The sequence below is a fragment of the Scedosporium apiospermum genome (assembly GCF_000732125.1).
Source record: "Scedosporium apiospermum strain IHEM 14462 chromosome Unknown SEQ_SAPIO_0132, whole genome shotgun sequence".
Lineage (NCBI taxonomy): Eukaryota > Fungi > Ascomycota > Sordariomycetes > Microascales > Microascaceae > Scedosporium > Scedosporium apiospermum.
The window spans coordinates 630,731-1,183,775 of NW_015971833.1; the positions used below are offsets into that span (position 1 = coordinate 630,731).

The 553,045-nt window shown below is 51.6% G+C and overlaps 101 protein-coding genes and 29 pseudogenes across 101 annotated transcripts; 61 read left to right on the plus strand and 69 right to left on the minus strand.

Annotated features, from left to right (window-relative positions):
• Positions 1–4,776: 4,776 nt before the first annotated feature.
• Positions 4,777–7,696, plus strand: SAPIO_CDS8920 (Malate dehydrogenase (oxaloacetate-decarboxylating) (NADP(+)); the record flags this gene model as incomplete). The annotated part of the gene is made up of 3 exons (XM_016790445.1): positions 4,777–4,972; positions 5,794–6,224; positions 6,473–7,696. 3 exons carry the CDS (start codon positions 4,777–4,779, stop codon positions 7,694–7,696), a joined length of 1,851 nt encoding a protein of 616 aa, XP_016639748.1.
• A 3,384-nt stretch (positions 7,697–11,080) lies between these two features.
• Positions 11,081–12,757, minus strand: SAPIO_CDS8921 (annotated as a pseudogene; the record flags this gene model as incomplete).
• Positions 12,758–15,596: 2,839 nt separating this feature from the next.
• Positions 15,597–20,041, plus strand: SAPIO_CDS8922 (uncharacterized protein; the record flags this gene model as incomplete). Its single annotated transcript, XM_016790446.1, has 4 exons — positions 15,597–15,762; positions 15,948–18,448; positions 18,522–19,885; positions 20,002–20,041. The coding sequence occupies 4 exons, from the start codon at positions 15,597–15,599 to the stop codon at positions 20,039–20,041; spliced, it is 4,071 nt and encodes a 1,356-aa protein (XP_016639749.1).
• Positions 20,042–24,954: 4,913 nt separating this feature from the next.
• SAPIO_CDS8923 (Twin-arginine translocation pathway signal) lies at positions 24,955–25,991 on the plus strand (the record flags this gene model as incomplete). Its single annotated transcript, XM_016790447.1, has 2 exons — positions 24,955–25,079; positions 25,202–25,991. 2 exons carry the CDS (start codon positions 24,955–24,957, stop codon positions 25,989–25,991), a joined length of 915 nt encoding a protein of 304 aa, XP_016639750.1.
• A 1,251-nt stretch (positions 25,992–27,242) lies between these two features.
• SAPIO_CDS8924 (uncharacterized protein) lies at positions 27,243–28,673 on the minus strand (the record flags this gene model as incomplete). The annotated part of the gene is made up of 5 exons (XM_016790448.1): positions 27,243–27,710; positions 27,785–27,943; positions 28,003–28,164; positions 28,311–28,427; positions 28,494–28,673. 5 exons carry the CDS (start codon positions 28,671–28,673, stop codon positions 27,243–27,245), a joined length of 1,086 nt encoding a protein of 361 aa, XP_016639751.1.
• Positions 28,674–29,759: 1,086 nt separating this feature from the next.
• Positions 29,760–32,407, minus strand: SAPIO_CDS8925 (XPG domain-containing protein; the record flags this gene model as incomplete). Its single annotated transcript, XM_016790449.1, has 6 exons — positions 29,760–30,045; positions 30,110–31,545; positions 31,642–31,739; positions 31,818–32,152; positions 32,259–32,295; positions 32,401–32,407. 6 exons carry the CDS (start codon positions 32,405–32,407, stop codon positions 29,760–29,762), a joined length of 2,199 nt encoding a protein of 732 aa, XP_016639752.1.
• A 1,071-nt stretch (positions 32,408–33,478) lies between these two features.
• On the minus strand, positions 33,479–33,900 carry SAPIO_CDS8926 (uncharacterized protein; the record flags this gene model as incomplete). Its single annotated transcript, XM_016790450.1, has 3 exons — positions 33,479–33,672; positions 33,775–33,786; positions 33,855–33,900. The coding sequence occupies 3 exons, from the start codon at positions 33,898–33,900 to the stop codon at positions 33,479–33,481; spliced, it is 252 nt and encodes an 83-aa protein (XP_016639753.1).
• Positions 33,901–38,891: 4,991 nt separating this feature from the next.
• On the plus strand, positions 38,892–41,182 carry SAPIO_CDS8927 (Uncharacterized protein; the record flags this gene model as incomplete). The annotated part of the gene is made up of 4 exons (XM_016790451.1): positions 38,892–39,047; positions 39,142–39,199; positions 39,391–40,097; positions 40,262–41,182. 4 exons carry the CDS (start codon positions 38,892–38,894, stop codon positions 41,180–41,182), a joined length of 1,842 nt encoding a protein of 613 aa, XP_016639754.1.
• Positions 41,183–43,545: 2,363 nt separating this feature from the next.
• On the minus strand, positions 43,546–45,358 carry SAPIO_CDS8928 (uncharacterized protein; the record flags this gene model as incomplete). Its single annotated transcript, XM_016790452.1, has 6 exons — positions 43,546–43,720; positions 43,804–44,289; positions 44,393–44,902; positions 44,964–45,015; positions 45,098–45,157; positions 45,337–45,358. The coding sequence occupies 6 exons, from the start codon at positions 45,356–45,358 to the stop codon at positions 43,546–43,548; spliced, it is 1,305 nt and encodes a 434-aa protein (XP_016639755.1).
• Positions 45,359–46,538: 1,180 nt separating this feature from the next.
• Positions 46,539–51,096, plus strand: SAPIO_CDS8929 (5'-3' exoribonuclease 1; the record flags this gene model as incomplete). Its single annotated transcript, XM_016790453.1, has 5 exons — positions 46,539–46,543; positions 46,620–46,713; positions 46,808–47,117; positions 47,196–48,497; positions 48,557–51,096. The coding sequence occupies 5 exons, from the start codon at positions 46,539–46,541 to the stop codon at positions 51,094–51,096; spliced, it is 4,251 nt and encodes a 1,416-aa protein (XP_016639756.1).
• Positions 51,097–52,094: 998 nt separating this feature from the next.
• On the minus strand, positions 52,095–52,908 carry SAPIO_CDS8930 (putative signal peptidase subunit protein; the record flags this gene model as incomplete). Its single annotated transcript, XM_016790454.1, has 3 exons — positions 52,095–52,317; positions 52,402–52,689; positions 52,766–52,908. 3 exons carry the CDS (start codon positions 52,906–52,908, stop codon positions 52,095–52,097), a joined length of 654 nt encoding a protein of 217 aa, XP_016639757.1.
• Positions 52,909–53,479: 571 nt separating this feature from the next.
• On the minus strand, positions 53,480–54,268 carry SAPIO_CDS8931 (uncharacterized protein; the record flags this gene model as incomplete). Its single annotated transcript, XM_016790455.1, has 2 exons — positions 53,480–54,109; positions 54,224–54,268. 2 exons carry the CDS (start codon positions 54,266–54,268, stop codon positions 53,480–53,482), a joined length of 675 nt encoding a protein of 224 aa, XP_016639758.1.
• Positions 54,269–55,171: 903 nt separating this feature from the next.
• Positions 55,172–58,390, minus strand: SAPIO_CDS8932 (annotated as a pseudogene; the record flags this gene model as incomplete).
• An 804-nt stretch (positions 58,391–59,194) lies between these two features.
• Positions 59,195–62,249, minus strand: SAPIO_CDS8933 (uncharacterized protein; the record flags this gene model as incomplete). The annotated part of the gene is made up of 5 exons (XM_016790456.1): positions 59,195–60,033; positions 60,087–60,184; positions 60,264–60,818; positions 60,878–60,993; positions 61,056–62,249. 5 exons carry the CDS (start codon positions 62,247–62,249, stop codon positions 59,195–59,197), a joined length of 2,802 nt encoding a protein of 933 aa, XP_016639759.1.
• A 3,443-nt stretch (positions 62,250–65,692) lies between these two features.
• SAPIO_CDS8934 (uncharacterized protein) lies at positions 65,693–68,404 on the plus strand (the record flags this gene model as incomplete). Its single annotated transcript, XM_016790457.1, has 2 exons — positions 65,693–67,231; positions 67,316–68,404. The coding sequence occupies 2 exons, from the start codon at positions 65,693–65,695 to the stop codon at positions 68,402–68,404; spliced, it is 2,628 nt and encodes an 875-aa protein (XP_016639760.1).
• An 858-nt stretch (positions 68,405–69,262) lies between these two features.
• SAPIO_CDS8935 (uncharacterized protein) lies at positions 69,263–70,419 on the minus strand (the record flags this gene model as incomplete). The annotated part of the gene is made up of 4 exons (XM_016790458.1): positions 69,263–69,384; positions 69,664–69,781; positions 69,935–69,980; positions 70,238–70,419. 4 exons carry the CDS (start codon positions 70,417–70,419, stop codon positions 69,263–69,265), a joined length of 468 nt encoding a protein of 155 aa, XP_016639761.1.
• Positions 70,420–73,313: 2,894 nt separating this feature from the next.
• Positions 73,314–74,706, plus strand: SAPIO_CDS8936 (uncharacterized protein; the record flags this gene model as incomplete). Its single annotated transcript, XM_016790459.1, has 4 exons — positions 73,314–73,757; positions 73,868–73,937; positions 74,036–74,248; positions 74,366–74,706. 4 exons carry the CDS (start codon positions 73,314–73,316, stop codon positions 74,704–74,706), a joined length of 1,068 nt encoding a protein of 355 aa, XP_016639762.1.
• An 8,231-nt stretch (positions 74,707–82,937) lies between these two features.
• Positions 82,938–84,116, minus strand: SAPIO_CDS8937 (annotated as a pseudogene; the record flags this gene model as incomplete).
• An 11,357-nt stretch (positions 84,117–95,473) lies between these two features.
• Positions 95,474–97,604, minus strand: SAPIO_CDS8938 (F-box domain-containing protein; the record flags this gene model as incomplete). Its single annotated transcript, XM_016790460.1, has 2 exons — positions 95,474–97,013; positions 97,249–97,604. The coding sequence occupies 2 exons, from the start codon at positions 97,602–97,604 to the stop codon at positions 95,474–95,476; spliced, it is 1,896 nt and encodes a 631-aa protein (XP_016639763.1).
• Positions 97,605–101,382: 3,778 nt separating this feature from the next.
• Positions 101,383–103,861, minus strand: SAPIO_CDS8939 (Glycogen [starch] synthase; the record flags this gene model as incomplete). The annotated part of the gene is made up of 3 exons (XM_016790461.1): positions 101,383–103,419; positions 103,524–103,621; positions 103,762–103,861. The coding sequence occupies 3 exons, from the start codon at positions 103,859–103,861 to the stop codon at positions 101,383–101,385; spliced, it is 2,235 nt and encodes a 744-aa protein (XP_016639764.1).
• Positions 103,862–109,653: 5,792 nt separating this feature from the next.
• On the plus strand, positions 109,654–110,652 carry SAPIO_CDS8940 (annotated as a pseudogene; the record flags this gene model as incomplete).
• Positions 110,653–111,097: 445 nt separating this feature from the next.
• On the minus strand, positions 111,098–114,245 carry SAPIO_CDS8941 (High-temperature-induced dauer-formation protein; the record flags this gene model as incomplete). The annotated part of the gene is made up of 5 exons (XM_016790462.1): positions 111,098–112,182; positions 112,244–112,487; positions 112,557–113,162; positions 113,245–113,970; positions 114,150–114,245. 5 exons carry the CDS (start codon positions 114,243–114,245, stop codon positions 111,098–111,100), a joined length of 2,757 nt encoding a protein of 918 aa, XP_016639765.1.
• An 889-nt stretch (positions 114,246–115,134) lies between these two features.
• SAPIO_CDS8942 (INO80 chromatin remodeling complex Ies1) lies at positions 115,135–117,292 on the minus strand (the record flags this gene model as incomplete). The annotated part of the gene is made up of 2 exons (XM_016790463.1): positions 115,135–116,681; positions 116,809–117,292. 2 exons carry the CDS (start codon positions 117,290–117,292, stop codon positions 115,135–115,137), a joined length of 2,031 nt encoding a protein of 676 aa, XP_016639766.1.
• A 1,177-nt stretch (positions 117,293–118,469) lies between these two features.
• Positions 118,470–119,353, plus strand: SAPIO_CDS8943 (Nuclear pore complex component; the record flags this gene model as incomplete). The annotated part of the gene is made up of 2 exons (XM_016790464.1): positions 118,470–118,720; positions 118,798–119,353. The coding sequence occupies 2 exons, from the start codon at positions 118,470–118,472 to the stop codon at positions 119,351–119,353; spliced, it is 807 nt and encodes a 268-aa protein (XP_016639767.1).
• A 756-nt stretch (positions 119,354–120,109) lies between these two features.
• SAPIO_CDS8944 (uncharacterized protein) lies at positions 120,110–125,516 on the minus strand (the record flags this gene model as incomplete). Its single annotated transcript, XM_016790465.1, has 3 exons — positions 120,110–120,293; positions 120,363–122,434; positions 122,514–125,516. 3 exons carry the CDS (start codon positions 125,514–125,516, stop codon positions 120,110–120,112), a joined length of 5,259 nt encoding a protein of 1,752 aa, XP_016639768.1.
• Positions 125,517–126,848: 1,332 nt separating this feature from the next.
• On the minus strand, positions 126,849–127,674 carry SAPIO_CDS8945 (uncharacterized protein; the record flags this gene model as incomplete). Its single annotated transcript, XM_016790466.1, has 2 exons — positions 126,849–127,002; positions 127,205–127,674. The coding sequence occupies 2 exons, from the start codon at positions 127,672–127,674 to the stop codon at positions 126,849–126,851; spliced, it is 624 nt and encodes a 207-aa protein (XP_016639769.1).
• A 1,375-nt stretch (positions 127,675–129,049) lies between these two features.
• Positions 129,050–130,778, minus strand: SAPIO_CDS8946 (FK506-binding protein 4; the record flags this gene model as incomplete). The annotated part of the gene is made up of 4 exons (XM_016790467.1): positions 129,050–129,255; positions 129,350–129,977; positions 130,060–130,545; positions 130,689–130,778. 4 exons carry the CDS (start codon positions 130,776–130,778, stop codon positions 129,050–129,052), a joined length of 1,410 nt encoding a protein of 469 aa, XP_016639770.1.
• Positions 130,779–132,459: 1,681 nt separating this feature from the next.
• Positions 132,460–135,164, minus strand: SAPIO_CDS8947 (uncharacterized protein; the record flags this gene model as incomplete). Its single annotated transcript, XM_016790468.1, has 4 exons — positions 132,460–133,048; positions 133,352–133,907; positions 134,173–134,398; positions 134,613–135,164. The coding sequence occupies 4 exons, from the start codon at positions 135,162–135,164 to the stop codon at positions 132,460–132,462; spliced, it is 1,923 nt and encodes a 640-aa protein (XP_016639771.1).
• A 4,548-nt stretch (positions 135,165–139,712) lies between these two features.
• On the minus strand, positions 139,713–140,554 carry SAPIO_CDS8948 (uncharacterized protein; the record flags this gene model as incomplete). Its single annotated transcript, XM_016790469.1, has 3 exons — positions 139,713–139,754; positions 139,834–140,077; positions 140,196–140,554. The coding sequence occupies 3 exons, from the start codon at positions 140,552–140,554 to the stop codon at positions 139,713–139,715; spliced, it is 645 nt and encodes a 214-aa protein (XP_016639772.1).
• Positions 140,555–142,489: 1,935 nt separating this feature from the next.
• SAPIO_CDS8949 (uncharacterized protein) lies at positions 142,490–144,104 on the plus strand (the record flags this gene model as incomplete). The annotated part of the gene is made up of 2 exons (XM_016790470.1): positions 142,490–142,696; positions 142,773–144,104. 2 exons carry the CDS (start codon positions 142,490–142,492, stop codon positions 144,102–144,104), a joined length of 1,539 nt encoding a protein of 512 aa, XP_016639773.1.
• A 291-nt stretch (positions 144,105–144,395) lies between these two features.
• On the minus strand, positions 144,396–145,169 carry SAPIO_CDS8950 (uncharacterized protein; the record flags this gene model as incomplete). The annotated part of the gene is made up of 2 exons (XM_016790471.1): positions 144,396–144,713; positions 144,972–145,169. 2 exons carry the CDS (start codon positions 145,167–145,169, stop codon positions 144,396–144,398), a joined length of 516 nt encoding a protein of 171 aa, XP_016639774.1.
• Positions 145,170–147,477: 2,308 nt separating this feature from the next.
• SAPIO_CDS8951 (uncharacterized protein) lies at positions 147,478–149,632 on the plus strand (the record flags this gene model as incomplete). Its single annotated transcript, XM_016790472.1, has 3 exons — positions 147,478–147,630; positions 147,917–149,468; positions 149,598–149,632. The coding sequence occupies 3 exons, from the start codon at positions 147,478–147,480 to the stop codon at positions 149,630–149,632; spliced, it is 1,740 nt and encodes a 579-aa protein (XP_016639775.1).
• Positions 149,633–150,871: 1,239 nt separating this feature from the next.
• On the minus strand, positions 150,872–152,472 carry SAPIO_CDS8952 (uncharacterized protein; the record flags this gene model as incomplete). Its single annotated transcript, XM_016790473.1, has 3 exons — positions 150,872–150,995; positions 151,056–151,858; positions 151,945–152,472. The coding sequence occupies 3 exons, from the start codon at positions 152,470–152,472 to the stop codon at positions 150,872–150,874; spliced, it is 1,455 nt and encodes a 484-aa protein (XP_016639776.1).
• A 3,558-nt stretch (positions 152,473–156,030) lies between these two features.
• On the plus strand, positions 156,031–158,861 carry SAPIO_CDS8953 (Sulfate permease 2; the record flags this gene model as incomplete). Its single annotated transcript, XM_016790474.1, has 4 exons — positions 156,031–156,313; positions 156,384–156,529; positions 156,588–157,128; positions 157,198–158,861. The coding sequence occupies 4 exons, from the start codon at positions 156,031–156,033 to the stop codon at positions 158,859–158,861; spliced, it is 2,634 nt and encodes an 877-aa protein (XP_016639777.1).
• Positions 158,862–164,143: 5,282 nt separating this feature from the next.
• SAPIO_CDS8954 lies at positions 164,144–164,687 on the minus strand (annotated as a pseudogene; the record flags this gene model as incomplete).
• Positions 164,688–174,155: 9,468 nt separating this feature from the next.
• On the plus strand, positions 174,156–175,965 carry SAPIO_CDS8955 (uncharacterized protein; the record flags this gene model as incomplete). Its single annotated transcript, XM_016790475.1, has 4 exons — positions 174,156–174,249; positions 174,450–174,583; positions 174,652–175,428; positions 175,507–175,965. 4 exons carry the CDS (start codon positions 174,156–174,158, stop codon positions 175,963–175,965), a joined length of 1,464 nt encoding a protein of 487 aa, XP_016639778.1.
• Positions 175,966–177,534: 1,569 nt separating this feature from the next.
• On the plus strand, positions 177,535–178,977 carry SAPIO_CDS8956 (annotated as a pseudogene; the record flags this gene model as incomplete).
• A 539-nt stretch (positions 178,978–179,516) lies between these two features.
• SAPIO_CDS8957 (uncharacterized protein) lies at positions 179,517–181,092 on the minus strand (the record flags this gene model as incomplete). Its single annotated transcript, XM_016790476.1, has 3 exons — positions 179,517–179,683; positions 179,783–180,612; positions 180,878–181,092. 3 exons carry the CDS (start codon positions 181,090–181,092, stop codon positions 179,517–179,519), a joined length of 1,212 nt encoding a protein of 403 aa, XP_016639779.1.
• A 1,036-nt stretch (positions 181,093–182,128) lies between these two features.
• Positions 182,129–184,743, minus strand: SAPIO_CDS8958 (Transient receptor potential ion channel; the record flags this gene model as incomplete). Its single annotated transcript, XM_016790477.1, has 3 exons — positions 182,129–182,583; positions 182,656–184,260; positions 184,434–184,743. The coding sequence occupies 3 exons, from the start codon at positions 184,741–184,743 to the stop codon at positions 182,129–182,131; spliced, it is 2,370 nt and encodes a 789-aa protein (XP_016639780.1).
• Positions 184,744–188,075: 3,332 nt separating this feature from the next.
• SAPIO_CDS8959 lies at positions 188,076–189,119 on the minus strand (annotated as a pseudogene; the record flags this gene model as incomplete).
• A 2,726-nt stretch (positions 189,120–191,845) lies between these two features.
• Positions 191,846–193,889, plus strand: SAPIO_CDS8960 (uncharacterized protein; the record flags this gene model as incomplete). Its single annotated transcript, XM_016790478.1, has 4 exons — positions 191,846–192,487; positions 192,671–193,000; positions 193,172–193,684; positions 193,818–193,889. The coding sequence occupies 4 exons, from the start codon at positions 191,846–191,848 to the stop codon at positions 193,887–193,889; spliced, it is 1,557 nt and encodes a 518-aa protein (XP_016639781.1).
• A 2,840-nt stretch (positions 193,890–196,729) lies between these two features.
• Positions 196,730–197,576, plus strand: SAPIO_CDS8961 (uncharacterized protein; the record flags this gene model as incomplete). Its single annotated transcript, XM_016790479.1, has 3 exons — positions 196,730–197,013; positions 197,074–197,322; positions 197,390–197,576. 3 exons carry the CDS (start codon positions 196,730–196,732, stop codon positions 197,574–197,576), a joined length of 720 nt encoding a protein of 239 aa, XP_016639782.1.
• Positions 197,577–200,338: 2,762 nt separating this feature from the next.
• SAPIO_CDS8962 lies at positions 200,339–202,240 on the plus strand (annotated as a pseudogene; the record flags this gene model as incomplete).
• A 4,332-nt stretch (positions 202,241–206,572) lies between these two features.
• On the plus strand, positions 206,573–208,972 carry SAPIO_CDS8963 (Zinc finger transcription factor ace1; the record flags this gene model as incomplete). Its single annotated transcript, XM_016790480.1, has 2 exons — positions 206,573–207,606; positions 207,670–208,972. 2 exons carry the CDS (start codon positions 206,573–206,575, stop codon positions 208,970–208,972), a joined length of 2,337 nt encoding a protein of 778 aa, XP_016639783.1.
• Positions 208,973–211,638: 2,666 nt separating this feature from the next.
• Positions 211,639–213,966, minus strand: SAPIO_CDS8964 (uncharacterized protein; the record flags this gene model as incomplete). The annotated part of the gene is made up of 3 exons (XM_016790481.1): positions 211,639–211,680; positions 211,769–213,235; positions 213,460–213,966. The coding sequence occupies 3 exons, from the start codon at positions 213,964–213,966 to the stop codon at positions 211,639–211,641; spliced, it is 2,016 nt and encodes a 671-aa protein (XP_016639784.1).
• A 706-nt stretch (positions 213,967–214,672) lies between these two features.
• SAPIO_CDS8965 lies at positions 214,673–217,906 on the plus strand (annotated as a pseudogene; the record flags this gene model as incomplete).
• Positions 217,907–218,562: 656 nt separating this feature from the next.
• On the minus strand, positions 218,563–220,055 carry SAPIO_CDS8966 (uncharacterized protein; the record flags this gene model as incomplete). Its single annotated transcript, XM_016790482.1, has 5 exons — positions 218,563–218,771; positions 218,883–219,042; positions 219,109–219,401; positions 219,647–219,813; positions 220,018–220,055. 5 exons carry the CDS (start codon positions 220,053–220,055, stop codon positions 218,563–218,565), a joined length of 867 nt encoding a protein of 288 aa, XP_016639785.1.
• A 2,736-nt stretch (positions 220,056–222,791) lies between these two features.
• Positions 222,792–223,865, plus strand: SAPIO_CDS8967 (Chloride peroxidase; the record flags this gene model as incomplete). Its single annotated transcript, XM_016790483.1, has 4 exons — positions 222,792–222,900; positions 222,966–223,158; positions 223,361–223,632; positions 223,699–223,865. 4 exons carry the CDS (start codon positions 222,792–222,794, stop codon positions 223,863–223,865), a joined length of 741 nt encoding a protein of 246 aa, XP_016639786.1.
• Positions 223,866–226,243: 2,378 nt separating this feature from the next.
• On the plus strand, positions 226,244–229,826 carry SAPIO_CDS8968 (uncharacterized protein; the record flags this gene model as incomplete). Its single annotated transcript, XM_016790484.1, has 4 exons — positions 226,244–226,389; positions 226,445–226,659; positions 227,088–227,279; positions 227,827–229,826. The coding sequence occupies 4 exons, from the start codon at positions 226,244–226,246 to the stop codon at positions 229,824–229,826; spliced, it is 2,553 nt and encodes an 850-aa protein (XP_016639787.1).
• Positions 229,827–232,502: 2,676 nt separating this feature from the next.
• SAPIO_CDS8969 (uncharacterized protein) lies at positions 232,503–233,496 on the plus strand (the record flags this gene model as incomplete). The annotated part of the gene is made up of 2 exons (XM_016790485.1): positions 232,503–233,210; positions 233,281–233,496. The coding sequence occupies 2 exons, from the start codon at positions 232,503–232,505 to the stop codon at positions 233,494–233,496; spliced, it is 924 nt and encodes a 307-aa protein (XP_016639788.1).
• A 1,274-nt stretch (positions 233,497–234,770) lies between these two features.
• Positions 234,771–235,717, minus strand: SAPIO_CDS8970 (uncharacterized protein; the record flags this gene model as incomplete). Its single annotated transcript, XM_016790486.1, has 2 exons — positions 234,771–234,790; positions 234,853–235,717. The coding sequence occupies 2 exons, from the start codon at positions 235,715–235,717 to the stop codon at positions 234,771–234,773; spliced, it is 885 nt and encodes a 294-aa protein (XP_016639789.1).
• Positions 235,718–237,691: 1,974 nt separating this feature from the next.
• On the minus strand, positions 237,692–239,814 carry SAPIO_CDS8971 (Uncharacterized protein; the record flags this gene model as incomplete). Its single annotated transcript, XM_016790487.1, has 3 exons — positions 237,692–238,972; positions 239,025–239,095; positions 239,157–239,814. 3 exons carry the CDS (start codon positions 239,812–239,814, stop codon positions 237,692–237,694), a joined length of 2,010 nt encoding a protein of 669 aa, XP_016639790.1.
• Positions 239,815–243,966: 4,152 nt separating this feature from the next.
• SAPIO_CDS8972 (uncharacterized protein) lies at positions 243,967–246,185 on the plus strand (the record flags this gene model as incomplete). Its single annotated transcript, XM_016790488.1, has 4 exons — positions 243,967–245,644; positions 245,731–245,799; positions 245,874–246,007; positions 246,075–246,185. The coding sequence occupies 4 exons, from the start codon at positions 243,967–243,969 to the stop codon at positions 246,183–246,185; spliced, it is 1,992 nt and encodes a 663-aa protein (XP_016639791.1).
• A 6,835-nt stretch (positions 246,186–253,020) lies between these two features.
• SAPIO_CDS8973 lies at positions 253,021–255,267 on the plus strand (annotated as a pseudogene; the record flags this gene model as incomplete).
• Positions 255,268–257,734: 2,467 nt separating this feature from the next.
• Positions 257,735–258,103, plus strand: SAPIO_CDS8974 (annotated as a pseudogene; the record flags this gene model as incomplete).
• Positions 258,104–258,637: 534 nt separating this feature from the next.
• SAPIO_CDS8975 (GPN-loop GTPase 3-like protein) lies at positions 258,638–259,619 on the minus strand (the record flags this gene model as incomplete). Its single annotated transcript, XM_016790489.1, has 2 exons — positions 258,638–259,495; positions 259,572–259,619. The coding sequence occupies 2 exons, from the start codon at positions 259,617–259,619 to the stop codon at positions 258,638–258,640; spliced, it is 906 nt and encodes a 301-aa protein (XP_016639792.1).
• Positions 259,620–261,748: 2,129 nt separating this feature from the next.
• SAPIO_CDS8976 (S-adenosylmethionine synthase) lies at positions 261,749–263,220 on the plus strand (the record flags this gene model as incomplete). The annotated part of the gene is made up of 3 exons (XM_016790490.1): positions 261,749–261,835; positions 261,987–262,652; positions 262,759–263,220. The coding sequence occupies 3 exons, from the start codon at positions 261,749–261,751 to the stop codon at positions 263,218–263,220; spliced, it is 1,215 nt and encodes a 404-aa protein (XP_016639793.1).
• A 2,143-nt stretch (positions 263,221–265,363) lies between these two features.
• On the plus strand, positions 265,364–266,214 carry SAPIO_CDS8977 (uncharacterized protein; the record flags this gene model as incomplete). Its single annotated transcript, XM_016790491.1, has 2 exons — positions 265,364–265,634; positions 265,748–266,214. The coding sequence occupies 2 exons, from the start codon at positions 265,364–265,366 to the stop codon at positions 266,212–266,214; spliced, it is 738 nt and encodes a 245-aa protein (XP_016639794.1).
• A 990-nt stretch (positions 266,215–267,204) lies between these two features.
• SAPIO_CDS8978 lies at positions 267,205–269,964 on the plus strand (annotated as a pseudogene; the record flags this gene model as incomplete).
• Positions 269,965–270,873: 909 nt separating this feature from the next.
• On the plus strand, positions 270,874–272,289 carry SAPIO_CDS8979 (annotated as a pseudogene; the record flags this gene model as incomplete).
• A 495-nt stretch (positions 272,290–272,784) lies between these two features.
• Positions 272,785–273,941, minus strand: SAPIO_CDS8980 (Methylenetetrahydrofolate dehydrogenase [NAD(+)]; the record flags this gene model as incomplete). The annotated part of the gene is made up of 3 exons (XM_016790492.1): positions 272,785–272,838; positions 272,909–273,641; positions 273,739–273,941. 3 exons carry the CDS (start codon positions 273,939–273,941, stop codon positions 272,785–272,787), a joined length of 990 nt encoding a protein of 329 aa, XP_016639795.1.
• A 1,138-nt stretch (positions 273,942–275,079) lies between these two features.
• On the minus strand, positions 275,080–279,439 carry SAPIO_CDS8981 (1-alkyl-2-acetylglycerophosphocholine esterase; the record flags this gene model as incomplete). The annotated part of the gene is made up of 5 exons (XM_016790493.1): positions 275,080–276,908; positions 277,128–277,912; positions 278,363–278,910; positions 278,997–279,310; positions 279,415–279,439. The coding sequence occupies 5 exons, from the start codon at positions 279,437–279,439 to the stop codon at positions 275,080–275,082; spliced, it is 3,501 nt and encodes a 1,166-aa protein (XP_016639796.1).
• An 896-nt stretch (positions 279,440–280,335) lies between these two features.
• SAPIO_CDS8982 (DNA repair transcription protein) lies at positions 280,336–284,119 on the plus strand (the record flags this gene model as incomplete). Its single annotated transcript, XM_016790494.1, has 5 exons — positions 280,336–280,423; positions 280,488–280,751; positions 280,818–281,404; positions 281,479–283,071; positions 283,139–284,119. 5 exons carry the CDS (start codon positions 280,336–280,338, stop codon positions 284,117–284,119), a joined length of 3,513 nt encoding a protein of 1,170 aa, XP_016639797.1.
• Positions 284,120–284,498: 379 nt separating this feature from the next.
• On the minus strand, positions 284,499–285,327 carry SAPIO_CDS8983 (Uncharacterized protein; the record flags this gene model as incomplete). Its single annotated transcript, XM_016790495.1, has 2 exons — positions 284,499–284,861; positions 284,941–285,327. The coding sequence occupies 2 exons, from the start codon at positions 285,325–285,327 to the stop codon at positions 284,499–284,501; spliced, it is 750 nt and encodes a 249-aa protein (XP_016639798.1).
• Positions 285,328–285,784: 457 nt separating this feature from the next.
• Positions 285,785–286,827, plus strand: SAPIO_CDS8984 (uncharacterized protein; the record flags this gene model as incomplete). The annotated part of the gene is made up of 5 exons (XM_016790496.1): positions 285,785–285,831; positions 285,893–285,926; positions 285,991–286,351; positions 286,425–286,586; positions 286,652–286,827. The coding sequence occupies 5 exons, from the start codon at positions 285,785–285,787 to the stop codon at positions 286,825–286,827; spliced, it is 780 nt and encodes a 259-aa protein (XP_016639799.1).
• A 173-nt stretch (positions 286,828–287,000) lies between these two features.
• Positions 287,001–288,574, minus strand: SAPIO_CDS8985 (uncharacterized protein; the record flags this gene model as incomplete). The annotated part of the gene is made up of 6 exons (XM_016790497.1): positions 287,001–287,223; positions 287,302–287,365; positions 287,438–287,460; positions 287,582–287,682; positions 287,753–287,851; positions 288,539–288,574. 6 exons carry the CDS (start codon positions 288,572–288,574, stop codon positions 287,001–287,003), a joined length of 546 nt encoding a protein of 181 aa, XP_016639800.1.
• Positions 288,575–288,750: 176 nt separating this feature from the next.
• On the plus strand, positions 288,751–290,751 carry SAPIO_CDS8986 (Uncharacterized protein; the record flags this gene model as incomplete). The annotated part of the gene is made up of 2 exons (XM_016790498.1): positions 288,751–289,844; positions 289,926–290,751. 2 exons carry the CDS (start codon positions 288,751–288,753, stop codon positions 290,749–290,751), a joined length of 1,920 nt encoding a protein of 639 aa, XP_016639801.1.
• Positions 290,752–291,407: 656 nt separating this feature from the next.
• SAPIO_CDS8987 (uncharacterized protein) lies at positions 291,408–292,286 on the minus strand (the record flags this gene model as incomplete). Its single annotated transcript, XM_016790499.1, has 2 exons — positions 291,408–292,158; positions 292,246–292,286. The coding sequence occupies 2 exons, from the start codon at positions 292,284–292,286 to the stop codon at positions 291,408–291,410; spliced, it is 792 nt and encodes a 263-aa protein (XP_016639802.1).
• A 2,000-nt stretch (positions 292,287–294,286) lies between these two features.
• SAPIO_CDS8988 (Uncharacterized protein) lies at positions 294,287–295,528 on the minus strand (the record flags this gene model as incomplete). The annotated part of the gene is made up of 2 exons (XM_016790500.1): positions 294,287–295,444; positions 295,523–295,528. 2 exons carry the CDS (start codon positions 295,526–295,528, stop codon positions 294,287–294,289), a joined length of 1,164 nt encoding a protein of 387 aa, XP_016639803.1.
• A 4,504-nt stretch (positions 295,529–300,032) lies between these two features.
• On the plus strand, positions 300,033–302,391 carry SAPIO_CDS8989 (Endopolyphosphatase; the record flags this gene model as incomplete). Its single annotated transcript, XM_016790501.1, has 2 exons — positions 300,033–300,216; positions 300,317–302,391. 2 exons carry the CDS (start codon positions 300,033–300,035, stop codon positions 302,389–302,391), a joined length of 2,259 nt encoding a protein of 752 aa, XP_016639804.1.
• Positions 302,392–303,232: 841 nt separating this feature from the next.
• On the minus strand, positions 303,233–305,295 carry SAPIO_CDS8990 (Pkhd-type hydroxylase tpa1; the record flags this gene model as incomplete). Its single annotated transcript, XM_016790502.1, has 2 exons — positions 303,233–305,160; positions 305,229–305,295. 2 exons carry the CDS (start codon positions 305,293–305,295, stop codon positions 303,233–303,235), a joined length of 1,995 nt encoding a protein of 664 aa, XP_016639805.1.
• A 3,487-nt stretch (positions 305,296–308,782) lies between these two features.
• SAPIO_CDS8991 (Cysteine desulfurase) lies at positions 308,783–310,060 on the plus strand (the record flags this gene model as incomplete). The annotated part of the gene is made up of 2 exons (XM_016790503.1): positions 308,783–309,917; positions 309,996–310,060. The coding sequence occupies 2 exons, from the start codon at positions 308,783–308,785 to the stop codon at positions 310,058–310,060; spliced, it is 1,200 nt and encodes a 399-aa protein (XP_016639806.1).
• A 207-nt stretch (positions 310,061–310,267) lies between these two features.
• Positions 310,268–311,268, minus strand: SAPIO_CDS8992 (uncharacterized protein; the record flags this gene model as incomplete). The annotated part of the gene is made up of 4 exons (XM_016790504.1): positions 310,268–310,525; positions 310,601–310,846; positions 310,922–311,048; positions 311,153–311,268. 4 exons carry the CDS (start codon positions 311,266–311,268, stop codon positions 310,268–310,270), a joined length of 747 nt encoding a protein of 248 aa, XP_016639807.1.
• Positions 311,269–312,424: 1,156 nt separating this feature from the next.
• Positions 312,425–317,285, minus strand: SAPIO_CDS8993 (MAP kinase kinase kinase wis4; the record flags this gene model as incomplete). The annotated part of the gene is made up of 3 exons (XM_016790505.1): positions 312,425–312,961; positions 313,061–313,536; positions 313,619–317,285. 3 exons carry the CDS (start codon positions 317,283–317,285, stop codon positions 312,425–312,427), a joined length of 4,680 nt encoding a protein of 1,559 aa, XP_016639808.1.
• Positions 317,286–321,060: 3,775 nt separating this feature from the next.
• Positions 321,061–322,671, minus strand: SAPIO_CDS8994 (annotated as a pseudogene; the record flags this gene model as incomplete).
• A 3,052-nt stretch (positions 322,672–325,723) lies between these two features.
• On the plus strand, positions 325,724–329,913 carry SAPIO_CDS8995 (Peroxisomal biogenesis factor 6; the record flags this gene model as incomplete). Its single annotated transcript, XM_016790506.1, has 2 exons — positions 325,724–329,250; positions 329,310–329,913. 2 exons carry the CDS (start codon positions 325,724–325,726, stop codon positions 329,911–329,913), a joined length of 4,131 nt encoding a protein of 1,376 aa, XP_016639809.1.
• A 337-nt stretch (positions 329,914–330,250) lies between these two features.
• Positions 330,251–332,631, minus strand: SAPIO_CDS8996 (Peptidase family M3; the record flags this gene model as incomplete). Its single annotated transcript, XM_016790507.1, has 5 exons — positions 330,251–330,449; positions 330,525–330,728; positions 330,793–331,102; positions 331,161–331,220; positions 331,398–332,631. The coding sequence occupies 5 exons, from the start codon at positions 332,629–332,631 to the stop codon at positions 330,251–330,253; spliced, it is 2,007 nt and encodes a 668-aa protein (XP_016639810.1).
• Positions 332,632–334,394: 1,763 nt separating this feature from the next.
• On the plus strand, positions 334,395–335,901 carry SAPIO_CDS8997 (uncharacterized protein; the record flags this gene model as incomplete). The annotated part of the gene is made up of 5 exons (XM_016790508.1): positions 334,395–334,535; positions 334,991–335,031; positions 335,094–335,200; positions 335,253–335,593; positions 335,671–335,901. 5 exons carry the CDS (start codon positions 334,395–334,397, stop codon positions 335,899–335,901), a joined length of 861 nt encoding a protein of 286 aa, XP_016639811.1.
• A 3,733-nt stretch (positions 335,902–339,634) lies between these two features.
• On the plus strand, positions 339,635–342,085 carry SAPIO_CDS8998 (uncharacterized protein; the record flags this gene model as incomplete). The annotated part of the gene is made up of 2 exons (XM_016790509.1): positions 339,635–340,534; positions 341,444–342,085. 2 exons carry the CDS (start codon positions 339,635–339,637, stop codon positions 342,083–342,085), a joined length of 1,542 nt encoding a protein of 513 aa, XP_016639812.1.
• Positions 342,086–343,661: 1,576 nt separating this feature from the next.
• On the plus strand, positions 343,662–344,468 carry SAPIO_CDS8999 (annotated as a pseudogene; the record flags this gene model as incomplete).
• Positions 344,469–345,339: 871 nt separating this feature from the next.
• Positions 345,340–347,590, plus strand: SAPIO_CDS9000 (uncharacterized protein; the record flags this gene model as incomplete). Its single annotated transcript, XM_016790510.1, has 2 exons — positions 345,340–345,739; positions 345,807–347,590. 2 exons carry the CDS (start codon positions 345,340–345,342, stop codon positions 347,588–347,590), a joined length of 2,184 nt encoding a protein of 727 aa, XP_016639813.1.
• Positions 347,591–347,933: 343 nt separating this feature from the next.
• On the minus strand, positions 347,934–348,521 carry SAPIO_CDS9001 (annotated as a pseudogene; the record flags this gene model as incomplete).
• Positions 348,522–349,864: 1,343 nt separating this feature from the next.
• SAPIO_CDS9002 (uncharacterized protein) lies at positions 349,865–352,153 on the minus strand (the record flags this gene model as incomplete). Its single annotated transcript, XM_016790511.1, has 3 exons — positions 349,865–351,322; positions 351,398–351,980; positions 352,050–352,153. The coding sequence occupies 3 exons, from the start codon at positions 352,151–352,153 to the stop codon at positions 349,865–349,867; spliced, it is 2,145 nt and encodes a 714-aa protein (XP_016639814.1).
• Positions 352,154–355,413: 3,260 nt separating this feature from the next.
• On the minus strand, positions 355,414–356,751 carry SAPIO_CDS9003 (annotated as a pseudogene; the record flags this gene model as incomplete).
• A 2,960-nt stretch (positions 356,752–359,711) lies between these two features.
• SAPIO_CDS9004 (uncharacterized protein) lies at positions 359,712–362,091 on the plus strand (the record flags this gene model as incomplete). Its single annotated transcript, XM_016790512.1, has 4 exons — positions 359,712–360,473; positions 360,541–361,552; positions 361,625–361,896; positions 361,969–362,091. 4 exons carry the CDS (start codon positions 359,712–359,714, stop codon positions 362,089–362,091), a joined length of 2,169 nt encoding a protein of 722 aa, XP_016639815.1.
• Positions 362,092–362,952: 861 nt separating this feature from the next.
• On the minus strand, positions 362,953–364,689 carry SAPIO_CDS9005 (FAD binding domain-containing protein; the record flags this gene model as incomplete). Its single annotated transcript, XM_016790513.1, has 2 exons — positions 362,953–364,362; positions 364,597–364,689. 2 exons carry the CDS (start codon positions 364,687–364,689, stop codon positions 362,953–362,955), a joined length of 1,503 nt encoding a protein of 500 aa, XP_016639816.1.
• A 3,264-nt stretch (positions 364,690–367,953) lies between these two features.
• SAPIO_CDS9006 (uncharacterized protein) lies at positions 367,954–368,793 on the minus strand (the record flags this gene model as incomplete). Its single annotated transcript, XM_016790514.1, has 2 exons — positions 367,954–368,381; positions 368,478–368,793. 2 exons carry the CDS (start codon positions 368,791–368,793, stop codon positions 367,954–367,956), a joined length of 744 nt encoding a protein of 247 aa, XP_016639817.1.
• An 832-nt stretch (positions 368,794–369,625) lies between these two features.
• Positions 369,626–370,101, plus strand: SAPIO_CDS9007 (Guanyl-specific ribonuclease F1; the record flags this gene model as incomplete). Its single annotated transcript, XM_016790515.1, has 2 exons — positions 369,626–369,926; positions 369,980–370,101. 2 exons carry the CDS (start codon positions 369,626–369,628, stop codon positions 370,099–370,101), a joined length of 423 nt encoding a protein of 140 aa, XP_016639818.1.
• Positions 370,102–370,994: 893 nt separating this feature from the next.
• SAPIO_CDS9008 (uncharacterized protein) lies at positions 370,995–372,780 on the minus strand (the record flags this gene model as incomplete). Its single annotated transcript, XM_016790516.1, has 5 exons — positions 370,995–371,154; positions 371,215–371,296; positions 371,354–371,739; positions 371,814–372,537; positions 372,594–372,780. The coding sequence occupies 5 exons, from the start codon at positions 372,778–372,780 to the stop codon at positions 370,995–370,997; spliced, it is 1,539 nt and encodes a 512-aa protein (XP_016639819.1).
• Positions 372,781–374,622: 1,842 nt separating this feature from the next.
• Positions 374,623–376,234, minus strand: SAPIO_CDS9009 (uncharacterized protein; the record flags this gene model as incomplete). Its single annotated transcript, XM_016790517.1, has 5 exons — positions 374,623–374,783; positions 375,379–375,475; positions 375,538–375,699; positions 375,759–375,983; positions 376,067–376,234. The coding sequence occupies 5 exons, from the start codon at positions 376,232–376,234 to the stop codon at positions 374,623–374,625; spliced, it is 813 nt and encodes a 270-aa protein (XP_016639820.1).
• A 1,267-nt stretch (positions 376,235–377,501) lies between these two features.
• Positions 377,502–378,524, plus strand: SAPIO_CDS9010 (annotated as a pseudogene; the record flags this gene model as incomplete).
• A 2,830-nt stretch (positions 378,525–381,354) lies between these two features.
• SAPIO_CDS9011 (uncharacterized protein) lies at positions 381,355–382,321 on the plus strand (the record flags this gene model as incomplete). Its single annotated transcript, XM_016790518.1, has 3 exons — positions 381,355–381,781; positions 381,845–381,926; positions 381,997–382,321. 3 exons carry the CDS (start codon positions 381,355–381,357, stop codon positions 382,319–382,321), a joined length of 834 nt encoding a protein of 277 aa, XP_016639821.1.
• Positions 382,322–383,870: 1,549 nt separating this feature from the next.
• On the plus strand, positions 383,871–385,719 carry SAPIO_CDS9012 (Uncharacterized protein; the record flags this gene model as incomplete). Its single annotated transcript, XM_016790519.1, has 3 exons — positions 383,871–384,317; positions 384,378–384,941; positions 385,024–385,719. 3 exons carry the CDS (start codon positions 383,871–383,873, stop codon positions 385,717–385,719), a joined length of 1,707 nt encoding a protein of 568 aa, XP_016639822.1.
• Positions 385,720–385,894: 175 nt separating this feature from the next.
• SAPIO_CDS9013 (uncharacterized protein) lies at positions 385,895–386,889 on the minus strand (the record flags this gene model as incomplete). The annotated part of the gene is made up of 2 exons (XM_016790520.1): positions 385,895–386,090; positions 386,141–386,889. The coding sequence occupies 2 exons, from the start codon at positions 386,887–386,889 to the stop codon at positions 385,895–385,897; spliced, it is 945 nt and encodes a 314-aa protein (XP_016639823.1).
• A 2,450-nt stretch (positions 386,890–389,339) lies between these two features.
• Positions 389,340–391,476, minus strand: SAPIO_CDS9014 (uncharacterized protein; the record flags this gene model as incomplete). Its single annotated transcript, XM_016790521.1, has 2 exons — positions 389,340–390,882; positions 390,977–391,476. The coding sequence occupies 2 exons, from the start codon at positions 391,474–391,476 to the stop codon at positions 389,340–389,342; spliced, it is 2,043 nt and encodes a 680-aa protein (XP_016639824.1).
• Positions 391,477–403,051: 11,575 nt separating this feature from the next.
• SAPIO_CDS9015 (uncharacterized protein) lies at positions 403,052–406,687 on the plus strand (the record flags this gene model as incomplete). Its single annotated transcript, XM_016790522.1, has 6 exons — positions 403,052–403,259; positions 403,328–403,660; positions 404,192–404,221; positions 404,295–404,324; positions 404,952–404,965; positions 405,056–406,687. 6 exons carry the CDS (start codon positions 403,052–403,054, stop codon positions 406,685–406,687), a joined length of 2,247 nt encoding a protein of 748 aa, XP_016639825.1.
• A 4,913-nt stretch (positions 406,688–411,600) lies between these two features.
• On the plus strand, positions 411,601–413,586 carry SAPIO_CDS9016 (annotated as a pseudogene; the record flags this gene model as incomplete).
• Positions 413,587–415,397: 1,811 nt separating this feature from the next.
• Positions 415,398–416,207, minus strand: SAPIO_CDS9017 (annotated as a pseudogene; the record flags this gene model as incomplete).
• An 894-nt stretch (positions 416,208–417,101) lies between these two features.
• Positions 417,102–417,893, minus strand: SAPIO_CDS9018 (annotated as a pseudogene; the record flags this gene model as incomplete).
• A 1,404-nt stretch (positions 417,894–419,297) lies between these two features.
• SAPIO_CDS9019 (uncharacterized protein) lies at positions 419,298–420,061 on the minus strand (the record flags this gene model as incomplete). The annotated part of the gene is made up of 3 exons (XM_016790523.1): positions 419,298–419,385; positions 419,496–419,841; positions 420,055–420,061. The coding sequence occupies 3 exons, from the start codon at positions 420,059–420,061 to the stop codon at positions 419,298–419,300; spliced, it is 441 nt and encodes a 146-aa protein (XP_016639826.1).
• Positions 420,062–421,774: 1,713 nt separating this feature from the next.
• Positions 421,775–423,566, plus strand: SAPIO_CDS9020 (Major facilitator superfamily transporter; the record flags this gene model as incomplete). Its single annotated transcript, XM_016790524.1, has 6 exons — positions 421,775–421,967; positions 422,025–422,069; positions 422,126–422,184; positions 422,259–422,594; positions 422,653–422,907; positions 422,979–423,566. 6 exons carry the CDS (start codon positions 421,775–421,777, stop codon positions 423,564–423,566), a joined length of 1,476 nt encoding a protein of 491 aa, XP_016639827.1.
• Positions 423,567–425,409: 1,843 nt separating this feature from the next.
• Positions 425,410–425,940, minus strand: SAPIO_CDS9021 (annotated as a pseudogene; the record flags this gene model as incomplete).
• A 683-nt stretch (positions 425,941–426,623) lies between these two features.
• On the minus strand, positions 426,624–427,987 carry SAPIO_CDS9022 (uncharacterized protein; the record flags this gene model as incomplete). The annotated part of the gene is made up of 2 exons (XM_016790525.1): positions 426,624–427,580; positions 427,652–427,987. The coding sequence occupies 2 exons, from the start codon at positions 427,985–427,987 to the stop codon at positions 426,624–426,626; spliced, it is 1,293 nt and encodes a 430-aa protein (XP_016639828.1).
• A 1,366-nt stretch (positions 427,988–429,353) lies between these two features.
• On the plus strand, positions 429,354–431,229 carry SAPIO_CDS9023 (C6 zinc finger protein; the record flags this gene model as incomplete). Its single annotated transcript, XM_016790526.1, has 3 exons — positions 429,354–429,407; positions 429,469–431,088; positions 431,146–431,229. The coding sequence occupies 3 exons, from the start codon at positions 429,354–429,356 to the stop codon at positions 431,227–431,229; spliced, it is 1,758 nt and encodes a 585-aa protein (XP_016639829.1).
• A 2,613-nt stretch (positions 431,230–433,842) lies between these two features.
• SAPIO_CDS9024 (Alcohol dehydrogenase) lies at positions 433,843–435,894 on the plus strand (the record flags this gene model as incomplete). The annotated part of the gene is made up of 2 exons (XM_016790527.1): positions 433,843–433,898; positions 433,965–435,894. The coding sequence occupies 2 exons, from the start codon at positions 433,843–433,845 to the stop codon at positions 435,892–435,894; spliced, it is 1,986 nt and encodes a 661-aa protein (XP_016639830.1).
• Positions 435,895–439,169: 3,275 nt separating this feature from the next.
• SAPIO_CDS9025 (uncharacterized protein) lies at positions 439,170–440,638 on the plus strand (the record flags this gene model as incomplete). Its single annotated transcript, XM_016790528.1, has 3 exons — positions 439,170–439,349; positions 439,418–439,844; positions 439,911–440,638. The coding sequence occupies 3 exons, from the start codon at positions 439,170–439,172 to the stop codon at positions 440,636–440,638; spliced, it is 1,335 nt and encodes a 444-aa protein (XP_016639831.1).
• Positions 440,639–441,049: 411 nt separating this feature from the next.
• On the minus strand, positions 441,050–441,718 carry SAPIO_CDS9026 (annotated as a pseudogene; the record flags this gene model as incomplete).
• Positions 441,719–445,622: 3,904 nt separating this feature from the next.
• On the plus strand, positions 445,623–447,137 carry SAPIO_CDS9027 (annotated as a pseudogene; the record flags this gene model as incomplete).
• Positions 447,138–447,986: 849 nt separating this feature from the next.
• SAPIO_CDS9028 (NmrA-like family protein) lies at positions 447,987–449,044 on the minus strand (the record flags this gene model as incomplete). Its single annotated transcript, XM_016790529.1, has 3 exons — positions 447,987–448,149; positions 448,211–448,373; positions 448,435–449,044. The coding sequence occupies 3 exons, from the start codon at positions 449,042–449,044 to the stop codon at positions 447,987–447,989; spliced, it is 936 nt and encodes a 311-aa protein (XP_016639832.1).
• Positions 449,045–451,777: 2,733 nt separating this feature from the next.
• On the minus strand, positions 451,778–453,322 carry SAPIO_CDS9029 (annotated as a pseudogene; the record flags this gene model as incomplete).
• A 2,157-nt stretch (positions 453,323–455,479) lies between these two features.
• Positions 455,480–457,123, plus strand: SAPIO_CDS9030 (annotated as a pseudogene; the record flags this gene model as incomplete).
• A 698-nt stretch (positions 457,124–457,821) lies between these two features.
• On the plus strand, positions 457,822–459,077 carry SAPIO_CDS9031 (uncharacterized protein; the record flags this gene model as incomplete). The annotated part of the gene is made up of 3 exons (XM_016790530.1): positions 457,822–457,883; positions 458,374–458,460; positions 458,552–459,077. 3 exons carry the CDS (start codon positions 457,822–457,824, stop codon positions 459,075–459,077), a joined length of 675 nt encoding a protein of 224 aa, XP_016639833.1.
• A 331-nt stretch (positions 459,078–459,408) lies between these two features.
• SAPIO_CDS9032 (putative uncharacterized protein NhNSP2) lies at positions 459,409–474,424 on the minus strand (the record flags this gene model as incomplete). Its single annotated transcript, XM_016790531.1, has 5 exons — positions 459,409–459,543; positions 459,602–467,906; positions 467,968–470,146; positions 470,212–473,354; positions 473,421–474,424. 5 exons carry the CDS (start codon positions 474,422–474,424, stop codon positions 459,409–459,411), a joined length of 14,766 nt encoding a protein of 4,921 aa, XP_016639834.1.
• Positions 474,425–481,687: 7,263 nt separating this feature from the next.
• SAPIO_CDS9033 (L-ornithine 5-monooxygenase) lies at positions 481,688–483,756 on the plus strand (the record flags this gene model as incomplete). Its single annotated transcript, XM_016790532.1, has 3 exons — positions 481,688–482,805; positions 482,909–483,500; positions 483,721–483,756. The coding sequence occupies 3 exons, from the start codon at positions 481,688–481,690 to the stop codon at positions 483,754–483,756; spliced, it is 1,746 nt and encodes a 581-aa protein (XP_016639835.1).
• Positions 483,757–486,869: 3,113 nt separating this feature from the next.
• SAPIO_CDS9034 (uncharacterized protein) lies at positions 486,870–488,521 on the plus strand (the record flags this gene model as incomplete). Its single annotated transcript, XM_016790533.1, has 2 exons — positions 486,870–487,003; positions 487,087–488,521. The coding sequence occupies 2 exons, from the start codon at positions 486,870–486,872 to the stop codon at positions 488,519–488,521; spliced, it is 1,569 nt and encodes a 522-aa protein (XP_016639836.1).
• A 256-nt stretch (positions 488,522–488,777) lies between these two features.
• On the minus strand, positions 488,778–492,090 carry SAPIO_CDS9035 (uncharacterized protein; the record flags this gene model as incomplete). Its single annotated transcript, XM_016790534.1, has 3 exons — positions 488,778–489,134; positions 489,190–489,656; positions 490,497–492,090. The coding sequence occupies 3 exons, from the start codon at positions 492,088–492,090 to the stop codon at positions 488,778–488,780; spliced, it is 2,418 nt and encodes an 805-aa protein (XP_016639837.1).
• Positions 492,091–492,669: 579 nt separating this feature from the next.
• SAPIO_CDS9036 (uncharacterized protein) lies at positions 492,670–495,581 on the plus strand (the record flags this gene model as incomplete). The annotated part of the gene is made up of 5 exons (XM_016790535.1): positions 492,670–492,742; positions 492,823–493,016; positions 493,073–493,573; positions 493,779–494,087; positions 494,886–495,581. The coding sequence occupies 5 exons, from the start codon at positions 492,670–492,672 to the stop codon at positions 495,579–495,581; spliced, it is 1,773 nt and encodes a 590-aa protein (XP_016639838.1).
• Positions 495,582–495,690: 109 nt separating this feature from the next.
• SAPIO_CDS9037 lies at positions 495,691–497,370 on the minus strand (annotated as a pseudogene; the record flags this gene model as incomplete).
• A 795-nt stretch (positions 497,371–498,165) lies between these two features.
• Positions 498,166–502,037, minus strand: SAPIO_CDS9038 (Uncharacterized protein; the record flags this gene model as incomplete). The annotated part of the gene is made up of 4 exons (XM_016790536.1): positions 498,166–499,957; positions 500,009–500,188; positions 500,252–500,804; positions 501,011–502,037. The coding sequence occupies 4 exons, from the start codon at positions 502,035–502,037 to the stop codon at positions 498,166–498,168; spliced, it is 3,552 nt and encodes a 1,183-aa protein (XP_016639839.1).
• Positions 502,038–503,688: 1,651 nt separating this feature from the next.
• Positions 503,689–505,746, plus strand: SAPIO_CDS9039 (uncharacterized protein; the record flags this gene model as incomplete). Its single annotated transcript, XM_016790537.1, has 6 exons — positions 503,689–503,996; positions 504,061–504,371; positions 504,430–504,696; positions 504,759–505,081; positions 505,145–505,366; positions 505,438–505,746. 6 exons carry the CDS (start codon positions 503,689–503,691, stop codon positions 505,744–505,746), a joined length of 1,740 nt encoding a protein of 579 aa, XP_016639840.1.
• Positions 505,747–506,958: 1,212 nt separating this feature from the next.
• SAPIO_CDS9040 (uncharacterized protein) lies at positions 506,959–508,136 on the plus strand (the record flags this gene model as incomplete). Its single annotated transcript, XM_016790538.1, has 5 exons — positions 506,959–507,027; positions 507,120–507,176; positions 507,245–507,338; positions 507,409–508,064; positions 508,125–508,136. The coding sequence occupies 5 exons, from the start codon at positions 506,959–506,961 to the stop codon at positions 508,134–508,136; spliced, it is 888 nt and encodes a 295-aa protein (XP_016639841.1).
• Positions 508,137–508,532: 396 nt separating this feature from the next.
• Positions 508,533–509,537, minus strand: SAPIO_CDS9041 (uncharacterized protein; the record flags this gene model as incomplete). The annotated part of the gene is made up of 4 exons (XM_016790539.1): positions 508,533–508,660; positions 508,730–509,148; positions 509,226–509,410; positions 509,514–509,537. The coding sequence occupies 4 exons, from the start codon at positions 509,535–509,537 to the stop codon at positions 508,533–508,535; spliced, it is 756 nt and encodes a 251-aa protein (XP_016639842.1).
• Positions 509,538–510,859: 1,322 nt separating this feature from the next.
• SAPIO_CDS9042 (Phd finger domain-containing protein) lies at positions 510,860–513,607 on the plus strand (the record flags this gene model as incomplete). Its single annotated transcript, XM_016790540.1, has 3 exons — positions 510,860–510,866; positions 510,933–511,669; positions 511,739–513,607. The coding sequence occupies 3 exons, from the start codon at positions 510,860–510,862 to the stop codon at positions 513,605–513,607; spliced, it is 2,613 nt and encodes an 870-aa protein (XP_016639843.1).
• A 1,364-nt stretch (positions 513,608–514,971) lies between these two features.
• SAPIO_CDS9043 (Uncharacterized protein) lies at positions 514,972–515,886 on the minus strand (the record flags this gene model as incomplete). Its single annotated transcript, XM_016790541.1, has 3 exons — positions 514,972–515,292; positions 515,364–515,552; positions 515,623–515,886. The coding sequence occupies 3 exons, from the start codon at positions 515,884–515,886 to the stop codon at positions 514,972–514,974; spliced, it is 774 nt and encodes a 257-aa protein (XP_016639844.1).
• Positions 515,887–516,563: 677 nt separating this feature from the next.
• SAPIO_CDS9044 lies at positions 516,564–517,619 on the plus strand (annotated as a pseudogene; the record flags this gene model as incomplete).
• Positions 517,620–531,521: 13,902 nt separating this feature from the next.
• Positions 531,522–531,834, plus strand: SAPIO_CDS9045 (uncharacterized protein; the record flags this gene model as incomplete). The annotated part of the gene is made up of 2 exons (XM_016790542.1): positions 531,522–531,529; positions 531,582–531,834. 2 exons carry the CDS (start codon positions 531,522–531,524, stop codon positions 531,832–531,834), a joined length of 261 nt encoding a protein of 86 aa, XP_016639845.1.
• Positions 531,835–534,523: 2,689 nt separating this feature from the next.
• Positions 534,524–538,965, minus strand: SAPIO_CDS9046 (uncharacterized protein; the record flags this gene model as incomplete). Its single annotated transcript, XM_016790543.1, has 5 exons — positions 534,524–534,818; positions 534,891–534,983; positions 535,886–536,514; positions 536,597–537,244; positions 537,712–538,965. 5 exons carry the CDS (start codon positions 538,963–538,965, stop codon positions 534,524–534,526), a joined length of 2,919 nt encoding a protein of 972 aa, XP_016639846.1.
• Positions 538,966–540,346: 1,381 nt separating this feature from the next.
• Positions 540,347–541,141, minus strand: SAPIO_CDS9047 (3-beta-hydroxysteroid-Delta(8),Delta(7)-isomerase; the record flags this gene model as incomplete). Its single annotated transcript, XM_016790544.1, has 2 exons — positions 540,347–540,786; positions 540,904–541,141. The coding sequence occupies 2 exons, from the start codon at positions 541,139–541,141 to the stop codon at positions 540,347–540,349; spliced, it is 678 nt and encodes a 225-aa protein (XP_016639847.1).
• Positions 541,142–542,140: 999 nt separating this feature from the next.
• Positions 542,141–550,059, minus strand: SAPIO_CDS9048 (polyketide synthase; the record flags this gene model as incomplete). The annotated part of the gene is made up of 5 exons (XM_016790545.1): positions 542,141–543,575; positions 543,640–544,055; positions 544,122–544,406; positions 544,474–549,334; positions 549,410–550,059. 5 exons carry the CDS (start codon positions 550,057–550,059, stop codon positions 542,141–542,143), a joined length of 7,647 nt encoding a protein of 2,548 aa, XP_016639848.1.
• A 2,884-nt stretch (positions 550,060–552,943) lies between these two features.
• SAPIO_CDS9049 overlaps positions 552,944–553,045 on the minus strand; it is a pseudogene marked incomplete at both ends in the record, with an annotated part of 912 nt that continues 810 nt past the window's right edge.

Here is a 553,045-nt window from a genome sequence, read left to right on the forward strand (position 1 = left end):
AGACAAGAAAAAAGAAAAAGCCCCTCCCTGTCTCTTGAGCTCCCAAATAGGTAATCGCCGACTTACACGATAACCTCAACGGCAGCTTATCGAGTGCACGTGGAGACACGAAACCATCTGAAGAGAAGGGCTGGGTATAGGATAAAGAACAGTGATGTGCTTCGCTTCAGAATATGCGTCCTGCGACAATGGGCAATGGGTTAAACCGAATCGAAGGTCTGTCGCGTTTGAACGTTTGAGCTTAGTGGGGACTCTTCATTCTTCTTCTGCGCATCAGACATGGCGGCGGGCTCGTTTCAATGGGGGGATGTTTTGGTGGTCGGATCCGCTTTGTTGTCAGGGTTGAGAGAGCGGGTCCAGCAAAAATCAATGATACTTCGTTCTCATACACAAGTACTTCATACATCAATGCTTTGACTTCATACCAAATAAGACAAGGGGTGAATTGAGCAGAAAAAAGGGATCAATATCAAGAATTGCTGGTATTGCTAGGATGTTGTCCACCATGTGGATTCGGGTCGAGAGTGAATACGACGATGGTTAATCCTGACAATTGTGAAATCAAATGGCAGCCTCAGTCTTACACTACACGCCCCCTTCCTTCCTTTTGGACCCCAAGCTCGGGAAAAGTCGGAAAGCCCTACATGAAAAGGAAGGGCCCAGAAGCCGAATTTGGGAAATAATCACAGACCACGGAGATGCGCCGAACACGGCAGTGACTATTTCCACGGCAGCTATTATTAATTCGTCAAAAGAAGCAGGAGGCTAGGCGAGTAATAGCCTAGATGTTACCAATGTTTGGGGGAAGCTGCATGAGCACGCTAATCGTTACGGAGCACCGTAAAACGGGACGGTGCATCTAGTCAAGTACGAGGCCCACATCCATCAGGAGCGTACTTCGAAGTACGGTACATAGACCAGGCCTCTTGTTGTGTCCAGCTCTTCGAGGGCACCGGAACTCTTCATCCACATCCGAAAGACCTCCCAACGGGCTCGACACTAATGAAGAGCAATGCCCAATCAAAAATTGCCGAGTCCGGATTTCTTCCCTTCGTAGAGTGGAGCCCACGCGAGACAGTCGATGATCTCTTATTATGACTCCCACTCACAGGGCACGTACGAGGGCTCCTTAGAAGGGAGACTAGGACGAGAAAGGAGTCCCATACACTAGGCCATCGATCGCAATCACCAAGCAGAAGTCCTCTGAAGAACTACCGTCGTAGTTGGCCAGAATCCTGATCCTTCACAAAAGTTTGAAGGACCGAAGTTGGGCTCTTTTTTGAACAAGGTTTGTTTGCTCTCTCCCAGTTTCGTACTTCGTTGTTCCCTGCGGTTCGGGACGCTTCTGACAATATCCCCATAAAAACCGAGACACCGAAGCTCGTTTCAATTCTTTGTGCTTCGTGTACTCCGTACAAGCAGAACAGGGAAGGAAGAAGCCCTTCCCAACCTTGTTCCTGGTGTGCTTCATACTTCGTGAACAAAGGGGGTCTCTTCCTAAGTTCTTGTCCAAAGTACTTGAGACGTGACGATTTTCGAGAATTTTCTGTGAGAGATTTTGTTTGGGGATTCTGGTAAAATAGGTAGCACTCGGTACTAGTAACTCGCCGCATATACAATTGGTGCATTGGTGCGTGTGCACATCTTTGACGAGCGAACAGCCACTTCCTTCCCAATCCATAAAACAAGTTCAACAACTCGACCACCGCCAGTTCAGAAACAATTGATGCGCAACGACTATTTCGAAACGATATTGATTCCTTAAACCAATCCGCATGTACGTATAGAGTCACACGCGGCCCTTTTAAAATTGGAAAGTGTCCCCCGTAGCGCTTAGAAATATTGCATGGATGTGATCCGGACCATCGTGACTCAAAGCGCAACATCGTGGATGGGAAGGAAAGGGGTGGATGTCCGGTCGGAGCTTTGGGTCGGGGTGCGGGTGCGGACCCTGTGTTCGGTCAGCGGCAAGGGGAACATTGAGCCAGCGAATCGGGCTGGTGGTGAAGTACAAAGCTGGAAGGGGGTCTGCCAAGCCCGGTGACAATTTGGGCAAAGTCTGGACCCTGGGAAGAAAAGAAAGAAGCAGCAAAGGACGGAGGTCACGTACTTCGTACTTACACTTGGCGTCCTTGGCATGGTACCTTGGGACTCGTTTGCTGGTGAGTAGTGGGGCCTTGAGACGGATTAGGATGAGTTGATGATGAAAGTCAACGGGAAGGTGCTAATTGGTGCCCTGAAGGCACTGTATGCATCCACTTTAGGCACAGTACAAACATCCACGGAGTACTCCGAGCCCCCTGGACAGGGGATTACCACAGGGAGTTCACTTTCCAAAGACAGCGTAAGCTCCTTTCCGTCTCCCTGCCTTTTGTCACATGCACCGTATTCCCAAGCGCCAGAAAGAGCCAACAAAATGGATTCTCACACACTTTAATGTTTTCGAAGTCCCAACAATTCTCACAATTAAGAGGGAAGGAAGCAATGAGAGGAGCCGCAAACCTATTGAGAACCGAATTGAGGGGGAGGCATATTCTAGAGATGAGGATGTGATAAAGAATGTGTGAGCGAATCGCGCAACACACTTTCGGCGGCCTCCAGTTCATGTCCAATAATACAAGTTGAGGCTGAGAATCTGTCGAGCTGTCGATTCAATCACACGGTGGACAACCTGACCGAGCCGCTGAGCAGGCGACGAGCTGGCCATCCAATCTCGCTTTCTTGGTTGACTGGCACACAGTCAGGTGTCAACGGCCAGACAACGGACTTTTTCGAGGACACCCATCGATAATTCGAGAATTCAGTATCAATAATGCAATTAATAACCTCACATCCCGGTCGTTTTGCTTCTTCTTGATTCCTCGAATGACGAATCTCGCTTTCCCGAATTGTAAAGCTTCGCATGAAGCCGGTCGTACTTGTAGAAAAAGAAGTTAAAAAAAAAAAAAAAGGTCGAGTAAACAAAAGCGAAACGGTACCTTTTCGAGGCAAGCCTGGTACTAACCGATACGGCACTTGTTGCTGCTTTGTGCTTCATCCCTCCCAACCTGCCAAAGCGTGCCGTTCCAATGAGGGCTGATGAATCCCAACCCAACATTGTGGATGGAAAGAAGGAGATCGAGGAACAGATAGATGTACGACGATGTGCATGAAATCGCCCTTTGCATGTAAGCCATGGTACCCCCTACTTGCGGCTCGTGTCCTGTGACCCACCGCCGTTTCCTGTTCCATGGCGTCCGTCCACCGTCCCTTCCCCGTTCCGTCTGAACTCGCCGCTCTCCCTTCCATTCTTTTTCCCCTGGCAGGGCTTGAGTTGGGCCTGCACGGCGGCGTACCTGTGTATTGTGACCCTGGTCCATCATTGTATCAGGCTGGGGGCGTATCCTTCCCAACAGGGTCTGTCGCAAACCCTTGGAAGACCCCAATCCAGGAGTACGGAGTACACTAGTCAGTCTCAGCCAGCTCCTTCCATTGTCCCTCGCCTTCGTACTTGTAGCAGATCGCTTGATAATCACTGCGGGAAAATTACATGGCAGCTGTTATACCCAAGAACTCTGATGGAATCGTCAAACACCAACACGGAGACGAGGACGGGGATATGGAATATCAATGGATATCCCGACCCACGCTCATAACACTAATAAACACCACCCCTCTCTTGCTTTATCTTGATCGTTCCCGAGTGATCCTCTTCCATTGAAGATTCTTTTCATCCATCGTTGTTCCTTCTTGTCTTCGAGCAGTAGCTCCAGATCGTAACTCGTCCAAGGTCCGAGACCTCGAGAAACACTTTATACCACTTGCCTACATTATTGAGCCTTGCATCGTTGAGCTCCACCGAGTCTATCCAACAGACGACATACGGCAAGATATACCTCGACAAACGAGACAAAGAGTACGATACTCGTATTCCCTGCGTGGATTTGTTCAATCAACACCCTGGCTAGACCGGAGTCTCCTCTCGTCCACAGACGACGACGATTAATTGGACTACAAAGTACGCAATTCAGCCCACGAACCCCCATCCTGCTCCTGAATGATGTGAGCACCAGTTTGCATCCATCTCATCCCATTCCCAAAACCCCCGACAACCCAAGACACAGACCACTCTATCCTACCCAATCTCAATATCCTCATATCACCAATCAATACCCAATGCAACATCTAGAAGGGACCCAATCCCACAAGTGGGCGACCTCCCGTTTTGTCGTCGCTTTCTCCCAATCCTCATCCTGGTCCTAGTCGTCCTAGTCCCAGTTGCCCCCCGTTTTTCGACTTACACGTACGCTTCACCAAGATTAGCGCCATTTCGCACGCACCCACCATCCACACACGCATCTGTTTCCCTGTTCCGTAAAGGCCCGGTCAGCTTCAGTTGCCACTAGCAGCAACGGTAATCTTACATTACCGTTCTCCTCACATTTCCCAGGGCTCCACACCGGCTTGGGCGGGACCACTCCCTTCCCCATCCAACACGGGGGTCCCTACCTTTTTTTTTTTTTTTTTTTTTTTTTTTTTTTTCTTTTTCTTTCGATTTACTCCTTTTGCTCCCAAGGCGAGAGGCGAGAGACCAAGCCCAGAAACTAATAAATGCACCACCCTCTAGTACAAACTCCACCAGCACCGGCACCGGCACATGTTGTAATGCCAATGGCGTCTTACTCCCACAGTGTCTCTAATTCAGATATCTCCACACCTCGGTCGTCATCGCCAGCTTCTGCACGATCGACCAATACTTCCGTGTCCAACAAGCGCATGTCTATTTCCAGTCGCAGAATGACCGACTTCAATCCCATGGCCTCGGTCGACCTCGCCATGATCGAGGAGAGAATGCGGGCCACCTCTCTCGACCAGTTGCGAGGCTATGCCCAGCACAATTACGGTGAGGTCAAGCAGTACAGGACTGTCGAGTACATTCCGGAATCACAGGCTCTTGCATATCAGGTCCTGCGGGAACCTATTTGGAACAGAGGTATGTAGTAAAGTGTGTTGTGTATAGCATCAACATCAGCGTCAGCGTCAGCATTCGGAATCGGCATCGTATTCCTGTCCTGTCCTGTCCCCGTTTCTCAGCTTCCTTTCCCCAACCCCAACAGAGTGCGCGGAACTAGTGTTAGGCACTTTATACCTGCATCATTTGCGCAATCTTTGCCTCTTTGTTTTCCCTGTCTTAACACACAATCCCTCGCCCCTTTGCTCGTCCGTACGTACTTCGTACCACTACACTTGCCCGCGGGTTGACAACCCAGGGTACTCCCACATTTCCCACATGCTCACGAGCTCGCCTGCCACTAACACCCGACACTACGACGCACTACTCGCACCTCCACACTTCCCACCCCCCGCCACTCTCCACATTGACTCCGATCAATGACTCTTGAACTTTCCACTATACCCACTCCCTCCCTCCGCGCCCTGGACCTGGACCTGGACCTGGACCTGGGTCTGAGAAGAAAGAAGAAGAAGAACAAGAAGAAGACGGGCTTCCTAGTCACAAGCCAAAAATACTTTAATAGCTCGCCCTTCGCTCCTCCCAAGCTCTGCTTCTTCATTATTCTCGTCTTATGTCCCTTCATCCATCTCGCTCTAAACAATCCAGTTCCCACCTCCACTTACACAAGAAATACACTGTATACTCTTTCGCCACACCTTAAGCTATCATCTTCCGTCTCCCTCTTCCCTCCCCCTTCCACATGCCGTCAAAGATCGAAACACCACCGACAATGCATTCGCAATTCAACGGAGAGACTTTCGCAGAAACAATGGCAGCTAACCGAGAGTTGTTGTGCAAAGGGCTGTCCTTCACGCCCGAGGAGCGTGTCTCCAAGAACCTCACCGGCTTAATACCCCACGTCATGGAGAGCCTTCAGACGCAGTGCGAGAGGGCCATGAGGATGATCGCCACCCGCCAGACGAATGTCGACAAATACCTTTACCTATCCAGCCTCAAAGACCAGAACATCGACCTTTTCTTCCGCCTCCTGATTGACAATGTCAAGGACCTCATGCCTCTTGTCTACACCCCTACCATTGGCGATGTCTGCCTTCAATACTCTACCCTCTACACCCGCCCGGAGGCCCTCTACATCTCCATCAAGCAAAGACGGTCAATCCGTACCATGCTCCGGAATTGGCCGTATCCCAATCCCGAGATTTGTGTCGTGACGGACGGATCGCGTATTCTCGGACTCGGAGACCTTGGCATCAACGGTGTCGGCATTTCCGTAAGTAATTCGTATTGCCCCGTAAATTTTCCTCGACAACAAGTGCAATTGATGTATTTTGGACTTTTGTTCTTGCCTCTGGCTGCATTGAATATCCGGCAGTTGACGTCGCTCGTTTCAATGACCCGTAACTTTCATCACTTGTTTCGCAACATTTATTTTCAATTTTTATTTATTTATTTTTTTTCCTTCTTCAGCTTTATTTATCCAACAACTTTGCTAACAAAATGACATCTTTGGCAATTTAGATCGGAAAGCTCTCCCTCTACACAGCCGCAGCTGGTATCCACCCCTCCAAGACTCTTCCCATCGTCTTGGACTCCGGTACCAACAACGAGAACAACCTCAAGGATCCGTTCTACCTTGGACTTCGCCAGAAGAGGGCCCCGATGACCGTGCAACAGGAGTTTATGGATGAGTTTATGGAAGCCTGCGCCGATGTTTTCCCCGATATGGTTGTGCAGTTCGAGGATTTCGAGAGCGAGAAGGCCTTCAATTATCTCGCCAGGTATCGGGACAAATACAGGTGCTTTAATGATGACATTCAGGGCACCGGTGCCGTCGTTCTGGGCGGCTACATTGGCGCCGTGAACCTCTCCGGTGTCCCCATTGAGGAGCAGCGCCTCGTCTTCATGGGTGCCGGTTCTGCGGGTGTCGGAGTCGCCAAGCAGCTCGTCGAGTACTACACGCGCCGCGGCCTCAGCGAGAAGGCGGCGCGCGAGAAGTTCTGGCTTGTTGACACCAAGGGTCTTGTGACCAAGGACCGCGGCGATAAGCTCGCCGAGCATAAGAAGTACTTCGCCCGCGATGACAATAACGGCCACCAGTTCCGCACCCTGGAGGAGGTCATTGAGTACGTCAAGCCCAGCGCCCTCGTGGGTCTCACGGCCACGTTTGGCGTCTTCACCGAGTCCGTCGTCCGCGCCCTCAAGGCCTCGGTCGAGTCCGGCGGTCTTGGCCGTCGCCCCATCCTCTTCCCCCTCAGCAACCCCCTTACCAAGGCCGAGTGCACGTTCGAGCAGGCCGTACAATGGACTGATGGCACCGTCATCTTCGCCTCGGGATCGCCCTTCTCGGCGTTCAAGGCCAAGTTCGGTGACAACGTCGTGACCTACAACCCTAACCAGGGTAACAACGTCTATGTCTTCCCCGGCCTTGGTCTCGGTGCTATTCTCGCCAAGGCGACCAAGATCACCGATGACATGGTGTACACGTCGGCCGAGTCTCTCGCCGGCTGTCTCAACGCTGAGGAGGTCCACAAGGGTCTCATCTACCCCAAGATCGAGCGCGTCCGTGACGCCTCCCTCGTTGTTGCTCGCGAAGTCATGAAGGCCGCACGCCGTGACGGTGTTTCTGGTCTTCCCGAGTCTCAGTGGGTTGAGTGGGAGGAGTGGGGCGACGTCGCCCTCACGCAGTACATCAAGGAGCGGATTTACGATCCCGTCAGCTTTGGTGGAAAGGGCCGTCTCTAGATGGGATTTTCGTTGCCCGTGTCCCTTGACTAACCATTTGCGGTGTCAATAAGTGTCTCGTTTTAAAATTCTAATGCGCTCTGTTCGAGTTTGATACCCTCTTTCGAGGAGAATCGAGTCTTGTTTCATTTTCGGACTTGATTCTTCCTTTCATGAAAGCTCTATTCAACAAGAGGAAAGGCCTTTACCTTGGCCCGACCACAACTCCCCTGGCTGCCAATTTACGCGGCCAGATGTCGATACTACGATTCTCTCCCTCTCTCTCTTGAGCGTTCCTCATATTGAGGTGCTGGATGGCATATGCCTTCTACATCTCTCCTTCTGCATGGATAACATATAGCGATGTGTTTCTCATCCCCTCCCCCGTTGCATTTCCTTTTATTATTGTCTGACTTTATACGTTTTTTTCTCGTTTTCTTTTCCAAATTTCAAGAAGATAGCATATTGGCAAAGGAAGGACCCAGGGAACTGAAAGACTTACGCTAGACAAAAGACCGGCTGGCAAGGGATTTTTTAACACGGAGTCTTTGATTTTAATATTTATATATATGATTCCCTATTATCATCCCTTGAACGGCTGCTGCTCCTGGGCCTCTCGACTTTTTGCAGATTGTTTTGACGCTTGTTATTAGGATTCGGGGTTGAGTGGTATGTGTCTCGGAGGCTTCATTGGGCTTTCAGAGAATGTATCCCTCGGATTGATGAAGTAGCTCGAGGAAAAAAAGTTCTGTTTGCTGTTTTACGTTTTGATCTCTGCTATTGGTCTTGGGCCACCATGATGTCCGTACGAAGGTAGTCAGGCCGTGTTCTTGGCGACAGCCTCGGATCATCTTTATCATGGCTTGGAGCATGCATGACATGACGAAATTTGTCTTGTCCAACATCCAACCAACATGCAACATGGGTTACGCAAGAAATCAGGGATTAGAATCTTGGGTCCTCGGGTGCCCCCGAATATGTGAGGGTGATTTTGTTGATTTTTGCCCCCCTGCGAAGAACCTCCTGGAATATTATATCCCGCCCCCACGACGACAACGCCATCGCCTTTTGAGATCAGGTTACTCGAATCATTTAAACAAAAAAAAAAGAAAAACAAGGACATCATTGATAACACACTTCTAATCAAGGCTTACACTACAGCAACAGTAAGAATTCGATAACATGTCCACAAATTCCCCGGAAATTCCGCAACAAATCAAAATGAGAAAAACGGTACCACAAAAAGAACGTAAACGGTCTCCCGAAGTTTGAGGTCTAATAATAATAATAATAAAATAAAAATAGAAACAAAAAAGAGAGGAGGAGGAGAGAAAAAAAATAAACTGCTCAGGCCGAGACTCGAACTCGGATCATTTGCTACCCCCGGATGGAAGGCAAATATTCTACCCCTGAACCACCTGAGCTATTTTTGAACTTTTAGTGGGCTGCGGGGAACCAGGAGGTTCTTGGATGGATTGACGGGGTCAGAGAGGAGTATATGAAGCTATTACTGTATTCTTCGAATTGTTTCCTTTTTTTTGTCTGCAATTTTTGTGAGAGTGGAGATGTGGCTGGTGGAAGTTGAAGGTCCACTGGTTGTGTCGGTGAGTTGGGTCGGTGAGTGCCTGAGTCGCATCGTGAGACTTAACACAGACAAACGAGAGGAAGATAGATCTATGATGCGGATGTAGGAGACAGAAGTTGCAAAGTGCTGGGCCTGTTTACAACTTAAAATGAGAGGAAATCAAGCTATTTATAAAAGACCGGAGAGGCTTTATATGGCGAATGTCTCTCATCATCAAGTTGGCTTACACCAACCGATGGGCTTGAGCTCGACAACTTATAACCGCTTGCCTCGTTTCTCGAGTACTTTTTTTCTTTCCTTTCTTGGGTATTCAACCTCCGCCAGGCCAGTTCCTTTATTTTCTAATCCAGTAATACCAGACAGGATATAAAGGAGCCTGTTCCGTATTCTCGGTATAAATGTTAACGCCATTGATTTCACCCAGGGTAGACCGACCTTGACACCCTCGAAAGAAAGACACAGGTTCCTTGGGCCCATCGAGAACCACAGAGCCTCATCTCTATCGATACACGAGGTGTTGTTTCCCTTCTTCCAGCTCGCCAATGGCTCACGAACGAGTATCCATGAGGCGAATTAATGCCAGCACCCAGAGAGTTGAATCCTCAGCCCGAATGCAGTCCCAGAAAGGAACATAAGAGAGAACGCACCTAGTAGGTTACGAATACAAATCGATGAACGCATCCTAACAAGGAATGCAAAAAAGAGAAACACTGCCCGGGCCGAGACTCGAACTCGGACCACTCGCTATCCGTCATGGCAAGCAAGTATTCTACCCTTAAACCACCCGGGCTTGCCCTCTGACTTGTTTGCTGATATTCCTGAGTACTCGGAGACTTTAAGTCATTATGGTCCGTGTTTATATGTCTGTTCTGAGCGTTTGTCAGGAAGGAGAAGAGGAGAGGCCGGATAAGTGGACTGCGAGGGAAGGCGGTGGTGTGGTGGCGGATGGGAGTGACGGGAAAGTGCGAGATAGGAAGTGAAACCGGGGCGGGTGGGTGCATGGGATTCGTGATGGCGTTTTGATACTGTTAGATCCGGGGAGAGGGTGAGAGAGAGGGAAAGAGAGACAATTTGAACGGTCTGGAAATATATCTCCCGGCTTCTGGAAAACGGCAATGATGATCATCCATGGCGTCTATGGAGGACGTGATGACGGTATGATTCGGTTTCATATCCTACCATATAGCTGGCATTCACCTTTGTTCATAGTTCTAAGAAGGATACAACAAAAGTAAAGAAACCAGGTCCTCAGGGTCAGTACCTAGGCCAACTTTATCCTCCAAGAAACATTGATCAACCTCCTCACATATCAAACACGGGATTCTAAAAAGGAGAAGGCGACAACCAAGCTCATCATCAATTCATTACGGCTATAGCATTGAGGTGTTTCTACTCCAATATTGTACACATCGAGACTTCGCTCTAGCTACTCACCAAAATGATTCCCTTCCCCGTTGATTGAATGCGACAGAAAACCCTCAAAGACAAAGGAAAGAAAGAAGGAAAGAAAAGACGTATAGAGACTGCTTCCCCCCAATGTGTGCCTGTTGCGCCGTTGATGTCCGCCTAATGCCGTTTGAACTTGTTTTGTGGGTTTCTGAATTTTCCGCTCACTCGTCCTGGTTTCCATCGTCTAATCTAGTTAAGAAAGAAGTAGAAGAAAAAGAGAAACTCAAGTCTTGCCGCTTTGCATCTCCAATAATGAAGACATGGAGAAGAGAAAACAAATGGAAAAGAAAAGAAAGCCTCCATTGCGCGCGCGTATGCTTCTGTGGTCATGTTGTTTGTGTGGTCGTATCTGTGTATCTCCCATCCATCCCTCAATCAAGGCAAAGTCCCTTCTCATCTCGAAGGACCTGACCGAGGACCTGCACCGCAGCAGCCGCCGCGCTATTAGGTGACTTCTTAGGAAACTCCACCAACGCCACCCTCAACGCAGCAATGCCCGCGTTCCCAAAAAACTGAATGAATCGATGCTCATGACCGTCGATCATAGCCTTCAGCACAACGTACTGCGTATCCGAAACCTGGTCCTGCGCCGTATTCACAATCATAGAGAGCGCCCTCCAATAATTCGACGAAGGGTACGGATTCTCTTTGGTGGCCTTGCTGAAATCTCTCAGGGAAATGGCCGCGAAACCAGCTCCGAGCCCCGCCATCTTGTCGTAGTGCATCTGGTCGGGCATCCACGAGGCCCCGTCTTTCCGCCATCCTATGACGGTCCGACCCTGCGGGGTCTTGTCGCTGCCGCGGACGCCGAAGAGGACGGGGCACGAGCGGCGGAACTTGGCGATGAGAATGTCAACGAGAGACTTGCCTCGCCATTGGAAGTCTTTGTCCGAGAAGACGTGCGCGGCCATGACCCCGATAGGATCCGCGGCCTTGGGACTCGCACCGCATTCGTTGGCGAACTGGCTTACCACCGCTTTGGAAAAGATGCTTAAGAGGTAGATGAAGAGGGAGGGCATTTGGGGTTCGTTGTAGCGCGCGTCGGGCTGCGGTTCGCGCTTGTCCACGACGAATGTGGCGACGTCCACGAGCGGGCTGGGGAGGGTTAATGATTCTTGGAGACACGACTTGATCTTCTTAAGAGGCGCGGCGTTGGCACCCTTGCCTTCCGTAAGCTGGCCCATGGACTTTCGGATATCTCGTCGTAGATCTCCCATCCTAACACCTAGAGGCGAGCCGGGCACCTTAACCATTTGTTCGAGCTTGCGTCGCAGGGTTTTGAGTTCTTGGTGAATCTGGAGATATCGATCCTGCGGTGGTAACGCAGTCTGGGAAAGCACCGTTGGTTGGACGGTCGGTTGAGGCTGGGCCTTCGCGGCCACGGGTGTTACAGCGGCGCCATTAGGCTGTAGTGGTTTCGCTGCGGCTAGAACCGAAGCTGGCTTTTGTGTAGCGGCGGGAGGTTGTGGTTGTGGTTGGCCAAAAAGGCCTCGCGCGGGTTGTTGAGCCGCAGCCTGCCCATTCGGAAGTGTTTGTAAGGTTGCCGCAGCAGCACTTGGCTTGGAGAAGATGGAAGAGACGGGTTCTTGGGTCGTAGGCTGGGGCTGGACTGCTGTGGGCGCCGTCTTCTGGAGTGCAGGCGAAACAGGGGTTGTTGTCTTGGGAGCTTCCGGCTCAGGCTTTTTCGCGGGTTGCTGAGGAGTGACTTGTTTTGGCTCAGGTTCGGGTGGTGGCTTCGGGACCTGCTGGGCTCGGAGGGCTCGAAGCCTTTGCTCCTCAGCCACGAGCTCTTGTTCCTTCCGTATCCGCTCCTTTTCCCTTTCCTGCTCGCGTAGGACCTTTTGTCGCACCTCCTCGAGGTGGTCGAGCTCGAGGACGCGAAGCGCTGCTAGTCGGACGCGCTCATGCTCTACCTTGGCGGCGATGAGGGCATCGCGGTTGCTCAATTCGGTGTTTCGCTCATCGGATAGGATGCTCGCTATGAATCTGCGTTCGGGGCTCGATTGGGGATAGCTTCTCCGTGACGAGAGCGAGGAGCGGCTGCTCATGGTTCGGGTTTTTCGAGAGGAATGGGGGTTTCGGGATATTTGGGGGGAGGGCTTGAGGGTTGGGCTTTTTGAGGAGGCCTGAATAACTTGTGATAACGAGGAGAGAAGGTTGGGAGGGCTCGGTTTCTCGGTTTCGGAATTGTAGATTTTACCCTCGCGTAAAGAGCGGAGGGGGAGGAAAAGAATGAAGAGCCTCCTGCTGTAGAATTTGAGGCTACTTGGGAGAGGGCGTTTTAGGGTATAAGAGGAGAAGGAAACGTGAAAATACTGTCGCTGATGATGGAGACTGACGAGAGTTCAAGAGAGGTCGTTCAAAATTATGGCTGGTAAATGAGGCTTGGTTGCAGTGTCCACACCGGACCTGGATTTGGTCAGGTTCGCAGGGACGGCATCTTCCGTGTTACCTCCAGTAAATATTTAGGATTAAATCCTGCCCGAATTTTTGTTCCGCAGGATTGGGTCCATGCATCATCGATTTGGAACAATGAAACCAAACCACGCAAACCCTTTTTTCGACCTGGCCTCGACCCTGAGCTCATGCAAGTTCAATCTGCGTCAGTCGCATGATAAAGATCGAGGGCAAAATAGAAAACGTCAAAATTATGGCTCAGCCTGTCGGAAACAACCAAGCCACCTACAGCATTCTCTCTGGAAGGTCGGAGGAGCATTCGAGACGCCCTAATATTCCAACTGGCAAGCAGTAATACCCTCGGAACAGGGACAAGAAATCGATAGTGACCCCCAAAACCGAATTGAGCTGTTCTGCATGCAGGGTAGGGTGCATGGCGACTATTATTGATTGACGTTGGAATTGACATGGAGAGCTAGCTACGGATACATCGAGCCCTGCATCGATACATGCGATGCTGGACAAGCGAGACAAGCAATACACACGATACAACAAGCAACGTCTACGCTTAGTACAACCAGAGCTCCTGTGGCGTCACAAGGCTATCATGAACTTCGCTTCTATCTTCTCGAGGAAGTCCACTGCTCCGACACAAAACGTAATCGACTCCAATAGTGGCTGAAGTTATCCAAACATTCATTCCAAACTAAACCAGTGATCCGTCACCTCACACCCACCCGGAAGTCGCTAGTCTCACTTTCTGCCGGGCGGTCAAGCATTTTCACTTTCGTGGGCTGAAGTCAACAGCGGGTTGCCACATCGAGGTATCAAAGTATAAAGTAAAGGAGCGAGTAATAATTCAAAGAAACAAAAGCTATGTATACACCGTCATCACCGTCATCATCAGACAGCTTACCCCATCCATCACTTTGCAATGAAGGACTCTCTCGGCTTACCATCGTGCCTGGTCAACTCACGGACGATACGAAGCTGCAGGGAGCTCTGTTTCGGGGCTGAAAACAACACTGAGACGAGAGAAAAGGTGCGTGCAAGAAGGAGTGAAAGCCTTGGCTCCCCGCAGACCCCTGCCCCTCCTTGCCCTTCTCAGGTGGCAGTACCTTTTAACGAGGAACCTTTGGTATTGGTGTAGAATCGTAATAGTGTAATATCGGGTGTCTGGTCCATCTCCAATGCTGCTTTGCGCGTCTTAGTTCGTCGTGTGCAGCGATGCTGGGTAGGATTGGGAATCTGGGCTTCTGGGATTCTCGCCGGTCGGGGACATCGGGAAACAAAAAGTGGATAGCAGAGGAGGTATTCAGTACTCATGTGCTCGAACCATTTTTCACTCTGTCCAGGCGAAACTAGTGTGGGGATATCCCTGGCTAATAGTAACTGCTACCTTGGCCGTGTACCTTCGAGCCACACCTTTGTCACATCCCCACTTCGACCCCCCTTTTCCATCGTCCCCTCCTTGCTGCTTCTGATGCTCCTAACCAGGTCGGCCAGTGCTGAGGTAGTGTACATTACGAAGTACTTGTCTGCATTTGTCGACAGCTTCAATGAGGAAGCCCCAAGCTCCTCCAGCCAGTCAGATTCGAGCTCTGAGGGGCAGCTTACCCAGCTGCACCTGGCCACGGCTGCCAGAGCTTCCTGTCCCTACCATTCCATTGGGGTTCAATTGTTCCCCCTTGGTACCAAAATAGGACGGGGATTTTAGGGGAGCAGAGTAGCCCAGGCCTGGCCATAGCACCATTCGCCATAGCACCATCAATAGGATAGTTACCTGGTGAATCTGTGTGTACACGAGTCTGTCGATTCGCTCCTCTCTTGGTAGGTACGGTACCTTGCTCCTCAGCAACGAAGTCACTTCGACGCCTCAGTACTCAAGTTGCTCAGTGCTCAGTGCTCCATTGATGTTCTGACCTTCCTTGTCAAAAAGGGCCAAGACTCGTCCTCGCCTTCCACTCCCAAGTCCATCACCTCGTCGACCCTCATCAGCTCCCTTCCAATCCTTTCCCACCAACCACACTTCCCACTTCTCTTCAACCATCACCATCGGCTTCATCTTGAGCCATCTCATCATCTCTGACATTCCTTGCTCGGCCTTCCATCGCCAGACCCTCCTTTTTTTGTCCCCAAATCGTATATTCATACTCCTGATTGCTCTACGCAACACACACACGCACGCACCAACAACAACTCGCACCACACGCAGCAACCTCATCTCTCCCACCCAAACAAGTCCAACTTGTGCCCAGCAGCCACGCAACGCAACGCACACAGTTTCAGCATTCATCGCAACTTTTTGCCCCTTGGAAATTCATCAATTGCCTATCTGTCTGTTCTTCAACTGAATCAATCTGCAATCGACGTATCATCGCCACTGCGAAATTTCGGCCTCGTTCGCCCTTTGGAATTGCCACCTACCCCAACCAAGCCTTATAGTTACCGCACACGACGTGCAGCTCCCACCCCTCCTTTCTGCTCGCCATGGAGCAGGAACAGCAACAACCACAGCAGCAGCAGCAGCCGCCGCAGCAGCCTGCTACCCACGCTGGGGGAGTTCATGGCCCTGCTGGCCGCAGGCTTCACATTGCTCATCGTCGTAGTCCCTCGGAGTTGACGCCCCTGATGAGCATGTTTACGAATCCCCAGAGTAAGTGACGAGCTTCCCGTTCCTTTCTTTGCCCTTTGCGACCTCCTGTCAGGCTACTGGGCCTTCAACTTTGATGAACGCCAAACCCCCATCCATTGTCATACGACCTCGTGGCCTTTCGATGAATCCGTGCATCATTACGAAGTGTACTCCTTTACTAACATGGTGTCTTTTTTCTTTTGCAGTGGACCAACTTGCCATCCAGCAGCAAATCGAGCTTCTCCAACAGCAGCAGCAACAGCTACAAGCTACCCATCAACAATATGTCAATATGGGGATGATCCCCCCTACCCAGCAACTTGGCCCTGGCGCATTCAACCCATTGCAGCCCGCCCTGGCTAACTTGGCTCCCCAAGGAGCCTTCCAATTCCCGAACCAGATGCAGCAGCAGCCCGTCTCTCTGGGCCACGCGAACCAACCTATGACGCACCGTCGCAACCAATCCGCGATTCCCAATATGAGCATGGGTCCCCCACCGGCTCCTTCATCCGGCGCTTCGGGTACCGCCTTTGGCAACTTTGACAATTCTGCCAGCCACGGCCGAGGCGAGAACACATCGGGCCGCGGCGGTCGCGGCGGTGGTGGTGGGGGCCACCAACGTCGCCACTCTTTGGCCCTTGCTGATGCTAAGAAGGCTGCCGAGCTAGCTCAGCAAAAACGGACAACAACCGGTTTCCAATTCCCCGGCCCCGGTGCCACCAGTGATAAGGCCGGCAACGAAGAGAACAAGGCCGGTGCTCAACCGGGAGCTCCCGAGAGCCATCATCCTCAGGGCCCTCCTACTCGCGGTGGCCGTGGCGGTCACGGCCGTAGCCAGAGCATGGCTGTCGGCCGCGGTGGTGGTGGCCAGGACAATTTCCGTCGTGGAGGCGGTCATGCCAGGACTGGCTCCCGTAACTTCGAAGGCAACTGGAGGAACCAGAGCCAGAATCAAAGCCAGGATCAAGGGGGGCAGAGCCAGCAAGGCTTCCAGCCCGGTCATCGATCTCGCGGTTCCATCAACCAGTCCATCTCATCCATTGGTGCTTTCCAATATCCAAGCCAGACTCCTCTCGTTCAGATTCCTGGCCAAATGATGATCCCCCAGCTCTACGCCGGACAGCAGCTTACTCCCATGCAGCTGGGCCAGCTCGCCCTTCAGGCTCAGATGAATGGTCAGCAGTTCGCCGGTCTTCAGAACAGCCAGCATGCTGGTGGCCTTGGCGGCCAGCAGCAGCAGCAGCAGCAACAGCAGCGCAAGACGCTCTTCACTCCTTACCTCCCTCAAGCCACCCTCCCCGCTCTTCTCGGCGACGGCCAACTCGTATCTGGTATCCTACGCGTGAACAAGAAGAACCGAAGCGACGCCTACGTCTCCACCCAGGACGGCCTGCTTGATGCCGATATCTTCATCTGCGGCAGCAAGGACCGAAACCGAGCTCTTGAAGGTGACCTGGTCGCCGTCGAGCTCCTCGACGTTGACGAAGTCTGGTCTCAGAAGCGCGAAAAGGAAGAGAAGAAGAAGCGCAAGGACATTACCGACACCAGGTCAGGATCCACTAACCAGGGTAGTCAGCACGGCGCCAACGGCGATGATAGCAAGGCGGCTGATGGCGGTATCCGCCGCCGTGGGAGTCTGCGTCAGCGACCTACCCAAAAGAAGAATGACGACGTCGAAGTTGAGGGCCAGAGTCTACTCCTCGTGGAGGAAGAAGAAATTAATGACGAGCAGAAGCCTCTCTATGCTGGCCATATTGTTGCTGTTATCGAGCGAGTCCCCGGCCAGATGTTCTCAGGTACCCTCGGCCTCCTCCGACCCAGCAGCCAGGCCACCAAGGAGAAACAAGAGGCTGAGCGCGCTGCTCGTGATGGTGGCGGCTCGCGCCATCACGAACCCCGTCACCAGGAAAAGCCCAAGATTGTCTGGTTTAAGCCTACCGACAAGCGCGTACCCCTAATCGCCATTCCTACGGAGCAGGCGCCGCGGGACTTTGTTGAGAAACACCAAGACTACGCGGACCGCATCTTCGTTGCGTGCATCAAGCGATGGCCCATCACCTCTCTTCACCCGTTCGGAACTCTTGTTGAGCAACTCGGCAAGATGGGCGACTTGAAGGTTGAGACCGATGCTCTCCTCCGAGACAACAACTTCTCTTCTGACGAGTTTACCGATGCTGTCCTCCGCAGCGTTGGGCTTCAGGACTGGACTGTTGCCAAGGAGGATGAGGCGGCCATCTCGGCACGCCGTGATTTCCGAGACGAGAGGATCTTTACCCTCGACCTCTCCGGATCGGGCGAGTTGGGCAACGCCATCCATGTCAAGACGAGCCCTGATGGCAAGATTGATGTTGGCATTCACGTTCCGGATGTTGCTCACTTCGTTAAGGCCAACTCGCTAGTTGACCGAGAAGCGAAGAAGCGAGGTACTGCTGTCCACCTGCTGAACCGCTTCTGTGCTCTCCTTCCCCCTAAGCTGTCGTCCGAGGTATGCGCGCTCGTTCCAGACGCGGAGCGTCTAGCGGTCAGCGTTGTTTTCCGCGTCAACCCCCATAACGGCACCGTGGCCGAAGGTGACGCTTGGGTAGGCAAGAGTATCATCAAGAGCGGCGGAAGGATTACCCTTGATGAGGTTGATGCTGCGTTGTCTGAGGGCCAGCCTGACTTCAAGCATGAATCTGTTCAGCTGAAGGATCTCCAGATCCTCAATGTAAGTTTTTTTTCTCCTTTTCTCCATTTCCCCCATTTCTACATGTACTCCTTACTAAGTACCCCCTTCTTAGGCCGTGGCTCAGAAGTTCAGGGAGGCTCGCCTCGGTGTCGGCGATGCGCCCATTGCGCCCCTTCGTCTCCTCCAGCAGCTGGATGACGAGAACGTGCCCGTCAAGACCAATATCTTCGATTCTTCACCGGCCACTGAGATGATTGAGGAGTTGATGCACAAGGCCAACGGCTATGTCGCCCAGAAGCTTGTTCAGGCCCTGCCAGAGAAGGCGATCCTTCGACGACATGGTGCTCCCAACCCACGCCGTCTCCGGACGTTCTCTGATCGCATGACTGCTCTTGGATATGACATTGACGCGACCAGCAGTGGAAGCCTGCAGAACAGTCTCTTCAAGGTTGACGATACGGATCTGAGGAAGGGTATGGAGACGTTGCTTCTCAAGTCTATGCAGCGAGCCAAGTATTTCGTTTCGGGCAAGACTCCCAAGCACCTTTGGCCCCACTATGCCTTGAACCTTCCTCTCTACACGCACTTCACCAGCCCAACTCGACGATATATCGACATCATTGTTCACAGGCAGCTTGAGGCGGCTCTCTCTGAGGGCAAGATCGAGTACAACGATGACCTCGAGACTCTCGTTAAGACGATCGAGTCTTGCAACACCAAGAAGGAATCGGCGCAGAATGCCCAGGAGCAGAGCGTCCACATCGAGTCCTGCCGAAAGATGGACAAGGTCCGACAGGAGACCAGCGGTGATCTTGTGGTAGAGGGTATCGTTATCTGCGTGTATGAGTCGGCGTTTGATGTCTTGATCCCCCAGTGGGGCTTCGAGAAGCGGGTGCACTGCGACCAGCTTCCGCTTAAGAAGGCCGAGTTCCGCAAGGAGAAGAGAATCCTGGAGCTCTACTGGGAGAAGGGTGTGGCTAGCTCGGCCTACGTGCCGGAAGATGAGCGACCGCGTGCTGCACTCTCTCAGCGCTACTCCAACGCTGCGGAGGCACGACGACAGGCCGAGGAGGCTGAGCGAGTCAGGAAGGAGCAGGAGGAGGCGACGCGCAAGCAAACGGAGACTGGAACGATGTCGACAGATGCTGTCGAGGCCCTGTTCGACGACGAGGATGATAACGCGTCGGATTTGACGGAGGCCATGGCCGGAGTCTCGCTCGCTGAGCGGCCGACGCAGAGTGTTCCTGGCTCCCCTACTCGCTCGACATCTAACGCCGAGGCGACAGGTGTGCTCCAGCGAACCCGGTCCGACTCCAAGGTGCCTCCGGCGGAGGCTGTGGAGACTCGACTGAGCGACAAGGAGAAGTACATGAAACTTTTCAAGCTCCGGGAGGAGGATGGCGAATACATCCAGGACGTCACGGAGATGACGCGGGTTCCTATTATCCTTAAGACGGATCTTTCCAAGAGCCCTCCGTAAGTTTAAACTCTGCCCTCCTCTTTGGTTTACACAGTAAACAAGTCTTTCCTTGTTTTTGCCTACGGATTGTTTTTGATGGACAAGTTTTGCTAACAGCTCGACTTTACTACAGGTGCTTGACTATTCGCTCCGTCAACCCATACGCCCTCTAAATGGTGGTTTGTGTTAGATAACTCGAGGGGCAGCTGTGATTTAGGCTCGTGGTGGTGTCGGGGATGATGAGGTTTGGCGTTGACGACGGATTAAGTGAAAACTGCATCATGTCTTAATAAGTCTTACCGCGACCATTACCATTTACCCATTGCTACCGGCGCCCGGGGAAAATAACATTGGGAATAGAAAGGAGGACAAAGTGAACAATAGGGAAAGAAAAAGAAAAGGAAGACAAAGACAAAAAGAGAAACGGCAGGAAGCCTGACTGCAGCGGCAAAGAAGAAATTTTAGGATTGCGGAGCAGGGGAGTCAAGCGGGCGGGGAGGGTAGTATATCATCATGGCCATGACCATTGTTGAGGACGGTTTCGGGCTTTGCTGCTTGCGTATTCGTTCCAAGGCATGCATGGGCTGGCAAGGAAGTTTGTTTATTATACGCGAAGAGAGAGAGAGACGAAGCGAAGGAGAAAAGGATCAGATGGAGAGAGACGGAGACCCAGAGCGGAGGGCGAAATATGAGAACCAACGAGCTGGAGCGACAGAAGAGAAAGTGAGATACATCCCGTTGCTAGTAATACAAAAAAGGACGTCTTAATAAGGTTGTGATTGTCTGTTCGGATCGCGGAAGAGCTGGATATCCGTGAAATGAAGTGAAGGGGTTGCTAGTGTTTAAATGAGACTTGGAGTCAGGCATTGACGCTGGTTGTATGTATGTGTATTGTATGTCTTGGGAGGGTGTATCATGTCGTGTGGTCAAGATGACTTTCTTGGGAGTTTCACGGAAGGGTTGGTGTGGAGGGAGCGGGTTTTAGGAGTGCCGAGCGCCGTCTTGGTTTCCTTTTTCTTTCGATTAAGATCTCTGTTGCGTGCGTCTACTGAGGTCCATGGGTGCATATGTTCCTTGGTGGAAGAGGAGCACAGGTTTTTAATTTTTAAAAGCAAGCGGAAAAGATCCTAGGACTTGGACGGAAAACAAACTCTTGTTCCTTGATCGAGAGCACATTTTACAGAAATCTACAGCGAAAATGTTGTGTACTAGCCAACGGCTTGGGCCCCCAGGTCGAAGAAAAACCCGACAGAAGACATTATCGTGACTGCTTCCCGCTCCTTAGATTTTTTTTCCCACTAAGGTGCAGAGAACGAGAGCAGAAAGTGCCTTTTCGCATTGGGTTAAAGAGGGTGGGGTTCGGGAAAGAAGAAATGTGCGACGTGGGAGAATTCAGGCTGGGTTTTGGGGTGGTGGGATCTTCGAGGGGATCGTCGTCGGAGAGAAATAGAGGACGGGGTGGACATGCATGGGGCATGGATGGGGTTGTATTGTTTGGGAGAGGATTGTTTCTTTGGGGGATGAGGAGAAAGGTGTGGTTGGCGATGAAGGCTTGAGGAGGGAGGACGGGGTTATCATCACCGGTTCATATTTAGAGAGAGTGTGTGTATGTCATGTGTATGTCTGGTTATCTCGGGGCATGGGGGGAGCAGCTTGACAAGATTCGAGATATGTCGAGTGAGAGGGGAGAGAGTAGGGAAGAGCGTGGCGGAGACGTCAAGTTCAATCTTTGATATGCTTCATCTACCGAGGAGAGTAAACGAACATAGCGAACAGAAACTCGGTGATCGACGCCGTCTTTTTTCCCCATATTCTTTCTCTTCTTAGCTTGCTCAGCCAAGCAGTACGGGTATGGATTGTGTGCTCTTCTATCCGTTTAATGGAAACCCTCCCGGGATGCACAAGCATCATTCCTTCCGGGGACTTTTCTTTTTCTGACATCTTGGTCGTGTTTCGAGATATTTAACCCCCTCCAATACAAGTGAAGGACTTGAACTTTAATGCTCCCCTCCCGGGCTGTATCGAGGCCGAGGGCGATTACGTCTACTAAGGGAGGTTTTCTTGAACGTTTCACGATAGAACCCTCATATTCATTCCTCCAATGACTGCGTCGCCCATCCCATCGGCGGAGGCTCCTTATCTAACGAAGCATGCCCATCACCACGGGCTCAAGGTGTGCTGCACGTGGCGAGAAAGGGGTAAAGAAGCTCTGATGTATGTCCTTTACAAGAAGTAACGCCGGAGGTTTGGTAAGATAGGGGTTTCTTGTGGCGTTCCCTCCTTTCAACGGGAGTGGAACCGAGCTTGATCGTTGGCCCTGAGCTAATTTGCCCAAAAAAAAAAAAAAAAAAAAAAAAAAAAAAAAGAAAAAAAGAAAAAAAAGAAAAAAAAGAAAAAAAGAAAAAAAAGAAAAAAAGAAAAAAAATTCAGAGATACGAACGCGAGGTGGTAGTTTGGGAGAGCCAAGAAGGGGCCTTTGGATGCGACGGCGCTAACGAGCCTCGTTGGAACGGTGAGGTCGCCTTGGACGGGGTCTTGGAGAGTGAAGAGTCCGAGGACGAGTTCTGCATGACGGAGGTAAGATTAGAGTTTCTGGGCTCTATTAGTTAATTACTCAGTCCCTGAGCTAGACTTGTACCTCTGCAAGAGCAGACATGTACTTCGTATGGTAAGCTGTAAGCTGCATGAAACGTTCGACTATTGCTTCTCTTCTTCTCTTTGATAACGAGTTTGCGTCAATGTCATCGAGGGCAATATCGAGACAATTCAGAACTATCGAGATGGGTGCGGTCACGCGCGTACGTACGTGCGTGTTGGCTCGTCGTCCGGATATCGGCCATTTGCTGTCGTCTAGGGCCTGGATGCTGGATATCTCGGCAAATGAAAGAGTCCCATCGAGATCTGCACTTGAAGAAGCACGAGGTACGAAGTAAGTAAGCATCAATGATGCCTGCCCATATTCTTCCCCTTCCATCCTGCACAGAAAACCCAATTGAAGATACAAGTACTTAGTACTTTGTACTTCGTAATGCCCGGGAGCAAGGGCAGGAGCGAATCAGGTCTGGGGTCTGCGACAATTTGCGTGTGTCAGGAGCGTTTCGGGCATGTGCGACCCGGGGAAGGAGCGCCTGGGTGGGTGGGGACGGGGTTGTCTGCCCCACGCTATTTGCAGATATTGCCGATACCAGTAGTAAATATGTACAAGACAATCCGGCTTGCAGGTAGCCTCATTATGAGCATAATGGTACGCTGATTCAGCGGACTCGAGGTATCTCTCTAACAATCCTCCGAGGACCCTGCGTGCCTCATGTTTCTTTAAGCTTTTTTCACCTTTCCTCCTGGGATCTCGATTCAACCTCCACGCACCGCAACAGAAAAGATTCCGGCCTCGAGTCCGACTTACTTACGCACGCCCCCACCCCCTTCCCCTTGTCACCTTGTCGGGTAGCTTGTTTTGAGTTGCAGCTCGCTATTCAATTGATCCATCCCATCTCGCAACCTTATCCAACTTTAAATCTGCGGGCTTGTACACAGGTACAGAGCCCACGGTCTGCAGCAATATGCAAATACTTCGCATGCGGTCTTAGCAAGAGTCCAAGACTCCCTGTTGAGGCGTTTCCGTTGCCAGGCTCGTGTCTGATTGGCTCGGACCCCTGGCGCCAACTCGATCCGGTCGTGGAACAGAGATGCCGCTAAGTTCTCGTTTATAGTTTGACAGCTTCTGCGTCTGCTTCTAGCTCCCAAGATGGACATTGACAAACCTCCAACCAGAATAGCTAGCTCGACTAGAAGGCTTATCCCGTGCCCCTCGCCGGCCGAGGGAAAGGGACCGTTGCTCGAGACAGATGGAAGAGGACTCATCTTACCTTTTGCGTCCACCCAATAGACCTTTTCTCCGCCGTCCTCTGATTCGAGATTGATGTGATCAATGTGTATGTGTGTGTGCGTGAGTGCGTGTGTGCACCGACCCCTTTGTCGAGAAACGAAACAAACCACTCCTGGCGAATGCAATGCTGCAGTCCTGTCGTGTCGTGTCGCAGTCGACACAACATGCCTGCCATCTGAAGGTGAGAGGTGAGATCCGCTTAACCTTCTTTCTGCCCCCATCCATCATCCACCACCTTTCTCTAACTGGAATTCCCAGACACACCCCTCCCTCTCTTACAAGCTACCCCCTTGTCTCCTAAGATACTTTGCCTTGGCGATTGAGCCTCAATGTCGTACCGAGTACCTCAAACCCCCGTCCCCTGGCGGTTCCTGGCTCCCTCATCTCATGCATGCCTAGTACCAAGCTAGGCTCTACCACCTTGTCCCGGAAACCCCTTCTTCCCTGAGATCCTGAGATCCTGAGATCCCTCCGCGTTTGACGCTTGGGTGTCGCTAGCTGCTAGGCATGGAGCATTTCCGTTGGAACCGGCCACGGAATCATGACTTGCCGTGACAAGGCCAGCCAGTGGCTTCTTGTCTCTGCACTCTAATCCCCGCCCTCTAACAGAGACGTACCCCCTTGCTCTAGTATCCGACCGCTCGATTTGGCTTACCTCGTCCCGGTTTCTTGGCAATCCGGATCGCAGTCCCTTGTCCACAATTTCGTTTCTCATCCCGACCGGCCGTCCCCTCCGACACCCCCTCCCCCCTCCCTCTTACCTCTTACCTCCTACTCTGTAATAGCGCGCTTGTGTTTGATCGGTTTAAGTTTTCCCTTTTTCTTCTCCTACTCCCCCCATCTTCTTATTTTCTCGTAGCCCTTCGGATTCTCTTCCTTTTTTTCCCATCCACGTTTCTCTCTTTTTCTTCCCCACTCGTTGCTGTTTGTTCCATACCAAAAGCGCTGGTCTGCTTTCCCTGGGATCACGTCTTTTCGTACCTATTTCCCATCCACTTTCATTCTCTCATTCCTTTTCTTAGAGCACAGCAACCCTAGAGGTCTTGTCTTTAATTCTCCTTTCTTGTTAATCTTGATTTTCACGTTCTCTACAACCATCCCGAGTCAAATTCCAACGTCCCAGGTGGCTGGATTTGCATTCTTCGATTCGAAATACTTTCGCTCGACTAGACTCTCTCCTTTTCAAACACAACAGACAAGATGAAGGCTTCCGTCATTGCGTGCTTGGTCGCCGCGGCCTCTGCTTTTCCCGCGGGCAACATCATGAAGCGTCAGGCTAACCCCGAGGCCGCCGCTGGCTTGACCGATCTCGATATCCTCAACTTGTAAGTTGGTACAGACGCAACCCTGGAGGACCTTGAGGAGAGTGGGAACTGGAATAATAGGAAAGAACGAGAAGAGAGGCAAAAGAAGACTTGGATTTGGTTTACTAACAAAAGGCTTCTAGCGCGCTTACGCTCGAGTGGCTCGAGGCTACTTTCTACCAGCAGGGTATTGCGCAACTAGGCCCCGAAGCATTCCGCGCTATTGGCCTCAACGACCAGCAGATCCAAGCCCTCGTCGAGGTTGGCCAGACCGAGTTCTCTCACGCCTCCTTCCTCCAGGGCGCCATTGCCCAGGCTGGTGCCTCTCCCGTCCAGCCCTGCCAGTACAACTTCCCCTTCACCGATGCTGCCGGCATGATCCAGCTCGCCGCCATCCTCGAGAACGTCGGTGTCGGTGCCTACCTCGGTGCTGCTCAACTCGTCGCTGACGCCGGTATCCTCACCGCTGCCGGATCCATCCTCACTGTCGAGGCCCGCCACCAGACCCTCACCAGGACGATCCAGTCCCAGATCCCCGTTCCCCAGGCTTTCGACGCTCCCCTCACTCCCCGCATGGCTGCCTCGCTCGCGATTCCCTTCATCGCCTCGTGTCCCGAGGGCTCCAACCTCGCCATCCAGCCCTTCCCCACGCTCACCCAGGTTCAGCCCGCCGCCGGTGCTCCCGTCACCATCAACTCTCAGATGGTCTTCCAGGCCGACACCCTCGCCCAGTCCACGCACTGCGCTTTCCTCTCTGGCGGTCTCCAGCCCAACGGTGTTGCCTTTGCCGAGCTCGACGCCGCCGGTGCCTGTATCGTTCCCCAGAACCTCGGTGGCATCACTTACGTCGCCCTCGTCAACAACGCACCCCTCGACGGTACCGTTGCCGAGGAGAGCATCATGGCCGGTCCTGTCGCCATTGTCGTCTCTTAAGAGGTGGTCAGCCTACGGGGATGAATAATTTTGTGTTTTCTGTTTATTTTATTCTCTACACATTATTTCTTCATGAGGGAAAGCATTTTTTTTTGCGTTGGGGAAGGGGATTCCTTTTTTTTAGAGTGAGGAGCTCTAGGGGTGAATTGAATAAAAAGGGAAAAGAGGAGGAAGAGAGAAGATGGGCAGGGCCGAGGTGACTTGTTCTAATAACAACCAGGTTCTTGTTCTTCTCTTCTTTCCTCCCCTTTTTTATAATGTTCTTTTTATTTTTTATATTCTCCTCTCTAGTGTCTGAAGGTGAAATGAATACTTAGATCTAATACCAGCAGACACACCCATGCTGGGAGGGCCGGAGGGGAAATAAGGAGCTTGGAGGCAGTTGAGATTATGGGAGGAAGAATTGGATGGGAAATACCAATAGGACAGACGCAACTTTTTTTTCTTTTCTTTTCTTGTGGAAATTTATTTCGACAACTAATTTTTTTTCCGAGGTCTTGTTTTGCTTTTGTGATAATATTTGCGATTGTACGAAGTAGTTTTTTTTTTTTTTTTTTGGAAAAGAAAAAAAAAAAAATTACTCGGAGCATGAAGATTCATGGCTTTTCCTAGAGCTGCCATTTCGAGAGATCCTCGCGTAAGTGAGGATTCGGTGCTTTGGGGCTGTACCTTTTCTACCCCCCCATTGTCACGAAGAGTTCTAGATGTATATTTCTCAACATACTTGCTCATCAATCTACTCTCTCAAACTTGGTCCAGGCTACCGTGATCCATAAGAAGTAAAAAATATTACGAGGAGAGGTAAAAGGTCTAGCCTAACTCTGAATGTTCTTCGACTTAATAATAATAGAAAGGCAGATATGCTTGGACCAAGAACAAGATCCCCAACTTGATCAGCACGTCGTGATACGGAACAACGGTGATCGGGTAATGCGGCTCTTCCGCAGGTATCATCACGGTTGGGGGGCTCTTTTTTTTTGGCTTGTGTGTTTCGGGAGATGTGGGTTCCGCTTGGAAGAAGGTTTGGACTGGGGGTGGGATTGAAAGATAAGGCTGTATAAGTCGGACATTTTCTTTTATGCAATTCCTTGGATGGGCGACGATCCCCGCAGGAGATCCGGAAGGCTAGGACTATGCATTCCTATCCGACACGCAAGCCAAGCAAAAACTCGATAGCTTTCTCTTCAAGGAAGCCCGCTCACAGGGACCTTCCTCAAGAACCCCGAACGGGGGGAAACTAGCTCTGGCCTTCTAATCCTTATACAGGTCCAAATAGCTCGCCCGCAACCTCATCTGCAAATGCTCATCAGCAGTAACTACCCTCCTCTCCCCTTCCTCCCCTTCGCCATCGCCATCCCCTACTTCAACCTCCCTCCTCCTCCGTCTCACAACCTCACTCGGCACCCTTTCCAACCTTGCCGTGCCTACTGGATGACAGAAAAACGCAATAGAGTACCTATCCCCCTCAAACCCCTCACCCTCCGGAACACCCACTGGATTCTTTTCCTCTTTCGAAGAAGAATAGGGTAGAGCCACGCGGTGCATCGTGCTGCGTAGGAGCCCGTCGGTCCAGTAGGAAAGTAAGTCGCCGATGTTGACGAGAATCGGGGGTGACGGGTCGGAGAGTGTGCCGTGTGGTTGGACGGGTACAGGGAGCCAGGGGGAAGAGGAGTGGGGGAGGATTTGGAGACCTGCTTGTTTGGGGAGGCGGAAGAGGAGCTTTACGCAGTGTTAGTTTTCGAGATTGGGATGGTGGTATGGTGGTGGTGGTGGGGAATGGGTTTCTTGCGTACTGTGAGGCTTCCGTAGTCGGAGTGGGCTCCTGCGCGGATGGAGTCGTCGGCGGAGATGTCGAGGCCTTGGAGGGACGGGTAGTGCAGGAAGCGGAGGGTTGTGCCTGAGTGACCTTTTTCTCTGAGGTGGGCTGAGGCGAAGAAGTCGGGTGGGTTGACCTGCTTCTTGTTAGTGAAGCGTGTTGCATGAGATCTGTTCTTTCTCGAGAACTTCATACCTCAAGGCCTATGCCTAGGAGATATAGAATTCTTCTCGCGAGGGCGTCGCAGCTTTGGAAGAAGTTGTGGATTTCGTCTTCGTGTGGTGAGATTGTGTCTGGAAGGACTTGCTGTGCCTTGCCGTTTATGAACTCGCCAAAGTTGAATGCCCTAGAAGGAACCTATTAGATGATATACGTGAACTTCTCAAGATAGGGAGGGAATAGCTAATACTCTTTAAAGTCACCGGCCTAGCGTAGCGCTTCATCAGCCTCTAAACTCACTTAGATATATACCCCCCTGGAAGATGGGGGTTGGAAACACACACCTTTTGATTCTTCGGATCCAGCGTCTCGCTCCGAATCCCGCTCCATCCCCTATTATTCTTCAAAATCTTACACCTTTCCTTCTCCTCCGCAGACGTCTTGCCAAAGAGTTCCTTGGACTAGAAAAAAAATATGAGTTTCCAATCCTATGTATATATATTGAAAAGACCAGAAGACAAACTCACAAGTTGGAACGCCCTGTCCACAGCCTCCAAAGAAACATCCACCCCGGAGCTCCGAATATATATAAACCCGTGCTCGATAGCCGCCTCGCATAGCTCCTTTGCGATGTCTTGTTCGGACTTCCCCGGAGCTGAGAGGTCGATGACGGGGATGTGTGCTGTTTCTGTGGCTGCAGTCGTCATGGTTCCTTTCTCTGTATTCCGTTACGATGAATTGTCTTGAAGAAAGTAGACGAGATATAAACAAATCTCTCATCTCACGTATAGGAGTTGTTGCTGTTGTTGTTGATGTCCTGAGGGGTTTAGAGTTGGGATGGACGTCGTCAAGCTTATCTTATCAACATGCATAGCGGGGGAGGAGAAGCCAATCCCATCTGTCTCATGACCGATGGCCGAGGGGAACATCCGATCGAGACGGGCTCGGCCAACCCTGTTTCCTAATTGCTTGTTATACATTTCTTCTTCAAATTTGCTTTGTATTTTCAACATACTTTACTTGAAGGGCTTGTTTTCCGAGGTGGTGATTCAAACATTAGCAGAGCCCGTCTAAAGGCAGGAAAGAACATATCCCAAAGAACACACCACAAGACAGCAGACCTACTTTTGTCTGATCTTAAATCTTGTGAGCTGTTATGAAAGGCTTCCCAGGGTCATCTTAATCGCAAATGTAACATCTGCCCAATATAACAGCATTCAAGATATTCATTTCCTCACCAATCAACCATCACCACACTCGCTCTGCCTACCCTAAACTCTACCTCACCGCTCCTACGAATGATACCATCTTCACAACCCCCTATACTACCATTCATAGCCTACCACCTCCTCTGATATCTTATATCACTACCTCGCTTCCTCCCCATCAATCATTGCAAAGTCAACACAAGGGTGCTCGTGTCCTTCCTTGGCAGAAGAACCCAATCACAAGGACTCTCTGGCCCCTGCTCTTTTGAGATTCTGCCCGGATCCACCGAGCTTTCCCCCCTTTTCTTTGTCCTATTTTCTTTCCTTCATCCCAGAGATACACACTTGAGAGCTTAGCCTTTGACGCCGCGCTGTTTCCCTTTCTCTCTCCGTTTTCCGCTCGAAGTATGATATGTGGCAAATTTCATCGCTTCCTTGCCAAACCGGCATAATAAATATGTTAGGTATTTCATCTTCCACCGGTCCGCGACCTCGTGGTGTTTTCTTTTCCCACGGATCCTGGTCCTTGTTATTCCCGTCCGTGTCCCGCCGTATCCGCCGTATCCGCCGTACCGAACACGTCCCTTAAAAGGGGCGCGCCGCCAGATACTCACCGGCCCTCTGCCACACGAACTTGTCGGCAGCCGCAACCTCCTTGTCGAGCGTGCTCACTCCCGTGCATAGAGCATTGACAAAGCCATAGCACGTCCTCATGTCGTCTACAAAGTGAGTTGCAAAGGGAACATACGTCTCCGGGAACTCGGCAACTCTCTTTGCCCGGTGCTCGCGCGAGTCGTTGACATTGTCGTCATCCAGGAATGTCTTGACGGCGATGCCGAGCGCAATGTCAGGATCTGTTAGGAAGGGAAGGCTAGAAAGTTGAGTTAGCGCCTGGAATATGTAAGCGAGTGTGAAGAACGTAAAAAAGGACACACCTCTGCCCGATCTCGAGGAAGTCGTCGCGGTCCCTCTTCGACTGGCCGTTGATAAACATCGACGCCACAATCGCCTCGACGAGGTCTCGGTTCGCCTCTCTCACGGTCGCCGACAGCGAGCGGAATGCAAGCAGATTCTTGTTGAGCGGACCCGTGTAGCCATTCGTCTGATGGCGCAACTTCAACAATGTTGCGCATCGGCTGATAAGCAAGAGGCTCGTCTTGTCGTCCTCCGAGCCCTTAAGAGGGAGGCCGTGAAGCTCCTCGTGCTTATTCTTGCCGTTCAACAAATCATAGCGGATAAGCTCGAAAGCCATGAGAACGGCCTCTGCAAGCGACACCTTGTCCCCAAGCTGCTTCTCCGTTTCCCTGATGGCGAGGAGCGAGCTCGCCAGGGCAGTACCCCATCTTGTCCATGAATGGTCGTCATCTACATAGCCCCTTAGATGGAGGAACCGCCAGACGGCAACCGAAGCGATCGTCCGCTTGTTGTCTAGGCCCTTGATCAACCTTTCCTTGTTGAAGGTTTGCTTGACAAAGTCCTGGTTTGCAAGCGATAACACCTCGAACGTGATGAGCGACGACGACTGGGCCGGCGGGGGGAATTTTTCAATCTCCTCGGGCTTGGCGAACCACGTATTGACGACCTGGTCAGGTGGCGGCTGGATCGACCGAAAATTGGTCTTGTACAGAAACTTCTCGTCGTACCACGCCTTCATCGTGATCTCCTTATGTTGAAGGCCACGATGAAGCCTCGGGATGACGAGAGCTAACGCCTGTTCTCGGATTGGGACGAGTTGGCTGCTAACGAGCTTTCTGTATTCGGGAGACGAAACACCATCCAGGGTCGGTAGCACGACGATTTGACTGTGTGCTATCCAGCTGCAGAATCGTGCGCTGATGAGGCCCTTGTTGATGTAGTAGAAAAGTTCCGCCGGTAATTGGAGTCCGAGGTACTCGTGATTGTCTCCTGTGAGGTGCTCATAGTCGTTGACCTTGACCTCGCCGTTTTCCGCAATGTAGATGTAATGGTTCACAGCCAGCCTTGCCTTTTGGTACTTGTCGAGCCAATCCTTGTCCCTAGCTTGTAGGATGTCATTAAACGAAGCGCAGGCGTTAGCTACAACCTTATCGGACGTCCGCAGGATGTTTATGGCATCGGCGATAATGAAGGGCTGGCGCGTCGTAATCGTCGAGTCTTGCAGAGGAGGGAATGTCGAAAGGAAGGGGGTGCCAGACATAAGTAGTGCGTCAATGAACATGGCCTCCGTGACGTTTAGAGTCTTAATCAGCCCCTTCTTGGAGATCGCCGTGACTTCTTTCTTCTCCCAGTTTATAGACTTGATGATGCAGTCATGAATCGGGTAGAGCAGGAGTTCATTGGAACCCATGATGCCGCCAACTTGGTCGGAGTCGATCGTCTCGAAGTACGCAATCTAATCCAACATGTCATGTAAGCTTCAGTTTCCCTACGCGTAATCGGGAGATGCTGGAAAAAAAAAAGAAATAAAAGGGTGGGCTGTCATGCGAACCTGACCAGCAGCACTGAAAGGAGCCACGAGGAAGTGGTACTCCCTCTCATTCAAGAGCCTCATGAGCAGCGGGTAGAGAGACTGCACGCGGAAAGCTCCTACACACATCAACCTCTTGCGTTAGCGCAACTTCGCTAGCTCCGAACACACTCGCTGATAGAAAGTATACACCATACCCGCATTGCTACCGAAGGAGTTCACAGCATCCTCCGCCCTACCGGCAAAGTACTGGTCCCAAGCCTCATTCGTCTTGATGTTGGCTAGGCGGCCCCGCTTCACGGTCGTCTCAGCTTGGCCCACCATGCCCTGGCCATCGAAGATGAAAAAAGGGACGACGCCATTCTCCTTGAACTTGTCGAGGTCTCGGGTAAGGTGCGCTTCGATGCCGGTCAGGCCGCCGAGGGCGGGGAGGAGGGGCTCATGGAAGGGAGGGTTGTCAAGGAAGCGGTGAAGGTAATACGTCGCGCTGATAGCAATTGAGCAGCCACTTATGGTGTCAAGCCCGTGGGTCCTGCCGAATCGGATACGCTGTTAGCTTCAGGCAGGTTCGTAGAACGGGCAATGCCCGGATTCGACGAGGGGAGGGAGGGAGTTCGGTTCGGTCACACGAGACGTACGTCGCCTGGGTTGAGATCCAGGAGTCTTCAACGAGAGCTGCGGTGCCGTGTGTTAGTATGAAAAAACGCTATAGCGTAACGGCCCCAGCTCCAGTCGGTATGGCAGGGCCCTTGAGATGCGACGAAACGGCTTGCAACTTACTGGGCATGGTGCTCGAAGTCAGGCGGGTCGAGCTAGAGGGAGTGTCGATCTCGTAGTCTGGCGGACTTCAAAACCGACCGAAAGGAAGTGGGCAGACCTAAGGTTCTGTGTGGCAGCTTGAACCACTACACGACAATCGCCGAGCTTTAGGGGGATAATCTGTCTCGGTTGGGAGGGCTTTGGGTGGTGGGAGGTGGGGAGCAGTCAAGGAGGCTGAACTAATTTATTTAATGTTGTTTGCTCCTGCTGAGGCTGTTGCGAAAGTGGGCTTTGTGCCAGGTAAGGCAGGAGCTCCTTTTGAGATTGTATTGGTACTTATATTTATATTAAAAATTAACTGTGTATTGAGTATAAGTACTTTAGATCCGTGTGGTTTCAGAACCTACCCAATTAGGACAAGGTTTGCTTCTTTCCCCAAGCTTCATGCTTGCGGTTGTACCTTCCTCTCATCCCAGTAAATTATCTCGAGCCTTCTCAAAGATAATTGAGGGGCAAGGAAGAAAATGCATCACCTTTCCAATCTAGAGAGCCAGGCAAAGTCCGTCGCTTTCAATCCAGGACACTCAATTCGCAGCTTGCACCAGGAATATGGATCAAGATTTATAATTTTCTGGCCCATCAGATTGATCTCAGGTCCCAAACTTTATTATCTAGGTCCCGTGTAGGGCTGGCCAAGAAGAATCGAAGGATCCCCGAGATATCCAGTATCAATGCTAGTTGAAAGCTTCTGATTAACTATATATGTATGTGTTTTTGATTATTGTTGCGACAGCAATGACCTTCCATTCCAAAAGAAAGAAAAAAAAAAAAAAATAAAAAACGGTGCCGTTCGTGGTCAGCCATGCAGCTGCATGCTCGACACTGAGACAACAGGATGTTTGCCTAGTGGTGAATCTATAAACGCCTGGAATGTAACAATATCCTACTCCGTCCCGTAAACCGCGATTCATTCAAGATCGTTACCAGCCCTTGGCTCTGGGAGCGCTCTCCCCATTACCCCTCCATTCACCGCAGGGACGACCAATGTATTAACCCCACCATATCATTCACAATGGTCTGCCAGCCGAGTGCGGTTGACCTAGCGCATCGTTCCGTACCCGTATCTGCCACCGTTCTGTACGCGTTCGCTGAAGATGCCCGCAGCTCGTGAGGGAGGGGGAGCGCCGATGCGGCTTTGTTCTCGACGGTCGTAGTAGACGTAGAGTACGTAGAAGGCGTGAATTGTGCCGGGTATGAAACCGAGTATCGTTAGGCAGATGTTGATGAGGAGATCTATAGATTTCAATGTTAGTTATACGAAGTGAACCGTCGCGTCGTCACGGCGCAGCCATTGCTGGAACTTGCCTATTCCACATCCAGCGACGGCAAAGACACCAATTGGTGGGACTAGGATAGATTGTTAGTAGCGATTCGCAAAGAAGACGGATGACGGGTCTGATCGGTCTGAGGCATACAGAAGAGGGTGAGCAGAATGACGATGATAGCCGAGAGGACACCCATGTTGATAGCCTTGCTTGTATTTTTTGAGAATGTGTATGTAGGTAGTGAATTGGTTTTCAGATTCGGAGTGGCGTCGAGAGGGGACGAATATTCGAGCAGCTTGGTTTCTTAAATCTACAATTGTAGGAACAGGACAATTCAAGAGTCACAAGAGGAAAATCAAAAAGCGTGACAGAAGTGGGATGTCACTGAATATAAGCATCCCCGCCTCGAGGCAGATTCGCCTCTAATTCCTGACACTAGGACAACTGGAGCCTTCGAATTGGCGTCAACGCGACTTCAGAAACAGTCATCAGAATACAATGGAAGAAGGTGCGACAGTCAATTAGTGGCGTGGGCTTCGCCGTGCTCCCTTCCCCGGCTGCGGACTTGGCTGTGTGTATAATGACGATATGATCGAATGGTTGACGCTACGTCTTATGCGGACTCGTATATCGGCCTTCGCCATGACTGGATGACGTAGCCACCACGTGCATGACGATTGCATGTTCGACCAACAATGTTGGGGAGGCAGTGGCAATCAAGGCGAACCGAATTCAATTGCTTACACATAGCACCCATTACCTCTTTTTGTTGCTTCGAGTTCTGCAACTGGACTCGAAAAGAGCAAAGCGAGCCGGCTTGTGATCAAGCTTATCCGATTGGTGATTCGGGCAATCGAGTGGTGTGGGTGTGGTGATCTATTGAGGTGCAGCCACTTGCCTGCAAGTGTCCATCCTCAGACCATCCTGTGCTCTGCCATGAGGTATGAAGTAAACTAATGAGTTTAGTTGACAAGACTTGAATACGAACCTGGGGTAATGGCTGTCACATGGATTGGCATTGGCATTGGGAGATGGATTCTCATCTAGAGGAGCCTGCCTGCCGCTCACGTATCTTAGTCCTCGAACTATTGCCCGTGCCTATATATAAAAATCTGGATAAAGTTTGCCGCGAGCCTAACCGCAAGCCAAGCTGGAGGACCTCGGCGTCTACCCCACCGAAAATGCACGAATAGATTGATAGCGACTCGACGCCATACTTGGTGTCTTGGACCAGCTCCGAAAAGCAATGTGATCAGCAAGGGAGGATTGATGGCATGAGACGTGCGTGGTAAAGCGGAGAGGAGATTGGGCAATGTCTTAGATCCTCTCCACGGGTCCAGGCCTGATATTTAACCCCCCCATTCTCTTACCCTTGGGGCACACGCTCAGCTCTGGTTGGATGTCAATTACAACTCCCAATCCGCAGCTCGCGATCGCCTGCAGCTTGCTTGCACAGGGCGTCTCCGGGCTCCGGTCTCCGGTCCTGACACTGGCACATGTCTAGCATACCGTGACGGTTCCAAACAATAGATGAGGCTTTCAACCCTTGGAAAATGTCTTTCCAGGCCCTGGCAGTTAAAACTCGACAGGTAACACAACCCCTCGAGGATACTCTGAAAAGCCCCCACGACGAGCCGAAACGGTGGCGTCCCAAGGCATCAGGATCGCTCAACCTTGGCCCTTAACCTCGCCGGGCTGCTTGACGGGAGCTACGGATTTTGTGACGGAAAAGCTGTTGGTCCGCATGAAGGAATGAAGGAACGTTGATGCATGTAAAGTGATTCATGTTAGAGCTCGTGCAGGAGCTTTGGCCGCCCACTTGCGTTTGGCTGCAGTTCCCTGTTCGTGATCGTTCGCGGTTAAAAAGGCGCAGTCGATCCTCGTCTTTGAGTTTTGGCACCTCGGGAGAGGCATTGGTGGGATGTGGTCACTACGGTCACAAAGGCCAAGGAGCTTGGTGTTATTCATTGGGTGCTGTAGGTCCGAATTTTCCAATGAAAACGGAGGTGATTGAAGTGCATGTTCCAAGGTCTCCTGCGGGCTGCATATTGCGGATGATATCTGAAATACTGCCGGAGAAGCTGCGCAATGACTCCGTGGATGATCTGGGGGAGAAACATCGCTCGTCCCTCGTATCACTTCGAGGTCCAGGTCGTCTCTCTCTCTCCTGAGAACGATAGAGGGTGACTGGTTTGCAGGTATTACGACTCTGCTAAACACGCCGGGCCTGGCGCTGGCGCACCCTACGAAGCACAAGGTTCTGCGGGCAATGGAACAGGTTATTGGCAAGATCCCAAACGAGGGATCGTCGAGTGCTAGATTCGGGTCCAAAAATACATGTTATTATGGTGTATACCTGTGTATAATTAATCTTATAATTTAACCTTCGAGAAGCTTGGAGCTGGCACGGTTTCTTGGTGAAACGGAACAAATAGTTGAGCAGTCCATTCTCATACAATCCAGTGTTCTTCTCTTCATGCCGCGGGGGTCTGTGGCTGTCCAACCCCTGGTTCTCTGTCCTCGCATTGGACCATGATCTGAAGCCAATCCGGCTTGCCGAGGTGATTTTTCCAAGGATATGGAGCTGTCACCATCACCCAGGCAGGCCCAACAACGGAGAGCTTCTGCCCCTACTTGGTAGGTCGTTGTTCCCCTAGTTCCCCGAAGTAGTAGTCTCAATCACGAAGTACATACTTTGTACAAGTTTCTGGCCGAGTAAACCTGTACGGACAGACGAAGAAGTGTGATGAATGGAGGACAAGGGACTTAGTGTGCAACTGCACTGTATTATTGATGCATCCTGCATGGGGAGGGAGGTCTTCCGCACAAGCTCTGGGTGCCTACTTCGTCCTAGCATACGGAGTACTCTTACATGTCCGAAGTAGTAGGTCAAATCCCGACGGACTGGACCCTGGAATGCCGAACCTAGCCTGGCTGCCCTCCAATCGAGGTGCTGACAGCTAGGTAATGGCCGGGGTTTGGCAGTGGATGCGGCCTAAACCAATCGCTCGCTCGTTGGAAGAATCGATGAAGCTCAGGGGAGTAATATCCACAGTACGTAGGTAGGAAAGCTAGTTTAAGTTTCTATAGCATTAGGGGTGCTCTCAGGAGACTCTACTTCGTACATTAAGAATTCTGGGCAGATGATCCGATGAAATACGCGTAGGTCACTCTGGTAGGCCTCCAAGGGTACCTGTAGACCGGAGTAATCAAATCTTCATCCAGGCCCCAGACACAAGGCTTATTTGTGTGTGTGCTTTTGAGGCGCTACCTACTTCGTAGTTTCAATCGTTGGTGAGGACTTTGGGGAGCTTCAGTAGAAGCTCTCGGGATCCATCATGGATAGAGAATATCATTCACGAATCGAAGCTGTCAAAACTTAAAGTGGCGGCTTCAGGGGAGAACTGCCCCGACACCCTGCTAGGCGATATCCGCAAATGGTCAACGTCCCAATTGTTGCCTTGGAGACTCGTACATGCTTCGTCGAGCCACTTCGCACGAGTACGCTCAAAAGGAGACTCGAGTCTCTAGTGTATGCACGAAGTATGTACATACGCTGGGGCGAAATAATCCTGCCACTTGATTTCAACGTTTTTCAGTGTACCTCAACTGGTTGCAAATGGTACATCTGATGCAATGATCAATCCATGAAGGTCTCGAGGTGGGTCTACTTGCTGGTCCCTGTCCACCAGTCAGGACGGACTAACTTAGCCCAACTCAGGCGGTTTCAATTCCCACGCAGGCGGTCACGGCAACTCGATTTAGTTGATGTAGTGGCCCGAGTCGAGAACCGCGTCTCGAACTACGTGAGTCCAAGTTTGCACAACGGGCTGGACTGCAGCACTATAGGCTTTACTAGGCGTCGACCGTCTCGAACATCTCGTGGCCATGGGCAAGCACAATTCTGGCCCCTCGTGAGGGTGGAGTCGTTCCATTAGTCATAACGAGCAGTCTCTTGCTCAAACTCGATGGTTAGATTGGATATCGTCGATGGCTCCTTCGAGTCTGGTCGCAATAGCCAGGTCCAACTTCTTTTTTGGGGGGCTTGTCGAAGAGCTAGCTCCGCTTCCCCGGCATGTACAAAGTACTGTCAATATTGAAGTAATAGTGTGTTCTTCTTTGATGTTGAGTCTTCCTTCCGCTCATTCCCCAGCAGCTTGCAGTGTACCTGTATTGCAGAAAGCATGGACAACTGTAGAAGGTACACCCCCACAGCTCCTAAAAGTAGAGAGACCAGGCACGATCCTCAATGGGTACATGTCTCATATTTGTAGAGTACAAGATACAACGCTTCCATGCCATATTTCCTTTCCACCATGCTTTCCTTATTGCCAATTACCATCAAATTGGTCCACATCACACTGGACCCCTTCTCAACCCAAACCATCACCAACAGCCTTGTTGCCAATATCCTCAAGGTGAAGGGTGAGAACATCCCATTTGCATTTTTGAGGCTTCTGGTGTATTGTTATCCTCTCGACCTGTGTTTTTAAACTCAATTCCCCTCTTGTCACGCTTTGTTGGCCAGTCATTATCTTCAGGAGTCTGGTGTGGTTTTATCGTCTTCTCTCTCTCTTTTTTTTCTTCCCTTTTTTCTTTTTACCCCCTCTGAAATCGCCCCACACGCAGTTGCCTCCAGGCCTGTACCGTGTCCCCAATCCCGGTCTCGTTCGAGCATTGAACTTTTTCGGCTCCCTTTTCAATCCCAGCCTTGAAAGCTCCTTGACACCACTCCATTTTCGACCTTCCCACCGCCCAAACTCGCGTCTCAACCCTTCAAGTTCCTCGACCTCGTCTGGGACCACTCTCCATCTGGGACATCTTCCTATCCTGTCACTCCCTGTCAAACCTCAAGCCGAAGATAGGATCTGAAAATTCTCCCTTGGGTCTGGTCTTCGCCTGGATCTTGATACATCTACTTCCCTCGTACCTCCAAGCCTCCCACCCGTCGTATTTTCCTTTTACGCAATCCTTACATTGCCTAAACCTCCGCTTCGAATTTCGATCCTTTCGAAAATCCGATCACCCGATTATCTCTCGCGAGCCCCGTAGCCGGTCTCCCAACCAGAACCACGGCGGCTTTTGCGAAGTCGGAGAGATCTTCTTCATCGGAACCCCTTTAAACAACTATAGGAAGCATACATTTTCATCTTGACGCGGTGTGGTGACCCAGCTGTACATACAATCATGTCGAACCAACCAGCTCCTCAGCTCAACATCGACCGTTACGTCGTGATCCATGTGGCTACCACTTGCGATGAGCATGGTGTCTACGTGACAAAAGACTCGGCCGAGGTCATTGAGCTCGGATGGATCCTTCTTGATGCCAAGTCACTCGAAGAGGTGCGTACAGTCCTTCCTGAAAACCCTCCCTTCTCTCAATTCGTCTGCATAGGTAGTTCTTGTCCCGCTAACCGGAATCTCTTCTACTCTTTAGGTTGCCCGTGACAGTGTTCTTGTTAAGCCCATCAACACCCCGATTACTCCCCTTTGCAGTAAGTTGATGGTGATCCCCTTTTCGAGCTATGACGAGAGGCCGAGCTTTCCAGCACCATCCCAACCGACCTCCGGAGAAGCCTGTGCTAGAGCTACTCAAATGGATATAAGCTCTAGGACCGTCGGAGGCGTTTTCTAGCCACATCATTCACACAATTGAACCTGGGCTGACGTATCTGGGATTTGACAGCGAGCCTAACAACCCTGACCTGGGAACATGTACGAAATGCCGGAACGTTCAGGGATGCGATTAACCGCTTCGATGCGTTTGCCAACGAACACCTTACGTCCCAGAACCTCGACTTTGTTTTCGTCACCCTCGACTCTTGGGATCTTCGCGTTCAGCTTCCCCGCGAGGCCAGAGACAAGGCCGTTGTTCTGCCTCCCTATCTCCAGCACTCCCGTACTTTTGACCTCCGAACCGAATATCAGCGATGGCAACAGCACCACCCCGAGTCTCTTCCCTTTGGGCCCTCGATGCTTAGCAACATCTGTGCCGCCCTCGAGGTTGAGCCCGTCCAGTCGAGCGCTCCGATCAAGCATAACCTGCCTTTTCACTTGCAGGCGCTCGCCCCAGCTTCCCCGCGTCGAGCAATGGAGGAGGCAATCACCCTTGCCCGTGTTCTCCGTGGCTTGATTCGCAAGTCACAGCCTCCTCATGAACACCCTGATGTGCTCACTCGCCCCATGGATGCTAGAGCCGACGTGAGGGCCTTCCTTTCCGAGCGCAGCAAGGTGCTGCACATGTCCGGCCTCCCCCATGACACCACTCAATCGGAGTTGGAGAGCTGGTTCACCCAGTTCGGTGGACGACCCATTGCCTTTTGGACTTTGCGTACTCCAGAGCAGCACAAGCCAACTGGAACCGGCTTCGCCGTCTTTTCGTCTCACGAAGAGGTACGATCATTTCCAGTTCGTCACTACATCTCTTGCACCTCTGCCCATTTTTACCCTCTATTTCCCTTCCCCTCCCCTCCCTCTTTGAGATTGCTACGCCTCCCTCGCCTTGTCTTGTCCTCTTTTTTTTTACTTCTTTTGCTGACCGAACGCCAATTGAATAGGCTGCCGAGAGCTTGTGTATGAACGGTCGGGCGCTCAACGAGAAGGCTATTGAGGTCTCCCCCTCGTCTAGCCGTGTTCTGGACCGTGCCGCCGAAATTCTCACCCCGTTCCCTCCCAGCAAGAACCGACCCCGACCCGGCGACTGGACCTGCCCGTCTTGCGGCTTCTCCAACTTCCAGCGTCGTACCGCCTGCTTCCGATGCTCTTTCCCCGCCGGTCCTTCCGGTGATGTCGGCTACGGATACGGCTATGGCCCGCCGGCCATGATGCCTCCCCCGCAGCACATGGGACACCACGGTCCCATGGGCCATGGCCACGGTGGTGGTCGTATGGGAGGCAGCGGTGTCGTTCCCTTCCGTGCTGGTGACTGGAAGTGCGGCAACGAGGTCTGCGGTTACCATAACTTTGCCAAGAATGTGTGTTGTCTCCGTTGCGGTGCCAGCCGAGCTGGAGCTGCCGTGGTCGCCGACTCTGGCTACCCCTCGCCCATGGATGGTGGTTCGAACTATCCCATGAGCCAGGCGTCGATGGGTAATGCTCCCGGCCATGGCCCCTTCGCTTCTCCCGCCGCCAGCTATGCCTCCGGCGGTAACTACGGCGGTCAGCACTTTGGCGGGCCCCCTAGCACCTATGCCCTTCCTTCTGGCATTGGAGGAGGCGCTGCTCCCTACCCGTCGTTGAATACTCACTTCGGCCCCAGCCCCGGCTCCCACTCTGCCGGCCCTTTCGATAGCCGTGCCGCTGAGGCTGCTTTCCAGTCTGCCTCTAACGGCCCCGCCTCTGCTGGCCCATCCAATAATTTCTATAACCAGGGCGAGAACGACCCTTTCTCCTTCCTCTCTAGCGGTATGGGTGGCCTCTCTGTGAGCAACGAGTCCCGCCAGAACGGTGGTGCCGCCCCCAGCAAGTCTCCCGCCTAAGAGTGTGGCCCCTCCCGGCATGATCGGAATCATAGCCTCTGTTGCTTCCAATATCTTGGCTATCTCTCTTGATAGTCAGTTACCCATTTCGAGGAACACCTGCGGCCGAATCATGTTTCCCCTTTCCATATATGGAAGGAGGCGTATTTATTCATTGTCATTTCCTTCAACTTTGCCCCTCTCACTACTCTCGACTCGGCTCAGAATGAATTTGGAACGAGGAGCATTAGAGCATTTGGAGCCTGGTTGATCAAGTACATTCTTTCATGGCCTCGTCTGCTACTTCTTTCCTACTCGCAAGGAAAGAAGATTCAGTGACAAGGTCATGTTGTTTCTAATCCCATTGTTGCCTGTTCTATTTCCCCGTGTTGTTTTTTCTCTTCCCTTTTTCCTTGTCTCTTTTTCGTATCCCCTTGTTGTTTGATTTTGTCTGTTTTCTCTTCTTTGAGGCGGAGGGACGTCAGGGGGTTTCTTGACATTTTGTTTGGCAAGCACCCGTGCTATTTGGAACAATGACTGTGTGGAACTGGCTGGAAAGATAAAAAAATCATACAAGGAAATAACACCAAAATCAGGGGAAGGGTACAAAAGCAAAGCATAAAACATGGTTCACGAATACCTGGAAACCAACGGCGGAGCTCCGGAGTTGCTTGTTGCTTTAGCCATTGGTGGCTACGGTCTCGTTCAGGAAACAAAGGGGGAGGGAAGGGCAGGAAAGTCAGGTTTAAGGAAGGGAAAAGGAGGATTACAGGAGGGACAGGGGGGTTCAAAGGTGTTTTCGAACTTCTTTTTTTTCTCTTTTTCTGTTTCTGTTTCTTTTTCTTTGCCTGCTAGAAAAATGTCATCTGGTCTTCTTCCCTTTTGACAAACAGGTTTTTTTTTGCGCGGTTTCTTTCTTTAGCTTCGAAGGCATCAGTATGGTTGTTTTTGCGTTTTTTACTCCAAGGCAAAGGGCGGTGGGTGCAGGTGCATAGCGAACAAAAGGGTTGTATGTGTGTGTGCTTGCTTGTGTGTAAAGGATCTGGTATATTGCAGCCTCTTTTTGTGTTTGTTTCTTCGGATCTGTCGCTGTCGCTGGCTGGATAAGTTTTGTCGGCAAGGATGGATGGATATCTCTGTTTCTTTTCCCTTTCTTTTTACTATTTTCCTTCCCTTATCTACGGTTTGCTCTCCGTTTCCGTAGACTTAGCTACCTTTTCCCCTCTTGTTTTCTTAACACAGATTTGATTCTATTCTTCTTCTTAAACTATAATCTGGTCTCTTCTTCTTTCCTTTCGAACGCCTCCTCGACTCTTTGCTCTCTAACTCGGAAGTTATAGTATTTGATGGCTTGAAGATGTAGCCTCTTGTCAGATAATCAAGCTTTGCGCCCATGTTGGGTTGTCTCTCTTTCGCATTTCCGAGACTTGACATAGCGGTCTTTTGAATGGGCAGGGCTGTCGCGGTCGTTCCTCGTCTCGATGTATCTTGTTTTTGTCCCAGGGTGTCAACTTGGTTCAAGGCAGCTGGAGTGTCTCGTGCGTTTCGTTTGGCGTCTGGGGCCAGCCTGGAACATGAACGGTTGACGAGGTTTGGCTTGGATAGGCTGGCGCTTCCGAGTGAGTAACGTCTATGAAATCCTCTCGATACATCGAGTAGTTAATAAAAGAATGGACACCTTGTCCTCAGTCTACTGCAATTCTTTACATGGGGTATGGCGTTCTGTAAACCGTACGCCTCAAATCTCGAGTCTCGCATGTACTTTGGTGGATACTATATATACTTACCTTCGTAAAACAGTTCTCGGGGCTCGGGCTTCGCGGGAGGTTAGGGTGACCCATAGTGAAGGAAAACTGCACAAGATAGAAGGGGTTATGAGATGAATCCGTTTGTCCAAGGCAATAAGAATACATTCAGAACATCTTGGATAGTACAACCCACCGAAGCTACGCCTTAAGACATAGTTCTCAAGAGCTTGTCGGACCAAAGGCATGGATACACCCCCCAACTCTCCAAGGGAAAGTGTTTTCAAGTGACTTCTTTTTTTGTATTAACTGGTCTCCATGATACCCGGTGCAACTCAAGCCAGACTCAGCTTTGGGTATTGACGGAAGACGGGGAAAGAACAACAAAAAAAACCCTGCATACCCCCACAAGGCCAATATTGACGCCAGAACTTCCTAGAACTTCCTAGTATTTACCGTAGCACGTATCAAAACCTTTTTTCACCGCCTCCTATACGATCAATCTCATCCACACATCGTAATACAGCGCTTGAAATCAAGGTCCTCCATTTATTTTGTCGACCCACTCCTACCCTTGCGTCGAAACTAAAACTATACCCGCCGCCGTTCCGCATCCTTGTTGTACACTAGTTTCGGTCTCTAGGACTGGAGTTCTTCCATGGGCAGATCTTTGTCATGGACATGGATGATGGAGTCGGCCACCTTCCAGATCTGGAGGAGGTTGTCCTCGGCCGCACTGCAGACGAGCCAGGGATCGTTAGGGTTCCAGGTGAAATCGGCCAAGTGGTTGGTATGACCTCCGTGCATAAACAAACTGTAGAGGGGGGATGTTAGTGTCTGAAGCAAAAAAAAAAAAAAAAAAAAAAAAAAAAAAAAGGAGAGAAAAAGGCAACATACAGCTCCGGGGGGCCATCCTCTTGGTCGTCGGGCAACTGCTCATCACCAATCTTAGTTAGATCCCAGAAGATTATTCGGCGATCATAACTGCCGGAGCCAAGCACGCCGGGCTCGGTGGGGTGCCAGGACAGAGAAGTGACAGCGTCATTATGTCCCTCCAAGGTATGGACCTTCTCCTTGATATTTCTGAGGTCCCAGATACCAATGGTCTTGTCTCCCGAGGCCGTGGCGACGAGGTACTCGCTGGTGGGACAGAATCCGAGAGCGTTGATGGCATCGGTGTGGCCACCCTTTGCAATCAAGGATGCCTTGTCCGTCTCGGCACGGCGGACGTCGATTATTTGAAGAGTCAGGTCATCGGAGACAGTGCCGATAAAGTTCTTGTTGAACGGATGGTACTGGACGTCGTTGACAACATGACTGTGATGCGTATACTTTCGTGTGGGCTTCAAGATGTGGTTGTTTGCCTGCACAGTTTGTAGATCCCTAAAAATAGCGTTGCCATGGTTAGTGCTTTGCCATGAGAGACAAATGCTCGAATTTGTGTGAAAAGATGATGCTCTCCTCCTCACAAACAAAGGCAACTTACCACAGACAAACAGTCTCATCCTCACTTCCAGATGCAAGCTTTCCCGCCTCATGGGGGTTCCAGCTTAGGCCAAATCCCTCCTTCTTGTGTCCATGGAGCTCAATTTGAGGGTTGACCTTTCCCTGAGGCTGGCTGGAATGCTTAGTACGGTCAAAGATGAGAATCTTTCCATCGATGCACATAGTCGCAAGGATGTCGGGATTCTGGGGTTGGTATCGGGCCTTGTTGACCTCGCCGGGGTGATCGATCTTCTGCGTAATGTTGAACTTGATCTTGGCGACCTCGCCGGCCTTGCCGTAGCCACCAACCTCACCCCTGTCCTCGTCGAAATCCTCGGCGTTGGGCTCGGCGGCCTTTGGGATTTCTACCTCGGCGATTTGGACGTAGTTGGGCTTGTCGTCTGAGGTGTGAGTGCCGATGAGGAGGCGGTGGATACGGACATTCTTGTCCTGGGGCTCCTTTACGTCGGGGAACCATTGGGTGGTGAGCGTAGGCCACTCCAGGGCAGTGCTGCGAGGGGCGGGATTAGCGCGTCTACACTCATCCGGCAAGAGAGCTTGGAAGAACAAACCTTAGGATCATGTCATAGAGGAAGGGGGTATTCTTCTTCCAGGTCTTATACTCTAATGGTGAGGCAATGTCAGTAAGTTCGCCTTTGCCGCTGAGGATATGAGTGCATCTACGAGGAAATTTCGAAGCCCGTACCCTCATTGATGAGTCTGTTCTCCTCATTTTCATTCTCATCCTCATCGTACATCGGAACATCTACTCGTTCAAACAGATTAGCCTCATCCTGTCATCAATGAAATAATCACATATGAGAAGACAGAAAACAAAACAAATATACGAGAGTTAGCTCCATGAGTGGGCCCCAGTCCATGAAAACCACAGCCAGAAGCTCATCGGCTCTGAGAAAACCATCTAAATGCCAGTCAAAGACTTACCTTCCACAGGTTCTGGAGCCATCGTGTATAACTAGTTGGTAATTCCTTGGGATTTGTTCGTCTTCGCTCAACAGGTTTGGTGTTTGTATGATGGAGACAATCGCCTCGGTCTCCTGTGATGAATGTGGAGGGGGGAAGGTTACAAGCTCGAACAGGATGCTGAAGATTGAACAAACACACCAAGCGAAGTCGCGGTCTTCGCCTTGCGACGCGTTAAGTGGGATGTACAAAGGTACAATTCAATTGTACCAGCCACAAAAGCTTAGTCAGGCCCCTTCTGTCAAGCACAATTTGTACAGACAATGCCAGCCTTGTTCAAAGAGTGGGGGTGGAAGGAGCTTCTGGTGTCCAAGTCTGGCTGGGGTGATTCTAAAGAGAGGGGCGAGCCCTGGGTACAGGCCTGGACCTTCATACAGTGTGATAAATGTCATGCATGTAAGTATTGAAGCTGCTGTTTTGGCTGTTTGACCACAGTGTCAAATTTTGACACTTTTACTCATTACTCACTCGCCGTGCCCAGCCATAGCCTCACCAAGCAGGCAGACACACCCCACAAGCCCAGCCATTCATCATTGATGGATCCGCCACTCCCCCTCCAGAACCTCAGTGTTCCATTTCCTGCTTTCCTCTGCCTTGCCCAGCCCACATTTGCATCTCATATTGCCCCACGCTCCCACTGCTAAGCTGTGCTGCTGTTCCTCGTCTCTTGACAACAGCTAAGTGTTCACCCTCAACTCTCCTTCAGCAATTGCCCCGTCAAGTCACACCACTGGTCTTCTGGACAATCCATCTTCCTTGTCTATATTGGTCTCTTCTGCTGCCCTCTGTCATATTTTAGACTTGTTTCTACATCTTCTTAGCTTTCCCTAGCTTGACTGCAGTGTATGCGACTCCTACGATTAGCATCAACTGTCAAAACACTTCTGCGAGTTTTCTTTAGCTTGAGCGCAGCTTCTGTACCCTAGATGGGAATATTGCATTAGAGGTCAAAAGCTCTTTTGTCTGATCTATCAACTCAATTTTTTTTCTCTTCTCTTTCTTCCTCGACTTCCTACTTCCTCCCTCCCACCAGGGTGGTTTCAGTCTGTCCACCTCCCGACCTCTGTTTCCCACTGCGGTTGTATAGACGGCGAGCCGTGGTTTCAAAGAACCAATTTTCATTACGCCATCCGAGATATCTATTTTCCCTGCAATAAGACACCATGGGGTAAGTTGGAGTGCGAAGCGCGCAGATCTCTGGTCGCGTTGGGCGTCGCTGGTCGCTAACCTTTGGGTGTCGCTAGTGTTCCCAAATTCTTCCGATGGATATCAGAGCGATATCCCGGCATCTCTCAGCTTATCGCCGAGAACCGAATCCCCGAATTCGACTGTCTCTACGTATGCGCTCGTCCGATCGTCTTCGATCGCACTTCTTCTGCCCTCCCCCCCGTGCTTGTCTTCGACCACGCGCTAATCTATCCATGTTGCGTAGCTTGATATGAATGGTATCATTCACAACTGTACCCACAAAGACGCTGGTGAAGATGTCGCCTTCCGTCTCAGCGAGGAGGAGATGTTTATCCGCATCTTCAACTACATCGAACACTTGTTCGGGAAGATCAAGCCCAAAAAGCTCTTCTACATGGCCATCGATGGTGTGGCCCCGCGAGCGAAGATGAACCAGCAACGAGCCCGAAGATTCAGGACCGCCCTGGATGCTGAGAAGGCTCGTGAAAAGGCCGTTCGGGAGGGCGTTGAGCTTCCCAAAGAGCCGCCTTTTGACAGCAATTGTATCACGCCTGGTACGCCTCCACTCTTTACCACAAGCTGCCAGCTAGGTATCCTGGCAGCCTCTAAGAAATGTCGCTAACAGAAGGCAGGAACCGAGTTTATGGCCAAGCTGTCCCACCAACTAAGATATTTTATCAATAAGAAGGTCTCCGAAGACTCGGATTGGCAGGGTTGTGAAGTCGTCCTCTCTGGTCATGAGGTGCCGGGAGAGGGTGAGCACAAGATCATGGAGTACATCAGGAATGCGAAAGCTCAACCTGAGTACAGCCCTGATATCCGTCACTGTCTATACGGCTTGGACGCAGATCTCATCATGCTTGGTCTGCTCAGTCACGACCCCCACTTCTGTCTTCTTCGAGAGGAAGTTACTTTTGGACGGGCTTCCAAATCCAAGTCGAAGGAGCTCGAGCACCAAAACTTCTACCTTCTTCATCTCTGCATTGTAAGAGAATATTTGGAGCTAGAATTTCAGGAGTTGAAGGACCCGGAAACTCTTGGATTTCCTTTTGATCTCGAACGCATCATTGACGACTTTATCCTTATGGCCTTCTTCGTCGGCAACGACTTTTTGCCCAACCTTCCTTGGCTCCATATCAACGAGGGCGCCCTCGCCTACATGTTTCGCGTGTACAAGAGAATTCTTCCCAAGTGCGAAGGCTACATCAATGAGCTTGGAGTTATTAACCTGAAGCGCCTTGAGCTACTCTTGACTGAAATTTCTCAGGTTGAATTCGATCATTTCGAGAATGACGTCGCCAACGAAAAGTGGTTCCAGTCCAAGCAAATGGAGGAGAGCTTGCCCAATACTAAGAAGAAGACCCCCAAAGGCCAGCTCATCATCACCTCTGCGCAAAGAGATCTTTGGAAGAAAAAGATCAAACCCTTCGTCACCAACAGATCTTCGAAGCCCTTGAACCTTGGCTCTGGTCTCAAGGCTGAGGATCGAGAGTTCGTCAAGACACTGGCGGACACTCTCCGCCTTGAATGGACCACCCAGGAGGACGAGAGTGGAAACCGAAGTCTGGTTGTTTCGTTTCCCCCCAAACCTGCCGGGTTTGAAGATGAAGACGATGATGATGACGACGATGACGAGGAAGCGAACATGGCCGTTTTCCGTGTCGTTAAGCAGTATGATCGAGCCATGGTGGTTGACGTCACCTCCGAACAGGCCCAAGCAAATTACGACAAGGTCTACCAGGAGAAGTATCAGGGATGGAAGTCCAAGTACTACCTCCAGAAGTTTGAGTGGCCCTTGGAATCCTACGATGCTGAGCTTGTTAAGCTTTGTGAAAACTACGTCCAGGGTCTCCAGTGGGTTCTGTACTACTACTATCGTGGTATCGCGTCCTGGCCCTGGTTCTACCGCTACCACTACTCTCCGCTCATGTCAGGTACGTCCTATCTATTCTTTGCCGAAGTCCCTTTGCCCGTTCTAACCTTAGCTTTCCAGATGTTGTCAAGGGCCTTGGCGCCGACCTCAACTTCAAGAAGGGCGAGCCTTTCAAGCCATATGAACAGCTCATGGGCGTACTTCCCGATCGCAGCAAGAGCATTGTCCCAAAGGTCTACTGGGAATTGATGACCGACCCCAACTCTCCCATCTACGACTTCTATCCGCGAGAGTTTGAGCTGGATATGAATGGCAAGAAAATGGATTGGGAAGCCGTTGTGAAGATTCCGTTCATCGATGAGGAGAGGCTGTTGAACGCCATGGCCCCGAAGAACAAACTATTGACATCGGATGAGGATGCCAGGAACCAGTTTGGTGTCGCGCTCAAGTTTACCTACTCACCCGATGTCGACTATGTCTATCCCTCATCGCTGGTTGGCGTCTTCCCGGATCTGCCCAACTGTCACTGCGTAGAGAACATCTTTGAGCTCCCTGATACGGAAGGTCTTGAATACAGGGTTGGCCTTGTTGATGGCGCGAAGCTGAATATCGAGGCACTCGCCGGTTTCCCAACTCTACACACCCTGCCATATGAGGGTCTTCTCGTCGAGGGTTATGGCATCAACGTCTTCCAGTCAGAGAGCAGGAACCCCAGCATGATTATCACGCTGACGGACTCCGATGCTAGGTCCAAACCGGAATATGCTATCCAAAAGCTTGGCAAGCGGTGCTTCGTTGGATACCCTTTCCTCCAGGAGGCAAAGGTCATCAAGGTGTCCGACTCTCATTTTAACTACCAGCTCGATGCTAATGGTCACGTTAGCCAAACTCCCCAGTCAGGCAAGGAGCTTAATGAGTTCCCCAAGGAGGCGAACTACATTGAGAACTGGCATGCCCGACGTCTTGGTATCACCATCGGCACAGTTGAGACTCTTGTGCATGTGCATATGCTCAAGGGTCTCGTCAAGACGGAGGAGGGCGCGCTTATCAAGGAATATGGCGAGAACCCCAGCTTGCGCAGCACATACGCTTCCCAAACTATTGTGGACGAGGTAGTCAACGAGGATGAGCGCTTTATTGAAAAGGCAGCCGTCCCGATCGAAGAAGAATTCCCGGTCAATACCCAAGCCTTCTTCCTGGGTGACTTCAACTACGGAAGACCTCTTATCGTCTCGGGCCACTCAAACAATAAGGCGGAGATTAGGTTGTCCGTCCTGAAGCAGAAGGAGCCCGAATTCGCGAAGGCCATCATCCACGAGGCGTTCCGATCTAACAGATACGTGCCATCGTACGCCGTCGCGAAGCAGCTGGGAATCGACGCGCTTGTCCTCAGTAAGATTACGTCGTCGTACCGAGTCAACACGGGGGCGGGTCTAAAGGTTAATCTCGGACTGAATCTGAAGTTCGCTGCCAAGGGGCAGAAAGTCTTGGGCTATTCGCAAAAGTCGGGAACGGGTTGGGAGTTCAGCAATACTGCGATCCAGCTGATTGCAAGCTTCATGGTTACTTTCCCCGACTTCTTTGCGGCCATGCACAGGGTTGCTGTCAAGAGCGACGTCGCGGATACCGATCTCTGGCCCGACCCCACGACGGCTGGCACGAGGATCAAGGAAATTGGCGCGTGGTTGAAGCAGCAAGGAATCAGCAAGCTTGAGCGGGTTCCATTGGAAGCGGAACAGCTCGACTCTAATGTCGTCATGAAGCTAGCCGAGGTTGGCGAAGAGGTCTCGCAGCTTAACAAAGAACCCGCTATGAGGTCGATGAAGGGGGTCCCTAGATCCGCCATTCTCAAGCCGGCCGACACGGAGCTTCTCTTGGGTAACCAAAAGTTTGCTCTGGGAGACCGTGTTACGTATGTTTCGGCCGCCGGTAAAGTCCCGCTTAGCGTCCGAGGAACGGTGGTTGGCATATCTCGTACCGCCACCGCGCTCCTCCTGGATGTTGTCTGGGACCAAGCGTTCATGAGCGGCAACACCCTCGGCGACCGTACACCTCCATTCCGAGGCCAAACTGTCCCCGCGTCGTCGGTCCTCAATACCACGAACAAGCAAGTGGTGACGGGCTCCAAGGCCGCTCTTGGTAGGAACCCCGTGCGAGCCGTACCGGCTCTTACCACTTCTTCCTACGATACGACGGGCATGCCCCAATACAGGGATGCTACTCCTCCCCCGCCTCTACGAGGAGGTTGGAGCGGAGCCGTTAATGGTGGCCGTGGTCGAGGCCGCGGCGGTCGCGGAGGCCAGCCTGGAGCGGTGGTTAACCTTTCCCACCGCCCACACCCCAACGCTTCGGGTACGAATAGCCCACGAGGAGGAGGATCTGCTCACCCCGGAGTCAATGGCCGTGGTCGAGGCCGGGGAGGACCCAGAGGCTATAGCGCCTCGCCTCACACTCCAGGTTCTGGTACTGAGTCACCTGGCCTGCCGGGGAAGACACAGTATAACATGGTCCCACCACCCTCGAATCTGGACACCCCGCCTAGCGGCGAACGCGGTGGCCGAGGTAGGGGCCGTGGGCGAGGTGGACATCGCGGTCGAGGCGGCGGCTTCAACCGGGGTCGCGGTGGAGCGTCGAGCGGAGCTGGCACACCCTCGTCCTAGAATGACGACAGTGATGACTATTATTTCCAAGCGTATCTCTGAACCGCGATTGCCCTTCTCATGTTTTCTTCCTTTTTTGTTCCCTCTCTTCCTACAAAGCGACGACGCGACGACGTGTTTCCCTCCTCTTGGTTTCTGAATTATTCTCAGCGGAGTTCGCCTCTCGATGTATACAAACTCCTCACGTTTATATTTCCTTTTTTTCTGTTACGAAGAAACGAAGTTGACGCACCACGACCGGCTACACAGGCATTTTGCGACACCGCATTCTTGCATTCTTTTTTTCTGCATAGGACCGGGGCGTCTTGTGTTTTCTTCTCTGAATGAACCTTGACATACGCATACGAGGGACCGCATTGGGTGGCACTGATTTACGTAGAAGGGAAAAAGAAAAGAAGACGGAAGGGAAAGAGAAAAGTACTTTTTGTATTAGGGGATTCGGGACGGTGAATCGAGCTGTCGTCCTCGGTTGGTTCTTTTGTCGGGCGGCCTTTGGTAGCGAGTTGGACAGCGAGACGGGGATAGGAAACTTGTGTTTGATTTTGGCTTTAGGCGTAGAGAGCTATAGCCCGAAGCGGGAAGAACAGGCGATGTTTCTTTTTTTTTTTCTTTTTTTTTCTTGTCTTTTTGCCTTGCGCTTTCGTGTGATACCTGTTGAAGCTATGTGCCATGTTTACTGTTTGCGATGGGGTATTTTCTGTGACAAGGTGGCAATACCTGGCTAGAGCGCAACGGCATGAAGAAGACAAGGCAGTAATTTTGCCGGTGTCATCACGAGGTAGCCTCTTCCAGTCCTTCGAATCTACTTGTAGTTGGTAGGTCAGTTCCAAAGCGACAAGAAAAACAAAAGTGTATTCCATGACGCCTCGAGATATCCCTAGCTTGACCAATCCAAGCCCCCCAAAAAGCTAGTATCGACACCGCAGTGTTGTTTTGTCTTGTTTTTCGAACCCTCTCTCGCTGCTCAACCCATGCCATCACCATTGAAGTCCCCCAACTCAATTCTTATTCTTCAGCGCCGGAAAGTCAAACAACTTGCTAACGCCGCCCTTCATCGCCTCCCACTTCCCGTAGGCGCGCTCCTGGTTCCAGGTAAGCAGGCCGACCCAGGGCTGGACGTTGTAGTGGAGCTTGAGCTTGACGTCGGAGACTTGGGCGACTTTTCCGGAGGGGTGGGTGATTTGGTATTTGGGGCGTTGGTTGCGGAGTTTGAGGATGCCTCTGTTTTTTTTTTTCATCTTGTCGTTAGTATCTCCTCCTCAGAAGAACCGAAACCTATCTCAAAGAAGGAAAGAAAAAACGTACCGGCTAGGATCAATACTCTTCCCCGCCGCACTCCTCCTCAACTTCTTCATAGTCGCGGGCCCCACATTCGCCAAATGATCCGAGCTCGGGCTCGTGATGATAGAGTCCCAGATGACGGCGCTATTCGTGGCGTTGGAGCCGGGGGAGTCGGGCCACTCGGCGGTGACGTAGACGAAGAGCTGTTTGGTGTTCCAGGTGATGAGGGAGGAGAGGTCTGCGTCGAGGGAGAATTTGATGGAGGCGTATTCTTCCTTTTTGGGGGAGTAGTAGTGGACGCGGCCTTTTGTTCTGTTTTGAAGGAGTTAGGCATTTTTGCCCTCTGATTTGCGAGAGATGGGAAGGGAGAGAGATGGGGGGGACTAACACTGAGAGGTTCTCGACCTTGATGGTGCCGCTGGGGGTTCGTGGCGCGAGGAGGTCGGAGAGGGCGATTAAGATGCCGAGAGTGAAGACGACTGTTGTGAAGAAGGAGAAGGTGTTTTGGAGGCGGGTGAGGGAGTTGTGCATGGTGGGCGAAGCTGGGGGGGATTTGATGGGGGAAGTAGAGGTGGGAGAGCCGTTGCTCAGATGGATAAGAAGAGGCAGAAACTGTAAATTGAAAGTCGAAACTAAAAAGAAAGAGGGGAGATAAATCAATTGCGGCGACACCACATGGGTCTTGAAGGTGATGTGGTAGCTGTATGTAATAGGGCGCGGAGGACGAGGTCGCTGGAGGGTGTGCGAGGGTCTGAAGCTTGTGCCTTGGTGAGGCCACGAAGCTCGAATTGGCGTTCAGATGCGATGCAGCCTTGTGAGAGGTGGAGCTGGCATCGATAGCTACAAATTTCGACCAATAATAGCGCGGGATACCAGATGAATTTAGGACCAATGAGAATTTCAGTCTCAACGTCACTCCAACTTGCTTCACAACCATCAACGACGTTTTCTACGACGACTTCGTCCATGATTATGTTCCTTTGATATGCCTGGATTTCAATTCATCTGATTAGACTATTGCTTCGTATCGCTAGATAAGGGGTACCCGGACCGAAAATTGCATTTCGAAAGAAAGGAAAAAACAAAGTTCCATCTTCAACCCTTAACACTTGTCGGCAGTGACGAGAACCCCCATGCCCATCGGATCCCAAATCTTGCCCTTGGTCTGCAAGTGCTTACCGCCCAAGCGCGGACAAACAATATCCGTAACCGTAACCGCATAATCCGCCACGTAGTTCCAAGTCCTGTGATACTCCTGGCGGTCGGTCCTGGGCTCCCAGCACAGGTAAATCGCCGAATTATTCGAGCAGCTAACGCGTCCGCATCCCTTCCCCTTCATGACGGCGTGGTCCTTGGGCACCACGCGGAGGTAGTCGATGCCCTGCTTGATCCTGTCGAGGTTGGCCCACTCGCCCTTGGAGCAGTCGGCGTTGGCGACCTCGATCTCGGGTTGGAGGTCGACCATGTCGTCGTCGGGGTCGGGGTCTCCGCCGGAGGAGGACTGGGAGGTGCTGTGGTGCTCGGGGAGGCCGAAGTCGTAGTTGGGGTTCAGTTTCTTGACTTGCTCGACAACTTCTTGGATGGTGCCGGTGAGGGCTAGGTCCTCGCCGTTGGAGCCCCAGGGGCCCGTGAAGGTGGTGGGGATGATTTTGAAGCCGGCGGCCTCGAGGACTTGGGCGGCGTTTGGGGAGTTGTCGAGGTCGATGGCATCGAGGGGGTGGGCGGTGATGGCCTAGATATGGAGGTGTTCATCAAGTTAGGTTTCATCGCTCATTGAGAAGCTTGGGTGTGGACAGGGCTGAGGAACCCGTAGGAGAGGGAGAACATAAAATAAAGGAGAACCAACCTTGAAGGAAGCAGCAAGAAGCGCGAAAAGAGCAGGGACTTTCATGATTGCTGATTCGTTGATTGTGGTTTAACAGTAGCTCAAAGTAACTGCCAATCGGAGCTGTAGACTAGAAGAACAATGGAAGTCTTCAGCTAGCATTTTGGTGATGTGGTCTAGGGAGAAGAAGGGAAAGAGGAACAGGAATTGCGTGATGAATGCTCACATTTATAGTTTTCAGAGGATTCCTTCGCTCTAGTAGTGATTGTGACCTTGGGCCGCCTAGAGGAAGGAGCGAGTTGAGGGAACAACTGGAGTAAGAACAATAGGTGTGAAAAAAAGAAAAAAAAAAAAGTGGATGTGGTGATTTTGTAGGTCCTTAGAGAATCAGACTTCGCTGTGAATGGTGATAGATGGGGGAAGGAGTAAGACTGTACCCTCTCTCTCCTCTAGATTCTTGATTGTCCTGGGTGGGCAAGCTGATTTGGATCTACAATCTGAGAATAGAATGAGAATTGAGAATAGAGAATAGAGGGTGAGGCTACTTGCCACTCTAGAACACCTTCTCAGCCCTCAACAGACAGAAACAAGAATGACCTCGGGTCCCATGGTTACTCGACTAATTCTCCAGACAATGGGTCACATTCGTATTCATCAACAATGTTGAAAGAACATTAATGTTAAAGAGTAGTCTAACCTGTACTGTACAATATATCTAGATAATACTTCTACATGTCTAGCTGAGCTCATGACTTGCTAGCCGACTGACTTGACGAGAGATGGTCTGGTAGATCTTGCCCCAGTCTTTTGTCCTCCCAAAAACATAATCTTACAGAAAGTTGTCGTGGTTTGTTGTACAATCCCTTCTCCATGTTTTGTTTTACATGCCCGCTCACAGTCTCCCAGCATTTCCCATCTCTCTCTTTCTCTCTCTCTCTCTCTCTCTCTCTCTCTCTCTCTCTCTCTTTTCTACTCCTTCCCCGCCTCATCCCCAAAAACCTCCTCCCACTCCAGCGCCTCCTTCCGATCCACAAACCAAACCGGCTTCCCCTTCGTCTGCTTCTCTAACCTCCTCCTAAAATCCGACCCAGCCTTACTCAACCGAGGCAGCGCCCGTCCGAACATCACATGCCACTGCTTATCCCGCTCGTCCTCCGTGTTCATCAGCGCCCTGCGCCGCCGCGCCTTGACTAGCGCGTACAGCTTCTTGGCCCGGTCCTCGCTCATCGTCCGCACCGAGTACTCGACCGACCACCGGTCCGTGGTCGTTAGTGACGAGGGGCGGGTGACGTATTTGCCATTGACCTTGTTGCGGATCGTGAGGATCATGCCGAGGAGGTCTTCGGAGGGGTCTTCGACGTCGAATTCGGCTTCGGCTTCGGCTTCTGCTTCGGCTAGGGCGGCGACGGCGGCTGCTGCTTCGTCGGTGGGGGGTGGTGAAGTGGTGTCTGTGGTTGGGGAGTCGATAGAGGAGGAGGAGGAAGTGGAAGGAGAGTCGGGAGAAGAAGTGGTGGTGGTGTCGGCATCGGCGGCGTCGGCGGCGGCGTCAGTAGAGTCAGAAGCAGAAGTTGTCTCCTTCGTCGACTTGTCGCCACCCTCGTCACCAGACTCGACGAGGAGTTGGACGAGAACGCGCTCGAACGTTTGAAGTTTCGTAGGCTTGGATGTCTGCTGCTCAGCAAACATAGATTCCTCCTCGGGGCTGAGGGCCGGCCTGTCATCGACTTGCTCGGCGAGTCGCATGATGAGGTCTTTGAGCGTGACCTTACGGTGGCTCTCGACGGCGGCAGCTTCTTCCGCCTCTGCAGCTGCAGTGTCTTCTTCCACGGTTATTCTGTCCTCGGCCGAAGTGGGGTCTGCTTCGGGCGACTCGGATGCAGCCTTTTCAACGGGACTGGACTCTTCTGCAACGAGCGACTCAGGAACAGGCTCGGAAACCGCGGGCTCAGGCTGGGCCGGGCCGAACGTCTGAGAGACGGACTGAGCCATCGCTCGCTCCTCCTCATCGACAACATCTTCTTCCACAGAACCCTGCTCCTCCTCTGCCGTGCTCGTCTCTTGCTCCGCCGTAACATCATCCGTCAGGATTTCCAAAAGCGTCTCGACATAAGCCTGCACCTCCTCAGGAGTCTTCCCCTCAACGAGCCCGCTCTGCTCAAGCGCCTCCTCGATACTCCTCCTCACATATCCGACACCCAACTCATCGCTCTTCACGGCCTCCTCGGCCTTGAGGTTCATCTCCGTCCACACAGCCAAACTCATCCCATCAGAATACCTCGGCTCATCCGACTCAGCATCGAAGCCCGCCTCAAACTCATCCTCCTCCTCCACATCCGCCTGCCGTTGCGCCATCCCCATCATCTGCTTCTCAAACTTATCGACCTCGGCACGCCTCATGCTCTGCGCGTGATGTATCCGGTCGTCCGCGACGGGCCTGGCGAAGAAGTACAAAAGTGGTGGATTCGTGGGCCGCGCCTCGACGTGGATGCGTAGCGACTGGTTCGGGAACTTCTCCGTCGCGCGGTTGAGCAGCTCGTTGAGCAGGTGCACGCTGAGCCTGAACTCCTGGTCGCCCAGATGCACCGTGTTGGTGCCGTGGATGGCCAGGTCCATCTCCTCAATGGGGATGTACTGGAAACCGAAGATGCGCTGCGTGTTGTGGTAGGCGACGAAGATGCCGTCCATGCGGCCCATGCGTACCTGCAGCGAGTACTTGAGGAATGCGGACCGGATCATGTCGTAGTATTCGCGCTCGAAGGACTCGAATTGGCCGAGGCGGTGGCGGATTTCGTAGCCAAGTCCCTTGTGGTAGTCGTATGCGTCCATGCGGATTGCGAGCACAGCGCGCGTCTTGATGTCGAACATGCCTGCCTGGGGTAATCGGGGATCGTGGGCGTCGAGCTGTGATCGGAGGATAAAGTCTCCTAGCGTAGTGTAGTGGAAGGCCTCCTCACCATTGCGTTGCTCTTCGGTGAGTTGATCGGATTTGGAGCGCCGGAACAGTTCGTACTCCTCCTTGGGCACCGTAAATAGCTTCTCCATAGATTTGCCCATCATGCTGAGAATGTTGGCCGTATCGAACTGCTTGTCGGCATCGATGGCGTAAATTCCATTCTTCCAATGGAGAAAAGTCGCTGCGGGAGCGCGTAAGATCCTTGTAAAATTTGTGCTCTCCGGAACGAACTCCTTGGACGTGTTGGCCGGGTTGATGGGTCGCCACGCAGAGAGAAGATAATGAAAGTGAGCCAGCATAGAACTCATGCTCGATGTCGAGCCGCTGTATTTCTTCTTGTTCTTCGCCGCCAGCTCGATTAACTGAGCGTCCTCCGAGGACGAAACGAAGGCCTTGAGCGCCGAGAAGTCGAACTGATCGATGGGCATGATCGTCGCGAGGTATGGGTCGAAGTTGTACACTTTCGACCTCGTATCCTGCATCGGGTATACGCCAGGCTTAAACAGACACCGGTCAAGGTTATAGGAGAGCCTCGGCACACTCAACGGGGGCTGCGGAAGCGGAGTCAACTTGAGACTCCGCGCCGTCACCCGATGAACCTCCAAGTCGCCCTTCAAATCCTCAGCATTCCCCTCCCCACCCTTTTTCGACTTCCTCCCTGGCTTCTTCTTGCTGGTCGAAGCCGAAGCCCCTTCCTCCCCCTTCGCAGCCGCAGGCGAAGTAGCCTTTTTCCTCTTCCGCTTCGGAGGCGGCTCCACGCCATTCAACGACTCGACGGAAATCTCCCTCCTCTCCAACACGGACTTGACCACCCCCGCCGCATCTTCAACACTCTCACTCCCATCCTCCGGTGCTGCCACCGACGCCGCCGCCGCTAACTCATCGTGCTGCCCAGCTATATATTCGTCGACTCCGCCGATCATGGCCGCATCCGGTTGCTCGGAGAGCATCGCCAGCGACGACCTTAGAGATTTCGTCGACGATCTGCTATATTTTTTCGATTCGAGTCGCCGAGTTCTCGTCTTCGCAGAAATCGACTTGCCCCGTTTCGAAGCTTTGCCTCGCCCCGAAGTCGTCTTATTTCCTTCCGTCGAACTCTTCTCGCGTATCGTGCCCGGCACGAAGCGCCACGGCGCCGAAGTGGCCCAGCATCGCTCGTGGATCCCGAGGGTAGTGCGCTGTAGGAGGGAGACTTTGCGCGCGCCGCTGAGGGCGTAACTCCGCAGGCGCAGCATCCTCGACAGAATGCTTTAAGTTCTGGTTCTTTCTTTTTTGTTCGCCCTCGACTTTTTCGGTTCAATTAGGCTTGTTTTTCGGTGATATTAGAATTACCGGGTTCGAATTAGGTCGCTATCGATTCCAGGACATCGTTCTGCCGGTCTAATAGAACGATGGGAAGAGTTACTTGAACGGTGGCGGATACTGACTTGTAGAAATTTGAGTTCTGAAGCTGTGGGAGCTTTCCTTGTCCATAACTTTTTTTTCTTCTTTCCATTTTCTTGATTAGGCGCGTTGGTCAGCGCGTTGTACAAAGTACTTCGTGCAACGCGCTGACACAACCTGCAGCTCTCGAAAGTACGTACCTCCCTCACTGCCATCACGACGACCACCAATTATCGCTGGAAGAGCCTCAAGCTCGACAGAGTACAGGGACTTCAGCCTGCTTACCTTGCACTGCTGCTTGATACACTCGAGATTATAGCGGTTGCCACCTGTGTAGAGAATCACCATGATCGGGTAGCTCTGGCTGCCACGAACTTCGTCCTCAAAATGGGTATTATAATTAATCTCCCACTCATTTCTCATCCATGAACTTTACACCTTCCTTCCGCTGGCTGGAATATGCACGCAAATCAAAAGATTTCCCACTCCTGTATAAATGAACCCAGGCCTGCGGCCTCCAAGACTCCCAGAACTCCGTAACCCTCACGCACTGCACCAAGACTATAAGCCCCATGTAAGCTGAAGGGGCGAAAAGCAAGTTTGGCTCAAAATAATGATAGAACGCCATAAAAATATAGGCGACGCCTCCGCCAACATCAAGCATTATTCGCAGCCAAAGCTCTACTAGCAAACCCCGTCGCCGCATTATGAGCCTGATTCGCCTCCTCCGTCTGGCCCTGCACTTCATGCGAATGGGCAAGCATACCATCCGCCACGCTCATCCACAGATAATTGCCGTTCCGTCTCGCCTGAGTCGACGCCGCCTTAGCGCTCTTGAGCGCCTGCTCACCCACGACGTTCTCAAAGAGCCGACACCTCATGATGTTGAGCGAAATCGCCAAGAAGTGCGTATTGCCGGCCATCTTCGAAGCGTTGAGGGCCGTATACATGCTGTTCTTGACCTGCTGGAGAGGCGGAGGCGGCTGCATCGTGATCGTCGCGAGGATGATGTTGTACGCCGTCCGGATCTCTACGTCGTGGTGATCCTGACATAGCGGCCGTATCCTATCAAAGAGCCGCGTGGACTCTATCGTGTTCCGGTACTGAGGATGTTCCATGATCCACAGAAGATTCATCTTGGCTAGGAGCGACATGTCAAGCCGGATATTCCTCTGCTGCGTCGTCGCGTCGCCAATCTCGAACCTGGGGTCGTTGTAGATGATCACCGCCTTTTCGAGGTCACCCGTTCCCTGGTAGTAGATGCCCCATACGTAGAGTGATATGATCTCCATAGCGCTGTTTGCCGAAGTCACAACAGCTGCCTGAACTTTGTCAAGGCTTTCTCTTACTTTGCCCCATCTGCTTTGGGTGGCAGAGTAGAGTGCAATTAATATGTGGAGGTAGCAATGCACTTCGTTTCTCCAGTTAGCGCGACGGACGGCATCTTGCAAAGACGGGAGCGGGTTCGTATAGCTTGGGCTCCTCTCTTTGTTCCCTTTACGTATTGTCAGTATTGTACTGCGTTACAGAATGCGGTAGACAACCTACATCTCGCCAATGTGTCGAGCGCCTCCTCCCAGAAGTCCAGCGTTCTATGCTGGCTGCCGGTCGACCTTGAGACAAAGGCTAAGCCACTAAAAGTCATCCTGTACCCACATTTGTTAGCTTCTGGAGAAACGGTCTTCAGGTGGAAACGCCCGCGGTTTTCTAGGGAGGCACACTTACACCAAAATATATAGCTCCGCCTTGGCCACGTACGAGAGAACAAGGTAGTCGTTAGAATCTTCCGGTCGGCCCGCTTCAATAATGGCGGCGGTGTCTTCGCTTATTGGCGGCGTTCCCGACGCTTTCTTGATGGGCAGCCTCAATGAAGCGGCTGAGGTCTGCCAGTCAGTGGCCTCGTCCATGCGAATCTGCAATGCCTTCAACTTCTGAATCATGATGTCCGGATTTTTCTGCTGCATGCTGCACGCAAGATCGAGCAATAGAATGAGAATGTCCACCTGCGGTATCCGGAGGAGAGGGTTGAGCTGGTATTTGGACGCTCTAGCGATGCACTCCTGCACCCGATCGAGGGTGTCCTCCTTGGTTGTTTTGAGAAGGGCTAGGCCTTCTAGCAATGAGGCAAAAGCTTCGAGAGCGTAGTCGCCACGGCTGTGCGCAAACGATGCTATCGTTCGTAGATTCTCTAACGCTGGACCGTCGGACGGCATTCCAGACTGAAGATAGAACGAGGCTTTTAGAAATCGGAATGCGTAATTCCAGTGAGCATGGCGCGAACTAGGAACAGTCAATAATGGCTCTCGAAAAGCAAAATGCAACATGTTTTCTAGACTTACGCAATCTCGGTAATCATGCGATCGGCGGCGTGAAGCGCGCCTTTGACATGTCCTCTCTGAAACAACAGCTTTGCTTGCAGATACGCCATGGAATACTTGAGATCAAGAAACCGGTGCTAATAAATCGTGTTAGGGGGTTGCTCATAGGGGGAATTAATCAGAATGCGAAGAAACATACCTTGTCGCAAAGCTTGATCCCCTTTGATAGCGCCGTCTCGGCCTCCATCAAGTTTTCCGTGTCCTCATAGAGAATCGACGCGTACCGTAGCCTCACCTTGGCCTCTTGCCTTGGCGTCAGCCGACTGCTTAGCAGAGACGTCTCGAGACACGAAAGACCCGTAGCGATCAACTTCTGATACTCCGAAACCGCGGCACCCGAAGACGACGATACGACATCCTGCAAGTTCCCACGCGCCTTGGCGAAACATTCTTCAGCTACGCAGATGAGCATCGAATTCGTATCGGCGACCAGGGACCTGCCAGATACAGAAGGCGATCTCTTTGATATAATCGAAGACCTCGCCGAGAGAGCCGGAGAGTTCGTCATCGTCGTCTTCGGGCTGGCATGCGACCTTTGCTGTTGCGCCTCCGTATAGCCGCTACCGGTGAACACAGGGCTCTGGCCGATGGCTGGACTCTGCGCCTGTCGGGGAGGCTTTGGGGCTATTGGGGCGACGGGTGACTGGATAGGTGGAGGTCCCGGAGTGGCCACATGTATCGAATCGAGCGTCACAACTTGGTGGGCAGGTGATGACGGTACCGGTGCGGGCGTCGGTGTCGGCGCTGGGACTGGTGATGGTGCAGGCATGGGCGAGGTGATCGGCGGTAGCGAAGGCGCGAGCACAGGGGAGGGTGAGTACTGGATGGGCCGAGGAAGTTGCTGCGCTTGGTGGATGCGCTGTGCTTGCTGCATATGAAGTTGTTGATGGGGATAAACGGGCGTCGACCTGCCGACCAGATGGGACTGCGATTGTCCGTCAAATTGCATAATCGAAGGCGACTGCTGTAGAGTTTGCGGTTGTTGCTGCTGACGGGACAGCTGTTGTTGGGGCAAAGTCGGGCTATAGACACTCGGGAAAGGCGTGAGCTGGGCCTGGGTGTGCATATTCCCATTTACCGCCAACATGTTGGTTGTATAGTATGAAGGAAGCTGCTGGGGCTGTTGTTGGTGCTGTTGCTGTTGCTGATGTTGGCGCTGGAGCGGGCGCGGCTGGAGCGGCGGTTGCTGTTGGAACTGCTGGTGGTAATGATGTTGATGCGTCTGCGTTTGCTGCGGATGGCCTTGCATCTGATGCCCCTGATGTCCAACCCCGCCCATTGCATACGACATGTCGGGAAACTGCGTCCCAGCAGGAGGCATATTTCCATACATTTGGTGATATGGGACTTGGGGTAGGCGCTGCTGGCCGTTAAACCCCTGCCCTGAAGGCAAAGAGCCTCGGTAGGTCATCGCAGCGAGGACATGGGATGCGAGTAACGATGCAGGACGGGGCGACGTGCTCGATCTCGAACGGATGCAAGGCGAATTCCGAGGAACGGTTGTATCGGATAGCGGTGATTGTGAAAGCGCGAAGAAGATGCTCGTTGGGATCGATACGCGTCTGGATCTTATTCGGAATAGATCTTTGTCTATCGTCGGCTCGACGAGAAATACGTACTACCTCGCGCGCTAGAATAGAGTGACCCTGAGGCTTCACGAGAAGATGCGATTGTTCTACCGATGGGTGAAGACACAAAAAAAAAAAAAATACACAGCGAGACGAGGAAGGAAAGGCTACGAGGGATGAGGGACGTCGGCTTCGAATGGAAGGAGTGGCGTTGACATGTGGGTCCTATTAGCCCACCATGAGGATCGGAAGGAACAGCCCAATGCTTGTCAATGAACATTTCCCAGCATGACCTCTCGGCTGATGCAAGCAGGAGTCGAACTCAGCCGCCTCCAGTTGCGGCAAAGAATCCACAATCACGTGACCAGAGACACTTTCAGGTACCTCGGTGGTACCCTTGTACAAACAACAAACAAGCAAGGAGGCAGTGACATTTACTCCGTCACCCATTCGGTGGGAATCCATTCCGCGCTGAATTTTATCACATATGAACAGAGTAAGCTTCCCCCCAAAAGGCATCTTGCAGGACTGCCATGGGCGAGATTGCTCTGATGTCGGTCGGGGAGGGTTTGCTCCGGAGGGGTCTGTGTCAGCCCGCCCAAGAACACTACAACGCGAAGAGAGCTAGGCAATCGCGGGGACCTGTAAGGCCAGACCGTAATATAAGGCAAACACCAATCGATATAACCTGAGACCGCCTGGCTGAGTTGTTTTTAAGCCGCCGACCGACGCGTCTGCGTAACATTTTCGTCTGACTGCCTCGTTGATGAGAGCCAGCACATCAAGCATTACTCTTTATATATACTACCCTATCCACTCTCTGCAGTGCCATTGTTGGAGAAGGGACTGGAGCTAGAGTTGCTCGAAATATCATTTAACCCTCCATTGCTGCCCAAGCCAAAATCTTCCATGCAGGTGCGACCCGGATCATTGTTCTTCTGTTTACCTCGGAATTTTATATACAGCAGGAGACTGTCATGTAGGTATCTTTTCCTTTTCTTCATGGAAAACTTCCAAATTTCCCCCACCTCCATCAATTTCTACCCCCTCCAAAAACCAACAGGCTGCGCGTCCCTCTCTCAGAAAGGTACTAGTAAGTACCCTTTTCGCAGCCACACTGGATTCACTTGAGTGTACGAAGTATGTTGTACCTTTTCTCACTAACAATTAATCCTTGACCAGGCTAGCCTTGCCACACCCACACCCCCCAACACAACACGCCCCCTACGTCTTTCCTTATTCTTTTACTGTGTGAGGCGCCTAACAAGGTCAGTGACCAGTTGCGATCTTTCTTCTCAGCCTTGTGGAAGCTGTATTGACCTTCCCGTCTGCCACAGCCTCGCAGAATCCCATAGCAGGCTGAGAGATTGCGATAAGTGGCGTTAATGTCCAAACGACGTCGTCACACAAATCCCCCTCCTACCCGGTCCTATAACTCATCATCTCCAATATCGTCGACACAAGACGACGGCTGGTATTCCATCAAAGAGATACTAGATGAGAGGAGAACAAAGTCAGGCAAGCTAGAGTACTTGGTAGATTGGGAAGGATTAAACCCAGAAACCGGAGAGCCTTACGAGCCCTGGTGGGTAAGTAATATTTTCTGCCCCTCTCTCTCTCGCCCCCCTCTCCTGACATTTTTGCGGCCCCTTGTTCTTCCTGGAGAGTGGCGTCCGGAAACGCTAACCTATTTACTCCATTCCAGATACGCGCAAGCGAAGTTACAGCCGATGCAATAGCGGAGTGGAGATTTCGAAAAGCTGCCCGAGAGAAACCCGGCCCCCGACGAAAGGACACAACTCCGGCTGCGTCACTCCGTGGTAGCCGTGCCCCCGAACAGGCTCCCTCTTCTTCAAGCCAGACTCTCCCACGAGCAGCGTCATTACAAATAGACGAGCGACCCCACAAGAAACGACGCTTGAGACCCACCGCATCTGATTCATCGTCGCCCGTTGCGCCCAGTGAATCTCAAGACACCGAATACCGACCTACTCAGGGATGGAATCCGCCTTCCCCACGTTACCGTTCCGGTGAGATCTTGGTAGAATTAAGACCTGCGCCTGACCTTAACCCGTCAGAATACGACACCGTCGGACCGTCGCAGAGTTCGGCAGTAGAGAGCGCGTCTCAACCCCAGAGCTTGCAACTCCAGAACTCACAACCCCCGAGCTCGCAATCTCATTCTTTTCCGTCCTCTCCGCCGGCCCCCCAAAGGCGAGACGTGAGCCAACGAACCATCCCTGACTCACAGGAGCAGCCCTACAGTCAGAGCCAGGACACTCCTATCGGTCCCCGTGCGGCGTCTAATAACCTTCGTGCGATTCTGGGCTTGCCGCAATCCCCAATCATTCTACACAGCTCGCCTCCTGGAATACGTCCGAGACGTCCCCTTCCTTCTTCCCGAGAGCCGTCATCTGCCCGGCCCCGTGCGCTATCTTCATTCTCCCGCCCCTCCTTACCAGGGGTGCTGAGACGACCAGACACGGAGAGCGAGGATCGAGCGACCACAACCTCGCGAAGCACTGCTGCCCGGACTGGCCTTAGCATACCCTCTCGCCAACCGGATCCTCTTCCTACGTACATCGATAGCCAGCGTTCTCCGCTTTCGATACCTTCTTCATACGCTCCCCGATTGAACTCTTCTCAGGATAACCACTCTTACCGTCGTTATTCACTGCCGCCGACCTCAAACCATTCCCAAGTTACTCCACAGTTTCTTACGCAACCGCCTTTGACCCTTCCCGCAATCAGCACCTCATCGTCTCAATCATCACGCACTCATTCATCCTATCGGATAACTCGGACTCCCCTACCCTTCTATCCTAGTACGGGAAGCTCTCGAGTACCTGAGAGCGTTCCTAGCCACCGAAGCCAGAGTTCCAACCATAGCAGAGCTGTTGATTACGGGTCAGCCCAAGCCCGCGAATCCTACCTCTACCTCACCCAAGTTGGACCTAATCCGTTGAACAGCTCCCAACAGCTGAGTAGTAGTGTCAGTCGGAGCACCCAAGAACGGCTTATCCCAGAAACTGTATTGCGCAGGCCACAGCAATACCACCCGGATATTCTAGGAAGGAGACCGCCCTTGTCCACTCTTGTAAACAGAGGGTTTAGCCAGAGGAGCGGCAATCAGATTCCATTATCCCCCAATCGTTCTAAGAATACGGGGGCAAGCCAAAACCACGTCCAGAGTCCAACAGCATTGAGAATGGACGGCAGCCAGCCCCCTCCGAGTTCGGCTGCAGCTGAGCTACTTCAAATGCAGCAACAATTCTTGACACAGCATGAAGAGCCTTTGCCTTCCCTTCTAACTACTTCCTCTTCAGTACAGCCGAGCGCTCCAGACGCAAGAGTGCCAGAGTCCCAGCCTTCTCCTATGAGGGCCCTTCAAGATCCGATGCTTTCAGGCGGCGGAACTCAACCCGAAGAACGGACTAATGTCCTAGGCCCTCCTTTCAGGCCAGATACCGAACGGGAGATACAACCCTCGCTGTCAAGCGCTCCACTATTCCATCCTTCACCAGCTGTACCTACCAGCCATGACATTGTCTCGCAAAGCCAGCCCCCACTCGAGCCTGCGACCATCGCGCCCCTTGATGTGCATCCCCTCACGTTGAACCCTGCGGCGGTGTTCCCATCTAATTTGACGACGGGTACTGAGATTCCTCTCAGTGGCCGTCGACTGCCAAGCCACCAGGACCTCTTCACTCAACCTCCGGAGTTTCATATCGGCGCCGCGACTGATGCGACGAATGAATCAGGTGACGAAAGCAGCGATGCTGAAGACTTGTCGAGGGTCTCCTATCCCACCGAGGTCAAAGAGTACGCAGTTACCCTTCCATTTAATGCGAGTCGCCGCCCACATTACGATGACATGATCCTCGAAGCCCGACCCGATATTGAAGAATTTTGTTCAGTGTTCCATAACGAAGTTTTGAGAACACCCAAGCCCTCGTCCGTCCATAAAATTGAGAAGCTATTTCTGAAGCTGCTTGATGCCTGTGACTACCCCGCAGAACTGAACACGCAATCTCTCAAGACGATGTCACCCAAGGAGATCCAAAAGTATGCCTTCGAGTCAAATTCGAAGTATGCCTTTATCTGGGAACTGTTGCATCTTGTCCAGGACGTCCTTGACATGAAGATTCTCATAGTCGCACGCTCGGAAAAGATCCTCTTCCTACTGCAATCCCTCCTTCTTGCCGACGGATATGCTTACTCGCGGATCGGACTTCGGGACATGCAAGAGGGCCATGCGAAGTGGCCCATCAATGTCGTTCTATCTTTACCCAACCAAGCCCTTGCGGAACGTCCGTCGGACTTTGATCTCATTATTGGTTTCGACTATGAATTTAAGCGCTCCAATATTGCCTCTCGGCTTGCCGAAACTAATTCTGGAGAAATCAAACAGCCCATGGTACTTCAACTAGTTATCGCTCATTCCATCGAACACCTTGATCTCGCCATCACGGAGAGGGACCCCGACATGCCGAGCTTCGACCATAAGAACGCCATCGTCATCGGGTTGACCAAGTTGCGACGGCTTATCCTCAATCCAGACACAGGACGAGAGCTGCCTCATCAGACCGCGGAACGTTTTGCGAATCAGCTTAAGCATTACGATGAGGACTTTGTCTGGGAACCTATCAGCCTGCCTGATGAGATTTTGAACTTTTACCTCGAGTCTAGCCAGCCTAGCCAGCCGCCGCTTGAGCTTGAAAGTTTGCAGAGCAGGAAGCGCAAGCTCGTAAGTGGTGATGAAATGAGAATCCAAATTAATACACACATAAGGGCATAGCTAATCCATTTTTTTTTCTTTTTTATACAATAGGGCGATACGGAAAGTATTGCGAGCAAGCGACGGAGGATCTCGAAGACACTTGGCCCGATGGTGAACGCTGAGCGCGTCGAGGCACTCGCCCCGATCATTCGGTGCCTTGGCCCAGAGGTTCTCGACCGCGAGGACTTGTCGGACGAGACCACCGTGCCCGCCGCTTTGCTGGCGGCGATGGAGGCCAAGGTAAACGACCAACGCATGGCATTGCAAGAATCGAGGGCCCTTGTCAAGGAACTCCGTCGTCTTGTGGAGTCTCTTGAGACGCAGAACAACGGATATGCCGACTCTGTCAATGCAATCCAAACTAAGCATCTTGTGGCTGTTGAAGAGAGAGCCAAGTTCCATCGCGAGAGGGACTCTGCGCTTCTCGAGGTCAAGAGGCTCTCAGAGCGCCTGCAAGCTGCCGAGGAAGCAAAGTCTAAACTTTCCGATGAAGTCACCAAGCTTAAGGCTGCTCTACCCCAGAAGAAATCGACTGACAATCCTGGTGCAACCGAAGCTGTCCCCTCTTCTTCGCCTTCCGCCAACCCCCCGCAGGAGGGACAAGAAGCCAATCCCCAGGACGAGAAACTGAAGCAAGCAACAGCAGAAGTGCAGCGCCTCACTCGGAAAGTAGAAAACGCCGAGCGCGACCTTGACTACACGCGCCAAGCGTACCAGAACGCCTCTCAGTCAGCCAGCGACCTCGGCAACGAGAACCGCGAGCTCTCCGCGCGGATCCAAGACCTCGAGCACAAGGCCTCGGAAAACCTCCGCCAGATCCACGAAACCAACCTCCGCAATCAGATTGACCAGCTCGGCAAGATCAACGACGAGCAGACGACGACCCTGCGCGAGCGCGAGTGGGAGCTTGATCGGCTGCGCGATGAGGTGAGGGTGCTCAAGGCCGCTAGGCGAGAGACGAGGCAGTCGAGCGTGCCGAGGAGTCCGCGGATGGGCATGATGAGTCCTAGGACCGGGGGTAGGGTGTCGGCGAGTAGGGGGTCGAGTCCGGCGCCGATTAGTGAGGTGGGCGGCGGGCCGGGGGTGCCGTTGTTTAACCAGCAGCCTGGAAATGGACGGTGGGGACACCTACGTGACTGAGGATATCGATTTTGATAGACGGTAACAAGTTTCTCGGAGAGAGAGAGAAGGGGGGGGAATGCAAAGGAGGTTTTATGTGATGGATGATAGTGTTATTCGGTGAAGACACTGGGTATTTTCTCGCCTTGTGTTCTTGTTCTTCCTGTTTATTTTTTCTTACTTTTCGCCCGGCCTCTGAAAGTAGCCTTACACAGGAGTTCCTTCCAGATTCCTTCCGGTTAGAAGAGGTTTACAGTCGGGGGACAGGCTTGGAGTTGAGATGACGCAGAGTCCATATTAGAACGCTTTGTTTTTTTTTTTTTCCATGTAGTAGACTCATTTGCCGATAGAAAGAGGACATGATTTTTTGATGATGACCCATCGTCCCTTGGATTTCGTGATTATGAATCGCCTTTCGCTGGCTAGGTTCCCGTGTTGCATGTCCGCCGAGGATATTCCATGTCTCCCGATGGAGACGGTGTCGGCCGAGACGGAAGAGATCAAGTCCGCGGTGCGATGTAGCCGGTAAGGAGCGACGACGAGCCTGGTATATGAAAAACTCACATTCTATTTCCCTATCTTCAACTACTCTAGAGCCTGCTATCTTTCAACAACACAAAGAGGATAAGATGTACAAATTCCAGACTTTTTGAGAGTCCGAAACCTTGAGGTGTGTTCAAAAAACCCGTTCCCTTTTAATCCCACGACCCCCGGTGTTTGTGCTTTTTCTTTCCAAAGCGAATATACAGATTGTGGTGGAGATTTTTCTTTTTTTTTTCTTTACACATTCGGGGTTTTCTCGTCTATTCGGTTCGGTTCGGGGGTTTTCGAAATTAAAGGTTCGGGTTTATTGATGTTCTTTTTCTTTCTTGCGAAAATCTATTTCTTCTCCTCAGGGTAGAGGTCCTCCTTGAGCTCGATGCCGAACTCCTCGCGGAGGGACTTAAGCTCGTCAAGGTACTGCTTGTATTGCTCGGGGGTCTCGACCTTGGCCTTGATAGCTGTAGATGGGGGGGAAGAGGTTAGTTAGTATAGAGCCTTTTCTATTTGCAGGCGCTACGGGAGCAATTGGCAGAACAGGAGAGGGAAAGAAGGATTGCGGGAGTGGAGAGACGATTTCCGGAGTGTGGAGACAGCATCTCCGCGGCCGAGGAATCGGCGAATGGGCAAGGCAAAGAGAAGAAAATTCAAGACCCTCAGGGTATGCGCCGTTGCCAATTGCCCCCTCGCATGCCCTTCCCATCCTCCCTCTGACAATTGAAAATCGAAAAGTCTCATACCTTCAAAGACGCGGACGGCAGTGGCGAAGTCGTTGACCCTCCTCGCGGCGTTTAACGCAGCGACGATCACGGAAGGAGCAGGGACGAGATCGTAGGCGAAGGCATTGTTGAGGTTGCGCTAGGTAGAGGGCGTTTGCGTTAGTGTTGGTGGTGGTGAAATGTCAGGCCACTGACAGGGATTGGGAAAAGGCTGGCTGGCATTGCCGGGAGTGCCCGAGAGACAGCGAGAGAGCCTCAATTGCAAAACCAAACGGGCCCATTGGGATCTTACCTGGAGCTCGAAAACATCCTGAACCTGCTCGAATTCCTTCTCGAACCTGAACGAATTAAATAATTGGCGTTAGCGACGGAGAATTCCAGTTATTGTTTTCCTTTGTTTTCATTGACGGGCGAGGCTCGGCGTGGTGAATTCAATTGCGTAGGAAGGGCGCGGCGGCTCTGGTTGATCCTCGGGATAAGGTGGCATGATTGGGGGAAATAACTCAGTAGCAACCGAGCTTTTTTCTCATCGATGCCGACCAAGCCAGAGAGCCAAAAGAAACGAAGTGGAAACAAGCGATATGAAGAGACTCACCTCGCATTGAAGTCCTCAAAGGTCTCCTCGTGCTCGGCGTTGCGGCGGACGGTGGTGGTGAAGCTCGCGGAGCTGACAATGCGACCGGGGACGACAACTCGGGAAGCGAGAGGTTGGCGCAGGCTGGCGCGGGCGAGAGTCGAGACACCGCGGGTCACTCGGAGAAGGGCGAAGGAAGACATTGTTGTATTTTTCGAACGAGGGGAGGGAATTCAATTGCCCGGAGTAGAAGAGGTTTTCGAGCGAGGAAAGAGGAATTCGACCGGCGTGTCGGGGTTTGAAGAGGGGAGCTTGAGGAAGTAGGTTTGAAGCTTTGAGTAGGAGTGGAAATTAAATTTTTCGGTCCTCTTTTTTGGGGGGGTGTTTTTTCACGGCTCAGGTGCTCAGGTGCTGGCAGGCTTTTGAGTGCAAGTTCCACAGACCCGGGGACAATTGGGAACCAAGGGAACGAATGGGCGGCGCGCTGTTTGGGATGATGGAGCCTTAATTGTTGGTCAGCACTGGCTGTGATTGGGTGACTAAGCATAGGCTGACACTGTTGCTCATTGCCTTGTTTGTCCGGGTCATGCCATGGACAGTGTGAATTGGGTTTCCATTCTTGCAGTTAGTCGAGGGAGTCGATGGAAGAGTCGGCGGAGGTCCTCGGAGAAGAGCGTCACGAACGACGAGCAGTCAGTCAATCTATCGTGGGAAGTGCAGGGGTGTCTTGTTTCTGGAAGGGATGGGAAGAAGATGGTGTTTTCAGGCCAATTGAGCCTCTATGTAGTTTATTGTCCCCGTTTGCCATAAATATGCCACATCCTTCCCCAGCATGCCTCTGTTGGCTGCAGCATGTAGTACATTCATGGATCCCGCCCGTTTCGTCATAGCAGCTCTGTCCCAAATCCTGGCATCATCAATGGGCTGGACACCATTCGCTGGCTCTTTCGCCCGAGATATTCGATAATGTCCCTTGCAATTGTTCGAGCAAATCTTACTTTGTCCCACATTTTCTAGGCATGCGTCAATATGGCAGAAAGCAGCAATTGTGTCCGGCCCTGATAGGCGTTGTCTGCGCGAAGCGACAATCGCATTATTACTCGCCATCCAGGAAATGAAAGGTCCAGACGGGACCGAGGCTCAACTTCAGAACGGGAGTGCCCAGTAAGGTTGATCGTATTCCCTCAGTTTGACAGTCCCGCAATATTTTGAACCCGTGTGTACTAGTGCTGCCTGTTTAAATACCTGGAACCTGGGGCACAGCACATTGAGGTCTTCTCAGCGCAGCAGCTGAACGATTTGATCAATGGACGGTACCGAGTCCCGCTCTCGATAGCTCTTCTGCTCGGAAGCAATTGATGTCTTGTGCCTTTTCTTGCCGTGGATTCAATCGCTCAACAACATTGCAACATCGAACAATAGCGGCGTGTCAGCACTACTTCGAATCCAGGTACCAATCGAAGCGCCCCAACATCACCGTGGTACATCCTTGACAGGTCAACTGGATCCCATCCAATTCGACGCTGCCCAATTTCCCCACGTGCAAGGGCCAAGAAAGGACCAAGACAGGACCAAATTTTCTAAGTCTAGCTTCGTTGCGCCATTTCATTGGCCCATGAGAGGAATGTAATCGAAATCGCAGTGTGGGCTGCAATCACATGCGACCGACTGCTGTTGTTCGTTCAGGAGGACACCTTCCCAAATCAAAAGCCACGGCAAGCACGAATTGCGCCTGCCGCAAGAAGCTTCAGTGGTGATCCAGACTTAAAACGACGTCAACGTCCAATACGAACCATCTTCATGTGTTAGAGAGGAGAGGTACATTATACGACCGGAGATAGAGACAGGCTGAGAGTTCGAGACCGGACAGATCAAATCAACGATATCAAATGTCCATTTTGGTTGTTTACTCGCAAAAGCCCAAGACGCGCACACGAAGGGTAGCAACAGCAGGCTAGTCAAATGTCTATGGCCTTCTAGCTCCAGCTAAGACACCGAAGTCGAAATGTTCCCAGTTCGGCCTTCCACATCCTTTGTAGTACTACAAAAGTCCTCTTCAGAGCGCGCAAGCATAAAGTACTATTCTCCCAACACCTTTTAAACTCCAGATCTGCGGCAGTCGGCGCGGGAGACGAACGGAAATAATGTAACAGAGTCGTACGAAGTACACCAGGCTTTGCACATACGAGAGAGCCGCAGGATGCAAGAGAAAAGCATCAATATCAATGATCAATGAGATTGATCAGAGCGGACGAGCCGAACCCGCAACAGGGGCCCGCAAGGCCATTAGCATTGGATGTGTCTGGTGCGGGCACTGATGGGTTAATACAAGATTTTGGACTATGTTGTCGAGCGGTGGCTCTACAAAGGTAGATGTGGCTCTACTTCGTACCTAGTGTCGTGTAATTGTAATTGCAAGGTACCTTGGCGCCGTTCGGGATTTTCCACATCCCTGAGAAATTCCTCGGGTGGCTCCTTCTCCCCTATTGTTGATAAAAATCTCCCAGCATTTCCGCCTCGACCGAAAATCCAGGAAAGCCCTTTCTCACGCTTTTATCCCCTTTTATCCTCAACACTATTAATCATACAAATTATTCTCTCCGGCTGCCCTCCAGCCTTTCCCTTTCTCTCTTCAGGTCCTCTTTTCCTTTTGAGCCTGTCTTCTATCTTCTTGTCACTCTTTTATCTTTCTTATTCATACAAGTCTACAACTGTCAGCCATCCTCGGGGGCCCCAACCAACAAGAGATCTTCATTCGTAACACCAGTTACCGCGTCTTCCGAAAAGGGCTACCCTGTCCTCCTTGGGATCTCCCCGTTCCCAAGAACTGCAACGACGACAAGGGATTTTTTCCCCAAGACAGAAATTTCTTTTTCCTTTCTTTTTCTTTTGTTTCTTTATTCTCTTTTTCTTACCCTCGAGAGAACCATCCCCTTTTCCATCCTCCCCCCTTGTTCTCGTGAGAGTCAAGGGATCCTAATTTTTCTCCTCGGCTACTCTTCCCTCTCTCTCTCCCTCCCACGCGCCCCTTTTTGCCTCGCGGAAGAACTCGATTTTGCGATCCGATCAACCGGCATCCACAGAACAGACACACGCAATGGACACTCCCGTCACGCCTCCCGCGGAAGCAATGGCGTACCCGGTCATAAGCCAGTTTGGCGCGCCCACCCTCGATCGTCCCTTTGGCATTGCGCTATGGCCCATATTCGACAAGGTCTTCACTCGCGTCGTGGGATACTCTGCCAATGACTTCAGGTTCGAGGCCGGAGTTACTCCCATGTCCACCCTCAAGGAGACGGGCATCTTTATCGTCTTCTATTACCTCGTCATCTTTGGCGGTAGGGAGCTAATGCGCAACCGCGAGCCCTTCAAGCTCAAGGGCCTCTTCTTAATCCACAACCTCTACCTGACCCTCATCAGCGGTATCCTCCTGGCTCTCTTCATTGAGCAGCTCTTCGGCACTGTCGTCCGTGGTGGTATCTTCCACGCCATCTGCCACAGGGAGGGTGGTTGGACCCAGCCTCTTGTGGTTCTGTACTACGTGAGTTTTTTTACCCTCTCTCCCGATCCCTACCCCAATTGACACTGGAGAGGCGCATGTGAAAACCCGCCCAGATGCAGGTTTACTGACTGTGAGCACGCGACCTATAGTTGAACTACCTGACCAAGTATCTTGAACTACTCGACACCGTCTTCCTGTTCCTAAAGAAGAAGCCCTTGAGTAAGAACCTTGTCGACCCCATATTAAGACCAGATAGGTCACCACACACCTCGAGCCGAGGAGTACGCTGACAGCTCTTTTTTTTTCTTCGCTTCTAGCCTTCCTTCACTGCTACCACCATGGTGCGACTGCTCTCCTATGCTACACTCAACTTCTCGGCTCTACTGCTGTCTCCTGGGTCCCCATCACCCTTAACTTGACCGTCCATGTTGTCATGTACTGGTACTACTTCCAGTCCGCCCGAGGTATCCGTGTCTGGTGGAAGGAGTGGGTGACAAAGCTCCAGATCATCCAGTTCATCATCGATCTTGGTATGTAACGACGGGCAATAGATCTTCATTGATAACCCCAAACCTCCCCTTTTTTTTTTCCCCGGTTCTGCAGAAGGAGCGAGCAGAAATGCTAACTCATCACCCTTCTCTATCTAGGCTTCGTCTACTTCGCCTCGTACACGTATTTCGCGTCGACGTATTTCCCCCACTACCCCAATGCTGGGAAGTGCGCCGGAGAGGAATTCGCCGCTATCGCTGGTATTTCGATCCTCAGCTCGTACCTCGTCCTCTTCATCTCGTTCTATCTCGCCACGTATAGGAAGGACGCCAAGGCCCCTAGTGGACGCAAGGCTGTCCGTCGCATGAGCCAAGCTCCCCTCCCCGACCCCCACGATATCATTGTGGGCAAGAGCGCTGCGCCCTCCACCAACGGCAAGGCTGTCTCCACCGGAGCCAAGGCCAACGGCACCTCGACACGTTCCCGCCGCGCCCTCTAAACGGTACCTTGGGGGCGGCCAACAAAGAGGACGGGGGATGAGGGTCTAATGGGCTGCAAAGTTGTGGTAATGGGACTCTTCCGTCCTTCCGGTTGGGTTAGGGAATCACTCCTTGTTCAATATCAGCAAGACTATGACACAGGGCCGACGAGAAGTTTGGAAATATCACTCACGGCTTGATCTCTGAGGAATGGCTACCCCCCGCGGCCATTTTATACGTCCAAATCTTCGCCTTGTCACACTTTTCCGTCGGAGAGGGTCTCTTGTCTTCTCCCCTCGAAGATCCCCGTGTTTGGAAAGCGATTTCGTTCCAATCCCATGAGTCTTGTTGGGCGGGTAGCCCCCCTAGGCGGGAGTTGCTGTCGAATTTCTTTTTTATCCTTTTTCTCCCTCGGTCTAGGAATCACGGCAGCGCTCCGAGTGTCCTCTTCCATCAATTTTCTAAGGTTTTTTTTTTACTGGGCCGGTTTTGGGTTGCAGGTGGGGAGTTTTTCATGTCTTGAGCTCTCATGATGTTTTTGTACGTTTTCACAAAGGGGACAAAATCACTGTTTTCACGGCATCAAGGGGCAAGCACAAAACGATGTGTTACGTGTGTGTGGCGCATACAATACACTTGGCATGGTTGGGCCCTCGGGGGAAGCGAAGGAAAAGAGGAAGAAAAAAGCAAAGGGGGAAGAGAAAGGAAGAAAAGCAACAGAAAAATGGGGAAACGGAAGTACTCGAGGTCATCTTACGGCCCCCTCTACCGACGAGTTGTCTTCGCAGGGGCGGTTGACAAAGGGGGGCCATCAGCATATAAACTGGGCAAAAAGGGGTGAGCAAAAAAAGGGAGGGGGTTTGGTATATCTTGGGCTATTCTTCTCTTGCTCTCTTGTTTCCTTTTATCTCCTTCTTTCCTTTCTCTGCCTTGTCGTTTCTACACACTCGCTTCCTGTCTGAAGTTTCTGGGGAGAGCAAGGGGAAGATGGCTCATGATTTACCAAACCCGGCTGTTCATGTATACTCTCTTTTTAATGTTTTCTGTCTCTCTCTTCTCTTTTTCTATAGCCTGCCCCTCTCCTCCTTTTTCCGGGCTCTTTTCTTTTTTTTTTCCTGTTGTATTTTTACATCCCTTTTTTTTTCTCTTTTTTTTTCCTCAGCTCAACCTACTGAGGGCGCTACTTTGTTGGATCATGTTGAGGGATTGGTGGGATTGGGGAGAGGTGGAGGTCGCTATTATACATTGAGTAGTAATTAATAACTTATCTGTATATCTAATCATGAATTCTCTTACACACTGTTCCTCGTTTTCGGGTTTTGGATTGCTTAGTCTGGTTCTAGCCTTGTGATACATCGGAGGGGGAGGAAGGTCAGTCTGGGGGTGAGTGGAGGGACGCTGGGGAGTGTTGCTTAAGGCAACAGGGGATACGCCTCTCCAAGCCAAAGAGGTTGAGGAGGGTTTGGTGGTGAGGATATAGATGAGGTACACAGGGGATGCTGACGGCGAGACCTCAGAGATCGGGGAAGACATTGGGGTGGGCATCCTCTGCCAAGCTTGAGTTGACAGTCAGAAAGGAGCTACTCTCTCACGGCCAGAGCGCTGGTTTTCATGACAACATTGCAGCGTTTGTTAGCCGGAGGCGTCTCTGTTCTTATGACAACACCCAATCCGGGATCCGGCGACCTAGGGCTCTCAGGCTTCAAAGTCGGCTCTCTCTTCTCGGAGGGGACTGGCCGGAAGATGCAAGGGGGCCCAAGAGCACTCGGGTGATCTGTCGACAGAGGTAGTCGGCTAGTACATTCGTAACAACGAGTGTGAAGTGGGTTGCTGTTGCTTTAACCCCTCCCAATATTCCTTCTCATCTCTCCTTCGGCATGTCATGGGGAAAGCTTCTAGGCTGTTCCGACTCTGCATGCCATCGTCGCGCCCTCCCCTCCCAACACTCTCGAAAGGATGCTATTCTCGGGCGGATTCCATGCTGATCTAGAAACCAGGATCGTGCTTGTGCTCCGGCATGGCCTGGCCCAAGTGGATAGTCGACATGCTCTAGATTTCGGTGAAGCTTATAAGGCTCCCCGGGCACTTTGCTCCTCTTCGAGACAGATCAGGGAGATGGACCAAACACGACGATATATCGCCCACGCGTCAAGAAGAGGACAAGATAGTCCAAATGGAAAGGCAAAAAGGAAGGGAAAGGAAAAAAGAAAAAGAAAAGAAAAAGAAAAAAGAAAAGATTCGCCGAACTTGTGGTAGACAACTCTTGTCGACGGGTGATTCACAGACCACAGGCTATCCGCCACTCGTTGACGACCGTGTTACTCGACATGATCTCATGTACCGTTTTCCTCACTCGCTGTAAGATGCCAGCGGCAGAGGACCAACTTGACGGATACGGGAAAAGAGTTTCCGCTCTTCTAGTTTAAACACTAGAATAAGTGACGACCACTTACACCGACCCCCTCGTTTCCACAATGAAAAGAAAACTCTCTTGAACGAACGTCCTGAAACGAAATGCTTTGCAGGGAGGTTTCCACACTGCCTTGGTCTCGATTCTGTGCCTGGCAAACGGCGGAATCGACGTCATCGGCGTAACCGGTGAGAGCACGCCATTGTTCGTCTATCTAAACAACTTCAGCGTCTTGTGTACCGAGCGACCGGGGCCGAGTAGTGGTGTTCGTAGGTCCATGTTCCACCTTCTACAGCAGTATCGGCTCGAACCACTTGTATATTTGCTACAGACTTATACTAGTAAAACAGGGAGGAAGAAACAAAGGTGGGAAAGTGTTGCGGCTGTCTAAGAAAGTAGGCTGTTCCGTTTCGTCTCGTGCTCACTCATACTTGGGGTCACACTCGGTAACTGCAAGGGTGGGCCGGTCATCGTTCGCATTGTTTCCGCCTTGCTGCCCACCAACACCAGCGGAAACGGACATATTGGGAACACAATGTCATCGGGCGGACATGACCGATGACGAACCTCATGACATCCGGCCGAATGGGGAGAAGAAGAGGAGAAGGGGAAAAATATTCCACCGTCATCCCGTCCCGTGCTTAGTTTTCGTCCCGAGAATAGGCGATATCTTAACTACGGAGTAGACGGAGAGATAGAGAAATTCAGAACTTCAGGTTCAGAACTTCATGGACTCGCCACACCTCCCGGCAACTCTGCTAAACGATGCTGGCTCGCCACCAAAGATGTGCTAGATATGGCATCTCGCCCTGCACATACCACCCAACAGGATAAGCGAAGAAGCGGAAAAGCGGTACGGGGGAGAAGACTCGGTTACGGCAATATAGTTTTAGACACGCGAATTGCTAGCCAGCTTCTGAAATAGTATCGAAGGAGGATAGAAGCCCGCGGCGGAAACGGATAGAAGAGGAGACACGTCCTCTCGCTTGTTTATATTACAGATTTTAATCAAGAGGGACCAACTAGCAAACCCATTGCTTTGGGACGGATAGAGTATAACACTAATATCGCAGATGTCGCCTTAGACTTTAGTGGGGGGTGGAAAGAAGCGAGCGAGAGGGGCACGGGAAGAGAGAGGGTGGTAGGAGTGGCTGGAATAATACGGATAAAAAGATGGGATGGAAGAGAGGCGCATCGCAGTTGCAACGACAGTGGGGGAATAATAAGGAAATCGTTGGATGAGCGGTGAGGAGAGAGAGAGGGTTGCAATGAACGATGGTCCATGTTGACTAGACGTTTGGGAGGGTTGCATTTTGAATCTTGTATCTATTAAAAGGAGCAGACTTGAGAAGACTTGAGAAGACTTGAGCGGACTTGCGATGCGTGCTATTAAACCCCATGTACGAAATAGGCTCATAGGAAGTATGAAGGGGCTCCAGGTTGGGCCGATGGACGTGAGGGGTGTGCCTGTTGGATGTAATCTAAACCGAGACTCATCTCGTCCAGTTGGGTATGCACTATTGCGCATACTTCGGAGGTGTTGAAGGTCGGTGTCGTTGGTCGAGACGGACCAACTCGGTGGTTGGGTCGTCTCACAAACTCGACGATATTGTACAGAAATATTGCCACAGCTCAACTTGCTGGGTAGTTCTCTTCCATGGAGATGGCCACGATGCATCCGTGCTAAAGGTGGTGAGAGACTGACATCAATTGATCAATTGCAGAGTCATCGGGTCGAGTCCGCAGCATCATCATCACCATCATCATCATCACCATCATCATCATCATCATCGTCATATCACCAACTTGTTCCAACCCATTTGGAGGCCCTAACCCTGCACTGGCCCGAGCCGCTGGAATTCAAAAGGGAGATCGTCACGAGGATGAAAAAAAAAAGCTGGAACCAGTAATCAAGATAGGCTCGGTCCAATAGAGAGGATGGGGGATATGCGCGGTAAAGTGCTTCTCCATTAGAAACCCGTACCAACTTTTCAAGTCGACTGGGACGGCTATGGGGGATGTTCCTTGACGGTTCGTCGTCGTTGGCTGGATCCGAGGGCGCCATCCAATGTTCGTCCTGGTTGGCCTATCCCAGCATCGGAGGAGCCAACATCAATTGATCCTTCAATTGGCGCAAGGCTTTCTCGCCCCCTTGGCCATCTTGCTCAAGATCCATCAATCTCTTCCAGACCCATTGCCTGAGGCCAAAGGGCGACGGGGCCAACAGGAAAGAAAACAAAATAAAATCAGAGAAACAACAAGAGGTTCGTGCCTTGTTCTCTTCCTTGTCCGTGCCTTGTTTTGTTCCTTGCTAGCTTCTTGACACCCTTGTCTGTTTGTCGTTCGACCCTGAACGCGTCGAGAACAAAATAAGGGCCCGCATTGAACGGTTTTTCGTTGATTCGGCCTGCCGCTAATGCCAGACTTGAGCGTTTTGGGAATTTAGAGACGAGTTAAATCTAAATCCCTGAACTAAAGAGATGGTTTGATATTGCATTGGGTCGTTGGTGAGAAGGAGTGAGGAAAGGTACGAAGGACGCTGCAGAGGTACAATGCAGCACAGTACAGCCAAACAGTATTACTCAGTCCACTCCTCGGTACTGCCGTCCCCGTCCCCGTCCCCGTCCCTGTTCTCGTCCCTGTTCTCGTTGGCACTCGACTGCATCGCGTGGCTCGACATTGTCCCTTGCCTCAGTCGACGTAGGACTGCATCTGCATCTACACTACGGAGTACACTGCTTCGTACACTGCCGCTACTCTGCAAAAGTCTGCACTAGACTCTCTGCCTGCCAAGCACTGAAATGCTGCTGTCGTCAAGTTGCATCTCTTCCGTACGATGGGCTTCCTCTTCATGCTCCTCTTCAACCCGTCAACTTCTCCATCAACCCACTTTGATTGCCCCGTGTTGTCACCTGCCCCTCGTCACCCCATGTCTTCCATCGCACTATTCCACTATTTCCATCTTTTTTTCGACGTTTCACCAGTTGAACTCTCTTTCTCCATGGAACAGAGCTATTACTTCGCGAGACGTACGAAGGAGAGGGAAAAGGGGGGTTAAAAAAATCCAATTCCCAATTTTTTTTTTTTTTTTTTTTTTTTTTTTTTTTACTGTCCCACCGTCTACAGGGAAGACAAGATGCATCACATACAATTGGATACCTCCTAGTTCACTCCCTCCATAAACCCGGCCCGGCGGAGCTCAACTCTGAGGTCAAGGCGAGCAAGCAAAAGCTATGTACTCAGGAACGGCCACGATAGCCCGCAGGATACATATCCATACACACACGCACATACACTCCTAGTGTAGCGAACATGCTAGATCCGTCCAACCTGCGAGGGGCCGAGATGCAAGAACAAGAAAAAAAAATCAAATCTCTAAAATTTCTTAGGATAGAGCATGCGACCAAGTACTTCGTACGTGCGAATAGAATAGAAAGAAAAGGGCCCGGGGGAGACGGTCCAGCGAATACCACTATACCACATCCTTGGGCAGATCCCCTCTGCTTTCCCAAGTTATCCCAACCTACATCGCGCATCATAACACGCCTCTTATAACAAAGCCAAGCATGCAAGGTTCATTAAGGATGGTCTGGCCCCCTCTTGTTCTTCGAATCCCAGTTGGCCACCAACATGCATCCTCAGGCTGGTCCTCTTTGCACTCGAGAGAGACCAATCTTCGACGTGCGGATAATCGATCAAGGAAATGCTTGCTTTTTTCCCGTCCTGCCTCTTCGTTTGCCTTTCGATAACCCGAGGGTTGTGTGCAGACCATCTGATCTGCTTTCTTCCCTCGCCCCGCGCCTAGATGTTAGTGTAGTTTTCGAGTATATCCACTCTTCCGCAACCCTAGTCCCTGTTCTGAAGGAAGCTCGAAGATCAGAGGGACTCACTTCATCTTGTGGCTTTCGCAAGTGTCTCTCGCCAGCTTGGAATCTCGATGGGCTCAATAAAAGATTGATGGATGGTGGGGGAGTTGATGGTCCGTCCAATAGTTTGGCGGCACCATCATGTCAATCATCACCACTCGCACTTCTTTTTCTTCGTCCCAACCTCTCCCCCTCCGATAAATGGTCTTCTTTTCAAAAATAAAGAGGCAGGACAATATGGCTTTTCAAGACGAACGTAAGACAACATTGAAATATCTCTCGAGGACAAAGGCCATTGCACGCTATTGTCCTCCTGTTCAGAACCCATTTAAATCCTGCGTACTAGCAAATTCAAGAAGGTTGGTGGCTCTTCAGTTCGAACAACGCAGATCTTGATCAATTCAATATCCCAAGTTCAATTGGTCACCGAATGGCCTCAAGTCCTTCCAAGTCATCGATCGGTCTGGGCTTCGGTCTCTCTCCCTCGACTCCCGCATCAAGAACAGAAAAAGAAAATAAATACGAGGCACCAACATGCCTCGCCTGCGTAGTATTTAGACCCTCAAAGGGGTGGTGGTGGTGGACACCAAAAAAACTAAACCCCATCCAGCCTCCCTCCGGATTATCGATCAATCCGAACGACTTCGTCGTCACTCCTCCACCACTCCAACTAAACTAGTCCACACCTTCAAGCATCTCCCACATCGCACTAGCACATCGTATTCCAGCCCAGGCTCAAGCCTCACGGTCACGGTCACGGCCGGCATGCAGACACACCACCATTGACACACACACACACACACAGAAACCTTCTTGCGTCATGTGCCCATCCTGCCCACACCCATCACCATCCTCCCGAAACTCACCAGCCCACAAAGACCTTCCTGTTCCTCTCGTCCCATCAAACCCTCATCCGGCTCCTCCCGCCGAGAGCTAAGAAAAGAAAAGAAAAAAAAGAAAAGAGCGTTTTTTAAAAAACAAATTCAAAAAAGGGGGTAAATGCAACTCTATAGATTTTCCATCTGAAGAATGATCATCACCGTAACATCCAACCTCAACTCTTCCAGTACGCTTTGGGATAAATTGGAAAGCAAAAAAATTGCTCGCGCCAATTTTCGTCGTCCACTGCAGCTGGAGAATCCATACTCGCGCGCTTCTTGGTTCGTGAAGGCGTGTTCTAGCAGCCCCCCGTTGGCCACCGCTACCGGCAGCAGCAAAAAAACCCACCCATGTACTTCGTACTGCGTCCTTGTAAGTCCCGGAGTTTCCACATCTCGATTCAACGACGTGCAGCCAAACTACCAATTTCCAATGCAAGTCGTTAAATTACCACTTTGACGCGAAAAGAAAATCTCAACGCCTTTTCGAACAGTGCACAATGACCCATTGTAAAACATAAATGGAAAAGAAACCACCCTTCGGGTTATGTATTCATGATAACGAATTGAAGAGAGGATAAGAAGACTCAAGAAGAGACAAAGAAACGTTGGTATCATAATTCCCAGAAGCTCTTTTCCGTAAATTCCATAAAACCCTTCCAGAAGCTCATTTAATGATGCTCCCCTCGAAATGAAAAACGCCAAGTGCAGAAACACCCCCAAAGACTGAATGGAATGTACAAACAAACTCCTGTGATCCTAGCCGTGCTATGTGAACCACATAAAAGTAAACGAAGAAAAAAAAAGAAGAAACTCCGGTATCCAATGTGTACTTCCACTAATGTGCCCCAATATTATGTACCACTCTCGTCGAAAAGAATCAATACTCCAAAAGGTTGTTTTCGCGCGCCGAATGTTCTGTTCTGTCCCGTCCAGCCGCATCACATCCGCCCCCCACACTTCTCAAATATCCAGCTCCGAGACGTTGAGGGTGTCCCTAATCCAAGCAGTGTAGAAGAAGAAATAGAAGAGTCGAGTTGGTTATAAGAAAAACAAAGAAAATAGTCGTATCATATCAGGGGGTGTTGCGTTAGGTTTTAGCCCGCCCTGATACTTCTCCTCCTCGACATCGACAAGCCCGCCAAAAGTCTGCTCCTCTTCTCAGGCGGTATCGATGAAGCCGGCGAAGTGATCCCGGGGCTCTGCGGTACGTTCGCCGCGTTCCTCTTCGCGTTCTTAATGATCTCGCGGTACGTCACCGGCATGGTACTCGTCCTCGACGCGGGACTCAACGGCGTAAGGGGAGTTGTCGGCGTCTTCAACGTCTCTGTCTCCTCCTCCTTCTGTGAGGTGCTCTGAATCGAAGGAGAGGATGAGCAGGTGCGGTCGAGTCGGGTGAGGGAAGAGTTGGAGAAGTTGGTTTTCAGAAGCGGTCGGCTCCGCTTCTTAACAAGGGTTCCTAACGTCTTCTTGAGGACAGACGTAGAGGATCTGGGGTTTGCGTGGTGGTTGCTAGTTCCAGCTTCGACGACTTCCAATGAGGGACTGTCGGCGTAAGGGTCGGTGTCGAGGAAGGCTGGTTGGCTACCGTTGCTGTGGAGGGCTAGGCTCGTGGAGCGGGGAGGATGCGACGTAGCGATGGATAGTCTTCGGGAGAGGAGGTTTGGCGTTGAGGAGCGAGACGCCGTGGTGCTAGGCGTGGCCGATCTTTTCGCCGTAGTAGTGGTGATTTGCACAATAGTAGGCTTCCCCGAGAAAACAACAGCCACCGCCTTTGCAATATCCTCGTAGCTCCTCTTCCTGCTATTGTTGCTGCTGCTGCTGCTGCTCCCCGTCGCCGCCGCTGTCGTCTTCGCTGTAGTAGCGTCCGCCTCATCGTGGTCACTAGCCGAGTCAAAGTCGTAGTCTGAAAAATCGTCAGCCGAAGACGACGCGTCCTCTTCCGACGACAGGTAGACTTCATGCGGTGCCGTCGTCCGGGCGAGTGTGGTGGGCTCGTTGGCAACGGGGTCCAGTTTAAGGGTTAAGGCGTCGAGGACTCTGGAGGCGCGGAGGGAGGACTTTTGGGGGAGGGCGGGAGGAGGAGAGGACGCCTGTTGCTGGGCCTCGGTGGGAGACTGTTTCGTTGTGGTGGGATTCATCATGGTGTCGTCGGAGGTGGAAGGGCAGAGTTCGCGGAACATGGATTCGTCAAAGCTCTCGCGGGCGTACATGGGTTTGGGAGCTCCGGGGAGGGAGTCTCTGTAATTTATTGTTCGATTGGATTCGGGCTCCATTGTTGTAGGGTCTGGTTGAATAGGTAAATTGTCCACAATAGACATGGTTTGTGGAGAAGGAGAATAAGGAGTAAATAGGAAACCCCAGTTAAAAAAGAAAGAAGATTAAAGAGAAGAAAAAAAGTTAAAGATCCTAGGTGTCAGGAGTGCTGCTAGTGTGCATAGGATCGAGGAGACGGGAGTGATGTTCAATGTTCGGGAGTCGTCGTTCGTGGCGGTAACCTCGACGTCTCAAAACACCTTCCGGTAGTTTCGTTAAATAAAAGAGTTCGAGAGGAAAGACCTTTCTTTTTGGTCCCTTTCTGTTCCCTTCTTGCTGTTCGTCTGCTATATGAAGAGGGACAGAGAGCTTGGATGGTGTGGATAGCCAGTCGAAGGGGGGTTGGCTGGGCAGAACGGATATATGAAGAGAAGAGCAGGACCCTTCTTCTTGTAAACTACACTATGTCGTGTACCTTTGTACCCTTGCCCTTTCCTTATCCTTGGGCTCACTTTCTCGACCCTGCCAGTTCCAGACAGGGTGCGGGTCGAATTTGGGGTGTGACGATGCCGGTTGAGGGTGTGGATTGGGGGGTGTGGTGTGGGGCCATGTTAGAGTTCACACCCCTTGGCTGGTCGTCACACCCTCTTTCCACTTTGTCAAGACACAAGAGGAACACCATGGACCAGCTCCAGGTACCTATGTTACTGTGTTTCTTAGTAAAGGACACTGTATACAGGGGGACTAATCCTTTTTTATGTCTGGGTCGACTTGGTCATCTTGGTCGATATGACCACTTGTTCGGGCAGAGCGTACACTTCGCTTCCCAGTCCAGTCCAGTGCTGCATTCGTGCTCTTGGAGCTGTGCACTAAAACGATTTTAGTAACCAATTACACCACATGGGCACTCAGACGCCGGCCAGAACAACTGCACACAAGACCACCTGTTTCATGTAAAACACGAGATCAATGGACGGCCTTGCAGAAGCCAGGCGCGTAGCAGTCAAGCAACGATGAAAACTTAACAATGAATGGATCAAGATCGAATCGAGGCACACCAGGGCGAACTGATGGCCCATTCACGATCCGTCCATTGGATTCTAGTCGCCTTCTTGCCATCGGCTTTGTGCTAAGTTTAGTTTTATCCCAAGCCCAGTCTACTGCACAACATTTCTCGTGTCCTCGTACGAAATACGGAGTAGTTTACTTCGTACACAGTAGTAAAACTGCTGGCAAGGGATTCAATTTGAGCCTTTTACGGTCTGTTTGTCCCCGCCGGGTAACTCTCGTGTGATTTTATGACCTTATTTTCCCTGTTTTTCCTTCCTCTTAAGGCAACTTGGTAAAATGAGCAAGAACGCCATGTGCTCGAAATGGCCTCTGCGTCTGTGGAGATGATTAAAAAACGAGGAAAAAGGGAACGCGGAACAGGGACGAAAAGGGAACAGAAAAGGCCCCAGTCATGCACGAGTCCACAGCAACGGGTCCCCGTCAGTGTGCCCCCGTCTGCCCCCGTCAGTGCTCATCATATCCTCAACTGACTCGGTAGCCGAAATGAGGGTTTGCAAGCCTCAAATCTCCCCAAGAAGGGAAAGCTCTCGTGTTAATACCTGGCGCCCCTGGGTTCTTTCATTTTTTTTTCGATGTGAACCTGTGCAACTCCACTTGTTGACGGAGAGACTATTCCTGATCCAATGTCGCCAGAACGGCGAAGGGTTCTAGTGAATAGGATGGAATAAAACGAGCACACCTCATTCCATTTGGCCCTAATGCAGGCAAGGCATTCTCGACCTAGTCAGGCAAACTGCCGGCGTGACTATCGTGATGTTTAGTTTACTCCAAGAATAGTAATGGGTCAATTGATAATTTTGAGATCGACTATCGTTGAGACTATCGGATATGTGCTTTGCTATGAAAAAAGATGGTCCGTACGGGATTCCATTCCGGTCCTGCGAGAACTTCCAACATCGTCTCCAGCTTTGGCCCTCGGTTGTTCCTTTTCTTTGATGAACATGCCCTGGCTGCGTCAGCGGAGCTGGCTTCAATTCTTCGGCCCGGCACATCCAGAATGATGCCGAGCATGTCGATTGAAGGATCTTGCGGAATTCACCGCGGGCTCTTCACCGGCAGCGAGTTCATGGAGTCAAAGTGGCGTTCCATCTTGATTCTTTACTAAGAATTCTTGTCATTAAGCTAAGAATGCTGACTGGTTAGCCTGGAAAAGCCCCTCTGTCGCACTATCAGCCTCTTTGTTACAGACGACCGACTCAAGAGGCATCCACGATCCCCTCCAACGGAGGGAACCTTTGAAGCTCTTTTCAAATCCTTATCATCGGCGTCTACGAGAAAGAAAACGTTCTTACACTGTACGTGGTATACAATCTCGAGTCTTGCAAGTGACCAAATATCTACGAGAGGGGGGGGGGAAGCTTTGGGCGCCCATCCTCTTCCCAACCAGGCGTTGGCGCTTTCTGCGGCATGAATGACCACCATTTAGATGCTCATGCGAACCTCCCCATCGTTGATCTCAACCAGTCACACACACCAGACTTGCTTGCTCTTGGTCCCTCGTCCTCTCTTCCCCTTCAAACCCCCCTTCAGTCTTTCCCGTTTAACCAAATCTCGCCTCCTTATCCTTGGGAGAAGGGTTAATACTCTTAATACTTTTTGAATACCTGGGCCTCGGGACTGGAATAAAAGAATTGATGAAAATCTTCTTCTTCTTCTTCTTTCGCGAGAATAAATTAATCTAGAAGAGGGACAAGGTGTTCTAGAGAGGGGGATGGACGAAGATCTAACACGCATCACCGCCGCCCCGAATGATTTGTAAATCTTGGATCAATGCTACCAAGGAGTGTATGTAGATACATATCTCTGGGCTAAGGGACCCCCCCGCCGACGATCCTCGGAGGATTCAAAGTCGCAAGGTCCAGCTCGAGGAAAGAAGCAAAGGCATGAACGAGTTGTGCAAAATGCGGAAGAAGGAAAATCTATTCCGTACCGGGATGCGTAGCTTCAAGGCTGAACTGGGACTGATCGACGAAGAAGATAGAGTGAAAATGCCGATCGTCCAGGTACGGTGGGTCTCGAGGATGCAGCGAGGTCTTTTCTTGGTCTCCTGGTTTCTTTTTTTCATCCTCTTCAAACGTATTTTTTTTGCCATCCCGCTGACTAGAAATGAGTTAAAGGCATGCAGGAAGAGAGGGCTCGAAACTCTCAGTGTAATGCAACCCATTATCGAATCCACGAGCCAATAACAAGATGGCATTCCAACTTGGCTCCCAATGTCAACTTTGAAGCTTCAGAGAAATCGACTGTTCCAGGACCTGCCAGCGTCATTGTCTATCCCCCTTCTTCACTATCAATGAGGGGTAGCAGCCAACCACGACGTAGAGATGTAGAGACGAGTCCCTGCATCCTGCAAGCAAGGTGACATCCATGAATGTGGACTCTCCAAGCGAGATGCCCAAAGACATTCATGAGCGTTTTGAAGAAGTACAATGCACTTGTCAGGAGAAAATAGAGGAACCTGAAAAAGCTGCGAAATGCACGACATATCGTTGACGGACACCCGAGCTATCAGATCTCGACGAGTTGCCGTCGCCTCGACTTGCATTGTAAGGAAATTACTACACCTTCTTCCCCATCGACGCAGCGAATGTTGGAGTAAGGAAAGCAGGTCCAAGCTGGATCACGGGAACCTCAAGGCGTCGTGTTTATCCCGAAATAATATCCCTCTATCCATTAATTACTTCCACGGCTTCAATGCAAGCATCATCGATGTAACATCAGAGTTCAATCAAGACTGGGCTCGCCGCACAGGCAATTTCACTTTTAGCTGTCCATCCTCATTACCCACGACCAACAATCAGACCTTCATCCTACGTCACAGGGACAAAACAAGCTCAAGGTTCTCTCGGACTTTTTCTTGTTCCTCTCTCCCCCAAGGCTTTGACGTCGTTGCATCAAGGTAGGCGTCCCCTGGCCCAAAACCCCTTGCGTCCCGTATGCTATTACAAGAAACAAAGGGGAAAACGTGGGCCGGCGAACAGACATCTCCCAGGGGCCATTTTCCCATTTTCACGTTTCGACACTCAAGCCCTCGAAGACGAATGAGCAGAATAACTTGGCTATCCGTCTAACAGGAAGGGGGTGTGCACACAGCGAGTGAGAGGAGGGGAAAAACCTCAAACTCCGTTTCGGCTGGATTAGACCCAGTCGCAGCCATGAAACACTTTACCGGGACAACTTGTACGGACGGATCAATCACCTCTAACAGAGAGGAAAGTAATAAGTAATAACACGGCTCTGTTAAGACCGGCTCCCCCCCCTTCTCCTTGTCGCTACTATTCAATTAGCCATTAATAGGGTTTCTTCTTGACGCTACATTTTATGCTTCGAGAAGGGTTTCTGGTGGTAAAACACTCTCAGCTTCGAAACTGCATCACATGTAGTGTAGGCTGGCTAGGGTTCCCCTCCCTGTATAATCTGGAACACTTTCTACTCGGCACTTTCTTTTACTATTGGGGGCTTCCGGGGTTTTTCTCGCAGGCAGCCGACTTGGGGCAAGGGCAACAGGAAACAGGATTCGTCATTCGTCTCATACTTGGTAGGCGTCAAAGTTGCTCGAAGGAGGGTGAATGTTTGTTGAATGGTCGAATGGGGAGGAGAGCCGGATACACTGTGCAGAGGTACTTGGGGGTCGAAGGAGCGTAGGCTAAGGAAGGGAAGGGATCAATTGATGGTTAGTAGGATTACAAACCCAGGCCAGCCTTCAGGATCCTGACCAGTTAACTGCTCCAACGATGGGGCGAAGCATACTCTGTACTGCAAGATTCCAGGCCGGCAAACCACCACGATGGATGTGGTCAGGTCAGCCTTTGTTCGAGAACAGGAACATGGCACGTTGTCATTGCGGCTGGGCACTCGGGTGTGCTGTGGTGTCAGGATCATACAAGTAGATTATTATTTGACCAGGGACCATGTCGTCATGGCGGCTGTCATGATCCGGAAGCGGTGTCAGCAATGCCAGCCGGCGAAGGTTTACACTAGGAAGATAATAGACTGCCGGCTTTGACCCTGTGGGAGTATCACTCGACAAGTAGATTAAACTAACTTTGCCGTGCCTGGCAGGAAACTGGGCAATCAGAGGCTCTGCAAGCGAGATCCTGTTGGGGGGCAGAGCTCCGAAACAAACCCAATCAGGACGGACCAGAATGTTCAGGGTCTTGTCATGGACTCTTTTGGGTGTCAACTCAGCCACACGCCACAGGTAATTATAGAACGCTCACCCCAGTGCCATCAATCCATCCCAAGCCAGCTCCTCCGTCCAGGCTTCTGAGCCAAACATCGTCGGAATCAATCCAACCGAGTCCCCAAGAATAGCAGAGCCTCCACAACCTAAAAGCTCGTGCATCGGCTTCTCTGAACTTCCGGACATCTCCCAATCGCCGCTATTGTTATTGCTTGTACTTCTGATAGTAAGACCCGGCCTATTTTAACGCTTAGTGCTCGGCGAGGCGAGTCAGTCTTATGGAAAGCCATGAGCTATTGAACTTGTTTTCTCGATGCGATGCGATGCAATGCAATGTAGGAAGCAATAGTGGACGAGGCTAGGATAGGCGAGCGACACTAACGTTGCGATTCTGTACTAAAATCTTCCTGAAACCAGAAATAGCAACGAAAGGTGCATCCGCCCTATGACCATGACGATCTAAAAGCTCTCCATGCGGACGAATTCAAGCCCATCTTCCAGTCTTGGCACCGAGTATAACAATAACATCATTGGCGTTAATATTTTACGTTCTCATCAACAAAGAAAGAATATACTCCTGGTCACGACGATGGATCCATGGCAACCCCGTCGGCTTTCTGCCAGTTGTGATCGCTCTATAATCGGTTGGTCGCTGGATTGGGGGCCATCTACCTGTAAGTCTCGCCTTGACTCAAGGAAGAAGAGACGCAGTTTAACACACGATCCACGACATTGTTCGTCCAAGTCTCTAGCTGATGGCTCTCCCTGATTTGACAAGTAAACTAGATTTCCCTTTTCGATATAATTTTCCCCCTCTGTCTTATTCTTTACCTTTCGTGATTACTGCATTGATCTACTACTACCGTACTTTCGTACTATTTTGAGAGTCTTGGGGGCCATTGATGCTCCGTCTTACACTATTTCCACTATTTCCGGCCCCGGCGACGATCCCCAGTGTCAAGCTGGGCACCCGGACACAACTCCACGCGAGCACTCCGCTCTTCTCCTTTCAATGTTCTTTTTCCTTTTTTTTATCGTCTCATTCCCTTGGCAAAATGGCACACTGGGGTCCAGCATAATGGCGCATCTCTCGCTTGAGACTTAGTCGCATCGCATCCTGCCTAGTCCGTCCCTGTCTGTCCCTGCAGGGACAGCATCAAGGCGTGATGTGTTCGCCTGGCAGGAGCACGCAGGACATTCGATGCCCCCCACATATGCGCAGCTTCGGCAAAAGAGTAGTGTGGTTTTCTAAAATTTTCCTGGACTTCGCATCAATAGCGGTGAACTCGGAGACCCCAGAGTCATCGAGTGATATCTGTATACTTGAGACCTGCGTCTATCATCCTCACGTCATATTGGCCTGTAAATATTTCGCCTTCTCGGGCTGAGCGAGAGGCAGAGAGGTGTGAGAATGAGAGTGAGAGTGAGAGTGAGAGAGGCTTGGTTTATTTTGCAAGTTCCTGTCAGCACTTACTTCGGTTTCCATCCAGTCGGCTCGTCCTCAGCCGACTTAAAAAGAAACAAGACTTGAAGGCTGTGGTGTGTAGATAAATCCGTTCCTGCTGGGGTGGCAGGGCAATAGGGTCCAGAGGCTCTTTTGTTCGGGGGGCCTGAGTAACAGAGGAAGCATCGGGAATCATCCTCTGCCATTCCACAAGAATTCAATGACGGGGAATTCCATTTCCCTTTGCCCAGGGAAGTGGAAACAAGTTCCACGAAACGACGAGGTCCTTCCTAAGTCGATATCATGTCCGACAGGATCCGGCAAGCCTTTCCCCCTTTGCCCATCGATCCGTTCCCCGCAACAAACAAGTTTCGTTTCACATTTTTGTCCCGCACGCAACGTGCACGACATCGTGGCCATCCCCTCGGCCTCTCAACACTCGAGCAGGCAGGGACCCATGTTTACTGCGAAACATATTATTCGACAAGGGTTGAGGTTGAGCGGGTGTGCGTTATCCTTACGAAGCCCTTTTGCGTGTCCAAGCTTGTTTTTTGCTTCTTAAGACCTCGTATATTACCTTAGTACTATGAGTCCTTTCGTAGGATGAGATCTGATATCCCCAGCTCAATCGTTTTGGGGAGATGCCCGTTTTCAAACGCCGAAATGGGCAAGGCAAAAGAAGCAAAGTTTAGCTCGATGGGAACTGTGGAGTTTTAAAAAAAGGGGGAGACAACTCGAGTCAGACATTGTTATGACAAGATTTCATATTTCTTTTTCTTTTTCTTTTTCTCTTTCTCTCCCATCTTGCAAGGAATCGTATTTTGTTGTTATTTTTCTTCGCGTCGTTAAGGGTATTGCAGAATTCAGGGACCTGAGGTCCTTCGGGTGGCTGATATCGTGAAGGATTCATCGGACCCTTCTTTTTGGACCCTGATATTTTTCTTGGGGAATTTTATTTTTCTCTTACAGCAAATAATATCATTTTCAGTTTAACCGCGATGATGGCCCTCATGACCATTGAGCGGGTTTATCGGAAGAGTTAAATTGGTTGTCAAATGTGAATCTGTCTCGTTCACTCGTTCACTCATTCAGTCTGATGTTAAACAGAGTCGACACATCCATCCATCAACAGGTTTAAATCCCACTCAGTAACACCACTTTAGATCGGAGACATGCCAAAAAGTGCTCTGTCCCCTACCTCTCTCGCTCTTCCTTTTCAACCACTCTGCTCATCTCATCTGAAATCTCGACTCTCATCCAGAAACATCCCCGACTAACCAGCTAAAGGAGCCTCCCCAATATATTATATACAGGCCACATTCAACCATCACTCTGGTTCTCCCTCCAGAGACACTTCTCACCTTAATAATCCCGCCCATTTCTCCTCTCTCCTGATTCACTCGTCATGTCAGACTCATCTCTCACTTACAAGACCTTGTCCCCATCACACCAGAACCTATGCTAACCTCTCTCTCTAGAAAGCTCTATTGCCCAAAAGGGTTATATGAGTCTCGTTTCCCAAGTCCATATCGTACAAGACCCATGCCCTGCCTACCGATCAACGTGAACTCTTGTTCCGCCTTCTCGGACAACTTGCCCATCACCGAGCTCGCCTAGCTCATGGCTCAGAATCCCGCACACTGTCCGCCATGTACCTCTCATCCCCGCCTTCCAATTCACTCTAGGCAAGACATTTGGGCACTTTTCAACGGGGGCGGGTTCGTAAAACCGACGATCGGTTCCCGAGATGCCGTCAGACCGGACGTGTCTTCCCACGTCCTATCCCCTCCTGTGATATGCCAAAAGCCATTTACTGTAAAGCCCCAAGTCCTAAAAGACTTATGCCGAAGGAATATCGCCAGGATGGGGTGGGTAATGCGATAAAAAAGACTATCCGCCGCCCCAGGCGAGTGAGTCAAGTCTCTGCACCACGCACCTCCTCATAGTCTCCTGCAAAACGATCAGCGCGGCATCACAAAGCCGAAAGTTAAAAAGAGTTTTACAGAAGGACCAAGCCCCTCTTTCCCCCCTCCAGCTATTCGGGGACGAACAGGTGGCTGACACGTTCAAAGACAACCTCACGGCACGCTTGAGGCTTAGTCCCAGCGATCATCCACAGATCATGTGTCCTGGAAAATAGGACCGGCGCGGGGGTGTATAAGACATTGGTTTCGTGCAAAAGTTCGCGAATGGGCGCGAATGTGAGATAACAGTTGGCTGGGGGTGGGACATCTGGCTGCATCTTAGAGTTCAGGGTCTTGCTGAGAGACCTGAGACTGAAACAGAGACTAGTTCTTGTCTCTCGAAACCCCGCCCTCGTTGATGTCATATATCCATTGGAAATAGGGGTCGTGGTCCGTCATTTCTGATTTGAAATGAGGAGAATGGAAAGAAGGAAAGGGATGATATATGATATATCGCTAGTTGGAAGCGCGTGTCAGTTGACAGCGTTCGTCTATCTCTACCCTGCCCACGCAAGATGACCTGTTGAGAGGAGGCCGCTAGAATGACAAGGCGGGGGAACTCACACATTTATGTCTCTGGAACCAGCCATCCTGATCACATTGTGGCGGGAAGCCTGGGCAGCGTGTCTAGGAAGTTCCATGGCAGTTCTAACTGAAAACTCCGTGGCAGGTTCAGATGTCTGTATTGGAAGGTGGGAAGGTCGAGCGTGCGAAGGCGTACATGCGGACTCGATCCCGTTGATCTCGAGACAGTTAGCGAGGCCGGTGAGGTTTCAATGTCGAGTCAATGAGAAAGTCTTCCTTTATTCCTAATACCACATAGATCGATAGAAGGTCTCAAAGATCGTTCGCGGGACGCTTCCTCGAGGCCTGCCTCTAGCTTTCCAGCCCCCAGTTCGTATAATATCAGTCCAATAACACTTGACCGTCTCACAAGGCAAGAGTGTTGCGAACAATCGGGAAAGAGTAAGAATGAACAGCACTCTTCTCCTTCGTAAGTGTCTTTGATATTACCCCCTTCTCCTTTTCTGTCCGAGGCCGGCGAGTAAGTGGAACCTGATATCACCGCCACTCACAATCTAGAACACAGTCCGCCCACCATCCCCTATTCCTCATAGGTCTCCGCCCGAAGCCTATCCTCTCCCAACCCAGCCATCTACATCGCCTTTCTCCCATCACAGCGTAAAACCATCAAGGCGCCACCGGATCAGCCACCTCCATTTTCTACTGTATGCCATGTCCGATTCATCCTCTAGACGAGCACAAACCTCCTACCTCTCTATCGTTCCCATGCACTGCTACACTCCAACCTCTCTCAACAAAACCCCTCCGTCCCGACTCGTGAACCTCAATCCCACCCGAACCTCAAGTCCCTGTCGCTTATAGATCCGCGAAACGAATCACCTACGGCGCAGCATCGAGTGAAGTGAAACCCGAGAGCGGCAACAAGGTCGGGGTCTAACACAACGCCTCACGTCCCGCCTCAAGTCTAACCCGACCCCTCTCGTAGCCCACCCCGCTCCTCGAAAGAACTGTGTTTTGCCTTGTAAACCCCGAGATAACCTCCTGTCTCTCTTGCACTTAGGGCACCTCAGATACAAGGCCGAGAGTTGGACGTGTCTGTTTCAGTCCGTTCGAGGAATTCTCATCCGCTCATGGGAAGCCCGCAGCCCAGTGGATTTTGGGCTAGTCTGGTTGAAGAGGAGACCTGTGTGAGGGCGCCTGTCGAGTATAGATCACCTCTTAGTCGTCCTCGGGGTCGTCCCCAGATTCGTAAAATCCCTTGGATAATGGCTTGGGCCGTTCACAAGGGCGCCGATTCAACTCTCCACGCTCTTAAAACATGTATCGTTTTGGAGAGCAGTAGTATTTAATTATTCGTCGCCTTCATTAGCTTCCTGGGCGAACCGGGAAACTCGAGCTATCAAAGAAAGAGACAAAATGCTAGATTTCATATGACATTCATCGCGAGTTCAGAAACAAAGGACCCAGCTCAACCTTGAAAGAATATGCGGCGTAGAGAACACTCAAAAATGGGGGTATGTCGAAGAAAACGAACCACAGGGACAAGCAATCTGCCCAAAGTCATCGCAGAGTATAAATCAAAAATCCAAAAGGGAAAGAAGAAACGCAGACGATAAGAGGCTATGGTGTTACAGGCAAACGAAACTATCTGGGCGGCTGCTTTTTTTTTTTTTTTTTTTTTTTTTTTTTTTTTGTTAATTCTTTTCCTAGGTGCGGATTCTCCTTTTTCTTTCATTAACGTTCCACCTCCTGTCTCTCCCAACCAAGGAGAGCCGTCTGCCAAATAGACGAGAGAATTCAGAGATTCCGATCTGCTTTCCTTGAAGGAATAGTGATATCTTTCATTTGTAAGGATTGGTGTTCTTGCGGCGCGTGATCCAAATCGGATATGCTCAACGTTACCACAAACATACTGGGTCCTTTGGATCACGAAGTTTCCCGTGCACCTCCCAGATATATACATCCGGACCCTCCCACGCCCACTCTCTGGATCCATCGAATGCCTTCTCAAATGTCGGCCTCGCTCAATACCGGTCGCTCTCATTCTCGGCTTCTGAGGGTTGCTGACTTCATAGTATGAGCCGAAAAGAGTCACCAAGGTCGTCGCATTCTGATTAAAGCGGTGAAGAGAAAAAAAAAAAGCCATTTCCTCCCCGCACGCGTGCTTCTCGTAACCTTCCCTTCTTCTCTTCAGCGCCATAAATCCCTGTCTCCCTTCTCCCCCGCACTGCTTCTCGGTCGCGGCCACAGCTCAGGCTCATCTTGCTGACGCCCTCCGGAGTCATTCGGGATAGCAAGGAATCCTCCGGTCCCGTTCCCAACCATGACACTACGTCGTGCACCACCGGTATTCCAGCCCATACCGGTGACGTCCGTTCCCAATCCGTAACTGCTAGTCGGACGCTGTGACTGGCTGCCTCTTCTCGCGCCGCCGCTAAATCTGGACTGGGGACCGAAGGAGCTGCCGCCGCCGTTCAACGGTTGTACTTTGATGAAACTCCAATCCATCGACTCCTCGCTCTTCGTGAACACCTCCAGCGTGTGGGTCAGAGCACCGGTCCCCGCAAAGGGGTTGTTTGAACTAAAACGGACCGTGGGGTCCAGTGCTCGCTTCTGCGGTGGCGACAGGGAAAGGTTATGATAGCTGTTCGGCGGTGGCGGGTACTGCCGAGAGCCAGCGCCATGTGAGGAGGAGGGGCGCCCACTGCTAGGGAAAGTAGGAACGGGGGGCAAATCAATGCCGAGGAGCTGATCTGGGAAGGTTGGGTCGCGAACATAGACTGCCCGTAGTCGAGGAAGGCCCCCAGCTAGGATAGATGAGGCGAAGTAGGTATAGTGACTGGCCGCGGCGGTTGAGTAAGGCCCGTCATCCGAACGGTTGTTAACCTCGAACCTTATTGTTTCGAGAGACCGCGAGGCCATCCTCTTCAAGCCCGCGCCGCTCGGAATAGCAGCGTCTACCGTGTCGTAGATTGAAAGAGCCTTTAGGTTAGGTGCGTGTTCTAACACATCTTGCACGCGGGTAGGCTTGACTCCGGTCTTCCACAACGACAGGACAGTCAGAGCAGAGCTCGCATCGGGCCTACTCAAAAACTCCACTAGCCCCGCCTCCGTCACTCTCGGCGTCTTCTTCAGAATCAATTCCGAAACAGCTGGGAAGTGAGGTAGGTTTTCATTGTACGCGAACACATCGTCGGAAAAGCTCCTCATCTCGGTAACCTTGAGCGCACGGAGATTGGCTAAAGCGCCAAGGACGTGTCGCAGTATGATGGGATCCACATTCAACCTGATCAGCTCCAACACCTCGAGATTCCTCCATAGGAGGCCCCTCGCTAGAAGCTCTAGGCTTCTCTCGGAACCCGACATGTATGTCATCTTCCTCAGATCGGCGCATCTCGCTTGGACTTCGAGGCGTAACGTGGAAAAGGCGGGGTCGTCGGAAAAAAGGCCTTCTGGAAGGTCGACGTAGCGCAAGTTGGGCAAAACAGCAATGGTGCGCGCAAGGTCTGCCTGGCAGCTCTCTCGTAGCATATAAGGCGTCTTTAGGAAGTGCACACGCGCACCGAGGCGAGTAGGGTCGTCGCGCAGAGTGCGGCAGAGCAGCTTGAGGCGAGCATGAGCGGTATCTTCGGGCTCTCCATTTCGGTCGAAAGTGCGGCGCCTTCGACGTTCGGCGAGGTAGGCTTCGCGTTCGCAGTAATGTACGGAATCGATACGAATGCTATGGTAACTAGAAAATTGATAACATGCAGCACCACGAGGGAGCGCAACTCATCTGTTAGCTTATACAGGTCCACAAAGGCTAAACTGAAAAATAGACAACTTGTCTACAACTAATGATAGAGAACAGCTTAAGAAGGGAGGAAAAAGTGGTGAAGTAATGCAGGATGAAAGTGCAAGGACAAAGGAAGGACATAAGAAGTGAAGGGAATTTTGTAGCCCCTGTAGCACGAGATCGATCTTACAGTAACTTTCTCGCAGCCGGATGCCATGCCCTGCAAACCTGCACACAATGGGCGAGGTCTCTCAAGTCACAGAGCATGCACGCATCCTCAACAGCACTCTGTTCACAGGTCTCGTAGGATTCGTCGAGTGATTGTGGACAGACAAAGTAAAAAATGCGCTCGAGGACGGTTGGTGCGAGCTGGGCGAGCGCTCTCGACGAGGCTAGAGTGGGAGGTGGGGTAGTTCCCGATCGTTGATATCGAAACCGGTCATCGACGTCTTGCTGGGAGCCGCGGCGACCGGAGAAGCTGGAAGTGCTACCTGGGATGTCCAGGTAAGAGGACTTTTTCTTCTCTTTCCTCCTGAAGAACTTCATCGTTCTGAGGTTGTGAAGGGGAAGGTTGTCGATTCTCCGCCACCACAGAAAACCGGGCGTCCGTGGTAATAGTGAGGGAGGGGAACGAAAGAAATAACAAGGGGTCTGAGTGGTCCACAATTAGGCACAGCTAGCGCAGTCCCCCACAACTGTAAGCGCAGAACTGGCGCCGATGTCTTCTTCTGTTAGAGTCTCGTTCCGATTTCTTGAGGTCACAACACAAGAGTGGAAGGGGAGAGGAGAAACGGGGAAGGATCAAACCTAATGAGCAGACACTGTTGGTAATTGAGCCAGAACCCCGGCGGCTTTGGATCAATTCCAAGGACTGATGACGATGCTCCCCTGTCGTGATTCGTTAGATTCCCCAGTGCAATGGATCGCAATGTCGCAGCCGAGAGGGATGCGGGATGGTCAGTGGAGTAGATCTGTTTTCCAATCAAGGGACTTTTGCCCCAGTGTCCCCAACTAGCGTATAAAATAAAAGCCAAAAACCTGGACGTCGTGGTTGGACAGATGTGGAAGAATGCAATGCAATGTGAAACGGGGAAGGGCTACACTAACGCTAGAGGAGCAGCCAACCACTGCCGTGAGCTAGGGCTTACCGAGTGCAGAAAAAGCAGGAGCTCAATCTTCAATGTCTCTCTTCTTATGACAACACCGATATTCGCAGGTCCCCAGGTAATAGTAGGCGAGCCAGCTGTGTTTGGCGCGGTGCCAAACGAATGAATGGAACGCACTTCGTGAGAAGGCAATATGAAAAATCAAATATAATAATTCATATTACAATGGGTGAAGGAGTGGGGGAAAGTGAGGATTAGTTGCAGCTCTCAATAGGAGTGATAAACTAAGGCTGTGGAATATTCAATGTTGTTTCGATCCTTGAACACAGCGAGGCCGGGGTTTGATGGAATTAAACTTGGAAACAATGAGCGGGGAAGCGGGGAAGACAATGAGGTTTGATCTGAGATGAGATGAAAAAGGACAGGAGAGAGCAGGAGCCTGGAGCCCGAGAGGACCAGGATCAGGGGGGAACGGTGTGATAAAGAGCTTGATTCGATTTGATCTGGAGGATTAATACCGGTCGGTTTCATAAGACAATGGGCAATGGCAACTTGGGGTACGAAGTATATTGTATTGTATTACGGAAGTTCACTCAAAACTTGCTGGGGTAAAGGTCATTGGAAGCTCAGGAGAAGAATGAAGTGCTTTAATCCTTCCCTCTTCATAAGCCAAAATGTTTGGGTAAGAGTAGCTCTTTCCCTAGAATCCTCATTGCAATTGAACTCGTTGCTGCTCGCCATAGCTAGGGAAGCTGCAATTGTACAATTATACGCCATTATAGGTAAGCCGGGAGCGAGGAAGGCGTCACCGGCTTCGGGATGAGGCAGGTGCAGTCCGTTGGACGTCAACGAATGCATTGGCCTGGAAGGTGAGGTCGGCGAGACAAGGACGACATTCTGCAAATCAATCTTCAACGGTTTCGTCACCGGAGCTCGGGTACGGTTTCCCAATTGAACCGCGCACGCGCTGTAAGGGGCATCTTTGCTTTTCCGCAGAAACATCATTACGATCTGTATTGTACTCTGTAGGATCAGTGACAGAGGAATCTTCGTCACATTCCAGACCACTGTGACGCCTATCTGCCCTCCCGGACAGCCCGCTAAAGCCTGTGTCCAAAGGTAGATCATCACCTGCGCATGCTTTGGACGGCTATTTGGGATGATACTCCTCGCTCTCTTTCATGCTAAATTTGGCGTCGGGTGTAGGATCAGCTGTAATTACTGTAGATGGTAGGATGGCTTAGGTCTCTCGCATCGACAGCGCAAAATGTAGGCAAGATGAAGGATCTTGCTCGAAGGACGTCGTCATAATATGCCCCTTGGCACTGCGTCTTGAATCGACCGGCCATATCGACCATTTCTCTGGCCAACCCGACAAGTTTGAGCAACCCTGAGCTCTAGCAGCAGTAATAGTTGCCTATGGACCACCGAAATCACACCGTGGGTGCCATCCCATCCCTCTGGAATATAAAGAAAACGCCGTAGGAAGAATCCATGTCGAAGTCAGAGCCCATCAACGCTGCCCTCCCGGCCCGCCTCCTCATTTTTCTCGCCATCAAGACCCGGAACCAGAAATCCATTTCACGGCTATGGAAGCCCTCACTTGGTATAATATCCATATCCAACCTCTGCATCAAAATCAAACCCTTCGAAAATCTAGCAGAAGCCCATGCAATGCACCTCGTCGCCCAACATATTACCTCTATCCCCGTAGCCAAAGGCTATTGCGCCTTCACCCACAAGATTCTCAACTAGCTCCGCCGTATGGTCGTCGAGCTCCGCTCTATCCCTCCACCCGAAGGCGCATGCGTCAGCGACGTCGAGGGCGGACCGTTCTGGGACTGTCGAATACCCTCAAAGATTTCCTGAGGTCCGTATGCGACGGCGCGGGCCTTTCACGAGGCGATCGCTGGCGACGCGGACATAGATCTCGAATATGCGAATGTATCAGGAGAAGTGTCCGAGGTCTTCGAGTTCTATCGCAAGTCGAGTAATGAGCCAGTTTTGACACATGGCGACTTAAGCAGTCTGAACATCCTAGTCCGGGCCGATGAAGTAGTAGCCATTGTGGATTGGGAGACGGCGGGATGGTTTTCGCTGTATTGGGAGGATATATGTACTGAGAATGCCAATCCTCTGAATGGATTTTGGGCTGACGAGATAGATGGGTTTCTGGACCCTATGCTGTATGAACCGAAGATGGAAGCTATCAGGCGCAAGTACTTTGGGGTTTTCGGAATGGCCCCCGTAACAAAGGATACGAAAACCGCCAGCTCGGATCACGACGACTCTTCGCAACGTGAACTAACCAAACGGCATACTAACACGCATTCGGTCAGTTAAAACAAAGCGTCTATCCATATGCCGAGAATCGTGTTTCATAGGAACTTACATACATACATACATACACTGCTTAGTCTCCATACACACGCGGCAAGTTTCTTACTCGGTCCTAAAGAGATATACGCGCGCTAGAACTGGTAAAATGCGTATCGATATATATAATAGGAACCCAATGCAATGAACACAAACAAAGGGCGGAGTGCTTCAGATAAACCCCCCCTACCCTTTTACTCTCTCACTTCGCCGTCACTAACCCAAGTCTCCTACCCCCGCTACCTCCCGTCCCCAACCCCCGCTACCTCCCGTCCCCAATCCTTCCCGGCCCAGCTCTCCTCTCTCCATTGCTGGAATACCTCCTCGTTGCCGAGTACCCATCGACAATCCTATTTGAGGTTTCGACGGAAAACATTTGACGTGATCGAGTTGCGAAACGGGACGGGCCTGAGGAGTGCGGTTCAACCAAGTACCAAGAACCGAGACCGAAACCTTGAACCAAGGAGCAAATGAAAACTCCAGGAACCCCATGTAATGAATTGAGAAAAGCTAAGAAGATGAGCGCAATGTAAGAGAAGCCACTAGGATAGGAAAAGAAAAAAAAAGCTATGTGGAAAGACTTTGAACAAAAAGAAATGGCAAAAACGGCTTCAGGAAAAAAAAAGAACAATGCAAATCGTGCCAGTTTTTAGTTGTTTTCGATGATGCAAACCTCCTCTTTTTACCTCTCCTTTCGTGTATGCGCCGTCGTCTCCCAATCTTGCAGGGCTATTATATTACCTTCCACACCCTCAAATGCAAGACGTACACTTCGGCTTCGGACAAGGTACTCGCAGAGTTCACCCAGTTGGTCTGATATCCCAAAGCTCCATACAACTTTTCTATTCTCCGTTCTCTGCGTCGACGGCCTTCGGCGTGTCGATCGGGCTCGCAGGACCCGAGGGCTTCGGTCGAACCGCAACGCTCCATTCGTAGTCATCCTCGTGGTCATCCCTGGAAAGGGTGTTAGTGAGACTGTTTGGCGGTACGAATAATGGGTCGGCCTTAACAAGGCTGGCCTCTTTAGGAGGGGGGACCTCGTACTGGAGCTTCCAGGCAATGTAATCCTCAGTGCTCAACCCCTCCTTGCCCTCCTGAAGACTGGCAAAGTCCCCAGGGGTCATCGTACCCTTCCGAGCACCGGGTGATCCGGGAACCGAGAACGGACGGCCAATCTTCTGCTTGACGCCGGGGACCCAGTCCCAGAGGGTGTCGTCTTCGGGGAACTCGTCAGGGTACGCGCGCCTGAGGGCGAGCTGACGGGCCTTGCTGTACTCGAGCCCCATCCTCCTCCAGTCGAGAAGGTCGCTGAGCCTCTCGGTTCGGTTCCTCTGGTTGATGCGCTCGCGGCGAGTCTTGAGGCAGTACTCGAACATGAAGTCGGTCATCTGGTTGACGGAATCGTCGACGCCCTTCATGCGGCGATCGACGATAAAAATGCCATATTCGGGACCGCAATCGAGGAGCTCCTCCATGTAGCAACCGAAGCCGGAGAGGTTGGTCGTGATGCTGGGCACGCCCATGACGGTACACTCGGCGGGGGTGTAACCCCAGGGTTCGTAGTAGGACGGGAAGACGCCCATGTGGGTGCCGCGGACGAACTCGTCGTAATCGAGGGGCAGGACGGGGTTGGAGGAGTTGAGGAATTCGGGGTGGAACACCACCTTGACTCGGTCGGAGCGGTCGTTGAAGAGCCTGACGCGGCGGAGCTGGTTGAGGATGGGGTCCTCGTGATCATTGACCATGTTGTGGGTGACGATGGGAGGGAGGTTGTGACGCTTCATGCTGTACAGGCGCCTTCGGAGGTCAACCTTTTCTTGATTGGAGAGGAGATCCTTCTCCTCGGGTAGGGAATCTCCTTCTTGCCATCGTAGGGCTCGCTCGTAGAGACGCTTGCCAATGTTGCGCTCTATAACGCTGACAGCATCCCGCAGAGACTTGATGACGGCTTGGCCCTTGAGCGACTCGGCGGTGAGATGCGTCGTCTGGGCGGGCATGATGATGAAGGCGACCACTGTGACGGTGCTTCCGGCGGACTTTAGGCGGTGGTTGAGGCGGGCCAAAGACTCGATGAACATGTCAACGCCCTTGTTCCGGAACTCGTAACGGCCGGCAGTGAAGAAGTAGAGGGTGTTGTCGAGGTCAAAGTCGAGATGGCCGTAGAAGTGGCCTCGGACAAAGTCATGAATCTTTTCCTTAGAAGCTTGATGGAGGTTCTGGAACTCGTGGGCGGCGGCGAACTTGGTTACGTTGAGGCCGTTGGGCAGCACACCGTCGGGCTTCCGCTTGAGCAGGTGCTCACTCTCGTAGGCCGTGATGTGGGAAACGGTGGTGAAGACGTCGCACGAATGCGCCGATGCCCTCTCGATGCAGTAGCGGTGGTAGATACCGCGCTTGCCGGCCTCGTGGTCGACATCGAACCACTGAAGGTGATTGTAAAAGTCGGCGGAACCGGCGCAAAGGTAGCGGCCGAGAATGGTGGCGTGGGTGGTGAAGACGGTGGTGACATCAATCTTTCGCTTCTTGCACAAAGGCAGGGCAACGCCGGCAAGCCACTCGTGGAAGTGGGCGATAACAGCCTTCTTCTTTTCGTGGCACACAAACTCGCCGAGGAACCAAGCCACGAGATATCCGAAGACGATAGCTTCGTTGGTCTCATGGTCATCGGGAGGAGAAGGAATTCCAGCACTGTTCCAGAGATCACTCTTCCACTCGTTCAGCCACTGGTAACCGGTCGAAGTGTCGATCAGAATTACGCGGGGAGCTCCCTCCACGAGCCAACGACCGTAGACGAGGTGCACGCCGCGTTCTCTCATGGAATCTAAAGTGGCCTTGATCTCGGGGTTCGTAGGTTCTATCTCTTCAACCTCGACGGCGGCCTAATCCAAGAGAAAGAAGAAAAAAAATCCATGTGTTAGTCAATGTTGCCTACAGCGAAAGCCGCACGATTTGCGCTTAGCTGGAAGCTCTACAATCGACTTACAGATCGCTTGTTCAAAGGACCAATCAACGTATATCGGTCGCCATATTCGAGAGTGGTAACGGGAGCCTTGGACTTGATGACAGAGTAGATACCGCCCACTGTGATTGATCGCCGTTGTCAGCACTTCTATTTTGCTCGTGAGGCTTGGGTGGGATGTTGCAAGACTGCGCGCAGCGAAGGGTGACAGAGTGCAGGAGCGGTTTCGGATAGCTCTCGGGAGCTCCACAGCGTTACCTACCTCGGTTTGCCACTTCGGTGGAAACCTCGAAAAGGAGGTGATTGAGCATATCCCGAGTCGTGTCGCCACGAACGGAATTTTGATGAGTCGGAGACGACATGGCGATGGACTCGAAAGTGTTTCTTGTTGTCTTGGTCCCTTGAGGTGTGGTAGTAACGAGGACTGGTGACAGATAAGAAACGGGACGAGGGGTGTCGAGCAGGGGGGAGGGATTGGCCCGATACGATGTGATGCGATGGGAATAGGATGGACTGGAATTAAAATAATATTAACAATCTGAATTCTTTTTCCTTGGAGGGCTCGATACGCCTTGAAGAACAGGTGATCTAGGTTCGAGGAAAGCGGAGAGAAGAGAAGCTCAGGTCAGTTTAAGAGTGCGTGAGGGCTTGACTGATGAGTGCCAAGCATGGCCGCATTCGACTGACGTCAATGTGCTCGAGGGGAGGATGGGTTGATTGAGCGGATTGAGTGGTCGGATAAAGAGCACGAGCTGTGCGGCAGACAGGGGATGTGGCGTGGATTGGAGGATCGGAGGGGAACTGGAATTGGAATTGGAGGGGGGATTGGATGGACTGGGCCAGGCCAGCCAGGGAAGGAAGAGCCCGATTGTGAGAATGGAGCAGGAGCTTGGAATTGACTGATGCTTGGGGTATACGAAGCACGAAGTACTCACCTCCAATTGGCTTATGGGGAGCTCTGGATGACGGAAGTGGGTCAAGGTCAAGGTCGAGGTCGAGGATATCCAAACAGGTCCAGACAGGTCAAGGATGCACAGAACCAGGGACAGGACAGGGTGGGACAGGATGGGACAGACACAATGGACGAGAGATAGGAGGAGGGTTCAAAAGAAGAAGAGAAAAAAGAACAGAAGAAAAACACAACAATGGGTCCCAGGAAAGAATGAGACAAATGACGAGATGCAAGAATGGCAGCAACAGAGATGCAATGCACAGGGAACAAGCACAATGCTTTTCTTGGTGGAGGTGGCTGGAAGAAGCACAAAACCTAGAAAGGAGCAACCGGACTGGCTTTTATTGCTGATGCAGGACAAGCTCAAGAAAGAAAAGCTCTAATCGTTCCCAGTCGGGTTAGGAATAGATTGGGTGGCGAGAGGTGACACGGGATTAGAGAGAGGGAGGGGAGAGGGAGGGAGAGAGGTACGGAGGGAAGAGGACGAAGGAAGGACAACAAGAGGAGGAGAAGCTCGCAAATTCGTTGAGAGGAATTGGGTGGAGAGCAGGTGATGGAGGCATCCACGATCAGATATAGTTTTATACGTCCGACTTAGAAGCTAGGCAAGGTAGGCAAGGTCCCCTCCTCCTGGTATCATCACGATAGGATCTGGCTCAAGCCCAGGCTCTGGGTCAGGTTGAGGACGGCGTCTAGGACCGGAAGTTTACTTTACCTAGCCGACCGAAGCTATTCCTTCGGTCGCACCATCAGCCTGGGTGAGAAAGCGACGAGGAGGTGGAAAACTGCGGGCAGAGCAGGGGTGTGCCGTGCCAATTGAGACATCTGCTTTTATCATGGTTCAGAACCTCAAGAAGGTATAACTACTTGTACTTCGTCTTCCGTTGCTCAAAGTCTCATACACTTTTTCCATGAGAACCACTGCGTAATCGGTCATGGTGGTGCGATTCAAAGCCCAGGGTACGCGAAGTGGGCTGGCTTGTATCAGTACCACATCCTTGCGCAATGATTAGCAGAAACACGCAGTAACGGTCAGGGGTACAAGGTCTGGCTGGGCTTGGCCGGGCCCTAATTGGACGGCACGGACATCGTAGGGCGGTGGCAAGGGCCTGTAAACAAAATCGAATGCCAGGAATTTCCACCAGGCGATGAAGCACGCTGATGACGCAAGATAGCAGGCAATCACATTGATAACAATGCCAGTTATGCATAACAATAGCACAGCTCCTACCTCGTACGAAGTAAACTAGTTTACTATTGCGGTCAGACTTGGAGAAGGAGCGAACTGTCAGGGCAGAGCTTCGGATTTGCGCTTCGTTCAACAGAACTATTAGTATAAATGGGATGAATGGGTTCATTCACGATAGCCTCAGATCCCGGTATGTCTTCGTACTCAGTACTATCTCTGCTAAACATTGATAAACCCTTCTCAATAGACTTGGCTCCAAAGAGAAGAGAAAGCCATGTGCTCTTTCTCGTCTGGGACTGGATACTTGGAGTACTTGGAGGCTGCTCTTGCCAAGTGATCTGTCCCAGTACTAATCAACCGACTGATCTTTGCCGACCTGTACTTCGTACTTGACCCAAGCGCCCAGAACCAGAGAAGGTGCGAATTGATTGATCAATTAACATTGAAAATTTCACATCAGCCACATGCAACGCCTGCTTATGAAGGAGTTGCATACCGAGATGACAAGATCAACAATGCGTCACACTTTGCGTGCGTCAACTCGAATTGGATCGTGCATGCATAGAAACAACTCCTGTTGAGCCCCAACCTCCCAGCAATAACAATGAATAAGCTCACTCCCAAGGATTTGATCCCAACTATCAGAGTAACAATACAAGTTTGACATTGACCGTGCTAGTGGCGATTTAAACGTTTCGTACCTGTGCTTTCCTTCATGTGTGGTTACTAGGGCCATTTGGAGCTAGCTTAGCATGACAATGGAGCTCTTAGCGTCTTCGATAGACGATGTTACAAGGTACGAAGTATTATTGATCGAGATCAATCATCGATGCTGCTGATGAAGGTCAACGTTAGCAGCGCTTTCCCCGATCAGTTTGTCTTTGTCATCGAACGTGGTCATCGACCTCACTTTAGCGCATCAATCAATGGGCCGAATATCTGGTGGTGATGGTCAAGCCGTGGTTTCCCAACTCTTCGAGTCGATTTGTAACAGAAATTGCCATTCGGCAAGTACAATCGAACAGGTTAACCACACCATGCGCCAAAAGGAAGTCTGAGTACGAAGTATTGCCAGCCCAGACAGAATGCAACCAACCACCACGACATGATTTAGTCTTTTGCGACATGATTTGGGGGAAGACTTTTTTCCCCTTCGTTTTTCTGGGACATCTTTTGACATGCATCACATTCGCCTCTCTTTGCCAGTCCTGCCACCATCCACCCGGTTTTGTAATTCCCAACAAAAAAAGAAGAGCGAGAAAAATTGGCCGAGATGCGGATGCGGATACTAATCGCGGACAAATCCTTTGGAGGCTTGGCCAGCTACACTTGCTTTTTAAGCGGCCTTAATATTAGCCTTAGTTTTCTCAACACGAGGGGCGATGAAGGAAATATTTCCCGTCTTTCCTACGAAGTACGTGCCAACCCCCTTCCGAGGTCGCCCTCCGAACCGTGCCGGCATCACCGAAGCCAGGGACTTCGGGGGGTCATTCTGCCGGACAGGGCAGAGACGTCGACTCTATCGATTACCAGGTAAATAGGAGGTGCTGGAGCAATTCCCATTTTCCCATCCATGCTGTATCGAGCCGAGGACGAAATCAGACACTGGTATGTGTATCCGTACGAATAGCGAGGTTTTCCAATCCAATATGGGAGTCGAATCAAGCGAGCTCGTCTTTCGTTTCTTGTCAGTCGATAGAGGGCTCTTACACAAGGCGACTTTATCAAGAGCTACCTGAAATCGAGCACTGAGAATTCTGTATCTTTCCCCCCCTTTTAGATACCATGACAAAGACATCAATTGATACTTGATCAAGCGGAAGCTTTGCGCTTTGCCTCTACTTGTTCCACAATAGCAAAAGAGCTCGTCATCGTCATCGCGCCTTGGCCCGACCATGCCCCAGTGGCAGGGACTCATTCAGATCTCACAATATCATTTGATCAATGGTTAATGGTACATTAATCCACACCATCTTTGTACGAGGTTACGAGGTTACTAGGTGATGGTGGTCGTCGTGGGAACTGCGCGGGCGTCGCTGCCGCCGCATTCGGGTGGCTGCTTTGTTTCAAGAACAATGCGAGACAGTCTGGCAAAAATTCTGCCAGGCTCGGGCCCCGAGAACCTACGGCACACCATCCCGCTCCCTACACTGGGTCCTTGATGGAGATCTAGATTCGATGTAGGCGAAGATCCTTGCTGCAACTCGCGAACGGGAACCAAGCCTAGCTCTCGACGAAAGGTTGAGAGGCTTCTTTTTCTCCGACTTTCTCACCAGGCGAAGATAGATCTGCGGCGGTTGCAGAATCTGTGTGAGCCACGCTACGGTCGTTGCAAGCTGCAGACGACGGTGAGACCAGTACCCTGCTGTGTTCTGCTGTGTCTGGGTTGATGCCAAGCCGTCTCGCTAATGCGGCATCGTAAGTGAGTACTTGCCGGTACATTGGGCCCGTATCACTAGGAGTCATGACGACGAAGACGTTGGAAATCTTTTTCTACAATTGAATTTCAAAGGCCAAGTGAAGCTATAATTATATTTCTCCTTTCTTTCTTCCGCGCCAGCCGTGTATCCTTTCAATAAAGGATACACTCCATAGTGCCTAGGCGCCAAATCAAAGACACAAGTTGGAGACATGGACCTTTGTTTCCTGTTTCACTTACATTCCAGTGTCCTTTGAGCGCGGCGGTGGCAGTGGTTGCTATAGCCTACAAAGTAACGATGACGGTGGGTTGTCTCCCAATGACCAGATTCTGCGCGGAACACAGAAGATCTGGGCATCATTTGCGACACCAGGTTCCTGGATTTACAGTTGCTTTTTTCGAAGCACGCGCCGCTCGTGGTCACAGCCATGGAAGATGGATTCGAATTGGGCCGCCACGGCTTTATCGGATCTTACCGGCCGTGGAGTCTCTCTTGCGCCGCAAGCTGGGGTACAATCTCCCTTGCAGTTTGAACCTCTCCACTGAATTCTCTCATCCTACCAGACATCCCAGGAAGCCGGGAAACTGAGATAAAGTTGGACGGCGCCATTTTCGCCGAGTTTATGTGAGCCCTCAGCATGAGCTTAACCCCATCGTGGCTCCACTGATGGCTCACTTAACTAGCTGCGAAGCCCATAGCTAGCAGGAAATGATATGAACAGGAAAGACCAGTAGATTTTCCATCTATACCATACTATTTCTGCCCATCCCTGGTGCTATATGATCATAGTGGATACACGATGTGGATGCCTGTTCTCTGCGAATGTCTCAGCCCCGGAGAGCCGCAAAGAGAGTCCGGCGCTAATTTTGTCGTCCTATATTTCTATTTGAACTCTTATTGTCGTGCGACCTTACTCTCTTCACGTTTCGCGCCTGAGGAAGGCCCCCTGGCGACCACATCGGTGGATGGGTGGAAGAGAAGGGAGCAGAGTGGAAGAAGACAGAAAGGTAAAAAGCTTTGAGAGGACAGCACCAAGCTTTCCGAGTTGGCTCAGCTGGACCTGCCAGCCTGACAGTCATCTACGTCATCGCATCTCGTCGCTTTCTTTTCCCCGTTTCTTCTCTTCTTCTTTAACTTCCCTCCTTTCACCCTTCTTAGCCTCAGTGGCGGTGCTGTTTCTTTAACAACAATGGAACGTTTTGAGTCTTGGGTGGCCTTGATGGCGCCCACCACGATTAACAATGCTGGCCTTTTCACAAAAGGCTCAATGAAGGAGGAGGGATTGTTGAAACGGGAGGATAAAAGGCGCGCCGTTGCCCTTGAACCCTGCCGCCCTCTTTATGAGAGGCGAGTGAAAGGCATTCATAGGAAGGGATATCGGCCGCTTGATGGTAGGCATCCTCATCCTCGGACAATATAAGATGAGGAGACATATCGATCCCGATGGTTGTTGCAATTCACTGCGAACCACACCGAGGAAGAACTACGAAGCAAAGCCAAAGGCAATCTGACGATAGTTTCATTTCCCCGAGCAAGTTCACGTTTTTCAAAAACAAGTCTTCCGATCAACTCCTCGAAGGAGCTCTAGCAGCCATGGCTCGCCGCCGCAACATCAGCGGCAATTTCACTAACAACAACGTTTTCCAAAGAGGCAACGGTCGACACCATTACAACAACGGCGACAACCGGCCCGTAAGAGGCAAGAGGATATTCCGCGGCCCCGCTGGCGAGGGACAATATCGCGGACGGAACCACCCGGGCAGAGTCGCGCCTCACCCTCACAACACCGACGGTCGCCATCGTAACGGCCCGCGTCAGCGCCCTGGGAACCACCCTAGGCGCCGACACGGGAATCGTGTCCTTCCCTCACATCAAGGCGGATACTTTGCGCCGCCGGTTGTTGGCGGTCGGCAAATACAGCCGCAAATGGGCCAAGTCGCCCCATTCCCCGTAGCATCAGGGGCTCTCCCAGCGCGTAATCACACACACTTTGGAGGGCGACCGCAGAACCGCGCCAACAACCATGTCGCTAGCCGACCCGGCCCTAATCCCGCGATGATCCCCAACCCGTCTGATTTCGACAACTTCATCGAGTTTCTCGCAGCAATCACCTCGACCATCCCCGACTTCAACGCCCTCTTCCAAGTCCCCAACGCCGAAGCCCTCATCGCCGAGGTCTACCCCCTCGTCGACGCGGACGGCGACGTGTCTATGCACGCCTATAACTGCCACTGCTGTGCTCATCGCCCAATGGCTAACGATGCACTCCACGCACTCACGTGGACGCATTTAATCTGGAGTCGTCTCTGGTCTGAACCGGTTGCGCGGAAGATGCTTGGCAAGGCTATCAATCGTGGCGTTGCGCAGTGGTGCGATAACCGGGCTAGAGACGAGAGGCGGACGAAGTGCGCCTTGCTTGATGAGGAGCTGGATCAGCTGGAGAGGTTATATCAAGAGCGCCTGGCCATGCGGGAGCGCTTAGGGCGATCTTGTTCGAATCATGAGAATATCCGTGGTTGTTTTGTGGAGGAGGTTGTGAGTGATGAGGAGAACTATTGGGATGTAGATGGGGATGAGTATATGATCTTGTGAGGCAGTTTTTGAAAGGCAACTCTGATATTTGGTCTTGATATTGGGAAGAGGAAGTTTCCTGCAGTGCTGGATCATTGCTGATGGTTTGCTATTTTTCTGGGCCTTTACTTTTTTGCATATAGATTTTGCATATCTGGAGTTGGGGCTGGAGATATCTTTTTGTCTTCTCATGGTATAGACATAATACTCAAAAATGGAATAAACTGTGATACCCAGATTGAGTTCTCCAACCTAAGTAATAAGTCTTTTATGTCCGGTTCACACACCAATCCAAGGAATAAGATGGCCAGAGACCAATCGTCCTCTCAAGAAGTATATTATCGTCGTTCAATCAAAGAAAAGAACCACCTGCTGAAAGAAATATCCCCGCTACCAAAATGCAATATACACAAAAACTCCCACGTACAAAACAAACTCCAATCCCAACTTCCTCTTCACCTCCCCTTCACTGCCCTCCCTCTCTATGCTGCTGCCCCTCCCCCCTCGACCCAGCCTGCGCACCACTCCCACCACCAGGCCCATGAATCGTAACCCCCTCCCCAAGCAACCTCTGCGCCGCATCCCCCGCCGTCCTCAGATTAATAGCCCCAATCCTCGAAACAATACTATCCCCCACCGCATCCACCGCGCCCCTCGGCGATGTAAGCGACGGCCCCGTCCTCGCCGTCTCCTGGACCCTGAAAAGCTTGATGGCCGTGCCGTTCCAGACGCCCACGGTGCCCTTGGCGGGCTGCATCTCGGCGCTGAAGACGAAGCCCCAGAGGAGGGACTCGTACCAGCCGAGCGAGAGCGGCGACCACTCGAAGGTGTGCACGCGGATCGGGGAAGGGTCGATGCCGATGGGTTCGATCTCTTGGATGCGCGCGAGGGTTTCGCGCGAGGCATGGTCGGCCGCGAGGGCTTGGCGCGGGAGGAGAGCCGTGAGCTGCTGGATGACGGTTAGCATCGTGTGGAGGGGCAGTTCGGGGAGCCAGCTCTCGATCCATTGGGGCGTGGGCTCGAAGGCACCGCCGCCGCCCGGGTGCGAGGACATGGTCGTTGAGGAACGATGGTGGCTCTCGAGGAGGCTTGTTGTGCTGTTTTGGCGCGAGAAGGTGGGGGTGCCGGCGGGCATTTTGCCGCGGGCTTTTTCGGACATGCCACGGAGCTGGGTGGGCACGGCATCGTTGACGTCGACGGCCGATGAGGCCTGCGAGGGATTCTCGCTCGTCGTGGACTGTGCGGGCGTGGGGCGGTGGTCGTCTTCATCGTCATCGCTATCGTCGTCTCCAATGGCGAAGGCGCCGGATTCCTCGGGCACGTCGCTGACGGCGGGGGAGTGAGGGTGAAGCGCCGTCGCCGCATGGTGGCTATTGATGCTATCAACCGAGCTGCGCACAGACTCGTGGTGCTCACCGCCGTGCTCGGCGGCTTCCTTTCTCTGGCGGTTGCGCCTCTCGATTTCCTCTTGACCGCTTTCTAGCGTAAAGGCTCGTAGGGCTTCGATCTTCTTCCGGTTCTTCAACACGGCGTGCACGAAGGCGGGGTTTTCTGCATCCTTCGTTTAGTACTCGACGGCCCACGCGCTTGGTGAACAAGAAACAAAACTTACTCTTGTATTGGTGCTCGATGATGGCGTTCATTGCCTCGAGGAGAGAGCGGAGAAGACTATGATTCGTATCATTCGCAAGGAGGAACGACGGCGAAGACATGGACGAAGAGAGCTGCATCAACTTTGAGCACGACGCTGAGCTGAGGCCCTCGATATACGCAGCAATGTTGTTAATGACAGCCACGAGGGCCGGATAGATCGCCGTGAGTTTGCCCTGACTCCCTGTGATCAAGTTGTAGATGGACTGTTCCCATTAGTTAGCAGCGATTCAGACTCATATAGGGAAAAGGGCAATTCTTTGTGAGAAACATACATGAATGAGAAAGTCGGCATATGTGCCGCTAAACCCTGCAATCCGAATCGAAGGCGGTAACGTCTCCTGCGTCTCGAAGTACCTATTCAAGTTGACGCCAAAGTTCTTCTCAACGCTCAGCGTCTGGAGCAGGAAAGCGCACATCCGCACCACGCCCTGCTTCGACGGATCCGACTTGTACTCCAAGGCATGAAAGACTGTTAATATGACAAAGTCGTAGACTCGCTCTGTGTCGATGATGAAGGACCGGAAGCGCTTGTTGCACTGCGTAATTTCCCAGAACAGCATCATCATCTCGGGCACCAGAGTCCCCGTCGAATGAGTCCCCGCGGGAATGTATGACGTCTTTTCCTGTAGGGGTTGCTGTAGGACTCTCGTCATGCCGTCGACGATGAACTGGAAGTCTTGGGGCCGATGGAGCCGGCCCAGGAAGTGGCGGTAGTAGTTGCGCTTCGGTGCGCCAGTGCTATCTTGGTCCTCTGGGATCGGATATAGTAAGAGGGTTAGAAGGAGTTGAAGGGTATATGTCACAAGGACTTGCTTGGCGTCCTTGAAAACGAGGGCGTTGTACGGTACTCTCCAACTAGCGGGATTGTACTTGAGAGACTATTGTTTTGGGGGGGGATTTATCAGTTTCAAACGTCCCTAACCTGCCATTATGCGGGTTCGCGGTCTTCCAACAACTTACCGTATTCAGCAGCGAGCAAAGCACTGAGAGCACAATCTGCTTATCAGGACACGTACAAAGGTGCGTTAACACCCTCACTCCCCTCTGCGGCAGCACCGCCGGCGTCATATACATGCTCTTCCCCGCCAACGTCAAAAGCAACCTCAGAATCTCTATCCTATTACTCTCAAACTCCTTCGTCGTCGCCACCGACGCATTGCACCCGACACCGCTCTGCCAAATCGCATACGTAACCTTGGGCTTCCCATTCGCCTGCCTCGGCAGCGTCAAGCCCGAGAAGAACATCAGATCGACGAGCGTATCGATGAGCTCCTCCGCCAACGGCTTCGCCTCCTCGAACTCGTCCAGCTTGGGGCGGGGACTCGTGAGCCCGTCGAGGCCGTCGCCGGTGCCGCCGTCGAAGAGGATCTCGTTGGCGACGACGGACTTGCGCGTGCGCTTGCGGCGGGCGCCCCAGAAGAAGCGTTCTTCCCATTGCTGGAGGTTCTCGGCCTCGTAGAGGTAGGGGAGCAGGCGGGTTAGGACGCGGATGCAGTTGAGGGCGTCGCGGTCGGGGGCGAATTCGGGGTCGGGGAAGGAGGGGTGGTGGCGGAGGATGAAGAGGCGGGAGGTTATGGCGAGGATGAGGGTTTCGAGGTTCTCGAGGGCTTTGTCTCGGGTTCGACGGATGTCGGAGGCTGAGAAGAGGCTGAAGACATCTTCGGAGGACTCGGGGAGCTCCCAAAACTGGAGCAGGACCACTGTTAGTAAAGCTGGCCATGCAGAGCTAGGGCCAACGCAATAGCTGGTAGAGACGATTGCGATATCAGAAGTGGGCGGGAGGGTGAGGAAACCGCAGCTGGCCCTGAATAGCTGCAGTTCCCCAAATTTCGTCTCTTATTTTCTTCTCGAAGGAGGGAACTCACAGAGGTCCAGTACGGATCGTCGGCAGGTATGTGCCGCTCTTCAGAGAGCCTGAAGATGCCCTTCTTGAACACCAGTTTCGAGCTACTAGCACCCATTGTTGGAGCACGGTTAGCGGAGCTGGTTGAGGCTGATTATCATAGTGTCCGCGGCAACAACGGAAAGCCGGGGATTATTATTGTCTTCGTTCTCGTTCAATAGGGGTCGTTCGGGAGGAGTGATTTCAGTGGCGAGGTGCTGGTGATGGCCTTCCTCTGATCACACAATGAAGTCTGGAGTAAGTCCGAAGTCCAGGAAGTTACGGCAAGTACAAAGGTACAGTCTCGCTCGTCGAAGACGTGGTCAAAGTGGGAAGGTACTTTGGATGTACACTTCGACGCTATTTGCTCCTGTGGGTACCTGTCAACTTCCCTTCAATGTCACCCATCTCCCCTTCTCCCCTTCTTATCAGTGATGACTAAGATTGCCTGAGCGTCTGGCATTCTAACACGGAAAGCCGACGACATCGTTTGCAGCGGGCATACGAAGTACACAGGTACTAGAATAGCTCTAGGTCATCCTCGGAGTTGTAGACTTCCAGGGCTCATTCTCTCAAGTCTTAGGCGAGTTGGAATCCTCTACGGACACGCACGATATTCGACAAAGAAATCAAATCTATTTTTTGCCCAGTTTTAAACTGTAAAACACTCCTATCCGTTCATCCGTCCCGTGCAAACACATACGGGTATTGTACATTTCCCCATCCCAAACAGGTACATCGTAGTAAAACAAACAACCGGCCCGGCTTGAATAGTAACTGAGCTCGCACCCCGCATAACACCGCGCCGTATCCCTTGTAATCCCCGGATGGTCGAACAAACATGAACAAGAAAAGAAAAGAAAGACAGGACGGAAAAGAAAAAACAGAAGCTGGCACATTCACCGGCCAGTTTGCGGGGAATGGTCTTCCCGCTCTTCACCCTTGAGGCCTATCCAAATTGGCACCCACTAATCAGCATCAGCCTCATCAATGAGAGCCGAGACACGCCGAGCCTTGGGCCTAGGCGTCTCCTCAATCTCATCGTCCTCTTCAGGTCGCGGCGTAAGCTTGTCTCCATCATGCTCGTCCGCATCATCCATGTGGACGTCGCCATTGGCATCAACATCCTCACTAGCCGCCTTATCCTTCTTGCCCTTGCGAGACGACGACTCTTCGTGGTCCTTGGTGCTATGACCGTTAATCTGAATGTCTATGTCCTCCCTGAAGCTGTCGAGTTCGTCGTCACCAAGGTCCTGGGACTCGGGTTGCTGGACCCTCTTGCGCTTGATCGGGCGGATGACGCTCTTATCCTCGAGGTCGGCCCAGCGATTCAGTCGCCGAACGGCGCGGCGAACGGCGGCGAAGTAAGTGTTGGTTTCTTCGCCGAAATCGTCCGGCTCCGTCTTGAGCTGGCACAATCCGCCGGGCCCGGCCGAGCGGAAGGGGAAATCGTCCTTTTTCATGGAGGAGAAGATACCGCGGCCCGGCTCATCTTCTCCGTCGCTGTTTTGGAAGGCAAGCTCATCCGACATGGCCTTGATACGGACTGCAGCGCGGTAGATGGCACCGTCTTGGCGCCTGAGCTTGCGAACCTTGTGGTAGTGCTTGCGGAGACCACGATCGAGGATATGGTCGACTTGCTCCTTTCGGTGGCGCTCCACGGCTAGTTGGTGCGCGGTAGGTGGGCGCGGCTTGCGCGTCACGACGCCGTCAAGCTGACCGGGGCCGGCGGGTGAGGAAGCCTCGAGGATGGTGTATTTGGGAGGCATGCCGCGGCGACTGGCACTACCAATGGCCGCCTGTCGTGCCATGACCCTCGATGGGGGCGGAGTCGACCTAGTGCTATCAATATCGGACTCGTGCTTCGAAGGGCGGATACGGGGTAGGATGGCAGGTCCTTCGTCCGCGAGCATTCGGCTGCGGGATCCTCGCTTGACCTGGGTATCCGCGATGTAAGCTTGATCGGCCTCCAAGATTTTGGCTCTCATCTTCTGCTTCTCGTTGCCAAACTCGATTTCCTCGGCAGTATCGACGTTCTCCAACGCAATCTCTTCCTCCGACATCTCTTCGAGAACAGGCACTCCCTGGTTCGCAACGTCGAGACCGTAGTCGACGCCGGGGCCAAAGGGGTTTTCCTCGCAGCCCTCTTCAGTAAAGTCTGACTCAAGGTAGAACCACATCAACCATAGGAACGCCCTAGCCCTGGAGTGGCTAGTGAAGTTCGTCTTCATTACCAGGTCATGGAACTCCTGGCCTTGGGGGAAATGCAACTCGGCGATCTTCTGCGCAGCGGCGCATATGATGAACAGAAGAGCGACGGGGTTCGTGCGGGGGATGTTCGCCTCTTTAATGCCGACAAGCGAGTTGGGCTCTTCTCGATCCTCCATACTACCCTTGAGAATCGATTTTAGACGAGGAGCATCTTGGAGCTGTTTATAGGCGTGAGGGTCCTGACGGGCCTGCAGGGATGGGATAGCGTGGTATGTGCGTAGTTGAGCTCGCATCTCGGGGAAGACTACAGACAAACATTAGAGTTAGCAAGCTAAAGAACAAAGAATGGAGGGCAAGCGAGAAATCGCTCGCAGGGTAATAACTGCAGAAGCCAGGCTCCTAGCCGTGCCCTGGAAAGGGTCATCGCTTACAGTTCAACGTGGTATTCATGCGTCCGATGTTGACAAGCAGACACACCATGGCCATGCCCTTGGCGGCATCCCGATCACTAAGGAGTTTGTCCCGTAGCACCTTGCTAGTCTTGCTGCTCCTCGCCATCGTGTCGATATATAGATCGGCAAAGCACTGTTTGCCAAGCTTCTCCGGTTCGTAGCTGTTCGTAAAGACCTTGGTCTCGTCGTCGAAAATGGCCTTCAGCCAGTCGTACTGGATGTCGGCTCGCCACAACGGCTCTCCGTCCTCCTTCTTCAAATGCCGAATCTTGCCAATGACCGACTGCGTATTTTGGTCCTTGGCGTGCGACGCTTTGCCCTTGGACCGAGAGACCTTCTCGACAGGCTCGGGAGTTGCGTCCATCATTCTCGTATCGTCATCTTCGACGTGAGAAACGAACGACTTTTCGGCACGGACGGGCGAGCTCGGGGCCTCGAGGTCGGACGAGTTGGGGGAGGCCATCGTGGGGGAGAGGAGACCAAGGAAAGAGATGGCGGCCTGTGATGTAGTTGCTCCCGAATGCGCCCTCTATATCGCGACCCTCTCAGAACTCCTTCTATGGAAATTAAAAAGAACGGAAAACCCGAAAAGACTCAATCAATGATGCTGGGGGAATCGACGAGCGCAAAAGCGGTGGAAACGATGAAGGATGATGAGGCGATGGTGTCGCGTCAGCGGTGCATAGTTTTCTAGTCTCGATTCGGATCGAGGTCCAAAAAATTGTGTCCGTTGTTTCGCGACGGTTCGTGTATATCTAGGGAACAAATGAGGTGCTGAGGAGGAAAGAAGAAAGAAATTAGAATTAGGGAATAGCAAGATAGGATAGCGAGGATGAAGTAGAGCAATGTGCGTGAGGCTGATTTGCGATGAATGTGGTGAATGTGGTGACAATGAAAGGGTGGAAATAAAATCGTGGAATGGAAGTATTGAGGCGGGTTCACCTTGTCTGATGATGCAGTTCAGTTGAGAATGGGGCAGGCTTTCTAAGAATCACGGGTCTGGAGTAAAGTTGCGAGTTGATTTGATGGCACTAGCAAATAAGGGTACATTTCCAGCCAAGCAATTTACTTGTCCAATCCTGTACACTACTGCACATTAATTCTACAGGAGTCTGGGCACTACTTCGTACTTCATAGTGTAAGATCAATTAGTTTAATAGCTCCAGCCACCCCCCAGAACCCCCCCGTGGCTGGTACATCAATCCATCAACGTTTGATGTGGCTTGACCTCCTCAGCTTTCAGGCACACCTGAAATTGTCACTAACCTCCAGGATTGGAATGTCTTCATCAAAACATCGCCAGCTCCAAATCAACAAACTGCGCCGCCTCGGGGCAACCCCAGCCCACCCATTCCGACGACATACTAACATATAGCAGGGTAAATTCTCATTCTCAAAAGGTTTGCCTCCCATACATATTTCCCTTATTCTTCTTCGAACTTCGACGCAAGACCACTTTCCTAACTCAGATATCCTCCCGAGGTAGACTCCATCCGCAGACCCATCTCCAAACGCCTCTCCCGATCCAACCTTTTTGTGCGCAGAAAGAAAACAAAAAAACGCCACCGCCTTAAGAACCCGTCCCCCCCATCCCAAACAAACGCTCAAACAAACAGCACCCTTCAACACCCGGCAAAGCCATGTCTGCCTCTGGTACAAGAGTCGTGTCCGCGCGGACCCCCCAACGACCCATCACCCCAGCCCCCGTCGCCGAGAGCCCAGGAAACTGGTCCCACCCGCGCCTACGCGAAATCACAAGACGTCGCAACGCCACCACGTTCACGGACAAGAATGTCCGCAAAATCGCCTACAACATCGCCGCGCTAATCGGTCTTTGGGCCCTCCAACGGGTTACCGAGTCCGCCGTCACCTCCTTTTTCAGCCCAGATATGTAGGTCTATGCCCTTTCCCTCCCCCAAACAGCCAATCGTGGCTTCATCCAAGACTAACGCAAATTTACTCTCACAGCATCAGCCACCAAACCAAAAACATCCTCTCTTGGGCCTACCTCCTCCTTCAAGCCCTCCCCATCCTCAACATAGGCCTCGCCCTCCTCCCCCTCTTCCGCACCGAAGACGACATCTCCGATATCCCCCTGACCCCAGGCCAGCGCAAACTCCTCGGCCTACCCCCAAGCTCGGCCCCTCCCACCCCCAACGCCGTTTACAGCACCCCGCCGCGCTACTCCCGAACGCCCTCTATAACGGGTTCTCCGCTCTCCGCCCGCGGAAGCAGCAGCAGTCTTAACAAGGCTTCCGCTACTGCTGCCAAGGGTTCGCCCTCACCGTACTCGCCCTCCGCGAGTCCCCTGAACGGAAAGAGCGGGTTCAATCCTTCGCTTAATGGTGGTAATGGCCGGAGGTCTTCGTTCGGGTCGCCTAGTCCCCTGCGTGCATCGGGAAGCAGCTTGTTCTCGGAGCCTGCGACGCCTAGTCCCTCGGGGACGAAGAAGACGAGTGTTGGTTTGAATAACAAGTGGTTGTATGAGAAGGGCAGGAGGTCCTCGGGCTCCTGGATGCAATGAGTTGATGAAGAGGGGGATATGAGCGGTGATGAACGGGTGTTTACGTGCTTCGGGTTTATATGAGCTGGTTTTTTTCCTTTCCTTCTGGGTTAGAGGTGAGGATGAAGAATATGTCCAGTACGAAACAGAGGTGTTGTGTTCCTGTACATTACGAAACCTTCTCTACCTAGGGTCTTTTTTGCATCTTGTTGATAATGGTGGAGGAAACGAAGATCCAAAAAGTAATAGCCCTGGATTTTGTATGATTTACGAAATAAAACAACCCATACCCTTCCTACACTGACTTTGATTGGGAAGTACAGGCCACAAGTCGAAAGATATTGAGAACATCGAGAAGTTTGCTTTGTATTATCGATCGCTTGCTCTATGCAAGGAAGAAAATCTATGCCACCCGTTTATAGAAACCCATCCTTCTTCCGAGAAATTTGACTGAAAACAACGGAAATAAAGATGCTATGCTCGGTTTCCCTTCCCATGCCCAGCTATGCATTCAACGAAAAAGACTTTGAGTACAAAAAGGGGAAAAAAAAAGCAGGGGAAAAAAAAGAGACAACCCAAATCACAAAGTCTATCTATCTTCCCAGCCATCTCGCCATTAATGCTGTCGGACTGTAGTCCAATCCATCAATACACGCTTCTCTTCCCTCCCAAATACTCGTTACTCGTCTATAGTCCCCGATAATCTCGCAGTCTCGGCGGTCGGACAACTCTACCCTGCCCCGCCTCAAACACGAAAACATCCGAATCCGACGACTCCTAATCGAACAGATTATTCGGAGGCCTGTGCACCGTCTGTTCCGTATACGGAGGCGGAGGGTTGGCAGGAGCACGCGGTCGAGAAGATTGCGAGGGCGGTAGGGGAGCAGGCGATCCGGCTGCGGCGTCCCACCTGGCGATCCTTCTCATCAGGTTCACGTAGTATTCCTGGATAAAGGACTCACTAGAGGCGATTGTTAGTAACGATAGTCTCAGAAGAGAAAAAAAAAATGAAACTGAAGAGGAAACATACGTGTAGAAGCTGTGATCAGAACTATGCGTCTTAACAAGGTTATGAGCAAGCTCATGCGCCATAACAACCCACCACCAAATCCCCGCCTCCGCTTTCGCCTGCGGCTGCGCCATGCCCGTAGCATGCAGTTGCATGAAGAACCGGAAGTTGAAGAACAGGCTGCCGTTCAAGTTGAACGCGATCGTGCCGCCGGCCGTGTCGTAAAAGATGTGAAGTACCCTAGGCGCGACCTTGTAAATGTCCGCCATCTCGCGGAGGAGGTTCGCAAAGGCGTTGACGGCACCGCTGTTGGTGGAGAAGAAGGATTGCGGGTCCTCGACGCCGCGGTCGGCGAAGACCTTCATGCCCGAAGAGGCCTCGGCAATGAAGGTTAGGTTCTTGCCGTGGGTGCTGTCACAGTAGGTTCCTTGCTCCTGGACTTGATTCATAGTTGGTTCCGAGAACAACTCGTTCGAGCCGTAGGGGCGCGAGGCGTTGATAGCACTGAGTAGGTTTTCGTGTACCAAAGCCGGGTTGCTGACCTGGCCCTCTTGCTGCTGCTGCTGCTGTGGTTGCTGACCACCGGTCGGTGCGTTGCTCGGTCCTGCTTGGCTCGACGAGTTGTTATCATCGTCGTCCTGGCTTCCGGTGTCAAAACCGAGGCGCTTAGTCAGGTTAGAGAAGAGTCCCCTACTCCTCCTCTTCTTCACATGAGGCGGGCTGGGCGGCAAGTCGCCGTCGTCGCCAAACGCCCCCGGCATGCTAGGCATCTGCTCCTTCTGCTCCTTCAGCTCCCTCTGCTGCCTCTCATTGGCTGCGATAATGTTCGCCTGGCTCTCGCGCCATTTGGCCTCTCTCTCCTGGACACGCCTCATCTCCTCCTCGAGAGCTTTGCGCCTCTCTTCCTCGGCGATCCTGGCCTCGGCCGCCTTGGCCCGCAGGATGCGCTCGACATTGTAACCGCGCGAACGCAGTCCCAACAGATCTAGCGTTAGGAGCGGCTCGAAGAAGGTGTACGACTGGTGGTTGTGTCTGGAAAGGATCACCTGGCAAAGTGCCTGACCTATCTGGTACATGTCAGGTGTCCCCGAAGCCGCCACGTAAAGGACACAAGATCCACGATCACTCTTGCTTGCCGCAGACCTCCTTTCGGTGTGCGTCTCTGCATGATTTTCGAGTTGTCTCCGGAGAGAAATTGACTGGACCAGCGTAACCGTCAGGTTCTTCTCCAACCATTTCGCGTCATGTTTGATAATATCTTTCTTGTCGCTGGCATACTCATGCAAGAAGATCTTCGTCCTCTCAACCACATGCTTTCGAAGCTTTTCCGCTTTCTCAGGCATTTTCACGGGCGGCCCCATGTTGAGGTTCTCTTGAACCAAACTTCTCAACCGGCGAGCTCCGAGCATCAGGTAGAAGTTCTCCAAGGTTTCCTCCTCGGGCGCGCAAAGTAGAAACTTTTTGAAGATTCTGAAGCTGATAAAATCATCCGAAACGACAATCTTCGAAGGAACCTCTAGGTGATATTGCCTCATCTCCGTCTCGTCTTCGTAATCGTCACTCGCGCCGTTGGTAGTAGCTGTAGTTACTCTGGAAGCAAGCAGACACTTGGAATTCTGCAGCTTCGTCCATAACGTCTTGTCCGACTTGAGAACCGCAGAGCTCTCCGCAAGAGACCTTAGAAGATTGAGATACCTATCCACCTGCAGCATACCGAGAAGCCGCGCCGGCTCCTGACAAACACGCTCGGCAAGTTCACGCTTGGTAGGCTCCGTTCGAGCGCCGCAACGGAACAAAAATGCATTGGCCGTGCTGCCAAAATCGACAAAGTCGAAGATGTCGGCATACGAAGAATCGCGGCCGAGGTAACAAAGGGACGGACTAGTGAACCTAACACTACCTTTCTCGTTGGGCGGATTGATAGGGATGATTGCCGCATTCCGAAGTTTCGCTACGTTCGGCTCCTTCATATCAGGAAGTCGTTGTGCAAAGTAACCGAAGAGTAGAGTGGCCCTTGTCGCGTCCAGGGGAGGATGTGCGAGGAGCTGCTTGATGCACTCGTCGATGGGAGGGGATCTCGCAACGCCGAATTTCTGTTCAAATGGTTAGTATTAAATGAATCAATTCCCGAAAAACACCCTGCCTCCTAGGCGTTCAAGAAGGGGTCCTTACCAGGGCATGTGGAACTAGGCCACGTCTGAGCACCTTGAACCCAAAAGTCGACGCTCCTTCTTCCGTGAAACAACCCGACGGCGGCACAAGCGTATTCTCATCTCCTTCAATCGGCAAGATAGCCTTGTTCGTGCCCGCGATATTGGTATTACCATACCCATTGACAACATGCTTCGAGATGAAGTAAGTCCTGGCGTTCTCCCGAGTTCGGAGATCCGGCGATGCCATCACCTCAACCAGTTCGGCCGCAGTTGGATACGCTCGCAGGCCGAGCACGGACAAAAAATGCGACTCTGCGCCTCGAGGAGGAAGCGCACCGGGCCAGTATAGGATTGGCAAGCCGAGACCTCGCAGGGAGTCCTGGGGTTCGAAGAGTTCCGAAACCTTGTAGAGCTTAGTCGTCCCCTTGAATCGACCCATGCCCGGAGGTCCAGCTTCAGCCGGGCAAATCGCCGAGTTCTTAAGCTTCACCATATCGCCGGTTGGGATATCGGCACGAACGGAGGCTAGGTACTTGATGAGCTCGACATGGCTCCACTTCTGCTCGCCAGAGGAAGGAGAAAGAAGCCTTGCAAAGATGGTTTCAAGGTCCAAGGTCTTCCGGACGCCGAGGGCAACGAGGAGCTTCTCCTTCACCTGTCCCAAGTTCTCGATGACGGGCAAATCGTCAAAGAGCTTTACGTTGGGGAAGAAGGACTCCTCGGGCTTCTTCATACCAAGCTTCGTGGGGATGACAGTGTACTGTTGAAGGAGTGGTGCTATACCAGCCCTCGCTCCGGGGGACATGTTGTCCCAGCTCTTACTGACCACAATAAGTACTTGCTTGGAAAAGTCCGGTGACTTGGTCATGTTGAGATTGTCGGGCCTCTGCGAAGCAGTGCGAATCAGGAACTGTAACCACGGAAAAATCTCTAGAGGCTCCCATCCAAGCGCCGCTAGCTCAGCATTCGAACAATGATTCGTAAATGCAAATGGCAGGGTGTCAGGAGGGAGAGGGAGTGTCGGTGGTATCCTGTTTGCGGTAACGAAGTTCTTGATGACGGAGAGGGCAACTATTCCACCTTTCTCCCCCTTCTCGTCGCTGATCGTCGCCACAGCCGCATCAACCAAGCTCTTCGTCACCCCTTTGTCGAGCTCTCCGCTTAGAGCCATCTTGGAAACCCATTTAATGAAGGACGTCAGCTGGTCCTTGGTCATAGCCTTGGCACTAAGTTCGTCACGTATGTCTTGAAGGGTGATCCGCGAAAGGACGCCAAAGTCGGAGAGTTTCTTATAGAATTGGGTTTCCATCAATTCTTTGGGCACAGTTGGCAGCCCATCGACGAACTGCCCGAGTTCTTCCGAAGGAATTCGCACGTCCGAGGTGAGCTTCACGCCGCGCGTGGAATAAATGTTGAACTTTACATCCTTGTAGGAAGTCCAGAAAGATTGTTCGATAATCTCACCAACTTGCGCGCTGGGGGTAGAGTCGTCGAAGGTATAGGTCTTGAAGATGTGCATCGCCTCAGGAAGATGCTTAGACACCACTTGGCTCGTAAGTTTCCCTCCCTGTGGGATCGAGGCGTTGATGCGTTGGGCTAACTTGTCCATGTCATCGGCGAAAGAAAGTCGGATGATGATGCCGGCGGCTCGGAGCATCTCGACGTTCCAGGATCTGACGTAGCGAGCATTCAAATCTATGGCCTCTCGTTCCACGGTGGGAATGACCGACGGCGCCGAGATGTGGAGTCCTGCGCCGGTCGTCTGCATGGTGGGGAAACCAATAAAGATTCGGCCGCCAGGTTTCTTGTTAGGTAGTACAGAGGCAAATACGTCGGCCGAGTTGAGAGCGGTGCCCGTCTTGTTCGTATTCGCGGACGCCATAGCCTCATCATATGAAGAGGTAAGGATGGCGAGCTTCGCCATCCTGGGTGGCGGCTTCTTCGTCGCACGCTCCAGCTCCGAAGAGAAAGTCTTGGATACCTTTGTCTGCAGCTGAGCAGACGTGACGCCAAGGAAAATAGTAGAAGACTTGACTGCAGTGATATCCTCAGAGATCGCGGCTTGCGCCGCGGCCTCTTCCGCTTGGGCTTGGGCTTTTGCCTTTTGCGCCGACTGGGCGGAGGATGAGAACTTAGCAAAGAAGCTCTTGATCAGCGGGGCATCCGCAATCTGACCGCCAAAGGTTTCCGTTGTCTTTCCCCGAGAGGTCTTGGCTTTCCATCCGATGCCGACCATGTACGATGCGTCTATTTGGGTGCTCATGCGTTCGACAGTAGCTACCGTCATCATCCCCTCCGACGTTGTCTTTACGAAGTTTCGCGGAATGGAGACTTCGACGCTCGGGGAGATCTTTTTATGCAGAGACAACAACTTCCAATCATCAACCCAGAACTCCATCCTCTGTAACGCGACAAATGTCAAACTCGTAGCCAAGAACTGGCAAACCGAAAGAAGATTAGGCACGGGCGTCGTATTGTTGCGGTAGTCGAGGACAAAGGTAGTATGAGGCGAGCACTGATCCGCCGGCAGCTGGGACTTCTTCGTAAAAAGTGCGTTGCCCTTCCAGTAAAACGCCATGGCCTCATTACCCGAACTGACAAAGGGCTCTTCGCAGTCGGCGAAAACGCTGTAGAAACCAACACCAAATGCACCAATCTTGGTCTCGTCTGGGTTACCCTCGGCGATCCTCTTCAACCGTCCCCAATCGGTCTGCGTAAAGGGCTGTCCGTCGTTGCGCACGACGAGACGCTTCAACGTATGGTTGACCACGACATGTTTGAGCAGCTCGGACTGGTTCGAGGTAGAAGGCAGGGGTACTTGGACGGAAGGGATCGTTTCGAATTTGATAACGACGGATTCGGCTTGCGCGTCGGCGGCATTCTGGATGAGCTCTCGTAAGGTGGTCCATTCTCCCGAGTATCGAGCAAGGACCTTGTCGATTAAAGCTCTTGTATCGACTGTGACGGCCTCCTCGACGTCAGTGCTAGCGAGGGCGGTGGCCCTCAAGCGAGCATAATCCATGCTTGTTTATAGGACAGATCAACAACAACTCATTATCGAGGAGAATTCGGCGTGGGCTTCGGGATGGTGGTTCCGGAGGTTGGAGTTAGGATGAGACTGAATATGTAGGGCGAGGTTCGTCGTCGTGAGGAATGTCGAAGGTTCTCGGGGAGGCGACAACGACGTGTAACGAAGGAAAAGGTCGGATTGTGAAGGAACGCGAGGTCACGCGGGTATTAAAGAGGGTAAATAAAGAAATATAAAGAAGAAACAAAGTCCGACTTCGAGTAGGAAGAACAAACGGATCAAGTGTGAAAACAAATGTCGTCTGGAGTTTAGTTCTGGAGGAAGGCGAGACCTTCAATCCGATTCGTTGAACTCCAGCGCAGGCAGCACACGGCGCTGGGGTAAGTAAGTAAGCACAAGGCTGCGACGTTGCGTCGTCTCAGGGCCTCAATTAGCCAGGATTGGGCAGATCTATTTATGGGCTTTAGGGGTCTCGCCACTGTTTTGGCGGGGTAACGAGTCAGCAGAGCAGCCTGGGCAGGCTCCAGTTTGAGGGCCGGAGTTTAAAAGCCCCTAAGACCGACGAATCTGCCCCGAGGATACCGAGAGAAGGCGCTGACAGCACTGATACAAGCTAGTTCCGCCTTGGCTGGTAACCTTCAAAAAGTAGTATCATAGGGTTGAGAGGATTGTAGATTAGAGGTACGATCCACTGACCGTCCTTCATCAGTCCTGCGACAGTTGCTCCTCCTACAACCGTTACAACACTTGCAGCCATGCGAACCGCACCTAACATTTACATATCTTATATCCTGGATTTCTTCCCGATTAATCTGTGAAATACCGTAGCTGTAAATTTGTAGATATTTGTATCGTAGTTACTACCTCGTAATGTTTGATTCCCGTAGTTGCAGACAGGGAAGAAGGACTGGAAACAGTGAAACTGTGAAACTATTAACTCTTTTGCAACCCTTCATCATATGCAATAGTTGATAACATGCAGCTGTCTGGAAACGGTTTTTTGAGGGTATTAAAATAGGGTATGGTTGCAGCTGAATTTTCATGAACCATTCCACGTCTTTCAACTTGAGGGCCAGAGGCAGCAACCTTGTTTGTTTAGTTTATACTTCGACGTCGTAAGATTCGGCGAGATTGCGCCGACATACTAAAAGTAAAAAGACAGAGATAAGCCTATCCGGCTTCTGCCTTGAGGAAAGTCTCCATTCCCTCCCGAGTCGGGGGAGTTGATGATCCCTGGTTTGTTCTCGGTTCTTGGCAAACACCCACACCAGCCAAGAAGGCTGGCTGCACTGCACGAGATATCCCGACAGGATGGGTGACGGGGACTTAAGACCCACGATTGGAGTCGTCTTGCTCGTTAATTTGATCTTGTAGCCCCCTAATGGCGGTGCGGCCTGTCTCTCGATTGTGACCGGTCTCGCCCATAGCCTCGATCTCGATTTGGCCTCCGATGCAGTCGTCTTTCTCCGCTCCCCGATCGCTCGTCACGATCACGGTCATGCCTTCTCCTTCGCCGCGTCTCTCTGTCATCCCTCTCACCACCCCTACTCCTGCTCCTTCTTCTTTCTCTCCTTGACCTCCCGTCCTCCCTCTCATCACGCCTCGATCTGTCATCGTCCCGGGCATCCCTCGCATCCCTCCTTGATCTCTCAGACCTTCTTTCCCTACTCCGACTCCTGTACCTCCTCCTTTCCCTCCTATCACCATCGTCCCTCCTCCTCTCTCTCCTTCCTGCCTCGTCACGTCTTCTCTCCCTTCTTCCTTCCCCCTTCTCTTCCCCGTCCGCATCCTCACCCCCGCCAAGTCCTCTTCCCTCCCCAACCTCCACGGCATTAGCCCCCGACGCATCCCTAACAGGCAAAGGCAACCCCAAAGCCCTCGCCATAGCATCCTCTTCCGCCTCCTTCACCTTCCTCAACTCTTCCTTCCTTTCCCTTTCCGCCCTCTCCTCATCCGTCTCCCCTTCGCGCGCAGGGCCCCCGGGACCCTTGGCGTACCATTCCAGATCCCTCCCCTGCTGCCACCGGCCCACGGGCGCCTTGAGACTGTGTCCGAGGTAATTTTCGCGGTGCGACGAGCTGGCGACTTCATCCCAGCTGAAGTTGACGCCGCCGCGCGAGCCTGATTTTCGGATGCTCGAAACGAGATCCATTGTGTAAATAAAGGTTGTTTATTGTGAGGCGGGCTGCTAGTCCTCGATCGATTTGTGAGAATAAACCGTGGAGAAGACGCGAGGCTGATGTATTTTGTCGGCTTTATTGTGTCCAAATAAAGTGGGGGAAATTAATAAAGGTGAGAGTGTAATATCTTGTCGATGGACAGGATTGAATTCTGTGAAAAGTGATGGTTTTCTGTGTTTGTTTGATGGTTGTAGATGAGAAGAGGCAACAATTGAAAATGAGATGATTGTCCAGAGTCTGACCTTAGCACAATTATTGCTAGGGTGGGTGCTGATACCCTTGGGTACATCTGCAGTCTAAGCACTGTGCGTCTTCACAGTCGTCATCAGATTCATCCGATGTAGTATAGTGGTTAGTATACTGCGCTTTCAAGCTTTCAACAAAAGGCACCGCAGGGGCCGGGGTTCGATTCCCCGCATCGGAGCTTCAATCCTCTTTTTTTGCCATTTTTATGGAAGTTTCATGAGCCTCAATTGTCCAGTCCTTTACTTTGGATATTGAACAGTTCATGTCAAGTCTTCGGAGGCAAACGATACGATCAACAGAATCCTAGAACAAGCTTAAAGAAAAAAAAAAAAAAAAAAAAAAATCCATGGTATGGAGTAGGCTCGACTTATACGTCAATTGTAAACGATCTAGACTGCGCCGTTCTTTTCCTTTTGACTTTCGCTTCTGTTTTCCCAGCTCTTACTTCAATCGTCCAGTCTCTTTCCCGATTCCCGTCGAGTCTTTAGACGTACGAAACACTTAAAAGAAACGTAGAACAAGCTTAAAACGACCCATTATTCGGATTAAACTCAACTCATGTGTCAATTGTAAACTACCAAGATCCTTCTTTCAGATCCTCTACCTTCGAAACAGACAACCAAGAGTCCGAAAAAAGAACAAAGGAAACAACAGGAAACTGACAGAGTATAAAAGGAAACAAAGACAACCCAGAGAAACAACTTTTTTGAGAGTACGCCAAGTAAATGCAATGCCTGTCCTCGCCTCGTCATTCCCATCAAGCAGGTGGTACCCGATTCCTTACAAGAAGAAAGGAAACATCATCAGGTCAGAGACTCTGCATTACATTCGGAAAGAAGACAGACAAGGTATTGAGCCGAAGGGAGGAGATCGCCTAGCCCAGAAACCAACATAAGAGAAGAAGAAGAAAAGAGAAGGGGAATCGAAATGGAGCCCTGCGAGTCGTCGCTGAGAGGAAATTTCGTATAGTTACACAGTGGCCGAGAGGTGTAAGAGCCAACTACTGCCTTTCTCATCCTTCGAGATTGGTGTTGAGAGCTCTCCTCGTCCGGCCTACCCCGTTCGTAAAAAAACACTTGGAAAACCCGAGTGTCCTTTTTCTTACTTGATCTCGAGAAGCTTGACGTCGAAGATCAAGGTGCTATTCGCGGGAATGCCGTCAAGACTCTTGTTTCCGTAGGCCATGTTGGCGGGGATGGTAAGGCGGCGCTCGCCGCCAATCGCCATGCCGAGAATACCGACATCCCAGCCCTTGATGACCTCACCCTTTCCGATCTTGAAGGTGAAAGGCTTGCCCTTCTTGTTGGCTATATTGACGTCCCAAGGTTAGCATGATGCTGCTGTAGAGAGACAAAGAGAGGGGAGGGAGAACATGTTGGACTCGTGAAATAATAAACGTACCATCAAACTGCTTGCCATTCTGGAGCTTCCCGATGTACCTCATGCCAACGGTGTCGCCGTTCTTGGCACCACGCCCAGTTCCGACCTTGCGGTCATCGATAGTGACGCCCTGGACGGTCCTGACGCTCTTCGCGGCGGCCTTCTCCTTGGTAGCGGAACCAGTGGGACCCTGCTCGAGTTCCTTCGCGAATTGGACCTTCTTATCGCCCTTGGCCTCCTTCTTCTTCTCCTCGGCAGCGACGGCCTCGCCCTTGTTGTTCTTGAGCTTCTTGGCCTTCTTGTCCTTGCTGCTGGCAATCATGGCATCGAGGTCCTCAGCCTCCTCGGCCTGGCGCTTGTTCTTGCCCTTCTTAGTAGGGACAAGAGCGGGAGCCTCCTCGTCGTCCGACTCGAGCTCAGTGACTCGGGGACCATCGACGTCGTCGAGCTCGTCGCTCTCCTCGTCGCTGGCGCCAGCAATGAGAAGGTCATCGTCATCCTCATCATCCTCGTCGGAGTCGTACTCATCAGAGTCCTCGTTGAGGGACTCGATGTAGTTACCGGTGAGGGTCACGGCGTGGGTACCAGTAACGAGGACGTAGACCTCTTCGTCCTCCCTGACGGTGATATCGAGGGGCTGCTGGTAGGTCTAAGCGCAAGGGGAAAAATGGCGGTTAGCATCGGCAAGCCCTCAAATGTGTGTCTCTCATAGCAAATCGAATAAAACTTACGCGCTCAGTGTCGAGAGTGCAGATAACGAGCTCCTCGGCGGCAAGGATATCATCCTCATCGTCGCTATCCTCCTCCTCATCCTCGTCCTCCTCGGTCGCCTTCTCCTTGCCCTTCTTGCTCTTGACACCGTTGGGCTTAGCATCGGTCATCTCATCGTCGGAGTCCTCCTCATCACCCTCCTCCTCCTGGACGGCCTTGATAAGGCTCGCCAGAGCTTCGGCGCGCTTCTGCTTCTTAGACTTGGACTGGTCGCTGGGGCCGCCGTTGGGCTCGTCGTCGTCGTCCTCATCCTCATCATCGGAAGAAGCATTGATCAGAGCCTTGAGGTACTCGTCCTCCTCATCGTCATCGGAGTCCTCATCATCAGAGTCGGAGCTGGGAACTCGGATGAGCTTAACGGTGGAGCGGGGGACGGAAGGCAGGTTGCCCTCGGCATCTGCTTGGGGTTGGGCAGTGGGATCAATGGCAGCCATAGTAATGCGGAACTGGAATCATCCCAAGACCCGTTAGTATAGATGAAACATTACGAAGCGCGAAGTGCCACGCGAACAAAGAGGCCGTCGTCGAACTTCGGACTGATACATAATGACAGGGGAGCCAAGAAATGCGAACGCGGAGAGACACTTACTCGGGCAGGGAAGTTGACGGTAGAGGCAGGGATAGGGCCCTCATTGGGGGGTACGGTCAAGCCGTAGATGGCGAGAGCTTCGGAAGGCATTCTGTAGGGATGTGAAGATGGGTATACTAGAAACTGATGAAAAGAGGCAAAAGTCTTCGCAGGAGTAGCTTGGAAGACGATTGAGTTAGGGGTATCTGGAGATGATGAAAATAGGAAATGAAAAAGATGAAAACAAGACTCGTTGGATACTTGGATTGAATTGGGTAAAGGAGGAGCGGATGAAGAAAAAGATTTGCGGTGTTGGGAGAGGGTGTCAAGAAAAGACGTCCTGGAGGCAGTATCCAAAAATTTTCGAATTTTTTTTTTTCTTCCTCTTTTTTTTCTCCTCCACCCCACTGGAGGCAGGAAAATAGTGCGATAACGCCCTTATCGGTGGCTGATCCACTGCACTAGGAGCTGTCGACTTTCACCGCCCTGGGATTCTGGCCAATCCCAACGAAATTTCACAGACCATGCGCTGCAGGTTTCTTTTGAAGCTTCTGCCAGTGGATCTGCCGCACGACATTGTTGCCTTGGGGACGACACTATTCAGACGTTCCTGGTCCCATTTGACATTACCTAATCATGGGAGACTTTGAACCGTTCTCAAGCCTCCAGGAGATCATCGAACCACGATATTGAACAGGTTGAGAGGATCTCTCCCCAATACTCCGTTACGGGCGAAGTTCATTGATTATTGATGGGTGATAATCGTGCTGCGAACGAACTAGATCGGCCGAATCAAATTGAGACTGCATCGTGCTCTCCCGGAAGGCAGCAGCCCCACTGCATCCTACAGCTCAAGATGAGACTGCAGATGGGCAAGACTGACATGTCCTGTCACCATTTGCATCCCTGCCTCAGCGGTTTCTTGATGGCCTCATACGTTTTCTCTTATTTCTCAATAGCATTAAATATTATCATTGATAGCCTCCCGTCACCCTCGACTACCGCAGCATTATTAGGTCCTCGCCTCCGGGCATTGCTACCCGCAAAGACGTTCCGCGCCTTCAACATGCATCTTGCCTCCCTCCACAGCACGCATTAGATCCCCCTGCACGAGAAAAGGAAACAAGAAAAGGGAAACAAAAATGATTTCATCTCAGACTCCCGCCCCATCTTCACGTCTTATTCCCCAGTGCATCTCTCACGTCATTAAAAGCCACCATCAACGTCCTTCCGCGTTCCCCGATAGAGCACCACCATCCCGGCCGCATTCTAGCACATCCCCAACAATCCTTCCCTATCAAATTTTCCTCATTCCACCTATGCCTTCGTAGCGAGCGCAACAGGATAGGCCCTACTTTCCGTCTCAGACCCCATGTTTTGAGCATAAAGTACTCCGAGAACGCCAGGTCTAGGCCCCCTAAAAATCCCCAACTCTAAAAATAAATGCCCCAATGCCAAATGCTATGCCATGCGGGTAATAAAAATAAAAAGTTAATCCTTTAAAATGGGACGGGAAGACGGGACCGATCACCAGGAGTGAAGTGGTCCGTCCCTCTCCCTCCCTCGTATGTACATGGCGCCTCCGCTGGTAGGATTTGTTGTTGAAACTGATGGATTTGGCAGTTACACCAACATCTCCTAGGGCGTCTGGCATGTGGTAAATAGCGAAAGTAGAGAAAGAAAAAAGCTTGGGTATTAATTTAATTAAAAAAAAAAATGGAATAGAATTGTTGAAAAGAAAAAGAAAAAAGTCTCCGGAGCGGGGGGTTGAGCCGCCGACACTCCGAAATTTTTATACCTTCTCCGCCATGAGCGAAGCGGCGCGCTTCCGCGTCACCTTCTTACTTACCGCGTACACCAGGTCGACCGTCCAGAAATGGCAGATCTGCGCCTGCGCACACGGTATCGCTCCGTAGATGGGAGCAACGAGGGGGGCCATGACATAGTCGACGAGGTTCTTCTTCAAAGTCCTGTGAGAGAACCTCATGCCGACGGCTAGGCCCGCGTCTGTCATCTCCTGCTGCCTCGATTTGACGCAGATGCGGTGGAAGCGTTCATACAGGCCGAGATATACGACGACTTCCATGAAGCCCGCGGCGCGCAAGACGTTGCATACGGAAAAGATCCAGCCCAGGTTGTGGACGTCCAAAGCATCCTTGGTGAACCACATATACAGGGCAGATGTGAATACGAGAATTGTCATCTGGACGGGAAGGAAGTGGGCCTCGAACAGACGATGGCAGAGGTAGAAGATACGCTCCCAGTGAGGTCCGTCGAGGTTGTCGACTATGGTGTCCGAGAAGATGCCACCGTCAGGGCCAGCCTCAAGATCCCCGGCGACAGGGTGGTGGTCAGGCACATACGAATCGGACGCATCACCGCTAGAAAAGAGAACATTAGCTGACCATCAATACAAAAGAAAGAGAGAGCAGGGGGGAAAAAAAAAGAGAAAAAAAAAAAAAAGAAAGAAAAAGGACGGTGAAAAAAGATGTCAAAAAGAAAAGAAAAATCCAAATATCAAGCGGCTGTCGCGTGAGCCAAGACATAGGAAATAAGACAGGTAATGTTAAAAGCAGGGGGTTATAGAACTTAGAGCAAACGGTTGGACGTGTGGCGGGCGCCAAGCAAAAGGATGCTCCGACGCTGCCGAAGCGTCCGGGGATTGATGAGGGGTCCTTGCATACATAGTCTTGTGCAGTGGCCGGAAGGCCCGGGAAGTTCGTTTTCTCTCGCGCCATAATTCGACGAGCTTCCGCAGGGCATACCCAGTATCGAGAGCGCCCCACATATGGCGCAGAGCCTGCTTATAACGTGCGTTCATATCCATATAAATGCCCATCATGCCATCCTTTCCGCCTCCCGTCACATTGCTTTGGCTTACGGGACTCAGAACAGTTCGAGACGTCAGATTGCCATTGAGGGCGAAGAAGCACTTGAGATACATGTGCAGGTCCTCTCCGATGGCCTCGCTATCGCAATCCCAGCCGCCGACCCGGTCGATAAGCTCGAGGCTCAACGAATAAACCGACGTCGGAGGAGCGATCGTGGAGCCGCTGTACAGGCCGGAAAGACCGGCGGCGCACCAGAGGATATCGGCGACCCGAACAATTGCAGGCACATTGTGGGCGTTTCTATCGAAGATGATCGGGGCCGAATAGAGGGTTTTCGTGGCAGTTTCGGGAGAGCTGATGTGCATCGAGGTGACGAGCGCAAAATAGTTGGAGGAAAGATGGCTGTCCGCTATTTCCGCCCCAAACACCTTGAGTCAGCAAATCCTTGGCACCAACATTGCATAAGCCTTGAAACGGCTTGTTCCTTCTTGTCTCTTGGCTGGAAGCATCATAATCCTCGTTTCATTTTCCTCTTCGACAAACAATTCACTTCCCTGTGTGATGCTGTTCGTTGAAGAAGGACGAAAATATTGAAGCGTTCTACGACTTGGGGGCGGGACTCTGCTGCGGGGGCACGGGGGACTCGACTCTATCTAAGGTTTGGATGAACTCACCATCGATACCAGTCACGATTACATTCTTTCGCTTCTCGATCGGATACCTCTCGCTCAGCTTTCTAGCTGCCCAGGCGACATTGCTTCCCTTGCCAGCAGACTCTCCAGGAATATCACCAGGATGGACGGTATAACCAATGAATCGGAACTTGGCGGAGAACTCTTCAACGAGCTGCAAAGCTTTGGTAGCCGCCTGTGGCTCTCGTTCCTCCATTCCCAGGTAGATCTATGTTGAACACATGTCAGCGTCTGGTCAGCGTCTGGCAGTCAGTCTCGGCGGAGTCTTGGATATTCAAGACCAATCACGGCACGCCACGCCTTAGTCCCCCCATGGGAGAATCGGGGCGGCGGCGCAGCACTTCCGCATCTCGTACGGACCAACAGCTTTATGCTTGCAAAACACCAATATGCGTGCGGCTGGGGAAGTACGGAATACTCACGTCATAAGAGGTGCTGGCAAACGGGTGCGAAGCCAGAACATCGAGAGTCTCCCGAAGCGTATCCATTTCCTCCTTATAGTTCGGAATAATGATCGCATGGACAACATTGTTCTCGGCATTCGGGAACTCGACTTCAAAATCGCCGGCTTCGCTACTCGAGGAAGAAGCGCTTTGGGAGGATGCAGAGAGGGTGTCGGAGCTCGAAAGAGAAGTCGAGGAGCCACGTCGCTGGCCAGTCATCTTTAGTTCACGGAGGGTCTTGGCTCGGGCCTTCCTCATGTTCTTGGTGAGGTCAAGGATGGACCAACACGCGCGGAGCGGGAACAAGGAGACGAGGATATGGATCAGAAGACAGTAATACGCGAACAAGACTGTCCAGTTGCCTGCCCCGTGGAGCTTCGAGAAGTCGCCCGGCTCTATATTTCGGTCTTTATATTCGAAAGGGTGTCGGGGTGCAGTCGCTTCCTTCGAGATGACCCAGTAGCTGAGGGCTAACAAAGCAATCATGGCCAGTCCACCCGAACGGCGGGTTGCCCAGGCAAAGATTGACATGGCGCCGGCAAAGAACGAATCGAGGCGGGTCTGCGATGTAAGAACGAACAACCGACGGACGTAGACGAAGGATGGGTTCGAAAGAGCCTAGGGAAACAAGGCTACGTGTTGTGTGTCGCACAGCCTATAGTTCGTGGCAAGGGGAAAATGGGAGGGAGGGTAATAGGTCGGCGTCTGCGTCGGAGTCGATCAGAGGAGGAAAGAGGTTGCTTGACAAACCTCGCAGGCCGGGAGACGAAGGAAAAAGAAGAGCCGGGGGTGGGTGGGGGTGGGACGCTGGCGCAAAGGAAAACGGAGACGACCGGGGGGTGATGGTTAAGGGAAGGAAAAAAAAAAGGAAAAAAAAAAAAAGGTCGGGAGGCATGTATGGGAGATTTGCTGGGGAAGGGAACTTTGCGCCAGGAGGGGACCGCCCAGGGAAGATGAGAAGGGGGGACGAAGGCTTGCGGCGTGTTCGTCGTACTAACACGGGAATGCCAGGGAGAGTGGTCCTTTTCATTATGAACCGGTCAATTGACATTTTCTAGCAGGTCGGCAGGTATTATACGGTAGTTGAAACGACGACCCGACCTTTTCGAAGTACAAACCGGCGATGCAGACACCCAGAAATGCAAAATTGGACTCTCTGGGATATGCAGTCTGGGGATTGAATGGCAAGGGGGTAAACGGCAAACCAGAAAACTCCACGAAACCGTGAGGAGACGGACGACAATCGGTATCACCCAAACGTATCGACATTATTACAACTTCACGCCATATACTGGTAGTAAGTACTGGGTTAATTTAAACAGAGGACGCTAATCATTGTCCACTTCGACACTTCCAGTTGTTGGGGGTCTAAACTCGATGTAATGCGACATTGATCAAACGATTCGAGTCGAACAAGTCGAAGGTGGCTGTGGGGAAAGACGTTATTCGACGGAGCGATTTCGCTCTTTTCTTGGATGGAGCACTCGCCAAGCACACCTTTCGCTCTCCCTGCGCTGCTTCTCCTCTCATTGACAGCTTTCACAGGTTCAGATTGATCAGTTTCTGTCCTCAGTCGTACTGAGGCTATGTCAACTCAAACGTTCTCGCGAGACGGTACAATTCTACGACCTTCGTAGAGACGAGCATATTACCGGATCGACGGCATCGGAGCAAGGTTGTCGGCTCGTCGCCCAATAGGCTGAGCTATCATACTCCATGTGGCTCCAGAGCTCCTGCATTTGTCACCGTCCCTGGCGTTGAACAACATTAAAATGACCGTTTCCCGCTAGAAGGGCAACCCACCATAAGACGATCCTGGACCCTTCGAATAGCGCGATTTTTAATTTCGCACATCGCTCTGGTGACCCTGGGAGGTTTTTTTTTTCTTGTTCATTCCTGGTCATCTCTGACAGTGGCGCCTTTTCTTCTCACGCCGGGCGGCCTCTAAGATCTGACATGAGCCCCATTGGACTCGTCTGCATATTCCCCCTTGCGATCAGTGTTTCAACAAGCAATGCTTCTTTGTCCCCGTCGACCGAAGTGGTGCGGCGGGACTCGACATGTTTAATATCGACAAATCACGGCACAGGTGCATGGTGCACCTCTTGGTCCCAGCCCGTCCATACGCTCCGTGCTTTCGCTTGTTTTGTTTCTTCCAATTGTAGTATTTTGCCCTGTTTTACTTATTTTGCGTTTTGCAGGGCACACCCGAGGAGATGTGTCTGTCGAGGTCGAGCAAGGCAAAAAAGGACTCATTCAAGATGGGAATGAGACGTAGTACTGGGTCAATGTCGTAATTTGACGGCCCTCGGCAAGATTAGTTTTGCTTTTCTGTCCCCTATCATCGGAGTTCGGCAACCTTAGAGCGAGAGCTTTTATGCTATTTTGATAGTGTTCTGCATAAATTTGGTTTCATCAAACATTTGAGTTCACTGAAACAATGGGGAATGTTGGAATGTTCTTCTATTCCCCGAAACTATGGAACTTGGCTTCTGGAGAGAAAAGGGAGAGAAAAAGCTTGTCTCACACAATGAGCTCTTGTCGTCGAAACCCTTGGACGAATCGATGACCCAGGAGGTCTCGAGCCATTCCTAACGGTTCCTGGTAGGGCTTAGCGGCTCACCTCAAGTTGACGACCCCTGTCTTGAGGTGGGAACCCTCTCGAACATCAACGGATCGACCAAGGGATGATTGGTCTTCTGCAGGTCCTGAGCCACTCAGGGTACACTACAGCTTTGGCCCCTGCGTACTAGTACTACTTCGTACTTGTCATCATAGTCCGCGACGATAGTTGGATTCACTGGCGATCTAAGGGCGAAAGAAAATAAAAATAACGTCAACCCTTGGGACTCTTTTTCCTCTATTAGGGCTTCCCGACACTGGAACGAGTTTGTGGGAGCTAATTTCAATGTTACTCCGTCAGCAACCGGGCGAACTACGAAGTGCTTAACCATGATAGAGTCGAGAAATTCGCGGTAGGTCATCATCTCAAAGCTTGCTTTTCTGCCGCGTGTCCTTCCGCTTCTTGCTTGAAGTTACGAGTCGGCGTGACGACGACTGAGGCGCGGCTCGCCGAATAACCTTTTGAGCTGCCCTCTAAACTTATCTGCGCCCTGCTTTAGTGGAGATAGTGGGCAAAGGCTCTATTCAGGCCCATTGATAGCATTGAGCCCGCCGTCGATAGTCCCAACTCGTCTCTGACGACGGTTTGGTTCACTTACACGCTAAGAGAAGGGAACCAAATCCCTTCAGCAAGTGTTGAACCCCTAACCTGGCAATTAACCTCCACAAATCCTTGAAGACAGTGGTGACATACCTCGTAGTGTGCAAGTAGTACTGCGATAGACCATGCAACATCTACACTACCATGAAGCCGATCTCATCGGTTAAATCCATGTCTCTTTCGTCCTTCGAGCGAACCGTAATCGAGAAGCAGACCACACGCTTTCCAGATCGACGCTATCTCCAGGGTCCCCCTCCTCCAAGCCCGATCACAAGGACCACCAGCCCAGTCCTTTCTTTTTCCCTGTTTCTTCCCCTCATATTCCAGCGAACAGGGGAAATTCACGTTTCACACTTCATCTAATGAAAAAGGACCCTGCTCCGTTTCGCTAAAAACCCTTACCGTCCCATCGACGCAGACCGCTTGGCTTCCCCCCCCCAAAATGTACCAACCACTCACAGCCCCCCATTCCCTAGCACGTTTTCTAAAACATGCAGTTGAAAGGGTCGATGCCGAACAGATCCGGGACGGGAAGGGGAGGGGTGCCCGTGTTCCAATTCGCCCGATTCGAGCCATTTGAACGGTCGTATCTGGACCACGCCTGATGGTCTCGGATCCGGACTGGCTGGAATTTTGGCTTCTTTCGCTTTGGGTTTTCTGCGGATGAATTTTTGGCTTGTGAAGAATAGAAGAAATGCTTTTGGGCTGCGGCATGAAATGCAAGAGTTCACAGGACATGTTCACATGGACAATTTATTTTTCTACCAGGAGCAGATAACAAATCAATTATTTCGTTTGCAGCCAGTTCGACGCTGTAAATGGAGAGTGTCGAGGCTTGGCGATGATCTGGATGTTCGATTGCACAGATATCGAATAAGTCCGATGATGCACCAGGATGTAAATAGACGCGGCCTCACCTCGTCTCACCTCTTATCGCAAAGGGCGGCGCCTCTAGACTCGCTTGGCTCTTACGACCCTTTTTCGTCGAGGGAGATGCATTGGACTTTTGGATGCTTCTCATATTTTTGCATGTGCCAGCTTCCTGTTTCACGAATTTCCATCGTAACTTTTGTGCGTCTTTAAACGCAAACCTCTTGACGCGGCGGCTTCGTAAGAAGGTTCTACAAGCAGTTCGACTTCGAGGACACTCTACGTAAACCCACTCTTAAGCAAGCTTTCAAGTGAGAAGGGGGCACCCGTCTCAAGTCTCCTGTGGACTATCGGCTGAAATCAAGATTTTAAGAAATTCCTCGCATACACAAGACGGAACGACTGGGGAATGCAGCAGAGCGGATGAGGTCCATGATGCTCTCATATCGAATCTCTATTCGCGGCGCTATCGTATGCGATCGAACGCACACCCCTGTAGACGTCTGCGACGAGACGTCTGCGTCGTTTCTAGCTATGCACCAGGTAATCACATATGGCTCACCTTCGTCTTCAGCCATCTCATAGGCCCGAGGTGTCGGCCACCGACCCTTCGCTTCCATGATTTATTCTTCGACGTCACCCCCCTCCGACGCCCTCCGCATTAGCGCGGGGGTCCTGCAAATGCCGCAGCCAGCTCAAGGTCATTCCAAGTGTCGGAGACAACTCGCAGAATCGGTACAACCTATCGCTGGTCTCTAACTCGTCGAGTGGCGTAATGCTGAATGCAGAGCTAGACATCGATCCCGGAATCGGACCCAGCGGTCCTGTAAAGCTATCCTCTGCATTTTGCCAAAAACTAGTTGCTTATCCGTATTGTTAGGCTGGTCCTAGCCGAGCCCGACAATGGCTTCCTCACTTTGTTTGCATAGGCCACAGAGGACGATCCTCCCATGTTGAGGAGTAGTGGATTAGATTAGATGGGCATCTCAGACGACCTTTTCGAAGCGCTTCTGGATTGGTTTGGCGGCCTATATCGGGAGAGGTTAACATATTTCCAAGGGTACCGCGGCAAGACTCGGTCACTCCAAGGCGGTTGGGTATACATACATCAATAAACCTCTCAAGGTCCTTGTCGAGGTTCGCTAAATCGTCCTTCCGCTTCTTGTTTTCGGCGATGAGCTTGGCCTTGCGCTTCAAGAGTTCCTGCCTCTGCTGCTCAAGAGCCTCGCGCTCCGCTCGTTCGTGGTCGATCCGCGCCACCATTAGGTCGTTCTCGTCCGCGTCTGCGTGCTCGGGATGTTGAGCAAGGAACTCCTCAACTGGAATTAGAGGTAGTTGTGTGTATTTGTGTCTGCACCATGGATGTTAGAGAGAATGAGATATTTCCAGATCGTAAATATAGGCGACTCTATGAAAATGATCCGGGGCCTTCGTCGCCATGCCCCTAGGAAGGCAGGCACTATACATACTCGTACGACTCGCAGGCCGAAATTTCACCACGCAGGTGCCGCTGCTCGTAGTAAATATTCTGAAGCTGCAGATGCAGCCGATCGACCTCCTGTCTCGCCTCGGCCGTTGTAGTCTTGGTTTCGCGGGCACTCAGATTGGCGGCGCGATGGAGGCCGCGAAGGTGGGCGATGTTGGTGAACATTAGCTTCTGCTGCTTGAGGAGGTGGGCTTGGGCCTCGGGCGTCAAGCTGCTGCCGTCGTCGGCTTGGATGGCATCGGCGAGGAGGGTGAGGAGCTCGGCTGCTTGGTCGCGTGCGTGGCCTGCGATTTGGAGAACCGCGCCGAGGCTGGGCTCGGTGACGATCTGGTCAATGGCCATGTTGGAGAGGTAGGTAGAAATTGAAATGTGGCGTTGATGAAGAGGAAAGGTAAGTATTAAAGATATCGATGGAGGCGGGTCTTCTTTGCCGTACTCCTCGATGCGTTCCGCCTTTCGTTCGCGTCGTTTGAAGCCTCTCGAGGTCGACGATGATGATCCTGCCGCACCTTACCGCCCAGGTCGGGAGGATTGCCATGAGTTCGGAGCAAGTTCGGATAAATAGCGGTCTTAGAATGGTCTGGTTACTTTGCACGAGGTACTTCGTTACTTTGTAAGTTTATTACTCATGCAATTACTCAGGAATTCAACGGGTTGCCTTTCTCGTACAAGTACACAATTGGAGCTGGACCATTCAATTGGACAAGCCAGGCTGCCAAGCCGCCCCCACCTCCCCGGCTGGAAGCTACGCTACATCGTACATGAACCCGTCGATCCCCTGTAACCCGCTGTCAGAGTGTACTAGTACCGTCCAGGTTTGGAGGCCTTGCACTATGAGGCCGGTACCTGGGACGAAGCAAAAACCTCGGGGACCCTGAGAGAGGTACAAGGATCACGCATCACGGCAAGGCTCACGCAAATTTAAATGTTGAGATGTTGCCAGGGAAGGTCCAAGGCCAAAGGGGAAGAAGCGCCCGGTGATGCATCCAACCAGATGGGTGTTGAACTCTAATAAACCTCGTGATGAGGTGACTGGAGGAGAATGAAACACCACTGAGGCGAGCAATTGCTCGATTCTGGGAAGCCCTTTTTCTTGGTGGTGTTGTGGACCTTCCAATTGTCGTTTGCCCAGACTGCAATCTTGGCCAGAATCGTAATTATCAAGGTACTTCAACAGAAAGGGGAAAGGCCTGGCGAGCGGAAATCACAAGCTAATCTCCGCTCGAGCTCGGTATCCAAAGGATCAACAACATTGAACATTCAGGGAATTGGGCGGGAATTCTTGGATTACTATGCTTTCAATGTCTCCTCTCCTTCGCACTTTTCACACATCAGTCAGAATATCATATTTTTTTCTTCCCCCCAACTAGTGGTTAGCCGTGGCGAAGACAATTGCCCCCCACTCCCGGAGTCTCTGTTCCCTTCAACATCGACGTGATCCAAGCCAGCCAAGACCCGCACGCAGCCGGGCTTCTCCCAACGTCTAGAACGTCAAAGGTTCCGATTCGGACTGCGGCATTATCCCCTCCCGCATCTCCACCTTTTCTTCGTTAAACCGACGCGGCGCTCCTATTTGCCTCCTCTTCCTTTTCTGCTTCTTCTCCTTTTTCTTCTCTTGTTCCTCACTGTCGCGATTTCGAATAGAAGACTGTCGCCTCCAGGTTGCCCTTCTTGTTTGCATCTCGTCTTTTGACAAGACGCCGTCCCTTCAGCAGTTTCCACGAGCTTGTTTCCCCTGTCTTAGTTAAGACTAGAAACTTATTAAAGCCTCAAACAAATCCAGCTCGCCACGTTTTTCTCTCCAGCCGCAGATTGGATTTCCCACTCTCTATTCCTCCGAAACCTGTGTGAACCGTCGATCTACGTCTCGCGCTTGTCTTTGCCGTGTTCCCAATCTACTCCCATCTCCGGCATCGCGGCCCTAGATCCTGACGGCCTGACGACATCAAAGGGTTTCTGCCACGGCCCAGTATTTCCTATCGCAACCGTCGATCCATCACTATTCCTTCCTTCCTTCCTTCCTTCTTTCCTTCGCATATGCCCCCTCGCTAGACAACAATCGATCAGCGATATTCGAATCTCCCTCGATATTCGTAGCATTTTCATCCTCTCTCCCTAGCAGTTTTATATGACACTCCTTCTCAGTCAATCTTGATCGAATCGCATGGCCAATCCGGAGGTTATCAGTTCCTAACCCAAGTTTGATCGTACCCAACGCCCACCTCTGGGCATTTCCCTTCCAACCCATTGCTCCTACTCTCTTAAAATTTTGTAATCATGGATCTCCCAACCGAATTTTCCACCCTGCCTTCGGGCTGCGTCTCGCCTCCTTCCGAGGACGCGGTTGCCACTACCGTTACCAGTACGGACCTCGACACAGCTCTGAGCGCGCCCAGACGCCGCAGACGGCATTCGTTCTTTATCCCTCGCAGGAAATCCATCGTACACCAAATCATGGATACCGAGGAGGGCTTATTACTGAGGGTTAGTGTTTTGACGTCGCGGAAGCCTCTTTTTTTCGTTACCATTGTCTAATCTGTCTTTACTTCCTCACATACAGGTTTCCATCTTCCTCACCGAGCTCGAACGACGACTCGAACAGATTGAAAGCCAAGCGGATCTGAAAGTGGACTTGAGCATTTCCAAGGCTTTCTCGACGTTACAAGAGATCCGGGCAAAATGTTCCTTCGCCTCGGGAGAAGTCATTGGTGCCGGTCGCAGGAGGCTGCACATCATGATCGAGACGCTAGAAAGCCGATACTATGAAGGTCTAGCTGCCGCCGAGAGCCTCAACGAGAAGGCCTGTATCGGCATCGAGCTCCTCGATAACATGCTGACGGAATTCGAGAACCGCGCCTACAAGCTGAGGGAACAGGGCCTCGCCAACGCCGCCGACACGGCGTCAGCGCTGCTCGACGAGGGATGCCAAGTGATGAACGAGGGTCTCGAGAGGGCGAAGGAGGTCATGGAAGAAGGCATGGAGCGTGCCATCCGCGCCGCCGAATCGTTGGAAGAGCACATCCAGATCGCCATCATCAGGGCGAGAGAGACACGGCTAATCCATTATGACGACCTTCCAGTACCCTGGAGGATCAACCCGCACATCCGCCAGGGCTACCGATTCATCGAGTCCAAGACGGACTGCGTCTACTCAGCCTTCAGCATCTCCAACGAGCTTGTCAACATCTGGTCCCACGCCCTCGGCTTCATCGTTGTTCTCTCTGTCGCCCTCTACTTCTACCCCACGAGTCCCAACTTTTCCACCAGCAGCAAGACGGACATCCTGATCGCCGCCGTCTTCTTTTTCACGGCTTGCCTCACCCTCGCTTGCTCCACGGTCTGGCACACCATGAATGCCGTCGCCGACATTAACGCTATTTCCCTTTTTGCCTGCGTCGACTACACAGGTATCAGCGTCCTTATCGCAGCCTCCATCATGACGACCGAATGGACAGCCTTCTACTGCGACCCCTTCAGCCGCTGGGTCTACCTCAGCGTCACGGCCTTCCTTGGCATCGGCGGTGTCATCCTACCATGGAACCCTCGCTTTAACGAGGCAAACATGGCCTGGCTCCGCGTCGCATTTTACGTTGGGCTCGGCGCCACAGGCTTCATCCCTATCCTCCAGCTCTACTTCAGTCACGGCCCCGATTTTGTCTACGAGTTCTACTCGCCCATCGCTAAGTCCATCTTCGTCTACCTCGCCGGCGCCGTCGTGTACGCCAGCAAGGTCCCCGAGCGCTGGTGTCCCGGCATGTTTGATTATGTTGGGGGCAGCCATAACCTTTGGCATTTGGCGGTCCTGGGGGGCATTTTGTTCCATTATACTGCTATGCAGGAGTTCTTCAGCAATGCTTTCCAGAGGGCGCAGGGAGGCTGTCCGGTTTACTAAGGCGCTGCCGTCGCCTTTTCTTTTTTTTGTTTCCTTTATTTTCTTTTTTTTTTTTTTGCTCAAGCATGATGGAATCTAAATGAGTGACGCCGCCCCTTTCCTTCTTCTTGCAACTTGGTGCCGGAACATGACCTTGTTGATACAAATACCACCCTAACGCCGCTAAAACCAAGAGTCTATATCCCTAACGAGCGAAAAGAAAAGAGAGGAAACCGAACGAATGACAGCAGCTATCCAAAAATAGAGAAGCCGCCTTCCCAAACCCAGTCCCGACGCATCAACCCGATCGCCTCATACCAGAAAGACCGCCACAACCACAGCCACCGCAAGACTAAGCGCAACACCCCCAGTCTCGGCCCCCGCAAAAGACACGACGGGCGGAACTATCGTGGAGTTGCCCCCGCGGCCAACGCTTCCCGTGCCTGTGGGCCTCGCGATTCCCGTCGCGCCGGTGCCGCTGGGTCTGACGGTGGTTGTGCTGTTCTTGTTCTTGTGGTGGCGACCGAAGGTGGAGGCGGAGAAGCTCCCGTTGCTGTTGGACGTAGAGGCGGAAGCAGAGGCGGGGATGTCGAAGCCTGCTGCCGTGGCGCAATCTTGGAGGGATTCGGACTTTTGTTGATTGTTAGCGGGAAACGGACCCCTCAACAACTCAGCCAAAATGGAAAGCTGGATGACGTACCTCTAGACAGCAGTAGCCCGCTACAGGGGCGCACCAAGATCCGTTGCTGCAGAAACTATAGTCCGTCTCAGCGCAGCATTTCTTTTTCCCGATTTATCTTGGTCAGCTTGGAGTCTTCTTTTCTCGCCCACATTTCCTTTCCGACGCTCTTTCTTTTTCTCCTTGTCTATTTCGCTTCTAAAACTCACCTGTCCTTGGGTGGGATTGTAGCAATAGCCGCTTTCAGCGGGACCGCATTGCTGGAATCCGGAGCCATGGCTTTCCTCGCATGATTGGAGGGTGCGTTTGTGGATGGTTGTGCTGAAGTGGTTTGGAGAGAGGAGGTCGTCGGCGTTTGCGAAGTTGAGGTTGAAGAGGAGGAGAAGGAGAAGGCTGAGGGTGTTCATTTTCCCTGTGTGTAGGTGTTGGGCCCTTGTTGAAGACCGATAGAAGCTGAGGTTTGTGGAGGAGATCTCTTGTCGGATCAGGGTATGAGCATTGATGACGTCCCGAGTATTTTCTTTTTCGTTTTCTTTCTTACGGGGAATGAGCATGCATATAAGGATAGAGGAGGGAGGGTCTATACATTCACTAATGGAGAAACCAAGGGGACAAGCATTCTCAAAGGGAGTATTATACATCGACCGACATGGGGAGACGAACGGGGCAATCATCGGTTTTTATTTCCCTTGATGGCAAGTCGCGGAAACACACACACATCCATAACATCCCAGCGGACGGGCACCGTCAAGGAAAGAAGAAACAAATCCCCACATCGGCGACATGAACAAAACAGAAGCATTAGATTAGTACGTACTTGCATCCGCGAAGAGGAAAAAGGGTAGCATATAGATACTATTAATCAAGTATTCCGTCTAAGTGTGTACGTATATCCTTGTCCCCCGTTTCACAGCACGTTGAGGAAATGATAAAAAAGAAAAAAGTCCATCCTCGGGCGGTTTCGTGACGCAAGCTATTCCTCAGCCCATCGCCCCGCGGTTTTCCATGGGCGAAGGTTTACTCAGCGCCCTCTCTGACGCGTCGTTAATGCTATTTGTGGAGATGTGGGGATTAATGGGGGACAAGTATGAGCTTCAGTAAGCGCCATGGGTGTGTGGTATTAAGGGGGTTGTACGAAGTAGATCTGTCCATATTTTTGGGGATGTGGAGAATTGGTTTGAAGTTTGCATGAAAGTGAACTGGGTCGCTTAGTGGGGGACCAGGAGGAGTTGGCCAGGAGGAGGTCGAACGGGGATGACAGGGCATCAAATGGATGGGGAAATGGGCAGAGAGTTGTGAGTGGAGGGGAAACTGGAGCCGGATGAGGCGACGGACAGGTCAGACTTGGGAAGGTCGAGGGAAACTTGGAGGGTCTTGTTTGAGGTTGATGATGCTGTGGGAGATGTGGATTGATGTATGATCTATAATTGGTATTTCCTGGAAATCGGGGGGAAGTGGACCAGTGGTGACCCGGGAAAGGGGATCGAGTCGAGAATCTGCAATTGATCCATTGGATCAATCGATCAATTGTTGGATTACCGAGTACGAAGTACATTTGATTCATTCATGCTCGACGTTACCAAGTCTATCTCATTGAGTCTTTAACAATTATTGGACAACAGCCAGACCCATTACCTTAGTATGCTGTGCGGACTTTATGGTTTAAGGCGACAAGCCTGAGTCTTATTCTGAGAGAAGGAAATGTCACATTTGATCTGTTCGAATTGGTTTCTGACATATATTTAGAAATTCTAGAGCTCACTCGTCTGAATCCGAGGAGAGTCACTCAAAGCTTGTTCCCACACACAAAATCAGCAGCAGCGCAGAGGGTGCATTTCTTACATTCTACCACCGAATAAATGAATAAATGAATAAATTCTAACACTACCTGGGACTGATCGTCCTGAGATTGAATTCAGGAGGAAGATCAGTTCGAAAAGGACCTGACGGACGAAGCGATGGACGTAGATTGATCCTGAGTTCAATGTAAGTGGTCACGTGAACCATAGTCAACCCAAGGACATCTTGAATCCTAGGGACAGAGACTTGGAACTTCCTTTGAACCATCCGATACAAGATGATATTAAACCACAGACAATCAGCCAATGGCTCCCACGGGGATAGCCACGCTATTTCCTTGTTCCTACTTTCCTTTGTCTTCTCGTGATTCCTTTTTCTTCCTATACCCCAATTCCATGCTGTCCCTTGTCCAGCCACACCTTGGGCGGCCAAGATGATTTCAAGATCCAAGGACACTGCCGAGTTAGGCGCTCCGTCGACGCAGAGAGCGAAACACTGGTCTTGGCCGCAGGCTGCTGCAAGCATGGCACAAGCATGGGTCCATATTCTAAGGCCATCTGGTTTGCGTGACGCATCCTGAGAAATGGACTGTTGGTGCCATGGAGCGGGCCGCACCTCTTCCCCTGACTCAGGTATGAAGTAGAGTGTGGTATACCAACTGCTTCGATTGGATGTCCTCAACGTATCTTCCAGATAACGGTGTGTCTCGTTGATGTGTTGGATGGTGCTTGATACGCCCCTCAGGTTTTGCTCTCTATCGACTGAACTGGACTGGACTAACCTGAGGGACCAGGCTGCAGCCTGGTCTAGCGCTGCGGTACAGTTGTTTTCTCTTCGTGCAGTAAACGCCTCGTATCTCACTACACCATCCGCAGGCGCAGCTAACTTGTAGACGAATCATGGTGTCGCCCGTCCATGGATGACCAGGGAGGGAGCAGGCTGCAGCCTGCTCCCTATGAGGGCGTCAACCCTCCCCTATCGCACTACACCATCCCCTGGACATGGTGGACTAACAAACGAATTATCGACGAGCATGTTCCGCCGCCCCTCTACCAAAGAACAGAGGAGGTGTGTCAAGATCTCCACCACGGCGTCAATTCAGCCCTCGCTTGAAGGGACACAATCGAACTGGCCCTCTTGGGCCGGGGCTGGAGCGCCCTTCATCCCAGTGATGGATTCTTGCGAAAAATTCGCAACAGCATCGATTCCAATGAAGCCCAAGGTCCACTTGTCTATCTATATAACCCGGAAAACACTACCCACGATCATCATTCGATAGCCCCTCAAGAAGGCGTGCTTTCACTTATTACCTGAGTCTCACTTAATATTAAACCAAGTTGGCATCACTTCATAGGATATCTACAAGATGTCGGCTGATCCCAGACTCGTCCTTCCTATCTCTATCCCCCAGAACAACATCGTAGCTGCGCTTAGCAGCAAGATCAATGATGTCCTCATCGAAAGTTTCAACAACACGACCCTCCAGGGCTGGAGCCGAAAGGACAGCAGCGCAGGCCTCCACGTCGAATTCGGAAACAGTCCCCGTCCAGATCTGAAATTCGTGCGCGAGCTCGGGGGAAGCAATGCGGTCGTTGTGGAGGTTGACTGCAACGGGACTCGCCTTGCGAAAAAAACGTATGACCCGAAACGCCTAGGTTGGCTCCGAAGCGCGAAGGTTATCGATATGAAAACGGAGATTACTGCCCTGAAACGTCTTCGCCATCGGCATGTCATCGAGCTTGTGGGGTCGTTTACTCATAATCGCGGCCACCCTCCGGAACCAGTACTAGAGGTTCTATTGTGGCCAGTGGCGGCTTGCTCTTTGGAGAAGTTCTGTGAGGCCATCGAAGAAGTCAGCGACCGCCAACTTTCTCAGAGGTACGACTACTCAGAAGAGTCGCTTCGACTCCTCCGGACAATTGTACAGCTCCCCGACGAGACCGAAGAGCTAGAGGTTGCCACGCTATTGAAGCGCGCTATTCGCCGTCTCTACTCCAGCTTTGGCTGCCTTGCCGAGGGGTTGTCATATATCCACGGGCAGGAGATGCTGCACAAGGACATCAAACCCTCTAATATTCTAGTCTACCCCAACCGGAAGAAGCTCTGCGAATCGGACGAGGTGGAAACGCTGGACGGCATTCGAATTACGGATTTCGACGGCGCTAAAGATTTTAGTAGGCTCGGCTACTCGACGACGGGGGATACTTTTGGGACCAGAACCTATCTTCCCCCAGAGTGCACCCGTGGAAAGCGCCAATGCGGCAGAGCGGCTGATATCTTTTCTCTCGGCTGCGTCTACTTTGAGCTCTTGATGCTTCTCCCGCACTTTTACGGGCGACCGGATCGGAGGAAGTACGATCTCTATTACCTCAGCATACAGGCGATTTCAGAGCAAATGGATGGTGTCTGCAACAGTGACTCGCTGGTGATGGGCGAGTTGGCGTGGCTTATCAAGAACATGCTCCAGAATGAACCTGAAAACCGCCCAATCGCGAGGGAAATCTCTCTGCACCTAAGACTCATTAATGATCGCCTGAGACTTGGATCTACGGATGTGGATGATTTACATTCCCTCTTCGGTCGTTGTTGTCAGGGAGCCCGTGTCAGTCCTGCGTCGGGGTGGGTTGGCACCCCTTCACCCTGGCTCCCCGCCCTTCCCTCCCTTCCCAACCTACCACACACTCATTGGAATAAGGGAAACGAAAGAGTTGATGCCCCAGTAGCCACAGTCGACCCCCGGTTTGTTACCCAGGTGCTGAAAGAAAAGGCGGGAGGGGTGAAGGTGTGCGACAACCACTTCCTCCGGGGTACTTGCAGGTTTGCCAACAATTGCGAGTTTAGCCACGATGCTTCTCTGTCCCAGTACGACTTGGAATTGTTGCGAGCATCAAAGAAGCGAATTCCCTGTAAGCAGAAGTCGGAGTGTACTGACCCCTTGTGCATATACGGACATAACTGCCCAGATTACACCAGGGCTCAGCACTGTCCCAGGGGTTCGGCATGCAGCTTCAACCATGACATTGACTCTGATATAGCCGTGTCAACATATTACTACGGTATTACTGGATGAGGAGGTTCGGGGCAAGGCCGAGATCGAGGAATGGAAATTCCTGGAAACCTGAATATCGCAAGGAGCACACTCACATCAAGCCATAAGTTATCCCGATGTTGGAAAGGAACTTCCCGATGTTGGAAAGGAACTTTACCCCCCCCCCCCCCCCCCCCCCCCCCCCCCCAAAAAAAACAACAACAACAACCAAAAAAAATGGCAGTCCTCATCATGTATCATGTTCCCTTGTTTTCCCTACTTCTAAATAGCTACAAACAGACCCTAAATTGACCGTTATTGACCCTGACCAAAAATTGACACTGGAGTTCAGCTACTCTTCAAGGATCATTGCCGCTTTCATCAACGAGCCAACCACTACGAAACAGTTAGCAGTTTGAACCAGGACCTAAAGACGTCGACAAGCCCCGATGCACTTGAAACAAAACGACTAGGGAGTGCTCTTGCCTCTCACGAATCGCTCTTTGTTTCGTTCCTCGTTCCCCTACTTTCTGACGCCCCGCGACGATGCGAGGTGCAGGAAACGCCGACGTGAATCTCGGGCACTGGAGATTTATTAATAGACTTGGGCGTATTGGACCCGAAATCCCGGCCTGTCAGCTGTTTCTAGAAAGCTGCACGTCATCGGATATCGACGGTGTTGGAGAACTATGCATACTAATAGAAGATGTTTGTGTTGTGGGGAGAGAAGAAACGACGGTTTCATCCTCTTCTCCGTCGTCAAATCACGGATCTCCTTGGGCTCAGGACTGTCACCTTTCCTCGATTGGCACTCATTATTTTCATATATTTATTGTATGCTTTCATTCCCGTGAATCCGTTTCATATCGTATCCCATCGTAGCATTTCGTATCAAAACAGTTACAAGAATCGGAAAAAAACATCAAAGAGAGAAGAAAAAAAGAATAAGAGAAAAAACTCCCCGTTCGTTTCCCCAAAACGCCTAGCAATGACAGAAAACGTGCCTTGTTCGAGCTTCCCTCGAAGCAGGACCTGTATCCCATCTTCTCGTCTAACAACTCCTCCTCTTTCGTCATAGCCCACGTTCATCGTAATGTAAAAAAAAGCCTCAGGTAAAAATGACAAATTCAAGAAGTAGACTCGCCGTGTCTCCGTTTTCTATCCGGCACCTCGGGACAAGGCTGGGCAGTGCCGTTCCCGCAGGCATCCTCAGCGCTGAACCCCTCGGTTGAATCGTGAAACCGAGATCTTGAAAGTGCTCGGCGAAAGGGCCGGATGAAACTACTGTGCGTGCGCAACGATCTCAGCATAGACATCCCTCGGAATCCTCTGCAAAATCGTCATCGAAACCCTCTTGATCAAATCCGCCTGCAGCGCAGGGAACGATCTCAACAAATTGCTCGGGCTATTTGAAAAAGTTAGCATAACAACAAACATAAACATACATGTGTGCGGCGTGCCCTACCTCGGAGACTTTAGAATCTTATCCCGCATCAAATGTAACTGCGCAACGATGCAAAGAATGTTTAAATGCGGCCCATACGCAAACAAAAAGTCCCAAAGCCGCAACACCTCCGGTAACGGCGGCGTACAAGCGCACAGCGTCAACACCGAAGGAAAAGCGTAAATCTCCGCCTTGAGCCCCCTCGAAGTAAGGTACAAGCTCAGCTTAGGATCTACAATCGCCAACACCTTATCCACGAGGGCCAGACCCTTATGCACGCCATCCATGGCGCCGCGGATATACCCAGGACATTCCCTCGTAAGCATCGTGTGAAAAGCGACGAAGGCCTCAGCCTCGCTGCGCGCCGCGTAGAGGAACGGGGCGGCGAGCACGTTCATGCCCTGCACGTAGGTTCCCGGCTCGGGCGCCACGCTGGACTCGGAGCCCTCCGTCGTCAGCGTGAGGGCTCGCGCGCGGTTCTTGGCCGCGGGCGACGAGTTCACGTTGACGGATCGAGCGGGGCTGTTGTTGGAGGAAGAGACGTTATCGGGCGCGAGGGAGGAACGGCTGCTCGGCGGGCGTGAGCGGCGTTGGGATTCCCGCGCGTCGTGGAGTTTCCAGGCTACGGCGTTGAGAAGGCGGATGAGGCTTGCTTCGCTGACGCGGCGGCGGAAGAGTGGGTCGGTGGTGAGGGTGCGGAAGGTGTCGTTGCGGATTTTGGAGTAGGCGGGTGATGCGCCGCGGTGGATCAGGGCTAGGTAGTCGTCGGTGGAGAGGATGGGGGCGTCAAGGAGGATGAGCCAGACGTATATCCTTAGGGAAGACTGTAATTCGAAACGAAGAGAAAAATGTCAATAGACGCAAACCTCCCAAAAACACATAGCCTTTTCACGCGCTGCTTGGAACTGACCATGCCATCACTATCACTCTTGATACCCTCATCGAGAATCTTATATCTCGTCGCCTCCAACGCCCCAGCGAAATCCCCATCCGGAGGCCCGTCCCTAAACAACTGCTGCATGGATAGATTCGCGTGGGCCAACGGCGTCTTCCTCACCGACTGCTGTTGTTGTTGCTGTTGCTGCAGCTGCTTCGAGGCGCCCGCGCCCGTCGCCGCCACGGCATTCAGATGATGTTTATTCGCCGCATCGCTATTCGCGCGCTCCCGCGTCCGCTGCGGCGAGCGATTCGCGTAACTCCCGCTGACGTCTCTCTTGATGGGCGACATGGATCGCTGCGGTAGGTTCTGCAACTGCTGGTGTTGTTCTCTAAGACGCTGCTGGGTGATGAGCGACGCTTGGCTCGAGGCCTTGGAGCCGAGAGTGTGGGCAGATTGCAGTCGGCGGAGGGTGCGGTGGGTTCTGGGCGAGGGAGGAGGCTGTAGCTCGGTTGCTAGGGGAGGCATGAAGGGCCGGGATGCTTCGCCGGGGAGTGGCATCTTGTGTGGAGCTGCGCCGGGGTGGGCAAGGGGGTGGGAGGGAAAGAAGGCCAATTGATTCGAAATTTAAGGGTTTGTTTGCGAATTGAAGAAAATGATTGAACGAGAGGTAAAGAATGAATTGCCCTTCTCTTGAAGGGAAATGAGATGGATTGCGGTTTCAACTTATTTCTTGATCGATGCGGTGCGCTTTGGCTTTTTGGGGAATGGTGGGATTTGGGGACGGGGGCGGGGGAACAGGCAAAAAAGGTAGGAGGTTGGTGTTGGGTTTCGACTTGAGGCTCTTGGATTTTTGCCAGCAGCAGAAACAGCAACACAGACCGAGATGGCGGCAAAAAGGGCAGGTCGCGTGTCTCGCGTCGATTTCGTGTTTGGGGTCAACAACGAACTCCTACGTCAGTTCTTTTAGTCGTTTTCACCACTGTTGCAACGAGGTAGGAAGTCCGCTCAAAGAAAGACGCTCAGAAAGGATTTAGGATCGTCCTGGACGATTTCGAGCTTTGCATCTCGACTTTGTCTGGGCCTTGATCGTGAAAGGCCAACGAAGGTTACATTCTCGATCGCGGTCGAGGAGCTGAGAAGAGGTTTGGCAGGTGGCAACAGGTGAAAGACTCGCCTGTGTGGGTAATGTGGAAATTATGTAATTTCTCATCAATCTCCAAAGCTTGTGCGCTGCAACTTCAAAACTGCGACGTGAGACGAAGGAAGGCCGGAAAACTGGGAGAGCTGGAATTGGACATTGGCCCCCATTGGTCGCCCCATCTCCAACATGTATTGGACCTCAACGCCCTCAACGCCTATCTCCTAGAGGGTAGCAAATGTTGATGTTAGACCAGCTCGGCCAAATTGCATATGTCCTCGTGATTAGGGTTTTCCTTTGAATATGATGCTTCTGGAGGGCTCCCATAGACTGAGCATAGAAAAATCAGAGATAATCTACAAGTACCGAGGTAAGCAGAGGTGTTTTTGCGACCTCCCATATTATCCTCAATATTCCCCAGGGCGTGGAAGTGGGCGGCGACCTCTGGTGTCAGCCCCAAGAGACAAACGCTCTTCGCTCAAACCTGGGATGCGTTGTCAGGTACAGGAAACAGGAAGGAACAGGAGAAGACTGCATTTATCGCATTTATCACATTTATCGTCGACTCCGCAATCCCGCTCAGGGACATATATCGCTGCAAGAAACTCAACTAGTCTAGATTTCATTCTCGGATTCTCACATAGAGGATGACGGGAAATCGCATTAAAAATTGTACATTTCTTCTCTTTTCTGTTTTTTCTCTGTTTTTTTTTTTTTTTTCTCTCTCTCTTCCTATTATTTTATTTCTCCCCAATGTCGTTATAAAATCATTCTCACTGCATGTGCCTTGCTTGGTTGTGATCACGATCTGTCGGTTACCCATCTCCGAGTCCACGAGAACATCGACTTGGCGGATGCATGCACGATCCAAGTCATGCCGCACTGCATGTGTCCGAAGAACCCGACAACCGGAACCGGGACTCCATGAAAGGCAAAGTTCCCATATAATCTTCATCGACCAGAGATATCAGGGGGCGATGACCTTCTTCGTATGGGATATTGACACAGGTGTGATACCCTTAGCTAGATTACAGCGAATGAGCTGTCGAGACTTGAGGGGCTCAAGTCTAATTCTTGGTGTGCTCGATTTGCGATTGCATCACCCTGGCTTCTCATTGCATCACCGACCTCGATCAACCTACGAAGCCATACTTGCCCTCCACAGTCTCCAACCCCAACAAATCACCTTCCAAAGATGCAGGAATAAATAAAAACGTTCGTTGATGTCATCCACAGCGGCAAAATCCTGATTACAAACTCAAAAAATGCGTCGATTTTGGCGCTCTGCTCGGCAACTCCTGCCGCTTTTACCTCGTTCCCTGCTCCCAAGACCTAAGAATGCAGCCTAAAAAAGGGATGTCCCTCTCGCACACAGCATCACATAACTCCCCGGGGCCAGCTGAGGGAAGACCCTGGAACGTGGGAAAGGGTGTGTCTGTACGTGTGTATAGACGTACGTGTCACGATCGCCGGCCACATCCATCTCGTGAACAAGAGGACGAACACCCCAACATCCTAGTATCACGTCCGTATCCATCCCACGTCCCCTCACCTCACTTCTAGAAAGCACCTTGAAGTCTAAGCTGAGCTCAGCTCTCACAAGTATACAAGATGGCTGTCGTCTGACCAACATCTACATCTCTCTCGGTCACTCTGTTTCACCTTTATTCCAGAAAAAGCAAAAAAAGCAACACTGCCGGGCCACAAACCCACGCCGTTTCTTCTCCGTAGGGCGAGACAGAATTACTCACTCGTTCTCTATGAAGGGTCGACAACGTTCACGCGCTGCGCCCTCTTCACACCCAAGTGTGGCTTATTTGTATGAGTACGAAAGTATTACACACTTACATTGGTGCTTGATATTGTCGATCTAATCTCTTATCCCACGCAATCCTTCCACCCTCCCTAACCCACGCTCCCTGAGACATTTGATACCATCCCATCCTATCCCCTTAAGCATGGGTACAGCCGCGCGGGAACCGGGCGGCGCGTGAGTGCTGCCTTTATGCCTCTACTCGCGTTGCTTGTCCAGAGATAATTACACTTCCGGCTCCGACTGACTTGTGTTCCCTTCCTGCCAAGTTCCATTTGGGGAAAAGTCGGCATGCTGTTGATAATCACCGATGTGCAGACTAGGGCGTAGCGCAGTCGTACCCCGGAGTCTGGGCTGTTTGGTTTGTCTTCCTCTGACACTAGCATCGATGGCGACATCGACACCCCTCAAGTCCTCAAGTCCTCCACGGACGTCATCCCGCTTTTCTTGATTATACCGCCTCCTGTAGCTCACCCGAATGGAAAACATCCTGCTCCATTTCGTGACCCCCCCAAAAAAAGTCCCCTGATTTTCAAGATGTAAATTGTAGTTTATATTTTCCTGTAACCGTTGTTTTGCATTGGGCATTATTGACATTTCAAGCCTGATAAGCGTGAGTCGAAGCTGAGGCACCTCTCTTTCTTTCCCCTTGATCTCATCGCTGTCGTGAGACGCTTGCATTTTCTCCTCCCTTTCATACTCTCTCTTCCTCTCTCGTCTCTTTCTCTTTGTCACTTTTGATTACGGTCTTCTCCTGTTACCTCTCAAGGGAAGAGGAGGAAGGGAAAAACCTCTCCCTACGAAACAACCTTCCAACTTACACAAGCGGATTAGTACTCTGAGTACCGCGCCATCCTTTGTTTGAGGCGCGACAGATATCTACCCCCGTTAGGTTCTGTCCTCCTTTTGATCAGTAATCGAAGCTTGCTGAAGTTCACCGACCGTCTCTCTCTTTTGTCGTTCGGGAGAGGAGGATAGAAATGATATCTAGAAGGCGGTAAACCTCCCGTTTTCTCTACCACCCCCTCGACGGCTACCCATAAACCGTCTGCGGCTTGCCTACCAAACCCTTAGTGGTGAACAACCATCTACTTTTACGCCGGCTTCTTCGTGCCTTTCCAACAAGGAGGGCCTGTCCGCCGCGCCTTATATAAAATATCTCGCAATGACGAGTACGGGTACCAAGGTCGGTCATTTTCTGGCCAGGATACTCGGCATCCAGCTGCAAGAACCGCAGAACTTGCTGATAGAGGACTTCCACCGCGGCTCTACGCAGTTCGCCGTCGATGAGAACACCTTCACCGAGGACGTCCCTACCACAGCAGAGTTCCTCGAGAGCTTGGTGCTTTCGCGCGACGATGCCTTGGCTTACTTCAAGTCGCTGTTCCCCTGTATCAACTGGTTGCCGGCTTATAACTTGCACTGGCTTGCTGGCGATGTTGTTTCTGGTTAGTTACACCCGTTGAGAGGAAGATGTGTATGCATTCATACTAACGCTTTTATCCTCCGCTACTTTAGGTGTGACTATTGGTGCCATTGTTGTTCCCCAGGGTATGGCGTATGCACTGCTGGCAAACCTCGACCCTCAATATGGGTTGTACTCTGCCTTCATCGGCCCAGTCTTATACTGGCTCTTTGCTACCTCAAAGGATATTACTATTGGTGTATGTAACCTGAAAGTTCCTACAACAGAACAACATTTTGGACTAATATGATGTACAGCCCGTTGCCGTCATGTCGACCCTCGTAGGCGGCATCATCAATGAAGTTAAACTCACCCACCCAGACATCCCCGCCCACGTCATCGCCTCAGCCCTCTCCGTCGTCGCCGGTGCCATCATCACCTCCATGGGCCTCCTCCGGTGCGGCTGGATCGTCGACCTAATCTCCGTCACTTCCTTGTCGGCTTTCATGACCGGCTCCGCCATCACCATCGGCGTTGGCCAGATCCCCTCCCTCCTGGGCATCCTCTCCGTTAACAGCCGAGAAGCGCCGTATCTCGTCTTCCTCAACACCTGGAAGCATCTCGACGAGACGTCTCTCGACGCTGCTATGGGGATCAGCGCCCTTGTTACTCTTTACTTCATTCGATGGTTCTTTACGAATTCGGCGAAGAAGAGCCCGAAGCATCAGCGCTTGCTGTTTTTCTTGAATACCCTGCGCAGCGTCTTTGTTATTTTCCTGTATACGATGGTTAGTTGGCTTGTCAACATGAAGAGGAGGAGTGAACCGGCGTTTAGGATCCTCGGGGCGGTTCCTAGAGGTAATAAACTTGAAATGCATTCTACACGAGCTTCCAGAACAACTCACTAACTTGCCTTGCACCGTTCAGGCTTCCAAGTCATTGGCGTCCCACAAATAAGCCCCTCCCTTATTAGCAGCTTCGCCAAGTTCCTCCCCGCCACCGTCATCGTCCTCCTCGTCGAACACATCGCCATCTCCAAGTCCTTCGGCCGAATCAACAACTACGTCATCGACCCTTCCCAAGAAATGGTCGCTATCGGAGTCAGCAACGTACTCGGTCCTTTCGTCGGCGCCTACCCGGCCACGGGATCCTTTAGCCGCACAGCTATCAAGTCTAAAGCGGGTGTTCGCACTCCAGCCTCAGGCCTCGTCACCGGCGCCGTCGTTCTCCTAGCTACGTACACGCTTACGTCGCTCTTCTTCTACATCCCTAACTCGTCCCTCGCCGCCGTCATTATTCACGCCGTAGCCGACCTCGTCACGTCTCCCAACACCGTCTACCAATTCTGGAAAGTATCCCCCATCGAGGTGTTCATCTTCTTTGTTGGCGTAATCCTCAGCGTCTTTTCCACCATCGCCAACGGCATCTACGCCACCGTATGCATATCGGCCGCTATCCTACTCTTCCGCATCCTCAAAGCCAAAGGCGCCTTCCTGGGCAAAGTCCGCGTCCACTCTGTCCTGGGCGACCACATCATCGGCGAAGACCACCGCAAGGTCGTCGGGTCCTACGGGACCTTTGGAGGCTCCTCCGACTACGCCGCCCGCAACGTATTTTTGCCCATTACGCACGACGACGGCACGAACCCACTTATCGCCGTACAGAACCCTTACCCGGGCATCTTCATCTACCGCTTCACCGAGGGGTTCAACTACCCCAACGCCAGCAACACGCTCGAGCACTTCCTCGCTCACATTTTCGCGCGCACGCGCCGCACCACGCCGATGAGCTACGATCGACCCGGTGATAGACCGTGGAACGACCCCGGTCCGTCGCGTTCTTCGAAGAAGACAGCGCAGAGGATGCGCGGTGGGGAGGAGGAGATATGGGAGTCGTTCTACGAGGAGGAAGAGGATGGACTGCCTACGCTGAAGGCTGTCATCTTGGACTTCAGCTCCGTCAACCACATGGACATCACTTCGGTGCAGAGGCTCATCGATGTTCGGAACCAGCTGGATAGGTATGCGGCGCCGGGGGTGGTGGACTGGCATTTCGCGTGTATTTCGAACAGATGGACGAAGAGGGCTCTTGCGTCGGCTGGTTTTGGGTACTGGACCGATGGCGCTACCGGAGAGTCAAGGCAGAGTCAGTGGCGGTCTATATTCAGCGTTGCCGAGATAGGCGTCGATGATGAAGGAGACGAAGTCGAGGATAACGAGAAGGAGTGGGCAACAACGATCGGCGATGGGCCGCAACAAAGGCCAAACGGACGCCATCGTGGTGATGGCAGGAGAGATAGTGCCTCGGATAGTAAGAAAGGGGACGGCGGCGACCTGATTGATATTGAGGCTGGTGAAAGCTCGCCAGAGTTTAGGATGGCAGCGGGTGATGCTTCTTCAGGAGGCGCTGTTGGGCAGAGGCAGACACGGTCGAGGATGAAGAGGAAGGGAGCTGTGATTCATGGCTTGAATAGGCCTTTGTTTCACGTGGATCTTACGAATGCTTTGCAGAGTGCTATTGCGAACGTGGAGGCGAGGTATGAAGCCGAGCATAGTTCGGGGGTGGTGATGACAGGGCCCAGCGGATTATGATTTCTTTTTCTCCATGTTTTCTTCCTTTTTGCTTTTCCTTTCTTTCTGTTTTTGGTCTCTGTTTTTCTGAGCGATATACCATCATATAGGTTTGCATTACGAAGTCACGATAGGAGCATCTGCATTGAGGTTTTGAGGAGGAGAGGATAGCATGATAGCATATATACAGCATCGTTAAGGTCGAGGGCATCTGGCGGCTAACATCAAGGGCATCAATTGCATGGAGCGTTTCTGGTCAGTCAGACCGACCGTCTTGACTTCCATCTACGGGATTCGACGGTGAAAGCATCAAGGCATCAATAGAACCAGCATTGCATCCTCACATTCTTAAGCTTTCTCTTGCGCTCCATCTCCATGTGTCTTCCTCTTCTTCTTTGATGAACCTATCTAACGTTCTGAATTACTGTCCGATCGTCTATCTAGCACACGGCTTGCGAAATCAAAACACCCACATTATGGACCGGCACCCCAATCTTAAGACACATATTGGCAAGCCTCCAAGGCCCTTTTTCGCCGCCAGATCAAGCACGACGCACGATTGAAGTGTTTAGTGGGAGTACCCGTGCCATACACCCTTCCAATAGAAGGTAATGGACCAGTGAGAAACACTACAGGAATCTCGCGTCCATGATTTTTACTTTATTTTAAAATGTATTTTTAATTTCCCAACCGTGTTGTTCGGTGTATCCCCGGACCCAAGATCCTATTTCTAATCCCTTTGGCATCAATCTATTGACGGATATAAGTCCGACGCCGTCGTCCCAACCTAACCAAAGAGATCCAAAAAATCGGGCCCTCTTCGATCAAATTACTCTTTTCGACAAGAGGGGCCGAAGGAAACGGTGTGTACGTCGACACTGAGGAAAAAGACAGGACCAATATGTGCCGAAATGGGTAGTGCGGTCTGGGGAAAAAAGGAAATGAGACAGGCTGGGGAGGAGTCTGGGGTCGGGAGCAGGGAGCATCGCGGGACGGGAGCCATCAGGTTGACAGTTTCCTTTGGGATGGGCTGAAAGCGGAAGAACAACGCAGAGATGGTTCAAGAAAGCAATCGTTCGCTTCGGGCTGAAGGATGCCTTAGTGCTCTTTCTTTTTCTCGAAAGAGGGAATGAACGACATGCTCGACATGAGGGTGTTCGTCCCGGATCGCCTCTCTTCTCACTTTACAACCTCGGGAAGTTGTGGGAATTGGCATATGTCAAGAGGAAATCGAGTATCAAGGGCGGGACCATATCCACATGCTCGAAAACTTGGTGCCTACGGGCTTTATTATATATACCTCGGGAAGTGAGAGAGGGAGGGGAGGGTAAGCCAATGCCGCCAAAAGAGTCAGAAGGCACACTTCGAAGTGGCTGTTCTGCATTATTCTCGTCCATCTTGAGCGCTTTGCATTGAGGAGATGCAGAGCAGGACTCGAGTCGCAAAGCCACTCGGGGCTTTTTGAGGCCTTCTCCATCTTCCCCAGCCTTCCCCAGCATTCCCCATCATGCATCGTCAGATACCTCGTCACACACTTCTCCTCCCATCCCCTCCATCTCCCAGGCTAGGATAAATTAGCGATGATGGGGTAGCGGCAATAGGGTTGGTTACCCCAGAAGAGGTAAGGCCACCAGAAGATCTCGGGAAAACCAGGGGTGCTGAACGACTGATGAAGTGCGAATGAGGTACGATAGTGTACAGACAGACCTGCCAACACGTTTGGGTGTGGTAGATGCCAGGCCTAACGAACCAACTGGGGCATAGCGTCTCCTATTCCCTTGTCTCACTACACTCACACTCACCCTCTCTTGGTTTACTTGCTTTACAAGTACCTCGTTCTCTTTTTCTTAGCTTTCACACTTTACCTCGAAGAGGAGCTTCCGCCGACATTAGTGGTGTCTCTTGTCTTCAGCAATAGATCCGGGTCCGGGAGGCAATCTCTTCTTCTTTTGTCGAAGATCTAAGATGAGGAATTTGACAACGATGCGGGGATGATGCGATACTACTGCATGGGGCACCACGCGCCATTTGCGTCCTCGACGAAAGCAAAGAAGAATGGGTCCGTGTCTCGCAGAAAGGCGATTTACTTCGTAAAAGTGTGGGGAGACGGTTTGCGAGGTTTGAAACTTGGAGGCGTTGTGGGAAAGGCAATCGGGCCATCAATCGATCGCTTTTGAGGTCTAACTAAGCTAGCCCGAGCCTAACGCAGACTTCAGGTACCGCTTTTGTGACTTGAAGTGACGATGCTCCTCCTTCAAGTCTTGATCATCCATCAATGCTGTGCATTGGGCGCGTGTGACTCCCTCGCGATCCCTGATGTTCGACCGGCAAACAGCCAGTCGATGTCGCTTGTCCCACCCCTGTCGAGGGAGGAAAAAGACGCGAAAAAATAACGAAAAAAATATATTGGAAAATAGAACCCAGAACGCGTTCTGCAAATGCGTGGGCGGAAATGAGTTGCTCAGACGTGGTACCCGCTCACTGGAAGCACAGAGCAGAGTCGCATCGCCCTGATTCCACTCTTTTCGCGCTCTGACGGGAGAACTTGACCAGGGCCTGGTTAGACACGGCAACTCGGGAGCTGTGCGTGTCCGCCCTTCGTTGCGACCTGTTCGTGCTTGGATTACAATGGTGCTCCAATGGTGTGGTTCATAGGATCATAGCGATGAAAAGAACACACGGCAGAAATCGAGAGAAAAACCAACCCGGTGATAACAATTCACGTCTTAGCATAGTGTAGTGGAGAAAGGAGTTCCCATCGTAAGAGACTGTGTTGCAGTAGCACTTGTCAGAAACGAATGAAGCTCTGTGACTGCAAGGATTATATGATACCCAAGAAACTACCAAACTACCAAGTACGAAAGTGAGTGAACCATCAGAGCCCAGAATAGGATCCCAGGAAATCATTTCCACTCACTCACTGCAAGACCTCGAGAAACCCGCCGTCGTTCCTCGTACTCCGTACGCATGGAGTGTGCATTATCACTGTCGTACGCAATAAGGAGGCGGGGAGCAAGGACCAGGAACCCCAGACTAGACAAGGGTGTCTCGCAGAAAGAGGAATTCTCGCGTGGCAACCCCGGGGCAAACTTCCGAAAGGCGTAAGTAGCTCCCGAAGTTTCCTCCACCGGGTGGGTCGGACACCGGTTCCGGATTAAGCAAGTGGAACGGTGACAGCAGAGTCTACCACCACTCCTTCTCACCCCGTTTTACTTCGTACTTTGCAGGACGTGGAAGACAAGTTTGCTCTTTCTTCCTTGTCCGTCAGTTCGGTAATATCGCAAATGCGACTCTCTGCTGGTCTCCCAGTGGTACGATTCCCAGTTTCTCGAACCTTTCTTGCATTTTTGGCATGGGGAAGGGATGCCTATACTCCGTATGTTGAAATAGAGTTAAAACTGGCACCGGCCGAGCTTCGTACGATGGCCTGGAGGTGCAGTTTGGTGAGTTGGCTTTGAGGGGAACGACGGTTCCGGGGCGTCGGGTTGAGCCCGCCGAGAAGTCGCACCGAGAAGAGACTGAAACGCACCGGCGAAAGCCACAGAACCGCCATGTCGCGCTGCAAAATAGGTTTTCGAGCTTGAACATACGAAGTATACCATGTCATGGTACCCCGTAGTTGGAAACCTTCCTTTTCCGATTCTGTTCTAAACTAATATTTGCTTCAGTTGGTGCTTGTTGTCAGAGGAGAGGCGGTACGAAGCACCCCGTGAGAAGAAAGCCGGGCGTTGGGGGCAATGTCGTAAAAACGCCTCGCTCGCAGCATGATCGATTTGCATGCATGGAGCATAACAGAAATCTTTGGGAGCCCCAGTAATGCTTCTCACAGGCGCATAACGATCGGTCGTGGACCAGGTTATCGTACTTACACATGTATAGCACCAAGCAGCGGCAGGATGGTATCGCCACATCGGCATTACGGGTAAAGAGAGCTCTTGTGTGAGCACTACCAGGTTTCAAGTGTCGAAAGCATTGATTGAGGGGAGATCAGCCTTATACTAGCGGGCTACTACTTCGTACTTCAATATACTTCTCGCAATGGATGTATTCTGTCTCTCAAGTAGTGTTTCGTATGGCGTGGCGGGTTGTTCCCCCCCCCCCCCCCCCCATCCTCTTTGGTGTCTCGAACAGGATGCGCATGCAACCTGGTTCACAAGGAGACGATCATGAGAAATGCAACTCTATGTGAAAGCTGTGAAACGAAAAGGAAAAAACTCTCACAATGAGACTCGTCACAACTCGAGAAGAACGCCCCAATGTCGACTTCAAAAGGAAGGGTGGGGTGTTTACGAATAGAGAAGCTCTGTTGATGATAAAAAAAAATTTTCTCGCTGAGAGGCTGAAACATTTGAATTGATGTTGCCCATTCGATTGGGCGGGAAGGAGCAATTCCGATTCGACTCGGGAAGGAATTTTCTCTTCAACGTCGGATTCTGGGTGGACGGCTCGTACGGGCGCAGAGAATCGCCGAATTCGTGCTACGAGTGGTGTCTGTGTGGTGCAGATACGGTAGTATTGTTGAGAGAGGATCCCTTGGGAACTTCTCATGGAGGTCCAGGTACGACTTACAGGACGTGCGCAAGGACGAAGTACACTCTTATTATGATGATCAAAATTATTTGATTTTCATTTTACTTTTTAGTCTTTTTCTGTCGGCAAGTAGATCCGGAATGGAGACGAAGTCTGCGAGTAACTCGGTCCAAGAGCCCTGAAGACGTGGTATTTCCAATGTTGCACCATTAGCTTGACTTCTTGAGTAGACTGGTGTTGGTTGCGTCCGTCGTTGGATCAGCGTCTTCTGCTGACTTAACGTCAAGTTCGGTAGTTTTTTGGTTCCTGCTCAGGCTCGGGGCATCCTGGTGCATCGAGTGGGTTTTCACCTTCTCCTCCCTTCAATAACCAGCGCCCTCTCTGCTCCGGGTAGATCGCTACAGTGTTGCATTGCTGTTCATGTTGATAGTGTCATGCCGCTTGTCGTCGGCATTTTTTCCACCATGCCAAATTTCTCCCCCGGTGCCAGGAATCACTGAAGTGGATGTTTAATATTTTCTATAGTATTAATACTATTATCCCCTTTTCCATCCCAAGAGACCAACAACACAGTGGATACAGACTCTCGCCCTGCCACGATGGCGAAATCTCTGGTTTCCCCGTCTGTTCTCTCTGCTCCGAACTTTGGAACAGGTTCTGATGTAACCCCCTGGACCTGGCCCGAATCCTTCCCGATGATACCCTGGTCGCCCTTGCGGGTTTCTCGTTGAGTTGAATAATTACGGAACCATTCTTGTCCCGCAGGACGTCGATTAGCTCCCGTTATTCTTTTGCCGTATCTGGTCTCCATTATGCTCGACAATGGCATACCGTTTGATCGCATTGTCAAGATGGTAACCATCGAGTTTCGTACGGATCCATATGATCAAGAGCATCGCGAGGAAAATAGCCTAAATTCAGTTAGAAACCGACGTCAAGCAGGTACTCGTAGAGTAAAACTTACGCCCAAAGATGCCCTCCAATAAAAGTCGGCAGACTTCTCTAGTCGTTCCATTCGCAGGTCGTGAATCTTGCTATCGACCTGCCTAACTTCTGCCCTGAGATTAATCAGATCTTTCTCAAGATATCTAATCCTGCTCGCTTGAAAATCGTCCGAGTAGAATCCTGCATCTGTTAGCATTTGCCATTTGTAACAATAGGAGGAGCAACCTACGACGAGAAAGACTGAAGGTCCTCGGGGCCTGACATTGGATCGACGAGACCCGTCGGATGCCACGAGAATCTTCGCGGGATGCAGTTAGTAGAAGACGCGATATTAGGAGACTTTGACTTACAAGGGGCAGCTCGATGGAGCATGTTGAACGAGGGATTGTCTGTGCAAAGGTGAACGGTTCCGTTTCTAGTTGGAAGGTTTTTTTCCTACCTCGCAAGAAATGGGTAGAAATGTGTGTGATAAGAAAACGTTAGGTTTTTTCATGAAGGGAAATTTTCACCTGGAATGGAAACGCTACCTAAATGAGCATAGCATAATATCGGGTAATATTCGGCAGAAAATTCAAAATGGTAGGACCAACCAAAGGATACTGACTAGAGGAAGGAGCTTGATGATGAGGTTGTGAGGCCCAATTACTGAGGTACAGAGTCTGTTTGTTCCAACGGAGAGGGGTAAAAAACTGTCCATGTCGAATTTACAGAGTGCCATATGCGACAACATATTTCCCATGGCCCATCCGAGGAAGCAACCGCCTAATCGAGGCCGTTGAGCACATAGCACTTCGCGGGAAGGTGCGAGGGTCAACTAATACCCGTGCTACATGATGCCCGGAACATACTCCGTGCTCATCAGCCCAATGATTCGTTGATCGCGTGCAGTGAAAGTTACGGCCAAGCCTTGCCGTTGGGATTGCGATTCGCGTTCTCCGCTGTACTCGGTATATACCTGGAGTAGTGTTGAAAAGAAACAAAATTCATTCCTACTTCGTAATGCCTTTTTGAGGCACAGATCGTGTGACTTGTGAGAAGTGACGGCGCATGTGTGGTTGGTTGGTGCTGCAGCGGAAGGCTTCTCAATGTGCCATTCCTATAATATGGACCACTATAGCCAGCCATCGGAACCAACAGACAGTCGCAATCTATTTTCAGGGGCCATTCCGCGAAGCGAGAGAAGTTTTCCTCCAGCTTTCCGTTTGCCATTCCCGTAATAATCGGAGCAGAGAAGTGTCGGACGACTCCGGATGGTGATGGGCAAGGGTGGTAGGGCGACAGGTTCTCGGCCGAGAAATTGAAGGTTCCGTTTCGTACGAAGTATGCTTGCCAGAGTGGTGCGAAATGAAGAAAAGAGTAACAAACAGTTGATGCTCACCCCAAATCAACAAATTAGCAAAAGAGGTCAAAAAGGTTGGGGAGATGACTCTTGTTCATTCATTACTGCTATTTTTGGCATCGAACAGAGTGGCACAACTTTCCGCCCTCTTATTGATTCTATTTGGGTCTGATAACTGTGAGAGTGTGAGAGACTCGATGAAGCAGGGATGCATATGTCGGTCCATCGATTGCCAACTGCCGTACCGCCATGACGGGGACCTTTTTCCTCTTTTTTTTTTTTTTTTTTTTTTTTTTTTGTCTTCGAGCAGATAGTGGTCGCGGGTCGATGTGGCTGCACTCGCATGGCAGCACCTCCACCATCTGGGCATCCTTGGTTCCGCCAACAATACTAACAAGAGATATCAACCGCATCGACTACTCCGGTACGGAGGCATTGATGCTTTATTCGGGGCCTGACGTGCAGATCCAAAATAACTTGACGAGGAAAAGAAAAATCTGGACGGATCATTCATCCCAATTGGATTGCATCGCATCTGAACTTCTTGTATCCGGATCGCGTGGTCTTGATCGGGAATTCTCTCCCATCCCCGAATCAAATCCCCTCCACTTCCCACGGGTCTAGTGTTTGACCACGATGGGTCACCCGTTAATGCTAATTGGGTCAGAAGGCCCACCGACTCCCGTCTAAGAGCTTACGCTTACAAGCACAACAGAAGCGGACTGCCTGTAAAGCTATCTAAAACGGGAGCACCTTGTTCGAACGAGTTAGTGAGTGGAATTCTTTTCGCCGCTTTGTTCCTCTCTAGCTTTTTCCCGCGTGGCGTTCTCTGACGCAGGCCAGTCTTTCTAGAAGAATACCTACAGTACTGGAGCGTAAACCAGCGCATGTCGGATAGACAACGGAGGGGGAAGGGGGTTTGAGTGGGGCAGATTGACGGCTTTGGTTAGCTCTTTAAGTCGCCGAACAATCGAAGGGTGGGAGAGGCCCGCGTACCTGACTCAGTTTCAGGGCGGGCTAACGTCTGGGCGCGTCCTGAGATCCGAGTTAGAGGATGCACTAGCGATTTGAACCACTGCGAGAGGAAGGTTATCGGCAGATAACGCCTTCAAAGCTGGTGATTTTTTATGCCCCATGCGACCATGCAAAGCTTCTTGGCCGTCGTCGCGGAGGCATCTTCTCTGGGAGCTAAGAAGGACACCTCGTGGTTTGAAACGGCAACGAATGCTTCCGCGCTGGCCTCGAAACGAACACAGTTGTATTAGTGAGAGAAGCGAATTGGGAGCCCTGCATTAGGGTTGTGGTTCAATCCGTATCGGAATCAAAGGACCGAATCTGTCCTCTTGCAGTTCCAGGAGAAGAGATGCCCCACCCAAGGCAAGGTCAGAGTGGTAATAAGGCAGGATGAGCCTTTCCGTGCACTGAGCATACGAAGCAACGAGTGAGCAATTGTTTCGAGGTTATAGGAGCACTCTGAAGATATTGACTTCGTACGAAGGAGAGCGTAGTGGAGAGCGCTCAGACGGCACTTTCGCGCGGATCTCTCAACCACCATATTCCGTATACATTTTCTGCTATGTCAAGACCTGTAGAGCTGCGAACGGATGCGAAACCGGACCCGAGTACGGAGTACGGAGAGGATCCAAGAAGGGCCACGCAATTTACGATGACAACTTTTGCATCTATTGGAGACAGGGGCAGGGGTTCCTAAGGCGTATTCGCAATCGACGCCGCCTCGGTGTTCGGAAAATAACCTTCCTTGTTCAGCGCTTCTCCGTTGACGGACAGGGACTCCCCCGTCACGTAGGGAAGGTGCACTGGGGAGCTCGCTTCGAGGCGAAGGCCGAACTGTTCGAGTTCCCGAAGCCGTGGGGGGCGATGTTGTGCTTTTTTTTTTTTCCTATTTCTTTTTTCCCCAGCTTGCTTCGTCCAAGAGCGATTCGCAATGTACCTGTAGCTATCGAGCAATGGTCCCACAGAGTATGCCCTAGGATGGCAGCTCAATCGGGGTCTTGGAAGTGCGACATGACAAGGGTTCGAAGACTATCGGCTACCAAATCGAACGAGTGGAACGAAGAATGGACAAGCACCCTGGGCACTGGGTCACCCATGAATGTCCATCTGGTTTCTGTTTGGGTCTGTGTACGGAGTAAACTATAGTTTGTCCTTCTGTGGTGTATCTGGACTCGTCTTTGTACCTCCCTCAGAGGAGCCACTGAGGAGCCACATCCCACACAAGTGAGAACATGGAAGCACCATCTTGCTGGAAAGGAAGGCACACCAACAACTGATGATCGTCCCCAGTTTTCTACCGATGACAGCTTCAATGCCCCGAATTCCAATAACGTAACCGATGCCACTAGGCTCACACTAATAATCCATCGTTTCTTGGCCCTCGCAATCAATCAATTGATGCCATCGCCCCTCCAAGTTGACAACTTAACAAGGCCCACCCACAAGGCCAGCCAAGCGATTCCCTCACCACTGACTGCACTGTCTATCGACCCCACGAAAGTGCCACGCGGGCCCCCAGTCTCAAACTCTCAGTTCCCACGCCGCGCTAGTCCGGTGTCGTTTATTCCCTGCATCTACACTTCTCAATGTTGTCTGGACTCTGTCCGGTTTTGCGGGATGCTGAGAATGGATCTTGGACAATGGATCGCCTCTGAAGTACGAAGTAGGTCGAATTACTTTAGAGTCTAGCTCTCATTCAGACCCCAAGAAGGTATGAACTACTTCGTACAATGACTCAAGCCTGTTTATGTCAACACAGAGAAAACAGAGATGGGAAAGAACACAGATCGAGGCCCGCAAGATGACAGCCGGAACCAACCCAACAAACACCCTCAATCTTGCTCGTCCAAATGCCACAATATTGATCTGATATGATAATATTGAACTGGTCCCGGTCAGGCCGTTCATACACATACTGAGTAATTCCTCCCCACGTCGCTGCGGCGTGAAACCCGGATCGGTGGAATGGGTCCACCGTCTAATCTCGCGATTCCAGGCCCTAATTGCCAGCTAGACTGGGTTATCCGTAATTGCCAACATCAAGGCTAAAACCCCCTCAAAGCTCTGAGTGACACTCCGAGATTCGAGATCATATTTACCCAGCTAAATTTAGAGGGAAAAGTACGTGCGGGAGCACATCGGAGCTTGCACCGCATTGGGTCAAGGAAACCACATTGAAGCCTGTCAATCCCGCAGACCGGCACTAGCACAAGAACACTATGTAGACTGGGGCCTAGAGGCATCGAAGAGACAGGCTCTTTGACGTAGTGTAGGCGGATCGACAGAACCCCCCAAACTCGGGGATTAAGAACTTCTACGAAGTAAGAATGGTCTCATGCTCCCGCAACAGGGTGAAAAATAGCACCTGCGAGCAAGATCGAGCTCTTCGACATCGGCGCATTCTTGCTATGGCGTCATCGATAATACCAGGCTCCAGGGCGTGCAGGGCAGACATTCCGTACTATTGATCAATTGATGTCATTTGCCTGCTCTACGAAGTATGGGAGCCGAAAAGATCGAAAAGCGGCCAATCGTCAACCAGACGTCAGAACAAGGTCTACCTTGCCTGTCAGTTCTCAGCATTATCCCCGTGACCCGCTTCTTATTCTTTCAAGCCTCGTAAAATATCCAACAGTGATCAATTCTTGTACACTTCGCAGTGGTGTCTCCCTATCTGCCTGTTAGTGTAGGAACCTACTAGCACTCGGCTTAAGGGTGCTATGGGGGACGCTTTGCCTCTTAACTGCCTAGCAAATATAGTCCGGTCCGCGGATCTGTTTGGAGGAGACAAACAGCGCGACAGACCAGTGATGTTGCGGGACTGCCGTTTCGGCTTCTGAGAGGACAGTTGAGAAACGCCGGTGGTGGGGTGAGCGGCAAACGGCGAAAGCTAAAAAGCCCGAATTCGATGTTGTGTGGTGGACCGTTTTATTTCTCCTGAATAGTCTCGTCCAACCAGGGACATCAAATCCACTGAGAATTTCATCTCGTACCGCGCTGCAAATGTACAGTGCTCATACGAAATCACATTGTCATTGATGGCACGAACTTTCTATCGCCCAGAACGGGGACTCATCAACAACACGGGATCGATAGGGCATGGAGGACCCGGGTTGGTAGATTCTGATAGGAAAACTGGATATTAGTATTGCTACCTCACAGACGCGGGATGGGGACATGGCGGAATTGCTGCAATGTAGTGATTTCAATCTTTTCAATGTGCCCCTATTGTTGCTGATGTCAGGCCGGATGTCACCTCAACTCCGTTCTATGCGATTGCAAATCATCTACAAGTACACTTCGTAATGCTATATAAATTACAACGCGGAACCGGATCACGACCTTCCCCGCGAGGGTGTACAAATAGACGATTACCTACGAAGTACGAAGTAGTCGATGTCACTTGTTGATCTCTCTTAATAGTGCCAGGCATATTCGCAGTTCGCCTTGCAATCCGCATCAAGCCAGATGGCGTCTGGCTCAGCTCTCTCGGTATCGGAAAGATGTGGCCGGGCGGCACAGCAGAAGACCACTTTCGGCAGTATCCTCGTCTCTGGTGAAAGCCGAGGGCTGTTGGACAAAACTCACATTATTAAAGCAGATACACCCGCCCTGGCCTCTTTTCTGGTCACTGCCACGGTGCCACGAGGGGATCGACAGTGGTCATGGCGGCAGGATGCAGAAAAAGCCATTTGCGATTGGGGCGTTCAGAAATTTCGTTAGGGCTGAGAAGGCCTGGACGGAAAAGGCATCAATCTTCAGTGTGGATGGCGGTCCTTGCGACCCCTGGCTTGGCTGAAATTCGAGTTCAATGTCGATGACTCTGCAAGTAACATAAATTGATGTGGTAAATAAGGATCGAGCGGTAAATTGGTTCGCTGATTTGAGTGCGATTCTTTTTTTAAGTGCCTTGCTTTCGTCACTTTTCGAACTGTAGTATATTGATGTATTCATATATATTTCTCTCCTGACTCTTGCAGCGCGCCTGAGCCAGATTGATGAATTGCATCTGTCTATGATTAATACCGCCGACACGCCCTGGAGTAATGGAGTGCGTCCGGCGCGTTCACGAATTGCGCCTTATCCTCTCCTGTATCAAAATGGGAAAGGGCTACGAAGTAGGCCGGACAGTAATACGAATTAACCGGCTTCTATTTCTAGCTGGTATCTCATCTCTCTTATGCACGATACATTAGACCATCGTAGACCGAGGACAAATCAAGCCATATCTGTACGTTGAGCAACAGTAAACCCACTACGAAGGTAAGCAGAGCGGGAAACATTTTGAAAGATCTCTCTCTTAATCGCTGTTCGTTGAATTTCGTCTATCCCTTGTCAACTTCACGCCCCCTAAAGGATCAATGACGACCGGGCAAGTGACTCGGTGACCCAACCGACCAACAGGTGGCGTCGAAGAAGGAATAATAAGCTCCGGACCAACCCCTGTCTTACCGTCATTCTCATCCCGATCTTTACTCCTAGATGTCGCAGCCCTATCCATGTACTAAAGACTCGTCCGTTATTGATTATGAGCTTCATCGTCCCCTTGTGCTGTCGAGCGAGCGCAGCTTTGGCGTGTGAACAAGTATATTTACACTGGATCCGGCAGCTCTGTCAGATATCCCCCTTTCATAGTGCATGCTAGCATAAACTGTTCGCATGTGGCATAATGAGACCTGGCGTATCCACGGAAGGCATGACCGCTTGATACCTTGGGTAGTTCCTCAAGAGCCTGGCGACGAGATGCTTATACGAAGCACAGAGCTAGAGAAAATTGCGGAGCGAAAAGAGAAACTACGAAGGCCACTATTTCACGAGTACGTCCGTGTGAGGAATTTCGCGTCAAGGTACGCGGCCCGTTTCCAAAAAATGGGGCCGTTCCAAAGATGGAGTCGGACCTAATAACACGGTGCTTCCTTCCCCTCGAAACGAGAAATACCACCGAGTTTAGAAGGAAAGATTGATTAATGACTTGGATTCTTTCTCATGATGGCAGGGGAAAGGGGGGAGAGATCGTAAGCTTGGAAATCTCGCTACCATCAGTCCCTTCCCGATTCGCAAGACGGGAATGACTATTGGTCTCACCCCCCGCCGCGCGGCGGCACGGTGAGTGCACCAGTTAGGTCACGGCGATCCGTTCGGTCGGTCGGCGATGTTAGTGGCAGTGGGAGGACGAGGGTTCAGATCTAAGACATACATCTAGGGCAGATTAGTTTCCAGCTCGTGGTCCCCTGGTGGTGTGCTGATACCCGCGCATCATTGTCATGTCGAGTTAGGCGATGGTGATCGAGATATTGAGGAAGAGTCGCGGGATGAGTGAGTATTTACGTACTGGAACAGCAGGGTTGATGAATTTGGTACCTAATCGAAACCTGGCATATACTGTAGTTCGCGGGTAAGACACTGTATCACAGAGGTACACTGGAGAGTCACTGGGCTAACCCCACTAAAACTTGAAGGCTCGGCAGGTACGACGCGAGCCCTGAGCCAAAAGCCAGCCACAAAGACAAAAGTGGAAAGTGCGAACTAGCTTATTGCTTCGTACTTCGTCCCCGTAGTGTATTTCGCACGAAGTACGAAATAAGGGAGACCGAGAGAGAGGCTGAGGGGAGAGGGGAAACATCATGGTGGAGGCTCTTCGTCCGTTTCCCCCTCTTCTTCATCCTCCTTTGCTCCGTGCGGTAGCCTTTCTCCTCCGCTTGTTAGTCTCTGCCTGGCAAAGATGATCATCACAGTGCGCTCCGCATGGCCAACAACCCAACAGCCACCGTATCATGAGGTCCAGTTCTCGAGGATGGTTCGCCTGCACAGACATTACTGCCCGTTCGATTCCTTCTCGGCTGCGACTTGGCGGTGCGCATATTCGTCAGTCAGTGGTAGTACGAGGTGAGGACAAATATCCACCCATACCACTCAATTTCCGTTTTCTCCTGCTTCTTCTCTTTACCAGGAACAGGGTTCCATACTAAATCCCTACCCGCACCCCCTCCTCTTAGCCTCTTTTGCCCTCCCATTGGTCTCTGCCCATTGATACCTCCTCCTGTTGGTACAACACTCTGCCACGCCCTTCCACACACCTCTTTCGCTGCCACTTCTCCGTCTCCACTCACGTACCCCCCCTCCTCCCAACCTACCCCTGTCCTTTCCGGACCAGGGAAATGGCCCGCATGTTCAATGCATGGGTTGCGCCCCACGGACACCACCGAACGAGGAGAAGGAGAAGAAGAAGAAGCAGAAGGGGAACCTTGAAGGCAGGTACGAAATAACGAGGGCCAGCAAAGACACAAACTTTTTGGAAAAGTTGCACCAAAAAAGTACATGATTATTAGTGTACTCTCATGTTAGGCCGACAGAGGTGGGGCCGGCCCATCCCACCCTCCATGTTTCCCCAATGAGAACTGCAGACCTGTAGCTCATCGCCTCGCTCTCCATCTCTGCGGTTCTGGGGAGATGGGGAAAGGCAAACAACACACCAGAGAGGGAATGACAGAGGCAGAGAAGAGCAAAAGGAGGAAAGAGGGGAGAGCCAAGTGACTCGTCGTGCCAATAGTGTCGCTAGGTGTACAGCACAGAGTGATGGATCGACTGGGGAGCCGACCCAACGGTACGCTGTTCTATCCATTGGTCCATCGACTCATTGCCCATTGACGAGTGACAAGCTCGAGTCTCGAAAACGGAGAAGGGGTGGAGTGTAAGTCCGCACGTTATGGGGTACCTTTAGAAGTCCGAAGTAGTCTATTCTGGTTACCCTCGCCTTCGACTCTTGGCCTGTGCCCTGAGTTGCAAGGTACACGCCGAATAAGGCAACAAGCAGCATCAATACTGATCCATGTCCTTTTGTCCCAAACGCTCCCTCACCTCTCCTCGTCTATGTAAGTGGATGCTACATATCTTGCCTGCTTCTCCCACCTCTCTTCCCACCATCTTGGGACCTTGCTTCTTCCCTTCCCTTTCTTCCTTTTTTTACGTTAAGCTTTCCCCGGCCCGGACCTACTTTACTTCCTGTATATTTCTCTTATACTTTCTTTCTTAATCCTCCTTTCGAATAACTGGTGGGTTCGCCCTAAGTAACCTCGCCCACCCACACACCCTAGCCCGTGTGCGTCGTCTTGCTCTGTACGATGATCTCGGTATTCAAGACATATTAATCGGCTTGAAGCACGATGACGCCCCTTTTTGGCTCCTGAAACGCCACCAATTGAAATCTTGACTTCACCTACCTTTCTTTTCTCTTCGATACCCACCTGTGAGAGTTCGCGATCCCTCGACCCCGTCGACTCGCGAGACTCCGAACCGACTTTATAGTACGAATCTTTGATTGGACTTATACGAACACGAACGATCGAATCAAGTAACCTTGGGAGAGTGACGGATATCTTAAAAGGAATTGTCAGCCTTAGGAACAAAGGGAAACCACCTTCTTCTCACGTATAACTATTCTCGCCCTCCGATAAGCGCGAACTTTTAATATATCAGACGGCGAAAACATGGCGTTACAGGAAGATGCGGCCACGAAGGCCCTGCGAGGTCTTTGCATAGCGCCCTTCTTCGATGCTAAGAAATTCCCAGCAGATGCAGGATGTAAGTCGGAAGACGAACACTTCACTTAAAAAAAATCTTGCTTTTGAATCCAGAACGGTGCTCGGGTGTGCTGACTCTCGTCCCCCCTAAAGTTGTGGACGGAAGGCTGTGTCAGACTATCACTAAGGACCTGACATGTTGTCTACCATGCCCCGTCACGGACTGGGTATATCCCAACTACTTCAACACGCTATCTACAGTGGCCAATTGGCTGAGTGTCGCGGGCGCGCTCTGCTGCGTGTTCCTGCTGCTCTCGTACGCCTTCTTGCCAGTTGACAAGACCCTTCGCCACTATCTCAGCATCTCCATCGTGTCTGCTGTCGTGTTCATGAACGTGAGACACTCCCAGGCTTCCCCACACACGGATGCGCGTCCGCATTTTCTAACACCAAGAACGCACAGCTCGGCTTCATCATACCGCTCGCCGCCCAGCCCGACCAGTGCTTCAACGAAATCACACCGCATGGCATGAGCACAAGCACTGTCTGCGCTGCCTCGGCCACCTCCCTCCTATTTGGCGGTTTCGCCGGTGTCATGTGGGTTTTCCTGCGGGCCGTTTCGCTGCATCTCCAGATTTGCTGGCAGCAGAATGTCGGTCGCATGTTCATGATCTTCTCACACGCCACCGGCTGGCTGATCCCGTTCGTCGTCGTAACTCTTGCCCTCGTCTTTAGCGGGGTGTCGTTCCGATTTGGTGCGACATGCCATATCAACCACAAGAACTCGCTCGCCGACTTCTGGATTCCCCTCCTCATATTTGCCGGCCTCACGGTGCTGTTCCAGTTTGCTACTTTCGGATACTGCATCAAGGTCTACCTTGCCTCCCTTGCCGACAACAGCGCTTCGACTGAGGGCTCCACAATCCCTTACACCAACAGCGTCGTGACCTTGTCACCGAGGCAAGCCTACCGCCGCGTCAGGAGGGTCATCCAACTGCAATGGAAGGGGATCGCCATTGTCTTGATCATCATCACCGACGTCATCTTTTTCTCAGTCGTCTTCGTGTTCCAAGATAATACGATACAAGATGTCAAGAATCACCCCGAGATCAGCCAGGCTTGGCTCGCATGCCTGGCGGGTGCGATTGCGAAGGGCGGAAGCAAGGATGACTGTCTCAAGGAAGCCTCCAAGTTGGTCGCCGACGAGGGCACCATCATCGCCGTGCTCTTCCTCTTGGCCGTAAGTTATTTCCCTCTCCTAGCCCTGAGAAAGACGATCAGATGAAAAGAATTATAAGACTGACAATAATTTCTCTAGATTAACGGAATCTTCCTGCTCTTCCTCCTGGGCCGATGGTCGATGGTCTACGGATGGATTGACCTCTTCAAAGGCCTCTTCGGCAAGAAATCCAACGAGTTCGTGTCTGTTGACGCGCGCCTCGACTTCAAGAATGACCAACGTTCGTATGAGATGCTGTCCAACGATGAGAGTGGAGTGGTAACGTCTCTTCCTTCAGTCCACCTGTCATCCATGAGTCCGACGCCTAGCGGCGGCTTCAAGACTCCCGACTACTACGGCCAAACAGCGCGGTACAACCCGCCCGAGAGGTCCTTTTCCAGCCCCAGGCCGCGCACGTCGCAAACGCCGTGGGATTCGACGACAACATATGCTCGGCCTGCCGATAGCTCGCATAACTATTATATGCACCATCCTTACCACAACCGTGACGTGGAGAGGAATGGGGATATGAATCCTCTAGGGATGAACAAGATATGATGAAGGAGGGCAACGGGGAATAAAAAAGCAAAAGCAAAAAAGCAAAAGCAAAAAAGCAAAAGCAAAAATGGGGATGAGATGACGAAGGGCCTCGACGTTGGAAGTCCGGCTTACCGCGGCGGATATAAACCGCAATGGAGATGAAACAACCACGAGAAAATCAGAAAGATGGGGGAAGCCGGGCATTTTCAAGGTCGTGAAAACAACCGCGAATTGATCGGATCGGAGACTCTCTCTCTCTCTCTCTCTCTCTCTCCCCCGACTTGTGAGTGCTGCTGATGCCGGCAGCTTTTTAACTTCTCTCTTTTCATCAATCGCCCTCCTCGGCTATTATAGTCGAAGAGGCCGATGAAGCGGCAAACAGGACGCTGCGCAGATCCGGTTTGCCTTGTCTGATGAATACGGACAGGACATGCCCGGTCCCCAACATAGTCCGGGCTGGATTCGGACGTTAACCCCGGATTTTTATCTCTACCAATCCGAGATGGATACGCCAATGCACGATTCTTCCGGCGACCGTCCACACCACATCACATCACACCACCTTCTGACCTTGACACGATTAGAACCTTGCATTTCAACTTGCATCATCAATTGATCTTGAACCTCTATCGGAGGATCGTTCATTATACCTCGTATAGCAACGCGAGAGTACATACATATACCCTAAGAGGCGATTACATTGTTTTCGCCCACGACTACGCTCTGACTAGCTACGATATTTTCTTGGTATTTTTTTTTTTCTTGTTTCTATTTTCAAAGATACATTCACCAAGGGCTGGAATAGCGGGATTTTATCGAGGAGGAATCGGGTAGGCCATTTGCCGCATGTTTCTTGTTTTGGGTCTCTTCTGTATCTACATGTATTCCCCAAACATTACCTGTATCCATATATCCCGTTTCATATATGTGTATATATTTAGACTTTCCATACTTCTTGAACATGAAGTGTTTCAAGGCAAGATCTCGATTGGGTACACCGAGAACACGACTAGACTTTCAAGCTTATTTTCCTTCTTCATACTAGTTCCCTCTGATCGCGCCGTATGATTCGCTCTCTGGAAGTGTGCATTTGGGCAGCCTGGGAGGATTCCAATCCTCGAATCCGAAATGCTGACATCTGATCCTGATAGGATCACCGGATGCACCGGAGTCTAGAGCCTGAACCCGCCGGGGAATCGACCCAAAGAGCCAAGACCCCATTTGTGTGGTATGATGCTATGTAGGTTCATGGTTGTCTTAGCCCTGCTCTTGCTGATACGGCGCACGCGAGCAATTGCTTCAGATCTGATATCCGCCCATTCCGAAGTTTAATTCTGATGCCTGGTCTTTTGCCCATTTTTTCGTGTTTCGTTTCCCTTCCCCCGTCTCCCCATTTATTCTGTTCTTTTGGTTTCTCATGAGTCTGTTTTATTTTCCAATCGATGGAATTCTATCAATCATAAGAAATTTCATCGAGTTGGAAAAAGCTGAGGATTGCAACTATTCAATTTCCAGTGACCGAAAAACATCCCTGCGTCCCGGGGACACTTGACCTGGTCGTAATTTAAGCTCACGCGACCACCCACGATGCTCATCTCCCGCTACCTCCTTCCAAGCCGCCGGGCCAAATCTCCCCCTTCTCTCCCTCAACACAATGTTCCTCACAATCCACCTACCAAACCTTCCCGTCCGCACCGCAAAATGCCTATCCTCATCGTCGTAGCCATAATCCTCCTCCTCATCCTCACATACCGTTACTACCTCTCCGAGAAGGCTCGGACGGCCCCCTGGACACCGGACCCTGCCTCTATAGCTTTCACCAGGGCGAACCGCCTACCGCCGGCGTCGGAGCTAGCTCCTCCCATCTCGTCGTACACCTTACCCCTGCGTACGCAGGGAAGGGATATTGTCGACGCCGAGGGCCGCCGTGTGAAGCTCGCCTCCGTAAACTGGTACGGAGCGAGCGACGAGCTCTTCGTCTCAGGAGGTCTCGACGTACGTCACCGCGATGACATCGCGCGCACAATCCGCAAGCTCGGCTTCAACTCCGTGCGCCTCCCCTACAGCGACGAGCTTGTCATCCGAAACCCCGTGGTAAACAGCGAAGATGTAGCAGCGAACCCTGACCTTGTGGGCAAGACGGCTCTCGAGGTATTTGTGGCAACGGTCAAGAGCCTCACGAAGGAAGGCGTCGCGGTGATTGTCAACAATCACATCACGCGCGCGACGTGGTGCGATGGGTTCGATCTCTGCGACTCGGGCTGGTCGAACGACCACCTTGATCCGTTCTGTGCCATCCGGCAGACGGAGGATGACTGGATCGAGCATTGGGAGACCATCATGCGGCCGCTTGTAGAGGATCCGTACGTCATTGGTGTGGATCTGAGGAATGAAGTGCGCGGGCTTTGGGGTACCATGTCGTGGGCGAAATGGGCGACGGCGGCCGAACGGTGCGGCGATCGTCTGCTCGCCATGAATCCGGACTGGCTCGTCATCGTATCGGGCGTCTCCTCGGGCAACGACCTCTCGGGCGTGGCAGCGCGGCCCGTCAGGTTGTCCGTTGCGCAGAACCGCGTCGTGTACGAAGCGCATTCGTACTCGTGGTCAGGCTGGGGGGAGCCCACCAAGGGCATGTACGCGAAGCGCTCGTACTCGTCGTTCGTGTCAACGGTGCGTAGGCACTGGGGGTATCTCCTGGAACGGGACGTGGCGCCCGTGTGGGTCGGGGAGTTCGGGGGACCGGGGGAGCCGAATGTCGGGGACGAGAGGTACTGGAGGCATTTGATGAGGTATTTGGGGGTGTTGGATGCGGATTTCGGGTATTGGGCTTTGAATCCTAGGAAGGCCAGGGGGGACACCGAGGAGACGTATGGGCTGTTGAGGGATGATTGGGAGACGCCCGTGCTGGATTATAGGATGAAGGATATGGTTCAGTTGATGAGGGTGAGGGATCAGGGGGAGGTGAACAAGTGGGGGGTTGAGCGGGGCGCGGAGTGGGAGAATGAGAAGCATTGGGGAGAGTTGCGGTGAGTTGGTGGAGCTTGGAGTTGCGGGCCAGGGATAGATGGTTGATGAGACGCTTGTATTATGCTGAGGGCTGGATTCTTTCCCCCCTCTTTTTGTCGTTTTTTAATTTCCTGGGATTGGGTCATGAGTTATGATAAATAGGTACGGACATTAACACAAAGCCGAAGACATTCAAGAGAAAAAAGTCGTATATGGCATACAGCGGGAGAGGAATACTTCGTGAGAGAGCATACTGGCAAGGGAGTAAAAAGAAATAGAAATGGAAAGTCTAGAACAACATAGCCGACCTCAAGCCGGGTATCGTAACCACGCTGCGTTACGTGTTTCTATCGCTGCTCCTCTATCCATACCTAGCCAAACAGCCCGAAAGCAAAACCTGACCGCGGGTCCTTGTTCTCCCATCCCCCCCAGTCCCTTCTTTCTTCCGTCAACAGGCAACCCCCGTTAAATAGTTCGATATATCACAATCCCAGACCAAAGCTCGGGATCATCCAGTTGTAAACCGAATCTGGCCAAACCTGACCATCCTCGATTCGGGTCTTTCAAACCCTCTTTCCCTGCTTCAACAGCTCGGACACTTTTGGTGGTAAGACCAACTGACTCCGATCATTCCTCCGGTAGAAATCCACCAGCATCATCGCCGTCTTCTCGGGCACGTCCTCGTGGATAAAGTGTCCCGCCTCGGGGAAAACCTGCAGTGCATATTTGCCTATCGCTCAAGTCAGTCACACTCTTCCCCCAAATATGATCTGCATGCCATCTCAAACCAAACAAGGTCAGAGAGAGTGTGTGCGTGAACAAAACTTACCCTGCATCTGTCCAATCATCAACTCAGTATCCAATCGATCCGTCCCCGCCAGAATCAACAACTTCCCTCCCCTCGCCTCCAAAAACTTCTTACTCAACCCCACAAACCAACCCTCCCAAAACTTCTGCGTAGCCGCCAAATCCGTCCTCCACTTCCAAGGCCTCCTCCCACCGTCCTCACCATCCTCCTCTTCATCTCTCACAAGCAGCGCTGGTACGGACGTCCTCGCCGACACGAGATTCCTCACCGTCCGACTCCTCACATGCCAATCAATCCCCGCCTGCAAAGTCGGAAATCCCGCCGGCCTCGTCGACAGATACGTAATCATGCTCTGGAGCGCGTCCATAGCCGACCCCTCCACCACATCCAGCACGGCGAACCCCAAAACGGCGTTGCCCAACGTCCCTTGCCTCGCCAGGTTCGTAACCACCGCGCCGCCTAGCGAGTGGCCCACGAGCACGATGGGTGGCAGCTCAGCCCAGTGCATCTTTTCGCGCGCCGCGCGGATCACAAAGAGTAAGTCCGCCGTCAGCGTCTCGAGGCTGAGGTCCAGAGCGGCGCCTGAGGAATCGGTCGTCGAGCCGTGGCCACGCGCGTCGAGGGATAACATGCCTGCTGAGGGCATGTGTTTGCGGATTTCGGAGGAGAGGACGGCGAAGGAGAGGCCGGAGGAGCCGGCGCCGTGGTGGAAGACGAAGAGGGGGGATTTGCCGCTGGGGGAGTTGAGGTAGGCGTGGTGGGTGATGGTGGAGTCGGGGGCTTTGAGGAAGAGTTCGCGCTCGAAGTAGGTTGTCCAGGGGATTTGGGAGAGGTTCTTGCCTCGGTCGACGCTGGGGGGGCTGTTGCTGTTAGCTCCCATGATTTTGGAAGGTGGCGCATACACTCGATTTTTCGCTTAAATTTCTCCTTCTTTCTCTTTCTCCTCTCCCCCTCCCTATTTTCTTGATTTTCTTTTTCTTTCTATAGTAATAAAAAGAGAGCCGAAATGGGAAATCCAGAGGGTCTCTGGTTTAAAGGAGTTGCAATCAACGAAGGGAAAGAAATCATGGACTGAGGGCTGTTACAGGATATAAACGTGAGAAAAGTTATACCTACGCTTGCGGTCTCGCAAACAGCCTCTGACTAGGCGACGGAATAACCGTCCCCGTAGAGCTCGCCGAGCTCGCCGAGCTCGAATCGTCATCTATCGGCTCCGGCAACTCACCCAGGCCGTCTGCCTCCTCCTCAGCTTCTCCCATCTCTGACGCCTCGTCGAAGGGCTCGAGGGCGCTGAGCTTGGCCTTCGCCCAGGCCTTTTGTAAATCGCTCATGGCTAGAATAGACTCTTCTTTGTTACCAGTGCGTCGGTATTTTTTATATGGCCAAGAAACACTGATATATGTCGTTTGTTTTCAGGGATATAGGATGGAACCGGGCACAAGGTGTGGATGAGACAAAAGGGGCGTGACGTAGTGGTTTGATGAAGGCGGGGTGCTGATATCGATAAGGTCAAAGGTGATGGCGCTTGGTGGGGTGAGACTGGAGCTCACGGCCGTCTTAAGGCCTGATGCTATATTCGTTTGAAAAGTGAGAAATCTGTACGGAAACGAGATCTAAATCTTTGCAACTAGTTTGAAGCGCCTGGCTCCCAGGTCGGCGAGCCTTGTGGTAAAGTCGAAGTGAAGTCGAGTGGTGTGAAGTTGAAGCAGCAGGTACGTACTCTCCTACTACCGTGCAATTTTTATTATACACTGTGCCATCCCAAGTTTTCAAATGGCAGGCGCAACCGACGAGGTCGAACTCTTGAAACATCACCAATTCAATCTACAACCACTTCTCGTCCAGCATCTCTCAATCCCTGGACGGGTAGACTACGAGACAAATGATCACTTATATCGACTTGTTTAATTATCATCAACTGTAGATGCTGAGCATGATTTATTCTCATCTTGGATGTAAGATCTCTAAGTAGACTCTCAACCATCGTACATCTTCACTTCTTCATAGCGTCATGTCCTGTTGTTCTCGCGCTCTTGGGGGCAACTTATGCATCTATCATACAGGAAACATCCACCCAAGAACGTTTCAGGAGGGGTAAAGGAAACGGGAGAAAAATGAAATATAAATGAAATAAATGAGAGGGTATTGTTGGCCGTGGTGGATCGACGTGACTGGGTTAAAGCTAGGGAAAGTAAGGAAAGGAGGCTCCCGTCATGAAGACCAGGGATATATATGGATGTGTGATTTGTGTGATAGAATCGAATGAAAAGAAGAGAAAAAGCGTGTAAAATGGACAATCATATGTATACAGGTCACCCTTTATCGAGGCATTATTGACAAGGTTGTCTTCGAAGAATCGCCGAGGGTCTAGTAGTATGCCCTTCCATAGCCCTGGTTGTTATAACCAGACCCATAAGCGTTGCCGTACGGCTGTTGGCCATAACCGTCCACGTTAGGCAACGTAGGCTGCCTTGAATCAAACTGCCCAATAGGCGCGGCATTCCTAATGAGACCCTCGCGGGTCTGGTCGCCGCCGTAAGACAGCGGTGTGTTCGGTGTGATGGGCCTATACGGACTGGTATAGTCATTGTTGGGCGAGAGTTGCTGCTGCTGTTGCGGCTTGTTATACGATGAGTCGTAGCCGAGATATCGCTCGGGAGAGGGCGACCGGGTGTAGCCCGACTTCTCGTAGTCTGACTTCTCGACAGCTGAGGCCATCGAAAAGGTCGTTGAGCCCTTGTTGTCGAGCTGCGATCGGTCGAGGAGAAGGGAGTTGCGGGCGTCGAGAGGGGTGAGGTTGTCCATGTCCCGCACCATTTTCTCTGTTCCAAATGTTAGCAAGGGATGAAAACTTAATCTTTGGTTAGTTAAAAAGTGGGAAAAAGATAACATACCCATCTCCTTTCTCCTCTTGCGGTGGGGGTTCTCCTTGCAGCACTGGTTGATGGCGTTCCAAATAATCAAGATCGCCAAGATACCAGTCAACGCAGACTGAACAGCAATGAGGACAACGCCAGTAATCGTCTGCGTCGTCTGCGCAATGCCAAGCTCTTCAACAAATACCAAGATGCAAACGACGGAGAGGACGCGAACGACCTGGATGACAATGTTGATGATGTTGCCGGATCGTCGTTCATAGGGTCGGCTCCAGAGGAGGAGGATAAGCATGACAGCCTCGACGATGATCTGGGCACTGGTCTGGATCTTACCGTTACCGTCGGTAACGGCGAGAAGGGTTCCCTTGACGAACATGTAAACGATCGTGGGGACAAAGATCCACCAGTAGTCTTTCTTGTAGGATTCGTAGAACAAGCTGTACTTGACCCAGATATCCTTGTTCTCATAGAGGCCACTCGTATCTCCCTCGGCTGACTTCAGCTTGCGGGCAGTGGCCCAAATCTTCCACGAGAAGAAGAGCAAGATACCTGTGAAAAGGAAGAGAGTAACACCGGCAAGGGTCTTGGCCGCCCACGAATCTCCCTTGGTAAACTGGACGACGCAGTAGAGCACCCAGACTCCGTAGAGAAGCAGAATCAAGGAAGTAATGGCACGGGCGATGGACCCCCAGTAGTGCTTGCGGAACCCGGTGAGAGCCTTGGGGAAGCTGCCGAAGAGAGCCCAGAATTCAAGAACGACCTTGACGAGGAGGATGCCGACGGCGATGGCGGCGATGACGATGGCGACGACGAGGAGGACGGTCATGAAGGTGTTGGACTCGGGAATGCTGAGCTGCTGCACGTAGGCCTGGATGCCGGTAACGGCCTGTTTTACGGGTGACATGCTGTCATCTTCGCCGGCCGTCTCGGCAACCGGAGTGGTAGTGTCGATGGAGGTCTCAATCTGTCGTGCGGCAAGCACGGCGAAGCCCTCAAGGGCTCGCTTAATCTTGAACAGAGAGCCGTTAGCGTTGGCGGTAGAGCCGTCGGGGAAGACAAGAGTCGTATTCCGCAAAATGGCCACGCTGCTTTGGGTCAAGTTGCCGCCCGTCTTGCCGCGGAAGTCATCGATGGACTCTTGCATCTGCGTCCAGGGAATAAGGCCGGTCGAAAAGGCAAAGTTCTTGGCGAAGCTTCGGTAGATGGGTGGGTAGTTGACGGACAACATGCCGTTCATGGCCATTCCCTGGAACCAGCCAAAGACTTCGGTGAAGCTGGGGCTGATGGTTCCCGTTCCGCCGACCGACGAACCTCCGGCGGCACCTCCACCAAGGGCGCTAGCACCGCCGCTCAGGGCCGCGCTGACCGCCGATACGCCGCCTACTACCAAAGCGGCGCCGGCTACGCCTGCGGCGAGGTACGATACTGCTGGCACACTGGCGGTCTTTCCGTTGGACACTTGCGACTGGATGCAGCCGACTTCTTGGCCAGTTTCTAGAGACTTGAGTTCGAGGGTCGCTAAGGCGGCGATATCGGGGACCTGGAAGGCGATGGCGGGCACTAAGTCGGCGAATTCTTTGGGAATCTCTTGAACACCACGAGCGCCAAAGGTACCAGCGGGGACTAAGATTGAAATGTTAGCCTTTCCGACTTTCTGGATCAAAGCCAACCAGAACATGATTTTGATTTTCTCTTTTCATTTTCCCTCCCTCATTTTTTTTTTTTTTTCTTTTTTCCGTTTTTCTTCTTTTTCCCTCTTTTATTCTTTCATTTTTTTGGATAAGAAGAAAACGCACCTGGGCACAGTTGTTCCACAAAGGTCCCCCTATCGCAAGGGTTGAAACTGTTCTTGTACACCTCAGCACCAAATGCCGTGACCTTGAGCTCGGCCGTCACGTTTTGAATGCGGGAACTCGATCCTTGCACGTCAAAGGTAACGGTTTGATTTTCCTTGTTGTACTGGATATCGATTTTCTGGACCTGGACCGTCGACGTCTTGTTGTTGCAGCTGGAGAAGCTCACGGTCTGAAGAATATCTGCCGCCAACGCACTGCTCGTGAGGGCCGCCACGCATGCGGCCCGGAAAATGTTCGAGGTCAACCTCATTTTTTTCGTTGAATTTCGCACCGGAGATCGATCGATGGGTTCGTAGGTGGTTTATATTTTCTCGAATAATCCGCCGTTTTCGGTGCCTCACTCGATTCAATCGACTTATAACTTTCGCCTGGAAAACAGAACACAACACAACCTTCGGCAATCGGATCGTATACGAATCGAATGTAATGAAACAACAGACAGGCCGAATCGACGAAAGCTAGTTTCGCTATAATCAAAATCGAGAAGAAAAAAGTCGGAGACCGGCAACAACACAAACGCAAAAGAAACGAAAAATCAATCACACGCTCTCTGAGGCGGGTATAACACAATTGGCAAAAAACCTCAAGAAGAGAAAAGATATAGGCCTTGTTTGAAAAGAGGATTTCAAAAAAGATGGCCGAGGATCAACCTGGAACGAATGGAAAGAGGCAACAAGTTGCCTTGAAAGAAAAGAAGCTGACGACCCGGTCGCTTGTCTCTCGGGTCCACCAGTTTGTCTATCAAGTCGGTTGATGGCGACGAGAAGAAGGTGAAAAAGGAAAAGAAACAAAAAAGAAGAGAAAGGCGAGAGAAAGAAAAGAAGGACTTGGCCAGAGATACAAAGTACTCCTCGAGTCGAGATGGGGGGAAAAAGTAGCACTCGCAAACAAAAACCCACCGGCTGAAACACCTGCAGAGGTTAACGTCCCTCCGTATGCAGGTCGGGGCAGGTCGGACTGGTAGGGCCGGCCAAGACCAGCAGGTCAGCTCACAGACACCAACCCACGCAAGACAAGTGTCTTGCCCCCACAAGACTATTTTGACGGGGGATTTGACAGACCCTGGACGGGGAGACGCTGGACTGAGGTCATTTTCGACCACGAGCCAAAGGAACGGGCAAGACTACACGGTGCCGCTACTCCGTTGCTTAGGGGCTGGCCAGGAGAGGGGCTCCTGCGGTCGTCAGCGTGGTTCGACATGTCCATATGCATCTTGGTATCCAGCTGCCCCTGTCAAGTTGCATATCAGGAGCCTACATGGTCTGAATGCTCTCACGTTGGCTCTACGTCCGCACATTCACATACAACGGCCTCCCTCTTCCTGCTAACCGCTGGCAAAGAAAGTCCCCCGCCATTGCCAATCAGTACTCGTAGTGTCTCTGACGCTCTCGCGGCCAAGGGGAAAATGGCCATAAAATGTACAGAGATACCTCAGTAGACCGACCTATTTTTTTTCCAGTGGCGTCGAGAAAAGAAAGGCAACTCGAAACTGAAGAAAAGGGGCGAAGTTAAACCCCGCGACAAGGAGGTCGTCGATCGGCAAGGGTCTTGGCCAATTCCATTGGCTGCCGAAGCCCCGGCTCTGTTTGGGTGAAAGCGAGCCAGAGCGTGGCAAGGGGCTGCCCCTGGCTCAGTCTGAAACACCCAGCGATGCGACCGGACGCCTGCAGAAGAGGCTAAGAGCGGGCGGGAGTGTAAACTACACTACTTTGTACGCATACGAGTGGAGCGTGGAAGCCCAGTCTGCCCATTTGATATTTCGTACGAAGAATTTGGTGTTCTCATGGGAATTGAGATGTATCCAGTGTATATTTAATTCCATACTGTACGCCACCGATAAAACTGAGTGGGACTAATATGATCACTTTTACGATCCATAGTAAGCGCACAGTACTCACCAACAAGCGTGGCAAGAAGCCGCGGGCGAGTCATTCGCCATTTCCTTTGTAAGTTTACGATCCTCACCATCACATTGATCACAGCGCTATTTTAAACCCTCAGGCCTCAAGCGACCCATAAGCCCATCGAAGAAAAGTGGAGTCTCACTCTCTGAACTCATCGTAGATCGGGGTTCCGCGCAGATCAGGACAACATCCAATCTCTTTCCCACTTTTGCCATGATGCTGCCATTGGCTGGATCTGTCGAAATCGATGTCGATGCGCGAGATGTGTAGAGTGCTTGAACATCTACGTAATTGAGGAGTGGCTGTGAGGAAATCTTTCATGCTGCTTCGGCTCCCAAGTACCGGCATGATCGAGTGAGGCATAGATGGTTGAAGAAAATTGTCTGTGCGAATGGACGGGATAACCAGATTTGCATCGTAATGCTTGCTGGGATCCTTGCTTATGTGCAGGGATTGGAGTAGGATTCCGAATTTGGTGCTGCTTGTCAGTATTATGATGGAGGCAGGTTGGTGGCTGGGCATCCAAACCCACGGGTCCTGCAGAAATTGATATCCACCACAATCTGGAAGTTGAATTGCTTTCTTAAAAGCATCTCCCCTTGGCCTACCTCGGCCGTCTGCGCGTGTTCCCGTTGTTTGCTAGTCGGATCCGAAGACAGAGGCACGAACAGAACGGGTTGGGAACATCCTGGGAGATGCACGATATCGTCTTCACGAACATTTGAATGAAAATCGGAAGAAGAGGCGAGTTAAACAGTCCCACAAGATGGTGTGGAGGAATGGGTGTGGCAAGTTGATTCTTGCTGAACGGTCCAACCTGTCTCGATTCTCGGGAGTCACAAAAGACGATGTTTACAAGCGTTGAGAAGAGAGAAGATCGCCAGAGTAGCTAAGAGGAGGCCTAAGGTGCAATCAATCTTTCCGCCAGGTCCTGCATCCTATAACAAAGGCCAGTAGTGGCTTTCCAGAACCAAGTGCTAGTTTTATTCCCAGATTGCCTCCATCAATCTCCAATATTCCAGTGTTAGACTTTAGGAACTCTCCTCCATACTCTAGGTAAGCAGGTGATCCTCAAGAGGTTCGAATAATTTCCAGATAGGCCCAGCAATAACACATGCTATTGAGCGGCCGGGCTCTTATTCTAACTCTATCCACTTGTTGCTCTTGTGACGATGCATTCCTTCGAGTAAATGCCTACACATGGAATGCAGGACAAGCCACTATGTTAGTGTTTGACTGGGAGAAGTCACTTCGAAATGTGTCTAGAAACGAGACGTGACACTTGGGAATCTTCACTTCATCCAAGAATCGTCTGGAAAATGCTGAACTAGTCAGCAGAATTCTGCAGACTAAAAACAAACACGAACAAGAGCATATGGCAGATAGACGCCAGACGAAGATGTTTTAGTCAAGGCCCGACTACACAGATCACCAAGCAACAAGAGACCACAGTGAAGAATACCAGTTATGACTCAAAATGACCTTTTCATTAATCTGCAGCTAACGGTAGCTTCTTTGTTTCTGTTTGTAATTTTTGTATCTATTGGTACCAACACATCATGATACCGGGTATCTTCATTATCTTCTGGTCTTAAGTCTGGGTGGAATGTATCTGCTGAAATCGGTCGAACCTGTTCCAGTCTGGGTAGGCTAGTTCCAAAGCGCTCTTCTTGAACACCTAGTTCTGCGGAAGGTTGCTCATGCTGCCGCCCATGCCCTCGCTGAGCCACTCGGGCTCCACCATTTTATCCTTCACCTGGTACAAGAACCTGTACGCAGTCCTGATCGTGCCGTCGCTGACCCCCGCGACAGCAGCGATCTCGCGCGAGGTCTTGGGATCGCCCATGAGGTGCGACGCCATGTAGATACAGGCCGCGGCGACCGACAGGGGAGACCTTCCGGCCAGGTCGGCGACTTGGCTCGTCTTCTTAGCCAACTCCCTCGAGACGTTTTCAATCCGTTGGGTGTTCTTGAAGATGAGCTGCGAGCAGTAACGCGCGCAGAGCGACTCGGCGCTCGTCGAGCCAGTGCTCTCGTATCCGCCCGCGCTGGCCACGCCAATGTTGACGTCCTCCTGCTTCTGCTTTTGGAGGAACGACTCCAGCAGCTTGAAGACCTTTCCAATATCCTTTTTACCCACTCTCGTGAGGTTGTGGATCTCGCGGAAGGTGCGAGGGACGCCGGCCTGTCGACATGCAATGAAGATGCAGCCTGCGATGATGGCTTCCTGAGGCTTGCCCTTGAGGGCCTTTTTCTCTTCGACGAGCTTGAAGATGTGCTTCGCCGCTTCTGAGATGTGCTTGGGGATGTTGATCGAATCGCAGTATGTACCGATCTCCTTGTATGCTTGGAGGAGCGTCTTGGTGGTCTTGTCCTGCTGAGCCGTGGTGTTCTGGAGACGCGCGAGCGTCCTGCTCTGGCGAGTATCGGCGTTGGCGATACTGGTCTCTAGCTGAGAGCCGTTCAAGAGCGGGTTTGCCGAGTCACCGACACGAGAGGGGTCATCGCCGTTCTGATCATCGTTGGCAAAGCTTCGCCACTCGGAGCGCGTGTCGATGATGCGGTCGCCTAGGACGAGGCCGCACGAGTCGCAGACGATGTCGCCGGCAGAGTACTCTTCCTTGAGGTTTGGAGGATACTCTCTGCAATCAGGGCACGTCAGGATATTGTCAAGATTCTCCTGGAATTGGGTGCCTCCTCGTCTGACGGCGGGGTCCATCATCGTGATGGTTGGGGTGGCGAAGCGCCGACCGTGTGGAATGGAACCGTCTCGTTCAGGATGCGGTCAATCAAGACGTTGGCGTCTGGGAATATTCGGTGTATTGGATGAAATAGACGCAGAAACAATTGGTTCTTGATGAACGAGCGGATTGGAGCGATGCAGGACGCAGTTTGTGGTCAAGCAGGTCGCTGGAAAGGTTTGTGAAGAAGAGAAGTGGTGATGAAATGTCGTTGCACCGTTTCAGGCAGGATATGTGACGAAAGGGCCAGCCTTACTTAGCGCCTCAAAATTGTAGCCAATCAGAGAAATTCCGGACCCACTTAGTCACTCTGGGGAAGGAAAGGGAAGGAAATGCTGACTAATATTCTTGGAACTAAAAAAGGCGTTCTCTTCCACATTCGCTACGTAGGAACCATCCAGCACCTTCCTGTGATTTCGCTGTCCAGAGACAGCCGACTTGAGAACGCAACCCCATCAGTGCCGTCTAGGAAGTCGTAATTCCGAGAAAGAAACGAAATAATATCAAATGCCACCCACACTACTTTCTGTGCTGCAAATCAGGGGCGGCTAGAGGACACTAACACTTCTGATCGAGTATAGAAATGGCGAAACTCCGCGTGCTACGACTTAATTCTAGACTCTCCTAACGATTTGGCGGACAGAATGTGGAATAGAGTTGTTGACGAGTATCCAAAGAGAACACGCGCAAAACATGCAATGGGATTGCCGGCGGCGACGAAGATTTCGAGGCTCTGGGGATGGCCTTGGGAGAGTGGGTCCACCCCCCATTCTCAGCATTGCTCTCCGCTCAGACGACGACATTTGGTCATTGGTGCGTCCGGTTCTTACTCTAGGAGTTCTCGAACTCCGGCTGGGCAGCCCATTTTGAACCCTGGACACAGCAAAATCGGTGTGTTCCTGGCCGTGGGCTTATAGGGTGCTGTTACTCCCGGTGAGGAGCGAGTGTTTTCAGCTCGCTTGATGTGTCTGGATCCAACGTATCCCGAAATTGGTGGCCTATCCCCTAGGAATACCCTCCTAGAGGGCAGCGGAAATTCCGCTTCCTCGGACAATAGACGGGCCCCCTGTGCGCGAGGGACCGAAATTTGATATCAACACACCACCTTGATAGCGCATATGGGGTTGAAGCGTCCCGGAGTAGGTCGCCCAATCACTGATAACAGCCTCCTCTAAACAAGGGGCGCCTGATTCCTAACTTCTACTTCGTTTTCCTTGCCCCCGTTGTGGTATTCCTTTCTGTTCTTTCTTTTCCGAGCGAGAAGCCGACACCCCACGCGGAAGCGGCGCGCAACAGCCATTCAACTCTGAATAGGCAATGCACATGCTATCGAAGAAACCTCCGATATAGCCATGACAATGAACTTGCGCAGCCGCTTTTTCTATCTTTACGCGCGTCTGAAACACACGTGTGGTTCTGGAATTGTTCAGGTCATCTCATGACATTTTCACGTGGGAAGACGGTGGCTTTCAGCGGCTTGATAGGGAACATACGGGCAGCGTGATCAAAACCGGAATGCCGGAGAGCGGAAATATTTGAATGCCAAACGCCTTGTGCCATCTTGTGAATGTATAACCTTCACATGCCTGCCATATACTCGATGATAACTTGTTTCAAGCACGGTCGGTAGACCTAGTGACGTCTGTCGGTGATTCCTAGAGGTGAGCCGGAATTCTTTCATCCAAGCCTGCATGGGTCGATACAAACGACCGTGCCAAGTCGAAACATCCCCAGGTTTCTGTCATACAAACCACATGTCTCGCATGTGAAAGATTCAGGGACTTTATTCTTTCCGAGCGAAGAAGAGCGCGTCTCCAGTTTTTTAAGAGGGGTGGTTTGCTCAGGGCGAAGAGCATCAAGCTAGGGCAAGCGGCGAAGAGGTATGTGCTGGTCGAGAGGCCGCTGGTATCGAACCGGCGAAGCTGATAAGACATGGGGCTTGTTTCATACTCATATTGCGTCCGTCAGCTGCTGAGAAAAGGCCAGGTTCGAAGAGAGGAAGGAGCCAACCTTTTGTACCTTCCTCGACGGACCCGGCCCCAGCCATATGCTTTATATATGAGGATCTGGCAACAACTTCTAACCGAGCAGCTCAAGCAGTGGCGACACTACAACCAGTGGCCAAGTGGTCAATGGAGCGCTCAGAAGGTTAGAAAATCGCAATTTTCGTAGCTCGTGGGAAGCAACCTGGATTCGATCCTGGGAGCGACTCGCGAGCGAGCTTTTTGTTTTTGCCCTTTTTGTCCTTGTTTCTTTCTTCTTTAATCGAAATAACCCCGACTTATTATTAGTCTTGAGAATTAAATGAAAAATTGTTTGATTCTATTACAATGTAATCCTCTTGATTTTTTATTTTTGTAAGGGAAATGATATTTCAGTATTGAATCGAAATTCTGATTTATCTCGAGTTCTCCCCGCCTGGAGTCAAGATTGTGGAGTGGAGTGTTTTCTAAGGCTGCTTAGTGATACGCCTTGCCACCCCATCCAGTGCAAAAATTGCCCGATCGAGGCATCAATAATTAATCAAATCAAGGGAATGCTTCAACTGTCAACGCCCAACCCAATTTCAGTTTTCCCACTACAAAACTCTGTACCTTGCTACCCTCTCATATCATCTCATCCAATCTGGCGGATACAGGCCAACGGCCAGCGCAGCAACCTAGTGCGGGAAAGGTCCTCCGCAGGATCTAGTTGACACGAGCTCTCGATGTGTGGAATTTACGCGTCCATTAGCAGACGTGACGGGCTCGTACCATCCAGCGCTCTCCAGTCGCGTCTTGTGAAGAGGGGACCTGACCATCTCGGGACCACACGGGTGTCCGTCAAATCCGGCGAGGACAGTCAAGTAGCGGAAATTTTTCTGACATTCCAGGCGACTGTCTTGTCCCTGCGTGGTCGTGGCATTACCGAGCAACCTTTGGTGAGGGCAACCTCGGGTGCCATCCTCTGCTGGAATGGAGAAGCTTGGACCTTAGGAGGTAAGACTATTGCCGAGAACGATGGTGCTGCCGTCCTGTCGACCTTAGATGCTGCGTCGGGCGAGGATGCCGTTCTGGATGTGCTCCAGAGCATCAACGGCCCCTTTGCCTTCATCTACTATGATCCCCGGGATGGCGGGCGCATATATTTTGGTCGCGATCGTCTGGGTCGCAGGTCGTTGTTAGTGCATGATGGAGAAGACTTTATTCTATCAAGCGTCGCCGACCCAGGTCTTTCTGGCTGGGTGGAGGTCGAGGCAGATGGTGTCTACTCCCTGGATGTAGCACGTTTGGGTGATGCGCGTTCCGGATCCGTGACTATGCCCATGGTCAAGCGACATGTTTGGCTGCCAGAGGACCTCGGGGAATATGTGAGTGGTATCGTCCCTAAAGCACTGCTACCACGGGAATGCAGTTTACAGTACCACTCACAAACATGGCCATCAAAGATGTCAAATATAGGGATTTTCAATATGGCTTTGCCTCCCGAAGATGCTGAGCCTCTACATTCTGCATCTAAACCGGTACAAGCCTTACGAGAGCATTTAGTTCAGTCACTTTCTTTGCGCGTGTTGAATATTCCCCAACCGCCTAGGGTTCCTGCAGTATCAGACTATGAGGTTGATACCAGAGTTGCCGTCCTATTCTCGGGTGGGCTAGACTGCACAGTCCTGGCCCGCCTGGCAAGCGAGTTGCTGCCGCCGGAGCAAGGAATTGACTTGATTAATGTAGCCTTTGAGAATCCCCGCATTGCTGCGAGACTACAGCCTGCGGAAGACGACGAGTTTGCCATCTACGAGGCCTGTCCTGACCGTATTACGGGAAGAAAGTCTTTCCAAGAGCTGCGTGATTGCTGCCCGGGGAGGCGGTGGAGATTTATTGCTGTCAGTTGAGATTCTAACCCCCTATCCCCAAGCACTTGTGTCTGCTACATTTGCAATCTTTCACTGCGGAGGCATAAAAAGAGACTTTGCTGCCGCCCTTTACAGATCGGCGGGAGGAAACTCATCATATATATGTGTGTGCAGGTTAACGTACCATACTTGGAGACCCAGAGCCATCGAAGTGAGGTGGTAGCGCTCATGCATCCTCACAATACCGAGATGGATCTGTCGATCGCATACGCTCTTTATTTCGCTGCCAGAGGTATTGGCATTGATCACACCGATCCTGAAACGCCCAGCAGCGCCCGACTTGTTTCCACGCCTGCAAGGGTGCTCCTTTCGGGCTTGGGAGCCGACGAACTCTTTGGTGGTTACGTGCGGCATGCTACCGCTTTTGCGCGGAAGGGCTACCATGGTTTATTAGAAGAGCTCAAGCTGGACGTCGGGAGGCTTGGGAAGAGGAACCTCGGTAGAGATGACCGAGTTATGTCGCATTGGGGTCGAGAAATTCGATTCCCATTTCTGGATGAGCAGCTTGTTAAATGGGCTGTTGAAGCTCCCGTTTGGGAGAAGTGCGACTTCGCCGTGCCCGGGAAGGAAAGTGTTGAGGCTGACAAGAGAGTTCTCCGTTTACTTGCGGCACAACTCGGAATGAAATCCGTTGCAAGGGAGAAGAAGAGAGCGGTTCGTTGCCTAAGAGACAAAGCCTTGCCCACCTTTTCTCTATTTGCTCCCCTTATCTGTCTCTCCTTAGCAAATTGCACATGATTCGGTCACGAACATCGGCTAACTTCTTTTTGCTCTCCTGCACTTGCAGATTCAGTTTGGATCGAGGACGGCCAAAATGGAGAACGGCAAGACCAAGGGCACGCATTTGATCTCTGGCTAGGGACGGCAGAGGAGTGCCGAGCGAGCCATGGTACTGAAGGTATAGATATGTGTGCCGCAATTTCCGGTTACCCACTCGGGAGAAGCCAAGCCCCAAGGCCCCCTCCTTGAACCTAATCGTACGGTCAAGTGTCGTGCCGTGTTCCCTGGGTGCAGAAGACCTGGTTTGAATCGGGCAAATCTCAGAAATCTCTGGCGATGATGACACAAACAGATACTTCTGAGTCGATCGATCCGCTTTCCCATTATGTTTGCAGACGCTGCTTCATATCTCCTTGGAGTTGGCCATTTCTTTCTCTGCTTTGGGAAGGCGCTAAAGCGATGGGGGGGAAGCTGTGCGTTTTCGGCCGTGAGCTGATAACCCCGATTCCCCCCTTGTTGCAGTCTCTTTCCTAGGGCTGGGAGAGGAAGAGGCTGCTTTAGGGCTGAGATTGGAGTCTGGACGACGCAAAACAGGAGCGTTGATTTGACTGTGACGTCGTAAAAGGCAAGTCTGAGCCAGAGTGCGTGCTGCAAAGCGCGGCATCATGTTTGGGGGCAGACCCTATAATAATACAGCCTTACATTCTCAAAATCTCACTTCGTGTTGTCTCGTGTTTCAGGTTTCCTCGCATTTCATTCGGTGATGTATTCTTTTCGGAGCCCACACGTTTGTTTCTACTAATGCTTTCCTCATGACATGAGCTACGACTCAATTGGATCTATCTGTTTCCGATATTGTATGAGATCAGTGGCGAGGCAGGCTATCAATCTGGGAAATGAGTATGATTCCGTGTATGATTACAGTCTTGATGCAAGTCCATTTATGATTTACGGCTTGGCTATTACACGTATTGTTCTTTATTTCAGCAGTGGGTGATTTACATGCTATGAGCGACGAGCAAACCCTGGAAACACGGCCTCGAATCGAGCGGGAAAATAGGGGAGCGACAGCTTTGTTTCTTGAGAACCAGGCTTTTGGCTTTGGGAGGGGGACGCTGCGCTGTTGGCGAAGGGAGCGTCCTCGCTAAGTGTCGGAAGGAGGCAGATCACCTTAAGCGATTGGATGCTATCATCACTCAAGTTGTGTGATGATTCAGTGCTATGATTATGGTGTTATATCCAATTAATCTTGTCATTGTACTGCTCGTCTAGTAGATCCAGGATTCCGGAGACCACGTCTTCTAACTTTCCCAGGATACAGGGTCCGTCTTGTTCCACTTTTGCTTTTGCGGCTCACTTCTCCGACACCTCCTTGGTCAAAGCACCATCACACACGGGAGAAGATGCAGCATCGTCGTCGATTTTGGGTGGGTGCCTGAATGTCGCAGACCCTTGTTGATGCAGCAGATCACGGAGCACGAGCCCATTGTTGAAACCGAGTTCAAGCAGTTTCGAATCCCCAAGAAGTTTATTCTCCTTTTTTTCCCAAGGACTCGAGGACCATCATTTGATTTATCCTATTTTCCCATCGAATGGGCAAAATGCCTCTACTCGCATCAGCGGGCACATCTGCGCTTCAATGTTTCCTCGCCCAGGAAAATGGCGGCGATATTTTTAATTACTTGGTCTTCCAGCGCAGTTACCCGCTAATTGTTTAGTGGTCCCCTAATGATCGATGGCTAAATAGCAGAGGCTGAGCGGCTGGACCAGATATTTTCTACAGAAGGGCGATGCGCTGGGTGATTGACTCTTGTTCTTTGATGAGCGTTAATTTGTTTGGAGTTTCCTGGAGGCAGGCTATTCTCTTACCGTTGAGTAACATTGAGGCTCTCGCTTTTGCTTATATTTTCCGGATTGTGCTTGTGCTTGTGCTTGTGCTTCTTCTTTTCGATGGCTTCGAGATTATTCTTCGGAGAGAAAAACGTATGGCTCCGCTCGGTTTCGGGATCCAGCGCTCCGGGCTTCCGTGCGGGTTTTCCAAGGCTCTCAGCTGGTCGAAGCTTTCTTTCTAGTCTAGCAAAGGAGTTGTCCTATGAATACTTCGTATAGCGAGGTGCGCTGTGACGCGCCAGTCCCTGAAGGGCAAGGAGGAGTCTCCTATGCCTTTCGCAATTCCGTTTTCTGGTTGACCCGGAATGAGAAGCGGAGATGATCAAGGTTAAGTCGGAGATCCTCACATCGGCGGTCATCCTCCTTAGTCCGACCCATTGGAAACGCGCCACTTTCACAACCTCTCTTTCCCCCACATACTCACAGCGCCTATACGAAGTAAGGGCTTGGGTAAGACACGCCACGCCTCCCGCCTCAACCATGAAATTGATCTGCGGTTTCGCGAGACGTGTGCTGGGACCTGGTTGACCAGTCATCGAGTCACTTCTCAGCCTAGCTCTTACAAGCCCTCTCCCTTTCTCTTGCACGCCATTCTACCTCAAGTACGTAGAAACGGGGTTACTACGTCACTTATACTTCTCTTCTTTGTTTTCTCTCACCTCCTGGGGAAACCCTGCAGCATACTTGAGGCGGCCGGGGCCCATGTCCTGATTTCTTCTGCATCTTCATCTAGTCTAATTTCTTTTTATTCTTATTCTAGCCCAACCACCCTGGCAACAAGAGCTTGAACATTTTTTGTCTCAAGTTTCAAGCTCATCTCTCTTCATAAGAAGTTTGCTGGCCCTTGTCCCTGGCATCAACCTTCCTCGGCAGCTATTGCGTCTTCTCTTCTCGACGGGATACCCTTCACTTACACCATCCTTTTATTGACTCCGCCTCCCTCTATCACTCCCGGACTTCGCAAGCTCTACCTGATCCGGCTTCCATCATCGCTTGTGTGAAGCCGTCTCCTTTACGGATCTCTCACGCTGAGGTCTTATTCGAACCAACCTCCCACCCACCATACTCACACACACAAACATTTCAAAAATGGAGCGAAGCCACCGGCCCCCGCCGCTCAACCTCACCCCTCCCGGCTCCCAGCGCAACTCCCGCCAGTCCAGCGTCTCCCGCATCACAATATCTGTCAAGGGCCAATCGCCCACGACGATATCGGTTTTCGAAGAGGACACCGATGACTGGAACACGGGGCAATACGTGACGGCCTTGAGGGTATTTTCGGACTTTGTCCATATTCTTACCTGCATGATTCTTCTGCTCATCATGGCTTTCTTCCTCAACTATGATGATGGAGCCATTAGCGGACCTTTCGGGTAGGTTTTTGTCCCCATTTGACAGAAAAATGGAGGTAAAAAAGACTAACAGTTGTTCAGTGCGCCTGCAGTCTTCCTCTTAGTCCTGCTGGGCTTAGACATCATTCTAGATTTCCAGTCAATCGGACGTTACGACAAGATGTGGAAGGGCTGGGCCCTCGTGCTCCGGCTCGTCTTTGGCATGGGGTACACGTCTACCTTTATAGCGTACATCGCCATGGGACGCGCGTTTCCCGCTGAATACAGCTATTGGGGCCTCACGGCACAGTATGCTACACCGATGGTGTACATTTTCCTTTGGATACTCGGGTAAGTTCTCTCATACCCCTCGCTTTGATACAAACTTTTTCAAGGCGACTAACAGAAGTTGTTCTAGTGTCTGGAATCTGGTCTACTGCGCCATCAGCCGCCGCCAATTCACCAACGAGATAAGGAGATACCGCGCTGCTCTCTCCGGTGATGAGCAGACATCAAACACCAGGACTATCAAGTTCGGGTCCGCCAGGCAGTGGGATGCTGAGGCTCGTGCCGGGATGCCCAGGCCTGCTGTTATTAGGTCCTAAGGGGGATCTATCACAAAACAGAGGCGGACGAAAAGAGAGAAGAAAAGATAATAGGGAAATTGATGCGCATAATAAGCAACAGGCGCATGGAAAGGAAAGGAACGGCCCTCGTTGAAAACGAGTCAAGCTTTGCATGAGATACCAGACTTGGGAGGGCTGAAGGTGCAATATTTTGTATCATGAATGATGAACTTGTATAGAATTTGTAAAATTTTCAAACTGCTGTATCAATACAATGGAATCGTCTTCGCATGTCTATCTTCTTGTGTTTCTTGAGACTTGCGGGAATAGGAGGGGGTTAACACATACAGCCATGCAAAAAGGGAATGCTTTTGTTTACATGCACACAGGTATTATGCACCCGGGAGTATATAGCCAGTTCGCAGGTAAAGGAAGGGGGCTATCATTCCTCGCTTAGGTAGCCGAGTGGATCGAGGTGGGTGTTTGCGTAAAGAGAGGCTCCGGGCGAGAAGAGCGAGAAGTGAGTATCATGGTCATTACTCCAGATCACTCGTGTCGACAAGGGTGAAACCTCGGTCAAGCAGCTCCTGCGCCGCGATCCCCATGCAGAAATCTATCATTACTCCAGACTTCGGGGCATATCTGAAGAACCCGAGCACATCCCCGTTTTCATTGAGAATAGCGCTCCCGCACATTCCGTCGGGGAGGTCACTCGCGGACTTTTGCCCAATGCACAAGTAGTTCCAACTCGATCCAATCATCCTTGCATTGGTTCAGGGAGACCGTGGAAAGGGACTATTAAGCGGCTCTGGCCCAAAAGTGTTCCCATGATAGCGCCAGCGTCGGGAGAGTCTAAGTGAATGAAGGTAATATTACAAAAGCGTTCAGAGTCACACAAGCTTGGCTAACGCGATGTCAGTAGAGTGGCAATCTCCCCCATTGGGCGACCGCGAGATGGCAACGGGTGCATGACTTCACCTCCGCACCCATCTGGAAATCCATGGGAGGAGACGCGCAACACTTTTGGGCCATGACTTTGGCAGCCTCTCCCCGGTATAGAAACACTCCATCGATACCTATCCCTAGATTTCCGGGGAAAACGCTTCGCGGCAAGTCCCCGCAATTCTTCCTTTGAGGAAACGCGGTTGGTGAGACTGAGAGATGATCAGAGAGGGAGATTGAAGTTCTGCAAGAAAGTAGAGAATGTTTACGGTGGAAGGAGCTGTCGAGTTATTCCGAAGTACTCCGTATATTCTCTCACATGTCCACTTTTCTCCTCAGGCCCTTCTCATTTTCCTTGCCTTCCTGATCATCTTGTGCCGTCTTGTCGCAGACTCAAGCTCTGGCCCCACACCCCGAATTGCATACCCAATCATAAGCTCGTCAGTTACCACTTTTGGCAGGACCTACTTGCCAGGATGGGGAGGCGGTTGCCTGGCACGAGAAAGGCGCCTTACCCCGGGCTTGCGTGTTGACGATGGCGGTCTAGGAACTAGAAACTTTGACCCGACTCCGTATTGTTCCTTCTGAATATAAATGGCGGGGTAGTAGATCCAGAGTCACTCGATGAGATATGTACGGTTGGCAAATATTTGTTGTTGAAATAATAGATTTATGACCAACCACTTCAGAGTGGCACGTCGCTCATTTTTGGTGTAGTGGTCTAAATCTAATACTTGTTAATACAACTTCCATCCTATTAGGTTACTACACTCGGAAGGAGCCTACGACCAGCTCTCCGTCCCGGCTCGTTCAATGTTGGCCGATGCTGCCCTGAGTGTATTAAGGATGGCATTTTCCCGTAGACCCGCTCAGGGCCGCAATGCAAGCAATCGACTTGACGCAATTCATTCACCGGCGTTGAAGTCTTTCCGGAGTGAGGGGCGAAAAGCTTGTCAGCCTTTGGCAAATGCAGAATGCAGACGAGTCTAGAACGTCCCAGATCCCCTTTTTCGAGCGGTGAAGCCTTGCCTCCGGTGCTGCACTGCCGTCGCTTCCAGCATTTCCTTCGCGATCATAGCCTCTCAGGGTGAATACAAAACTCCGAGTAAGCTCGTTGGTAGTCACTATCAACGAGGGTAAGGAGGTATAAAGGACAGAATATCGTCGAAACGCGGATCCCAAAATGGATTCTCGCTAGACCGATTGAGTCGACGCTTGTGTAGTCGCTGGAAGCCTGGGCTGGTATCAGGTCGGAGGAGGCCATGGCTTTCTAGATCGACTGCGTCCAGTGGGGCAAGAATGGCGCCCACGAAAGTTCCAGCTACTTGCGACATCTCGATACGAAGATTACCCTGTACCGTGGTTGGATGGTAGATTTTCTTTGAACGAACAGTCCTCAATTTTGAAGTAAAAGTGCTGGTATATGTTGTGTCCGATTTAGGTTTGCCCTGTGAGTGACTCGAGTCTTCGAATGCTTTGATAACTCCTTCCTCCTCCTCTTCCACTTCGTCCCCAGATATGCCACTTCTGATCTTGTGAAAGTCACCTTGATCCCACTTTCCCTATACAATGGTAGCTCCTTTTACATGTGAGGCTTACATACGATGCAATACAGCAGCATGTGCAACAACAATCACTGCAAGTTCAATGCTAATGGGAGAGAGATTTGGGCCTAACATTACTGAATACTACAAGAATTCAACAAAATCAAATCTGAGGCCAATAAAACATTCATCAACTCCTCTCATAGCAACCCTACAACTACCAATTTCATCATCAACATCCATCAATACCCTCACCAACATACAACTCCATCATCAACAGCACCGCTTAGAGTATTCTGAGCCTTTCGAAACACAATGGCAGGGACGGACCAGAATCCCCAAACAGCCTCCCCGTCCATCGGTACGCCTGCAAACCTCAATCCCGAGCCAGCATACAAGTACCGACGGACCCTTCCAACCGCCATCTCTGGCCATGCCATACCCGATGTCCATAAAAGCTCCATCATCATTGGAGTCTGTGGAGTTGACCTGGGCAACGCCGATCCCACTGATGGCGGCGACGGCTTGTTTCTGGCAGATTTTTGTGCCTTCAACGCTTTATTGAAAGGGCTTGGAGCATCTCAAACCTCGATATCAGCCGTCTCCGAGCAAAGCCTGCTCAAGTATTTCCAGGATCACCCGGAGCTCGCACCGGGGTACTTGCATGGCAATCCACACCAAGAGCGAAGAGTGGTGTTTAGCGAAGAAGTGGTATCGCGGGGCTTGCTAACCCCATTTACCGTCGAGGAGCCAACCAAAGTCACCTCAACGCTGCTCGAAAAGCTACAATCGGCGTGCAACTTGGCTCTCCAATCCACCCCATCGAATCCCGTCCTTGTTCTACTCTTTGGCCACGGCATTGAAGATCTGGACCTTTGCTTGGACTATACCAAGACAGACCGTCAAGGGGGCCTGATCTCGAGCTTGACACTGGGGGATTTTCAAGCGTCTATCGATCCCGCGGTGTCGGTCACCGTGCTGACCACAGCTTGCTTCTCCGGTGGGTGGGCCGTGTACCCAGACCTGAATGCAACAGTGCTCACGGCAGCCGCTCGTCCTCCCGCCTGCCTTCTGGACTCGCAGGGGAAGGAACCTTGGTTGAGCCAGTCATCGGATAAATCGTTCGGCATCGGACGATTCTGCGGCTCGATGTTTGCAACTTCCATTATCGAGACGCTCTCTAACTCAGCCAGCCCGCTTCTTGAGTTACCATCCGCAATAGAGGACGCGGCCGGGAGTGCGACCTGTGCCGCGCTGCAGCCCGAGAACCCGACGGAAGAGCAGTCGGAGACTTACAACGAATTCTGCAGGGCGGTAGTTCGAACCCTCCGAGAGTCGTTCACCAGGAGGAATTCTCAGCACACGTTTCGATTCTCCGCGAAAGACGACGAGTGGGCGCAATGCTGGATGGGGCGCACCGGAGTCCCGCTGACCCATTTCCAGGATAGGTGGAACCAGCTCCCCGTCCATGCCTCCTCGGGCACTCGGTCATTTTTGAACCAAAGCCCGGCCGTACAGGTAGGAGGCCACCACTCGACGTCCCTAGGAGGGGTATATTCTGCAACAGACCCGAAAGCTCCTGAGGTTTATGGTGGGCGGACCGCCAAGGGTGGATCTCGTCGATGGGGCTCCACCTCCCGCTCATTTCGCCGGAGACTCCAACAAGACGCCCGGGAGCTTGCGAATAGCTGCCCCGGTGATTGGAATAATGGCGTCAATATGCCCATCCTGGGCATGCTCCACCGATATGCGCGGGGCGATCCAAAGGGACTCGAGCGTGAGGAATTCGTCTTTGATGTCGTCACCTTTCGCCTAGAGACTGCCAACTTTATCAATAGAATGGTACACAAGTACCGTCTTGTCCGCCCTTACGACCAGACTGTCCTCAAGTGGGATCGTCAAAGATGGCAACACGAACATGACCTCGATTGTCCGAGATTCAATCATATCTGGGATTGCATGCGCTCGGAGGGAGTCCGCTGGCATGGGACGCGATCCCGAGGATCCTACTTTGGTCGGAGTCATGGATACCTTGCGGCCGCCCTCTTCGACTCCGACCTATCCGATTCGGAGGTGGAGACGATCGTCAAGGGTATCGCATCACACATGTCCTATGTCAAGGCAGAAGCAGCGAGTAGGGTAGAGCGACACCCGTCAGTCCGAGAGACTGCCCGCCGCTGGTTAGGGTCAGTTGGGAGAAAGATCCGTGATATGTAGTTCATCAAGCGGTCGGGAAGCAGCCGAGGAAGGGATACTAGCGGTCACTGATGGGTATTGGAGGTCGTTAGGGAGTAGGATTAGATATGCGATGGCCAGCCAGTTCGACTCAGGAGAGGTATTCACTAGTCTGCATTAATACGGGGAGTAGGGAAAATGATTTGTGGTGGAAGCGGCCGAGGAAGCGGTACCAGCGGTTGTTAACGCGAGGTTGTCAAAGAGCAAGATCAGACTTGCGTTGATCAGCCAGTTCGACTCAGGAGAGGGTTTACTAGCCTGCATTAATATAAGGAGTGGTAAAATCCATTGATGGCCAAAAGCTGTTTTCTAAATATGTTTATTAAAAAAGTGCAAACAGAGCAGTATCTGGCAAGATGTAAGTGAAGGCGTAGATCCCCACATTATGGGACAGTCTAGAATGCAGCTAGTATGCAGAGCTTCGACGTCGTGAGAGGTGCCTGACTCTCAGAGGGAGACGTCTCTTCACTTGGATTCGCCAACGGAGGGAATGCATGTCAGGTCCAGGGCCTCCTCGCCCTTGGCTTCGCTGTCTGATGATATCGAGAAAGCATCGTCCCGAGATGGACCCTCGGTGACAACAAGGAAGCCGTTCTTATGAGGTACTAGGGAGAGAACTATGATCCTCCAAAACCGGACGGTGTTGTCAGTCCTCACCGCTGTTGAACTCCTTCATGGCGCGGCTGCTGCCAGGGCATCGTTTTGTCAAAGAATAGGTTTGGAAATCCGCAAATTGAAGATGATGAGGTAGGGATGTAAACCAACTTACCACAATATTGACGTAGGCAACGAATAAATAACGTTCAAAGTCATAAACCAAGTTGTGGGAGTAGAGGTTCGTTGGGAACGCACCTTCCTAGTTTTGAGAGTGGCACACACATATGTGCTATATATATATACGAGAATTTGGGTCTGGATTCTCACCGTCTCATGGGGGCTCAAGTGGTCGAGCGGTGACGCACTGCTCATAAACTACTTCCGCAAGGCGCCGGCGTGGAACCCGGTCTGGTCAAACCATGAGACGTGGAGGAAATTGGGAGCTGGGAAAGAGAGATTGGGCATTGGGGAGGGAGAAGCGGGAATAATTTTTTTTGGCCAGATTTTCTTTAATTTAATTTCGTTTCTTTTCTGCTGGGGAATCCTGGTTTTCTTGGTCTGTTGAGGTTGTGATGTGTTCCGAGATACTTGGGGATGTGTCTCGGCCTGAAGCGTGAAGCTTTGGGAGAGGTTGTTGGTTCGAAACTGATTTGGGGTCTTTGCGCCTTTTTTCTTTCCCTTTTTTTCTTTTTTTTTTCTTCTTCTTTTTTATCCAGGCTCAGCTTCTGGGTATCTTTATCACTCAAGACACGTGATGTCTACTTCGTATAAGGCTCTGCGTTTCTCGCAAAGGTAGGTTTACATCGACTAGTTATGATAGTGTTGCCTGGATGATTCAGAAAGTATGGCTTGGCTTCATTGCGCAGATGCTGGAGTACGCTGAAGCACTGGCAACTGATGGAGACGAATATCACGACGATTCTCGAGGAAGCAGACTCAGCCAAGTAAGCACGGAGGGATTTGTTTAGATTGTGGAGAGAGCAACGAGAGGAATAGCTAGGTGTTGCCCCCGCTGTCGACTCTCAGAGTCTCTCACCTGAGATTCTAGGCTGCATTATTTTTTGAAGCATTGCCCACAGATGAACAATCTAGAGACTTCGCGCATTGTCCTCGGAGAAAAGACATGGTCCCAGAAATTCTTCTCGTGGAGAGGGAGGGACAATAAGAATGTTGAAACTGGCATCCTTGTCTCCCAATTAAATCTCTTGTCATTGTCATCCTTGCTCTGCAGTACGAAGTCGGTCGGGACTCAGCCCCGGATGTCGGATGAATGTCTCCCTCCCTGTGCGGTGTGCATCGTTGGCCTCACAGCATGAGTCAAGCGGCGGCCCCACCTAGCCAGCCCTATGGATGAAATCGAAAAAAGGTGGGTTGACTTGAAGGGGAATGGACTGCGTCGAGTGGAAACGATTGGATCGCTTTTTTCTGAACGCGATGCACGACTGCTGCATCGCGCTGCGGTCGATGGCAGGGCGTGATTCAACCAGACCAGGGACCGCGAGCTGATACGTGGAGAGCTTTTACATTGTGTGCCATTATGGGCTGCCTACAACGTGTGGTGTTACGAAGTCGGTTGAATTGGACAGGGGGGACTCGAGATAAAATCCGCACAGGTTCCAGATTGTGACATGAGGGGATGAGTCGAATCAAAAGTTGGCTCAGGATTCCACTCATTCATGGGGGTCGGCATGAACGCAAGACATGACAGAATGGCAAAAGAGAATCAAACATTGAACGAAGACTTGAGAAAGGAAAAGAGTCAATCGAACGGGCGTGGGGTCGCACAGGAGGATTCGGCCGTGGGTCTCATGATCAGGCGCCTAAATTAGGAATCGGATCAAAGATGCGTAGCAACTTGCGAATATTGCTTGATCTGTGAGTTCTGGACCATTCCCTGTTTTCCTGTCTATGGAACTGGCATTGAGTTGGTGTCAGACCAACCAGCAGTCCTCATTCAGTCACCCATGAAAAACACTCGACGTCCTAAACATCGATCACTGCCGTCCTTCCGTTGGTTTGGACCCTTTTTCTTAATCCCGGCTCACAAAGTACCAAACGATACCACTATGTACGGCATCATCCTCAGGGAGTACGCAATACGCCTGCAAAGCAAAGCCAAAAAATAGCACCTGAAACCTCATCTGGTCAGTCAGAGTCGAGAGAATTCGGTTGCCTTGTGTAGATTGCGTCGTGCAGACGGAAATAACGTGCGCTAGGAGCTAATGCTTCGTACACGATGAGGTACTTCGTAAGGGACGGAGTAAGCAGGAAGGACTCGTTTAACCCCGTTTGTTTGTGAGGGATGAAATCCCGGCCAAGGTTGGTCCTAAATTGCCAATGTCCGTGAGGTCATGGTAGCGTGTGGTAGCTCTTGGACTTGGAGGCCTAGCAGATGTTCATGTCTTGATCGAAAGCCAATGGCGCGAAAAATGTCCAATGCAATTATATTTGTTCAGGACGCTAAAGATTTCGCTTCGCTGGATAAGGCGCTGTTGTTTATCCAGCTGTGTGGGCTACGGTGAAATGCACTAACAATTACGTTTTGAAATTGTTAGCTGGATTCTGGCCCCCCTTTATTAGGGTTTGTTAGGACCCAAAGATTCTTCCCAAGCCAGAGCTTAACAAGGGCGACTTAGCCTTGGGGCTGAGAGCCATCCCGGTCCACTAATCTTGTCCCTATGTGTTGGTTCACAGCAGCCAATAGAATCGAGGCTTGGCAGGCTAGTGGAGGCGATGCTCTAGGCAGCAGCGTCTCGTCTTGGACTGGGCCTTCCGGAAGGCGCCGCGTACTTTTGACTTGCCATTTCTAATCACTGCTTGTTTCCCTCTCTCCCAAAGTCCTTGAATCTCTATTCCACTTCATTCTCTCGCCCCCTTCAACATTTTGTTCCTGTTAGGCCTCTCTTTTTTTTTTTTTTTTTTTTCCGCCAACCCGTGCTCTCTGTCCGAAAGAAGTCCTAAGGCCAGCTTTCGGTTTTGTTTTCTATCAGCGATTGCCCATTTTCCCCGCACTGCGTTGTCGTGTTCGAGGGCCGGATTGGCCTGATCTCGTGCGGTCGTGTGTTGTCGTAATTCGCCATATCCTCCCCCCGTACCACCCAGACACTCCAATTCATCCTTGGACTTCGTCCGGCTTCCAGCCTTATTTTACTCTCGGATACCCCCCTCAATTATTCGGATTCCTCGGTCCTTCCTCTGTCATATACATCCATCCCTATACCTGTTCATATATCTGTCAAGAGTCCTACAATTTCTGGCCTCATTGTTCGCTTCAGGGCTTACGCCTTTTTGCGCGCCCTTTCGTTTTTCGGTCTTCGATCAACAGCAACCCACATCATCACGGGGACATCTTCTCTCTTTTGAAAGAGTATGTAAACGTGTTTCACTGTTTCTAAACCGTGTGGTTCGGCCCTCCTGTCCCCTCCCCACGTCGAGCCTCTCGAGGCTCAAGTCACCTCGCCGTCCATCGGAAGAGGGGGTGCTTGGACGTCGGTGCCCGGAGTGACTCAACCTTCTACTTGGCCATTCCTCTTTCTCTCTTCTCTTCGCCAGGAGAACTTGGGGACCATCCCACATCTCCACACCAGTTTTACTGACGTTCATCGTTGTCCAAACAGAACGAGAGAGATCATATCACACCCGAAGTGGACAAGTGGCTCGGCTCGGCTCTAACCCTGCCTCTGTCCTACACAAAGTCTACATATATACTTGCCCGTCATGGCTCCCAACCCTCGCAGGACTACCAGGACGGCGGTGACTCGCTCTTGCAATGATAACAAGGGCCTGTCGCTAAATACCACCGTCACCCTCCGGAAGAGCCCGACCTTCCACTCTCCCACCAGTCCTTCTTCAGCTTCTAGTACATTCGTGCCTCCATCAATCCGGCGGTCACAAACAAACCTCGACGATGTGGTTGATGCTCATCGCCGTCGTGCCGCTCTGATTGTCGACGACGTCGACAAGTCCCTCTCTAAGAACGAACCCGAGTCTCCATCGTCCTCATCCAGACGGACGATGCGTGACCGTAGCCTTCCCCTCCCGCCAGGTCTCCTCGACCTCCCCGTTGTCGACCCAGCCATGGCCGACTCCGAGAGGCGTGTCCTGCGCTCGCGCAACAGGCGGGCTTCCGGCAACCATCCCTCAGATAGCGGTTTGGGAACTTCCATTACAGAAACGTCGGCGAAGCGCGCCGCGACCCAAGGCTCGAAAAAGATCGGTGTCTCAGCCATAACTAGGTCTGCTGCCACCACCATGTCCGAGAACCTTCCAGGTCTTAGCCAGAGGGCCAGGGCCCGCATTCAGGAGCATACTCTGAGACCTCTGCTTGCCAAACCTTCTTTGAAAGACTTCCGTCCAATTGTACTGGACATTCCACGACGCATCAGCGACAGGGAGATCATCTGCCTGCGAGATCTAGAAAAGACTCTTATTTTCATGGCTCCGGTAAGTCAGCTAATGAACGATCCTGGTGTTTGGGGTGATACTTATCGGTTTTTGCGTTTGAAGGAGAGGACAAAAACCCCTGAGCTCTACCTCGATTTCTGCCTCACCTCAGTACGCTGCATTCAAACGACGGCCGAATTCCTCAGCGAGCGAGAGAAGACCCGCCCAACCGATCGCCTTTACACTAACGCCTATTTCATGGATCTGGAGGACCAGCTCCGCCAGTACGCCAGCCAACTAGCAGCCACCAAGCAACAACCCGCTACCGCCACTTCTGGAGAAAAGCACGACGATATGGAACTGGATATGTATGCATTTTATCAAGCACAAACGGTTACCCCTTGCACAGTGACTAACATTTCCCCCAACAGCTCTGATGAGATTAGGCTCCTCGGCGGCCTGGCCAAAAACGGCCGCCCCGCTGAGCTCGTCCGTGTGAAAAAGGACGGCAGGGCCTTTTCCATGGCTACCGGTGAGCTCGTCAACCTCGACGACGAGGACGCCAAGGGAGGCGCTTTTAGGATCAAGCGATCCTCGAGCCACGTCGAGGAAGAGGAGGAGGACATCCTCCGCTCCATGGCCCGCAGGAAGAAGAATCCCACCCCCGAGGAACTCGCTCCCAAGAAGTGTCGTGAGCCTGGATGCAATAAAGAATTCAAGCGCCCTTGCGACCTCACCAAGCACGAGAAGACGCATTCTCGCCCTTGGAAGTGCCCCGTGAAGTCATGCAAGTACCACGAGTACGGCTGGCCCACGGAAAAGGAGATGGACCGTCACCACAATGACAAGCATTCCGATAGTCCAGCCATGTTCGAGTGCCATTATAAGCCTTGCCCGTACAAGTCGAAGCGTGAATCGAACTGCAAGCAACACATGGAGAAGGCTCACGGATGGACTTACGTGCGAACGAAGACCAACCGCAAGAAGGCTGCCAACGCTGCCGAGTCGAGCAGCACAGTCCACCCCACTCCTCAGCTCACCAATATGTCTACTCCCGAGAGCCATTTGGGCGGTCTCGCTACACCCGGCTCCGAGCACAGCGAGCAGTTTATGGATCTCCCCGACAACAGCCTCACCTTCCCCAAGTTCATTCCGAATGATGACCTTTTCAACATTAACCAACCTCCCATCCACATCCCCGAGCTTGATAACATGCACATGGAGGTGGATCTTTCCCCCGTCGAGCCTTTTAACGTTGATACCCCGTCCACCGGACCTTTCGAGCACTACTCGAGGTTTCAGGACGGAACTGGCTTCACGCTCGATGATGACCTCTACACGGCGACGGCACAGATGCCAACTCCCGACCCTGCCCTCTACGCCAAAGTAATGCCACAGCAGCCCTTCCTGGCCTATCCTGATGCCATGGGCAACGCTCAACCCGAGTATCTGCCTACGCCACACATCTCGCCAATTGGACAGCCCAGCGCCATGCTCTATACTCCTAAGTCTCTCCAGGAGGTTGTGGACGAGGGCTTCGAGGACTTTACCCAGTGCGATGGGGGTTTTGACCACGACTTTGCGCTCTTCCCTGGCGCTACAAAGATGGATAGCTTCGAGCCGCTCTTTAACAATGAGATGCCGAGTGCGGGTATGGGCTACTCTCAACAATCGCAGGACATGTTGACCGGCATGGACTGGACCGCTCATGACTTTGGCGCGTACAATGAGTAAATTGTCGAGAAGGGGGGGGAAGAGATGTGGAACATAAAGCATCCCATTGTTCCTTTTTCTTTCTTTGACTACTTTTATTTCCTCTATGCCTCTGCATTTTTGTTTACGATTATGACACGATTATGATGCGTTTTTTTTTTTTTATTTTCTTCTTCTACCCTCCTTCCTCTTCCGAGGGCGGGTATGGCGACAGGATAACTCCAAACAGTGGGATAGTGCCAGGGAAACGATTCTTGTCATCTCCTTTTCACCTTTTAATTTCGGACTTGCATTTCTGTCCCCTCTCCGTCATGTTTCATGTATCAACTCCAGAACAAACAAACAAACAAACCCAAAAAAAAGAGCCAACCCGAAGCAAGAAGATGGAACAAAAGAATCAAGAGCGTTACCGCCTATCTGCTTTACATCTTGTTTTTCTCTAGTTGATCAGACTTCTCGTGGTGTTTTATTTATCTCTTTATGTTGTGTGTCTCTACTCTCGGTTGTTCTTGCGAGTGGTCTTCCTTGTTTTTGTTTTCTTGTGGATAGGAGGGTCAGATTGGACATTGACAACGGGAAGAAAAAGAAAAGGGGGATTGAAGACAAGAACATGCGTGGGGGAGAAGGGTCTGGCAAACGGGACTGGAGAAACTTGATTCTTCTCCTCGCCTTGGGAAGACCCTGGGTTTAATGGCGACTCTATTATCGATGGAATCGATTGGATTTGATTTTTTTTTTCTAGACAGTTTTCTCATTTTTTTGAATAAGACTTGAGAATTTGGAGAGAAAAGCAGTCACATAAATCGCGCCTCGTGATGTATAGAAAAGTAGCGTTGTCTCTGGTGCTCGTTCGTAAGTCTCGAAGACACTCAGTGTTCGGACTGGAGAGAAGACGGGTGCATTATCTTCTTCTCCTCATGTAGATAGTAGTCATCGTAGCTGGTCGCTTAACTCATGGCAAAATGAATCGCCGAGCATCCGTAGAGCAGACGAGATTAAGAAGCCTACACCGTTACGTCCGTTTACACACCTGCGCTGATCTCGAGCTTGTGAGATGATCTTCCTCTGTCTGGGTAAGAAAATTGTAAAGGCAGCTGGCTTCGAGTATGCCAGCTGGCAAATTTTGCAGTGATAAACCAACCTAAAATTTCTGCAAAATTCCCACCACAACTTCCAACCTCACCTTTCTCTCTCCTCTTCAATCCCAACTCTTCCGCCCCAACTCCTTCTCGCCTCCACCATCCACACCGTCCGATATGCCATGAATCCTACAGGGTACGTTACGAATTGCCTCACCTCCCCACTTTATATGCCCCGAGGGAACATATCCGTATACAGCGAAAAAACGATGATGAGACCCCAAACCACCAAAAGTATAGGAAGAGCCGTCTGAGACTCCTCCCCAAGAGGTCCAATCCGTCTTGACTTTGTGTGCCATTACTTTTTACTCCTTTCTTCGCCGCGCTTGATTCGTTCCTGGGCTTTCCGTCGTATCGTCATATGCTGATGGGGTTCGGGGGAACGGTTGGGCGTGGTGGGAAAGGGGGGTGTGGTGGGGGGTGTTGTGCTTTGAATTTGGTTTCTGAAAGTTTTTTTTTCTATTTCTCGATTTCTTTCTAGGTTTATGAGATTTGGTTTATGTGAGGTTTAGAGCTGTACTGACCTCTTCTGCGAATAGGTTGATGCGCATAGAGAGTGGTGATGGATTGGATTGGATGGGGGTGGGGACGGGTTTGGTAGATTAGTTGGAGTTAATGGATTGAGATTTTGAAGGTGACACTTCATGTTGTGTTCTTCCGTGTGACATGACCAAAAGCGTAGAGTGCAATCTTGTCCTTCACAAAATGCTGCTTTCTGATACGGGATTGCGATCACTTGTTCCCGAGAGCTTTCCACCCGCCGTACGTCCGGCTGTAGTCCTCTGCCTCGTGAACGGAGATACACTCGCCGCTGCAAACTCTGGAATTACATTCCTCCCATTGTCCTTGGGGACAATGTTTCATTTCATATTCACTTGCAATTCGATCACTACTTCGAGCCAAATATTGATTTCAGATAATGCCATTTAGTGTCCAATCTATCTAAAGGGGAGGGGGCACAACTTCTCAGCAAGAAACACACGCGTAAAGCCCACGTTTTCACTCTTCAAGACGGAGGGAAGGTCTGTTATTTGATTTTCACCCTTTCATCAATACGGTTTACTCGAAAACTTGAAAAAAGAACCACCTGGAACTCCCTGTCCTAATGCATTGTTCGACGTCTGTTGTACTCTAACATGCCTCGTCATAAAACAAACGTTTTGAAAAACAAACCCCTCCCCATTCCTCCAAAAAGACGCCAGTCGCTTGTATGAGTAAAAGGAGAACGAAAAAAGACAAATGGAGTCTATCGGCAAAAAAGAGACCAAGACCACTCTGTGACGTAGTTTGGGGAAACAACTAGACCTCCCTGTTTCTCTGTCCTCCTGAAAATGCCTATTTGTATCCATCCTGTTTGGCATATTTCATTGCGATTTTTTTTTGTTTGGTTTTTTTTTTTTTGTGTTCTTGAAGGGGATCTGGTTCAGATAACCAGCCTTCTGTGTTGAAGTGCCATCACATCTTGAGTGACTGCTGCATGGTGTTCTGGTTGCCTTTCCGGACTCCATTCACATCCACCATGTTTCTTTGCACTTGATGGAGAGCTTCCTAGCTACTCCGGGTTGCAAATGCATCAGGTGGGAGGTTGGTCTGCGCAAAATGTTAGCTGTGAATCTAATAAAGAAAAAGATGCCTTGTGCATCCAAGGGGTTGAAACAAGGGAATGATGTATCCTTACCTTTCTTTCATTGAAGATGGCCACGGCCTTCTGGAAGTCCCAGTTGACAGAAGGATCAGAAAGGCAGAGCTCCGCATACTGGGGAGTCATGCCACTTTGTTTACAGAGCTCCGCAACCATGGCGGCTCGCTGTTGTTGCTGCTCGGCAGTGACGGCAGCCTCGGCAGTCGCGGGGGAGGGGGCGGGGGCCGCGAAAATGTTTGGCAAGGGGTTGTATGCCCTGAGAGAGAACATGTCGCTTACGACGCGGATGGGGTTCTTTCCGGGAATGCCGGGTCCGAGGATGAAAGTGCGCGAAAAGCTTCGCTTACCGGTCGATCCAGATTTCTGATCAAATTCGTCAAACTCGCCGTGAATGGTAATGATCAGGCCATCGACGCCGCGCTTGACCTGGCCAGTCGGGTCGGCAAGGCCGGGAAGCGGGTGACAGTCCATAATGTACTTGCTCACTTCCTGCTTCAGATCGGGGTGCTTGGTAGCGGGAAGGGTCTTCCAAAGCTCTGAGATGACAGCGGCCCCTTTGAAAAGTCGTTGGATACGAGCGGGTGGGTGTGTGATCTTGGTGAGATTTCGTGAGAACTTGAGGTAGGCTGCCCACGGCAAGGGTGGAGGCTGGTTGGGATCGCGGGCAGACTCAGTGTCGACAGCGAGCGAGAAATTGCTCTGGTCATCGTAGTACTTGGTGACAAGCTCGGGACGGTGGTTGTCGTAGTTGGTGTAGAAGTCCAGTAGGAAACTCTCACCAATGTTGTTTGCGTCGCGGAAATCGGGTCCGCCTTGAGGGAAGGGCTTCGGCAACAGGGCTGCTTGTGCCGCGGCGGCTTGCTCAGGCGTGCGGACTTGGATACCGTTAAGGTCCTGGAGGCTGGGGAACCACTCAAGCATGGTGGTTTTGTAGTCCGGCTGGTTGGTCTCGATCGGGTTGTTGGCGACGTAGAGCGCTCGAAGGCGTTTGAACCTTCCCTTCAAGGCAAGTAGACCGTCGATGTTGGGGATTTTATTCCCACTGAGGTCTAGGTTTAGGAGATCAGGGAATGTATCGCCGAGAACGGCGACTTGGTTTACGTTGTCAATGCTGTTGTTGGCAACGCTGATGCTCTCGATGGCCTCGCTCTTTTCCTTTCGGGTTTTGAACAAGTCATCGCAGACTCTCATGAGAGCCTTGAACATCTTCTCAGCTCGCTCAGAGCTGGCGAGCAGACCGGCCTGCACGATGGCGGGGTCTGAGCTCAAAGAGTCAAGCTTGAGAAGCTTGGCAGCACCGGCATAGCGGTTGCTGAGTATGGACTGCAGGTGATCACGAAGCAATTTCGCGTCCGCAGACGTCTCTGCCTCCTTTGGACCTTGCTGCTCATCGATTGTCACCGATAAGGCGGCTCCTGCGAAAGTGAAAGTGTTGACCTTGAGGAGTTCCTCCGAGTCTTCCTTGGTAGCGGCAACTAGAATGAATTCACCTTGTTCGCGATGCTGAAGTTTTTTTCGTTTCACGTTAGTAAGGCAAAGAGGGGTTTGGGGGGGAAACAGGGGATAAATAATTCTAATCGGGCTGCGAAAGAGGCTCAAGCAGCCGGTATGGTAGTTCTTGTCGACTCGCGTTGGAGGAGTTTCGTGGCCACACAGGGCGAGTTTGGACCATCGGCATCGCTTTCGAACCTCCCCCGATTCTCCTCGTCCGGGAGGAGGTAACTCACCTGTTTAATAGCTACCGGTCGGTTGGATGTTCGGTTCGCTAGGGATGTGGCCTTCCTTTCGAGGAAGTGTAGTAGGTCCTTGACTCCTCCGCCAGGGTTCGTCGCAGCCTTGCTTTCCTTCAAGCCCTTCACCCGCAACCACACGAGTGTGGGAGGAGTCCTCTGAGATCGGGTGGTAACGTTGGCGATGCGAGATGCTAGTGGACCACCGCCGTTGAGATGGCGAGCGATGATCTGGGCCTGCTTGCTGGGCATCCTGGGAGGTGCTGCAGCTGAACCGCGGCCGCCGCGGCCGGCTCGGGTAGGTCGAGAAGTCTTTGCGTCTCCAACCGCTGGTCTCTTCGCGCGTCGGCCTTCGCCATCCATATCGAGATCCCCATCCATATCGGTGCGGGGGCCTGCAGCTCGTCGCTTCTGGATTCCACCACGATCGGTCGTGCGAGCGCCGGCGACGTTTCGGGAGGGGCGGGCGGCAGAGCCACCACGAGGACCTCGCGGAGGACCCATTGCGAAAGTTTTGAAGGGTAGAGGAATCGAGTAAAACGAGGCCTGGTGGTAGTCTCACCCAAGTTGCATGGGACGGAGGGAGAGGACTGGCGAAAGGAAAAGAAGAAAGGTTTTTTTTTTTGGTATTTTTTTTATTTTCCCAAGGCAAGCAGGTGGGGATGTAGGAGCGCGAGGCAGGGAATGGAGGAAACGGCGTGGGCTTGGGTTGGCCTCTTTTGCTTCAGTCCGAGAGATTCCCAGCTTTATAGTGGACTGTTTGTTGTCAAAGAGATGGAACAAGGCCAAGTTCGAAACGATTCAATGACGCGAAGATGAACTTGTCGCGGGACACCCAATGGCACAAAGACAAGGAAGGAAGGACCAAGTAGGTAATCATGCATGGGGCTGGCTTCTGCCTAAGTCAGGAAATAATATGTACCAATTGGTTGCTGCCAAGTTTGTAATCAAGCTCACATGACCAATCAGGCTGCCAGCATCTGTTGTCGTACCGCCATCACGTCATCCGATTATCACGTGATAAAGCGACCTTTTCGTGTACCCGGCACCTTCGATCTGCTCAACGCGTGCAGCTGCGACAACCAAAGTTCAACAGACGCGACGGAACGTGTGCCCCTCGGTCGTGCCATCCATCATAAATATGGTTCAGATAATACAGGGTTGAGACCTTACTCTTAGTTCCTCGCTTTGGAACTTGACCAGGGTCGCCATGGTAGACGATTTCTTCGACGATGACCTGGACGACGACGACCTGTTGCTTGCTGCGGACGAAGTTCTGATACAACGGAGCTCGGAACCGTCCTCGTCCACAGCAGATGCGCAACTTTCCCCTTCAGGGGTACCACAACCGACACGCCAAACCGCTGACCCGCCCCAGAATCGGCCGGCAAGGACATTACAGCGGCAGATTTCCATCCCGAGACAGCAGGGCGGGGCTCAGTCGCGACAGGGTCAGATCCTTCGCCAGGCGACCCTTTTTGGCGACACTGTTCAGGATGACGAAGCGAGCGAGTTGCAATCGGCGTCTCCTGGGGCGTATCGCAGCGACGGCAATCGGGAGGCACCGACCCACCATGAGCTTGACGACGAGGCTCTCAGGACATGGGTCTATCCGATGAACCTTGGCGCCATTCGAGATTATCAGTACAGCATAGTGAAGAACAGCCTTTTCAACAACACCCTCGTCGCATTACCTACCGGTCTGGGAAAGACGTTTATTGCTGCGACTGTAATGCTCAACTTTTACCGTTGGACGAAAAAGGCGCAGATTGTCTTTGTCGCTCCAACGAAGCCGCTGGTTTCACAGCAGGTCGACGCCTGTTTCAATCTCGTTGGCATTCCGCGATCGGATACGACGCTGCTCACCGGCGAGATATCTCCGGGGCTGAGAGTAGAGGAATGGCAGTCGAAGCGGGTTTTTTTCATGACGCCGCAAACGCTGCAGAACGACCTGTCGAACGGATACGCCGACCCCAAGAATATCGTACTTCTTGTGGTTGATGAGGCGCATCGAGCCGTGGGCGAATACGCCTATGCTAAAGTGATTAAATTCATTAGGCGATTCTCGAAGAGCATCAGAGTCCTGGCCCTGACAGCCACCCCAGGCTCCAAGGTCGAGACGGTCCAAGAAGTTATCGACAACCTCGGCATTTCCCACGTCGAGATTCGCACAGAGGAGTCCCTCGACATCCGTCAATACGTCCACCGCAGAGAAATTGAAGAAGAAGTTCTCGATCCGTCCGATGAGATCAATCGGGTGCGGGAACTTTTCAGCCTCACCCTCAAACCCCTCGTCGACAAGCTATCCCAGCAGAACATCTACTGGGGCCGCGATCCCATGGCCCTCACGACTTTTGGCCTGCTAAAGACCCAGAAGGAATGGTTCTCTGGTCCAGGTCGACATGCAAACCAAGGCCTCCAAAGCATGATGCGAGCAGTCTTTGCCGTCCTCACTAGCATTGCGCACTCTATCAAGCTCCTCAACTTTCACGGAATAAAACCCTTTTACGAAAACATGTTCACATTTAGAAGCGAAGTAGAAGCTAAGGGTAAGAACGGCTCCAAGTACCGAACGGCAATCGTTAAGGATAAACACTTCGTGGAAATGATGGACACGATCGATCGGTGGCTCAAGACGCCAGATTTTGTCGGCCACCCCAAACTTAGCGTGCTCGCGGACAGGATTCTCAACCACTTCATGGACCACTCTACGCAGGCTTCAACCAAAGTGATTGTGTTTAGTGAGTACCGAGATAGCGCCGATGAGATTGTGCGGATTTTGAACCTGCACCGGCCCATGATACGGGCCAACGTTTTCGTCGGACAGGCCGATTCCAAGAGATCGGAGGGTATGAAGCAGGCGCAGCAGATTCAGACCATTGAGGATTTCCGGGCGGGCAAGTTCAACGTCCTAGTAGCCACTTCTATTGGAGAAGAAGGCCTCGACATTGGCCAGGTCGACCTCATCATCTGCTACGACGCATCGGCATCGCCGATCCGAATGCTCCAGCGCATGGGCCGCACCGGTCGTAAGCGAGCCGGAAGAATCATCCTCCTGCTCATGCGCGGCAAAGAAGAGGATAACTATGCAAAGTCTAAGGATTCGTATGCGGCTATGCAGAAGCTCATTTGCGAGGGGAGCCGCTTCAATTTCCGCTTCGACCTCTCTACGAGGATCGTACCCCGAGGTACGATGCCAGCCGTCGACAAACGCATAATTGAGATTCCTTTGGAGAATACGCAAATACAAGGCCTGCCCGAGCCAAAGAAGTCACGAGTCCCGAAAAAGAAGAAGCCACCGAAGAAATTCCATATGCCAGATGGCGTCATTACCGGTTTCATGAAAGCGTCCGAGATAGGAAAACAGCCTGCCAGTTCTCGGCCGAAGAAGCAGAAGACGCCGGAACCGGTCGAGACGGATTTCATCGAAGATATACCAGCCTTGGCGAAGATAACGCTTACGAAGGAGCAGCAGAGGGGGTTTCGAAACACGTACCAGCTCGTGCATGGCGAACACGATCAGGACGTTTTTGTGGAGATGAGCAAGTACCCCGAGTCGCAGCGGACGCTGAGACCGACGATGCATCTTAGGCATGGGCGCTATACGAAAAGGGTGGTGAGGCTATTGAATCGGGTCGTGAAGGAGACGGAGGAGGAGTATCCGCCGCTGGACCCCCCGCGGTACCAACATACACCCATGAAGGAGCTAGTTGACTCCTCGGACGAGCGAGACGCCTCTGCAGAGCTACTAGACTTCTCCCAGGATGAAGGACTGGATGTGGAAGAAACGAATACAAGAAGGAAACGGCGTCGGCTGTCGGATGATCCTTTGCCGTCTGACGAAGAGGAACCTTCAACTCCCGATGAACCCGGCCGACTAAAGAGGAAGAAGCCGAAGAAGAAGAATGCCGGGAAGCACACCTACGCGCGGAATCTCGAAAACGAGGGCGACACGTGTGACTCTGAAGAGGAAATTGGGGGATCTTACGGTGACGATGGGGCGGATTTGTTGGACTTTATTGTGTCGGATTCTGAGATTGAGCTCGAGACTCCTCCTGCTGCGCGAAGGAAGAGCAACAAGTCGACGAAAAGTCGCGACACACACTCCCGCGAAAAGGATGATGACTTGGACGGAGCCGGTTTAGTCGGGAGCGATGACGATGAAGATGACAACATGCCCTCGCTTAGCCAGCTCGTCAACGCTAGATCTACGAAACTACCAGGGACACATAACGGGCCGAGAAGGAATGGAAGAACAACAAAAACTAGGGGGCGTGGCGAGGGAGAAGAAGCGTTGAAAGACAAAATATGGGCTGTAGATTCGGATGATGACGATGATCTTGTAGGTGTTGTGCCTGATGCTCCAGAGAGTGATGAGGGGATCGTGAGTCTGACGCAGAGGGGGAGAGGGAGGAAGGTGGTTGAGGATAGTGAGAGCGAGTGATTTATGATGGCTTACCTTTTCCCAGCCTTTCCCGTCGGCTTAGGCGGTTTTTTCTGGTGTGCAATATAGAGATTTTGTTTCTCTTCTACCAGATGCACGCTGATGTGCATGAGATAGCGCTGTTTGTGATATCAATGGCAAGATATGGCAGCCCTTCGTAAAGGCTAAGCCTCAACACTTGCGACCATTTCAGACGTAACCTTTTTTTTCTTTCCCTTGAAAAAAAAAAAAAAAAAAAAAAGAAGAAGAAATAAACAACACTGAAGAACAGAGATTGCTCGGTAGATGTGCTGGAGAGTCGATTCAAATAAGTAATGAGGGGATCAATCGAATGAATCCAAGGAATGGGACACACTCGTCAAGATGACAAAGTGGCGAGGAGGGAAAACAGAAGTACGCCAATATTATGAATCAGTCAACATTCCCAGCACGATTTATGATTTAGGCCTATCACTGATATATTTAGAATCTCCCGTAACGTCGAAGTGGCTGTCTTTGTGTTTACGTCCAATGTCCGCGACCCATGGGTGAATCATGATCTCCAGGATGAGAGCGTTGATACTAAGGACAAGCCGAGGGATAAAATACCTAGAAAATAGCTCCGTTGGGTCCTAGAATATAGTACAAGAATACATATCCGCAAACGCCCACCTAACCTATTCTAATTTAGACTCAGCTGAGGTTCTATGCAGCTCCATTAGATAGTCGCTTTCGACAATCTGGATAGCAGTAGGGCGGTCTTCCGGCAACCACTGCAGAATACCCCTTGCAAACTCAATGAACCTGTCATGTTCTACACCCTCAAGATACCTCTCCCGCATCTCAAGGGTGACATCGGGAATCGGAGTGCTAGCGATCCAGTTACCTACGTATAGCCTGGGTTAGTTTGGTTCGGAGAATTTTGAGATGACAGATGACGAGGGGCGGGAATAGAAGCGGTGGATAGATGACATTGAAGGTTCAGGGCTCAGCATACCTTCCGAGTCCCAGTATTTTTTACATGCTTCACTTCTTTCAAGGAAGCTTTTCGGAGGGGGACCTAGGAGAGCTACCATCTCGGCTAGATGCTGTTCGTCATCCACTACACCGTTCTTGAGGCCGAAGAACAATCGGCAGCCTTGGAAGAGGTCCCACATCTACACCCAGAGTTAGGATACCGTTACAACACGAGAAATTCGCTCACAAATGAAACTGGCACTCACCATAACACCTGCAGCCCAAATGTCAATCTTGGAACCCCATTCCATGCCTAGGATCACTTCCGGAGCTCTGTAGAAGTCGGGCATAACATCGCCCCTATGGACGGCGCCGATCCGTGCACTTCCAAAATCTGAGAGCACTGGAGGACCATTGGTAATTGGTAGGGTTCTTGAGCCGTATATGACGCGACTTTCGAGTACTTTCCGCGGGGCGGGGTGGTTCGTCTCGGCTTCTTCAAGCTCAGAGAAGAGGCTTGGGTCCGTAACACCCGTCAAGATGTTGTTGGGAGAGATGTCTAGAGGGTGAATCATTAACTATGGAAATTCCAACACTGGAAAGGGAGAACGAGGCTCAGTAATGAATACACACCAGTGTGCACTACGCCAGCTTCGTGCACGTAGTCAACGCCAAGGAGAATTAGTTGAAAAGACCGCTTGAAGAGGTCCAGAGGCAGACGACTGTCAGGCATCCGGCTGCGGAATTTAGTGAAACTTATTCCCAGGGGATCGTATACCAGACACTGGTGCTTGCCATGCGGACCCTCAACAACGAAACTATCCTTGAGGAGACGGACAAAATTCTTCCCGATGTGTTGATCGTCTCCAGCCTGGAGGACGCGGCACACGGCAATCTCATTCTTCGCTTGGTTGTTGAAGTCATCTTCCTGCTCCCTAGTGCAGACTTTGATAGCAACATAAGCGCCCGACCTAAGAAATCAGTCTTTAATACGTATCTCTGCAAAACTGTTACCATTGAGATTCGCATACCTCAAGTCTCTAGAGAGCCATATTGTTGACCCAATCCCGAATCCTAACTTGCAAACTATCCTATATCTGGAAGAAAAAACTTCCCCTAGGGAAACAGGGTAAAAATTATTTTCCACATAGCCCGGAACGTCTTCCTCTTCAAACTTCTGGTCATTTGACACGGCCTCGAAGCTCGGCTCCATGCTGAGGCAGGATGAATTCCCAAAGAATCGGCGGAGTTTTGGCTGGTATGTTGCAGGTATTATACGGCGAGGAAGAAAGGACCGGGATATAAAATATTGTCGAACCGGCGCCCGTAACCAGACCTTCATGATGGCGGGAAGGTTGAGCAGCGGAATTGGCTCAGCACTCAAGTGCTACCTTCGTCTTCTGCTCTATTTGATCCTCGTCCAAACGGGAATGGAGGGAAGTGGACTGGATGGATTGCCTTTCATGTTCCGGGATTAGTCATCTGTGCTCTTGGATGAGACCTATCCCAATGCTGTCCAATCAGAGTCTTCAACCCGGTTCAAGGGTATTTGATCCTCCTGAGTCCTAAAAATAAACGATTGGTTGGTGGTCGCTGAGCGATCGCCCTCGTCGCAGCATGAGTGTCAGTGTCGGCCAATCAGTACATGCACTTTCGGTGTTGGTCGTTGGACGAGGGAGGTCGGATGTGGGCAGATCGTGGATTAAACCGCTAAGTTCGAGCATCACGAAGCGCCCAGTGTCCACCAAACGAGGCGGAGCAGAAGTGGCCCTCCTACACCACTTGTTGGCTCTCTAAGTAGTTGTATGAGAGCCAACTTCCATCCCGCAGCTCCACGCCTTGTAGGATAGAGTGGACGCGATCAAACCGGGTGATGAAGCTGCTCGAGGCGCTTAGAGCTCAGATCCGCCGCCGAGGGCCAGCGAATGACACGTTTACACGGACAAGCAATTGAGACCATTGTCTGCTGCGGGACTTTGCGAGCGAGAATTATAAAAAGAGCTCTTGGTTCTTCTCCAGAGCTCTCCAGTCAACTGATCATCACCATCACACTCACTCCCTGTTCTAAATCCCAGCCTTTTACCTTCAAAATCGTCGCACTATGTTTCGAGGAACTGCTGCCCTCTGCGTCCGGTACGGAGCTCTACTCCGCTCGGTAACCTCACTTCATCTTACCAATCGGCGGTTGAATCTGCCAGCAAGGTAGTGGAAGCAAAGGCAGGTTCACATTATCCCCCCCCTTCCCAATACACCCATCGGACTAACGAGAATTCTAGTACCCTGTCCTCGTTGAAGCACGTATCCAGTAAGACATTTCAGTTCTTCTACCCTCATTTTCCTTGCTAAGATGACTTGAACAGGGGTTCCACTCCACACCACTCGACCAAAGATCCATCGGATCCAGAGAAAATAATCACCGTTAGCTACCACACTGCGAAGGGCACACGAGCTCTCAGTATCCATGTTCACGAAGACGGGACATTTAAAGAATTTCTATCTCGATATGGGAAGGATAGACTCGGCGGCGACTCGAAATGAGGATAATTGAAGGAGCGGAAGGATGCACGAGACTGGGTTTTCTTGTCAGCCCCTTGTTAGCATGTTCATTAACCTTGGGATCGACATCCCTGGAGCCTAGGAGTTGCTGATAATACGGACTGGATTGAACACTTTCCTGTTGTACTTCTATAGATGCCTTTCGTATGTCCTTTTCATATTCGCTTGTTAACAATTCTCGCTTGATATTTATGTTGGTCACTACTACATGGATGTAGTTAAATCTAGATATTTCATTTCTCCTCGCCACTTCTACCTCAGCAAAGACCACCGTAATTGAAACTGGGTGGTTCAGTTTTCAAGCTCTGTGTTTCCGGTAGGTAACTATAGTACTTTTGGTTACAGCTCAATCGACATATTACATCCAATGCTAATGGCATGTCAACGGCGATTAATGCATTACTACGAAGCGCATCGGGGGTAGCATGTCAGCAAACTGCCCATGGTGACTGCGATGCTGCAGGCCGTTGAGGCAAGAGAGAAGACGTAATTTTATCTGAAGCTTTAAGAAATTTTGTTAACACCCTCCTGTTTCCAGAAAGTTATGATTGATCTAATTTTCCTGAATGCTGGTGAGGACACTCCCAGCCAGCATTGCGAGTCGACTTCTGACACCGCATGTATCGTCATCAAAAATCAAACATCAATAAATATTTGACAGAAATTATAGAGCCTGCCAACTCCATAGATCCCTAAAAATAATATGACCGGCACTGTTGATAGTAGAAAGGGGACCATTCTGAGCCTTGGGATTCATCAATGCAACGGCGTGCGATAATCATAGCCAAACCCCTTCTCCTCAGCACAGATCTCTCCAATCCAAATCCTTTCATTAATAAACAAAGTGCGGTTTAACATGTGGGATGGATGCAGGTGTTAATCAAATGCCGGCAAACCACGCGACATGCGGCCCGTCCGGAGGCGTTGAGTGGAACCATCGAAGTGCGAATACGCGTATAGACTTATTAAAAAGCTCGGTCAACCGGGTTGATCAGATTTCAGGATCGGCCCCAACTAGGAATATCAATGGATGATCTCGTGCAATACGCGTATCGACTGGAATCGAACTCAGTTGAATGTAATGCGCCTCCCAACGCGTAGACCTGGAGTAGATGATGCAGGTATTCTCCGTATCATTGATGACGACTAATAATTATCACGAAACCGAGAGAACGCGTTGTCCGTGTGTCGACCGGACCGACTGTGGATCAAGGTTGTGCACTGCCATTGACCTGGATTGTTCAACTTATAAATTCTAGGCCTTCTACGTGAAAATGGAGACAGTCCTTTGGTTCATGGCCTTTCCTGAGGGCACCACTCATACCCAGTTACCCAATCGATCCAGAATCATATTACTCAGTCTCGACTCTTTCTTGTCTACTAAAGCGGAAACATGAAGTCCGCCATTATTTTCACTACCTTTACCGCCGCCCTAGGCTTCCGTATACCCCAGAATACTCTAGGATCTGCTTCCCAATGGGAAGCCCCTGGAGAGAATGACTGTGAGATAACATCAAGGCAACGAGCAAAGGTACGAACATGCAATGCTAAAACAATCCAATATCAGTTCGAGGGCCATGTCCAATGATGAATACTTTGGCGAACCACAAGTTTCTACCCCATGATGGGAAGAATCTTACGAAGGAGGTTGTCGTCGCTGGTTTAGCCGCGGCACTGAACTTCGACCCTGCGTTGGGAAGTTTGATGTTCGATATGGCGGTGATCGCCAATCCACAGCCCAACGCTACGTTTTTCACTCTGTGCGTGTTTTCCCCCATTTTTCCCCATTTCTTCTAGCTACTATTTCAAGGGTAATATAGACAGTAACGACCTTGCTGACGCACTGGACTGTAGTGATCATCTCAATCAACATAACGTGTTGGAACACGACGCCAGTCTTAGGCATGTTTCCCTTCCTCCAAAATAGAATGTGGCAAAACCAGCAGCTAACATAAACCTCAGCCGCTCGGATGCCTTCTTTGGAAACAACCACATCTTCAACCAAACAATCTTCGACCAAGCGCGAGCATACTGGACGGAACCCATCATCGACGCGCAGCAGCTCGCCAACAGCAAACTCGCGCGCCAGATTGAATCCAGGGCCTATAACCCCGAGTATACGTTTACCGCCATGACGGAAGAGTTTAGCCTCGGAGAGGTGGCTGCTCCCATCATTGCTTTTGGCGATATGGACGCTGGTACTGTGAATAGAACTCTCGTTGAGTACTTTTTTGGTAAGTCTGGATATAGCTCCTGAATTTTGCTACTTATCTTAACACCGAGTGACTTTATTATTATAGAGAATGAGCGTTTCCCTACAGAGCTCGGCTGGTCGAGGAGAGATGACGTGGTAACACAAGAAGGGGTGCAGAAGGTTGCGGGGATGATTCGGGAAGCGACAAGCTTGATCACTGCTAGTGACCGAGGGTTGAGAGTTCGAGACTCGCATTTTGGGGCGAGTTTCTGAGCGGCTAGAACCATTCTTTAGCGATTTGATTATAGCTACGGTATACCGAGGTTCGGCTCATAAAATATGCAAGGGCAAAAATACCCGGAATATATGGGCAGCCTTCAACTCACCTCGTTTTCCCAATGTATACCCCCCAACGGGGTTAGTGGGCCTGGTGCTGAAGTTGCTCACTGTCATCAAAGAGCAAATCTACTTTGCGAATGCGTGTGGGTAATGAGAGAAATGGGTATCCCTCCCCCTCCTATAGTGCAGAGAATGGATAGACAACAGCTGGAGTCCGACAGATGCTAGTTCGGCCGTTTTGGCACCGGGGCTTTGGTTTCAGTTTTGAGGAAGATTGTGGTATCGATTTCGATGAGCAGTCTCTTAGAGGTCTCTGGGGTTGACTCACGCAGCTGGCCTCAAGCAATCCAGCGGGTTCCGTCTTGGAATTCAAGGAGACGCGCGCGCGAGAGAGCTGCCACCGACTCAGCAGTCTGGGATCAACTTGCGAGCTTGTCTCTGATGGCTTGGGAGGCTATGATGAGAATAGCTTCCCAGTTGGACCGGGCAAGGCATTCATTCTCTAGAGTTTTCATTGAAACATTTCGAGTGGTCCAGTTCAGTTCGAGTGGTGTGCTAGTCTCATGATCTAAAGTCTCGAAAGTCATGGTAGCATGACTCAGTAGAGTAAGGATTTCGTACGACCGTTGCTATAAAGGATAACAAAATGAGGAAGAGGAGGTTATGTAGAGTTGAATATAAAGAGAGGAGCCCCTAATTTATTTTGGAGTTTGAGCTAAATCATTGCCGGGCGGTAATCTGATTTAGACAAGAGCACAGACAAACACACTGTTACACAGCCCTTGTGTTTTCGCGTTTGGACTCGACGATGCAAATCCCGCCGGCTCCGCTTTTGTTTTGCTCGAGTTCATGCCTGGAAACACTGCCGCGGACGAAGCTTGCAGCGGTGAGAGACCCCGTTGGGGTCTCGTGACACACCAATATCGCCATACTTGCTATCCCGCGCCATGGTGACCGCACATAAAGGACATGCGTTCCACTTTCTGCATTTCACATCGGTATATCTTTGTACCTCTTTGCCGTGCCAGAATTTAATTTCCCAAGCTAATTCACAGGACAGGTCCAGATTGCCTCAGGCCGCCTTCCACGGATCGGCACCGTTACACGCTGCATAGATGGTAGCTTCGTTGTGGGGCCCATCCCACACATCGGAGGGCCGTTTGACACTGCGGTGTCCTTCATCTAGGCATTGGCCGCTAGCAACAAATTTCCATATGACAACCCCTGCCTCCGAAAAGCCCTGCCGCCTTCAGTAGTTGACGAAGTCGTTGAAGGAATCGAACAATTCCCGTCCCGACTCGCCAATCTAGCTCAAAGCGGTCAATACTTCACACGAGGAGGTCCCTTCCCCATCCGCCATGCCAATCTATTCCATAGCCACATTGTCATCACCAAAACCTATGAAGTTGTGGGTGCGATCGATTGGGAAGGTTCATATGCGGTACCCTGGGAGCTGGTTGACGCCCCTTGTTTCTTGAGTACGGTGGGGTTTTACGGGCGGGCTTTGGATTACTTCGAAAGCAAGTAGGGTTGGTCGCTTGGAGTTGTCCTTGTTATCGCGAAATTTCCCAGTTATTCTCATGGCGTGTCGGGGTTTTCCCTGCCTTGTTCAGGTCACTCTTGCAACTCATATCCTCGGTGTTCCCGTTTTATATTATCCATGCCCTCTAACACGAATGCTTCTGTCATCACCACTAACCCTTGTTCTAGTTTTGAGCCTAGAAAAGCACGGATATGCCATTTACGTCGTAGTCTAGTCTCCCAGAGGCTGGATTCAACCACTGTTTAGATCCTGCATCAATTTCACCCCGCTGTTGATGAAGGTCATTGGATGCGAGCGTCAACCCCTTGGACTCTCTTCATGGTCACATTAGGCACCAATCAGTGATGACCGGAAGCGGAAGTGCTAGCAGAACCCAGCTTTCTCGCACCCGGGAGAAAACGGGCGCTGCTCAGAGGGTGGTCCAAAATCTGATCCAAAATTGGTGTGGGCCAAAATCTGGGCCAAAGCCTGGTCCAAAACCCGGTCCAAAATCTAGGACCAAAATCTGGTCCAGTGGCGCATGCGGGTTGCCAAGACGAGACGCATCACTCCAGGTTGCATTGCATGCACCCAGTCCACAGAGCCAGAGCCTCGCCTTGACAAACTGTTGATGAATTATAAAGGAAGACACAAACCGTCGGGATTTCCTCGACCCCATTTCCTATCTAAGTCCTCTCCAGATCGTTGGCCATATCATCCAAGACATCCTATCTTTTTTCATCCTCAGACGCCTCTTCAGGTTTGACTCCTTGCGTCAAAGCCTGCAACCATGGAAGCTCAAACCACCGGGCATCTGTCTGGAGACCCATGGGTTGAGAAGAAGGACATTCTTCACCGCCTGTATGTGCAGGAAAAGAAAAAGCTCACAGAAGTCAAGACAATAATGGAAAAAGAATACGGATTTCCTAGTGCACCGTACGTTTTATCTTCGGTTGGTACTCCAACTACTGCTGTTCTGACGATTATGCAGAATTTCCACATACGAAACAAAGCTGAATAGGCTCCTGGGCCTGCGGAAAAACCTGAAGCGTTCCGACTGGTTGATCGTTGAGAAGCGGCTGAAAGCGCGAGGTCAGAAACCTACCGAAGTCCTCCTTTGCGGCAAGATTATGGAGCCGCAAAAGCTACGGAGAAAGATAACGAGGGCTCGAGCCAAAGCGGCTCTACTTGATGGGAGCTATATCAGTAAGTATACTAATATCACATCTAGCTGTGCTTCCTCCATAATCAGGTGCTAAGTCCTACTATTGTAGATGAAGAATCACCCCTTCCTAATGGTGTGGAGATTCGAACTCCATACTCAAGTCCCAGGATGCCCACCGCAATGGAAGAAGAAAATTCCGTTTATTTTCGGGAGCCATTGGCGGGAAACCATGGGTTCTGGGGAATAACTACTCCCCCTTTTCAACTGCCTTTCCCCATCTCATATTCGCCATGGGATCCTGATCCAGGGTTTTTAGCCGTCCCATCCCCGAACCTTCCTTTGATGGATCCTACTTTTTCAACCATGACTGCAACCATTCCCGAAATCCAGGGAGACTTTTCTCAGTTTCCATCCCTTGCCATGCAACCGGACATGTCAAGTAACTTGGGGGAATTGTCAAGTCTTACAGCTTCGCAGAAGCCGTTCTTGGATCTGAGCTCTGAAATCGCCAGATTCTATGACACGGATACCGCCTCGGGTCTTGGGTGGCAGGCGCAGAGAGGTTTTACTAGGAGAAGCGTTGGGATATCCGTCATTGCAGTCGCGGCACTCATGAAGGATAGTCCTTTCTCCTGCTTCAGACAAGATCTCCGCCAGCTGAGTATGTTTCCTCATCCATATGCCACTTCAAAGCACCTTCTGGCTAATGGAAGTAGTGCAAGCCTTAATTGTCCCTCAACGACACCATTTACGTCCTGTTGAGAGGCAACCTAGCCATGCAGATCAGTTCGGACTCGGCCTTTCCGCACTATCTAGCTTGGGAACGCGAAGCACCCTTGGCAATGTGACCGATATCACCTCCCAGCAACTGGGAGACCAAGCTAGGACGGAAGGCGTTGGTGATATATTAACCCGGTTATTGGAGACGCTATTTTATGCGCTTTTCAGCCGCCGGGGTTCCTGGGAGGATTATGCTCTACAGATTTTGCAAAAATTTGAAGAGTACACTTCCTGGACCTATTTGAAATCGTCGTTGAGACTTGCATTGCTGGAAACAGAGCCCCTGATGGCGAGAGAGTCTTGGATAAACTTGATAAAAGCTGCGGCGCGTTATAAAAGAGCCGATTTGTTCGAGGTCTTGCTAGACATTGGATTTCAGCGGCCTGAATGGATCAAGAAGTTCGGCTCTCGTTGCTTGTTAATGGCAGGCTTCGTCGACAATCCACCCCGCTTCGACAGCACTTCCATTATTCGACGGTTAATCGAACAAGGTGTCTCTCCCTACGCGGAAATTCGAACTGCCCTTCTCTTCAAACGAGCGCCTTTTCATATCGCAGCGGATAACTGCAACCATTCTTTACTATCATACCTCTTGGATGCTGGTATTGAGCCTCACCATAGAGACTCAAAGGGGCACACACTGCTCGGGCTGGTGATGATGGCGAAGGCCGACCAGTCGGACAAAGTCGCATGCATCCAATTATTATTTGAAGCTGGCGCCGACGCTCAAGCACCAATGAAATCTGCGAGGATGGATGGCTTTGAGCCACAAGACCCGAGCGCTTTGGACTTCGAGCTATCCCATGTCGACTGGGCGTATCTAAACGTCCCAGAGCTCTACCACAGCTGCTTCGAGAAGTATGAATCCACGCCCAATCTTACCATCTCGGGGATTCTCTCCGCGTCGGTTAACGGCCCTGAGGCATTGAAATCTTATGTGAACTCCAAATCGTTCTTTTGCCGACCCCGCCGCGATCTCATGCTAGAAAAGGCTCTCTATTTCCTCTGCACCCTCTCGGGTATTGAACGGCGGGTAAAAGCCGCGAGAGAATTGCTCAGTCTTGGTGTTGATGCAGACGCTGTTAGATTTCGCAGAAGCATGAGCTCTCGTCTCTGCGAAGGCGCCTTTTTTCCCACCTATATAAGTATCCCCCCTCCAGTCGAGCGCATTCTATCAAGAATGGAACCAGATACTCTGGATCAAGATTTGGAATTGCTCACTTTGTTCATCTGCCCCGGCGCGACGATAAAATTTCGGGTGGCCCTTACTCAGGCAGCTTCTACAAACCAGATCCGTGCTCTCGAGCTCCTCATCAACACCATGAATGATGCTGACATTCCCATCCATGGAGTTCCCGCATTGGTTTGCGTGGCACGACGTAACAACGCCGATGCTGTTTCACTCCTCTGTAAACACGGTGTTTCTATCAACAGCCAACTTCACAATCGATCAGTGCTCGCCCACGCCCTTGGGCCTGGTAGAGATGGCAGGTTTCCCTCCACGAGGGCAAATGCCGCCATGTTTCAGCTTCTTCTCGATTTGGGAGCCAGAATTGCACCGCCGGCCGACAGAGAAATCCTAGAAATAATCCTAGAGAGCGACACCAAGGATAAGTGTGAGAAAGTCGAGATTATGATTCGTCAAGGTGTCGACTTCTCTTGTTGGAATGGACTGTCTTTGACCTTGGCTATTATGACTTGGGAAGAGTGGTACGACTCTGATACACCAGACCCTAATTCCTGGCAACCCAGAGCGTTTGGGCTGCTCCTGGATCATAACTTCCCTGTTACCCAAACCGAGTTCTGCGATCGTCGCGGAGAAAAAGAATGTGCGCTCTCCTTTATCATCCTGATGAAGGCAGATGTGAGGTTAGTGCGACGACTTCTTGATGCTGGCGCGAGCATCAACCCAAGGCGCGAAGAATGTTACCGCACGCCCTTACAGGCGGCAGCACTAGTGGGAAATATGGATTTGGTGAACGAACTTGTTCGTCGAGGGGCATACATCAATCCTCCAGCGCCGGGTCCCCATTCCGACCCTGTTCTTGTATGCGCATGCCGGAGCGAAGAAGCGAAACTTGATTTAATTCAGTATCTGATTGAGAATGACGCTGATGTGAACGCGGTATCTCCCAAGTTACAACGGACCGCGTTGGAGGTTGCTTCGAGGTATGGCCGGGTGGACGTCTTGACCACACTCCTTGACGCAGGCGCAAGATGGAACCGATCAGGCCAGAAAATGAGCGCGTTAGATATAGCTGCTCGCTGGGGCCACATTGAGGCGGTTCATTTGTTAGTCAAGATTGGAGTGACGAGTGCAAAGCCTGGGAAAACTGGCTACGATTATGCCATTGAACTTGCAGACAAGGGAGATCACTGGACTGTTGCGGAAGTGATTCGTCGTTACGCGAAGGAGAAAAGAGCTTAATGATTTTATCCGAGCACTTCAGAAGTTGCAGAATTTAGTTTGGTCCTTTATGGCTCTTACCGTCTGTCTCAAAGGGCTCTTGAGATTCCAATCTTGGTGACAATGCAATGGGGCTATCGAGGTGGGTAGAGTGGTAACTCTATGTCAGGGGCTAACTCCTTAAAGATTGGCTATCTTTCCATCGAAAATTACATCAATTGCCACGGAGCCCAGCAATATCGTAACCCAAGGAAGATGATATTGAGTTTATTAAACCTGAGACGGAAAGCTGCGTAGGATTAGGTTTCATAACCAATATATCTGATGTTTTAATCTCTACAGTTTACAAGTACACTTCAGTTACGAAGTACAGTTAGCCTTACTCTCAAATATAGCGGCGGCCGGGATAATATCTCTAAACTAGGTTTTAAAATAGGCATGCGTAATCTCAATACAGATCCCAGTTCCGAGGTAAAGTTACTCCACATTAAAATAGATTGGTGGCGTTGACCAGTGGAAGTTGCGTGAAGCTTGGATACCTGAGCCAGACGGCATCTCTAGGCATCACGAAAATGATGAGACAAAGGCGTACGGTACGTTCAGGGTCTAGATAGATAATATGCAAAGCTTCTTTCATATACTTGCAAATGGCTTTCTTCTTCATGCAAATTACCGAGTGGAAGTACATGCCAGCCAGAGGGTTCAAATAGCAGATCTGCTTCAACGTCCTCGTATCGATTCCTCCCGCTTTTTTTTGGATTCCCAAGCGAGAAATATCCCGCCTAAATTCTCAACATTTGTGGCATTTACTTATCGATCTTCCCAGGAACCCATGGGTAGTTTACTCACCGTGATATCGTGATCCAACGCTCTCTCCCAAAGTCTCTCGAAGAAAACGTTCCCGCTTTATACTATCGGCAAGTGTCCGCGTGAATATCTTCTAATGTAGTGATTAGGATAACACCCTTGACTGCCGTGTATTCAAATGTGCCATTCCCGAGCCGCTCGTACGGGGGTAGCCGAGTGTTGTTCTTGGCCAGGACGCTCTTCTGCAGTAGATGATTCTTGGTATTTTCCGGATGTCATCCAAGAATGACGTCGTCATATAGTCGATATTCTGTTGTATCTCTCTCAGAGAAGTAACAGATTGGACTGCCCTTGGGAATCAATAGTTCCCCTCCTTCTTTCGCTCTCCAGTTGGAATATTCGTCGTGTATTCCCGCGAATTCCCTCGTCGTCGTGGCAGTCATGGGGTACATGTTTGTCAAGGCGCAGCCCCGGGTCCCATTAGCCTCATCGAGGTCCGCAGTATGGGAGCAGGCGAAGACCCGGCCACCATCAGCTCGGATCAGTGCGTTCCAGAGAGTAACGGCTAGGCCGCAGACTAGCATAGGATCACTGTCGTACCCTTCGTCGTTGCCAACTTTGAGCGCTGCCAGAACAGCTAGTTCACGATGGCTCGTATATCTTCGATTCCAAGTAGCCAAGGGGACGCTGCTACGCGAGTCACCCACGCAAACGGTGATCGAGGGCACTTGGAAAACCCATTTCAACCAATGTCGTAGGAGTTGGCCGGTTGTTGTATCATCCATGAGGAGAAGCGATCCGAACTCACTGCGAGATGGGTTATAGCCCCCGCCCCCCACGGGGTCAGGCTGTATTTAGCGCCAGATTCTACACTCTTGTGTCCTTATTTCCCAGACTTCTTCTAATCGTCTTCGCAGTCCGTCGAGTCAAATTCGTCTACGTAAAGTAGCAGACAAGGAAAATACTGACGTGGCCGTGGCGGACCCCATTCACAGGTTCATGGTTATCGAGGGGCCACAGCCTGTTGCTGTTCAATTCTCCCGACATGACGGCCACCTTATACGAGGCAAGAATTCTCTTTGGATCGGCGATCGCACAAGGGAGTTCACATGCATGACAGTCCTCTGCTGTCTGCCTTCCTATTTCACTGTTGGACTTCTCATCTCGCAGTGGTCGGATGAAGACGCACAGTATCTTTGGCTCATCTATAAGTTATATGCTGCCATTTCTATGCATATAGTTCGACGGTTGGGATGGCAAGATATAGGGAGAACCGAGAAACGGATATTAATAGCGAACTTGCTGAGATGGAAAGATTGTGTGGCTGAAGGCTGCAAACGATTGTAGCTGCCTCCCTGGTTATCCACGGCGTAAACAAGACTGCAGACGAAAAGGACAAGGTGCTGGAAATAATCGATCAATTCAGGATGCGGCTCGAGAGACGAGACAACCCGACGCCAACCATGAAAAAAGTTTATATCAGAGCTAGGGTATCGGGGATGTACGCCTGATAGGATGAACACGAGCGGCTAAGTTTCTTGTCTCTTGCATCGCGTTCTCTTGGACCTTCAGCTTCGGGTAGAGTCCCGACTTCACCACCTTCCTCGAATTTCACGAATAATGGCTGGATCGGGTAGACTCGCTCCTTAACGAAGTGCTACTGCGCTACACTAGGCTCGTTCGTATCTATTATAAATTAATTAAACTCCCCAGTTACACAATTCTTGTAAGCGTTGTTGATGGTAATAGCTTGATGTCGCCGAGTTGCACAGGGCTGTTGAATGAGTGGTTGAAAATAAATATTGCTCCCCCCCCTTCCCTCACACGTCTATCAATTCCTGAGTCCTGACCGAGTCCTCCCCCGAATTCACCAGCATCCGGCTCTTAGACATGGCCTTGCGAATATCTCCAAGGTCTCCCTTCGAGGAGTGCCAAGTTGGCCAGATACTCGTCCTCAAGGCAGATGATGCCCACCCCGCACTTTCCTCCCCATCGTCTCCCATCTTTGTGCGCATTCGCCAACTCCATTCTCACACACTCTCCTGCAATATGGTCTTCGATATCCTAGATAAAGAGGGCTCGGTCCTGCTTGACTCCTCGCCCGCGTTCTTGAAACTTTTCGATCGACGCTTTGCCATCCAGCACCGACAGGATAATGGGGTCGAACTCTGGACCCGTGAAGTGGAGGTAGAATATCTTGATGCTCTTAAAACTGACACGATCCCACAATTCCTCGATGACCTTCACAATATCGAGAATTTTCAGGACGATACGGAAGAGGATTGGGATAAGACCCAGGTCGAAGCTTTCCTCATAGATGAACTCTTTCCGTTGTACGAGACTGAGACAAAGGTATATCGTACACTACAGGAATATCAGGGCCGCTTAATTCCAAAACTTCTTGCCGCGGTGACCTTAGAGCTGGAACTCGATCCTATAAACCTAGACGTCACCAGCGAAGACAAGGACCGCCCCCCGGAAGCGCTCGAACTACTGCACATTAAGGGTATCCTGTTGCAGTACATCCAGGGATTTGACCTATGGAGCATGCCAGATCACGCTCCTCGGACCTCATGGCAAAATATCATCGATCAAGCAGTCGCTGTCGTCCGGGTTGTTGGTGACAACTATATCCTTAACAGAGATGTTCGCCCGGAAAGTTTCAGAGAACGACTATAAGGTATTTATGATTGATTTTGCACTCTGCCGGTTTAAAGGTGAGAACGAATCAGATGCAGAGTGGGCGGATGCCAAGTTTACCAAAGACGAAGAGGGAGCCGTTGGGTTGGTTATGGAGAAGAGGCTGCTAAATGGATACGGGTTTGAGCTGCATTACGAGACCTCGCTACAGTATTTGGAGGAAGTCGAGCGAGGAGGGCTGTAGTTCTCAAACCCGAGGTTAGGAGGAAAGAGCATAGGCAATAGATAGTGACCAAGAGGGATTTACACAAGATTTAAGATAGCGGGAAACAAGGATAACGTGGGGTCAGGAACCAGTTTATCTAGGGCTAATATTTCAACGCCCGGGGGAGGGAGTGGGTATGCTGCGCGTCTCGTCACTAGGGATTGCGCGTCCAGCAGGGTCTCCTCCTCAACAGCGAACCCTTAGGTTCCAGGTGAGCCGCAGAGCTGCACCTATACCCGGGCAAGGGGCAAGTGTGCAAAGATGATGAATGGAGTTGTCCGGTACTGAGGCGGAGGAACAGCGTGTTACGGGGGCTGAAGCCAGCTAGGCCATGGAGCCCACAGAGCGTGCCAACCTTTCAGGACTCATGTCTGCTTCTTTCAACGCCTTGGGTGGTCTGAGCAGCTTTAACTGGCTTGGGGAAAAACAGCGTTGCCAAGGCTGACCAGCAGTTTCCCTCGTTGGTGGCTACGCATCCAGAACAAGGACCAGGAGGCGAAGATCCTCCTATCGGCCCGCCCTCCTAGGTGACGTGCGCACGGCGGTAGGAAACAGCCGAAGAGGCGATCGGTACGGTATAGGCGGCGCATTACAGCGTCAAGGAGGTCACTGACGGGAACTTCGGCTGCTCCCCCGACTTTATCGTCGGACACGACAGGGAGCTAGCTTCTGGGCTCAGCTTCTAGCTCCTGGGTCTGAGCAAAGTGTATAGTGGCATCTTTAGGAATGAAGTGCCCCACGAGGGCCCCCTAGATAATAGCATCGGTTGTTGAATAAGGGGGACTTATATCGTATGCAGTGATTATAGCGCTTTTGCGCAAAAGAATGCGGACCATTTGATAGATATGCTTCCTCATATGTTATTGCATCGAAGTCTCTACGAGCCTTATTTTAGCATCATCATCCTAACTTATGTCTGAGGCATGGCCATCTAGGCAATCAAAAAAGCCGTCGTTCGAGCATCGCCGTCACTAGCAAGTTCCGACACAAATCTGCCGTCCATGACTCCGGAGACGTACGCTGACCCAATCATCCTGAATTTTCCCTCCCAAGGCCTAAGAACGTGAGGAAAGTCTAGCCCGCCAAATATGGCTACGACGTCTCCTTCTCGGACCCCATGCTTGTGGTATGAGAATCCTATATAGCCTTTCGTCGTTATGAAAAGTGTACTCTGAACCAAACTGGCGGCCCTCACACGGATTGCCCATCTCAGATCCTTTATCTCATGTGGGACAAATCGCGGAGGTTTCTGCCTATCCAATTCCTCTCGCAGCTGGGATAGCTCAGTTAGAATGCATGCCAGATACGAGTGGCTAGACTGGAACCGAACCGAACCGTCTGGCTCCAAGTCCTCTTTGCTCGGTTTGGCATAAATGCTCTGAAACTTGGATACGAAGTCCCAAAGTCCTGGACATTGGCTTGGTTCATCCTCACTGGGTATATCCGCAACGGACGTGATCCGATCTAACTCGAAGCCGCCTACCACGAGTTCGAGCCCGTCCGAGGAGACGCTCACGGAAGCGGGCATTCCACCGCATGCTTCTTCACCATCCCGTCTGAATGTAGACGATCTTAAAAAACAGTACGACCAACGTTTGTAGCATTCATCGACGTCACTGAGATCTGGTGTCCATGACGGGAAGCCACTCTCGAGCCGAGACGGTGAAATCCAGTCGTAGATGCGTAGACTGCGCTCCGTCTTAATGACACGCACTACGACGCTCCGTAGTATATCGTCTACGGGGGCATCATACTTTGGCTTCGGCAGCTTGTACGAGTCTGGAACCATCGAGTAGAGGGCATAGACTTTATCCCGAACATCGCTCGACCTTAGCCAGTATGTGTTTACCATGAGCCATGACATCGTCATGTCGCCCTGTTGGAACTGTTCTCGAGTTCCCAAATGGAGAGATGCACCGTGGTAGAACCGCACGCTCTCACCGAAGTGAGAGACAGAGTCCTGAATTTTCTCAAGTTCCATGCTTGTCATATAATCCGACGGCGGACTCTCTCCGAGTTCTTGAAGCGTGCGCTTCATCTCAGAAACCAACCCGCCATCTTTCTTAGCCCATGCAATACAGGCTAGACTAGATTTTAACGTAGAACCACCATAGAGCAACAACGGCTGTCGCTGTGCCAAGGCGAACTCCTGCAAAATCCACATGCGCGTCCAGTACAAGTTCTCTTCGAGCATGCTCATGACGTCGAGTATCGTTCGGATAATTTGATGTCTTGTCTCGAGCCTTCGGAGCCGAAAAGCGGGTGTGGGCGTACACAAAGCGAGCAGATCGATGGTCCTACGCACGATGCGTCGTGGTGCCATGGGCCACCCTGAAAATAGAAGCACGTACGCGAAGCTTTTTCTCCGCACGCGATCTGCCAAGATAAATGCTCTTACCACCTTCCTCTCTACTTCTTTCGATAAAGGCTCACCAAGCCAGCAGATAACGTCTCCGGCCATAGAATAAATTTGAGCCATCAAGAGCACTTGGTGGCCCCGCTCAGCTAGGTCGTCTTGGTTGATACATAGTTGGTCGACCCAGAGCAAACGAGAATGCCACTTCTTGCGAACACGGAGGAGGGCTAGATAGAGATTAGACGTGACATTGGCTTCGTGACCGTCGATGACTACCTGTCGGTCGAAGTTCGGCTGGCCCCAAACATACGAGAGAGCGTCAAAATTCGGTAGCGGTTTGAGACTAAGGCAAACGGTCTTCATTCGACAGATCACCGGTGCATCCCGTCGAAGGGACGGGAGGATCTCCAATAGGCGTATTTCATTCTGATTCCTATTGAGGGGGTGATATAAATTCGCCCTTACAGTCGAACCGGAGTGCATTATGAGATATGAAGACTCGAAGAGCTCACGCAGGATGAGCCGACAGGGAAATTTGGTTAGGCATGCCTGGGTATGTAAAAAGGCCTAGATCAGGCGTAAGTAATACAATCAACAACAATAAGCCGTTTCGTGATTGAAGCTTATTATGGATAAACTATGGTAAAACTAGTTAAAGGACAGACGACTGTTATATTATGACTGGATTTGCGATATTGTTAGGCTTGGAAATAACACAAGGACTATGACGATTGACCGGGGACGAATGCATCAATATTATTGGAAGCAAATTCAAGCCCAGCAACAAAGTATTCCATCGAATCGCAACTATTCAGCCCAACGCCGCCCAAGAGTACCCTATCACCAAGGAAACCAAGCTTTCCGTTAAGCCCAAAACTATCAGTTAGACTAATACCACCACCACTCCCTACTCATAGCCTAGCGAAGTCTTTTCACATACAGCATCATAAAGTCCTCATCTATTTTCAGTAGTGAGGCAAGGAAGCAAAACAGGCAAAAAACACATCCTCGTCACTACCAAGAATTAGTAGATAGGCTATACAGTTTCCACTACTACCATAATTACCACCCCTACTCAGGGCACAAAGCAGATACAGCGCATATACTAGGGCCCACTAAGATCATCCACTACACTAAGTAGGCTATTGACAAGTAGATAACTAAGGACCCTACTAACAAAGAAGTCGACTCCATTCCTAAGTACATAAGTAGCCCAGATATAGGACAGCTTTGGTCAGCTGTCAGGGAGGGCAGCAGGTTTATTAGCATCACGCAGCATCCTAACACTGTCAAGCCCTAGGGAAACACTCAAAAGCTTACGGAGAAGAGAATCTTTTCATTGTCAAGTCTCTAGGTAGTGAGTTGGCCGAGATCGCTAAGCTTATTGACGCTGGCAACCTCAAGCCACTCGTCGACAACGTGATGGAGTTTGAACAGTTTCAGAAGGCGTTCAACACGGTTGAGTCGAGGAAGATGGAGGGAAAGGGGGTCCTCAAGGTAACGATTCAAGAGCTGTTTATAGATAATACAACTGAGTTCAGAACCTCGTTGTGTAGTGCTGTCCTTCATCCTGGGCTTTAGGTTTGAATAGATATAGTACAAGATAACGCTACCGATTGAACTCTGTGTTTATTTACATTGGTTGTATGGAAGAGTTTGACTAAGGTCTTTCTCTTAGATGGCGTAGTAGAGCCAAGTCACTAGATCCGTATCATATGAGAACACGACGGTTTAACTCGTGCTAGCCACCACCTCGCATGCCATTATGACTGCGGACTTGGCGAGGTACGGGCTCCTCTACGCTGTAAGGCATCCATATCAGATCAAGACGAACCACTCATCGTGCTCAGGCGACCGCGCGTTCCAGAACTCGCCATCCATTATCCCGCCGACATAGGCTGGCCCAACATACCGGAACCAATCCCCCCAAGGCCGGAGGACGGCGGCCAGCGAACTCCCATTGAACACGGCGACAACGTCGCCCTCCTGGACTGTGTGAGTCCCTAATCCGATGTACCCGCCGACGGTTCGGAACACTGCCTTCCAGTGATTCACAGCGACCGTGCTGAGAAAAGCATGCATGCCAAGGCTAAGTACATGCTCACCTGTCCGCAGGATTCTCGTGTCATTCTGTAGATTCTCCTGCGGGTCCATAAGGATGACCTGACCTGAACCGGGGTACGACCTCGATCTCGCCACTAATACAGACACGCACCGGACGAACGAGTCGAGTTGTCCCGCAGGGAGGGGTTTTGACTGCGACGCATGCTGTGTCAGCAGTTGGGTCAGCTGCCGCGCCGCGGATTCAGCCTCCTGGTGATCGCTCCGACCCTGAACGACGTCGAACCAGCTGCCGATGCAGTCAATAAGGCTTGTGATGGATTGTCCTGTTTGCATCCGCGCGTCCCCCAACAGGTTCGTCGAAGCGTCCGTCATCCAAGGCAGGCCGGATGCGGAGATCACGTCCAACCGCCGACCTTTGACGTTCAGGGCCTGGCCATCAAGCGTGAGCTCATACTCCCACTGAGTATGGCCGGAAAGGTCAGGCTTCCCTTTTCCAAAGACGGCCATGTGAGGTGGATTGGACGGAGACCACCTGCGGATACAGCCTGAAAAGTCTGGCACCCAGGATGGGAGCCCCCGCTCCCAGCCGGACGACTCACAAACGCAGGACAGTAGCTCGAGGCCGGGTTCGTAGCGGATTATCGCCCGCGCCGCCTCGGTGTATATCACCTCCAATGGCTTCTGATAATCCGGGGCCGGCAGCTCGAACCCGAAGCGTTTACACATGCCGTAAAAGGCGTAGATCTTGTCCTCTGGTCTGGTCGCTTCAAGCATGAGAGCAGGAGGAATGAGTACACTGGAAAGTGTCAAACGAAAGTTAGACACCGGCTCGCCCTCTTCCTTCCTACGGATGAATTCGTTCATGGCATCATGGTAGTCTAGGTACGACTTCCAATGGCGGTGCGACACGTCCAAATCGATCTTCGAGTAGGGGAGGACCCCAAAATCCGCCCCAGCGACCACTATCTTCCAATGAACCAGGTGCTTGCCGCAGTAGAACAAAACGTTGCGTCCTAGGACGACTTCCTGGACCACCTACAACGGTCAGCGCTCGGTCATCATGATTGTGCTGGTGTTTTAAACCTACCCAGGTCCGCCTGAACCATGGTAGACGGAACATGCCGTGGAGCTTTCCGTAAGGATACTCCGGCGTTATTGCTAAAAGGTTGAGTTAGTGGTGGTAGATTATTACCGCAACACCCTGTAAAAGCTTTCTTACTTAGTACGTCGTCGGCCAAGCTCTCGTACTTTCTCCGAAAGAATGACTGCTGTGGTCCAGGCAGCATCGCACCAGTACAGTAAGTTCCAAGGCTCTTCAGTGCCATAACAGCCACTTCTGCGGCCGGGTCACCTTCACCTAGATGGACGTTAACCTGGATCGCACTCCGGTAGATGCGATCCATCATAGCGACCTGACCACCCCTCTCTTCTAGCGCGTCAGGGGTGTCAGCCTGGTTGATGCAGATGGAATCAACCCAGATATACCTCTCAGCTTTACCACGCAACATGCGTCGCAGGGCGCTGGCGCAATTGGCCGTGATTCCGAGCACTTTTCCGTCGATCTCGATGCTCGCGCATAGCGTAGGGTCGCCCCAGGTGTACGATAGCGCGTAGTATTCCGGAGGTGCATCGATCGAGGCCTCGATGAGCGAGCCACAGAGGGGCATGTCCTTGTCCTCGCCGACAAATCGCATTACCCTCTTCAAATGGAGAATGCGAAAGCTGGTGGTTGACGCCAGAGGCGTGTAATGGAAAGGGCCATTGTTGCTCTCGGTGGTGCCGATGGGCGACGGATGGCTTGGTGAGACTGCCTCTCTCAACGCTGCTGTAAAGACACCCAGAAATTCGCGGCCCGTACGCCTGAAAGAGCCCCTCATCTCCACCTGCCGAGCATAGCAGTGACTCGACGCAGAGTGCAGAGATCTTGGGGACCTGCCCATGCATAGACGAGTTGGACGAGTATCTTGGGTCATCTTACCCCTCCATGGGTTTTAAGGCTGGGGCGGGCAAAAGAGCTCAACATTACACCGAGAATCTACCGACGGAGTTCCAAGAACTGATTTCATGGCCAAAAAAGAAGGGTGTACTTCGTATTGATTGACTTCCAAATAGGGGAAACCATTCCTTTGACAGGTTCCATCAGAACTCCCAGATCGGAATTCGGACTGACCCTCAATCCGTGCCTAGGCCTTCCGACAGAATGCTCTCAATTCTCGGGCAGATTCATAAGACAGAAGCATCCCGTGTGATAAGATGTCTAGCCTTTGACGTCTTGGCAGGACTACTGCGGGAGTGTGCTCTGCATCCATACATAAGCATCAATGATGCCTACTGGCCGCTTAGTGAGGTGTCGCGTTTTTTCGGGATGCTCCTCCAAGCTTCACCTTGCTTCAAAACCTCCAAAAGGGCCGGGATGTTGCCGCGTTACAATCGGTCGACCCATCACTATGAAATTCCCCAAAACATCCAGCCTCGTATGGGCCTACCTCACTCGGCTCTGTGCCGTTGGCCTCACTGAAGCCCAAAGCACCTCACCTTCAGTATATACAGTAACCACAGCGGCTCTTCTCACATTGCCCCCGATGTCAACATCTCCAGGCGCTCAGCTATGGGGTACCCAGATAAGCAAGAGTGACGGTACTACTGAGATTGTACTTGGCTGCGATCCATCTTTTGAGACTGCGCCACCCGAGCCCTGGGGTGACTTCGTGGGAGCCACACTCACCTCTAGAGATTCTCGCCGGGTTAGTCTAGAACTGTAAGTGTCACGCGCGCCCGAGATGGATGGCTTCCCCTCCGACCTCTCACTGGTTCCGCATTGTTTTGACCTAATACCACATACTCGTGCGCTTTGACCGGTATAGGGAGGGCCGGCCCTGCAAAAGCAACGTGTAGAGTCAATATCGCCGATGAGCCACCAACCATTACTACTGCGAGGGGATTCGGGACGTTGTGGAAGTGGACGACAGAAATGTATGTAGTTCTTACCACCACCGCCGAACCGACTCCTGTATGGAGAAGGGTCCATTTTTGCGATGATGGATCCGTGGTGACGTCTGTGGGTGAGTGCTCGTCTGGAGTTGTTGCGCGGTCCATGGCCATTAAGCCTCTGGTAGCAGCTCTGATGGTGGCGATGCTGTTGGTATAGGACCCTGCTCCCGGCATATGGCAAGAATAAGTGCACCGTAAACAAGAAACGCACGCTCGCTCAAGCTTTTGTCCGAATGGCCCAACCGCCCCACGTGAATGCATGGTCTTACACGGACCACGCCGCATCAACTCAGTGGCTGACCGAACTACGTGAGAAATATGGTGATGCCCTAGATTTTCTTGCGGCTTCATGACCCAAAACAGCACCTTCACCCGCAAATATGGTAGCAACACCCTCTCGACGATATGAAGTAGAGAGCAAGGTGCTTGCTGTCCGTACATTATGCGTTGACACACCCGACCTGTTCCCTATCGATGGGCCCGTTAAAGGGAGGTTTGTGGCCGTTCCGGTATCTGGGAGTGGTTACCCTAGAGGGAGAGGCGATGGGGGGCCTTTGGCTTTGTGTCTCCCGAAGACGGGAGCTGGGCTAAGATTGTCATCGGCCCTGCCTGGCTTAACACAGTTGCGCCGCGGATCAACGGCTCATCTCTGTCGCTCACTGGAGAGTCATGAGAGACGGTATACCCTGACAGTCGCACCCCGTTAGAGGCGCTTATGAATGCCCGACATTTCTCATTATCCACTGGACCAGAACATACGAAGGGACTGCAGATCGTTCAAATCGAGCGCCTTCTTTCAACGTACTTCGCCGACGGCATATCTCACTCGGGTGCTCGTCTCGTTTCTCAATCAAACCTGCCTTTTAGAAGGATGTATAAGTTTAGGAACACCACCAAACATGCCGTCGAGTTTCCGGGGCTGGATGAGCGCATGGCCCGATCTATCGTTCGACTTGGTGAACCGCTTCCGCTTGGCGACCCGGCTTCGCAGCCGTCAGCGAAGTTTGTCATGGAAGCTTTCTTTTCGGGGTATGCGATGGCGATGACCGGTTGGTTCGACTATTTTAGCGCTGTAATACTCCTGGTACACGTTGCCATCGCCATCTTCTTCTTCTTTTGGGTAGTATTATTCGGCCGGACTGGCGATAGCTGGGACACACCAGCCGAGTTGCTCGCCCAGGCTTTCACGTCGCCTCCACTCAAGGGAGGCGAGTTACTGTAGGCGAAACCTGCGCCGGGACTAGGCTGTTGGAAACACCGAGGCAGATCATGTGGGTAGATGCTGTGGGCGAGGAAGACGGGACTCGGCTTTTGACACCTGAGGGACCTAGTGGAGGAAAGATGATGACGGGGGGAAGAACTGAAGAATTAGCACTGCGGATTGAAAAGGTTGCCCGAGAGGAAAGGGTTCTAAACCTAAAGTGGATAAGAAGTATGGGCGACACGCCTTCACTCGATCTAAGACGATATAGTTGGAGAGGTTTCTCTATCAGGATAGCCTAATAATTGGATCCATTTCTTATCCACTCTTGTAGACAGCCTATCGTAGACCACCCCAGGCTCGCCGCACATGTAGGCAGGCGTTCCAAGACCACCCAAGACCTTGTCAACTATATAGAAGAAACCATCCAGGCTCGCCCACCAGCCCTAAGGAAATTACTCTCCCTACGTTTAGGGGCAGCTGCGGACATTCATGGTTAACCCTAAACCATCCCTGGTAGTCGGGGTTAGAGCCCAGCCGTGCTTAACTTCTCTCAGGCCTGTTTGTTTCCATGATTACCCCTATTATTAGTATTCTACGGTTTCGCGAGCACATGTTTTTTTAGCCCTGGGGAGAGCAATTGGCATTAGGATCTATTAATATGACGGCATCCTCCGGTGGCTTCGACCGACAAACCGGCGCGGAGAAGTGGGTCATTGAAGTTCGTGATCGGTGAACGTTCGGGAGATGGCCGAGGTGGTGTTCCTATTTCGGGTTTTGAGATTTCGCTGTGGATACTGTGCAACCAGAACTCGTCGTACTCGCCTTACTCCAGGATCCCCTGCGAAAGGCACCGACGATCATCACTATGAGTAGAATCAACGGCCTTTTCACACTCTCTGGTTGCGCTGTGTACAGCACGACTTTATCCACTTCCAACGTTCAATGTCGGAATGCCCGCGGGTCATCCAGGGATTGGCGAGTGATCTTTCTGATTTTCACCGACCGAGGATCATCTGGGGCAGGTGGCTGAAACAGGAACACCCCCTGCAAGAGCAGGTCTCTGGCGAATTAAAAGCATGAAACCGATATTCCTCCCAACCGGTTTTCTCCCGCTCCCCTTCACAAACCTCATTGGGAGACTCTGAATGGACCACGAACAGCGGGGATCCCGGGAAAAGGAGCCTAAATACCATCAGATCTTTCGAGGTAAAATAGAACCCGGAAATTGGAAAGCGATGAGAAGTCAAAAATAGGTACTGGTGTTCTTCAGCGATCACGCCTCTCGGCTTAACTGTCGGAGATGCTTATTTTCTTCCTCGTTATTTTCTCTCGCCCTGGTCCTAGGGAGTCTGAGCATATTCAAAACAATGCAGGAGCTGCTTGACTCCGCACCACGGACACCTGCGCCACTCCCGTTCAGGGGCGACTTAAACGGGCAGGTAGTGCTCTGGCAGATGAACCAGGGGAGCCAATGATGCTGTCAAAGAACCATATGGGACGAGCTCGGTGCATAGACTGAGAGGCGGAGCCGGAGGGATTCAAAAGATTGAATGACATTTTTGACAGTTCAGTCTTGGTCGGGGCATAGACCTCGTTTTATCAGATGAACTGCTCTCGGCCCCTCATCTCTGAGCTTAATGCTTCTCACCATTTCACTATACGGATGCTGGCAGACCGAAGGGGTGATGTAGAAAATAGTCCATCGTCCTCCATTAGCATCTCTTGAAGGGGACCAGCCATTCATTCCCGGACCCTTCGTTTCCGTTCTTTCGCTGCTGGGCAGTAACGCACTCTTTTCTCCATTCCTTTTCCCAGCGTTCATTTCTTATAAAACATGGTCCGCATACAGACCATCGCCGGCCTGCTCATAGGGCAAAGCACCTTCTATGTGAGTGCCGCGTCCATTCAGCCTTTAGCTCTATGGCAGGCCGATTCCTCGGCGACCAACTTGATTTCCAGCCGTAATCTCCAGGGCACCGACGATGTATCTATCACCGTGGAGCCTGCGGCTCCCATGATCATGACTCCCCTCCGAATCAACCGCGGGGGAAACACCAAGCGGGACCGCAGAGAAGCCCTCGCGCCCCAAGCCGAGGAATCTCTCTACTGGAGTGCCCAAGACGGCACCGTCGCCGAACTCACCCTCTCCATGCCCGGCGAAAACGAAAACATCGTGAACCTAGAACGCATAGACGACATGGTCCGGAACATTGAGTGTCTGCGCAACGGCACGGGACAGGTCAAGATCCAATTCGCGGAGGAGGCCGATTTCGACGACGCCGAGGACATTTGGCAGTGGGTCAACCAGGAGCCGGGGAACCACTTCACGCTCCTCGTTGGCGCCGGCGCCTGCGGTTGGAATGAAAATCAAAGAGTTCTTTACACTGTTACGGGACTTGTGTATAACGACGAGAGCGAGACAGTGATTCTGGAGGCCGAGACTACCACGTGGAAGGATTCGGTGCATACGTTTTCTCTCAATATTGGCAAGCCCGCTGTTGTTAATGGCGCACCTGTCCAGCGACGGACCATGGCTGGTGTTCGTGGTCGCCGCGGCTTCTTTGATAAGGTTAGGGATGCTCTGAAAGGTGCGACGGATAAGGTTGTTGACACAGCATCCGATATCGTGGGCGCAGTTGGCGATGCCACCGACAAGGCAGTCGATACGGCGTCGGGTGTTGCCGATAAGGTCGTCGACACGGTCACCGACGCTGCCGGGAAGGCTAAGGACGCCGCCTCCGATGCTGCTAGTACTGTTGGAGAGGGAGCTGGCCAGGCAGCGGACAAGGCCGTCGACACAGCAACTGACATCGTCAACAACGTGGGAGATGCCACAGATAAAGCTGTAGATAAGGTAGTCGACGTTGTGGGAGATGCTACTGATACAGTCGCGGACACGACGGGCTCTGTCGTCGATGTCATCGGCGACCTCATCGACCCCGACCACAGCGCCGATTTCTCTATCCCATTTGACAGCGACTTCACGGGAAAATCTCTCACCTTCTCCGTGGACGGTGTTGACGTGACTGCCAGCTGCACCGAATGCACCACCACCGGTTCCTTTAACATCCGAGGCAGCTTCCGAGTCAACCAGTTCCTCACGGAAGAGGCCTGGATCGAGCTCTCGACAGGGGGCGTCACTGCCAAAGCCGTCCTCGGATTGACCTTGAAGGGCGCCTTGACTGGTAAACTCGCTGAGAAGAGTGTTCCCATCGTCAAGTTCTCGCCGGCTGGTGTTTCCATCCCCGGCGTGCTGACCATCGGCCCGACCATCTCGGTAAACTTGGGCGCCGAGATTTCAGAGGTTAGGGGTAGCGTCGGCGTTACGCTTGGCGGGACGGCGACCATCCCCGCTTCGTCGTCGAGGTTGGATTTCTTGAGCGAGGATAAGACGACGGCTACGGGGTGGGAGCCGACGTTTGATGTGGCGCCGTTTAAGGCGGATGCTTCTGTTGAGGCGAAGGCTACCGCATTCCTGAAGGCTGCTGTTGGTCTTGAGATCAGTGCTGTCGGTATGTCTTTTTCTACCTCTTCTCAAAAAGAGGATTGACGTGGAGTTGGGCCCTTTAGTGATAAAAACTAATCATTTCTGTCACAGAGACTGGATTCTCCGCCGAATTGTCAGCAAATCTTCCTGCCCTCACTGCGAGCCTCAAGGCCGTCACCTGTACGTTTTTCCCGTTCTTGCTCTCTCCCATCTTTATAACTCCTGCCCTGGACTGTGACTAAAAGCGTCTATAGCTGCTACATGTACGGTTTGTGGCGATCATCAGAGTGGTATCCAAGGTAGCCTCACACTTGGCACGTCTGTTGGTGTCAGCCTCAAGAAGAAGGTCCTTGGAGATGAGGAGCCGCTCTGGAGCCTCTCATTCGCTGTAAGTTCCGAACGTCCCTCCCAGTTATGTATCTTTCACGTCGTTTCTGACTGTTGGATGTTTACAGGATGCTAAACTTGCCGACCTTGCTGCATTCTGTTTGGGGATTGGGCCAAGCGGCGACCAGTGTTTGGCGAAGAGATTCGCAGAGGAGTGGGATGAATCAGCCGTATATTAGGCTTCTTTACCTGCCAATACTCTTCGGTAGATGATGGAGAACATTGAAGGATGAAGACGCCGTTTGATGTGGGTCATGAAGACAGGACGTAGGTTGTTTCGCTTAAGTGGACTCGAAATGTAGATTATGTGCAGCGATCTGAAGGATGGTAATAATCAAGATATCAAGCTTGTTCGGAGGGTAATTTGGACGAAGTGAATCTACTTATATCACAATGAGCATAGAAATTCTGTTACAGGTGATATCGGGGTTGTAGACCTTGGATCATTCAAAGTACATCCACGATGACAGTTCTTCGGGCAGTTTGTCTCTTCTCTCCTAGTCATCACTCGCTGAGCCCATAATAGGCAAAAATGCAGCAACAACATCATAGAGGGAAGAGCCTTGCTGGGTTCGAGTGAAGGCGATGGTAAAGTAGATTTGGTCTTCTCAGTTCCGAGTCTTTAGCCTCGACAGAGAGCTCCGGGAGGCGCCCGATTGTCGCCGGAAGGCATTCTACCAGGCCGCCAGATTCTCAATAAATATATTTCAATCGGCGGAACCTACCTCTCGGCTCTAGCACAGGTTCTATATAGCCAGGAGTCTCTCTGTCAACGTGAACGCGAAATAAATGAGATGTACCGTCCGCAGGGCATGATCTACGCCGTCATCATAGCTTCTAGTTAAGAGATATATACAAACAATCGTAGGAACAGCACGTGGAGTAGCCTCTTGTAGAGTTGGTTAAACATTTAGGAAGCGATATTCAAGATGGAAAGCAATGTGCATGCTTAGAGGAGCCTTTAACACTAGATTGGAGAGCGATTCCTACCCATGAGCTCCGATGAGGAGGCACCTATTTTGAAGGAGCCTCCTCTGAACACTGCGTCTCTGTACTTCTCACAAGGGCTCCGGAGCTCTGGCTTCATCATTGCGTAGACATTCAGATCACGGACGTCGTACAGAGGCTGAGAGTAGCTGCAAGGGCAGTATGCACCCTCGTGTCTCGTGTGAGGATGCAATTTCCAAAATTCCTGCTTCTGTCTGCCTTGCGTCGTTATCCTGGTAACTCGGTGACCTCTCTGCCACCCTCATTTGGCTGGCGTCCAGGAACAATACGCCTCCTTGGTCTTGCGGGTGATGCATAATACAGAAGAAGCCTGGATTGAGAGTTTCCAGCCGGCCGGCCCTGTTTTGTTTGTAAAGGACACCTCGTTGAGACTCAAGCGGCGATATTAAAGCTACTTGTTAGACTTACTTCCATATAGCCAGAAGGGCTACGAGATGAGTTGGACTAGAATAAAGGGCCGGGGTCATGGAGACACGTAACTGGATGCGACAATCTTTACTTCGCTTTCACGCCCCGGCCCTAAGCCGCATCATCGCCGTTGGCGGACCAGGCCAGCTTCGACGACGAAGTCGCGCGGGCAGATCAAGCCTTGTTGTACTTCAAAGGCCCTTCTCAAAGTGGATTAAAGCTCCCTCTTTTCAGAGGAGGCGCGGCGTCGCTCTCGACAAGGCCTCATCCCTTCTTCATCGCCGACTCCTGCAAAGTCAACCCAGAGAAGATGGGGGATCGACAAACTATCTAGAACACCGCCGAGATGGGGAGACTCCGATGCTCCAATCGCCATCTCCAGCTCAGATCAAACATTCCAAAGCCTGGTTTTCCCACTTCTTTGCGCGAAACAACGCCGCTACTGAAATTACAGGGTGAGCATAAATCATCACCGTTGCGCACCTCCAAAAGCCGAGTCCACACAAGGCCGAAGAACCCTCTCAAAACCATGAGAACTTCTTGAATTCTGTGTGATTTCATTTCACGCACACCACTACACCCCTTCACTGATGAGAGCAAATCTTCATAACCGCCGAACGGACGTGTGATGGCCTGAAGGTCATGAAAATATGGATCTACAAAATTCTCGGCGGGTCTGTCACCGGTTTTCGTCACGTTGCATGCTTAAGTGAAGAAAATTCTTGGCCATTTTTCTTTACCCCGGATATGAGTTTAAAATTATGGTGTGAAGCGGCTTCGACGAACAGGGTGTTGAGAAAGGACATGTTCGTCGTTGATGTCTGCGTGACCTCGGAGATTTGGGGCGAAGCTTGGCCAATGGGATGGGCGAGATGAGTAGAGCTCGCGGTCCTGTTGAAACGGCTGAGGAGTGATAAGCGCCAAGTAAAAGCTGGGCTGTGGAAGCTGTGGAAGATGATGTGGGCGCTTATGAGGGATAAGGATAGGATATGGGGGATACCAGTGATCGAGACGAACAATTGGCGACGAGACCGGCGGAGGAGAGTGACGCACTCGGAAAGGCTCAGAAGTGGGCAAGTTTTTAATATTCAGTTTTTTCTTATCTTATTTTATTGTCTCTCTTCTTTTTAGACCAGTCCAAGTTCGCCCATATCCTCGTGTCAGAGAGAACATCGAAGAGAAGAGAACAACATCAATTGATGCGTCATGAGTTGGCTCCACATCCATCATCCAGCGAGATCCAAAGTACCGTATGTACGCAACTGACGGCGCCTGGCATCTCTTGAACGATCGAGAGGTTGGGGGTGCAGGAAAATAGATGAAGTGTTGCAGTAATTTACTCCGGAGCACTTCGTAAACATCCGCCGGCGTTGATAGCCATATCTCCGTCTTACTTTCAGAGGAGGCGAGCAAGTTACCCTCCTGCGAGAAACGGGTCATTCGTGGAATATCGAAGAGTAAGACCATCACCCCATCTGATCCTCCCGCCAGTTTGGTAGGAGGGGCTTCTGTAAACGTCGCGTCGGTGGCGTCCCTGTCCCACATGGGCGAGCAGATGGGGCAGCCCTTTCTCCTAAAGCCATTTTACGTTACTCTCTCAAGTCGAAGACGGGACGTTCAGTGCCCAAAAGAAGTAGGAGGGGACGACCCTTTTAAGATGATACTTTATTTAGGCTTCGTACACTAGAAACTGTCTCCCTTGTCCATCGTTTGTCTCTTCTCTTTTTACTCTGTGAAAAGATCCCAGGAATGCGACGCCTGCTTTTACTTCGTAAACCTCGAAGTTGGAAGTCTAGTTTAGTTCAGGTGCGCCAGGTAGTGTAAAAGCAACGGAGATGTTTCTAGCGTCATGCCAAGATTGGAAAAGGGGTTGTGGAAACAGCAGTGGGGAGGGAGACTAAAAATATCCACAAGACTCTTTGCAAAAGCGTGTCTCTGACGAAAGAAAGCAAGCTCACGGGGTTAAAACTAAAGTCAACGAGTCTTTTAGCTTCGGGGACATGAGGTCATAAAACGGTCTTCCACGTATCCATTGATATATATGGCCCTTTGTCTCGTAATCGAGTCGTGGCGTCCTGCACTAGAGCATACCTCAGCACAAGTAGTACACTAGTAGTTATCCACGTATAACGGGACGCTAATGCGAATTGCCGCCGTGGAGGATAAACGTCACCTGGTTGAATTGGAATTGTGTACAAAGGTAGATTGGTTGGTCTCTCTGGCTCAGGGAACAGACATTCTTCATCATCTTGGTTGCCTTCTCTTACATTCGGAGAGCCGCAACTACTCGTAGAAAAGATGAATTTGGCAAAGAACGCTGAAGCGATTGTTGCCAGGTGACGATACTTCGTACTCCATCGAGTCCGAGGTTGATCTTCACTGTCCAAGTACATGAATTACTTGTACAAAGCAGTGACGGACGTTGTCCTCCGAATCGTGGGGAGATCCCTGATCAAGTTAAATAACTATCATGCCACGAACCCAGAATCATGGGCGACGCTAGCGTTGAAATTGCCAGATTACGAGCAGAAGTGGAGGGAGTAGGAAGTGGGCTATTCTTTCATCCACGAGAAAACACACTTCTATTAGTTTGTGACCGATGTCTGTTTCTGGGAAGGTAAAGTGCGAATAGTGGAGATGCTCATCTGCAGGGCAGGTTGTAGTGCGTTTCATGTTTGACGACCTGGTCTGTTCCCTGGCAAAGTGGCTTGGAAGGCCGAGCAAGCAAAATCGTCATGATTCTTCCTTCTGAGAGAAGCGTGTCCTCCAGAGTGTATAGATTACTTTGTCCGAACCGTCAATCAGGCTGACATTCCAGACACGCATCGATCGCGTGTCTAAGGCACGGGGGCTTGATAGATGTTGGGAATAGAAGCGACGCATTGTCGTGAATCTTAAAACTAACGCTACGAAGTAGAGGCAAACCGTGAAAGAACTTCTTTTTTTTTTTTTTTTTTTTTTTTTTTTTTTCTGCCTTTCTTTCAAGCTTCCGTCGAGTTGAGGCTCCTGCTTGATGGGGTTAGCAGACGGCTCTTTGGTCTCAAGACAGTGCCAGTGAAATCCTGAGGACTGGGTCGAGGGATGCAAGGAAAGAACCCAGCCATGTGAGAGGAAGTAAGGATTGCCTGCCTCTTTAAAATTAGGACTTTCAAGGGATTATGCGACGAAGACGTGTCGTTCTAGGTCCCAGAATCGTGAGGGGGATTCGCGTCGAGATACTCCCGAATTGAAAGAGAGAGTAAGAATACGAACCAAAAGACGATCGACAGGATTTCCCTTGCTTCCCGCCCGAGATAATCCTCCGCACCCACGAACTCATTCCGCGCATTGAAAGCAGTTGATGAGCCAAATATCACAATATGGGGGAGTAATCATCTGGCAAGTCACACGAGGTACGAAGTACATGGAGCTGATCTGGGGAATCCACACCCTCTTTCAGATAAAAGGGTATACTTCATCTGTCTGATGTCATTTCGGTGCATGGTGCGTTGGTCGGGCTAAGAACGATGAAGTTTGATCAGACTTAAAGATGCCTGTGAACTCTGGTTATTGCAGAGTCGAACACACTCATTACTGGATAATAGTTTCTACTTCTACAGAGCAGAAGCAAGGCTCAGCGTCCGGCGTCCTTCGTATGTGTGGTAAACTGGAAAGAGAGCATGGCAAAAAGCCGAGAAGCAGTGCATTTGCGAAGTATACAAGAGTGCGACACGAGGTAACAATGGTCACAGGAAACGAAGTTGGAAGAACCTTGCCGGCTACGAGACAACTGCCCACTTTGATTGGTCGTTCTGCCTGTAGCAGCACAAAATCATTCTTACCCCTTTTCCGAGATGAGCATTGATCAATGTTCTTGCCCCAAGATGAGCCTGTTGAGAGACATAGGTGATCCATAACTGTACTTCTTTTCCACTGGTAACTTGCAATATCATAAGTACATAATGCCAAGCCCATGTCACCTTCGTCGTTCCACCACCTCCCTTCTAGCGCCAGGTACGATCTGCACTAGTGTTGTGTACGGAGTACACACAGCTGCACAAAAAGCCTTGTGCAGGCCTCAGGTGGTTAGGCATGGCGGTGACCATGTGTGTGTTCTCCTCAGGCCGGGCTTATGATGTACACTTGTACCTGCTCGGACCCCCGATTTTGGCACCATCGAGCCTTCTCATTGGCCCCAGTCATGTCTAAGCCCCCTGTTTGCTTCTCTCCTCGACCTCGCCCGACTGCCCTTGCAGGATGTGCCTCTTGAAGTACGAGTACTTCGTCGTCCCCTCTTTTTATCGGTGTTGGATCGCGAAATTGCTGGCAAAGCTATGTACCTTCAATGTCAACGTTGAACCTGGTCTCGTGGTGTGGTATTGCCATCCCTCGATTCCTCAATTGGAGAGCCCTTCCATACGATAATTACCCATTGCACATGTAGCATTGTAACATTGCGAGGGTTGTAACCAACCAGCGCCCTCTTCCGTAATTCTCCAACTGTTCCTTCCTCTGTGGAGTCTGCTCTCCCCTGCCCTGGTCCCTGGTCGCCCTTCATTTTCAGGATGCGAGGCTCAACCAAGCCTGGAAGTGACAAGGGACACTGCCTTGTTCCCGACTCTTCCTTCCTCCCAGTCCTCCCTCCCGTGCTCTGTTTTCCACCTTCCACCCAAAACGGGAAACGGGCCTGTGGGTATTGGCAAAAAGCAAGCGCTGGACACAATCCCTGCCTGCATTGGTCTATCCAACTTGTCAATCCTGGCTTGGGCCGTTTGACTCTCCACCTCTCCTCACGGATTGTTCCTTTTCCTTTCTCTTCCTCATCCTCCTTCCCATCGACACGCGAATCGTGAAAGGGACATCTCCTAGAATACGGCGTATTCATCCCAATCACTTTCTTTTCCATCCGACGATTTTCTGGTGTTTCGAAGCTGGTCGACGTCCTCAGCTGGTTCAGTCTGTCGTCTTTTCGGTACGAATTTATCCACCACACCCTTCAGTTGTTTCCGCGTTGCTCCCCTCGCTTGCCCCTTTCCACCCCCAATCCCACAATAACCCTCCGAGATCTGCGACACTCCGGCCCTCAGAATATAGCTTGTTCGCCCGTTTCCCTTCTCGTGCGAAGGAAGTAAACAGGCTTTGGGCAAACATTGTTCTGTCGATCTTTCTAACACGGCAGGTTAGGACAGCCACAGCTCGACTATCATTCCTTTCATTCTCTTTCCACGGACGCCGCATCGCAGCTTGGTCTGTAGACTTTGCTTTCTTCTTTCCCCGTTCATCCTATCCGTTCGATTTGGCCCGATTGCCAGAGAGATCGAGAGCATCAATCCGGCACAGGCCCGCTGGCGTTTCGAGATCGAACCCGATATTCCTCGTTCTCCCGATTCGAACCCGCGAAAAAGGCGAAATTGGGACTACATTCTTCCATACACCGGTCGACGCCAATCTCCGAATTACCGCTCTTTTCGTGTCCATTTTTCAGCCTAGTTCTTTCCACGCGATGCAGTTTTGAGAATACGTTTTAAGAGCGAGGCAACCATTCTACTCGTCTAGTTCGGAGGATTAGATTCGACCCACTTGAGGGCCTCAACGAAGCGTCAACGAATTGTCTTGAGGATGACTGTCCCCGATCCTCCAGTGCCGCTGGAGAATGTGTGCGGCGTGATCTACAAAAACTCCTTTTACATCTACTCACCGACCGCCTTCCTACGATTGAAGCTGGAACCTGGTGCGGAATGGGAACAATTGCCTAGTGGCGTGTCTGTCAATGGTGGTGTTTGTGTAGGGTCGACACCAACGGACGCAAGCCGTGCAGGTCTTTATATTGTGGGTGGCGTTGGGCCCAGTGACGACTATAAAGGTCTTCAGAAATTCACCTTTTCCACGGGCAAATGGGAATCCATCTCTCCCGTCACTACCGATGTTCAGAACCGTCGATGGCACGGTGCCACTTACCTCGACAGCTCCAACTCTATCCTAGTCTATGCGGGTACCCAGAATGGTGTAGAGGGTCTCTCGTCGCAGACGTTCACGATTAATACCGAAGCACCCTACGATGTCACGTCCTTCGATTCCAGCGCGCCGCCCGTTATTTCGCCCCTGTTGCTGCGATGGTCTGATTCCGACGCTGTCATGGTTGGTGGAAGTATTGAAAATCGGAGGGTGATGTTGTTCAGCAAGGAGAGCAATGGGTGGAGGGATTCTGGTGCTACCATGGCTGATCCGATTCCTAAAGGTTCCGCAGAGATCAAGGGGTTGATCATGAGCGGAGATGATGGCAGCAAGAGCTTGTACACGTTCGACATGACTCAAGCTCCAAACCTTGTTCGTCGAATTGTGCTGCTCGATGGCACGGGTGCCCCCGTAACAGACTCTCCGACCGTTATTGCGAGAAGCTTGGGCATTCTCGAAGCCCGTCAATCTAGTGGATCCCTAACGGCCGACCGGTGGCCAACGTACAATGACACCCTCGCCCCCGGCGATACTCGAGTGAACTACGCGGCGGCAACCGACCCCACGGGAACCGTATTCTTCGCTGGTGGTAACTCGGATCATCCATTGTGCATCTTCGATGCCCGGGAGAACAGCTGGGTCAATGCGACAGAACTCTTCACGGATCAAAAAGTACTCGGCTCCCTGTCAGCCTCGAGCACCTCTAGCGTCGCTAGCACCACCGCCACTTCTTCCGCCACCTCTTCGTCTACCGCAGATCTCGGAGTCGGAGTCGGAGTCGGTGGCACCGACGCAGAAAACAACACCAAGGAAGACGCGTATCCGCTAAGCTCCAACACCATTCTTGGCATCGTTCTTGGATCTATCGTTGGCATAATGCTTATTCTTGGACTTCTATTGTTTTTGATCAGGAGACGCAGATCGAAAGCACGCCCCAAGGTGCCGATCAACGATGGATCTTCGAGCATCGAAAAGGGTGGCCTCGACTTCGCTGACATGGCGGCGGCGGGTAAGAAGGGCTACCTCAGGGGTCATCAACCTCAAGACTCGGCGGGATCCTACTCGTCCATGGCCATTCTCATGGGCAAGGTGAACCAACAGAACAGGAGCCTAGGTAGACAGCCCAGTAACGGCACCCTCCGAAGTTCGATCAGCAGCATCTACAACAAGGAATTCAAGAGCACGATCAGCAAGCCTATTCCCCAGGAGACCCAGCAATACCCGCCCCCTCAGATCCGCGCATCGCCCGAGCCCGGCGATCGTGTGACCGTATTTGGCCCTAGCCTCACAACGAAGGCACCGCCTCCGCGACCTCCCCGAGGCGATGCCACCTTGTCTAGTGCGCTGGAACCGGCGCGTCGAAGCTCGGGCTGGAATAGGTACTGGTCTGGCGGAAGCGCGCTCAACATTCTAGGATTCGGTAATAACAAGCGGGCAACGGTGGATTCGGATCAGAGCTCGCGGTATTCGGACCAGGCCAAGAGCCGAATCACGCAGGATTCGGCAACCGTCCCTCCTCTTCAAATCGAAGGCCGGCCCGAGCTGAACCGCGTCAACTCTGGGAGCCCAACCGTAGCGCACTACCCGGCCCGTATCCCGATGAGGGAGGGCATGACTGGTAAGATTGAGCGGCCTGTATCACAGGCCTCTTCCGGTTATTCGAGCGGTATCCCCGCTAGTGTCGCGGATATTTGGGATCCCACTTCCGTCAAGAAGCCTTGGGGCACCGACCGTGCGCCCGGCTCCGCATATGGTGGTGCGACGCAAGGCGGTTACCAGTCTGCCCTGGATCCTAGTTCGACGAGCGCGGGCGCCCATCGCAGCGGTGTCAGCCAACAGCCACAACTCTCCCTAGCCAACACATCTTCGGACATGAGTTGGCTCAACCTGGGCGAGTATCGACGCGGTTGAGATCACAGCTAGACAACCGGCTCACTTAACGAACACGTCGACTCTCGGGCAGTTTCGACGTTCCATACTCATGATATGACTGATGGCTGGCCGTGAATGCTCAGCTGCGTTTATGGCGACTTCACCAGCGGTCCGCATGTACACCAAACATTCTTTCTCTCTTTTTTTTTTCTACGCATTGGGACAACATCCTCCTCCCCATAACAGCCGGAATAGAGATGGAGGGAAAACATATTTCATCGGCTCTCACTTAGATGGACTCACTATGAGGCAACCACATGGTTTTTCTAACCTCCTTACCCTTGATATTCATCAATAACTCGTCCTGCATTTTCAACCACAGCGACGGCGCCAGTTTCTTTCCTCGACCCCCTTTTCCGATGGTCGTATCATCGCAATCTGCCCGGGCCAGACCCGTGTGTTTCTCAGGCCTGGTTCTTAGCGAGCGAGGGAACAAAGTCTATGAAGATGCCGTGTTAATATGGCACCTAGAAGTCACAGGCTCCTCCTCGCGGGTATCTGTACTGGTTTCGTTTTCCCTTGGCCCTTGGCGCCGTCTTCTATCTCTCTGCCTCTCTCTCTCTTTTCCCTCTCGGTCTTCTTCCTCTGTCTGGTGTTTTCTTTTCTCGACTCTCCTTGACGCATCTTATCCTACTTTTGTCTGTCACACATTTTCCCTTGTTCCTTGTACATTTAGAAGGCTGGCTCTGGATCTGGCCATTTGCATTCATTGTCCGTTGTTTCCTCTGCACCGCCGAGCTTGTCTTTTTTTCCTTCTCTTTTTTCTCAGTTCTTCTTCCTATCTTGAAACTTTTGTGATACCATCAGCGGTCTGTCACGTTGGGCGAGGTAATTGGTGTCCGGGGATGATACTCCGGAGGCTGGAGGTGGCATGCATTCAAGAAGTTGATGCAGCCAGCATGGGGTAGGTGTATGGGTTGAAGGGCGGCTGGCGGCTTCGTCGTGTTGCATGTGTTTCCGGTTGCTCTTTTTTTGTGGAGCAGCCAAAACAAGCATAGGAAGTCTGGAAGCAGGGGGGCCGAGCAGTCAAATGAAGGCCTGGAGATGGTAGGGGATGGATCTAGAGCCTTGTTTGATGCTTGGTGGGAAGTCGGTCTTGGACGCGAGCGTCGCAGCGCGTAGCTAGTAGTAATATTGACCGCTTTCTTGTTCAAGTTTTTGAGTGTTGTAACTGTAGCTCTTCGGTTCTTGTCGTCGTGGCGGTCGAAGATACGGATTCCACGACCAGAAGTCCATGACGGGAAAGTATGAGCAGATCTCGGTTCCAGGAAAGTGATTAAATGGGAGAGAAACTTCGTGCAGCAGCGAAGCGTCTGCTGGCGTCCGACTTACTACGCAAGGCCAGCTCCTTCCTTCTGCTTTCTTTCCTTGACTCGTGCCCCTTGCTATGCGATCACTCTAGATCGGTTGTGAGAGTAGCATTCTTCGATACAGGGAGCTTCCTCTCGTCTCCCTTCCCTCGAATGGTGTGCTGTCGCGTTAAATGCGTACTTCTTCGAGAAACTAGAGGGAGAAGAAAATGTAAATAAGACTCGAGAATTCGAGAAGCTCTACGAGGTTTTTTTTATTTTATTTTATTTCATTTCATTTTATTTTTTATTTTATTTTATTTTATTTTTTTTTTCTCGGACCTCACAGAAAATGCAGTGGTGTTGAAGAGGTTCATAGCATCTCACGCTCTGCTTGACGCGTTCTGGAAAGGCTCCGATTAATTGTGGGGCTCGCCCGGCAGATCTGACAGGCTCAAGGTCACTGGGGAAGCCGCTACTCGAGACACGCGACGAGCCGCAACCAGATATTTTTTTTTCTTTTCTTAGAGACACATCACATAATCCTCACCTCCTTTCAATTGTTCTCTTTCCACCACCATCTTTAACATCTTCCATTTCAACCCCTCCTTGTTTTGTTTCCCACCCTGTGCGTCAACAAAAGAATTTTCTACCTGTATTTTGTAGAGTTCTAGAATTTTCTCCAACACAAGCTCCCCTTATCAACTTTAGGTACCAAGGAATTCCATCATCCACGATATCAAGCTTCAATTCCTAACTGACCTTAACAGCATCTCTCTCCTCCTAAGAAGATCCTAAGAAGATTCTTCAAGCTACAGGAGCTCTTCCTTGTCAAAAATAGGTAGGCTGCTATCCCGTTAACCAGAAGACAGGCAACTGCAGGACTAGTTAAGGTGCTGACTCCGGGACTTAGTGAAGCAAGCACCAAGCTATACATTACTTTTCCACCTGGATATTTCTCTTCTCCTACAAGAGTTCTAGCCAGCAGCGGGTTGTCAGTGAGTTTTTCTCCTCTATATCTCTCCATTTTCTGCTTACCAATTGCGACTAATCCTTGTATGTCCTACAGATCACGACCCGAACCCGAGCGCAACACGCCTCACCGCACTTGCACCACGAACCTAAACCACAATCCTCAATTGAGCAACACCGACAACATGGCTGACCAAGCCTCCAAGACGTTCCAATACATCTACGACTATACCCAATCCACTGCCGGCGAGCCTCTCTTCCTCGCCCTCCAGTCCTCCCTCGGCACGATCCTCACCATCGTCCTCTGCCTCGTCATCGCGTCCTACGTCCGCCGCCTCGTCGCTTTCATCTGGAGCCTGGCCATCAACGTTATCATGGCCCTCGTTGTCGCCTCCGTCGCGGCTGCCATGTTCCAGATGGGTCCCGAGCAGACTCTTCGCGTCGCCTGGGACAAGGTCAGCTTTGCCATCGCATATGGCGTCGAGTTAGCGAAGTTCTTTTGGAGCGAGTGGGAGAAGTTTGAGCAGCAGTCTCAGAAGAGTGGAAAGTATTAAAGGGGATACGAGTTGTCCGTTTCGTCTTCTGATTTTATTTCATGAAAGCGTCTGTTTTTTGATGATTGGAAGGGCAGCGGTAGAGATCTGTTCGGGACTTGTTTGCTGCCGCCCTGGACGTGATATCCTTTCGAACTCCCTCGTGAACTTGGAAGTTTAGTTGTTCTTTTTTCTTCACGCCTGTTTCATGCAATGGAAGGGATCATGACTTGATGGCCAGTTGTAACAGGATGGCATATGGCGTTTACGGTACAAAAGGCATGGTAGCATATGCATTGAGCTCGTTTTTCACCTCTAGTCTTTACACGTCTCGTGAGGCATAGTTTGGAGCATCTCGTGTTTTTGGTGACGCATAGATAAACAGAAACAAGTCTTTTGAACGCCGATGCCATGCAAATGCTATGTAAAACACAAGGATATCTCTCCCATCTATGCAACGAACACCATAGAGACAGACAAGCCCTTCCACCCCAAAACCAAAGCCCCAAGCTGCCTCCCTCCGTTTTATCCCTCCATGCCCGCGACATCTTCTTGCTACTCCTCATCAACCTCAATCTCGTCATTCGGCTCCCTAGGTTCCTGAGCCTCGTGGTACTGTATGACGTCGTCGATGTGACTGAGCACCGCCCCAATGCTATCCTCATCCGTCAAATCGAGGGTCAAAAAGTTCACCATACTAAAGCTCTCAATCAGCCCAGCAACAGCCCTGTTCAACCTCCTGAAACTCGCACCTTTCATAACAGCCTTCCTCTCCGCCGGATTGACACCAAACTCCGCCTCCTCCTCGTCCTCCTCGGCGCCTTCTTCCCTCATCCTCGCCCTCTCGATAGGATCCGTATCCAACAGCGCGGAATCAGGCGTCAAAAAGTCTTCCAAATCCCTCTTCTTAATCTGGCCCTTTACCAAATCCATCTTGGAAAGGATATTCAAATGCGGTACCTCAAGCATAAGCATAGCGCTCATAGCGCTCAACGTACCCGCAAAAAACTTCGCCCTGTCCAGCACAAAAGTCGATTCAATAAGGTACGCAGCGCAAAGACGTACGTCCAGAGCTCCCGGGCGCGAGAGGAAGCGCACGAGGTTCGGCACGATGGGAATATGCGTGTAGAGCTCGATCTGGCCCGGCATGTCGATGATGATGAGGTACTCTTCGGTGAGTGAGTCGAGGGCTTCGGTGAGGAAGTCGAGGTTTTCCATGAGGAACTCGAAGCAGTAGACGAGGCCGCCGTTGGGGCCGTAGCCTATGTCCATGGCGTCTTCGAGTGTGATGAGCTCCTTGATGTCGAGGTCGGGTTGGTGTTCGAAGGATTCGGCGGCTGGGTCGAGGTTGATGTAGAATGTGGAGCGGCGGTTGAGGTGGAGGTGGGTTATGAGGTTGGCGCAGAAGGTGGACTATATTGTGCAAGAGAATTGTTAGCTTCATACCGTGATCTCTTTTTTGAAGTATTGTTTGGAGATTAGAACATACCTTGCCAGCCCCCGCCGGGCCCATGATCATGACTCCAAACTTGCTCATGTTCTCTGATGGGTTCGCTGTGGAAAGTAGATTCCGTAAGACAAAAGAAGTCTCCTCCAGTAGACCTTTGGGAAGTCAATGATGCGAAGCTGGGTCAGGAGCTGGATTGTCGCGGAGAAGATTTTTGATAGATTTCGTCGTCGCAAACTACACGATTTGGACGAACATCGAAAATTGCCGCCACACAGTGAGGGGCAGCACCAGCCACACTCTCTACGTCACCACTCACCGCCCACTGAACACCCCCCTGAAAGACGAGAGAAAGACGAAGGATTAGAAATTGAAACTGCCTCTGCGCTATCTTCGCCCAGACACCTGTCGTGATAAGATACCGTTTTTGATCTGCGCGTGGCAGCTGTCGTTAGGTGCTCTCAACACTACGCTACCCCGTGCTTCGTGGTTGTCCAACGTCCCCTAACGTCCCCTTGCTCTAGCCAACCAAATTGTTGAGTTGTCGCATGCGCTGGAATGGGAATGAATCGCGCATAAAAAAAAGTAATCGCCGAGCTTGCAAGGTGTCCTTTTTACTTCGTACACCGAGCTGTGTTAGGTACTTTCTCTTGTGCGAGAGTATCACAATAGGCACCTAATCTATCCGACCATCCCGGCACTCTGCTGACCAGTCATTTCCGTCAGAGACGATCAATGCAATGGGGTGATAAAATACTCGGTGACTTTTCTTGTGTCTTCCCGTAAGACGAGATTGCTCAGCTTCCCTTGTTGGCTGGCCATATTTGGGGAAATTCAGTCTTACACGAGTACAAGGAGAATAAGCGTCAGCATCAGAGTCGATAGATCTAACATTCCTATAAAACGGAGTCAAATATCTCGTGCTGACTCAATGTCAAGGCTGAGAGGCCAAACCTGAAGAACCAAACGGAAACCTTGATTGCCCGTGCATGCTGTCCGGAGGCGTGGTCCAACCAAAGGACGAATTCGAACCCAGCGCCACTGCAAATTGTCGGCGGGGTTGGGTTGGAGGGGTAATAATTGCAGGCTTGCAGTCCAAGAACAGGGACCCCGCACTCCGGATTCGGCGTGGAATCTCCAGCCGCGGAAAACGTTGAGTACATGTGTGTGAGTAGATTGGACTTTGGAAGGGTACAGCTCGTAATACGGCACGGTACCCCAAAACTCTAAAGCGAGAGAAGGCGAGGGAGGGAGAGAATGACGACAGGTGCGCCTGATATTACTCGTTACATAGGCCCAGTTTCGACATATCTGCATTGATTGCAACTCGCTCGCCATTATTATCTTTGGGGCTGGTGGTTGGGAAAAACCAGGGAAGTACCCAGACACGAGTACGAGTACGTGAGTGATACAATACATACAACAAAGTGAGAAAGAGCCCGGTCCGTCTGTGCTTGCCTCCAGTTGTACATTGACCCACCTCTGACAATTGCGCAATCGCTCCTTTGATTCAGGGACGAGCCGGCAAGAAAAGAGGCAAGAACGAGGAGAAGAAAGTCTCCGGCAGAAGAAAAAAGCTCCCGGTGTCAAGAAACTAGTGTTACCCTGTTACAAGTAACCGAGCTATAGTCTGCCTGTGCAAGAATGTATTTGAGTAACAGAGACTACTTTAGCTTGCTGTCTGAGTGTCTCTGGTTCTGCCGACTTCAGTACATGTGCTCTCGAGACCGCTTTTCTTTTACTGCCGTCAATTGTGCTCTTTCCCCCTATCCTCCTCCCCAGATTCACCAAGCTACTTGTGCAAAAAGAGGGGACTAAGAAAAAAAAAAATAGAAAAAAAAATCTCCCGCGCTACATCAATACTACCTAGGTTTTCTCCCTTATTCCCTCAGCTCTTTTTTTCTTCTCTTTTCTTCTCCTCCTCTTCCTCTTCATCCCTCTCCAAACCATCCTCTTCATCCGGCTTGCGCTCCAGGTAAGGTCCCCGTCCCCAAGTGCAGGAGTCCATTGATCCTCAACTGCTTCGTCGATTTTCTTCGTCAGCCTGTTCATGATTCCTAACCATTGATCCTTCGGCAATAGATATCTTAGAGAGACAGCCTCATCGCGTACTCCCTCGACCCTTCATTTCTTCCCGACGAACCCCTCTTCATCGTCCTTTCACCTCTTCCTCCTCTTCCCTCTTTTCCCCTAAACTCATCTCTCCCACATCAAACAAGATGGCCGCCAACAACGTCAACGGTAACGGTGTCCACGCCGAGCTTTCTTCGTGGCAGCACTACAACCAGGGTACTTTCCTGTTCACCGTAAGTTTCACTGCCCCTCCATTGCTCACCGACATCTGGTGGGGCCGAGGCACATACACGCGCGTCGCGCCCTCACCGAAAAGGACCTTGAGCAACTTGTACACCTGCAAGTAGCCTTGGATGGTGCGGTCGGCTAACCCCTTCCTTTTAGTCCGAGTCCGTCGGTGAGGGTCACCCCGACAAGATTGCCGATCAGGTCTCCGATGCCATTCTCGATGCCTGCTTGCGCGATGACCCCCTCTCCAAGGTCGCCTGTGAGACTGCGACCAAGACCGGTATGATCATGGTCTTCGGCGAGATTACCACCAGCGCCAAGCTCGACTACCAAAAGGTAGTCCGTGACGCCGTCAGGGATATCGGCTACGACGACTCGTCCAAGGGCTTCGACTACAAGACCCTCAACCTCCTCGTCGCCATCGAGCAGCAGTCTCCCGATATCGCACAGGGTCTCCACTACGATGAGGCCCTCGAGAAGCTCGGTGCTGGTGACCAGGGTATCATGTTCGGATATGCCACCGACGAGACCCCTGAGCTCTTCCCCCTCACCCTTCTCTTCGCCCACCAGCTCAATGCTGCCATGTCCGCCGCCCGCCGCGACGGCTCCCTTCCCTGGCTCCGACCCGACACCAAGACCCAGGTCACTATTGAGTACAAGCACGACAACGGTGCCGTCGTTCCCCTCCGCGTCCACACCGTCGTCGTCTCTGCTCAGCACAGCGCCGATATCACCACCGAGAAGCTCCGACAGGAGATCAAGGAGAAGATCATCAAGAAGACCATCCCTGCTAAGTACTTGGATGACAACACCATCTACCACGTAAGTTTTCTAATCTCAATTCCGGCTCCTTGTGTGGCCGAAAAAAAGAAGTAGTGGTCCGAGGTGGAGGTGGTTCCTAGTTCGAATAGCTAACAAACTGCTCTAGATTCAACCCTCTGGTCTCTTCATCATCGGTGGTCCCCAGGGTGACGCCGGTCTCACTGGTCGCAAGATCATTGTTGACACCTACGGTGGTTGGGGCGCTCACGGTGGTGGTGCCTTCTCCGGCAAGGATTTCTCCAAGGTCGACCGATCTGCCGCCTACCTCTCTCGATGGATTGCCAAGTCCCTCGTCGCCGCCAAGCTCTGCCGCCGTGCCCTCGTCCAGCTTTCGTACGCCATTGGTGTTGCCGAGCCCCTTTCCATCTACGTCGATACCTACGGCACCTCCGAGAAGACCTCTGAGGAGCTTGTGGAGATTATCCGCAACAACTTCGACATGAGGCCCGGTGTCATCGTCCGTGAGCTCGACCTCGACAAGCCCATCTACCTCCAGACCGCCAAGAACGGTCACTTCGGCACCAACCAGAGCTTCAGCTGGGAGAAGCCCAAGGCTCTCAAGTTCTAAGTGGAACTGACCTCGACATCCACAACAACAATGAAAAATTAATAAAAAGGTACCCAGCGCCCGCTTTTTCGTGGACTTGCTTCAACAGTCTCCGCAAGCGGGCCAGGATCCTCCTACTTTGTACTGGGGACGTAATAGCCCCTAGATTATACACGAGTTTTACGGGACAGGGAAAACTAGTTTCTCATTTCTCATTTGTTTTCTTTTTCTACAAAGGCGTACGGGTATCTCAACGAAAACCTTGGTTCAGCGCTATCATCATGTTGTCTTCTTGTTACGGGTCGCATAGTTGGTTTCTTATGAATGCTCTGATCTTCATGGCAAGTATTTCTCTATTGTTCCTTCTCATTTTCAACCGATTGTGTCTTGACGTGTTTCTTTCTCTCATGTGTCTCCGGGAAGTGCCCTGGGGCCGGAACTAAGATGTGGGTCGGTGTGACGGTCGACGCGAGTCGTGCCAGACCGCGCTCGGCCTGCAGGGTCTTTTTCTTTCTCGGTGATCATTGAACTCGACATACACATGCCTAATAATGCATTGCCGGGTGAGGAGGAGATTCTTGTTTCGGTGTATCAACACTCGGATGGAAACGACGTCTTTCAACAAAGGCAACGAATTTTCTTTTTGTTACAAAATTTCTTCTTTCTGGAGTCTTGTTTTTAAGATGCGGTTCAAACTTACTATTAGAAAGGCAAAACGGCAGCAAAAGGAGGAAAAACGAGACGTTTCGGGCATTTTCAACAAAACACTTTTTTTCAAGATACCCACAGGCTTCAAAGCTTCGGAAACTTCTTTTTTTGGGCGAAAGGAACAAAAGAGGGAGGGACCAAAACCCCTTTTTTAGAAGCAATGACGGCATCCTAAAATATCGGCGTTCAACGGGGATAATAAGAAGGAAATTTCAACATCTCTTTTCTTTACCCGGCCGAGCCTTGTTGGTTGTTCGTTGGGCGAACCAGTCTTCTCCCCCGCCCTCTTCTCTCTTCGCAAGGAACAAGAGAAATCCAACTTGGGGAAGGGATGAAGCTCGGCTCCCCCAACGATATGATGGAGATATAGGAAGGGGAGAGAGGGATACGCAGGAAGGAAAGAGGAGTAGTGTGGGGAATCAGAGTTGGCTCGACGAGTCGGCTTGTTCGCCTATCTATTTTTTTGCGTTTGGTGAAGAGGAGGAGAAGGATGAACAAGGCTGGCTAGGGGGGTAAGAAGAATACAGATTTATATGACGTTTTTTGCCTTCTTATTTTGCCTCTCTATGCTATCTACCTGCTTGATCCTGAGATGTTTTGCCATGAGAATGACCGATCTACGTCGTCTGCCTATCTGGGTCTCTCCGAGCAGGGCTTTCCGGGTTTCTTGGACGCCGCCCTCGTTATATGGACGATAAGGAGGCCATTGGATGTGGGTTGGGGCTGGTTGAGCAGAGGAGGTTGTTTGAACGAAGTCAGTTGCCTTGAGCTTTGCGGTACTGTGGATTCGCTTGACTGGAGATAAGTGGCATACCCTGGGCAACTGAGAAGCGCTAACTGCAGCAGGAACTGCAATCCGGCTCGACTAGGACGCGCCTCTACTATCTACGAATCAACAAGGACATCGAAGCCAAGGAGACTATCCATCGGGATCCGGTAGCGGTGTCACAAGGGGGGAGATGATCTCAGGGATGACCAGAGCCTCGAAGTCTAATGCAAGAACAAGGCTGAAGGTTTGCCAACACCGCTGCTATTCCAAACATTCAAATCATACGAGATCGTACCTTCCGTCCTTCACCTTCTCTTTAGCAATGCTCCAGTCTCTCTTCTCATGATTACTCCTCCCAACTCTCACCACCCTCCTCCCCCCTCTCGCACCTTCCATCTCTCAACCAGAGCAACAAATAATTCCTATTGACACATTTATTTGTGAATAGGGCCACTGGAAGATCAGTGAATCATAAGCTAATCAGGAGTGATTGGGGGCACACAGGGAAAAAATATATAAAGGCATGAAATTTTCTTTTGTGATGAGATCTTCTTCTTTTTTCCTCCTCATGACTTGGGGCTCACGACTTAAGTCTACCATTCACAGCAAACCCCCCTGCTCCTAGTCTTTTTTTCTCATTCACACTTTTCCACACTTCTTTGCGTTTGCAAGTCATATATTTTCGTTATGGCCAATATGCCCCATCAAGCTTATGAAGATGGTCTTAACCAGGGAACGAGCTTTGACGACATTGTCGTTGGAACAGCCAATGCTTCTGATGCCCCTTCGTATCCTCCGCTGGGATCATCCCTCCCTTTGAACAACAACAACAACAATGGCTCCGGCCTCAGCGAAGCTTTTCAGCGCTATTTGAGAACTATGGCAGCCACTCAGGCCCAAGCAGCTGCCATGGAGGCCACTCAGCCCAGATATGCCCACACTCCTTCTGGCCATCAGCGTAAGCCATTTTCTCCAATTCTCGTCTCTCATACCATGTCCCTAGCTCTATCCATCATGTGAATCCCCATATGAACATCATAGAGTCTAACTGAACATCTCCCTTGTGTCCAGACCACGCGACCCATGCCCTGCAGGCAGCAAATGGCCCTGGCCATTCCCCAGCCATACGAATTTCGATCAGCACCTATGCGAGCGTCCAGACAGACGACAACATCGTCGAGACGCGGGCGGACCCCCACGTTGCGGCCCGCGCTCTTCTGGGCGACGTCTTCCGGGGGCTTACCGCTCTCCGAGCACCAATAATTGACACAGCCGGGCGTCCCCGACCTATCGATATAGACATCCAGGCCTACACCAATGTCGAGGGCAACACCAACATTGTCGGCGGATCGGAACTTGTCAAGGAGGCGGTTAAGACGCAGGCTGTCCGAGGCAGGGCTGCTTCTGCTATGATCCAGGCGGAGGGCCTTCGTGATCATTATATAGATGCTATAAATGCTCTGGCGCTACGCGAGGGCGAACTTTTCGGTGCGCAGGTGGATGACAGCGAGCCCAAGGTTGGCAGCCCCGAGATTTGAGACAAAAACACGATGCGGGCCTTTGAAAGGGTTTTCCTGGAGTCAGTCGTCGACCATCGATGCTTCCGGTCTTTCTTTCTTGTTTGTTTTCCATTTGTTCTGTGGAGGATGTTATGATGGAAATGATGGGTATGATGGGTATGGACAGAGGATGGAAACAGTTGGGCGACGAGCAATGAGCGATGAGATACGAGCATGAAGCATAGCCACATGCAACTTCGTGTAACTACTTTTTGTGCTTTCATTTGTACAAGGATACCCCATTTTCCTATGTGTCTGAAGTCTGCACTCGAAATCGAAGAAGTAGAATTAAAATGAGCCCATGTTTGTTCACCGCGACAATCGTGAGAGATGTTGAAATTGATATTCAGCTTCACCTGAGAATGCCCAGAAGTTAATAAATCTAACCTCTATCACGATTATCTAGATTTGATACCGAAGCCCCTGTCCGTAACCTCGAAGAGAAAAAGGGAGCCCAAGAAGTAGAAAAACGGACGAACTCAAGCCCGTCTGACCCGCGCAGATCTCCGCGCCCCTTTCCAGTCCTGGCCCCCAATCCGAGCCCGCAGCGAAACAGCATGCGCCAAAGACATCGAGCTGGAACGAGAAAACCGCCCTTGAATAAACTTAGAACAGGTGGTGGGCCAGAATGGGGCCGAATTCAGCGCCTCCTTGCTCAGCCCTACCAGCTCGAACCGCAATGGTTACAGCGCAGAGGGCGGTGCAAAAATTCACTAGTTTATTTTGGAATGTTTTTTTGGCTGGGCGATTTAATGGGCTGCTGTCCTTCTCTCTCCTTTTGGGGGGAATTTTTGGGGCCGCTTTTGTTTTGGGCTTTTTGAAACTCTTCATGCCAAGAAACCGACTCTGACGACGCCCTGCTTTCCCTTTTTAGAAAGAGCAAAAGGGAAAGAGAAGAAAAATCAAGATGAAGAATCGAGGCTAAACTAGAACAAGAGGGAATTGAGAGAAGAAAAATATTCCTCAAAAATGACCCCCAGGATAGTCAGGAGCTTTTTGTCCAAGGTCAAAGGCAAACCGGGCCGGAAGGAAGAGGAACAAGGGGCACAGGCGACGTCAGCTTCGCAGCTGAGTGTGGGGGGCCACGGCCACGGTCACGGTCTTAGACGCGCGGGTTCGGGGCCGACGGCGGCAAGGGATAATTATCCGATTGCGTCGTCGGCGAGCTGTTGTTGCGAATATGGGCACCGCGCGGAGACGATGGGAACGGCGATGGGGATGAGTTATGATGGCGGGATGCAGGGGACGTATGGCGTGGATGGAAGATGGTATTCGGAAGAGCGATGGGGCGGCGATGCGAGGCCTCGGACGGCGAACTATGCGGAACAACAGGCATGGGGAGGATATGCCCAGCCTACAGACTTTGCGCTTGTTCGAGCTCAGACGATGGCGCCGGCTCAACAAACACGACCGCGAGCTCACTGGCACGCGCAGTATCGCCCGACAACAGACGGACGACCACATACTGGGCATGGTCACGGCCCAACAACCCAACCAGCTCACTACCCTCCCGCGACAACAAGCTACCCTCCTTCCACCCGCCAAACCCCTACTCCTTCTCCTCCCCTCAACGGCCAGGTCTTCTCTGCCACTCCTCCATCAACCGTCTCTCCTCTAACCCCAACCGTCACAGCTCGCGTCACCATCCCCGAGGGAACCTCTCACAATGACGCAGCCAACATGATCCTAGACCAAATCGTGGCCTCTATCGCCACGGCCCAAAACTCTTGTTCCGTCCACAAACAATGCGATCCCAGCTGTCCCCGACGCATGGGCGTCAGCCATTACCGCCTCCTACCCTCCTCCAACGAGCGCGTAACGGATGAGACGAACAAGCGGAGACAAGCGACGAGTCGGACGCCGCCTAACGTCGGTGCGCGTGCGTCTCCACCACCTCCCCCCGAACTACCCCAACCAGCGACAATAGGACCAGACACGCCTGTATTCCAGTATGCACCGCTAGAAATGCCCAACGTGGAGATGCGACTCTTGAAAATCAAGCCGGCGCTGGCGGGGACCGACACCTTGGACTGCGAGCTCGTGCACATCAACATCAACGATGCGCCAGCGTACGGCGCCCTCTCATATTACTGGGGCAGCGGACCGTACGAGGCAAAGATACTCTGCAACGGGGCCTTGTTCGCCGTGAAGAGGAATCTCGAGATGGCGCTGAAGAGGCTAAGGGCCGGGTTCGCATCGGGCGGGATGGAGGAATACATCTGGGCCGACGCGATATGTATCGACCAGCGGAATGAGGCGGAGAAATCGCAGCAACTCATGCTGATGCGGTACGTTTACTCGCGTGCGCAAACCGTCTACGTCGACCTCGGTGACGTACAAGACCGGAGTCCACGTTGTGGCGGTGTCGCTGCTACGACGTGGGGAAGCGGAGGGGACCGGCGGCAGGAGGAAGCCTTGACGGAATTCGAGGACCCGCGGAATCGCGATACCCCACTACACTACAAGACGGTGTTCCTAGCGTTGGCGCAGCCGTGGTTCGAACGAACGTGGATCATCCAGGAGATCGCGCTAGCTAAGCGCGCCCTCTTCATATTTCAGGGCGAGCTGTTCGAGAGGGAAGAGCTCGACCGGACGCTCGACAAGGGCGCGTTGACGAGGAACCCCGAGAGGATGGAGGAGTTGCTGCTGTCGGGTGACGCTACGATACGAGGGTTTGGGAATTATAACAGGATCAAGGAGATTAAGCAGATGTACCAGCAACAACATCAGAACGACTCCCTAAAGCTGATGCAGTTGACGGGGGATTTCTCGACGACGGTACCGAAGGATAAGATTTACGGACTGATGGCTCTGATGTCCGAATACGACCAGGAAGCCATCGGCCCTTATCCGCAACCCCTAGCGACGGTTTTTAGGAAGTTCGCGGCTCTCCACGTTCGCTACGGACGGGCCATCGCGATGCTCGACAGCGCGGGGATCCAAAGACGGCGCATACCAGAGTACTTGCCGTCTTGGGTGCCCGACTGGACGGCGCAATCTCCCTCGCCAAAGGTCATCTCTACGCTTCGGCCTCTCCGATACGCGGCTGGTGGGCCTACGATAGCTGAGGTGGCACTTGCCGGTGACGAAACGGGCATAGCGGGCCTTTCGGTCCGGGGATACCTTGTTGACACGCTCGACTCTGTTTACGAGATGATGCCTTCTACGACGGATGGCAGTTGTGCCTCGTCCTTTCTCGAGGGCCACAAGCGTGCGCGTGCAGCCTTTGACGCTTGGGTCTCCCGCGGGGGAGGACGGAGGAACTACGGCAACGATGCGCGGGAGGCCTTCGTGCGCCTCCTACTCATGGACGATACCTATACGGGACCCGACGCCATTCCCCAGAGCAGCCCCATCGAAGACCCAGTGGCGACGTACGAATCGGCGCTCGAGCGGTGGCGGACCGACGAGGAAACGAAACGGCCGGCGATGATAACGGGAGGAGGGAGGACGATGGACGCCGTGGAGACGTTCCAGATGCAGGTGGACATGACCTGTCGAGGGAGGAGTTTCGCCATCACGAGGGGAGGGTACGTCGCGCTCGTGCCGGTGATTTCTAGGCCCGGAGATGAGGTGGTGGTGTTTTGGGGCGCTACGGTGCCGTATGTTGTGAGGAGGGGGCCGATCGGGTTTACGCTCGTCGGGGATGGGTATGTGCAGGGGATTATGGAGGGTGAAGGGGTTGCTGGGTTGGGGGCGGAGAGGCTGGCTAATATCTTGTTAGTGTAGGTGTTTATGGCGGGGGTTTTGGCGTTACTAGTTTATGTATGATGAAATTGATACCGAGCGTGCATTGATGATAGATTTAGATGAATGCTTTCATTCTAGCAGTTTATATCTTGCCATGGCTCGGTGAACGAGGAGATCAGATCGACGATATTTCGAAAGTTCAATTGTCCCATCGCTCTTGCCAAGATGCCGAGAGCTGCAAGACATTAGCGATGACGAGTGCTTGTACAAGTAACCTTTGAAGTACTTCAATCTCGATCATTAATCCAGGTACATGTACATTTCAATCGTATATTTACTGTCAGATCGATTGCAGTGAGACCACGATCGCATCGAAGGAATGCCGTAGTTTCCGTTGCCCAGACTGTCTGTCCTTCAAACCTGTATCTAACGGCAGCTAGCCACGCAATTGATCCACAGGTCTGGTCTACACTAACCAATTCAGATCGCGCCATTCACGCCATGGTTTCGACCCCCTCCAGTTCGAGACTCGACTTGGGCTGGACTTCGTAAACTTACAGGGATATACTGAATCAAAGTGACGACGTCAATTGCATGTCTCGCTCTTGTACGAGGTACTTTGGCGCTTCAATTGAACGTTGCCAGCTGAAAGAAGCTCAGCTCGACTGTCGTTCTGGTCCAATTGAAGCTTCTGGTCTGCACTTCAACCTCAACTCAATCCATCTTATTCGACTCCCCTTCCCCCCTTCCCCCCTTCCCCCCTTCACGTTGGGCTCACTAACATCCCCGCCCTCTCTCTTGTCGTCCTCTTTTCTTTTGTTTTTCTTGCATTATTTTTCTTGGATATTCCACTGCTACCATCCGTCTTGGAGACGTCTCCTCCTTCTCTGGAGCTCATCCGGAAGTCAATTGATCTATACTTAGCTACTGAGCTCACCCCCTTTCACCATGGCGTCCACCCTCAAGATCCGCAACTACACAACCATACCCCTCGAGCTCCAAAAAGCCGAGCGCTTCGACGCCGAAAAAGTCAGCCGCGGCGACACCCTCACCAACGTCCAGGGCCGCATAACAAGCTTCATCAACGGCACCAAGTTCGCCACGAAAGAGCTCAAGCCCAAAGGCGACTCGCGCGAATCGCAAGACGTCTCGCACCGCATCGAGCCCTTCGAGACCAAAGATACGGGCCTCGCTGCCGCCGAGCGCGGCCGCGAAGTCCTCCGCCTAACGTTCGAGGGCGCCGGGCACAAGTACCGCGCCGACGTTCCCGGCCCGCTGAATCACTCGCAGACGATGGAGCAGCTGGACGGCGGATCGGAAAAGTTTACGACCGTGTACGTGAGGAGCCAGCACTTACTCGCCGTCTTTTCGTCGACGAAACTCGAGTCGTGGATGAACGAACTCGACGACAACTTACCCCTTTCGGTGCTCTCGATTCCCGGAACGCATAATAGTCCCACGTGCCACGTTGCGCTGCCCTCGGTACGCTGCCAAGTCGCCGGCGTGCGCGAACAGCTCGACAACGGCGTGCGCTTCCTCGACATCCGCGTCTCCGCCGACCCGAACAACGATAGCCTCTCCCTCGTACACAGCGCCTTCCCCATCAGCCTCACGGGTAACAAGTACCTACACGATCTCCTCTCCGAATGCTATGCCTTCCTCGACGCCAACCCGCGCGAATCCCTCCTCATGTCCCTTAAGCGCGAAGGTACCGGTAGGGCCTCGGACCAGCAAATGAGTCGGCATCTCAAGAACCGGTACATCAACCCCAACAGTGCGCGGTGGCTCATAACATCGCACATACCCTCGCTCAGCGAAGCGCGCGGCAAGATCGTGCTCGTGAGGCGCTTCGCAGTCGACGACGCCGTGCGCGACGAATCGGGCGGAGCGTTCGGCATCGACGGACAGAGCTGGCCCGATAACTGCGAGGACGGCACCGTCGGCGGGGGCCTCATCCGCGTACAGGATTTCTACGAGATCGACCAGAGCACCAACATCGAGAAGAAGATATCCTTTAGCTGCGCGCAGCTCGAGAGGGCGGGCGCCTTACGGCACGAGAAGTGTCAGCATTCGGAGAGGGATAGGAGCAAGGATGGGGAGATTCCGTTTTTTGTGAATTTTTTGACGGCGAGTAATTTTTTTAATGCGACGTGTTGGCCGGAGAGGATTGCTGCCAAGGTGAACCCGGCTATTGTTGAGTATTTGTGCGCGAGGCATGCGGTGGAGGGGATGGGGTTGAAGGGGTTGGGTGTGGGTGATGGAGGGACGGGGATCGTGGTTACGGATTGGGTGGGGGCGCATGGGGATTGGGATTTGATCCGGTGTGTGGTTGGGATGAATGCGAGGTTGATCGGACAGAAGTGAGGTAGGTTTTGGTCGTAGATATTGTAGATGGGATTGTGTAAGACCGTGATGTTGGTGGAAGTGATGGAGTAAGAGGAGGAAACGTAGGGACTTGTGTAGAGTACGACTTGGATGAGAATTGAAAAGTTATTAATTGCAGCATAGAAGCTCTATTATATACAAACCATTTATATCAACGTCACACACGGGTATCGGTTGGTGATTCCCCGTCAGAAAGTCGAACGGTCTGGTCCGACTTCTTCTCCGTGTTACCTTCTTTTCTATCTTCATTCTCGCGAGAGTTTTAGAGGATCTTTTGATCAAGCAGTGTTTTTCTCTATACTATAATGCAAACGCTTCCGGTCCTTTTTTCTTTGCCTTTTCCTTTTTCCCCAGCTTCATGTTTTCTGTGTCTTCCCTCTCCTGTCCCTTTTTACAACTTCACGTATTTTCTACTTCTCTACTTCTCTACGCTGAATTTGGGTCCTCCTCTGGACTCTACGCTCGTTGACAGAATCAGGACTCGCTCGCCTTAGGCGCTTCAGATGGTTGCCGATTGTCAATAAGACGCTAGATAGGAATGCCAAGTTAGCCGAAAAAGATCAAGAAAGCTGCACCCAAAGGGAAGGGGAGTCCATACCAAAAGATTCCTCAAGAGTACAGCAATAGTCACCTTGCCCACAGACGGCACATATATGGAAGCCTTCTCCTTAACAGCCGGCCCATCGAAATTCCGATACGACGAAAAGTTGATGCACACGGCGCCATCGCGAATCAACTCCGTATTCACCTTGTACTTGTCGCTCGGCACACCACCAATGATGACGTCGCTCATCGGCAGACAATTCTCAACAGTCCAGCCCTCCTTATCCAAAACCTGGTGACGGGGCTGCTTGATTCCCGAACCGCGCGTAAAGAGCTGCACGCCGGTAATGTCAACAGAGTAGACGGTAGCGCCATCGTTGGCGAGCAGCGCGGCCAGGGGACGACCGTTGACCTCGGAGCGGTTGATGACGGTGATGGTCTTCCCGAAGAGGCGGTTACCGTAGGGAAGGATGGAGTTGTAGATCTGGAGGTACTCGAGGATCTTGACGATGGCGAGCGGCGTGCAGGGGAGGAGGGACTTTTTGAGGTTTTGGGGCGGGTCGAGGAAGCGGATGTTGTGGTACATGTTTTGCAGGTGGGTGTGGCAGAGGCCCTCGACGTCCTTGGTCACGGCGACGGTTTCTTGGATGTACTTGTCGTGGGTGGGGTTGTTGGGGAAGATGGGATAGTAGACGATGGTACCGTCGACGGAGGGGTCTTGGTTTGCGCTGATGATTTCGTCTTCGAGGAGTTCTTTGTCGACGGTGCGGAGGTCGAACTTGAAGCCGCTTTTGCAGAGGGAGAGAGAGCGTCAGCTCTAAGGCTCTGGGAAGAAGGAGTGCTTGGAAGGGCCGATTGCTTCTCCTCTTTTTCTAAAAAACTCACTTCTCCTCGCAAGTCTTCTTGGACCACTCGGCGTACTTTACAGCAGCCGGGTCGTCATTGGCAAGAAAGGCCGCGAGAGCAGGCTGCTCAATACCCTTTGCGCGCATGGCGCTAAGGGACTCCTGGACCTCGGCGAGGAGGTTCCTGGCGATGGTTTCGGCCAGCACGACCTTGCAGGTCTTGGGGACGGTAGCTTCGGCCATTGCGAGGGACGGGCGCGATGCGCAACGGTAGGCTCGGGATGCGACGAGGACGGCGAGACGGGGCGCGGGGAAGAGAGGAGCTCTACCGCGGAGAAGAATTGAGGACGCTATGGTGAAGGGTTTTGGGGAGAAAACGAAGAGACGGGAGGAGGGGTGAGCTAGGAAAAAAAAAAAAAAAAAAAAAGTTGCGCGCCCGGCGCCTATATTGTCATGGATGAATTGAGATGGATGATGGATGGGATTTTTTTTTTTTTTTTTTTTTTTTTGGATGGGGGGGGGTTTTCCTTCCGATCTTGGATCAATGGAGGGGCTAAAACCAAAAGGTGGATCCTGAACCATACCTGTAATTGTACTTGTATACCTCTGTACTTAGGCAAGGAGAGTGTAGATGTACTCTCCAAGTACCTTTGAGTGAGGATTGGAGAAATCGAAAGGGGTAGTTTCTCGCGCACAAGGACAGGTTTATCGCGACGAGAACATGAAGTGACTTTGACACGACTTGAAGTACACCATTAAGGCTGTAATTCTTCCCTTGAATTCCCATGTGAACCTCGATAGGAAGTATTCTGAACTTCATGAATGAATCATCCATCTCCTCGAAGCAGCTTTGCTTTTATCTCTCGCATTGCATTTTAACTCAATTTATTCTCCACCAGTTCGGACGGGACGACGCTTGCCGTCGACTTCGCCAGACCTGCAATCGAAACACAGAGAGCCTTTCTTGAACACCTTACCTTTCCGCTCTCAGTTGATAGTGACGGGAATCAGGAAAGGCACAAAGCTAGAATATACCTTGTACATGGAAAATATCCGTCCAATCGCCTATGCCAAGTTATTAATCGACACCTCCGACATCGTCCTGGCATTGACGCCGACGGATGCCAAACACCCATGTTACCTTCTTACCGCAACTTCTATCCCGTCCCCAGTATCATAGACTACAGTAATTGAACCTCAATCAATTGTCCTCAGCTTTCCTCCGTAGTCTCATGCAAAACTCACGAGCAGCTTGTTCGTGGCTCACAGAGCAAAAGCAATATCAATTGGAGTGATCTGTGTGTTGTTTCATTGTTCCCTTCCGTGATTAGTCATAATGAAAAACGGTGGCAGCACCGTCACCATTACCGTTCCCGTTCCACTAGTAATTGCGCCGTAAGAGTAAATAAACAATCGTGTCGTGGCCTTTCTTAGCGGCGCGTGACGCTGGAGTCTGGCGGAATATAGAATCCATTGTCCCGACATCAACTTGGCGGTCCTTACCCAGAGCCATAAGGAGCCTAACAACGTACTCATACCCATTCTCAGCAGCCCACCAAAGTGGTGTCCGGTTATAAGTATCTGTAACATTAATGTTGATCTCGGGGACGGACAGCAGCAGCTTGATCATGCTAAAGTGCCCGTTCTCGGCGGCCCACAACAATGGCGTCCGGTTCTCGGCATCCCTTGCGTTAACGTCAACCTTGCCTGTATCGAGCAGTAGCTTAGCGATGCTCGCATATCCCTTCACAGCAGCGCACAGTAGTGGCGTCCGCTGAAGGAGACTGTCCCTCGCATCCACGTCAACGCGGCCCGTTCTCAGCAGCAACTTGACGATACCCTCGTATCCCTTCGCAGCGGCCCACCACAGTGGCGACTGGCGATCGGGGTTTGGAGAATTGACGTCGACATCTCTATCTGACGAGAGAAGTAGCTTGACAATCCCCTCGTGTCCTCCTGAAGCGGCCCACCAGAGTGGCGTCCGGCCGAAACGATCCTTCGAGTTAATATCGACCGTCTTTTTGGTGAGTAGTAGCCGGACGACAGCCTCGTGTCCCTTTATGACTGCGCATAATAGTGGTGTCCACCCAAGGAAAGTCGTCGCGTTGACATCGGCTCTGCCTGTTCCGAGCACCACCTTCACAATGTACTCATCCCCATTCTCAGCAGCCCAGGGCAGCAGCGTCTGCTTATTCCCGCTCCCTCCCCAAGCGAGGTCGAGTGTGCCCGTTGCCAGCAGTTCTTCGACGGCATCCCAGTATCCAGCCCGAACAGCCCATACTAATATCGTTTGCCCGTACACACCATCTTCCGGAGTAAGATCAAACTCGGTTTGGTCCGAAGCGAGCAATAACTTGAAAATAGATTTATGCCCATTCTTAGCCGCCCAATATAATGGGATCCAGGTAGAAGAATCCCTCCAGTTAATATTCACCCTGCCAGTATCAAGTAGTAGCTTGACGATAGCCTCACGACCATTCTTAGCCGCATAGGATAATGGCGTCATGCGGGATTCTCCTGAAGAGCTAAAATCGACGGCGTGGAGCATCTGCAGCAACAGCTCGACGATATCCGTGTGGCCCATCTCGGCTGCTACTGATAGAGGCGTCTGCTGGAAATAATTCCGCGAGTTGACATCAACCCCGAACGTATCAAGCAGTAGTTCGACTATCGCCTTGTGTCCATTCAGAGCAGCGACTGACAGTGGCGTCATGCAGTAGTATTCATCTGCAGAGTCAACATCGACGTCGATTCTATTCAGTAACAGCTCGGCAATAGCTGTATACCCTCTGCTAGCCGCTAGCCAGAGAGGCGTCCGGCCACAGGAATCCCGGAAGTTGACAAGGATTGGGCCCCTGGGGACCAGTACGTTTAGGGCCTCGAGTCTTTTATCAACTGCAAATGACGATGCCGTCGTGTGATGGTAGCCGTCTCCAGAGTCAACAAGTCTAGCACCAAAACTAGCATTGAGAAGCAGCCCGACAATAGTTGTATGACCCCTTTCAGCTGCTATCCAGAGGGCCGTCTGGCCAGAATGGTTCCGCGAGTTGACATCGATCCGGCCCGTAGCGAGAAGTAGCCTAACGATGGCCTCACGCCCGCCCGCGACGGCAGTGGCCAGCAGAGTCTGGCCGGAGCTGCCTGTGGTCTCTACGTCAGCACCCTTCTCGACTAGCAGCCTGACGATTTCATCATGGCCCTCCTCCACCGCTGCATGTAGTAACGTATAGCAGCCATCAGCCGTTTTATTGAGGCAAAGGGCGGTATGTTTTTCCAGTAAATCGAGCAGCATGGGGCGCAGATCGGGCTGTTGATCCGATAATATATACGAGGAATGGTACAGCAAGTGTGAGGATGCATAGTCGTAAAATCGGAATTGCTCTCGGGTTGGCAACGTGTATCGCTGGTTCGTCTCAGCAACGATCTTACCCATATTGTAATTGGCCTGACCTCGAGACTTCAGAAGCTTTAGAGCTAGATCCCGGACAAAACCTGATGTTTCCGTTGTGGAATGAATAATCCGAGACGGCGCACCCCCCATCCCCATCATTACTTGCGGAACCACCATGGTAGAGACCTGAGTGTCAAAAACGCCATAGCTGAGGTACGTAACGATGACGCTTGCCATGGTTTTATTTACTCTCTCCATCGTGAATCCGACACCGCTTGCATCCTTGAACTCGCCAAGAAGGAATTGCTTGACACTATGATGCATCAATCTTACAGTCAACTCTTCCTCGTCGACGATAATGAGGCTGCCACAGTAAGACAGCACTGAATATACGTCATTCAGAAGGCTCGCTGGGCGCCAGACAGCATCGCCGGGGACCACACTTAAAGCTTCGCGAAGGGCTTCCGTAGTTAACGGCTGACGAGCCGCCAAAACAAGCTCAAAGATGCGCGTTTGGTACTTCTTCCCTTGGCCCTCCCACTTCTGCAGAATACGGTAAAATGTTGTCGGGAGGTCCTTGGGAAGATTCGCCAGAGCCTGGCGAACGGCCTCGTCTGTTTCCTCCGCGCACAGGGACTCAATTTGGAGAGAGACCCAGAGGAACATTCCCTGCGCACCTCGAAGGAGGGCATCCCGTATTTCAAGTATAAGCATGGGGTCCCCGATGTTCAGTTTCGTAGAACCCGTACATTCCATACGCCTCCCCAGCTCTGTAGTGATGAAGGTACCGATGTCGGAATTATCTTCAGGAATCGTAATGGTGCTGTAATTTGATGTTAATTGTTTCGAGTCAACGTTCGAGATTGTACCGGCCTCTAACCGGAAAGATATACATATAAGTAATGTAAAGGTGGCTTGAAGCTCCCGGAGTTGTTGAAGTAATGCCGCCTTCTCGACATCGTCACACTCATCCAACCCGTCCAAGACGAAATACGCCTTGAAGTCCAGAGGCAGGGCGCGTTTAAGTACGTCGAGTATATCCCTGAAATCTAAGACTGAATTGGTTTCATTAAGGAATGCCTCAACCATAGTGAGGTCTGGGATGGGATGTAGCAGTTGTCGGGCCAGAGAGCAAACGATTGTATGTGCTTTCAAACTACCGGAAATATCATGCCGGCAAAAGAAATAAGTTACTGGGCATTTCGCGCCTTGGCTTTGGGAGTGGAGAATGAGGTCATCAACGATATTAGCCAACAGAACAGACTTTCCCGACCCAAGCTTGCCTGTGCAAACTAGCGTTTGTGAGTCTGTTTCCGCTTTCCATTGCTGATATTCGGGGGCCTTCTCCAATAGAGTCGATTTCCCGATCTTCCGAATCTCCTTCCACGTCGTCTGGTAATCGTAGGTGGAACAATAGTTTAGGACGCGCACATGTGCCTTCAGCTTCTGACGGTGCGATTCGGCTGCAGAGAACTTCGACAACACTTTGAGGTGTGCGCCTTGCTCCTTGATATTCTGGGCCGTCAGCAGGCTCACCTCCTCCTTGATCATATTGGCCCATCGGTCGAGCTCCGACTGGTAGCCATTCATATCGGAGTCACTTAGAAAAGAGGCCAGCTGACCCCAGACCGATTTCCTTGTGAATTTGAGCATCTGGTGACAGAGACGAACCACCACGATGAAATATTCGGATAAATGTGATTGCAGAGTCCTCGATCGAGGATAGAGCAAGGCCATGCTTTCGTATCGGGGAGCCGAGCGACCAACGATCATGAAAAGAGTCGACATCTTCTCGAGGCAGGATGAGAAATTCACCAGGGACTAGCAGAAGATAATATCTTAGTAGCTGAAAGTTCAAGCTAACACGATAGGATCAGGAGTCAACGAACAAGCAACGTCACTCGTACAAGCGTCCACACACCCGACGCAATAATGTTCTGGGCTCCGCCGATTACGATGTCCCCGAGTGCTGCGAATTGCTGGATAGCCTGCAGCATATTGGTCAAACGAGGTCCCAAACATGGCCCAGAGCCGAGTCTATGGCGATCAATCTCGGCGGTGAGGTGCATGACATCCTGGATGTCTGGCGGGGACTTGAGCGAATTGTCTCTCCGGCTGCGAAAGGTACGTTTCTGCTCGGGGGAAAGGTCTGCCTCGAAAAGCGAGACCGCTTGCGCTAGGCGAATTTCAGGCTTTAGAGGCCCCGCCGCCCTTAACAGCGCTGAAGACATCGAGACACTCTGAAAAATAGTTACGAGAGGGAGGAGGAACGAGGAAGAGCGTGCTCCCGCCCTGCCCCTCTGCCTGGAGGGGGCGCGGGCGCACCTGTGTATCCCAGTCTCTGGAGCATTTTACGCCCAATAATTAAGCACCATATACCCGTCACGTGGAGGTGACACTCCAGTGCAAATGCTGGTTGAAGGGGCATCCCAGAGCCTTGTGGCCTTCTGCATCCGCGCCACTCTGGCCGCCTCACATCCAGGTCATTCAAGTTGAGGATGTGTCTCGCTAGAGTTTAGGATGTTGATGTACGGCCAGAAACCCACCGTGCATTTTTAAATATTTTCCATGCTTGCTCATACATCTTCCATTTCCTATCAGGCTTGACTCCATGAGTATTCGATGATGGAAGCTGATCTAGAGACGAACTGGAACCGGAGATGCGACCTCTGGATTTGCAGCTCCAACCAGCCGTACCAGCCCGTCACCGAGTTTCGATATTCTAAAACCGTTATCCACACCGTTTCTAAATCTACGTTCCGTTTCACTCGCCTTCCGTCTAACCCCACTACCCCACTATCTAAATGAGAAATTGGACAGAAACAGCATGACTAGAGCCGCCTTCTTTGCTCCTGCCTCGAATCCATCATTGATAAGAATTTCGCGAGAGAATTACTAAGAATCACAAAAGCCCCTCGAGCCTAGCATCTAATATTACCAGTCATTGTCTTTTGCCCCATTGAAGGCGTCTTTTCACTACCGGTCTGAGGCCAGCTTTGAGGAAGTTCATCTTGTCCCAAGGTCAATATCCTTCCACCACCCCGCGGAACCCTTAGACCATGCCGGAGGCCCCCACATCCATCCCTACCAACTCGCTAGGTGTATGACCTCACCTCAACCACCCTTGAACCAATTTGAATCTAAACGACTCAATCCCCATCCATGCCCATAGCCCATAACACGTAACAACGCCCCCCCCCTGCTGTGAGTCTTGCCAGGCTCCGGTTGTCCTCACTACTACTCATCATGGCAGACTTCTCTCAATTGGCCCTCCAGTTCGTCCTAACCGACGATTCTGATGCCCGAGCCCAGATTGCCGACAAGGCAGCACAATGTATGTGGAATCGCTCCCATTGCTGCTTCATTGTTCTCGGATAGGAAGCTGATATCTAGCCTAGTAATCAAGTCTTCTCCCAAAAACACTCATCCCGTGGCGAGATGGGTCGAGTCCATCGGACCATGGATGCCCGGAAAGGAGGATCCCAGTATGGCCGATGCCACTGAAGGTTCCAAGGGTGATATTATCGCACGAGCCAAGGGTGAGGTTCTTCGTGAGATATCTCAACTTTATGAGTTTAATATTGACTTTTACCTCTCAGCACTTGAGTTTCTCGCCATTACACTAGAGAGGCTGGATGATGATGTCTTGATCGCTGCGCATAGTAAGTGATCTCTACAGCAAACCGCTCCACGGGGAATTTTCGCCAACACAGAGACACTATTTCTAGTCAAGCTTTTGGTCACTTTCTTCGGCGCCATGTTCAGTGTCGATCACAAGGCCGGCATCCTCGCCTCCGCAAAGGCCCTCACCACCATAAGTTCCATGAAGGCCTTCCCCGCCTCTAGCGGCTACGACATCATTAAGAATGTGTGTGCTATGGGTAATGACTTCACCAAGCAAGTGGCAGATACTCGCCTTGCCATCTTTAACCTCTTCCAGCGGCTCGTGACGGACCCCAGAGTCAGCAAAGATTTGAGAACACGCCACAGCGATTGCGACTTCATGACTGATATGCTCGAATTATTCGGAAATGAAAGGGACCCCAAGAACCTCATAGCGTGGTTTTCCATCTTGGTGACCTTATCATCCGAGTATGATCCGTCTTCCGACCTGACGGAGAAGATATTCTCTGCTTATTCTGCTTATTTCCCTATCTCTCTGAGGACCTCGCGGCATCCTTCTGGTATTACAGCAGAGGATCTCAAGGTGGCACTACGGAGGTGTTTTGCTGCGGATGATCGCGTCGCTTCCCATGCGGTTCCGTATCTTATACAGAAGCTGAATCAAGGGGATGGGATCACTGTTGACGTTAAGGTACGTAGCACCCACCCGCCGCTTGGCCATTCCGCGGTTGGCAAGGATATCTTAATTAAAACCCCTTCCAATAGCTTGACATACTACGAACGCTTAAAGAGTGCATCGTGAACTACAAGAATCCGACTGCCTCGGTCGACCCGTACGTGAGCAAGATATGGAACTGTCTCAAATACGAAGTACGAAATGGAGAGGTGACGGAGACTATAAACGCCACTTTGGACGTCATTCGCTCCATGACGACGAGACTAGCCGGCGAGCCTCTTAGAAACTTTGTCTTGACCGTTCTCAGGGAGTGTACTGACGACCTATCCAATGCTGCGTACACCGAAAAGGCAGGGAAACTGCTGGTTTGCACTGCTAGTGCTTCGCCGGGCGCCTTCTCGCTGATCATAGCACCGACTGTGAAGCATGCCGTAGAGAATTTGCGCCATGCGGAGGCTAGGGACCACAAGCGAGATATCCTCGCGCTTCTCAACTCCATCCTTGGAGTTCGATCTTTGTTTGTCGAAGGGGGCCTCGATCTTGGAAAGGAAGATAAAGATGCCATTGAGTCGTCCGAATCTGTGCTTCAGTTGTTATACGACGATGCATACAAGCAGAGCCTACATAGTGATCCTACCGTTTCGAAGAAAGCGGTGGAGGGAATGGGTCTGCTGGCGAGCCAGGCCTCTGTCTCTTCAATTCATGCACTTCTTCTCAACGACGAGGCTCTTCATATCATCGCCTCGGCGCTTATCGATCTCTTGACGGATCGACTAAGCGACGTTGTTGATGAGGTAGTCGTGGCACTACAAAGGGTCGTGATGGTATGGCCACCGGCACTTGACGCGCTTCTTGCGCGAATCGTCGACGTGACCAAGTCCCTCGATGGCACCGAAGATTCAGTCGACTACCTTGTGAGGCTCACTTCGAGGCTGGCCTTCATCGCCTGCTCTGAATTACCCAGATCGCCCGAGTCGACATTCGACTACCTCACCAAGCTGGCTTCGCAGTTGGTTCAGAGCCTTGATAATCTCCTTACCACGTCCGAGAGGCCGTCTCGGCTCTGGACCGTGTACCCTGCGGCGCTGCAGTCGGCTCTGAGGTACTTCCGGGATGCCCTGAATAACAAATTCGAAGTTGACACAACGAGCTTGGAGTTTCCGGAGTCGGTGTCCGCAGATACCTGGGCCGAACAGCAATTTGAGCAGGGCGACAATACACCGGAACAGCTCTACAACCGCTTCTTCCTGATTTCTCTACACTTCATAAGACTTCTCTACCGCCGATCTACGCGACTAGTCGCTACCGATGGCCTTACGCGGCTTGCGCTGAGCGAAGAAATCGCCAAACAAGGACCGGCTTCCGATCAATGGCGGGATCAGTACCTACATCTAATATCCTCCGTTGCCACGCTGACAGTCCAGCAAATGTCGCAGGCTCAGCAGTCGCAACTTCGGTTGTATGAGGATGTGGCGACTTTGTTCCGTGGTCGTGATAAAGATCCAGGTGGAGGAGATTTGGAGTATAGAGACGTTGTGCTTAAGCCCGTTCAGGATCTGTCTGTGTACGGCACTGGCGATCTCGGTAACCTCCCACCCGCAAGCGCGCGGGAACAGAGGTTCCCAATTGCGCTTTCATTGGGTATTCTGCAGCCTCTTTACCCCAAGGTTGTTGAGTCCTTGGTAAGTTACCCTCGCTTCTTTTTTTGGTGAATGCCTGGCCGATATATTAAACCTTGGATCTCTCTAGTTCGAAACTGGCTTTGGCCAAGAATTCATTGTCTCAAAACTCCTCGTTTCTGCAGACGAGGGTGATCATGGTCAACAGCGACTTGGGTACTTCTTGCTGATACTGGCCAATAAGTACAAGATTGAGACGATTCCAAAGGTCCTGGCACTTGCGGAACATCAGCTAGGCGCAATTACGAGTGGGGGTGAGGTGCTTGGTGCTTCCAGCCAGTCGACTAACACGAGGGCCTCGTTGGCAAAAGAAATCTATGGCCTCATTGCTGGTGTCCTGCAACGTTACACTGGGTCGTCGTTGGAGGGTGTCTTTGCCCACTTACTCAAGGGGCCTGCAAACACGGAGCTAGGCCACGTCCTCGCCCGGGACTTTGACGTGCTCTTCCGGCCGCACGAATGCCTAACCAAGGAGTTCCGCGCCACAGTTAAGCCGCTGTGGCCTCAAAAGGCATACGTGAAGCTTGTCAAGCCAATGCTCCCTCTAGCCTGGCCCAAAAAGAGCGACAGCCAAGCCAGTGACGTCGTGCTGGCAAACTACAGCATAGCCATCCTATCGGCTATACCACACCTCGACTACACCATCTATCGAGACGACGCCGCCGACCTCGTCCGCCTTATCCTCTGCGTTCTTCGCAATCTTCCCGTTGGCGTAGATGTCGAAACCGCCCTCCGAGTCCTCGAGACGATTACTAAGGAGTCCACGAACGTCCTCGAACCATTCCTGAAGAGCATCATCGATTCTTGCACGTCCATCATGACCTCGTCGGGACCACAACCCGACGATAGGAGGATGGCTAAGGTCTCGGCGAGGTGTAGGAATTTAGCCATTCTGCTGCTCGGGTACTTGCCCGGTCGGTACGAGGATAGGCACCTACTAGGGTCGGTGCCGAGGATGGAGAGGTTGTTGTCTGTTGCCTGTGGTGATCGGGTTCGGGAGGTTAGAAAGACAGCGCTAGCTGCGAAGCTGGTGTGGGCTAATGTGAAATGATGTGTATGAGGTGGTCTTGGGTTTTGGAGAGTTTATGTTTTTGATGTTATAGAGAGGATAAGCATAAAGTGAGAGTAGACTAACAATGACATCACGAGAGTTGAAGAACAATGAGAGTTATGGGATGCGCTCAAATATATTATTTTCTCCTTTTTCTTGTTTCCGTATTTGGGCCTGAAGAGGGCTACACCGCGTTTCATTCGGTTTTGGTTTTTGTTTTGGCTCGCCTCGACTGAATCATACAGCAGACACATCGCAAATCCAACACCCCATGTTCTAAGAGAAAGGAACCCAGAAAAGATCAAGAAACAAAAGTCCCAGCCTATAGCCCATCACCGCAAAATGCTCCTTTTATTTCCCCACACAGAGACATCCCACACTAAGCCTTCCTCCGCCTCGAAGACTTAGGAACAGTCTTCTCCGCCGCCGAAGAGCTCCCCACAGCTGATGCGCTCCCAGAAGCAGCCAAGATGGCGTCCAGAACCTCGGGCGACGCTGTGTCAAGGCTGACCTCGTCGGGCTTGGCGGCGCGTTTGGGATCGAGGGCGGCGACGAGGGGTACGGAGGTGGCGATCATTTGCTGGAAGGGGACGGTTACGAAGCGGCCTTGTTCGTCGAACCAGTCGGAGAAGGGGCGGGAGACTTTTAGGGTTTGGGGTTTCGAGGGGGCGGATTTGGGGGTTTGTGTTATGGTTAGGTTGTATGTTGGGGTGTAGGGTTTTGTGGAGGATGCGATGCGAATCTGTTTTTAAGAGCATTCTTCTGTTAATATCGGAGCTGGAGGGAGTTTTGGTTCGGGGAGGGGGGGAATGCCATTTTACCTTGTCGCCGGAGGGAGCAACGCCCTCGTATACCAAGCCCTTCTCAACATACCAAATCCACAACGTCATGGCGCCATTAAGAATCATGTAGAGGACCACGGCGCCGGCCGTCAGGTACTTTGTGCTCTCGAAGCCGAACTTGTAGTCCCATCCGAAGCAGGCGGCCGCGATGAGGAAGGCGGAGGTGCCGAGGGCGAGGCGGACGTCGGTGGTTGTGTGGACTTGTTTAATTTTGAGGGAGTTGAGGTAGTTTGGGATGGCATCATCGGTGGTGTTTTTAAGGTCTGCATTGAGATCTGTTAGGTCTCCAGGAAGTTCTTTTCGAGAGATGGGGATTTGGGATCGCTTGCCTGCGAGACTGTAGACTGATATCCTTTCGGTCGCCATTGCGGTCGATTTTGGTTGCGGCTGCGTTGGTTTTGGAGAGTGGTGGGATGTGTGTGTGTGTGCGTGTGCCCTACTATTTCGTCGTGGAGGTTTATGAAGTGAAGGGAAGATGTGTTCGCAATGTTTCGTCTTGAGGCTCTGTGAGATCGCGCAAGTGAGGTTTCATCAATCGAAGCTTCGACACGAGCTACCACGTCGTACAGTACTTCTACACAGTATTGGCACTGGTCTACTTCCTACTTCGCTCTCGAAGTGGTAAGGCGCGAGGGTAGTTTCTCCTGAATTTACCCGGATCACTACGCAACGTCGTCTCTTGTCCCGTCAGGAGCTGTTGGCATCGCGGTGACTTCAAGCTCAGAAACGAGAGCTCCCACGCAAAACCCTCGTCTCGGAGCATCAATTCCGCCCAACGACTTCACACCCCTACCTAGAGTGGAGCTTTTAACCAACCGTCGTGATGGCTCAGGTCCCGGTCCAGATGATCCATCGGGATCCCCAGTTACTGTATGACCCGTCCATCCCGCGAGAGTCCGGATGAACCCTAAGCTAATGACCCGGATCGCAGATACTGGATCCTCTTCCCTATCACCATTGTCATGGTTCGTCGACCTCTCCTCTCGCTCAAGCATCCTATCCACAGCTTCTAACCAATTACACTCTCAGATTCTAACCGGTGTCCTCCGCCACTACGCCGCCGTCTTCCTCGCCAACGCCCCCAAGAAGCTCGAAAAACCCGCCATGCGCGAACAGCGCTCCCTCCTCCACGGTATCAGCGTCAAGAACAACTTCCACGTCCTCTCGCGCAGGTCCTTCGAGGCGCGCCGCGACTGGCTCATCCCGGCCTTCGAGTCCGGCGCGTTCCTCAAGGATCCCGACAGGAAGGGCCAGCCTGCGCCGAATCCGTTGACGGATCCCGGCGCTATGGATGGGATGATGGGCATGATGAAGAATAATATGGCGATGATTATTCCGAACACGCTTATTATGAGTTGGATTAATGCTTTTTTCAGCGGTTATGTTATCAGTACGTTTTGTTCACTGGAGCTCGGTGAAAGAAGGGGACCAAGTGAGGAGACGTTACTGACAAGGTGATTTAGCGAAATTGCCGTTCCCGATTACGATCAAGTTTAAGAGCATGCTTCAGGCCGGCGTTGCGACGAAGGATATGGATCCGAGGTGGATGTCTAGCATCAGCTGGTACTTCCTTTGCATTTTCGGATTGCAGTCCGTCTTTAACTTTTTGCTTGGCAGCGATAATGGTAAGCCTTTGTTTATTCAAACTTAAAATCTTGCGTTAGATGTGTCATACTAAACTCTCAATTAGCTGCCAACCAGGTTGCTGCCCAGATGGGTCAGATGGGTCCCCAGGCGCAAATGTTCGGACCTGGACAGGACCCTGACAAACAATTCCAGGCGGAGGCAGAGAACTTGGCAGTCATCGACCACTACTCGGTCCTTGATGATATTGAGGACAGGCTTCTCGAGTCTGTCAGGGTATAGATTCTAAAACGTTCCATCTAAACAAAAAGTGTACACTACAAAGTCATATCCGCCCGCACTGGTAATTCGACATCTTGCGCTCGCTAGGGAAGAGAGCATTTTGGGATTTTTTTTTTTCCGCCCCTCCCTAGAGACGAGGCCATGAAAGATTTTTGACGTGTGCTTATCGTTATTCATCCGTCCCACCAGAGGCAGGGACCTAGGCCTTCCTTTCGCATGCTGCCCGTGATTTTATATGGCGGCTTGGGAGGATTGTCTTCGGAGCTCTGGAGGGGGCCGACTGGGGTTTGATCGTGCCATTCTTCATCTATGACTTGAATGCGGGCCATTTCGTGGTTATCGAAGTAGAGTCGATCTTCTTCTACGTTCCATATCCAAAGTTGATCAGAGTGATTACTATGGAGTCATATTAGATAGGTTCTCAGGGTGGTGGAGAGAGCAATTGGAAGTGTGTGCGCTGAGGTAGGGACATACTACTCGCATCCCTCGGGGAGCTGGTCGTAGGGAACAAAGATGTCGTCGAAAAAGTCGGTTCTCACTGACCAGGTGCATTGTCGTTAGATTGGGATTCAAGCTATTCCCTTTTATATGCAATCTGCTCGTGACTCACGGTGAATGCCTTGTGGTGTCGAGCTTCGGATACGCGCAAGCAACACTTCATCTTTGAAGGGGCGGAAAACGACGAGGCGGAATTCGACTGTTTTCTTGCTGTTAGCCATCTCCTACCAGAATTGGACGGAGGGATTGAGGCTACTTGCCATTGACGTTTACGAGGCCGGTTCCGTGGCCTATAAGGCCCTCGGACGCCCAGAGGAGGTCATAGAAGCAAATGCAGAGACCAATGTTCTGGATTACCTAGGAGACGCCGTAATGTCAGCTACCCCGAAGGTGTGAAGAGAAACCTTGGAATTTTTGAGTTATGTACCTTGTTGGAATACTTGGCATTGATGTTATCTTCTATGGCGACCGCGCTTTGTTTGGAAAAGTCCTCAGGCGCGATCTGGACGAGATCGGCGATTTTGGTCTGGGGTATGGGCGGAGGGGTTAGCTTAGGTCGGGGTTACGTTCGAAATGTTGGGACTCGGAGTTTAGGATGTGCTAACAAGAATAAACATCAATGCTATTCTAGAGGTGTAGAATAGTCTTGGGTTGTGTGGGAGTGCGGAATGGAGTGGTTAAGACATTGAATTGGAGATCTTAACGTTTGGCGACGTTCTCAATCAAGGACGAATCGTTGTCATTGTCAGATAACTTTTTGGCGGGGTGAGAGCGGCATGGCAGAATTATGGGTGCTTCTCACCGCCTCCCCGAATTACGTTAGTGCGGCTTGCTACTTCCTCAAATGAACAGCCAGTTGAAATAGGTGGTCCGTGCTCGATGAGCAAAGTGGTGCTAAATTTTTTCTTCCATCCTTCCTTCCCTGGTTCCAGAGTTCTCCCGAGTCCAGCTCCTCGTCAAATCAATCCCCTCAGATCGACCTCGTCCCAACTCCAAGTTCCATCCCACACCTACTTTTCGAACCATCGTCCTTCCCCATCTCCTTTGGATTCCATCGTCTCTCCAAGCATTGACAACTATTTCATCGAGACGAAGAATTCCTCCTCGTCGTAACTGGAGATTCGACTAAACACGCTGAGAAGCATCCCCCACTTTACTCCGGGCCTCCACACCCGTAACGCGCGGCAGCCCGCGTATCAGTTTGCCAACCCACCCTCTTTTCGAGACTACAGATTGATGTTTCTGCCATCTGGTCCTCAGGTCTAGTTCGACTCACTGGGTTTCGTGGTTCTCCTTTGTCCGAGCTTCCTCAAGTTTTTCTCCTTCTTACTTGGCAACGTCCACTGTACGCGCTCTCTACCTATCAGGCCTTTGGGCTTTTTTTTGACCTTGACATCGTTTTAATCCTAAATCCTACATCCCGTCATGTCTAACTACAGCTACGGGCCTCCTCCGCCCCCGCCGCCTCCATCGCAGGCAGGCCATCAACCATATGGCCATCATCCAAACGGGTATACCCAAAGTCTCCCAGTTCGGGGCGGAGGATCTCACTCTCGGGGTCGCGGCGGCGGGTACAGCTACAGCGCTGGTCGCCCAGAGTATTCCCAGCCGCCAGCTCAACCCCCTTACCAATACTCCTATTCTCCCCAAACCCCTGCCGCCGCATACCCTACAGATGGTAGTTACCAATCTACTCAGTGGCAAGGCGAGCACGGCCCAGCGCCCCATGCTCCCAGCCATGCCCCTGCACCTATTTCGTCCGCCAACTACCATCCCAACTACGCTCAAGCTGGCTATGCGCAGCCTCAGTATGGTTCTCATCCAGGCTATGCGCCTCCGGCTCAACCACCATATGCCGCTCCTTATGGTGCGGCCCCTCCCCCTGCGTCACCCCAGTGGTCAGCGCAGCCCAACCATCAGCCGCATAGCGGATATCAGGGCGGTCGCCATCGAGGCGGCTACCAAAACGACAGAGGCGGCTCGCGCTCCGCGTCGTCGGCACGCTCAGGCAGTTACCGAGATGACTCTGCGCAGGCCGCGGGTGCCGCTACTGGCTATCCCGCTGGTGCTGCCCCTTATCCAGATCCACGTGCGCAAGCTCCCTATGCGACGCAGCCAGCACCTCAACAGTACCATTACGCGCCCCCTCCGCCAGCCCCGGCGGTGGCAGCTTCGGGTGCTGTAGCAGGTGCGCCTGGGCATCGTGATCCTTACTTCGGACATGGACACGGAAATAACCGACGTGGTGGTCGTGGCGGATCCTTCCGAGATGGCAATAACCGCGGCCGCTTCCATGGTGCTGGGGATAAGCACCGCCATAAGAAGCCAAATGGGACTACTCAGCAGCAGTCGAATAACGCGAACAAGCATGCGGAGCAGCCCGCTCATGGAAAGAAGAAAAAGCGTAAGGTCAACACACTTGGCTTGACACCAGGCGATGCCTCGGGCTCAGAGGAGGAAGAGGATGACGAGGGTGAGGAGAAAAAGCTGAGTGAACTTATGGGTAACGAGGTTATCGAGTTAGTCAATGCTCTCTTCCCCTTCCCAAGGAGGAAGATTCCACGATGTTTCATGATCTCTTGCTAACTAGTCACTTGCAGAATTCCCGACCTAGCCGCCTACATAGCCGAACGAAAGAAGAGGTATCCCACCAAGGCGCGAGTCGAAGCGAAGAAGGCCGCCGAGGTGGCGCAGAAACAGCAAGAAGATGAGGAGACATCGCGTCTAGAGCGTGAAGCCGACAAGCTTCGGCGCCAGCTAAAGAAGGTCGAGTCTTCGATCAAGCGAAAGCGTGAACAGCAGGATGAAGGAGACGAGATGAGAGATTCAACCCTTGAAGAGGACTCGGACAACGATAAGCCTGAAGTTCAGTCTAGTCGTGCTCCGGACAGTGCCACCGCCGCAGCCGCAGCGGTCCCTTCTCAGCCTGCTAAGAAGGCAGATATTACCCGACATTGCAAATATTACTCTACGGGAGGCAGTTGCGGGAAGAAGGGCAAGTGCCGCTTCGTTCATGACCCTGCAGTTAGAGAAGCAGCCATCCGCGAAAAGGAAGCCAACAACGGCCAGCTGACCATCAAGCAACGCTTGATACTGAACGATAAGGATCAGGAGGACCTCACCGTCCTCGAGTCTATCCAGTATCTGAGAGAGAAGGGGCTCGTCAAGACGACGTCAGCTAGCAAGCCCGGCAGTGCTACTGCTGCTTCCCCTTCGTCGCAGAGCTCGTCGAATAAGCCAAGCAAGCCACCCAAGCCAGTTGGTAGCACCTTGTCGACGCTCCCGGCCCCTCCTCCCTCCCTGCCCGCGCCACCTAATCGTCGCGAGAACGGCGCGGCCGCCAAGTCGTCCAACGCCGCGCCTTACGCCGGTTGGAATTTGGGTGGCTACGGAGGCACCGGCATCAAGCCAGAGGACCTGCCCTAGTACCGCACGTTCTTTTGACTCAAAAAAAAAATATCTCTTCCCCTTTGAACATTTTCTTCCAGTTCGGACAGACTTGAAAGTCATATTCCCCAGTTTCTTTGCTTTTGTGGGTCGCGAAGTCGTTAGCATTTTAGCGTCACTGTTATAGGGCATTGGAGACGGTTAGCCATGTACATTCAGCCTCCCCCCATTTTTTCGCCTTTCTTACGTTTATTCGTCTTTTTTGTCTTTGCGTCATGGTGTCGCGTGGGCGGGTGCATCAATACTAGGAAGACAAAGGATCCTTGAGGCGGAGCTATAATAGAATGGAGACAGATGCAGAGCTACACAGCTTGATTCACTTTCTCGATCCCCGAGTGGCAACTACAAGTCGAGACATTTATTAATTCAACACCTCATTGAACAACTGTGGTACTAAAGGCGTTTGCTTCTTGTCTGGGACGTTTCGTGTGTTTCATCAGCCGTATTGTCTACCTTTCCCACTGGACCCCTAGCAGCTTGCTGGATGGTTGGGAATTGGGGTGGCTCCGTTCCTCCCTTCCGTTGTGCGGAGAACGGACGCCACTACTTGCCATAATTCAGTTTCTCTGCGTCGACACCGTTGCCCATAACCAGTGGCTCCTTTTCGCTCGGCCCAGATTTTTTTTCACTTGGCCCTAGCACTCCTTCTCATCTGACCAGACCCTCTTCTCGTTTGAAGGGCCCTCCTTCTCACCCATAACAGACGCGTAAGATTCGGGGCCCAGTTCATCCTCGACATAGGGCGGGGAAGCAACATCCCCAGGTTGCTCCTGCTGGTCGGGTTGCACCGGGGGAGGAGGCGGGGAGGACCGCGGGGGCTCGTAGGGTCTCAAAATAAGTGCCACGCGCCGCCGGGTCGCAGAACCTTCAGCATCGATGTAGGCCCCCGTCGCCTGATCGACAAGGGGATAGGGCATGCCGGGATGTAATTCAGAGTCATCCAACCCTCTACTGACACTAACTCGAGTATATCGACCACTAATCACTAAGTCGGAGTGGGCCGTTTCAAACACACGCTCCGTTACGGCGGCTTCTATGGCAAACTCCGAAATGAGCCTCGCCATGGGCCGCGGTAAGCTGCGTAGCGAATCCCCCTGGGGAATGCCGGTGCCGAGGCTCAGCAGGCACCAGATAGGACACCCGGGCCAGAGCTCGTTCGCCTCGTCCAGGACTTGCTGAACGGGGTTATTCCAAGCTGGTAACCCCTCAGTATAGCTAAAACCCGCTGCAGGTATGGAGCACGAGTCCACGAGGCCAGAAGCGGCGAGCGCCGCGTGACATGCTTGGGCGATGGTGAGTTCGGGCTGGAACTCGCCGCCGTGACGATACGTTCGGAGACAATGCCTCTGGAGACCAGTGGCTCCTTTTGTGGCGGCGGTCACGAAACTATTTCCCCTCCCAAAGGTATCGTGTCAGCCCTCAACAGCCGTCTACTTTCTTCCAATGAACAAAAAAGCGGAGAAAATAACCTACACTTTGGTTCTTGCATCTCCCTGCTCGAAAAAGCCTCGCATCTTGAGACTGGTCCGCTCGTTCGAGAGCATCACGCACGCCCTGCACAAGCCCGTCGGTGTCGAATCTGCTCGAATTACCCGAGATGCGATCCGTGACCCTGGAGAAAATGCTACTTCTCTGTCGATAGAAGACGCTGCTGGATATGTATTCGTAGGCCTCGTGGGCCTCAGCTATGGACATGCGGAGCCGGCCTAGCAGGATGGCTAGGATTCTGTGAGTGTTGGATTTGATTATCAGTATTCCGTTCTAAAATTCTTTAAATCAGCGGATTGAGATTGTTTCTAATGAAGAATATATACCCGCCAGTACCGGAGCCACCTATCAAGTCAAAATAATGGTAGGGTCTAAGCTCGGCAAACACAACATCACGAAACAGATGTCGGAGAGCAAAGAGTTGCGAAGCAGCCCGCAAGCCACAGCTCCCGTCTTGGTATAGAGATCACCATCAGTTATACCTTTTGGAGAAAAAAAAATTACGCTTTCAAAGAGTATCTTCTTATCGAGAGAAAAAGATAGAAGAAGGAAAAGGAAACACCTACCTAGGGCAAGCAAGCGCAGAGGCTGCCTGTGGTTTTGCTTCGAAGCATCGTCATACACAGAATGCGTCCCACCACCACGGGACGTAGACGTGCTTCCCTTCTCCATTATTTCATATACTTTCGTAGTTCAGTTTTCCTGGAGAAAAGCCCTAGGAAAGAACCCGCCCCGAGGATAATTTGGTCGAGGCTGCCAAGGTGCGAGCAGAGGGGGTCAGTGAGGATTTATGTGTTTATATAGAACGAGTCGAAAGCACTGCCTCAAAGCTGGGCATTTGAGTCGCGAGTCTCGACGCTTTCTGAAGATCTTGGAGAGTTGGCTACTCTGTTTTGGGAGGGATTCTATCTTGGCCAAGGAGACAATTGCACCGTCTTACTCTCAGTAGGGTGTCGTATTTTGGCGTGCTTCTCGTGAGATAGAAATCGGTAAATGCTAGGCTCCCCGCAATAGCCAACGTTGCACTGCGAACAGGGGGCCTGGCCCAACGGACCACCATAGAACGCTAAGAACCTGTGGGATTCGTGGTCTCCTCATATCGATTCCCAAATCCCCTTAGGCCGCCAGCCCTGCTGCTGGGAACCACGGCGACGTAAGGAGCATCACTTCCTGTTCTTCCTCGACTAGGTTCGACTGACCACTCTTCGGTTAGGGATTGATAGATTCACTATGGCAATCTGGCGCCCTCCCGGCCGATTGAGTTAGTTTGATTCTTTCTTGTGAACAATTGGACCTGCGAATACAAGTGTATGTGTACTTTACGAGTCTTCATGTCTTCGGATAGACCCCTTTGTTACCTACGACTTCTGGGAAGTATGGACTCGATGTCGTGATAGAACGTAAATTATCTTCTTTGATTCAATATTTACAATGTTGACACGACTCCTAGAATGCAACGTGAGATACAAACAGATAGACGGACAAGTTCCAAAGGTGAAAAAAAACACACAATAAAACACAACAAGCCGACTCCCAACCATTCCTCTTCCCACCTCCACCCAAACCTAGACCGGACCCGATTCCAACAGACACAAAAATTAGAAGAGTAAGCTAAGTTTGGCAAGGACCAAACTCAAAAACAAGATAGAAGAATGTTTAAAGAAACTGATGGGACTGGTTTGATTGAATTTGAGAAAAACGCCATCGCTGATGCCTTGATAAGAGTGAGACAAAAAGAAAAAGAAACGAGGCACCCCAAGAGGAAGAAGGTTAAGAAAACAGAAGAAAAAAAACATGGATATTCGTTGAAGTAGGGAAGACTTTGCCTCCGGGAGATCTAAGAGCACTGGATTAAGATATTCGTCGAGGCCGTGAAAACTGACGCTATGTACCCGTTACAAAGAAAAGGAAAAAGAAAAAGAATCTTCGGGGAGCAAGAAAAAAAGACAGAAGAAAAAAGCTAAAAGATAAGGAAGCCATGAGCAGAAGAAGGGAAAATAGAAGGGAAGAAACAACAGAAAAGAAATCAACGACGACGCAAAGAATCAAGCGCCTCCCGTTTCCTCTTCTCCTTCTCCAACTTCAACCTCTTCTCCAGCTGCTGCTCACGCCAATCATCCTGTCTAGCGAGATACTCAGCGCGTTCTTCCTCGTCGTCGATCTCGTCCATGCCCGCCTCCATATCCGAGGACCCATCATCGGAGTAATAGTGGCGCCCGGGCATACCGCCCTCATCTTCGTCGTCATCGTACTCGATGAAGTCGCTCATGTCGTCGTCTTCTTCCTCGTAGCGAGAAGAGCGGCGGCGTTTGTCGGAGCCGTAGCGGGACATGGTGGGGTTGAGGATGACGCCGCCGGTGGTGGGTTTCTTCTTTTCGGTGGAGGGGGCGTTCGGGCGGGGACGAGCAGTGCCGGCGTAGCCTGTGGTCGGGGGCCTACGGATCTTCTTGGTGGGTTCGGGTTCGGGGGCGGCAGCGGCAACGGATGGTTTCCTCTTTGCGGTGTTGGTGGAGGTGGAGCCACGACGGGGGTCTCTCGAGGAGGGGGCTGAGGAGGACGGGACTGCATTGGGTCGGGACGACGTGGGAGCGTTTCGGCCGGAGATGGGTTTTCGGGGGGCGGAGCGGGGGTCTGGTTTCGGCTCGTCCTTTTCCTTCTTCAAGGAGGGCTTTTCAACCTTCTTGTGCTGGATCTTGCCGACTTGACCCATCGTTTCCTGGGCTCGTTGAGCCCGGGCCATAATCTCGGCGAAAGAACCCTTCTTCGGGGGCCTCGCTGGAGTCGTAGAAGACGCGGGCTTTGTCACGCCGACTGGCTTAGCAGGCGCTGAGGAGGGCCGCGAACCGGCCATGCCGTTATATCGCGAGGAGGACGCATCGGGTCGGGACGGAGTACGCGAGAGGGACGACGAACTAGCCTTATTATCGAGGGGTCGGGATGAGTTCAGCGGACGGGTGAGGGACGATGAGGGCTTATCGTCGGGCCTCATAGGTAGGGAGGGGCGAGCCAGGGGACGCGACGCAGGGGTGTTTCCGGACCCCGTCTTCAGGGACTTTGCGGGATCTCTGCGCAGTTCCTCGTCGGGTTTCCGCTTGGGGACGGGGAACGGGCGGGGGACAGGACGAGCGGGGCTTGATGAGGGCTTCTCGCCGGTGATTTGGGCCAGGAGATTGCCGATTCCACTCTATTGGGGGGGAGCGGGGCGTATTAGATCGTCTGAAGGCCCCATGGGTGCGTTTGGGAAACGATTCCAAAAACTTACCGCCATGTTGAGCTAACGTCTTTTGTGAAGATTTCAAGCCTAGAAGAAACTGTTTCCCGGGGACTGCGAAACAGAGTCGAAGAGATGAGTAGCCGTAAGACCGAACGGAAGGGAAAGGAACGGGTGTGATATATCAGGCCCAAGCCATCGGAAAGGAGCGTTGTAAAGAAGGCGGCTCCCGAGTGTGTTGGTGTTGGGGGTTGTCACGAGCTTTTTCGGCAAGAGTGCCCTAGGCAAGGCGGAGTCTCCGTTTGTATGTGTGCGGAAACTAGGCTGGAGATTAGAGATGCGATCGGCTGTGGCGTCAAACGACGTGGCAAATACTGAGAAAAAATTGGCGAATTTTTTTAAGTGGAATGGAGGGGAAGACAAAGCACTTGCGCCCCGAAACAGACGGTTCTTTGAAGGGCGGAAGGGGTAAAAGAATGAGGAAAGGTGCAGAAGAGGAAGGAAAAACGAGCCGGCGGTAGATGTGGAATGGGTCTGGTCGTACAATGTTGGTTGTGAGGCCGAAAATCTTGGGCAGCCACATTTTTCTGTTATTAGTCATGCGGCTTGGCCACCGTTGGCGCCTCGTTTCACGAGATGACGTCTGTTGGCAGTGTAATTGGGTGACAGCCTCGGCGGGGTCCAATTCATCGTGAAGTCACGTGAGTACTGACCTCTTCCAGCCCAGACGACATCCTGAGTTTGGTGGTGAGCAAACATGGATCAGGCATTAGTTCCATCCCCCCTTTTGTCCAAGGACAAAAGGCAGAGGCAATGTTGGTTGTGTATCTCTGGACGTTTTACCCGCGGAGATGGCATAACCTGCTCAGATAATTTTAACCACGACTCTTCCTATCACTCCTCTTTCTCACGAGAACGATGGAAGAACACTCACCACGCAAATCACGAACGCGCGCTTTGATGGCCATGGTAAGGCTCACCCGGAAATACGGTACCCCCGTGTGCTTTCCTCTCTTCCCTCGATCGTTTACTGCCCCCTCTATGGGTTGTGTGAAGTGAACCATGCTGGAGGAGGGAGGCGGGTGTATAACTTCTTCTGTTCCTGCAAGCATAGTCAACGAGGCTAGTACGATAGGCAGTAGTTTTCTAATGCATAAAACTCTGCAAAGCCTGCCGTATTTTTGGCCTCGAGTTGATAGTAGAATTACGGCAGATCTGTCTGAGCATACATAACTTCCTGGGGTCGGAGTGGTTGTTGGTGTGCGGCTTATATCCCGACTTCCACTGGATCTAATGGGCGTCAGAGAAAGCAGTTTTTATAGGAGCGAGGTGAATCGAAAATAAATGTAGTGGGGGTTCGTCCCGATGCTTTTCTATCTTTCCCTTCACCTCTTGACTATCAGAAGAGTCTAGAACCTAATCTACCTTCTCCTTCATTCCGAAATGTCTCTTGATGTGACCAACAATAGCCGCCACAGACTCTATCTATGCGTTCGGTTCGACAGCGTAAATTATGTAGCCGCCCGGCGGTGAACCATCCATTTGCGAGAAACTGTAGGTAGTCTATAACGCACCCCCGGCGATTAAGCACGTTTTCCCGGTAAGATGGGTCCCGCCAAACTGCGGGACGCTCCGATCACTAGGTCGGATGAGATCATGATGCAGATGAGGACGCACATTACAGTATTTGCGGTATCGGGAGTTGGCGTTAGATTTGAGAAACGGTTTGACATGTACAAGGAACGTGGTGCCCGTCATTTCGTCATTTCGTCCGGGAAGATTTGTCCAACATCGCCACAGCAGCCGTGTCGGGGCATTGACACTGCATGGTGGGTAATAAGCCAGGAACACTTTTACTTAGTCATTCTGACAAGTAAAAGTCTACGAGAAAGGTAAAAGGCGGTGCCTCTAACTCGAAGAAGAAAAAGGAGGACAAATAGATGACGTGGGATCGGGCAACTTCTCTCCAGGCTCAGCGACTTCTTGACAAGAGCTTGACTTGATTAAGAGTGAAATACGGGACACTTGCGTATCGAATGATTCTGCGCCCACTCCTTCCTTCCGGAGGTATAATCACAGAATCTGTTCGCTTCTATTTTAATTTCTATTTTTCTCATGTAGAGAAGTTGCTTATCGACGGGTTATCTAGACACGCCCGAATTCCTTCCCAAGTTGACCTGCTTCCTCGCCAACCGCTATATCAAATCAGTATTTTGAATTAATATGGCTTCCTCGAAAATACCACCAAGGGGTTCACGAGTCGATTCTAGAAAGCACGAGGTGACTTTGCGTTATGGATGGGGAGGCGCTCCTGGAGAGAATTTCGGCACCGCACCATCAGTCGGGAGACACTGCGGCTTGGAACTTTTGAATAGAGATGGGTTCCCTGGGCGAAAGCCAAATTTCAAGCTATTCCTCCTCAAGGGGAAGTGAGAGTTAGTGGTTCATAAACCAGGCGATACGTATGACCCCCAGGTGATGACTCGAAACCGAATGAATGAGGTTATTGGAGGCTATAGTAAAAGGACATCACCGGTTGTTCAAGTGGAAGGCGGATGAAATGCAAGTGAATCTCCGAGAGTCAGAAGTAAGTTTCTATCAGGCGTTTTACTCTCGGATATAAACGAGGATAGAAGTGTGAGGACTGATATGACGTCAATGGGGAAGCTCATGGAAGGCACGAGCCACCGAAGGGCTCAGGGTATTCTTTATTTGTAAAGGCTATATCGCGCGAATTTGAGGCCGTTCTGTGGTTCTGATGATATCATACGTGAGACTGAGGGGCAGCCTTGAGTAAGAATGGGCCCGGGTCTTGTCTCAAACCGGGACGTTGGAGTCGGGAATAGCAAAGCGAATGAAGGGAGAAAAACTGAGGGTCACGCCAGAGGGCAGATACAATCTTGATACAGGCAGAAGTTGGTCGGTACTGTATATCCGATGATAGGGGATTGAAACTCGGCAATTCCGATCGTTCTAGGATATGTGTTGGAGAATCTTTGTGTCGCGTTGGTGCAAGTTCAGACTTTCACAGATGCATGTCAGAGATCTGATGTCTTCCTGTTGGAGAGGACGCCTGTCGACAGATGAACGAGGGTGTCGAGAGACGCAGGGACCAGTGTCGTGTGACGTGACAAGGCATCCGGTCCCCAGAGTCCAAAATTAGCAGCGCAATTTCAAACCCTGAAAAATTCCCGTGACGGACAGCTGCCAGCTGCCTGCCGACACCAAGACCCAAGCGCTGCACAGATTTCCGGTCGCATCTGCCTGGCGAAAGGAAATCAGACACAAAGACCCCAGAAACCCTGTCCTCAGGAATCGTCTATTTCTTCCGACGAGAGAGTTTCAATGCTCCATTTTGTTTCGGCCGCCGAAGCGTGTGACTGGCTGAAAAAGCCGCGCGGACGAGGCATAACGTCATGGTACATCATCACAAGCCTTACCAGTGCTTACCAGGGTGGTCAGGCACCATCGCCAAGTAGCATTTCTCAGCTTCATGTCCTGCAGTGTCTAGGGGACTTTTTTTCCATCTCACTCTCACCCCGCCCCCACCTCTCCACCCTGGAGGACGTGGCGAGTCTCAAGTTTTCCAACCCGTATGGCCTTCTGGAGATGACCGCTTCTTCGGTCTCGAATGGGGAATACTAGTTTATCTAGAGGATGCCCTTTAAACTTTCTCCTCTCGCGATATTTCATTCCCCACGTGTAGTTAGTCTGGCAAGAGGATTGGCTGCGCCGCCGAGTAGAGCAGCCACACGACGCCATCAGACTAGTAGGACACAACCACCACGAGGTGATCATCCACCACCACCTTTGCGGTTCCTTCTCGACATTCCGTGCGTGTGCTGGACGAAACTATTGGCCATACTCGTAGATGTGAAGAGAGGGTCAAACTTGAAAATGCGAAGAAGAATGCGTTTGCGGTGTTTTGCAGGAGCACGAGAAAGGAAAAAGGGGACGTGATGCTAAGACAATTCGCTGGGGAAAAAAACGGGAAGGAACCATCCAGGTCACACACTATTCCAGCCCAAGTAATTCCTCGCCTTGGCGCCTTCTCCCTCACAATAACTCGTCTCATCATCGCATCTGGCCTTCGTTTTTCTTGCAGCATATAGAGAATGCATATTCGTGACTTTCCTACCGTTCTAAATTATCCCATCGCGTCTCTGCTGACCTCGGAAAAAAATCAAGGAAAACCATGCAACTCAGCCTTGTTTGCGTGACCGCTTCTGACAGACAACACCCTTGATCCTGTCTTCCCCACGACTCAACATCCGCCACAAAATCTGACTTTGCCTACGGCACCCGGCATTGCCGTAACGCAACAATCCAAGAGCCTTCATAGAGTTTTTTTTTTTTTTTTTTTTTTTTTTTTTTTTTCATTTTCCTTTTTTTCCTTCTTTTTATAAATTCCCTAGTCGTCGAAGTTATATATTCCGTCACTTTCGTGGCGCGCCCCGATCTCTTTCCTAGCCTTACTTTTTCTCCTCGTTTTTTTCTTCCTTACTTCCCCGGCCCCTACGGATCCTCGATCCCTTCTTGACTGGGGCAGGGTCAACCAAGAATGGCAAACTCTCTCAGGCTTGGTCTCCTCGCCGGCCTATACGCCACCCTGCACTTAGTAGCGGGTGCGCTGGCTGGTGAGAACTTCCAACAGATACTGAGCTCCGACCCCCCTCAGCACGATGCGACACGTCCGTCAAGCTCAGGCCAAACAGGGCTACGCGGAAAGTTTCTACACATAACAGGTATGTCTCCTACTTCTTCCTTACTACCTCCTCCTCTTCCAAAATGACGAGAGCAGGGCTCCGCGGCAGAAGACTGACAATTCCTCTTCCTTTTTTACAGATTTCCACCCCGACGAATTTTACAAATCCTACACCAATGTCGACGTCGAGGCTTGCCACCGCCGGAAAGGCAACGCTGGTCCATACGGCGCCGAGCTCTCGAGTTGCGACTCTCCTAGATCCCTAGCAAACGCGACGTTAGAATGGGTAGCGGCGAACCTAAAGGATGAGATCGACTTCGTAGTATGGACGGGCGACTCGGCGCGCCACGACAGCGACGAACTTCTACCCCGGACGGCCGCCGAGGTACTCCGATCGAACAAATACCTCGCCGACCAGATGTTCCGCACCTTCGCGGACGACCAGAACCCCCATCGATTAGCGATACCTGTCATCCCCAACATCGGAAACAACGACTTCCTCCCCCACAACGTCCTCCTCCCGGGGCCCAACCAATGGCTCCAGCACTACACGGAGATCTGGCGCTCCTTCATCCCCGAAGAGCAGCGCCACTCGTTCGAGTTCGGCGGCTGGTTCTCCGTCGAGGTCATCCCCAACCGCCTGGCCGTTTTTAGTCTCAATACCATGTACTTCTTCGACCGCAACGCCGCCATCGATGATTGCGTGAATCCGGTAGAGCCGGGTTATAAGCAGCTCGAGTGGTTGCGCATCCAGCTGTCCATTCTGCGCTCGAGGGGCATGAAGGCCATTCTCATAGGCCACGTGCCACCCGCCAAGACGGACAGCAAGGAGTTGTGGGACGGAACTTGTGGGCAGAAGTATAGTCTCTGGCTGCGCCAGTATCGCGACGTCATTACCGGCTCGATATACGGCCATATGAATATCGACCATTTCGTGATTCACGATACGAAGGAGATCGATATGGATTTTATCGGCGGCGCGGCTGAGGAAGTTTCCGATGAGAGCATCGACTTGGACTTTGGCGACGATGACGACGGCGACGACGATGATGAGAACGAGGGCGACGATGACGAGGAAGATCTTGAAGACGTCGTGGAGCCGAAGAAAAAGGATTTAGTATCGGCGACCTCGAGCAAGGGCAAATATCTCGCTGAACTCCGCGAGGCTTGGGCCAAGCTCCCGCCGGTCAAAGTCCTCTGCCAAGTAGAACAGGAAGCGGAAACATCAGATGTGGAAGACCAGGGAAAAAGGAGAAAGGGCAAGGGCAAGGGCAAGAAGAGGAAGAGCAAGAAGCAGAGGAAGAAGCAACACCTCAAGAAGCTCGGAGGCAGGTGGGCCGAGAGATACCACGTGTCGCTCATCAGCTCCAGCGTCGTGCCCAACTATTTCCCCAGTCTCCGCGTTTTCGAGTATAACATCACCGGGCTCGAGGACGTACCCCGATGGAGCCCTCCCAACGAGGGACTCCCGTCGGCTCGTCAGTACACTGAGGAAGATGCAGACCTGGTCGACTTGCATCAGGAAATTGAGCTTGCCAAGGCGATACGAGCGGCGAACCCCGGTAAGGGAGGAAACAAGAAGAAGGGCAATAAGAAGAAGGGCAAGGGAAACAAGCCCAAGGACCCCAGCCTCGTCATTCCCGACCCGCCTTCACAGACGGCTATTCCTGGACCCGCATATTCGATGCAACCCCTCACCTTGACGGGTTACACCCAGTATTTTTCGAATCTTACCGACATTAACAACCTACCTGCCGACGGCGATCCCAAGCGCAAGAAGAAGCCCGAGGCCAAGGAATTCAACTTTGAGGTCCAGTACAGCACGTTTACCGATAAGGTCTTCAAGCTGTCCGACCTCACGGTGCGAAACTACGTGCGCCTCGCGTTCCGCATGGGTCTCGCGGCCGCCGATGAACAGAAGGCCAAGAATCCCAGCAGGTCCGTCCAGGATGAGCCTGATGAGGATGACTTCGAGGACGAAGACGACGACGATGAGGGAGCCGACTCGCCAGACGATGACGACGTCGAGGAGGAAAGCGAACTCGTCGAGTGCGAATCCATCGATGGCACCGCTCTTAAGAAGAAGGACAAGAAGCGGCGCAAGAAGGAGTCGGATCGGGCGTGGCGCCGGTTCGTCAAGTATGCGTTTGTGAGTACGGGGGTGGAGGAGACTTACAACTTGGTTGGAGCGAGGCGAGATGGTGATGATGAATGATTGCTTATGATTCTGATGACTTTTTTTTTGGATTCTTTTCTTTTTCTTTTCTTCTCTTTTTTTGCCCCTTTTCGAATGATTCCCAATGGGCGTTTTTTTTTCTTCATTTTTACATCATTAGAAATATATTCTGCATTTTCTGGATGGGGGTGGGATGGAAATGATCTGATTCTAGAGAAGACAATGAGGGGGAGGCGAGGACAGAAGATACGAGGAGAGGAGGGGTACAAAGTATCTCCATGCGAGCGAGACGTTGCACATGCGTTGCATTGTTCTGTTTTATCGATTATTGATTATCAATGGAGGGGTAAAGATGAGATTCAAGCATTCATTCGGGCCGGGTCGAGCGGGTTGAGTGGCATACTTTGTATTGAGCTTTATCTGGGACACAGCATCTGCATCTTGGCATTGATTCTTCCTCGAGAGAGAAGAGGAGAGTTGCGTCTGGCGGTATTTCGTCTTTTTTTTTTTTCTGCGGGTAGGCGTTTTTTCCGTGGGTATTTATGCTGGGGGTTGGGAACATCACTTTTTTTATAAGAAATTGAATATATCAAATTTCTCAAGAAAAATTCCTCCTTCTGAAATGTCGCGGAAGGAAAGGAAGGAATGGAAGGAAGGGGAATCTCGACAGTTACGAAGATTAGTGAAGTGATTGCGTGCTTGTCTAACACGAGCTCCGAGCCACTTCAAAAATCAGCCCTATTATTGCCTGCGGAAAGCAACTAGAAGCCACTGTATGAACTGTGTACGCACATAGAAACCCTCGTAGTATTGAATTCGCCTTTCAAAAAACATCTCGCAAAAACTAACATGTGCTACCTACCCTCTTCCCTCGATTCCTTCAATCCGAATCACTATCATGAGAGTCTGAAAACCCATTAAACTCCTCCTCACTACTCTCCTCCTCCCCACTCTTCCCCTCCCCATCCTGCTCCTCAACCTCATACGTCCCCGAAACATCCCACCGATCGCCCTTGGCTGAACGGCTCACATACTTGACGAACTTTAGCGCGCCGCTATCCCTCAGCACAATGGTAAGCGTATTCCACGCCGCGGGCTGGAAGAAGAGGATGTTGTCGTCGTCCTCATCGTTCTCGCCCGCCGTCTTGTAGATGGCGGCGTCTTGGTCGCGGTCGTCGTCGCCGGCCATGTAGACCTCGTGGCCGCCGACGTCTTCGTCCGCGGTTGCCGCGGGGGTGGGTTTGGCGGCTTCTTTACCTTTGCCCTTGGATTTGGATTTAGATGAGGCACCGTTGGATTTGGAGCTTGAGCCATTGGATTTCTTGGCGCTGGAGGGGGCTTCTTCTTCTTCTTCCTCTTCGTCTTCATCTTCATCTTCATCGGCGCCCCAACCGGGTGTGGGTGTAAATCCAAGGTTTAGTTCGAGACGGGGCTTGCCTTCGTGGCCGGTCGCCAGGGTATAGTCCAGGCCGCGCCTGAAGCGCCGCGCGATGAGGTCATGGTCCTCGATCGTGCAATTCGTAGCGAGCTGGAGCCACTGGCGGAACTGACGGCTAGGGAGGAAAACGTCGAGAAGCTCCGTAATGGGCGACTCCTCCTGGGACGTCCTGAGCTCGTCGGGTCCCGTGGGCTGCTGGTAGAGGTACCTGTGCTTATGCGGCGGGCGGGCGACCTTCCACGGCGTCTTCTTCTCAATCACGGCGCTATCCTCAGGCAGCGCCAGCTTCTCCTGCGCCTCGACGTACTCCCGTAGACGAGCGCTAAACTTCTGCCCAAGAATGCTCGGCAGCGTAATACTCGACATCTCATCAAAGTGCTCGGCAATCTGCTCCAGCGTATCGGGCGTAAGATACGTCGGCGAGATATACTTGAGCAAGAACTCCAAATCCGCCTCATCGAAATCCGCCGCCGCCGAAGCTCCGCGGGCCTTCTCCGCCGCCGAGACGGAGACGGGCTGGGGCAGCGGGCGATCGTACTGGTCCGGGTTGCCCTGGAGCTGCATCAGGCCGCTGTTCTTGACCTGTTCTTCCTCGGCGCCCTCGACGTAGCCGTCCTCGCCGATCTGGGGGATGTGGAACCAGCCGCTGATGGCCATGCGGATGCGGCCGCCGTCGGCCTCGAGCTGCTTCTTCGTCTCGGCGTGGTAGACTTCCTCGACGTCGTGGAAGCTCTCGCCGGGCTGGACGGCGAAGAAGCTGAGCTGGTTCCACGCGGGAGGGATGATCTTGGTGACGTCGGGGAGGGTAGTCTTGGCGACTTGGCCGTCGGCGCCCTTCGTCTCCTTCATAGGGAACAGACGGAGCGCGCCGCCCCATTCGGGCTTCCACGGCTTATCCGGGTCGGTCAGGTAGAGAATATAGCTGACCTTGCGACTACCAATGACGTCGTCGTGGCAGAGGAGGAAGCAGCCCGGCGTGTAAACGTTGATGGCCATGTCGGTCTTACGTCCGCTCAGGGGCCCGCATCCCGTGATGTGGGAGACGTAATTGCGGAAGGTCTCGGAGTAGATGGCATCGCGGAGGGCGAGGAGGGAGGGCAGCTTGGCTAGGGCCTCGTCGTCGAGGCCGTCGAGGTTGGCGAGGTCGCCGGATTGGTGGATCTTGTAGATGTCGGTCTCCTTGGGGGTGAAGGAGACGTTGTCGCGGATCTCGCCGCGGACGTTGCGGAGGAGGGAGTCGTCGACGAGCTTGTTGATGACGGCATGCTTGTAGGGTCCGGAGGTGGCGTATTGCTTGGTGTATTGGTCGAGGACGGACTTGTCGAAGAGGCCCTTGCGGAACCTCTGCTTTGCCTCCTCGGCGGTGAGGTCTGGGTGGCAGGAGGTTAGAGTTGTGGACCAATTGATAATACTTGGGGCGACGCGGAGCTGGACGTACTAGACTTGGACCGCCTCTTGACGGGGTGCCGGCCGCCGGCGGAGGAGGAATCGGCCTTGCGCTTCATGATTTTGGGGCACAATTGGAGGTGATCCAGCGAGGTCTAAGGTCTGAGAGTAGAATTGACGATTCCGAGTAGAAACTGAGAGGAGAAATTCTCTATTTCGTGCGTTGAGACGAGTTGTGCATGGGGAGATGGCTTATAAGTCGCCGGTTTCCGCAGCAAGATGGGCCAGATGGGCTGATTCTGGAGCAGGGCTCGGAATTTTTTTTTTTTTTTTTTTTTTTTTTTTTTCTTCTTCTTCTTCTTTTTTTCCCTGAATTCAAGGTGAAAAAGAAAAAAGATGGTGGGGCACATGTGCTGATTGGAACTTTTAGCGTCTGGGTACCTTGACACCAGAGCTTGTGCGGGGTACTTCTGTCCCAAGCTTCGTTAGCAGGTCTGGTTGGAGACCTTCAATTGGTTGGTAGGTACAGTTACAAGCTCCCCTCTACCACTCGTCGTCTGTCTGGAAGAAGCAGCAAGGAAACACCACGGAAACACTACTCCATTGCAGTTGCCCTTCCTCAACCACAGCATTGAAAGGGTTGCGCCGTCCCTTCCGTATCTGACCAGCCAGGAATCTCCGACTACCGCCGATCGTCGAGGCTTGCATGATGGTTCTGGCGCCCGTCCAGTGGAGATGACCAGACAGATGCGCTGTTGCAATGCCCTGTTTGGCTTTTTTTGGGAGTCCAAAGGACTCCAGGGAGGTTGAGTTGGCATTTGTTCAATGCTATCGGCCAGCATTTTCAGCTATCAATGCAGCTAGCCGCCTTCTCGTCCAACAGATCCAGTCTAGGATTTTGATAAGACAGTGAAGATGGTGAAGACACGCAAGATGACATCCAACATGCGTTTCCTGGCTTTGCGATTGGTCTTGACGTGCTCATTTTGCGGTACGTCATTCGTTTGAAACCACCAAATGAAGATACCTTTCTCGATCACCTTGATGCATTCTAGCGCCGGTCCACGAGAATTTTATGCGAAGGTGAGCGTTGTTCTGGATGGTATCAGCCAGGCCATGAGCCTCTGGCGCCTGTTAGAGCCAATGGGGTCGACAGGGAAACGCACAGCATCAGTATGAGCCAGTTACAGGGGCTGGAGCAGTCGGGCTATTTCGAGATCTTAAATCAACCTTAATGCGGCTCTCCTGTTTCGATTGATGTTGTTTTCAGCTCTTGCGGGAGGGCGTTTCATGCCAATTTTAGAAGCGTCTTGCCTCCATTTATGGCTGAGGTAGCTCCCGAATTGTAGAGGGCTGGTTTCATCGCATGATGTGCTATAACACTCGTTTGGGGGGGGTTTGGTCCTCTCTTACATGTCACTCTACAACCGCAGCCACGATCACTCGTGCAAGACGCCGTCGGGTCCAACACAATTAGATAATTTGGGATCTACATATGCCGTTGGAGGCTCACACCGCCCTCCTTGCCTCCACTCACAAATCTTTCTTTCTATCTACTATGATTTGTCCTCCATTATAGGCTGGGCGGGTGGAAGCATCCACGATTGAAGAGCATACTACAATTATACTTAAGCTTATTAGAATCCTACTAAAGGGGATTTGAAGGTCAGCAGGCAAGACACGGATTCATAGTCCAGTCAGCAACGTCGCCGTCAGTGGGTGAGATAAACCAGTAAGTGCCTGACTTACAACTCCATATACAGTCTAGACGAAGCAGCGCGGTGAAGCAAGACGGCGGCGGCCCAGTCTAATAGCAAACAAAGGAAAGAAGAAAAAAATAATTTAATTCTTTTTTCTTCCTTCACCTGCCCGCGTCTTACCTCCAGGCCCTCCCCCCTCCTACTTTTGGGGTCGCGCCTCCCGCTGGACCACTAGCTCTGCCAGATGGGGATCTCCATTACTGCGAGATATTTCCTTTACTCGATCCCTGGGCACCGGATCATGGCCGTAGTCTAGAGTAGAACTTGGGCGCGGTAGGATTCGAACCTAAGCCCTCCCGGCGGGGGAGGCAACGGCCACCTTAACTAACTCGGCTACTGCCTCGTCAGGTCGTCTGGTGAAAGATCGGGGCATTATTGTCTCTTACATGACATAACGGGGAGTTGAGGAGAGGCGGATTGGCCAGGAAGGAGCAGTTCACCGAACTGGAAAGTTTGAATTGGAAGGGGGAGCTGGTGGGAGGGTGAAAGTTACACTTGGCAGTTTGAGGGTGAGCCTCCTTGATATATCCCCAAGAGCAAGCTCGATAGTGGCTCAAGATGCGGTGCCTTATGGAATGTCCAAATCCAAGTCGGATCCCCATCAGGAAACACACTTCCGAGAAAGATATCGTGTACTAAGCCGGAGTAATGACGCTTTAAGCAAGAGGCATAGACTCGAGATAACCGCCATCAAGGCCGAGAGGTCTCTTCCACTTGAGCAAGGTATCCAAGAGGTAACGGATGTAATTCTTATTTCGGGAAATGAGAAGATACCGATCCCAGGCGGAGAAAGACTCCTTTCCAGCATGATTCCTGGAATGGCCCTTGTCTTGGCAGCCGAGCTGATCCATCATAAGCTGGCCAACCTCGGAGGCTATCTATGATTCTGGATCAAATAGGTTTATATTTCTAGTAGTTGGGCAACAGTGGACGGCTCAAGCTGTCCAACTTACATGAGTGCCGTTAGTGAAGTACGGGAAAGGGAACTCACTTCCTCGGCCTCTCTCCCCGGCTTTGATCAAGAGTCGGACACATATTGTAGAACGAGTATCCTTGGTAGCGGCGAAAGCTCGGTAATCTCTTCAGTGCCCCGATACTCTTAGGGACTTAATATGGTAGGCTAAATAGCTATTAGAATCGTTCGGATCTTGGTCGGTGAAGGCTGGCGGCATTCAATCATTAAAGAGCAGAGGTCTTGTATGTTTAATCTCCCTGCCGTAATCTACTCATGCCAGGAATATTAGAAATGCATCGGCAGGATGCTCTTTTCTTCTTCGAAGACTACGTTTCTTCCTTGGCGGCTTCCGAGTTGCAGTAAGATTTAGAAAGAACCAGGAAACGGCATCCGCGGACTGCCGGAAGCTACGTCAATTGGTGAAAACCGTCACAGGATCATCTCAATATCCCTTCCTTCTAGAAGCGGGCTCGAATCAGATTTCCGAGGGCAAGCAATAGTTTGTCCGAAATCGGTTCAAGCGCCGTGCCGGAGATGCGGTACCCCACGTCCAACGAGATGGTTAAACCCAAAGTTTCCCAAACCCAGCGCCGGATAGCAGCGGCTCCGGCTCCGCATGCCCAATTGCGCCTTATACGCACTCGATTAGGAGAACCCCCTCGATGCCGAATGCAACAAGGTTCCATCCGTGATGTTTTGATTCCAATGGATTAGGTCAGGTGCTCTGCGGCCAATATTCCCACCGGAAGTAGAATAGGTTCCGGGTTCATCAACACCGACTCCCGCTTATCAACCCCCGCCTCGGTTTCCCCGCTATCATCATCACACTCCCGCTTTACCAGCATTCCCTTGCCTTCAACCTGAACTATAACTTAGACCACCACTATAACCATGACCACTCCAGACATTGCCGCCATCAGGGCCAACTTCCCCTCCCTCACCCAAGACCAAGTCTACTTCGACAGCGCCGGCGGCAGCCAAATCCTCGGCTCCGTCGTCTCCTCCCTCGTAACCCACTACACCGTAACCAACGTGCAGCTCGGCCCGACCTACACGGCCGCTCAGGCAGCCCTGCGAAATTACAAAGCCGGCTGGGCCGCCGCCGCGGACTACCTCAACTGCAAACCCGAGCAGATCGTTTTCGGGGCCTCCACGACGCAACTCCTGCGGAATCTTGTCAATGCCTTGCAGTTTGATAAGGATGATGAGATTGTCGTGTCGATTATTGATCATGAGTCGAATATTGCGCCGTGGTTGGATCTTGCTGAACGGCAGGGTTTGGTCGTGAAGTGGTGGAAGCCCGAGACTTTAACCGGTGATGTGAGCGGCTTGCTCCCACTCATTACGGAAAAGACGAAGTTGGTGGCCGTAACGCACGCGAGCAACGTGCTGGGCAACGTGAATCCCATCAAGGAAATCGCAAAAGTAGCGCACGAAAAGGGGGCCTTGCTATCCGTTGATGGCGTCGCCTACGCGCCGTACCGCCCCATCGACGTGGCGGACCTCGACGTAGACTTCTACGTCTTCTCGTGGTACAAAGTCTTCGGCCCGCACATCTCCACTCTATATGCTAGTCCGCGCGCTTTCCCACGCATCCGCTCCCTCGGCCACTTCTTCCATGACACGAACACCCTCGAGGGGAAACTCGGACTTGCCGGCGCCGCGTACGAATTCGTCCAGGCTATACCCGTCGTGACGGCGTACCTCGCCCCGGAGGAGACGCGCCGGGCTATTGATGCGAACCACACCGCTATTCTGCGGCCACTCCTTGAATATCTCGCGAGCGACCCGGATAAGTTTTCGGTGTATGGTGGGACTGAACTACATGCGGGGAGGCTGCCTGTGGTGAGCTTTTCCGTGAAGGGTTGGAGCTCGAGAAAGGTTTGTGAGGGGGTTGAGGAGGTGTCGAATTTTGGGATTCGATGGGGCCATTTTTATGCGCCGAGGCTGGTGGGCGAGGTTTTGGGAAGGTTGGAGGATGGGTTGGATGGGGTTATTCGGGTGAGCTTTGCCCATTATAACTCAGGTATGTCTTATTCTTTTCTTTTTATTTATTTACTTTTTCTCGGTCCTTGTGCAAAATTATCATGCTAACTTGCTGTAGTCGATGAAGTTGAGCGCTTCATCAAGGTGCTTGACTCGGTGTTATCCAAGTCCCCGGAGGCATGATGAAAACGGTCAAAGCCTTTGTGCTCTCGACGAAGTAATGCTTGGATAGTTGACAGGGCACTGCTTTAGTAAAATATACATCTAATTCATATATCTATTCCTTCTTCCATCTTCAAAAAAAGGACCAGTAAAATATCCACGTAGAATCTCAAACCCCTCCTTGCTTCCTCGAAACGACAAAAACTGTGCAATGAAAAGAGTTAAGGCTCACCTCCTCTTCTCCACCGCCTCCCTCAACAACCGAATCACCTCCGCCGGATCCTTCGCCCCAAACACCGCACTCCCCGCAACAATCACATTAGCGCCTGCGTCCGCCGCCTGATCGATCGTGCCGGGCCCGAGTCCGCCGTCCACCTCGATGTTGAGGTCCGGATACCTCTTGCGGAGTTCCTGGACCTTGGGGAGTTCCGACGCCATGAACTTTTGGCCGCCGAAGCCGGGTTCGACCGTCATGACGAGGACCATCTGAGAAAAGGCTCACGTTTTAACATTCGTTCGTCGGGGTACTATATAGAGGGAAAGGGGTGAGAGAGGACATACGTCAGGCCTCTCCTTCGCATGGGGACTATCCAAAACATCCCAAAGCACATCGACCTTCGTCGCCGGCTTGATGGCTATCCCCGCCAACATGCCGCAGTCGTGGATATACCGGATCAGATCGCGCGGGTTCGTCTTGAAGGCCGACGTCTCGGCGGGGCTCTCGGCGGCTGTGGATGTGGCGGCTTCGTAGTGGAAGCAGTAGAGGTTGCAGCCTGCTGCTTTGAATTCTTTGACCCATTTCTTGGGCTGGGAGAGAGATTTGTCCTCTTAGTTTTCTAGAGTTTCTGGGGAAGAAGAGGAGAGGGAGAGAGAGAGACGCACCTCGGCAATCATCATGTGGCAGTCAAACGTCCCCTTGGCAAACTTTCCCTCTGGTCCGGCGACGTGTTTCCGGATCATGGTGACGACGGGGGCTCCGAATGTTATGTTGGGGACAAAGTGGCCGTCCCTTTTTTCAACGTGAGCTATCATTATCAACACTTAAACAGGGACAGGATGCGACAGCTCGAAGGAGAAGAAATAGAATACGGAGAGAAGGGCGTAAAAACATACATAATGTCAACGTGCAACCAATCCGCGCCCTGCTCAATGGTCCTCGAGCACTCCTCTCCCAACTTGGCGAAATCCGCCGAGAGAATCGACGGTGCGATGATTGCTGGAGGTGCCATTTTACGTGCTGTTCTTCCTTCTGTCTTATTTGGTCAATTGAACACGGTAGTCTTTCGTCAGGAGCTCCTAAAGTTGTCGGTAAGAAGAGGAAACCTGTCGAATGGGATCTGAACTTGAAAATAGCTTTGCCAAGCTAAGAGATGTCGTCGGGAGAGAGGGGGAGGGGTAGCTCCGAAGTAAACTAGTCGAACGAGGAAGAAAGGTGAAGTTGGAATACACACACGACTTTGCCCCGCCTTGGATCCTACTTTCCGTTTCGTCCTTTCCGCGGGGTAAAAAGAGCTTTAAAACATCCGGATCTACGGTACAATGTACCTCAATGCCCCGCTCGGAGACTGCGGGAGACAGTGACTTGCTTTAGTACTTGTTACCTAATGCTCAGTCAGGGTCGGTACGGTACCCTCTTGTACCTCACGAGGTACCTCATGGGGACGACAAGAACCTCGATCTGAGGAAGAAGGAAGGGAAAGAAGCTCCCAATGGACACACATCTGTCGGAATCATCACGAAAGACTCAATGCCTGGTATAAGACTTATGATTACAGCATCCCGTAGCAGTCTACAGTCCTCTTCGTCCTCCATCTTCCTCGTAGATTCCCTCGTCCCATGACAGAAACGGAAATCTCCGTATAAAAGGAAATGAAAAAAGAAACCCGCCTCGCCATGATGCGCTCCAATCCCATTCTCCCCTGCTTATCCACCTTCCTTCATTCCTCCACCAGCTCGGTTCTCCTCTTCCAAGAATTAAAAGCAGAGGGGGAAAAGAGAACAGGGAAGAAAACAAGTACAAACCATCATTTTCGTATACATTGAGAAAGACAACCGCGTAAAGACAAGAGAAAGAGACGTTTCAAAACACCCGACGAATAAGGGGAAAAACGAAAAAGACTAGAAGGGTATTCGCGACAAGAAGCGTCCGTGAATTCAACGACCAACCCCGGGAATTAGGAGGTAATTAAACAGGAGGAATAAAAAGAGAAGAAAACAGCCGCAGTGCGTGACAAACCGAGGTTCCACTGCCACGGCTGGAAAGACAGCGCGCCGCGTCCAGAGGCGCCAGAGGGCTGATGCTGAGGTGATAGTAGTGATAGTTTAGGCAATACCGCGATAAGGGCGAGGGGCGATCACCATGAGGGAAAAACAAAAAAGGGGTGCTCATTTCGTCTTCTTCTTGGGAGAACACGTTTCGTCATCGTCTTCCTGAATAGTAGGCAAATCAGGCTTCTTCATAGCGAACATCTTCTCCGATAAGTCGTCGTCACAACCCGACAGTTTTAATCTCTCTCTCTCCATGTCTTGAGGAGGTGGATCGTTCGGTCCGGCAACGCGCGCCTCGGACTCAGATTGGTACTTCGTAGCGCCAGAGCCCATTTCCCCTGCATTATCGTCACCGTAGCGAACCGGATCGAGTTGCTTCTCGACCATCATTGTAAAAAGCCCTTCATATATCTCGTCCTGCTCGTCGGTAAGGCCAGTAGATAAACTCGGACCGAAAGGAGCCAATTCCGATCTCTTCAGTCCCTCACAAAGCCCGTCATTATCATCATCAAAACTGCCCCGCAGCTCCAACCTCCCCCTCGTCGCCTCCCCGTCCATATCCTCGCCCCTCTCCTCCTCGACAGAACCCAGCTCATCACTTCCACTCCACCTACCAGCTCCTCCACCCCGCCTTCCGGTCCGATACTTCTCCCCCTAGCAGAAGCCATCAGCCGTATTAGCGCGGCTCCCACCACCAACGCCACAGTTACTCCCGATGGACGCCGTCCCTGGCGTCGACTGCGAAGACTGGACCGACCCGGCCTCGCTCGGCGTCGCCGGCTCCATGACGCGATTCCGAATCGCCATCATCCACTCGTGGCTGAGGAGCTCGATGGCCGTCGCGCGTTTGGCGGGATCGCGCGAGAAGCACCGCTGGAGGAAGTCGATCCCTTCTTCGCTAAGCTGGTCCGGGGTAGGCAGTAGCGGCGGGTTGCCCTGCGCGATGTTGTACATGATGGCCCACTCGTTGTCGAGGTTGGCCCAGGGACGCCGTCCAGTAGCCATCTCGAGGATGACGCAGCCTAGGCTCCAGATGTCGCCTGCGCCGCCACGTCCTGGGTTCTCGCCCTTGATCACCTCGGGTGACATGTACATTGGCGTGCCCGTCATGGACTTGTTCGGCTTCGTCGACTTGAGATCGCTGACGAGAGTGCGACCTTGCCTAGCAATCACTTTGGCAGCGCCGAAGTCGACGTACTTGATAATGCCGTTATGGTCGAGTAGGATATCTATAGCGAGAGAAAAATAAATTAGTCAGTCATTCTGCCACCCACTTCAATAATAATTCTCTCTTTCTAGATTGCAACTTACTCTCAGGCTTGATGTCTCGGTGCACGATGCCGCTTTCATGAAGGTAAGCGAGACCCTCCAAAAGCTGCAGCGCGTACACCATGATGACCTGCTCGTCCTCGATCCGCCCATGCTCCAACAGGTGCGCGAGCGACCCGTTCTGGCAGTACTCCATGAAGATGTAGACCCGGTCTCGATGCACCTCGATGCCGTAGTACGACACGACGTTGGGGTGGTCAAGCATCTCGAGCACCCCCATCTCGTCCTTGATCTGCCCCGCGATCGCGGGTATCAACTTGGGATCCTGCAGCCTGATTTCCTTGACCGCCATGAGCTGGCCCGAGTCGAGGTTCATCGCTGCGTATACGTTGCCGAATGTGCCGCCACCGATGAAGCTACCTTGCTGCCATCGCATCGTGACGTACGTGGCTGATGACGACAGGTAAGCGAGGGATCGGTCGACTTCGTTGGTTGTCTCCAGCACCCGACCCGTGGCCGACCGCGCGGCTTCCGTCTGCCGCCTGAGCTCGTCCACCTTCTCGAGCTCCTCGAGTCGGTGCTCCAACGTGTACTTAGCCGCCTCGTTATCGTCCAGGAGCCGGTTCTGGTCGAGCTTCTTCTTGATCTGACCCATGAGCGTCGCGATGCTGCGCTCCTTCTCCGCCTTGGCCGCTAGCATCGACCTGGCACCCATGATGTCAAAGTGCGAGATGAGCAATGCCATGCAACCCGACACCTTCAACCGCAGCTTGGAATACTCGTCCTCACCGAGCGCGAGGATGTGCCGACCCCGCGTCATGCCCATAGCGAATTCGAGAGCCTGAACGGCCCATCGGAACGTCCGCTTGTCCGACGCGATGCAGTCGTCCGTGATGAAGCTGACCCAGTCGAGCGCCAGCTTCGTGAGCTTCAGCATGTTCATCTGCTTGCGGTTGCTATCGAGATACATCAACGAGCGCTGGCCGAACTCCGTCGCGAACAGGAAACATGTCTGCACCAACTCCTGACAGTCCTTACCCTTGGTCTGCCGGCGGATGGTTTCGGCGCTGTCCATGAACGTGTTAGACAGCTTGTACGCGACCTTTCTCGTCTCCGTAAGCCGAGAGTTGACCTTGTGGATATTGGACCGCTGCTCCACCACCAAGTCCAGGTGCATGTTGAGCCTGTCGAGGAATAGCTTCCTCGTGTCTTCGAGCCGCCCCAGCGAGCCCGAGGCGCAAAGCCGAATGTATCCGCGCTTTAGATCAATGTTCTGCTCTCGTATCGGCAGCTGGACCGTATCCCCGAACCAGTGCGGCGGCGTCTCCGGCCGGATGAGCAGGAGGTAAGGTTTCCTGTCATCGTCGGCAAACTGGACCCGAGATGTAACGGCGAGGAGGGTCTGGATATCGTCGTGGCGGTACCGCAGCGAAGGCGACGCGATTAGAAAGATTCCCTGCTTCTCGAAATGCGGCACCTCCACGCGGAAATGTTCCGTCTCAATAAGGCGGTCGTAGAAGGCCTGCATCTTCTCGGCCAGGAAAGAAATGCTGAGGTCTGACGCCGTCTCGTAGTTCTCGCCAAGCATGCGCGAGAATCGCTGCAGCATCCTCTGCCTCACCCGCACCGAGTCGAGACAGGCCTTGTATCGTTTGCTCAGCTCGGCTGCGCTCTCCTTGGGCTTCACTTGTAGTTCCTTCTCAAATGTCTGACTCAGGCGATTGAAAGCTTTGAATGTGAGTGAGCTGAATTGTTCGGCTACTTCGATATGTCCGTTCTGGAGATGGCCGCCGATGTGGTTGCCAAAGTCCCACTCCTGGAACAGCAACTCGGCCTCCTTGAATGTGTTCTTATTGCCGCTGAGCTTCCAGTTCAGCATCTTGAAGTAGTACTTGAGAGCGTCGAGAACAACTTGGTCAAACGACTCGTCGATGCAAGGGGGAAGCTCCCAGCCAGGCTCGGGCTGCGAGATGGCAAGGTATTCTTGCTTGATACGGATGGCCAGTTTCAGGATAAGCTGGAACTGGGAAATCATTTGGTCCAGCATGAGGGGATTCTGTTGGGCCGTCTCCTTGACTCTCCTAGCGTAAGCGAGGCGGACCTTGATGATCTCTTCGACTAGGCGGGACGGGAAACTGATGAGAGTGAGAAGTTCTTCGATGTATAGCGGTAGATGGCGCTTCTCGAAGGCCGAGTAGTTTTCGATGAGAGTCCGTTTCGACTTGCGCATGACGCTTGAGATCCGAACCAACATGCCCTTGTCCCGCTTCTTCTTTCCATCGGAGCCGTTCCACGAGTAGTGCATACCTACTCGCTCGAGCTCAGGGAGCGGGTGCGGGTCGAGGTCTCCGGCTAGAGCCTGCTCGGGCTCAGGGCCACCGCGACGGTCTTCATCGAGAACATCGCCGCGCTTGTCCGGGTCGTCTTCTTCGCTATACAGAGTCCTCAGTCCATCTTCTTTCATCAGCCGGTCGATGAACGACGAGTCGTCGGTAAGCGAGGTGTTGGACAGAGACGGCTCCCTTGGCTTTGTAAAGTCCAGGTCATCGTTGCCGACCCACTTCTTGAGGATGGATAATTCGGTATTGAGTAGCTCGTTGGTATTATGCCACGCCATAATAGCGCCATACGCTTCGACGAAACCCGGAGACTCGGCGGCCTTGTGCTTCTGGACCAGGGCCTTCCACGAGGGATAGTAGTTGCCGCACTTTTCGATCTCCTCCACTATGCCCTTGACCTGTTCGTGGGGAGGCTTCCCCGCTTCGGTCTCGCCCTTGATCTGGAAATTTATCACTTCTTCGAGGGTACGATCGAGGACCGACCGCGCGTCTTCCACCATCCTCCTCTGCACGGGTAAATGTCGTCCGCAGACCTTGGACCTGATACCGAGCCAGATCTCTTCGTTGCGACGCGGAGACTTGCCGTCAGATTGGTCGGTCGAGTTGATCAGCCGCTTCTTCTCCTGCCTCACGACGTCTCCCGTCAGCACGGCTTCGAGCATGCCGTGCCATTCTAACCGTTCACGGTTGGCAGGGTCTTTGATGTCCTCTTCGGTGGGCTGAATATCATCGTTTCCATAAAACATGATGATTTCTTCGTTTCTCTCGTCAAAGGGTCCTTCGGACGATGGCGTCTCGCCTTCGGAATCGGAGTCGCCATGGCTGATACCGCCGTTAGAATACGAGTTGAAATATTCACTGCCAAAATCTTGGCGCAGCCTCTGCAGGTAGGCTCGGTCCCTAAATCGATCGCCTCTGCGAGTCTTGGACGAAGAACGCGCGTGGTCGTTGAATGACGAGGATGAGTTTCCCTGGATCGGGCGTCGTACGGGGGCGTAGGTGCTGGACGGTGTTCTCGCGGGAGCTGTTGGGCGAATCGGCCGCGGTGTGCTTCCATTAGAGTACAACTGCTGGCCGTCGGCATCTGTAGTGCCGCTCCGAGAGCTCCTCGAAGAGCCATTAACCGAAGGAGCATGCGACGACTTGGGTGTCGGAATGCCAGCAGACTCGGCGTACCTCGCCAGGCTTGTCAAGTCTTCCTGCGATTCTGATCCTAGGGAGCGAGGGCGTGGGTCGGCGTAGTCATCGTCATCGTCGATAGAACGATCGATTATCAGAGAGGAAGGCCGCGGGGCTTTAGACTTTTCGGGTCGCGCATCATCCTCGCCGCCGGTGAAGCGAACGGTCCTCGGGGACGTCTCGGTCGTCATCTGGACGGTGGGTTCAAGAGCCGCCGTTGTCGAGAGGAAGGATAAGGAGCCGGTCGGGTTTTCGGTTTATTAGTATTATTTTCGTTTAGTATAACGGAAGGAAAAAAGAGGAGGATGTCGTCGGAAGTATTGTACAGCTCGAGAAGGACGAATGGTGGCTCTGCAGGATAGATGCCGACCTAAACGAGAAAGATACCGAGAGTTGTGGTGGTGGTGGTGGACTCGACGCAATTCAAGCAGTCAAGAGGTGCAGTTGAGCCGCTTCCTCAGCCAGTTGAATGGGAGGTAGCGGCTGGCGTCTAGCGTCCAAGTGCCATGAAAGGCTCGGATCATGGAGATCTGATGCGATGAGCAAATGCGCAACGGTTACGACTGTTAGCTGTCGATGTCGAATGGGCGGATTACAGAGCCGTAAAACGAGTTTGGCCCCCGGGTGGATGGAGATTGAGGGGGGGAGGGTCGGATCGTGTCGGTCGTGAGGTGGGATGGTCAAATGTCGAATGTGAGGAGTACGAGGAAGTCCACTCGACTGGGAGGCTTGTGAATTATTATGGACTTCGACAGAATCGGTCATGATGATTGGTTAAAACCAAAGAAGGTCCTTGGGGACAATTGCTGATGGAGCCTGTGCTGAAGTACTTTTTACTAGCGCTGGGTTTGGAGCTAAACAGCCCGGAGCTCGCGGAAGGAAAGCAAAGCACGGCGCTAAGACAGGGCCCGCTGCACTGGGCGGGTGGGCAGTAAAATGTGCTTATCCAGCGCCGCGGTATTCATACAGCACTGAGATGTGCTGAGTGCGTGTCGCTAGTGGAAAGTTATCACCATTACAAGTACATCGAGTACCTCCAGAGAGGCCAAGTCTTGTCCTGTCCACTTCAACAAAGACCACGATGGAGTCGGGATATTATGGCTGTCCCTATAAGACCGGCCTTGACTCCCTGGACAGCCCAAACTTTGATACAAGATGGAGGGCATCGTCAATTGGTCCATAGTGTCGAACCTCCACCAAACCCCACCAAACCATTTGATCAATTGGCTACAGTGAGACTAAAAAAGTTTCGATCACTTTTTTAATTACGTGACGCGAACGCGTCACCCACTTTACCCATCCCCAACTTCAAAAAATCACATCACAGCCAGAAATGGCTCCGGAAAGAAGAAAAACACATCATTCGCCTCATAAGAGGACTCTTATTACACGCAACTATAGAATGGGTATTTCTCGCTCAGTTATCGCAGCCAAATATCGCATTCCACCGGGCTCAGTCAATGGCATCGCGATCAGATATAGATATCAAACTTCAGCAAAATCAGAACCACGATCCGGGCAGCCATACCGCATCAGTACTAACGAAATCAAATATATTCTCTTAATCATTAAGAGAGACCCTTTCATTTCCATCCGGAATCTAAAAGAACAGGCTAATCTTGCCTGCGCAAATACCACTCTAATATCATGCCTCCAACGACATAATATTATACACAAAGTGGCAATTCAACGACCAAAATTAACAGAAGAACATGCCCAGAAGAGGCTGGCCTTTGCGAGGAAGTATGTGGGTAAAGGAATATCATGGTGGAAGAGGGTTATCTTTAGTGATGAGACCACAATTGCGCGTGGTCAAGGGCAACGTCGAAAATGGGTTTTCTGCAAATATATCAGTCACATTCCAACTTAAAAACCAACACCAACTAACCTAAAATAGGGAAAATAACTAGAGAAATTAGTAGTCCAGCTAAAGAGTAAGCCAACGAGGCATTCGCAGATATTCTGGGCTGCGTTTTCATTTCGCAATCGCACTACACTAACAGAATGTCAGGGAGACCTTGATTTTCCATGTAGAGGGGTTACTGGGCAAGTTATCCGCGACCTCCTTGAAGAGACACTTCCAACGATATGTGAGCCTGGTAGTATTTTCATTCAAGATAATGCTTCCACGCATACAGCCCAAATAGTCCAAGATTAGTTGGTTCCGTGGGCTGAAGAGAATGGGGTGGAACTGATCGATTGGCCACCATATTCACCTGATCTTAACCCTATCGAAAACTTATGGAAGGTGCTTAAAGAACGCGTTTGCAAGCTTCGGCCGGACTTAGCAGATATGCCAAAGAACTATGAAAGTCTCCAGGCACTAAGAACAACTGCGGTGGAGGCGTGGGAAGACATCGAAGTTGAGATGTTGCAGAAGCTAGCAGGTGGGATGAAAAAACGGCTGGAAGCTGTAATTGAAGCAAAAGGGTGGTATACGAAGTACTAATTTAGTGGATCTTTTTAAAATTACATTCTGACACTTCCTATGTACCTCTATAATATTTTATAATATTTTTATATATAAAAATAGTTAAGATATAGTTATTTAAAGTTGGAGAGTGACTTTAAAGTTGTTGAAGGGAAACGTAAAGCGGGGTCGAGTGATCGAAACTTTTTTAGTCTCACTGTATCAATCAATCTGATGTTGACTTCGAGAGAGACCCTGGAGAACAGATATCGCCACTTGCCCCGTGCTCTGTGCTCCCAGCTCCCACTTGGGACAAGCCGGCCAAAAGTCTATTTGCACTCCGAGGCCCGAGATGAAGCTGGCAAGTTGTTTTCAAGCATTTGATCAAGGGCCAAGAGGTGTGCTCATTCTGCTGCCTTCTACAGGCAACATAGGCGGAGACAGTTCATGTATTCGTGTACTCTCTGCACATCTGCAACCCTCCGTAAATGTCCACGCACGCATACACATTGGTCGATGTCGGTACGGGATGGATGACAGGACCCTCGAACTTCTTGGAGAACAATGAATCCACGATTCATTTTAGAGCACCGAGACAATCACCCGAGGGCACTTCTTCCCGCTTCGACCCGTTCTTTGTCGTGGCGATCGCTTATCTCATCAACGAGCCATGACCTGGAAGGTACAATCGAGCAAGTTCAAATCCCCAGTGTATCGCCACCCATCAAATCCACCCGGTCAAATGCATCGATCCGCAAACGCCTCTCCCTGCATCTGTAGGTAGCCATATTAGCCATGAAAGCCCATATCCGAGACATGGGTGGAGGACATGGCAAATGCATTCTCGGACACTACAGTAATCCGGATCCGATGGCAAAAATGAAGAAAAAAGTTCCCCCCAATTTCCTCCAAAAGAAAACCGCCGCTGGCTCGTTATCGAGAGCCCCCCAAAATTGTGGTCCCTTCCTTTCTAAACTACTTGTGAACGAAACGGGTGTCGCGGAAAAAGCAACTGATCCTAGGGGAAATGAATCAGAAATGATCTTCGGGGTGGAGAAGCGAGCCGTTCGGTGTGTTACACAGAAAGGGCGAGTCCGCCTCCCTTGAGATGATCTGATGGTCACTCTCTTCGCCTCCTCAGTACTGAGTAGTTATCTCATAGTCTTCCGCTCCGGGGTTGTGCAGAATCCCTCGGTCGGCGGCTCCCTCCAAGGTTCAGGACCGGACATCCGATTTCTGCTTAGACTCCTGAACTTACTTTGTAGATCCCGGAGGTCTCAGACAGCTGAGATGGTGATGGGCAATTTTTAAGTAACAGGCAAGACATGCCAAGCCACCTGACAGCTACTGAAGGGTTAATGGACGACTTGTACGAAGGTACAATTGCTCCCTATGGAACGGCAGCTGTGGGATTGATGGACGATGATGAAGAAGTGTATTATATTCAAGGCGTTTGGATGTCCTGAAAATCAACAGATTGCGTATATACATACATCATCGGATCTCTTTTCACATTCGGACCTCCTCTTCTATCTTGCTTTGATCCGAACGCAACATCATAAATCATCAGCACCATTACTGCTGCTGGATTGGCTTCCACCTTCCTCATCAATCATTCTAGGAGGAGGTATCCATTCCTCTACATCCTCACATCCTTTGGGGACCCGACACTTGTCCCTGGCATTGCACGTCTTCCAAAGCACCTCCTTCACCTCCGTAAATACTTGATCCACGGCATCCATAGCCCAAATGACATCTAGGTGCTCGTACTCCGGTATCACCTTACTATGAACAACCCTCACAAAGGGCTCCCGGCCCCTCTCAAACCTCTCTAGCAACTTCCTTCCATCCACGAGGTCGTCGCTCCCAGGCACCCACAACGCAAACGGCGGTACTTGCTCGTTATACCACGCCGTAACTCCCCGAGGCCTGCGCCTACACACCTCCACGGCCCGTTTAAGCGTGGGACTCTCGGGACCTCCCGATCGGAGAGCCGCCATCTCCTTGTTCCCTTGCGCGAACCCGCCCATCTCCATATCGACCTTTTCCTCCGCCCGTACGATATCCTTTGTTGACAGGATACACTTGTGTTTGGCGAATCCGTTCCGTCCCAGCCACCAGCTCATCGACTCCGCGCTAACGTACACGGGCGCAAACTGGAACATGCGATCACGGAGGTCCCTCTCCCAACGGTCGTCTGCCCAGTTGAACAGGAACCAAAACACCTTGTAGCCGAGCCACCCGTATATGCGAGGGTGCATGGTTCGGTGTATCGTCATCATGAACGGTATGAATGCGTGGATCCCAAACATGATCTGGAACATCGAGGGCGAGATGATACGCATGAACTTGAAGTGCATCTTTCCGATGAGCGGTCCCGCGTACGCGGCGGGCGCTAGCGCGCAAAATACCGTAAATTTCTCACCGAGTTCGGGGCGCTGCTCCTTCGCAAGGGCGACGAGCGTCTCAGTTGTTCCCTGGGAGTGGCAGACGAGGCCGAGCTTCTCGAATCCAGTTTCTTCGAGTACCTTGGTCGTGAGAGCGTAAAGATCCAGGACGCCCATCTGGCGAATATTCCAGCACCATAATCTCGGATCGGAGTAAGAGAGGATCTTGTGCTTTGGTGCGAAGCCGCATCGGTTGTTCCCCAGCCAGACGTCGTAACCGGCTTTGCAGAAGAAGAAGGCGAGGGATTCGTCGTCGTTTACGCAGTATGCGCCTGCGCTTTGGAGTAGTCCGTGAATCAGGAGGACTGGGAATTTCGGTTTCCTCTCGCTATTGTGCATTGATCTTTTCTTCCCACACTCTCCTAATCTAGGCGGGACACTTCTATCGGCGGGTCCGGAAAAATCTTTCGGGTTGTACACATGCCACAGACTGATGATGAAGCCATCCTCAGTCTCAACATCAAACTCCTCCACGTCCAACCCAACTCTCCGCGCATAGTATCTGATGTCGCAGACAATGGGATCCGCGCCTCCTTCGGTGGGAGTAAACTCCTCGTCCTTCTGATCGCCTGTCATCCCTTTGTGCACCTTCGTATTTTTCCACGCATCTTCCTGCTGTCTTCTCCTCTCCCGCCTACTTATTTCTTCCTCATGGAACCGTCTCCTGGTGTGTCGTCGACCGATCCCTCGAAACTTGTCTAATGGCCGTGGAACAGCCATCGGTATAGTAGTGAAAAGTGCCCCCAACACAATGACGGACAGGAAAGCGAGGCTTAGAAAGAATGAGACGAGTCGGTAGCCCAGGTACAAGAGGTTACGGGGAAGTGAAGATGGCGCTGGCCATCTTGGGAGAGGGGGAAACAAGGTATTCGTCGAGGTAGATAGTGTGGCTCTGTGATGGCTCGTCTCTGCGGTTTGTCTTGCTGCAGAGGTACTGGTCCTCTGTCGCTCGAGTTCTTTGCTGATCCTTTCGGGAGATCTCGACCGCCGTTCCGTAGCCTTCTTCTCGACGTATGAAGGAAATCTATTGCCAGGTTGGATGAGTACCTCCTCCGTCCTAATCAAGGTTGATTTGTGGTCACGGTCATCCTTGCGATCAAAGGATACACCTAGAGTTCGCTGGTGAAGAGCCGCATTGCTATGGCGTCGGGAGGGAGAAAGAGGTTGCAGTTGAGTCGATGACCCTGTCTGCCCATAACCAAGAGACATGTTTCCACCTCGAAGAATAACAAAAGTAAAAGGCGGCTTTAGGGAAAGTTGAATCGAGCAGGCAACCGAGAATCACATCCTTGGCTAGTTATTCACAGGATCTTATATTCAGGCAGTCTCCTCTTGAACCGAACATGGCCTACGTAAAAGATTGAAACCGTAAGGCCTTCGGTGAGCAAGAAAACGCGTCAACCACCCTAAGCCACTAGTTTCAAGCACTCTCCGTCATCGTTCTGACGGTGACAAGTGACAGATGGATATACGCATTGCCGCGGCGGCATAGCCTCGATGCAAACTTTGTTTGAGTGCCTCGGAATAGGGGAAGAAACAAACTAGCGTCATGACGTGAGGTCGAAGAGGGGGGGGCCTCTTCACCTATCACATATCCCGTCGTCGTAAAACAAGAAGAGTCACCTCAGGGGTTAATGGGTCTGCAGAATGGGGCGAGGTTTGACGTGAGCTTATCATAGGACTAAGAGATTTTGACACAAAGCTAATTGCAGGGGACGAGCGGGCTTGGCTGCTAAGAAGGTTCTGCCCATCGCGCTCCGGTTGGGTTCGGCCGTGAAGTGATCCCAGATGTCGCAGGCACAGCGCATGTCACGTTCTGTTTAATCTTGGGAGCCTGCGTCGAGCTGTGGGAGAAACCGATGTAATTGAGAGCTTGATCGACGATGTCATTTGCGACGCGACGAAGTCGGAGCAGTGATCAGTTCAATTGTCAATCAAGCATATGCTTCAGCCTGGGTTCTTCATGTTCTTCACGTTTCTTCACGTTCTTCATGCCCGAGGCCGAAAACGTGATAATTCTGTGGGCTCTAGACGTTATTGTCTTGAGAGAGATCAAATGTAAATAAACCCATCCCCAACATCGGCGGAGACGCGGCCCTTCACTGCCCAACAGTTCCTGTGTCTGTCTCTCGATTTCGTCGGAATATCCCGTCACTGATCAAGATGAAAGGAATCAACTATTGTCCCCTTTGCAGGGCTGCGAAGTAGAGCCCAGTTTCCCGTCTTGGCTGCGTTGGCATTGATCAATTATGAAGAGGATGGGAAGCGGTTTCCCTGATATCAACGCCGCCTGGTTTTGGACGAGACAATCGTAGCGGGCTCTTGTACTTGTTGCCTATGGATATTGGCGAGAATCAGGCCCGAAAGTAAAATTGGGGTGACTGGAAGTGAGCTCAAGAGAAGGAGAATAAGACAGGTCTTCCAAGTCGTATTTTGCAGTTCTAGGCTTCCGTTCGTGGAAGGTGGAGGCTCGATGAGACTCGGAATGCAGGTAGCCACAAACGGGAATTGGGGTGGATGAATCTTGATTTGAAGAAGCATAAGAGGTCAGACAATATTATCTTTTGTATCGGTACTGATCTTGATGCCGTGGCATTGGATCGAGATACATCAAATGAACGAACATATTCGACTCCCCCCCTTTGCCTCGTCGGAAGAGATTGGTTCGACACATCAATCATCTCGTTAACTAGAAAAGGACCTCATACACAACATAAAGTACTTTGATACCAGACCTACCTTAAACTGCAAAAAATCAGCGAATTATTATGTATTGCAGATTGGGGAGGGAATCTGAATAAAAAAGTAAAAATAAATAGTAGGAAGGAGAGAAAAAGGACCAAAAAATGAGCTCCGATGCGGGGAATCGAACCCCGGCCCCTGCGGTGCCTTTCGATGAAAGCGCAGTATACTAACCACTATACTACATCGGATTATTGCCTTGCAGTTGTTGAGTTTCAAGCAGCTTAGCTTGTCGTTATGAAGCCCCCGTTTCCCCTTGTGCTGTGGATTCGATAAGGAGCCCAAGCCACTCTCCCTGCTCCATTGATGTTAGCGAGGGAGTTTTCTCCATGCGCCACAAGCCAAGCCACAATTCACAAGCTTTCTGGAAACATGCAAAATTACGTGGCTTGCTTTTCTCATTTGTACCCTTGTACACTTGGACCAAGGATTGAAATTGACTGTCTCATTGATCAAGCTATGCAGGCAGCCCCGGTTTCCCCTCCAGTGCCTCCACATTAACTTCAATGGGTCACGCAGGCCCTTGCCGCCACTGTGCCGAGGCTCGACCTTCTGAACTTGAATTCTCGGCGCGGCATCGCGGAGCTTGGTGTTTGACCGACGAACTCACCACACTCGACCTTCCACCTCGGGACAAATCGAGACGGAGAGTCACATTAATCGACAATGCCAATTGCTTCGTCTTTACTCTATTTGCTTTTCCCTTCCCTCTCTGTTCCATTAACCTTGTAATTCGATAATCGTCGTTTCGACCCTCTCGATCCCGCCTCGCCAGCGATCATTACAAAAAGTCTTGCGAATCCCAGTTCCCGGAATACTAGCTGAGTATTTCGTTTGCCCTTCGTCGCTTGTGCCAGATCCGGACCGTGAGCGATGGCGGCGCCTTCTGCCATAACAAAAAGGCGTGTGAGGAGGAGGAGGAAGGAGGACAAGCCCCCCGTGGCAACTCGGCTTGTCCTACCCGACCATATGAAAGGGGATGTTGGTGCTATATCTGATGATTTGTTCAGGGAGCTGTTTCCTCACTGTCATGCTGGTTAGTAGAGTTCTCAAGTTCTTGGGATCTTGCCATTCGCACCTTGCTCGGCTTTCCGTCCTCTCTTCCCCCGTTCGTCTCGTCTTTCTAACGTGCCGACTTGGCCATGTAGAATCTCCTGATGGCGAAGATGATACCGAGCCCACCGTCTTCCATATCGCCATTACTCCCTGGACGCCGAATTCCTCTGCGGCCGATACGCCTTGGTCAATTGTTCCGGTAGTACGGTCTTCTGAAATATCTGCCTCGACTATTCGGTTCTCGCCCTCGTCGTCTGCACTCCAGACTTTCGCCAAGACTCTCCAAAAGGTCGCTCCTTCGAAGCTGTCGAGCCATATCAGGAGTGGCATAGACATATTAGCTCTGGACGTGGTCGCCCTCGAGCTGGATACGGTATACGTCAAGCTCGAGAGCGAACTGACGAGGCGCTTGGAGAATGGCGAAGGCACCTTCTATAGGGACCGATCAGCCATCAAGGGCAAATCCGCTGCGTCACCTAACCAACCCCCGCTTGAAACCGCGCTACGCGTTGCTCTCGGGGGGCTTACGGTTATACATAGTGGGGATCTCTTCTCCCTACCGCTTCCCCCTCACCCAGTAACACACGTGCCTCCAAACCCTGGCGAGATTCTTCTCTGCGAGCCCGTCTCGCAGGGGATACTCTCGCCAAATACGAGGATTATCCTAAGTCGTGGGAGGATACATGCTCCGAAACACTCTCGCCCGACCATCTCTTCGAGCCGTGCTTTGGTCGATGTGCGGGAGGATGACGAAGATACCAACGAATTCTACTCCGCTTCCGAGGAACGTTACAAGACGGACGCCGACGGCCAAACTGATGGTTTCGTATCCGTTACCGAGAACGAGTCCGACGACACCGGTCTTAGCAACGACGACGAGGATGACCTCTCGGATGATTCTATGGATGACATGATTTCGCTACACGCTCCTACGCTACCGCCGACCCTCGCCAGCGGTGTGTCGACCATCCAGCCGGGAACTCCGACCACCATTGGTCGTGGTAGGAGGGTAAACGGCATCAGCACGCCTGGCTCTGTGTTCTCCAACTTCACCAATTTCACCGCTACAACTGCTCGCCAAGACAGGCATCGGGGCCGCCTCTTTAAGGCGAATGGCTTGATAGCACCTATTCCGGACGATTTGCTCCACCCGAAGCCAGCACCCGAGGACGATGAAGAGGCGCGAGTCTATGTCGATGTCACTTCTCTATCCAAAATTGGCTGTTTCTCCGGCGACTGGGTACGCATCGAAGCCTCCGAGGAACCCCCGGTTAACGGCTTCGGCGCATTTGGTCTCGGCAGTTTCAACCACAATGAAACGGAAGTATCAAACTGGCGCCCTGTGAGGGTCTACAGTCTTCCCGAAAGCCATTCGCGAAGGCCCATGACGAGGATTCCGAGTTCTCAGCGACACGACGGCAGGAGGCCTTCTTTTTTCGACTCCCAGGTCCCAAAACCGACGAGTCCGGCCGCGTACATCTCTCCCATCCTGCAGGCAAACCTAGACGGAGCTTCGTACGTTCGCATCTCCGCCATTAAGCGTGGCTCATACCAAGGCAAGGGAACTTTGCCCAAGTTTACGAATGCTTCCCGTCCACCGGATGCGCGTGACATTCGCATCCATCGCGTCAAATCGCCAATTACCACCGAGGGCGCATACCAGACCGCCGTCCTGGGCGGTATCAAGCGCTATTTCGCACGCAAGATTAGGCTCCTGCGCACCGGCGATCTCCTTGCTATACCCGTCGACGCTCGTCTCGGGAAGGCGATGCGGGAGAGTTCTGACGGGGCCGAGGTTGATGATGTGATGGCCCTTAGCGCCTCTGCTGCTGGAAAGGGAACCTCAACTGTTACCGCTGTCGCTTGGTTCAAGGTTGACCATATCCAGGTCAGCAAGTCAGAGGAGGGCGAGCATGGTACTTTCGAGGAACTCTGGGGCTCCGTAGCGAGCGTGGATAGTTTGTCGGTTATGCTCAACGTGTCTGGCTTCGAGATAAGCCGCATTCCCGGCACGAAGGACAACCACTGGCAGTACTATCTCGGTCTGAAGAAGGGGGCTAAGCCGCTCCCTGATGCGCCGTCTACCTCATCTTTGTCGGAGCCTGAGGTCAGATACATCTCGCCGATACGGCGGCAACTGAGGGAGCTCATTGCCACAGCCTCAAGCCAGAGGGCCATTCATCTAAAGATGCCGCCCGTCGCCATTCTCCTCGTGTCAACCCATCGTGATATTGGAAAGGCGACAGTAGCCGAGGCCGCGTGTGCCGATATTGGTATTCATTCCTTTACTATCGACTGTTACGACATCCTTAGCGAGTCTGGTGGCAGTGGAGGCGACGTTAAGACCGAAGCATACCTGACAACCAGGGCGGACCGCGCGATCGGCTGCGGACCGGACTGCTGCGCACTGGTAATACGGCATATTGAGACGCTCACAGCTGAGCGGATCGCCACTTCACTCAAGGATATATTGCAGAGCGTGCGCGTCCTCATTGCGACGACGAACGAGGTGGACAAGATCCCCGATACCATCCGAGGCATGTTCACCCACGAGTTGGAGGTGCGAGCGCCCGACGAGACCGAGAGAGAGGGTATCCTCAAATCCGTGATCAATGACCGGGGCGTCAGCGTGGACCCCGCCGTCGATCTTGGCAATATCGCGCTCAAGACTGCCGCACTCGTAGCGGGAGACCTCGTCGACGTCGTAGACCGCGCTGTCATCGCGCAACAATCCCGCCTCGAGCAAATCACAAACGGCAGACCACCAACCTCGAGCTCCCTCAAACTCCCGGTCTCGGTGCGTGACGTCCAGGTTGCCGGCGGTCCCTTCTCCCGCTGTCTCATCAAGGAGGACTTTGACGCAGCCGTCGACGCCGTCCGGAAGAACTTCTCCGACGCCATCGGTGCCCCCAAGATCCCCAGCGTGACGTGGGACGACGTCGGTGGCCTCAACAATGTCAAGGACGCCATCACGGAGACGATCCAGCTCCCCCTCGAACGCCCCGAGCTCTTCGCCAAGGGTATGAAGAAGCGGTCCGGCATCCTCTTCTACGGCCCGCCCGGTACCGGCAAGACGCTCCTGGCCAAGGCCATCGCCACCGAATACAGTCTCAACTTCCTCAGCGTCAAGGGCCCCGAGCTCCTCAACATGTACATTGGTGAATCCGAGGCCAATGTCCGCCGCGTGTTCCAGCGGGCTCGCGACGCGCGCCCTTGCGTCGTCTTCTTTGATGAGTTGGACTCCGTGGCACCCAAGCGAGGAAATCAGGGCGATAGCGGTGGTGTCATGGACAGAATCGTTTCCCAGATCCTCGCTGAGCTCGATGGTATGTCGGGCGGCGAGGATGATGTCGGCGGCGTGTTTGTTATCGGGGCGACGAATCGGCCGGATCTTTTGGACCCGGCGCTTTTGAGGCCGGGGAGGTTTGACAAGCTGCTTTATTTGGGGGTTTCGGATACGCGTGATAAGCAGACTAAGATTCTCGAGGCGTTGACTAGAAAGTATGTTCTTCTTGCTCCCCTCTTCTTCTTTCCTTTTTTTGCTAACATAAGATACCCAGGTTCGCTCTCCACCCGTCCGTCATCCTCTCCAACATCGCTGCACAACTCCCTTTCACCTACACCGGTGCCGACTTTTACGCACTCTGCACCGACGCCATGCTCAAAGCCGTCACGCGACAAGCGGCCCACGTGGACACGCGCATCAAGCGGCTCAACGCCTCCTCCGCGTCGGAAGGAAGGACGATTTCCACAGCCTACTTTTTCGACCACATCGCCACGGAGGAGGACTTGGCAGTGCAGGTTACGGAGGTGGATTTCCTTGAAGCTCAGAAAGAACTTGTGCCTAGCGTTAGTGCCGGGGAGTTGGAGCATTATGAGAGGGTGAGGAGGACGTTTGAGGGGGATAGGGCGGCTGGGGATGGTGGGAAGGGGGATAAAGGAAAAGGAAAGGTGGTGGACAAGGGGAAGGGCCTAGCTTCTCCGGTTGCGGCCGGTAAGGGCAAGGGGAAGGCCCTAGCGCTTCCGGGGTTTAGTGATGGGGATGACGATGAAGACGAGGAAGACGGGGGATTCGGGAGAGTGAATGGGAGGTCGAAGGGGAAGGGAAAGGCGGTTGCTGGGTTCCAGGACGGAACGGCCAGTGATGATGATGGGTTGTATTGATGGGTTGTTCTGGGCTTGTAATTGACCTTATTTTTTCTTGGTTTTTGTAACATTATGGTTGTGCGGTGAGTGGGTAGTTAGATTCAGGGTCTCGAAAGGGGAGGCATTCATCCAACACTAGGAAAGCTTACATACATTCTAGAGTTGTTTCTTTGGATTTCATAGATTCTGTTGGCGATGTGTGATTACTACTACGTGAGAGAGCCTGAGACGTAATAAGAAAGGCCCGAGAGAAAAGAGAGATCATTCGAGGAAGGGCATGCTTCGGTGGCGAGGAGGCGGCGTTAAACCCACGTGGTTCTTTCGCTCATCATTTTACAAGGCGCCCGTCGTCTATTTATGAACTGCCACTGAGATACTCAACAAGGGCATCCGAGTTTGACGGTCGACCAAGGAAGTCATCTAGCATCTTGACCTCGTCGCCGTAAGACCCTCCATGCTCGAGAATGCCCCGACGATATTTCTCCCAGGCCTCCTGGTCGTGAGGGTCTTTAGCAAACACAGACCGAAAAACGTCCAACGCCCAAGCATGTGCACTGCCATTGTCAGTATCAAGGGGCACAGGGCGACGAGCCGCAATGAATAGGAAGGAAGAAATGTAAGTGCCTTACGTCAAATACCCATAATACCCTGCATCATATCCGGCTAAGAGATGGCCAAAGGTAACGTGGTCATGGCCCTCTAATCTAGCCTCGCTCATATCAAGTCCTTCGATCTGCTCCCTCAGATCATACCAGAGCTTTTGAGCATCGAGGCCCTGGATCTCCTCGTGAGTCTTGGGACTGTGGACGGTTATCTCGAATATTGAAACAGCCCTGTCCGGCAATGTTATTAGCTGCTTGATCTGGCCCGCCTAGCGGAGGAATACCGTCAACGTACAGTTGGTGGAGATACCACATGGTCAGGTTGAGTTTGCGTCCTTTGATTAGACTATCCAGCAACTCGTCGGGAACCTGCGTGGGTGGTTCGGCGTCACTTAAATGCTTCTCATGCCATTGCTCTCTATATTGAGGGCTTAACTTGGAGAAATGGCAGCCCAGCTTTTTAAGCACATCCTTCATCCAGCACCAATTCTCAAGCATAACGCTTGGCATTTCTCCAAAGTCGGGTGGCAGGTTCGTTCCATGATATTGTGCGTGCGTTGTCCTTGACAACAGGTTGTGAATACCATGCCCGAGCTCTTCCCAATCTAATCAGACATTGTTCGTAGCTATCAATGTTCGATGCTAGATACTGGGGAAACGTACCGTGAAATAGAGTGACAACTTCCTCGTGTTTAAGTAGTATAGCTCTGCCCGCTGGAGGAGCTGGGAAAGCACACATTAAGATAGTGGAGGGGTATCTCCTGGTGCCATTCGGCTCTAGATATCCCTACAGAATTATTAGCCCCCATCTTCAAGACATAAAACTGAGAGCTAGGTGTGAGACTGGGGTCTATACATTCTCAATAGTAACATTCTGGAAGCCTTGGTACTTGTTCTCACGCCAGATGAGATCGAAGTAGAGGTAGCCGACAAAGCTAGTCTCCCCATTCCTCCCCTCCCAGACAGACCAAACCCGTACGCTTTCATGCCAGACTAGCGTGCTTTCGAGGTCGCCCTGCGGCACAGGAGAGAACTGGAGGTTAAGGAACTCCGCAAAAACGTCTAGCATTGCTGGAGCCGTATACTCGAGTGGAAAGAACTCGGAAATCTTGGCACGGTCGATGTTGAGCTCCTCCTCGGCTAAGCGCTGGTAGTACTTCTGATCCCATGGAGGGGATAAGCCATCGCACTCGAGGTCTATTCCTTGGTCTTGAAGGTGCTTCTTTCGCCGATCCCTCAGAAGGCGCAGCTCTTCGCTACCATGAGGAACGAGGTCGTTCCGGAGTTTACCTAAGAACTCACTAACCCATTCGATAGACTTTGCCGCTCGCCGTTCGACTCGAAAGGCACCGTGGCTAGCATAACCTAGCATCCGAGCTTGGATATCACGTCGCATTATGATGTCTTGGAAGAGCGGGACGTTGCCTGGGACCTTCTTGTCGTTGGCAAGGTACATCTGCTTCCGAGTCTCACCTTTATTCGCGTAGGTTATGACAGTCTTGGTGCCACCATTTGTAAAATGGACGAATTTCTTGTCCGGATCTGCTTCGCTGCTCTTCCACGAATCTAGGTATGTGGCTGGAATACCATCTAGATCCTCGAGGCTGAACCATATACCACCGTTCTCAGTCCTCAGGTTCTGAGCGAACTGTGTTCGCATCGCATCAATTTCGTTTCGACCTTTAAGGTACTTCTCGATCTGCTCCTGGGAGAGGATCCCATGCCCACAGCGAGTGTAGTTTAACAGTTCATCTCTCAGCCAGAGTTTATCTTCGGGGTGGAGAGGTTCGTCCTTGTCCGCGACGGCCTTGACTAGTTTGAACCATGAGGTTTCGGACATCCACTCTGCGTTCGCCTTCCTCATCAACTCTCGCACCTTGTCAACTTCGTTATGTACTTCTCTATCTGGAGATGCGTATCCGAGGACCCATATCATGCCAAACTTGGCCTGAATTGTATTCCGAAGTTCCGCGCGCGGCTGAATAGTGTTAGAAAAGGTTGCAGTATCTGGCGTAACGGTTTCCAAGATCTGTTTTCTGGTCCGCCGGATTTGGGATATAGCCTCTTCTGCTATGGGAACGATCTCATCCAACCTTGGAACCAAGGGGAGAGGTTGTGGTGGGGTGGGCGCCATTGAGAGATCCTGACTGAAGTCTGGAAGCCTCGGTTCAGAAGTTGTTAAGAACAGTGAGAGACCTCCGTCCATGACTCGAAGACGACCAAAGTGTACTGGAAGATAACTTGTTAAATACCTCACACACAAAACCCTTAAAAAGGATCCTACCACCTCCTGATTTGCGACGCTGCATCAATGATGGCCAGCTGCCCAGTTTCCTTTGCAGCGTAGATTGCGGTAATGTAGGAGGTTATGCAAGCGGTGGGATTTAGCCGAATCCGCCTCGTGAGACATGACGTCGCGGGTAGCCGAACACACCACATGGTATAGGGCCTAGAAGGCCTGGCGATTGTATAGGGGATGGTTCTGGTGCTATCCGCTCCTTATCGTTATGACAGGGATCCATTCTGCAGATGCAGGACGTCACTCTTCAGAGAACGTGGTAGGACAAAGCTTGGAAGTGGTTTCCCGACGCGGAAGCTTCGCTTTTGTTTTAGTCAAGTGGCCAGCCATGGCTCAGATATGATGTCCATCTCTCACCCATCCCTGTCGAGTGCCAGGCGTCCTCCATCATTCCACTCATTCAGGTGTCTCTTTCCGTTTCCAGGTGCATTCGAGACTCTAGATTGCCGTACATAAATGGGTTTCGTCATCCATTTCCCGTATCTTGTCATCTTGTCCATGTATGGTGCGATGCTATGCTATGCCTCTGATGGGGTGCTCATCTTTCCCATCTAGATTTACGGACAGCAACCTGCGCAGCCCCCCCCCCCCCCCCCCCCCCAAAAAAAAAAAAAAAAATCGCTAAGCTTCATCGTCTAAACTGGTCTTTTCCCACGCCTCGGAGATGGTTGTGAAACAAGAAACACCTGCTCCCGTGGCATTTAATCAGATGCATGGGCTCTGTGTCGTCGTGTTCTATGTTTCCGAGGAGTGACCTGAAGGGGAACTAGCAGCTCACGGAGTCATTCCAACAGGCCGTGGCGGATTGAGAGGATTGTTGATTCGTACCAATCACTCTTCTTCCGCTCTGGCCGTAGAGCGTAGAATCCATGGGACCTGTCCCGGAAGATGGGATATTTCTCGTTATTTCAGGAGGCGACTAATGTACAAGACTACAGTTGTGCTGGATCAACGTCGTACAAACTACGCTATTGAAGGCACTAGTGAGTCGTGGAACATGACGATGGTTCGGCCCGTTCCGACTACTTTAGGCGCGTTTGGGGACGATCCAGTAAATAGTAGTCACAGACCCTTGAAGGAGTCGAGTTTGAGAAACGGAACATTCCTGTTTGAACACTCACCGTGCGGCAAATGGCTCCTCGTATTTTGTAAGCTTTTATGTTTATTCCTTCCCCCGTTCTCACAGACCCTGCAGATATTGGGCTCTCGGAACTGCCCGATCTAGCTTGGTATTGAGACCAAAGTGGAAGCGCCGAGCTTGGTAGGCCGTAGTTCAAAGCATCTGCTCGAAGCAAGTCGACCAAATGGTGGCGTTCTATTGGGGACCCCAATTTCGCTCATGCCATTGACGTTCATTCTGTTCCACTCGGCCAATTGCCTCAAGTAGTTGTGCGCTCGGGAAGCCGAACCCTGCATCCGTTCACACAATCCCTGCCCCAACACTTGAATTTCATGTCGAATTGTTGCAATCGAAGTGGGAACCCCGCTCAAGAGTCGTCGCCGTTACGTGGTTCAAAATGAGGGTTTAACCTTTTAGAAGACTGGAGGATGGGATGATCATCTTCGTTCCCCAATTATTACCATTCACGTCCATCACAATGGAGAGCAAGAGCGAAGGAAAGAAAACTCCTGCGGGGTCGCCCGGCAAAGAGCGCGCCTCTCAGTCCCCCCCGAAAAGGACGCCGAGTCCGCAAACCGATGATCTACTACCGGGCCATCATTGGGCACAGGCGCCATTGGTTAGTGGATAGCGGAACCTACACCTGTTGACCATGAGCTAAAGAAGCTGTAGGATGCAGATGATGGCGACTCGACGTTGGAGGATAATGCCACCTCTACGGCCTCTCTTAGCTCCAGCATCCTAAAATACAGGACCGTCTAGGCAGGACCTATCACAGTGACAGGCCCAATACTGAGTACTGGTAAATCTCCCCGGCATCGTCTGGTGATGTGGTCTACAGGATAGCTGACACACCACCCGTAGGGGCTCGAATGATGCGAAACAAAACGAGGCAATGGACATTACGTAGGTCCCTCGCGAGTGATTCATTGACGTGACGCTATTAACGCCTAGAAGCCATCATGTTCATACACTTACCTTGGACGGCAAGCTCTATCTCGCGCCAATAAAAGACGATATCCAGGCAAGCAGCCAGCCGAACTTTGGGGGCACCCATGCTAACTCGTTCTGCAGAAAGTGGTGGATATTGGCACCGGAACAGGGCTCTGGGCAGTGTAGGTATTGTCTTCATGGCATTTTAACCAGGGCGTACGCTAACGTTATTATCATTAACTAGTGACTTTGGGGACAAATTCCCCAATTGCGAGGTCATCGGAACCGACATTTCCCCTATCCAGCCAACTTGGGTTCCTCCCAATGTGAAATTGTGGGCCCGCTACTACTGTAATCACCGCTGGACTTCGCGTCTGAGGCTAACTTAGCTATAGTGAGATAGATGACTGCACTCAGCCGTTCACGTTCGCCCCCGATTCCATCGACTTCTTCCACATGAGATACATGACAGGGAGTCTGAGCGTCCAGGGCTGGTATGACTTGTTCAAGGAGGCATTTCGGTGCACCAAGCCCGGAGGATACTTCGAAAGCTTTGAGGCGGCACCCTTCTTTACTAGCGACGACGGCACGGTGACGGAGACGAGTGCGTTGTCTCAATGGGGAAAACTATTCGTCGAGGGGGGAAAGAAGATCGGAGCGACCTTCAGTATGGTCGTCGATGGGACTCAGACGAAGGGGATGGAAGAGGCGGGCTATGTCGACATTGAAGAGAGGGATTTTAAAGTGAGTCGGGCAGAATTCCCCCAATCCAAACCCTTCCTCCTGCTCTGACGGGGTGACTTGAGGCTGACGAACCGTAGGTGCCCATGGGGAGATGGCCAAAGGACCCGAAATTGAAGGAACTGGGGACCTTCGCCTATGCGGCCATCGCCACTGACATCGAGGGCTATGTATTGTACATGGCGAATCTGCAGGGGTGGACAAAAGAAGAGGTCGGGGTGTACGCTGCCCACCTTCGCCGTGAGATGAATAACACCGATATCCACGGGTTCTACAAGGTCAAAGTGGTCTGGGGCAGGAAGCCTGAGTAAGGATGAGTGGGCTTGCTTGTGGTCTTGGGGGGTTTAGCTGGGTCGCGCCTCTTGATTCCATCATTCTGGCATGGTTGCGCATTGGAATGGCGATACACGTCACATTGGATTCTCGCATATACGGTTTGTGAAGCACATTATGGTATGACAAGTGCATTTATTACTATACGCCACAAATAATTGCCCGTCCTAGTCCGTACCCTGGCCAGTAGTCTAGTTGAGATCATTGACCCCGTGGTAGAAATTCTTATTTGTATTGCCGTGATATAAGTCAAGTACACCAAGGAGTCGCGGCTTCCCCCCCCCTCTCTTCCCCCCTCTCCCTCCCCAAATGGCTGGAGCTGGCGGCATATAATCGACCGAGGCATCGTCGAGTGCCTAGATCCGGACCGCCCTGAAGTGCGAAGATCAATAGACGGCGCAGCAATCGAAGATGCTGCAAGATACACCTTACAGCGAGCCGTTCGCTCTGCGCAGAGAGGGGAGGCGCGTGTCATCGCTGGGGGTAGGAGATGTGGCGTCGACTTGGAGAGCGTAACGAGGGACCTAGTCTGCCGGTCAGGCTGAATGCTGATCCCCTCAATTATTCTCGTCAACCTCACCCGCCTCAACCATCGCCCAGGTCACCATTCTCATCGCGTTCCCCAGTACGCTGCTGCCGAACAAAGTCTTAGATATACCCTAATTCCCCGCCCAAAGTTGATAGTGCTTACTTCTCAGTGCACCTTCCCCGCAACTAGGCTGGCTGAGTTGGGAGTAGCTGGTGCTCGAGTGACTTGGGCAAATCCTCGTCTTCATCCATCAAGTTTGGAGTCCGCGCACAGCAGGCACCATCGCTTAGGCAGCCTCGTTCGCCATTTGCTCGTATATAAGAATCTCGTCGCATTTCAGCAGACGGGCTAGGAGAGTTGCAATTTGGTCGTTGAGGAAAGGCCAACCGGATCATGGTTCGTCTCCGCATCGTGCGACGCATTGAACAAATTGATAGAAATTTTGTTGACTATGTTGCTCGCCGGAAGTGGAAAGATATGGGAGGAAGCTTGACCTTGCCGAACGCTCCGTGTCTACCCGGAAGTCTCTTTGTCTCTGCCAGATCAATGCACAAAAGTTGTCGATCAGCTTCGCCGCGAGCGCGTTTCGTTTGCTCGGCAGATGGTCGATTTTATCCCACTCGAGTTGTTTCGCCGTATCTAGAGCCAGTCGCAAAGTATGTACTAGCGTTTATGGACAAAATGTAAGATCCAGACTCCCCTTGAATTCGACAGGAAACCTCGTCCACCAGTGTCAGGTATTTTGCTCATCGAGTGTAATGAAAGCCCAGCGCTTTTAGAGGGACCTTGATGAGACTACAGGCGGCAGCGCCTTATTGAGTCCATGCCGAATTGATATATAGAGCAAAGCTCGCGCTGACATTGCGTTACCGCAAGCTTTCATCAATACTCGCGGCTCTGCCTGGCACCGTGGGGCCGCTCGATGTTGACACCGGCACTATAGACTCTGCATCCTCTGGAATAGATGGGGTAAGAGCATTGGCCAATGGTGAAGGTCTTCGCGCTCCCTGAACGTGTGAAGAATCGACGAAGTACATTTTCCTCGACTCGACCTCGGATTTATAGTCATATAATATCGTAGTGTGCTCTCTTTTGCTGAACCGATCGCAGACCAGTGCGAGCTTTCCAGCCATCTATACCCCGGATGAGAGCGAAAAGAACGCAGAAGCCATTTCGCCAAAGTCCCTGATCTGGCACTTCCGAGCTCGAAGCCCATATGAAATTGCTGGCAACCACTTCATCCCCGAGACTGATGTGTCCTGTTGGGGGCATACAAACTGACCGAGATAATAGAAACAAGTCGTTGTCGAAGATGAATATCTTGAGAGGGCTGATCGCCATCGGAGGCATCGGCGGGTGGATCAAATCGCAAGTACACCTGGCTATTCATGGATCGAGCGACTGGTTCGGGTCGATGATGGCTAGGCGGCATGACACCTGGATAAACAAAGAAGAGAGAAACGAAGTGTTGGAGGAAGAAAAGGTAGAGTGTTTGCAGGAAGACGAGCTAGTTATATATGCAAGGTGCCTTCGTCTTGCGGCCTCCTCACATGATGCGGCCTACTATCAAAAAACTTCGTATGATTCAGGACGTGGGTGCCATTGCTGCAAGTGATCTGGAAAGAGGACGTCTGGCTGCAGCGTGGGTGCGTGCTCCTGGAGATATGGCAGCTCTATCGGTCTTGAGCTATGATCCCATGCATGTTCCCTACGACAGGAATTATCATGAGCATGATTGCCATTACCGTATGAATAATGTGATGAGCAAGAATGGCAATGAAGACTTACAATTTATTCCTACCGACTTTGTGACGGTGTGGGAATTTTGGGCTCAATAGAGACGGGGAAGAAACCCAGGATGCCTACCGTCTCCGGTAGTAGATGTTCGACGACGGGGGAAGGAAACATGCTGATATATAATGGAAGATTTTTGTGCATTTTAACGACAACAACTAGGACATGCTGCTGAAGGAGCTCCTGTTTGAGCAGTTGGTGGATGAGGTTGGGAGGGAGGAAGGAAAGCAATAATCCGGTTGGAAAGAGGTATTTATATTTGCTATATAAAGGAAGGGAAATCCCCCGTTAGCCGTAGGATAGCAGATAGGGAGAAAGAAGCATGATCATTCGGGTATCTGGTATTACTACTATTCTTTCTAGTGACAGCACCCGCTCGAGCCTAACAAGGCTGCTATATTGCTAATAAACTTCCCCGAAATAGTCATAGTTTCTTGACGCAGAAGCAGCCACTTCCTCCTCTACGCATCGAGTCCCCTTTGCCCCTCTTCTCTGCCGCCACATCATGTTTCTTCTCGCTGAGCTTAAAATGAAAGCCCATAGGCAGCGGGTTGTGTATAGTGGATAATGCAGGGTAAGTCCATAATACCACGAAGTCAATGGTGTTGATTGTTTCCGGACCCAAGCAATGTTCCTGTTTGTCTGCCCTAAAACACCCAAACCATGCAAGCACACGATTTTCAGAAGCATAGCCACAAATCAAAGGGCTGTTCAAAGACGGCTATGACACGCTCTCTGCTATCGCCAATAGATCACTAGATACTTTCTTTCGAAGCGCTTTATAACGCGCTAAGTCAGCTATCTCCTTCCCCCATCACAAGTTTTCCCCGAGTATTCATTCGTCAGTTTCCAGTTTCAATGGGTTATTTCTTCTTTCCCCCCGCTAACATGTCAGGCACTCATTCCTTTCTCTGAGATGATTTCCCAACGGGGAATGAAGAATTGCAAAGCTTGTGAGAAAACCTTCCGTATTATAAGTCTCCCGGTAAATCCATCTTAATACCCCAAGCATTGGGCCGGCAAACTCCCGCCTAACTGAGCTTGAGGGGAGTGAAGACAATGAAGAGCCAGAATCAGGAGTCGTGGAATTGTACCTCGGCACCTGTGTAGTTGCAGTGCAATGAGGGTGGTGATTATGTCAGCATCATGGGTCCTTGTCTCAACCCTGTGTGGGTGTGGAAAGTCCGGGGAATTTCCCGTCCCTGCAGCAACGGACCTTCAAATAAACAAGGCCAAGGGTCCCAAGCTTAGCACAATGTAATAATACTACTCCGACATCCCCTCCAAATCCAATCGTTTCTCACCCAACAGGGTTCAACGAACATTTAAGGATTGACATCTCCAACCACGCTCAATTGCCCTCCCCGTCAAGCGAAGAGGTCCCCACAATGGAGACCACGATGGTCCAACACGTCACCGACTTCGCATCGGGCCCGCCCCCCGAATCGCAGCTCCTCAAGTTCTCCTGCCTTAATCGAACCCCGGCGCCCACGAGCCGGTCCATCTTCGACAACAATGCGGCGGCTCCACGTACGTTACAAGACGGCGCGGCGAAGCCCGTCAATCTCAGCAAGCATCTCCACTTGGGCATGTTCGAGATTGGGAGACCGCTCGGCAAGGGCAAGTTCGGACGCGTGTACCTAGTTCGCCACAGGCCATCGGGCTACATTTGTGCGCTCAAGGTCCTCAACAAGAACGAGATATGCCACGACGGCGCCGAGGTCCACGTACGACGAGAGATCGAGGTCCACAGCAACCTAAAGCACCCCGGGATCATCTCCTTCTACGGCTGGTTCCACGACCGAAGGCGGATCTTCCTACTAATCGAGTACGCATCGGGCGGCGAGCTGTACAAGACCTTGAGGAAGGAAGGCCGCTTCTCGGAGAGGCGGGCGGCGAAGTACGCGGCGCAGGTCGCCGAGTCTCTACGGTATCTCCACTCGAAGAACGTTATGCACCGAGATCTCAAGCCGGAGAACATCTTGATCGGAATGCACGGCGAGATGAAGCTGGCGGATTTCGGATACAGCGTGCACGCACCGAGTAATAGGCGGGAAACGCTCTGCGGTACCCTCGACTATCTGCCTCCCGAGATGCTGCGGCCGGGGAGACCAACATACAATAGGGCAGTTGACCAGTGGACACTGGGGGTGTTGACGTATGAGTTCTTGACGGGAGAGGCGCCATTTGAGGATTCTCCGATCATGACCAAGAGACGCATCGTTAAGGGCGATATGAAGCCTCTGCCTTCGACCATATCGGCCGAGGCCAAGGACTTTATCAATTCTGTAGGTGATCATCGTTGTTGTTGGCTATTGAGTCGAATCGGGCTAACTCAAGGAAACTGCAGCTTCTTACTCTTGATCCGTCGAAACGAATACCATTAGAAAAGGCACTTTGCCATCCTTGGATTCTGAAGCATTGCCAGCGAGCGCGTACATCTTGATAACGATAGACCTAGCGGAGACTGCCATCTCATCATTCTTGGGCGGCGTCGATCGCTACCTGTAACAAATAATCATTGTACGAGTAAAAATGGGCATTAACTGGGGGCGGGAAGGGGCAGGGCGGCGGGAGTTCTTAGGCGTTTAGAGGGCTGACAATAGCCCGACCTGGCTAGCATTTAAAGAGCATTCAAGTTGCTGATTGAATTGATGTTTTAAGAACATTGTTCGCACCCGATTTCATTTTTGGGTCGAGGAAGTGGGTGAGGTGGTCCTGATGAGATGATGAGAGTTGCCCCGCCATCGTATTGTTGGCTGAAGTGGGGATTTGAACGTGTCCATCCATTTCCAAGGAGCCCCACGTCACAGCTCAGAACTGAAGTGTTCAATGATGTGCTGGCAAGATTAATTCGTAAGGGCATTCCTTGAAACTGGCCTCATTTTTGCATTCTTGCCAGGGTATGCAGCGCTTTGGAACGATGCAAGTCTTAATTGCGGGTGGTTGGTGTTCTAATGTTCCACGATCCCAGGCGGGCACGTGATTGCCGCCGAGACAGTGGAAACTGCAAGAAAGCCTCACCAGCCTCCCAACTTTTGGGAAACAAAAATGGATTAAAAAGCTATGGCGATGCCTGACGGCCTCTTCCAATATTTCTCTCCGCTTCCAGAGTTGGTGAAGCAGGTAATTCCACTTTTCCGAAACTCTCCTCGTTGCGCGGGAATACAATCCCCCCACTCACCATGATGATGAAGCATGTCGCGACTCTAATTCTCGCCTCAGCAGTGGCGCTAGCCACAGCTTCTGACGCACCCTGCAGCAACGAAGCCTGTACGTCACTTTGCAACGCGACGCCCTCTTGCATGTCGACGCTCTTCGACCCGGCGTTGGGACAATGCTATACCTTCTCTTGCGTCCTCAACAACTACTCGCGACCGTCCAAATATCTCGGCTACCAGAAGCCCGGCCAGACATACCCCTGCCCCGCCGATCAGCCTATACCTGGTGAGCCCCAAACGCCACCACCCGCTCCTCCCATTACCGAGCCCACCGCGAACGAGCAACCGCCAGCACCAGAGCCCTCGACTCCTGCCCCAAATCCTACTCCGAATCCGGGAAGCGAAGCATCTAGCTCCCTTGTTACTGTTCCCCGGCCCTCCTCAACTGAAGGCTCTGGTAGTAATGGCGGATCCTCGACGACGGAGGTGCAAAACACACCAACCGCGGGAGCCAGCGACGGAGGATCGGATGGCGACGAATCTAACTCCGCGAATTCGAATGGGCCCGACAATACATCCAATCCTGTTGCGCCAACCATAATACTTGGCGGCGCGGCTGCCAAATCGATGGCACCAGTGTCACTACTAGCTATCGGACTGGTTATGTTCCTACTTTAAGGGGCGATCATCGAGTCGAGACCTCTGATACCTTCTATGGGTCGGTTCGACATTGGCCGAAGAGGAGACCTCTGGTTCTCTGGTTTATAGGATATTACTTCATGGGTGATGCGGAATAATGATGATGATTTGTATAAACAGTATTAGGGGTTAGACGGCGTTCGGTCATGGGTGGGAGGGTTCTTCTTTTCACAGCAATACGAAAGACGAGAGTCCCGGCATGGGTTGACAACAGTGAGGAGCTGGGATTGGGGAGGCAATAATGAATGTAATACGAAGTAGCCCACGCGGATACGGATTATTTTGTCTAGATGTTGTTAATATTACTACAAAGTAGGTTTGACATTCCAACAATATCGATGTCCCGTCCTGTTTCGCGTGGGCTCTACAAGGAGATGAACAGGGGTGATTGGTTGCAGGCTGGTCTTGATCTGTTCTACGCTACACCGGGGTTTACCTGGCTGGTCCATGTCGATCCATCTCGTCGGCTTCCGGGAAATGGGAGACTCGAGATCATTGGTGATTTTCCGGGCCTCGTGCGAAGTACTGGTCGATAGAGTCTAATTCAAGGGCCTGGACCGAGATATGGATGCGAAGAAATGATTACACAGGTACGAAGTACTACAGTCGGACTCTCGGGGTCTATGTCTTGGCTCTTGGCTCTTGGCTGGCGATCGGAAACGACGCTTGTCCACGGGAATGTTGTGCCGATGTTTTTCTTGATTTTTTGGGTTGTCCCCTGTTTCAGGAGTCGAGGGTCGCAGGACGGGGCATCCATTTGGCGATGCTGGCCGACGGAGGAAAAACCGTACCACTTGTGGATGATCTACTGTGGCGTCGAGGGTCTGCATTTTGCCCCGCCATTGAAGGGCCTTGATCCCGGCTTGTCAGTCCAGTGAGATTGTCTGTTCCTTTTTGCCCCATCATCACCGACGATGAAGATGACAAGCGGTTGTCCCACGAGAAGGCTTGACAGTCCGCCCGAAAAGCACCTAATGTTCCAACAGAGTGATACACTCATCTTTCTACAAAAAAATACGATCAAATAAAATAAATTGCTGCAAATATCTAATTGTCTTTAGTGATCAACATTCCCCATACTTCTTTGGATGTGCACGGAGAACAAAAATCCTGTTTTATCCGGCGGCGCTCAAACACTTGCCTTGCTCATGAAACCCTTCCCGCTCCTGCCTGTAACAGAATCCAACCACACAAAAGCCCAGTCCCCTTTTCTCTCCTATCCACAACGATGATGCTGAGAGGCCAACGAGTCGGCGTCGAAACGATACTACGTAGTGTAGGGCTGCGAGGATGCATTGGTCGAGTGCCAGGCAATATCTAGCCAGGACATCCCTTCAAATCAGCCCCCAACCGCCCACATATTCCCTCCTTTGACATGACATCAATCAGATCAAGACATTGGCATCGACGATATATGCCTATTCGCTATTAAAGGAAGAATATAATGACCTTTTCTCTATAATTCCTCGCTGTATTTTCATTTCTTCTTCATTATTCCTTCTAATCTAATCCGCAATCCATCCGTCTTACTCACCACTCCTCTTCCGATTTCACCATGTCCGGTCTCCTCGGCAATCTTCTCGGCGGTGTTGGGGGTGCAGTTGGCGGAGTTGGCAACCTTCTCAACGGTGGCGATACAGCGCCGACACCAGACACGCCGGCGCAAAACGCAGCCGATGGCGATGCTGCCAACAACGACGATAGCAATGCCAACAACAACGATAGCAATGCCAACAACAATGCCGATAATACTACGCCTCCTAACAACGGCCTCATCAACGTCGACCTCGGAAACCTCCTCGGCGGCGGTGCCGCGACGCCCGATGCCCAGACGCCGGCGGCTCCCACTCCGGTAGCAGCGACCACATTAATAGCGGTTCCCACCCCAACTCCCGAGAATGCAGACCCGACCCCCTCGCCCGAGCCAGCAGACTCAACGCCCACCGCCGCTCCACCTGCCGCCCAAACGACGCCGGTCGCGATACCGAACACTGAAGACACGCCCGCACCTGCACCTGTAGCAGACGTGCAAACGCCTCTAGACAATGTTACGCCCGGCATTGCCGATGCCGCCGAGTCAGCTCCGGCCCTCCCTGCTCCTAGTGAGGGATCTTCTTCCAACAACATGCTTATTCCTATCGTCGGTGCATCTGCCGGTGGTGTTCTTCTCATCATAATTATTGCCATAATCATGACGACGAGGTACAGGAGGAGAAGGTGGCCCTTCGCTAAGCGCAAGTTCGCTCGACTCGACGACGAGCTAGAGACGAGCTCCGTAAGCGGTGGATCCAAGTGGGATCCATCAAGGGTTGGTCCGGAGTCGAGCCGGATTAGCAGGTTTATGGCAAATCGGAGTCAATGAGCGAGAGAGGACGAGGGAAGCCAATCTCGAAGGGGGTGTTTCAGCTAGCCTGACATCCGATGCTGCGGAATGAGGATTCATGACCGGGTGCGACTCTTTTTTTTTTCCACCTATATTCTTTTTTTATTGTGTGAGGGTCAGGGGCTGGGCCGCTGGGCTTGCAATCGCGTCTGGGACTTTTCGCTTCGACAATTTGGGATTCCGAGAAAGACTGGACGGAATGAAATGAGTGCATTGAAAATTCACGATGACGGCGTTTATGAGGGCTTGCACCTGGGAATTGTCATCTTTTGCCAGTCAATCAATCATGTCCATAGCATATAGTATTCAGTACATAAAAAGAATATCACATTTGAATGGCAGTTGGAGATCAGACCTAGTTTGAATGGCATTGCTAATCTTCACTGATACATCGATTTTAATCGAAAGGGTCGGCGTCTTGCCTGGAATGAGATCGTCCGTCCTGCAAACGACTTCAGTATAATTACTTGGCGAGTACTTGGGTCAGCCGAAAGTGTAGCCATCTCCGCCAAGTGGCGCTGGCTTAGAGCCCTAGGAGAAGTAGAAAAGTGTATACATACAGTTGCTTCCTCTAAAGTCCGGAGGCCGATTGGCAAAAGTTGAAAAAGGCGGAGGAGGCCCAGCATCTGGGTCGCGGGACAGGCTGGCGGTTGGCCTGCGACATGGAACTACCAAAGAGTCACACACTCAACTTCTCCAGCTCCGGCGGGGAAACAGCAGCCTCGTAATTCTTCCTTCACATACTAAGTATGTCGTAACGATCCATCACTCAATGTAAAGCCAACTTCTTGATTAACAGACGACGTCTTCTCTCATTTCCCCCCGATCCTACCCCCGGCGATGATAAATCATGGGCGGAACTGCTCCGAAGCTACCGCCCGTGGAAGGACCCACCAAAGCGGCGATTAGATGCGCCGAGAATATCGCCCTCCTCCGAATCCTGCACGAAATACCGCAAAAGGCCCTGAAGAACAGTCCGAGCTCCCTAGCTTTTCGGCATGATGAGTACAGCCTGCCGTTCGATCGGGAACGACATTTAACTGGGGTTTTAGCGTTTTTGTCATGCTTGAAAGACGACCCGGGCCGTATCCCAGCTACATCAGTCCGGGAATCCGGGAAAGGCTCCTCGCTGAAGCTCAATGTCCTCGTTGCCGTAAATCGTAAGAGCACAGAGGATGGAAGGTCTGCTCTCCAAAAGATTGTCGAGGGATTCGACCGGATTTTCGGCCACCTTCATTTCATCGATCAGAGTGAGTGGATCTACCTCTCTTCCTCGTCGTAGAGCAATCCCACCTTCTGACATAGGCTGTCTGCCAGAGGAAGAAGGGGAAATCCGCGATCGAGTCATGGATGCTATTATATCCATGTGTGAAGTGCGGATTCTCGAGCGCCTCAACTTGGGCCGGAAGAAGACCAGAAAGGCTCGAAATAGCGCCAATGCAGGGAAATCCATCATAGAATTGCTTGAAGAAGCCGTTGACGAGCTACGGCGTACCGACCCCACAAAGAGTTTAGATTCTGAAACTCAGTCTTTCGTAACAAGGGCTCGATCCGTGATACATCAGGCCAATGCGTGGAAGAAGCACAGCGTACCTGCAGAAATGAAAGCGCTCATCCGAGAGATTTTCATCTTGAGAAGCCTGCCCAAATGGAATATCATCACGGAGGGTGAAACTGGAGGGTCTCGGATGGAAAAAATGATTAAAAGAGTTTCCAGATACTTCGAAGCGGCGATATTCTTATGCCAGACTGCGAAGAAATTCCCCATTGCGAGGAAAATGACGGTGGTTGCCGTGGACCTGCCGGCCGACATGTTGAATCAGGTGCGGCCCCAGACCAATCCTTCCGATTTCGGGACCGCTTTCAGCCGGCTGGGAGAGGGCAAGAAGAGCAGGGCATTCATTCACCCCTTAATCGAGACGACGGACCAAATAGCAGAGGCTCAGTTCTTGGAATACACCAGTGCCATTCTCGAACCGACAACAGTCCACGCAGAGATTCAAATCTTGGCATATTGCGACTTGTACCCGAGGGGGAGATATCCACGAGTTGTGTGCTCCAGCAAGCATGCTTGCTTTCTTTGCAACCAATTCATCACGCTACATGCGAAGATGTACACCCCTTCTTCTCATGGGAGATTGTATCATCGTTGGAGACTACCCAATTTTGGGACTGTGAATATGAAGTCTGGCTTCAATGCTCAGCTAGAAAAGTTTGGGATGGATAGCCTGAAAACGATGCGCCAGACCAACAAGCGCATCAAGCATCCCGATCCAAATGAGAGTGCCTTACACTCACTTCTACTCTCGGAAACCTCCCTATTAAATGGCATTGTAGCCGGGAGTACTGGACCAGAAGAGATCAATCCGAACGAAGGGACTGAAGAAGATTCCGTACCTCAGGAACTGGAAAATACGAAGCGCCACGGGGTGGACGAGCCGGATTCTGAAGACGAAGGATCAAGCACTAGTGATGATGTGGAGAGTGTAACAGCTGGGGTGATTACTGAGAACGATGCTGAGACTAGTGCTTTAGCACCTTCAGAAACTAAGTTTGATGCTGTTGAAGAGAGGAGCGAGGAGAGAAGTGAAAATCAAGATTCAGCTACCAGCAGAACGGGCAAACCAGATGGCAACTGCGAGGATGGAAGTTGTGGGGATGACAGGCCAGAAGTCGCTGTGCCCCCTTCTGTTGTTGTTGTTCCGCCAACACCAGTCCCTGACGAAACTCGACCATCTCCTTTGGCAGAAGTTGAGTGGCTCCCGCCATTGTGCGACAAGGGAGCTCTCAATGAGCTGAAGCGAGGGGACGTAATGTCTCACTCTCGTGACACGGAGACGTTGGGATTACTGGTCGACTATCCGGACGCAGTTGCAGGATCTTCGGGGATCGAGAATAAGTCCCAATGCGTTCGTTATACTCTAGAGTGGCTCGACTCGAGAGAGGCCAGAGAAATTCGCTTGGACCAGGATATTCCTATTGTGGACGTTGACACTCTTGATACGGAGGTATCCATTCCGCTGGAACGTGGCCAGAGAAAGGTGTTTTACCTCTCCAGTGGCAAGTCAGTGCTTCGCGTTCACTTGCTTCCCAGTAGTTGAGCAAAGAAGCAACCTATTCCTACATGGACGTCGATATCTAGAAGCGGTTGGCCCAAGGGCGGGAACCAGTCCATTGAGGACGTATAGTACTTGTTGTCATATTTCCATGATGAACTGGGATACTATCCAAACTTGACCTTCTAATAGCTGTTTCATTGGGTAAGAAAATCTTCAATATAATATTAATAGTTACTTGCGTGGCGCACAAAAGACCATAGGTGGATTAACGAATATGGAAAGGCTTCACTAAGAATTAAACATTGGTGCTAATAATAGTCGATGCAACTTCAAAAGGTAACTAACAGGTCAAGGAGCAATGCTCTCAACAACACGCCGCCCCTGCTCACAAGCAATTCTCCGAGCCGCCTGGCGCATTCGAATTCACGCGGCACTTCGCCCAGATAACCTCGATATCCGCGACCTCGTAGTCTCCCAAGCCCTGAACATCTCCAGTGACCCACCAAGGTACCCATCTCGCCACGCCCTGCGAGGTCACCTCCTGCACAGCTACCCAGCGATTTTGGGTTTCCTCCCCAAAGCGAAGGAGTTGCGCCCCTCCGCACCTTGGCTTTTGTATCCTCCATCCACTGACCTGGACGCCCTCATCATCGGGGTGCCAGGTCTCAAAGAGTCGCAGAGCACCTTGGACGCTGTCGTCCGGGGTCAGAGCGAGGAATCCTGGGACTGGGGGCGGGTGCGGATTGGTGGGGATAACGCGGAGCTCGCCAGCCACGGAGTCGGAGAATCGAGAGTAGTGGTCGGCGGGATTGTATGGTGGCTCGGAAACGCCGGGGGATCCATTGGTGGAGGTATTGAGGCGGAGGAGCTGGCCATTGATGACGGTATTACCACCGACAAAACGGAGGAAATAGTCGGTGGCGTGGGTGCCTGCGATGAGGCTGGTGACGACGAGAGCCAGATTATATTTCATCTCGACCAGTTTGGAAAGGATAGTATGTCAGGTTTTTGGTGCTGAAGATATGATTTGACGTTTTCGAGGTTCGTCTGATAGTGAAGTTAAGCTTAAATGAACGCAGAGTGCTTGGAGAATCTTGGGGGATTTATATGCATCCAGTTCGTGTTGTCGACGTCAGGAGAACCAAACAATTGCGTTCGAATCGGACTTTTTCCATGCCGGGCTTACACGAAGGAGCCAATCCCAAGTCATGCTAGGCCGACCCCGGAACTAAAGAGCAAATAAACTGCGACTTCATGACATATGACAACTTTCTCACGGTATTCTTCATTCGTGTCAAGCTCCCCTCGTGATTCCGATCGTCATCGTAGCGGGTGATCAATAGCGAGCCCAGGGAAAGAGTGGGTCGGATCTGCATTCGAGATGGGTGCCTTGGTCGGATGCCCCACGATGAATGGTTGAAGAAGCACAGGGCAGATGCGACACCACCTCGTATCCGTCAGTGGCGCGACTTGGCGTCCATTCAAATCACGCAGGGACAGCAGAGACAGACGGCCTAACCCGCCACCCCTGCGGCAACATACCACACCTAAAGCTCTAAAATCGGGCACTATTTTTGGGGTTGAATCGTGCGTTTTGGGAGGAATGCGATCGTGTGCTGTGTGATGACCTTCGTATCCGCCCACCACATGCATTCGTGTCTGATGGCTTTTTGCCCTCGAACTTAGTTTACTCTGGGGTGTAGGGTGATTGGAAGATGGGTCCCTTTTCGGGTTGCTCTATAGTCTAAGACCAACTCATAGGAAGGATGAAGTCATCTTCCTCGTCTCGTGAGTCCTGGGACATTGCAACAGTGGGATTGTGGACCGTGGGTTCAATAAATGCTCGCTTACCGAAATGGACTTACCCCTGCTAGCCGGTGACATCAGTAGGCTGTCGAGCTGACGGAGAGTTACCAACTCCATCTCACCGACTCAAGAGCTTAAAATGTCAAGACGGGCTAGTTCTAATAGAGTGCAACGGTATTATTAGCAGTTCTCACTAGTTTAGAATCCCCTCGACTAAGTAACTTGGCCCTGACAGAAAACCCTGGACAGCATGGAGACTATTCTCTCCGGAAGCACAAGATATAGGCAAAGGAAAGCACATGTCCCGAGATAGATCCCGAGATAGATACGGCGAGGATGGAAACATTAATACAAGAGACTCCGAAGTTATATTAGACCTAGCCTCCCTAATCAACATACATGTAGCTTTCGACAGTGCATTCGTAATCCATAACGACCGTGACGGCAACCCAGAGTTGCTTTACCAGAATACCTCATAACTCAGCTTTTCAAACACCGGTGCTTTTCGACTTATTTGGACCCAGACTCAGTCCACCACTCCTCCGTCCCCGCAGTCTGATGAAACAACGCGTTTGAATCCAACTCGGTAAGCTCGCCCAACATAGCCAGATCCATGTTACAAAGGTTTAGTACACCAAAGTCGTCGTCGGGTTGGTGGTTCCCGACTTCCAGTAACCCTGTATCGCCAACCACAAAATCTACCGGAGGCGGTGAGAAGATGTCCATTACTGAAATGTGACCCGGGTTTGCAAGGGTAGCCTCGGGCTTGTCAACTTCCATCCCCTCTTCCATTGAATCAGATTCGCATCTGAGGTTACTCAGAGAGTCTTCGGGCGTGGGCATTCCACTCGCAGTCTCGATCACCCCCTTTCCTGTCTCGGAGCCATTTACCAGGTCGTGAAGGCCAAATTTCCTGAGGCCGGCGTCAAGTAGCAGTGCCGCGAAATCCCCGGTAACGTACAAGACACGCATCTTTTCTATCACTTCTCTACATACGCGGAAGGAGTGGATGGCGTTGCTCCGCACCTCGGGATCGGAGTGTCTCATCTGCTGAAGGTAGACGATTGCACTGGGAAGGAAGGCGGTGATGCCACTAGCGGGGAGGAACTTTTCGAGATTCCATTCGAGCAAGTCCGCAGCTGTTTGTGTGATTCGCATGGCGGCTTCGCGCGCCTTGTGAGTTGAAACTTCCGCAGGTGACGAGGAAGAGGCCTTTGCGGGGAGGTTCGGGAGGAACCGGCATCGGTGGAGGGCCAAGATCGTGGCACCATAAGTCATGTGCAGTAGAGCCCGTTGGACTGCGATGCTGGCATAGCCATCGCGTTTGTCCGATGATTGTAGAGGGCGGGCCTCGCAGCATGATGGAAGAGAGTTGCTCCACTCCTTGAGCTCCTCGTCCGCACGATTGATTTCCTCTGCTTCGAGTGCCTTCGTGGGAAAGATCATCATGGTGCTTTCGACTGCAGTCCTCCCCGGCTTCAAGGTTTCGCGAGGTTTCATGGCATATTGTGCATCGAGAATGTGCCCCGTACACACCAGAAGCTTCACCTTGGCTATGCATAGCAAAGCGAGGTCACGCTGCATCTCCACATTTCGGATAAGCTCGCAGTTAGGAAGGATACCACTATGGTGCCTGTCTATGACCCCGATATCGAAGTCATCTTCCTCGAGCATAGGCAGATCAAAGTCCTTCTCGTAGATACGAGTCGGCCGCCTCAAGCCGAGGGTAAGGAGACGGTCACGCATCAGGGCAGACCACCAAACACGCTTCCAAAGTCCCCGCTTGGACTGGGTCATCCTGTTTCCACTATCACGATGGATTCCCATGCAGCGAGCTAGGGAGATGGCGATGCCCAGCCAGTGCCATGTATCCTTCTGATCGTCTGGGCCTTCATACCAATACGTCATCAGGAGTAGAGTCTGGATGAGAAGAAACCGATCTGACTCGACGTCAAAATCGTAGAGCAACTATGATACGTCAGTTAACCACAGTCCCTCGATATTGCTGACTTCTCTTTTGAGAAAGGGCAAGATCAAACTTACTCTCGCCCGTTGTAGGAGAGCCCTCCTGGCGTCCTTCCGCGTGGAATAGCCATTCCTGTGAATCTCATCCATACTGACAAACCCTGCGCCCGAAAACATCACAGCTTGATACAAAACCAAGCTTGTCTGTCCTTTGGAACCATCGCGATGATAGACGATATTGAGGAAGTCGCCAAGGTCAAGCACCGGCATGTAAGGATGGACATATTCAACAAAGGCCTTGAGTAGCGCATTCTGGAACTCGAGGCTTGGAAGAGTTAGGGCGCCTTTGGCTTGAAGATACTGCGTGTCCGTTGCGTCGAGCCTGGCTGGCAATGGCTTCAAGAAAGCGGGAAATACAGGCGGTATGGCAGGTGAGCTACATGGAAGAGAGAAATCATAGCTGATGGGAGGGGTTGGGTGGGGATTATTGAAGATGATGTTCGCCGTCTCAGGGATGGGTAATGGTAAGGTCGGTTCCAGAACGAGGCCAAACGGCCTCGACAGGTCCACATCGAGGACCTCACTCCGGGGGATCTCATTCGGCAATCGCGCCGGTAATGCTACCTCTTTTTGGGGTGCATTGCTACCGGATTTCTTAGGTCTAAGAGTCGCACCTGGTTAACCACAGCCACACCAAGGATGGAGAAGATGAATGAAGGACAATGCTTACGGCTTATTATGACGACTTGGAAGTCGGATACACTGAAAATATTGAGCAAGAATCAGCGCCTGGAACTCTGGCAAGAAGGCGGGGAGAAGGTTACATGAGGGCATACCTCAGTGTTGTTTCGGCGACAGCTCCAGCAAGGAAATCCTTCAATCGTGTCGCACCGAATTTTCTTCCGCCGGCAGGAAACGCAGGCTAAAGGATCCCGTCGTCGGGTCGGTTTCCGTCCCGACGCGGATTTTGCAGTACATAACGAAGGTTTTGACGACATTTCTCTGGAGCTCATGACGAAGGAAACTGGAGGGAACGAAAAAAATCAATCAATCGCAAGGGTTTCGAGAAATGAAGAGCTCAACGTCTTCGTCGATCTAGTGCTAAAATGGCTGGGCTCCTGGACATGAGCCTCGGCTTCTTGCTCTGGTGGTGGGTCTTCGGCAGGGCCGGGATTTGCGCTCCAACTCCACAGGCGGACCTCGAGAAGGGGTCCAGACACGGTGGTTATAAGCACAACAAAAACACAAGTAGAAGAGGACGATTCAATGTCGTTATCACATCACACATTCAACAAAACTGGGGTAGATTTAAAGCGTAGAGTCTGGGCATTTCATGATGTTGGGGCCCCGGACATTTTTAAAACGGGATTGGGGATTCTTTGCGGGGGCGGAGTTGACAAGCATCGGATTGCGGGGATGGTCAGAGGATGGAGATAGCCTCTGATACTGGCAAATTCCCGTGCTGGATCCTGTGGAGTGCACACCGTCGAAGCACCCTGATAGGGCCTCGCCCGGATGGTCGGGGCCATGGAGATTGTGGAGGCTTTGGGGAGAGAAGGGACGCCAAGATCAAATCGGCTCTAGTCTGAGGCATGGCGAATCACCTCAAGCACCACTCGGAGACCATGTGGGTCGTGCTAACCCTTGAAGGGCAACCTCCGCAGCTCAGAGAGTCGTATCGTACGAGAGTGCCCTATGAGACCTTGTTGCTCAACCCCGCTGAAGCTGACGAAGTGCGTCCCCCTTAATGTTAGCTCTGAGCCTCCGCCGGAGACTGTCCAAACTCGGAACACATCCGGTGGAACATCTGGCGAGTCTGCTCCAATAATTACAAAGGACAGGGACCATTGAAGATGATTAACCACAGGCAGCAGCTCAGGAAGGACGTCGAATGTGGAATTTCAAGCCGAGCGATTTTATATAGGTCAGTGAGATCTACAAGGAAACTCGTCTGATTTGTCCACGACTTGTTCCCATCTTCATATGCTTGGCTTCGATCGTAATGTTATAACGTTCGAGTGAAGCAACCTCCAGACTGTCCTCAAACAGCCACACTCATGCGGAGAAATTGTTACCAACTACAAAGTACCTTCCTTTTGATGGAAAGTAAACTTAATAGCTGACTACCGCCTACTAACGGCTGCGACTGGGGGTAGATGCACATGTCACGGTCTTGAGCGAGAGCAGTTGGAGTAAATCTTATTTCCTAAGATTACTTCACAGGCCCCCTCTATACATCTCGGATTGTATTGATTCCGAGGGCTGAACCAGCATCTAAATCGGGAAAAATTCTAGAAACTCATCCTAGCCCTTCTCTGCATAACGTCTTGACGAGGTATCGTCTTGACGAGGTATCGTCTTGACGAGGTATCGTCTTCTCACCTCCCCAAGCTCACCTACGAAGTAGACGTCCGCGGAGAAGACGTAATAAAGGCCCTCACGAAGGGGCAAGGCTCCGCTTCCATTATTTATTTTTAGCAACTAGAGTATATATGTTGGTTACGCTCACTCCCCTAGATAAAATCTAGAAAAAGACGCATGGCGTGAGACTGGAACGGAAGTGCGACGATGCGGCGGGGCCACCACGTGGAAGATGCGCCGGTCTTGGCGAAGCCTGTGAATACAATTTTCCCACAGCAGAGATAATAGCTCGCGCTGGCCGAGGACCCTGTTTACACATGCCACGCGATAACGTCCTCGCCTATTATCATCGCCTGAGTTCAACTAGACTGTCCTCCATCGACCTACTTATGATGGGATTTGTGGTACAGTAACGACTAGCGAACGCTTGCTTTTCAAATCCAACGACCTTGGAGTCTATCCCAAGGTCTGGTCACCCATGATGATGATCAAGCAAACGACTCCCAGACGGTGAACTTGCAGAGGTAACAATTCTAGTGATGGATCAACGAACAGCGAAAGCCAAAGCAGATATTTTTACAGGTTTCACCGGTTCATCACCCTCAGGGTCAAGAACACTCGGCTAGGCGACGCATATCTGCATAATTAGAGTGCTTGAGTAGGGTCTCATGGCGGTAAAAAATTCGAGACAAGACCGCGGATGATGTGCATCTCTTCCAAGGCCATATGTTTCCTTGGAAGGATTATATCGAGGTTATACTGTCTGTAATAGTACAAAATGCGCCATATATCTTTCGACCTGCAAGTCTCTCTTTTTCCGATGGACTGATTCCTTCCATAGGTGGGGCACGGACACAGCGACGGTTTTGGCAAGTGGGCGTGTACTTGTAGCGTATCTCGCAAGAAACGAATCTGAGTCTATAACGATATCTGAACCTTATGCCATTGGCGACTTCAGCTCCTTGGCAAGTTACCTAGTGGAATCTGGCTGCCAAGGCATTGACTGCCTCCGGGGCTTGTATAAGGTTGCCGACGGTGATGATACTGATGACACTGGCCCTATCCCGCAGAACCTTAAGACGCTTGCGACGAGACAAACTCTCCACCATCACTCCAAGATCAAAGATAGACAGGGTTTCCTTTCAGGGGAAATATTCTGCAGTTATTAGATTCGGTATAGAACTTATTCCCATCTAAGGTGAGACGAGTGGCTGGTAATACCGCCCGTCTGAACCGGGATATCAAGTGATGGAGACTTGGTAAAGATAGACAAAAGCCGATAGAAAAGTCGCTCTAACTAACACTCCCAAGCAAGCACCGTATCTATGGTCGCAATTCATAAACTAGAATGGTTTACTACAATGGAGATTGTTGAGACATTTTCCTCAAAGACTTCGCTTTGATGATTAGACCCCATTTTGATAGGAAAGTAAAGGCGGCTGAAGTTATAGGACCTATTTGGCCTACAACTCACGACACGTGAGTGAGATGAAGCATATAGAGTGAAGCTCGAGTGCTGTTGACTGCGTCTATCGAACTGGTTTCGAACCCCATCCGAGAGAAGACGCCACTGCTACGTATCACTTGTTTTGTGACGGAGACAGCCCAGTGAGAGCAAATAAAGGTGATAACTATGTAGACATCCCCGTTTGTACTATAATGTCTCGGAAACCCGGTATAACCCACAATCTAACAGCTCTCCCGTCAACCATCACCTCGCCTATGTACTTTTTTTAGGACCTCAAGCCACCACGCCTCTGCAGAACAGTCTTTGTTGCTTCGGAGAAAGCCTCCACCAAAGTCTCAATCTCCTCCGGACTTATGATGTATGGAGGGGCCAAGATAACTGCGTCCCTCGGCAAAGAGCACGGGTACACGGCGGCTCCTTTGTTAAAAGTTTCATCGGCAACTTCCTGCGCCAAAGGACCACCAAGAGAGGCTCCCAGAGTTCCAAAATCCACGCACCGGAATAGCCCCACCCCACGCAATCTTCCGGGATGTTCGAGCACGTGAGCCGGTAAACGCTCCCTCAACGCTGAATCGAGTTGTTCCCCCCTTTCCCGCACATTGGCAAGGAGTTGGTCGCGCTGGATGATTTTCTGTACGGCAAGGGCGCCCGCGCATGCCGCTGGGTGAGCCTGGAATGTGTGACCATTCATGAACGTTTTGGGTCCGGAAGCACACTTGTTGAATGTATCGTAAACTTTCGTCCCGACGAGCACAGCTGAGAGCGGCAAATAGCCAGCTCCCAAGCCTTTGCCGATTGTTTGGAGGTCGGGTATAGCCCCACCAAGACTCTGCCATGCGTGGTACGACCCAATGCGGCCCATTCCACACATGACCTCGTCCCAAATGGCCAGGATGCCATGCTTCTGACACAGAGCTTTCAGTCGGGGGAGGTAAGTCGGAGTCGCAGCCACCGCACCGAGACTGGCACCAACGACGGGCTCCACGATAACCGCAGCAACCGTTTCCGGGCCCAGACTCTGCATCTTGGCCTCGAATTCGTCTATGAGACGATCTTCATACTCTTCCTCGCTGAGGCCCTTGCCGTCTTCGGTATAGAAACATCGACTAACGTGGTGGAAAACAGAACCCAGCATGGGCTCAAAAGCCTCCCTTCGGGAAGGATTGAGTCCGGCAGACATGGCACCCAGGGTATTTCCATGATACGAGTTGATCCGCCCAATGAAGTTCACACGCTTCAGGTCGCCGTTGAAAACATGATATTGCCGCGCAGCCTTCAGCGCTGATTCGACGGCCTCAGAGCCGGAACTTGTGAACAGAACCTTTGAGAATGTGCCGGGGCCGCTCTGATCTATGATGTGAGATGCCAGGTCTTCCGCAACCTGGGAGGTGAAGAAAGCAGTGTAGGCGAAGCTTAGCGTGCGGATTTGGTCCACTATTGCCTCAATGACCTCCTTGTTGCCGTGTCCGACGCTGGACACTGCAGCTCCGCTGCTTCCATCTAGAATCTTGTTGCCTTCCTTAGTGATAACGTAAACTCCTTCCCCACTCACAGCTATCGGGTACGTCTTGGTTAGGTCGCGATGAAGTACAGCGGATTCCATAGTGACGAGCAACTGGATGAAAGGAGGATTGGATTGGAATACGAGCAAGGGTGTCCCAATACTAGAAGACTCTGGAGTGGATGGGAGTGATCAAGTTATATTCTTGGTACTGAGCCGTAGTCGGCACTCAGGATGCACGAACATATCTGGCGGTGGGGGCGGCGGATCACAGTTTGCCATCCAACACTCGGGCCGGTCGATTGCTGATAATACCGTGTCACCGGCCCGAACTGCACTTTCCCTGACAGTACGCCCCGAAGGCCAGATTGGCAAGCATTCATTCATCAGTAAGGCGACATTGCAGAGGGGTCATGAGATGGTTTGGTGAGAGTACTTCGTAGAACTGCCTCTTCTGGCATAGCGGCAGAAGCAGAACTCCACAGCTTGACAGGCCAGGAGGAGAGAGCGTTTTTAACTTGGCAAGGACATCCCGACTCTCAATGCATCGCCGAAAATGAGACTATTCTTGAAGGGGGCAGCCGAAACCGCATCTAGCGTCTTGCAGAAGCAGGAATGTGGAGTTGATAAGACCGGCCGAGTTCCGGAGCTGCCAATGGAACTTTCGGCATACTCGGCGGCCTAAAAACCACTCACCGACCTTTAAGTCATGAAATTCCAGGATTGTGTTCCGTCTATTCAGGAAGTCATGAAATCACCTTGAAAGGAAAGCCAGCCGGCAAATTTCCAAATAGATGCGCGAAGAGAACAAGCTGAGTTTACTACTTTAATCTCATCACCTATTTGGGGATCACTTTTATCTCCAATATCTGAGGACCAACACATGCCCCCTTGCCACTAATGACACTTCGAATTTGGAACGGGTAAAGAGTCAAGAAACCCTATCCTGTGTGACTCTTCCCGAGCTCCTCTCCTGTAACTGAAAACCATAGTCAAGGCCTAGTTCGGGACGACCTCACGACTAGCCTGCCTCGCGGAACTGGTATTGAAGTCTCAGTTGGAGAGGAAGCCAGGGAGGCACGGCAGTATAGAACCGCATAGCTGCTATGTCGGCCTACAAAATGGCATAGATCGACCAATGTACTGTCAAGGTAATTGAGAAATTCCTGTCCCGTATCAAGGGCGCCGTGGGGAACTAGTCAGATCTGCCAAGGGCAAAGCACTGAGCTGGTGGTCTTAAGCGACATCAATCGGGACACGGAGGTCCGAGATGTTGTGCGGCGAAGAGCTCTCTAGCGGGCAGGTGCGGGAAAGTCCCTGGGCTGGGAAGTTGACAAAAACCTCGCTGAAGATGTTTTAGTAAGAGTTCTCCTTGAGGCCTGCCGAGGAAACATTTCCAATGTGATGACCAATTAAAACGATCAAGAATCCTCCTCGCAACCATCACCCTACGTAGGATTCCACTGGCGGGACCACTTCCAAGAACGAGCGAAACCTGATCCTACAAAGGAAGTTCGGAAGTAAGGTTGATAGAGAATTGGCTAGAATAGGCTTCGAAGTCGGGCGTGCAAGGTCTGTGGAGGGACTATATACTGCATTCTCACATCCTCCATATTCTCACGAGCGCTGGGAAGGCTGGCTTGCCCAGGCTCATTCAATGCGTGATGCTATGATAGCAGACCACGCATGGTGTTGATCGGAATATACAAGGAAAAATATATATATATATATATATAACAAGAATGAGAATTAAAGAAACAAAACAAATCGTAACAGTAACTGTTTGATTCAGGGGAGAAGCAAAAGAGGATGAGCTAACTATTTTCGAATCAACGTTGACCGAATGGACGACTCGATGTGGTTGGCCAGGGATGAGAGGAATCTCGACGGAATTGAGGCTCATGCAATTCTCGGGAACAGTCATCTGTCCCGTCCCGACTCCTGATCAGTGTTGGATTCCGAGACAATACGGCCCGGCGACCGACACGGCAATGGATTACTTGCTGCCCAAAGATTGGGACCTGGAACGTGCCATCCATATGAGGCAAGCGGTCAAAAGCTAAGGGAGGGCGGCGGCTCTGCTCTGAGGTTGGGGAGGGGCTGTGGTGGCGCCAGATCAGGGCTTGGAGCTCCTCACGTGGACCGAGGTTTGGTCTGATTTGAGGTGAACAGCCTGGGAGCACATTCAGGACAGAGAGAGTTGCTGGAATGGTACTTCGTCGAATCAATTCCTGAGATAATTGATGTGGTTGGAAAATGCCATGGTGACTCAACTGATCAGCAAATTAATATGCTCATCGCTCCTGCCCTGATGCTTGCTGGCTGCTGACTCGCAGGGTGGTCTGCCAGCTCGGGAGATCTGTTGCAACTTGCGCTTGCCTACACCAATTGATCGTTTTAACCCCCCCAACCCCCAAAATCCCCAGCGCAACTTCCCAAGCTCGAGTCTGCCTGCGCGAGTGGGGCGCGGGTGCCTGATTGTGGCATCAAGCCAAGGCTGGCCTGAGCGGCGGTTTCCAGTTTTGGCTGTTTCTTGTTTCCCTTAGGCCTCAGCTGCTCCACGTGCCTTCGCGTCTTGAGCAAGTAAAGTCCTCAGGGTACACAAAATATTTGCTTTGTAGCACTAGGCAACCACGCGCTTCGAGCTTTGCCAGCGCTCAATTCTGAGGAAGGAGCACTTGAGGATTCCTAGCCTAGGATCAGAGAAACTTGCTATTTAGGTTCGTCCATCCCTCAAATTCCGCTCCAAATGATCCCCAAATTTCCTTCGCTCGTCTACTCGCCAATTCATTCTCCTTGAGATTCCACACCTGGAAAGTTGGCCTTTTTCTTTCGCTCATCGGCGAACTCTTTGGGTGAAGACACCGATTGATTCTTCCTCACAGCTGCCCCCCAAACTCGAACACGCCGGCTCCCCCACTACAAAGCCAGACCATTCAGATTGGCCTGGCAAATTCCCCGCTCCCCCTTTTATCCCACCACCATACAACTGTACGCACCCAGATGCAACCCCTTTAATTCAGTTGTTCAACGGCTTACCACGTCAATTGACAGCGACAGCGATGGCTCGTGTTACGAGGAGGCAGGCGGCTGCCGCAAATGCTTCGCAGAGCGCGGCACCCACCACTCCCCCAGCCTCGACAGCTGCAGCAAATGGGGCTGATCCCTCTCTGCCACTTGATGGCTGTGTCGTTGCCCTGAGCGGAACATTTCCATCTCTCTCCCACGCAACCCTGCAGAAGCAATTGACAGCACTCGGCGCCAAATTCGCCAGGAGCGTTACAGCCGCCACCACCCACCTTGTCTCCAACAAAGAAGATTTCGCAAAGGATTCTTCCAAAGTCGTGGCTGCCAAGGCCAACAATGTTACCATTGTGGATATTGAGTGGGCCTTGAAAGCGATTGAAGATGACGCTCGCCCAGCGGAAGATGACTATTCTCTCCAGGCAGTTAAGAAGCGGCCGATCGCCATCGCGAAGAGCGACCCTTCTGCGGATGCTAGCGGGGATGACAGCACTCAGAAGCCCAAGAAACGAAAGACAGCCAAGGACACAAAGTCTGGCAAAGCCGCCAAAGCCGCCAAGGTGAAGGACGAGACTCCAGAGCCCGAGGAACCGAAAAAGAAAGCGAAGAAGGAGAAGCAGCCAGTCGCCGAGGGTCAAATCGCTAAATCCGCCAACTTGGTGGTTCCCGTCGATGAGCTGTTCCATCTTTCTGGCAAGACGGGCTTTGTCGTCTACATCGACTCGGATGGCGTTATCTACGACGCCTCGCTCAACCAGACGAATGCAAGCAACAATAATAACAAGTTTTACAAGGTGCAGGTATGAAGCCCCCCCGCCCCTGACGCACCGCCCCTCTCTCCTCAATCTCTAATGCTCTTGGGATCAGCTCGTCGTGGATGCCGGTAAGAAGACGTTCTACGCCTGGACACGATGGGGCCGCGTGGGCGAGGCAGGCCAGAAAGCATTGCTCGGCAGCGGAAGTCTCGACGACGCAATGAAGAACTTCGAGAAAAAGTTCAAAGACAAGTCTGGCCATCGCTGGGCGGACCGGGCCGAAGCTCCAAAGCCGGGCAAATATGCATACATTGAACGGAGTTATGACCCGGATTCGGACGACGATGAGGCGGCTGGCAAAGCTGGCAAAACCGGCGACGACTCTGACGATGAATTGCCACAAATGGCCGACTGCACTCTGGAGGAGCCAGTCCGTGAACTCATGGAGCTCATCTTCAACGCCAAGTTTTTCAGCAACGTAATGGAGTCCCTTAATTACGATGCCAACAAGCTGCCGCTTGGCAAGTTGGGGAAGAGCACCATCACGAGAGGTTTCCAGGCTCTCAAGGACTTGAGCACCGTGCTTACCGACCCCACCTCGGCGGCCTCCACGTACAACATGCAGAGCGGTGCGGCCATTGAGCACTTCTCAAACTTGTACTATTCGTTGATTCCTCACGCTTTCGGCCGCAACCGACCCCCGATCATTGTTAACTCCGCAATGCTCAAGAAGGAGGTCGAGCTCCTCGAAAGCTTGTCTGATATGAAAGTAGCGAACGACATCATGAAGGCCCACACACAGTCCGGCTCCATCCATCCCCTTGACCGTCACTACCAAGACTTGGGCATGCAGGAAATGACGGCTCTAGACAAGAGCAGCAACGAGTTCAAATTCCTCGTCGATTACCTTCACGGGTCCAAAGGCAGCACCCATTACTTCAACTATCAAGTCATGGAAATTTTCCGAATCGAGCGTAATGGCGAGAAATCTCGATTCGAATCGAGCCGTTTCTCGTCCATCAAGAGCGACAGACGCTTGCTCTGGCATGGATCACGGTGCACCAACTTCGGTGGGATCCTTAGTCGGGGTCTACTGATTGCGCCACCGTGCGCGCCGGTTACAGGTTCGGTCAAGTCTCCGAAGTGAAGATGCGATTCTGGTTGCCAGATTACTAACGAGGGACTCCCATATCTAGGCTACATGTTTGGCAAGGGAATTTATCTCGCTGATATGTCCTCCAAGTCCGCGGGATACTGTTTCCACTCCTCGTCTCAAGGCAACGCCCTTCTCCTGCTGTGCGAGGCCGAGCTTGGTGATCCCATGCAAAAGCTGGTGAACGCAGACTACAACGCTGGATCGTCAGCAGCTAACGGCAACATGTCTTCCACCTTCGGCATGGGTCGGACCGGACCCCTGAAGTGGCAGGATGCCGGCGTCGTTCACCCTTCCCTGAAGGGAGTTAAGATGGTATGCTGCACATGGCCACCCAAATTGGAAAGATGAAAAGAAACTAATCTTGACTTTCTTGTGTCTCGACAGCCCGATATCTCCTCCGCCCCTACGGACACAAACGTCCAAGGCGCCTCCCTGTATTACAACGAGTACATCTGTTACGATGTGGCACAGGTGCAGCTGCGCTACCTCTTTAGAATCAAGATGTGAGGTTGATGATCCCAGGCCGAGGATTGATCCCACTTATGTACCACTTAATTTCTTTTGCTTTTTCTTTTCCTCGTTCTTTTCTTCTTTTTTCACTTGTACCATTACATTTTCTAGCCGTTATTTCGGGAATTGACGAGCATGAGTGACGCTGTAACGTGAGGCTCCGACTCTCTGTCCCTGGAAATGACCTTGGTGATGTCCACATGCCCGTGACTAAGCGTAGTCACTTTCAAGTCAAGTATCCCATCCTCCACTCTTCATTTTCGAAGACCCGCTCACGATGGCTTCTTCCGGTTACTTTGGTGGCCGGAGCCCCATCAGCGAATCAGAAAGTCCCATGTAGTGTAGGGGTTATCATTGTGCCCTCTCATTGAAGGATGAGAGCAGGCATAGACCCCAGTTCGAATCCGGGCATGGGAGGCTTCTTTTTGCAGTTCCTGTCGATACCCGCCAAGAAACTGTGCTTCAAGGTTTTTCTTTTTTTTCCTCCCTACCTTTCTTGGAGCCCAACCATGGAGCAAGAGGGGAAGGTTAGCCAAGACGGCCGAACTCTGGTGCGATCTATTGACGGCCCTTGTAATTCTGTCTACACACGACATGGAGCGGAAGAATGCTCAACACTTCCGTGACTTCACATATCGACCTAGGAAGAGTGTGGTAAGTTTTACAGTATTATCACGCAAAATGCACTCGAAGTGTTGTCAACGACTTGAAGAAGTTGACAAACCCAGGGACTATTTCTTTTACCATTATTCGGTGTTTATTACATCACAGAAAGGAAAACGGAAACCCTGCTTAATTACTATTGGAATCGAGAGGCTATGGGGCTCACTCATACGAGAGACGCGAAGCTGAGTGAGTTTAGACCTTGAAATACCCCTTCCACTGCTTCTTTAGAACCTGCTGAGGATCATACTTGGCAGCCGCGGCTTGGAGCTCGGGCAAAGCACCAGCCCCGTAACGACCATAAACGTCCTGAGTCCTCTCTGCGTAATTCATATAACGGAAGCCACCGTCAAATGCATCACCATCAATAGCAAGCTGTTCCGTCTCGCTGACGAGTTGAGTCGCGGAATTCTCGACAAAGGCATCCAGGCTGGCATTGGACCAGGTAATGTACGTGTTGATCTTCATCTGGGCGCCGATTGAGGGAGAGAGGTGAAGACTGTTCCCGCCATTCTTCTGCATGTGTTGGATCGTCGAGAGGGCGACGGGCTGGATGAGGAGGACAGCGACGACCTCAGGCTTGTCGGCAAAGTTGTTTGCTACCCACGTACCGTAGTTGGCAATGACTTGCTGGAGAACCTCGGGGGCATCGGCAGAGATGGAGGTGTCCCACCAACCCTTGCGGAATCCGGCAGGGTCGGGATAGACGTCCAGCATTGCTGACACGGTGAGCGTGGCGTTTTTGTTCTGGAGGTCGGGGATCGCCTCGAATGGCTGGAAGACTGCGGGGACGGAGGCAGGGTCCGAGGGGGGCACTGCATGCCAGCGGAAGACCTGAGTGACGACACCGCCGAGGGCGGGCTGATAGGCAGCAAACATGACGGGATGGCCGTCAACGTCAGCGGCGATTCCGTTGACTGAGGTGTCGCAGAACTGCTCGATAACATCGTTGGTAGAGGTGGCAGCATACAGAGACTCCTTGTACCAGATATCGCCCTGTTCGAAGGTCTCTAGATCAAATCGAGTGACGATACCAAAATTAGGGCCACCACCGCCACGAAGGGCTTTGTAGAGGTCAGCATTCTGGGTGGATGTAGCTGTGACGATGGTGCCATTCGCTAGCACGACTTCGTAGGTGCGCACATTGTCACACGCCCAGCCATAGCGTCCCGAGAACCACGAAATACCGCCACCAAGAGTAAAGCCTCCCACGCCAATATCACCCACACGGCCGCCAACAACAGCGAGGCCCTCAGGTAGAAGAAAATTGGCAACGTCCCTCCATCGGAGGCCAGGGCCCACGGAAACGACGGACTTGTCATTGGAGAGCTGCAGGGTGTTTAGGTTAACGAGATCAATGACGATGCCGTCTTCGATATTGGAGCTGGGGAAGGGCACATGGCCGCCGGATTTCACGGTGAAAGGAGCCTTCCATGTGCGGATGGACTTGAGGGCTTTAGACACGGCTGTGGAGCTGTCGGGGGTGATGATGCATGTAGGGGTGAGGTCATCCTGGCGGTTGGACCAGTACTCGTTCAGTTGGTCATAGCCGGGTAAGTTGGGAAAGTAGACCTGAGCTGGCAAAACTAGGCTAAGCTCGATGCACTGTGGAAGATTCGAGTGAGTATTAGCCTGCTGGATTCTGTGAAACGTGACAGCCAACATGGTATCTCTGATGGACCGTAACAACCAACATGATTTCTCCTAATGCGAGCATCTGGTAATACCTTTCCATGGGTAACAACACGAGCTGCCGTCCATATCTTGGAAGCACAAGAACTATTTCTCAGTGTAGGGGGGCAAGACGGGTAGGATGGACAAGATGGTAGATGGACTTACAGCAGCCACCGCCGCGGCCGAAGGAAGAAGCCCAGCCAAGATGGGCGAGGCCAACAACCCGATGACGGTGGCAATACCGAATTCGATATGCATGGTTTCGAGGATTTTTTTTTTTTTTTTTTTGGATTCTAGGACTCTACAGCGAGCCAAAATAGAGGTAGTATGTGCGTACGTAGGTGTTTCTATTTTAAGCCTTGACAGGAAGTCAGTGCTCGATACCTTCTCGGTATCAGCTCTTTAGAAGAAGCATTGGATGGTCATATTTCAGGGGCGAACCTACAGGTGGAGCTTACCGATTGACACCACAGTCTCTGTCTAGCCCCTCGCTTAACAGATGACGAAAAGCCTTGGAGCACAAGGGCTATAGCATACGTGATATGAAGTCTAGTGCTGACTTGGAGGTCCTGTCATCAGGAAGGGGTAAAAGCGGGTATAGCTGATGAAGAACCCTTCGAGCATTTAAACGTCTGAAGCTCGAAAGATTTCTTTTGGGGAGCTCCTCCTTTCAAAACGAATTTTCAAAAACACCTCGAAGCTTGGCCTCAAGCTTGGCTCCAGTAACTAAGGCAGCTAGAGGGACAAGGAGGAGCATTTACTCCATGAAGATTGCGACTCTGATCCTTGTAGGGCGACATCCAGGATCCACCTACTGTGGAGGTATCGAATGGGTGACCCCCTGCTAATCAGAACAAGTCACTAAAATCCGAAAGTCCGGAGGCAGTTGATGCGGACTGGACTGGATGTGGCAAGGGAGGTCCGCCGGGGAACGCCTTTGCCAAGGCGGAGTTGCTACCGGCAGGTCGGTTCCCCTGCTGGGCATCAACGGATTCATTACTGCACCCATGGTCCATCCCGCAGACCCCTGCGAAGTAATACAGAGGAAGTGCGTCCCGTGAAAAACGGTTTCCGCGAAGAAGAGACGCATATCACCAATCAAACAAGCATGACCTGGACGAATTCTTGGGGTTTCAGCAGTTCATCGTACTACTGTATTCCCACGGTCTACGTTCACCCGCATTGCCCGGCCCGGGACCTAACACCGAAGTCATCGCATCTCGAACATATTATCAACTATTAGGAACGCATCAGTATTCGCACCTCATATCAAGTTCTTTTAGGGATATCACACCGCTATTTGTTTCTTAAAAATACCCTGTGTGTCCGGATCCGGCTACGCACTTCGCGCTACTGACCTAGTGCTGCATGAAGAGCTGCATGCAGTAGTGTGAGAAGGATGCGGAGGGTTATGATCAACGGTCTTCACGCCTCCGGATGGGCAAGCCGCGGCAAATCTATCCTCCATTCATCCGTGGCCTCGCACTAGGAATCCTTTTAACTCCAAACTACGACCAGGATTTCGTACGTGTGCTGCTCAGGAGCCCAAGCAGTCGTTACGGCACAAAAGTGTGTGAGACAAACATAATGTCTACTTCATACGGCTTAGAGTGCTCCAAGGAGATGGTGGAACGGGCCTATCCAGTCCTGTTTCCAGACCCTGCGGGGGTCGCGTATGTTTTTGCTTTTTTTTTTTTATCCATATCACCTTCCGGTGGGTGACGGCTTATGCTGTCCAAAGTGGGTTTAGTGACTAAAAAGGCATAACCTCTGCAACATTTTGGAGTCGAACCCCGTGTTCTGATTCTAGCTGAGTGTTCATGCATGTGAGACGAGGAGAGCGGGCGTTTTAACTCCGGGACAGCCCGTCCTTAGCTTGTGCTAGACATAGCCCTATCCAACTTTGAGTATAGTCTGCCCCGTATCCCTTATTCAGACGCAGCCGTAGTCAATAATTAAGAACTCACGGCGATTGGGACGTGGCATTGTCTCAAGCAGCCTCTTTCGATCCTCTTCCTTTCCCAGGATGGCTCGAGATTGGCAAACTTTCGAGGCTAATGCATCAACTGTCTGTGATGACTTTGGTCACTTATCCACTGAACGCCACGGGGAAGCCACTATTGTGAAAACGATTTGATAACTTCTTGCGGGCGTTTTTTGCACGTCATAACCTGCTCCATGAAGTGATATGCTGCACTTGAGAGTCAACGATGTGAGTGATGTCCCTCCCGGGGGTAATTGGACATCTTGATCATTACTGAGAGATGATCGACCGATGTCCTGACTATCGAATGGAAGGAACGTAAACTCCGATACCTTGAGCCATTCAAAGGTACAGCTTCGATTTGAAGTGGGAGTCTGGTCCTTGGTAATGGGGGAGATTGAATAATATTCGCAATACATGATGAAAGACACTGCCAAGATACGAAGTAAAGCCCTTAAGCGGGGAAGAGGCGCATAACACCTTTAGAGATCAGGAAACTAGAGTTGATGTAGGTGTGGGAGGAGTCGGTCCGGCTAGCGATTGGGCTGATCCTACCCCCCAAGTGTACGGAGGTAATGAGTCTGACCACTCTTTCGCACGCATATCTTGGCCTGCCTACGGACCGAAATACGCATGAGCCAAGCTACTGTGAAGACCGGAAGTGTGTGAGCTGAGCGGGCTGGCGAGATTGGTGAGGGCTGAGGATCGGGCTCGGAGATGATCCCCCAATTTGTACACAGTCAGCCAGCCCCGTGAGGTCTTCACCTCTTGGGATGGTCATTGTGGCAAATCCAATCGTGGGGTTTTTGGTCTCGAATTGAGGAGTCCTCGTGTTCTTCAGAATCATCTGGAGGACAGACTGCTGCCTCGGAGGGTCTGATTGATCCTCTTAAGTGAGACTAGAAGAAGAGTTTGTGAAATATTCGACAAACGTTTATCCTGACATGACCCCTGGCAAGAACCTCCACTTCATGCTTGACACAGGCGACTGCGCCTCTCCATCAAGAAATCATGCTGCCTTGCTTAACGCTGTTTTAACTGGCAAGATTTCGAAATGCTCGGCCTCGCTGAGCTGTCATTGGTCCACAATGAAGTCGAGATCTTGAAGAGCTAGAAGTACATCCTATGCGGGGATGTATTTTCGCTTAGACGACACCTGCCTCCTACAGAAGTCTCACACTGCTGGATTGTCTATCTCTGGTGTGTGACCCGCTTAGCCATTTACTATTATTGGCTGTCCGGCTTGCCCACCTCGGTTTGGGCTTTAGATGTCACCATGGCATCTCGGTAAGGTGCCTCGAAATATAGAACGGCTAAGTTTCAGCATTGACCATATTAAGGGATGCAGAATGAAAGCCCCTGAACTGGGACGGGCTTCTCTCTGTCCGTTAAGCGAGGGGCAGGTCACGGTACCTCGGGTGTTATGCGGCGAGAGTATGCGGCTCAACTAATATTTTGAATAATATTCTCGACTCTAACGCTACATAGCCTCCCGAATCTCGAGCAGCATGGCAACTTTCGCGCCCAGTTAAATTACTTTAATGCAAATTTTGTATGATTTTGGCGGCTTCCTTGGCTTCGTCGACGGAATTCGCCGCCGCCTCAAAGCCCGCCTTCCACAGATTCCACCGCTCTTCGTTGAATCCCTTCCAGGTCTTCTGAGGAAACCTATTCCCCGCCACTCCAGAGTTTCCCGGCATATCCTTCTTCTCCGATGCTAGCTTTCGTAGGGCCTCACCGGCGTAGATGATCCAGAGTGCCGCATTTCTAACCGCCGGAATGTTGGTGGTACTGCTTTCTGGATTCTCCTCAAAGGCACTCCTCAGGGCCCAAAGCCCAAAAATTGAAAAGTCAAGAGGATCCTCATCGTTGCTTAGGTCTGCGTGAGAAGTGAGACGCGCGAGAAATGCGGTCTTATTATCCCAGTCTTGGTGGTCCTCGGGGGTTGCTTCCGGGTCATGGATATCTGGTGGCATCAAGTCAGCTCAACACTAGTCTACGCCCAGTCTCAAATCTCATGCACCTGTAGATTGGAGTGAACGAAGGGGACTTGTCGTCTTACCCCAGTTCCATAGGTCTCGAGCAACCCACCCAAAGGTAGGAAGGTCTGCCCACAAAGCACCGCCCTCAACAGTTACCTCCTGGTCAGCCGCATTCTTGACTGGAGACTTGCGCAGGAGATCAACGAAGTTGACGAGCCTCCCCTGCTCTTCGCGCGGGGTCTTGGCCACGACGGCGAAGAGAGAGTTCCAAGTCTCCCATACTAGGTCATCTGCTTTCGACTCGTCTGCAAGGACTTGGTTACTGAGCGACTGCACGATGTTTGGAAGGGCGGTGTCCGAAGACTTCAGAGAGTCGAGGGTAACAGTGGTGGTCATGTTGGGGATACGGCGAAAAAGGAAAGGAGTAGAGTTTGTGGATGCGGTGCGGACAAAGTAAAGTGCGGCAGAACGGAGTAGCATCAAATGAATGATGAGATTAGTGGCATCAATATGTGGCCTTGGTTGAAGAGACTCCAGGAACCGCTTGAACGTGGCGAAAAGAGAGGCCTCGTGGATCTCTAATTGATTGATGCCACGGAAACTATGAAGGACCCGCGCGTAACCCCGCTGATGTCATCTTGATTTGCAGGTGCCCCACTCCAAAGTTCACCAAATCAGCTTCTATCAAAGGTTCTTCAAGCAGATCATTGCGGAAGGGTTACATTCTTCCCGACCATCCATAAGCCCCCTGTAGATCTCCCGGAGCTATTAAGGACCAGAAACACGGGGCGCGTGTTTCCTTCATCTCAGTCTAGTGGACGGTAGAAATGGCAGTTGGACGATTCGTGCGGCATCCACTCAGCTGCGCCGTAACGATCAACGGGCCACTAACCTAACCGGGCACCGACATCAATTGATGCTACTTGGATGCCTCGACTTCGGAGGCTCGGAGAGTGTTGACACCTGCCAAAATCGGATTTCAAGTTGATGGAATCTATTTTCTGAGCCTCCAATCCCGATGTCACGAGTCAGCAGTCGGCAGGTTCATGTAAGACTTCTCACGAACAATGATGGACCCTCAAGGTCGTGGTTGAGAGGGGAAGCACGAGTATAAGAACTCAGCTATATCCTGTGTCCTTAACCTTTGGTTTGATCTTCTTCAGCAGCCAGTTTGCGCATCCATAGAACAAAATCACCCCTCCCTTCTTCCCTTTCAAACTCCGTCACAATGGTCAGCCTCAAGTCCATCGTCCTTGCCTCCCTCGCCGCTTTCGCGGTCGCCAACCCCATCGACCTTGACAAGCGCCAAGGCACTGGTGGCATCACCTCCGTCACTTGCGGTAGCAAGACCTACTCCCGCTCTCAGCTCAACTCTGCTACCAGCAAGGGCTGCAGTCTCTACGCCGCTGGCCAGACCCTTGGCAGCAACAAGTACCCCCACAAGTTCAACAACCGCGAGGGCCTTCCTCTTGCTACCTCGGGCCCTTACCAGGAGTTCCCCATTCTTTCTTCCGGTGTTTACACTGGCGGTAAGCTTCTCCTGTCACTGTAAATATGGAACGCTTTATCTAATGGAGTCCAGGCTCTCCTGGTGCCGACCGCATCGTCTTCAACCCTAGCTACAACGGCCAGTGTGTCTATGTTGGCGCCATCACTCATACCGGTGCCTCTGGCAACAACTTTGTTTCCTGCAGGACCAACTAAAGGGAAGGATTGGCCTTACCGGTCGAGAAACCCCGTCAGAACAGCCCCGGATTATTGGATAAGACGTAGCTCGATCTTGTAAATAGGACTCAAATGTGATGTTGAAGAAGGGGATGCATACTGTCACTGGCAGTATGAGATGGTGCTAGTTTACACTCTGTATATATTTGGACATGCAATCTGATTTGTGTGTAATCGGAACACAACCAGGATCTGTGTTGGAAGCTTCAATACATCTCAACGGATCATGATACACCGTTACATTGGCCCCCGAGTCCCAGCCGCAATCACCCTGATAGACCATCTCACTTAATGAGTCTGCATCTTTCCCGCTGTCTGCGTGTCACCGAGTACTTCAGCACTTGTTAACAAATTACCGTCGACATCCTGGTCCTAATGTGCGGAAGGTGCGTGGATTCGGGCATGGAGGGCGGACCAAAGCAAGCCTGGTAAACAACGTGCTGCAATCTGTGGGTGAAGGCCTACGAGCCCGTAAAAGGACATTTTGTCAGAGGTTCACTTCTCCATCTGATCTTTGAGTTTTCCAAAAACAGAGAAGCCCACACGTAACCAGCCAATTCCTGTGACAATCGAATCGTCATCTATGTAGTATCAGTCTATTCAGACCATCATGGGAACTGACCAAAGCGACGACGCCAAAAACAGCCGCAACACGTTTTAATCTGCTAAAAATTTGTATCTTGTAGACTAGTACACTTGGCTAAGTGGATGACTTGTTTTCTCATCGAGTAACTGCTAAGTCCTCGGCAATGACCCTTACAACGGACGTCGCACCGGACTGAGAACAAGGTAGACCAAACGACAATTGCCTCCTCAGTACTTTTATTCAACGTTGATCTCGCTTGTAGTTGTGTATCGCGGAACACCTACCGCTAGAGCACGTATCTGAAGTACGGATTTTCCTTGTCCGTCAGGTCCATAAACGCCAGCTTAGCCCTCTCGGATTCGTCCACGGCGATGGCCTCCCTCTTCTTATTCTCCGACCATAGAACGAAGTAAAGAGCAACAGATGCGACGATACAAATTATGTAGCTGTGAGCCTGCCTGTTAGTATATATCATTGAGCTTCAAACCCCGGCGCCAGGTGCTCACCAGATGATCAGGCCGAGCCAAAGCTCTGGGTAATGGTCCGCCTTGGATTGGGACTTGACGAGCTGAGGTCCCACGATGTTTCCTTGAAAATTTTGTTAGTTCTGTGCTAGTGGTACCAAGTGATGCATTTCGCACGTACCAACACAGTAGGCCACGAAAATAGTAGCAGCCATGAAGCTCTTCTTAGTGTGCCCAGCCACATTGGACATTCCAACCGTGATAATCAAGCTGACAGTGCCACCGAAAAAGCCGGTGATGGAATACCCGACAACGGGGGCAGCTGCGTGGTATGTCCACTCACTCTTCCAGATTATAGCACAGCCAGCCATGACGGGTAGACATGTTAGAATAAGCATAATAATCCGAATATTAGAGAATTTGGAGCCTAGATAACCCGTCGCGAGGATGACGATGAAGCAAAGACCACCGAGAGGGAATTGGAAGAGGATGGATTGGAGGGTGTTCCAGCCAAACGTGCTAACAATGAGCGGGCCAAAGCCGCTGACAGCTCCGTTCATGGTATACCTGTGCGCAGGATGGTCAGCCTGAAGATCCGCAACCCAGCATATCTATTTTAGTTGATAAGAGGAAGAACTTACGCTGCCGCCATCATTATCGCAATGAGCCAGACCTTAATGTCTAGAACCGCCTCTTTCAGCTGGTTCGTCTTGAATTTTGTACACCGCACTCCGGTCTGACCGTGTCTCAACCTCTCGACGGCAGCGAAGCGTTCCTCCTTCGTGAGGAACCAGGCAGACACGGGCGAGTTCGGGATGACGAAGCAGAAAAGCCCAAACAAGAAAGTTAGGGACCCTGCGAGCAAATATATGTACTGCCACGGCTTGAGGCCGCCTCCTTTGATCTGGGCAAATCCATAATTCAAGGCACCTCCAATAATGGTGAACAGTCCAGTGCTGCTGAACCACCAACTCTGACGGAGGGACTGCTCAGCCTGCGTGTAGTACCCGGAGACGATACACATGAAACCAGTGGGGATGATGCTCTCGATGAAACCAAGGAAGAACCGCTGGATGAACAGGCCCTGGTAAGAGGTTACGCCGGCCGTGGAGAGGCAGATGGCAGACCAGACGATTACCACACCGCCGAGTATGCGGCCGATATCGAACCGCTGCAGGGCATAGGTCATTGGGTAGAGGCCCGCGAGCATGCCAAAGTAGAAGAGAGATGTCGCCCAACTGAGGCGAGAAGTATCGACTGTGGGCGGTGCAGTGGATTTGTCGACAACAGCCAGTTGGAGATCGCCAGTCATGCCGAATAGCACGGCCGAGCCTAGGATAGCTTTGTCATAATAGACGAGCCCATCTGTAAATGTATTAATTTATTCGTTCAGAAGGTGAAAGAAGATTTCCGGAACATACATCCGACGATCATGGCGGGGATGAGAAACCAATCCGTCTTGCGCACCGCTTGCGCCGCGGTGACAGGATCAATCTCGTTTTGCTGGTCACCAACCATGGCGATAGCCTCATCCTTGTCGCGATCGAATCTCCCGAGAACGCCATCTTCGGCTTCACTTGGCCTGACGGCCGCACTTTCAACTGTCATCTTGAAAATGTGACGATATGCACCATCAACTTGGGGGGGGTCACTGTGACTCTGCGAGCCACAGTCATTTATAAACTACTCATGCCCCGCACCCTAGCTCCGGTACGGTAGATTAATCTTCGAAGAATTTTCTCGCCCACGCGAATTGCACTAAAGGAACAGACTAGTTTCCTGCAGCGGGTCCCAATGGAACCATGGTGACAGACTGACAGCAACAGAAATGGCAATGATTGGTTGAAGTGCTAGATCTGCCCCCAATCGATAACTCTTTTTGGACGTTCCTGACCCGAAGATTTTGGAAATGGCAGATTTTGACAGCTTCGGATTATGCGCGGACCTTGGAGGCGTGGGGGGAGGGGGGGTTGGTTGCCGATCAGTTCGACTAAAAAATACCGCTTGCCGGAACAGGAGCTACTTTTCCTGGAGTTACATAGTTTGGCAAGAAATCGAGGGACTGGTCGACAAGTTCAACCACATCGCACTCTGTGCAAACATCGCCTTCGGGGATAACAAGTGTGATATTGAAATTTCAACGCTCTAGAAGCGGTAGACCTCGCCTCGACCCCATGCTGGGATGGCACTTATACAACCATCCACGTGCCTAGGGAGAAGGCTCTGTCCCACGAGCTCCCGCCTACCGTGTCCTCACAAGCTCCCTTCCATGTAGAAGAAGATGCTACCCTCTTCGCTCTCTTCTGGCGGCGGTGTGTTTGGCCCTGATGACACGAGTGCTGTGGGTGAAGACTGGGCAGTCGACGGTGTCTCCGGAACTTCCTGTAATACTTCCGAGGGAAATACTGGCTTCATTTATTAGGAGCTTCTGGTCACACTTTGTGCATATCGGGAACAAAGTCGAAAGCAACATGCTTAGTCACTATTAGGTCCAAATTGTTACCTATGTATGTCCTAGACATTAGCCAATTGGTGACAGCTAGGAGGAAGATCTCACATAAGTTTACGAGAAGATCGCATCAAGCTGGTCCCCCTTTTCACTAAAAATGCTGAGACGGGCGAGTGTGGTCTGGTCACGGCGTCGCAGCTAAAAAGGAGAAATTAAAAATAAAAGTGGGTGAGCCAACTATCATCAACCAGCGCTCACAGAACGCCACTACAAGCTCCTCGCAAGAACTGTGCTACGCAGGACATTGGCGCTGATATAGCTAACTCTATCTAATTACCCTCGGATGTCTGTGGTGTCTATTCACTTACATCGGCTTCTCACAAAATGATGGCCAAGCGAGTATCTGATATGCGGTTTCCCCTCAGGCAGGTGACATCGCAGAGTAGGCCTCTCCTAGCAGGGTCTGGTTGATCTGGAGTCCTGGCTGGGAAGAGGTAGGAGTATGCTGCATTATGCATTCGTATGCTTTGGGAACGGGAAGCCTTCAGGGCTTACAGCATTCACGCGTTCCAGACATACCATGCTCTCCGTACTTGGCGTAGTCGACGACTTCAGAGCTGTCCGTTGCCAGGTCTGCTCTTCCAGAGAATGCTAACTAGCCAATGTATGGAATCTTGAAGAAGTTCATGTCGAGTCTACATACAGGTGTTACCTTTGGGTCGAAATGGAGAAAGCGAGGTTTGGCATGTTCGGGCAGCGAAAACAACTCCAACCTGCCCTACCAAAGTGGACGCAACGAACATCATCATATGCGAGCAACGTTTGCTGGGCCCTACTCAGCAGAGCCCCGTCTGCATTGACTAGGCTCCACTGCTTGTTCCAACAGTTGGCCTATCGAAAAGATTTAACGGTTCATCAGACCCCCCGAGTTTTCATTAACAGAGCACTACAATGCCATCACCAATCCTCAGGCTTCCGAGCCACCGCCAGCTCCGTTAGGTCTAGTTTCCTTCTTCGTCGGCCTTTACAAAGGCCTCTAAGATAGCCTTCCCCTCCTCTGCGTCCTCAGGATTCCACGGCTTAAGGCCCATAGAAAGCATGAAATTGGTCCAGCCGCCGTATGACTTGACGATCTTGCGTTCGGCGTCGTTAAGGGGGGGCTCTGAAGGTCAAATATTAGCTGGTCAGCTCTTCTAATTGAGAGAGGAGTGTTTCAACCTACGAAGACCCTCTGAAGCTGGCATCTTTTCAGGATATATTGGACTCGCGTGTTACGCCGGTGTTAAGTCTTGTCTGTGATAGATGTGTATTCCTAGTATTGGAAAAGAGATGATCCTCCCAAGTTCTAATTGACAAAAGGGGCGGGCCGTGGAGTCCCTCACCTTTTCAAATCTTAAAATGGGGAATTGGCTTATGTCAGTGGCCCATTCTGGCAGGCGGTAGGTTCGAGGAGCAGGGGCAACCGCACCCGCTGAATCTACGGTCGGTCACATCGTGCACCAGTGCCTCACCATTCCGAGCTGACTATTTTCTCAGTCAGTCGCCATCTCACCCCTCCATCTTTAACCAAGAGGCAATTTTCCCTGAAATAACACTTTTCAGGTCTTGAAGGCCGAACCCTTGATCCCAGCCCTTTCCTGATTGAATCTGGTTCCGGATTCGGTAGAAGATGGATCCCTGTACAGATTCGCAGTGAGCATAGGTCGAGCGGTCTAGTTCCTGCTTGGCTAAAGAACAGCGACTGTGAAGGAGTTCACCTACGTCATAAACTTGGCGCAGATCGTCCTTATATACCTTCCCATCCTTTTGTATTAGGAGCCACGTCGTTCCCAGTTCGAAGACCGCCGCCGCCCACTAAGTTACCATCATGTTAATATTCGAAGATCGAGTGAAGCCAAATCAGGAATATTACTCACCCCAAATACATCCAGGACATCTCGGTTTGCCCGCATCATTTGGAACAAATCGTGTAGGGAGAGCGCACCGTCTTGATCGTCATCCCACTTTGCAAACGTGTTGTCGAAAGTCTCACCAACGAAACGTCCTTCGCTATCATAAATCCCCGTGGTCGAACCATGCTGGAAGGTGGTTGTGTCAGCTTCATCAACATGCACGAGTAAATCATCCAACATCGTACCTTTGCTTTATATACTCCATGCACGTAGACTCTAAATAGGGGATCGGGTATGAAGGAGTACGCAAGCCGGGTAGGATACGAAAAAGCCCCATTAACGATGATCATGGCGAGGATGGAGAATACGAGATTGAAACCGAGTTCACGAAACCCTCGGTACGTGTCCCAAGGGGCTATTATGCCATCTCCATCGGAATCCCAGAATCGGATATGCTGCTCCAAGACAGTCTACCGTTTTATCACTTTGTTAGCATGGCTCAGCGAAACACTGGATACTGACCTGGGACAAAGAGAGTGAAAATCCCACATACATAGTCGTCTTGATCACACGTCTTTTCTGGATTCGTTTCTTCGTTGGCTGGGCGTGAGGATGCCAGCTTCACACCGTTTCCTCCCGGACTCGTCCTGTTGAGTCGAGCCACGATGGGGGGGCTTGGAGCGGCCTTTGTGGCGCCATTGTGACCTTTCGAACTGGACATGGAGAAGAGATACGACTATAAGTTGATGAATGAGATACTTTGGAGTTTTGTAAACAATGTTAGGCCGGTGGCAATCTGTAGGGGTTTACACGGCACATGTGTTGGACGTCCGTGTTGGAGACCAAAACCAAAGAGACCAAGTCCTTGCATCGTCGTTAGGAAAGGCGACTATATCATTTAAATACCAGTTCCTTCCAGCAATCACATGCCAAACATGGGAACTAGACTGACTTTCCTGTTTGCAAGGGAGGAAAGTTTGATGGCGTATAAACCGTGTTCGATGTAACCCTAGAACTCAATGCGACCGAATGGCTCATTAACAGAGTTTATAATGGGCAACACCTACGTACCTATGTAGTCATGAATCCGAGTTGTGACGCAACAGCCCGTATTAGACAGACGCCAAGGAACTGTAAGAGGAATTGGAATGGGAGTCCATTTAATATCTGTCTCCGTATACTGATATTCCGAGGAGAAGCCAGGGCCTCGGGCAAAGATACTAACAAGAGCCAAACTGTACACACTCCCGGGCTAGGGGCAACGGAAGCTATATAGAGCTGTTAGTCTTGGTATTACCAGCTTATGACCTTAAGCGGATGTTGACTTAGGTATTGAACATGGACATGTCGGTCTCTTGGATGTCCGAAGAGGCAATGTTTATATATCATCATAGTAAAACTAGACAATATGACTAGACCTTAGAGTCAACTCGCCAGAAGCATGCCAGTGATGCTCCCGCTTCAATATGCTAATCAGCCTCGATATTAATGTTAATTCTACCGAGGCCTTTCGTTTAGCCCAGATACACACCGATCCTCTATCATCACGATACAGGGCATCAATAAGTCTTTGTTTCCCAGGGTGAAGAAAGAGGCAGCTTGCATCTCTTCACACTGCCTCTTCCTCTATGTCTTCTTTATTCTAGTTGTGCCTACTCCCAATATGCCTGAGCGCGACTCTTTGATTCCTGCGTGGGTCAGGCACAAGAACCCACCACTTCACAACGATACCTACCTGGGGCTCCTCTCCTTTCGAAGAGATCACAACTCTCTGGATCTCTGTGGACGGCTCTTTCTGGAATGGAAAGACTTACTGCTTGCCCTAGTCGCTCCACAAGAACTCCTATCAATAGAGGGCTCAAATTGAAAACAAAAAATCTCCCCTCCTTTTTTCTTCAATCCTTCATCTTGATCTCTAGGTGACAAACCCCAGTCCCCAGCATCTTCTATTCCAATACTTTTCTGTCCTCGTTAACCGCGTCGAAAGTATGGAGTTTCTCTTTGGCACCGAAATCCCTCTTCAAGCGAAGCCCGATCAAAAGCGCAAGGGCAAACGCAAGCGGAAGGGCAAACACAAGCGTAAGGCCGTTCGCGCCAAGTCGTCCGCCTCTCTCCACAAGATGCCACACGAAATCCTCCTTCTCATCACCAAGGATCTTCCCCTTGCCACCAAGCTTTCCCTCTCGGAGACTTGCAGGACATTCCGCGATTTCCTTCGTGACGATTCTCTTGAACAAGCGCGTGGGCTCGTCGGATTCGACGCCCTGAGGCTCCTGGACGATCTTGCTCGTAACCGACCCGACCACGTCACTTGCGCAGTTTGTTTCCGACTGCATGGAGTGAACGAGCACGACCTCCCGACTACCAATAACACCGAAAGGTGCGATTCTTCGCAACTGTGCAGAATTCAAACCAATTTTCGCATCCCTTATAACCCTACATACCAGCAGGTTCAGCTGGCCTTGAAGTACCGACGTTTCGGCAACGTCCATGAATCTTACCTGAGCAATCTCATGAAGAGATACTCGACCACGCGCTTCTTCACTCTCTTGGCTGCTAATTCTGTCTTGGTAAAGTTCATGGCCAAGCCCAAGATTGTCAACGGTCAGTATCTCCTTTATACCTATTGGAGGTTTACTGGCAATGTCGACAACGACTGTGACTTGCTCTACTCGTTTCACAACTTCGGTGTCTGCCCCCATCAGAGGATGGGCATGTCTGCTCCGTCCAGCCACCGCTTTCGCCGTACCGTTGACCTTGTTTCCACCTTTCCGATCTACGCTCTTGGTAGTTGCTGCCCATTCTGCCCCACGGATTTCTGCGTGGAGCATACCAAGGGTCGGTTTCTGATCCAAATTTGGCAGAACTTGGGCTCTGAAGATGATCTTCGTGATGGCCCTTGGGGCATCCACTGGCTGAGATTTGTCAACATCCGCGGTCAGGAGTGGGAAGAGATCGTTGGAGCCCCCAACCTGTCTCATGGTATCGAGGCGATGTACAATGGCCGTTAGAGCATCACCCCATCGTCGGCAAGTAAACGGTCCAGTCTTCCGGCTCGTCTCCTTTCGTTAGCTTCTAGATTTCACGGTTAAGCTCTCAAGCATGGTCAAATGAAGCGCGCGGTAAGTAAATCAATAGATCCTTGAAGTTTCGGGATAAGCCCCCCGTTCCTTTCCTGGCCTCCTTGCATTCATCACCTGATATCTAATATCTGCAAAGTAGTTCACATCGTCCCTCATTCTAGAGGGTCTTTCAATCGATTCCCACAAGCGAAGCTCGGTCAACCTGCCGCCCTAGTAAGAGTGCATAAATACCCCAGAAAAGGACTCAGCAAAGCAAATGCGGGAAATGCTTCCTTGCATTTAGTTTCTTCATACGTTCTTCATACTATAGTAGTTCTATAGTAAATACGCCTTCAACGTCCAAGTGTTCACCTCTGTCCCACATGTTGTGTTTCTCTTCTCTCAACCGCCCCTATGTCTTTAATGCTTGTAAGCCTGGGCCATTCTCTAACCCACCAGCTGCTTGTATTCCTTGATGAACAGGATCCCTCTATCCCTGGCAAAACTTTGACCGTCCACTAACTGATCGACAGGGCAGAAATTAATCGTCCTCGATATGCTCTCGCCGATCCGCAGCCGACTTTTGGGCTCGCAGTCACCGTTCCAAGTCACCAGTTCGCTTAGGAAGAGGCTAGGACCTGTTCCTTCTTGCTAATATCCAATATCGGCAGGCCATCATAGCCACCTCATTGGTGTTTCTCTTGTTGCAGGTAGGCACGACAATATCTAAATGCACTCCTGTGCGACCGATGATATCGTTGACGACTAGAGGCCGGGGATTAGGAGGTCCATACACAAAGATACAGTAATTGGCTCGTGTTAAGCACATCTTCAACTTTTCGTAGTCCTCATACAGCATACTACTTTTGCATATCTGTCGGGCGAGCTACCACACCTGACGACTACCAGGCGTAATGACTTTAACACGAGAAAATAACTCTCCAAAGTTAGGCAGGAGAGAGTTTGATCCTCGGATAGGGTTAGCGTATATCCTTTATCATTGCTTCGTCAAATGTCTAGACACGATTCGATGTTATGAACAATATGCCGTTATACTGTTATAACTCATGCAGGAATACGGACACGAGAGGGTTGAGATGCGGGTTGTTGGAGCAAGATTGCTTCCCAGCGGCTAGCGGCCTTGAACATCGTAGTCAGGGCCTTTCCCACCCCGACTATATCCGGTCCGATCTGTTCAGCGGAATTCGATGGAGGTGTCTGGAATGCCGGTTTCTGTCTTGGCACGAGGCGGAGCTCCTCTTCCCATCAATATCTAGCACCACATACCCCCAAATATGTCTCCGATTCGACATCGATATGATCATCATCCCTATTCCCTTCTAACGCCGTTGGCCCCCAAATCTCAGAAATACTCCATCCGAACCAATCGCGGAAGTCGAACTTCCGGGTCGCGCCGCGAAATGGAGGGAAATGGTGACCGTAGTGAGAGGTACTCTAGACACGTCCGAAATCTACTAAACTCTTGCTAGGACCGAGGCAGCATAGCCCCTTAGCAAGGCAGTGCGACGGATAATTTAGCGTCGTAGAGCCTAGACAGGTTCACTAATGAGCCTCATTACAACGTATAAGCTTGAGGCTACTGGTCACCCAGACAACCCGGATTCATGGACGAATTTCAGGACCGGCAAGTAATTTGGCCGCCTGGCCTACCTGCGCCGCGAATACCTCTACGATTTTGCAAAGAACTGGGTCGAGGACGCCAATGATAGGTCCGTCATAGGGGAGAATTATTCACTCTAGAGTACTTATTCACTACGAAGGCAAAGCTAGAACGATGGATAACAATATGCTATATTGAAGCTATCAATTTGGCGCGATCTATAGCCTCATTTCCGCACAATATCTCCCGAACCTGTCGACTCCTATCCGATACTTTGGAAGTGAGTTAGCCAAATTCATGTCTTTGATCGTTTAACTTACCAACTTCACTTGCGCGAAATATGGACAATCTTCCCCTTGGTGTTCGAAGCATGGCTCCCATAGGCACGTTGGTTGGTGACCTCCTCTGTGGAGAGGCCGTCGGGGATGGCGGCTTGGTCGGTAGTGCCGGCCGGCGGGGGCCAAACACTCTTCCAGGGCTGGGACTTGCTTGCAAGAGTCATCTTGTTTTGTGCTGTGGTTTGTTTTGGATCGTTGTGGCTTAATCAGAGTGTGAGTTGCGATGTCGATGCTCTAGACGGGTTCAGAGTTGTTCTGGGTGGCATTTATATATCTAAATTTCAACCCTATTTTCATCCTCTCGGAGGATTATTTTCACGTAAACCGCTGGAGGAGAGAATGACCCCCCCTTTTATTGCCGATATTTTGCTCTAATTCCCGCCACCCTCTTGGACATGGCGGCGCTCGGGAGTCGGGCCGGCCCCGGATCTTCATGTAAAAACAACGCAGCACTTTGAAGTGCCACACTCTTGTCTGTGGGTGGGTGGGTAGTTGCCGTCTTCAGAAGCTGCGATGGGCGTTGAAAGGGTGTATATAATGCGGCCGATAAATCTCTCGAATGCACGCAGGCTTTGAAGTGGACGCAAGAACCTTCTTCTGAGAGTTTTGCATGCAAGCATGCATGCAGGAGGTACACCTGAGTGGCAGAAATATTGAGTCCTAGAAGTTACCTGTCTGCCCGTATTTCTCGATCAAGAGCACGTTTTCGTTGAAATACATTTATCTCTTGACTAGGCGCAGACCAGGAGTCCGATTTTCTTCTCTCTTGCACATCTCCCGAGCAGACAGAAAGCCCGTACCTGAAGCCCCAGATTGCACAATGGCAGACGCTCTTACAGCCTCCATCAGATACGTCGAAAGGGACGACCATCCCAACCCCGATGAGAAGGGCTACATCCTTCACTATACAGCTCCACCGGGCTTCCCCCAAAACAATTTCACTATCAAAGCCCGCTCGGGAATCAAAATACACAACCTAAGAACGGCGGGGTTGAGCTGGTCGGAGCACGGTATCACTATGGCCACGATAGATAGCAGTCAGATGAGGCCGGAGAACTTTGATGACGACGAGTGGATCGAAAAGGAATTTCTCCCTGAGCTCCATAGCTGCCTCTGCACGGCACTCGGTGCTGAGGATGTGGTAGTTTTCGACTGGATGCTGAGAAAGCGCGCGGCGTCCTTCCCGAGGAGAAATCCCGGCGAGGAAAACGATGAGGCGTCGCAGCCCTCATTGTCCGCGCATATAGGTGAGATTACCTCTCGTTCCGATACTCTTAAAATCAGTCGCTCATTAATGAAAGACTATACAGCGGCGGAACTCGATGGGAGACTTGACAGGTACTTTGGGGAGGATAGAGAGAAGCTTATGAGCCGACGGTACCAGGTTATCAAGTATACACGACTCGCACACCCTTCTCCTCCCCCTCCTCTTCTCGCGTCATTGCTAATTCCCTCATCGTAGTATATGGAAACCACTCACTGGTCCCTGCCGCGACTTCCCCATGGCTTACTGCGACCCGAAGAGTGTCGATCGTGCTAAGGATCTCTATATCGTCGACGAAGTCTTCCCCACCGTGGCCAATGAAGTCTTCCAGGTCTACCACAGCCCGAATCACAAGTGGTACTGGATACCAGACCAGCTGGATTCCGAAGTTGCCATTTTTAATGCGTATGACTCGGAAAAGGGCCAAGAGCTCGCTGTGCCTCATTGTGCCTTTGATCTGGGCGAGGCTGGGTCGGGTATTCCGAGGCGCAGTATCGAGGTTCGAGCCTTTGTATTTTACTAAGAGTCTAAGTTGGCTCCAATTGCCGCTCAGCAAGAGACCGGAATGTGACGTGTGGTTTACGGGAGAGCACAGAAATATCTCTTTTTACTGTCTGAAGGAATACACCCCTAAATCTAAGCTCAGGACAGAGTCATAGTATCGACTCCACCTTCTGATAGCTGAAGTGAAGAATACGGGAGGGGTAGGGGCAGAGCTCGGGGAAATAGGAAAATGCGATGTCGTGTAGTACAAAGCGGCCGGGGCCGCATGGGCACGAAATCCGGGGTGGGTGAGAAGGTTCTTTTGTTCGTCTGAATTGGCCCTGAACATGTGCTTGCGTCTGCAATAATATCCCATAATAACATGCTCAGTTCGTATTTTCTCTCAACATTTCCAGCCATCACGCTTCTGGCCTCTCATTCCCCTCTCTTCTGTAGTCTGGCGATGCCACCAACCTGAAGATGAGCTCGCACGCATGTAGAGTGGTGGTGTCGCGAAAGCTCTCTGTATGGGAGGTAACGGGTGGCAGGGTCTGATATTAACGGGAGTGAGCGGGTTTAATTTTAATCTGCTCCACCCTCAACCGTCAGCACTCACGGCAGGAGATGGAACAGGCACTCCCGCGTCCGTCAGACCCGCTCAAAACCACCAGCCAATCCCTCATCTTGGTCATGGAATACCCAATCCTTGACATAGAGGTTTGAATGCTTTGGATCATCGGGATACTTCTTCAGCCAGTCCCGCAGGTGTGCCGAGTTCATGTGTTGCTTATAAGCCTCGTAGCTCTCAAACCTTTGATAATCGGATGTCAGTACATCTGAGGGAGGGACTGTAGGGGCCATCTACCGAGATACTTGCTTTGAGATCCAAATAAACTCATTTGACCCCCTCTTCCTAAAGTACCGGTATATTTCAGTCCCTGGCTCGTTTTCCCTGGTTGCATTGGCGATTTCTTCAAAGCATGCAATGATCTTGGGAGAAGATGTCAGAAACTTGCTCAATCACCCGGCATGGAGGGGAGATTACCTCCTCGATCTTGTCTGGATTGACCTTGACGGTGGCCACGGAAAAGTATGGCATTGGATTGGTCGACATTTTCCTCCCAGGGACGGCGTTGTGCGGGGTTAGAGCGCTGGGATGGGGATGTGATGTACAGTAGAAAGAGAACTTGGAAGAGAACTTGGATTGCATGGCCTACACATAACGGTCTACTTATACTAACTCTAAAGAGCCGTGTAGACCTAGCTGAGGAGGGACATCAATCTATGTTTCCACGATCTATACGATGTAGTGACTCCCTCCTTACATGTCTATTACGTGTCATTCCTTGCTCAACGGAACAGGGTGTATGGTCCCTGGTTGGATGATTGCCCCGTTGTAGGATTTGAGAATAATTTTCCTGCTTGTGCAATTCGACCAGCTTCTGCTCGTCCCGCCGCACGAATGCTTGTATGCTGGTGCTTCGTTCGCAGGAGCATTGGCCCTCGTAGGGAGTGTTCCTCTCCCTTTAGGAGCTAGCCTAGGCGCAATTTTCCCTGCTCATGAGTGTCTTTCTACTCCTGCATTCGAGATGTTCCCAGCAAACGTGATGGTTGTTCTTTTCTGCGCGCTCTTGCTTCTCTCTCTTATTTTACGATGGCTTCTACTACCCAAACCCATACCCGGAATCCCCTTCAACCGACAGTCTGCGAACCGAATTACCGGCGACAATCCAGACCTCAAAAAGGCGGGACGCATGCGCTCATGGCTCCGCGACCAGTTCACGATCCACAACTCACCCATCGTCCAGGTGTTCGTCGCCCCGTTTGGCAAACCCTGGGTGCTCGTAAGCGACTTCACGGAAGCCTACGACATCATGACGCGTCGCACGAAAGAGTTCGATCGCAGTAGCTTGACGACGGATAGTTTCGGTGGCGTAATGCCATCGAGTCATATCAATATGAAGTCGGCGGATCCTCAATTTCGGCATAATAAGCAGTTGGTGAGGGATCTCATGACGCCTGTTTTTCTAAACGAGGTTAGTGGTTTCCGGAGTGTTTTCTGCAGGGATTCAGACTCATAAATATGATCTATGTAGGTGTCCGCTCCCAAAGTTTACGAGCACCTGGTTTCGCTTGTGGAGCTGTGGTCCCTGAAGACTAGATACGCAGATGGGGCGCCATTTAGAGCTGATTTGGACGTGTTCATGGTTGCGCTGGATATTACAATGGCCCTCGTGTTGGGTTTTCCACGAGAAAAATCCATGGTCACGAAACAAATCGCCGATATAAAGATCCACAGCCAACAGACTAGCAGCCACCAACAAGGTGGGACGTTCTCGTTCTCGAGCTTGCCGCTGGATCCAGAACTAGATGCCTGTGTCTACCTAATCAATAGTATCGGCATCGCATTTCAGTCGCCGCTTCCGAGCGTTACTAATTGGCTATATCTTCACAAACCTCGCTCTAGACGAGCGCTGAGCCTTAAAAGGAGACTGATTGAGGAGAGCATCCGGCGCGGGCTTGAGAGAACGGAAGGTCAGGACGCAGCAGAGAAAATGAAACCGAGGTGTGCGGTTGATCAAGTACTGCTACGAGAGATTGATGGTGCTAGGAGATGCGGCGTTAAACCCGATTTCCATAAGAGGGCAATCTATGACGAGGTGAGTAGCCGTCTCTGTGGAGGAGTTGAGAGTTCTTTCAAGCCAAAGCGAAGTCGCTAACGGGCTTTTTTATGTTGATTAGCTGTTCGGTTTCATCGTTGGTGGACATGACACGACCTTTACCACCATCGCTTGGTCCGTGAAATACCTGGCACGATATCAGCGCGTGCAATCTCGTCTCCGTGACCATTTGCACGCAGCCCATGCCTCAGCCCGCTCCGGGAAGCGCCTCCCCACTGTCTCTGAAATAACCGAGGCACGGATACCATATCTTGAAGCCGTCACGGAGGAAATATTCCGCCACAGCCATATCGTGCCCGTCGTCTTGCGCGAGGCTCTTGTTGACACGCAAATCCTGGGCTACTCAATTCCCAGAGGCACGCAAGTATTCTTCCTCTCTAATGCACAGAGCTACATGCAACAGGCCTTTGAGATTGACGAGCAACGCCGGTCGGAGAGCGGAAAGCTCAGCAAGGATCGATTCGGGGTTTGGCAGGCCGGAGACGTTGCAGGGTTTTTCCCCGAGCGGTGGCTTGAGAAGAAGGACAAAGGGGAGGTGTTTAATCCAAAGGCGGGCCCAAACCTGCCGTTCGGAGCTGGTCCGCGGGCATGTTTTGGTCGGAGACTGGCGTACCTCGAGATGAGTGTCGTGCTGACGATGCTAGTCTGGAGATTTGAGTTTCAGGAGATGGGAGAGCAACTGAATAACTTTGAAGTAGTGGATCGCGCGACTGAGGTGCCAAGAGATTGCTATGTTAAACTGAGGATGCTTGAGTAATTATGCAGCGGTCCTGCGAGATGGCCTACTTATGTCTCAGGCGGGCGAACAAGGGAGAGACCGTCTTGACGACATGTAGTCCTATTGGTATGACGAAAAGAGATAGATGAATGAACCCAAAATAAAATACTATGTAACCAGCGACACTCTCCCGGCCATGAAAAACCGAGCAAAATCAATCACGCCCCGGGATACTGCTACCGGCCGCTACACTCCACAGGTTGTCGTAGCCTTTCCAATAATCCTTGTTCACTTGAACACCAAAGATCTTGGTCGAGTAATACATGGTCATATATACACCCGTTTTCTTCGTATATGCAAAGGAAACGAATGTATGCGTTCCATTCGTGGTGTTAAAGTTATGATCGGGACTGTAATACTGGGTTAGCAAACGTTAGGACGGAGTCTTCGGACAACTTACAAGGCAGCCCTCAAGTTCTCCTCGTACGTCGCAGCAAAGTCCCTATGGCCCCGTTTTGCAAACCAAGCAGACAGCGACTGGCAGAGCTGCGCATCTGTGACGTTAATCTTCCTCACCGGGATATGAATCTTTGTCCCGGGCTGCGCATGGCCGGCCTTCATCTCTACCGCACAGCCACAGTACGATCCCCTGGGAAACACCTCTGTGTTTTCGAAGTCGCTGCCTTCCAAGCGGAAGAGAATCGGCCATAGTTCAGTCAACGCTTCGAGACCAGCGTCGATGGCCTCTCCAGAAAGTCGGCCGCCGAGAGTATATATGACCTTGGCTTTGGCGAGAGTGTTGACGTCTGTTCGTAAATAGACTTTAATTCGAGAGTCAGGAGAGTCGACACAGTCTATAGCGACCATCTCCACGACCGGGCCACTTCCGGGTACGAATGACTCCAGATAACTGTCCAGTAACTTCATCGGGGCGTCGTAAGTGCCGTATTTACCACTGCACTTTTGCACTGCCCTCGAGACTAGCACTCTCGTCGGGATTCCCGTTTGAATCCATTTCAGAATGGGCATAAAATAGACTTTTGCCATTATCTTCCCGCGAAGTAGATCGAACGCCACCCAGGCCTGCGACAATGGTGTCCCTGGGGGGATTTTAGGGGTTAACGCTTCGGCCGTGCCGCTCGAGAAGAAGAATTCCTCCGCAAAGATTTCGAAATGTTTTAAATCTATACCTGGGACCTCTTGCGCCATTTTTCTCAAGAGAATCTTTGTTTCCTCTTGATTAAACGGGTCCGCTGCAGTCCCGGCCTGGTGCCCGGTTGCTTCGATGGTGAAGCGAACGGTGCGATTGTCACTTAGCTCTTTCCAGTTTATGCTGTGCTCGCATGAGGAGCCGTCAAAAACGGGACAGGGTGCGAATTGTGACTTTTTTCCGGGCCTTGGACACGAACTTAGTGCTGGGACTATGAAGCGACGGTACCAGCGGAGGTAGGCAAAGATGTCTTCGTGGGTGTAGCGGCATGTTGATAATAGGTGACCAAGCGACTCAGCGGTGGCTCGCCACCAAAAATCTTCGTCCTCGTTTGTGAATTTGAGTAATCTTGTCAAGGTGTGGTAGGGAAACCCGACATTTTGCTCGTTCCGCCCTGGTTCTCCGCCTGCTAGGATGGTTGGTCCGTGATGTTCACTCATTCTTTCTTCTTGTCCGAATGAACACTCGAGAGAGGCCGCCACAGAGAAAAGGTGTGCCTACAGAATGTCGGCCCAGAGTTTCTCTAGCCTATATATAGAAAATATTATCCATACGTACGCTGTCCGTAATAGAACATGGTCCCTGAGATGAACTGACCCACCAGCTATGGTCTATTTGCCAGTACAGGTCTATTTTAATGAGCCACATGAGGGATGCTACATGTAGTCTTCTTACCATCTGGTGGTACCCCCTCATCAGGTATGCTCTACATGTACGAGGTCGGATTAAATAAACTGGACAGGGCCTTGGCCTCACTCAATTTATAGAAGGCATATGGCTATTGAGGACGGTTATCATGCCCTTGGGGAATAAATGCCGAGCTGCACCGACTGCACTGCAACGCCACCTTGCCTGTCCTATAAACGGCATGAAAACGCTCACGCGTAACATTCTCATTCTAAATAGATCGTAATATGCTCAATCAATGCATCATTGCCATCTTGTATTGGGGTATGTTGCTCAAGGTTGTCCCCCTCAAGAATACATGTACCTGTAGCGCGTCTACAAGGTCACATTTCCAGGCGAACCCAGAAATTAGAGCCTGGGGCTCGCCAAGCGTTCCTGTAGCAGGATAGGATTACGGAGAGGTTAGGGATGCTGTCGGTGCCGTCAAGACGCGCCTTCATTTGGGGGGATTGAGCAAGTTGAGCTTACTTTTCTCGATATTAGTCACGTCAATTCAGTCCCCATGTTGAGAGCGGGTTGTAGTAACCCCCTGTGCGAAATTTGATTGATGGGTTCTCTGAGTGAGATATGAGAGGGCATTTTAATTTCTTCATCGACTCTTGCCAGGTCTGGCTCCACTAGGCGAGGTTCTCACATTTGACGCGCGATGCCGCCCTCGGAATCTATTAGAACGGAAAGAAAGAAAAACTTAAACCCTACCCCGCTCACTTCAGCTTCCGCTCTCTGATCGGGTTTCTCTCGCTATTCGACACCAAAAAGCACATCAAATTCCTTTGGAAAAAGCCATCCACGATGGTCAAACTCGCGGCCTCCCTCACTCATTTTGCGCGCCCTCGACCTTGTCGCTCTTCCCCCCAGACGCCTCGAGAGCTATGATCGCGACGACACATCGGTAGCCGTCGGTGCTATCGTCCCTGCCACTCCAGCCTCGACGAGCTCCGCCCATGGCCTCCGTGAGGAGCCATCCGTCACTTCGACAGGCGGGTTTGCCGGACCTACCGGCCATGGCCGTGACCACGGTCACCACCACAACCACGAAATCACAGCCTTGCCCCGACAGCATCCAACCCCGCGGTTGTTGCTACCGGAGCTAGCATCACGAGCCTTACTTGGACTTTTGTAGTTGCGCTCGTTGCGTGCGTCAGATACTTGGCTTGATTGATGGGTTTGGCCTTAGGTGGACACTTGGGAGGAAAGACTGGTTGCGCTGAAAGTGTAGCGCCTGTGCTAATACTCGGTCGGATAATACGTGAATGGTTGGATCCCGCGGGATCATCTCGATGTGAGCATATTTGTGTCGGAGTACGTGAGGTGGACGCTGGCTTTGATTGGGGTGGTGAGCAGAGAGCATGTTCACAGCTACCATGGCGCACAAGTCTACGTTGCTATTGTCAGAGAGGCTTCCTTGGGGAAGGCGGCTAGTCTAGCAAAACGAATCCAACCTCAATTCCCAGTCTACTTTACTCAGTCCGTCCTCGTCAAGGACCAGTTGGTGAATGAACCTGCATCTAGACGGTTGACATGGGATCACTATGTGCTCGACCGCGCCCTGTCGAGCTGATGTTTGGAGAAGATGACTCGTTCCTCCTTGGCCACACAGCACATCCTAAGCGAAGCAGTACTTCGGTGCACGAAGGGCTCAAATAGTTGTGTTACTCGTTACTTAGCGACGGCTGATACAGTTTCCACTCCAACACAATTTGACAAAAGAGGCAGCATCTTAAAAAGACCAAGAGGAAGAACCTTGCATCTGCCTCCTCCCTCACCAAGAAAAGGCATCAACCTCCAGCTCGAACACCATCTTCTCGTGCCTTCCAAGTCTCGACACGAGAGCACGTACATCATCACAAAGCCCACCCGGTCCACAAACCACCACTCCAACCCTCTCATACCCCGTCGCAACTTCTTGTCTGAGCAGTGCCTCTACATTTAACCTGTCGCCGATTCGAATCTCCCTGTCCGCGATACTCTCAAGAACTGGACTCAAGTCTTCGACGATTGCTTGAGCAGTCTCGTTCACGCTCCACGCAAGCTTTACATTTCTATGGGACGGAACGAAGGCTAAGAGCCCTGTGATACCGATGCCACCGCCGATGAGTAGCACACGGTCGCAGTCCAGGATGGCATCGGGACGGTTGTTGAGATAGGGTCCATCGAGAAGGACTGGGAGGCTGGCGGCTTTGCGTAGAGAGCGGGTCATGCCTGTGGATTTGCGGATGTAGAGGGTAATCCCATCGTTGGTGATTAAACTGCCCATGGGACGAACCTCGGAAGCCTTGATTGCGGTCTCGTGCTCGTGTTTATCGGACGAACGGACCGGTGAGTTGCTCAGGGAAGTTGTTTTGTAAGAGCGTAGAAGGCCTGTGGAGTTTGTAGAAAATGGATGGTTTTCCCACGGACGAAGGCGATTCACCGTCGGGAAGTAGATGTATCCGTGGTATCCGGGTTTGCCACTGAACCGAGCTCCTACGATGTCGACGCGGACGTGGTTCGGGCCAACTTCTATTACGGTGGCCCTGCACACGCCGTTCTTTACCATGCGGAGGATTCTGAGGAGCCGTTCGAAGCCCCAAACAGCAGCAGAAGCGTAGAGCCAATATTCGTGATCGCCGCCGTAGCCGAATCGGAGAATCAAGTGGTACCAGCTTCCGACGACGACAAATACGGCCATGATGATATGGGTGATGAGAAATACCTCGTAGCTTAAGCGGCGGAACCAGAGGAGCGCAAAAACGAGCATAGCGCTGACGAAAACAGTCCCTACGATTCCCCACTGCCAATAGGGTAGGTCTTTATCTGTCGAATAAGTCCCCGTTTGGATTCGTGCTGCGAGGAGGAAGACGGAGTGGAGGATAGTATGTAGAGCAAAGAGACGGGCAATCCAACGGTGGAGGAGCAGGTAAGTCGAGTGAGACCAGTTCGTCAGCCAGAGGAGGATGTTATTTCGCCCGGAAAAGAGAATCGTCAACGGTAGGAGCGCAAAGGCAAACTCTCCGGTGCGGTATCCGGCGTATGCCAAGATCTCGCCCCGGTGATTGTATCCCCATGGGTGGGGTTGGGCGGATTCGTAGCCGACGAAGGAGAGCACGAGGTTCAGGATGAAGAACCCGACAATGTACATGGCCTGTCCCATGGTGGGTGGGTTTCCTAGGAGCCAAGGCAGTGGCCGTACATGATACCGGCCAATGATGGAGGGCCATACCAGGTAGGGATTGACAAGGTCGACGAAGCCGGACACGAAGGGAAGACGGGAAAGAAGTGTGATGGCAATGGGAGTGGCGAAACCGACGAGCACAATGATAAGTCTAGGATCGAGGGGCGTCAGCATATGGTAAAGGGTAGGTCAAAACCACATATCATGGAGTATGGGGGGGGAGAAAGAGAGGGAGCGATCCATACGCATATCGGTACATGAGAACAGAGCCGCCATCCAGGACGGGGATAAATTTATTATAAATATCCCAGGACTCCTGCGAAACCAGCATAGTGGAATTGAGCGTGTTTCCAGCCTTATAGGTAACATTCGGGGGCGTAGTGACTTGTTCCAGAGCCGAATGGTAGTCCCACTTAGCCTGGACAGTAGGATCACCACTGGCTTGGGCGGCCCAATATCGTTCCAATTGCCAGATTGGCACGTCAGGACACCTGGAAGCGATGCAATAGGCCAATGTGGTTAGAAAAGCCGCGTCGCTTCCACGGCAGTCTGGAGACGTCATATCGGTATGACTTGAACCATGAGAATGGTCCATTGGCGGAGTGCAAGCGAGCTGGGAGGAGGAGATGACACTACGACAGGCATAGGCACAGACGGGCTCCTGAATCGTGCCGCCCATGCCGGCGAAGGCACCGGCGGCTACGCCGGATAGGTATGAGAGAACAAAAGCCGAAGAGGGACGCATTGCGACTCACTTCGAAGAGGACAGGTTTGGTGATGACATAGAGGAGAAGGGGGGGACGAGACCCGAGTCTTCCATTTGGACACTCATTTATTGTTAAATACCCTGAAATACCCTGACTTCGCTTTCCTTGCTCCAAGGGTAGGAGTGGGAAGGTGTGGTGGGAGTTCTGCGATGTGGCATATTTATTTGCTCAGGGCGTCCAATGAGGGCCGGTGTTTTGTAAAACTTGCGGAAACTTGCTCATATAAAACCACTTCGGGAAGAGGGGGAGCAAGGGGGGGATTAATTGTCCTTCGTCCACCTGTGTACGAAGTGTGTTGGAACCGTTCCCCGCGGACTTCACTGGCTCGATTTAGCCTCGCTTCCGGACCCCAGACCCCCGGACCCCGGAACCATGGGTTCTGGCGGCGATACCCCCACACCGAAACCCAAGCTTAATATTGAAAAAAAAAAAAAAAAAAAAAAAAAAAAAAAAGATAGATACAATATTACCAAATACAATGCCAACTATTAATCGACAGAATTGTGACGTGGGGTCCTTGAAATGTTACCCCAATCCCTGTTACTTGTATGCAGATTTCCGCATTGTGAAACAGTACATCTAAGCCTAACGTACGGAAACTTGCGCGATGATGATACGCAACCTAAGGTAGTACAGCCTCCTCTTCCTCGCAAACAGCAGTGGATAGCTGCGGAACTGGGTTGCCTGGCTTACTCTCGTTTAACTGAGCGGTGGGATATCTTTTAGGTACGAAGCAGGCTGCTAGACCCATCTAACATATTAGACTTTATATACTTCATGTTCTATTTTACATATCCAGTGTACGTGTAACCCAGTGTGTAGAGGTTCAAACCCTACCCCCGCACTTTCTCTTGATATCCATGCCGCAAGGATCAAGGATGGATGCTATTCACTCCTAATTCACTCCGACAGCCTTCAGATGACGACGTGAACATTACACCCTTAGCCACCGACCCCGAGGGTTTACCCTAGAGATAATCGGTAGACTATTTGGGCTCTGCTGACACTGAAGTGGGCGTCCGTCGTGACTATAATACCGAAGATGGCATGGATAGTCGCACCTACATACCCCCGCCCTAAGACGTAGGTTGCTCCCAAAAACGCCTGCTGTTGGGTAACGAAATCGGATTCTCCCACTTCCTTGTAGTATCACCTGAAAACCGCTCCTTGGAGCTGGCCAACACAGGATACCGGACCTGGATATATTGGACTGAGGATAGGCTCAAGTTAGGTAGGAGATAGTTTGGTCCTCAGATAGCGACGGGCGTACCTTTCTTGATCCTCACATACAGATGGTGTAGCGACTTTCACCAGCCGTAGATCTTGCTCCGGAAAGCCAACGCTTCCTCACGAGTCACCGGTGGCACGGATTCCAGAACAAGACTCCAGAACTCTTGACTAATTAACCTTTCTATGGCTAAAATGTCCGCCTAAGGAGACCACAGAAACAGCTCATATGCGGACTCATATCGGTGTCGGTGGCATGAAAAAGTCGAGAAATTCCAGCCCTTGGTACTTGATGTAAGGGGATTTTGCAACATTCCTCCATAATGAAGAGAAGCTAGCCGCGGAGGAGACATCTGTCCTTCGAGAATTCGCCGAGAATAGACAAGAACAACGATTTCTATCATGGAAGCAGAAGATGGTAGATCCGGTCATGTCAAGGCCAAACAAATTGCATCTACTCCAGCCCAAAACGATCCAATCGAACGAGATTTGCAACGTCTTTACTTCAACCTTCTTTGGCTAACTGCTTATATATCCATACATTGAGTTGTTAACCTGATGCCTACTTCTAGGATTACATGCGCTCGGGGCTTCGTCCATGGACTTCTGTGCGTCGATTTTTGAGAGTACGGTACACCAGGTTCCGGAACTCGTACATTAGCAATATATTTAATGCTAAGCGTATTCTTCTAGGTACTGCGCAGTATTACCAGCTGCTTCATACCAATACCATCAGCTATTTTGAATAGGGCCGCACATATGATCGCAGCAACGCTGTAAGGGGAGTACCACTTCGTGAAACATATCAAGTCTCCAAGAATCGGGTATAGAGTACCGGTTCCCTTCAAAGCACCATTCGACAGCCCTCATGTAATCCTCTCCTGCCTCCTCTTCTACGTGAGAGCGCCATGACTTTGCAACTAGAAAGTCAGAAAGGGTGTCAAATAGTCTGCTTTGTTGGCTGTCAAGTTCTCCTCGAAGGTTGTTCTTTCTGGCCCACTCATCAAGGACCATGTCGAAACAGAGCTCCAATAACAAGATCCCCAGACAGCCCAGCGGTTTGGAGAACTAGTGTGGGGTTCTATCCCTTGGAGATTCACTATCCTGCGCACCACGACCTGACATTGGGATCAAGTCCTTCTTGATGTACGGCCGATCAAGAACGAGGCTTTGGGGATCATCCGCATCAGGCACGAATACAATATCTCTTTTGCAGAAGGTGAAGGATTCGGGCATCCACGGAGAGTCCAGAAGCTGTAGCACAGAGGATGCGAGGGCCAAAGAGATTTTGTAACGCTTCACGCGCTTAAGTCGTGGTTCGTTACTCTGACTGAGGAGATAATCAAGAGTAGCGGGGGAAACCGGTCCACCACCATAACATTTGGATGTGTAGACAAGAAACTTGTGATCATCCTCAGAAATGTACCCATGACAATGTTCTGCACAACCATGGAGTTGTTTGAGAACGGTACAGAGACTAGAAACAGGCTCAAATTTGCCCTGGGGGATAATGTTTGGCGCCGTCACCGTAATTGATGGCAGGCGAGGACTAGTATGATGTCAGTTGGAGCCTGTAACTCTTTCGAATGATATTGACAGACCTGAGAAATGATACAATAATATGAACTTGTCGAAGTTGTTTTTCCTCTCCGGGGAGGAAAGAAAAGAAAAGAAATAACCATGATCATGGCCTATGGCAAGGAATAATGTTCTTCCGCCCCCATCCTTGCAGTCCCTTGAGGGAACGTCACTACTTCCACTGCTGTCACCTTTTTCCCTGTCATAATACTTCTTTCTAAAAATATCTCTAAGAAAAAGAAAATTGTTTATGGAGATGTTCGTGAAGAATTTCCTTATTTAGCCACGGCAAGTTTCGAGTTCCTAGGAATATATTAATAGGTCAGTAAAATCTATATATTTTTATCAATTCATCTTGCCCGCTGCCAACTCCGAGCGAACGCTATCACTAAACCGACTGCCCTTTAAAAAATAACTAATAGACCTCCAACACAGCCCTTATTCCTATTCAATACATATATTATTAATTACACACCTTGAGACAATTCGCCATCCCAAGAATCACGTCGGCCGCTGCCTTGATTTCATGCCCGATATGCAGCAGGCAGGCGTTCAACCTCCTCGCCCCATGCAGAACCACCCTGCCCCTCCGTCTCCCTTATTCTTTCGTGACCCTTCTTCCCACCTAGCCTTTTCATTCTAAAGGGCACTCCTTGTCTTTCCGTCTCTTTTAGTGACCCATCGTGTGTGTCAGAATCGTTGTCTGGAAGGGGACCCTCGCGGCGTCGTGCGCGCAAGTTGAAACAGAAGCATACGGCAAGGGCGGCGAAGACGAAGGAAGCAGCGCAGACGCCGATCACGATGCCAGTTATTTGGCGGCCATTAAGGCCTTTGTTGTCGGATTCGCGTGGTGAAAGCTAGAGGGTCGAGATTAGATGTTGATATGGAACTAGGATTTCGGCCCCGTCTTGGCGTGAGACCGAGGAAGAAAAACCCACCATGTTGACCGACTAAGTCGCAGGCTAGCATGGGTTGACGGTACTTGTCGTGTCGGGTATAAAAATCCACTATGATGATGATTGAATTAAAACCACGAGGATAAGAAGGAGGGAAAGGGGAAAAATAAATAACGGCTTCGGATTCACATAAGTTTCCGTTGCACAGCCTCCGCATTGGATGAACAATTTGAAAGGTACGCTACCCACAATAATACCCCACACCCGTTAGGATGTGTGCGACATAAAACCGACGCGACACAAGCCATCCTGGTATTCCGACCCCTATTATTTCCCCATTACGAAGCAAATATTTACCAGTTTCCCCAATTACCAGGCACTGTCCCTTGCATTTACGGAGTGCACTACGTACTAGTACTCCGTAGAGATTTGCCCAAGCCGGGAATCCATGTAGCCCTCACTCCCCTGGTTATTACAAAATAAACCTGGCCAGAAGACGCCTTGTTGCAATCAATGTACCGAGGTATCATCGCACCCCGCGATCAGTGGCCACCAGGCTTCGGCCTGACGAGCCTTGGGATGAGATGCTACGGCTGGTGGGAAAAGCCCTGCATTCAAAGCCACACGAAAACATCTGAGTTAGTCGACCCCGACATCGCCAGCCACATCAACCCTTGAATTGTATCAGTAGTAATCTCCGACAGGTAAACATTGGGGGGCGGGGCAGGAAAAGAAAAGGTCAAGAGACAATTTCGAGGGTATGTATATATGCCTCGTGCTATAGTTTAACCTATTTCTAGACAGATCTTGACAATTGGTCTCCGTGAGACAATTATGAACAGTCTTTTGTTGCAACGGTAAATTCGCATTGAGGGGTGTGAACTGAGACCAAGGCCAGTGAGCCTTTCATTGTAGCAGTTTGACCCCCATTACGAAGTAATTAAATGTGTTATCTGGTAACATTTTTTAATTTCTCTCCACGTCATGTATGGGCGCAACAGTTTGCGGGTAGTGATTCGTGAATGTCATTGATCCGAGCTTAGGATAGAACTAGGGCATCATGGACCAACTGACGAGCGATTCCTGCATATTGCATAGCAGGATCCTGGGCGTTTAATAATTCATCCCGATTGGCGTTTATGAATGGATGGAGGCCCCGCTCAAGCAAGGCTCTTTCCTCGAGTCCTAAATTTTTTTGGAAACGCTCCAGTGGTGCTCTGATTTGGGGTGTCTTTTTTGCTAGCAGCTAATATTCGTTTCTGTCCCTCATCGGATCGCCCTACGATGACGCCGGATTGGCCGTAACTGATGGATCAAGTAAGTTGACAGATACATTCACGCGTCGCCCAGCCGCAACAATATTGACCCCACTCCACGAGAATAGCTACGATGGACATCTCTTGCCGACTTTCTGTCTCGCTTGAAAAGTGAAGGTCGTTCTGTACTTCGTCGTCGTGTTTCTAGACCTAGAGCCGACCAAGCAACCTTAGATGTATTAGACGAGGTGAAGGGTCCTCTGGGACTGACGACAATTCACAACCCGATACCGCCGCTTACCGCCATCGCCGACATCGTGTTCATCCATGGTCTTGGTGGTGGCAGTCGAAAGTCATGGTCTTACTCTCCAGATCTATCTCACTTCTGGCCCCAGCAATGGCTTCCTCAGGATGAAGGGTTTCAAGATGTTCGTATCCACGTCTTTGGCTACGACGCCGACTGGAGCGAACGGCGACAGACTCCTCTCACAATTCACGACTTTTCGACGTCACTTCTTAACGCCTTGAAAAATGATCCTTCTATTCGACTCGGTGGTACACAAATAGTCCTTGTTTGCCACAGCATGGGTGGTTGTATTGCCAAAAAGGCGTATCTTTCAGCATGCAAGGACCCTACGTGTCATCGACTTGCCAAACGTATCCACTCAATCTTCTTCCTCGGCACTCCGCATCACGGATCCAATCTAGCTGCGATGCTTAATACCATTCTCACTACTTCCGGAATCAAAAAGTCGTACGTTGGAGACCTCGAACAAACCTCTCAGGCCCTAGTTTCAATCAATGACGATTTTCGTCACGTTGCGCCAGCACTTCGTCTTTGGTCGTTCTACGAGACCCTCCCTGTAAGGGCAAGATTCATCCGCAAAATGGTGGTGGACAAGCATTCGGCAACATTGGGATATGCGAATGAAGAAGTAGCGCCAATGCATGCGGACCATCGTCATGTATGCAAGTTCGACACTCCGAAGGATCCTAATTATCGAATGCTTCGCAATAGCCTCAACACAGCCATCGACCTGATCAGGAATACCCCCTCGAGCCCCTCCAGACCCGAATCACTTGTGCCAAGGCCAATCGCCCAACCCAATCAACTCGCGCGTTTGAGGTCTTTTCTCGATATCCATAATACTTTTGATGCAGATTTTGCCACTCTCCAGAATTTGAGAGAACCCGGGTCAGGTACCTGGTTCTTCGACTCGAAGCGCTTCGGCGTTTGGAAGACTGGCTCTCCACAACATATACTCTGGCTCACCGGCTTACCAGGCTCAGGGAAGTCGGTCCTAAGTTGTCACGTTGTCGAGAAATCAAGGTCTCCCATTGACCACTGCAGCTACTTCTTCTACAAGAATTTGGTAGATGGAAAATCCCATCTTCACGACAGTTTCCGGTCCCTAGCCTTCCAGATGGCCGCTCAGGATCAAGAGATAATGGACAAATTGCTCCAATTAGAAATAGAAGGCGTGGTAATCGATAATACGGATGATTTGAGCCTATGGAGAAAACTGTTCGTCGGTTGTATTTTCAAGGCACCTTCAGTATCTCACCATATCTGGGTTCTTGATGGGGTCGACGAATGCGCAAACTTTAGTGCCCTGTTCACGAAGAAGTTTCTGTCTACATTGCCAATGGATCTTCGGGTATTTGCTGCGAGCCGCAATCTAGATATCATTGATCGCGGCCTGACATCTCTTGGACCACGGGTTGACAGACACATGTTATCTGAATCGGATACTTTCGATGACATGCGATTGTTCTTATCTAAGAAACTGACGGAATTGGATCGCTTGGACCGTGGCGAGGATAGGGAAGCAATGTGCGAGAAGATCCTTCGAAAGGCCAATGGCTCATTCCTATGGCTGCGTCTTGTCTTGCAGGAATTTGAACATGCCTGGACTGAAGAGGCTATGAACGAAGTGCTTAACGAAGTCCCGGCTGGCCTTCATGATATGTACTCGCGTATGGTGCATTCGATCGAAGGAGACGCACGTAGGCTGGCTCTCGCGCGTTCTATTCTTCTTTGGACTGCCGTGGCTTCTCGCCCCCTTTCGCTAGACGAGTTATGTTGTGCCGTAAAGCTCGATTTGAACCAGACTTTGCACAGTTCAGACAAGGCTATTCCTAGCTTGTGCGGACAGCTTGTGTTCGTCGACCAGGACAACAAAGTACATCTAATTCACGAAACTACCCGAGAATTCCTCGTTTCCGACTGCCCATCCCCTAACCTCGCTATTGACGAAGCGTCCGCGCATGCCCATCTCTGTTTACGGCTACTGCGGTATCTTTGCAAAGACTGGGCTAATGCAATCCGAGAACGGCATCAAGGCCCTACCAAGTCCAAAGGGTTTGTTAAGGCTCAGATTGCTACTGACCAGTTTGACAAATCTCTCGTTGACTACGCATGTACCTTCTTCTCGGATCATTTATATAAGTCCTCTTCAACAGATAACGACTTAACCGACGAACTCTGTACCTTCTTCCGCGGGAATCATGTACTGGATTGGATCGATTACGTCGCCAAAAGTCGCGACTTAAGCATAATCACAAGAACCGCCATGAATTTACGTGGTCATTTGGCTCGTCGAGCAGAACACACAGAGCCCACGGACACCGCCCCCCATCTTATAGATTCCTGGGTAACCGATCTAATCCGTGTTACGGCAAAATTCCGTTCCCAGCTCTTGACTTGCCCATCATCAATCCACTCAATGATCCCGGCGCTCTGCCCCCCAGATTCGATGATATCGAGAGCCATGCCATCAACTTCCCGCCCATTTACTCTCGTTGTGAAAGGAATGCCCTCTGGGACTTGGGATGATTGTCTTTCAAGGATAGACATTCAAAAAGAACCAGCAACCGCTCTTTGCCACGGCAATCGCTACTTTGCTATTGGGTCATCTACTGGCCAAATATGGCTGTACGATAGCGACACTATCCAAAATAGATCTACCATGGCCCATGGCGAGAGAATCAGTTTCCTTCTTTTCAGCCCTGATGATCGGTATCTAATGTCGTGCGGGCCGAAGAATCTCATTTTCTGGAGTTTAAGATCTCTAGAGTCGGTCTATTCATTCCCAATCCAGGGACGTCCGCTTCAATTCGCATTCATGAGTAATACTGAGCTCCTTGGGTCGCTCCAACCGTATCAGGTTGTAAAATGGTTAGTGCCAAGTGCCAACAAAAACTATTATTCAATGACTTTTAGACTGACTCCTACGAAGGGATCTGGATACTGGCAGACAGGAGTCGGTATCGTGGGCCGAGCGGGGCGATATGCACAACGAATCCTTGGACTCACCCCGGACTATTCCGGAAGTACCACCCTCCCGCGCGGCTTTCATGACAGCTACAGATGAAGTGCTTCTCGCTGTCGGGTATCGGATTCACCCTATTCATATATGGAATGTCTTGGACCTCCAACTCCTAGGAACCTGTTCTCTCGAGGGGATTAATGGCATTGACGACATGACATTCAACCCAAACCCGGAAATCCCAGTTCTGGTCGTATCGTACAACGACGGTCGATTGTGTTTATTCAACTACCTAACCATGGCATCCGTGTTCACAAAATCGAATGCCTTTGCGATGTCACTCTCCTGTTCCCAAGATGGTCGAACCTTGGCAAGTGGTGAATGCGATGGGATAATCAACGTGTTCAACTTCGACAAAGACTCTGCTGGCCAGACTACTCTCGTCCCTATATACAGAGTGAAAACCCCGGACCACTTCATCAATCGTATAACGTTCAGTCCCGATGGGCTTCGTATTCTAGATTTACAGAGCCGACAATGCCAAGTATGGTCACCCGCGGCTCTCGTCCGGAACAACAACGAATCACAGAGCGCGAGTAAGGCGTTGACACTTGCACCTACTACGAAACGGGTGTTTGGCATCTCACTTGGTCCTGACATTACTAGCCCGCTTTCCGTGTCAAGTGATGGGCAGTACATTATTGTGGGTAAAAGCGGAGGTGTTTCGCTATTCTCTACAGAGGACGGGAGGGATCTCGGTGTTCTCTACCAACATTCTGGACGAGTGTCCGTCAAGAGAGTTGTGATTAGGGAAGCACACAACTTGGTCATTTCCGCCGATGATTTCAGCGACGTACTTGTCGCTGAGCTGCCCATGCCGCTATCAAACCTCGCTGCTGATTCTAAACTGCATCGACAAAAATTACCTCCTTCGCGAATCTTGCTCAGTCAACGGGCAGGTGTTGCCGTGAGGCATCTACTTGTCAACGAGTCTGCAGATCGCATTCTCATCATTAGTCGCAAGGTTACACTGCTTTGGGAGCTGCCGTCTGGTCGACAAGTCTCGAAGCATAACCCTTCGAGCGACCAGGAATCTACGTCACAGAGTCCGCCTAACTCTGAATCCGCGAACAAGTTGACAGCATTCCAGCATCCGAAAAACGGGGCTTGGTTCGTTATCGTGGCAGGAGACATTGCTCGCATCTTTAACTGGGAGGATCATGCCGAACTGACGGCCAAGCAAGGCATACAGTTGCAGCGGGCTAAAATCCCAAGCTCCCGCGTCCGCCGTCATGACTCGAAAGTTGACCAAACTATAAGTCAACAATTCTCAAACCTATCTCGACTTCCGCCGGTCTTATTTTACCACACCGGGCCTCAGGTAGTCGTTGAGTCGTTACGATATTCCAAGTGGGGATCTCTTTGCTTTACAGTTTGGCCGACTGCAGTCTTCGACCCTGCCTCATCTGTGGCAAAGCCCTTGGCAGATGAAAATCTATCAACCATTACCCCAATGATATCAGCCGTTGTGGGTATCTTGGGGACGTCTACTCTAGTATTTCTTGACAACGACATGTGGGTCTGTAGCGCGAACCTTGAAACTCTTGGGGACGGCGCTATCCCCGAGACAGGGCGATCCCCACCACTGACTGCTCATGCCCAGCGGCATTTCTTTGCGCTCAGCGAGTGGCGGGAAGCGGGCAAAGGTTTGAATTGTACTCTAGTCAATGTCCCAAGGGCTGCTTCAGTCGGGAGCAAGGCGGGAGATGTTGCATTCGCGCACGGTCACAGGTTAATTGTTGTGAAGGAGGGGTTTAAGTTTGCTGAGAATGTTATTGCTGTCTCAAGAGAAGAGATGAATACGGACCATGACAATGGAGTGGAAACTCACAGGGGTCGAATCAACCAGGGTGGGCAAAGCAGCTGGGTAGCGGTATCTGAGAGTATTGATGGGTAGACTATCATATCGAATGCGACTTGAAGTTTCCGATCGATCAGAAAGCCGGTATACATCCAGGAGTATATTACAGGGCAGAGTCCTTATATCACAATTATCTACATTGGTTCGGGAACGTGAAACAATCCTTTTAATGATGATCTTGCCCGGGGATTCTTCATCCTGGAGAAACAGGCAGGTGAAAGAATTCCTAAACATATTTTCCTTCCAGGTTCCAGATCTAAATTGCGAGAAGAAAGGGAAGGGAAGAAAAAAGTCAAAACCTAAAATAGATAATGCGCATAAATAAAGGGGGAAAAGAAAAGAAAAAGGAAAAGAAAAAGAAAAAAGCTCGCTCGCGGGTTGCTCCCAGGATCGAACCCCGTTTGCTTCCCACGAGCTACGAAAATTGCAACTTTCTAACCTTCTGAGCGCTCCAATGACCACTTGGCCACTGACCGTACTGTCACCACTGCTTGAGCTGCTCGGTCGGAAGTTGTTGCCATCTCACCATACATAAAGTTATGCGTGAGGAGCTGTACAATCGAGGAAAGACCAGATGGGTGTGGGCCCCTTCCCTGGAGTTGGCCTGCAGCATACGTTCTCATAATTAATTCTCGGCTACCTAAAATGATCAACAACCGGGGTGGAGCATTTTGATGTAGGAGTGATGTCGATTGTCGAATCACTTTAGCTATGTCTTCAGTATGAAAGATTAGAGTTTTAACCAAGGCCAGCTCGAGAAGGTTGTTGCTGGCATTATGGTTGCAGTTCTGCCAACGGCTATTCCAAAACCGTTCTGCGGCATGAAGCTAAGTGTTTCGGGCAACATGGGCGTTGAAGGGCGTCGAACTCTCGATAGGGAGTGAAGGCTCAGCCCAACTTAGCTTGACCTCGCTTCCATCGCGAGCAACCACGGAGCACGAGTCGTCGGTACACCGCTTTTCGTTATTACTGGTCGCAGCCATGTCCTGAAAATCTGCCTGCGCAGCACTAGGTCCGACGATTGGCTACTTTGCATCTTCCACATCCTCCTCTCGACGTACCAGGGATTCTGAGGATAGTGACAAGGAGGTGCAGTATGAAGTACTCATACATGCAAACAACATTAAATCACTAAATTGCGCAAGGTACTACTACTCTTCCTACTGAGCCTGGTCATCATGCAGCCCAAGCCTGATCCCAGTTACCGATCAGCTCTCCGATTGGACCCTCGTCTGGGGCCCCTTGGCAATTTTGCTCCACCGATAATGCCTGCGATTGGCTGAAGCTCTTCGGCTTCGTGTAACGAAGCCTGCCTCATCGCAGTATATAGAGGCAGGTTTGTCCCTCGTCCCAGAGCATTTCCCGCCCGTTTATCATTAAGAAATCAAGCCTATTGACTCAATAAGATGAACTTCTTCAATATTCCCGAATACCCCTTTCCCCCTTTTGTCGAAGGTGATGAACACCTCAATCATACCGAAGCGCCGCCGCCACATACTGGACCCTCCCCCAGTGCGGACTTCGATCCGATGACACTCGACTTGTCCGAGGTTGCGTTTCTGCAAGAGGCTGATTCAGCTGTGGTTCAAGATTTCATGGACCTCGACAGTAATTGTGCGTTGCTAATGGTTGCCGCGCCCCCGTGGAGGCTTGAGAGACTGACATGGCTGTATTCCGTACAGCGAATATCCCGACCTTGGAAGATCCCTTTATAGAATCGAATACTGAAGCTCCGATGAACTACTTGGGCCCGCAAGCAATGCATCCACTTCCCTTTTCGTCATTCCCCTTCCCGGAGGCTGGAGGAAGTTGGCTGGGAAGCATGAACGCACTCGATGTGGGGATGTTGGCCGCTGAGCCGATGGATATTGGCGAGGCTGATCTTACCTTCATGCCTTTACCTCCTACGTACAGTGATATCGCTGGACACGCGTTTCAGCCACCTGTGGACAGTTTTGATCCGACATTGGTTCTCAACACAGGGCCTCAAGAACCGGTGGTGGCCCAACATCTTGGTACGTTTAAATTTGCTAGCCATCAACTCTTTTTATACTCAGGATTAACGGCCTTGGTCAGACAACGTCCGCCTCCCAACTATGATGGTCAACTCAGATGAGGGAGCTTTTAACCAGCCCGATCCCGACGCAATAATGGTTCTTGGGCCACCCTTGATAGGGGATACTTCAAGTGACGAGATACCTCATAGGATTTCCACACCAGTAGGCCAGGTGATGCCACAGAAAGATCCACTTCCCAGACAGCACAAACCCTTACTGGCTGCTAGAAGGGGTGGGAGATGTGGCCCCCTTTCCGTAGCTCAGAAAAAATCACAGAAGGAAGCGCGGGAGAGAGGCGTGTGCATTCGTTGCCGAAAATCAAGAATCAAGGTGCGTTAAGGTCTAGACTCCCTTCCGCTTTCATTCCATGCCCCCTACTGATGGATGTTATTTCCTAGTGCGCTGGAGGCATCCCTTGTAATGGCTGCCTATCCAGTTCGAAAAATTCTAGAATCTGGCGGGGGCCATGTACCAAGGCTGACTTCTTAGAGATCGTTGAATGCGGATCCGTCTTTAGCGGTAAGTTGTTAGCCGACTCCCTACTGACAAATTGTTTTCTGATTCTGATGTATTCCTACTCTTTATCATCCAGACATTGCCCAAAGCCAGTCCGGGATTCTTGGTACGGATGAATCGATGGTCAGAATCCAGTTCGACTTGATGAGCAGGCTTGGAGAACAAAATAGATCTCTTCCTGGTACTCTTTTCCCGTTTGAAATACCATGTTTCCTAATATGGAGATTTGGTGCAATCGGGGTTCGGCAGCTTTTCTTCTCAAGCGCTGGGGATGCATTTGAAAAGCCAAATGCGTCCAAACTCGGAGAAACAGAGAAAAAGCTCGTCGAACTTGACCCTTTGGGAAGGCTTGTTGCATTCCCAGTAGGTCTGCAGGACCCAGAGAAGGATCATTGGATTGTGAGTTGTTCTGAAATACTCCGAGAGCGATGCCGAACTGACTTTAAGCATAAGCGCACTGCTTGTTTGTTTTGCAGCCTCCCAGGAAGCCCTGGAGCCGCCTTTTTTGATTGCGGACTTCCGACTCTCCGTCGCCTATTACCTGCGAATATTCATTGCAGGAACGTGACCGTCATGGAGGAAACGGTCAAGTCGCTGACCTGGTTCAGCCGCCGATATGTCGAGCTCTGCTTGTTCCGCTTCTTGCAATCGGAGGCTAATAGTGGCGGGAAGGTTTCTGAGGGGCGAGGAACATACGTCTTGTGTATGATGGTCGTTTTAATCACGTTGTCAGTAAATGGCTGGAAGGTATGTTCACGGAACCCTCCCCATTCTTGCGATCCATTTTCAATTCATCAATTTCTTCCAATCTCTCACTAATAACGCTCTCTCTGCCAGGCTGAGATCACAGCTCCTGATTCCGCCAAAGCTGACTTTATTGATCGACTGAAGCGTGTTCGCATGGCGCTTTGGATCTATATTTCCATTTCGATTGACAAACTTCCGGCCTGGACGAACTTCTGGCAGTCCTCTCTACCCAAAGAGCTCAACGCTTTGCATTTGACGACTCTTTTTCAAGATAGCCTGACAGAGTTTGACACCGAGGTGAATAATATCGGAGAAACGGCTGCCAACCGCTTGATAGAATGTGGCGCGTCTCTCTCTCTCGCCGCGGCTCTGGGCGAACGCCCACGGCAGCATATTGATACCGTATCTCGAGATATTCCGGAGACGATGGAAAGCGATAATATTGCCAAGGCGGTCCGGGAAATTGCTCATATGGCTACTTTCTATCCAAAACAGCTATCCGATCTTGGAATGAGGTGCGAGGGAGTGTTGTCGGGCGGTGTCATTACCGCGAAAACAGAGAAACAACAACGGATAGCCGCTCTCCGCGTGTTCGGATTTACCGCATTCTACGCATTCAGGCACGTAGAGCATTCAACCGTCCTAATAACCAGGACTCTTCTATCCCTCCTTTTGATGGTCCGCACACGATATCGTGACATAGGCGAGTATCAAACATCAAGAACAGCCGGTAGCGAGGAGCTCCTCACCAACGACACTTCGCAGATCGGTGCAGCTCTAAATACGAAGGACGACTTGATACCCCTTATCTTGGATGTGATAGCCAAATGTCCAACCACGTCCGACAATATCCAGCTGGACGGCACTGCCAAGGAGCGCCTGCTGGAGCTACGTATCTCAAAGCCCCGATCTGGGAAGCGCTGGATGGAATTGAAGAGCACGCTTGGAGAGGGAATTTTATTGGCAGGGAGCCCCTTGGCGTGGGGCGCACTTCCAATTTCGAGGTCCCCATTTCTCCAATTTGACATCCTTCCAGCCGTTGAACACGGGACCGATGATGAGTTTTCTCAGTTGAAGGACCTCCTCCTATCAACTAAATTCTCATGGCTGAAGACAATGTGCTCAAGGTTCGGCGGACTCGTTCTCCGCTTCAAGACCCTTGATCCCAATCTGGGATTGGCTGAGTGGCAAGCCCTCCAGGGAGAAGTGTCTGAGACAGTCGAAAGAGCTTTTGGGGGCCTATCTCTGCTTCGTGAAGCAGCAGCTGAGTCGTCGGCGAGAAGGGGCCATGCTGGCCAAGCTCTTCCCATGCTCCTCGATTATTTGCCTCAACCAGAGGAACTAAGCGAGCAGGCTAGGAGGATGCGGGATATGCTTGTGACGAGCATTCGAGACGCCATACTACAACTTGGTGAGGAGGACGAGATGGGGGACTGGGATGCCGAGCTAGGGCTCATGAAGGAGGCGTTGGACAAGGCCTCAGACAAATTCCTAGAAGCCTATCGCTCGTCTCTAAATGAGGGAAAAGTTAGCGAGGAGTGCGCAGTTAACATCACGAGGGTACGGCTTCGCCGAGCTACGGACATGTTCTGCGAGATAGTTTTAGACATCTGGAAATCAGCTTTTCTATCATCGAGCGCCGAGAAGGAAGGCGGATTTTGCGCACAGGCGGAAAGGATAAAATCGGATTTGGTCCCGGCTTTTACTAAAATCTTTTTCTAAATCAATGTCATGATAGATAGGTAAGGCAGATAAGTAGTATTGATAATATCGGTTAAGAAGTACTTATTTAAGCATAGAAATATAGTTATTGCTAAGCGATGTAAAGCGCGATAGGGGAACAGGCCAAAGTTATACGTAAATATAATAGTAAAGATGATGTGTGTTCTTTCTGACATGGCGGCGAGTGGAATTGCTGTCTGTGGGCTGCGTGCCCCGTAGCAGTAGCTGCTGGCATGGGGCACCCTGTTTCCAGTAACAGTGCCCCTCGGTAGCAAAAAGAAGTAGCTGATGCCGCTTAGCTTATACTAGAATCTGAGGGAAGAAAAGACTACTAAATAGTATTCTCTTTAAGATGATGCTGCTAGTTAGCAAGAAATTGGCGGTGCTTTTCCTCGGATTCCTCGAATATCTGCTATATTTCTGCTCTAATGGAGCTCGCTGCTAGCTGAACTGGCAGTGAAATAGCTGGCTTGGCTGGCTTTGCAATGATGGCCGGCTTCCGTTTTTGAGCCTACTACCGGCGCTTTTACACTAGGATCAAATACTAGACAACTTTCTATAAAATAAACCATTTTAAGAAGCGCCGGGTCCGTTGCGAAAACCTACTAAGGTGATTAAAATACTATGACCACTTAGGAGTATATCTACGTGAACTACTGCCTCCTATAGCAACTCTAGATAGGGCAAATTTCAAGTGCGTGGGAATAAAATGGTTAGCAATATCTGCCCGGAGGCCCTGGAGGCGACCGTTGGAGGTGCAGTGGATCTATACTAAAAGTCAATTCCCATGATAGATTCAAGCACAAGGCTCGCCAGTGTTAAATTCAAACAAGGACAAGGAAGATGCTGCGTCGCCGACAAGCGGCGCTTGATGGAAGTCCCATTGGGTGCCCGCCACTCCCTTGGAGGTATTCGATATCCCAAAACAAACATCGCATCTAGATCATGACGCTCGCAACGTAGAGTGTGAGGAGGTGCTTTTCCACGGAATGGCCAATTTCTGGGACTTCGCCGTACGGCGTTTCCGTCACCTCCTTGACATCGCAAGGCTAACGGCCGGCGCTGGCCCCTACATCGAACCCGACATGATATTTCTCCGGCCTCACACCGTCGCAGATGCCGTCGTATCCTACGCGCGCTTTGTGAAAACCCGCACACATTATTTCCCTTTGCATACTTCAGCGTGCTTTTCGAGGCGATGGAGTCGAGGTTTTGATTTCTGGAAGGGTGGGCAGGTAGCTTGTTGCGGATGCCGCTTTCAGGTCGGCGCGTTATGGGGAGTTTGGGGAGTTGATGGATGGCCGGACGAGCAGGTATTGGGACAACAGCCCCTTGCATTACGTACTAATTGCCCTATTTTATTTCAGTTCCCGTACTCGTAACTAAAGAAGGCAAGAAGATATTGTTTTTGACTTCTGTCAATCTAAAGGGCTGGTATTTAACAGCTCCTGACGGCGACGTAGCCCAGTAGTAGACTTCCTGAAGTGATCCAAACACTAGAAATCGCAAACGCTCCCTGGACATCTCCCTTGAAGATGGTCCACAAAACGCCAAATATAAGGCTGCCTGTTAGCAATAGGAAAACGACGACGAAATAAATAGACCTCCAGTGCCAGCCCTCCTCGAAACGAAGGCCCCAGCCTAATGCGGATTCCTCGTGAGACGCTGAGAGACGGCCGCACACCCGCTTGGGTAGTTGATTGTAGATTGTCTTCTGAGATTCGGAGAGGCAGTGGGGGCTTTTGAAATAATGAATCAGGTAGTTGCTTCCGAAGACAGGAATATGCTTGGGCTTTTGCTCCGGCGAGGGGCGACACCGGTATTCCTCGCCTATCCTCTCCAGCGGGGGCAGGCATACGCAGTCTAACGCACACGACTTATCATGCACGTAGACTTAAGCGAACTGACTAGAATCAACCTCGAACTAGAACTTCCATTAGTAGTCCATCTACTATTGCCCAGAAGCAACGGCTGTGTAAGACATTGTGTGACAGGGACATTTACATACTCTGCTGACGAAGATTTGCGAAACATGGCGTAACTTGAGCCAAGAAAGTACGTGCCTGTGCTTGTAATACTCTTCCTTCAGGAACAAAACTAGGTCATAGTCGGTGCTGATGTGCTGTAGATGTTCTTGGCGAAGTCTGGTTCCACTTTCATCATTGGTAATACAGTATAAAAGATGGAAGGATATCTTTCTGGCTGCTTTTCAGGCTGTCGGTGTGGTGTTGAAGGGTATGTAGCGGTAATGCGCCATCTTCATCGGAAGTCCAACCACACATTGACCAGAGCACATGCTTCAAGAATTTGTTGGCACGTCCGATACTTTCCGCCAAGTTCCTCGTATGCTGCTTGGCTGTCCGAGTGTCATTGGTGGACCTCAGCTCAGCTTCCAATGTATGCAAAGCGCCGGGTTCAAGTTCTGTGAAGTCATCGTAAAGGGATGTGCCACATTTCTGCGGCGCCATTAATAATAAGAACATCTGGGTTCGAACATATTGCTACTTACGCAGGTCCATCTAACACGGCCTTTGCCTGGAGGAAGGGCCGGTTCCCACAATGCTGTTGGGAGAAACCAGAAAGCGTAGTCGACGAAATCGGGAAGAGAAGACGTGAAAAGCCCTTGGGCTATTAGTTATGAACGTGGGGTGCTTCGGACTTCTCCATACTCACCTGACAGCTTCTGCACTCGTCTTGTAGCCTTCGTCGATATAGGTTATTTGTCTCCGAATGGCTCGCAGCTCCGCCTCCGGGCGCTTCTTCTTCCAGCTGCCTCTTACGTGGCGAGATAAAATTCCTCAGTCCGGTTTTTAGGTTCTCAAGAGGGGCCCCTGATCTCAAGAACTCCTTGACCTCTTCCAAAGCCGTCATAATCAAATTTTCGTCGGTTCCCGGTTCTAGAGATATCTCAGAAGTATCATCATTCTCCGATTTGCTGCTTTTTGCCTTGTTATCTTGTTCCCCAGTACGGTTTTCCCGGAGATCCGAACCGAGTCCAACGTCACCCGAAGTATGATAGTGCTCTTGCAGAGCCTCGAGATAATCGTTGAGTCTTTTTTGCCTCCATGATTTTTCGTTTGGGTCATCGGGCTTTAGAAAGCTCTTGTAAAAGGGCTCTGGCTGAAGTTGCCGTCGCACATTCTCGGAAATATACGGCGCACTCTTCTCGATCAGTTTAACGGTCTCTCGGAGTACTCTATTGTCAGCAGCTACAAGTAGCTCTCGCGAAAAATCGACCAGCAGCCTTCGAAAGTTTCTCTCTAGTCTATCGCCGCCGATATTTGGATCTTCGATCGCGGCAGTGAAGAGCTGCTTTAGATCGATATCGCATAGAAAGAACTCGACGATCCCGTCTTTTGCAGAATTTATATTCTCCCACGAGACTTTCGACAACCCAAATTCGTCGCTCGCAGGCTTAAACGATGCCTGGTCGAAACTTTCCGGCTGGGAGCCCAATTCCGAACGTCCGATGTCCTTTTCTTTTCCCCTAGAGAGCCGCTCCAACATTCTTCTCCGCTTCACCCAGTTTGCCCCGAGATTTGTTGAGAAGGCCCAACATGCGGACAGCGTCGAGCGTAGATGGGTGATAAGGACCCCATCTCCTCTCATATCCCTCTAATGCCAATGCGAACATCACCTCTGCCTCATCGAGTCTTTGCCATACGTTGTTGACGGGCGGCGACGGGGATGGTGAATCGGTTACTGAGAATGCCTCCACAAACTCTCTCCGATATCCAATCTAGCATTTACGAAGTCTACTCCCATTACTTAATTTGATACGCACTAATTATATCCTCAAGTGCTGTAATACTCTTCGATATCATCTCCCTCTACCACTAATAGAGCCTCAGCTATCCGCCTCAATAGGGTCGTCGCACGAAGAAGCCATCGAGTAGTGTCGGTGACAGCCGGGGGTTTGTGAGGGCCATCACTGCCAATCAGCCTCCGCGGGCGCTGTTACGCTCCAACTACACTCCGACCGACACGGTTGCCCGAAATCTCGATTTACAGCCAATAATCGACTTTGTAACGTGAAATACTAGAACTGCCCCTCCATGCGCATTAGCTGGCCCCGGCCAGTCAGTAGCCAATTGCGGCGACCTTCACATCGATTTATGTGCAGGATCTATGAGGAAGGGCGACTTCGAGACACGGAATGTTTCACTCCGCCAACCCCGCCTGTGATTCTGGGCCGAGACGCCTTCATTCTTCAGGCCTCACAGGAGAGAGCTTCACACTTGTGTGGACGGAAGGAGGCAGGTGCCTGGCCACAATGGTTCGAGTGTCCTATTTTTTTCTTCTTTTTCTTTTTTTAGCACGTATCCACTTCTGTGTTGCAGCATTGCTGGAGGCTTCCATCACATCATCTGGTCTCTTATCTGGCCCATAACGATGGTATGGCTGATGGAGACGATTGCGCCAGTTCTAAGCCTCCCCACCATCACGGCCGACGCGAGCTCTGGCTCGCCGTTGGTCCCCGGTTGGAAGTGCGTGCCCACGCTCCCATGCTGGACGCAACGGTCTCCTTTTCCTTTCCCTCGCACTGCATATCAGCCCCCCACCTACAGGATTCAAAAGGACCAAGAAGCACCCTGGCACATAATCAACCATATTAACCGAATGCAAGAAGCCACACCCGCGGCATAGCCGAGTGGCTCTGCTCTGTGTTGGTTCTGTGTTGGTTCTGTGTCTGTCTGGTGGCCTAGAAATTGCACCAACAGCTCAGACAGGAAGAATGCCTGGGGGTGTGGCCTACAAGAGACCACCTACCAGGGAGGCCGCTAGCTACGTATTCATTAGAAGCAACAGCGCCTTGACGGCTAGTATAAGATGGACGGGGGGGATTACGTCCACGATTGCTCGATTCCTCGTTGGCCAGGAAACTGTCAGGTCACTTGACATCAACTACCAACATGGCCAGTCTAAATTCTTCTTTCCTTGTCCCTGCTCAAAGGGACGACACTTTCGTGTTCCGGTCCGGCAGCCGGCTGCGTCAGCTCTTAGAACTATCTCAACCCTATAGAAAGTGCCTTGCTTATGCCCCATATGCTCGAAATGCACCCCACTGCTCCCGCCCCATCAACCGGGCTAAACAGGCCAGGGTACCCGGACTCCTAGACGAACTGCGCCAAGCGCAAATTCCCTCACGGCAAGCAGGCCGCCTTTTGGAAGAGCTGTCTCATTGCGCCGTTTGCGGAATCACCGGCTGGCACCAGAACAAAGCCCACGAAGTCTACGACGAATGGTTCGAAAAGATCTGGGACGAGTACCTTCGCGCGTCTGGACTCGATCCCAATCTATATGGCTTCATGCCTAGAGCATTTACAAGGCAGCTCTGGATGTCTGAGCTTGCGGAGGCGCGGGCCGAGATTGAGGACCTAGAAAGCGAGTTCGAAAGCGAATTCGAAAGCGAGTCCGAAAGCGAGTCCGAAAGCGATGACGATAGCGAGAGTGAAGGTGAACCTGAAGCTGCGGATGAAAGCGATACAACTCAGGAAGATGTGCCCGACTCGGATTATGTACATGTTCTTACCCCCGGTTCCAGCTCATCTGCGGCATCTACGACCTCCACCGAATATTTACAACCGAATACTCCTCCCCTTGCACCGCTAGAACCAACGAACCGAATTGCCGTGTACCACGACCCCGAGCCGGACCCTCCTGCCGAGGATCTTGGGTCTGCGAGGGCCACAGCCGCGTCTGCCAACGTTCACAACGCTCTCCAGGACCGAGATCCCAATATCCCAATTCGCTCTGCTACGGAACGGCCCGGAGGGGAAGCCCAACCCTCCCCGTGTCCTAATGCTTCCACTAATGGAAGCCAGCCAGCTGATGGGCCCACCACCCACAGCTCTTCTCGCCAGTTGCCCGATACAGGGCCGTCATCAACACGCACTGAGACTCTTCCAAATACCACGGCTGGCGCTGATACGCAAAGAAGGGAAAGCCTCGCGGGAGATTCCGTAGAGATTACGGACGATTCATCTCTCAACATCGTGATAAATTTTGAAGAGCCTGACGAGTTGCCGTCCGGGGAGGAAGGACAAGAAAGCGCGCCAACTAGCGACACCACCCAAGCTGACCATACTTCTCCATCTCAAAATCCGCCAGATGACGAAGAAACCACTGACCGTACCCTTGATGCTGGTCTTATGCGCCTTCTGGATAATTTCGTTGAAAGTCCAGAGCAATTCGGCCCTAGGGATACCACTACACACATTTCTCGCAACCAGTTCCATCGCATGGCCTCGCAACTCGGCCCACTACCTCTCCTCAAGACCCTGCTGAACGAGATGACCCAGACTGTCTCAGCTAAATCCCTCAAACCAGGCTACATCTATGCCTTCAGACGCCCCTCGCTGCCTGGATACCTCAAAATTGGCTACACATCGGACGAGGTAGTCGGCTCACGTCCGCGTCCAGACCCCGTCAACAATCGCCTCGCAAAATGGGACGCAACCTGCGGCTATCCGGTTGTCGAAGTTTTCCGCGTATGGATACCCCAGGCCGCGAAACGCATAGAAACCCTAATCCACAAGACATTACACGAATACCGGCGCATAGAGCATTGCGCAAGGTGTTCCCGCAATGCCAACCGCTCAGCAAGTGGTGAACCGGAGGTCAGGAGAGATGTTACGCACCAGGAATGGTTCGTGGTCGAGGAGCAAACGGCGCGCGAAGCTGTCGAGATGTGGCGTCTTTTTAGCGAAGAGAGGCCCTACGACAAATGGGGAAGACTGGGAGAGTTTTGGTCCGAACTGGTACGGGAGGAGAGGGAGAGCCTCGGAGAGGGAGACTCGGTGGCTGCTTGGGTAGGCTTGATGCCGCGTCGAAAAGAAGAGTATCGAAGACAATTATTAAGGGAGATTCCGGGGTCGCTTGTTCGATTACAGATTTGATATCGGATTTCAGGTTTCCATGGCGTCTTTCCTATCTATCCTGCTAATAGACGTTGTTAACCACGATATACTCTATACTTAAGTGACAGTACATCTGTTGCCTTTGTGAAGATATCCTTCAGACCGGTCGACATCATAGGACTAAGTCAATTACGAGCGTGGTTGCCGTCGGAGGCTATCACTAGAGTCCAGATGCTTCAGGGCCAAGCACGAAGCTGGTTATTGAGTTGCTCCTAGCACCGAAGGACACTAGAGACTACTGGGTTTATGCGCTTGATATATTAAATCTATTACTTGGCTGAGTTTGTCGATGACTGCACTACGCTTCCTTCGGCCCATATTCCCTGAACCGCCTTTCCCTATCTAAACCTTGCGGGCCACAATAAATGGGCGACAATCGTTGCCCTTCGTCGCATGCAGCTCGTTCTCGACAATCTCAAAACCCCACAGCCTTAATCTGCTCGACCAACTCCGGTTCGCGAAATGACAATACGTTCGGTGCCAGGCTAAGGGCTGTAGGTCTGACAGAGGAATTGATAGACGGTGTTTGTGCTGTTGCCTCAGTGAGAGGCGACGTTTCCCTTCTGGTATGCACCGAAAGTCGTCAAGAACCATCTCCGTGTCGGCTACCAGATGATCGACACATTTACCAAGAAGTCCGTAAAGTTTCACTCGATCATCACAGGCGCCAAATACCCTGTCCATTTTCTTCAATGCCTTCCGTGTATTCAACTACTCATTTGGTGTTTACAGGAGGGTTAATGTAAGTGTGTAAGTGCTAGGTTGGTGCCGCTTCCAGATGAATAGTGTGTTTGCAATTTTCCGTGTGCTTTGGGGGCAATATCTATCAGGTTTATCGGCTTGGAGAACGCATTCTATGCTCCTCTCCTTTCTCTACCCTACTGGTAAAACAACCCCAAGCCAGTTTGCACGAATGGTTGCAGAGTCGGCCTAGGTTCTCTTTCCGCGTGGCATCGATCTATTCGTTTTTCTTCAGGGACATCTAGTAGCATCACCCTGGGCGTCAGCCTTAATCACTTGCGACTCAAGATGCCACCATCATTGTGGCGGGACGCCGTTGCGAACCATTTGGCGGCTTGTAATCGTCCCCTCCTTTGCCGGCATTCGTGCCCGATAATGATGGAAAGGAATATATGCACACGATGCCCTTGCTCCAGTAAAAGCATAGAATGCCCACCTCAGCCCTCTAAGGTAATACATTTATGCCAATCGCATAGTCTGGTTCGGAAGACCAAGCACCGAAACTAATATAGTCTAGCTGAAAGATATACACACCTGGAGCCAAACTTAATGTTCCGCAATACACAAACCCATTGCGCAAATCCAAGGCACCTTTTCCTTCGCAGGACAAACAAGCGAAGGAATGGAAATAAAAGACAAAATTAAAGTGAAATAAACCTAGAAGAAAGTACCAAAAAGAAACGTACAACACCGGGGATTCGCTGGTCGTCACCGACCCAACTACTAATCCGGCCCTTAGTGGCTTATCTATGGGAGAGCGGACGGGATCCCGAGCTTTCCACTAGGAATGGTCGTACGTACTGCTCTAGCTTGCCATAGCGGTATGTAAACCGTTTCCTATTCCCTACGGGAATAGGCGGGCTCCTGCTATATCTCGGATGTGTTGTAGTAGACTCTTACATGTACTCAGCAAGGCATTGGTCATTATTAAGGATGTCTGACATCGAATACAGCTCAAGATTGTAAACTAGGTAGGATGTTCATGGAAACTTAAATGACATACGAATTCGTACCCCCTGTCATCTCACACTTATTCCCTAACTCGGGATTTACCTCCCACAGTTCCGAGTTGCACAGACGGTAGTCTCATGGATGTAACGGATTTTCCCTCCCTCAACCCTAAGAAAATTGGTGCTTGGTGTACCGTCGGGCCGTGTAGTGTCGATGAACGGGAAATCGTTAAAGATGTCGACAGCACCCAGTTCCTCATCGATGACGTAGCGGCGATTCTCAATCTTAAACGGTTGAGGGAACTGGGGCATTTTGCATGTGTTGCCGTTCGCATTCGACTGGCCCGTGTACATGCCGCCCTCGAGCCGCGCACATGGGGTGCCGTAGGGCACGCTGACTTTTCCATCTCCCCAGCTATCGAGGTATGCATCTCCGGCTGCCTGGATGACCTCGCGAGTATCCCTCTGGTCCTCTGGGACGGGATCCCACTTCTCTTGCTGGGCCCATTTGAGGTGCCCCGCCGCATTGAATGCCCAGTCGCCGGTCTTCGCAACGATGGATTCGATGGAGGTTATCTTGTCGTCAGTGAAGACCAGCCGGGTGTCGATGACGTACGGATCCTTATTCGTGGCTGCCGACAGCTCCGTAAATGCGATACACTCGGTACTGTCATGGATGCTCCGGTCAAAGTCGATAGTGACGGCTGTGCTCAGCACGCCCGACTTGATGTCGACAGGCTCGTCGTTTTCGATATATTTGACATCGTCTGCTAGAGGTAGTAGGCTCGGGTCTCCTGCGGCTTGTGCCTTTACATATGCTGCCGAGGCCGCCTTCAGCAGCTCTCTATCGCAGGCTGCAGAGACCGCGGAGGCGAAACTCGCGCACGCTAGCAGGGTGGAGTAGATCATCGCTGGCTTCCACACTGGATCTAGATGGTGTAAGTGACTCGGAGAATATTTCGCATTTTGGTCCTATTGGAGTGGGTCATGGCCTTCTTTTCTACTTGTACCGAGAATGTGAGAGCGAGAATGCGGGGGCATCCCAGTTTTGCCTCAAGGTCATAATTTCCGCTTAAGAAACTATTATACAGCCGATGTACGGCACTTTCGACCCAGATTGAGTATTTTCGGAGTCTGTCCTGGGGGAATTGGGTCAGTATGGGCGGTTCTCAATGCGCGCCGTTGAAGAGCATCAATCAGATTTGCTTTGTTGAATTGTGATAGTTTAGCCGTAATCTTTGTTGGTGCCGGTCCCCGAACATTACCGGCCGGCATATGGATGGAAGACCAAAGAGGTGAAGAGATCGCCCCTACTTCACCAGCAGAATAGGTCGCCTGGCAAGACAAATCAGAGAACAGTGATTATTGTGTCTGTATCGCGTGAATCTAGAACAAGAGTCTTACAGCACTCCTTCAAGGTTATATAATAAGATCAGATCGTGATGCGAATCAATGCTGATTAATAGTGCGGTTGTACTTAAGCCCAGCTAATAATACGCTTATAACTTTGGAGAGAGGCTAACGTTAAAGTACTTTTATTCACCTCTTCGGAGCCCAGCAGATCACTTTAACCTGCGCGGAGATGAGAAAGGTGTGCGAGAGGTTCGCTGTTTCGGGTTCCAAGTTGTCGATACAAGATGTAGTGATGTGAAGTATAATATTTCAATAAGTGGAGGCAAAGATGGTAGCTAGGGATTATATGAAGACAAAAACGAAACTAAACCAAAACCACGCAAAATCGTTGACCCATCGCTCGAATGCACAAACCAAAGTCCGCAACGCTATATTGTTCCCCTCCAATCATCACTCGAGTTCACTGTCGTCGGCCTGGGTCTTCTGGAACTCAGGGCTGCAGACAATCTGGCTGACCTGCTGGGCAGGTTGCAGAGTCCACTCGGGTGAGTCGACGTCGCCATCAGCGAAGGTGGTCTTGGTACCACTATCGCCGCGGGTGACAATGATGTCTCGAGCCTCGGGGATGGAGACCTCAGCCTGGCTGCCGGCACCGAGGAGCTTGCACCGGAGAGCAGGGTCGACAAGGTCGCCGGTAATATCAAGAACGACGGTTTCGAAATTCGCCTTCTCCTTGACTTCGACGGAGTTCTCGACCACACCGGAGAGAGTGTACCTGATACCGGTCTCGGTGGACTGGTCCTGGAGAAGAACCTCGACCTGAAGACGTGGATCGGTGGGCTCGATCTTGGCAAAGTCCTGGTCGCAGGTGACCCTGCCGACAAGAGAAGGCGTCCGGAACTTCCAGGGGCCCTTGCCGCCATCGGAAAAGGTGACGTCAGTGTTGGCGCCACGGAGAATGACAATGGGCTCATCGTCGTTGTCGAGGATCTGGCAGCGGAGGTCCTCGTTGCGGACGTCATCACCGAGGACGAGCTCGACCTCGTTATAGGGACCCTGAGCGATGGAGGAGCTGGAGACGGGGTCGTTGCGGGGCTCGCGGCGGAAGTGGATGGACTTGTCTTTGACTTCATCGCCGCGGAGAATGACCTCGACGGAGCGGTCTGCGTTGATGTTGGATTGCGGGAGGGCCATGGCGCCGGAGGTGGCGAGAGCAGCAAGGAAGATGGTGATGTAGTGCATTTTGGATGTAATGATTGAAAGATAGAGGTCTCTTTAGTGACAGATATGGAAGTGACCAAGGAAGTCACAAAGGAAAAGAGAGTAGGAAAATTGTTTGAAGGCGCCTTATTTTTCCCTCTTTTTCTGCTTCGTTGTCCCAGATGGCGAGACAAAACAAGAACCATGCTTCGCGGGTGCGATCATTTTATAGTAGAGATGAGTCTACGATCTGGGAAACCACGATATCCTTCCACCCTCCCGTGTCAAGTTGTCTGGCTGCGATGCCAAGATGCCATCTCACGAAAATCCCACACGCCTTCTTCCTCGAAGCCAGGCGATGGGAATGGGAGTGCATGTGCGGCCCCCAATGTGTGCCATCAGCCTCTGCGCAGCTGCAGCACCACCGTCTAAAGATAGAGTTTTATGTCAGCGGTCGGTATTAGACCCGGGAGGCTAAGCTAGAGCGGGTGGCGCAGCAGGAACGCCATTGCTAACTGAACGACGTGGGATCGAACGAAATAAGAAACGGTTTCTAAATTCTAATTCGGGGTCTTAATATTAGCACTCGGAGTTTTTGGGAACCACGATCTTCAGGAAATCCTGGTCAGTGCAGCCGAGTTACGCCATAGGGCCAGCGATGAGAGGAAGATCCCATCCCTTCCTCTTGAAGCAACACAGCCCTACCAAGCACACTTATAGAACGGACAGCGGGCGAGCTGGCCCACTACTGGTCCGCCCCATTCGCCCCCACACCCGCGATCAGAACCAACATTGAAGTTGTGAATCCCACCTTCAGACGCAGGCGGCCCCCGCTCCGAGGCAACGTTAGGTCCGCCAGTCACATTTGGTCAGCGTGCTGTCTTCGGCGGACCTCCTTTCCAAAAATCGACGGAGTTTCAGCAAGAAAGTGTTCAATGTTGGATCCATCATTGGCTTGGGCGTTTTGGCCCCCGCCGAACTACCAACTGCTCGGCTGGGAATATTAAAATAGCCACCGAACGGCACCCACATTTCTTGGAGGGTGCCTTGGACATGCGCTGCGAAGGCTCCGCAGGAAGGACTGAAGAGCAGCAACTCGGCCCCTGAACCCAGAAACCGCCCCCAGAATGCATCCGCAAAACTTATAATTATAGACGTACGCGGCAGTGCTAGCTATTTTCACGTGGCTTGCCTTTTGTCTCTTCTGGTGGTTAGGAGAAGTTCACTTTTACGTGGATTCGTTGTGTGGATCAAGGTCCTCGTTGATCAGATTAAGTAGGATCAACGCCGATGATGGCTGAGGGATGACCAAAACTCAGGTTGCATATTCCACACCTTCGCCGTCTATTTAAGAAAATCTGTTTCTATTTCCATCATCTGAGATATACCAGCGATCATACAAGAATCCACGGAAGGCATGGTAGCACAAGCACTAGCCAAGTCGAACTAGAGAGCCCCCGAATGCCCTTTATCCCTGCATTTTCGGCAGACGCGCTTGTTTCCGTACTGGAAGTAGGTGTCGTTGGACTCGATCCTGGGTTGACAGTAGTCGTCGTAGCAGCGGCTGTCGCACCCGCCCACATGGTTGTTTCGCTCGCAGGGCAGCCAGAGGACGAGAGTTCTTGGCTGTAGCGAGCGTCTAACCAAGAAGCATCGATAACCGTGACCACACCGTCCTTTCCGGTGTACGGAGTAAACGGCTCGTCATGCAGCAGGTCTGCGTTGGCTGTTACGACCATCGGGAGCAAGTGGGCGATGCAGTAGCAGTTGCCATATGAAGTCGATTCCGTCTGTATGCTACCGCCTCGCTCGATCGTCTTGGAGCACGTGGCGCGGATACCCTCTTTCGCGCCCAGGCCACCCCCCAGCGCGCATTCCCAGGTAGTGGTGCTGTCATCGACCGAGTATGTCGTCGTTCCTCCCCAAACGGACCCCTGGGTGTGGTACACCTGGGCCGGGTAGATGCCGGCTTCGCGACACGCGTCGTTTTCTGGAGAGCGCGCAGTAGGACATGCCACTTGAAGAGAAGTTACCGGGTCCCCGGAGACGGACACGATGCTTATAACGGATGCCTCGAGGGAACGTGGTTCTGAGTCAGGGAGAAAGAATGTCCCGAGATGCTCATCGCCTTGAGCCACAGTTGGCGGGATTAGAAAGCTCGCCGTGGCTAAAAGAATTGCGAGAGCTGTCTCGACATGCATACCGAGCATCGTAATTACTCCGAATATGTGATGCTTTGATCTTTCGTGGCCAAACTAGTCGTGTTCAATGATTACGTATCTTCAGCAGCAAAGGCAGAGGCAAGCCCGTGTTTTGGGGGCAGCCGACCAGGGAGGTACTTATACACGGCTTCACATTTGGACTGGAAGGAAACTGCAATGCGACACAGAAGCGAGATTATTACGACCGCCTTCAGGCGCAGCCAAATGTAACGACCGAAGGATTCAAATTTAAAATTGCAACGGACGAGCAAAAGGGGAGGACCGAGACGCGGTTAATTGGTCGAATTATGCCGTCACTTTGCTGTGCCTCCCTCGGATGGACACCAAAGTCGGTTGAAATTCGTTGCTCGATGGGATGGGCACGTGCGAATTTAACCTGACTTTAGCCTTTTTCTCCGGGAATTTCCCGATCTGCCCAGAAACCGCAAGAATGAATGCATCCCGCGGAAAAACCTTTGCCCGTCTGCCATGGGCTGCGTGGAACATGAGCATTCAAGGACAAGACCGGAGGAATTCACAATCCGAGGAACCGGGGAGTGGGAATTTGTGATCACTAGAAATCACCGTTGAGCCTCCCGAGAAGAGACGGACTGGGCCCCGCGCTATCACGGATGTTTATTAGGCAAACTTGGCGAAACTTGGCTCCCATACCCGAAAGTACAGCATTGATGTCACCAGCAGTAGAGGAGCTTGATATGGCCCCTTCCTTCCATGCTGTGAACTCGAGAAGCTGTGGCGAGGACGGATACCCCTAACGCTTGAGACAAACTGCAGCGACTTTGGCGAAACATCGCATATATTAACCATTTTTCGCACAATGATAAAGCTGCCTCTTTTGGGCTCCGGCGATCTGCTCTTCTCTAAGCTCGTGAAACGCGGCATTTGCTTCGGGAAATAGTCTCGACTGTTCCTTGGACTTGGAGCTTGGCATACATCGCATGGACAGACCGTTGGACGTCGGTGCCGCCAACAAAACTTTCCAGAAACGGGCCAGCTGATTACTCAACTGGTGATGCCGCATTCAATCGCGGTGGCAGACGTTGCAGGAAGTTGATGTCGCCATTGAGGCCCCAGAATGTCGCGATTGTCCAACACCTCGTTCTGATTGGACCAAGGTTGCACATCCCAGCAAACCGGAGTCCCATCCGTGTGGGACACCAACATATCCCACGGTCGCGAGATGATGCCATCGATAATAAGTCAGCGATTTGAGATTGAACGTTGACTAGGACCGACGTACCTCAGTACTGCGTCCTCTTACAATGGCGCCTCAGTGGGGGTGCCTGGGGCCCCGGAAGCCAAGAGAACCAAGGCCAGTTACCCGCAGCGCCCACATGCATCCCCCAAGACGGCTCTTAAATGCCGAGCAAGTAGTGTGCCCTAGTCGTCGACGGCCCTTGTTATTCGAGAACGTTTGAGGCGTTACCCCACGAAAGGCCGGGGCACTTTCCAGGGTCGGCGATGGCGCTATCGTCCATGCTACGCCTGGTTCAACGTTTCTCCACGACCGAGAGCAACGTCCGGGCGGAGTAAGGTAAACCACATAGGCTGTTGTTGGGAGTTATATAATGGGCGTAACCGGTATCTCTTTGATGTCACTGTGCCTGTGTGCTCTCGTGCTTCCAGACGCTGGCCCCACCCTCTACAACTCTCGAATATTTACCGCAGCACTTACAAGCCGACCATTAGAGCTGAGAGACGATGGCGACCAACGAAGGCGAACCCTTGCCCGAGAAGGCACGTATGTCTGATAAGAACTTGCACGAAGTTAGCTCCGATGCGGGTGAAGTTTCCCCGGAAATCAACGAGAGAGCTCTCCTACGCAAGCTGGACGGCAATCTCCTACCTGCCGTGGGACTGCTCTACCTCCTCTCGTTCCTCGATCGGTCCAATGGTATGGTATTTCTAATTCGCCTTTCCGTGGTAATCATTCTGACATGAACGTGAACAGTCGGCAATGCAAGAATCGAGGGTCTAACTACGGATGTGCATATGAGTAAGCGGACTTCAGGGTCGATGCATGAAAACAACCGCCTAACCAAGACGTGATAGCTGGAAACGAGTACTTGACGGGCTTGACTGTTTACTTCATCGGCTACGTTCTATTTGAGGTATGTTATATTATTCTACTCATCGCATCACGCACAGATAACTATTTTGCACCCCAAGCTAACTTGACTTTAAGATTCCATGCAACATCATCCTGAAGAAGACGACCCCACGCATCTGGCTTCCCACACTAACAGTGGCATGGGGAATCGTCGCGACTCTGATGGGCGTCGTCACCAGCCTTCCCGGCTTCCTCGTCTCTCGTTTCTTCCTCGGCGTCACTGAAAGTGGACTCTTTCCCGGCGTGGTTTACTACTTCTCCATGTGGTACAAGCGGCGTGAGCGACAATACCGAATCTCGCTCTTCTTCTCTGGCGCAGCTCTGGCAGGAGCTTTCGGTGGTCTGCTCGCGTACGGAATTGGACACATGCGAGTTGTTTGGGATAATGGTTGGAGGTGGATCTTCATCTTGGTATGCCACACCCCCACAAACAGTTGTTGGAAATTGACTTCGCTAATGGATTATACAGGAGGGCATTTTGACGGTTTTGGTAGCCATCGGAGCCTACTGGTTTATCCAAAACTACCCCGATACCGCGACATTTGTCAACGATAAGGAGCGGGAATTCATTCGTGCCCGTCTTGCTTCGGACAGCGACGCCACCCTCGACGAAAAATTTACTTGGGCAAGCGTTGTCGAGGCTCTTAAAGATCCAAAGTGTTGGCTGTATGGCTTTGGCTTCCATACTACCAGCCTACCTCTTTATACATTCTCTCTTTTCCTGGTAAGTTCTGCCAGTCTTATGGGTGCCATATGCCATATGCCATCGACCTCGCTGACAGTTGTACGGCCTAGCCTACAATCATCAACAATCTTGGCTACAAGGCAGCTATTGCGCAGCTCCTGACCGTTCCTCCGTATGCGTTCGCCTTCATAACGACCCTCACGACAGCCGTTGTATCCGAGAGAGTCGGCCGACGTGCGCCTTTCATCATGGGTTCCGCCCTATTCGCCATCATCGGCTATGCAATCCTTCTTTCCAATACCGATCCCGTGGGCCGACCGGGCGTTTCATATCTAGGTACCTTTTTCGCGGCCGGAGGCATCTTCCCCGCCGTGGCGCTGGTCCTCTCCTGGCCCGCCATCAACATCTCAGGACAGACCAAGAGGGCTGTGGGGAATGCTATGCAGATCAGCATCGGTAACCTCGGAGCGGTTTTGGGCACTCAGCTGTATCGCGCGGGAGACGGGCCCCGGTATATCGTGGGACATTCGTTTGCTCTGGGCTACCTTGCGGCCCATATCGTCGTCGCAGGTTTGCTCTGGCATATCTTGAAGAGAGAGAATGAGCGTCGTGCAGAGATCGCAGAGGAGGTTAAAGCTGTCGGAGACTTGGATGATTGGCGAGGAGATTCGGATCCACGATGGCGCTTCCAGTACTAGTGATAGATACAGCAACTATTAAAGCGTGGAAAAGGGATGGTTAATTACGCATTGCGGACAAGAGGGGTTCATTTGTCAAGAATACTCATGCCTCATTCGCGATAATACAAGTTATTTATTTTGAAAGGTAGATTGTTGTGTTTCAAAAAGTCTATTGAAATATACATGTATACTCTCAGTCGTGAAAATCTATCCGAACAATGTGCGCCGGCTCATCAGTCCCAAAATCGTTACAAGGTCCCTCTCCGTATTTCCTAACCAGCGTGGGAAACCGACGCGCTCCACGCCATTTCAAAACCGCTCAGGAATCAAATCATAGATTCCAAAAGCCCACGTGTAAATTCAACGCTCCATACCATAAAGCCAAAGAGCGGCGATATCTCCTAGACGTCGTACTTCGTATCACTCCGCATAAATCATAATATACGTATATTGACGCCCCTTTGTCTTTCTTATCAATATCATCCCATGATATGTGGAGGGCTTCGTAATTCGGCGAATTCGGCTTGTTCAAGTCTAGACGTGGACATGCGGACTCCGACTTCCGTGACTGGAGCGCCGGGCCTCACTCATATAGACCTGACTCGGAGCCCGCACTCTTATAGTGGTGCTCCTACTTCGGCCTCGGCCGTGGTGATGGTGGTGGTGATGGTGCCCGTGGGGAGACCTCTCTTCGTGATAGTAGTACTCGTCGTCTGACCACCTCCGTCTCGTGAGGACCCATATGATCCAGCAGATCAGAATGAACCCGAAAATGGAACTGATGACGATACCGGCGATAACACCTCCGCTCATATCGTTTCCATCCTCGTATATAGGTTGGGCGACGATTGTTACTGTCACTGTTTCTTCGCGAGGGAGAACAGTCGTGGCGTCTTGGGGGATCGTGGAAGTTGGTAAAGCGGGCATTTTGTTGGCGGATTTGTCCTCTTTTTTTTCTTCCTTGTCTTTTTGTTTTGTTTGTTTCTCTTCTTTTTTTTAAAAAAAGAGGATATAGAAATCGAGGCTAGAAAGCCAGATCGGATGATCTTTGAAACAGCTCGATAGGGTGGCGACTCTGGTGAGTGCAAGGGGAAATCGTGAATTTGACCAAATTGTGAATCGTGAAACCAGTTATTACTTGCGCTTTCCAGGACCAAAGAAAATCGAGAATCGAAAAGCGAGAATATATAAACGTCCACTACCCCGGGACCCGCCTCTGTATCTCCTGATATCATAGATGGCATGTCCGTTTTCTTGAAAACTCGAACACGGACTCGCCTGTCCCCGATTGTTGGTTCCATCTGCATCATGAGGTCATGCTGCTTGGCAACCCCGCCCGGATTGGACAACTGCCAAGAATTCGAGGACGGACCCGAGAAACGGCCCACGATCTGCGCCGTGACTTGTCACCCCACAGTTCACGGTCGGCGATTTCGTCATTGAGCGATCAAGGAAACGTGGAGGCATCAATTCGACATGGGTGTTCGCCAATCGAAGCATTTCTGGGAACAGTGTCTTGCAGTGCCGGATCTGTCGGTCATCGCCCCCGACTCCGCGCTTGGAACGGTCATGGAACCGGGAGCTGGTTGGACACTGGTTTTTCATTGAGAAGAATCTGAATCACGGCCTGGAATTCACAGTTTCCTACCGTTTATTGGAGGGAGCGCAAGCACAGACTGGTTTCGGACGATAAACGCGGAGTATATGTTAAGGGAAAGCGCTATAGTAGTTGAGAACTCTGATTATCGGATAACGATGAGAACCTAGCCCTCAAAATGTTCACATGAGTCCTCTAGCCCTTACTCGTTTCATCTCCTATTGCAGACTGAGTGCCAAATCCGACCGACAAGTCCTGCCCGACTCATCCCTCAAACGCCTTCTTGAGTGCAGCAATGTCCAATTTCTTCTGCGTAAACATCTCCGCCGAAACCCTCGCCGTCTTCTGCGCATCGCCACAACTCAAATACTCAAACAGAACCTTCGGCACAACTTGCCAACTGACCCCAAACTTGTCGGCCAGCCAACCACACTCCTGCTTGCTTGGGTCCCCGCCCTCGCGGAGTTTCTCCCAGAAGTGGTCCACTTCCTCCTGGTTGTCGCAGTGGATCTGGAAGGAAACGGCGGTAGTAAATTTCCATCCTTGGTCTCCGCCATTGAGGCCGACGAAGGGCTGACCGCGGAGGTCGAATTGGACGACCATTACGGAGCCGGGCTCCGACCCGTGGCAGAGGGCCGGGTCATCAGGATATCTCTGGGTTTGGTTGATTTTGCTCGGTGGGGTGGACGGGGTGATACCAGGAGCAGAGTTGAAAATTGAGGTGTAGTATTGAGCTGCGTCCTCGGCGTCGTTGTTGTTGAACCAGAGGCAGGTAGTGATTTTGTGGCCCGACATGATGGAAGAAGAGGGAATTGGACCGAAGGGTTAAATGATATTCAGTAGATGTAAGAAACGTATAGAGACTAAGCTTAAATTTAGTTTGATAATAAGGATCTCTAGCTACATCGCTGAGAACTGGGAGGAGACTGACGTCGTCTTTATAGACGCCGTGTTCGTTTTCACAAGTCACGAAGAAAACCCGAAGCAAGGCAACCTCCATGTTTCTAGAGGTGATCAATTAACCTTTCGGTGATGTTCAGTAATACGGAAATTGAAAATGCTGGAATTGATTTGTTGAACAGGGATCAATTATTGGCCCGGATGATTGAGAGCATGTCGGATGCCTGTCAGGTTTCAGCCACCAGATCAGGCATCCATGACTTCTTTAGTCTTGTGCAGTTTTTCAGTCAAAAATGCACACTTGCGTGGAGTCAGGGGAAGGGAGCCATATCCTGCCTCTGAGTTCGCCACCTAATGTGACTTGATTCTGTCGATATGGAATCAATAAGGATAGGAGTTAATATCTTGGGCGCTGTCTAATGTTTAAGATTATCTATTATCTATTCATAACACTTCAGCCGTTGAACAGAGATGGGGGGAAAAAAGAAGAAGAGCTGAGATCAGGTTACAAAAGGAACTCTAAAGGGTCGGGGGAAAAAGAGAATCAAACGCAGCCTCTCTAAAAGAATGTTCAATGATTATATCCGCGCAAACACGCCCTTCCCTGCCACTAGTTTGCTCGCCACAGCGAGGAAACCACCTACTAGACACATGGCTCCACTAAACATGGAAACCTCGGAAAAGCCGTGATACCGGTCCACGAGCATTCCGTTGAACGGCGGCCCGATCAAAGCCGCGATAGAGCCGACAGCTATGCCCATGCCCATGTAGGTTCCCATATTTCTGGGGTCTTTGCAACAAGTCGTCAGAGCGGCGGAGCCCCCGGAAATAATCATGCCGGAAGAAAAGCCGAAGACGATAGAGTAAACAACGATTCCTGCTGTGGATTTGGCCTGGTTGAAGCAAAATATGACTATGCCGTTGGAAATGCCTGCAATCACAAGCATGTTCATACGGCCGAATTTATCGGCCAAGATACCAGGGATGACTCGTCCAAACGTCGAGGCGCCGTTGAGAATGGCAAGCATGTATGACGCGAGGTTCGCGCCCATTCCACGGGAGACGGCGTATGCTGGGAGATAGAATAGGGGCGTGAACATGCCGACGAACATGAAAAACAGTGAAGCGACGAGAAGCACATAGGTCCATTCTTTCCAGGCCGCGGCGAGGAAGAACTTGCCGGTGCGTGGTGGTAAGCGCGACTTGAGGGTGATGATCGCAAAGGCTAGGAGAGGCACCATGATAAAGCCGATGATTCGCACCGACCATGCGAATCCTAGAGAACTCCTCATCATCCTGGACAGCGCAATAGGTAGAACGATACCGCCGATGGAGGATCCGGATATCGTAATGCCCAGAGCCGCCGCGCGTTTCTTGTCGAAGAATTGGGAAACCGCCGCCATGGCCGGGAACATCATCAAGCCCATGGTAACGCCCATCAAGACGCCCTGTGCAAGCATAAATTGCCAGTATTCCTTGCACAAGCTGAGCATCATAACGGAGAAGACATAGAGGATAGCGGCCGGGCGAATCACCTGCGAACTTGTCGTTAGCCTAACCCGGGTTGGACTTCTCAACACATCCCGTAGGGTCCCAGAGAGCTTACCCAAACACCATATTGGTCGAATAGCGGACCACCAATGGCACCGGCGAAGAACTGTAGGAAGGCTGCAAGGGATCCGATCCAAGCAATTTTATCGGCAGACTCTTCTTTTAGTTGGTGGCTCATGTAGTACTCCTGGAACACACCGAAGGAGTTTGCGAAACCGAGACCGCAGAAAAATACAAAGCCGGCGCCAGTTGCAACAAGCCACGCTTCGAGACCTCCATCCGGGGCTGGGTTGAGTTCTGACACTGGCTTCTCTTCGCCAACCTCAGTCGGCGCGGAGGAGCCTTCGGGGTCGAAGCTGGGTGGAGACTTCTCGTTGGGCTTGTCGGACATTACCGTTGTCTTCGTTTCAGTGGAAACCACGGTAGGGATATTGAATAGACAAGTGACAAAGGGCTATCTTGTTAGACGGGTAATACACGAAGAGAGGTATGAGGAGTCGGAGAGCTGATGAGCACATGTAGAATACTCAACATATCCTTGACCATTGTGGAGGAAAGAAGAAAACAACAAGGTAATATATATATATATGTATCCACGAGAGGTGTTCTAGAACGAGGGACCCTGCAGCATTAATTGCCTGTCCGCTGTTGTGCGGTTGCCCCGGGTGGAGCGGGATCGGTCACCCATCGGAGATAGACCTCCGCTCTGACAGGCAGAAAGGGGACAAGGAAATCCCCAACGTTTCGGCACCTTAGAACACGTACGCAAGCATTCCGCATCTGACATGGAAGAGCAAAGAAATGTAACTCGAGTCATAAAAACAGCAAGAATTGACACGCGAATACGAAATACGCATGGAGATTATCAATCAATCACCTCGCATGATTGTGAGATCGGACACCGCAAAGAGTTGAAGGATTCGATATGTCCGACTCGGCTTCGGCAAATTCAACCAATCACGGAATAAACCGACCTCCGCCCGCCACCGAGATTTCGGATTTAAGCCTCTGACGTCCCCCTTCAAAGTTCCCGCATATTATTCGTGTTCGGCCCAGACTTTCTTGACGGCATTTCCGTTCGCTTCGGAGATTTTTACTGCCTATCAATCGGCCTTGTTGGAGATATTGATCTAATACGTACATGGATGCCGTGACCGAACCTCAGCGTCGGCGCAGAAGGCCCGCCATGTAGGTCCACCGAATCAGCCCCAAATCCGAATCGTGACGGAATCCCTACTGACAGCTTCGTCGATGACTGCAGCTCCTGCACCCTTTGCCGGAGGCGCAAAATCAAATGCAATCGGGAAATCCCTTGTGCAAATTGCAAACGGTCCAAGAATGAATCTTGCATCTATGAAAACCATCCCTCTCAGCCTCCACGACAAACGCCACTGGCGCGAGTCACAGGCTTGAGACCCATTGAGCCTCGAGAGACTCTCGAGCCTCACAGTCCTGTATCCCTTATTGATGACGCTTCACCTTCCGGTTCTACGGGATCCAGTCGTCCTGCCGGGGCTCTTGTGACTGCTCCCGTGACCGCGCTCCTATCCCCCACGATCAAACCGGCGAAGGAACTCGAATTGATGAGGAATCGGATTCAACAGCTCGAGGAACAACTCTCTCAAGCGAACCAAAGACAGAACCTGCTAGGGCGGGTTGAGGAAACCGAGACAGCCTCTTCTTTCTTAGTAGGAACATTCCATCTTCAGCACGAAAGCCACCTTGCCGGTCACTCGAATGCCACCAGTCGGAGCGTGATGCACAAGAGTCGCCTTTTTGGCAGAAGCCACTGGATCAACGGCGTCGTAATGGTAAGTCAGGTCGCCGGCCCTAGATGGCTTTCTCCTCGTTTATACTGACAACCGGTTGTAGTGGTTCCGGGACGTCTTCGAGATGATCGAGCCTCATGCCCTCAAGGAAGACTCAAAAGCGACCAGTACCATGCGAAAATGCAAGGTATTGGCAAGAATCATCAAGGCACGGCGTTCGCCATCTTGGCCGGCACCGCCGACTCCCGATCTTCCGCCCCGAAATGTGGCAGATAAACTTGTCGACGGTTACCTTTCGACCATGGAGACGGTATTGCGCATTCTCCACATTCCGAGTTTCAGGAGGGATTACGAAGCCCTCTGGACACCTGGCACGAAACCCGATCCAGCTTTCCTCGTCCAGCTGAAGCTCGTGATGGCTATTGGCGCCGTATTGTATGACAACACATTCTCCTTGCGTCCGTCGGCGATGCAGTGGATATACGAAGGCCATACATGGATATCGGGACCGGAGTTCAAGCGAAAGCTCACCGTGCAGTCTCTGCAAACGCAATTATTGCTCGTCCTCGCCCGCGATCTTGTAGGAGTGGACGAGGGGTCGTTATGGATATCAATCGGCTCGATTCTGAGGGCAGCGATGTACATGGGCCTACATAGGGACCCTGCATGTCTACCCAAGCGGACTGTCTTTGCCGCCGAGATGCGGCGGCGGCTGTGGAACACGATCCTCGAACTTGCTCTGTTGCACGGGATGAGCTCTGGTGGGCCGATTCTGCTGTCGCTCGAAGACTTCGACACCGCGCCGCCAGGGAATTACGATGATGATCAACTAACAGGGGAAAACCCTTCGCCGATGCCGGGTAATTATTTTACTCAATCCTCAGTCGCTATTGCTCTCCGGGAAACCATCCCCATCCGCCTCAAAATCTTGAGATTCCTGAATGATCTTAGTTCGCACGTCACCTATGAAGAGGCCCTCCGCCTTGATGCACAGATGAGGTCGTCTTACAAGATACTCCGAGCCAGCCTTCAGAAGCAGGATTCAAAAAAAGGTGTTCCCCCGCCTCAGTTTGCGATTCGCATAGCCGATCTCTTCATGAATCGGTTCTTGTTATCCCTCCACGTCCTCTTCTTCAGTCCTTTGTTGAATTCCATGACTTATGCCTTCTCAAGGAAGGTAGCCATCGAAACCTCTCTTAAGATCTGGCACTCGCTGGTCCAACCCTCACCAACCTCGGATGGTACCTCAGACTCCTGGGATCTAGGAGACGATTTAACACGGCTTGTCACCTCCGGCTCGGGATTCTTCCGCATTTCTGTCAACCTCGTTAGCATGCTGATCATGGCGGAGCTGAAGCTGCAGCTCCAAGAAGACGATGGCCTTACCCCAGTACCGCTGCGGCAGGACCTTCTGTCGGTCATGGACGCTGCCAAAATCTGGACAATAAAAGCTATTGAAAGAGGAGAAACGAATATAAAAGGCTATATCTTTACCATTTTGGTCAGCACGCAGATCGAGTGCCTGATTGATGGGGTTGAGAGGGAGGAGATGGTCCTGCGACTAGTATCCACCGCCGAGGCCGGGGAGGAGAGGTGCCTCAAGATACTTGAGGAGCAGGTTGCCGAAGGGCAGCCAGAAGGAATTGTGGATGATGGGATGAGCCACATGGCTCTAAGCACGCCGGCCGATTTCATGGGGGACTGGGATTTCTCAGACTTTTCGGTAAGCCTGCCTCTGTCACTGCTAAGTATAACGGACCTCTGACCAGTCGTATCACAGATGTTAGATACACAGTTCAGTTTGGGCAGCATGGAGCCGCTGGCTTGGGCGTTTGGTGATGCGCCGCAAGGAATGTCTTCATAGCGAACTGACACGTTTTGAATAGTGGACTTGTACGATGTATTATGTAGGATGTACAATATTAGATTATCTCCCACATTGCAAGATGGCCTTCTCCTCAATCAACACTGGACCAAAACCCATTTGAGCGTGTTACTACTCTCAGAGTAGTGTTTACATCGATTAACCTAGACACTCTTCCCAGAACTAGGCCTAGTACCCTGTCGGTTGTAGCCTCAGCACGTCGTTTTATGGGCTCAAGCCTGAGCTCGTCGAATGCCTTCTTTTCCGTCAACCGACGGTTGCTCGTACCGAGTTTTGAAGTAGTTGATCCTGGCTAGACTTCCCTTGTCATCTTGCCATGGTCCCTAAATGACTGAAATATTCTGAGCGGTTTTGGTAGTCGTCATTTCCACAACGTGCCGTCACGATTCGTAAAAACCACGCAAACTACAAAGTACGCCGTGCTTTGTTCGCAAGGGCTACAGGCCCCCTAAGGTTAGGGTTACCAGCCTGTACATGAGTAATCCTGTTCACCACCAGCACTGCAATTTATCGGCCAGCAGCGCCCCGGCTTGGTACCGATGCTCTGAGATTGGAGGTACAGCGATTGTATTCAATCGAGAAGGTGATTGAGGCATTTGATCTTGCTGGCGATTACATATCCGTCCACAATTGATTAGAGGGAGAGATAGGGTCGGCCCTGGACCAGGAAGCAATCCTTACCAGTACCCATCCACCCTGAACCATGCATGTTCGTGGCTGACTGGTAATGAGATGAGGTGAAGGATGTGTTCAGCGCCCCAGAACATGGCTGAGTGGAACATGCAGCAAGACCTGCCTGGGTTCAGGCATTGGCATGGATGATACCCTCTGATAAATGCAGTGATAAACTCTCCGGGAAGTTTGGATGCGAGTCTCAGGCGTATGAGCGACAGATTTGTGGGAGAACGCATTAGACGCGATGTCCCTCCACTCTGCACATGTCCTCATATTCAAGGGGGGAGCCTGTGCATGTTGAGTGAGAGCCATGTCTTACAATGAAAATGCAGAGTTGAAGAGGGGACTACCAATAAAATGACGAATCTCCCATCCAGCAGGGCTATCTTTGCTTTTGATAATCCCCGATGAACCTTTTCAGCTGTGATTGGGTGACCAGATGAGGTTCACTCTCTCCCCAGGTTGAGCGACCGAACGCATCTCAGACCGGATTGCCAGCGAGGGTTTTGGAGGTTGCGTCGGTAAATACCGCTACTCCACTCCACAAAAAGCAAGCTTTTTTTCTTCCTTTTTTTGCGCTTCTTCACTATCGACGTTTTGAACTTAGCATCCCCTTGACGTTGACACCACGTTTAAGCTTGGCTTGGCGTTGGGAACCACGACGAATCGAATGGGGCTCGAGCCGTCATCGCTGGTTGAGTGCCAGGCTCCACGTCCTCAGGCCCTGGATGACCTGGCCGCCCAGCTCTACCGCTCAGCGTGAGGTCCCCTGGGAATCCTGGCTGGCTGTGTCCGAGGGCCTGGCACTATTGTATTCAATGGCCTGGCTCCCTCATCCGAGCGCAGGAACAGGAGGCCCCAGCCTAATAATTGGAGCTAAAATCCAATAGATTCCGGCATGGCTAGGGTCCCCATTTTGCTCCTGCAACCACTACGTAGCATTTGCGGATTTGCGCAAGGTTCGTGCGGCATTGGTTCAGTCGGCTTCGACGCAGTGTGCTCTGTTCTTCCCAATCATTTTCTTCCATTATTCCGCAAGGCGGCAGTCCTCTTCAACGTCCAGGTAAGGAATAGCGTCGCATTCCCCCCCCCCCCGGGGGTAGACCCAAGAACACGACCAAGAGGTTCTAGACCTGTGCACTCACTACTTCGCTCTCCATAAATCATAAAATCGGAGACTGTTGGACTGATAGATGCGTCTGAATGATGCTGTGAATGTGGGTATCGGTAGAAACAGTGGAGGGCAACACGTGAGACAGCAGACGCTGAAGATTTTGATGGGAGCCTGCGTCCTTGAGATGTCACTGCTCCGCTCTACGAGACGCTAGAACCGAAAAGCGAAGGTCGCGTTCCGCTAATTTTAAGCAGAGGAATACGAAGTAATCACTCATATAACTAATGCTGTGAACCTGCGCACAATAGACAATACTACCTGATATGTATGCACCCGATGGTCTAAAATAAGCACATTTTGAGCCCGCCCTTCAGTGCGTTCATTTCCAGACAGAAATGCACTTTTGAACTGCAGAGCAGCAGCACGGTGTACGTCATGGGGGTTCCTGAGTGGAGATTACGGGAACAGCCAAGCGCAAAAGCAACCCTCCGGGAGGGTGTGCGCGCGCAGGAGCATGGGTCTGAGAACCCTTCCCTCGACGGTCTCGAGCTAGAATTGGTGGAAGACGCTACCTTGAACTGCCTCCCACTAGTTCCAGCCCCCGCCCACGGTTTTGGCCCTCTCAGAAATGCCGACCTGGACCGTTGTGGTGGAAGTGGAAGCGATAATGTAGCTGCAGTGCATCCCAAATCCCATATATAGTGGTCAAGGCCGTCTCCAACAAAAGGTGATTCCTCATCGTCGAGCTCGGTATCTGGGCTGTGAAGAAAGTTGGAGTCGCGGATCCTGAGAACAAGGTCAAAATGCTCCTCTCCAATCTTTGCGCCTTGCTCGCGTATACGAGTCTGGCCGTCGCCAGGTAAGAATAGTATCCTCTGCCCCTTCTCAATTGCCCCTATGCTCACGTTTCCGCGTCTGTCTGTAGGCCGTCGAAGCACCATGCGCGACAAGTTTCTCCGTCAAACATCCTCGAGAGCTACGAGTATGTCATCGTGGGCTCGGGTCCAGGTGGAGGACCGCTCGCCGCTCGACTTGCCATGGCTGGCAAGTCAGTCCTCCTCATCGACGCTGGCGATGACCAGGGCGGTTCTATTCCATACCAGGTGCCGGCCCTCAGTCTGCAATCCACAGAGTATGAGCCGATGAGGTGGGACTACTACGTCAACCACTTCAGCAATCTCACCGTGCAGCAACAAGACTCCAAGATGACCTATCGCACTCCATCGGGAGAGACCTATGTCGGTCTTAACCCGCCGGCTGGCTCGACCCCGCTGGGAATCCTCTATCCCAGGGCCGGTACCCTCGGTGGATGCAGTGCCCACAACGCTCTTATTACCGTCTATCCTCACAAGAGCGACTGGGATGGCATAGCGTCCCTCACTGGTGATTCTTCCTGGTCGGCGTCCAACATGCGCAAATATTTCGAGCGCTTGGAAAAGTGCACGTACCTCCCCAACGGCATAGTGGGCCATGGATTCAGCGGTTGGCTCTCCACCAGTTTGACTGATCTGACACTCGTCGCGACCGACCTCAAGCTTCTGAGGATTGTCCTAGCTTCCGCTATTGCCATGGGCCAGGGCGGTCTCCTCTCGTGGCTAATCACCACCGTTGGAGGTCTTACCGGCGTCCTTCTCAAAGATCTCAATGTCGACAGCCCCAACAGGGACTCGACTGAAGGAGTGTACCAGATGCCCATTGCTACCGACAATGGCTCACGATCCGGGCCCCGCCAATTCATGCTTGACGTGGCCAACGCCCAGAACCCCGATGGATCCCGAAAGTATCACCTGGACATTCTCCTCAACACCCTCGTAACAAAAGTCCGCTTTGACACGACCGACAGCAAACCCCGCGCGGTGGGCGTCGACTTCCTGCATGGCCAAAGCTTGTACCGCGCCGATCCCCGCTCAAACGGTGCTGGAAGCGGGACCCCCGGTTCGGTCGATGCCTCGAGCGAGGTAATTCTTGCCGCTGGTGCATTCAATACCCCGCAACTTCTCAAGCTCAGCGGCATCGGCCCGCAGGACGAACTTGCGTCGTTCAACATTCCCGTAGTAGCCAACCTCCCCGGCGTCGGCACGAACCTGCAGGATCGCTACGAAACCACCGTGATTGGAAAGACTACCTCTGATTTCGCCGTCACGTCGGACTGCAACTTCTACCGCACGCCTGATGATCCGTGTCTGACGCGCTGGAAGAACGGCGGCTCCGTCTCGACGCTCAAGGGCGTGTACGCGTCCAATGGTATCGCTCTCGCTATTACCAAGAAGTCGACCTCTGCCAGCAGCAGTGATGATCCGGACATCTTCATCGCTGGTGCACCCGTCTCTTTCCCAGGTTATTATCCAGGCTACTCTGCCGACGGCACTGCTGATGCGAGACACTGGACGTTCCTCACCCTCAAGGCCCATACCCGCAACCGCGCCGGCACGGTCAAGTTGCGATCCACTGACCCCCGTGACACTCCCCTTATCGACTTTAACAATTTCGCCGACCCGGCGGCGGCGGCGCTCGACTCTAGGGCTGTGGTCGAGGGTATGAAATTCACTCGAAGTCTTTTTACCTCGATAGGAGGGTTCACGGAAGTCTGGCCCGGTGCATCTGTTTCTTCGGACGCGCAGCTCGATAATTGGGTGAGGAAGGAGGCCTGGGGTCATCATGCAAGCTGTACCTGCCCGATCGGTCCCGATAGTGATCCGATGGCGGTGTTGGACTCGAAATTCCGGGTGCGAGGCGTAGATGGTTTGAGGGTCGTGGATGCGTCGGTGTTCCCTCGAATTCCGGGGTACTTCCTTGTGGTTCCGGTTTACATGGTGAGCGAGAAGGCGGCGGACACGATTCTTGGGGTCGCCTAGATGGCGGAGCTGAGGGGAGAGAGAGGGCATTTTTACAGTCAATCTTTTTTATTCGAATTTTTCGTGTATTGGAAACTCTGGTCGCAATAATTAATACTATATATTGATCCACATCGATTGATCTATTCTAAGGGCCGTTCCGGATCGACAATTGCATGAAAGTGTGATCGACAATTCTGCATTGGCACGATCATTCTTCAAGACTTGGCACCGGGGAAGTCGACCAAACTTTTGGTGATCAATTGATTCTCAATGAAAGAGCCGCACTAATTGCAAGCAAACATCTGGGTGAGTCTTGGGATGCTCCGTTTTTCCGAGAGGGCGCTTCGGCAATGATTCCGAGAAGTCCCATGGAGCCAGCATTAGGCATTAACCCAGGCTGGATGAGCGCGGTTGGTAGTCCGCGAAGTCGGTAGTCTACGATGCCCAGGGAAACTGCCGAATGCCGTGCTCAAGGGAAACCCCTGAACCCCTGGCTCACTCGGTTGACCAGCCTGGCAAATACTTCGTATGAAGTCATAGGGTTCCTGGAGATCCGAGGTGCTCTGGGATGCGTACAAGCCTACAAGGTTCCCCAAAGAAAATCTGGTGAGAAAAATGTGAGTTTCTCACGATTGTGATGCATCATAAATGCGACATCGAACGACCAGGCATTTGGATTTCGTCAGTTTTAAGAGAGAAAAGTGAGTCCATCACTTGAGACTCAGTCCAACCTGGCCGTTGAGCATGGAGAGACATTTGATGCGCTGCATTCTGGAACGGGACATAAATTTCTGAAAAACAAGCAATAAACAGTGCCCTCGAATAAGACACGAGTTTCCGAGAGGGATTTACTTTGCAGAAGGTGTGGTATTGCTTGATTTACGTGAATATTGCTTCGTGCTGAATGGACAAGAGTCGTAATCTCGCAGGGGAATGGAGTAGAAGTGGCGCTGCTGAAGAGTCCGTCTCTGACCAACTGCATAGCGACTAGCCTGGCGCAAGCCTAGCTCGAGATCCAGGGCCAGCTGAATGGGCAGGGGTCCGGGTTCCAATGCTAGTTTCCATAGCGCTATCGATGCAGGGGATGTGACAGTAACACGGCTGGCCAGTCATGGCCAGCGGAATGAGGGAGAGTTCTTTCCGAGGTGCAAGGTACCCGAGGGTGAAGGGAGCGTGGGAGAGTGGGAGACCAAACGGAAGGGAGAGAAAGCATGGAAGCAAAACAATCCAGTTCGTCTGACCGAAGGGAAGGTTCTTTGAAGGAAGCAGGCATTCCCGCTGGGATGTAACGGACTGGGGGAGGATCGAGGAAGAAGAGGGGTTCTTCGGACATCGCGCTTTTTGGGAGGTGGGCTGCGGCTGGACAAATTAGGCAGGGATCTACAGCCGTCTTGCGTATTTCGGTTGCTGTTCCGTGGGAGCGTCCAGGAGCGCAATGTCGTCTCCAGGATCGATCAGACTGGAGCCCAAGATCAGTCAAATTTAGTTTCAATTAACTTTGTTCTAGTGCTTCGTAGTGTCCTCTGCTCTTCGCACAGATTCACAGGGGAAAGAAGAGACTTTAAATCCCGTAAAGCCGACCGCCTTTACAACACAAGCACGCTGGATCAACGCTGTGTTTGATTTACTCAGTTGGGCCTAGGAAGAACTAACCTCCACGAGGTTTACTACGCCTTGACTTTCCCCAGTCAGGTCGGCAATGGCGGTCAACTATTGTTTCGCTCGGTTCCCCTCCTTGAGCTTGTCTGTGTACGAAGTATGGGGAAGCCCCAACCACTTCTTCGACAAGAGGGATTAAAAGTTTTGTTCCACTAATAGTACGAAGCATTGTGCTTTTCCCCGTTTCCCCACAAGGCTTGATGCCACCTCCAATGTGTCTTGGTCCCTGGGTCTTGCCCACCAACACACCGCAACACCAACATCCCGAGTTTGGTGGACGAACAGACCTCCAGGTACCAAGTACAGTACACCATATCCTCTTCACTGAGTGAAATAATCCCTAACACGAGGGAGGGTGATCCCTGGGAGAATACGGATTGGTCTTGCCTGTACAGGTTGAACGCGGATAGACTTGCAGTATCATCGGCCAGCGACAGCATTCCCCAAGTAAGATGAGGAGATGGGCAACGTAATTCGCCAGTCTCTCTCATCGCTCCAATCACCTAGCTTTCCGACGCACCCTCACCCGGTGCGTTTCCGGAATGTGGCTGGACGATCACAGCTCAATAAATCTGATCCCTGTCCGACCGCCCACACCAGGCCTAAAGCCACTCATTCATCTCTCTTGACCAGCATTCGGTGGGAGCTGGGAAACTAGTAATAATACAGGGGCCTGAGTACCGTCGCATTCCGCCCCCAACTTGACCTCCTGCCTCATAGCAATTTTGCTGATTGTTGCAATCGTTGCACACAACAGTGCGCACTGGTCTAGAACCAATCTAGCTTGGCTGCTAAACTTGCTATTGATAGCGTTGAACACACAAGCTAACGCGGTCTTGGGCGATCCGCCCTACACGTCACCAGCATTAGACCCATCGGTTTCGTGTCAAGACCCCTGCCCCAAGGTCGCAGGTGTCAGGGATGAGCTTATCCATCATCGGTCTTTGGGATGAGTGACCGTGTACTCCGGAGATACCCCATCGACAAGCCCGGGCCGCCTTACAACCCTGGTTACTTGGATGTAGAGTCGAACCAACAGGGCGGGGGCGTTCCTTTTCTCAAGAGAAGAGCCATGGAATCCTGTCACGCCGGAGCAACAAACCGAAGGTAGAACCTTCCCGCCTCCATCTTGGCTTGATATGCATCCTGCTCTCAGGTTCTTCCACTCTTGATCCACCTGAGGGCCAATAAGTTCACCAATAATCCACAAGCTGAGGTCTGAGGGGCTCAGAATCCTCTTTGGCTTCGTTTCCCAGTGGATTTTTTTTTCTTTTCTTTTCTTTCTTTTCTATCCCTACCGGTGGGCCTTATCCCTGCTCTGTCAAACAACGACATGCCCATCCCATCACATCCATGCCCCGCCCTATCTTCATTCTGGTAGCTATATGAGCGCCGTTATCCGGCTCATCACTCCCACCGTTGCGCCATTCTCGCCGATCACTTCCTAGAATCTTCTCCGGTCCTTTGGAGACGCGGCTTGGTTGCGTATCATTTTATCTATCCACACTATCGCTCTAAGACACACATTAAACATATTTACCCTTAGCGTTTCCCTCGTCGTTCATTTTAATCATTCTCCAACCCGCATCCTCAGCTGGAGGAATCCTCAAACCTTTCTCCAACTTTAAGCCACCATGGGACTCCTGCCGTTGACTTACTCGCGTCCCGCGTACGTACCACCCGAGGACTCGAGGAAAAGCCTCGAGTCATTCAGTACAGAGAAGGCTTCTCTTCGCTCCGGGAGGTCTGGTCTGTCAGCTGGTATCCCTGATGCTCTCGCCTTCGATAAGATCATTTCTGGGGAGACATGTCCGGTATGTCATCAATGTTGAGAAAGAAAAAAAAACGAGTCATCTAGTCATCTACTAACAGAATTATATAGCCCATGTCTGTCCGCGACTTCATGAATTATCTTCTTTTTGTCGAATACTCGGCAGAAAACCTTCAGTTCTACCTCTGGCACCGGGATTATGTCCAACGATTTGCCCAAGCCCCCAGGTCTGACCTCGCTCTTGCTCCGCAATGGACCAGGGCGATGGAGGAGGAGACGGTCTCCAGGCTGCAGAGGGAGGCCGCCGAGGATAAGCGACGTGTCTGCACGGGTGCCGCGGAGATGTTCAAGGGTACCGATTTTGACAAGAAGAGGCCCATAGAGACCGTGACGGAGATAGACCCATTCTCACCGAGAGCAACGACAAGCTACAGTAACAAGGAGTCAATCTACGCGCTATCATCAATGGCGTCAAATACCAGCACTCTTCGGTCTCCCACAAGCGAGGCTTTCGCCTCCGTGGGTGCTAAAACTCCATGTAAGCATTCTCAAGCGAGCCCTCGCTATCTCAGACCTAGAAATTTGCTGACGATGTCTACCGCAGTCACCATTCAGCCCTTCCGAGAAGAGATCGACCGCATCATCTCCACCTACATCATGGTCGACGCTCCTCGGCAACTCAACCTATCCGATCGAGACCGCCGCACACTCCTTCATGCCCTCTCCTACACAACCCACCCGTCCGCGCTCCGGATTGCCTTCGAATGGGTCGACTATTCTCTCCGCTTCCAGAGCCACCCCAACTTCGTCCGATGGTCCGTCTGCAACGGCAACCCGCCCCGCGTCTCTTTTGCTCGTATGCTAGGTTTCAGCGGGATTGCCATGTGTCTTGGTTTCGCCATCATGTTGACTCTCAGCACATCGGCGAGGGGATATCGAGCGATCTTGGCAATTGGCTGGGCTATAGGCATCTGTGCCGTGGTGGCGAGCTACCGAGGAATGTGCATCTGCATGTATGCCATGCACCATCGACACATTCGCCCCTGGGAGCTCTTCCTGGACGCGGAGGAGAATCCCGAGGCCGTAGGGAAGCGGTCGTTTGACTCGTTCGGCTCGAGTAACAGTTTCGAACACGAGCCGTGGCTAGTCAAGTACTCCGAGAAGAACCTGATGCGCAAGATCTTCGATAAAGAGAGGTGGATTGAAGAGCCGATGCTCCGACAAATTCAAGACACGATCTTCGTGCAGTCCCTGCTTATTGGAACTGCGGCCGCCGCTGTTCTTGCCCTCATATTTGTGCTCATTCCTTCTGGAAATCTCTTTTCCTTTTAAATCTGTTTCCTTTGTTTATACTGAGCGCAGTGTTCGCAGGACTGCTGTTGGTTTCCTATGTTTTAGTATATATGCGGATGGAGTCACGATGAATATGACGTGGCCCGTCTTTGAATTTACACGTCTACGAGGGCGTTTGAGGGCTTATTGAAAACAGAATGGAACGGCGGAGCCTTATGGGAAAATGGGAAGGAAAATGGGGTTCGGCCTTGTTTGGTTTTAGGTAGTATACCCACTCGTTTACGACCGCTGTGTCACCACTATTCTTTTTAATAACTCCCGGGATAGCCAAGGGTTTAATCTGATTTTCTTCCCCAGTTTGAATATCGCGCTCATTATCGTGCCAATCGATATAATGTGCCCTCATGAATCAAATATCTTTGAGTTCCAGTCCTGTGGGCCGTGGCCTTCTTACTTCGAATCCAAGATGCCCAAGGCAATAGTTCCTTGGCCGCAATAATACAAAATCCAAACCGCGTACCGCATCCATACACTATGCGGCGACCCAGGAGCAAGTAAGAATCGTTCGGTTGCCAGGATGGAATCCGATATCGTGAAATAAACAGCCCCCGCGATAACCCGGCCACTTTCCTGCGTCAGCGACGAGAGAACCATGCCGGCGATGGTCGTAGCGTACACCAAAATCGGAACTCGCAGATCGCTCTCCACGCGGGGCACCAAGATTTTGATCATCATCGAGGTCAAAGCTACCAGGATAGCGGCGGCACCGACTCGCCAGGTTTCCGCCTGTATCCCAGCCACCCCGCGCCCCTTCTTCGAGAAGAGCGGGATGTAGAGAAGATGTGCCATCAGGAAGCTGCCGAGACCGAGGAGGAAAGGCATTTCCCCGTCCCAGGCAAGGAAGGCATCGCCGACGGAACCGAGAGCGAGCGCCGCAGAGAGCAGGGCTGGTCCACCTCGTAGGTGGGAGTAGGCCGCAAGGAGAGATGTCGAGCCTGCCTTTGTGAACATGCGCCAGTAGCTGGGTGGTGAGAGGGTATCTAAGCCGTACAGAATGGAGAGAATGGAGGAGATCCCAAGCACCGCATTGCTCAGTGTTGAAGCCTTCGCTGGCGCCATGGCGGGCGGTTTGGCAGGAATTAGAGATATTCGAGAGATGATGAGCCGACTACATATAGCCGAGCGACAATGGCTTTGTTGGCAGGCAGATTTTGGCCTTTGAGCACTCATGAGGTTCGAATTGGAACTTGGGTTCTGTCTTCAACAGAAGCTTGGACGATTTGACCTGCCATTTGAGGCTAGTGCCATCCTAGTTGAGCCGAGGTGATTGATTGGGTCGAGAAGAGGGGCGAGAGCAACATGTGGACTGTGGAATTACTCCGTAGGCTCTGGCGATATTCCAGATTTGCTTCAGGTGATGTGATGAAGCTTAGGTGCGGAAGATGCTCGCTAATTCTATGACCGTATATCCCAAATATCTTGAGGCTTAAATAGCGTCGTGGGTTTTCACTGCTACTGAGGACATTAACAATTGTTCCTGTCCGCATCTTAGCAGCGAGCCCGCGTTGTGACATTTAGAAGTGTGCGATGGAATTATGCCATGTGGCTTTTGAACCTCCGAAGAGAAGAAAACGATAATCTCAGTCGTCAAGCCTGTGTGCAGCCATCCCCTTGTATGAAGGCCGAGCAACGCCATGGCAAGAGGCGATCCCGCCAGCTTATACTCGTGGTAAAGTTCTAGTTGTAGGTGCATAGATTCCTAGCACAAGTTTTTGCCGAATTCCCTATCTAAAGTGGACCGTATTGAATATGAGTCCTAAGGAGGCCGCTCACGTATCCTCAGCACTTTAGCGCTCTAAAGCCTTCGGGCCGCTGCCGGGAGAGGAACATGACGAAGTCCGCGGCGCGCTTCCACCATTCTATCCACATTTCACGCTACCCGGAACCATTGTCCAGTGCACTACCGTGTGTCTGGCTGCGCCTCCTTGGTTATTCCTGCGTTGGCCGTACTCTATTCTCCCTTCGCTGCCAAATCCAGTATACCATGAGCGTGCACAGGGCAAGAGTGACGGCCACCAGGACACCGGTCCACATCTGCTTGTGAACCGCAAACGAGGATTTCCTGGCGACAAGCTCAACTTCACTCACCACTTCGACAAAACTAGTGCTAAAAATGGCCTGCCGTTGATGGGAACCGAGGTTAGTGATAAGTAGCCACGTCTGTATTGAGTTAGGTTTGGGTAACACCATAGGAATAATTCTAGAGCCGTTCCCTGCATACATACCAAGACTAGATTTGTGGGTGAATAGAAGAGGGCGGTCAAAGTCATGATGCACATGATACGAGAATCGCGATGCGTTCTATTGGTGAGCGATGCGATAAGTCTGTTCTCATCTGAATCCTCTTGGGTAATTTGCGCGAGCTTGAGGCCACTGCTATGCATAAGCTCTTGACCATGGAACTTGAGAATGTCGGTGTATTACTTGCCTCACTGTTAGTACCATCCACCTGACTGGAGGACATAGAGAGCGAAGAGAGCAAAACTCACCAACATCCTTACATCGTCGGATACGTTCAGGATTTTCTGGACTATCCGTATGTAGTTATTCACTTCGCCAGATATGTTGAGGATGTCTTGTTGGAAGGCCTCGAGGAGATATATCGAAGCTGTCTGTCTCGAAGCGCTTTTCCTCGTGAGCCCCGACTGCACCAACTATATCGACAGTATTTAGCAAGATGGTATGTGCAAGGTGTAGCTTTTTTTCGTAGGGTATGCATTGTCTGCTTTGATGAGAAGTTAAGCCCGAATTCTGCATATGGCTTGTAGACGGCGACCACATGATCCTATAGCTGGGAGGTAAGCCTATTATATTAAACAGAGTGGAAATTTCATCACTGCAGTTCTTGTACATCATGATCGTTCCATTTCTACATTCTCGGAAGTGCAGACTCACACATGTTTGAAGCTGTTCCGCGATGTAGTTAAGGTACTCTCTCTAGTGACCGGTGGCCGCCTCAAGAGAGTCGATATGAAGATGTAGAGGATGGCTTCGCTCCCCTGGCGTTACACTCTTAACACGCTGGAAAAATAGCACTGGTGGCTGTATAATAACCGAGGTTAAAGAACTGTTGGCCTGGTTATATGAATGGTGGAGGGCCGACTGACGACAGGACCACCCTCACGCTCGCCCATGGCGTTCGAAGTGGCGAATATTATAACAGACCGCTGTTCCAGAAGGAGGAGCTTAAAACGGAACCATCAACGAGTAAGTCGCAAAGATGCTAAAGTTATTTCGAGCACCTACTTGGAGATTTCTGCGTTCTGTGCGATCCTAGGTCCAGAGTGGCTTTTGAGCGATGGCATGCCATGTAGTCTTCATCAGAGGATGCATACTTTCTCATGAAACCGGAAACTAGTTTGAGAAATTGTGGTGTAATTCTGAGGGATGTATACATCTGCTGGAACATATCCGCCGTGGCGTCTATCACGCTCCATGAGTTGCCGCGATTTAAAAAGCTGTGCTCGGGTTAGTTAAGACTGCCTCATGGGACGATTTTACCCAATAATGGGTTCGCTCTTCTAAAGGGACAACGGTCGATCATTGTGACCGCCTTCAACCATCGGGACCAGCTCGTCCTATATACCACTAAGCCATGGGGGTCGGCCTCGCCTAGATGTAAAATGATGTAGATCAGGGCAAGCCTAGGATATGACTGTGAGTGTCCGCGCTGCGTGGCTGACACCGGCCGCAACTAGGATCTGTGAGTTTTCCTTCAAAATTAGACCTTTGGTAGACGTTGCTTTGCAACTGGGACCGGCTTTATCTTGTACTATCTGCTCGCTATCGGTCAACTGGGCCAGGTGATGAAGAAAACGCCAGAATGGTACACTGGGAGAAGTCGCGTTGTCCGGCCTTTTGCTCCCGGACCGGTTTGGCCTCCTGTTCCCCAAGGCCGGTTTCTAGATGGCAGTTCTCTGCCCCCATGTCTACTAGTCCGAACTTTAATTTTATACTTCTTGTAGCTTCGGACTTCCATGTTGATTAAATGGGCGTCAAGTTCCCGCCTTAACGACTGTGGTTCCCCAACATATTCTCGTTTCCAACGACGCCACATCCGCAACACTCGAGCACGTCCTGAGGACAGTAAAAGAAAGTGAAGTGCGGCGATGACTCCTGGTCCCCAAATGTATATTACTGGTGTTGTAAGGCTCACAAGGAAGTCCGGTACGTGAAAGTGTACATCACCAGCTGAGCCAGATGCGATTGACTTATAAGTTAACGCCCAGGGTTAATTAAGACGGCTGACACTTCTCCCGATATTGATAATCAGCAAGGAGCTGGATATGGTCCATCTCATTTCTTTCCCATCACCATGTTCAGATGCTAAGCCAAGATTTATGCTCCATCGCTCCAACAGGTGGCTTAATTAAGATAATGGATACCGTCTAATGAGGGCAGGTCAAAGTTTCAACTTCTTTCCTATCCACTAGATTCTAAATTGTAACAAATGCAGCAACTCTCCACCAGTCTGTTCTTGGCAATAGGTCCCAGCTCTTTGATACCTCCATAATCCCTATGACAAGAAAACATCCATCCAATTGTCCACCACCGACTCATCATGTGCACGGCTAAATCCGAGGAATACGATCGAAACATCGACATTCTCGTAGAGGAGGGGCCGTTGTTACATTGAAAAGCCCGACGATATGCGCCAACGTCGTATGATAGATCCTGCGTGGTGTTGCGGCAGCTCGAGAAACAGGTGATCATAGACACGAAGCCCGCAGACGAATACAAGTAGATTTAAATGAGTCTAGCATTCCCACCTTTCTCGTGCAGCTTCTAATATTCGCTCGCAACAATACCTGTTTGTTTCCCTTCATCGCTAGTTCAAATCGAAACACCTTCTCTCGAAACTAACATCTATCTTGAAGTATCTTCAACATTTTACTTTTATTCCTGGCCATAAGCTGTCACTATAACTTACTTTGACGGCCTAGTCGCGCACAAACCAACCTCGATGCAAAATCAATCTGAGGCCCAGGCTTGCAGCCCCATTGTACGAACACAATCAGGCGACGTACGGGGCAGAAGTGCTGATGGCGTTCAAGTATTCAAAGGAATCCCTTTCGCAGCGCCGCCATTCGGGCCCAATCACCTCCGTCCTCCACAGCCGCGCGAACCCTGGGAAGGCGTGCGCGATGCGCTAACTTTTGGGCCCAAGTCACCTCAGGGACCCTATCCGCCCGGGATCGCCGAAGCCCTTGCTGAACTGGTCGGTTCTGGCGAGGACTGCCTGACGCTCAACGTCTGGACTCCTGAGGTCGGCGCTCCTGGGCGACCGGTAATGGTTTGGATCCCAGGCGGAGTGTATGAGTTCCATGCCACTGGTGGGGTAGCGTGCTATGATGGCAGCAGGTTCGCCCGCGACGGTGTCGTGTGTGTCACCATCAATTACCGTGTGGGCGCCGAAGGATTCTTGTATTTGGAGGGTGGAGTCCCCAACCTTGGTCTTCTCGATCAGGTTGCCGCGCTCAAATGGGTACAGGAGAACATAGCCGCCTTTGGAGGGGATCCAGGAAACGTGACCATATTTGGGGAATCTGCTGGCGCCATGAGTGTCGCTACACTGCTGGCGGTTCCCCGAGCGAAGGGACTGTTCCACCGTGCTATCGTGCAAAGTGGAAGTACGCCGAAAGTAAATTCAGCTGCTACGTCCGAACGCATCGGGCGGCGGTTGACCGAACTCCTGGGCATCGAGGCTACGTGGGAGGCGGTAGCAGGGACATCAACTGATCGGATCCTTGAGGCCCAGGCCAAACTACGGGAGGATCTTCAAACACGGCCCGACCCGTCTATCTGGGGCGAAGTCTTGCTCACCGCTATTCCATGGGCCCCTACAGTCGATGGAGATATCCTCCCCGAACCTCCCATCCAGGCCGTGGATGCAGGAAAAGCAGCAGACATTCCCGTGCTCGTTGGAAGCAACACCCAAGAGACCCGTATGTTTTTTGTTCTGGACGGCTCCATCGACCGCATCACCGAAGAAGCTTTATTGGCGATAGTAGGAGCATACCGCCTGCCACCAGAGGGCATCGAGGCTTATCGTGCAGCACATCCCGGAGCTAGCCCTGGTGAGCTTTTCTCGGCAATCCAGACAGACTGGTACTGGCGAATTCCTGCCGTCCGTTTTGCCGACGCCCATGCAAAGACCACTCGAGCCTCCACGTACATGTATGAATTTGCATGGCCTTCTCCACAGGTGGATGGCCGCCTCGGGGCGGCGCATTCCATAGAGATCGCCTTCGCTTTCGACACGCTCGGCCTAGGAACGGAGACACTTCTTGGCCCAAACCCACCGCAAGCCCTGGCTGACACGATGCATAAGGCCTGGGTGGCTTTTGCGAAGGCAGGAGATCCCGGCTGGCCCAAATATGACTCTGACCAGAGAGCAACCATGCATTTCGACATCGACTCAAGGGTGGTGAATAACCCTCTCAACAAGGAACTGGAGCTTTGGGCAACAGTGCTTTAGCCTTCTCCCTCCATCAAACGGAAGTAATTTGTATCTGGGTTGTTCGGAGGTCGAGCAATAATATAATACGCAGCATATTAATAGGTGGGAGATATGTTATAGTTGCTTTTATTTTTACGTTCTTTTCCTTAATCCGGCTTTGTTTTCTCGGCGAAACACAAGTTTCCAATTGTGTTCAGGGTTTTGGTTTCACGACAAAGTTTCGATAGATGGGCAGATTGATAACTCTATATTAAGTAGGAGAATGCAGGTTTTTAGTCTCATATATGTAAAACAAGCAATAAGACGTTAAACCCGAGGGGTAATTTAAAATTAATAAGAAATCCTGAAGTTTCAGGATCGTGACTGGTGCTGGATAACAGGATTGGACTGGCCAGGGCCGGATACTGAGGACGTTGACTACCGTCTGCATGCAAATGGTTCCATGGATCTCGGCGCAACAAACACGCTAACCATCGGAGGGCCGTTCAAAAACTTTATCCGAGTTCCAGTAAGGAGTTTCAGGCCCTTAAACGTAGTAGTTTTGAGACTGTTCCAGGCGACTATGGAGAGGAGTCATTCGGGAATGAATTTACAACATAAAACACTCTCGTTCACATTGAAAGAACGTGTTGAGAACAAACTCTGTGAACACATCATGAGGCCTTTACATATGTTTGACGTTCTCCCCAAGGACTCAAGACTGAAAACACGAACAGCGGTCAGAAATTTGGCAAACCCGTCGTTGATCCACCACATAGACCCTGTTTCATGATCATCATGACCAGAGACTTCTATAAAACCGCCAGCGCCAAGACAAGAACCAGAATTGCCGCTGGTGTTTTCATTGAACGATGTGAAGATTCAGGTTTAAAGAGTTGACCCAACCGACTGAACAGCAGTGGCAAGGCTCTCCATCGAGTGGCTCCTCAGATAATCTTCAAATGTAACTCGCTTGACATCCGGGTGTTCCTCCTTCTCAGGGTCGATATTAAGGTAGGTCTGCCCGTTGGTACAGTAGTATTGGTAGAACCTATGGCAAGGAAAAGTATGTGAGCTTGCTGTTCCATGAGAAAAGAAAGAAATGTTCATACAAGTTAAGATAAGAAAAGATATTCTGGGGATCTTGTGTCTTGAGCTGGTGCATCCGCTTGTACAGCTCATCAAGAGAACCAAGTCTCTCCAGTTTCGGCTTCACCCCGTAAACTCGTTCAAAAAGTTCCGCAAGCTGGAATATGTTCTTCCTATCTCCCAGAACTGCAAGTTGTCAAGTCAGCACAGACGCGGAGACGCGATAGTGAGTCGAGTCGAGCCTTACACTTTTGCATTCCGATAGCGCAGTCATCCAAAGCTACCGCGGAGACAAACTCGGCCGCGTTCTCGTACGAGGTTGACTCCCATGCCTCCTCACCCGTGCCCCAATAAGAAAACGGCACCTTGACTGGATCCCAAATCCCAAACCACTGGCTCCAGAACGTGTCCATGAACGCCCCGATGAGGACATGGACACCCTCTACACTCTTCGTACTGAGGTAGTCCTTGACCGCTTTCATGGGATCTTTCGACGGAAGCTGTCCGTATTCGAGCTTAGTGAAGTCAAGGGTGTAGTCACTTGCGATATAGCGTTTGACGCCTTCCAATTCACATGCATCGATTAGCTTCTTTTGCCCGTCGGTCATGAGCTGGTTGTCTCCAAGGTAGCAGCAGATGACAACATCCGTGCCCCTAACAAACGATTGTAGGGCCTGTACATCGCCAGATTCGCCCTTGGTTAGGTGAATGCGAGGAGAGGACTGAATAGAAGGCGGCAATTTGGTTGGATCTCGGCAGTAGCCCCGTACGGTGACGCTGGGCTGTTTAAGCAGGTTGGCAAGAATGCACCGGGCGAATTTACCGGTGATGCCAGCGATCCCAACAGTTACGGCCATTGTGACTGATCTTTGAAAGGAAGAAAGCTCTCAAAGTGATTAAAACATTCAAAGTTCAATTTCCATCATTAGTGTGGGGATGTTCGGTATAAGACATTCGTCTATCGGCCTCATATTCCCCGTAACCGACCATCGGTGTCCGAGTCCGGGCGAGTTTGGGTTGAGGATTAGAAATCAATGTGAGTTACGATTCAAGGTCCGATTTAACATTTCTAATCCTTAGCAGAAGTTTACACAGCATCGCCATGGACTCAGGCCATCATGATATGACAAACCTGACAGTTATGCACAGGTAGGATATCGAAAAGAGCTAGATGACGCGCCGATCCGTTTTTTTAAAAATGCGCAGCAAGGGATACACCATTTTGAGTAAACCACTCTAAGATGCAGCAAGAATGTGCTGGGAGGGAGGCACGTTCGGCTACAGCCACGGCTACGGCTACGGGGCGATGCCCGGCATTTCGAGGTTTTCATTTGATCACCCCCTCCCGGCAGAGCCAAGTTGATTTTGTACAGGCTACGGGCCGACCTGGAAATGCAGTTCCCCATTTGCTAATTACCTCAGGGCCTCGGATCCGCGGTGGATTTCATGGAATTCCCCTTCTCGGGGTTATTAACTCCAAAACGAAAATACGGTTGTCTCGACTGCCTCTACTCAGGGCCTATTTAGTTAACTGACGCTAGCATTACGGCTATTCTAAAGCTCTGGAATCCCAGTCAGTATTATCTTCCTCGCGAAAGACTCCCTCTGTCAACTCTCGACATAACCAACATTAGCAACGCCAACACCACTTAACCATACGCCATTCCCTAGTTAAATACCCAATCAAACGAATAAAGATTAAGAAATGGGAAAGAAGTTCGAAGAGCTGAAACCTTAGGTCTCCTCACAAAGTGCGAATGGAAACGATAGAACAAGTTGGACGACCACCGATCTGTTGAATCTCGTGGAGATAAATTACACCTTTCTGGAAAGCCAAAGTTAGAACATGATTCCTTGTATGAACCGAGGGCGGGGCATTTCTCACAAGAGAACGAAATTGGCTGTTATATCGACCATGCAATGATCGTAAATATTGTTAATGAGGCTATCGAACGCTTCAAGCTCTGGCAATCGTAAAGAATCAATCTTCAGCTCGCTTGGTCTCACTGCCCTGATCTCCTCGACTAACACTTGTCAGTACTATCACAAGTCCAAGAGGGGGTATCCGTTCCTCACAAGTAAAAAGGGCAGAAAACGCTCGGAGGATGACTTGGTCATCTGGTCTGGGGTTCTTGAGAGCCAGTAGCATGGCAGCTATGGGAATCGCAAACCGATCTCCGAAACACCCTGAGGCAATAGTTATAGCCCTGCGAACATCGGCACGGTCCGTAGTTTCGAACCTCAGTCCGAATGTCTCGCGTAAATCAACGACGATTTGTGCCCACTTCTTCCACTTCAGCCTATCACCGAGCTCTTCCAGTAGCTCTAGCAAGCCATGATCCATGATGTTCTGCATTGTAGCCTCCGCGCACGCTCCGCTGATGTCTAATTCACCCTGGGTAAGATACTCGCCAAAGTAGTACCCTTTCTTACCCAGGCGGAGTTCGGTGAAGGCTGCGAGATTTCGAGAGGTTTGCGGATCGGAGTATTCAGCGAAATACCTCATGATCTCCAAGTCCTTGATAAAAGTTCCTTTTGGGAAGCAGCTGGTATCGATTACCAACAGACGAATATCTGACAACGGGACATGAACCCTGGCTCCGCGATGCCGGTACAGGCCATATTGTATTGCAAATAGAAGGGAGCTAGTCCAGCTCATAAAGTTGCAATGGCTTTCGTGACTGGGGTACCACCTAAAATGGTCATTAAGGTGGCTCGCTGCCTCCTTAGGATTCATCGAAAAGATATCAGTCGTCCCCGCGTCACGATGAAGACAAGCTGGGGGGATGACGCTTCTCATGGTAGTTTCTCCGACCGTTACAGGACAGTGTATGCGGAAGAGGTATTTCGGAACATTGTTGCTCATAAATAGAGGCATGTGCTTCATGGCTTGAGCTTCGCGATGGCTGGGGGGACAGAAGGGTAGCGATACCCGAGCCTCGGACGGACTTGAATCGCGACTGGAAATCATTTTTTCCAGATTTCGGCACCGGATATATGAGGTCAACTATTTCAGTGTCTGATGGGGGTAAGGGACAATGCAATGGATTGAAACGGGGGCTACGCAGCGAATTGTTGCGCATGCAAATGGGAAAACACCTTGATATATATACCCCTCGAAGCCAGCAGCGACTGACCACAAAACTCCGCATTCGATCTAAAACAGAACGAGGAGATAATAGGTCCAGCAACACACCCACCCTGGCTGCCCATCCCGGCTAGGAGGCCAAGCACAGCCCAATCCCAGGAACCAGTCATGCGGCAGACTTTATACAGTTACAGTTTGAGAGCCAATCACTTCAAGGCCCTCCACACAGCCACACCTACACAGTTGAGACCCAAGAGGCGACCGACCGATTAAGGACGCAGCAGTTGGTAAGTCAATGATATCGTAGTATCATAGACCTTAATTGATGAATGGAAAGGGCAGAAAAGATGATTACGAAGAAGGAAAACAAAGAATAGAAAAAGAAAAGAGGAAGAGAAAAAAAAATATCCACAGTTAGCAGTCCATTCATTTTGAAATAGATAATAGCAATACCCTTTCAGGTCAATTTGTTCAGCTCTCACAAGTCCTCATCTTAATGTGGCTAAATACCCAAACCCAGATACACGATCTCCTGACACCTTTTCAAAAGGTCTATAACCTCCGCTTCACCGTGGAAGGCGTCATTGTAAGCGGCACTCAGGGTCAACTGATCCCGATAAGTACCCAAGAACAGCCCCAATCCGGTTCCGAGTTCCTCGCCAGTTACCCAGGGGTCATGGGCCTCGAACGCACCCTTTGAGGGAGGGATAATGGGATCGATCCTGCCCATGCTTGAGATGGAAACCGATGGCGTCTGATTTGGTAACGGCAGGGGGAACGGTTCTGGGGAGCCTACAGGCATCTTTGGGATACTCCCCGCCCAGATTAGAGGTGCGATATGGGCATGGTCAGCGTCGTTCTTGACTCCATAGTAGAACTTCTTCATCGTTTCTACTATCCTGAGAAACTCGGCCTTCCGTTCCTGTTCGTCGGGCCTGGTGCTACCAGCCGCCGGGATGATGAGATCCACCGTCAAACTGCCACCGGAGACGGAATGGTACACTGTAGCGGGGTGCTGCATTGAACTGTACGGTTCCACGCAGCTTGCCCGCTCGTTCCGCAAGATGTAGTTGATGTATCGAACAGGTCTGTCGTACGATGCGGGCTCCTGAATGTCCCTTACGACCACGGGTATTGCCGCATGAAAAACATGGGTGACGGTTGCCCCCAAATCCTTGCACTTTTGCATGATTCGCGAAGTGTTCCTTGCTGGAAGGGTAATGTAGACGCGCTGGTGTCTTCCCGGAAGCACTGCACCGCTCCTGAAAGGCACCGTGAGAACCTCAACCCCAAGAGTCGCTTTCTGCTTTTCTTGGGCTAGCTGTGCCAATCGGTTCTGTTGAGCCTCGGTCGGTGAGGAGGGAACGCCGGCGGCGATTCGGTAAGGTGGGCTCAGGTTATGGACCTCGAGACCATTGAATAGAGGTAGCTGGAAGGACTTACCCTGAGCGTAAGCCCTAGACGCATGTTTGACAAGGTTGTTGAGAAGCATGAGAGTACCCATGCCGTCCATGATGTCGTGAGGTGACCGTATGACAAGATCTCGCCTGATGGTCTTGCGCTCTGAGCCTTCACTAAGAACGCTGGCGGGGGGAGGCGTAATGACGAAGAGAGTTGGGTAGCTGGGTGCGGGAGGATCCGAGTTTGCCCACTCAATGCCTGTCTGACCGGTAGAGATTTTGACGAGCGTTTGATCAAGCCATGCTCTCTCCTCGATAGCGTCGATGAGGGTTTGGTAGACCTTGGTAAAGGTTCCCGTTCTCGGGCCCCAAACCACCCGTGAGGCGATCGTGGGGTGGTCAAATCGAAGAGCAAGCCACGCGTGTTGCAGGGCGATGTCGACGGCGGTCTCTATATCCGTACACCAGCTAACAGGCGCATCAACGGTGATGGAGATATGACCAGTAATGGCAAAGAACATGCGACCACTCCCTTCCCATTGCTTAGCAAGCGCCGAGTAGAAGTGCTCAACCTCGTCAACACTTCGAGTCCATACCCCGGGCTCAGTCTCCAACCACTGGAGCAGATCGATTGTTGAAGATGTCATCTCGGTATAAGAGTGTAAGAATGTAGATCAGAAGGTGGAACAGGTCAAGGAGGAATAGGGTGATGAGTGTACAGAGGTTCCCTCAACTCATTACCGTCGAGGACAAGCTGGCATCGTCACCCCGTTTTATATATCGTCCGCCCTGTCCCCCTGACCTCCCCCGGTCACGGCCGAGGGTATAACTTCTGACGTGGCGGGGTAAGCCGGGGTGATATCAGGGGGTTTTCGGATGTGGCACTCGCGGGTTGACGGCTTGGAAGCCGGACCCTGTCGAACGGCATAAAACGGGAATAAAATACGAATAAACCCTGAATAAAATGTGCGTGATCCCTTATGCATTAATATGCACTTTGCACTAAATTTCACAATTTTATCCTTGTACATAATTTTGCACAGCGCTTCATAAGAATGCACAATCCTTCATAGCAAATTTCGATGACACTCAAATCTGCCCAATGAGGCAACTCCCAGGAAAGATTTACCTGAGATTAGCCTTGTCGGCACGAAACCCCGGATTCTGAGCCCAGAGTCCATCGGCAACTAAATCGTTCGAATGCACCAGCAGAGAACTCATCCCATCCAGCACAATCTCAGGATTGATCAATGCTGTCCGAGCCCGACAGTTCACCAATTATCATCGTAGCCTCAACTCCATGACAATTTCCCGTGTTTTCCCGCAAGGCCTTCCTGATTAAGAAACACAATTGCCAATATGCTGGCATTTGCCGAGGTATTGTTTCTACCCATCTCATACTGTCTCCGTACACTACCAGAACACCCATTCTGCTTTTAATTTTAGTATATCGTAATGGTGGCCTGGTGCCGTGTGTTCTGTGCCGCGGCGGGTGTTATGGTTCCTGTCTATGGGTTACCGTCGATGTCAGCATCCCATCTGTTGAACTGGCTCTTCTTAGTGCCGCATTGATGCCATAGCTCCGAGGAGTGTTCTTCAGTGATCTCAAGGGCCGTTTCTTGCGGTGTATGTCGCGCTGGATTGCGGAGCTCGAGCAGCTATAGTCTGGGCAGATGGAATTGGGGTGGTAGTCTGCGAAGGCTTATAGGAAGCGCCCAATATCTAAGTTCCCTAAACGGATCTTGACTCAAATGTCGGAAGAGGCGAGACTCTATACACGTACCAATGCGAGACGCCTCAACCAGAGCAACCTTCTACGCCAGCGGCAGGATGCCACACGACACAAACCGGCTCATCTTGGTTTTGGGTTGCAGCGACATAGAAGCACGTGTCATTGGACACTACTGCAACATGTCACGAGGTGCAGGTGATTCCGAAGCTGCGAGCTGCATGGGCGTGCCAGCGGAGTTGTCGTCGCAGTTGTCGCCGCCGCCGGAGACTTTAGGATTGGCGTAGGGTTCCCCTTAGACGAACGAAACCACTTAGATACCGTGCTTCTTGGCGGTCTAGTAAGCTCTATAACTTCGGTTTCGAATATAGTATGATCGTAAGGCACCTGGTGCACCAGATACCGACGCGCTACGATCCATTCGCCGCACAATATTCGGAAGATTTCTGGGCGTCTAGTTTCACGACTTGCGAGTGGTGGGATCGAGCAGCTGAGCTCGAGAATGTGTCTAGCTACACCCGGTCATGCTTGCGTTCGTTAGGGAGGAGCCTATTATTAATACCGAGGTACTCAAGTTTATTCCGGCTTCAGGGTTGAACCCAATATTTTGTGCCAGGGGAAGTGATGTTTCTTCTGACTCTGGTGATGCCTATAAACGTTGATTAACCATTGACGCATTTCACCCAACGGCTATTGTCCATCATCGTGGCTGAGTAACCCGAACCCTAACTACGCTCAGGTGTGACAGACTCGAGCTCTCTTCGGATATAGTATTCGTTCCTGTTTCCTCTAGTAAATAGGTCGGTTACAGTAAACATCGAGGGTGCTGATCTAACACGGGCCATTAACACTAACCAACTTCTTTCGAATCACCAAGGGCATGAAGGTGTCTTTGAGACGCATCGTTTGGAGACTAAGTTATCATAAATCGCTTTCTGGACCGGAAAATCTGAAGGTCGTATTATCCCTCTGCCGGGTGCTGCCTGTGGTTAAATCCCCGCACCTCCTCTCCGTCCGAGATAACACCTTCAAGGTCCCCAGCTACAAACAAATTCCACTCTCTACACAGTTCAAGATGCCAGCTGAAGGAGGAGGCCGAGATTGGTGGCGCGGCGCCGTCATCTACCAGATCTACCCGCGCTCTTTTCAGGATTCCAACGGCGATGGCGTTGGCGATCTGCGGGGAATTTTGTCCCGGCTGCCACATGTTCGCCAACTTGGTGCCAACGCTATTTGGATATCTCCGTTCTTCAAATCGCCGATGAGAGACAATGGCTACGACGTCGCGGACTACAGAGACGTCGATCCCATCTTTGGCACTCTCGAAGACTTTGACGCCGTGATCTTAGAATGTCATCGCCTTGGCCTGAAAGTCATCGTCGATTTAGTGATATCGCATACATCTGAAGAACATCTGTGGTTCAAGGAAAGCCGATCTTCGCGCAGAAACCCAAGGTCTGACTGGTATGTTTGGGCCGACCCTAGTCCAGATGGCACCCCTCCAAACAATTGGTTGTCGATGTTTGGGGGCTCCGCCTGGCAGTGGGACACACGCCGAGAGCAATATTACCTCCATAATTTCCTTCCCGAGCAACCGGACTTAAACTATCATAACGCAGAGGTTCAAGACGCGGTGCTTGATGTGGCTCGATTTTGGCTTGATCGTGGCGTTGATGGCTTCCGACTCGATACAGTCAATTTGTATTTTCACAGCCAAGGTCTGGAGAATAACCCGCCGCTGGCCCCGGAGGAAAGAGACTACTCAGCTGCCCCTGCAGTTAACCCTTACAACTACCAAGACCACATCTACGACAAGAACCGACCCGAGAATCTAGAGTTCTTACGCCGATTCCGCGCCCTCCTTGAAGAGTACCCTGCGGCTGCTACTGTCGGTGAAGTAAGCGATTCGCATCGCACCCTCGAGTTGGCGAGCTCATATACTGGTGGCAAGGAGAGACTACACATGTGTTACTTGTTCGATTTCCTGTCCCCTGATAAAGTCGACTCCCGCCGGGTACGTACCATCGTGGATGCTTTTAAAACCGCGAGTCCCGATGGCTGGTGCTGCTGGGCCATCTCGAACCACGATACCACCCGTCCTGCTTCTCGATGGACAATCCAGGAAGGCGACAAAATGGCTCATCTAAAGGTATTGTCGGCGCTAGTCATGACAATCCCTGGTTCTTTGTGTATATACCAAGGCGAAGAGCTTGGACTGCCAGAGGCCGATGTTGCATTCGAAGACTTGCAAGACCCTTACGGTATCCGCTTCTGGCCGGAGTTCAAAGGGAGAGATGGTTGCCGCACACCAATGGTGTGGGATTCTTGCTTGCCGTACGGTGGGTTTTCCAGAGTCAAGCCATGGCTTCCTGTGCCAGCTGGGCATATCGACCTCGCTGTCGATAATCAGGAAGGAAAGAAGGACTCCATGCTGGAGCATTATCGTCGTATGCTAGCATTCAGAGCTTCTCATCCCGCATTAACTAAGGGGGATATCCACTTCCTGGAGACGAGCGATGACTTGGTTGCTTTCCGAAGGGGATACGCGGGAGAGAGCATTCTGTGTGTGTTTAATCTGGGCGAAACTTCCGAGGAGCTCTTGATTGGGGACTTGAATGTTCAGGCAATGGGTAGCCATGGGTTCGAGGGAAAGAATAAGGATGGTAAGATACAATTGGGGCCATATCAAGCTTGGTTTGGGGGAGTGGTTCGGCAATGATCACGCGATGGATGCTGAGGCATATTGTTGCGATTACGAAGGTTGGTCCTAAGCTGAGCACCTTAACACCGCTCCGGATTCCAATAGCTGCTATGAATTGCCAATGCGTTATCGAAGTAACCCACAAAAGCTGCAAGGCCCGCAAACAAAGTCCCGGGAGGTGTTTCTAGCTATGCCCCCAGGTTCCGCATGGGGCCCTCTACGTGCATTAGCTATCCTACAATGCACTTAGACGGGCTCGGGAAATCAGTCGGAGGCGGGCGTATGCCGGTCGTTGAGTACAAAATGGACCCCCCAATAGGGAACAAATACCAGCAGACAGTAAATCACCATCATCAACCTGACTCTACGTAATTTCAGCCTTAGATAAACTCATTCGTATCGGATAGACGAGTTCGATTGGGACGATATCCCTCTGGGCAGGGCGAGGCATATTGTGGCACACTCCACGGGCCGCGGGTGCATTCCATAAGGACGACAAACGGTAAGGCATGTTACGCCGGTTGGAGGAGAAAAGCGTGCAGGATCCGGATTTCGGTATTACTCTTTCCTAGGAAAGGTGCTTTGAACCAGTTGTTAGGTGGCTGTGGGACATGGTGATATATCGAACAACACAGGTTAGATGTTGTAATAACTGCCCATTCGTTTCTATGTTAATGCTCCTTGTAGAGGATGTTGTTTCCCCTTAATACATCAACATGTCTGCCAATTTCCTCTCCTCGTATCCTAGTCCGTATCGTACAACCATGGCGGTGGACATGTGAGTCTAAACGGACGAAGGGATAACATTATTACCGGACGAACCAACACATTGGGTCGCCAAGATGGGGCTTATTCCCAAAGCCACAGGCCAGGGTTGTACAGAGTCGTACCGATCACAGCCGGTCTTGTGGACATTGGCGGGCATGCCTCGCGCTTGAGCCCAGATAAAAGACGGTCCTCCTAACCCGAGAACCCCGGATTCTTACCGTTGCATCAATCCCATCCACCTGTTCAGCTTGCCTCCCTTCACCACCGATCATGTCATCCGAAGCTACACCGCCTGTCGTTACGACAACACCATCGCTGCTCGCCGTCACCACGCCCTTCGTGCAACCACCAAGCTGCGAATCCAACTGGGGGCATACAACCATGCGGATGTACCGAAATGGAACCACCTTCAGGGTTCAAGTCCAGGTGTCCAAGCCCGTGGCATTATGTTACCATTCTGGCTGGGAAGACATTGACCTGTTGCACTAGTTCTATTTCAGTCCTGCCGTGTGTCCCAGTGGCTGGACGTACTACGACATGGCATCAGATTGGAACCCGGGTGCCTCAACAGCCTACTGCTGTAATAGGTTCGACGACACTCGATTTTGCTTTACAATTATAATTTGATCAGTTTCAGCGAGATCGATGAAGTTAATACTTAACCAGCTGAGATTCTAGTGGCTATACATCCGTCGATTGGAGCGAGAGACATGATGACATGTCAAAGTATCTACGTCGACACTGGGTTCAGGGCACGGACATGACGACAAGCTCAGGCGACGGCGAACTCGAGGTGTCAGGCATAGTAGACTCGGATCAAACCCTCATGGTTCACAGACCCTGGCTCGTGACGTGGGCCTCGAGCGACAGGGCAACACTAACACCAGAGCCACCCACCCTGACCAGTAGAATGGTTGTGCCAACGTGGACCCCCGGCGAAATCATTCCCGACGGCAAATATGACCCCGAGCCTGATCCACCCCAAGAGCACCCAAATTTCAAGGTCTTTGACCTCTTTATGTTCCTGGTGGTTGGCCTGCCTGTTATTGGGATTGGTATTATCATCGCGGGCTTCTGTATCTGGGCCTGCGTGTTCGGTAGCAAGAAGGAGCGGGAGGAGAAGCGGCAACGGGCCCTGGCACCGGCGGAGAGGGCCGGTGCGACGGCAATGGCTGGAGGCCCGTCGGCGGGGAAGCCTAGCTGAGCTTTATCAATGGGAAGAGATTCAAGAGAGGAGTATCTCTGGGCTGGTACATAATACCCAATCGGTATCAGAGATGAGATGTGAACATTGAGGTCAATTCGTGACTTGTGGGCTCTGGAACCTACACTCCATTCTAATGCGAAGAGATACCTACAGAGATAATAGTTATTCCACTCGAGAGAGCCTTGGTTCTTCTAATCTTAATATCCTTGGAGCTGATAACCGGAACGTGAATAGAGTATGATATCTATTAATGAATGAAAAACAAGAAATCGAAAATATCAAGCCATAAAACGCCTGTATGCCAACCCTATCAATGAAATGCTACCCCCTACACGCCGTTCAAAATGCGAATAATCGTCTCCATCATATCATCTGCCCTAGAGTCCGACAAGCGGAACGCAGGGGCGAAGATGCCAATATCTAGCCCGCTGCCAGCCACCGCCACTTCCACATCAATAGCCGCCTAGTCCAACGTTAGTCGGTGCGCGTTTTCCAAGATCAAGAAAAGGGATCTCACTTACGGGGAAATATTTCGCGACCGGGTTCTCCTCTAGCCATTGTGGCAATGTAAATGGTACAGCATTTGAGACATCGCCATTAACAAGAGATGAAGAATCATCCAGGACCTGGAGGGAAATCCCTCCAGCCTCGCTCGGGGAACGACTCTGTCCGCTACTGCCAATGAAATTTACGAAAGAATCAATGGTGATTCCGGTCCAAGATGCGATCTCCCAGAGCCCGACGGTAGAATTGGGCGCTTCCGTGACGGCATGGATATCGCGCTGAATGCGTGATGCTAAGGATACCGCAGTATCTTCCTCCTTGATCGTGACCTTCAGGGGAACCAAGTTCAATGTCGGGAACGTCTCGGGGAGGGTCTCGAGAAGCGCTCTATTGGCCAGATATGTGCCAAACAAGACAGTCTTCTCCCCGTCGTGTGAAGTCTTGGTATTCCCGATAGTGAGAGCGTACGCAGCCAGGAAAAGTGCTTGCAGACTTATGCCGTGCTCTGAGCAAAGAGAGCGAAGAGAAGAAACATCGGATACTGCGCTTCTTGTAAACTTGGAGGTCTTTCCTGTCGTTTCCGGCCACTCTGATTGTGAGGCTGGAGCATCGGTGACACCAAGATATGCCGTCCAAAATTGGCGTCGCTTATCGGTAGACGAGGAAGACGAGTGCAGTTCAGTAAAGCCTTTCCACTGACTCAAGGGTTGTGGTTCCACGAGACACCCGGTGCAGAGAGAAGAGAATCTATCCAAGATGGCTGGCAGACTCACTGCATCATACAAAGCATGGTGGATATGCAAGGCCAGAAGCCAGGAACCGTCCACATCTTTCTGCACATGAAGCTGGACCAGATCGCCAGACTCTGGCTCCAACTTGTCAATATGGCCCAAGTCATCATCCCACTTGATGTGAGCGCGTCGAAGGGCAGGCTTGGAGCCACCCTTTACAATGACTTGCGCGAGTGGCCCCGCTGAGTCGTTGAGAGCGACGAAGTAAGTCCGGAGGATAGCCAATTCCGAGATGAGCAAAGACCATGCTGATCCCAAAGATTCTCGGGCCACCGAACTGCTAAGGCGGCAATAGAAAGTGGGGAAGAAGACGGACCCTGACGAATTTTGCCATGTTGACAGCATGTATACTTGCATAGGTAATGCTGGGAGTGTACACTCGACTTCATCAGGCAGGACACCCGCCAAAGCATATTGCTTTTCCTCAATGTCTACCGTATACTCCTCCTCGGTCCCGTAAGCTGGGGCTAAAGATGCGCGGGCACTATTGGCCGCCTTGGACAGCTCAGCCATATGCGAGATGGACGATGCCGTGAGTAATTGCCGGACAGTAAGGTGGATTCCCGATTGTCGGAGATTCGCCGAGGCTTTGATCGCAGTGATGGAGTCTAGACCAATATTGTACAAGGTTGCGGATTTAGGAACGTCCTCCACCGAGACTCCAGATAGCTGGCACAGCACCTCCCGTATTTTCTCCTCCGGTTCTGTCCACATCTCCTCATATTGCTTGTCCGTAGTACCATTCACCTGGGCAGGTCCATCGTCGGACACATCTTCTTTCAGTTGAGCCGTGGCCAGGCCGCAGACGGAGACGTGGGATGGACCGAATGATAGCAGATCCTGTTCCGGAGACTCTAGTATATACTGAAGGGCTCGGTCCAACTGGTGTAAAATGAGGCTGGCATCGTGCGCCTGGAAATATGTGTCTTGACAGGCAGTTCTCCAGACCAAAGCATCCTCGACAGCTTCCAGCTCAACACAGACGGGGTACTCCACGGCTGATGAGCTCTCGACCGATGTCATGAGAGGCTCCCGCTCCGGGCCCTCTCGAGTCGAGAGGGCCGGCGACTTCTGGAAGAGGAACAATGTATTGAAGAGTGGAGACGCCACGCCCTTCGCAGCCAGTAGTGCCTTTCGCAAGGGGTATGATTGGTGTTCTCTCAGGCCAGCCATATTCTCCTCCATGTATCGCAAAAATTGGACCACTTTCCCGTGAAGAACGCATCGGACGGCAACAGTGTTCATTGTCGGGAACATGACATCTTCAGCACCCTCAAAGTCTCTGCCCGATAGCACAACGCCGAACGTGAGATCAAGGGAGGATTGAAGGGATGCCAAAACGGCTGCCCAGCAGGCTTGACCAATTACCTGAAGGGATATTCCGTACTTCTTGCCGAATTCAGATACTCTTTGGGCGTGGGTAGTCGAGGTTGATTCTGCCCGATAAGGTGTTGAACTGTCCGCCGCCGCCTCTGGAGCACCGTTTGTCGCAACAAGTGTTGGGTTTGCATCGACGAGATACTGTTTCCAGAAATCTTGGCCCTGGGAAGAAGTCGATTGAAGCTTCCGAAGGTAGGGCTCTTCCGAGGGGTAGTGCAATTTCTCGCCGTTATAGGCCGCCTCAACGTTCCGGTGTAATAGAGCCAGGGACCAGCCATCGTACAGGGCGTGCGCGATCGATAGCAATACAAAGTTCTTTGATCCAACAGACACGAAGTGTAGGCGGAATAGATTGGCCTGACCTTTTGATGAAGTGGCTTCGGTCTTTGTCGCCTCAATGAGATCTTGAATTTGGCCGACCTCGTTCAAATCAACCCTCGAAATGGCAGGGTGGGAAGATCGGAGAATGACTTGGCAGTACGAGAAGTCGAGAGCGGGGTCGGGGACCTCAAGGAAGACAGTTCTGAGAATTTTCGAGTGGTAGAAAACTGTTTCCCAGGCCTTCTCAAGCCTGTCGAGTTCTACTGTCGGACCAATCTCGAGAAGGTCGTGGTTGAAGTACTGTTGACAATCGCTCTGCAGCATCTGAGCAACCATGGACTCCTGGAGAGGGGTCGGCGGCAGGATGTCTTCAATTTCATCCTCCTGTATGCCGTTCAGCTGAACGGACTTCTTTAGACGGGCTCTCAATTGCTCATATGCTTCTGACTCTTTCTGTGATTGATCAACTGATGTCGGACCACGGTTCTGTAGCAGCTCAATGATGTCGCCGATTGTTGGACACTTGACTATGTCGGTAATTGAGAGCGTAATGCCGTGGGATCTCAGCCTGGCCGCTAGCTTCACGATGTCAATGCTGTCCAAGCCAAGGTTAGGAAGCGAGAGGTGGCCGAATAACTCGTCCAGATCCATAGCACAAGCGTCCGCGAGTTCCCGCAATAATACCCTGCTTTCGTCGGATAGATCTTGCCGTTTTGAAAGTGATAAGTGCGCCTTTTCACCCGTGGTATTATTGTCGAGCATCGGGGCGGTGCTCTCGGCGGGCGCGGCCTGTCGGACTTCGGTCGCTTCATTGGAAATGACTGCTTCCCGGTCGGCGAGTAAACGAGCGACGTTACCAAGGAAATTTTGCATCAAATCAGTCGCTTGGTTCTCATCAAATGCTTCCCCGCTAGCGACGATAGTTAAGCAGAGTTCGGTGTCTTTCAAGACGGCTTCGAAGGCCACAGGGTAGTCGGCAGTTGGTGGTTCGTCCTGTAGGATCCAGGGAGATTGGCTGCTAATAGCGTCGTCCGAATTATCAACTTGGAAGGCAAAGAGGTTTTCAAACAACGGCTTTCCGTTGGAAAACCATTTCTGAATATCTCTCAAAGAGACGTGTTGGAACGAAGACACGGAGGCGTTGAACTCGTGGCATTGCTTGACTAAGGACCTCCAGCTCGTGCCGTTTGCGTATTTCACAAAGAACGGAAGGGTGTTGAAAAGAGGCCCGATGGTATTTTCGACATTTTCGGCGTCAATTGTTCTACCGGAGACGACTATCCCCGTTGTCACATTGTCGTTGAGGTACCCTTGCAGTGTGGACACCCAGAGAGCCAAAACTAAGGATTGGAAAGTGACGCCGAGAGATTTTCTCATTGCGTCCAGTGGCTCTGCGTCGATGGTTTGATGGATGGAGGTGTCTGCCGTCGTCGATAGGCCCTCGGTGGGAGGAAACTCGGTCGGCGTCCATTCCTGCAGGTGCCGAACCCAGAATTCCTTGCTGGAATCATGCTTCCAGAGGGGCCCCAGAGGAAGAAGCTCCACGAACGCGGGCCCAGAACTCGGCGTCTCGTCATGATACAGGCTCGAAACAAACTGGAGGATGGCGCCAAAGCTGTTTCCATCGTAGAGCCCATGGAAAATGTGAATATTGAGCTGGATAGCTGCGTCGGATCTATTGATAAGGAGTTCCAGTGGGCTGACAACATGAGGCGAGTTCTTCTCGACCCAGGCGGTCCTGAGACGGCGTTCTTCGACCCGGAATTCAGAAGGAGAAAGAGACGTCTCGAACCACTGAGGAGTTGCATGTCGCAGGGCGACCTGAGTAAAACCGTCGGGGGTCGCCACGAACGACGTTCTCAAGATCGCATGGCGGCGAATGGTCTCCTTCCACGCAAGCTCGAGCTTTTCGATTGACGTACCTTCGGCAATAGAAAGCTGGAAATTATTGAAATAAACCGACCTTCTCTCGGCGACTCCAGTAAGGGCTCGAGAAATGATTCCTTCTTGGATCGCAGTGCAAGGAACTATGTACTCGATATCCTCATGCTTGACGCCGAGCTCGCGGCAGACGAGGCCACGCCACTGGTGGTCACAGGCCCTCATTACCTGTTTCGCCTCCGTAATTTTGCTCTTTGAAGAAAGGATTGGAGCGTTATCGAGTGCTTGGACGAGATCACCAAGGATAGGATGTCTCAAGATGAGTTCTGGAGAGGCGCCAGAGATGCCACGCTGTTTAAGGAGCCTAGAGAGTCGGGGAATGGAAATTGAGTCCACACCGAGATCGAATATGTTAGTTTCTCCGTCTATTGTGTCCTCGGCTGACCCATCGAACTCCTTGAGAATCTCTAGTACTAGAGTTCCAGTCTTATTTAGCGATAGGTTGGCTTGCGTGGTCGACGATGAGGAGAGCTTCGACAGGTCTTGTGGGGAAAGATTCTTGAAAAAGGCCCTCAATTCCTTCACTTCCGCTTTGTTGTTGCGGGACAGGGGGATGTATGGCAAGGCAATGATATAAGTAGGGACCATGTAGCCAGGAAGACGAGCCTTGCATGCGTCTCTCGCGTTGCTGCAAGCTGTGCGGCTCTCCGTCCCTTCAAGAATCCTGAGGCCTGTCGCCGGCTCCTCATCGCTGTTTCGTAGGGGCACAATAAACGAGATTAGAAGGTCCTTGCCGGTTTTGCTATTCTTTGACACGATTGTTGCTACGTCTCGGATCCCAGGGACTCCAGATCTGATGGCATGATCAATCTCTCCCAATTGAAGACGCTGCCCACGTAGCTTAACCTGGTCATCGGCCCGGCCAAGGAAGTCAAACGAGCCATCATGAAGTAATCTGACCAAGTCACCAGTGCGATATACCCTCTCTCCGAAGGCTTTCAGCACCGGGAATCGCTCTTCGGTCAGCTGTGGACGGTTGAGGTAGCCTTTGCCGACAAGCTTGCCCGAGACGCAGAGCTCGCCGACGCCGCCCTTTGGCACGAGTACCTCAGTCCCTTGGCGGAAGACATACGTCCCCACGTTGGGGAATTGTCGCCCGATATTTACCGGTCGGCCATTAGATGGAACCTGCTGCCTCATCGTGACTCCGATGGTCGCTTCGGTAGGGCCATAGGCGTTATAAATCACTCCCTTTGGACCCCAGGCATCGAGAATATCCTGCTTGAGTTGCTCGCCTCCGGTGATGAATACGCCTTTCCAGAGAGATGGAACCTTTTCTGGACGGACGAGAGACGCAAGACTGGGCGTAAGGTCAATGTGCGTGATTCGCAGTTTGCTGATTGTTCCCTCAAGGTCGTCGAGAACGAGATCACGAGGAGCAGATACCAACGCTATTCCCACGGACCAACTCCAGTACTGTTCCAGGACGGAAACATCAAAATGAAGGGATGCGAACTGAAGCCATCTTGAATTGTCATCCCAATGGCCTCTGAAGAGGCTTTGGAAGGCTAGCATGGCTTGGACCGTGTTCTCATGCGTGATCTCACAGCCCTTTGGCTCTCCCGTGGTTCCAGATGTATAAAGACAATAGCAAGTAGTATCTGGTGGGATGAAGGGAGGCTCAAAATCCGATGTCGGCTCGCTAGCGATAGATTCTTCATTGACCTCCACTACGAAGGTTGCCGGCTTAATATCAAGCTCGGTCGCAGATCGCACAAGCAGTGCCGCCGCCTTGGAATCCTCGAGAATGAATTCCTTCCGAGCAATGGGAGCTGATGGATCTAAGGCTAAGAAGGTGCATCCTGCCTTTAAGATGCCGAGAATAGAGAAATAGGCTTCGGGGCATTTGTCGAAGTGAATCGCGACAATCGATCCTGGGGTTACATGGCGCGACAGGAGGGCTGCAACTCTATTTCCGACGCTGTTGAACTCGGAAAATGTCCACGTCTGCGATACAGCCTCTCCACCAGCGAACCCACTCACGAATTCAAGAGCGACTTTGTCTGGTCGCCTGATGACCTGGGCCTCGAACAATTGGTGAAGCAGTGAAGCATTAGTGGGTAATTCTACGCTCTGTGCCGGAGCGAGAGATGCCAATTGAGGCTCGTTTGGCCAGAGCTCATCCGCGTGTCCTTGGGGATCGAGGATGAGGTGACGCAGCGCAGCGTCCAGTTGGCGAAGCATCATAGAAGCTTGTTCCTGAGGCAGAATGTCCGTCTTAAAAGTAATTCGGAAGCTCACTGCGGAGTTGTCGTGAGACTCGACTTCAATTGACACAGGGTAATTGACAATGCCTTCATCCTGCTCGACCGTCCAAGGCCTTGGGACATGATCCAAAGAGCTCCTTTGGTAAACCAGTAAAGTATCAAACAAGGAGCGTCCCGGATGTCCAAGCCAGCGCTGAACGTCAGCCAATCGAGAGAATTGGTGTTGGTAGAGATCCCTATTCATGGCCATCATTGAGTCCAACAACTCCCTGTTCGCCAGGCTGTTCTTGGCAATGACGGGCACAGTTGTTATGCAAGGAAAAGCTGCCTTTTGCATCGAATCGGTCACTCTTCCAGCCATGACTGTCCCGAAAATGACAACCTCTTCACCAATATAGGAGGACAGCACTCGAGTCCATGCCGCCTGAAGAGCAGCCTGGACGGAGACGTTGGCAGTCTGACAGGCGTGGGCGATGTCCTTGAAAGAGAGGGATGAATTGTGCGAATGGCTCTGTAAATGACCCCGTTCTACCCGAAGAGGCGTCATCACAGGGAATGGGTTCACGACGGCCTTGTCGGATAATTTATTCCAGAATATTTCGGACTTCTTCTGGTTGTCTCTGGAAACAAGGCCCAAGAGGCTGCCAACAGTTTTCTCCAGCGGAGCCGATTCGAAAGCATGGCCACCATTGATGCAACGGGCAAGGCCTCCCAGGATAATCTCAAGAGAATGTGCATCATAAAGCGCATGGTGAATGGCCACGTGCATAGATATCCGACCATCACTCTCAATCAGGGCAACCCTCCACGGAGGTTCACGCAGAGAATCAAGTACTTCCTGCGCCGTATCAAGTCTCCACTTCGCAACGCTCAATTTCAAGCCAGGCTGAATCACTGAGACTGGCAATTGAATAGAGTGAGGGGAGTACTTAATCATGGAGTACGTGATATCGGGGTAGTCAGAGCTATCAGTCGAAACGAACCCGACCCTGAGCATCGCATGCGCTTGGAACACACCTTCCCATGCAGAGAGCGCCTCCGTAAGCAATAACCCGTTCTCCAGCTCTAGGTGGAGATAGTTAAAGTATTCTCGGCCTTGCGACTGCACAAATTCGGTCAACATGGCAATCTGCATCGGAGTGCACGGGAGAATGGATTCAAAGGCCCTGTCGATCAGGGACAGAGTCGGGCGGGCTTTCTTCTGGAACTCCGCGATGTCGAAAATGTCCGCAGGGGCGAAGGCAGTGCTAGATTTTTCCCGAAGCTTCGCAGCCAGGCTTCCGCAGCTGGGATGGTTCAGAATGTCCGTTGCTGTCACGTTGAGACCTTTGCGCCTGAGCAGCGATGCGAGTTGAACCGCATTAATGCTATCCAGTCCAAGTTGGAATATGGTCGTCTTTTTGCCAATCGCTTTTTCACTGACAGAAGACAATGTTGAAAATGACTCCCTTATTAGGAGCTCCGCGTCTGACCACATATCATCGTGGCTACTATTAGCCAGCGCTGGACGATCAATAGGTGACGTGGATCGTTTGACAGTAAGATGATCGAGCCCGTTTCGGGTGTGGAGCGGTAAGTCCTGTCGTTGTCGGAGAGCTGAGGATGGGAATTGAGTCAAGAAAGATGCCAGATAATCAAGAGCATCTCCGACCGCATCCATGAAAATTGGCGTGTAATGTGAGCTTGGAGATATTTGTTAGTTGTAGCCTATGTTTAATCGCGACAGTTTCGGACAATACTTACACGTCATAGTGTAGAGTGACATTTACTTCGTTCGCGGTAGAGTCTGGGATGATCTCGCACACGAGAGGCACATCCATGCCACCAGCATCCGATACCAGCTCCCAGATGTCCTCATCCAGCCGTTGCTGAGCAGGCTGGAGGAGGAGAAGACTGTTGAAAAGTCCGTAGCGGTGCCCGAGCAGCTTCTGTATCCGACGGAGTGGTGTGAACTGATACCTCATCAGTTCAGGATTGCTCTGGTGTAGATGTCGGAAGAGGCCAGAAGCTTGATCGTGGGGGAAGAGGTCCACCCTGATGGGGATGGTATTGAAGCACGGAGCAACAAGACGGTCTATTCCATCCACTGGAACAGTTCGGCCGTTCATAACGTTGCCAAAGCAGACGTCCTCAAACTCGGTTATGATGGACAATACATTCGCCCAGACTCCCTGGAAAACAGATAGGAGGGAAACATTAAGCGAGTGTGATCGAGCTTCGAGTGTATCCAGTGGCAAATCAAGTCGGAAACTCAGCGTGTGTGCTGTTGGTCCCCCATCCGAGATTTCATTGCAAGAGAAGGTGGCTGGTTGGAAGTTTCGGAATTGATCATTCCAAAATCCATCCGTATTAGCAGGCAAAGTGAGCGCCTCTCGGAGGAAAGAGTCGTATGAGATCGCAGGACACAAGACTTCACCACCTGCCAGCTGCTCAATCTCTCGTAAAAGTGTGGACATAGCTACTCCATCGTACATAGCGTGGTGGCAGAAAAAGCAGAGGTAGGGGAAGTCATCCTGGAAAATGACCTCGAGGGCGAAAGGAGGTGTCATGGTGTCTGCAGGCGAATCCACCACCGCACTCAGGTGTTCTAAGCATTCGTCGACAGTGCTGGAGGAGCGCGTAGATGTCCGCCATCTCAGCTGAGACGTCTTCAATACCACCTGAACGAAGGCATGGTCCGGGTCATCGGTTGACATAAAGCATGTCCTGAGAATCGCATGCCTGGCACACATTGCTTCCCAATAACTTCTCATCGTATGTAGGGGTATCTTGAGACGAAGCACCATGCTGTTGTAATAAACGCCATCAAGCGTGGATGCCAGCATAGCCTCTTGTAGAGCAGTGCATGGAAGGATGGATTCTATGTCGAGATTCGCTTCTCTGAATTTGGCGGATATTGATTCGGTAATTGTGTTGGCAGGCATCCACGCGGCCTCCGTCGCACACTGCTGAGTTTCGTTCGCGCTAGGCTCATCCAGGAGAGTTTTTGTCAACTGAGCGATAGATGGATTCTGCAGGATTGCAGATATGGCCACTCTTCGCTGCAAGACATCCGACAGAGACTTGGCAACTGAGATGGCGGTGATAGAATCCAACCCGAGAGACGCGAGTGGAGTCCACCTGCCGAGAAGAGGTCGCCCAACCTTGAGAGCTCCGGAGACAGCATCCGCGATGAGTGCCTCGTTGGCGGTTAGTTCGCTCGGCCCATCCGCAGTTCTCCATGCAAGAGGCGACATTTCCTCCAATGACTCTCGACTGAGTGCTTGGAACGCGACCACCAGCTCCCTCTTGTCTACCTTACCGCTCGGTATTGTGGGAATAACGGAAATCGGGATCAAATAAGACGGAACCATGTAAGATGGTAGTGAAGACTCTAGTGCCGCAAATAGAGACCTTTGATGCTCCTTATCTTCTCTGGAAAGCTCCAAAACACGAAATTGGGATCCCGAAATAGGTGCCTTGACGTAAAACGCCACCAGTTGCTTCGATGCGTTCGAGTTACGTGATATTGGGAGAATAGCAGAAGACGAAACAAACCCGGTTTGGGAGAGTATGCCTGAGATTTCTCCGACGTCGATTCGTTGTCCACGCAGTTTCACCTGGTCATCCAGACGACCCAGGATTAGGAGTGAGCCATCTGGCAGCATCCTACCTAGATCCCCCGAACGATAAAGCATCCCAAAGCTCGGGTGCGAGATGAACTTGGCTGCTGTGAGGGCTGGGTCGTTGAGATACCCCTGAGCGACCTGATCACCTCCGAAACAAAGTTCCCCAACGGTGCCAACCGGGACAGGCTCGAGACTCTCTGGATAGAAGACAAAGGTTGACGTATTGTCGAACGCAAAACCGAGATGTTCGATGTGGTCTCCATCAGACATCTTTTTGACCGTACAAATATTGGTAGTCTCGCTTGGGCCGTAGCCTATTGCAACATGAGTAAGCCATTGGATTGAAATATATTGTGAAAGGAAAACAAGGATCACTTACCTTGGTACAGGACTCCCTTCCACTCACGAAAGACAGCTTGTGTCATGGCCTCACCCGCGGTTACGAGGAATTGAACGTTTGGAACCGCATCCCGTTTGACCAATGACGCGACGGTCGGCGTCATGCTCAAGTGTGTTATGTCGAGAACCCGGATAGCGTGCTCCAAATCCTCGAACAAAACATCGTTGGTCGCGGAGCAAAGACACATTCCAGACTTCCATGCGAAGAAAATTTCGAAAACGGACACGTCGAACGCCTGCGAGCATGACTGAAGAAGTCTGGACGATTCCCCAACAGGATAGAGCCTTTCAAGAATATCCAGGTGACTGACGATGTTCAACGTCGTGAGGACAACGCCTTTGGGAGTTCCTGTAGTTCCAGAAGTATAAATCACATATGCGGGACGGCTACCATCGATGGGTCTCTTGACATTATCTCTTGTGAACGTCCCAAGATCTGCCTGCTGTACATTAAAAACGATATTCTCATATTCCGGTTGGACTGTAGGGTAGTAGGCGTCGTCGGTGAGGCATATCGAGGCTTGAGACTGTTCGAGAATGGCATGGATACGTTTGACCGGGGTTGAGGGTAAGACAGGAAGATATGGCCGACCGGTCTTGAGTATGCCTAGTACCGATGCGTAAAAGAGAGCAGATTTGTCCATGATAATTGCGGCAACGGAATCTTGGCCGTCCGGATCAACGTGACGGATCCAGTTTGCAATCTGATTCGCAAGGCTATTGAGCTCCCCAAAGGATAATGTCTCCACGTCAGACGGGCCCTGGTCACCCGATATCGACCGAGCAAAGTGAACGGCCTGTTTATCCGGCGTTTTCTCTATAGTCGCCTCAACGACACCGGCAAGATCTTGGCTTCCGGCATAGCGCTGGACTTGGGGATTGTGAATGGAGAGAAGATCAGCAGTGAAACAGTCCCTAACTGAGGTGAGCGATACGCTCGTGTCTCGGATAAGACTTTGAACGGTCTGGTCGAGCTCACGGACGAATATTTCCGCAAGTGCTGGCTCAAACACGTGGGGATGGTACGTAAGTTGGATGCTGTAACCATCACAGTGCGGCTCAACTTCGATGAGAATGGGCGTTTCCAGCATGTCTGCATGAGAAATTTGCTTCACCGCGTCCTCATCTGCAGAGTTGCTCTCTAATGACTCCTGGAACACAAACAGGACGTCATACAGGCTCTGTTGCCCAGTCAAGGTTGTCAACTTCTTGATTTCGGCGAGCGGGAGCAATGCGTGCTGGATGATAGAGCGGTTGCTAGCTTGCACGAATTTGAGCAGGTCCCGCACCGTGGCAGCATTAGCAAGGTTGGCTCGTAGAGGCATTGACGCAATGCAGGGCCCAATGATGCGTTCCACCTCCGGAAGGCCAATGGTCCTGCCAGAAGTCACCGAGCCGATAACAACATCTGCAGACCCGATGACAGCGGACCATAGCCAAAGCAAAGCAGCCTGGAAGAGAACTTGAGGGCTGCACCCAAGATCTTTTGCGACGGCCATGACCGCGTCCCTGTTCACGTCCAGATTTGCCCTCGAGATGAGAACTGAAGTATCTGATTCTGGGACGCGTCCTGAAAGCCTCGGCAGTGGCGTTTTCTCCCAACCGGTAAGCTGCTCGGCCCAGAATCGCTTGGACACTTCGTAGTCTTTCTCCGGTATGTTGTGGACAAAAGCTACCATATTGGAAAACTGAGGACGGGGACTGAGACCCCTTCCTTGAAGCAGGGATGCCCAGTCCGACAACAACATGTCGAAGGACCATCCATCGTAAATGCTATGATGTAAATGCAAAAGGGCTCTCGGGGCATAGTCGCTGTTACCCAGAATCTGGAGTCTAAGAGGCCGAATGAAATCCAGATCCTCGCGAAGCTCGAAATTCGGCTCGAAATTATCCACGATGGCCACTTGGGAGTCTTGCAGACCCTTGAGAACGACCTGCAAGAATTCTCCATTATGATGTATAAACCCAGTTCGAAGTATTTCATTCGCGGCCGACAGCTTAAGAAATTCAGTGGCAACGTCGCTCGGCCGCATCGATTCTGGGAAACCCAGTTCGACTACATTGCAATACATCGTCGAGTTATAGCTCGTTTCAACCAGCATCGAGGATTGGAGATCAGTACAAGGTAGAATTGAAACGACCTCGTCCCGGATTTCTTGCAGGATGTTATGATTCTCGATGATTGTAGAGATATCTTTGTAAGGAGAGCTCGGGGCCGGAAGAGGACTTCCTCTAGTCATACCAATGACCGACGGGTCAACGGTGGCGGACGCGATGCGGCAGATATCCTCAGCGGTTCTAGCTTTGAGAATCTCGTTCGCCGTGATGGCTATATTTTCTTTGCGGAGTCGCGATGCGAGTCTTATTGCACCAAGGGAATCGAGACCAGCAGATGCGAGAACAGTTTTCGGTCCGATCTCGACGAAGACAATGGCAGCAATGGCTGACAGTATCTTCTTTGACAATTCTGGGCTCGCCTCCTCGGTACCTTCGCCATTGCTTTGGCCTTCTGCAATTGACCTTAGATATTCTGCTTTCAAATGCTTGCGGTCGACCTTGCCCGACTGGAGACGGGGAAAGTGGTGCATGATGACAACATCGCCTGGGACCATGAAAGCGGGCAGCCACTCGGAACACTTTTGCCTAATCGCAGCTTCAATAGAGGGAATGTCCTCGCCGGGATCCACTGCACAAAACAGAACGAGGATGTTATTGATAACGGCGGCCACAGCGCCGTGACACCCTCGAACCCGCAAGGCAGCATGCTCGACTTCACCGAGCTCGATACGCTGGCCCCTGAGCTTCACTTGGCCCTCCGACATACGTCCAAGACATTCAAGAGTGCCATCATCGCGGACCCTGGCCAAATCTCCAGTCCGGTACACGGGTCCGAAAGGTGAGTCGATAAACGCAGAGGTTGTTTGCTCTGGTCGGTTGAGATACCCCACTGCATTCTGATAGCCACCAACTACTAACTCGCCTACTTCTCCAACTGGAACGACGGCGAAGGAAGAAGGGTCTTTATGATCATAGTTTGACGATATGACGAAACAGGACACTGTATCAAGAGGGATGCCAATCTGGTTTGCTGAGGCACCAGCCTGCATTGCTGGGACGAGAGTGCTGATAAAGTCACTGCTGTTAGCCTTCAGACAGTAAAAGATTATGGTATCGTCGGAGAAGGCCTACCAGTGGATCGCGGCCTCTGTTGGTCCGTACATCGCCCACAACATCGTCTCAGTTTCCGACGTGCCCCCGAATTCATTGATGACGGGTTCGCTTAGCATCTCTCCTATAGTTAAGAGAAGCTTCAGCCCGGGAGCATTCTCCCGCTTGCGTAATAAGCTCCCAGCAACGGTTGGGGTAAGCTCGCAAGCGTCCACCTCAAGGCTCCTAATGACAGCGGGAAGGTCGTCAAGCATGGCCTCCCTACTGCAACTGACAAGTGTAGATCCGCGGAACAGTGGGAAAAAGATTTCGAATACAGAGACATCGAAAGTCGGCGCAGCAAACTGCAAGAAACGAAGAAACGACGGTATATGCCTATCATGTGCCATGAGACTCTGAGTGGCCGCCTGATGAGACACACCGACACCTTTAGGGGTGCCAGTGGAACCAGACGTGTACATGATATACGCGAGGTTCTTTTCATTAACCGCGATTGGGGTATCTATATCAAAGGGATATGAACATTCACGCACGCCAGGAGAGTTGAACTCGCTGTCAACCACGGCATCTTCATCATCCAGCACCAGAACTTTTATACCATCTAGTCCAGTCGGTAGGATAGGTTCTAGTTCCTTGGTGGTGATAAGGACTTTCGCTTTGACGTCGTCAAGAATGAAGCGTACTCTTTCCGAAGGCGCGTCGAGGTTTAGTGGGCAGAATGCGCCACCGGCTTTAAGGATGGCCAGAAGGGATATGTACAGTTCGGGGGATTGACGAAGAAGAACAGGAACGATAAAGTCTGCGCCAAGGCAGGAAGGAATGTAGAGGTGATGTCGGATTTTTGCGGCCAAGGAGTCGGACTCTGCATGGAGCTCGGCGTATGAAAGGGACACACGTAAACTGCTAGCTAGTAGCGCATCGATTGCTGGGCTGGCACTAGTAGACGTCGAGGAGACGAGATGGTGGAGGAGGCTGGGGCCTGGAAGCTTCACAGGCTCCGGGTTGATGATTGAAAGCGATGGCATTGCTGCTAAAGCCTTCATGTGAGTGATGGCAAGTATTCCAAAGGGGGGAGAGAAAGGAAATTCGAGTAGAGTAGGGCACCCTAGATGAGATGTTCGCAATAGCCGTCCTCGTTTTGGCTTTAGATGAGTGAGGAGGAGCGGTCGATAGTATGAAAGTGGTCGCGTCAGAGGACGAGGACCTGGGTCCTGTACTTCCTTTGCTTCCTTCGCTTTCCCTCGCTCCTTCCCTCGCGAGCGATTCTAATTGTAATGGAATCGTTTAATGAGACGGAGCAATAGCTCAAGCGGGAGAGGTCAACTCTCTGCTTCCCCGGGCGTGAGAATAGCGAAAGCTAAGGTACGTAGGATGACGGACAATCAGAGGTAACGGCTCCAGATACACCTGCAGACGGGCGTTTGTGGGACAGAGCGAATCAGGATCGAGCGGAATGTAATACACTGGACAGGAGCTGTCGTCACGGAGCTACCAAGGTATGCAGTCTGCAGATTATATGGGTTTCCTGGATCTAAAACGCTTGGGTCGGTGGTGGTTGTGTTGATGTACCCGCCCTCTGTGGACGGGCTGCGACTACGACCTCTTTATTCTATGATCTCATGCATGAGATGTCTCACAAACCGGAGGGTAGCATTACATTGTATTGACATACCTAATAATTGTAGGCCAGGTGATGGTTCGACTGCCAAGTTGGGAAAGCGACCTCCACGTTCATGGACGAGAGGGGCAAGTAGCGCATCGCGACGCGAGCCTGTCAGAATCGAGATATTACTCAGCCAAGAGAAATGGAAAGCTGATGACAGGGCAGGATGGAGAATGTGAAGTTGGGGGTTTGAATCCGTATCACTTCAACCCTTGCCTGATGCGACGACGGCGTGGGGAGTGTGAGGAAACATTCCAAGCCCCGTGGGTTGTGTTGGCAAGGGTGATGGTGGCCAGGGACCTTGGCTTATTTTTGGGGGTTGTTGGTTGACAGAAGGCATCGATCCATTCAGACCACGCACCTCGGCTCAGGTACTAGAGAAATAGAGTCAATCACACTCAGTCAGTTAACTGGGTCGGCAGCCTAACACACGTTGTTTGAACTAAACACGAAGTTTAAAGCTGTAAATGGAGATTTTAGGTGCCCGTGGCGATGACGCAACGCGAGACCGGCGCTTTAACATCATTTGACTGATGGCAGACTGATACGCCTCCGGACACCGGAGAGGGTGACCGTTGGTTGGCGACGCGGTAGTCTCCCCGTTTAGACACGGAGCATTCGGCCATGACTAAAACCGATCGGGGGCCCTCTGGGACAATAGATCCTACCAGTCAATAAAACCACTATTACACCTAAATTGGGGTGGATTCACACCATTCGGGCGCCTGGAGTGGGGGTTAGCGCTCCTCAGAAACCTGCCTTGAGGCCTCGTAACCAGCAAGCGAACGCGAACCGGGGTAACGACAAATGACAGGCGTAATATCCAGGCCAAGCCACCTTGGCCCAGTTCCTTTGTCCCCAGGCCATGTGAGATCTGGCCTGGTCAGTAGGCGCCCCAGACTCCCTGTGTCTGGCTGACGATGGCCGAGGTGAGCAATGGTACAACTTTGCCGTGACAGGCACGCCCGGCTCGATTGCAATCAACTACCAGGCCAGATCTCTCTGGCCGACACAAGCCGGTGTGGTTGGTTTTTGGGGGAAATTCTGTGGGGCGAACGCCCAGTTGAAGCCACCCGCTTGACACGTGCCTAACACCGATTTAACCATCCATCTTGGAAGGGAGGTAGACGGGAAGAACACATCGACTAATAGCCTTAAGAGGGGAAGGTCGTCGACTCTGTTAATGCGCGAAGGGAGAAGGCCAGGATACCGGTCTGTACTAAAGTCGATAACTGGGCAGTGGGTAATGCAGCGCAGGGGATAAACCTGCATGCGGCTGCAAAGGGTCGGTTAGAAAGGCTGCTGTGGAGCACTCGAACCTACACCTCTTTGCTACCTCCACCTCGACGGATCCGCATCGAATTCAAGAGGGAAAATGAAATACGAGGGGTACCTTGAAACTTCCTGGTCGAAGTCGACATGCCTCATGCTGACTATTTGATGGGTGAGGAAGGGAGGGGGGTGGGGGAATGTCTACAGAGGGAGACACGAACCCGCTGCATCGATGGTGACAATGGAATGACGAAAGCACCACACGAGGAAGCCGGATGCGACCGGAGTAGAAATGTTTAAGTGGCGTGAGGCTCGCAGGCTTCTCGAACGGCCAAGAGTCTCTCTTTGGCAGTGATTACTTGTGATGTTCGGTCGAGATGAGAAGAGGAGGAATGCGAGAGTGATTACACCGTTGAAGGCGGAGATCGATGGAGAAGGCCAACCTCGTTGCTCGAGGCGGGTGGGGTGCTCCAGACCAGTGGGCGAAGTAGCAGGTAGCAGGTGGCAGGTGGGCAGCACTCTTGTTCGGAAGGGGCAACAAACCAAGCCCATCACAAGCTGTCACTACCAACTTACCGGGTACAAAGAAAGGAACACACAAGTTGGCGCGAAGTAACCGAGCCTTCGAGCGTGTATTCGTCTCCTGATTGGGGAGTGTACAGGCTTGTTGTATTCCCGGCCATCATCGAATGACCAAATGAAGATCTTTCATGGAAGGAGAGAATGAAGAGATGAAGAGACAATATCGGGGGTTGCCATCGGAGACGTGTATATAGTACCTCCCACTGAGTAGGGAAGGAAGTGGCGCCCAAGCATCCGCATCCGGAACTCAACCATATGCTTCGTGAGCTACTTCGTACATCGAGTCCCAGCATTGACAAGATTCTCATAGTCTCGGCCTGGGTGACTGCGCCAGAGCACGGACTAGGCACGGGAAGTCGTGCGAGGATCCGCACCCTGGCGTTCTTCAACAGGATGCAGCTCGCGCGGCAACTGCTAGTTTATAATAGGGCCTGGCCTCGTGGGGTAGTAATTGACGCTTCTAACTCTCGGAATTGCCCAAACTGTCAAACCCCCAACCCCGCCAGCCAGGGCATATCCAAACCCTTGGATATCTACTTTGCTTGGCGGGTGATTCCCCGTTTCCGGACATGGTACCAAGAAGCCCCGAAGCACTCGAACAAGACGGTAGCCTGGCTGGGTCCTCCGACTCCTTGCCCGGTGATATCAATGAAGCGGTGAATGCATCATGCAGCATACTCCGATTTACACCATACCTGGACAACGGGGGGCGGGAGTTGACGTCCATTCGGAGTGCAAGCACGCGCACATCGCATTTGAAGGACATTTGACTTCAGGCGGGGTAATGACAACGGACTTGGGGTATTACGACACGCGCAAATCGGGATCCAGTACTTAAACAGAAGGGACTTGGTGATTTGCTATTACTGCCTTATCCGGCCACATGGGCTTGGGAGACTTACACTCTAAGGATGGGATCTACCGTACAGCTGCGGTACTTGCCGTGGCGTGTCAAAAAGACTTTCTTCTTCCCATTCTCGCCGTGTTCGGGTTCGAGCGATGGGGGTGAGTGGAAGATCAGCTGCGTTAATTGATCGATCAATTCATACATGTGTCGGAGGCAGGGAGGCGTCAATAACATGCAGCGGCGTACTGTAGCGGGTGGCCGCAATATACAGGCAACGCGGCGATGTTACCCCGAACGCTGGTCTACAAAGTAGAAGACATGAAATGTCTCAAGTCTTGTTTGAACAAGAGAGAAAATTGGTCAATGTTTGCTCGTACATGCTCGGCGCTATCTCCGATTCACCGACGAAATCCACTCTTGACTCCCGAGTCCCCTTGTTCCTGAAGGTGCGTATGACCAGGGTCTAGATGAACTTGGCCCGGCGACAATTGGGCCTCTCTCGCCTAGCTAGCAGTAGTGATAACAGCAGTGCAGTAGCTTGGTCACGCAGAACTCCGTAACATATCGTCCTTCAATGTCGTAACCACGCCGAATACTATTAGAACATGGAAGTGTGTATCAGCAAACTGGGCCCTTGAGATTCCCTCGGTCTACTGCGCCCATGAAGTATGGTGTCCTGGGACTTGTGCGAAGTAGTATTATCTGGCTGCCAGTCGCGTCACAGATGCAGACGGCTGGTACGCGAGGACGGGACATTGAAGGTACTCCGGATGAATTACAATTGCATCGGTCAAATGCTGGGTCAATACGAAACCCAAAGAGAAAAGAAGGTGAACAGAACAGAGAAAGACGTTAGGTTGTTGGCGGCTCATCTCCGATCGTGATCTGGCATCTAGATTTTCCAAACATCGAGCCCAGAAGCAAAATAGAAGTTCGAGATGCTAAAGAACATGGAGCAATTCCCGGTTCCGCTTCGGCATTTCTTGGCACTCGTTTATCAGATCATCAGATAAAAACCCCTCATGGGGAACTTGAAGTGAGATTAGAGGGGGAGGACCCCTGTCGTCGGCCATTTCCACTTCCATTCTCCCTTTCCCCTCGTGCCCACCGCCCAGCCACGAGTTACAGATACAACTAGAGAAAAAAAATTTCGGACAGGCACTAGCCTCCGCCATCCCTCCGAGTGGCGTGGCATGAAGAAAATCGTACATGCTTCTTCGTACACCGAAAGAGAGCGTGAAGGAAAAAAAATTCTTGCGGAACGAGATGTGGACCATGGATTGCACCAAGAACCTTTCCTTCAAGCCCCCCTTGCCATGATCTTCGGCGTCAATGGAGTCTGTGATCTGGCCTGGGTCCTGAAGCTAATCCGGTCCTGGCCTAAGCCGACGTTTCTGGGTCTGAGCTCCGAGGAATTGCGCCCCAAGGTAGCCAATACAAGCACCCTGGGACCCCCATCATCCCCGTTTAGCCGGCATCGGACTGAAATTTTCATCTTATCTGATCCAGAGATAATCAGTTGTTGCAGGGGTTCAGCAAGGACGACATTCCCAAAGCAGACAAGCCTAAATGGAAGGAGGAAAAAAGAGAGGAAAAAAGTTCTTCATCGCTCGGTCGACTTATTGTGGGCATCGATTTCGTTGCCCTAATCCTCATGTCGGCACTACTGTGTATCAAAGCTGAGATCAATTTTAGCTGCTTTCCGCCCACAGTAGCTTGCGTGGTTAGAATTCATGCGCAAGCCATATTCGTATTGCTCTCAGAGCGTGGCTTTGGTGAATCTTATTGATCCCATCCGTAAGCCATGAGCCCAGGAAGTACTTGGCGTACCTGCGGTCTTGGAAATACCTGTACGGCATCCTGTGGAGCATCCAAAATCAAGCCGAGTTCAGTCTAATAATCACTAGTAAACAACCTGTTGTACGCCGCCGCTAGCTGTCACTAGTAGCATCGATTGGAAGCCAAGCTAAAGAAGAAAAATGTTTCTAAATTGAACCCGGGACAGCCCGACATTCCTGTACTAAGACAATGGAAGATCGGCACTCTCGTCGCATTTATTCCCACTAAAAATCCCCTCAAGTCATTCATTACCCTGCTTCTCGACAGAACCCCCCATTTCACCCCCGCTCGAGGCCCCGCGGGCAGTAAGACAGAATAGCACTACAAGAATAAAGATAGAGTAACAACGTACTCTGTAACGAGGGGTTCCATAATCAAAGTGAGGGATGAAGTTAAGGCTACGTGAGTATAGGTGGGGGCAAGAGGCCCCAAGCTGCCATGCCGTGCCCCATTTTGGCGAGAGATCGTCCGACGGCGCCGGAGCCCTTCCTCATTTCAGTCCAAATCCATTATCAATCGCCGTCCAAGTTAGGCATAGCCTCTGTCGTGCTGCCTCCATCACGGAAACGCGATGGACCTCGAAGACACATCTTAGAATCTTCATCCCTGCCAGCCTTTGCCGAGGCTGGCATATTGTCAATCTGCGAAGGAACCTTGCGCGTTGCACGCGGCCAGGCGTGTTTTCCATGCGCCAGTGCGGAAAGAGTAGGCATTACTTGTAGGTACTTCATAGTCGGAAGCAGCGGTACCCCACGGATTGCGAGAACAGAGGCCACTTTGTACACTGCCTGATACACTAAAACAAGGTTGGGAGAGAAACACACCCGCCCTGTGCTGCTTTTCCCACCAGAGACTTCAAGCCTGCTAGTGCTCCAAAATGGAACATGTCCAATGGGGCGGGTATGAGAGCACACCATTCTTGTTGATCCATCCCCTAGTCCAGAGCCTGGCGCTGATAGCGAGAGCCGGCCTTCCAAGTACACTACATGTAGCATTTGAAGAAGGTGAGTGGAAATGCACACTAACTCTCATTCAGTGGCTCTCAGTGGCATTCAGTAGCACTCACTACATCCACCTCCCTCACTCTACTTCCACTCCCGTCTATCATTGGCAGGACAGACCATCCTCTCCCGTAGTGGAGTAACTTCCCTACTCTGCTAGTACGATGTACACTACGTCCTGCCTGTCGTCACACTCGCGTTTCTACGGTGCTGTCGAGCCTTCCCACCAGCTACGTTAACCATACAAGTACCGCTAACACCCTGGTACAACCCCAACCCCAACATGTACAACCACTTCTGTTGTCGCTCTTGGGAATTCCATGCCTTCATTCTCCCACACAAATGTATCTACGCGTATATGACCGAGTGGGCAAGGTACAAGTTACCACTCCGCATGGCCTGTTCCTGGAAGGGACAGCTTTGGAGAAGAAGCGATGAAGAATAAGGAAAGAACAAAAAAAAAGTACGAAGAGAGAAAAAGGAAAGAAAGAAAAAAAAGACAAAAGAAATTACCGGAACCCATCTCGCAATCGGAATAGGACCTGGATTCTATTCGTGCCCCATTCTCGTCCCGGCCGACACAACATTTATATTAACTCCCTTCCCGGCTCACCTCGCCTCGGAGCTCTGTTCTCGTCTCCCTCCCCCTTCCCTTATCATCAGCTTCGAGTTCTTCCGATCTCGATCTAGCACCATCTACTACCACTTAGTCCAACTGTGCATACCGCATACTCAAGCTCTAGATTGATCCTTGACTGTGGTTGACAGCTATCAATGCGCGAGTCTTCAGCTCCCAAGCTCGGCATCTAACAACATCTTTTTCTGACCCATTCCCTCTCACGTCCGAGACAATTCGTTCTGTCAGGTATCCAAGAGAAACTTCATCCATCACGCCAGACATTTTTTTTAACCCTCCGCCACGGCTACGCCTTCATCAGTCCACTTCCGGATTACAAGTCAAGTCCTTCCTTCCTCAGGCCTGCCCCGCATTCTGGGTGCCCCTCCAAGATCTACGGCAGAACCCCTCCATAATTTTTTTTTTTCCTCTTATCGTGCCCCTCGTCGAGACCACGTCATTTACACCATGTCCCCTCAAATTAACGAAAACTTCGCCGCCGTAGACGCCCAGTCTAACGGCCTCAACACCTCGAACGGTGCCAACGGCGTCAATGGCACTAACGGCACCAATGGTGTCAATGGTACCAATGGCCACTCCGAATTAAATGACACTGCCAATGGCAACGGCCACGCCGCTCAAGAAGAATCCCTTGCCGTCCAGCCTCCGGCCCCCCCTCAGCAGGAAGAAACTCGTATCCAAGCTCCTGAGGCTCCGGCCCAAGCTCCGGCCCAAGCTCCCGTAGAGCAGCAGCCTGCTTCTGAGACGCCTGCTGCGCGAACAGTCAAGAAGTCGCAATTCCTCCTCCCCACCGACTCTACCGATGTCCATGATCTCCTTTGCGTTGGCTTCGGCCCCGCTAGCTTGTCCATTGCTATCGCCATGCATGACAAGCTGGCCGCTGGCGGTCAGATTGGCTCTGAGGGCCGCGCCCCTCGTGTTCTCTTCCTTGAGAAGCAGCCCACGTTCACCTGGCATGCTGGCATGCTCCTCCCCGGCGCAAAGATGCAGATTTCCTTCCTCAAGGATCTTGCCTCACTGAGGGATCCCAAGTCTCAATTCACTTTCCTTAACTACCTTTCCGAACATGACAGGTTAATTGACTTCATCAACCTCAACACCTTCCTTCCCGCTCGTGTTGAGTTCGAGGACTACCTTCGCTGGTGTGCCGCTCATTTCGATGACCTTGTCCAGTACAACCACGAAGTTCTCTCTGTGACACCTGATCCCGCTTCCCCCGATTCCACCGCGTCCGGTGTCAAGACTTTCACCGTCAGCTGCCGCAACGTCAAGACTGGTACCGTTTCTACCTACCGAGCCAAGAACGTTGTAGTCGCCATTGGTGGACAGCCCCAGATCCCTGAAGTTCTCTCTCTCAACCACCCCAGGGTTATCCACTCCTCTCAATACGCCAAAGTCGTTCCCAATGTCCTTACCGACTCGCACAAGCCATACAGCGTCGCTGTTATCGGTGCCGGGCAGAGCGCCGCCGAGATCTTTACCAACATTCAGAACCTCTACCCTAACTCCCGCACCCACTTGATCATGCGGTCCGACTACCTGAGACCTAGCGACGACTCGCCGTTGTAAGTTCGCACCTTCATTGCGTTCAGGCTCTTTCCCCTCTCTTCATCCGTATGTCCCGGTCTCTAGTGCATGAACTGACTTGCGTGTCCCACCTCGTCGCAGCATCAACGGTATCTTCAACCCCGAGTTCACTGACGTGATCCACTCGAGATCGGCCCAGTGGCGCCAGAACTTCTTTGCCGATGCCAAGCCCACGAACTACAGCGTTGTCCGCCTTGAGCTTATCGAATCCATTTTCGAGCGCATGTATGGCCAGAAGCTAGTCCTCGGCCCCGATGAGACCCAGTGGCCCCACCGAATTCGCAGCGGATACATCGTCAAATCTGTCGAGCCCAAGAGCCAGAACCCCGACGACGGCCTCCAGATTCGAATTGCCCCGGTCCCGGAGTCCGCTGGATCTGAGGAGGTCCTAGACGTTGACTTTGTCATTTCTGCCACTGGTTACCAACGAAGCGCACACCTCAACTTGCTCAAGGACTCGTTCTCTCTCCTTCCCGCGGTGTCGGCAAAGACCGCCGTTGACGCGAACAGCAAGAGCCTTGATGGCTGGCAAGTGTCTCCCCCTAGCAGCGACGGCGTGTCGCAGACTAGGAAACTCGAGGTCGGCAGGAATTACGGAGTAAAGTTTGACAACGGCGCCGTTCAACCCGGGTCCGGGGTGTGGCTGCAGGGTTGCTGCGAGGGTACCCACGGTGTAAGTGCTCTTCCGATGACGCTCTCATTTCAACCACCAAAGCCCAATTCCCCCATTTTTAAAGTTAAACGCCACTGACATATTTCTTTCTTTTTTAAAGCTGAGTGATACCTTGCTCTCGGTTCTCGCAGTGCGGTCCGGCGAAATGGTTGAGTCTATTTTCCACGCATAAAAGAGATATTCTCTGGAAATGCTTTACCTCTGAATATTCTATGAAAAGAACGATTCGATTTCGTTCATTTTTGTCTACGACTAGTAGTTTACCATTTAGAACCTATTGCCTACTCATCTCTTAAGATTAGGATGGCGGGTTGATGTGGCGATTTCTGCGGCTCCTGTTTTTTTTTTCCTTGATATCATTTGGCATGGCTTATTAGATAGGGGTGTTAATCATTGTGTATATGCATTGGATGAAAGTGTCTGCGTCATGTTTTGGCAGCATAATATGAAAAGTACAGAGTTTTGATTTTCGTTTTGCGTACCTCAAGTGTGCTGCTCTCCTCGGGATGTGCCCGGTGAATTGCGGGAATATGCCCGTTGATTTGGCGATTAGCAAGCAGAAAAAAGTTGAATGTCTCGAAATCCCCGATGTACGAAGTATTTGATACAATTCTATGTCGAGTATCACCAGCGAGCGTCTGTGTGGCCATCACACCTTGACCAGGGTCTGTGGGCGCCCCGATGAAGGCATTGAGGTACGACATTTGTGCAGGAGGCTGCGGGGGAGGGACGGACCATTACCGCGACAAAGGGCCAAACAACCATTTGGAAACTCTAAGATTGACACAGTGTACGAAGGGATGGGCAACCTGGTATCCAGATAGGGAGGGACGGGTCAGGGAAAGGAAGGCTCCCTTGTGATATTGTGTGATTCCCTCACTTCACTTACAAGGTTCCGGAGGGTGTTTGCCGTGGACACCACGGAGTACTTGCCCCCTCACGCCGAGGATTAAGGTTGCATAAATCTGGCGTTTTCGTAAGAAAAAAGGAAGTGTAACAGTCCCTTTATTTCGAGTCGAGTGGAACGTGTTGTGATGCTGGAGACAAAGGCAGCCAGTCCTGCCCTCTATAATCTCGGGGCCCTGTCACCGGTCGACACTGTGGGGTGGGGATTATGCAGAGGTAATTAGATATCGGTACTTCTAGCCACTAACATAGTAGGAGAATACATGCAAACACTGAGGTTCTGCTGGTGTTCGGTATCCCCCTGATAATCAGTAAGTAATACTCTCCCAGCTTCAGTCATAGCGTCATGTCAAGGAGACAAGGACGGGATATCGACGGGACAGACCCTGGATCAGGATAGCGTGGGGGTTTAACTTTGCTTCTGAATACTACCCTACTCCAGGCTTCCAAGAGGTCTTGCATTGCTCTTAGGTCTGTGGTAATCTAGTAGTAACAGGGCAGGATAACACCCTACGTCCTCACTACAGGGTAGAAGGCCTGGACAGTTTACCTCATTCAAAGATGTACACTCGTACTCCCGGGCCCATTAAAGACCAGAGCCGCCCGTAATACGTACAGTAGGGGCGTCAAAGTGGAGGGGTGGGATGGAGGGGTGGGACGGAAAGAACATCTCGCATGATGAATGATATCAAGTCGATGGTCTAGGCGATGTGGCTTAACACGACCTTACCTAGTATACCATACCGAGGACGCATCGAAAGCTTGCTTTGTAGAAGTTGACCCACCGCTTGCTTGGAACGCGGTATTTATGGCCTTCGACCATGTGAGAAGCCAGAGTCTTCGAGGACACTGAGGAGCAGGATCTCTCTCTCCCCTCCCCCCGCAGTGAGACGGAGACGTGGATGAGTGGGCGGGAAGGTGGGTCGGTGCGCGACTCTCTATTTCTCGAAGGGGAATCCGTTAACGAGAGAGTGTAAGCATGGCGCGGGATGTTGCCTCCTTCCAGACTGTTGCATGCCGTACTATCCCTGCTATGTCTTGGTTGAATAAAGGTTATCCCGAGAAGGATCGAGTGCTCATGGACAAGTCCGCTGAAGCCGTAGAAAATGTTAGAGTCGACCCATTTTGTTGACGTGCTCTCTTCCTGAGCCACTGGTTGTCCTCGGATTTCTAAGTTTATCACGATGAATACCACGCGTCGTCTGAGAGGCGACCTGACTCGGGTATTTAGCATCCCCCCGTCAAATAAGCCCTCATGCTACACAAGCATCGAGATGGAATGGGTGCAGAAGATGACGCCACCTCGATGCGGAGAAGGTATGCCGTCCAACCCCAGAGGCATTCTCCGTCAGCAGGGTCTCTTCGGCAATGAACGTCATGGAACCTTTCGGGAGGGGAGGAGACATTTTCCCCCACCCATTCAATGACGATCATGATCTTTTTGGGGTTTACGCGAATGGCCAACCTATGCTCGAGCGACTAGGAACCATTGAGGATAGAACCACCGCCCCGGAACGTGGGAGGCCAGGCGAGAGGCGCTTCTGGTTTGCCTCTACGAAGTAAGTTCCGCGCGCTGGCTTGCCGCCAGCGGATACGTGGCCCTGCGCATAGAGACTTCATTCTAGATATGGAGTCGATGTCCAGTTATTCACTCGAGAGATGTCAAGAAGAAGAAAAACAAAAGCGAAAATACACATTTTATGAAGAAGAAAAAAGTAGATAGATTTAAGCGAGGAAGTATTTGTTGCAAAAACGAACGGAATAAAAAAAAAAACGGCAAAAAAGCTCGGCTCCGGGATCGAATGAACCCATCGCCTACGAAAACAATCCGGGGTCGTTTTCTAACCTTGTGAGTCGTTTGGTCTTGGCCCGCCAGACCATCATGAGTGCAGGCTCACTTGAACAACTCGGCTGGTAGATTTGTTCTGTAATCTCATCTATAAAAGATGGTTGGGTCCGCTTTAGTGGAACGAGAATAACGGAAGGAGGAAGGGAGGGCTCCTTCCCTCGAGGCCGCCATATAAAAAGTTGCTGACTGGGCGGGAAGGAGAGACGGAGGATGTGCGATTATCATGGGAGAGGACCGGCCGCCGTGATCGGGCCCATTCTGTATCTCGGCCCCCGTCTCGCCGGAGCTCTCTTCAATTATTTTTCTCGCTGATGAGACGTATTCGACCTGAGTGTTGAGGATGAGAAGACGAGTGGGGTGATTTATCATAATTTCTCACATTGTGTTCTTCGCTCTTCAAAGTTATGTGACGAGATAATTTGGCTGATAATCATTCGATGGTTCGCTCAATTCAAATCGTGTCATCATTCCCTCTCTACACATTCAACCTTAACTTTCGACAAAATATCAACCAACGGCGGCGCCTGATATCACCAACGAAGCCCTAGGCCGTCGAGACCAAATTTGATTGCGAAACATTGAAGATACTAAATTACATCGTCTACACCTAGATCATGGAGGCGCCAATCCGGGAGCTCACCCACCGGTCTGTAGTTTCATGCTTCATTTTTAAAACCCTCTCGCCTACCTCCACCGATGCTCCGAAGGTAGCTCTTTTCAAACGCAGCGACAAGGTCAGTACTTATCAGTAAGTCATCGCCGCCGTCCACACTTGCGGGCCAGACCGCAGGGAATATCTTGAGTTCTGGTTGACACCTCTCGCAGACATAGACTGGCACCCATCTCGGGATCAGTCGAAATAGCAGACCCTACCCCGCTCGACACGGCATGGCGGGAGCTCCATGAGGAGACAACCTTGACTAAGAAGTCTCTGCGACTTCGTAGGCAAGGCAAGAAATATTCTTTCATAGACGAGCGCCTGAAGCGGGAATGGACCATTCACCCCTTCGCTTTCGATCTCATCCCCATCGAGAAAGGGGGAAAAGGGGAAGCAGGACTTACTATCGATTGGGAGCATGAAGGCTGGGGATGGCATAATCCCCGCGACGTGAATGACAGCGACGCTTTTGGGGGGGTACCCAGACTTGCTGTAAGCCTTCGTAGGGCCTGGATCGAGTACGACATTGGCGAAGAGGCCGGCAAGATTCTCGCCTCGGGCTTGGAGGACTTGCAAGAAGATCACCTGAACGGGGCCCGAATCCTCGCGGCAAAGGCCCTTGACACGTTCACGAATGTCGTCGTTGCCCTAGACGCCGAGTCCCAGGAGGAATGGTGGAAGCAGGCTCGAATGGTAGCCTGGAATGTCTGGAAGAATGGCCGCGAGAGCATGGGAGCTGCGATTCTCAACGTGATGCTCTCATCTCTCAAGTTGATTGAAAGTCGTGTTCTTTCGAAATGGAAGGACCTGTCTAAAGCCGATCGCGGAAAGGCCATTCGGGAGGCCCTGGAAGAATATGGGAGGCAGCGACTGGACCTCAACAAAAATATCTCGAGCTCGTTCCAGTCGCTCATTGAGACCAATTATTCAAAAGATCGTCCTGTGCGGGTGCTTACGCTTTCTGGAAGCTCTACGATATCGCGGTGCCTCACGGATACAATGGAGGCGGCGAACTTTCCATTCGACCTCCGAATCCTAGAATCAAGGCCGCGGTTCGAAGGTGCCGCCCTCGCTGCAAAAACCGTTGATTTTATTGAGAAACTAAACGCGAATTCGGCCGCTCCCAACCCGAGCACAGTCACTGTCTTTACCGATGCCTGCGCCGCCATTGCTGCCAAGGACGTCGACTTGGTGCTGCTTGGGGCCGACGTCATCTCTTCCGATGGCGACGTCTGCAACAAAACGGGGTCTCTGCCTGCCGTCTTATCCGCCAAGCATGTCTCTCCAAGCGTAAAGGTCGTTGCGATTGCCGATAAGGAGAAGGTGTTTCCCTTCGAGCCTCCCGCGCGCGAGGAGAATGACCCTGAAGAGATTACCGGGACTTGGTATACCGTGGAAGCGACCGTGGCAGCGGAGGCTACTATTATTCCCGAGAAGGAGCCTGAGAAGAAGCCCGTTGGCGATGTGAAGAACTTGTATTTTGAGTGGGTTGAGTCTGGGCTGGTAGATGATTTCGTACTCGAGGATGGTTGCAAGACTGCCGCTGATATTCGGGAAATCGCCTCGACGGTGGAAAAGGAAGCGAGCCGGTTCTTTGACGAACTGTAATCGTGAATGGCTTGGTTTGGTTGTTCGATATTTCTGCAGTACTGGGTTAAAGGAAAAGGACATGTGCAATATTAATGTGGAAACTAGACTGGCCTTATACATCGCGTGTTTCGTCGAGGCCCACTGACTTCTGACCAAGGGATCTTGATCTCATCCAACATTGGTTCAAGTAAACCGAGTCATAAACGCCTAGTCAAGCAAATTAGATATCTGCCCTTGCCTTTCCTTCATGCGGAAAACACCACACAATCTATTCTTAGCCCATGACTTCGTCATTCCTCGAGCTAGTCTCTCTCCGGACTCCTGCGATCCGGCCCGTCTCATCCCGAATCGCGAGAACCACCCATATTAGCCAGACAACACCAGCTACGACACCATATGAAACAGTGCCGGTCTTTCCAGCACCAGAAACCCATAGACCTAAGCCGCCGTTTATTATCCCAGCCGTGAGAGCGGCACGTCCGACCCATAGGTGAAAGCGAGACCACACCTGTCGAGTTCCCGTCTTCTTAAACTGTCGATGATGGAGGAGCCCCAGAATAGGCTGGAGCAGGAGCGCAACGAACACGATGATGCCAATAACAAGGTGGAACCCGATATTGGGCCGAGAGATCTGGTTGTTTGAAGGGATTAGTCTCCCGCTCGGGGGGGGTTCCCTTTCTACTCACAACAGTTCGCCCCGTTCTCGGGTTCCTCATGTCCCTCCCCAAAGATATCCCAAGCGCCACGGCCGTAAGAAGGCCTACCAGGCCAAACGCCTGGATTCCTACATGGAGCCAGACTTTTCCCCTCGTTCGAGTGAGGATGGCGCCGATTGGGAAAATTCCAACCATGGTGATGGCGGCTACAGCGCCGTGGGCATTGCGCACACGCGCTGCTTTCTCGGGATTGAAGCCGGAATTCACATTGATCCCCGCTGGCGGACCTCCGGCGGGGCCGAAACCTGCTCCGGGGCCCCAAGCTCTTTCAGCATAAGGGTTGACTGGGGGGAAAGCCCTGGCCTTCTTGGTATTGCTGCTGGGAATCCCATCGCTAACTTGGGGAGAGAATTGCAGGTGGTCAAGGAATTTTATTCGACGGCTCTCGAGTTGGCTCGCTGGATTTGGTGGAGCATTTCTGGATAGGGCGGCACCAACTTTCACCAAGTCCGACTGTTAGCCTTCGTTGTGGGACAAAGCGGAACAGAACTGATGTTGGTCCTACCTATGACGAGCCCGAGAAATAACTGGCTTAATCTGTAATTCATGATATTTCTTAATCTTTCGTGCTGATAAATCGTTGGAATTAAAATGATGTTGACCGCAACGGATAGTTGGCGACTACTTCTGAGAAGCGTCGGACCTCCCCCATTATTTATCTTCTCTGCCTTTCTCTTTGACTTCCGGGGTACCCCTCCGGTAGGTCACACAGCATCAGGACATGTCTGAAGGATGCAAGTCGAGACAACAGAGGACTGCTCCAACTGGCTGTCCCCAACTCCGTGCACCCGGTCGGACATCTCATTGCTAGGCGGGCTATGCTGAGCCGGACTAGGTTTTGGTCGGGGCATGAAAGAACTGTGGGAGAATTGAGCTCAGAGCTTATTGCGGCCTCGGCCAGATGAAGGAAGGAAAGGTTGGGTGCCTCATCTTCCAATCAGATCTGGCGAATTACCTGGAGGTGTTGTTCAGTTGGGGCTTGGCGACCTACAGAGGAAGAGTGACTTCCGATGCAGGGTGGAGAGGTAATTCAGCCTCGAATGAACATCATGGAGCAGGCGGGCTGGTAAAGATGAACCACACTGATGCGAAATGACAGTAATATACTCGTAATCGTCGTTGATATTATTCCTGTCTAATATCTACGCCTTTTCCGATATCTAATCAGTCCTCGTCTCCATCGCCCTGCAACTGACTTATCAATCCACGCTTCCCAACTTGCATAGCTCTCTCTATTTCTCTTTCACCCTCCCGTAATCTAGCCTTCGCAATCTCACGATTCCGCCTATCCCTCTCCTTCTGCTGCTCAATAGCCTTATTCCTCTGGTCTAGCGCCCTCTCACGCTTCTCCCTCGCCTCCTTGGCCTTGGCGTCTTCCGCGCTCGGCCCCGGTGCCTGTTCTTCTCCGCCTGGAGGAGGTCCCAAGGTTTGCACATAAGCCTCGATCAAAGGATTCCGGACAGTCTCGGGTAGAGCCATGAACCTGGTGTCGGCCCGCACCTCGGGAGGGAGCGGAGACCGGTCGCAGGAGTTGTTGAGGACCGCCAGTGGTAGGCTCTTCAGGAATGTCGTCAATTCAGCCTTGAGCGTCGATTGGGGCAGCTTCAGTTTGTTAATGAACTCCCGGTACCATTTTTCCCTGTCCTTGTCTGACAGGGCAAAGTCCTTCATGCAAGCCTCCTTTCGATATTTCCGCTTGAACTCTGGCCAGTAAAGCTTCGGCGTCGCGTTCTTCTCCAAAAACAGCATGTATGTCACTCGTGGATCTGGCTTCTCTTCCTTCTCCTTGCGCTCCTTTAGTTCCCGGATCTTGGCCCTGGACCACTCCTCCCAGACGTCCTTCCTAGCCTTTGTAGTTGGTAAGACGGTATACCTGGGATCGTCGACAATCTTGCCCTCCTCGATGAGCTTGTCCCAGGAGCTGTAGGGGTTGATCTTGAAGTCGTTGAGCAAGTCTTTGAAAAGTTCGCTGGCGTCCTCTTCCGAGAATTCTGGAATCTCCTCCTCATAGCCGTAGTTTCCTTGCTCCATCGCTTGTTCTTGAGCCATCAGCTGCAACTGAAGAGCCAACTCCTCCTCGTCAAAGTCTGCCATCTCCTCGTCCGCAACATCTTCGGTTCGCTGCCGCTTCGAGCGATGTTCGTCGGCCTCTTCATCCTCTACGAGCTCTACTTCGTCGCCTTCCTCGGCCTCCTCGTCAGTAACCTCGACTTCTTCGTACTCAGAGCTGTCATATAATTCATCCGCCGCCTTTGTAGTAGCAATGGGAGCTACCGCCTCTTGGGATTTCGAAGTAGACTCTTGCGGAGCGCCCTCCTCCTGCGTCTCCATCTTCTCTACTTTTCCCGCTTTCGCTAATACTCTAGCCTTATCGAGCTCCAAAATGCCCGGCATGAGCTTCTCAGGTATGCGCCAGTAGCTAGCATTCTTCTCCGGGTTATACACGAATCTCCGCCCGTACTTGGTCGAGACTAGGATCCAAGGTTCGCAGCCGGGGATGGGCTCTTTCGATCTCGGCTTATCGTTCGGCCGGGGCTTTGGCCTCGAGTCCCGTTGGTCGCGAACATGGGACGGCCGGGTTTGGGCTTGATGTCGCGCGAGCCAGGCGTTGGCGACGGCGGGATCGGATAAGTTGGGGATCGCTTGGTGTCGTTGGGGGAAAGCGCCGGGGAATATCCCTGGTGCGAAAGGCTGGGGAGCTGCAGGGGTCGGTTGAGAGACTGAGGGTGCTGGTCGCTTGTAGGTGGACTCCTTTGTCGCGGCATTATAGTAGTAGGTGTGGCCCGTAGGAGCTTTGTGTTCGGTCCATCCTGGAGGTAGTGGGGAGAGGGCGTCGGGATGTGTGGATGGTTTATACGTTGATTTAAGCATTTTCGTGGGAATTTGAGAGAATGGAGCTGGATGGGGCTAAAGTAGATCGGCCCAAAGGTCCATATCGTCTCAGGAGAGGGTAAAGACGGATGGGTGAGGCGAGATGGCTTTATGCGCGTGGAGTGAGAAATTGATGATGTCGAAGATAACTGGGTGTTGCTAACTTGGCAGCCCAATCCAGCTGTGGCCAAATGGCTGATATTCAGACTTTGCCCATTGTTCTTAGTTTTGACGGGAATAATTTCCCATTTGGGAAAATCTTGTAGACAATAACAATTCCAATTTTACCACAACTGGACAATATTTGTGTCCGGCTCACCACCCGAGTCATCAAATTTTATGTAAGCATGGCCTGCATCAGTAAATCGCAACACTACCCCCCTGCTAGAAAAGGAAATTAGCCGTTGAGCGTGTTGAGTGGTCTATTTCCGTATAACATACAATCCATCAAAATATCATCTAAATTTCGCTGGCCGCAGGGTATAGTTCCGAAGCAGTTGTCGGGCTGCTGCTAACAAAGGGGGGCTCCTCGGCTAAGGGACAAGGACAATTGCACACCGCTTGTTAGGGCAGCTGAAAATGGCCAAGAAAGTATCGTCAAGCTTCTCCTTACACAGTCTCGGCCGCAGCCGGACGAATTCAAGTCCGCACCGTGGGCAGCAATATAGACGGATGAAGAAGCAGTCGCTCGGCTGCTACTAGACTCGACTAGTGCTCATGCTAATTTGGAAGGGGCCGAGGCTGAGCGCAGGCTTCCTTGGGCTGCTGAGTGCGGCAGCGTCGCTGCCATCCAGTTTCTACTATCGATCAAGCCGAACCCCAATGTCAACTGCCGCACCCGGGACGAGTTTGGACAGACGCCTCTTATGAAAGCTGCGCAGTCGGGCTGCGAAGGGGCTTGCAAGCTGCTAATGAAATCTGCGGCGGTAAATCCGAGTGCCAGGGATAATCGGGCCGGACAGCACTTACTTGGGCGGCGAAGTATGGCCACGATCGAGTTGTCAGTCTTTTGCTTGAAATAGGAGTAGACGCCGACTGCAAAGACTGCTATGACCGGACAGCTCTCTACTTGGCCGCTAGCAATGGCTGTGAAGGCGTTGTCGGACTGCTTCTAGCTACAGGAAAGGTCGATATCAACCTCGAATGTTTAAACGGAAGAAACCCGTTAGGAGAGGCTGAAAATGCAGGGCTTGCTACTACGGTCGAGTTGCTTGAGAACGCCGGCGCCACCGACGCAGCGCCAGTCAGTCAAACGAACAAGGGCATTCAATACGAGTATCCCCCTACAAAGCTCGAGGAATTGGTTACCCGCCAGGGGGATGACCCGGACTGCGACGGCGAGGATTCCTCAGATGACGGTTTGGAGACTCATCCGGATGGGAAATCAAAAAGGGCTCAGGCTCTGGTGCGGAGCTTGGTCGACCAATTCATGGCGCGGATACCGGCTTGGATATGGTGGCTGCAGCTGGTGACGGCAACGGTGGTACGTTGAATTGTCTGGAGACGCGCTCCGGCCTAGGTGCTCGGAAGGATAATAATTCAAACCAACATGCGGATCAACCCGACGGCATGGATGCCGGCTCGGGCGGCTACGCTGGGTTCGACGCATCAAAAAAGCCGTTCCTAGAGGCGAATATTCGCCCAACAGCAATCAAGGCTCAAATGCAGAAGATGACGTGGGTGACGAGGCCGGCCCGACTAATGGCAAGCATGCCTCCAGTGATGATTTGCATCACACGCGCGTGTTGCCGTGGACACTAAGAAGGACACACATCCGGCCGCCGGGCACCTCCCATAGCCTAAACGTCGTGGGGGGGAGCTTTGTGGAGAAGTGTGATGAGAAGAGGCCCAGCTTGGAACTCCTCCTGCGCAACACTGCGCATGTCGCCCATAAGAGTTACTCCGAAGACACTGCCGATAACGACTCGGATGTTGGCATGAACGATTCAGACACTGAATCTGAGGACAATTCCGTTTTACAGGCGGCCCGCGACCGAGTCAGAGCCACGGAGGGTTCCTTGCATTGGTGCTTTAGGGGCAGCTTGGGAGGGCCCGCATGCAAACGCGGACATCGTATATTCCCCGCATTGCCAAGGCCCTCTCAGGTGACGAATTTGGAGGATGAGAGAACTGCATGCTCAACTGCGACTGGGGCCGCTCTTGACAGGGTCTGGAGTCTGGGGTAGCCTACTTCGGATTGTCCATTTCTCTCCGTTCTCACTCACGCTCGCTACCCGCCTGCATAGAGGTGCCCTCACCAGACTGGGTTTCAGTTTATATTTATATAAAAAAAATGTGATGCTATGAGATGGATTCTCGACCCACTGGAACATGTCTCGGGGTCTCTACCTCACTTCGGTCGCAAGCGAGGCAAAGTCGGGGAGTGCGGCTGACAACGGTTATTGCTGCCTGGTACAAATCCCGCCTCAAACTCTCCAATTATTTAATGTATTCAGCTCATCGTATTACACTCTCCTCCCACTATCGCATTCCTTCATTACCCATCCTACTGAACGAACTCCGAAAGTTACTCCCAGGGCGTGACACTGAGCTAGAACTCGGCACGCAAATTGGGCGGCGTCCAAGTAGAATTTCTCACAACTATTGGATCACCTTCAGAGACGCCCACGTTTCGGGCTTCCTGACGACCCGTCACGTTTTAGATGCGACCTGTACCCCCCCCCCCCCCCCCCCCCCCCCCCCGAGCTTCGACACATAAATTCCCCATCAACTCCACGAAAAGAGCGTCCGCCACTATCACAGTCTAGTAGAACATGGCTCCATTCACCGAACAGGGTCTCATGAGCAGCATCGCGAGTCTCAAATATACCGAGACCATCGTGCCTCCTCCTCGCAAAGGACCCTCAATTCCGCCATTTGATAGCTATCATTTCCCACGACACGGTGATGCTGTCCTGCTCGTCATCCCCACCGCAAACAAGCAGAAGACACGGATCTTGGTAGAGGCCTTTGAGAAACAAAAGCCGCCAGGTACCACGATACGGCAGATTTCCATCCCGGCGGAATCTGATGTCGGCGAGCAGCCGTATAACGAGCGGGGTGCACAGGGCGCGCACAATCGTATTAGCAACGCGCTGCGCGCACTCGCCGACACGACGCCCGAACAACAGGCCATGTTTGAAGAAGAGGGCATCGGTACCGTCATAGTGGCGTCTATTGAGAATTACATCCAGGAGGCTGGTGTGCCCCGCCCAGTGGACTATGGCATGGTGATCGTGCACAATGCAACCACCGGTAGAACGGTGGCAGCAGTTACGCACGGCGTCACGGTGCCGCAAGCTTATTTAAAACATGCACGTTCACTTGGGTTTGAGGGGGATGACGAGAGCTGCGGGAAGGTAACAGTCGGGCAGATCTTGGCGGCGAACGTGCCGACGTTGGATAAGGCGGACTGGCATGTAGTTGTAGCCGGTAGGTCCCGTTATGATTTACTGAGCGACGCCATCGATGCGCTGCAGATTCCATGGTAGCTGCTTGAACAAGATTCACCTCCGTGTCACTGAGAATGGGAATGATGAAAAGATATAAAGCCCTTGTCCGGCCTAACCAATGTACCTACCCCCTTAGGGCTCGACGAGGCTAGACTTTGATTTCATCCCGCACCCTAGGCCTCACCCAGGGTTTCATAGATTGTTTAATGGACTCTTTCAGAGCGGACAGGACTCCATCGTCTTTGACCAGCGACATATGCCAGAGGAGCAAGATAACGATAGTGGAAGGCACGAGGGTGACCCAGTAGATCCACAGCTGACCAGACACCTCCCAACCATTATCGCCGTAGGAGAAAAAAGTGGTACTAAAAAGAGCCTACGATGGAAAACACGATGATTAGAACGCTCGGATACCTGACTTGGGTGTATAAGACTGTAAATTCCTTACAGAAACGAAAGATGCCGGGAGAAATATCATCGTCAAGAGAGTGATAGATTTGATAAAGTTATTGTCTTGCCGGGCAAGGTTATTGAATGCCTACGATGCGGTGAGTACTTGATGTAGAAACAGACTCGATTTTTGCTTCCTCTGGCGGTGGCTTCATGTGCACATCTTACCAGGTTGATCTCATCCGCGAGGCGTGCTCGGTTCGAGTCGGACCGCAACTTCAAATTTTTGACTATCGAAATCTGGAACTGGGCGTACTCCCTTGCTTGTTGCTTATACGTATCTCCCAAATTGCTGGGTAGATTCTCGTATACCTCGCTTCGACATCGTTGTATCTCTGTCATCACCTCTACTGCTGCCTCTAGGACCTCTGCCACGTGGATAGAGTGGCGCGACAACTCATGAATGGGTGCGAAAACCTCTCCGGGGTGTGGTCTGGCCTGATAAGCGAAAGAAGGAATAAGCAACAAGCTTGAATACTTTGTCAAAAAAAAAAAAAAAAAAAATATCCAGCCGCTGTACTTTTAACTCACCATTTCAAGTTGCCGAACGGGGTCTCGCAGTCGCCAGACCGAGATGTCGCTGTAGACAATCATCTGATCCAGAAGTTCAGTCAACATGGCAAATGGGTCTTCGAAGTCAATCGGCACTGCACGTCCGCTAAGGGCCCTCTGTAGCTCCGCGGGCAAGTCGAACGGAACATCGACACACAGGACCTGGCACTTGTTGGGGAGGTCCCAACGGGTGAAGACGGTCATCTCAAACCACTTATAATCCTTCCCACCCTTGGAGTATTCGGGGCCATCCTCATGTGGATCCTTCTCAACCTTTCGAACCATTTTACACAGGTATCGGAACCAAGTTGCTCCACGTAACTCTTGTCAGCTGTATCTGATGGACGCTTTGCCCACGAGGGTTACGACCTACTGCAGCTAATAATCCGTTTCCGTTCACTTGTTTCATCGTAGAATGCTTTGTGGCCAAAGAAGCCATTCAACTCAAAGCAGGTCCTATTGGCGACGAACTGGGGCACCCCGAAATGGTCGAGAAGCAACTCGCGGCGTCCGTCTAAAGGCTTATAGTCTCCTGACTCGAGAAAGCTGAGGTCCAAGTTAGCAATTCAACAGAGTTACCTGTGGCCACAGGCCTTACGCGTAGCAGGGATTGGGTAATTCGGAGATCTGGTAATTTGGTCAAATTCTGGGCTCCATCCTCGCTAGCTCTCGTCGCTTAAGAACCTCCGCATACTCACAGCCTCGGCCTTGAAGCTCTCCTCGCTCGTTTCCCATCCTATTCCTGTTCGTGCTTCTTGGAATTAGTCTACGGTCTCGGTTGGATGGGGGGATGCTCACAGGGTTGAAGTATTGTAATCGGAGCCATGCCGTGAGCAAGTGCAACTGCGACCTCCCAGCACGTCTGAACTAGTGGATGGATTTATCGAGACGAGAATGCCGGGCCCTGCGTTTGTAGCAGCAAAGGTTCTTCTCCGGTGAAGTATAAATACGTCAGGTCGAACGAGATGTCAAGGCTTCGTGTCAATGGAAACAAGATGAAATAGTGTCCCGCGTTGCATGTCACGATTTCTGATCCCATCGTGGGCAGTCACCCTTGGGCTAGCCAGTCACGCTAAATCCCAGCCTCCGATTGTGCCTGACGAGGTATTCTGCGGATGCCCAAAACCGCACTCGATCGAGTATTGCCAGAGAACATCGCGGCCCGAGGGCGTCTACTCATTTCAATTGGTTCTTCACATTTCTTCACTTGGTGTCAGCCCTACTAGCGCTCGCTAGAGCTAGTGGCCCGTCGCGTGCATTAGTGTCGGCTTGGCCCGCCATCGGGCTGGGTCAAGAGTTCTCTCGGGTTTGGTCCGCAGCCCCTGGGATGAGTAAAGTGCCCTATATTCCCTTAGGTGTGTCCGAACAGATGGGCGCCCGATTCGTCTTATCAATACTTCATAGTTGGTCTTCACGGCTCTGAAGCGAGCTAAATGGAATCAAAAACTTGGGCTGGTTAGTATAGAAGGTGTGGTGGCTTGTTACCTAGCCTCCTGGTGGCAGCCTGACTGCTTCCTTAACTCAACTACCCTAAACGAGCCCTTTCGTTCTCCGAGGACGATCTAATTCTACTGTATCGATGCTATGAGGGATGTGTGGTCGGAAGGGGTAATATCAATAGCTAATCGCCAAGCTTAGAGGATTCAACATCGGAGTCGGTGCCACAGTCAGAGCTTGAACCAGTGCCCGAGTTGAGACCCAAGGGGCTACTCAGATCTTCTCCCCGGCACACGGAGTCTTCCGCAACGCCATGGCCCTGCAGCAACCGGACGACTTTGTCATGACCGTTCTTTTTGGCCTCCGAAAGTGCCTCCTGCTTCTCCGCGTCATGAGCGGCGCCGTTCAGCTTGCCTGATTCCATCAAAAATTCAACAACAGCCTCGTGTCCTTGTCTAGCGGCATAGATGAGGGGCGTCCGGTTGTATCCATCCACCGAACCAGCATCAACGCGCTTCAACGATGCTAGAACTCTCACGATCCCTGCGTGGCCGTACCGCGCGGCTAGTGACATCGGTGTCTGGCCATGTGCGTTTCTCCAGTCGGGATCCGTCTTCTCGCGGGATAGCAAGAGCACGACGATGGCCTCCCGTCCGAACTCGGCAGCCTGGGACAGTGCTGTTCCACCACTACGTGCGTCTCTCCAATTGGGATCAATCTTAGATGAGCCTAGCAGGAGCTTGGTTATCGCCTCATGGCCCCATTTCACGGCGTCAAGTAATGGCGCCCCGATAAATCCGTCCTTGCAATCACGATCAGCCACGCTTTCGTTCAGCAGAAACTCAACGGCTGAACTCCTGCTGGCCCGAACAGCCTGAGACAGGGCCGTTGAATATAAAGTGGCCTTAGTATCAGGTCTTGCCGAACCTAGTATCAATCTCATGGTTGACTCATGGCCGTTCATCATGGCCCCCAGCAGCGCGACTCTTACCGAGTCGAAGTCGACAGCAGCCTCTAGCAGTACCTCGACGACGGGATCAAATCCAGACCATGCAGCCAACGACACGGGTGTATGGCCCTCTCTGTCCTTGAGGGTAGGGTCAGCCTTTCCTACACGTACTAGGATCTCGGTGACACCACCATGGCCCCCCTTCGCAGCCCAAAATAGCGGCGTCCGCTCGTAACTGTCCTTCGGGTCCGCGGTTTGTCCGCCGCTGAGCAGCTCCGCCACTGCATTTCCTATCCCGAAGTATGCTGCCAGATGCATTGCCGTCACTTGCCTTGGAACATCTTGGCTGTAGCCCGGCATCAAGAAGGAAGCTCGGCTGGCCATCAGGGCTTGACTTGACGCCTCTACCTGAGGCTTCTTGGAAAGGAAGCTCCTGACGTCCTGGCCTAAGCATGATGAATTTCGGACATGATCCCCCCAGTTACATGCGGCGTAGTCGTAGAGATGGTACTCCCGGAGCCGCTCACTAAAGTCTTCATCTGTCTGACAAAATCCACTTTCGAAAGTGCTGAAGGATAGGTAGGTAACACAAATGCTCGCGATGCGGGCATCCGCACCGGGGAACCATTTTTCTTGAGTTCGCTTCAAGTACTCCTGTGCGGTGGAGTGGACGAGGCGGATGATTCCACTATTCTCGTCTACCGTGACCAACCCGGCGCAGACAGACAGTATCTGCTTATCGTTGGGGAGTTTGTCTTCATTCAATGCCGAGTCGCCGGGATACACTGCGAGGGCATGTCTAAGCTCCTCCATCATTAGCGGCCTCCTTGCAAAAGCAATCCACAATAGTGCATTTTTTGCCAACATCTTGTGGCTCGCGGCTAGACCTTCAATTCTATCCATAGCATCTGCATAAGCGCAGTCGTATGCATCGGAACCTTGTTCCATATTTCGTAAAGCCTCTTTGACAGCGAAGAGGCTCGTCATAGTAGTCAATGCGTCGAAGTAGAGTTGTGCGAACAAGAACCTGGCATTATTAGCTATATTTCACACCCACTGAGGACCGTACTGAACTCACATCCCGTTGGCAATTTCTACGATCTTTTTCTTTATCTCCTCTTGTAGGAGTGCTTCACCCTTGACGCACTCGGGCAACCGGCCCATCTGACTGTCGAGATAGCTCCCGACATCCGCCTTAGCTGCCTTGATTTCTAGGGACACGGCATACTGGAAGTTTTTCACAATCTCCGGGATGGGTCTCGATGTCACAAAGAGGTTTGCTTTGCTGTGTTCCTGTATATCGAGGAGTGTATCCACGAACCTTGGCTGACAACCATCTGGCGTGGGACACTCGTCAAGGCCATCGACAAGGATGAAGAGCTTGCGCCATGTCGTTGAAACTGCCATCAAGGCTTGTCTGAGCTCCTCAACTGATGGCTGCGACCGTTGGTCCCGATGCTTTGTAAAGAGCTTTTGTACGTCTTCCGGAAGGGAAGGTTGGCCCTGCGACAACTGTTTCAGTAAGATTGCCAGTATATCACCCAGTTTCTGTTGATTGTTGTTCTTGAAACTGAAGTAAATATAGGCGACCACGGTTTTTGAGTCGGCAGAAAACTGCGTTGTGAGATGGTCGATGACGACTGAGGTGAGAATCGTCTTCCCCACCCCAGGGTTACCCGGACAAAACAATGTCTGCCCGCTGGTCCCTTTCCAGCCCTTGAACTCCGTTGAGTCCAGAAACCATTGGCCAGTTCCTGGCTGCCGCCGCCCGAAGCTGTCGGCCTGCTTGGAAGTGTAGTCTGTTGGCGTAAGCCAGTCAAGGATTTCCTGGCGCTTCTGGTCACGCTGTCGGGAGACGACTTCACCAAGCATGTCTAAAGGAGTAAGAAATACTTTTAGTAAATGTAATGGTTTAGACATGAACGTTATAATCTGCGAGCAGACAAGTATAGCGGGTGCTCTACTTGCTGTAAAGCCGGGGATGTGACCTCGTCTCAAAGGTCATAGAAAAGCATGTCCATTGAAAGTAAGAAGGGGACGTGAAAAAGCTAGTGGCTCTAGTAGCCACAAGGTATCTTACTCTTGATCGTCTGCTCTTGCTTCAACTCGCTAGCTTGGACCATGGTCAAGAATTCCTTGGCAAATGCTGCTGCCACAGCCGCAGCATGCTCTTGCCACCTCTTATTCTTGTGAGAGTCGGCATAGTCGCAAATGCCCCGAATGACGATGCATGGAAAGTCGTTCATTAGGCCTGCGGCCTCCATCTCGAAACACAGGACTTTCCCATCGAGAAGCTTGTTGATCTTTTCCCGGAATGCCCCATCCTTGACCACCTGGTTGCCTGACGCGATCAGACCGTAGTGGACCATCATATTCCTGGGCTTTCTTTTAACAATCATCGTCTCATCGCACCACTGGCACTCATCCTTGTCTTCCTCGTCGTCGCTACTATCGTCAAGATCCGCATTTCCCGTACACGGGGTTGGGGATCTGTCGACATGGTGATAGCGGGACTTGAATAGCACATCCTTGAGCGCGTCGGATCTTAAAAACCTAACATCCATGCCCGGATTTTTGACCTGCATCTCCTTCAAGTAGTTTGGGACTTCCGAGCCCGCCCTAAGGTGCCGTGATTTCAACTTTGACAAAGCTGTCAGCAGCGAAGTTGGGGGATTGTTAAGGGCGCCTGTTCGTTCGAAACTGCCATCCTTTGTGGCTTTGCCGAAGTCCCACTGGACGACACCGGGGAACTTCCCCACGGGAGAGCTGACGACGACGTCTCCAAGTCTGACACCCTGAGGGGCGCCCTTTGGAACACCGCCGCCGATGCCAACCATCAAGCACACTCTGATAGATGGAAAAGTGGATGTCATCCGGGTAGCAGCGGCAGCAGAGGAATTGTTGCCAGTCCTTCCTTCAGGAAGACAGGTTATGACCACATTGTGGCCGCTAATAGACCCGAGGGTATACGCATTGGAGTCGGTTGGCGGCTTGTCGAGCAGCTCATGCTCTTCGTCAAGCATAAGCTCTGCCGCCGTCATCTCCTTTGGAAGGGCACAGACCCATCCCACGGTGTAGTCGTCATGAGTCAGAACCTTGGAAGGCATTGCGCCAGTTGGTGAGGAATTTGGCAAGAGTTGAAGGGGGAGAAAGGCAACAAGGTGCTCTAGTGTAAAGTGGGTTTGAAATAACTTGAAGTAGTTGTTGGATATCTTCGAGGATACGGGGTCCGTCGGTTTCAAGACGAAGAAGAAATTGATGGGAAGTTGCTTATGGAGCTGGAAGAGTACGGGATAGAAGGCCCTTATTTATGCAATGACTACTATTAGAGACTCAACAGCTAGCCGTCCTCGAGTCCGCGTGGTGCGCAGAAGCTGCCTCTGGGACGCGATGTATGCGGTTTGCGATACGAGCTGGGCTTCGGCAATGAACAGGCCCAACACACATGGGATGTTTGGGCTCCAGCACGGGGTTTTTGACGGCTGCCTCGGCGGATATTGTGTATGACTCTGTACTTCCGTAGCTATGTAGGGATTGGCCAAGACGAATCTGAAGACCAGTATTGTTCACATGCCTAGTCACTTTGTGAGGGTGATCGGGCAAACGTACGCAGCGGAGAACACAGGGTTGAGGAATAGATGGCAAGATCCAACGCAGGATGCCCTCCCTTGTGGCAGATTCGTCGTTATCAGAACCTGTAGATGACCGATTTGGACGCCCATTTCGAAGGTGATGGAAATTATAGGAATGCTTTTGCGCGTGGCTTTTCGAGTGGACGGATCGAACTGTCTGGGATCAGCCGCTTGGGCAGTATCTAGGCTTAGCTGTAGAAACCTAATCTTGCAAATAGAAAAGAATGCCTACGTCATCCCTTAAGACTGGCCACCTTGGGAATGTTATGCGGGCAGACTCTGGAGTCGAATTTCAGCGCAACCAGCGGATGGCGCATTGGGTTCTCATGCGTCTTTGTGAGCCACAGCCAAATGTGCCGTGTGAGTAATTCAGCCTCAGATGTCTCCAAGAACGAGCAGCCTGTCAAAGCCCACCATTATATGCGAATGCCTGGCGGGGAAGGGCAATATTTGGCCAGCGAGTGGCTGAGCAGGCTACACATATGTAGACGTCATGCAAGCCACATTAACTCGTCACTTCTAGCGTTAGAAAGTGTAGATACGAACGGGCACCATGGACACTTGCCTTGCAGATCCTATCCAGGTTCTTAGGTCAGAATGTAAGCGACTAACACTGGAGGAAACCTAATTGCCTCATGGGTGCCTGGTGCTTGCGAGAGTTGCGGGTGACGATGTCGCGCTACTACTCAGCCGTGCTATACTATGACCAATTGTCCCTTCTTCTAGTGCCCAAAACGCCGCGATATGCATGAGAGGAAGTGTGACTGACCAGCGTGTCCATTGAACGGGCGCTTCACTTCACTTTACAAGAGCTGCGAGACATCTTGATACCCAAACCGCTGCCTCCGCGGAGACATTGTTGGGCCGCCGTGGCAGATTTGCAAACGCACGTTCGTCTTAGTACTCAGGCTCGCTCTTAGAATCGTAGATAGATGGGTTAGCTCTGACACTACATAAAGGCGCGTTGACGGGAGCGGATGAGGACTGGAGAAGTGCTCGTTAGCTGTCCTCGAAACCCCGGCTTCTAATTGAAAAATCGACACATCGCCTTCCGAACAATACCCCAGCTTATTCGCTAAACTCTGATTTCCTTCTCATACAACCCTCAACATAAGAATCTAGTAACATGGCGACTGCCTCCGCCGTTCCGGTCTTTGGTCACACCTCCGGCATCCCCGTTGGGATGGAAAAACGTGACAAGCACGCCGAGTATGCCCTGGTCGTTCAGGCTGCTAGTAGAGAGACAATCGAGTCGATCAAGTCGAAGGGCATACTCAAAGGCTCCGAATGGGCATCTCCTCTAGCCACCGCCCCTGCGGCGGTCGGAACCATGGCCATTCTTATCAAAACAGCCTCCGCGAAGGCGGCGGCCGGTCTCCAGGTCGAGACAGTGGAGGTCAAGGATGAAACCGGCCAGACAATTGGAAAGCTTCCGTAGGTTGCTATCATCGTTACTCGCTTGGGGCGGACTTAACTTAACAATTTTGAAAATCTCTAGGTCTAGGTATTTCCACAGCAATCTGCAGAATTGCAGCGATATTGGCCGGTCTGCCTTCTTGGAAGCTCAGGCAACCATGAATACTATCAGGGAGGTTGCGGCTAGAATGGTCCAAGACGGCGGCAGCGTCGCGAACATCATTGAGTTGCTCGAGAACCCCGAGATAGCCCAATATCTCTTGCCGTCGGAGATAAAGGCCATCAGAGACTCCGCTGGGAAGTGCTTGAAAAACGTCCAGGATCTCACAGACCGGTTCCAATACTGGTATTGGGTCATCTGCTGTTTGAAGAGCAATGTTCTTGCTGGTCAAGGTAAGCGTAGAATCCACTGTAGTCCGTTTCAGCAACCGGAGCAATAACACTTGGGCAGGGAGCAACCAAGACAAGGCCAACAAGAACCTGCAGCAACATAAGGAGACGGAAAGCCAGAAGATGGAGCAGATTGAAAAGGAAGAGGCCGCTAAGAAGGCGATAAAGGAACTAGAAGAGCGACTTGAAGAGGCGAAAAATAAGGTCGCCAGGGCCCAGCAGGAGGTTGAGAGGCTCCAGAAGCTGCCGGCGATCCCCGAGCCGGACTTTGCGGAAGCGATGCTTCACGCTGAGACGGCGGTTCCTGAATCAGCCGTGCCACAGAGAGGTAAAATGAATTGAACGACTACCAGGCAACCTACGCAGCTAACAGGCATACCTTTCCATTAGAGAAGGGATTTTTTGGGGGATTGTCGAACAAGATTTTCGGCGAAAGCAAGGAGGATTTTGAGGCCAGGAAGGCTCACCACCTAGAAATAGAACGTCAGCGCAATGAGTATATGGAAAAGGAGAAGGCTCGGCGCAAGGAAGACCGGAAAGTCGCAGCTAGTAGGCTCAAGGCAGCAAGAGAATTTGAGAGGAAGCTTGAGAAGGATATACTAAAGGCGGCGGAAGCGCTGACCGGAAACAGAAATATGCTCGCCGAGGCGAAGGCGAACTTGGAGATCACCGAGGCCCAGTTCAAACGACTTGGAGAGGAGAAGTTGGAACTCGTAAGTCTCTCTACTCCATCCCCAACATGCTCGTCGCTGGGCTTGAACTAACCGTGAGGAAAGGACGACATCTTGAAGATCCTAGAAGAATCGAGCATCCAGCTCGGCGAGCTGAAGGAGCAGGTCAGCCACCTCGTGAAATTCTTTAGCACTCTTCTTGGGGTTGTCAATGCGAGTATGGATGAGGACGTGGAGAATTTCCTGCGACCAATCCAGGCAATTGTCGTGGTGTCGGCAGTAGCCGACCAAAGCACGATTAATAAATTGCGCGATGCGAGCAAGAAGGTACGTCGGCAAATTCGCTTCTCGGGGCATTTCAGGGTGGTCTAGAAACTCTTCTCACATTAATATGGCAGAGAATCATCACGAAGGCACTTCATATCCAAAGCAGCTTCACGGCCATCAAGGACGTTGCTGGGACATACGTGTCCATCTCTGACAGCTACATCCTGCCGGCCATTAACAAGATGGAGAAGCTCTCAACCGTGACCGGCGGTGAATGGTCCAGAGAGAGTCAAGCCTTTACCCACTGGTGTAAGGAGGCCGTGGGCAAAATTGAGAAAATGGCCCGAGACGCCAGTGATGAGATGGAGCCGAACATGGCCGCCCGTGTATTATACTTGGAAGGGTGTGCGATCAAAGCGGAGGCCGCCAGCGGCCGCTAAGAGACCAAGCTGAGCGGACCAGGTCATGGCGATAAATTCGAGATATAGGAAGCAAGATGGGGAGGAGCACCCAGATTGGCGGCGGAGACATCGGGAGACGGCTAGCTTATGTCGGAAGGCAGGAAATGACAAGATTTAATTCCAGATTCTGAGCTCTATGGATGAGTAGCATGCTGCTCAATTTTCGGCCCAATGGTCAAATCTTGCAGCTTATTTCATCATGTTGTTTTTTTTTTCCCTTCTTTCGTGGGGGAGGGGGGGAAAGCCAAAGCCATCTGATATCTCTTAAAGGTCAGGACGCAACTCGCAAGCTGGTGTTCGGTAAATAGGACACGGATGTCTTTTCTCTTGAGTGTAGGTGATGTGCTCTGCTTGCCCACTGCCATGGTCTATCATCCAAAGTCAAGCCAGCGACATCTCGTCGGCCCAAAACTGCTCGGTGATGCATATCGTCGACGTACACCCCCCCTACTCACCCTGCTCACCTGCTCCTCCTGAGTGGACAGTCGTGGTGAGCAAAATCTGCAGATATTACAAAGTGGATTGAAGATTCAAGAAGTTATCGAGTTTCTTGCCCCTTAAGCTTCGATGCCCGGATTGTGTGATATCGCATATAAAGATTCCATGCCCCAAATTCTCACTTTCTATCTGCATTTTACAAACATAGGTGATACGGACCTCAAGATCCAATCTCTGCCTCTGCTGTATTAAGGAAAAATCAAATTCTCACAGCCTGAAAAAGGACTTCGGAGATTTGATTCTTCCAAGTTCTGTGTGTCGGTTGGGCAATGTATGTACATAGGCGAAATATCGCAAATATGAGAAGTGAATGTTTGAGGCTGTGACAAGTTGACACTGTCTGAAGTCGCCAGCCTCAAACTCTCGCTGACCTCACAACTCAACACCGCCATCCATGCCCCATACCCGGATGGTTCATGAATCTGCGAACAGCTCGCAATCCCATGTGACCTAATATCAGAGCGAAATAGACGTCGATAAACTCCTCATCGGTTATTAACTGAAGGAGAAAACGCTTGGAAATTCCCGATCTCTCTTCCCAAGGCTGCCCTTCACAGACACAGGTCATCCTCGAGTCCCCGTTAATGAGAAGGGATTGGGCTTTGTGTCTCGAGGTTGGGCCGGATCCCAGGAAGCGCCCTGTATGATAAGAACACTCTAGTGAAGCCGGCGGTGACATTTGCGGAACTCACGATGCCGCCCACTCGGAACGGTTCAGCTGGCCCCCCTGCCAAGCTGGCGTCCGTCCAGGGTCTCTGGCAGGTATGCTCATCCTCCTTCCCCGTCGCTTTTCTCAAAGTTGTGATCGGTTTACAACGTTTCAATGTTGGATGGCTGACATTATGACGCCGTAGCGTACTTATGCAGCAGATTACATCGGCTTTGCCGTTCTGCTCTTCTTATATCTCATGGTGAGTATCTAAGTGGAGGCCTTGGCGCAATCGCCTGTTCTCAGGCCAATTCTGACTTCGTCTCCGAGATGGTCTTCTTTGTCGAACCATTCCACCGAATGTTCTTCATAAATGACTTGAATATTTCCTATCCTCATGCTGAGGTTGAGAGAGTACCTGTCAGTAAGTATAAATCGCAATCCTACGATGCTGTCCACGGCTGTCGCTGACTTTAGTCTTTTTTCTTCAACAGCCATGAATTTCGTATATGCCCTCTTTATACCTCTTGGCGTCCTGATTCTATACAACATGATAGCCCGATCCCCCGTCCACAAGCACGAAGTCACGTACCTCTCCTTCGCTATCGCCCTAATTCTAACCTCCTTCATCACCGACCTCGTGAAAAACACTGTCGGCCGCCCCCGCCCCGACCTCCTCTCCCGCTGCAAACCCTCGCCCGACACCCCGTCCAACACCCTCGTCACCATCGCCGTCTGCACCGAAACAAACCACCACACCCTCCACGACGGCTGGCGCTCCTTCCCCTCGGGCCACTCCTCCTTCTCCTTCGCCGGCCTCGGCTTCCTCAGCATCTTCCTCGCAGGCCAGCTTCGCATTTTCCGCCACGCGCACGGCGGCCGCGACCTCAGCCGCGCCTTGCTCTGCCTCACTCCTTTGCTGGCTGCTGCCCTTATCGCCATTAGTCGCTGCGAGGACTACCGCCATGATGTCTATGATGTGTGCTGTGGCTCGCTGCTCGGCTTCGTTGTCGCGTACTGGAGTTATAGACGGCACTGGCCGCACCTCACGGCGAGGGATTGTGATCAGCCCTATCCTAAGCCTGAGGTGGCTCCTCCAGGGTGGAATAGGGTACGGGACGAGGAGAGCGGCGTGGCTGGTTTGAATGATGTAGGCTTTGAAATGTCTGAAATACGTTGATCCTGTGACATAGTGCTGATTGCCTCTCAGGAGAACCATTGAAGTTGTTGATATATATATATCTATCTACGCTCGGTCGACCAAAAGAAAATTGTCCCAAATTTCGGCCCGCATTCCACAAACCTGTAACTTTGGGGGTACTAATACACCCCAATCGTCTGAATCCACGCCAGAATTCATTGTCGCTTTTCATGGGCCGGCGTTTAAGGGGAGGCGTATCGCATTGAACCCTACGCAAAATATACTTATAAGATAAATGCGGAGGATGGTAAGCAGAATGTGCACATTTCTACTGCAGTCAGGTAGTCATTGGTTCCAGATATCTAGCTATGTAATACAAGGGTACCTGGCACCGGAGGATGCAGGTACATTACGAGACCCTCGCTCCGGTCTCCCTCACGTTCCAGCATAACAACAAAATCAACAATGTACAGCAGCTTATTTGTCGTCGGTGGACTCGTCCTTGGCCAAATCGTGTTCCTTGAGCAGCGCGGTGATTTCGTCGGCGCTCCAGAGGCGGTGATAGATCTTTCCGTCGCTTGTCTGGCCTACTGTCGCAAACTCGACTATAGTAGAAATATGTCATTAGTAAAAGTCGGCAAAAGGACCGCGACCTGGATGGGAACTACACGTACTCTTTTCACTGCTGAGCTTGGTCGAGTCCATAGTCTTGCTGAGCACCTTGACAGCAAGGGCGCAAGCCTCCTTGAGCGTGCAATCTTCCTTGTAATCCTGCTTCAACAAGCTCTGAGCGCTAGCGTGGTTCGCTCCGGCGCTTGTCGCCTTCCAACCACCGTAGTTTCCAGACGGGTTGCTGTGGTAGAGCTGGAATTGTCGGCGGGGGTCCCAACCCGCATAGATGAACGATACACCGAAAGGTCGGAGACCACCGTGTTGGGTGTAGCCTTGCTTGAGATCGCAGAGCCTCCGCACGAGCTGTTCACAGGGGATGTCTTCGTCGTACGTGAGAAGGTAGCGCTGGGCAACTTGCCTTGCGTATGTGATGAGGATGTTGGCATCGGCTGTCATTCCGGCGACGGCGCAGATCATGTTGCTGCATTCGACGAAGACGGGGTTAGCCACCACGTTCGCTAGAGAGGACGAGGACCGCCTGGAAAGCAGGAAACGTACTCATTCAAGATGTAGAGCTTCTCTGCAGAGGTATCTTGCTCGAGGAGCTTAGAGGTAACTTTCCTCTCCGCTGCTAGTACGATGCCGTCCTTGGCAAGGATACCAATGGCTGTGCCGGCGTGAGAAATGGCTTCCAGGGCATATTCAACTTGATACAATCGTCCTTCGGGCGAGAAGATGGTAGTCTAAAGGGGGGGCCGTCCAGCGTTAGCCCAGCATATCATAAGGAAGAAAGACGCAATATATACGACGACGCCGAGGCGATGGGCAAGGGTTGTTTCAACATACTCGAGAATCGTATCTACGGGCCATCGTGAAGGCGGTGGGAGAGCGATGTCAAGGTGGGCGGAAATCTATCGACGGCTTGGGAGAGGGGAGTTGCGGGATAGAGAAGACGAAATCGCGAAGTCAAGGATTATCGTTGTCTCAATGGTTATCTTTCAAACGGAATTGCGGACGAAACCCGAAAGTGTGATTGTGTGAATGGTGATGTACGATGATTGACTGCTGCTTTCCTGGACACGGCTGAAGCTTCGATGAGCTCCCCAGAGCCAGCAAGATGCGTCGCTCCAGGCAATCAAGCGCCGCGTAGTGAGGTACTGTCCGCGCTGGCAACAACTGCCTGGGACTGACAGGCTTGATATGACTAATCACATTTCTGCCATAGTTTAGCCGAAACGAGAAATATGCCCTTACATATTAGGCATCAATATTCCGCGACATGAACTTGGTCGTGTGATGAGGTCGAACTTTCCATCATATAAACAACCCACTGCCACATGAAGAGCCGAAGAGGAGAAAAAAAAAAAAAATTAGAAAAATTCCTTCTCATATTTTCCACAACCTTCTTCACCTCCATCGCAGATCGCATCCAACCTGCCAAAACCATCCCAACAACGCGTGGGCTTCTCACGTGCAAAAGTTGCCACCAGTCGACGAAAAATAGGGCCTTGATATTTGCGACGACGTCAAATCCCTCCAGCCACAACGTCACGGGTCCCAAACCCCAGATTTATCATCAATCGCAATCAAATCTAAGAACACTTAACGCGCTTCGCCACCCAACAACTCCTTTCCCATCAACATTTCTGTCATTTCCGCCATTTCCACCACTTCGCGATTATTGCGTCTATCAACCCGTATAATTCGACTCCTGGTCTGTCTCACTGACATTCACAGAGCCTCATCCCCACTTCGGTATCGAACACTATCCCAATCGATAGGAGGCAAACTGTCGCGTCCAGTCGTTCACTGGGCCATCACTGCTTCTCCAAAACATCGTAGAGGCAGGACTATCTTGAAACTACTTCCCACCGTTTGCGGGCAGGATACGGGATATTGGGACAATTACTCGTCTCTCGTGCCCTTCGCGCTTCTGCGAAAGAAAAAAAGTTGTTCATTACCCGCGATGCGCAAGTGACGTTCTGGACTCAGATTAGTCCCTTTGCGTAACAATTGATCAGAAGAGTCATAAAGAGAGTCTTGTGTGTAATAACTTGCCGCACAAGAGTTCCGACAGGGGCTAGCCTAGATCGTGGCTGGTAGTTGTCTTTGTTGTAGAAGCTTCTCCTTTTTTATTCTTTCTTCCTATACTCGACGACGTAATTCCTTAGTCTCAATCGCGAGATTCCACCATGTCTGGTAAGCTACCTCGTACCCGAAGAGCGACTCGTCCAGTCGCGCGTTCCCTCAGAAGCTCGTACCCAGCGACCGCGTTGGGTAACCGCGTCAAGCGTCCGGCTCGAGATACCCCCGATCCCCTCTACGCGTCGAGACCACTCGTCAAGAGAAGACGACATGCTGACCTCCAACCTCTTCTTCTATCCACAGGCGAACCAGAACCCAGACGATCGGTGCGAGCCACGAAAGGCCAGCATACGAAAACCTTCGACCAGCTCGACCAACCCATCGAAGCCCCCAAGCGCAGGGGGAAGAGGAGCAAGAAGGCCAGCGTGCCCGACGAGAAACAAGAAGAACCCGAGGAGGAAATCATCCGGTGCGTCTGCGGCGCAACCGAACAAGATGAGGATTCGGGCGAGCCGTGGATCGCGTGCGATACCTGCGGAGCTTGGCAGCACAATGTATGCATGGGCATGAGCGTTTTTACGGAAGACCTCCCCACGCACTACTACTGCGAGCAGTGCAGGCCGTCTGAGCATGCGGAACTCCTTGAGGGCATGAAGAAGGGTGAGAAGCCGTGGGAGGCTCGACGCGCTGCGTACGAGGCCGAGGCTGAAAAGAAGAAGAAGAGGGGCCGTCGCGGTAGGGGGAAGCGCGTCAGCGATTCCAAGGATGGTAAAGAGCAGACGGAAGAGGCCACACCGGGAGCTCAGCGTAAAAGCAAGAGCCCAGGCCTCGAACTCAAGAAGGAAAAGGAGAGCGCCGCGAAACCATCGACCGGGAAGCGAAAGACTCGTGATGATTCACAAGATGACGAATCAAAGGTTGATCCAACTATCTTACATGCCACTAATAATCTCAGTGAATCGATGCTAACATTTCCATATCCTCAGGCCAACGCACCAGCACAGAAGCTCCAGAAGGTGTCGGAATCCAAGGCTATCTCCTCGGGCTACAAGCCTCCCGAGGATCTCGCCGCCAGCCTCACTGATCTGCCCGACAACCGTCATGGTCCTGTCAAGGTCCTACTCAAGTCCCTTACACACGCCCTTGGTGTTGCCATCAAGAAGGGCAACTACGTTCTCAAAGAAGGCGAGACTGTCGATGTGAAGGCCGAAAAGCATGCTCTACAAATTGAGCGGGCTGTCTTCGACAGCCACCCCAACCACAAGGAGTATGCTGGCCAGTGTAGGACATTGGCGTTTAACCTCAAGAATAATGAGGACCTATCAAGCAATCTATTCAACAATAAGCTGTCGCCTACGGTGCTGGCCGTCATGACATCCAATGAACTGGCTTCCAAAGAGCTCCAGAGGGAGCTAGCCGAGATGAAAGCCAAGGTAGAAAAGCAGTCTATTCTCATCGCCGAAGAAGGTCCCCGAGTCCGACGGACGCACAAGGGTGAGGAATTCATCGAAAGCGATAACGAGATGCAGGCTGATGAAGAGACCCCGAACTTTGCTGCCAAGCCCCGCGAAGGATCCGGAGGCCCTTCGAGGAAAGCAAGCGAAAGCGCGGCGGTGCCGGACTCGACCGGCAAGCCTCCTTTGACCATCGACACCAAGCAGTCCCCGCGACAGAGTGAATTTGATATCGGCAAAGTCTTCTCCAGCGTAAAGTCTCCGACACTGGCCAACCAAATCCGGAGACCTTCGGGCGGTACATTTGGACCTGCGGGCGGCCCGGGAGTGGATGCAGAGGTCGACAGGCTCCTACAAGACGAGACCGAGTCGCCGCCGTATTCCCCGACAGAGGACAACGACCCGGATGTTGTCTGGCGAGGCCACCTCGTCATGAACTCGCTCGCCGACATCCCGGCGACAATCAAGTATATGGGCGGCGCAAACCTAGCCGCCGATAGAATCGTGCCCTGGACCACGCTGATCCCGAAGAGACTAAGCGTTGCCGGCCGGATCGACCAGCAAAAGGCCGTAGAATACCTCTGCAGCCTTCGATACAACCAATTCACCGACGTAGTCGTCACGAGCATATCGCCGTCCTCCGAGACGTACAAGGCCGAGTTCGAGGCCGTTTACAACTACTTCGTCTCCAAGCAACGGTATGGTGTTATTGGCGATAAGGGCGTTGCTAACGTCCGCGATACATATCTCGTGCCCGTCGTCCCCGGCGAGGGAAATCACCCCGAGTTTATGCTTAATCTCGCTGTAAATCTCATTCCAGCGAAGCGCACCGAACCTATGCTTCTGGCTGTCTTTGTCTACCGTGACGATGCTAGACTTTTGAGAGCCGGTCAGGCTGCTGCTGCTGCTGCTGCTGCGGCCGCCACCCCGACGACGGGCCCTCGCGGCGCAGTCTCCGCAATCTCGCCACAGATTCCGCAAGGGCAATTCCCAACACCCAGCGCACCGGGAACCCCCCTAACCCCTCGGCCCCAAGCCGCTCCCCCAACCGTGCCGCCGACCAGCGAACAGGCCGAAGTCGCCAGGCAAAAGGCGCAGATTCAGGGCCAGCAGATGGCGTCTGACATCCTGGGTCCCCTTCACTCGGCACCTACGGTGCAGTTCCTCCTCCCAATGGCATACCAAATGACGCAGACGGAATGGGAAATCATAAGAGAGCTTCTCGAATCGGATCCGAAAGCGAGAGAGGATCTCCAGCATCTGAGCATGCTTTTGGAGCGTCATGGAAATGCACGGAAGGAGGCCCAAGGGATTGGTCCTGGGCCGCGAGCTGCGGGTGCCTTGCCGATGCAAGGATTGCAGCACCCAGCTGCCGCTACGGCTCCGGCTAACGGCCAGTAGGGGGCGCGTTTTTATCTCCTTCGCTTTTATCTTCTATTCTTTTTTTTCTTCTTTCCCTCCCTTTCATGCAAATACTTTTCACCTTTCTCTTGCATTAAGTTCTTGCTCTTGTCTGTGTTCTATTTTTTGTAATTCGGCTAAGTTTATCTTTGAGCTTTTTACGCTAGGTTCTAAGGAAAGGAGGGATAGTGAGAGGGCGGCTTTCTCAGGAGCAGGATTTGCTAGATACCTCTTTTCGTTTCATGTTTAGGAGAGGATGGGAAAATGGCCCATGTTCAAGGTGTAACAGAACAACAGCACACTCTTATGGCCCAATACCGGAAGTAAATAGGTTCCATGGAAACTCGGAAATCAACCTTCCTAGCTCATACAGCCATTGCTTTGTTCGAAGTGAAGATGAAGATAGTGGGTGGTCCCATTAAGTAGTGATTCGATCAATTTTCAACTTTACCTTTTGGTGCCTGTAGGATTCCTCTTCTAATTCTAGAGACAGAATCTCAAACTGGTGGATAAAAGCGTCGAGATATCAAGACCAATAAGCTTAGAGAATTCGACCAGGACTTTGGCCTCAGCCCCAGGAGCAACGTCACCCCAGTCCTCGAAGCCAGGATATTTCTCCCCGCAATCTCACCGACGATCAATATCGCCCAATTCCAATCCCAATTCCAATCCCAATCCTTATCTCAACCTCCGACTCCCAGCCACGCATACTCAACGGTCTTCCCAAGACAACCTCCACCCAACTACTAAATTCGCCGGCTCTCGTCCTCCGCCTCAACTGACACACAACTCGCGACAATGCCCGCCTCGACTACGGCTCCTGGCAGCGCTGCCACCTCCATCGCCGAGAGCATTGTCAAGCCCACCGACGCGACCGGCAAGACCCAATGTATTCAGTGCGGCGATTACGAGTGCTGTTGCATCCCCTGCGTGATTCTCTGAGAGGGAGCATTGTCGTCTAAAATCACCGGCTCCTCTCCGAAACACCTCTCTCTCTATTGATATCGTCCCTTCCCCCTCACGGCGCATTGGAAAAAGCGAATTTCCCAGCTCGAATGGCGATATGCCGCCGGGAGTGATGTCAAGGCAGCTTTAGAAACGTCGTGCGAAATAGATCGGTTCCGAGTTGGAAGGTAAATTAAGTTAGGGGTATTTTTTTGTTTTATACAGAGCGAATCATGAGTTCCTAAGTCCATTTCTCGTGTGAATGCCGTGCCCTTTTGCTTTTGATGCGTCCAAATCGAGCATCACAAAGCTAAACTGTTCCGCCAGGCCAATCCCCATCCCTTAAAGTGCCATACGTAGCCGACATGGAGACGCGCCCCGAGTGCCAATGCCAATAACAACAGTCTTCTCTTCCGTCGCTATAAGATCAACTCATCAGCCGCCGCCCAAACCTCAGTCTCCCTCTTCTGGCCCCCTTCCTTCACCTCCTCCTTCTCCTTGCCCCTCATAACCCACGCCGATTCGGGCCGCTCCGAAATCTCAATACTCCCCAACCCTTCGATAACCCGCTTCGTGCGATCCACGCTCTCTCTTATGGCGGCCGTCTCGGCGCGTGTTCGGTCGAGGTGTTCTTGCATGAGGGCGATCGTGGACTCTCGAGCTTGGTGGGGTCGGTATTCGTTGAGGACGTGGTGGAAGTTGATGAAGAGCGTGCGGAGGTCATTAGCCTTCTCCTCGGCCTAGTAATCGGATGAGTTAGTATTCATACGAGGAAGATGGTACAAGGTGGGTTGAACAATTTCAATCGTACCTGTGCAGGGTCTATACTTAAGATTCCCAGTAATTCTAGGAAGTTCAAAAGTAGTGACTTCGCCAGCCGCTTAAGCTCAAAGGCTCGGTCTTGATGTTTACCCTCCTTCCCTTGCTCGTCTTGCGAGGCGCTCTCGGCGCCTAGTTTGGGCATCCCTTGTTCTTCGAGGGTTGGTAACTTGTCGTCAAGCTGCCATACCAAATCAATAAGCAAAGAGGCCATGGAGCAACCCGGGGATACGACGCAAAACCATTCATACCGTGTACTGATCCCCAAACACTCTCCACTTCCCATCCTCGGGCTCCGCCGGCGGTTGTAAATTGATCAAATCCGTCGGTATGTTCGGTATCCTCGCCACGGGTGCATTTTCACTCTGATCTCCTGCTTTCGGCTGGCTCTCGACGAATTGCCGGAATTGCTCGAGCTTCTCCTCGGTGAAGTCTTCGAAGAATGGGGGCGGATTGGGCCATGTTGAAGCGAGGGCGCTTCGTGTCGGTTGCTGGGAATCTTGGGGATCGCCCATTGGGCAGGAGTTTAGTAGGCGCTGAGAGCAGCACCCCAATCGTGAGACGTAGAGGAGGTCGCGTGGAAGTGACGACGAAGCGAGATGGTATCGATTCGCTATTGCAGATGAGTCCGCAGGGTTTGGAGATGGGGTGCGTAAAGTTGACGGGTTAATTAACGGGCCAAGACAAACCCCCGCAAGTTAAATAAGTAAAAAAAATCAGAAAGACAGCGGAATGAGGAGTTGTCTAATGTACCAACTTCATAACACTGCTCGAAATGAAGGGGAAGAAGCTCCCAGCATCACGAAATGCTCCAAGTCCCTCCCACTGTTTCACTGTTCCACTGTTCCACCATTCCACTGTTCTGCGATGCGCCGGCTAAACCCCGGGCCAGGGAGCTTTGGCCCTTCCAGCTCCGCCCACCGCCCCCGTTGCACTTTCAGCCCGCCTCGCCTCGCCAACCGAACAGACACGGAGTCTGAACAATTGCAAGTGTCACTAGATAGAGGACTAGTCAGGAGCTTAATTCCCACCTCCCTAGCCCAAACCCTCTTTCCCCCCCTTTTTGGACACTCCCACGTCTACCCCCCTCGTCATTGACTTGTCAGAACATCCGCATCCCCTCCGCAATCAGCCCCTCATTCATCCCTCCAGAGCTCCCTGTAGCTCAACAACATATTCAAAAAAGTCAACAATGGCCGACGTACGCTCCCTCCTCCGGCAGCAGCAAGCAGCCCGGCGGATAACCCACCCCCACGCGCAATACTCCGAATCTGGCAAGCTTTCCTGCTCACTATGCCGCGAATCAGTCAAGACTGAAGCCCTCTGGGAAGCCCACGTCCGGAGCGCGTCGCACCGCCAGATCCTCCAAGGCCTCGCCGCCGCGAGGGAACGCGAGCGGGAAGCCGGGCCTTCGACGAGCGCGAAGAGGAAATTGGATGTCGACGAGGACGAGGACGAGATGATGGATGAAACGATCCGGAAGAAGAGGAGCAGGGCAGAGATTGCTTCGCCCCAACCGCTACAACCCGGCATGGCGGCGATCGACCAGGAGCAGGCCTTGACTCCACTGAGCCGACGCACGTCGAATACTCCCGTCCAGGGCGTCGAGATGAAGATTCCTTCGAGGCCCGCCACGCCAATGGCTATCCGCGATAGCGTATCGAGCGCTTCCACGCCCAACACCAACGGAGACCACAGCCGCGCCTCCTCCAAATCCCACATCTCGACCCAAAGACAACCCCAGCAACAACTACAACAACAACAAGCGAAGCAGACCCCCGCCGCGCAAGCAATCGACGAATCCGAATGGGCAGCCTTCGAAGCCGACATCGCAGCCACCACGGCACCCTACTCCGAAGACGCCGTCATCTCGGCTCCCGCCATGCCCGCCGGCGGCGCAGCCGACGCGACGGAAAATCCTGAAGAGGCGGCCGCGCCGGCGGATAAGGAGATTGAGGCCGAGCGCGAGGACGCCACGCGTGCGCTGGAGGAGGAGTTTGAGGAGATGGAGGAGCTGGAGGCGAGGGCGAGGAGGTTAAAGGAGAAGAGGGAGGCTTTGCGGTTACGGACGGCGAGGCAGGATATTGGCGGGGATGAGGGGGCTGGCGAGAAGAAGAAGCCGTCTCCGGCTGCGGGTAAGGAAAATTTAGGTGCTGGGGAGAATGAAGAGGAAGAGGATGAAGATGAAGAAGAGTACGAGGAGGATGATTATGCTTGGGGTGGACTTCGCTACGCGGGTCGTGCGTGAAGTGTGGTGGTTTCAGAACCATCCTCCTCGGCGATTCCTAACTGAAAAGTAGTCTTGCACCTCCTTAAGTCTCTCAGACGTCACCCAACATCGTTGATTTATTATCACACTTATGCGGTCTCTGGGGGACGTGTATCATAGATTTACCTTCATGTTCGACGTATACTTAGCGCTCCATTGACGAGGATCCTCCCTCATAGTTGAATATCAATAAACCCTCGTGTCCTTCATCCTGTCATCCAACGAGCAAGCTCTTATCTCGAACCTCTCGACACAATCTCACCCATCCACGTTCCCATCCATAACAGGAATATAGAAAGCGGACAAGAATTGCTGCAAGACCGCATCCAAAGCATCTTTTCAAAGAAACGGCGCACCCAGTTGTTTGCAAGATAACACGTAATTGAATGATCTAACCAGCAGCCGAACGAAACGACAGACCCGACCACCGAAAAGACGAAAAGAGCACAGCCATCATCCCACGAAATACCAAAAACACATGAACTACACTATCTTACAATCGCACATCCATCCAAATCACAACAAAAATAACGCCAAGATTCCCTCCCGACCTCTCATCAATCGTTTGGTGGCTAGCAGGGGCGTTGCGTCCCACCTAGTGAACCCCGCCCCTCACGGCTTCATTCTTCATGCTGTGCCTCCCTCCTCTGCCTCACTTCCCCCTTCCAGACATCCCCCACCCAAGACCTTAGCCCGTCCTTAAGCCGCTCCTTCTCAATGGCCCTTCGTCTCGCCACCAGGGCGGGGGCTACATGCACCGCAGAAAGCCCCGGCACGCATTCGCGAGGAAGGACACACCGCTGGACGAGCATCTCGGCAGACGGCCTAGCAGCCAGCCTCCGAGCGAGCCTAATGGATATGAGTTTCCGATCCAGGCGACGCGATACGATCGAGGTGCGGGTCTGTACGATGGAGCGTGCAATCAGATCCGAGCGAGACGGGCGACACGGCGAGGAGAGGAGGGGAGGGAGTATCGCTCTGTTGCGGCGCAAGCGATTGGCATGAAGGATAGGAGTCAAAGCCAGCTCCCGGAGCTGATGATTTGCCTGGGGTTGTTGAGAAAGTCAGATCTGACGGACATGATTGGATTCAATGACATGAAAAAGGCGCCAATGTGGTGCTCTGTCTGCGGATATACATGCAAGTTCGGGAACCATTTGCGTGTAGCTTCGCTGATCCCCCCTCTCCATCATGTCCCCAACCCAACGATCCAGCACTACAGAAGAACTGTACGACGTCCTCGCCTGCAGCTATGTCACATCGGTAAGGAAGTAATGGGGGGGTGGCTGGGTCCTGGAGGAGAAGAAAGACAAGGAATCACAATAGGGTAGAGAGACATGGTACAGTTGCGGAATACTCACGCGGGAAATAGAGAGAAGATCGGATACGTCTAGATACCCGAGTATTTGAAGGAGAATCTCATTTGGGAGATTCGGGAAGGTCATGGGTGACTGGGACGCTATCCCGACAGACCTCGCGGTGCAGAGCCAGCTGTTAGAAGCTAGGTCGGGGGCAGTCAAGTCAGAAGGACTAGATACCCTAGAGTCAATGACCCGAAAGATGTGTTGGGCAGCGGCACATCCCGCAGAAGTCGTATCCAGTGAGGCAACATACCGATCCGAGACTTTCCCCGTCATGGAGTCCGTAGGTTCCACGGACTGCATCACGTTGGGATCACTGCGCAGCTCAAAGCTCATCGCTGGCTGGTGGTGAAATCAAGGGACTGTTCCAACTTGTCTGTCAAGAGTAGACTCCTGTAATGCAGCGTATGGAGAGGAGTCGAGAAACGCTTGAAACACCTAGGTCCTATTTTCCTGATGCAGTCTTCGTTCTATGTCCAAGTGAGATCCTACTAAGGACGAAAGGGCAATGGGCAAACGCTGGTTCGAGGGATCGGAATCGAGGAGGCCGGTGACGTAAGCGTCGCAGCCCTGCAAGATGGCGAAAGTACTTCGGGCTCTTGAATCAATGATTCTCTCGCTCCTTCAATTCAGAAAAAAACAAAGAGGAAAGAGAGCCCTGATACAGGTAGAATTGGCAAGAGACTGATGATGCGGGGGAAATAACGGTTTGCAGTAGCCAAATGACATTTGCTGCTGCCTTGCGGGAGTGGACTGTTGTCGTCAGCTCCCCAGACTACAGCTTTGACTTCTCTCAGCGGCTCCGAACAGTAGGCTTTTTCTTTGTGGAGCAACTCGACCAGGAGTTGTCTTCAAGTTGTTCTAATTTTCTTCTCTCCCCAAAATTTGCATTCGCGATGGATACCTAAGAATGGGTATGGAAAACCCCGATTGTGAAGTCAGGAACAGAGAATCAGCCTTGTCATCATCGAGGCAGCTGATGTGATGGCTTCCCTTCGTCTGAGGGGGACAACAACAACCGAATGCGCCAATGACGGACCGGGTTGATCCGGCAATATAGTCGCGCGTAATAATGTGAGGATCGATCGATGGGCCTTGACAATGGCCGCACCAGAGGCCGGAGGCAAGGTTCTCCGCAATTGACGTCTCCAGGCAGCAAGAGCGCGGCGAGTCGAGAACAAGAAATGGCACTGCAACGCTTGGTTCGTCTCAGGCACGTCGCTGACGCGGGTGGTCGGTCGCGACAGACTGAGAGGGGGAGATGGCATCAAACTAGAAATGGGCACAGGGTAATGAATCTGTTGATGTGTGAGATCAAAATGCGTTGAGCATGGGGGTCAGTCACACCCAGCTCCGCATGCGGTTAGTGGACAGATCTCAATCAATAAGAGCTCAAGATCAATGATGGGCAGCAGGCAGCTGCAGCTGTGTGGTTTGAGAGAGGCAAGGCTCTGACAATAGTCGCCGATGGACAGAATTCACGCGGGTAATGCCAGGCAATCAGGGACGGAAGGAACTCTCTGCCCAGGCTCTAATTAGCGCTCTGGCTTCCGGACGAGCAGAAGCCGGCCAGTGCGGTCGTGGGCAACGGCGCGAAATTGGGGGTGGGGTAAAGACCGCAATATCCGATTATCCATTCAATTGCTTGATGTTGCAGTCAATGGTGACAGTTGAGGCTTGGACTTGGGTGGTGATTGCCGTGATTGTCCGTCTCGACGTTCGATTTGCTTTTCAAGGTACAGGAAAGTACAGACGCCCGCGTTTCCGCATTGTTTCTACCGGAAGGGAACGTCACGTCAGTAGCGCCGGTCTCAGGGAAGTCAGCGAAGGATTGATTGACCCCAGGTCGGAACTTGCGACACAGGTCGGTCGGAGGCATTCGCAATTTGCAGTCACGGGGTAGGCACCACTCATGTCTCAGTTCCCAACTTCCTTGGCAGCCTAGACTCGGGAGGTGATTGATCAATTCATTGTTCTTTGTACCCACGGCAGGCGCTTTTCTTGACCTCATCATGGGCACATGAAATGTCAACACGTAATACTCGCGAGTCGCTCTTAGGGATGCCACGGCCAATTTCTGACACACAAAGCATCGATGATTTGAATCAGAAAATCCGCACGGAGCCGCCCTCGAGCACTTGGCATTTCCGAATCAATTGTCGCCTAAAACACCGTACCGTGTTAGATTGGAAGACCCAATTTCCACGCACGGTACCTGTGTATTATGTATCGTCCTGAGCCCGTATAAGTGAGGGAAGGAGTGAGGGTCAACATGACATTCCGATCGCCCCAGCAATACCAAGCACGATCCAACAGAATCGAACAGACTCACAGGCCCACCGGGGCCAGCTTCACTTCCGGCTCTCGGCTATACGGGCTATCCATTGATGTGTACTTGTAGTGCGCCTCTATATCGGCAAGAGGCAAGGAGGGCAGCAGGAGAGATTCGATTGCTCATGTAATGAAATGAGAACCACCCCACGTCACAATTCGCACACACCGGCTGCTGTCGCTCGAACATCGCGCCCGCCGTGGCCGGATGGGGACAATCTCGTGACGGTCTAGATGCCTTCCTCATCACGAATCAATACAATCGAGTACCAAGACCAGAGTCACTTCTGGGAGGCACTGGTTTTGCCATTGGCGTTGGGAAACTCCATTTTACAGTAATTTGAGAGGTGCATTCGTACCCTCGAGTACAGGTTGGAGAAGACTTACACACTAAGTAGAACCTTCCCAAAAAGGAAATAACCACCACGATACGCAACCTCCAGCTTCTTCACACTTCACAGGCTTCATCCGCTTCACTTGAACGAGTCGCCAGGTACAGTATACACCATCTACCAGCTGAACAGCAATAGATTCTCTCGTCCCTGGTACCCCCTCACCGCCCCTTTCTACTTGTATTTTCTATGATACCCGACCGATTATCCACATCTCACCATCCTGCCAAGTCCGGCCCGCCAACCCCGAGGGCTGGAGGCAAGACCGTGGCAAAAGCTCCCTTACTCCTCCTCGAGCATCAATCTTCAGCCCATCAGAGCCCTGGTTCTCACCGAAAACTGACCAAAATGCTGGGACTTCCGCCCCTCCAGCTTATCCCTACCCGTAGGAATGCATGGGAAGGGGCCAGGGGGGGTGGGGGGTGGAGGGTGTGACGAAAAAAAATGAATAGCTGGGCCGCTATGCACACGTCCACTTCCACTTCCACTCCCTCCATGTCCATCGTCCATCCCATATTACACAACTTCGCATACAATTTTGTATTGCCCCAACATCTCCACTCCCACCTAAGACTCAGGTACATGTCAAATTAAGTGGTTTTTTTTTTCCTTTTTTTTCCTTCTGACTGACGTGGATATCGGCAGCGAGAGGTACAGATGTTCTTCTGTCTCGTGTCTCCATCCCTTCGTGATGTGTTCCCTCTAGTTGAAAGGATGCAATGGCCACCCCCTCGAGTGCCCTTTGGGCACCAGCTGTCGTTTCGTCGAACACTCTCACCCATAACCAGCTCATGGCCTGTATCCATCACCGCGAAGCAGCGAGCCATGCTGGGGACAAGACCTCGGTTCAAAAATGGCACGATCACTTTCAGCCTGCCCTCGGAGGAATCTATAGCCGCCAACTGCCGACTCAACGTTGGAAGAAGAGTACACCGATGTTCTCCTGCCCGCTTTGACCATCTTCCCACCCCCCCTCCTCGCCCTTTAGCGTCTGTTTCTTATGTCCTATCAGTGCTAGCTCCCTATTGTCAACGTGCACCGCCGGGCTGCAGTTCTATGTCTATCATCCGTAAACCGCCAGATAGCTTTTGGAACTCTCAATAACATCCAGCTCAGACGCCAATCCCCTCGCTTCCAACCTGTACTAGAAGCTCATATCCATTGCAGGCGCTATTGGGCCGCAATTCTCGTGGCATCCACTCCTTATCAACGATTCATTGGATCGTGAAAGACGGGAGACAGCATGGTTCTTCCATATTGATGTACATCTGTGTACTTTCTATGCGCCTCCCCAAGTCCCCACCTGTCTTTCTTCACGATTGCTGCCTCTAGCGCTCTCCGGGCGCATGCGTCTGAAATATATCCTCTGTCTAGTAGACGGGGATGGCTGTGGGTACTCTTCTCTGCAGCGGCAAAGGACTTTTCACTTACACCATGACCCGCCAGAGGAGCCGACTTTGTCGACAAGCGGGACAGCAGGTTCAGGGCCGATTACAACTCGCTTCGTGCGGTACAATGCTTTCCTGGGCAAACTACGACATTCCCGTTCATACCCTGCGAGACTCTTTTCTCATTCAGTCTCCAACCACAGAGCATGTAAGAGACAAGGTCTCCAGGTTCCGCGAATCAGATTAACTTGTTCACCCCGAGACATTGATTGATACAAGTATATCGGATATCAGACAAGTATATCAGTCCTCGCCCAGGCATAATGCAGTCTTTCTCCCGTCCAAGAGCAACACGGGAAAACAGACAGCCCAGTTGTTTTCATATTGTGTCTTCCCATCCTCAAAGCTCGGCTGGAAGTATCACTACCAGCCTCTGATACCAGTAATCGCCGATACCGTCACTCATCTTATATCGATATTCTTCGCCAAAGTCACTAATTTCCCTTTGCCATCCAATGTTGATTTTGCAACGTTTCATTTCTATTGAAAAAATTTAACTCATCTCGACATAACTTCACGTTTTTCCCCTATTCAGTTTTCTACCACAATATCCACAATATCGTATCTCCAAAGCCCCAATGGATGCCACACCTCGAAACCAGAGTGCCCCTGAGGGCTGTCCAATCACCTCACTCAACGTACTTCAGCGAGGCTGCAACCCGCAGAAGGCCACATGGGCCCTGGCTGTCGCCACTCACATCCCCGGGGATGTGACAACCTACATGGAGGTGTGTGTACAAACCTGTGCGTAACTCGACGGTTGGCACTACATGCACACCTCTACCTGTACGTTTATTCCCACCTCGATGCCCACTTCGATTTCCCATTTGCCATTGCTCTCTGTCTTCACCTTAGCCTCTAAGTATGAGGTACTTCGTACACTTTAGCCTCTACAGCGTGCTACGTGGTACCCAGCAGTTGCCTGCAACTCCTAGGTACCCTCCCACTGAAGTATCCACAGCCCTGTTCTGCCAGGTGCAGCAACCTAACGCCACCCCTTGCATGCTTGTACATTTTTCAATATGTACGTAAATATCGCTAAGTATAGACACGATCTCCGAGGGCCTCACATGGAATCTGCGCGTCCCCGGAGAGTCCATGGTACCCGTGGTACAAGCTGACATAGGGTTTCTGAGACATTCTGCAAACACCTTCCTGTCAAAGGTACGTACCCAACTCCATGCTAATTGGGCAAGATACATATGCCACTCGAATTAACTTGACTTGCTTGAACTAAGCCTTCGAGTTGTTATTATGATTATTTTGGAAAGCAATGTCGCTGTCGCCCTTGAAAAGACGGTTTGCGCATACCCTAAAAACCATAACCTGAAATTCTAGGGGCCAAAATTTAGAGAGCGCCCGGGAGAAAACAGAAGCCTTCAATGTTGCCTCTGCCTATCCGAGCTCTTCTGTTTCATCGAAAAATAAATAAATAAATGCCAAATTATTTTTCATGCGCGGTTCTGTCGAACATTGGGTTCTTGAGAGGCGAGAGCCTAGTTAAACATCAACAGTGTAATAATTCCCACGTGCACTTTAGGATCAAGCAAGGATTAGGGTACTAACCTCGACTATAGGTAACAAACCTCGAAGCAACTCTCGAAAACCCAGCTCTTCATTCCCATTTCCTCCTAACGTCTACACAATCCACGAGGTTTGGCCCCAATTCTTTGCCCTTTTGTAGAATTTCCATTGGAACAAAAAGAAAGGGAGGAAAGTTGTTCTATTGGCCGGTGTCTCCCGCCCCAGACTGCCATCCAAACCCTTCAAGGCGGTTCCCTCCCCTCCATCTCTCCCCACCCGGCTTGCGAGTGCATCCATCTTCTACCACATGATTCTTCACTGGTATCCAATAGGCCTGCCCGTTTCGACTTCGTCTCTATTTTGATTGGATAGTTAATAAAGCTTGTGGAATTTTAAAATGCTTTTATATTTTTCCAGGTTTTTGTGCCTCGAGAAGCGTGGCAGTTGAATATAGGAACTAGCGTGTTTGACAACCGCCCCTAGTTCAATATCCACGTGTTTGAGTATATGTCTAACATTAGATTCGTGGCAGAACAAGCAAGTGTTTTAAGAGAAAGATAGGTCGAGAAACCATCCACATATGCCAATATATTGTCCCAGGTAATGACGCCTAGGCTTAGCTTACCTGCCACAACGGAACGGCCCGTAACTCGTCTATGAAACCAATCAAACACAGGGCAGAGAAACTTCTACTCTCCTCAGCCTTCCGAGCTCGAGGTATGCATCTACCTTCTTCCCTTCCCCTCTCCAATTTTCTGTTACGTGGCCGCGCCCCGCACAAGGAGGCCACTGAGATCGAGGCCATGTTATGAAAAAAGCCAAGGGCGGACCAACACCATAAAACGCGAGGCCTGCTTTTCAGGCCTTGTTTACGGCGAAAAGGGAAAATTGCCACACACACACACACACACACACACACACACACACGTACACCCTCCAAATGAACCCGATGATGCAGTTTCCCTTATTTTGAGTTGTCAAAGTCCCGTAAAATGGAACGGTGATTCAAAGTGCATGCTGATATGGTGCTGTAGTGGTTGGGGCTAAGGAAGCAAACATGGTCTGGTATTTTGACAGCACAGCAACCGAAGCCCGATCGTGATATTATCTTGCCAACTCATCATGACCCCCCTTACCCGTTCCTCGTGGGGGCCAAAAAAAGGAGGTCATAGCGAACGTTCAGCACTGGGGCTGTGTGTACGTATGTATGTATGTGCCTGTGTGTGTGCCTATGTGTGTGCCTGTGCCTTCGGGGAAATAAAATTGTTGACGTGGGTCAAAATCAGGCACAACGAGGCAAGGCATCGATGTACGCTGTACGTGACCGTCACTGATGTGCATACGATCACCTTGTGATGTTGGGTTTCCTGGATCGAAAACGGTGCCCATCTCTGCCCAACCACTCGCCTTGTGCCGATCCGAAGAATGTGCGTCGTTTCAATGTTGCCCACTACATGAGGGCCCAATTCGAATCCCCCCTGCGACATTCTTCTATGTCACCTTCTTCGTTTCGTAGCCCGAACGCCACGGCGAATTGGCTGGTTCGCGAATGAGGCACGGAAAGAGAAAAAGTGGGGAAGCTAGAGAACTCGTGTTTCGTGATGTGCAGGTCGGGGCCGGGCCGGGATTTGGGCCGGGCCAAGGCTCCGGCCCAGACTTCGGTATTTCTTTTTTTATTTCTTTTCATTTTCTTTTTCTGTTCTTTTATTTTTATTTTAATTTTAATTTTAATTTTTTATTTTATTTTTCGCTTTGCTACCCCCCCGCACCTACATAGAACCAACAACCTTGACAGGGATCACTCAATGAAGAATCGCCCAGGCCTAAGCTAAAATAATGTGATATTCTACTTATTCTATGTAAGATTGCCCAATGTGACAGAGCTAGCAAAAACTACATCATCACGCAGCATCACCACGCTGCCGACACGACATGACGATATTCTCCATGTCAGGTTAATCAGGCGACGTGTAAACCCTATGTTGGCTAAACATCTCTGCGTTTTGATCTATTGATGGGCTCACAGAGTCACAGGCGCAATCGTTATCCCTGTATAATACGTACTAGGAGTGGGAAGAGACAATCAGAAAACAAACGCAAAAGCGATCAAGTGCGATAAACAAGCACCGCAGCAGACCCGTCCTCGAGGCGTGTCCATTCCCCCCAAAAGGGTGTCTCCCAACCCTCAACATTCCGGCCAGTCGCCGGCAAAAATGACATGGCCGCGTTAGAAGGCCATCTGGAGAGACCTGCAGAGGCCATTTCCCCCTTTGATGAGGAAACCCCTCCAAGAACCCACACACACCTTTTGTTGCCTTACCCAGCCCCCTCCCTTCGATTCTCTTGCAGGACAGGACGGGACGGAGAAAACGTTGAACCATAATAAATAACAAAAAGAAGAGGACGGGTGAAGCAGGGAGGCTTGGCGTGGAAAAATTATGGGGAAGCGAGATGTGGCTTCCCCCACTGCGCAATATATCTACGCATGTATCTGGGGCGCAATACTATAACTAAGGCTTCCAAAATGGAAGCTCTTGTGACCGGCTGCCTCCTGCAGCTCTCAAAAATCATGTACAGTTATTCAAAAATACTCGGGTGGCATCCAATGCTGCAACCGGGCTCGGTAAAGGAAGTCGTAGTCATACGGCTACAGATCATTGCGATCTGCCGCTAGACCGGCGTAGACCGGCGTGAAGCATTGGCCCGGCCAGCATGTACACCTGGTTATATCTGGACCTGGGTGTTTTTGTTCTTCTTATTCTTCTCAACCTTTTCTATTCTTGGAACGGAGGCACACCTCCCTGTCTTGTCTCAACAACAAGAAGTGTATGCGGAGGATACGTCGATGACGAGGCTGTTAGTAGTGCTCTTGCTCCCTTTGATGCTGCACTCTCCCCACAAACGTTTACGCTGTATCCCGTATGTTGTATGCACCGCGAGCCCGCCGAAGTGACGAGTAAGTTACATATACATACATGCTCCAGAAACCCTCCACTTGCCTGTTTTCTCAGGTACCTACATCTCTGCCGCGTTCGATAGGCAGCAGCTCCCCTCCCTAGGCGCGGACGGGGAGCCAAGAGAAGGGCAAGCAAGCAGACAGGTAGGTACATAGGTGGATAGGTGGATAAGGTAGGGGAGCGAAGCCCTGAACCTCTTTTTCCTCTTTTCATCAAAGTGCCCCATCAGATATGCAGGTTCGGGTAACGACACCTTGACGCAAGAAACTGGTTGCAATGCAAGGTGAATCAATGGATGGAGCCAGAGGTGGACGGCCACGTTTACAACGACTCCCTGTAGAGTGGGCTGTACCGGTTATCGTTCTCTTCCTGTCTCTCTCTTCTTCTTTTTTCCTATTCTACTTCTCACACGCCCCCCCTTTCTGGCCACCCTCCCCCTCCGCTAAGTTCCTTCGAGACTGGTCCGGCTAGCCCTCCCCGTCCTCTCTGTCTCTGCCTCTCCCTACCCCGGTCCCCTCCTTTCCCCTTGTGCCTGCTATGTCTCATCTCTGCCTGTTGGAAATCATTCCTCATTCCCCGTCCGCTAGTCAAGATGGAGAGAGACCCTCCAACGTCGTGGGACCAAAGGGAGTGATTGGGTACTGAACTACCTCTTGGCCCCCCCTCCTCTTGGTTCCCCACAAACCGCTCTCTCTTTCCCTTCACACCCATTTTCATAGCACGAGGAAGCCTTGGGGGCGGAGAGTCCCCTGCACAAGTAGCTGAGAGAAGGGTTTAGGCACGATAGAGCCTTTCTCCCTCCCATCTTACCATTTCTCTCGGTCTAAGGCCAGTAGTGATAGGTCCATGAACTCGTAGGAAGGCACTAGGATCTAGTGTGCAGCTGGTGGAGGAACCTAATCTGAGCTAGACACGGGCAACCGCTGCTAGAGTGAGTTCATGTGAGTGCGGAGGCCTGCGGCATTTTCACAAGTTGGAGGGATCCTTCCTGCATTTATGTTCTTATTTATATTACTGGAGACTATGTCGCAAGGCGCCGTTCCCTTTTCAGCTTCCTCCACATACACACTCTATTTTTCAGTGTGTGAGAGGAAGGGAGCTAGAGAGGGACGGTATCTAGAAGCCTAGGCAGGGTACATGGAAAGGGACGAGTGAGACATTGGGAAGAGAGAAGATTTGCGCTCCACTAGAGGGAGAGGGCGTACATTGATGTCCGTGGGAGTCATCGGGAAGAGCAGTAAGTGCTTCCTTTCCTGTAACTTCTAAGTCGAGTCACCGAAGCGGGAACAGCAGGACCCGCAGTTCATCTAAGCTCCAAAGGTGGGGAGGAAGAACAACTGCGTGAAAGATACAACGGGCTTGGTATAGCGAGGGGATGTAGATCAAGAAGTAGCTACAACGACTCTTCAAGAACTGCATGAGGTTGGGCTATCTACAGCAAGGGTGAAAGTAAGGACACGAAGATAGCAGGAGAGAGAGCCCAAACCTCACGATCTTCGCCTAGAAGCAGACAGGGGACAGGGGTAATGTCGGCTAGATCCAGGAAGAGAGAAGGGAATTGAAGCTTCTGAATGGAGGTGGCAAAGTGTACTGCGCTAGTTGTTTTTTTCCTTCTCTCCAGGCATCGAAGCCTTGATGCATCTCGCTATCCATATTGAGCGCCAGGCATAGGAGAGGGAGCGGGGTGTCAGAATGAGGAGAAAAAACAAGTTGGGGTCATGGGGAATGCACCAAGGCAGCCACTAGGGGGAATTAATTTCCTTCTTTTTGTCGTCTCGTAAGAAAGAAAGAAAGGATAAGGCATACATACCAAGGGTGCAGAAAATGCTGATAATCGACAATGTGTTATTGTTGAATAACCAAAAAGTTTGCCGGCGGCGATGCGAGATGTGCGTTTATCAGGCGAGCGAGGCCAAATAAGCGGCCAGCCGCTCCTAATGACACGCTCCCTCTCCCTTCCCACCCCCTTGTCGCCCCTCTGTGATCTGTTCCCACCACGGCCGCTTCTTGGGCCTGCTTCTCCCCCCCACCACATACCCCTGGTATCAACAAAGTGCACCCCTTGTCCTTGTCGGGGAGTCTGCATAGAAAAACAGAAAAAAAAAGTAAAGGGAAATATACCCCGCGGAAGGCGTGGATGCAGACGGGTCACTGCGTTGGGGAGGTCGCCGAGGGAGAGAGAGCAGCACATAAGTCGTATCCGCAAGGATTTCTCTTTCCATTGCCGAATGGGAGAGGTGTGAATGCTGGTTCGAGTGCTTGGTCACTTTGCCTACGGGACCTGGTTGGCACCTGCATCGCATCCGGAAAGGGCGCTGGTCTGACTCTTCGGGATGAGCCTCGCTGGAAATTATATCCTATATCAGGGGGGAATAAGGACGGCCAGGGATCAGCAGTCACCTGCAGCGGGATACACCCATGTTCCATCGGGCGGGAAGACACTTATGAACCGTCTCGGGCCTGGCTCGACGGGGCAGGGGCGGGGTGGAGCGGGGAGGGAATGAGAAAGAGGAAGAGAGACGCCGAGAGGGCCCATATGGCCAGGGCCGCGATGGTAGTCGTTGTGTGTGAAGTGGCGAGTGCCCATGAGGGACGTCATCAGATGGTGTTGGGTACGGATACACCCCCAATCTGGCACCCTGCTTCAGGGCTTCATCCGATCGAGGTGGCGTTCGAGGAAGGACGGAGTAGTTCGTGGACGGCGGGATCGTGGTAGTGCTGCAGTTCTTGTTTTGACTCAGAGATCCCTGAGATAGTTAGCTATTATTTCACTAATACAGACAAAGAGGGAAGAGAATGATAGAATCAGCATATTCATATGTTGGTGATCGGTACACTGAAGCAGAAGAAGGGTTGGGAAAACGGAAGGGGGTAGAAGTTAGGTGCAGGTAATGCCTAGACGGGGGCGTGAAAGCAGGAGGGACGTCGGAGGCGGGATGTATATGGCTGCCGCATCACGCATCGCCTACGGAGTACCATGTTACTCCCTCCCGGCCCCCATTCCAACTAAAGAGGTGGCTTTCGGTGGGGAAAGAGAATAATGGAGCCGGGAAATTTCTGGCCATGATCAACGTGGCAGCCAGACAGCACTTCCAAAGACTAACCTGCAGGGTGAGGTCGAATCAGAAAGGCTCCAATGCAGAGGGTAACTTCTTCCCAAATAGCCCGTTCAAACAACAAGTGGCCCAGCACGGAGCCTATACGGGGGTTATGTTATCAGGAGTGAATCGCATCAGGTATAAGTTGGGCCCATCTCTCCTCGAGAGGGAAAACAAAAAAAAAAAATCATAAAGCAACTCTGCTTCTCACAAGTGGCACTTTCTCACATCCTCTAATCCTCTATTCACATCAGAACATACCTCGAAACACTCCCTGTACGCAAGCATCCCTTGAAGCACAAACATCTCCTGTCCTGTCTTCTAAACGCACTAGATAGACACCAACGGAACAACAAGTCTCTTGACTAGCTGAACGGCACCCCGGAAGTGACACGACATAAAGAAGAAACGAAGGAGAAAAAAAGAGAAGACGCGGCCGAAAACGAAAGTCAACAACGGAAAGAACGAAAAAAAAAACAACTCTAGAAAACGGTTTACTCCCCACCTGTACGGCTCGGCACTTCGGACTTGGCCACCATCCACTTGGCCTTGTTATTAGAACTTTTGACCTAGGGTCGCAGAGGCAGCCAGTAAGTGGGTCGAGCAACCTAGGGCAATATCGGCGTCATGCAAGGCCAAATGCTACAGGACCGAGACGTGTTGTGTTCTAACAACTCCATTGCCGAGCAGAAACAAAGAGGCGAAACAAGAAAAAAAAAAGAAAGTCGAAATCCCCCCCTAAAAAGAATGTGCTACTTCGACCAGACACGATGGACGTGTGGGTATTGGAGGTGGAGTCACTTTCGGCAGCAGTGCCCCAAGGAGTACAGAACTGGCGAGACGTGCGGCCTGAAGCTCGTCAACCAAGTCTACGACCAAGCAGACAAGTGCAGACTGTGTTATGACATCGACAAGAAGGCGCGCCGCCTCACCAAGATGAACCGAGACATTGAACGATGGATAAAGGAGGGAAACCGAACGGCAACGATCGAGCGAACAGCGGCCGAAGCACAACACGTCGAGGCTCAGATGGCCGAGATGCACCGCCAACACTGGAAGCGAGTACAAGGCACTGACTACTAGTGCCCGGAGAGAAACATACATGGCGAACGGTTTTCGCTGCAAGGTGTATTCCTAGACACAAGGGGCGGGGGGGACGAGCAGAAAGGAGAGGGGAAAGCTGAGAGGAGGGATTTGTACTTTTCTATATGCGTGTTTAATGCTTGTGCGTCTGCTTTACAGGTTACTACGCTCTTAGTTCTGAAGGAGCCCAGCTGGAGTAATGGTAGAAAATAGCGTGATTGGACCATCGCGAGTTTCGTACGGATATTATAGTGGGTGAGAAGAGGGCACTTTCAGGGCTAATGGGCAATATCTTGGGGGCAAATGTACGGTAGGCGGGAAGCCTATCTGCCCTGCTTTGATCAGACTACTCTGTCTGATCGAGAGCATCTCTCTTGATTGGGGAAGAGGAATGGACGGGCATTTCCTTCCATAGGGCTCCTAGGCCCGAGAACACCGTGGGGAGGACTTTGCGGGCCTGGGTGGTTCGCTAATCGCGCACCCTATTCTCTCCCGGCAGGCTCGTTTGACAAGCAGGCAGGCCAAGAGGGAAACAGGAGAAGGGATGGGGTTTCGAGGAAGGCCCGAGAATGAAAAGAGAGTAAAGATTGAAACGCAGACTTTCGGTTGGATAAAAGGCGAGGAGGAGAAGGGAGGAATGATATGGCAAGGTTAAAACGGAGTTTTGTTTGCTGTTTCCATAGCTGGCCGCCTGCGCTAGCCAACACATGTACTCTCTCACTCTCTCACCCACAGTCTCTCTCTCGCTCTCTCAATTTAGCTAGAGATAATAGTGCACGTCATGGAACCTTCAGCTAGTTCATCAAATCTCGATTGTGCATTTCTCCATGTTCCCAACGCCACCTACGACGGTACTAAGCCGAGGTCGGGCGCGTGATACTTCATGCGGTTCCCTATGACATCAAGCCATGTCTACCTCTGATCCAACTGATCCAACCAGTTTTAGTACTCGCCTTGCTGGCTCTGACGGATCTCGGGTGACTTGGGTGGATTCGTAGCCAAGGTGCACTTGCAGCATGAGGGAAGGCGCAGGTGGCCTACGAGGACATGGCGCGTGTGTGGAGGACTGGGAATGGAAGGTATAGTAGCATTGTGTCGAGAGGCATGGACTACGTTGAAGAAAAGTAGCCGACAGGAAAACATGATGATGACGGTAGGGCTAAAGGGGATTTGTGGAAAGAGGGACGCAAAGGCCTAAGCCCTGGTGTGAGAGCTGAGATTGGATACCAATGGGTAAATGACAGCGTAGGTTGTGGGGCGCTAGTAATAGCGTGAGTAGAGGACTGAGACTCTGAGAGGCAAGAAGGAAGGTGACGGAGCCCATATGCGCGAGAGTGTGCGTGTTGTGCGTGTGTGGGCGGGCAGTTGTGGACATACATATGTGGACATGGGGGTGGGCGCATGAGTTTGTGGAACTGCAAGATTCTCATGGTCATCTATTCAACGTCCGAGGAAATTCATAGTACATAATAAGCGGGAGATGTCGCTGCTTGTGCGTCCCTGTGTGAGTGAGCGAGTGTCCATCTCGATCTCTGTCTCGCGAGGCCCGGGTCTTGTTCTTCATCTCCCCTCGTGGGTTGGGAGAAGAGGCTGACTCCCTCCGCCAGGGTGTGTTCTGCAGAAGTACAGAGGAACGGACCCAATCGCGCATCGAATCTACCCGTTGAATGTGGCGCCCCCTCAACCTGTTGCGATTTCTAGGTGTACACCGTCGAGATGGTAATGGGATTCGTCGACCAATTACGCGAGGCCAAATGCTGCAGGCCCTTGCTGTACTATCGAAAGATTGGACCAGACGGGGTCGAGGTCGACCAGTCCCAGACCCTGCTGCCACCGAGAAACGCAACTGTACCGAAGCCGGAGAAAATAGCAGACATGCATGCTGACAGAAAAAAAAAAGAGGGTGGATCATAAGGAAGGGCATGTTCGTGGGGTCCCATGCAGGTATGGGAAAATAATTATAGTGGCATGGTCGGGACGGGACGCAGGCTCGAATGGGCCCAGAAGGTTTCAATGTTCTTCAATGCTATCCTCAAATTCCCCACTACAACGTAGTAGTCCACACTGAAAAGAGGCACGTGGCCGCTGCTAAATGGGTATCACTGCAACGCTCGAAAACTTCTCGCTGGTCTTTTCCCGAATCTGGCAACACAGCCGGCGATTGGTGATCTAGACGTACAGGCCGCCTTGAATATCTGGCGTAAAACATAAAATGGATATCGAACAAAGGAGATGGATGATCGGTAGCCCTAGTTGCAGGGCTAATGGAAAGTGTATGTAGTGTGTGTAGTGTATGTAGAAGAGTGGACTTCTGGTTCGTGACGAAGATTTCAAATGGGGGCAAATGGGGGCATTTGGCTGGAGTCATTCCCCACTTCTATTCATGTGGAGCGTAAATGCTGGTATAAGAACCCAGCTGGAGCTTGAGGCGGCAGGCGCTACTTCGTATGAAGTCTTGTCATGGCTGAGTGATCCGAGGGTTTGGTTGGACTACGGCGGTAGCGCGCGTGTCCCGCATATCGTACAAGGTTGGTCGGTCCGGAAGAAACAGGTACTCGGCGTCGAAAATCGACCACGGGGTGGTGTGTGTTATGATGCAATGGCGTGGCCGTTGTCAGACCGAGACGCCGGTTGGGGGTTTCCTAACATCCATCTCTCACAAAAGCAACCCAGGAAGCTGAGGCATAGCTCAACTCATAGCAGCAGCCGCATCCGCAAATGTACCTACGAGGGGTTTATCATCCTCGCCATTGGCAGTCGTCTCACTGCGTTGCAGTTCAATCGTGTCTTGCTCATCCGTGAGCCAGTCGACCTGCACTCCTTCGACGTTGTCTACTTCATCCCCTTCATCATGAGCGGCGAGCTTGGAGAGCAGGTTCTGATATCGCATCATCCGAGCCTCCTGGCCAGCGTAAGCAAAGGGAGCTGGCGCAGAATGACGACCGTCTCCTTGCGGCGCAACTTCGAAAATATCCACCATATTCCTATAGAGAATGCATATTAGCATTTTGGGCGGGAGTTCACACCACTGTCGGTCGATGGGAGCGCCAACATACTCGGCAGTCTTTGCTACCACGCGCTGGAGCGCTTCAGTCTCTCTCTGCGTCTCAAGGTCGTCATCCTGGTTCGTCACATTCGGCTCGCCAAAGCTTCCGTATTGAAGATTCGAGGGGTCGTCGAAAAGAGGGGATTCTTCATCCTATAAAATGGATCGATAGAGAGTGAGTTGTCTGTTCGATAGGGGGTTTGATAGGAAAGAGCGAGCATTGATGAAAGGGGCAAACCCCACAAAGAGGGAATGGAACAAACTCACTTCTTCATAAGGTTCCCTCCGCCGACTTCCGAGACAAGACGAACAGATGCCCATCGCTGCGAAGAATACAATATGTCGACCAAAGAAAATGTACCGGTGAGATCGGACGGAATGCGGGCTGTAGCCGCTACCGGAAACGGAGCATGAAGCTGTGTCCTTAGCTTACGCACCTAGGGGTTGTTGGTCTCCCTGAGGTTGAGAATTGCGCCTGCTACGCCGTAGCTACCGATAAAATTGATGGCCCTCGATCGCTTGATGGTCGCAATGGCATGATGCGACTTCTCGGAATTGTTGAGATTCGCAACGTGGAGGGGAAATTTGATCACAGGCTGCTCGGTAAATTTTCGTTGCTGGGCAGGAACGACGAAAGATCGCGCAGGCGCGAAGAAGCAACAGTATGAATTTTAAAGAACACTGTCAACCTGAAATTGACGGCCCGCCAACAGCTGCTAATATGACACTCAGGACTGCACCCAGCGAATGGGAGATAAGAGTCGACATCTTCGCCTTTCTACATGTAGGTCGTCGAGAGAGTATCAATATCTTAACCATAATGAACTACTGGTATTATCTGTATATACTGGGGGATCAGATGTGCCCGATGAACCCCGGAATGAGCGCTATCAACAAAGTTGCGGTGACGCACACATAAACTTTACACTCCAAACATGCCATGTCGTTAAAACAGAAGAGAGACTCCAACGCCATTACCATATGCGCTTCGCCACCATTTCATACCTTGAGACTCTCTCTAGGTCATCATCTTGCACCTTATCCTTCTTATTCCTCCGCTTCAACCCCTCCTTCTCATCAGCATTCAACCACTTGCTTCTCTCATCACCAATCTCGACGTGACCATAGCCGCCCGATCTCTTACCTTGCGCCAGGTGTGACTCCCTCTCCAGCTTCCCCTGCGCTATCTGGTGTTCCCTGTGCTTCATCTTGGCATATCGTTGCCGCGAGTAGTGTAGGAGTACCATCCCGAGGAGAAGCTTCACTATGAGGAGGACGAGGAATACGATAAAGAAGAAGACCACCATCGTGACGGCGGCGATGGCATCGTCTTTGGTCCATTCCCACCACGGTCGTTTCTTGCGACCTCCGGGTCCGAAGGGATCGCCGTAGACGGACCGCCCGAGGGAGTCCCGAATTAGTGTATCAAATCTCTCCAGCGCCGCCAGAATAGCCGGTGAAGTAGGAATGGCGGTATTCTCCGTTAAGGAGGTATGGGTAGAAGGGGGGATTGGCGGAGAGACTCGTGTTGATAGGAACATATGGTAGGTCTGGAAAGATGCCCGGATGAAGAGGCAGGAAAGAGGGAGGACTGGAAGACCTAGCCTTCGAGTAAGGGATGGGGTAGTGAAGGCCTTTAGATAGTGGATATCAGTTAGTGTCATCTGGTAGTATCAGAAAGCAGAGTGAACTGCTGATGAGTGTGCGCAGACTCACATTGGTGTAGTAATCCTTGCACAAGATGTCGAGGACTCGGCTATAAAAGGTACGCTTGATGTTGTTGAATTTGGTAATGTAGGCATGCTTGATGATATCAACCAAGATTTCACTACCAATGACAATGAAGAACGGTGAAAGAACTTCTCCGGACAATATCCAGGTTGGCAGTATAGTGAAACTATGTGGAAGGATGGTCGGGCTATGCAAAGGCTGTGTGTTTGATGGTTCCAAGTCTCCGGTGCCAGCTCCGGGGACGGACAGGCCGCCGACTTCAACAACGTTGCGCATGCCAATGATGAGGAGCATGATCCAAAGTTGGAATCGCTCAACGATGTCGGCGCAGGTAAGTTGAAATAGGTTATCCCTTTCGAATCGCTTGAAGACTGTGCTTTTGACCTCCACGAATTGGTTGGACATCAGCAGAGTCAACAGGGCATTGGAGTAGGAGTTGACGGCGACATTTAGTGTGATGCATTGGAAATAGAGCGCGACGGCATGGGCAACGTTATACACTAGGGCGAGTACGAACATGCCGAGAGGCATAAGAACCTTGGACCGGCCCGAGCTGTTTCTCGCAAGAGTCTCGGCGCTAAATAGACACTCGAGAATATCCTGGCCGAGCGAGCCTAGTAGTCGATCTCCCACCTGCGGATGAAGGTCAGCAATACATTCCTCAGAAGGGAGTGTTGCAGGGTTTTAGTGGTTACCTCAAGTAAGTTGAAGATCACGTAAAGTTTTATATCTGACTGCGCTCGGATGAAATGATACATCCGGCTTCCGTCAAGTTTCATGAGAGCAATCGAGCTGCAGACGATGAGTGCTCCTTGAAGGAGATCTGCTTTGTTATACGCAGATAGATTTGAGGGTCTCGACTTCGTTCGACGATGTCTGAAAATCGTGGAGGCAGGGCGAGATTTGGTCTGAGGGCCGCGGTTCACATAACCTGCCGTTGAGGAAGAAGATTCAGCGTTCGCCGGTTGTGGTGCCCCGAACTCCGAAGGATTTGGGGGTTTTCCTTCCGATGAACACGAATCGACAGAATCACCCCTTCTTTTTCTTATTCTAGACCTAAATATCCCGCGGGTCCATAGGCGTCCCAGGCCGTACCACACGAAGCCCGTAATCCACTTGACTTCCTTGGCAAAGACGTGGCCCCACCATTGGAATAAGATGCCAACGGCAATGAAGAAGCGGAGAGGGAGGATAGTGAAGGTATAAAGCCATGAGTCAAGACAAGCTAGGGCTCCAATAGTCAAGGTGCGTTCTAGGAAGGGAGGAAGTAGGATCACATTGATTAAACGCTCAATCTTGATCCGGCTGGACTCATAGGGAACATCGATGGTCGCAGGCCGCTGGATGTAAAGAGGACTAGGCTTTTGGGCCGCAAGCTCGAGTTGCAGATGAGTTGGTAAGGATACAGGAGGAACCGGGATGGGTGTAACGGGTGTAATGGGTGTGCCGGGGGCAAGCGCTGGGTTCTTGGGTGCAGAGTCTCTCCTTTCTGGCCGATGGAAGGGCAAAGGATTCTGGTGAACGAGAGGTGTCGTCGGTAGAGAATGAAGGTTTGGGTAGGGTCCAACAGGGTGAAAAGAATTGCGGCGAGGAGAAGAATGTACCGAGCCACCTCGATTTCTAGAAATCGGCGGTGTGGACAGCGTGCGCGCATTGGTAGGTATTCTTAAGGTCGCGGTCGTGCTGTCACGGTCACCATCCCTTAGATCGCTACGTAGATCGGACGCCGAGTTTCCTAATATCGACTCCCTGATTGCCTGCAACTCGGAAGGTGAAAGGCGTCCAGTACGGCGATGGTCTGTCGTCAGCGCATCCGGGACGACGGCTATTGGAAGGGAATGGGGAGAGTCGGTCAGCTGGTGGATTTCCGCAGCCGACAGCCGTCTGACATTCTCCTGGCTCTTGCTGGCTCTCATCGGCCGCCCTTGCGCAACAGTATTGGTCCCATTTATTTCTCGTTTCGCCGGGTCGTCGGTCGATAGGGGCGGCGGCATGGAGCCAGAGGAGGAGGATGAGGAGAAGGAAGAGGCATCGTTCGGGTCGGGATCAGCTCGAGTTCGAGTCGACGAAACGTCGGAAGAATAATCCTCATCGGAATGAATTGTGGGAAGCGGTGTTCCGACGTTTGAGGACACAGTTGATGCGATACTTTGCTGCGTACTCGGTGGCGGTGTGGGATGTGGCGAGGGAAGCTGGTGGGATGTCAAGTCGACGATGTCGTCTGCGGGCGGTACCCTGGCATCTAACCCATTACGACGGCATACAGACATGTCGTCTATAGTATCATTATCGCGGTCGTCGTTTCGACTAGCTTCGGCGGCGGCGAGGGTTGGCCCTTTTCGCTGTTCCTCCATCTTGCAGTCGGCGATGGGCCGTTGTCTGAGACTAGACCATGCTGAGTTTCAAGGGTTCAATTTGGATTCGGGGCTCGCCAAGAGAGTTCGAGTTTAAGGTTTCTTCAAGTCCCAAAGAATAGAGGCGGCGGAAACCCGCAGGTCGCACGACGCTAAGGAAAAAGGAAAGAAATAAGCAGGAAGGAAAAAGAGACTGATTCAGTTGCTTGAGGTGGACAGGTGATCAATTAATGTTGGAAAGCTGCGATTAAGCGTCCTTGTTCATTTACTACAGGTTTGACAGGTGATGACAGTGATGACACTTCGTTTGGATTTGAGTGGTCGTCCCGCATTCCAATTTTAGAAGACTCAACCGGATTTATTGCAAATTGTACTAACGCCGGGAACGGAATGGCTGACATAATCTTTCTCTATTCAAAATATCAACTTACAATGTCACAGTCGCACCCAAGCCATAGAGGATAAGAGCAGAGCCATCTAAAGCTTGGTCAGTTCACACATGCAAGAACCTTATCTCCTCCAACGTGTTCTGGAGGTTGGCTCGACCTTGTAACTATTTCTGGCTGCGGCTGCCACCTGTACCCTCTCTCATGAAATACCACAGGCTTTCACAAATCAGGCATGTTTACCGACAGTCGACAAAGCGTCACAACAGGGCAACAATGTTGTGCTGCGGAGGGGGAGTGGCACTTCGAGCTTCATAAAGAACCGTTGGTTTTTTGGGAGGTATCCTGTAGTGTTGCCATGATTTTACATGCATCCAGGCGGTCATACTTGACCTCGGAATTGTGCAGAGCTTGACGAGACTTGCGAGAAATTATTCTCGGGAGTAAGGCTTTTTCTACAGACCCGCATACGAAATCGATTGGAAGCTCAAACCATTGGAACCTGTAGGACCTGCCAGGTACTAAGTTCACGGCTCAGAGCCGACATCACTGAAGAACCCAAAACCAGGATGCGCTTTTGCGGCGGAGAGGTGATCTAATATCTCATCGACAGCGATGTAGATATCAAGGTGATAAGGCCGTGGCCGACGCCATGTCGGGCGAAGAAGGGAAGAGAACACCCGGAATAGCCTCGGTGTGAGGTCGCGAGGAAAGAAATATAAAATAGATCAACACGTATGAAATACGGACTCGGGGGCTCTGGGGCTACTGCACCAGGTATTTGGTGGTTAATAGGTCAATTCCATCTTAATCCACCCCACAGCGAGGATTCAATACTGATCGGCTCCGTTGCGGTGAGCAGACCTAGGCATCAATTCCACCCAATATGTCCCCAAACTGACTTCTTTGAATCGATGAGGATTTTCCATCAATTAAGCATTCGGACCCGCATATACGTCGCTGTCCAACACTGACAAACCAGGCTATGAACCATCTCAATCCCTCTTTCCCGTCTTCCCCGCCTTCGCGAAAGCCGCCACAGTCGCCTTACCCGACTGTACGAGCAGGAAGGTCGGAATCACGATCCAAAATGAGTTCAGGAGCACCATGTATCCATAAAAGTAATAGCGCTCTGGCCTGGAGAATTCGAGACCCCGGTAAATATCCTCGTGGAAAAAGGTGCCGTAGTACAGAACGTCGCCGTAGAGCTGGCCGAGGCTGACGACCGTTTGGAGAAAATATCGCGCGGGGTGGTTGGTGGTGATTAGGTAGACAAGGATAAACGAGAGTGGTCCCCAGGCGAAGGCGGTGATGGTCTCCATGCAGACCATGAAGGCGTCGCGAGTGAGATAACGCGAGTCGGAGAGGGAGTATTCTTTCCAGAGCTGGTTGAGGACCGAGGAGCCGCTGGCGACGTGGGTAACGGCAAAGTTGCCTAGATACGGAGGGAGGTAAGGTTAGTGCAAGATGGAGAAAGACTTCTCGTTGAGTGAGGCGCGAATAGGCGAAGGGGGGGCTGGAACCAGGGAGAGGGAGTCAAGAGTAGACGGACCTTCAAGGACGAGATGGATGCATCCGCACAGGACGAACCACATCGCCGTTGTTAGATCGGCGGTGGAGAGCTTGGGCGCCGCGCGTCGGATGAGGAAGAGCGCGGGCAGAAGGGCCCCAGCACAAGCGGTGGAGAAGATGGCGAGGATAGTCTGCGTGGAAAGGGTGTTGGCGACATAGCCCGGAATGTCGACCCCGAGGGGATAGTACGGGTGGGTAGCAGTGATGTTGGCTGCCATGTTGGGCGGTGGGTCACTGATGGGAGCTCGTCGTGGTGTGGTGAGTCTAACTTGTGGGAATAAACAAGTCTTGGACGCGGAGCAGCCAAAAGTGAGAAGAGATTTTGAGGAGAGGTTGAGAGAGTGAGATTCAAGCTTCGAATTGTCCGAAATTGGCGGGGGGGGATACGTACTTATTGACCAATACCAGAGCTACCCTTGCTTCACGCCCAGAACTCCCCTTTCCTACCTCGTACTCGGGTTCACACTTAATCAATTGAGTTCATCTCAAGCCTTCAATGAACGGGTCCCTTGCCGACCGACCAATCCGAGGGACTTTTATTTTGAGCATGGCCAATGGAACAACACAACAATGGTCCAACAAAGTAAACTACACCGACATGTACAGTATTGGGTGGTGTACCGCCCATTTTCAACCCTGTCGCGCACTGCAGTAAGCAGATGCCGCCGGGAAAACCCGCGGACCCCGAGAAGAAAAGGATCCTACATCAAATGTCGCATACCAGACTTGGTCTTGAAGACTATCACATTTATCGCATTCTAACATTTTGACTCATTTCGGAGATATATTGAGGTGCAAACGAGTATTACTTGGTGGCTTTGGAAGTCAAGGAAAGCTGGGGAACGTAGCAGGGTTCCCTTGACTAAAATTGGTGTTTGTCCAGATGCCATTTGATGTTGATGGTTCAATGTCCATTCCCCTTTTGGTTTGGTGGCGATGGCCTCAATAACCTTCGTCAAAACAGGTCCCTGTCGCAATTGCCAATCGTGTCCACCAAAATCAGGGACGCCCCACTTCCCGCTCGTTAAACACAACGACATCTCCGAAAAGTCTCGCTCTGATTCGCTCAACATGCTTATGTCATTGAAGAGATGAAGTACTTTGTATTCATTCTCTGGACTCATTGAGCTCCCCCTCAGATTATCGGACTACCTTCTCTATATTTCCTACTCCTGAGATCAATTGAAGCGATATTGTCGCGGGATACCTTTATAAGCCTAGCCCAACACTCTCTCCAAACCTTCCGCTGCATGCTTGCCCAACAATTCCAAGTTGCCCATGCCCAACAGCTCCAGGACAGTAATATCAAACCCAAAAGCTTGACGCCACCAATTCCGCATCTCAACGCCCACTAGCGAATCCACTCCCAGCTGCGACAACGGCACACCCAGGCACGCGTCCAAGTCCTCGATGTTCCGGAGCAGGAACGTGAACAGCTTGCGGCCGATCTCCCGCGAAAGGAACGCCGCCGTCTCATCTTCACGGAGTACGGCATTCGCGCCTCCCTCCTCGGCGACGCCCGCTGAGCGGACTTTGGCGATGAAGGCCTGGAGAGCGTCGGCGTTGCTGCTGCCTTGATCGCCTTGAGAGGAAGAAAGATTCGTGGCATTGTGGTAAATTGCCAGCCTCCTATCCTTGCGGAAGAATGCGCGGTTCTCGGGGTGGCTGAGCGGTATGCTCGTTCCGACACCGATCATGAACTGGCGCTTTTCGACGAACCCTGCTGTGCCGGAAGGAGCCGATCCATTCGAGGTGATGACGCCGGTGGTATTGGTCCCGTTGATTGTTATCGCTGCCGAGATGGTTTCAAGCAGCTCCAGCTCCGTGACCATTTGCGCCTTGGCCTGCTTCACCCTCTTCATCAAACCTTTATCGAGCGAGGCCGCACCGATGTCCCCCACCACGCCGATGTCGACGGCGGCAGCCGGCAGACCTAGGTTGATTCTGTATTGCACAAAGGCGTCGAGGAATGTGTTCGCGGCACAGTAGTTGGCTTGGCCGGGCTGGCCCAGGATACCCGACAACGAGGAGAATAGCACAAAGAAGTCGAGGTCAACACCGGCTGCCAGTGCGGCCTCGTGAAGGAGCCAGGTGCCACGTACTTTCGGCGTCACGGCCGCCTCCCAATCTTCTAGGCGCATGCGCGGGAAAGCCTCGTCCCGCAGGACCATGGATAGCTGCAGGATGCCCTTCAAAGCTGGACCGGCCAACTTCACGGCGCGTGCTACGTCGTCCGCGCTAACAACGCTGCCCTTAACTACACCTACCTCGCAGCCCATGCTCTCCAGCTCACGCACCAAATCGACGTCTTCCGGGCGTTCTCCCCCCTTTCTGGAGAGGAAGATGAGACGCCGGGCGTTGTGCTCGACCAGGTGGCGCGCTACAGAATGGCCCAAGCCACCGAAGCCTCCGATGAGCAGGTACGATGCCGAGCTGTCCAGTTCGAGTTTTTTGAGGCGTTTGGCGAGAGCTGACGTGTCGACTTTGACAGTGCCATCTTCGTCTCGCATTGAGATGACAATCTTCCCCATGTGTTGGCCTTTTTGCATGTATCGAAATGCAGCTTCGATCGACGAGGCGTCAAACGCCTTGATAGGTCGGATTGGCTTGATATGGCCTTTTTCAAAGTACTCCATGACCGATCGAAGAAGCCTGGAGTAGTACGTTAGATATAAATAGGAAGGGGTTGGATGGAAAATCGCATCTGGGTACTCACTCTTTACAAGCCTCGGGCTTCTTGGCGTTAAGCTCATCCAAGTCAAAGCATGAATAGGTTCGGTTGGCAAGGAAGACATCCATATCAAGTCGACCTTTGCCTAGGAGGTCACGCTTCCCGATTTCTACCATGGTACCAAACTCGGCCACGCAGCGCCAGGTCGCGTGCAAGAGCTCTCCCGATAGAGAATTCATGACCAAGTCCACACCCTTGCCATGGGTCTCACGCATCAAGCCGTCCACAAAGGTTGTGTCGCGGGAGTTGAAGATTCGGTCTGCGGGCAGACCTATCGTGTCGGTCAGGTATCTCACCTTCTCCTCGCTACCGACCGTAGCGAATATCTCGGCTCCGACCATCCTCGCAAGTTGGATGGCAGCGAGACCAACGCCACCGCAAGCACTGTGGATGAGTACGGTCTAGATAATAATTGCTAGGTTAGATGTGTTCCTCGTCTTGGTTTTATGATAAAGGCTTCGACTCACCTGTCCTTTTTGTAGACGACCTATGCTGATCAAGGCTGCAGCCGCAGTCGCAAAAATAATGGGCATCGCTACGGCGTCTTCGAAGCTCAGGCCATCAGGAATCCTCTCGGAGTATCTCTCGCGGATCACGGTGTGCGTTGAAAAGGCACCTTTGCCCAAGAACATGATGCGATCCCCTGGAATGAGGTCCTTCGCCTCAGGACCAACACGGGAGACGGTGCCGCTCGCCTCGAGGCCTAGGCCCTCTTCAGGGAAGGCAACGATACCAAGGGCACACAAGACATCCTGCAAGATTTCGTGTTACAACTCTAAGCACGGACCAAAGGCTATAAAGCATGAGAAATAAACTTACTCGGAAGTTCAGTCCGGCAGCGTGAATCTCCACCTCCACCTCATCGCCGATCAACGGTCTCGCGGCGCGAGGCGTCCATCGCAAAGACGTCAAGCGCCCAGGCTTGGCCATTTCCAGATGCACGTGGTCCAAGTTGTCCTCAGCCACTTCCTCCTTCAGAGAGATGGGGTAGATGCGACCAACAAGAACGGTTCCGTCAACAATAGCATACTCCATGTCCGCATTGAGAGATCCATCTTGCTCGCGCGTCTGGAACTGTGCGAAGACGTCGATGATGCGGTCGACCGAGGAAACCATATCATCCACCTCGCACGTGGCCAAGTCCACCAGCAGTTCGTTGCGGAGCTCGCGTGCGGCACCAATGATTTGGGCGTACCTCGGGTCGTGGCAGCGGACCTGGCATGGATGTGTCACCCATAGCAGACCCGAACCGCCAAGATTGTTTATCAGGCCCTGGAATGCTTGGTACCTCTCTTCATCAATGTCGGCCAGGAAGGGGCGCTCGATATCCAGAAGGGATATTATGTCCTGAGATGTTGGTAGTTCGTCGCCGAGCTGACGCCGTTGGACGGTGTAACCCCTGGCATGCAGTTGCTGGGAAAGAGCACCGGCAAGTTCAGGTTGACCGTCACGGTCGCTCAGAATCGTGACTGTCTTCTTTCCGCCTTCACCATTTTGTCGCGAGCTAACAGTCTGCGCCCTAGCGACCATGATGGCGTTGACCTGATGCGGCTCTTCGGCGTCAAGTGCAACCGCATCGAGACCTGCAAAGCCTGCCCCTATCAACTCTGATTCCCACCGTTCCGGAGAAACGAAAGGTTCATCCGGTCGGCCATCTGCCTCGCCATACCACCAGCCCGGGAGAGTGCCAAACACATAGTTGGGCCACTTGGAAGGAGAGAAGAGCTCGTGGAGAAGCAGTCTACCGCCGGGTGCGAGCAGCTGGTTCACGTTCTCCAGGCTTTCACGCAGACTCTTGGTGGCGTGGATCACATTCGTAGCAATGACGAGATCATATTTCTCCCCGTCAAAACCTTGCTCGGCCGGGCTTTTGCTGATATCCAGTGTGCGATACTCCATGTTAGGGACGTCCTTAAACAACTCCTTAGCCGCGACGAAGAATGCCGACGAGATGTCAGTGAAAGTATATTTGGAGAATAGGGCTTGGCCCGTTGGCCCGGGCAGTTTCAAGTGCTTCAGCATGCTTGAGGTAGAAGCGCCTGTGCCCGCACCGATCTCCAGAATCCGAATATTGGGCTTGGTGTGGGTAAGGTGACGCATAAAATCGGATCTATCGCAAGCGTCGGTTGCGACGTAAAGTTTGGTGAGGGTGTCGTCTGCCAGCAGTATGCCAAGCGCCTCAGTCTGGCCGGTGAGCAGACCTACGATATTGGTAACTACCTTTTGCATGGCGACAGCGCAGCCTACCATGGGAGTCTCGGACAGCTGCTGAACGAGAGTGTTTACTCTGTCTATGAGGAATTGATCGCCCAGGGCTATGGTGTCCGGATAGGGGCCTGCCCTGACGACTTGCTCTTGGTCCCGGATCCAAGCCTTGAACTTCTTCATGTGGTGTAGCGTGGGTTCAACAGTCTGGATATGCCGATGGGAGTACACGACACATAGCCGAACAAGCTCATTCATGGCATCGGTGTACAGATGACGAGGAATGGATGGTCGGATAAGGTTGGCGGCATCCAAGAAGTCAATGTGCGGGCCCCATGTAAGCCGCGCAGTGGCGGAAAGGCTGTCCGTCTCTGGCGCCTCGGCCTCCTCGAGGGGCGAAAGCTTCAAGCCCTCCATGTGGAAAACTACCTTGCCCTCGGCCAATATTTCCTGTACTTGGCCGACGACATCACGACTGCCCTTGACCAACGTTGCTGAAGTTGTCACACTCAGGTTGACATTGGGATCAGAAGAACGCATCCACAACCAGTCGATCTTAGTTGGCACTCTTCGGTATTCTTTCGCTTCGACCCGGCCTCTGAGGGCGGCAAGTGCCGCCGATTGGAGGGAGGCATCTACTATGGTTGGGTGCAAGTGATAGTGCTTCTCATCCCCAATCGTGACGTCGTCTATGTCAGCTGTAGCTAGGCACTCAAGAGTGCCGGTTCGCAGGCCCCGAAGGCGTTGGAAGCGAGGTCCGAACTGCAAGCCTGCGTCGCTCATTATCCTGTAGAACCTATGCCGGTCCATCTTCCGGGGCAGGTTTGTCAAGTCCGCAGTCTGCGTCTGCGCTGGCCGCGACGTTTCCGTCGTGGAAGAGACTTGGCCGGTGCAGTGCTTCGACCACAAATGGCCGTTGTGCGAGGCGATGGTGAATTCCCACCACTGACTGTCAAGCGAGTCGGTGAGACGGTACGGCCGGAAGGTTGTCACCAGTTCCGTGGGCTTTCCTTCATTCAGGACTAGGGCGGCAGCGATCACCACGTCACGGAGAGCAAAGCCATCTTGCCTACCACTGATCTGTCTTATACCCTCACCGACCATGGCTAGATAGCCTGCACAAGGGAAGATGGTATTGCTCTCGATCTTGTGATCCCGGAGCCAACTGGCGTCCTTGTCAACGTGAAGAAGGTTTCGCCAGCTAGGCTCCAGACTGGTGCTCTCGAGCTGGCGAATGCCCAGGAGTGGATGACTTGGGAACTCACGACATCGCCATTCATGCGCCATTCTTGATTCCTTCCAGTAGTCGCCCTCGTGGTCCCAAGGATACGTGGGTAAGCCCGGGAGGCAGCGTCCAGGTAGTATGAGTGCCTTGAAGTCTACGGGCATGTTGAGCTCGAAAAGCGTTCCGATAGCAGTCAAGAATGATTCCACGCAGTCCTCGCCACGCTTCATGGCCGACACATACGGCGCTGAGCGAGAAGCTTCTGTCAAGATCTGCCTCACGGGACCTGCGAGGGCCGAGTGTGGTCCAATCTCCAAAAAGGCCACGTTTTCCATCTGACCGAGAATGCTCGAAACAGCGGATTTGAAGAGTACCGGGGACTCGAGGTTTGTCTGCCAGTAGACCGGATCCAGAGCCGCCTCATGCAACTTTCCGGTGACGCTGGAGAAGAAGGATTTCTGGGGTGGCTTGGCCACCAACTCGGATCGTACCGTAGCATAGTATTCCTCTCCAACCTCTTGCATGTGGTGGGAATGGTAGGCCTTGTCGACCTTCAGAAGTCTTGCCAAGGCGTGAGGATACGCTTTTTTGATGTTTGAGACAGCCTCTTCGACCTCGGCTGTATCACCAGACAAGGTGACACTCTTAGGCGAGTTCTCACAGGCAACAACAACCTTGGGACTCAGGAATTCTCGGACGTCGCCCCAGCCCAACCCGATAGCAGCCATAGCACCGGGTCTAGTCTGTTTCGCTGCAGCAAGGCCGCGTCGCCAACCTGCGACGATAGCTTCCTTGGAAGTGAGAGCCCCAGCGGCGTACGCGGCCACAATCTCTCCGCTGCTGTGGCCCACGACGGCATCCGGTTTTATGCCGGCGGCCGCGAAAAGATCCACCAGGGCAATCTGTACAGCGGTGCATAGAGGCTGCGATAACTCTGCGGTCTGCACACGTGATGTCTTGGCTGGTTTGAGCAGTTCTTCTTCCAGCGTCCACGGTGGGATGTCGGGATACTGAGCCTCTTGCAGGTATTGGTCGAGGGAGCGGATGCTCTTCTGGAAAGACAGATCGGAGCGCAGGAGCAGTTCTCGGCCCATGCGCGGCCATTGAGCTCCTTGTCCTGTGAATACCATGACCAGATTGGGTCGTTGGTCGGCTGCCCTTCTTCCCGGGGACGGCGTGCCGGATTGGTCTGTGGAAGCGACCATAAAAGACCGATGTGGGAGATGCTCCCTTCGGTTGGCGAGCGTGTAGGCGAGGTGTTGGAGATAGTCAGATGGCTCGGGATCATTGAGCTTTTCGCTAACCCAATCTTGGAAGCTCTGCGTCATCTTTTGCAATGACGAAGCTGTATTGGCTGAGAAGACCAACAACTGTGGCCCGGTTCCAGAGGGAGCTCTTGGTATGTCTGGAGAGGCAACAGTGGTAGCAGTAGAATGACCGTTGGCAGAAAGACCTGCTCTTTCGGTCTGGAAGCTGCGAGCCGAGTCGAGAATGACATGGGCATTGCTCCCTCCAAGGCCGAACGAGTTAATGCTAACCCGTTCATGGCGAGTCTCGGGCCAAGGAATTGGCTCTAGAGGAACTGTTAAGTTGCGTTCTTGGAAGGGAATTTTCGGGTTCGGGGTCGAGAACTTGATATTAGGAGGGATGGTCTGGTTTTCGAGACTCAATACCGCCTTGATCAGGGAGGTAATGCCCGACGCACCCTCTGAGTGGCCCAGATTCGGTTTCACGGAGCCAATATAGACTCCCTCGTCACCACCGAAAACGCCGGCAATGGCCTTGGCCTCGAGAGGGTCTCCGATAGGGGTGCCAGTCCCATGGCACTCCACAAAAGCCGTTTGGGAAAAGTCGGTAATACCAGCCGCCTCATACGCCTTCCTGATCATGGCTTCCTGGCTTACAGCGCTAGGTACCGAGATGCCCTGTGTTTTCCCATCGCTGTTGGTCATGGTGGCGCGAATCACGGCTCGGATGGGGTTCCCGTCCCGCACCGCTGCATCCAGTGGCTTTAGATAGACGGCCGAAATGGCCTCGCCGCGGGCGTATCCGTCAGCTTCGGCCGAAAAGGTCTTGCAGGAGCCTTCAGGAGAAAGGACGCCCTTTTCAGTCATGAAGGTTGTGAGGCCGGGTGCGAAAATCAAGTTGGCGCCGCCTACGACGGCGGCTTCACAGTCGCTTCTTTGGAGAGCCACGCAGGACTCATGAAGGCCAACCAGTGCGGATGAGCAGGCGGTGCGGATCGTCATGCTAAACCAGACTCAAGTCAGTAAGTGCGTAAAGCAGGAAGTGACAAAGCAGTAGTAGCAAGTAAAGTAGGTATACCTCGGTCCGCGCAAGTCCATTTCGTAGGAGATGCGGTTAGACAACATAAAGTCATTGTACCCATCGACCTTGCTAGGCCCAGACTGCTGAGGATCTCGGCTCTGAACCTCCAACCAGTCCTCACCATAACAACCCATGTAGCAGCCGATGGTGCGTCCCCTGAAGCCGACCTCGCCAGCATCGTCCAAACACTCCCTGACGACTTCGAGCATGAGCCGCTGCTGGGGATCCGCAGACTCGAGCTCGGCACGACTAAAAGAGAAGCGCGAGGTATCCAGAGCGCCTAGTTTGATGCTCTCGTCGAGGAAATAGCCGTACTCCGTGGCAACAGTGCCCGGTCGCCCAGACTCGGAGTGGTATGCAGAGACATTGTAGCGTGACTCGGGCACGCGAGTCCTCGCGTCTCCCCCGGCTAGAAGAAATTCCCAGAGTTGCTGTGGGTTTTCCAAGCCTCCGGGAAGCCGAAGAGCCATGCCGCAGACGGCAATGGGGGTGGCGGCAGGCACTCCGGATCCGGCGGCCTGACGTGTCCCGTTGACACCATTACGTTGACTCCCAACGGTACCGTTTGTCCTCGGAACTGCGGAGCCGTTGACGTGGCCATTTTGCCCAGAAGAGTTACCAACAATTCCGTCGAGATGCGCGGCCATGTTTAGTTTTAGACACTGACTGTGAGACTGATCAATAGGAACTAATGAGTAGAACGATACTAGAGCGTGTCAAAAATTGGAATAGGAGGGAATGATGTCTTCCAAGTCTCGTCAAAAGGGGGCAGCAGAGATCTCGAGGTCAGCGCTTGTGTATAATGTTATACCTTACCTTACCGAAGCATTCTAGTCTAATTGCTCGCCTCTACTTATAGGAGACGAGTATAAGCATCGTTGTACCGGTACTATCGCCATTAGCTATCCAGTATCACCTCCTGTCACCCCCGTGGGTTCGCTCTGCTTCCATATGTGCCTCCAGCTCGACCTAAGCACCGTACAAAATCCCTCAAGCTCCCGATAACATGCTTCTCCCAGGATCAAGGCGCAGTCATCTCGGAGCCTACTGCATCCTTCAGGAATAAAATCACACCTCCCACCTTTCCTCATCGAGCGCTGAGCTCTCGCAATCCTCGTACCTTTCTAATGTTTGTCAGATTTCGACTATCAGCAGCATCGCGGGACGTCTCGCTGCCGTTTCCACCGGGCGGCCGAAGAAGAGGGTGGGCCGGTGGGGGTTGACAGAGTGAGCAAGGCCGACATGTCGGGTAGTACAAAGCCGGCCTGACCGGGCAGGACCGGTGAGATGGCTGGCAAGTGATTTGGGCGTAAGCATAACCCCCTCAATACCATCAATATAGTGAAGAACGACACACTCTTCCGATTCTCGGAACCAGTCTCTGCCCCAGGTGGTTGTGATGATGTTCTCCTATAGGGTCGACGTGCGTGCTCTGCGCCGCAGGTTTCGGCAAGTGAGTGTCCAAGACTAGCCTACGAGATCTTTCAGCGGCCGGTCGCTCATGCCTGCGCAAATTGCCGAGGGAATAGCTAAATGTGATAAACATAAAGAACACGGATCATTCTCGGATTGGTGGTCAGGGTGGTGCAGTATCACGCATACGAAGGATCATGCTGGAGAACCCGGGCGTTGTCTGTCAGATGTCGGGTCCGCCGGCGCTTTCCGCTCGTGGAAGATGTGGCACAATCAGTTCATCTCCATCGAGCAGTACTTCCATTTGGCCGAATATGGATGTGGGAAGAGACGATTATTGGAAAGCGACGACAGTGACTACGAAGAAGACCCCGCCTAATGCACAAGAGGTCACTGAGGACTTGGTAGGCCGATTCGATGGTATGGTGGATGGCAGATGTTGTAGTCGGGTAGAGGTTAGAGAGTATGCTAGACATACTTCATGCTTGGATGGAACACGAGTTTCTGTATATTTTCGTTTCAGAGGTGAGAAGGCTAGCTCGATCATCGAGGGGCTGCAGTATCGTTTTATCACTAGAGTTAGCCTGGCAAGGGTCAATGACAGGCAAGCAATGCCTCAACTTCGATACAACATGAGAGATTATATCAATATATTTGACTCTTGGATATATGCAACTATGAAGTATTCCATGCCTTTCTCCACGGTCGCGCGTATCCAGCCCGCCCGAGACTGACCCTTTATCTCGACAACTTGCAGTCGATCTCGCTCTAATCAGCTCCGTCGTTCATCCCAGCTCACTCAGCACTAACTTCAATGAGCTAGCGTAGATGCCGACGATGCGATACCTCCGCAACCCCCACCACTCGGGTGTTAGGTATTGCGGGCCGCTCCGCATTACCCATGGCTAGTTGATTGGATGATAAGACGGAGCGGGAACACCAGGGGCAGGGCCAGGACAGGACAGGGAGGACCGGCGAGAGCAAAGGTACGAAGTAGGGCAGCGTATGAGGGCCACGGGACGCAGCTGTGTGGCGTGGTAACATTGAACAATTTTTATCAAGGAAACGAGTTGAAACTTTCCTTGGCAGTGCTACAGAGATCGACGGAATAAGAAGAGTTATTTCGAGCAAGATCCGCACACCCTCCATGTCTCCAATTCCGTTATATTGACGCGAATAAAAAGCTCACGATGAGCAGCTTCTGCATATGCGGGAAGAAAGCTTAGCAACCTTCAGCCATGTTTAGCGAACTTTTGCTTCGGTGATCGGCTAACGTTTCTTTTCCTGGCTATTATTCCCTGACACTCTCGCGGAAACTTGCTGTCTAGACAAGAACTCTCTTCCTCGATAACGCAATCGGGGTAAATGGTTGTAGAAGCTTGATGGATAGCTCGCCGAAGCAGAGAGATGGCCCGGAGATGAGGACGGAAAGACATGGTGGTCAGCTTCTCGAGGAGTTCTCGTCTGGGTCACATTTCCAATTCACGCGTCTGATCATGAGATCCCGCAACAGAGTCCTCTCATGTTGCCCTCCATAACCGTTCAACGGCAAATCTTTACTCGATGTTTTTGTTTCTATTGTGTAATTCCATCGTGTTATCGTGTCTTCCGTTCATCCTGACCACCCCAATGCATGAGCGGAATCCTGAAGCCGTCTCCGAATGCGGCCAGACGAGAAGCATTATTCACAATAGGGTCATCGAACTCGAAAGCGGAGAGCGCGTCAACTCTCCAGAGTCTAAGCTCTGTTCTTCACGTAGAAACAGCGAGGGAGAGAGAAAAAGGAACCCGGCTGCACCAATGGCTGCCACACCGAACATCGCGCAGTGGAACGGACGCCGCAGAGTCAAACAGAAGTAATCAGAACATGAACATTTAGCAAAAGGGATAGCAGATGGAATCTATATCGTAGTCTTGGCTGCAGATTTTAACGTACTATTGACTATTCCGGCTCATCATAACACCCCATCAGCTATAGGATATCATCTACAACTGCTAAACTTAGAAACGCATTCAACGCCTAACTCATGGACATACGGCCACCAATCGATGTTATCATTCCCCATCCCCTCTCAGCGAGCCCATAGGGAAACTTATGGCATTTCCGACTTCATTCAATCATGTTGATTTGGCCGTCTCAACAGACCCTCCGGGCTTCATTGCAGATATGGCAAGGTATCGCCAAAGGTCGTGATGGCGGTATGCTGCCACAATACCGAC